Source organism: Aotus nancymaae, unplaced genomic scaffold, assembly GCF_030222135.1.
Source record: "Aotus nancymaae isolate 86718 unplaced genomic scaffold, 86718_ANA_hifiasm-v0.15.2.pri h1tg000057l, whole genome shotgun sequence".
Classification (NCBI taxonomy): domain Eukaryota; kingdom Metazoa; phylum Chordata; class Mammalia; order Primates; family Aotidae; genus Aotus; species Aotus nancymaae.
The window spans coordinates 52,899,122-53,475,837 of record NW_026988471.1 but is presented as its reverse complement, the minus strand read 5'-3'; the positions used below and the strand labels follow the sequence as shown (position 1 = coordinate 53,475,837).

At 40.5% G+C, this 576,716-nt stretch overlaps 4 protein-coding genes, 1 non-coding gene and 2 pseudogenes across 12 annotated transcripts in view; 3 read left to right on the top strand and 4 right to left on the bottom strand.

Annotated features, from left to right (window-relative positions):
• Positions 1–195,646, bottom strand: part of SPTBN1 (spectrin beta, non-erythrocytic 1) — a 213,675-nt gene extending 18,029 nt beyond the window's left edge. For 2 of the 4 annotated variants that reach the window (XM_012477173.2, XM_012477174.2), the window contains exons 1-25: positions 96,648–97,160; positions 53,303–53,454; positions 40,051–40,224; positions 36,145–36,236; positions 34,749–34,829; positions 34,234–34,349; positions 30,877–30,989; positions 29,890–30,077; positions 28,754–28,871; positions 27,374–27,532; positions 26,101–26,403; positions 24,110–24,263; positions 22,246–23,116; positions 22,021–22,158; positions 20,452–21,208; positions 19,323–19,525; positions 13,933–14,023; positions 8,570–8,716; positions 7,108–7,371; positions 6,241–6,465; positions 5,677–5,766; positions 5,219–5,500; positions 4,429–4,559; positions 2,560–2,764; positions 1,788–2,162 (exon numbers count right to left, since the gene is read on the bottom strand). In XM_012477173.2, coding sequence (XP_012332596.1) covers positions 1,788–2,162; positions 2,560–2,764; positions 4,429–4,559; positions 5,219–5,500; positions 5,677–5,766; positions 6,241–6,465; positions 7,108–7,371; positions 8,570–8,716; positions 13,933–14,023; positions 19,323–19,525; positions 20,452–21,208; positions 22,021–22,158; positions 22,246–23,116; positions 24,110–24,263; positions 26,101–26,403; positions 27,374–27,532; positions 28,754–28,871; positions 29,890–30,077; positions 30,877–30,989; positions 34,234–34,349; positions 34,749–34,829; positions 36,145–36,236; positions 40,051–40,224; positions 53,303–53,454; positions 96,648–96,756 — 5,538 coding nt within the window. In that variant the 5' untranslated portion in view covers positions 96,757–97,160. Of the gene's footprint in view, positions 1–1,787; positions 2,163–2,559; positions 2,765–4,428; positions 4,560–5,218; positions 5,501–5,676; positions 5,767–6,240; positions 6,466–7,107; positions 7,372–8,569; positions 8,717–13,932; positions 14,024–19,322; positions 19,526–20,451; positions 21,209–22,020; positions 22,159–22,245; positions 23,117–24,109; positions 24,264–26,100; positions 26,404–27,373; positions 27,533–28,753; positions 28,872–29,889; positions 30,078–30,876; positions 30,990–34,233; positions 34,350–34,748; positions 34,830–36,144; positions 36,237–40,050; positions 40,225–53,302; positions 53,455–96,647; positions 97,161–128,104; positions 128,300–182,436; positions 182,538–195,454 lie in introns of those variants that run through there. The other 2 variants (XM_021672858.2, XM_064364095.1) reach the window with 2 other exon arrangements.
• On the bottom strand, positions 163,564–175,857 carry LOC135269684 (uncharacterized protein C9orf85-like; annotated as a pseudogene).
• A 100,693-nt stretch (positions 195,647–296,339) lies between the features above and the next one.
• Positions 296,340–322,051, bottom strand: CUNH2orf73 (chromosome unknown C2orf73 homolog). Of its 2 annotated transcripts, XM_012477116.2 has the most exons (5): positions 322,026–322,051; positions 318,052–318,262; positions 308,967–309,120; positions 298,103–298,215; positions 296,340–296,986 (listed from the first exon to the last, which is right to left on the bottom strand). In XM_012477116.2, exons 1-5 carry the CDS (start codon positions 322,049–322,051, stop codon positions 296,627–296,629), a joined length of 864 nt encoding a protein of 287 aa, XP_012332539.2. In that variant the 3' UTR covers positions 296,340–296,626. The 2 variants fall into 2 exon arrangements, with proteins under 2 accessions (XP_012332539.2, XP_012332541.1); XM_012477118.2 differs by lacking the exons at positions 318,052–318,262; positions 322,026–322,051 and adding an exon at positions 316,038–316,476.
• A 27,124-nt stretch (positions 322,052–349,175) lies between these two features.
• Positions 349,176–540,739, bottom strand: ACYP2 (acylphosphatase 2). 4 transcript variants are annotated; one of them, XM_064364092.1, is made up of 5 exons: positions 540,598–540,739; positions 519,538–519,554; positions 516,247–516,356; positions 364,639–364,683; positions 349,176–349,639 (listed from the first exon to the last, which is right to left on the bottom strand). In XM_064364092.1, the coding sequence occupies exons 1-5, from the start codon at positions 540,737–540,739 to the stop codon at positions 349,525–349,527; spliced, it is 429 nt and encodes a 142-aa protein (XP_064220162.1). In that variant the 3' UTR covers positions 349,176–349,524. The 4 variants fall into 4 exon arrangements, with proteins under 4 accessions (XP_064220162.1, XP_012332641.2, XP_064220163.1 ...); XM_012477218.2 differs by lacking the exon at positions 364,639–364,683; XM_064364093.1 differs by lacking the exons at positions 349,176–349,639; positions 364,639–364,683 and adding an exon at positions 380,350–380,483.
• Positions 397,645–398,971, top strand: TSPYL6 (TSPY like 6). Its single transcript, XM_012477217.2, is given in 1 exon segment — positions 397,645–398,971. A coding segment is annotated over 1 exon segment (1,221 nt). The 5' UTR covers positions 397,645–397,713; the 3' UTR covers positions 398,935–398,971.
• LOC105704585 (26S proteasome regulatory subunit 4-like) lies at positions 449,521–450,837 on the top strand (annotated as a pseudogene).
• Positions 489,282–489,345, top strand: LOC135269805 (U7 small nuclear RNA). The gene has a single exon (XR_010338057.1). It is a non-coding gene; the product is annotated as a U7 small nuclear RNA (small nuclear RNA).
• Positions 540,740–576,716: the final 35,977 nt, after the last annotated feature.

Genomic DNA, 576,716 nt, shown 5'->3' with positions numbered 1-576,716 from the left:
ATCTGAAAAGCTAATTTTCCTACACAACGAATCACATTTTTTAAAACACCTGTTTCCGTGTCTCTGGTTGTTTTCTATAAATTTCTTCTCACAATAAAATGTAAAGTAGAAGAGGATAGCAAGTGAAAATTTCCACAAATATTAACTATTGCTTTGCATAAACACACAAGACCTTCATCAGTGCTATGTGTCACTCCCACTGCTCCTGTGCAGAATGGAGACAGTGGCAGGTCAAACTGGCACAAAAGGAAACAACCAAAGAGGAAGCACCACGTGCTCCTGGGAGCCTGCATCAAGGGCCTTCCCTTCTGCTCTGTTACTCTGTGAAAATAAACCCAGATCAGGTCAATATCTGCAGTAGGACACACACATCCTTTTTACAGCTATAAACATCATAGCCCAGTGGGTGTGGTGAGGAGCAGACTGTCAGACTTGAAGGACTAGATTCCCACCCTGGATGTTCTGAGACCCTTCTTGGGCTTCCTCATCTCTAAGTCTAAGGAAGTGAAGGGATTTAATGAAAAAATGAGAAAGCAACTCCACTATGTCTCAAGTGTCTTTCAGTTCTAAAAGTAAATGATTTTACAGGTGCAGAGGAAAGACCTACACTGCTAAGGTGTTTTCTAATTCTATCTCTAGGTATCCCATGTTTCCCTAAACTTTTGTAATACAATAATAATTAGAAAACATTTATAGAGATCTCACTATGTTATACATTTTGCATCTCAATCCCTAAACTATTAGGGAACCAAAGCTTAGAGAGGTAAATTAAACTTGCAGTCACAGTGACAGGAATTAAGAATTAAGAGGAAGTGAGAGAACAACAACCAAGGTGGTCCCTTCACAGAACAAATCCCAACGTATACCAAAGCCATCTAGAGGCTGAGGCAGTAGACTGAGTCAGCCCAAGGCTGTATCTGGGTGGCCTGTTTCTGTAAATAAAGATTTATAGGAACACAGCTAGCTCATTCATCTTCTCACTGTCTATAGTTGCTTTATGCTACAATGGCAGAGGGCAGAGCTGCAATGGAGAGTGTGAATCTCATAAAACTGAAAATATTTACTATTTGGCTTTTAACAGAAAAAGCTGAGATAATCTAGATACTCAGTATACTCTTAACAACAAGAACAAAACCACTGACATCATCAGGGATAACATCTTTAATAAAACTGGCTTCTTCTCTAGGACCATGAAACTTAGAAGAAAAAAATACAATTTGTTTTTCAACTAAAAGGCATAAGACTAAATAAGAAACTGTGCAGAGATCAGAAAAGAAACTAGAGAGTGATTATACCAGATTCTGCTATATTGTTACTACTTTGTCAAACATCTTTTAAACAAACCCTTAGTGCCAATCATTTTATACTGGGGACCAGGCACGCTAAAATGTTAGAATCCAGTTTTTTTTCTTTTTCCTGGCATACAACTTAGAACCCGGTTGATAAAAAATAGTAAGGTATTATTTTGGAAATTGTTCTGGATGAATATGCTAACATAATAAAAACTCTCACTAAGGCTGTGACTCGCACATGTCCGTGTATGCATCAGGTTTATTTATTTTAATTACGGGGACATTCATCTAATGTTTGCAAATGTGGCAGATGTAGACTTTTATGGACTGGTAAGTTCTCCCAAATGGAGCACTATTACAAAGTGGGTACATGTATGTGCTTAATTGGGACAATTCTTTTGACGAGTCAAGGAATAGGGAGATACTCAGAGATGCAAGAAGATGTTCTATGGAGAGAAAGCCTCCCCACCACCCATGGGCAGCTGCCCTACCCACCTGTGTGCCCAGAGCCTGGATGTCATGCTCAAATGTAGTGTGCATTCTCTGTAAGGTCTCCACTGTGTTCTGATCTCTCCCAAGCTCCTCAGGGAGTTTCTTATGTTTGTCCTGTATACGCCCAAAGATCTCCTTGGCATCATGGTAAAACTTGTGCAGTTCATAGGAAGCAGCAAGAATCTGTGTTCTTGTGTCAATGAGTTCCAGGAGGTCGGCCCAGGCTTCGTTGAGGCCATCCTTCCATTCAGCGATGGTGGCGGCATCTGAATGTCCAGAGTTGATGAGCTCATCTGCCATGTGATTGACTGTGTCCACGCGCTCCTGCCCAATGTTCCCAGTATCTCGGGCAAATTCCCGGAATCGTTCTTGTAACATCTGAAATGAGGATGGGTAAGGAAATTGGTGAGCCCGTTGTGAACTATTTCTTGATCACACTGCCTCTAAGCAAGACGTAACCATAATACTCATGACTTAAGAACAACAGATCTTAGCTCGAGAACCTCTTAGCAATTGGGTTTCCTTCTTGCTCACTGCAGCAGAGTGAGGCACTACCTCCACCTCCTTTAACTACTGGGGGAAGGGGTGCACAGAGAGGTTAGCCAATCTAAATACAAGTTACCTGCTTATAAAAGAAACACCACCTTAAAACTAAACCCTAAGACCTCTAACTGGAGTCCAGGGCATCTTATCTGCTCACAGATAAGGAATGCAAATGGCCTTCCACACCATCGCTCACTGCACAACCAACTCATGCACTGTCTGAAGTACTTGCCGTGACATGCTCATAGTCCTGTCCCAGTTCATGGGACCCTGCGACCACCTCCCTCTCAGCGATCCACTGCTCCAGGTCGTCTACCTCCCGGTTGAGCTGGAATAACCTGTGTCTCTCATCCAGCTTGCCTCTCCTCTCTTCAGCAAGGTCTTTCAGACCAGCATACAGTTTATCCACTTTGGATTGCCGCATGCTAATGCGTTCACTGAAAAAGAAAGGAAGCAATGGGGAGAAAAAGGATCTTAAATGTCAATTTTCTTCAGGGAAAAACAAATGAGGTGGAGATAATGGGAGAGCCCATTACATCGTATTTCTCAAAGGAAACTGGTTAACCTACTTACCATGAAAAATAAAACTCTGAAATTGGTCACAATTTGAAGTCACTTGAAGAGCCAATATGTACACAACGTCAGTAATTAAGGCCAAAGGCCATCCCTAATTTAATAGTGGGGGTAGGCGAATGTAGGGGGTAGAGGGGGAAATTCTCTCTGCACTGCTGGCTCTGCAAATCAGGATTTTCTTTGATGTTAAAAGTTAATGTAAAATCTTCCCAGTCAGGAAGGTGGCAAAAGAAAAAATAAAATAACGCAAAATCCAGAGCGGTCTTGCATTCTCTGTTACTACGTTGCCTGAGGGACAAATGACATACCCTGTGTGGCACGCATGGGCCTCTACCTTCTCTGGGCTAAGTGCTCATCCTTGTTAGGAGGGCTGGATCAGCCACTCCCATCTCACGAGTCCCAGGTGTGAGTCAGGAGACTAAATCCCCCTCCCTCCAACTTCTCCCCAGAGTAATGGTCTCAAACCAGGATATGAGAGACAAAGACATCATAGCACTTAACCCTGGAGACTACGAAGAACACTTTCCTGGGAATCCTGATCATGAACATCTTAAGAACCTCCTACAACAACAGAGCCACTGACCTCATCTCCCCCAACCTGCCTTGGTTAAATGCACAAGGCCAATTCCTTTCCAAGTCATAAAAGGCATTTACACAAAAAGCCTAAAATGACTGCTTTGGGAAGTTGATACAGGAGGCTGGTATAGAGTAGATGAGTACCACACACTCAGCTCTCTTGTTCTAATCACTTGATGTGTAAGACTCAGGAGGTGTTATCATTTTGTTCTTTCTGGGAACCCCTGCATTTTATAGGTCCATGCATTCTTGTCTAATGCTCCTCTTAAAACTAATAATTACTTTCCTAAACTGCATGGCTTTTTCAACCCAAGGGTAAGTGCTACCACTATCTGTATCCATGCAAGTCAACCTGTACTTCTGATAATTTTTATTTTTTTGAGACAGGGTCTCACTGTGTCACCCAGGCTGGAAGGCAGCAGTGTGATCATAGTTCACTGCAGCCTCAAACTCCTGGACTCAAACCATCCTCCCCACCTCAGCCTCCTGAGTAGCTGGGAACTACAGACATGTGCTACCACACCCAGCTGGTTTTTGTATTTTTTGTAGAGATGAGGTTTTGCCATGTTGCCAAGATTGGTCTTTGGTCCCTGGCCTCAAGCAATACTCCCTCCTTGGCTTGCTGAAGTGCTGGGATTACAAGTGTAACCCCTGTAGGTTGACTGCCCAGCCTAGTCAACGTGTAGTTTTGACTCATGACACCAACACTCTTTCAGTAGAGCCTTGGCCAACAGGAGATATTTAACCCACAAGAGCAATTTCTTAATATAACAGTTCACCCATCCTAATCATGATAGGCCTAAAGGGTCTGTTTTAAAAATGCTTCTCAACGATTTGCCTTACTAGCAATTCATGATGAATGCTGCCACATTTACTTTCAGTGTGGGTTAGCAAGGGACCCTTGCTGAGAGGAATTGAGAGCCGGGTCTTACCTTCATGAAGGGGCACTCACCTTTCAGGATGGCTGTCGGCCACCAGGGCCCGGCTGGTCTTGGAGAGCTGATGCACAGTCTCTGCGTAGTCCTCCACAGCTTGTTCTAAAATCTGGTGCTTCTTCAACATGGAGACAGCGCTCTGCTCATCCTGCAAAGACAGGAGAATGTCACAACCATAGCCATCCCCTCTGGCCCTACACCATCTCAAGGAGTGACAGACTAGCTGCTTAGTAGGGTAGGAGGAAGGATCGGTAGAAAGAAAAACTCCAGAGGTGTGGTATGGACAGTGGAACACAGAAGTGTTCCAAAAGCTTCCACATGGACTGGACCACAGAAGCCTGTGCAGAAGATAAATATGAGGAGAACGCAGAATGAATAAGACCACTCTCAGAGAAAAGCTCAGGCAGACCAAATGTGCCTTGCTCACTGGAATTCCTCATGGTCCATCAGGTATGTAAAGGCAGCATTCCTGGCTGGAACCTTGCAATACTTTCAAATTGTCTCCAAGCCATCTTGTATTTTGTAAAATTTGGGGAACCTATAAATTGACAGCAGGAAGGACTCCGGCATATTTCAAAGATGACAGGACGAACCTGGTCTTAATGGCACACTAGGATTCAGATAAGAAAATGCCGTATCAAGGGGAAACCAGCAGCTGAATTTCAGACACCTTCATGCACATGGTGTCCCCTTAACACTTACAGGCTACAAGGGAAGTTTCTACAGAGACAGCAGCCAACAGAAAGCAAGCTCAGGGTCTGAATCTGAGGCGCTCCTGGGGCAGGACCGCTTCCCGCCTCCTCTCACCTTGGCCTTTTCCTCTGACATCATGTACAGCTCCTGCTCGCTCATCCAGGCTTCAGCCTCGGCAGCATCAAAGTAGTACTGCTGGGCCCTGTGCGCCTCCTCCAGCCGCCTGTGGCGTTTCTCCGTCTCCTCAATGAGGAGACCCCACAGCTGCTTCAGATCGGCAAGCCTCTGTCTGATGGCCTCAGCGCTGAGGCTGCTGCTGTCTGTGACGATGTTTTGGCTCCTCTCAAAGATGTCGTCAATGCGAGGCTGGTGCCCCTGGATTTCTTTCTGGAGGGTCTGGAGGGAGCAGAAAACACACATAAAGACTTGCTAAACGGCAACCAGCTGGTGCTTATGGCAAGCTGTTAGGGCCAAAAAGAAATCGCAAGGCTTCAAAGCTCTCTGCCATTCTCGGTCTCATAATTTAGAGCAATTATTTAACAGACAGAGCTAGCCCAAGCAGAAAGGTGTACCTGGTTTTTCTTTATTAACAGCTGCACAGTCTGGAGGTTGTGGCCATGATCCGTGGAAGTTGCCAAAGGCATCCTCTCTCCAACCCACAACTGGGAAGAATTGTAAATAAGTAGTCAGATCCACTCAGAGGAACAAATAGATGACACAAACGAGAGCAGTGAGGGGCAGTGAGGGACAGCGAGGGCGAGCTTCAGAGAGGGCCCAGCCCCCTCGGGAGGGCTTTCTGGGGAAGCAGGCCCTTGTTCTCCAATACAGGGCTAGGGCGACTCTTTCCAACTTTACCTCATCCTCAAGGTCAAACTCACTCTGAGTCCTCACTACGTTTAAAAAGCCTGTTCTAGGGTCATTAAAATCCTAGAGTATCTCTAGATAATGAGAGGAACAATGGAGTTGCATGTAGTGTGAAAAGGGAAAGAAACTTTAGATCATACAGAGCGTGGACTTTGACACCTCAGCTTGCCAACGTGGCCCAAGGTGAAGTTGACCGAGAAGTCAGAACATAGGCTTCAGGGCAGGCAAGGGGGCTTGTGGAAAAGCCATGTGTGCAGCGGGAGTCAACTCACGATCTCGTCCTCCACATCCCTGTTGAACTGGTGGATCTCTTTGGAGGCCAGCAGGTTATGCTTCCTCTCGTTCAAGGGTTCCAGCAACTCCATGAACTTGGTCTGCACAGTGAGGCGCTTGCTGTCCACCTCATCGGTGCTCTTCCCTTCCTGACTCAGGGCCTGGGCTTGGCTTTGGAGCTCTTCGATCTCCTTCTTCCGCACTTCCATCTGATTCTCCAGCATCTGAGGGCAGAGAAGAGCCTCAGCGCTCAGCAGAGACTATCTTTTGCAGTGACTGACTCTAAGCAGAACTGCTGGGCCTGGGACTTGGCCACATTGCAAAGACAGCCACGTGAGCCACTGGAAGATTTTGCCACTAACTTGCTTTTTCAACATCAATGGAACTGTTTTCCAGTAAATTTGAGGTAAATTCATTTGCCCTTAAAGCCCTCTACTGTGGTGTAAAATAAATGGCTACTTTTATTATCTATAAAGTGCCTTGAACAACTCAGATAACTGTCACAAATCAAGACATTAAACAGCAAAGTATGTGAATATTTCTTTTAAGTAAAATATAGAATTGCATGAGATAATTATTTATTCAACTGTTAAATAGTGATAATACCCATTAACTAAGAAAACTATCAATCCCATGCACAGACAGCCGACACCCATTACTCCTAATATTGTGTCTTTCTAGTCTGGAACCATGTCTTTCTATTCTGGAAATGTCCTATGATGCTGTTAGAACAAGTACTTTTCTGGGTTAAAAATGCCTTCCCATGGAGGGTGGACTCCTGAGAATGCAGTGGGTGAGTAAAGACTCTAAGGACTGTGGCTGTAAAACAGAAACACACCCAAGTCCATGATGGCTTGTCCACTTGCCTGTTGCTTTTTCAGCAGGATATTGACGCTGGTCAGGTCTTTGCCATAGTCATCAGATTGAATCTGACTCTCCAGGCCGTGCAGCCATTTGTCTAGATCTGCACAGCTCTGGGTGAAAAGTTCAGCCTTGTTTGCATCAAAGAGCCGCTGGGCCTTGGTCTGGGTAGTGGATTCAAGGACTTCCCACATTTTATGTAAACCAGTGAGTTTCTCCTTCACCACAGCTTCTGTCTCAGGCTTTTCTGAAATGAGCTGCATTCCTTCCTGGAAAACACAAACCAGCATGGTTGTAAATAAATAGTTTGCTGCATAAAAAATATCACTGTGAAAAACAAACTTAGGACATTTGATCTGTGATATACCCATTCATTCAATACACAGTCTTTCCACATGAAGTTACTGCTCAATAAAATCAACAATGGAGTAGGTTGTGTACATTACATGGGTTTCATGCGAATGAAACAATAAGCGCTACATGCTGAAATAGTTTCAACTGGGGCAACGGAATATTGAATGCTAATAACCTGACTTCATCCCCTCCGCTCCATGACCAAAGACGATATAAAAAATATTATCATTATTATTTGGAGACAGGGTCCCATTCTGTCACCCAGGCTGAAGTGCAGCAGTGCGATCTCAGCTCACTGCAACCTCTGCCTCCCGGGCTCATGCCTCAGCCTCCCTGGCTTGTGCCTCCGCCTCTCCAATAGCTGGGATTAAAGGTGTACACCACCAGGCCTGGTTAATTTTTATACTTTTCATAGAGATGGGGTTTCACCATGTTGGCCAGGCTGGACTCAAACTCCTGGCCTCAAGTGATCCACCCGCCTTGGCCTCCCAAAGTGTTGGGATTACAGGCGTGAGCCACTGTAGCCTGTCAAAACATTATTTTAACCATGAAGAATCTGAAACAATATAAAAGTCTAAAAGGAGAGAAGGGAGGGATGGTGAACTCCACATTTATCTTCAGTTATGCTGCACAGAATCTCTCTGTGTCAGAAGAACACATTATAATAATTCTAGTGCCTAGTATACAGTAGTGTCACAGGAAAAATAGAAAAATTTTAAAAAATATGTACATATTTAAAATTATGTGCAACTGTATCTGATAAATCTGTCACAGAGCAACACAAATGATAGGATCAAGACAGTGGAATCTCTGCATAAGAGCTCACAGTCCGTCAGCAGCAGCAGATGAAAAGCACAACAGAAACTAAATGCCTAGTATTCGTTCTAAGATAAATCAAGTGTTTCGTACCATCTGGTTTGGTTTCAGCTTTCTTCCCTTTTGAAGGGTTGAAATCAGGAACCCGTAAGTGTGAAGGGAGCTACTACTGGCTGTGTAACTTATATAAATGCACAGGTAAGACTCAGAGGTGCTGGAAAATGTGTTAAATAAAAAGGAGTTCATTACTACCCTGTTTGTTTTCTCACCATGGCCACATCAAATACCTTAACTCACCTTCTGGATTTTGTCAAGCCATTCTTTGTTGGATGCGAGTTCTGCCATAAATGCTTGATGCTTCAACCATTTACTGTGCAGATTTCTGGCTTCATCATAAGACATGTCCTGGGCTGTAAGCATCTTCTCATTGATCCAGAGAGATAGCTAGGGAAAGATCAGAAGGATTCAGAGATTGTAATCCTAGACATCAGCCTTTCTTTTGCCTGGTAAGGGTTATGTTTATGTCATGTTATGCATACTATACATGTTTCCATGGCAAGAGAAAACCAAATATTTAACTTCACAACTCTGACCCGTCATGACAGGTGTCCATTAGATGGAGCTTGTACCTGAGCTCTGCTCCAAATCATATCTAACATTCATTCCAGAAGTACAAATGCTCTATGTGCTAGCTTTCAAACTATTTGGCACTCATAACTGGCTTTCCCCACAAAGGCTTGTGTTTAAAATTCTTCCCTAACCAGTTCAAGACATGACCCTTTTCCTCTTCCAAATACCTGTGTCAGCTATACTATGTTAATCATGATTGACTTTTACTCCATTTGGCAATCCTTCTTACTCTTTTAGTTCTTTTTATTTAAAACAAAAAACAACAACAAAAAAACCCTACTCATGTATTACCTTCCCCTTTTCGCAGGTGCATCTACAAGAATGCCAAAAGGCATAAATAGTTTGCTCACTGTAGGGCTAGGGCAACAATGATGCCCTTTCAATGTTTCCTTCAAGTTTGAGTCACCTTTACCTCTTTCTTCCATAGCCTCTAGTTCTCTAAAGAACCTCTCATTCACACTAAGAACACTTCACAAGACTTGATTTTGAGATCCAACATGTGTGCCTGGATCTGAACTGTGGAGAGCCACACAAAGGCTGCTGGCCGCTGACAGACCTGAGAAGGGAGCTCTCTTAACGGGGTCAGCCAAACGCCAGGCCCAGACCCACTTTTGCTGGATTCCTTCCTGAATCAGCCCTTGCCCATTACTGCCTGCCTGTAAGGGCCATGCCAGAGTCCTGATTCCCACCCCATTTGCTGTGCTAACCTAGGAAGAGCTTTTTGTTTGCCTAGGCTGAAGATACACAAAAGAACGCAGAGCTGGCCTGGAATCAGAATCAACCACTACAAGAACCACGTCACTTCTCCTGAGTGACCGTGAGAAGCCCACTTTTACAACAGTTACTGTCACAACAAATTTGCACCTTAAATCCTTCATAGTTCTCTCAATAAAGATCTAGAAGTGGCACATAAAACCAGTAGAAGTCCTTAAAGAATTAACATTTCCAAGGCTTTCCACTCTGGCTCTGGGCTGCTGCCTGGAGAGGCTTCCCCATAGATATGTTTTTGGAAATGATGCTAAGGAGAGTGATGTGGGTCACAGGAGCCCCCTGGCTCTGAAAGTGGGTGAACTCTTGGTTATCGTCCTTACCTTTCTCGAGCTATTCACCACGCAGGGAATGGGGTGGGGGCAGGGGGTGGGAGGGTATTAAAAGCAAAAGGTAGTGAGATTTTTGTCACTCTTTGTTGAGGAAAAAAATAGCAAATCTCATAAAGCCCTCTGTCATCAAAGATCATGGATCTATTATACAATAAAGACACTGCCACTTCACTTCCTACTTTGAAAGAATTATCTGTGTTCCAGTTAGAATTATCTAGGTTCCAGTTATCTGAGCAGCTAAAATCTGAAAGACCATGGCCAATCTTCGGAGAAAAGAAGTTAAAAGGAAACTGAATGACAAAATTTTTCCCTATATTCTGTACATACACAGAAAATAGAAGGCATTTACTGATTCAAAGTGCCAAGGACATTCACATATTTTCACTATTCATAACCACCTACCCAAGAGGGATTAAGAAAAGAGAGAGAGAGTGCTACATAAAAATCAGAGGCTTATAAACAAATCTGCTCTTTGCTGAACACATCATCCTACAGATAAAGCAACATGCGATACAGCACAATGAAATGGATCTACGGAACTTGCTAGTTCATCCGCATTCTGGAGCCAGAGCTACAGTTATTATTTGTGGGCATTTACAAAGCTCATTTAAAAATTTGCTCATTCTCTGCAGAAAAGAACACTGTGCAGATTGGAAGAAGATAAGGAAAAAATGCTTTGATCATTGAATTAAGCTAACAGCAAAGGACTAACTCACATCCCTGTACCAGACACATGTAGATATACTGTCTTCCTGGAAAAATAAAAATCAGTTCCAGAAAATAGGTGGTATAGTGTGAGAAAAGACAACAAAAAAGCAATACTTTTAAAATAATTCATTCATTTTTCATAACATCACGTTAAAGTAACACTACAGACTTGGCACGGTGACTCACACCTGTAATCCCAGCACTTTGGGAGGCGGAAGCGGGTGGATCACTTGAGGCCAGGAGTTCGAGACCAGCCTGGCCAACAGGGTGAAACCTCATCCCTACTAAACATACAAAAACTAGCTGGGTGTGGTGGCACACACCTGGGATCCCAGCTTGGAAGACTGAGGTAAGAGACTCACTTGAACCCAGGAGGTGGAGGCTGTAGTGAGCCAAGATCCCACCACTGCACTGCAGTCCGGGCAACAAAGCGAGACTGCCTCAAAACAACAACAACAACAACAAACACTACAAAGATGTTGATGCTCTCTGTTTTCCCACTACAACTGAGAATAGGAGGGTCCCTGCTCATTTCAGCATACTGTATGTACCAGCATACTGTATTGCTGGTACAATAGTTGTCCTCATTTGGTGGTGGGGTGGCAACAGGGGCAGATCTCACAATCCACACCTTCTCTAGCCAAGGCACCCAATAAGAAAGGAAGCCGAAAAAAACAAACCCCCGGATTCCCCACACCTTGAACAATGCCAATATCCTGTAAGAATATTAAATCTGACCTCTGAGTGCTCTGTAAGTTCTACCGGAATGACAGGTAGATTATCAAATGTAGGGCTGATCCACACACAAATGCCACTCTCAAAAGATTCTGGCTTTAAAGGGGTGTATTTTAATAAGGCTGAATGACAGAAAAGTTTATAGCCAACAACTTATCACCCTTTTGATTACAGTACTATACCAGGGGTTTTAGAGCCCCCAAGCTTGACCTAAATTCTATCAACCATGCAGAGACTATACATACTGGTGTGGGACACCCAACACCTCCCACAGACACTATGGCTGTGCTGTACTAACTTCTAATGTGGCTCAAGGAGAAACAGGCAGAACAAGGGAAGACAGGATAACCAGGATGACTTGGCACAGCAGTCACATGGAGACCTCCAAATCATCTCCTGGACATAAAAAGCCCCACCCCAACTTTCCCATATCCTTTGAGGAGAAGTCACAGAAGACAGAGCCCCTGAGCATGCCTCACAGTTACTGGAACTCAGCCAAGGTATGTGTGGAGGAGTGAACTTCTCATAAGCAGGGATGCCAATTTAGAGCAAGTGGAAACAAAGATCTAGAGACCTAGTTAAGACTGACCACCTGTGATTCTATTGGGAAGAACTATAACTTTATCTACTTATTTTTCCCATACATGTCTCCTTATGTAATTTACATATGTCAGCGGAAAATAAGAGACTGGAAATTTCAAGTACAAATGGGTTTCTCTCAAGGTTTTCCCCTGGCCACTCATCTGCTTGCTCCCTGGCCTTGTTTCTCCTCAGATTTAACCTGAGCTTTACCATGGTTAGGTGAATGAATTTAATCTTATTAACTTGCCCTTTAAAAGCAGGAATGTGGGATCCCATTGATCCCCCCATCCCCAGGAATATGGGCTGAGGTTAAAGAAAGTCATCAATGGTTCCTCAAGGGAACTGTCAAGGTGAAACAGGGACTACCAATCTGTGGAAGGCACAGCCCAGGCTGCAAACACCTCTTTATCCCTTTTACTACCTCCAGTGAAAAATGGCAATTGGTATTCACTGCAGCACAATAGGCAACTCCACACAGCTAACTTTAGATCCCATTACTCTTTTCTATGCCTTGTCTTGGGACATGAATGCCTCTGTAAGTAAGTATCCTATTTAAATGGGTTACTAATGCTTGCATGTCACTTAGAAGAGGCACTCCTGTCTTCAGCCTGTCTGGCTCCCAGTAAATCCCCCAGAGACCTAGATTTGTCAATGTGGTGCTTAAAGCTGACAGACCCTAAGCTTTATAGTTTAGGGGCTTTCCTTCTTAAGGTTTTGCTGCAAAAGCATATTGCAAAATGCACAGTAAGACAGCAGTTTAACGGACGCAAAGGATTGCTTCTGTCATAGGTGATCTAACGCAGTTGTCATTGGAGCCGTATTTCTTTTAATGTACGGTCACATGTTTGCATGCAGGGTGTCCATGATGACTGGAATCGTATTCTTAGCACATGACCTGATTCTACCCCCACACTCTTAGCCCCTTCAAGGTTCCTGCAGCTTTGTGTGGATATTCCTCAGCCCATTTTTAACTCTGAGGATTTTTATTTTAATAAACCAGAGAGGGCTGAGTCTCACCGTTGTTCTCCAGTAGACAGAGAAATATGGTGTGCTCATGAACTCACATGTGAAATCAGCTAGATGCTTTTCTCCAACTAGCTTGCAGAGAAACTACTTTTTTCTGGCCAACTTTAGTTTTCAAAGTTTGTGCATGTATCAGAAGAGCATGAAATAGTATAATGATCATCAGATTAAAACCACATGTTAAAACTTGGTGCTTAGAATCAATATTACTACTCTTTGCATGTTAGATACACATGGGAAGAGCCTGAAAGATGGATAGATAAAGGTCGTAAGCAAATAAGAAACTAATTTGTATTTTTAAAATCTCTGCTTCTTACTTGGTAGCTAGTTTCAGTTCCCTTTAGTTCTTTCCTTCCATGTTATTGAAATGTACATTGCTTTACAGAGTGAAAAAATGACACTAAACGCTTTTATGTTGCACAATATCCTAGGACATCATATCCAAAAGAACTTCCTTTGACAATGGAAATGTTCTACATCTGTGTTGTCCAAACATGGTAGCCACTAGTCACAGCTGGCTACTGAGCACTCAAGATACAGCTAGAGTGATGGTAGAACTATGCTCTTAGTTTTATTTAATTACAATTAATTTAAAATGAAATAGCCCACCAACCATAAAGACATTGTGGCTGGTATCTACTGTAATGAACAGTGCAGTACTATACTATTAATATAATATTCTAGATTATAATAATCTAATTAAGCTGTAGCTTGTAGGCTGGAGAACTGATGAAGTGCCACATATCCCTGCATGCCAGTCAAATGGTTGCTACGGATTTCTGGTTTCATTAATTTTATAATTCAAAAGGCTATTGGGCTAAATGCTGGTTGGCAATTGTTATTACTGAAACCCATGAATGGACGGATTAAAGAGCAACATACCTCTTGACAATCTTGCAGGAATTTCTGTAGATCCCTGTTGTCCTTCAACCGCATCAAAAGTTCACTGGCTGTCTCACGATTCTTCCTATGTCTATTAAAATGGTAACAAAAATAATTTTTAAAAAAGAAAGTAGAGAATCTTGAAATACAGAATACAAATCAATTTCTTTCCTGAATTTCTATCTATGCTAAAAAACAGTTTGCTTGCAGTTCTCAATAATGTGAAGGAGACAAGATAAAGAAGATATTTTAGCATCCTCCAAAGGAGTAAGCCACAGTCCCATAGAGACCCAAATACCTGCCCAAGCTGTACAACAGGCCAAACATACTGTCAAATTGATCTATACAAATTTGGTGCTTCCTAATCTGGTGCTTGGAAAAAACTATGAGCACACGCTATATACAAGTCCTTATTTTAGGCACCAGGGGAGAATCTGAAACACTTTCAAGAAGCTCATAACTGGGTGACACATACAATGCTATGAAAATATATATAACCATGTAACTGGGTTTAAACAAATGTTTCCTGACAAACAGCTTCTCATCTTGAAAACAACTCTCCAAATAATAACAACAAAAATGAATGAAAATTTTTAGACCTATAAGACTATATACTAACTGAATCCCATTTCTAACCAATTCATAAGGGTAATTGAAGCTCAAAGAAGTTAAAACACAAAACCTTAAATAAATAACTTGTAAGAATTGGAAAGAGCTGCTGAATTTGGTAAACGCTCAGGTAAAGGGGGTGCTCGCTCCCCACTTGGCTCCTTCCCCATCTGCTGTGAAGGTGCCAGCACTCTGGCAAACTTCCTTCACGCACCCAGTGGCTTAGAGACTGGAAACAGGAAAAGCAGCGTGAATGCCTAGCAAAGGACTGCCTTCCAGTGGCTCCACTGCAACAAGGAGAGCTTTATTTCCAATAGGGGAGGACCCACTGAGGATCCAGACGTGTATGCCACACATACATGAGCTTTACATTCCTGAGTCACCTAAGCAAGAAAGTCAGTCTATATTCAGAGTATTAAGATGGATAAAGTCAGAGTGCAACTGAGGAGAGCTCGGTTTTCATTCTAATTCTTAAAGCAATTTCTCACTGCATGTGCCTGCACAAGGTCTCTCCCTCCATCCGCTAACCCCAGAGGCAGGGATGCAGAAGAACACACAGCCTTGGATTCCCCACCACGCTGAGTAAGAGCAGCTTGGTGAACACGTGCTGCTGACTAGTCTGAAGAAACTTCCCCAGGAGAAAGAAAGACCTTAGAGATGCATGTGCCACATGGGTCCTCAGTGGCTGCTGACAACGCAGTGTCACAACCATCGTCTGCCTGGAGAACCAAAGGAAAAAGCCCTCTGCCTCTAGAGTTCCTGCAGATACCAGTGGCTACAGAACAGTAGAAATTATACATATTTACATGTTATTATAACATTATATATAATTATATTATGTAAATGATAGTATTATATAAAATTATTATAAATATTAAGGCATGCTAGACACAAATAATGCCTTTTTAATTTTTTTTAAGTTGAAACGAGTTCCACAGCATCAGGAAAAGGGATCTTAATATTCTTTTTTTTTTTTTTTTGAGACGGAGTTTCGCTCTTGTTACCCAGGCTGGAGTGCAATGGCGCAATCTCGGCTCACCGCAACCTCCGCCTCCTGGGTTCAGGCAATTCTCCTGCCTCAGCCTCCTGAGTAGCTGGGATTACAGGCACGCGCCACCATGTCCAGCTAATTTTTTTTTGTATTAGTAGAGACGGGGTTTCACTGTGTTGACCAGGATGGTCTTGATCTCTTGACCTCGTGATCCACCCGCCTTGGCCTCCCAAAGTGCTGGGATTACAGGCTTGAGCCACTGCGCTTGGCCTTGGGATCTTAATATTCTTATACCACATAGGCAAAATGCAAACATAGAAAAATAGTTATTCTATAATGCTAAATGAAAAGAGTTTATACATATTAAACAATATAAAACTCCAAGGCACGGGTTAGAAAGCAAACACTTAAACGGCATATGTTAGAGATGGGATTAAGGGCAGTAGTTCTCCCTTGAAAACGTTACACATTTATTGCTTTTATAACAACAAAAAATAACAAAGGCCACAGACATTTTATGTCACTGACATCTATCATCACAAACCAAAATTAAATTTGAAAAAATAAAAGACTGTTACTGAATTTGGGCTATAAAGAATTTGTCATCTGAGAATGTGGATGGGTTAGGAAGGTCAAAAGGAAGTTCCCTTCCCTCAAATTCCAGCTCTATTTCTACGGGAGTTCAAGAACGCAAATCTTTAAAGGGAGGTAATATGAGTTGGAGTTAGGGACAAACGCAGGAGTCCTGCCCCTAGTCAAAGGCCTGGGAAAAAGGATTTCGTTCCCTTTGGTGTAGCATCTCATTTAAGTCCTACAGTAGCAGGGAAGAATCCCAGATACTAGAAATTAACAACAGGACACACATCCTTGCCTCTCACAGAATTAATTAGAAATGAAAGCAACTTCACTGTCTGGAAAGATTCATTAAGGGAGAAATATGACGAGACAGAATCCTGAATGTATTTCTTATATAATCACCTCTCACACACGCCTGGCAGATACCAGCCCACGCAGCCTTTCTCTTACACTGGGACCATCAAGATGGGAAGGAGGCGGCAAGGATTTAGAGTCACATGTCCAAATGACACCGACCTATGCGCAGGTGTGACAATGGCCTTTGTGTGGTGTGAAACATAGCCATGCAGGCAGCTGGGACTATTGCTGACTCAGAAAACACTTAAAAGAAGTGAGTGTGACTTAATAGTTTACTAGTGCAATGGACATCTTTCATAGGAAGTGAAACTCAGGAAATTCTCTCCATGTTGGATCATGGATTCAATTATAGGGAAGGTCCTGAGAAGGATCTTCTAAAACTAGGCTGTGGTTTCCACAGTCCTAATAGTGCTTTTAATTTGGGGCCTCCTGATATCTCTCACTTTCTATCCCTGTAATAAGACTCAAAAAAGCTCCCTCATCGTATGAAGCAGATGTGGGTGTTCTGGTTTCTGTGAACAGTCAAGAACCTCAGGTGCCTGAGTGAAACAGCTGGGTAATTTTTGAGCCTGTTTTCTGGTATGAGACAGGGTCTTATTTTATAAAGCTGGATACTCTTCCTTGCTCCCCATGAACTGTGCTGTGGTTGCAATTTCCCTTTTGGCCAGGAGCTCCCTCCCTGTTCACACCCCCTGGTGTAGGCTAAGGACAGTCTCTAACCCCTTCACAGGCACTTTGAAGGCCACTCACACCCCACCCACATCTGTTAGAGTCAGTGTCTTTGTTCTGGAACTTTTGCATTTCAACAACTCAGGAAATTTCCTGAACGTAAGCACATTATAATGATTTTACATCCTAGGTGAATCGCTTCACTACAGCATCAGGATGTTTTGATGCACAGGGATTAGATCTGAAGGTTTAGATGTTTACTTAGCTTGTGCTCCTACAACACCTGGAACTCACAGTGTGTGTGTTTTCATAACAGACAAGTATCCTCGGGTCAGTTTCAGTTCTGTGGGCCTCTGGAGATATTAAAGTAAAATTAGAATTCAGTTAACACCAGAGGAGAAAAATTAAAAAAAATGTAGTTCTCTTGATGGTAGGTCATTGGGAAGCTCCCTCCTTCCCTCTTTCTTATGCTTATTGATAGTACAGGGTCATCTTTACATTTCTTTTTTAAAACAGGAATCCTAAGGAAACTCTGGAACACCAGGAGCCTGGGCTCTCTTGGTCAAGGGCAAAGGGAAGGTTAAGCCACAACTGAGGGCTGCTGCTGCTGCTGCTGAAACATTTTCTCATATCCAGGAGTCTTGCCAGCATCATCTGCTTCCAACAACTTTGTGCAGTTGCAGCACTGGGGACATAAAAAGAAAGCGAGGAAGCAGCAAGGCAGCTGTACACCTGCCTGAATGCACACGTCCCTAACGGCCAAGGCTGCCTGCAGGAAACCAGCTGTGTGCCCCTAACATGGAAGTACATAGGATATGTTATTTACAAAATACTCAAGAGTTAATATTACAAAAAAAGGAAATTCTTTTTCTCTAGGTTAAGAATGCCTTGCCCAATCGCTGTTTCTCATACTCATTTAAGGAGGGTGTGGTGGATTTATTTTTCTCTTTTGCAGCTGTTTTAAAAGCAACAGATACAAAATTATAATTAATATAAGTTATACCCTATTCCATAATAACACCCTTAAGAACGTACAGTTCAGGCAGGGAATTAGCTCAGAAAAAAAGATTGGAAGTGCTAAGCTCAATAAAGATTGAGCCATCTTTACTGGAAACAGAATAGTCCCCTCTCCACCCAACATCTTCTTTGAAGTCAACCTGACCAAGGGTCCCAGGAAATCCTCTCAGATGTGGTAAGCAAGGGAGTATTTTTCCTTTCTAACACACTTGAAGGCCAGAAGACAGCCATAGAGAAAGAGCTTGTTTTTTGATGACAGTCTCACCGCAAGCCCTTAAATTCAACCCAAACTGGAACAGAGGCTAGTGACTGATACAGTGGCTGCTGGCCCAGACTGGCCTGTGCTAGTGTATCCAACCCCTGATGTGTCCCAACCACCAACTTAAGTAACTGGGGCAAGGAAAGAGTAAAGGGTGAGTCAAAAAGTTAGGGTCAAATTCAGTCCACTGGCTTCCAGCCAGGGAGGAAATCTTTTATATAGACACACACACACACACACACACACACACACACACACACACACACACACACACATACATAAATAAATAATTTTAAACAAGAAATGAAGAAAGTGTATCCAATCCTGGAGATGCCCTGGCAGAAGAGGAAAATAACCTTTTCTCTTATTTACCTCTCATTACAAAAAAGATTCTATTACAGCATCATCCAAGCCAATTTTCTAAAAAAGTCCAGGTAATGTTCCTTTGTGGCTATGCCAGGTACTCAGAACAAGCAAGCCTCACCCTCCCTTCCCACTCTCCTGACAGGCTTCTTTCTCATGGATGAAGGGGAACGTGGGCTTGGCTGGGAATACCTGGCACCAGGAGACCTATCATGTGACACGTGTGTGTCAACCATCAAAGGGCATGGCTTACACCTGATAGCGATGCAGCATTACAGCTCTCACAGGTCCTTGGTTAAGAATTAGCTTGGCTTCTCAGGCTTTCTTTCCTTTTGTGGACACTTGTATATGTCTCCCTAGAACCACATTCTCAGGCAGCCATGCATGGCTCACTGATTTTTCTCCATGGGTAGATGAAGTTCTGCTGGGTGCCCATACTCTGCCCACTGGGAAATTTATACCCACACTCTCAAGGGCTTCTGACCAATGATTCAGAAGTTTGAGAGCCCCAAGGTGCAAGGTTCCCTTAAGAACATCAGCAAACTGTACCTGTCGTCAATAGAGTCCACCTTCTCCTGGATGCGATCTGAGTTGATGTTCCCATCGCTCACCAGTCTCCGGCCAGTCTCCACCACAGCGTTGATCTTCTCCTCATTGGCATCCATGGTGGTCATGAAGTCCTCTTGCTTTTTAATTGCTGCTTCAGCTCCTTCCAAGGTGGTAGGCATTTCAGTGTGAGCCAGAACATACTCCTTATTTAAAAAGAGGAACAAATCATAGTAGATCAATGAAAGATCTCATTTTCCTGTGTTCTACATTTCCATGCAACATACTTCACAGCACTTTCTTCATTATACTTACATAAAATAATTAAATCACATCAAATTAATAGGAGGGAAAAAAAAAACCCAGTGGGACACTAAGTGACTGAATTTCCCTCAGGGGTTAAATGCTCTAAATTTTTTTTTCCAAAGTGAGTGAGGAAAGGAACCAAAGTTTTGTGTATTGGCCTCAAGGGTCCTCTCACATGCCTGTCAAGGCAACAGCAATGAACCCTCTTTAAAAGAGTAAAAGCCCTGAAGGTCATGACTATCCTGAGCTGTTTCTATTTCTCTAATCTCTGCCTTGTGTCCTCGGGTAAAGTCCCTGACCCTTCTAGAGCAAGATAGATTGGTCTCAAGAAAAAAGAAATCCTCACTGTACTTTTCTTCTTTTTAAAGAGACAGGGTTTCGCCCTGCCACCCAGGTTGGAGCACAGTGCATGATCACAGTTCACTTCAGCCTTGACCTCCTGGGCTCAATTGATTCTCCTGCCCCAGCCTCCCCAAGAGCTGGGATTACAAGAGTGAGGCATGATGCCTGGCCCTCACTGTATCTTTTAAAGTGGATCAATACCTCAATTATGAGGACATGCTATGAACACATAAGGGATCCTCAATGGCAGCTGAAATGGAATGGTATTCTGTAAGGCAAGGCAGCTCCTATGGCAATCTTCAGTTCCTGTCCCCTACAATGTGATGGATTTCAATGCCTTAAAAGTATAGAGAAAAAATGTCTCTAAATTATCCATATAATTCCGTACAGGTGTGGTTTAAATCAGCTGTCCCAGTCAAATCATTTCAAAAGGCAGCCAGGGCTGCCTTCGTGGAAAGAAAGCACAGGCAGTAAGAAACCTTACCTGGTTGTTAAGAAAGGCTTCGGCTTGCTTCGTGTCTCTGAGGAACTGCTGGTAGGCGTGTGACTGGGAGAGGAGATTTTGTCTGTTCTCCCACATCTTGTGGAGCTCATTCCATCCAGTGTCCAGGGCCTGCAGCCGCTGCCGTAGAAACATGTACTGGGCATCAGTCTGTCCCTGGGTGACCATCTCGCCCATGTCCCTCATCTTCTGATAGTCCTCCTCGTAGTTGTCAATCTCGTTCTTGATGTTCTCGTGCTGCGTGAGCAGCTTCTCAGCCTCAGTCAGCGTGTTGGGCATGTCTTCTGAGGCGATTGCTGTCTGGGTCCTGGAGAGCCAGGACTGGAAGTCATCCAAGTCCCGCAGGAACTGCTGCAGCTTGCTGGCCTCTCCCAGGGAGGCCTCTCGGTTTTTCAGGGTGGTCTTCATCTCCTCCCACACGTCGCTGATCTCGGCCAGCCGAGACAGGATGGCCTGGGCCTGGTCGGGGTGCTCGGACTCCAGCTTCTCTGCCTCCTTCTGCAGGTCACTTAGCTTTGCCTCAATGGCCACCAAGTCCCGCTCCATGCCGGTCAGCTTGCGCTGCAGGGCCATGACGCCGGCCAGGTCATTGCCCAGGTCCTGGGTGGACTCGATGACCTTGGTCTTTTCCCGAATCCAGGATTTGGTTTCATTGCATTCGAGGTGGTAGTTCTGGATGCTCAGGGCAGACAGGAGGGCATCCTTCTTCCTGTCAACCAGTTCTCTGAACTGGCTCCACCTGTGAGTGCAGGGGCAGAGAACAAGTGTGAAAAAGGGAAGACCAACCACAGCTGAACTGCAAAATGAACAGTGATCGTTAATGCTGCTTATCTGTTTTCTCCATCTTTGCTTTGACTACATGCTTTTTGGAAAATCATCTCACTCAGACTGTGAACATCAAATATAATGGGAGATGGCTCAGGGATGCAATGTAATCTGGAAAAAGCCTGCCACAAAGAGGAATGTGTTAAAGAGCTCCAATGTGAGCAATGACAACACATCCATTTCCAGAGTCAATTAATTCATGTCAGCAACACATACTTCACACATCTCTGAATGTTTTCCAAATCTAAGACTAATAGTAACCTTCAAAACTGGGGCCAGCTGTAACAACCTACTCAAAAATGTTTACTCAACACAAAGATAAGACCAGGACAAAGGTCTGCCCTGACAATCAGGACTTTCATTGGCAAATTAGGTGTAGAACATACTAGTCTTGTTCCTAAAGTTATTTTAAAAGGGATAGCACAGGGGTCATCTTATAATACTGTCTACACTGGACACAGGTCACACCAAAGCCCTAATTTTGGTATGGAGAGGGGCAGGTGCTGGGCTGGCTCAGATCATCCTCTTGCAACCAATGATGTTGCCCTGAGAGACACTTCTTACAAAACAAAGACAAGTCAAAAAGCAGGTGTCAATGCCATGACATCAGTGTGGAAATGTCAATGACCCTGCCTGGGAAATTCCCAATAGCAATGCTCAGTGAGTGACCTCACCCTCTCCAGCCCCACATGTGGAAGGCTGGCACGCTGCTGGCCGTGTGCTCACCTCGTGTTGAGTTTGTCCTGCTGGGCTTTGATTTTCTTCTCACTTGGGTGGCTGCTGTGCATTAGCTGGCGTGCAATCTGGTTCACCACTGCGACCCGGGAAGCCTGGTTGTTCATTTCTGGTTCTAGGCTCTCAAACCTGAAACAGCAATTTGACAGGGCGGTCACCTCCTGGGCCACTGGTAGCCACAAGGAACAGGGCAGTGCCCAGCTGTGCCCCACTCACCTATGCTGGATGACCTCTAAGTCCTCCAGCTTCTCTGGGATCTGCATGTTGTTGAGCCACTGCTCCTTCTCGTCAATCCAGAGCTCACAGGCATCACCCTCGCTGAACATCTTGTACAGGGCCAGGGTGTCCTGGAGTGCCTGCTTCCGCAGCCGCGTCAGCTCTGCCACCTCCTTATACCGCTCCTCGATGCCCGACAGCCTGCCCCTGACGTCTGGAGACTCGGCATGCTCCTGGGGGAGGGCGTTGGCTTGCTCATGCAGCGTGTCAAGGGTGGGCCTGTAATTGGCGATCTCTTCCGCCACGTCCTTGTGTTTCTTGACCAGAGACTGTGTGGAATACTCGTCGTGGCCCACGTCGCTGCTGGAGACAATCTTGAGGATATCCAGCATCCAGGCGTCAATGTCATCAGCATCTGCCTGGAACTGGTGCAGCAGGGAGGCCTCCTCCAGGCGCTTCTTCCGAATGGCCGAGAGTTGCTCCAGGTTGGCCCACTGCTCCCGGATGTAAATGATCCTCTCACGGATCTTCTCTGACCCAAAGTGCTCCTCTGCGATCATGTCTTCGCCTTCCTTAATGGCCTGCTCAAAGTGGCCACTGCGGCCACTCATCTCGTCCTCAAATGCCCGGTGCTTGCTGAGCAGGCGCATGACACTGGTCAGGTCTTTCCCGTAATCATCAGAGGATAGGATCTTCTCCTTTTCCCTTATCCAGCCTTCCTCTTCTGCCATCTCCCAGAAGAACTTCCAGAGGCGGCGGGACTCTTCCAGACGTGCCCTGCGCTCAGCCGCCAGCTGGCAAAGCTCTTGATAACAGAACTCCATGTGGGCCACGCGGTCTCGGATTACCTGGGGGTCGCAGGGCTTGTAACCTGTTTAACATCAAGGAAGGAATGTGGGTGTGTGATGGTGTTCAGCGTAGGTGTAGGCTCACCTGTAGGCAGTGAGCTACGTTCTTATGATTACCAGTTCACTGCTAAATCTAAATGCAGGGTTGTGTGATAAGGCAATGAAGCACCTTCTAATATCTTGACTGAAACAGGAGTGAAGGCAATGATAAATATTACTTTTTTTGGCCCAACCGCAAAGTGATCACTTACGAACCAAGAAAGCACTGGAATCATATGAAAAAGGCAGCTGCATTTGTTTCTAGAAATATAAGAAGCAGGGCTGGGCACGGTGGCTCACGCCTGCAAACCCAGCACTTTGGGTGGCCAGGGCAGGTGGATCACTTGAGGTCAAGAGTTCGAGACCAGCCTGACCAACATACAGAGAAACCCCATCTCTACCAAAAAATAAAAAAATTAGCTGGTGTGGTGGTACACGCCTGTAGTCCCAGCTACTTGGAAAGCTGAAGCAGGAGAATCACTTGAACCCGGGAAGGCGGAGGTTGCAATGAGCTGAGATCTCGCCACTGCACTCCAGCCTAAGTGACGGAGTGAGACTCCATCTCTTACCAAAAAAAAAAAAAAAAAAAGAAGAAATATAAGAAGCAAACCAAATCATTCCAAACATCCTCCAAACTGAACTATCTCTGACTAGCTGTGAAAGTTAGGAACTGCTGGAGCAGCCACACCAGGGTGTCGGTGCAAGGCCATAGAGAGTGCGATATGGCAAAGTCTCACTGTTAAACACTAAACCATTCAAAGGCAAGCACCATTTGCATATTTAAGGAAAGGACATATCAATTCCAGAAAAACAAGACAGAGTTAGTGTTCAGAAGGCCACACCACTGTATCTCATGCTCCCATGACAAACCCACCAGGAATATATAGTGGCACAGTAACTTTAAAAGGCCCATTGTGCTTCTATAAATCTGAATCTCTGATGACCAGGAGGTAATGCCTGGAAGGGGCCATCCTTACCTTCCCCATCTGTTGCGAACTTCTGGGCGGAGGCATTGACACCTCTCACCCGCTCTGCTTGGATGCCAATGTCTGCTTCAACCAGGGTGTGCTTCTGTAACAGGTCTTCCACGCCAAGTAAGTGTTTGCCATAGTCTTGAGATAATACTAGCACCTGTGCAGAAGAGGCAACCAAAAGGGCATCTGTAACTATAGCCTTGACTTCAGCATCACATAATCTTTGGACAAGCAGAGAGCCAGCAACAAAGCTGCACCTTCCCTCTAGCCTGTCATGAACCCCACACCTTCAGGGGAAGATGAGGGCCAACAAACAAGAACAAAACAAATCAAACCTGAAAGCCTGAGTCAGGAGAGCTATCACAAACTAAGGATCACCAACCTTAGAATAAGCAAGCCAAATCTACACTAAAGAGTGCAAAACAGAAGAAAAATGTGGCGGGGGTGGGGGAAGGAGAAGGCTATATGAAAGATTTCAAAATATAAACTGAAGCTTCAAGAAAAAAAACACTGCAACAACTACTCAAAATATAAAATAAAATAAAGGTGATAGACCTGGTCACTTCAAAGTTGAAAGAAATCTTTTAGAAGTTGCTGAGCCTGTAAGTGAATGCTTTTCCTCCAATAAGAGCTTATTGGTATGCCTCTACTATACTTACACAATCCATGGGAGAAGAATCTACTTGAAAAGCTTATAAGCCATATTTTTAACCTAATAAGGAAAGCAGGGTCAGGTGGCTGTCTTGCTTAGTAGACCCCAAGCAACTCTAGGGTTTAAGTTTGAACCCACTGATACTTTCTTGTTTCTTCCATTAACCAGCCAAATTTGGGGGCCTCATTCTACATCCTCGCCAGATGGAATTTCTGCTTCACTCTTACTTCTGAGGAAGTCTTTGGACCAACCTCAATTACAACATGCATCATGATTTATAAAATGAAAGTCCCTCTCTGCCACATTTTACCAACATTTCCATTTCAAGAGGTCAAGAGAGACCAAACCTAAGAACACTGTAAATCTGGAACAATAGGAGGGAAAACTGATGATATCAGGTGGCCTTGCCCCTCTGCCAGAAACAGTCCAAGAGGTAGGCAACAGATGTCAGCTTATATCTTGGGAAGGAAATCTCTTGCATAAGGTCAAACTTGGGAACACAGAGTGCTGAGACAAAGGAACCTTCATGGGACTGTCTGAAAACTGACCTATTTTCTTCTATCTACAAGGCTAAAGGCCTACCAGCTGAAGAACTGCTTAACATGGCTGAGCAATCCATGGCCTGCATCGGAGGACATGAACAGGTACAGGGCCATGGCACAACAGCAGGTCTCTTCCCGGGAAGGGGGAACGGTTGGAACTCTATGCTCAGAGCGGTCAATAAATGGCATGAGCAGCCGCTGGCAACCAGCCCCTCCTATGATCGTGCACGTATTACCGCATTCCATCCTCGCAATAACTGGTTAAGGTAGATAGGAAGTACAATCTCCATTTAAAGATCAAGAAAAAGGGCTCAAAGAGATTAGGCAACTCAGATATTCACAATCAGAACTCTGGCTGCCTGGTTCCTGGCCTATCCTCTGTTCACAGCACCTACTACTCTCCCTCCTCCCAACACCACCTCTCCGGGACCCCCTTCCCAAACTAGTATCACTCACTCACAGATCGATGCAATGGTAAGTTAGTTTAACCCTGAAGAATTAAAAATAAAGAAAACCACAATGTGATTGATTCCCTACAGTGGAATATAACTAAGATAGATCTTACTCATAGAAACAGAGCTCTAGCTACTCAACTGGTCTTTACAACTTTTTCACCCTTCACGTCTCATTTAACTACTGAGTTAGCAATTTTCCCATGGGTGATGTGGCTATTCTCTAGCTGTATAGGTGGGCAGTTAGACAAGACACGCAGCTGTATGTAGGGGTTTAGTGAGTAAGTCCTAGAAAAGAGAGCCCTAGTTGGATCAGCTCTGGCCTCCTTCCTTTCGGTCAGGTTTTACCTTCATTTCATCCATCCAGTCCATAATGTAGAGCATTTCCTGGAATATCTTCTGCAGCCCCAGGTTCATCTCGAGCCGCTGTCTCCGGGCCCTGAGCAGTTCCAGTAGATATTCCCAGAGCCGGATGACATTGTCCTTCCTTGCTGTGATACGCTTGATGTCGTGGTAATTCTCAGCCTCAAGCTCCCTGGCCACGGCTACCACAGCCTGCACACGCTCCTCGTATGCGGCAATGTCTGTCTCAATGGCCTCGTGCTTTTTGGTGGCAGCCTCAACTGCGGGAAGGTCAAATCCAAAATTGTCCTACAGAGAAATGGAATGAAAACAAGGAAAATAAAAAATCCTGCCAGGCCCGTTGGCTCACACCTATAATCCCAGCACTTTGGGAGGCTGAGGCGGGTGGATCACTTGAGGTCAGGAGTTCGAGACTACCCTGGCCAACATGGTGAAACCCTGTCTCTACTAAAGATACAAAAATTAGCCAGGCATGGTGGCACATGCCTGTAATCCCAGCTACTTGGTAGGATGAGGCAGGAGAATCACTTGAACCTGGGAAGTAGAAGTTGTAGTGAGCCGGTATCACACCATTGCACTCCAGCCTGGGCGACAAGCGTTAAAACTTTGCCTCAAAAAATAATAATAATCCTGTCCCACGCCCCCACTACTCCCCACTCCCCCCAAAAAGAAAAAAAAAAAAACAGAACAGACATAAAATCCTGAGCACACATTAATCCCTGGTGGTCTTAAAGCCAACTCAGACTCCTGAGTCCCCCTAACCTCACTGGTCTCTGCCTTGAGCTTAGATGCCTTCCTTAAAGCAAACTAATAACTGCTCATTTTGCAGAGAAGCCCAGCTCTTATCTAGTACCTTACTGAAAAGCTACAGCAGGTGATAGCTTACGTCAAGCCAAGTGGAAAAGCAAGCCACTTTTGTTTATTTCACAACCAGTCTAAATGCCTCGAAGGTCAAAGATTAAAGAAAAGAGAGAAACTGTTAAAACTTATTATAAATGTGAATAGTTCACACACACTCAATGGCTCTAAACAAACTCTGCTTGAGCTACTTCCAAATCTATGAAAAGTTACATAAATAGAAATGTGTATCAGAAATTATAAACATCCTCTTCATGGGAAGTGGCCAAGATGACCTGACAGTTCCTCCAGAATACTGGATGTTGACAAGCAGCTGTCCTCTGGCCCTATGCCCCTGGGGATGGTCTGTGCTTCTAGATTACCCCAGGAACTGTCTTTTTAACAATGTCTAGAGCAGAACCTGAGACACCAGACGCTGGTTTTCGCTCAGCCAAGTCTCCCTCATAGCTGCCTTGCGATCGAATCTGCGGGCGAGCTGTTCCAGTTTCTCCTGTCTTATGAGCTCATTCCGCAAAGCCAGTTCTCTTTCATGTTCCGCTTTTTCCAGTCTTTCCCAGGCCTACAAAAATGAAAATACACACACATAAACACAAACAGTTTCCTGCAGTGTTCAAGGAAACTTCTGTGGCTATAGCCAACAGCTAGTATTTCTCAAAAGGACCTGAGAACTTGAATGGGAAATCCCATTCCCACCTTCATTGGCTCTCAAGCTTTGAGGAAAGAAAGGGATTTTTCTCTCACTGTATCTTCAAGGAAACACTCTTCTGTTATCTAAATCTAAAAATTCTGTGTTGTATTTAGAAAACAAAACTATAGATATAAAGCAATGTAAGTAAATTATAAATCTTTTACTTTAAGAGGAAATAAATTATCTTAAACAGCTTTGATCGTATGAAAAAGATAAATGACTTTTCTAAGAAATCATACGAATCTCATTCATTCCACCCCAAGCTACATTTTAAAAATTTACACATCTAAGTATTTCTTTCAAAATCCTAACCTATTGTCCACATTAAATTCATTCCTATGAAATATCTTTCTTCACATAAAAAAAATAAGATCTAAACATTCCACTCAAAGGAATCTAAGTGGGACCAGGTGCAGAGGCTGACGCCTGTAATTCCAGCACTTTGAAAGCAGAGGTGCGAGGACTGTTTGAAGCCAGCAGTTCAAGACTAGCCTGGGCCATATAGTGAGACCTTGTCTCCATTAAAAAAAAAAAAATTATTTTTAATGAGCAGAAAAAAGGAATGCAGGTATGTACAAGTGACCAGAGTTCTAGATTTCTCAAATTTCTTTCTAGTTGGAAATAATGCCTGATGCAAATTTCTATAACCACAGGCATAATAGGCATGATGTTGAAAACTGTTTAACAGCTTCTCTAATGGAAGAAGCCAAAATCCTAAGCCCCACAACCTCTCAGATTCCAAACACATGAAATAAGGTTTCAATTTCTCCTTTCTGTAATTTAAAGATGTTTGAAACGATTGCCTCAGATGAGGGGTAAAAGTAATATGTATCTGAGCAATACGGTGACTGGCCTGCACCAAAGCTGGTTTGATAAAATCTAACATTGCCCCCCCGGAAGCCTCCAGCAGCCTACCCCAGCACCACTGCTTGCTTGATCCTTTGTCACACCTGAGCACCAGCTGCCAACTGTTAATTCCGCAGGTGGAGACAGCCCCTTCCATTCTCTTGTCCTCTTAGCAGTTGAGACCTAGTGATAGGACCTGAAGCCTCCAGGAGGTCAGGGCCCATGTTAAGTCTGGATCCACTTTACCTTGTTGATGTCAGAGATGAGCTTCCCCTCCCGGGGCATGTAGACCTTCTGGTTGTTGGCCCTCATCTTGCTCTGAATGGTGAAGAGCAGCACTTCCAAGTTCCCCTTCTCAGTAAATCTAAACACAGGGGAAAACATTCATTTGTTACTGGAGAAAAAAAAAAAAGATTCACACAGTCACCCATTTTAAAAACCATTCAACTGTGGTCTGACTTATGTGAAATACATGTCAAAGAGATAGCAGTAGGGCACTTATTGGCTATTATAAACCTTGAAACGTACCAAACTGTGGAATTTTTTTCTGGTTATTTGTTGTTGCTAGATTTATATTTGACGGTGTCAAGGGCATGAAATACTCTTTCGTATTCACTTCAATCAAGGTTTAAACCCTAAATCCTCGATAATGGATTTCATTCATTCATTTATTCAGTGCAGTCGAATGCATTCAACACAGATTATTTCAAATGTCTACCTAATGTAATTTTCAGTGGGTTTTAGAGATCTTACCAAGGTATATGCAACTGAGCTTTCAGAAAAGAAAAAATGACTTTGGAACTATGGTAAGCAATAGATAAGGCCTACAATCCTTATTTAACAATTACGAACCTAAAAAAAAATACGAAAAAAAAAAATCAAACTTTTTTTTGGGGTTGCAAAACTAGATCTGAATTGTTATGAAATTATTTATTATCTTTCTTTATCTAATATAATGTGAATATTTACACATCCTGCTATAGATAATTATTGGGCTTATGGATTACTACCTTAGTCCCATCTGGGGTCTTGTAATATACAACATATGAGCTATGCTGTTTTTCTAAAATCCAAAAATTATGAATTCTGAAACATACTAGGCACAATGGTTTTGGATAAGGGGTTGGAGACCTGTACCATTTCTTAGAATTCTAATATATCCTGTACATCAGTGGCACATTTCTACTGGGAAGGGCTCAGAGAGGGCATGATCTGTCATAAATCTGAGCAACACAGAATCAGATGAAAAGGAGTAGGACACGCCACTGGTGAGAGGCATTCAGTTAAGAGATGAGATTACAGAAGTCAGAACATAGGGGTCTGTTGGCTATAGTGATGTGTCTTTCCATATTAATGGTCACACACTACAATATGCATCTTACTTGGGTGGTTTCTCCACAGTGCGGTAAGTGTTGAATGCCTGAAGCTGCTGTTGAACCCCGACCAGTGAATTGGCAAATTTGCGATTGTTCAGAATGATGATGGTTTGTTCAATCCATTCCAAAAGGTCAGAGGCAAGTGATTCATACTTTTCAATCATTTTTTCTGTTTCAATAGCATTGTCAAGGACCTGTAAACAAGGGACAGAGAAATTAAAAAGATCATGTCACTCCATAAGTTAAATACAATTGCAACCCTCCACAAGCCCAAGGACACAAAACAACTGGCTTTGAAAAAGATCTGCCGGCTCCGAAACAGTTCTGCCAGCTCTGAAATAGTTCGGCTGTACTTGGGCACAAGCACTTTAACTCAAGGAACCATTTGCTAAGAGGCACTCAGACTGTTATTTGTGAGCAATGACAGTTTAACTGTAATTGGTTCTGCAACTTCCCAACCCCCAAGCAATGAGATTCTGAATGATTTCTGTAGTCCAACATCTGAAATCCCTAGAAAAACAAAAAGGTCTCTATTTAGCTTGGTCCTGTCCCATAAATGCCCATTATCGACTCCACTGCATTGAGATGACACAGTCATCTGGTCTGAGGTGTTTTGAAAACATGGTAGGTGAACATCAGCCAAACGAAAAGCAGAAAGCATAATACTGGGGCCTTTTCAACTGTGGTAAGTAGGATATCACACCCATGACAGTAGCCAATTCAGTCAGATTTCCAATACCCAATTTCCTGGAGAGGTTGAGGAGAAGAACATTTCTGGGTTTTAGATAGCCCTCAGATCCTTTCCTGAATATAGTGGTCATCTCTCCCACCTCGTTACCTACCCTTCAGGATGAAGAGGCTTCTGCCAACTTCCCTACCATCTGGAGAGTCCACTACAGATTGCTATTGGCAAACTTTATGAGTGGATGGGAGAATGAGGGCTCAATAAATCCTAATTATGTCTCACAACTCACAAAAATGGCATGAGCTCACCTTTCCAATTCGTTTTCCTTCAACAGCCAAAGCTTTCATCTTAGAGAAGTAATGGTAATAAGTCACCACGTAAGTGATTATGGACTTCTCATCAGGGTGGTCCACGCTGATGTCTGCAACCCAGAGAAGACTGTTCAGTGTGCTGCATGCTACTGTGCCCCACCCAGGCAGCAGGAACAAACTGCTGGTCAACACGGAACAGAGCAGTGTCTTTATGTTTGTACTTAAGCGTTCTGCTGTCAGTGCATTATTTACAAGGATAATAACCTTAAATAACAAGGTAAAATCATCTCACTGATTCCTTTATTATGTGAATATTCATGAAATGCCTTCTACATACACACATATTCCTCTTCTTGCCTCACCACCACACTGTGTTTGCTCTTCTAGAGTCCTCATTTCTACCTACAGGACCAGCACCGTCCCCCTGTCACTCAGTCTTTGGATATCTTTATCTCCTTGTTACCAGTATTCAGCATCTAGTCACTGAGTCTGAGTTGGGATGACCCTTATTTATGGAATCCTTATTGTCATTCATGGTTCAGACCCATATCCTGTCACATAACCAGACCTGAAATAATGGCTCCCTCCACCAGCTTTCCCTAATACTCAATTTCCTTCACATAGTGCACCCAGATTGATCTTCCAGAAGCACAGCTGTGAATACAGTTGCTCCTAGCTCAAAATTACTCAGTCTGAAGAATAAAATATAGGCGTTTCAGTCCCCTATAATCTGGCTATAACCTTCCTTCCCTTTTTTCCATCAATTTCTCAAATATTCACCAGGCTTCTTTCAAGTGTCAAGCATCATTTGAGACATTTCTAAATTCTTTAGCCTATTATCTCTCAGGCACTGTATCCCTTATTTTAAAAAATTTTTTGAAACAGGGTCTCACTGTCGCCCAGGTTAGAATGCAGTGACATGATTATAGCTCAATGCAGCCTTAAACTCTAGGGCTCAAGCAACCCTCCCACCTCAGCCTCCTAAGTAGCTGAAATCACAGGTGTAAGCCGCTGCATCTAGCACTGTATCTCTGAATCAAACTTGACCATTCACGATTTCCTATACACACCACATAGATTTCAATATGCCTTCCTTTACTCATGACTTTCCTTTGTCTGAAATAACTTTCGTGACCCCACAACTTTCTTGCTATCCTTCAAGGTCCATTTCAAAAATTACCACCCAACACAACCATTTATGATCCCTACAGCTGAAATTATGGTCTCCCTCCTCTATTCCCTTAGGGCTTTGTATGGACACGCAGTCCACTTTTTGGCAGGTTATGATTTTTTATGCATGTTTTGTATGCCTTACAAAACTCAGTCCCCAAGGGTAGAAGCCTGTTCTGGGAAGCCCCTATACCACTCTACCTCCCACCTTCCCACTGTGTCGTCCTGCACAAAGTAGGTGGTCAATAAATAGGTATTGAGAGAAGCAACAAACAACTTAAAATGGCAAGTCTTTGAAGTTTGGCAATATTGAGTAAAGCACTCAACTTGGGCTAGGTTGCGAAGAGAACACACAGGACAGCTCTTAACAGATATTATCAGGCTCTTTGTCAATACACATTCATACACACACCTCCATTTCTATTGCCGCCCCTGATAGCCTTGTATGGAGCAAGACTGTTTCTCTTTATTTAAACACAACATTAGGACACAAGGCTGGCACACTTCCTGCCCAGGGTCACTAAGGCAGCCAGTGGTGGTAAGGGCCAGAATCATAGCTACTGTTCCCTACCCCAGGGCTCCTGTGTCTGCTCAACCTGTCAAAGTGTGCACAAAGGAGAGTGAATTGGAGGGCAGCCAGAAAAAAATGCCAGTGTAGGCATCCAATTCAATCAACACAAAATGTCTACATAATTCAAAGAAGTGAGCAAGCAAAACTTTTTATTTAAGTTGTCTACAAGTATATTTTACCCAATGCTCTTTGGGGCACTCGACAACTAATAATCAAGATCAAACTCACAGGACAAAAGTGATATCAGCTGCCTTTTTTAGCTCCTTGTCTTATAATCTGGGAAACATCAATCTCCCTTTCAGACTGGGCAGTGATTAGAAAGATTAACTAACGAGTAAGTTATTAAAAAATGTTGTCACTGTGATAGGAAAAAAAGGTTCTTTATTAAAGCACAAAGAAGTACGGCTAAGGAAAAATTCCTTCCCATAGTAAGGTAGGGGTTAAGCACGAAGATTTATCAAAACCCAAGGAATTTTAGTTTTCTGTTTATATTGAGAAATCATTTAATGGGTTAGCACAAAGATAATTTTCTCTCAGCTTCCTGTAGCCAACATATCAGTGAATCTGATGCACTGGAAAATAGCAAGAAGCCTGCATGGCAGCCTCATGACCTTGATCTACCCTTGGGGAGGTAAACTTCCTGTTCTATATTTATAAGAACTTTAAACTTTCACTCACATACACACGATTTTTCCCTCTCTAATATTTGTTCACAGCCGAGAGGATCTACAAATCTCCAGCACTACAAACAAATCCTGATATTTTAAATGCTTCTCAAAATTAGAAAAAGTTCCTATGAGAGCTCACTATGAAATGAACCCAGAATTAGAAGTTTGTTAAGCAAGGGAGCTACAGCCTGGGGGACTGCTCCACACAAGTCAGATCCAAGCTACACAGGGACCCACAGAGTAAAGGAGGATTAGTTCCATGCAGAACATGGGATGTGGTCAGCCTCCAAGCAGTCAGCTGTAAGAAAGGACTATGACTGCTGCTCCTTCCACCCTGACACTTCCTTTTCCCAAATGAACCTTCCTCGTTTAAACTCTTACTTGCTCATAAGCAAAGCACAGCCTAGTAATAAGGCCCCCTGCCTCCAGTCTTCACCCATCCTCATCCAATCTGCTTGTCACCTTCAGATAAATGTCAGCCAACAAGCATTGACTGAGAGCCTATGCCAGGTTTTCTACTTTTCTACTTTGAACACAGCTGCTAAGAACCTTCAATGACCCCCCATTGCCTGTTGCTCATCTACTAATAGTACGGAATAGTGGTATTCCCTACTATTATCCTAAACACCATTCCCATCAAATTATTAGTCCTTCAAGCACACTTTCCTCTTTCCTGGTTCCACACCTTTGTTCATGCTAGTCCCTCTGCCCACACATGGTCCCTTCAGACTCTGTTTAAATCGTATTCATCTTTCAAGGCCTTTTTGAGTGTCATCCTTTCCACAAATCCTCAAAAAATTCCCATAACCAAAATTAAGCTCTTCCTTTGATAATTCCCAAAGCATGTTGTACAAATGAAACATACTGAGACAAAAACAGATTTTACATTAACACCTGGACGCTACAGATGCTAACAATCCCACCTGTTACCCACTGAGTCCCTACCTTCAGGATCCAACAGTTTAGTGAGGCCAAGGTGCTGCTCTGCCAGATTAAATGCATTCTGCAGGTTGTAGTGTGCATTGGATTTCTTTAGTTTGTCAAAATCTATCAGGTCAGGCCTATGCAGAACAACAGTGGAACACAACAAAAATCATGGCTTGAAAAAAAATATGATCATTGAAACACGATTGTTAGTCCAAAAAGGTTAAATCACCACTTAGTGGAGTAAAACTCTAAAAATACACTATTACGGAATCATCGAACAATGAAACCTGATTTTTGAATAAACACTTCAAAGTTTATCAAGAAAAAAAAAAGATTAAGGGTGAACCTGTTTTGTTTATTTTGTTTGGAAGAATTTACATAGTCTCCCACATTTTCCTCACATGGAATGTAGGAATTTCCATCATGGTGCAACAGCTAAGGCAATGGATGGGAATTCAAAGTCACCCAAACCTGCTATGGAAGGACAGCAACACTTTACCCCACAATTGCTAGCATGATTTGTATGGACTTACCGGTGTTTGTGTATCAGTGCATTGAAGGCCATACCGTCCCTCCAGCTAGTGGTGAAATTGTGAATGTTGACATTGGGGTACCTGCCAAGGACAAAGCACAAGGGAAAAGCAACACGATTACCACATAAAGGTTTATACTTTTGCCAAATGCTATGTTAATAAAAAGTCTGTAAGCATTGTAAAACCTAAAGCAGTAAATATCAATACGAACAATCAAGTCAGAACAAATATCCCGCCAACTCTAGCTTGCTATAAAATAAAAATAAAATATGCATCCGTGTAACTTTTCTTGCTTGGTAATTCAATCTCACAAAAGATGTGAACTGTGTCCTAGATTTAAAATACTACTCTTACTTAGGAAAAAGTGACCACAACCTAGATACCTCTGAGGACTCTACTTCTACTGGCTTTATACTCCACCTACAAAGACACCAGGACCCGCAGTCCCTTGTCACACGTTACTTTGGCATAAAGAAGTGGTGGGACTATCTGTTCATGTGACACTCAGCTTTCTTTCTTCCATATGCCACTTAATTGGACGAAGTTTGTAAAAAGTAGTACCTCCATGAAAAATTTATGTTTGAAACTTACCCATAATGAATCAGCTATTCTATGCCATACTGACTATTAATAACTTTATGTTAGTGGCTGATTAAAGGTTCATACCTGACTTGACCCTTTTATTAGGCCATAAGCTCTTTACAGACATGATGACTTTTCAGCTAGCTCTCAGAATGGATGGAGTTCTGATGTTCATGTTCTGAATTCATATTCATTAGAATTACATCTATACCTAAAGTAGTTCTAACAGTAAATCTAATTAACCTAAAATTGTGTCTCAGTAAGCACCTATTACCTTAAACCAATTTGCTAAGAACTTGAAGGCTTAGTATCAGTTAAGTCCTAACATTAGTAAGCAAGAAAAACGATGCAGTTCTCTAAAAACAGCTTCACTGAAATTTCAATGAAAAAAATCAAAGAAAGGAAAGCTGACAGATAATATTAAAAGATTATGCTAATGTTTACTGTGCAAAGAAAGCTCCCCAAAACAGAAATTAAAGGGTGAAGAAAACCAACAACCGTATTCTTAAAATACCATGGGTATGATTCCTAAACATGCTTCCAGGGTTTTAAAATTCAAAATATAATGTTCTCTGGAGATTCCTTAATAAAGAGAAGGAAACTGATTATGAAGACATGACAGGTCTAAAATATAAATCAGAACTCCTTCCATTCTGAGAGCTAATTGAAAAGTCATCATATCAAGTGCTTACAAGTTAACGAGACTTCTCAATGGAAGCAGTGGAAAAGATACCTGTCAACACCTTCTAAGTGATGACTGCAGTGGAACTCAGTCCTGGAAGAAGCAGCCTCAATACCCTCTGCGTTCACTCACCCAGCTGTCTTCATCTGGCACCACAACAGCAATGCATCCTTGGCAGATTTCTTCTCTTTGTTGTCTTCAGTTTCCACACTGATATCCTGGATCTAAGATTTACAAAGAAATATTAGACAAATAGATGGGTCAGTTGCCTCACAGAACCACTGAAGAACAGGTCTGCATATACATAAAGAATAAACTGTAGCTCAAAGCCTCGCCCTGCAAACAATCTACCCTATCAATGAAAACTGCTTCCTGAAGTCTGGGCTCACTCCAGAAACACAACCAGAACTAGGTTTTCTACTTCACACAGACAGAAGGCTGAAGGGATTTCCCAGCACCTATCAGAAGTCATTTCTACCCCTGAGACAGCCCATCTTTCCAGTTCGAAGCACAGCGGTTCATACGGTGCATATGGAATCTCACCAGACCCTCAAAAAAGGCTGAGTTTGATTTTTCATAAGTAAACATTTTTCATACCGGTTGCAACTTTCACTGATGAGGGCACTGTGTGCACCATTTCCAAACTACTAGAGCAAGCGTGTGCTTAAATGCTGTGCTTCCGTGGTGTGCATTCACAAGCCGCTCAGAGGCAGCATATGTGTAACATTATACACAAAGCCTGGTCAGCTGGCACGAAAGTCAGACTGCCTGGATGTGAACCCAGGCTTCATCACCTACCATGTGCCCTTGGGCAAGTTCACCAGCTTCCCCATCTGAGGAAGGGAAATAATGACAGTGGCTAATCTCACAGCACTGTTATGCACTTAAATGATACAATGAAGTACTGAGTTCATAATAAGGGTCCATGAATGTTAGTTCTTAGAGTAGGTGCTAACTGCCAACTATATGATTTTAGACAAATGCTCCAAATATACTTTTGTCTATTATATGAAAGTGTCCTCTTGTATATAAAATGTGGAATGGAATCAGGAGTGGAAGTGTTGGCCAGGAGTCCATCCATCACCTCCGGCTGTAGCCATTTTAAGCTTCTCTGCTCTGCCACACTCCCCACAACCCTTCACTCCATTCAATCTACAAACACTTCCCAGAATTTTTTTGAAAGAGAGAATGAGGAAGACAAAATATATAAATACAGGATTAAAAAGTCAGAAACTTTCAACTACGAAAAGCACCTTCAAATTGAGACAACTACATTTAAAAAAAAAATCTAATTTTAATTGTGGTAAGAAGGTGAAGCCTGAGTTTACATAAACCCCAGTCTCTAATATTAGGATCATTTGCTCAAGTGCAGAAAGGGAATGTGGAAGAACAACCCTCACTCAAGGGGCGAGAGATAGGCTCACCAGGAATTTAGGCTGCAACTTTACAAAGTAAACCATTGGCTTTCTTATGCTTCTGGGAGAAGAAGGGTATCTGTTTCCAGATTTGCCCATATAGAAACAAGGCCTACCCTTCTGAAATGAAGACAGCTCCCTATTTAAACCAGGTAAACTTAGATACTTCCACTCCAGTTTCTTACCATCTTTAATATATTTTTTTTTAATTTGAGACAGAATCTCTGTAGCCCAGGCTGGAGTGCAGTGGTGCAATCTCGGCTCACTGCAACTTCTGCCTCCCAAGTTCAAGCAATTCTCCTGCCTCAGCTTCCCGAGTAACTGGGATTACAGGTGCGTGCCACCACATCTGGCTAATTTTTGTGTTTTTAGTAGAGACAGGGTTTTGTCATGTTGGCCAGGTTGGTTTTGAACTCCTGACCTGAAGTGATTCACCTGCCTTGGCCTCCCAAAATGCTGGGATTACAGGCATGAGCCACCACACCCAGCCCTTTTACTCTCTTTTAAAGGGGTAGCATCATAAAATCTGTGTCATTGTCAGTATTTAATGGACACCTCTATGCACATATAGGGCAGGCCATATCTTGGCAGCAGTGAGAGAACACGCACGCACCCACGCATACACACACACACACACACACACACACACACACAGGGAACTTGTAAAACCACATATTTAGGAGCTGGGGGGAAGGAGAGATCCTTGTAGATACACAGGAAAGCTTAACCGAGGAGCTGGGCCTTGGATTCATAATCATATTATTTTTGTAGAATAGGTAATGATTTAATAAAGCTGCTGGAGAAAGCTGAGTCATGCCAGACACCAACACTTCAGGCCATGCAGTAACATTAGCAGTCTATGCCTCTCACCTCAACAGAAAGGGAGAAAATACACATCAGCATTTATAAGTTGAAGTATATGAACAGGCAAGCTGGCAGGAAGTGAATTAGTCAATGACTCAATGCAATTCACACTGAGGATCCTGAAAAGGGCTGTGTGCCAGCTCCCTGACCTGGGCGCTCACCCGCTGTCAAGACAGCCCACAGTCAGGATGCCCTTCCACACTCTGATTATTGCAGGCCAAAGGTAACAGAAGTACAACATTTTACTCCATAAAACCAGGGTGAAGCTTGAGGAGTGTCCTGCTAATAATTTCACCTCTGCTGGCATAACACACAAGAGAAGTAATTAGTGGATTCAATGGCTACTCCATTTTCAAATCATTCAGGAACTAAATGACAGAAATATAAGAGATCTGTTTGGGGAAAAAAATGTCCTTGATTGCTGTAATTAACTCCTTTAATGAGGCTGCACCATCCTCAAGAGCGGTTCTCTCCTCAGACCTACTTAATTAGAGTTACTGGGGCTGGGCCCTGGGAACCTGAATTATTAAAAGCCCTTCCCAATAGCATCAGATGATCAGCCAGCTTGGGAACTAGCCAGTTAGGAAGTTGTTTCTTCCTGTAACTCATTCTAGTCCCTTACCCCTTTCTCCCACATATATATTCACAACACTACCTGAAGCCCAATCCTAGGGCAAGTGAGAAGGAAGAAGAATTGGTCACAGGCTGATTTCCGAGTTTCAATAAGAAAACAAAACCAGTTATAATTTGATTTTCCATTTTTCCTTTTTGTGTGAGGTTTTTGTTTACCCCAAAAAATCAAGCAGATCTTTATTAAAGGGCAGAACAGGAAGGAATGGCAAAAGAACATAGTCACTGAGAAGACAGGACTGTTAGAATATTTGTTTGCAGAGAAACCTGACACTATGGTACAAAGTTTTTCCTGCCTTTCCAATTTTAATTGGAATGCATGAGCATGAAGCATGTGCCTGGAGAAAGAACCAGTAATCAGGCCAGTGATGCTGCACAGTCCCAAAAGGCTGAGTGCTCTCTCTTAAGGGGTCAGAGGCATCCACTGTAGCCCTGGCTGGCTGTGTCATCAGGGGCAAGGTTTCAAACTTCTCTGGGTCCCTGATTTCTTCATAAAGTAAAAGAAGTGAACAAAACGACCTTGAAAGTACCTTTTGGCTTAAAATACTTCTATACTTAGAGCCTTCCCCCTCAAGTATAACAAAACTCATATAATCGTCAACAATTCAAAGAAACTTAAGAGTTTTGTATTTTCCTCCTGCAAACCTCTTCCTCACATCCAAAGAGAATGAGAAGGTGAAAATGGAGCCCACACACATGCCATAACCCTCAACAGCTTCTCCTAAAAATATTCTGTAACACATGTCACAGGTGAGTGAAGCTGAGGCAGTCTAGTGCTAATAACCTAGCATTGGCCCCCTCCTTATACCTTTGCTCCTGAAAGCCAAGCAGCAGAGACCAGACATTTAAAGCAGGTGCCAGCAAAATGGTGGGCTGGGATACAGTCTAGAAGGCTCTGGGCCACTGAGACCATCAGGGGCTAGTAAAATTGTAGTAGGATGTAGTAGCTTCCACATGCCTATGGGGCAGCATTCAATTCTGAGGGGTGGATTATGACACACCTGACTCTCAGACATGCTTTCAACCTGGTCTTCCTGGTCCCTCTGAGGTGGGGAGGCCAGCTCTACAAGGATGCTCATACCTGAGAGGTCGGCCTAAGTTCTAAGCATCACTGGGCAGAGACCCTTACCTGGAAGCGCAGGATGATGGTCCAGATGAGGCCAAGGGTCAGCCGGTGGTTTCCATCCACGATGTCATGGGACCCCATGTTCTCGAGATGGACTCTCTGCTCCTTCAGGAACTGAAGGGCCTTGTCTACATTCTCTAGGCAGTGGATGCGCATTCGTCCCTTGGTGGGTTTAGGCTACAAATAGAAGAGCAGAGGCGGAGACATATCACCCAACAGAATAGAGATGAGCCTCGAGTTACTGCCTAGTCACATGTGGCCATTCATACAGTACTCTCCTACATGGACCAGAACATTAACTCGTGTATTCATTAAGTCCAAGGATGGTATTTACTTGACAGCCACAGAAGAAAAGTTTACTTAAGGGGATGGTAACTGATTCCTCTTTAGAGATTAATTGTGGAGCTACAGTTTACACATGAACATTTGTTCAGGGAAGTTCAGGGAAGAGAGAATCCAATTCTCATGGAGAATTTCAGCGCTACTGCTACCATTCATACAATTTTTTTGCAACTGCATGACAAACATCTGTGAGAATTTTCTGTTTACTTGAAATGTAAAACTAGGTTTGCCATCTGCTGGCAACCCTTAAGGTTGGCTCAGAATGAAAACAGGGAACACAGCCATCAAATCAGAGGAATTTCCAAGTGGTGGTTGTGTGCAGAAGGATGGGGTGAAGGTTAAGTAAAAAGGTGTAACTTATTGAAAAGAGGAGGAAAAGTGAAAAAAAAAAGAGTGTAGTCCAATTTAAACACCCCAAATGTTTCTTCCTTTTATCCAGTTACATCAAAATATAAAAGAGGCCCTTGGAAGGTGAACATTTTAAATAAAGCAAAAAACATATATAGAGAGAGTATACAATGGATATGTGTATATATACATACACTATAAAGTACACTATCTACTATAAAAGTATATATACATCTACTATAAAAGTATATACACATCTACAAAAATATACTAGATACAAACACACACATGCACACACACACAGTTGACCCTTGAACAACATGGGCCTACACCATGCAAGTACACTTACACATGGATTTTTTTCAATAAATATACTGGAAAATTTTTTAGAGATTTGTGACAATTTGAAAAAAAGATGAATGGCATAGCCTAGAAATATCGAAAAAATTAAGAAAATGGTATGTCATGAGTGCATAAAACATAGGTGGATGTTTATTTTATCATTTACTACCATAAAATATATACAAATCTATCATAAAGTTACAATTATCAAAACAAACACAGACTGTAATGGCACCATTTGTGCAGTATTAAATATCGGTACATACTGTACTACTGTAATCATTTCAGAGCCATCTCTAATTCCTATGGCGATGAGCTCAAGTATTCTGAGTGCCCACTTAAAATGCCTGCGACGCTAATCATCTCCACATGGTATCTCTAATAAATTGGGTATCATTGTAAAAAGTGATCTCTCACAGTTCTTGTGTATTTTTCAGTGTCTAGTGCAATACTGTAAACCTTGAGTAATATAATGAAACCTAAAAAATGTACCACTAGTGATGCTGGATGTACTCCCAAGAAGCAGAGAAAAGTCATGACATTACAAGAAAAGGCTGAATGCTTGCTATGTATTGTAGACTGGTCTACAGTTGTGGTGGCCCACCACTGGAAGACTAAAAAAAGAAAAGGAAATTTGTGAAGCCATCCCTGAAGCTACATCAGCACAAAGACCTTGCACTTTTTGTGAAATATTTTTTCATCTCACATGGAAAATGCAGCTTTTGCTGGGTGCGGCAGCTCACGCCTATAATCCCAGCACTTTGGGAGGCCGAGGCAGGCAGACCTGCTTGTGCCCAGGAGTTTTGAGACCAGTCTGGGCAACATGGCAAAACCCCATCTCTAAAAATAAAAAATAAAAAATGCATCTTTTATATAAGTGCAGGATTACCATATGAGAGGCATATCTAAAGACTAATATGATTTAAGAAAAAGTGAAGTCATCATAGGACAATTTAAAAGCATAGGAAGGTGAAATATCTAAGGCTGGAGAATATAATGCCAGAAAGGCTGGCATGACTATTTATTTATTAATTTTTAATTGGGTAGACCTCAGAACAAGCAAAGGTTCACAGAGCTCCCAGTTTGATAATTTCAGAAACAAGTTTGGCTTAAAAAAGGCCAAGGAATTGGGAGAAGCAAAACTTTTGCTAACCAAGAGGCAGCAGATGAGTTCCCAGATGCCACTAAAAAAATCACTGAGGAAAAAGTTTATCTGCCTCAACAGGTTTTTAATGCAGATGAAAGTGCTCTGTTCTGGAAAAAAAAAATGCCACAAAAGTCTAGTAGGAGAAAGAGAGGTGAGCACCAGGACTAAAGGCAGGAAGACAGGCTAACTATACTGTTCTGTGCAAATGCAGTTGGGTTTATAATCAGGACTGCCCTTATCCATAAAGTTGCTACCTTTGAGCCTTGAACGGAAAAAATAAATACCAGCTGCCAGTCTTTTGGTGTACAAAGAGAAATCCTGGACAATGACAACTCGTTTTCTGAATTTGTTCCACTGATGCTTTGGCTCCTTCAGTGTACACTGAAGGCACTGACATGGTCTACTGGCCCCCAAACACAACATCCCTAATTTGGCCTCTAGATCAAGGGGTCATAAAGACTTGTAAGGCTCATTAGACACAGAACTCTATGGAAAGGTTTGTTAATGCTATGGAATAGAATCTCCAATAGAGAGAACATCATGAAAGTCTGGGAGGATTACACCACTGAAGATGCCATCATTGTTACAGAAAAAGCTGTGAAAGCCATCAAGCCTGAAACAATAAATTCCTGCTGGAGAAAACGATGTCCAGATGTTATACATGGCTTCACAGAACTTATGACAGAGCCAATGAAGGAAATTATGAAAGAGGTTTTAGATATGGCAAAAAGGTAGAGTGGTGAAGGTTTTCATGATTTGAATCTTGGAGAAATTCAAGAGCTAACAGACACCACATCAGAAGAATTAGCAGAAGATGACTTGATGAAAATGGGTGCCTCCGAACAGATGACAAATGATGAGGAAGAGGATGTAGAAGAAACAGTACCAGAAAACAAACTGAATTTGTTCCAAGGGTTCCAATTATTCAAGAATGCTTGTGATATTTCCATAAAGTTACACCAAGTGTGCCTGCCTCTTCTGCCTCCCCTTCTACCTCTTCCACCTCTGCTACCCCAAGATGGCAAGACCAACCCCTCCCTCCTCTTCCTCCTCAGCTTACTCAACGTGAAGACAAGGATGAAGACATTTATGACGATCCACTTCTAATTAATGAATCAGTTAAATGTATTTTCTCTTCCTTTTCTTAAAAATATTTTCTTTTCCCTAGCTTAAGACTACAGTAATGTAATATATATAACATGCAAAATATGTGTTAATTGACAGTTTATGTTATTGATAAGACAACAGTAGGCTATTAAAAGTTTTGGAGGAGTCACACGTATAGGAAGATTTTCAACAGCATGGGGTTAGTGCCCCGAAACCCCCTGCTTTGTTCAAGGGTCCACTATGCACGCGCGCGCACACACACACACACAGATGCACAGATACACATAAAAATGAGTTTCTATTATCTGTTGTACCAACACCAAGCTCATGTTCTCACTCATCTGACATCATCCATCTCTCCTTCCTCTCTATTTCCCATCACTCCCCCTCTAGTAGAGGTTGCACCTCAAGTGGATGTCATCATCTCATAAAGATGCCACCAGGATGCACACATCCACATGTAGAAGAATGCACTCACCCAGTGACCTGTCGTCCTGACTCCCCAGTCTCTTGACCTTATCACACCTACCTACCTTCCAAGACTCGGGCCAAAGCCCATCTTTCCTTCCTGGAGACATTTCCCATTTCCAATCATTCTGGTTCTCACAGATCTCCCTTTCCTCACAACTCTACAACTAATGGTGTGGACCACAGAGCCCAGGAACTAATTATTTTGCTATTGTTTCATTTATCACTCTTATTACTTCCAACTAGACTGCTGGCTTCCTGAGAGCAAGAATGAAGCTTTATACTTCTGTATTCTCGGGCGTCTTTGGTTCAGTTCTGAGCACAGAGTTATGTGCAGAGTGAACTGAATGCCGACAGACAGACTGGGCGTGGTGTGTGCTGATCTGACCTCCCCAGGGAAAGGAGGCCAGGCTGCAGCAACTCAGGCACACACAGGTAAAGGCAGCAGTCAGCCACACCTTAGTGTCTTGTCCATCCCCTGCTTTTCCCTTGGGTACTTAAGATCCTCAGCTATGTGCTACATGGAAAACGCACGAAAGGAAAGTTACTTGGGTAACAAGTGGCCATTTTGAGTCTGCCCAGTCTCAGATTATTTTTCATTTTCTTTTCTCCTATAAAAAAGGACAAGCAAAAACAGAAGAATGTTGTTGACCCTGAGGAAATAAGATTACATGCAGAGGCCTACCACAAGTAGCAAATTTTATTTTCAAATATAATTGTCCCTTGGTATCCACAGGGGATTGATTCCAGTACCCCCAAGGATACCAAAATCCATAGGTGCTCAAGTTGCTTATACAAAATGGCACAGTATTTGCATATAACCTATGCACATCCTCCCATATACTTTTTAAAATAAAATTAATTAATTTTTTTTTTGAGCAAGAGTCTCGCTCTGTCACCCAGGCTAAAGTGCAATGGCACGATCTCAGCTCACCGCAACCTCCACCTCCTGGGTTCAAGGGATTCTCCTGCTCTCAGCTCTCAAGTAGCTGGGAATACAGGTGCCTGCCACCACACCCAGCTAATTTTTGTATTTTTAGTAGAGACAGGCTTTCACTATGTTGGCCAGCCTGGTCTCGAACTCCTGACCTCAAATGATCTGCCCACCTCAGCCTCCCAAAGTGCTGGGATTACAGGCATAAGCCACCCCACCTGACCTCCTCCCATGTATTTTAAATCATGGCCAGATTATTTGTAACTAATACAATGTAAATGCTATGTAAATAGTTGTTATATTGTATTTTTTTTAAAATTGTATCATTTTTTATCTCTGTATTGTTATTTTTCATAGTTCTTTCCCTTGAATATTTTCTACCTGTGGTCAGATAAATCTGCAGATGCAGAACCCGACTATAATGGCAATGGAAATTATTGTGATATCCTACTTACCCCAAAAAAAGAAAAGGGAGGTGGATTCTGCCTTCAGAAACTTCAGAATGATTTTAATTCGGGTATGTGGGAAATGCTAGAATCTGCTATTTGTGCTATGCCAGGTTACATCAAAATCAAGCAATCTAATGAAGTAGAAAAAATAGATATAAAGTAGAAAGGGGTGGGCTTAATCTAAAATTCTGTGACTCTGATTCTGCAAGTGCTGTCTGAGGTGACACTGGTGCTCTCTTTCCACGGTACATTCATCAGCCTCCTAAAGCTGGCCCAGACAGGATTACTCTCCTGTACAAGAAAAGGATGCCGGTGGAATGAACGTAGCCCTTGTCGAGGCAGGTGGAGCTGCTCTCCCAGCCAGGAGTCAGCAGAACTCTGCATATGGCTCTCACGTGTGCTCTTTTCGTTTTTTCCTTTCGTCTCTTGGATCAGCTGTCATTTCTCACTGCTGAGAAAGTGATAACTCACAGCAGCCCGTTTTCTTCTCATATCCAGGTGGTTTCTGGATTGGACGAAGTTCCTGGCTCAAAACAGTTCAAATTTCAGAGATGGAGATTAACTGCCTCTAAGAAAGATACAGGGGCTTCTGACATTTTTTGGCTGTTTAGGGGCCTTTCCCTCTCATTTCTTGTCAGTTTGTGTACCTGAGCAGTGAAATTGTGAGTGATCCACCTACGTGTGCTATTTCCACCACAAAGAAAGTATCTTCATGATGGGAACTGCAGACCAAGGGGGACAGAAACTTTTAACTGCACCAGCCATTTTCATAAGTCTCCCTCCAAGAGGGCAGAGGGAGTGTGTGGATGGAATTATGAGAAGTTAAGGAAGAGAATAATGAATAGATGGGGACTGTCGGTACCTTCCCAGGCTCCAACCAGTAGGACATAACCAATGTTCTTTCAGACTTCATCCTGAAAGCTTGATCTCAAATAATCACTTGTCTGACTTATATTCAAATGAATGCAGCAGAAAAAGTGGTCCTCTCAGAATCTCCTCCCCACAAACAGGAAACATGTATGAGACATTCCACACCTCTATTCTCTCTCTACAAAATCTCAATGGAATGTGTGTGTGTTTCCACATGAATTTGGGGTCCAGGGTGTGGAGGTGGTGGTGGTGATAGGGCCCAAACACATTTACACGGGCTGAAGAAGTTCAATGCCACATCACAGAGACTCCATTTTGATGGTGAATGGCTATGCCAGATGAGCTAAGGAGATGGTTCATTCCAGACCTGAATGCAACTCAAAAACCAGCAAGCCTCAGAACAAGAATAAACAAGACACAGCGAGGTGAGATGACCTCCTGGTGGTATGATACAAGGGGAGTGGGAATCGAAACTAAAACTCAAGTACACCACACTCCCACATTGTGTGTTCTATCTGCTTCAGAGTGGGCTTCTCAAATGTTTTAAGGCACAATACCTGGGCAAGTTTAGCAAACAGTAACTACAAAAAATTAATTTCAAGAGGTGATCATGATCTCACAGAGCTATCCATAGAAACTTGTTGGTCATACAAACTTCAAAGCTCCCAAGATCTAAAAATTCTTAACTGCCATTTACTGAGCAACTACTGTGTATTCACTTCTCCCCGCCAGGTGGCTGACAGCTATGATAACATCTAATCCTCACAGTAACCCTGCATTACAATAATTACTATTCCTGTCATCTTATAGATGAAGACACAGTGGCTCAGAGACATGAAGCAATCTACCAGCTAAGTTAGTATATGGTGAACCAGGACTCAAAGCTTGTCCTCTTTACACAACAGGAAAAACCCAGGATACAGGGAAGAGGGGTATATACTTCCATGCGAAAGGAAGTAAGGCACTCAGTTCCCATCTGGTGGCTGGTTTTCATTTTTTAAAAGATCTATTTTTATATTGCCAAACTTCATCTTTTCAAAAGGAAGAAGAGGTAATAATAGAGAAAATTAAACACAATGGAGCAGGCGGAGGGGTCACCTCTCAGCAGTAAACACCTTCTGAAGCCTGCCCCAAGAGTGGCTAATTCTGCCAAAGAAAGGAGCGTCCTCTGTCTTGCCTCCATCACTGGCCATCAGATTCCTAGTGCGGCATGTGTCCATCCCCACAGCAGCATGTGCACTTCTGTCCTGTGACACTTTTTTTTTTTTGAGACGGAGTTTCAAGCTTGTTGCCTAGGCTGGAGTGCAATGGCACGATCTCGGCTCACCAAAACCTCCGCCTCCCAAATTCAAGCGATTTTCCTGCCTCAGCCTCCTAAGTAGCTGAGATTACATGCATGTGCCACCACGCCCAGATCATTTTTTTTTTTTTTTGTATTTTTAGTAGAGACAGGGTTTATCCATGTTGGTCAGGCTGGTATCGAACTCCTAACCTTAAGTGATCCATCTGCCTCAGCCTCCCAAAGTGCTGGGATTACAGGTGTGAGTCACCATGCCCAGCTTGTCCTATGTCACTTCTGAAACACCCTTGATGTGGGGACAAGGGTCGATATCAGACTCACGTGACTATCAGGGACTCTGCAGAGGCAGGGAGCAGTTCCTCCGAGGAAATGCCTATTTTTACTGATCCTGCTTTAAATCATTTTACCAAGCTTCCCTTCCCCTCACACTACAGTCCATGTGTTCCTGTGTTTTTTCACAGGCACTTTTCCTGTTTCCCCGTACCAAGGTCCTGTCTAGTCCCAAACCTTTACCAACCATACCTCCATCCCAGACCCATCTTCTTTCTCACTCTAAAAGAGGAGAGGAAACTTACGGGGCTGCATTACCACCTCTAGGATCTGAAAACGTAATTCTAATTGCTTACTAGAGCAGTGAATCCAGTCCAGGCCCTGCCTAAGAAGCCGTATGAACTTGGGCAAATTCCCCTGCATGGACCCAAAACCCTTAGAGAGGAAGGAGGGAGCTGGGTGTTCCTTCCTGGGGCGTTGGCTCTGTCCCACCTACCCGCCCAGCCTTGAGTTTGGGTCAGTTACTCTCTGCAGGGCATCAGGATTTGCATAACTATGGAGTAATCACAATGGCAACGGTTTTGCCAATCCAGAGATGAAAAAGGAGAAAAAAAAGTTTCTGGGAGCCAATTTGTCCTCTTTTTTGAATAGAAGAGGAAGATACAGGGGAGGGTTTCTGACAGGGTGCTTTAAGGAGGTCTCTGAGGTGCTGCAATGCCCTGTTCCACCTCAGTATTCCCCACTCCCTCTTTCTCTGTAATTATCCAACACAACCCTGCAGCTACCTGAAGTGACAACTCACCAAGGGTTGCGGTGCTGGACAGTGCACAGCCCTGGGTATTGAGAGAGGCCAATCAGGCCTAGACCTGCCATACCCCAGCTGGGTAGCCTTGCTAGTCACTCATTTTCCCTGACTTACTGTATCTACAAAGTAAGGGGATTTAACATGGTGGCCACTAAGTTACTTCCAGCTGCAGAATACAGTCTACAGGGTGTTGCAGGGTAAAGGACTCACTAACACCCAAGCAGAAGTCTAAAGTGCCTGCTGATCTCTTGTTCAGTTGAAGAGGAAATAGAGAAAAGACACAGATCTCAGTAAACCAGTGTGACAGGTGCTTGCTTATGCTTTTGTCTTTTAATTAAAAACAGATTTTTGCTATACACATTTACACACAAAGGCCTATCCTGAACACATAGGGTAGGATGGGAAGCACTAATTCCAAAATTCCTTCTAATATGCTACAAAGCCAAACTCATTTCCCACTAGTCCCCAAACTCCTTCCAACACATGAAACTCAGAGCTTTCAGAAGAGTATTAGTTATTTTGCCCAATTAGGATTAATCAGAGAACACCACAATGTGTCCCATAACTTCCTGCCTGTCTTGTCCCCGGCTGGGACCCACTTCTAAGGGCTCCCTGGGAAAGGAACCACTCAAGAGTCAGCAGGGTGGGCTTCAGTCCACACCGTATCACCTATTAGCAGCACTGGCCTTGGCAAGTCACTGGTAACTGTTTTCTATAAGACAGAGGTAACAGCTGCCCACTTTATTAGACTGTAAGAAGTGAATGAGAAAAGAGTAGGAGAGTACTCTGTAAACATAAGTGACAGGGAAGTTACCATTGCCACCCCTTTCAAAAAACCCCCTCCGGTTTAGCTGGGAAACTTGCCCTATGCCAGTCCCTGATGCCTACTACCTCCAAATGCTCTCTTCACTTAGTCCAAACTATGAGCTTTCACACTCTCGCTGCCCTGCCTATGAAGCTCTCCTCTTGAATCCGGCTGGAACCCCACCCACCTGTTAAGGTTTCTTGACATCCCATCCAGAGGGCTCATTTCCCCTTCTGAACTCTAGGGCTTGGGGCCATTCATCCGGCACTTTATCATGTGGTACTTAGCACTCTTAGTTCACTTTTCAAGTTTGTGTGATTAGCCCCCATTTAATGGAGGAGTTCTGTGGCTGGCTGTTTAAAACAAAGGTAAATTCTCCCATACAAATGATGTTTTTAAAAAACCCTGGCTAGGTTCCATGGCCAGTCCACAAACACTGTTTCAATAAACAATATGTACCAGTATGGTTTTCTTAACAAAGGCTTTATGAAAAAACTCAGGAGCAGTTCAATGTGGGATTTAAGGCTTAACAAATCTCATGTTAAATGTATCTTCTCCACCTAGCTCAGCCTGTTTTGAAATTAATGGTGGGGACACACACACACACACACACACACACACACACACACACACACTTTTCTGTTGCTTTCTCAGAGATTGATGGAGTAAGAAGACAGGATACAGAACATCAGGAAACAACAGGCAAGCAAAAGCCAGTGATAACTGATTTGGTGGTGTTTGAGGAAGGGCAGAGGTGTTTGGAAAACCTCACTCTATCTCAGTCAGAGGCGAGGGCTTAAGTCTGGCAGGAGCAAGGCAGAAAACTGGCCACCATAGTGAGAACCATTCTTCACTGCAGACGCCCATGAAGGGAGGTGGCAGGCAAGGCGAGCGTCTAAAGTAGGTTATGAGTTGTGGGCAGAACATCACCACCAAAGTGCAGGCCTGATACGCCAGGGGCTCCTCTCTCTCCACCTGTCAGTGCTGCTGCAGGGTAAACCTTCACCCCTCAGGTCTCATTCTAGTCTGGCGCTGAGATCTAGGCCTAATTACTAAGTGGCCAGCACAGGTTCTGCGCTTACACTTTTATCTGCCAATCCGACGCTAAAGTAAAAGCTGAGTCTGTATTTTTAAGGGACTTTTCAAGTGAGACCTTTACGGAGAGCTATAGACCATAGTGATTCCAGGATAACAAATGAGAAAAGAATAGTTTTGTTTCTAATCAATTCAATCCTAACTAGCAGAAGCTTCCTGGCCCAGCCCTCAGTCTTCTTACTGCTCTATGAAGCCGAGAGGGAGCAGACACTTCTGGACACAGATCATGACCAGGCCAGGACCAGGGATCTCTGCCTTCTGATGTTCCCGAGTTAGTTCAAAATCAAGTTCCTTAACAACACAAATGCCTACATAAAACTTGCTCATATTTAACTCAAATATTATTGAGCCAAAATCTAGGGTGGGGTGAGGGTGGAATTGTCTGGGTCATTAAACTAATGTTTCTTTGAACTTCACTCAGAAAACACACATGTACACATACACAATTTCCTCCCCTGTAAAGGAACTGCCTTTAAGAATCTATTAATAAAGTTAATTAAATCACCTAGTCCCTCAAACATTTATCTGCTGCCTACTGCCAAGCTGGTGGTTAAGTGCTGGGGCTAAAATGCTGGCTGACAAAGACTGGGCTTCAGAGAGTACAAATGTTTATATTACCCAGGGTTTTGGACCACTGATACAGAAAGCCCAGCTACTGCTATCTGATAACAAACTTAGCTGGGGACATTCATTTACCCAGGCCTGGGAGCTCTAACCACCTCATTAGCTCTGGAATCTCAATGTGCAAGGAACCTTTGGGGCAAGCTCTCATGGAGGTCTCATACAGGGAGGATCTTTAACTTGAGGCCTTGGCAATCTCCCCAGCCAAAGGCAGTGTGTGGTGTGTTTTCTTTACAGGAAGTTTCACGAACCAAACAGACCACGGGCCAAAGAGACTTAAAATCTCCAGTCTAGATGAACAAGAGCTTTAGAGCACACAAGCTCTGGTATCTTTATTTTTGGAATAAGAAAATTAGACTGGCCAACCTGTATAATCCAGGTTGGCTGTGAAGAATGGGTAATACAAATGAAGGCACTTGGGGCTTTACAAAGTTCTGTAAAACTACTGACACCAACTGCCTAAGAGGCTGGAGATGGTAACCACTGTACCATCTTCTTCATCCTTACTCTCCTAGGTCTCTGGGTTGCCACAAAAAACCTCATTGCTAGCAAATGAAGAGGAGTGGGAGATAATCACACACATCTACGAATTATGCTTTACTGCTTGTTTTCTTCTCCCTACTTATAGTTTTGATGCCCTGTGCAATATAAATGGAAATAGGCCTGATCGCATTTATTACGTGGACATTATCAAGGACACAATCTTCTTGGTATAAAATAATTATGGGTTTTTAAAGGCAAACAATTTACTCCCTACAGTCTAGAAAATTGGACTCTACTGGAACAAAAATAAATGTTCAAACTAATTCCTATCCATGTGACCTTTAAGGATTTTTTTTAGCTACTTTCAAAACATCATTCCCCATCCCCACAAAAAAAATCAAGAAATAATCATACTAAGTTAAATACTAAGAAACAAAAAAAGGTTGAGAGGTAGACAAAAAACGTCTGGCTATGAAAATTGTATTTAAAGCTGCATATCACAATGATTCTTGTCTAGGCTCTCAAACAAGACTCACTTCAGAAAAACAAATCAAAATGCAATAAATGGCCTGTTCAAACTCCCCATATAGGCCCACTCCCTCACCCCCACACCACAAACCAACTGTCTTCTTATGGCCATCATGGTTTTGAGCAGGGACCTCCTTTATTTATCTAGTTTGTCTAGTGTGACCCACAAACCCCCACAGAAAATGAGGCCACAAGACCTACATGCTCAGGGAACAAAAAGCATGGACGAAACTCACTACAGAGAAGACAGGGCTTCACTATCTGGAGATCCCTGTTCTTGAATACAGGGCAGGGAAAAGAATACTCTTCTGCCTCCATTTTTACCCAGGCTCAAAGAGGCAGTTCTGTCTGTGAGCTGATAAAATAGGACAAGGTACAACTTTAGACCCTTGCCTGTGGTCAGAGGTGTGGGGCTGGTCTGCATACAGGCCCACTGTGGCTGGCAAGCTAGAGGGTGGAGATCAAGTTAAAAATAAGGCTTTCTAGCAGCCCTGCCAACCGCCAGCATCATATTTTCCTGGTGATGTCAGTGCAGATGTGGTCTCCATCCCTGGGTGTTGGCTTCTGGCTCAGCCCCACCTCCACCTATGGTACTACATGTGCTCTAGGAGGACACAGCAACCATTTTCAAACCACGGCGAGACAAAACCTGTTAGATCAGTCACAGTGACTTGTTTAAGCTTCTTTGGTTTAAGATGCATAAACAAAAGTCACATCAGAAAGGGCCGAGGCAGCTTTGGGAAACAGACTGAGGATACAATTTTCACTGCAGGCTGACAGCTTTCCTGCCTGAAAAGGCCAGGTGAATTCATCAGAAGCTCTGTTCCCAAGGAGATGACAAAACTCCAGCCTCTCCCTCCACCCCCAAAATAAAAAGCATTCAGGGAAGAAAACAAAAGTCAGAGACCACTGAATTCAATGCTTGCCAGCTTAAGATGGCAGCTCAGATTTTCCAGACAATCAGAAAGACGTAAATTTAAAAAACATTCTATCATCTCATGTGGGACACAGGTTCACCTTTAAGCCAGCGCCCAAGCCTGGCCCTTCAAATTCCAGCACCATGTCCTGTTTAACAGGGACCCCAGCCAAGTTCTTCCTGACCAAAGGTAGTAACCTTGCAAATTACCAGAAAGAAGCGGCTTTATTACAGCTCAAGAACATCACCCAGGCTCGGAATGTGACACTGACGCTTTCCCTGAAGCCCTCAACTCCCTTCTCAAGACTCTCCTCAAAACTATCAATCATTAATTGCAGAATTCCACAGGAGACAGGTCCACACTTGATTTTTCAAAAATATTTTCCCACTGACAATGCACGGCACTTCTTCACATCGTAACTCACCAGCCTCTCTCCAGAGAGGACCTCCAGCAGCTTGATGAGCATCCGTCCATCTCGAAGGTCGGTGTACAGGTCTGTGATCCGGCAAGACACTCGGGCAAGGTGGGAATTGACCCACTTGGTGAAGGTCTTCTTCTGCACGGCTTCACGCTCATCTGCAAGCAGAGCAGAACTTGTTTTACCACTGACCACAGCACTGGCAGGAGCAGGCACATGCCAGCAGGGCGACGAGATCCCAGCTAGAGGAAGATCAGTCTGCAAAACTGAACTCCAAGGACACCTCCACTTAGCACCCCTTAACTGCAGTCATGTCTTTCAGAAGGAAGAACACTGATTATTGATGGTTCAACTTACAACTTTTTTACCGTACGATGAGTTTATTGGGATATAACCTCATAAGTTAAGGAGTATCTGTGTAGGAACTGTCCAATCCTTAAACATGTGAGTGCCCAGGTACACCTGCCAGCAGAACATCTTTGTTCCCCTTTCTTTTCTCTCATCCCTGCTAAAGAGGCAGCAGAATGCAGATGACACCAGGGTCCTTTGCAGTCCTGCCAATACCACAATACTTCACTAGTAAAGCTTCCAACGTACATCTTACAGCTATTATTCCTCTAAAAGGTGAGTATATGAAAGGGTATAGGGTAAGAAATCTCAGGAGACAGCAGAAAACTGCTTCCCTCACCTACAAAGGATTAGGCAACTCTGGACAAGATAAATTCACTCATGACCTTGATTTGCAATGACCCCCTTTACCTGCTAAGTCACACACCATGAACAACAAAGAAAATGGCAGGCAGGCTGGGTGCGGTGGCTCACACCTGTATTTCCAGCACTTTGGGAGGCTGAGGTGGGTGGATCACCTAAGGTCGGGAGTTTGAGACCAGCCTGACCAACATGGAAACCCTGTCTCTACTAAAAATGCAAAATTAGCCAGGCGTGGTGGTACATGTCTGTAGTCCCAGCTACTCGGGAGGCTGAGGCAGGAGAATCACTTGAACCTGGGAGGTGGAGGTTGCAGTAAGCTGAGATCGCATCATTGCACTCCTGCCTGGGCGACAAGAGCGAAACTCCGCCTCAAAAAAAAAAGAAAAAAGAAAGAAAGAAAATGTGGTAGAGTGCAAAGACATAGCAGGCATCAGGAAGTCTTTGCATGTATAGGGAAAGCAGGGTCTGGGCCCAGGGTTTCAACAACACTGTGCTTCATCACAGGATTCAACGTTCTCTTCTATAAAAGGAGAAGACAACTAACATCTCCATACTGCAATCATTTGCTGAAAAGACAACTGCTGATTTATGGTCTAAAGCATGATTGTTGTACATTCAAGTCATCCAGGAAACTGTGTTACGTTTTTCAAGGCTCAGTAATCAAATTCTGTCCAATTTAAAGTATAAAACTCTAGACATATTTGCCCAGAACTGACCTTCACATACCATACAAATAGGCTTCCAAACTTCTTGCCTCTGCAGAATGTTCTAAACATAGGTTGCAGAAGACCTTTAATAGACATCCACAGAATGTGCCCTGGACCTACACACTCATACTCCCTGACTCTGTTCTTTATGTTACACACCCTAGATCTAGTTCCACCAGCATGAATTTATGCCAAGAATCTAAGACCTACTCCTAATGAAAACCCAAACCACAAAAATGATTATGCATGAATCTACAAAAAAGAAGCAGATAGCTCAACAATTTGGCACGTATTTCAAAACCACTGGGTAGGGGTGTCAACTAAAAAGCCACCCTTGCTAATAAGTCATGTGCCCGGTGGCCAGAGAGTACTGGATTCCCAGGCTGGCCAGAAGGACAACAAACAGCCCAACATCCTGGGAAGGTCTGTCTGAAGGCTTTGCTGAGCCTCCACCACCCCACCACAGGGAGGGACTGAGGCAGAGATGACACTGGGTGAGGTTTTACAGCTGCCGACCTGGCAGGAGAGTCAGCTGGGGGACCTGCCAAGATCCCTGGCCACCTGCTACAGTCAACGGCTCCTCGACGTCCAGCCTCTCCCAAAAGGAACTACCCATCCAGACAGAAGGAGGGCCCTTCCCCAGGGACAACGCTAACCAGAAACAGAGAATCAAAAAGGACAGGATTAGGGGAAGGAGTAAAAGACAGTGAGGGGCAGGCTGCAGACTGGAGAAGGAGCTGCACCAATAACATCACGACATGTCCCACAGAAAAGACCACATGAATTATTGATCATGAAATCATTGTGATGGATGGCAACTTTACTACAGTGACTCAGGAGCTGTAATTCTAGGGCTAAGCTTGGCCGTTCTGAAAAAGCAGGTCTAGAGCAGAATATGTAAGGTGCATTTCACAGATGGCCTCTTATCGAGGAGGCAAGTAACTCCTAGTTCATATGTATTTAGGATTAATAAAATTTTTTAAATTAAAATATACTTTATGCCTTATAGTGGAGTCAGACAATGTCTTTAACGAAGCAAGCAAGCAAGATCAAAATGAAGAGCTGCTTGAATTAAAGTATTTCTAAATAAACAAGCATAAAATGTGTTCCTCGGCCAACTGTCATGCTTTTGGGGGAATCCCTCATTAAAGGAGCACCCCGACTTCTTTCAGGTTTTGAATTAACAGGTTCCTTTACAAGGAAACTCTGAGGATTTGCCAGAAACAACAGTCAAAACACTTCCTTAGTGCCCTGTCCTAAAGAGTTACAGCCCAACTCCAACCCACCTCCCCATAGAGAGACAAATGGAGAGGTCACGGGTGGGTGCAGAGAGAACAGAGCTGAAACCAAACAGATTTTGAGATCTGTGCCCGGAGGGCTCCCCAGAGCCACCATGGTCCTTAGAAACTCAACAAAGATGGGAAGAAAGAGGAGGAAGAGATGTCAAAAATAAAAAAATAAGCTCTTGCATTCCTGCCTTCTCTTCCTATTCCCCTCCTTCTAACTCTCCTCACAGAGCCAGGAGCAGGCCCCAGGAAGTGCAAGAGTGCTGGAAAAATCACACAGGATCTAAGTTCCTCGGGCTCACCCCCTCATACTAGAAAAGACACAGAAGATTCCATCCAGAAGATTCTAGACCAGACCAAAATCAACACCCTCATGACACACAAGGGGCAGGAAACAGACTCAACAGAGATACACAAAGCCCCAGCCAACTAGAGTGTCCTCTTACAATGGAGAGCCTGCTGAATAACAAACGCTTCTGAAGCCGGAAGGAGGGAGACAGAGGGGGGAAAGAAATCCACCCAGTAGCTCAGTAGAGGATGAGGCTGCAAGTCCTTGGGGACTCCCTCCTTTGTTCCACCCTTCCTGGGAAGGCACAATGACATCACCCCTGCACTTCCCACCCAGCAAGGCTGGGAAGATAGGCCAGACGTCTGAGGAGGAGCAGGAGGCCCTTGGCACTAACGATGAAAGGCAATCCAGGAGTGTTTCCAAGCTCAAGCTGCTGTGACTGGGCCTAGCCACATGAGGAGGTGTCAGGACAGCAGGAGGTAGTGAGCCGACTTCCAGCCCTATGAGCATGAGACAACCGTGTGGTGATACGAGAAGGTAGCATTTACAAGCTCCATACTGGTTTGGTTATTTAGACCCAAGGTTCTCCAGCAGGGGCAATTTTGCTTCCTCAGCACATTTAGCAATTTGGCAATGTCTATAGGCATTTTTGATGGTCATGACTCAGTGGTAGATGCTACTGGCATTTAGAGGGTAGAGGCCCAGGATGCTACTAAACATCCTACAGTACACAGGATAGCTCCCACAACAAAGAATCATCTGGCCCAAAATGACAGCAGTGCCAGGTTGAGAAAGCTTGGTTCAAGCATTCCGGGCTGACACCAACTGGAACTGGCACTTGTCTCAAAGACACTCTCCAGAGAGCACTTCCCAAGTTAAGCTGCTATTCTTTCATCATCCTCTTTGATGATCTGTAGGTCAGCTCAAAGACAGCAGAAATACCCTGCCTTGCCGGGCGCGGTGGCTCACGCCTGTAATCCCAGCACTTTGGGAGGCCGAGGTGGGTGGATCACGAGGTCAAGAGATCGAGACCATCCTGGTCAACATAGTGAAACCCCATCTCTACTAAAAATACAAAAAATTAGCTGGGCATGGTGGCGAGTGCCTGTAATCCCAGCTACTCAGGGGGCTGAGGCAGGAGAATTGCCTGAACCCAGGAGGCGGAGGTTGTGGTGAGCCGAGATCGCGCCATTGCACTCCAGCCTGGGTAGCAAGAGTGAAACTCCATCTCAAAAAAAAAAAAGAAATACCCTGCCTTCAGGCCCAGTCATGCCACAAAGGGCACGCCCTTTGCAGGGCAGTGGAGCAGCAGCAGCAGGGCGGGCCAGGTCTGGGGTGATGTGAGGTGGGCACTTTTGTGCCTCACACCATTTCTGTTCTCCTTTTACCTTTTCTGGGCCTTGTATTATTGTTATGAAGTCCTCCCCAAGAAGCTGATGCAGCTAAACCTGATGTTAGCTTGGGTAGGTTCCCATACAGCTCTGCCCAAAACTTGGTAAGTGGTGTCTTCAAGGAACAAGCACCTCTGTGCCCTGGCCCTTTGGGGGCATCTCTCAGTTGTATTTGCCCCCTACCCTCCCACATTTTACTAAGATTACATATTGTAAGGACTCATCTAAAGACTGCCCAGTACCAAACAAGAGGAGGTAAAGTGCACATCAAGGCGTTCAGTGTTGTAACTGCTCTAAATTAGTTCCTTCTCACTTTCTCCAGCAAATAAACAGTCTCATTAATTCAAATCATTTAAGAAATTGGCCAGGTGCAGTGGCTTACACCTGTAATCCCAGCACTTTGGGAGGCCAAAACAGGTGGATCTCCTAAGGTCAGGAGTTCCAGACCAGACTGACCAACATGGTGAAACCCCGTTTCTACTAAAAATACAAAAGTAGCCAGGTGTGGTGGCACACACCTGTAATTCCAGCTACTTGTGAGGCGGGATTACATTGTGAGGCTTGAACTCAGAAGAAAGAGGTTGCAGTGAACCAAGATTGCGCCATTGCACTCCAGCCTAGGCAACAAGAGCAAAACCCTGTCTCAAAACAAAAACAAGAACAACAACAACAAAACTTACTAGAGGGTCATGGAACTGTATAATCTCAGGACTGAACAAACCTTTATATGTTATCTAAATCAGTTTTCTTTCAAAGAATTCCTTCTTCAACACCTGGCCCAGCTATTTAAAAATCCCAGAACATAAGGAAATTATGTGCGCATGTGTGTGGCAGAAGGTTGCTTAATAGTTGCATGGAAAGAAAATGACTTGTTCTTTCTAATTAAAATATAGTTATAGCATTCACTGAGCACTTACTATGTCTGAGGCACAGTCGTTCTTCAGTATCTCTGGGGAATTTGTTCCAGGCCCTCCCTCAGAAACCAAACTCCTTATGATCAAGTCCCTCATATAACATGGTATCGTATTTGCCTATAAGTGACATACATCTTCCTGTATACTTTAGATCATCTCTAGTTTATAATAACAAGATGTAAACGCTGGGAAATAGTTGCCATATCGCATCTTATCTTTATTATATTCTACTGTTGTATTGTTAATTTTTTTTTCCAAGTATTTTCGATCTGTTGTCAGCTGAATCCACAGATAGGGAACCTGCAGATACAGAGGACCAAATGTACTTCATAATCCCCACAACTGCCCCATGAGGCAGGAGCTAGCAACTCTCCAGGCAGGCTGGCTCCAGAGTCCAGATTCTCAATCACTATGCAATAATGCCTCATGCATAACATTTTAAAAAGTGTTTCCATGATACAAGACTTAAAATCACCCATCATCTCATCATCCTAACCCAAGTCCTTATTTTGTAAAGAGTCTGCTGCATTATTGGGTGACTCTCCAGCTGTTAGGATGGTGTCTCCATCAAGACTAAGACCTGTCTCCGTGGCCCGCTAAGGCTTGCACCATCTTTGGAGTACAAAGAATAGGTCTCCTCACTCCTCCATGTAAAGGCCTTCAGGTTCAAACACTTCTCACCATCCCCTCTTTGCAATGCTGTCCAATGTGGTACAAGTGGGATCTAAGATCACACCTGAGGACCCTCACCACTAAGTAGCCTGGACATCACTTACCTACAACACAACCCAGGACTCGGGACGGCTGCAGCTCTGGCAGTCCAGGGAGGAAAAGTGGAAAACTAAGTGAAAAAAGGACAAACAGAACCAGCAGCCCTCTATGGGAGGAGTGTGGTGAGGTCATCTCTGTGACAAGGCAGGGGTGAGAGACATAAAGAAGGGCTCCTAAGGATGGTCTCAAAATAAGCTTCTCAGGACCACAAATTCTACCAAAATGTCCTTGGAGCCCCAAGAACCTAGGAACCAGAAGTGGTTCAGAGTGTGAAGATCCGACCAGCTCAATCTGTAGTTCCACAGGATCAGAGATAAATTAGCCAACTACCATCAATGAAAACTACTGAGACAAGAAACCCACCTTCAAGTGAGTGGCAACATTTACATCAGATTCTGATTCCCAGAAAGAGTAAGTTACATGGGAAATCCTAGTATGCTGCTCCTTCCTACAAACATAATTTTATAAGATGGTATGTCTGCAATAACACCGCCATGCATCTGAATGGCACTTCATAGTTTCTCAAAGCTCACTAGATCTTCACAGCAACTATCAGGTAGGTGGGATACTAGAGTTATCTCCAGCAAAGCCCAAGGCTCGTTGGGGTTAAGGTCTGCTAAGTGTCACCAGCCAGTAGTGGTGAGGTCCTTGGCTCTGTCTCTTCTACTCCAGTCAGGCAAGAGGGATTAAAATGCATAGCTACACCTTCTCCTATCACGTGCTGAGATTCACTATCTTTTGTTGTTTGGTTTCTGATAAACAACTTGAAATTCTCAGAAGATGTATCAGAAAAAAAGGATGAGGTATTTGAAACACATTTGCTTAATGGTTAAAACAAAGGGTTGCGAATATCCTCTCCATCATCATCTTCTAGAAGCACAACATCTACTTCTTTTCTTTTAAGGGAACGACTGTGATAAATACTGAAAGGCTGTAATGCTTCTATATAATTTTTTAACTTATATTTTTAAATTAATTAACCAATGAATTTATTAGAGAAGGAATCTCTTGCCCCAGCTAGAGTGAAGTGGTGTGATTACAGCTCACTGTGACTTTAGACTCCTGGGCTGAAGTAATCTTCCCACCTCAATCTCCAAAGTAGCTAGAGCTATAAGCATGCACCACCATACCCGGCTACTGTTTTCATTTTTTGTAGAAATAGGGTCTCGTTATGTTGACCAGGCTGATCTCAAACTCCTGGTCTCAAGTGATCCTCCCACCTTGGCCTCCTGAAGTGATGGGATTATAGGTGTGGGCTACTGCACCCAGCCCCATATTTATTTACTCTGGAGAATTTGCTATAATTGAAAAAATGAACACTCAGTTAGTGTGAGTCAAGTTATAGGATAGAGAAATAGCTCTGACGAGCAGAAGGGCCTTGCATGATGGAAATGATTCTACGGCATCTTTCTGCAATACCCTTAGCACAGAGCGCTAAACACAACCATATTCACCATATGCCACAGTTCTGGTTATGGAAAGAGATGGGAGCCAAGAATAAAGGAGAGCCTGAAGGCATGGAACATCTCTGGATGGAAAAAATGGGAAATACAGAATCAAGAACTGTCAAAAGACCCTATTCAATTTTCCCCTAAAGACTGAATTTATACCTGACTTAAGAGAAGGAATCTTCCTTTTACTTTTCAAGTAGTCCGAACCTGCAGGTATAACCCAAGAAAATTTTCTATCAGGCTCTTCAATTGTGCTAAAATAATGACCTACCCCCTAAGTAAGAGATGCCAATCATGTGTAGTTTTTGCTTTGCATAGACATACAGTTAAGTTATGTGTAGACTTGGGTTCAAAGTAAGAAAGAAAGGAATTACAGGGATGGAAGCTGAGGAGAAGATTCAAAACAAGAGGAAGCAATCATCCCATGAACATATCCCCACTATTTAAATCGATAACACTGTTAGCTGACTAATCTGAAATTGAGAGTATTAGTGAGCTCAAATATTACAAAGTGCATACTGTACCTAGAACTCTGCGTCTAAGATAAGGTCTCTTACCCTCAATGAACTAGAAATCTAGCTGGGGATACAAAATAAAAAGTTAAAAAATAACAAAATGACATTACAAAGAAGTGCAAGATCAGCTGCTAAGACAGTAATTTTGACAAGGTATTTCTGTGTGTTTTGAACAAAGCTCACCACAATTTGGGTGGTTTCAGACCCCACCTGAACTCCTCTGTCTTATGCCTCTCTCCCCATTCTAATCCACCTTAAACATCACTACCATAGTCATGTTCCTCAAACAGTTGTTTTTCAAAGTTGCAACACTGCACCAAAACCTTTAACGGACTCCAGCTATCCAGAAAACAGTCCAAATCTCTGAGCCTGGCATTCAAAGGTCCCAAACAGGCTCTCCTAAGGTATTGGCTTCATCTGGGAACTTCCCTGACATGCCATCTTTTGTTCCCACCCAACAGGTCTTACTCTCATGCTCTGAACTCTCACCTTACACACTGCTTTTTCCCACCTTTACTCATATCATTCTTCTAACCTGGAAGGCAATTTTCTCTCAGCCTTCCTTTTAAGATCCAGCCAAGATGAGTTCTTCCAAGAGGCCTTCTTCTATTGGATGTCAGCAATATCATTTGATGGGATGTGGTCTCTTATCTTTTTATTATACATCCTGTGTCCTAGCTCTTCCATTAACCTGCAGTTGGCTCAAAAGCAAAGGCCCAATCCTAGTCCTGTATAGAGCCTTAGCATACACCTGACGTAAAAGTAGGTGCACAATAAACATTTGAACGAAGCAGCAAACCTCCAGTGTCCAGCAACTAGGTTTTCAGTAAATCTTGCTGTTGGTGGTGGTCTAACTGAAATTGTTGAGGAGGAGGGAAATTTCAAATCACAAAGACAGGCCCTAGGCAGTTAAGTTGCTTCTTGCAATTTTTCCTCAATGTCTGAAATATGATAAAAATGCAATTTTGTGGTGCTGTCATTCAGCCTAAAATGGGTCCAGAGCCAACCTAAACTGTTTGACAAATTTTGTTTTTTGTTTATCTTTGGGCAGTTGCCACCACATACCTGTACAGTAAAGTGAAGTTGCAAAATACACAAGTGTGTGATTAGGACATTACTGCATCATATTACAATATTATTTAAACATGACCCAAACAGGCCAACTGTCACAAGACTTAATTCATGCCAATTTTAACCATTTATCTATGAAAGTTCAATTCTTGAATTGTTTTAAAATAAAGAATAAAAAAAGAATCCTAACTCAAAACAAAAGAATAGTGGTAGGGTGGAGCCCCCCTATGCTCCTTAGCTTGAAAAAATAAATAAATCATTTCCCATGAGTAACATACAAAATACACAGAGCAGGAAGCCGGAAACAGGCAACTGGCTGTATTGATAACAGAGAATCCAAGTGTTATCTTGAGGCAGCAAGAGGAAGGAAACTAATCTTTTGACTGACGTCCTCCCTGTTACAGATTAGTCTGAAGGCTTTAAATTCATGTTTGCTAATTTGTATAAAAATAGAACTTGAGTTAAAATCGTTTTCCTAACTTTTTAACTTGCTTCATGGACAAAAACACACATGTAAATATCTGTTCTAAAAGCATATGAAGCAAATATGCAACTGTCTGCTAGTACTTACAGTCTGACGGGCAGACTACAAAACCCACCACAAGCTCCATATGACCTGGCACCTACAGGTTGCATTCGCTGATCAGTCCCTCCTGCAGCTTCCAGAAGGTCTTTCTTCTAAGCGGCACAACCCCCAGTTTGCCAACGTGGCAACCAAGGCACTGCAGAGACAACCTCTGAGAGGAGACCCACAATAACTGAGAAATGAGGCTCTATCCCCAGGGTCCTGCTTCTGTCACAGTCCTCTGTCAAGGTGAGCCCCGTAAAAATCACAATCCATAAGAAGCCAAGACTGTGGAGGGAGCTGAGGTTATGGTGGGGGGTTTCTCTGAAAATAATAGGCAAAGTAACACAACTACTGCTTCTAAGATAAGAGCTAAGATGGGAACCAGTGTGAATTAATCTACAGTAAGTTAACTGTACATTTTAAAATAACTAAGAGTATAACTGGATTGTTTGTAACACAAAGGATAAATACTTGAGGGGATGGATACTCCATTCTCTCTGATGTGATTATTAAGCGTTGCATGCCTATTTATTAAAACATTTCACAAACCCCATAAATATATATACCTACTATGTACCCACAAAAATTTTAAAAATTTTTTAAAAACAAAACATAAATACTAGTGTAAGGTGCCAAAACCAGGAGGAAAAAGCAAATGCTTTAAAAAACAAAAACAAAAACAGAATTAGGACCTTGTGATAAAATACTCAGTAACTGTTCACTATATTTGACTAAAAATGGGTGGCACACTTCCAAACTGCTTTCACATACAGGGAGTCATATCCTAAGCTTGCTAACCTGCTACTCTCCATCTCTACAGAATGGGAACAGCAGCCAGGGTGATGGACCAGTTAGGGCAAAGGCCAAAGTAAGCCTAGGTGTGTCTCGGTGATGCTGTTAGGATCTTCACTCACTTTCCCTCCTCCATTACAGACTGTTATCCCACACAGGGAGTGCAGGATCGTAACTATTTAGTTCCAACCACCATCCCACACTGCCTGAGGAAAACAAGACATTACCTCCCCAAAACCAGAGGAAAAAAATCACAACCATCCATGTCTGGTCAGTTCCATCAGGCTGAGTTAAAAGATTAATTTAAAATACGAGTCAGCAAACTTCAGTCAGTAGCCTCTTTTTATATAGCCTGGGAGCTAGACAGGTTTTACATTTTAAGAGAGCGGTTAGAAGGAGGAGGAGGAGGAGGAGGAGGAGGAGGAAGGGGAGGATGCTGATATGCCACAGAGATTCCATGTGGCCCACAAAGCCTAACAGTTATTATCTGGCCCTTTATAGAAAAAGTTTGGCCTGTCCTGGTTTAAAACATTTTAATATAATAATACTGTTGATCCCACATCCCATACTCTACTTCAAATCAAAATCAGCTTAGCAAATATGCACTAAGTGCTTGCTATGAACAAGGCACCACACTGAGTACTACTTTAAATTCTGCTATTGAATATGTTGCCAGGTTAATGCTCAGTAGCCACAAGCATTTTCTGGTAAGTGATATTACTAGGCTCTGCCACATGTCAGGTCAGTCAAGGGGTGAACTTGGGGCCCCCTATGCTACCCAGCAGAGCAGGTAACTTTCTGGCTACCTTCACACATGGGATGGACAGTGTGCCATCCCAGTTGTCAGGAGGGACAAACTATGGTAATTACTACAGGCTAGACCTCAAGACTGAACCCTCACCTTCAAAGGATGAGAAGGGTGGAGCAACTTGAGGCCTGATCTTCCAACTTCCCAGCCTTCCCCACAAACTGAAGGCTGCTCAGCTCTTACTTTGATGGACACTTCATTTCATCACCTCTTCTCCCCCAGTCCTCTGTAGAAGGGGACTTCAATCCAAGGTGGGCTGAGGGTAACTTATAATGCCCTTAAAAGTTAGAAAAAGCTTAAAACTAAATAGATATCATCTATTTAATTATTAAACTTACATAGCAGAATGTTAACATGAATACAGACTAAGCAGAAAAGAACATTTTAAAGGGCAACAACCGTAACAGGCACACTCAAGACTTTATGAAAGAAGTATAATTACGGGCTGGGTGCGGTGGCTCACGCCTGTAATCCCAACACTTTGGGAGGCTGAGGCGGGTGGATCACGAGGTCAAGAGATCGAGACCATCCTGGTCAACATGGTGAAACTCCATCTCTACTAAAATACAAAAAATTAGCTGGGCATGGTGGCGCGTGCCTGTAGTCCCAGCTACTTAGCAGGTTGAGGCAGGAGAATTGCCTGAACCCAGGAGGTGGAAGTTGCAGTGAGCCGAGATCGTGCCATTGCACTCCAGACTGGGTACCAAGAGCGAAACTGCGTCTCAAAAAAAAAAAAAAAAAAAAAGAATAATTGCAATGTATGGTGGAGGGAGATGTCTGTGTGGTATTTTTCCCAAGCAACATTAAAGAAGCAGTAGAGACCATCCTGGCCAACATGATGAAACCCTGTCTCTACTAAAAATATAAAACTTGGCTGGGTATGGTGGCGTGTGCCTGTAGTCCCAGCTACTTGGGAGGCTGAGACAGGAGAATCTCTTGAACCCGGGAGGCAGAGGTTGCAGTGAGCCAAGATCGTGCCACTGTACTCCAGCCAGGCAACAGAGCAAAACTCCATCTCAAAAAAAAAAAAAAAAAAGCAGTAAATATTATATTCTACACCAGTCTACCATCATTTTCAAGGGCTATAGGTAGGCTTTTGTTGTACGAGCCTTGTGATTAAGCAGAGGTATTGAGAGGGAATTCAAATTTGTCATGTTTCTTATTTCATGCAATATACACAAAAAGTAGCCTTAAAGTTCTATGGAGCATGTAAGCTAGTCAAAGGTAGTTTATTAAAAAATCAAATAACATGCTCCCCGGCCCTTGCTTATTATGGTTTTCAATCTACTCCAGGTTTCCAGAATTCTTAAGGCCAAAGAATTAAGTACAAAGAGGAAAAACAGAACTCTTTCACACACACACAAGTCACATTATCTTCAGACATTCAAGATAGAAGAGGATTCTGCTCTACCTCAATATTTTTGCACAGATGCCCAGAGAGGCTGGCGTTGCCAACAAGATAACAAACAGAACCAATTCCAGCCACTTGTGACAGTTTCTAACAGTTCTTCTATTTAATGAGGATGTCAAAGTTAACAGTAATTCATTGAGTTCAAAGAGCTAAGGTCTCAGGAATTTTTTTTTCTTTTAAACCAGAAAGATGGGGACGTCAAAGACTTAAAGCCACCACACAAAGCTGTCTACTGTCCATGGACTGTATAGCATTTACTAAAATAATCACTCCCTGAATGAATTAAGTATGGAAGTTCTCATCTAAGATAAGCTAAGATACAGAAGTCCTCCAAATAAGGCTATACCAACATGTATAAATTTATCTGCAAAGAATTAGCATTTTGGAATAAAGAAAGCCACAGCAATGCCAAGTTACCACTTGAAACTATAGAATTATGACAAAATTCCACTTAATGAAAAGAGGAATTATATTTAAAAATAAATGAATACAAACACACAAGGATTTAAAAATTGATTTCTGTTCTGAAGAACATTACACATTAGTCACCTAAACTCTTTCTGGCCAGTGACCATAACCTACTGTAGAAACTTTCTGGGTTGAAATGACAGATTGATAAATTAAGTAAGACTGTCTCCATTCCATTGCCAAACTCCACAATCACAGTTGTCTATGCAAGTAAGCCACGGACTTCATATGTGTGTTTGGGGAGGAGTGAGGTAAGTCGCCTCCAAAACCGTGACAAGATTAAAAAACAAAATGCATAATTTTATACTGACAAGCTGCTCCCTGATTTAGAAAATTCTAAAACCGAATAATTTTAAAGTTTAGCACTATTTTCTAAGTGACATCCGAATATGTAACCCAAAATTTAACTTCTCACAGAATATTGTTCATTCAGGAAGTAATTTACTGAATTACAGGCTGACCCAGTCCACAGTTACATATGCAACTCAGCCAAGTATTCCAATGCCTGAAAAATTATTCCAGGTAGAATACTAGTACCCAACATTCATCCATAAAGGTCGTCTGTCATTTTTTTAACTTGGGTTAGTCAATCAGCAACCATTTATTGAATAACTAGTATAAGGACACTGGGAAGGACATCTAAAAGCATTAAGAATTCTCTCTTTAAAAATTTAAGGAGTAATTTCTGACTCTGTGAAAGTTCACAGCATTAATTAATACTCAGCTACCATTCAATTATTTTAAAGATATCTTAACATGTAAAAGAGAAAGTTATTACACATAGGGCCAAACATCGAAAAACACTTCTGCTAACTTCCTTTGTGGCTCTCCTCAACCTCACCCATATGATAAAGTGGTAACACAAGATTTCTTTCAAAACCAAATACTACAGAGTTTTGGCAGACAAATCCTATAAGTACTCTATGTACATTGCCTTGTTTTAATAAAGAAGGACAGAAAAATTGGAGGAGAAAATGACTTCAGATCCCGTGAAGACTAGCCAACAGGCAGGGTGGCACCACAGAATCCCTCAGACTGATCAGAAAAGGGCAGGACAGCTGACAGCTTACAGAACACAAGAGTGTTCCTGTGTTGTTATTTTAAATCAAAACCTATTTTGCGTTATAGGAACACTAACCAAAGCTTTAAACCCACTTTTAAACAAGATAATGTATGGCCTGGGTCATACTGAATCTTCTAAGCTTAAAACTGGTCATCTAAATTTAATTTTCTTCAAATGAAAAAGGAAAGTTTTGGAAAAGTAGGTATAAAGGAGGACATCTGTTTTTCTGTTGTTCTATTTGTTTTGGAAATGTAAACCTCTTGCAAAGTGTTGCTAAACTTAAATGCAAATCTCTTCCCATAAAACAGAATACAGATCTTATAAACACCCATGAGTGCATCCACGTGCAAGCCTCCCACCCCACCTCTCCCTTGTCCCTACATGCAAGGCTTTACCTCTCACTCCAAAAAGTCAGGTGCTTCCAACAGGTGTGGGCACCTGGCTTTTTGTAGTTTCATCAGTTTGGGTGTGAGGAGGGAGACAGTAGGCCAACATTGTCTCAGGAGTAGTCTCATTGCTCAGCTATCTTGACACAGCCTAGGAAGCTTCTTGCTCTAGCTGATTTGTTCTTCAGGGGCATTTTATTGTTTAATAATGACCTTGACTGCTTCTCAACAGCCTCCATAAAGATAATAATCTTGGATCTGGGTGGGAAGGGCTGGAAACTTATAGATGTTCTGCTGCAGTGGCAGATAGCAGAGGCTCCATTTTCAGGAGTAGGTGGCAGTAGGTGAAAATAAACTGTAACCCTATTCTATACAACATTTGAAAGACAAATCCTTTCACCTACTGAAGGCGTGGAGAAACTAGGGCATTCACATGTGGTTGGTGGGAAGGTAAGTAGTGATAGCAAAATTTAAAATATAGATTTCCTCCATCTACCAATCACATCTATAGATATTTGTTTTTTAGAAATACTTGTGCAAGAAGATGAAGATGTACAGAATGTACACTACAGATTTAAAAAATAATTGTCAAAAAGAATAGCAACACCAAAACAGAAAAGACTAGAAACTAAATATATACTAATAGGTTGAATAAGTAAAATACGGGACATCCTTAGAATAGAAATATGCATTAAAAAGAATAAGGACAACCTACAGCATACAGGCTTGGGAAAGTGGCCATAAATATTACTGAATGCAAACAGTACCTTACAGAACAGTATATATATTCAGCATGACCCTATGAATATATATATTTAAATGTAAGTAATTGCATAAAAAGGTATGGAAGTATATCTTTCAAACTATTAACTGTCTTCTCTCAAGGGAGTAGAAGCGAAGACAGGAGGCATTTCCACTTCTGTGTTTCTAGTAATACACTGCTGGTTTTCTGTTTTTTTTTTTTTTTTTTTTTTTTTTTTCAGGAGCACTTAATTTTGAAAAATTTAAAGAGCATTTCCATTTAAGGAGAAAATACTAAATTATTTTTTATTTGATAAAAGAATTGATGTTCACCCGACAGATCTGCGACTGATGGGTAGGAATAAAAAGAGCACTCACGGGAGGAAAATAAACTCTTCCAGGGCACCACAAAAGGGCCTATGTGTACTGCTGCCTTCAATGAAGACTCTAAAATAAAATGCCACCCTGAATTTTCCTGTCTTTCTCCTGGGGAATACTCAATTGGTAGTTAACTTTACATAGCATTTATAAACATAGTATGGCAAACAAACATTAATACTTCCTTTTAATAGATGGAGACACTGAGTGTATTAATTTTTTTTTTTTTGAGACGGAGTTTCGCTCTCGTTACCCAGGCTGGAGTGCAATGGCGCGATCTCGGCTCACCGCAACCTCCGCCTCCTGGGTTCAGGCAATTCTCCTGCCTCAGCTTCCTGAGTAGCTGGGATTACAGGCACGCGCCACCATGCCCAGCTAATTTTTTTTGTATTAGTAGAGACGGGGTTTCACAATGTTGACCAGGATGGTCTCGATCTCTTGACCTCGTGATCCACCCGCCTCGGCCTCCCAAAGTGCTGGGATTACAGGCTTGAGCCACCGCGCCCGGCCTGAGTGTATTAATTTTTAAAAACTGACATTCACTGAAGAAACACTGCGGTCTATAGGATGCCAGGGGCATAGTTTTCAAACCCTGTTCCTAGAAAGGAATGCAGAAAGAGCTAAGCACGGCACGGGGAGGGGGTCAGCCTCCAAGTATCTTCTCACCTGCACTTTGGTCAGAAAAGCTCCCATTTCATACCCTTTATTTACTGGGGTTCCACCTCAGGCTTCATCTACAGGAAAAGCAAATCCATTCTTAAAAAGGTTTTAAATTGCTGTACTATGCAGTAAGAAATAAGGATAGACACAGAAAGAGTTTACAGTTTACTTCTACCATCCTCATTAACAGGTAATTATACTGCATAGGAACAGGTGGCAACAGAGAGGACCAAGCAAAGCACTGTGGGACCAAATGACCAGAGGTAAGTCAAGGGGTCAAAGCTTCAGAGTTGACAACTGAGTCTAGGGGACACTCTCAAGCAGCTGCAGGGATAAGATCAGAGGCCAGTGGGGGTTGATCCACCAGTGCTTCTTCACCTACACAAGTAGGAAGGGCTCCAGCATGGTCCAAGATGACAGAGGAATTAAATCATCTTCTTCCATGTTCACACCCACAGTCAAGGTTTACTGAGTGCTCACCAGGGCCAGGTACTCTTCTAAGCACTTCATTAAAACTCAACAGCAAACATATTTTGCATAAGAGCAAACTCAAGCCTACAAAGGTACAGTGATTTGCCCGCGGTCACCAAGCATGCACAGTCCCAGCAGTTTAATTCTACAGCCCCCCACCACTCTATAGAGAGCTCTACATTAGCAAGGACCTTTGGCTCCAACTGACATGAAATGGGGCTCAAGCCTGAAAACTGAGTAAACACCCCCCCCTCCAAATGGAACACACTGAATTAAATCCCATAAGGTATCCTGCAACCTTAATTCCTGACAATTCCCAAACGGGAGATTTTGCACTACATAATTCAGTGCAGAAGCCCTTATCAGAAATAATCCTCTGTATTTCTAAATAGTGGATGTCCCTCTCCCCTTCCTGACACCTGGGAAGAGCGTAATTCACCCCGGACCTTCAAGGAGTCCCTGCTCTCAAGTACCACCAGACCAGACCCAAAATGACATCTTCCTTTTTAAGTGTCATCTTTAACATTCCTTATGCTCTGGCATCACAACCCCCCAATAAAATGCTTTCTTAGATTCTGGAAGTGAGTCAAAAAAAAAAATAGCTTTGTGATTGTTTTGCCATCATGTATTTTAGCAAAGTGATGAAATAATTTACCACTGCAGGTTTCTAAAAAGCATGAGTCTTTGGGAGACTGAGAGGGGCAGACTGCCTGAGCTCAGGAGTTTGAGGCCAGCCTGGCCAACATGGTGAAACCCCGTTTCTACTAAAAATACAAAACAAAAACAAAAACAAAGTCAGCTGGGAGTGGTGTGGGCACCTGTAATCCCAACTACGTGGGAGGCTGAGGCACAAGAATTGCTTGAACCAGGAGGCAGAGGTTGCAGTGGGCCCCAGACAGTGCCGCTGTACTCCAGCCTGGGTTAACAAAGTGAAACTTGGTCTCAAAAAAAAAAAGCATCAGTTCAACTGAAGGCTTTGAGCAAGTTCAAGTTATGCATAACTAGACTTCCAGATGTATTTCTCCTCTACCTTGGTTTCCAGTACTACTTGGTTTCCAGTGCTATTCTGTTCTTGGTCCTGATAATTTACAGATACGCCATGCACCAAACCACAGAGCAGCACATCTGCAGCTATAGAAGAATGAAATGCCTGTTGTCTGGCATGGGCAAAGTTCTTCAATAGGATCTGGAGGCAAGCAGAACCATTAATTAATAAAAAGCATAGCTTGTGGTAATTAGCAGCAGCAACAAAAATGTTTAGCGGGAGCTTCCTCTTTTTATCTTGAGGCAGTTCCTACAGACAGATGCTTAGGATTAATGAAGTTTAATGAGACCTGCAGCAGCTGGCTAATTAGTCAGTGAGGAGGAAGTAGTAAGTAACGACAAGAGAAAAAGGCTTTTACTCTTGTTACTAGCTCAGGTCTGGGACAGTTTTCTTAAACTGTGGGCTGTACCTTCAGCCTCAATGTGGTCCTGGAACAAATAAAAGGTTCAAAAAAAAAAAAAAGGCAAAGAAACCAAGCATGAAGGCCAAATGCTGAGATTCCCAAGGGTCTGCTTGCCTGCCTAAGAGGAGTGAGCACAGCAGTCCAGAGGCAGTAGAAGTGCAATGTCAGCCATGATTCCCTGGAAAGCAACAGCAAATGCTATCAGCACTGAAGGATACCCACATCCTGGGTGAGTGGGACAGTCAGCATCTTGTGTCTCACAAACGCCCCTATGGATAATCCTCAATTTAGAGCATCCCTCTTTCTCAATTCTAAGCAAATGAAATGGGTTTTTACTAAAGAGGAGACGTATGTGATTGTGACAACCCCTTTGTTGTCCATTCTACACTTACATTATCATTAAACTTGTTATGTATTAATTCTCAATTTAGCCATTTCACAGTATTTCAAAACGTGTTGTATGAGATGTGTGTGTGTGTGTGTGTGTGTGTGTGTGTGTCTATATATATTCTCATTTTTATTTTTAAAGACAGTCTTGCTCTTTTGCCCAGGCAAAAGTTAATTTTTGTATTTTTAGTAGAGATGGGGTTTCACCATGTTGCCCAGGCTGGTCTCAAATTCCTGACCTCAAGTGATCAGCCTGCCTCAGCCTCCTGGGTGCTGGGATTACAGGCATGAGCCACTGCACCCAGCTTATGATTTTTATTTATCAATTAAAAAATAAAGGGTTTACAAATTTTTGGTCATGTGTGTCTCTCATCTTGGCTCCCCCCAGGCCTGTACTTTTGGAAGTATACAGTAGGAACCCAAACCCTTTCAGAAACAACTAGTTACTGGCAGTAAGTTTCCCATTCTATCAATAAACAATGCAAGAGGGAAGATTTTGAAGATTTTTTATTTTCTTGGTTAAAGGGTGAGAATATGAATATACTTGGATTAAAATCCACCCCCACAACACACACACACAAATAAGCAGCTAATAGCAATGCTAGTAGTCTTCCCAATTCACAAGACCTGTGCTTTGAATTGTCCTCCTGATAATGTAGATAAAACTGCTCTTTATATATTCAAGAAACAGGATGTGAAGAGCTGGTATGGTGCCCAGCTGGTAAAGGTGCCCAGTCAGAGTGGACAGAAGCCTCTAAATATTACTGGTTTGCTGAAAGTTTCAGATGCTTTTTAGTTCCACATATATTAGTAGTCAGTTCTACCTTTAACCTCTACCACTCAATGTACCATCAAGAAACAAAATCTACTCCTTTTGTAACCGTAAAGTCACCCTAGACTAACCTTCAAATGGGATTTTACTTTAAAGAAACAGCTTCACAGCCATTGCTGCAATAGAGAATACTCTCAAGTTCTGTGTGACTGAAAGCAATTTTTTCAGTACTGGCTTCCTTCTCCAGTGGAGCCAGAGGCTGTCAAGAGCCAGCCTGGAAACCTCTTTCATATATGGCTTTAATGTAAATGAAAATATTCCCATGCTAATTATTTACATAAAGAAGGTCATACAGGTTTGTCCTAGCAACACCAGAGAGCAGTTCTCATCACCAGCTTTTACCCTAGGAAAGGAGAAAAGAAACACCCATTCAAGTTCAGCACAGAGGTTTGGGTTTATAACCTGTTTCCAAAGTCAATACAGTTAACTGCTGTGGGCTATCTGCTTTCAGAGTTTTAGGATCTCTCTCCCTCACTGTACTTTTTGGCAAAGCTGGACAAACAATAGAATCATTTTAGTCTTAATGTACTGGCTAAAACTGGTTCCTACATTCTCATCAATTCTCCTAAGACTTACATTTTACCTAAATCCAAAGGTCAATAGGAATTCCCGGGACTTACAAAGGTACTTTTCAGAACTCCATTCAGCAGATATATCTTCCGAGTTCAAACGCAGGGCCAACAGCAATGTTGGGCTGCCTTAATGTGTGAATGTGCTTCAGTTCAGTGAGGATTTGGTCTGTCCACAGTTCGGATATTAAGAGAGATGTAGTTGAGTATGTGCGCTAACGCTACCAACAGGGAGACGAACTGCCCCTCACTGGGGGCTACAGTCCCTGTGGGTGAGAGTGAAAGATGGGGACTTTAGGTGTTGTCAGAAACTTCTGGTTTGTGGTATGATATGATTTCCCCAAATAATGGCCACACTTGAGCTGTCAACTGCAGAGAATCAGTCCCAAAAAATGGTAGATAACCTGGCACCGTATTCTATCTCTGGGTGACATTCTTATACCTGAGAGGTGCCTCAGGTCAAACAGAAGCTATTATATTTCATTCTATGTGCTCTCAAAGCTCCCTCTACAAGTTAAGAACACTGGGACTCAGAGGAAAGGTAAAGGAGGTCATTAGCCATTTACACTCCTAAGAAGCTTTATTCTGAAAAGAACAAATGGGAATATATTATTAGGTTGGTACAAAAGTAATTGCACTTTTGTCATTACTTTTAATTGCAAAACCCGCAATTACTTTTGCACCAACCTAACACATTCATGCCAGAGGGCTTCTCTATAGCAACCTCAAAAGAAAATTTCTTGGGAAAAAGACATTTAACAATGACATATGTCACCTTTCAATCTAGCAGTGTTAGGCATTCCTAAGAAAGATACTCAGAATTTTCCTGGACAGAGAGGGCAAAGAAGAGAACGAACCCGGCATTCACTAACCCAACAATCCTATAAGGAAGCTTATGATTCTGGACTCTTGGAGTGGCAGAATTAGCAACACACACACACACACGCGCACGCGCACACATACACACACACACACACACACACACACCCCATCAGAAGACACTTGCCTAGGCCAAATTAAATCATTTCTGGAACTAGGCAGGGTATAAATAAATATAAATAACTTGCTTCACTGATGCCAAATGTAGAGCATAATGAATGGCAAGCAAAATCAAGTTGGTGGTTTTTAGGGTACAACAAGAAAGAATGAACAAGTTAAGGATGAACTCTTAGAAACAGGTTTGTTGTTTTTTTGTTGTTGTTGAGACTGAGTCTCACTCTTGTTGCCCAGGCTGGAACAATCTTGACTCACCGTAACCTCCGCCTCCTGGGTTCAAGTGATTCTCCTGCCTCAGCTTCACAAGTAGCTGGGATTACAGGCATGTGCCACCACTCCCAGTTAATTTTTTATTTTTAGTAGAGATGGGGTTTCTCCAGGTTGGTCAGGCTTGTCTTGAACTCCCAACCTCAGGTGATCCAACCGCCAAGGCCTCCCAAAGTGCTGGGATTACAGGTGCAAGCCACCACACCCCAGAAACAATTTTTATATCTGCTGTGGGGAAACTCGAAAGGTGGCCTGGCTGGGCGTGGTGACTCACACCTTTAATCCCAGCACTTTGGGAGGCTGAGGCAGCTGGATCACCTGCGGTCAGGAGTTCGAGACCACCCTGACCAACATGGAGAAACCCTATCTCTACTAAAAATACAAAATTAGTTGGGCATGGTGGCACATGCCTGTAATCCCAGCTACTTGGGAAGCTGAGGCAGGAGAATCCCTTGAACCTGGGAGGCGGAGGTTGCAATGAACCGAGATCCCGCCATTGCACTCTAGCTTTGGCAACAAGAGCGAAACTTCGTTTCAAAAGAAAAAAACCAAGGTGGCCTGAAAACACAATGCAAATCACAGCTGGAAGTCTTCACTTATACTTGGCGGCAGCAGCAGCAGCTAACCGGAAACAGGGATTATCCATTTTATAATATACAAGGACACCACAGAACAAAAGGCCACTTAGCCTAAAAATATCAACAAACGCTCAAACAGTCAAAAATATTTAAAGTCAAGAAAAATCATCAATCTTTAAGAATCTGAATTTAAGATGTGGTTTTCTGGCCTAACTCCATGTTCCTAGGTAATGCCATCACCTTTGAACATTGCTCCAAGGTTACTTTCTGTGTAGCAAATGCTCAACGACCCAGCAGTAAACACTGTACTTTTAAATCCAAGATTCACTTCCAGGTTCTCACGGGTACATTACAAATAATTTTATATACTGGGAAAATATATATCAAGAGAGTCTGTACTATCAGCTGCATCCCTTATAGTATGGAATCTCCAAAGTACCATCAAAGAAAAGGGAATAAAGTCCTCCAAGATAAAGCAAGGCTTGAATTTTACATGGCATTCACCATGCTGCCCCTTGTTACTATCACCAATTAAGAGTGACAGTGTCAGTGTCAGTAAAAGGATCAGGAATTTCTACAACTACTTTCACCAAATCAAGGTTGACCAAGTCCTAACAAAATGCATATCTGAGATCTACAAAAGCACCATGTGAAAAATGCTCGACAGGCAGCACAGCAAGATGGTTTAAAATTCAGTCCCGAAGCGCATTTCCTGGGTTGAAATCCTAGCTCCATGAAATCCTAGGACATTAGTTAAGTGTCCTTAGGCAAAGCTTCCTTTATGCCTCCGTCTCCTCATCCTCAAAATGGAAATAACACTTATCACACAAGACGCTATGAGGAGCATATGAATCAATTCTGCAAAGTACTTAGAACAGTGCTTACACAAGGCGAGTATCAAGAAGTTTTGTCTGCTATTACTATTATCACCACCACCACCAATACTGGGCTAGGGTTTAGGCAGACATCTACTTTCCTTCTTTCTTTGCATGAGAATCCATGCCTTTTCTTTTCTTTCCCTCTCCTTGGTAGCTTGTTAGGTTTCCCACAGGACTGATTTTGTGAGCCCAGAGCATGAGAAGTCAAAAATGCTTAGTGTTTTAGCAGGGGGCATCTACCCAGAAGAGCCTTGGAGGGGCACATTTGGTAAAATGAAAGTGACCACGGTAACGGTCATGCATTTATTTGCAGGGGCCTTCAAATCCGTATCAGACGATCTACAACCTTCTCTAACAGGTAAGAGAATTGAAATGCAAGTCACTTGTCCAAGGTCATTTAACCAACATCAGCTGCTAAGCAGCACCTGATTCCCTGGAACTGTGCCAAAATGAGCTGAATGTTGCCTAACAAAAAGGAGGCAAATACCAACTAATAATAAGCATTAACAATTGAAATGGAAGGGAAAAAAACTTGCATGATGTCCCAAGTAGACTTCTAGCCATTCCCCAACATCCTCCATGGTTTCATGACTCCCTCTGTACACCCCTACCCTCCCCAACAAGCACCCATTATCTTATAATCTAATCCAGGTCATACTTAAAGTTGCAATCAATGTCAATTCCTCCAAAACGCTTCCCCCACACCCCAGGACCAAGGAACGTTATTTGCATGTTTGGGATCACTTACCTAGCATTCCCTTTCAGAATGTAATTTGAGACCGTGGCTGTCCCTTACACACCTGTGTTTCCACTGTGTTCAGCACTGTAAGCCACTCACCTTGACACCTACTTGCTGGCTGAATATTGATTGAACAGGTGGATGGATTTGATGGCTCCCTCAGAGATCTTACAGCCAAAAATGGGTTCTAAAAAGTCATCTTGCCTTATACACAGCACTTATTCTTGGCTAATTAAGAGGTACACCTACTCCATTCTCACAGCCAGGCAGCTGTGGTACATCAACTAAAGCGTATTATAAGCAGTGGGCTTCCAGGCTTTGTCAGTTGAGTTTTGAGTACAAGTTTTAGAAACGTACTATTTCTTCGAAGTATAGAGTAGAAGAAATCAAAGCAACAGAACCAACAGCTGTTTTGCTGGACCTATACATAGCTGACATCAATGTTCCAGCTTTAAGTTATTAAACAAGCTGAAGCAATAGCAGAAAGAGCTGAAGGCCGGGTGTGGTGGGTCATGCGTGTAACCCCAGCACTTTGAGAGGCCAAGGCAGGTGGATCACCTGAGGCCAAGAGTTCAAGACTAGCCTGGCCAACATGGTTAAACACTGTCTCTAATAAAATACAAAAATTACCTGGGCGTTGTGGTGGACGCCGGTAATCTCAGCTACTGGGGAGGCTAAGGCAGTAGAGTGGCTTGAACCCAGGAGGTGGAGGTTGTAGTGAGCCGAGATCACACCACTGCACTACAGCCTGGGAAACACAGCCAGACTCCGTCTCAAAAACAAAACAAAACAAAAAGGCCATCACCATCATCCACCTCTCTCCCTAGCCCTGCTGCCATAACCTAAACTGTACCAAAGTCTGGGCCCTTTGGTACTGTTTAAGCACCCATCCAACTATGTTTCTTGTGCTACAGGTTAATTCCTGTCTCAGTCAGGAGAAAGGACCAGGTTCCCATGATTGCCTAGGCAGAGGCATGCTGGGAACCAGCATCTCAATGTCTGTACACATTTCTCCTCTCCTTTGGGTTGAGAGGTCGGTGGACAGATTCAAATGAGTCCCCTTCATGCCACTGAGTCACTGCTTAATTGCATCACAACAGATGTTCGGCTGCAGGTATTTCATCCAGTACTCAAAATCCAGAGCCTCTGCAATCACTACCAGTGGGTCTACATCCATGTCTCTGTGTACAAAAGGATCCTGATATGTCAATGTTCAATATCACCTGAATTTAAGCTATGCATGGCTCAAGTTACATCCCGTTAGTTGCTTTTACCAAATACCGTATCCACATGTGGGTGGACGTCAGTTTTGTCCTTCAAGACATGCACATGTATTACTCATCCCTCCAATGTTATGCTCTTACAATAGCAATGATAAGCAAATTAGCAGACTGTGTCTTTTTAATGGAAGAATTTACTCATCAATGGCAAAAGCTTTATCAGAAATTGACACTATTGAATTCTCTGGAGCTGTAGAAAAGAAGAAATTGATATTAGGGAAACCTGACTGGTTTCTTTCAGCTGTGTATTAAATTCATTGCTAGGTTAAGTGTAACACTTAACACCTGTAAATATGGCCAAATCCCTAAGAATGATCAAATACATATGCTCTGGATTTAAAACAAAACAAAAAAACTCAATAAAATCTACCCACACAGTGATGGATGTATATACTATACCTTTCTACGTGTCTCCACCTATTTAGACAAGGCACATGCCTTGAGTTCACAGAAATGTTGAAAATGGCCCCCTCTTGCTGCAGAAGTTCACCATCACCCATTTTTTCACTTGCTGGCTAAATGAGGCTGCCACCTCAAGTCATCTTTCTGGTCCTCAGGTTCCTCAATCCAAAAAGCGGTGATGCACCACCTAGCTCGCAGAGTGACTTAAGGGATAAATAATACATTCATTGGGCTGGGCGTGGTGGCTCACGCCTGTAATCCAAGCACTTTGGAGGCCAAGACGGGCGGATCACCTGAGGTCGGGAGTTCAAGACCAGCCTGACCAACATGGTGAAACCCTGTCTTTAAAAAAAAAGAAAAAAAAAAAAAAATACATTCATGAAGGTACCTGGCTTATGCCTGGTTCATGCTAGAAAGCCCCCACAACATTTTCAAGAAGTAATGTTTGATGCAGGGAAAGAAGTCAGTGGTTTAACTACATCACAGGCATCAGTAGACACATGAGCAAAGTGGTGAAAGGGGGTGACCTGCGATTCCAAACCAGACTGCACTGATCGAGCCCTCACAGGATCACTGATTCCCCATGTGCCCGACATGAGCATGACCTATCCTAAACATAGGCCTGTACCCTGTGACTCAAGTGTGGCAGCTTATCAGCAACTAAGGGGGTTTCTGACCCTGGGTGAGAAGAGTTGACCTCCAAAGGCAGGAGGAAGGAAACCACATGATAAAAATCATCACTCTGAGGGGAGGATGCTTTCTGCACATCCAGGGCTGAGGAAGTTGCTTCAAAACAGACTCAAGAAACGTGCAGGGTGCTGCTAGGAGACTTGGGTCCAACTGCTCCCTCCAGATCCTGCCATGCCCTGAAGGTTCCCAAGAAGATTACTATCTTGGTGAAGCAGTGTGAGATAATGGTTTAATGTTAGGGTGTGGTCAATAGCCAGGTGCAAAGGCCTGTTCCTCCACCCTAATAACTGTAAGACATTCTCTCCAAGCCTTGCTTTCCTCATCTGTAAACAGAGATAACGCCTGACCCTATCTCTAGCATTCTTCTGATTGCGAAATTAGATAATGTATGTCATAAATAGCAATCTAGTACATAAGCATTCAATAAATGTTGGCTACTGTTACAGGAAAGGTGTCTATTTCATTAGACCAGTTGAGGGGACCTGAGAACAAAGACAACCCCAACATTTGTGTCCCGCCACAAAAATTTCTTAGATTTGATTATGAGTTTGTATTTTCCATAGGGGGTTCATGCACATTATGAGCTTTTTGAGGGCAGAGATAGAAATTATACCCCTGTAAGCAAAGAGCTGCAGGCAGAGGCCCTGCATAAGGCTGAATATTAAAAAGGGGTTGAGTCATACCAAGAATCATAATTATCCTGATGAACATGTCTCCTAGTAGTCCAATAGGAGCTCTGTTTGTTTCTAATGTAGGGAACCTTAGCAAATGAGTTACCCTGTGAATTCCCACTGAGGGAGGAGGAACAAAGACAGAAGATCCCGAATCAACTGCTGAATCACTAAGTCAGGGGTCCCCAACCCCCAGGCCGCAGACTGGTACTGATCCTGGTCTGTGGCCTATTAGGAACCAGGCTGCACAGCAGGAGGTGAGTGGTAGATGGGGAGCATTACTGCCTGAGCTCTGCCTCCTGTCAGATCAGCAGCGGCATTCAATTCTCATAGAAGCCAAACCCTATCGTGAGCTGTGCATGAAAGGATCTAGGTTGCCACTTCTTATGAGAATCTAATGCCTGATGATTGGAGGTGGAAGAGTTTCATCAAGAAACCACCCTCCTACTTCCCCCACTCTGTGGAAAAACTGTTTTCCACAAAACCAGTCCCTGGTGCCAAAAAGGTTGGGGACCACTGTACTAAGTGACTTGTGACTCACTTTCCTCTTCCAGAAACATGGAGCAGAAGAGCTACTCCTTATAAGCAAAGAGGGAGCAAAGATCAATGACATAATTGGCATCTGCAGACAACTATGAGCTCACAGGAAACTGAGTAAGAAAGGTCATTTCAGATTCAGTTAATGACAACAATGGCTGAGAAGAGTATCTGTGGGGATCTGGGCCTGCCACCCCATCTGATTCCCAGCGCATACTGTGACAAACACCAAGGCAGCCAGCTTCCAGAGCCCATTCTCACTCACACTGCTCTAGTGCCCTTTCCTCAACTCTAGCCCTCTCCCTTTCCAAAAACCCACCTGAATTTACTACCCTGATAAAGACTGCAGTGTGTGGTTCTGTGGCCAAGAACTCCCAGTCAAACTGGCTATAGTCAAGCCTACTGTTGAATGAGCATGACTTTAAAAAATTGCTTCCTTGTGTTTCAAGTGAAAAAAATAATCTCCCATCTCAAAATGGAAATCATGTATATAAATTTGCAGAGGAAAAACAAAGATTTTTTTTTTAAAGGGGGGCAGGGATTAGGAGGCAGAAAGGGCTAGGAAAGTAGTTTATGAACCAAAAGTAGTTTTCTTTCAGATGTGTCTTTGGTTTAAAAGGTCAAGTTTGCACATTCATATGTTATCTAAGTTTCTGAAGCCCAGCCTCTATTTGCTCAGAGTATGATTTAACTGCCTGGCTTCTAGCAAAGCATTACTCACGCTGTTATCTCTGTAAGCAAAGACACACATTAGCGGTTAGAAAAGCTGTGTTCGTTTTCTGGTCATAGAATATAAAAATGTGAATATGCTGCCACACCTAGAAGAATGGATAGATTTCAGTTTCCCAGGGTACATTTTTTGCTATGTAACCTGATTACATTAGTGTAAATGCACCTTAAAACTTTCTCCTGATCCAAATATTCTTGCCCCATCCCATTCAAAAGAAAGGTGGGAAAAAAGACAATCTGATGTCTAATTTCTAGGGAACTGTTTCTGTCTCTCTAAGTACCTTAGTACTGTGGCTTTCCCTCGCCTCTTCTCCTTACCAATGTTTAGCAAATTGCCCGGCACCCAGCAGAGTCCTATTGGGTATTTAAGTCCAACCACAAGAGTTCCCTAAATTCGAGCTTTAAGGGGATGAGGGGAGGTTGTCACTGGGGTCATATTCAATTTCGTTTTATCAAGAAAAGTAGATAGGTGCAGCCTAAGCCCTTCCTGAAGTTTTAGTTTAGCCACATCATGGACAAAATTATTTTCACAATGTATTCTTTCATTCAACACATCATTTATTAAGTGGCTCTTTTCTCAGGGAAGGAGGGGCCCCTGGAAGGAAAAGCAGCTAAGTCACTTTAAAATATATGCATTACTGCTTACATTACTTTACCTACTCATTCATCCCTTTATTCATGAAACATTTGTATGCCATCCCTGAGAAGGAATACAGAGATATGATACACACACACACACACACACACATACATAGAGAGAGAGAGAGAGAGAGACAGAGAGAGAGACAGAGAGAGAGACAGAGAGAGAGATGCTGTCCTCCTGGGAGTTCACAAATACCCACTGAGAATTAGGTACACAGTAATAGGCAGCCAGCTTCCAGAAGTCCTTTATATATGACCAGGATGAACTGGTCATTCTCTTAATACAGTTACAACATAACCTAATTAGGCTTCACAACCACCCAAGGGCTACTTATTCTTTCCTGATGAAGAAAATGAGGCTCAGTGAAGTCACTGGTAGAGCTAGGATTTGACTGTTAGTTTATGCAAAACCACGGCCCATGTGCTTCCCACCACCCTTGTTTCTGAAATGAGAGAGGAAACATCAGACAGCTTCTGACAGCCACACCACACCACCACTACGAGGTTCTAAGCCACTTCCCTTCCAATGCTCTCCCGGCCACCCCCACCACTCTTCATCACAGACTTCGCGCAGCCGGGATTTCATCTGCTTGGCAGTTGTTTGCAGATAGTGTGTAATATCTCTGTCATTGCAAGACTGAATTTTACAGCAAGTGGTTTAAACCTTTATAGGAATAAATGTCTCCCTCAATAGAAATCAGGGCACCATTTTCAAGCACCAGAAACACACTTTGCACTAGACTTTATTGATATCTCAAATACTATACACTCAAGCTAGCAATCTACAGGAACTCACTGGCATTTCAGAGTTCAGCAGACTACATAGACTTTCACAGACACTGTAAACTTTACAACAGATCTTCAAAAAACAAAGATAAAAATAAAATAGACCTTCGAAATTTCTCTTAAGAAACATAATTCGAAATGCTAAGGTCACATTCCAACAGAATGTTTGGTCTTCTACAATCTTAGTTGTAACCGCCATTGGCATGTCAATTCCACCAAAACCATGTCTATGGTTTGTAGAGGATTTCAAGCAGCATGCACACACACACATCTACAACCAGTCAGTGCCTAGAACAATAGCTCTCACTCCAAAATTCTATCACAAGTGCACTCGTGATGGAAGGAGAAGGGGATTCAGCCAAATAATTTCCCTGCCACCAGAGTAGAACAGAGCCTCCAGACTTTGTATTTATGGTTTGCTCACATTCTTCATGAATAAAGTGTGTCTCAGTGATCCTTAAATTAACTTTCCACTTGCATCATTTCAGCAATAAAAAGGGACTTTAAGGCCAGATCTTTCACAAGGCCTTTGTGAAACCAAATATAGACCAGCCTGTGTCTCCATGCTACTGTGATTACTGTACTTGCTACTTAAAGGTCTTGTGCCTCTTGAAAATGGGGTTGGAGGAGAGAGAAAGGCTAAGAAGGGTCTTTCAAAAGCAAACACAGTAGAGGCATTCAATGCACCCATGGCGGGCAGTTAATATGAGTCTGGCTACAGGAGTGCTCTCTGACAAAGGCGGCTCTCTGACCAAGTGCTGGATGCTCTCTGGCTGCAGCAATAGCTGTTCCAGAGGCTTTTATGAACTTGGGAGAGGCACCACCATTGTGACTTTCAAACTACATCAAAAGTCACCAAAGTGACTAAACCTTGTGATCTTTCTAAAGAGAAAGGGGGGGATGGTTTCAGTTGGGTACATTTTCAGGCACACTAAACACTCTTCTAACATCCTAAAGGAAACCACACCCAGAACAGGTTGGGGGTTGGGGTGGGAGTTGAGGCACTCAGTTCACAAGGCTCACCCTGCTGGGCCCTGCTTTGCCATTTAACCAGGACCTGTAATAATAAGGGCTGCTGTGGATTACTGAGCCCTTATTACTTACCGAGGACTGTGCCAAACACAGTTTCCACAGAGAATATCACCTAATTCTTACAATCTCATTATGCAGAATTTGTATGACCTTCATCCCATAGATGAGAAGCAGGCTCAGACTGGTAAGTACTTGATTTGGAAAATGAATTGGCAATATTTGGTAAAAGACATAGAAATAACCACATATGAAAAGCTTAAGATAAGTAAAAAATAAAAACTGATCTATATACTAACAGTTTTACGCTGCGTATGTGTATATATGTGTGTGCTTATATAAACTATTGGAAAGTTAAAATTTGTAGGACTTGTGAGATCTTACATGAACTATTCTTTCACTTTTATTTCTTTTCAGGGTGTCAATACTGCTGCGATATAATAAATGTACAAAAAGTGTCTGGAGTAATACAAAGGAACAGCTAGAAATTTAACTTAGTCCATTAATAACCTTCAACCCTGCCTTTGAAAGAATATCCCCCAGTCACCTCTTCAGTACTGCTGCTTCCAACTGGCCACCTCCCTTCCATCAGGACGGTTCTGGAGTGTTGCCAGCCAAGAACTGAAGTCTCTTAACTCCCTCATCCCTTTCCTTTCTTCTTCTTAGGGGCAAACCCTTCCAGCCAACAAGTTTCAGCAGGTGCTTTTTCTCCACTACCCAATCAATCACCAGTAATTTTAAAGTTTCACCTGCAGACTCAGAGGAAATGAGCACTTATCGTGTAACACATATTTCACAAATTTGAAATCCACTATTAGCGCCAAAACCTGAAGGCACCACTAGGTAAGTCTGATGTGCATGAAACCAGACTGAAGTCTAACCAACTGCAAGAACAGGAACATTCATTTAATATAGGATCATTCTACCAGGATGAAGTGAGGCTAAAGGAGAGTATTTGTGCTTTGTTTTTGAAAAAACAGTTTAAGTCATAAAGCAGGAATGGACTCATAAATCTCTTCTTCCCAGGACATCATGCTGAAATTCTGGAAGAATTTGGAGAAACTGGCCCAGGGTATTTTTGTAATTCTCCATTAATATCAATGGGTAAATGAAAAGAAACTGTTTTTTTAATCTCACAAATTTCTAAAACTGCAGGATTAGCAAATAGGAAAATCCCAAATTCTATAGACTTCTAAAGCTCAGAATTAGTCAACTATGCTTTAAAGCCCTGTAATCTCCTAGAGCAATACCAAATTTTCTTTAATTAACTATTATACTCAAGATTATTTTTATATTTAGTTAAAATAATCCAGTTTATTTAAAAAACCAAAACACAAAACCTTCTCCATTTGATGAAACTATTTCCTTGTCTATTCATAGGTGTTAGAAGGCAGGTAGACATTATTACTTCCAAGGCAGTGCTGCTTTTTTTTAGACGGAGTCTCACTGTGTTGCCCAGGCTGGATGGAGTGCAGTGGTGCGATCCTGGCTCACTACAACTTCCGCCTCCTGGATTCAAGTGATTCTCATGCCTCAGCCTCCAGAGTAGCTGGGATTAACAGACGTGCACCGCCACAACCCGCTAATTTTTGTATTTTTAGTATACAAGAGGTTTCACCATCTTGGCCAGGCTGGTCTTGAACTCCCGACCTCAGGTGATCTGCCCGCCTCGGCCTCCCAAAGTGCTAAAATTAAGGTGTGAGCCACCATGCACTGCCAGCAGTGCTTCTTAAACTGGAACAGGCATACAAAGCCTTTGGGGATTTTTAAAAAATGAGATTCTGGCCGGGCGCGGTGGCTCACGCCTATAATCCCAGCACTTTGGGAGGCCGAGGCGGGTGGATCACAAGGTCAAGAGATCGAGACCATCCTGGTCAACATGGTGAAACCCCATCTCTACTAAAAATACAAAAAATTAGCTGGGCATGGTGGCGCATGCCTGTAATCCCAGCTACTCAGGAGGCTGAGGCAGGAGAATTGCCTGAACCCAGGAGGCGGAGGTTGCGGTGAGCCAAGATCGTGCCATTGCACTCCAGCCTGGGTAACAAGAGCGAAACTCCATTTCAAAAAAAAAAAAAAAAAAAAATGAGATTCTGACTCAGTAGGTCTGTGGTGGTGTGGAGGGGGTCAGTCTGAGATGTCGCATTTCCAACAAACCCCAAGTCATCTACCTATATTGAATAACAAGGTTTTAAGTCTCCTATAGTTCAAAATTTAAGGAGGTTATGGTGTTTCTAAGTTTCTCACTCCAACAAATGAAACACCAGTCTTCTGTCTCCTTCTTTGACCACTGGCATCCAAAACAATCATACCAGAGTCAGACTAGCCTTTCTATGTGTATATGTGTGTGTGTGTGTGTGTGTGTGTGTGTGTCTAATATATATATACACACACACATACAAACACACACACAGAATAAAGCATGCCTCAGTGATCAGAGCTAAGAAATTTATATATATGTGTGTGTGTGTGTATACATACACACACACACACATACACACACAGAATAAAGCATGCCTCAGTGGTCAGACAGAGTTAAGAAATTTATATAGCCAGGCGCAGTGGCTCACGCCTATAATCCCAGCACTTTGGAAGGCCGAGGTGGGTGGATCACGAGATCAAGAGATCGAGACCATCCTGGTCAACAAGGTGAAACCCCGTCTCTACTAAAAAATACAAAAATTAGCTGGGCATGGTGGCGCATGCCTGTAATCCCAGCTACTCGGGAGGCTGAGGCAGGAGAATCACTTGAATCCAGGAGGCAGAAGTTGTAGTGAGCCAAGATCGCACCACTGCACTCCATCCAGCCTGGGCAACACAGTGAGACTCCGTCTAAAAAAAAGCAGCACACATACAAACACACACACAGAATAAAGCATGCCTAACACCTATGAACAGACAAAGAAATAGTTTCATCAAATGGATTTTGCGGTGAGCCGAGATCGTGCCATTGCACTCCAGCCTGGGTAACAAGAGCAAAACTCCGTCTCAAAAAAAAAAAAGAAATTTATATATATATATATATATGAATTTATAAAGTGTATGACGAGAGGTTGCCTAAGTATCATGTGCATTGCTCTAGTAATGGATACGCTCAAGGCCTTGAGTTCGCCACAATGCAATACATCAATGTAGCTAATTGCAGTTGTAATCCCTGAATATATACAAATAAAAATATTAAAATAAAATTGAAAATCCAGAACAAGTCACTCACCTATTTGAAATCCTCCAGTATAGTTGGGCATGGTGGCACATGCCTGCAGTCCCGGCTACTTGCGAGGCTGAGATGGGAGGATGGCTTGAGCCCAAGAGGTGGAGGTTGCAGTGAGCCAAGACTGTGCCACTGCACTCCAGCCTGGGTGACAGAGGCCCTGTCTCCAAAAACTACTAATAAATAAAAATAAATAAAATCCTCCAGTAGCTTTCCACTGCCTTACTTCCAGACTCCTTAACCTGACTAATAGAGCCTTGCATTTGCATCCTTTATTATCCTTCTAGAACTCTTCCTACCACCCCATCCTCACTCTGCACTTTAAGTTCCAGTAACCCTAAACCTGCCTAAACTCCCCTACCCCAGTTCCTCACCTCTTACCTAGATCAAGTTTATTTCTCCACTTGCTTCTATTAATCACGTGGCTTAGCCAGCATTTCCAGTACAGCTGAAACACACCCACACTCTTTCTAACCAGATAAGAGCTGCTCACTGAAAAGCAGGTAATCAGTAAGTATTTGTTAATACAAGTAGAATACATAAAAGAGCAAGCACTATTTTTAAAAAAATTTTATTTTAGTACTTTATTTCTTGGAATCCTTCTTGCCTTTTAAAGTAGTCTAAGTTAGTGCCCACAACTGAACTTTTAAATGGCAGGTTCTCTGCACCAACAAAATGATTTAACAACTGTCAAAAAAAATTTTTTTTTTTTGAGATGGAGTCTGTCACCCAGGCTGGAGTGCAGTGGCACCTGGCCCGTCAAACTTTTTATTAAGTCAATTCAGCAAAGAATATTAAAAATTTAGCAAAAATGCGTATAGGGGCCGAGGGGTGGCTCATCCCTGTAATCCCTGCACTTTGGGAGGCCAAGGTGGGTAGATCACCTGAGGTCAGGAGTTCAGAAGTTCGAGACAAGACTGGGCAACATGGCAAAACCCCGTCTCTACTAAAAATATATAAATTAGCGAGGCGTGGTGGCAGGCGCCTATAATCCCAGCTACTTGGGAGGTTGTGGCAGAAGAATTGCTTGACCCAGGAGGCAGAGCTTGCAGTGAGCCAAGATCATGCCACTGCACTCCAGCCTGGGTGACAGAGTAAAACTCCACCTCAAAAAAAAAAAAAAAAAAAAGAGAAAATTGCTCATAATGCCCTTATCCTTTATTTACCCCTTTCATTTGTTTTTCACAGCTGGGCCTCGGAGTTGACAGAAACTTGTCAAGAGAGAAATGGCACTAGGATCTACAAATGGCTAAACTCCACCTAGTCTGTTTTCATGACATGCACAAGAGATGAGGCTATCACTAACTAAAAACTTAACGCTCTGTCACTGTCCACATTATTTTCCAAAGGTTAAAAGAAAAAACAAACCCTGAAGTCTATATTTGAATTGCTGTACTATTATTTACTAGTAATCAACAATATTGAAATTGTCAGAGTTCATTTATATGTAGAAGTTTTCTTTAAAAGGAAATCCAGTCATGGAAACAATAAGCATCCTTCACATTTTAATAGTACATGGATGTTTCCAGGGAAACTACATAAAGATCATATCATTTGCTGGTTAACACAATCTTGTGAAGTAGACCTGGCAGTTATTCAAGTAAGGAAAGCAGCCTAGATATTGACCTGCCCCCTTACAGAGGCCAAATTGCTGGGATTTTTGTTTTTTAAGGTTAAATTCAATAGATTATTTATTAAGAATATAAGTGAAACTAAACTTTATGCCTTATTGAACTATTTTTAGAGCCTACACACTATTATCTTTAACACTATTTTTTCTAAACTTGTATCTCTTTCTACAGTGGCCCTTAAGTCAACTCCATGGGAGAACTGAAGCAGATAACTGATTCCATCTGAGGGTCATCTGAGGCAGATAAGGTGACTCAGATGAATGTTCAATGGATTCTCTAATTTAAGCAGGACAGAGTCCATTCCTGACTAGCTAGTGTTTTTCCCGTTGCTACACAATTTTGTTTTAAAACCTATTTTCCCCAACTCTTCATTCTTCTGTAAGAAATCGGGTATAGCCTATTAATCCCAGCACTTTGGGGGTCTGAAGCACATAGATCACCTGAGGTCAAGTGTTCAAATTGCTTGAGCCTAGGAGGCAGAGGTTGCAGTGAGTTGAGATCCTGTCACTACACTCTAGCCTGGGCAACAGAGTGAGACGGTCGCAGATAGATAGATAGATAGATAGATAGATAAAAGAAATCAGGTATAATACCTGCTCCTGTTTGGGAGAAATTAAGGAGTCTGCTCCTCTATTCCTGCCAAAAAATTTTTGCAAAGCTTGTACAAATGATCCAATAAGAGAATATTTCTCACATTTCAGTGTCCAGAACCACCTGGCAGAGTAGCTAGAGACACTGCTAGGCCCCACATGAGAATTTCTTATTCAGTAGGTGAGAAGTGGAGACCTGAGAATTTACATTTCCAGCAAATTCCCGGGTCATGCTGATGCTGACCTGGGGACCTCATTTTGAGAACCTCAATTTAGGAACCACAGCAATAAGGGAGTCTGTAACAATGACTTCATTTATTTTGCTCTTTAGAGCAAATGTTTAGTGGCTTCTATGTGTAAGACAGACTATTCAGACATTGGTCTTTAGGTTCCCAGACTTCATGAAATATGGGGGAAAACAAAAAGGCAAAGACTGGAACTGTAACAAAAGGCCGTATTGGAAAATCACATATGAATGATCAAGCACTGAAACTTCTAATAATTTTTTTTTTTTAGATGAAGTCTTGCTCTTGCTCCCCAGGCTGGAGTGCAATGGTGCGTGATCTTGGCTCACTGCAACTTGTCTCCCAGGTTCAAGCGATTCTCCTGCCTCAGCCTCCGAGTACCTGGGATTACAGGTGTCTGCCACCACGCCTGACTAATTTTTGTATTTTTCGAGACACGGTTTCACCATGTTGGCTGGTCTCAAACTCCTGGCCTCAGGTGATCCACCTGCCTCAGCCTCCCAAAATGCTGAGATTACAGGCGTGAGCCACCGTGCCTGGCCAAACTTCCAATCTTAGAGGACGGAAATCTAAGCAGAAATTCTGACCTCTCCTCCCTCCAGGAATGCCTAGAATAAGTGGCATCTGAACTGAACCTCAAAGGAATGATCCTGACACATGAAATGATTCCCAATGGAAGAAAAAAAGAGCGCAGGATGTCATGGGTGCAAAAACGCAGGGCACGTTTAAGGAATCACGACTTCTGTGGGGTAGAGGTGTAGCGGGAGCTGGAGCTGGGATGGCTGGCTGGAGTCAAATCCCAGCAAAGAAGAATCCCAGACATTTTTGCATGGCAGAGCATCTTCTCAGAGCCCAGCAACAGGGAGACTCCACAAGACACTTTAGGAAGTCATGAAAAGAGACTAAAGCAGAGGAAGCAGCAGTGAGGCTGTGCACCGCTTTTTAAAGGAATGAAGAGTGAGAAGAGGCCATGACATGGAACCATCATCCAGAAAGCTTTTTCAGCAGCCAGGAAGATCTTAGGCTAACTCTTCTAAGTAAAGTGCTACCTTTTCCTCAAAAGGAGTTTCTATCACCCTCTTCTTCTATATAACTAGCCTCCAAGAATCCTTTTAATGGCCTTCCTACTAAAGTGTTAGATTTAAGAAAAAATTGGTATTCCCTTGACTGTCAATATTCGTAACTCGACAAAAACTGAGAGCAGCCCATGTCCAGAAATCTGAGCAGCTCCCTTAACACATTAATCTTCCACGCCAGCAGTATATATTCATATTATCTGGGTGCTGCAATCCACACTAACCCACACTTTGTGGTACTATGGGAAGAGCATCAAATTTGGAGTCAGAAAACCTGAATTCTGGAAAGCTAGTCTCATACAGACGGATAAAAATTCAATGATCTATTTATTTATCTATAAAAAGTAAGAGAACACCTACCCTCACAGGATTATTATCACTAAGGAAACACATTTATTTAGAATTTACTAAGTACCAGATCCCATACTGGGTGCTATGAATAATCTCATTTAATTAATTAAGCAAGATGATCTATATCAAAGTTAAGTGCTATATTCATTAACAATTATTATTACTACACCATCCAAAAGGGATTCTAATTCAAAAATCTGTTAGAAACTTCAATTTTGAGCTGAAAGTCTAGTAAACTGGTAAAAGGAGTTTTTATTTCTTTTGGGGAATGACATCCAACCAAATTGTCTGTATTTATAAAAACTAGTATTGGTGGTTATCCACACCAGAAAGCCCATATTTTACATTTTCTTCAGAACCCAAAATGTTCTTACATAAATCCTGTCTCCTCTTATCTCCCTCCCCACAAATAACCATACGTCATTAATTCTTTTCAGTGTCACAATGGGAAATACTTGAAGAACATTACTTTGAATTTAAGAACCTAAGAGCAGGGCTGGGCACAGTGGCTCACGCCTGTAATCCCAGCACTTTGAGAGGCCGAGCGGTGGATCACCTGAGGTCGGGAGTTCGAGAACAGCCTGACCAACATGGAGAAACCCTGTCTCTACTAAAAATACAAAATTAGCCAGGCATGATGGTGCATGCCTGTAATCCCAGCTACTCAGGAGACTGAGGCAGGAGAACTGCTTGAACCCAGGAGGCGGAGGTTGCGGTGAGCCAAGATTGTGCCATTGCACTCCAGCCTGGGCAACGAGAGTGAGACTCCGTCTCAAAAAAAAAAAAAAAAAAAGAATTTAAGAGCAAATTTTCTTCATAACAAATGGTTGTAAACCCAGAAATCTTCATCTTGGTTTAAGAAAGTAAGCTCGACAGGCCGGGCGTGGTGGCTCACGCCTGCAATCCAAGCACTTTGGAGGCCAAGGCAGGTGAATCACCTGAGGTCGGGAGTTCAAGACCAGCCACATGGTGAAACTCCGTCTTTAAAAAAAAAAAAGTAAGCTAGACAAACATTTAGGTATCACCACAAACTAGATATTTACTAAAAACTTAAGAATAAATTTTCCTCATGATTCAGATGTATAAAATCAGCACTTCACTTTTCCTAAGAGTTAAGAAATATAAAAAATTAAGAAGTTCAACAAGGCAACTCTCAATATGTAATAAACTTAGGAGTAATGTATTTCATGGCCTGAAATTCTTTAATCTTTATGTCCCAAGGAAGACAGAGCACTTCATACCTCTCCCTGGTGCAAACGCATTGAGCCAGAATAGCTAGAGAATGCACCTTCTCCAGAAAGATCAGATGCTGAATGTCAGGATCTGACTGCAAAGCAGATAGAAAAAGTTCATTTTGATGCTTTTTAACCAGATCCTGTTGTCATTACGACCTCACAGATGGAGCCAACAGAATCAGTCCTCCAGGGGGCAGGTAGGCAGGAGAGGGAACCAGGTTAGGGTGGGCATTTCACATTGTCACCCTTTCATTTAAAAGAAAATATATATGTGAATATGAACATCTAGAAGTCTGAAAGGAGAAAGTTACAGAACAACAATGTTCAGCCTAAACTCAACAATGCCTGTGACCTTGGACAAGTTATTTGCCTCTATCTCCTCACCTCTAAAACTTCACAGGTATGTTACAAAGACCAGACAAACTACCATGTAGAAAGCCCTCACTGGTACACGGTACACACTCAACAAAATATTTTTCCACAAACTCTGACAAGGAATAAGAAACTATGGAATAATTGGAACACAGGCACAGTCTTTGAAAATAGTAAGCATTTCTAGGTTGGGTGCAGTGGCTCACACCTGTGATCCCAGCATTTTGGGAGGCCAAGGCAGGCCAATCACTTGAGCTCATGAGTTCAAGATCAGTTGGTACAACACGTTGAAACCCTGTCTCTCCAAAAATTCCAAAAAAAAAAAAAGAAAGAAAGAAAAATAGCAGGGCTTGGTGGCACATACCTGTAGTCCCAGCTACTAGGAATACTGAGGTGGGAGGATCACTTGAGCCTGCAAGGCAGACATTACAGTGAGCTAGGATCATACTACTGCACTGCAGCTGGCAAACATAGGCAGACCTTGTCTCAAAAAATAAATAAATAAAAATAAAAATAAAAAAAGTTTGGGGTGGTGGCTGGCCAGGCACTGTGGCTCATGCCTGTAATCCCAGCACTTTGGGAGGCGGAGGCAGGCGGATCCTGAGGTCAGGAGTTCGGGACCAGTCTGACCAACATGGTGAAACATACCAAAATATAAATTTGCTGGGCATGGTGGCGCACGCCTGTAGTTCCAGCTACTCAGAAGGCTGAGGCAGGAGAATCATTTGAATTCAGGAGGTGGAGGCTGCCGTGAGCAGAGATTGTGCCACTGCACTCCAGCCTGGGTGACAGAGTGATCCGTCTCAAAAAAAAAAAAAGGGCAAGCATTTCTATAGATGAAATGGAAGAGTAGGGCATTTGAGACAAAACAGAAAATAAGCATGGGACCTAGGGATGGGTTTTATAAAGAGCAGTAGGCCTGCGTAACAGGTTTGAATGGAGTATGTTAGAGTAAGAAGTAGAGTGAGGCCATTTTAGGGAGAATCTTTGAAGGCCAAACTAGAGTCTGGAATTTAATTTATACAATGGACACAATCAACTGTTTCTGAGGGGGAAAGTGGCATGGTGAGTGTTCTCTCATGAGGAGTTAAGCTGCATGACGTGAAGTGGGGAGATGGTTATCATGAACCTGCACCTCTGCTACTACACAGTTCTCTAAATATGGGAGGTGGCATTTTGTTGTATTTCAACATTCCTCTTTTATTTAACAGAGAAAAAACACCAAATATAACTTTATATGATACATGAACTGATTCTGAGAAAAGTGATAATTTTGCAGGTGAAAATCTGAAAAAGAGAAAGAGGAAAGGGTGCGTGTGTGTGTATGTGTGTGTTGGGTGTTGGTGGTAAATGCTGAAGCCATTAGAGGTTGAAGGGCTTGCCTTCTTATGCCAGAAGCCTTCGTGTGATAAAGCCATTGCTCTTATATCTCAGTTCCTTAAGTCAATGTAGTGTGTTTTTTATCACACTTATTTACTGTCCCATAAATCTCTACAAACTATTTTATCTAAACAGACCAGACTCATTTTAATATCATATTTTCCTTAGCCAGAACACCAAATCTCATTCTATGATACACCTCCTGAAATTTTTGGGACCCAGTGTGGAAAATAACTTGAAACCAGCCAAAAAGCAGAAATAACTCCAGAATAATCGTAGCACTATCAGGTACAGACACTACATAAATAAATTCATATAGGAAGCATTAAAAATCCAATACAGGCCTGGCAAGGTATCTCACACTTCTAATTATAACACTTTGGGAGTGAAGGAGGAAGGCTTATTTGAGGCCAGGAGTTCAACACCAGCCTGAGATACATGGTGAGACTCTGTCTCAACAAAAAATTTAATTAGCCAAACATGGTGTAGTCCCAGGGAGGCTGAGGTGGGAGGATGGCTTGAGCCCAGGAGTTACCACCACTATTGCACTCTAGCCTGGGCAACAGAGTGAGACCCTGTCTCTTAAAACATTGCACTCCAGCCTGGCGAAAGAGCAAGACTCCTTCAAAAAAAAAAAAAAAAACCTCAATACAGTTTTGGGGGAGCATTTTGCCAATACTCAGAGATTATGTGCTAGGAAAGATTATACCCAGCAGAGTAAAAAAGGCAGCCTTGCAGGCATGTAGAAAATTAAATTAGCTGATAGAAATTGTATGTTATCAAAAATATGTGATAATTAGAACTACAAATACCAAACAAAATACCAAACCAGGGGTAGGGACTAAAAAAAGGTTTGTGGGTGTGTGTGTGTGTGTGTGTGTGTGTGTGTGTGTGTGTGTTTAATCAAAATTCTTCTAGTATTGACAAACGTGTGTAATTCTCCTGAGGTCTACCATACTCGAAAGTTAATTCACCCTCAGTTCCTCAACATGGGTGGTTTTCTGTTACAGAAATACCAACACTAAACTTGTGCAACTCCTAAACCACAATATTTAAAAATAAGAAAGTCACTGGAGCTAAATTAGGAGACAAGGTTCACACTACAAAAAAAAATATTTTTAAAGCCAGAACACAAAACACGAAGTTTACCCCTTTTGAAGGGATTTCTCTGAGAACCAGTATATGAGGTAAAATACCAGGGGCACATGGTGATTTTTTTTTTAATTTAAAGTTTACATCGTCCAGAGAGGACAATTAAGACATTTCCTGTGTGTAGGCTCCACCCTTCTCAGACACCAGTTTTACAACCTTCCTCAGCCCTTTCAGAATAACAGCCTTTTGTTATGGTTGGGCCTAGGGGTGCACTCCTCTCCACACCTTCTTCTATTTTCTCCTAGTTTTGGATTTTTCTGAGACTACCAGGCGTGGGCTGGCGGGGGAGTGGTGCTGGGTTTTCGGCTGATGATCCCAGTGGGTGCTTTCCCCTAGGCAGGATGACACAATGAAACGGGAGTCCGGGCCCGGGGAAGAGGGGCACGCAGTGGATTCTCAGACCCGAAAATCGTGGGGCTCCTAACATAGACCTAGATCTTGAACGCTCCCCACCCCAACTCCTCTATTACTACTTGCAAGCGCCTCCAGCTTAAGTTTTCAAAAAAGCAAATTTGACTGCCGAAGAGCTCAAGAGAAATGAACCGAAGAGACACAGAACCGTTCCCCAGAGCGAAGGAAGCTTCCTCTGAGCTAACTACCAGAGGAATGCGGCACAGCCCAGCAAATGTTTAAAATCACGTCCTGTTCTGTCTCTTGTTTTCCAGAAAAGTGTCATTACTGTCAACTATTTCACAAGACAAATAAACCAATGAATGAAATATATCCTCCTCGCTGTTCCCAATGAAAACATTCTAGGACTGAGCTGCTTCCTTCCTTCCTTCCTTCCTCGTCCTCACAAGAACCACATTTGCAGCACTGAGAAGAGTTAAAATAAGAAACACACACTCCTCGAATACTACTTTTTTACAGTACTAGAGCCATTCCCAGCCTACTACTGATTCCAGGGGCTTCCAAACGGAAGGAGTTCTGTTTTCAGATATGAATCTTTTTTTTACATATAAGCTCTGAGAAGCTGCTGGCCAGGGCCTGCGGTCTGGTCAGGAACAGCTGAGGCTGCAGAGGCTGCAGAGGCCACAGGTAAAATACACAGCACACTGGTGCACACACAGGCTCCTGCTCTCCCCAAAAATATGCTCAGCAAAATACTGGACTCATTCAATTATTTGGGCCTTAAACAGACTCCAAGAAACCTATAATTGATCCAACTAATCCAACTCAAAGCGTTGAAACGACAATAACTGACTTTCATTAGAAATTACACATCCCACTCAATAGATGGGAAGGCTCTTCCCCAACACAATACATCAGAAAAATCAAAATTAAGCTTCGGAATAAAAAACTGTAATTTACCGAAGGCTTAGGAACAAAAAGACCACTCCCTCCTCCCCTTTGCTATTGTTCTACAGGACTGGGTCTGAGCAATGCACTTTACACCTTTAAAGCTTCCCAGAGGTAACAGGCTGGGGGCTGGGAGCCAGAGGCAACCCGGAATCAAATACCTGCATACTAATAAGTCTACGAGTACTGATCTACCTGATGTAAAGTTAGCTAAAAGGAAAGAAAATGTGTGTGCAGCGAGTATCTGACAACCTAGAGAGTCAAAAGGGTGCTGGAGAGAGAGGGACTCCAAATGGTGGCTTTACTGGAGTGGAGTATGAGCAACTGCCTCCCGTAAGTCATGAATGGGGTGCCCGCAGCCAACCACAGGCTTTGGGGCCGAGCTGTGCAGCCGCGCGTCTTCATGAGGGTCACGTACCATATGGCACAAATAAAGCCTCCAAGAACCTCCGTTGGCACGGCCCCAGGGCAGGCCCGGCCTTTGGGAGAGGGCTTACCTTGGAGCTGCTTGAATCTGCCTTCCAGCTGGTTGTAGTTGTAAGGCACCTGCCCCGTGTACGCCGGCGACAGCGGCCCGGAGATGCTAGACGTCCTCTGCAATTCCATTATGCCCGGCGTAACGCCCCCGCAGACTGCGCCCTGGAGATCCCGCTCCGGCCCTCTCCCACTCCCATCCAACACGCAGCAGCCTCCGCAGCACTCGGCTCCTCAGGCGAGCCCCATCCCGGTCGGCAAGTCCAACCGGGTGATCTGATAGGTAGTCGGCTGCAGGAAAGTCCACCTTAGCCCGGCAAGGAGTTACCACACAGGCATCTAATTCCTTGTAGCTTTCTCTCCTTCCGTGGCCCTCGCCTGGAAGCCCGAAATAAACTACTGAGGAAAGGAGGGAGAGAAGCAGAGAGGAGGCGCAGGTTCTACTATAGAATTTTTAAATATGGCCAATCCTAAGCATTACACGTTTGCCAAGCCCAGGAGCCAGCGGGCGTAACACGCACACCTCCTCCCGGCTGCCCGAGGCGGCCGCCGGTTTGTAATTTTATCAGGAGCCACTCGCCGCGTGCTGGGCGGTGATGTCACCTGATTAGCATAACAGCCTGGTAGACGAAACGCAGGCTGTACCACGAGGAGGGGCGCGGGGGAGCCTGGCCGGCCCCGCGGCCCCCTGCCGGCCCCGCACGGCCCGCGGCCGCCCCCGCCGCCCGGCAGCCGCCGACCCCGGGCCGGGCCCTGGACTCGCCGCCGGCCCGAGCCGCGGTGGTGCCCTCCCAAAGAGAGCTGCTGGAATTACAATCTTTTGTTGAGCCTGATGTAACGGAAAAGTCTCCGATTACTATCACATGAAAAGGCGAACATGCCCGCCGGACGACTGGGAGAGTGAGGAGACCGGAGGGTCCTGGGTCCGCGCAGCTCATTTACTCTCCCGCGTCTGCGGAGGTAACGCGGCCCGCACCTGGGCGCGCGCGGCAGCCTCAATGCGCTGGCGCCAACCACGCGGCGGCCCGGCGCGCCACCGGGAAGAAGTCAGACAAAGTCACTCTCGGGGCGCCGGGCATGGCCACAGCCAGGGGAGGTGTAAGTTCGGGCTCAGTGAGGCATCTCGGCTGACTTACGCTGCCATCAGGGGATATTAAGGCGGTGGTTTCCTGGAATAACCGGGCCTATGACAGGAATTCCACGCAAGGAAGATTTAAGGGAGGACCGATTTGCAAGGCATTGTGGGAAAAAGGTACATAGGTAAACAGCGCCGAGATCCCTGATCTGGAGTTGTTTATCATCTGGTGGTGAGATGAGCGAACAGAAACTACCTCAATTCCTACTTTGACTTGTAAAACAAGGCCTTTAAACTTGTGGTTCTCCAAAATTTTAAATCTCTACTTCCCAGCTGCTTCTCCTACCGATCTCAATCAAAAATAAAATCTACATAGAAAAGAGAATGATCAAAATGTATTCTTGGGAAATAATTGACTCCAGTTCCCCTCCACTCTCCCCACCCTCCTATCCCCCCCTTTTCCTCACTAACTAAAACAGGCAGACAACAAATTACACTTTTGGCATTTTCAGTTTGGAGCCCTGCAGCCATACTCACTGAAGAAGGTAATTTCATTCCTAGGGGATTCCAATCTGCAGTAAAGAGGTGGATCCCCACCCCAAATTCACCTCAGTCCTCAGGACACTTTAAGTGAAGTAAATGCATCCTGGCCAGGCTTAGAGTTAAAACAAACCCAGAGGCTAGCTAACTGCCCCACGCTGAACAACTGCCCACTCCTTCCAGCCGCATAACTAGGTTTTTAATACCTCCACAATGTCATCCTTTGGCTCTGGAAAGCCCGGCCCAACCAGGAGAAGAAGACAACATTTCTCATCATCTAAGATGTAGAACTTTTTTTTAAGGCCCCTAGTGCTGTCAATTCACACTGCTGATGGGAGGCTAGGCAGGGCGATTACAAAACATTTGGTCTTGGAAAAAGCACTTGACTAGGATTCCCAAGACCTGAGTCTGTAGCACTGGCCAAGCCTCTTAATTACCCTATGACCTTAGAAGAAACCCTGGATTCTTTCTAAACGTCAGCTGTCAGACTGAGTAATAATTAATGCCCACCTCTACAGGGTCACTGAAGAGATGATGTGGAAATGTTCTAAAAATTGTCATACTTTCAAAATTAAGAGTATATTCTTCAAAATGCACCACCCCCTCTTTGCAACCCCCATCCCCCATCCCTCTCCTCCTGCCCCCACACCACATCAAGACTACAAAAGAGAAATCGAATTGGGAACTATCTCAATGAAGATCTTTTTAACAAACCCTTCTCCACTACTAAGTATACTATTGATGAAGTGATAAGTCTTTAAGTGTCCAGCTATGGCACAGAAAATGAGATTACAAAGTGCTTTGCCAACTTATATGTTTGATTTTTAATCTTTGGGCCACTTAATGAAGAAAGGGAGTCACCACTGAGAATCTCCCTTTCAGCTCCCTCTAGTATGGGGTAGTACATGAAATACTTTTTAATTAATCAGGTTGCATATAGTATGACTGCAGTAGAGCTGGGATGAGCGTAGCCACACTTAGGAACAAATCAGGCAGAGTCAACACATGCAAATATTAGAAAGGTTTTGAGACTGGGGAAGGGTGTAATAATCCCACAGGGATAAGATGGAAGAAATGGGAATCTATTTGGTGTGATGGGGCCAGGGAAGAATAAGACAGATCCCTGATGGCCCATTTGACCACCTCCAGTTTCAGCAGTGGGGAGGAGGTAAAGGAAGGCCAGAGGTACTCATTCTTCATTTCTTTCTAGGCTGTATTTACAGTATTTAATGTGTGCAAGGCAGACTGCCAGTTGTTTTAGAGGATTCAAAAACGACTGGCAGAGTTGCTAGCCAAAGGAAATGGGAAAAATACACAAATAGTAAAGTACCAAAAGAATACAGTGCGGGCCGGGGAGGGCAGCTCAAGAATTCAGAGGACAAGGAGGACACATCTGCCTTTTGGAGGAAGGCAGGTGGGAAGAACTCTGGGAGGAACTGGCAGAGTTGATCAGACTTTGAAACACAGGTAGACATGAACAGGCTGGAACAGGGGAGAAGCCTCCTCTCAAGCAGCACAGTAAAAGCACAGACATCCAGGAAACAGCACCAGCAAGTGCTGCAGTTTGGCTGGAGGACAAGGAACCCTCAGGCTAGGAGGAAAGCCCGGAAAAGCAAGTTAGAACCAAGCCTGTTCTGGGAGCCACTGGAGATTTTTGAGCCAGGGGAGTCCAGGGTCTGGGCTGGACTCTAGAGGTGATTAATCTGGAAATGTTATGTAAGAATGGGCAGAAAGGAGAGGAAATGAAGGCAGCAAGGTCAATTGGGTGGTTACTGCAGTAGTCCAGGTCAAAGGAGCAATCAAATGAAAAAGAATGGGCTGATGTGACAGTTAATCCAAAGGACTTTGGTAACTAACTGTATGTGGGAGGATCAAAGGAAAGGGACAAAAAAGACTCGAGGGTTTTAGAACTGGCTAGAGGGGTGCAGGCGACAACTGCACATTTCCTTTTAGACAGGTGGAATCTGAGTTACCTGCAGCACCACTGGGTGACATGTCTGGAGCAGTCAGGGATGTGGAACTAGAGCTCAAAACTGAAGATACAGTCCTGGGTGCAGAGGTGGGAGTTGAGATAGCTGTGGGGTTAAATCTAGAAAAAGAAGTAAGAGGCAAAGAGCTAAACATGGAGCCCTGGGGAACGCCTGGGTATGGGAGGAAGAAGAAAACCCAGTGGAGGTCAGGCATGGTGGCTCACACCTGTAATCCAAGCACTCTGGAGGCCAAGGCGGGCAGATCACCTGAGGTCGGGAGTTCAAGACCAGCCTGACCAACATGGTGAAACCCCGTCTTATAAAAAAATAAAAAATAAATTAAAAAAATTAAAAAAAAACCAGTGGAGATGCCAGGGAGTTGCAGAATGAATATATAAGGAGAGAATTTCAAGGAGGAAAGAGAGTAGATGGTCTCAAGTGCTGCAAAACAAACCAAAAAGTAAAACTCAGAGAAAAGGCAATTGGTGTGCCAATCAGCAGGTCAACTGGTTAATAAAAGCAAAAGTTAGGTTACAGCGAGTTAGAAAATGAGGAGAAAGGAGGACAACGAAGAAGCTATGAAGATGAGACTAGCGAATGAGGGTTACCGGACTCAGAGGAAGGGGTTCCCAGGAAGGGCCCAACTGAGCATGTCCTCTGTGCACAGGTTTCAGCCCTAAGTTGGCACAGGCAGGAAAAGGCCAGTGGGAAAATGCTCAAAGGTATGGGTGGAACAAATCAGAATTACTGTGGTCTGGTGGAACGACTCAAGTCCAGAGTCAGGGACTCAGGCTTACCCTAACTTCTGAGTGCCAAGGAGCTATGTAATCTTGAGCATGTTTCTGATGTTTCCTGGGCCTCTCAATCCTTGTCTATAAACCAAACAGTTTGGAATCTATGGTCATAAAAAATTTCTACTGGAATTTTTAGTATTAAATATATTAGTGATTTGGGTTCACCCTGCTTAGGTCCCAATTCTAACTGCAGTCCCAATTATCAATCTCCACATAAACTGAATGGCATCACATATGGTAGCTGACAGAATGCTTCCACATATATTTTCTTAAGTGACTAACCATGTGTGACAGGTGTCTCCATTTTGAAGCCAAGGGTAGCTGAGGTTCACAGAAATACAGTGCCTTGCCCAGGACCCCAGGTGGTGAGTGGCACAGCCAACACATGGACACCAGATCCACCAAGTCAGCATACTCCCCATCCTCCCAATTCTGCTGTTTCTCTCATGTGCTCAGAGTATATTCAGCTTGCTGTGGGTTTCTAAGCTTTTCTGCAAAAAAAATCACAGGACTTGGTAAGTGGTATCAAGATTAATCCAAAACCCAAGCAGGCCTCCACACGAACCTCTACAACGTTTAGTTTGAGTCAGGATTAGGCACATTCTCTGCTAGTTCACACAGAGCATGCTGCTTGAAGGGTTCTGTGGTTCTGAGTGGGTTTTATTAGGTCTTGTTTGGTCTCGTTTCTCTACTAATACTTGGTGGACCTGTACACTAAGATTCTGTATAACTTAGCATGTGGCAAGGTAAGATTAAGCCTCTGTTTGTTCTAAGAGACTTTATGCAGTCTTGAGGGGAAAGAAAGATGAATACTTTTCCTGCATTACAGCAGGCTTGAGAGGGTAAACTTTAGATGTTCATTTCCTGAACATCCAGACACTAGCAAGACTCAGTATGTCTGGGAGAGGATGTCCAAAATGACAAAATATGATGGGATTTGTACATATTCAACCCTGGGACTTGAAAAACCAATCTGAGCACATGAGAACAGTGAGGGACAGAAAACAACAAAGTTTCCTACAGGATGTGCTTTCCCAAATTCTCTGCTGCTGTCTACTGCCATCTCCACATCTTTCTTCCATCCTTCATCACTGTCGAGTCCCTTGGCATTGGATGACCACAGCCAATTTCTCCTGAGCATTTCCTTATAGGAAATCAAACAAATGCTAAAATAATCCTCTTCCATTAGCGTGGCCACATAGAGAAGCAGCTCCAAACCACTGCATTTATGCTACACCAGGCACTGGTTTATATTACCTTTCTGTCTCATCTCTCTAGTTCTATTTTTGTCTTACCTCTCTAGCCCACCCACTCCCTTCCAGGAGCCTCTTGCCCACCTCTCCCACTCCTGAATCCTTAACTGAGATCATTCTTCTCTCCACTGTCTAACGCCCAAAGAGCCTCCCACTCCCTAACTACTAGTTGCTACCTTCTTTTCTCCCTAAAACCTGCCTCTTAAAAACCCAGCCCTGTTTCAGTGGAAATTTCCCCACTTACCAGAAAACTCAACCAACTAACCAAGCATACCACCATGAAATCCAGCCAAAAACAGAAGACAGAAGCAATTATATGAAGCCTCCTTTTCTCCAAAAAAGAACAATTTTCAAAAGCCCTGCTGGCATAGCACATTTGGCACTGCTATTTCTATGCCATTGCTACCTGCCTGCCACTTCCTTAGATTGTTTCCTTTCTCTCCAATGTCACCTCTCACTCAAGGCCCATGGCCTGGGCAGCTGGAAGCAGTCAGGAGCACTTCCCCTCCCCTCACAACTCACACTATTCTTAGAAAACCATGGGTGAGACCATCCCTCAACTTATACAGTACTGCCTATGTAAGCATTTGAGTCAGGGCTTAGACATGTGAAGCTACAGAAGAAAAGGTGCTTAAAAGCAGATCTGGGACCTAAGAAGCTGGCTCTGCTGCTTTCTAACCTTGATTCTCTGTGCCTGAAAAGTTGGCATAATAATGGGACCAACTTCGTAGAGCTGTTTTATAAATTAAGTGAGATAAATGTCTACAAAGATACTATTATAGTACAATCCTCATGGCTATAATTGCTAGGCTTTAAACTCCTCATAGTAGAAATTTCAAAACTTAATCCTATCCCACCTTTGGCCATCTCTTACTACCAAGGAAGCTACCAGCTGCACGATGTTGCAGGTTTCATGTGGAATCATAGACCTTAGGCTGGGAACCAGAGTGGCTACCCCTCTGGATTTTTGGACAAGGGTGTTTCTGAGTGGCAGGACCAGTCCTCTATCTGGGATGCACTAACACACTCCAATCCCTTCTCTTTAACTCAGCCCATTATGCACTGGGAAAGCCATACTCAGAATCACATATTATAGCAGTGATAACTCAGAGATAACCAGAAAACAATACTAACTATGAAAAAAGTTATAGAAGTCCTACGTTTTGATAAAGCCAATGTTTCTTTGAGGTGGGGCTATCAGATTTGGTACTTCCGGACTCACAATAACTAGAAGTAAAATTAAAGAGGGACAAAAGATATTTTTCTATCCACAGCAGTTACTATCTCTGTTCCTTGAAGGATATGGATGGTTCTTTCTTCTTCTCCTTACACCTGCCCCCCATCTCACCCTGCACCCATAAAACCATCTAAGTATACAGCTGAATCTGAAATACCAGGGTAAAGCTGGTTTCCATTCATATCCTTTCCCTGATTCTTGCCTAACTGGTCATATCAGACCTGAATACAAAACACCTGAGATCACTGCTGAGAGGGAGGAAAACGGCAAGTTATACTCGCAACAAGCACCCAAGGTCCTGGGGGAAGGAATGTAGTTTGCTGAATCTTCTACCCCCTCCAGACCTTATCCCTGCATTCTTATCATGTCTATTATCTACACATGCAAAGCTTCCCTGCACAGACAAAAGAATTCCCCGGTCCAGAGCACCCCCCACCCCCCACACTTTGACAAACAGGTGTTGCCATGCCTATGAATGTAACAGCAGCCACAGCCATGGCTGGGCTCCTCTGCTGCAGGTAGAGTGGCTTAAAGGAAAACAACATCTGAGGAATGCAGTTGGGGCCAAGCCTGCTCTTGCCCAGAGTTCTCGGTTCTGCTTTTCACCTCCAACATCAAGGAAAACAGCTGACACACACAGGTGTTCAGAGCCATCAGGCCAGAGTTTTACAAGGCAGGGGTATGGGGCAGTGAGAAGATACTGTTCCCTGGGTAGCACAGCTCATGGGAAAGAAATGGGTAAGGAATAAATACAAATCTATTCTTTGTGAAAATAGGCCTCTGGGCCCTGCCCTCAGGTATATTCATATATTCACAACCATGTTACCTTTTCCAGGAGCTGTGAGGAGAAAAGGGCAGGTAGGTCAGCTGGGCTCGGTGGCTCATGCCTGTAATCCTAGCACTTTGGGAGGTTGAGGCGGGTGGATCACGAGGTCAGGAGTTTGAGACCAGCCTGGCCAACACAGTGAAACCCCATCTCTACTAAAAATACAAAAATTAGCCGGGTGTGGTAGAGGGCACCTGTACTTCCAGCTACTCAGGAGGCTACGGCAGGAGAACAGCGTGAACCCAGGAGGCAGAAGGTGCAGTGAGCTGAGACGGCACCATTGCACTCCAGCCTGGCTGACAGAGCAAGACTCCATTGCAAAAAAGAAAAAGAAAACAGAAAAAAGAAAGGGGCAGGTAGGGCAGGCACCTGGAGATGGAAGGAGAAAAGAAAAAGGTCGAGGGGGATGCAAATCTCATTGTCAAGACATACTTCTCCTCTACAGAGAGCCAAAGTCAACTCAATCCGACAGGCTGTCAGCCCCGTCCTTGGGCATAGACTATTGGAGGGACCCATGACATGGTAAGAAGTCTCTGGAGGGACTTTCAACCTAGCTGAAGAAATCAGACACGCTAGGACACATGCATACACAAACACAAGGGTGTAACATGTAACAAATGATAGGTTTGTGACAGTAACAGTTATTGATAGTTATAAGTAAGTACCATTCTAAATTAAGCAACAACTACATTTCCCTACTTGGCTGAGAAAATATCAGAGCAGAGCAGGATTTCTTCTGCACAAACATTCTCTTTCCTATTCCGTCTCATCTGCACACTGTTAATGTTGCTTCTAACCAAATCTCTGCTGATATGTGCCATTCTAACGTAAGAGTGTAGGCAGTGTAATTGGGGGTGTGGGGTGTGTTTCTTGCTCTTTGAAAAACAGGTCCTGATTACCCAGTTACAGGGATATGGAACAACGTGTGCAGCCCTGGCATGATAAAATGTGAAATATTTTAAGGGTGCAGTCATTTCTTCCTCCTCAGCACCTGAGCTTTTGCTGATCTCTCACTGAGATAGCACAGCCTCCCTGCCATAGGACTTTGCTAGGCAGCCACTCACTGGGCACAGGCCCTGAATAATTCATGAGCAGCCCAGTCACTTAGGAGCACCAAGGCCCGCCAGCTGCCTAGAAAGTAGGAGGCAGGCTCCAGACTTACTGTAAAATAATTAAATACTATAGCTACCTCTGAGACCTTCTTTACAGATACCATAAAACATCTTTCCCTCTTTTCTTTATCTCCCCATTTTAAACCAGGTAATTTCTGGCAGGATCAAAATACACCTGACTTTTACTATAAGGAAGGTTAAGTCCCAAAGGGTGGGAACAAAGTGATATCCTCAAACAAGTGCATGACCAGGATGGCACCACCATGCTCAGGCTGCTGAGATGGCACAGGCAAAGACCAGATAGTGTGCCCAACACAAGACAGATGCTCAATAAATGTCTGTCCTTATCTCTTCCTCCTAACTGTCCTCTCTGCTCCGGCCAAACTGATCAGTTCTCCACCTCCTGTCTTGGGCTTTCCATGCCTCAGCTCTTGGCACTCTCCTCACCTCTTAGTCCCAAGTCCATTCATCCTTCAAGCCCAACTCAAAGCCTTCCCTCCTCTAGGAAGGGTTCCCAGATTACCCAGCTGAGATGATGGCTCCTTCTTAGAAACCCTACACCAGCACTGTCAGCCTCCCTTGTCCAGCACGTATCATACACTCTGAGAGCACTGCTTATCTCTTCTTGTGTAGCAGTCTTATCTGCTTAATTAAAATAATGGAAAGTGCACCAGACACAGACTCAAGAGAAGTGAAGAGCACACTCCATTCTCAGCTTTTAACACTGACTGGCTATGTGACCATGAGCTGTTCCCTTAGCTTTTCCAATGTTTTCCCTAAAACCAAAGGATCTGAAATAGAAAATCTCTAAAAACTGGCATATACATACAATAGAATCTTACTTATAAGCAAGGAAATCCTGTCATATGCAGCAGCATGGAGGACATGATGATCTCAGAAAATATTATAAGCTGTTTTAGAACAGATCCAAGTCTTGCCTTCTTTTTTTTTTTTTTTTGAGACAGAGCTTCGCTCTTCTTGCCCAGGCTAGAGTGCAATGGTGCAATCTTGGTTCACTGCAATCTCTGCCTCCCGGGTTCAAGCGATTCTCCTGCCTCAGCTTCCCAATAGCTGGGATTACAGGTGCGTGCCACCACACCCGGCTAATTTTTATATTTTTAGTAGAGACAGAGTTTCACCACATTGGCCAGGCTGGTCTCGAACTTCTGACCTCAGGTGATCCACCCACCTCAGCCTCCCAAGTGCTGGCACGAGCCACCAGGCCCGGCCAGATGCAAGTCTTACAGAACCGTCACCCCATACCCCCAGCCCAGTATCTTCAAGGAACAGTTCAAAGTGATTTCTCCATTTCTGAAACCTGAACGCTGATGAAAGGAAGGGCTCTGTGAGAGAGGTAGCACCATAATCACAGAGCCTATGCCAGCCTAGGTAACACCCCCTCATCCATACTTTAATCCGTCACAGTTAGAAGATAATAGCGTGGCTCACACCTGTAATCCAAGCACTTTGGAGGCCAAGGTGGGCGGATCACATGAGGTTCAGAGTTTAAGACCAGCCTGACCAACATGGTGAAACCCCATCTTTAAAAAAAAAAAAAAGAAGATGATAGCTAAAAGTCCTAACAGGTATGAGAAGTTCCTTTTAAAAATTCCTCTATCTAAGCCAACCATCTCATTTATAGTAAGAAAAATGAAAAATGAGGCACAGAGCCATGTGCCCAGAGTTATAAAGCAAGCTACTGGCATGCCGAAGATTAGAAAGCAGACCTTCTGAATTCCTGCTGCCATTTCCAGAGCAAATCTGAAGGTAGAGGAAGCTAAGGACAAAGGAAATGGCATGCATTTCTCATGCCAGTCAATGAAGTGGGTCCAGGGCTTGGAATTAGGGAAAACTCATCTTGATGTCCTTTCCCCACTGCCTTCCAGCATCCAACACAAAGGTGGAGCCAACAGGCCTGTCCTGAGTGCTAGATGAGTGATGTGTTTTTATGTTCTCTGATGTCCAACTTGCACCAGCTCACAGAGAAGGACAGCCCAGGATGTGGTACAAGCACAGCTTCCACCTTATCCGTCCAGCGCAGTGTAGAACCATACACAGAATTGGCCTCAGCAAACTTTGTGGTTTAAAAATCCTTTTTCTGTTTTATACATTGACCTTTCCTTTATTATTCTTGTGGTATCCTGAGGGAATAGCCTACTCAGGAGGCATTTTTTAAAAAATACCTGATAAATGGATTTATTTGTTACAACTAGAATTTTAATGACAGGTGAAGAATGAAGTGAGAGAAGAGAAAGACTAAGCTCTTTTCTAATACCTGCCAAGTTCACCTGTAACTTCCTCTCCACTCACCTCTTTTCATTACTATTTTTATCACCATTCCCCTTTTAATCGCCATCTACCAAGAAAAACACAATTTGAGACCATGCTGGTGCCTTTTTTCCATTATACCTTATTTTGGTAACATTCTAAAAGCTTCAGTAAAGGATGTGGAGAAATTAGAACCCTTGTATGCTGTTGATAGGAATGTAAATGGTGCAGCCACTGTGGGAAATAGTATGGAGGTTCTGCAACAAAATTAAAAATATAACTACCATATGGTCCAACCTTCCCCCTTCTGGATATACATCCAAAAGTGAAAGCAGGATATCAAAGAGATACTTGCATTCCTATGTTCACTGCATTATTACTCACGATAGCAAGAGGTGAAAGCAACTCTAATGTCCATGGATGAATGGATAAACAAAATGTTTATAATAGAATGTTTAGGGAGGCCGAGGCAGGAGGATCACGAGGTCAAGAGATCGAGACCATCCTGGCCAACATAGTGAAACCCTGTCTCTACTAAAAAAACAAAAAAATTAGCTAGGTGTGGTGGCACGCGCCTGTAGTCCCAGCTACTCGGGAGGCTGAGGCAGGAGAATTGCTTGAACCAGGGAGGCAGAGGTTGCCAGTGAGCCGTGAGCCAAGGTCACGCCACTGCACTCCAGTCTGGCGCCTGGTGACGGAATGAGACTCTGTCTCAAAAAAAAAAAAAAAAAAAAAAAGAATGTTTATAATACATATAATAGAATACTACTTAAAAAGAAGAAAATTCTGTCATATGCTACAAAATGGATGAAGCTTGAGCCAGTTAGAAAAAAACAAATACTGTATAATTCCACTTACATGCATTATCTACAGTAGTTAAACTCATGGAAAGACAAAGTAGAATTGTGGTTGCCAGGAGCTGAGAGAAGGGGAACGTGGTGAGTTATTGTTTAATGGGTGTAGAGTTTCAGTTTTTCAAAATGAAAAGGGTCTATAGAGATCTGATTGCACAACGTGAACATAGTTAACACTACTGAAGTCACACTTAAAAATGGTTAACATGGTAAACCTTATGTTATGTGTTTTTTACCACAATTAAAAATGAATTAAAAAAAAATACTTCAGAAAGACAAGGAATGCACCACTGGGCAGGGAAGAAAGAGCAGATCTAATGTTATATGTTACCTGTCTGTGATGCTGAAGCTGGAACCAAACATTCTCAAATGCTGTCAACCAACACAATGATCTCTCCAGTCCTATCTTCCACCCTTAGGAAAAGATATTTACTGGGAATCCTGCCAACTCTCATTTTTACAACAAAAGTCCTCATAAATTAGTTACTGCCTCCCAGCCTCACATTTGTGTGCAGTGCCATAGAGTTTATCAGTTTATCCATTTCCCACAGAGTTGTCACTAGAATCAGACCTCATGATCTCGACAAACCCAACCTTCATGAAATTGTTCAAAACCTTTATTTTTCAGTCAGCATGTCTGAGACTGAGTCCTCAAAACAAGGAAAGTACATTGGTAGTTTAGAAATAGTAGCAATGCATCATATTCAAGCAGGCAGGTACACATTTACACAACTTAGGAGTGTGCGTATGGCACATGTACAGGAGAAAGCCTATGTGTATACAGATCACTTTAACAGATGTCAGACAAGTTTTTCTTACTCTGAAGGTTTTCTGATACCCCCATCATCAACTATCCTGCAACAGTTAGACCTGCCCAACCAGCTAAAGAATACTGATATCCTGTCAATGTGGGTACATACGTAGTTTGCTGTTATGGATAATTTTGCCATAATAAGGGCTTATGAAGCAACAGACCAAGGTTCTTACTGATCAAAAAACTGTCCTTGTAGTTGGCCTATTAGAGATCATGGAAGGGCAAATGGCAAAAATCATTACACAGGAAAGAGGTCTGTAATTTGTAGTGATTATAATCAAAGTTACACTAGTTCTTGTTAATAACACTCTACAAAAGCCTGCATTTCTGACTCATCAAACATAAAACATTAACAAAAAATTAACATGAGACCAGGACTTGAGTCAGAGTCACAGGGTATTATTTCCTGGAGAAGGACAAAGGTTGCTATCATCCCTATACCAGCACACACTCTGTGTCTCACTGTGTACACAGAAACCACCAGGAAAAGATGCCAAAACTTACCTTGGTAACAACAGCCTGTTAGCATGCTAACTCCCTAAGAGCATACACACAATCTTAGAGGTCTCAGGGCCCTCAGAATCCATCCAGCCCAAATCCTTCTTTTCAGATAAGGACACTGAGACACAGAGGCCAGATGATTTCTCTAAAGTCGAGCTAGCAAAACCCAGTGGGCTCCCAGAGTTCCCGACTGCAGTAACAGTACTGAAAATGCCCCCCACCCACCACCATCTGAATCCATTTTTGTACATGCCTTCAAAAAGCTTTGTTACCTACAAATAGCTTTCCTAGATTTTAATGTCCATCTGCCAGCTTTTTCTAACAGTAGTTTAGCAATGAAATAGAAGGCATGTTAAATAAAGCATTCAGCTAGTATCTATCACTTAGTGGGGTCTCTGGGTACCTTTGCTTATTTATCTTCATCCTTCCTTAAATAAAATTTGCTCTTTTTCAAAAACTTTGTTCAAGTTAGTTTGTATAGCCTACCAAAAATCCTATCTAGGACATATTTTGTATCTCTATATCTTATCATATTGCCATATCTTTTTGGTGTAGTATTTAGTACAAATAAATGTTTGACATTTTTAATTGGTCATATATCTCTTGTGCTTGACAGTCAGAAACAAACACAAAAATTACCCTGTAAAATATCTGATTGTCAACTCTAAACCTTCTTGTTAAATATAGGCAAGGTCTGGCTCTATGGAAAAAGGTTTAGTAAGTTCAATCACCACTGACGTCATGAATGAGATACTTGAAGTATCTCAAACTCTTACTCATAATTTTCTAATACGGAGTAATTGTAGGGAGAGGTACAAGATTTTCCCCCCATGAACTAAAGGGTATTCAGAGCCCTACAAATACTTACGTGAAGGAAGGCAATTTCCAAGAAGGTTGGAAAAGGCAGGTCAAAGATAGGCATCAGAAGCTTTCAATTACTGCCCTGGAACCCAGAAGCCTCTGATTTATATTACCACTAGAGCAGGCTGGGGTAAACAACAACCTGATTCAGAAAATCTCAGACTGAAATCTGTAACATGGGGGATAATGCTTTCCAAAGACTTCTATTAATATTATAGTAATGTTCTATAATATTCTCCAAGATGAAAGTGATATACACATTTTACGTATTATAAATAATCCTCCTGGAAATCTAGTAATATTTCTTCTTTATTATCCCGATACCAAACTACAGCTGTCTCAACAAAAAGGAACACAGCACTAAAGCTAAATACCCCCATGAAGGACCAACCTTCTTCCGGTAAGAGCCAGCCTGTTTGACTTGGATTTTTCTACACTGACCATGTCTCTCTCCCTCCAAAGAACATGCATCTCCCACTCCCATCCGTCTCTCCCTCCAACCCCAGTCATTTGTTTTTGGGGTGGGAGGGGGATCAATTTATCATAAGCCTAAAGTATTTTTATTTTATTTTTCCATTAAATCATTCTCTCAATAAATGTTTAGGATTATGCAGGATCATTTTAATGTGCACTGAGTGCAAATCCAAAACAGGAGAGTACAGTGAGAGAAGATACAAAGGCAAAGACCATATTAATTTTTAAAATTAAAAAAAAAAAGTCCTTTTCAGTGCTTTTAATGCCTCCCAGGAGAAGGACTGAGAGTCACAAATGCCCTCTAAACTTCACAGCAAACAAAGCCACAGGTCCCCAGAGTCGTCAGGCCAACAGAACATGTGCCCTTTGAATGTTCCTGCCCCCTCCTTGGCTTCTCCTCATCTTCCCTTGCATTAATGCAATATTTCTCAATATGGAAGGCCTCCTTGCAGGGAGGAAACAGGAGCCCTTCCTTCAAAAGATTTATTTCCATAATGAAATGTGATAATTAACACTTCACATGCATGCCCACTGTGTGCAGACATCGAGCTAGGCATCTACCACATTATTTTAAGTTCCCACAACAATTCCATATGGTGGATGTTATCCTCATCCTAAAGGAGTCACTTGCCCACCATCACATAGCTAGTAGGCAGCAGAGCAGGGACCTCATGTGAGACTCCAGGCCTCTGAAGTCATCCATTCTTCCTCAGAATCAGCCCTGAGATGGACAGTCCTGGATAGCTGAGTCCAAACCCAGAACACTCAGGTGCTCTAGTCGTGGGAGGACCTCCAAAGTGCATTCAGACAGGCAGATGGAGACAGCCTCAGGGCCTGTACAGTTTCCAAAGGGTAGACAGAATATAGACAAATATGAGCTAAGAAAAACATAATCCTAAAAACTAGAGGCCACACGATAGAGGGGGACAACATGCTAAGAAGTAGCCTGCCCTGCAGATTTGTGACCAAAATACCTCACGACCCTCATCTATCCCAAGCATCCAATATCCGGAGGCTTCACAGAACCCAGACCAAATTCCTCTTCCTTCCTCATCCCTTTCCCATTCCCTTGGTGAGCACTCCTAGGGAGTCTAATCCAACAGTTTCAGTTATATCTCCGTGAGTACTCTGAAGTCCTCTATTTGGTTTTTTAAAACGTAGAAACATCATCCCCCATCATAAAATTCAGTTCAGACAATAACTGTCTTGCCTGTGTCAATTAAAGTGGCTCCCTGAATGTGAGGGAGTTTAAAAAAAAAAAATCCACATGTGGGCATGCCTGAAGATTACAACTGATTAAATGAATGCACAAAGAAAGCTGCACAGGCACAGCCGTTAATTCAGTGTGAGGGGTTTCACGTTTCGCATTCGTATCAAGTGCATCCTCCAGCCTTGCCTCCCCTCCATCCTGTATTTCTCAAGGCAGTCTTGAATACCTCTACATTATTTACAAGCATCCATACTAACACTGGCCTTCCTTCCAACGCTTGGAGACAATGAGTATAATTCCATGGACAGTGTGTGTAGGGGCCCAGGGCAAACGCTGGAAGCACACACGAATCCTCTGCAGTTCTAGGTATAAAAGTATGTATGTTTGCAGTAGAGACATATAATGGGGCTAATGGATTTGGTTTGTAAGCTTACTTCTCCAAAATCAGCATATGAAACAGCTCTGGGGCTGTCAATCCATGGAACTGTCAGGTATATGTCCCTGGCTAGAGAAAAAGGGAAAAGCTAACTAGAGGGCTACACTGGCATACTGCTAGTTCCATGGATTTAGGAAGTTACTAGATTGTTTTCATTATTGTTAACCACAGGAAAAAAGGCTTAAATTACACATCAGTTAAAATGACAACAACATTCTCCTCCACTTCGCTCTAGAGTGAGGGACAGATGAATGGCCTTTGGCTGTTGTAGCAAAATAGAGGTATCCTAGGTATAAACTACTACAATTTTAACATTCCATTCCTATCTTGCTTGGTCACTACAGTCACCCAATACTCTATGTCCTTGTCACAATACTGTACTCCAGGAAAATTACGGCCAACATTTGGAAAAATTAACCTTGAAATTCTCAAACTCCAACTGCTAACATCCACTCCAGGCTAATGATGACAGAGAAAAACACAGGCAAACTGCAGGCCAACCTTGGGGAGAGAGTTTCTTTAGAGATGCCCTCTACTGAGTGCCCCTGATATCCAAGGAACATGGAAGGTGGAAGAGGTCCAGAAACATCCCAGTGACCTATAGAAGGAACAGAAAACTAAAGAAATCTTTAGCCTTAGTTCTGACCAAAAAGGGTGAACACCCTAGAATGAGATATCTGGAGCACAAAAGGAGGCAGGGGCCAAACCCACAGTAAATAAAAGACGTCTGAGTCATTGTGTAATGGCTTCTACTAGGCTAGCAAACAGTGCCTTCAATTTCCCAAACCATCTCTACTAAGTTAACACTGCAGCAGGTTAGCATTGTACAGATACTGCCAGAATGAAAATCTAAGACAAATACTCTGGTAGGAGAAAAATTAAACTCGAGGATTCTAACAACCAGCTGGTATTACTTCTGTTTGTTACTAGAAAAGAAAAATTTGTCTTGGTTCAGACTGCTAAAACAGAATAGACTGGTAGCACAGACTGCTAGCTTAACCAACAACCATTTCTCTCTCACCGTTCTGGAGGCTGGGAGTCAGAGAGCCAGCATGGGCGGGTTCTTGGTGAAGGACCTCTTCCTGGTTTATAGAAGCCACCCTCTCGTATTCTCACATGGTGAAGAGAAAGATCATTTCCTGTGTCTACTTTACAAGCCCCCATTCATGAGGGCTCCAGTTTCATGACCTAATTACCCTCCAAAGACCCCACCTCCTAATATCCTCATGTTGTGGGTTAAGATTTCATCATATGAATTTAAGTAGGGGGGCACAAACATTCAGCCCATGATATTTTCAAAAATGTACACAGAAGCCACACACAGAGGCTCACACCTGCCATCTCAGCACTCTTGGAAGCCGAGGTGGGCTGAGTTCTTGAGCCCAGGGGTTCAAGACCAGCCTAGACAATGTGGCAAAACTTTGTCTCCACCAAACAAATATAAAAATTAGCTGGGCATGGTGGCGTGTGCCTGTAGTCCCAGCTACTTGTGAGGCTGAGGTGGGAGGATGGCCTGAGTCTGGAAGGTGGAGGTTGCAATGAGCCAAAATCACACCACTGCACTCCAGCCTGGGTGGCAGAGCAAAACCCTGTCTCAAAAAAAAAAGTATACAGAAAATATCTCAAAAGGTACACATCAAATGTTTAAAAGGAATTATCTTTAGGGAGAGGGATGGGAAAGGGTTTGGGGAAGGAGAAAAATTTATTGTCCACTTCTGTAGTGTTTGAACATTTTTTTTGTAACGAATGCATTGTAATGTACAATGTAATATATTATTTTATAATGCATATTAATGTAAAATTATTAAACACACAGAACTCTTTAATAGGTATCACAAAAATTAGAAGGAAATTTCTCCAGATGAAGTGATAATAGCTCTGACCTTGAATGAGTTCTTCAGTCTGACAAGCACTCAAGAAAAAGCAGAGGTGCGTTCAGACTTATGTGAGGTGCTGTAGGGAATGGGGAAACAAATTTTACCACTGTCATTCTCTTCACAGAATTTAGTAATCAGCTGGAGGAAGACTATGGATACACCTACCTGAGTACACACAAAACACTAATAAGACACAGAGAACATGGGGTACAGAATAGCAAGGGTCAAGGAAGTTTCTTGAAGAGGAAAGGTTATTGTGAACCATATAGGCAAGAGGGCTCCTGGCCAGGGATGGAGCTCAGAGTGGAGGCAGTGGGGAGAGCATGGGTTTCTTGCAAACTTAGAGTGAACCAATAGGTAAACATGAACACAGGGAAGGGCTGAGAACCTGCACATGACCCAGCATCTCCAAGTTCAGTCCATCTGTTTCTTAAGACGCCTAAAGACACAATCTTGTGACTAATAAAGCAACTTCACATACATGTTCAAGAAATCTAAGGCGTCTGCAGAAATTTAAACCTGAATGGCAAAATTCTTATCGGCCTCACCCAGTAACAGGTACTCATCACACAATTATGTCATTATCTGAGAGTTCTGAAAATTCACAGGCTTGTAGCAAAGAGGTCAAAATTCAGAGCTCAGCAAATTCCCTTGAAGATTAACTAATAAAAATACAGAAGAAATAAGAATTGTAGAAAATGGACGTATTTCTCAACCAGAGGATGAAAAGGCTAAGATTCTGGTTTTCGGGAAGTATCACACTTTTATATAAATTCATTGCTTGTTTTATACACATTGTCTATTTCCCCAAAAGAGGTTACATGTGAGTAAGGAACGTGCTAATAGAGTGCTTATGTCACTATCCTGCTAAATAATCTAGAATGGGCCAGGCGTGGTGGCTCATGCCTGTAATCCCAGCACTTTAGGAGGCTGAGGCGGGTGGATCCCAAGGTCAGGAGATCGAGATCATACTGGCCAACATGGTAAAACCCTGTCTTAAAAAAAAAAATCTAGAATGGCACTCCAGTGCCAAGCACCTGTTATGCTCTAAGAGTGATGCTTGGTTCCTGAGAACCCAAAGAAGCAAGCTTGAGATAGACTGTTTCCAAGTCACAACAACAACCACACATATTCATAAGACAGTAACTTCAGTGCAAACGTAACACCATATCAAAAGCATATTCTAAAGACTGAAATGCTAATGTGTGTTTCTCTTTGTTAATTTTGTTAATTCAAAAGTCTTAAAAGAAGCTGTCCATTACTGGGCTTTTTTTTTTTTTTGAGACGGAGTTTCGCTCTTGTTACCCAGGCTGGAGTGCAATGGCGCGATCTCAGCTCACCGCAACCTCCGCCTCCTGGGTTCAGGCAATTCTCCTGCCTCAGCCTCCTGAGTAGCTAGGATTACAGGCACGCGCCAACATTTCCAGCTAATTTTTTGTATTTTTAGTAGAGACGGGGTTTCACCATGTTGACCAGGATGGTCTCGATCTCTTGACGTCGTGATCCACCCGCCTCAGCCTCCCAAAGTGCTGGGATTACAGCGTAAGCCACCGCGCCCGGCCCTTTTTTTCTTTTTAAATAAGCAACCAATGGCAAACATCACCTTGCATTTTATAAAATGTCTTTATCAGCCAGGCGCAGTGGCTCATCCCTGTAATCCCAGCACTTTGGGACGCCGAGGCGGGCAGATTACCTGAGGTCAGGAGTTTGAGACCAGCCTGACTAACATGGTGAAACCCCGTCTTCACTTAAAATACAAAAAAAATTAGCCAGATGTGGTGGCGCATGCCTGTAATCCTAGTTCCTTGGGAGGCTGAGGCAGGAGAACCGCTTAAACCAGGGAGGCAGAGGTTGCAGTGAGCCGAGATTGTGCCATTGAACTCCAGCCTGGGCAACAAGAGTGAAAAACTCCACCTCAAGAAAATAAAAATAAAAATAAAATAAAATATCTTTATCTCTGGATCAAGAACATTAGTCTATCTGAAAATGTGTTGTAAACATTCATTGTTACGTATTGCCATCTTCCCAGCGACCTTTCCCCTCTGGGGGAAACAGCTCCACGTGGTTCCAAGGAGAGCTGCCATGCTCTTATGTCCCTCCACACTACAGTTCACTCCTCTAGACATTGGACTAAAGCCTGGTAAATTACAGCCTTTCTCCCAAACACCCCTAATATTTCCAACTGAAACCAGAAGAAAATGGAAGGTGGTGGAGAGTGAAGCCCAGGAGCAGATGGCAGCCTTGTTTCCTGCCATCTAGAAAACCACCTACAAGGGACACAGACAGAAGCCCACTGACATGAGGTTGCTAACAACAAGAGACGGAGAGATGAAAAGGCTTAATTTCTGTTGTCCTAGGGGCCCTTCACCCTCTCCTCAGATTGGCTATTTAGCCCTTCCCATGATCATGCAAGATACTCCAATCTCTTTCCCCAGAATCCTAATATAAAATGCCTTCCTCCATCCCACCACAATTCTTCTGCATTAGGCATGTCAACAATAACATCCAACTGCCAGTCAGATGCTCTCTGAGCTGTGGGTGGATAAGCTGATGTGTTCTGTACATAAGGCTTCCAGCTACTCACCAACGTTTGGGGATACCTCTTCTGAAAGTAGCCATTTTAAGTATCCAGTTGGCCATGACTTGGTATCAAAAGATCTTCTGAGTCAATCAGAACCCCATCTCCATACCTAACCTTACAGACATCTGAACTAGAGGAAACAAGGATATTCGGTCATTTAACAATGAGAACAAAAGACAAAGGATAGGCAAGAGCTGGGGTTGGAATGACAGGACACCAAAGCCACATGTGAACTGAGTCAAGAAGGAGCAGATACTAAGTAGAGGATTTCCGTGAATGAGGCATAGGGCCTGTCGGAAATATAAGGAATGCCTCCAGTCCCACAGTAGCCACTGTACATCGCTTTTTAGGGCTCATTTGCATGAAACTTAGTAATAATGCTCTTGTATGTATGTATGTGTGTATTTTGCTTTTTGTTTTTGAGATGGAGTCTTGCTCTGTTGCCCAGGCTAGAGTGCAATGGTGCAATCTCAGGTCACTGTAACCTCCACCTCCCAGGTTCAAGCAATTCTCCTGCCTCCGCCTCCCGAGTAGCTGGGATTATAGGCACCCACCACCACCAAGACTGGCTAATTTTTGTATTTTTAGTAGAGATGGGGTTTCATGTTAGGCTTGTCTCGAACTCCTGACCTCATGATCTACCCACCTTGGCCTCCCAAAGTGCTGGGATTACAGGCATGAGCCATCGCGCCCAGCCTGTATTTGTTTTTTAAAGACAGGGTCTTGCTCTGTCGCCCAGGCTAAAGTGCAGTGGCACAATCATGGCTCACTGTAGCCTCAGCCTCCTGGGCTGAAGCAATCCTCCCACCTCAGCCTCACAAGTAGATGAGACTACAGGCGTGCACCACGGCATCCAGCTAATGTTTTTTACTTTTCGGAGACACAAGGTCTCACTATGTTGACCAGGCTGGTCTTGAACTCCTAGACTCAAGCAATCCTCCCACCTCAGCCTCTCAAAGTGCTGGGATAATAGGCATGGACCACAGCTCCTAGACTCTCCTTCTTTTGCCCCATCTCCACAACACATATATTCTTGTTGTTCAGAGAACTCAAGTGAATCTGTATTCCTTACAACCAGAAGGATCTAACCAAAAGTAATTTTCTATGCATGATTTTTTTCAGAAGTCAATCATTAGACATAGGCTATTTAGCTCCGCTGTTACCCAGACCCCTCTCCACTGGATTACTATTGAATATGATCATGTTAAAACTACCGATGAATTTATAGCTTAATAATCAAAACCATCTTCTTTAATTGACTTGGCATCAAAAAAATCAAAATGCAACTGAAGAAACTATTTAACATCTACCTAGCATCAATTTTCTCTCCTAATTAGAAAATTAAATTGAATGGTGGAGGTTAAATAAAATTCTAGATCGCTAAGCTGCTTGTTAAATTTAAAAATTTACTTTGTGTCATTTTCAGTTTGCTTTTATCATGGGACATGTTTTATTCTTAAAGTACACAGAACTTTACAAATGCCTTATATATAAATTAAATTTCTACCTTTTATCATCCTATGAGATGTACTTTCTCACAGGTACACTTTGGTAGAAAACTAGCAAAGGAGTTAACTGTAGGTGAATTTAATAACAGCAACAAATAGAAACATCTGAGACACCAAACACCCACCAGTAGACCTTTATGAGAACCACATCTGGGTAAATGAAAAATTTCCTAAGTCTATAGTACCTTTTTGTGGGGCAGGGGGCACGTAGTCTCGCTCCTGTCACTCAGGCTGGAGTACAATGGCGCAACCTCAGCTCACTGCAACCTCCACCTCCTGGGTTAAAGCGATTCTCCTGCCTCAGCTTCTCAAGTAGCTGGGATTACAGGTATGCACTACTACGCCCAGTTAATTTTATATTTTTAGTAGAGACAGGGGTTTCACTATATTGGCCAGGCTGGTCTCGAGCTCCTGACCTTGGGTGATCCACTTGCCTCGGCCTCCCAAAGTGCTAAGATTACAGGCGTGAGCCACTGTGCCCAGCCTACAGTACTTTCTGATGCCTACAACAGATCTGCCATCTGTTTGCAGGCAACCTCCAAATAAAAATCATAGCACTATGATGTTGGTAGCTTTTACAGAGTATTTTCTGCTCTTTCTCTCTAATCTAGCACTATTACTTATCGAAGAGAGCAGAGAAAGAAATGAGGTACTGATACGTGCTACTACATGAATGAAACTTGAAAATGTTTTGTTAAGTAAAAGAAGCTAGAAACAAAAAGGCCACAGATTACATGATTCAATGTTTAGGAAATGTCCAGAATAGGCAAATCCATAAAGTCTGAATATAGTCTAATAGTTGCCTGGGGCTGGGGGAAAGGAAAATGGAAAGTAACTGCTAATGTGTATGGGAGTTCTTTTTGGGGTAATAAAAATGCTCTGGAATTAGACAGCGGTAATTGTCACATAACTCTGAGTATATTTTAAAAACTGCTGAATTGTATGCTTCAAAGGGGGTATATTTTATGGTATATACATTGTACTTCAATAAAGCTGATATGTGTGTGTGTGAGAGAAAACACATACGCAGACAGAGCCAGGAAAAGGATAAGAAGGCAGAAAGGTCACATAAGTTTTTCCTCTTTTGCTTACACAGGCAGTCCCCAAATAAAGATTAAATTCAGGCATAAATCAATATAAATGCTATGAGATCTTCTCATAGAAGGATAGAGCTCCTCAAAAGTAAGTGACTGACTTAAGGAATGAATTCTGGTGGGGTGGGGAGAATAAGGAGTTCAGACAAAGGCAGGGATGGAACAGGAGACAAAAAGGGGAATGAGGATCAAGAGGAGGTTCTCTGAAGTGCCTGAAGAAGGAGAACCTGGGCTCTCAAAAAATGAGGGGCAGGAATGGGGGCTGGGCCAGGAAGGGGCATGAGTGCATGGTGAAGACTCAGAAACTCTGGAAGCATGAGGCTCCCATCTGCTTGTTCTCCTATGCCTGGATCACTCACCTCAGCTACTGCGAGATTTCAGCCACTGGTGAGGTGAGAAGAGTCTGAGGTAGAACAGAAGCAGGAATCTAAGCTGATTTCAGAAGCAGGGGAGAAACTGGGTCTATAGTGGTGAAGAGACAGAGGAGGAAAGGGAAGGAACCACAGGAAAACTACATCCAAAAAAGTAAAGCAAAGATTCCTGCACCCCTATGGTGAGAAAACTATGGAAGCCACTTATACATGAAAAATAAATTGAGGGCCAGGCGCGGTGGCTCAAGCCTGTAATCCCAGCACTTTGGGAGGCCGAGGTGGGTGGATCACGAGGTCAAGAGATCGAGACCATCCTGGTCAACATGGTGAAACCCCGTCTCTACTAAAAATACAAAAAATTAGCTGGGCATAGTGGCGCGTGCCTGTGATCCCAGCTACTCAGGAGGCTGAGGCAGGAGAATTGCCTGAACCCAGGAGGCAGAGGTTGCGGTGAGCCAAGATCGCGCCATTGCACTCCAGCCTGGGTAACAAGAGCAAAACTCCGTCTCATAAATAAATAAATAAATAAATTGAGGGTATAATCTAGGACTATGTGTAAACACCTCAACAGAACAGCTTTCATGAACCACTTGGATATAAAATGCTCTTTCAGAGTCATGTTTCCCAAACAATGGTAGTATAGCTACTCTGTGCTAGGGACCACACCCCTTTCACAAATAATCTCAAATAATGCACAATTTAGGGATACAGCCTGAAGTGTAAATGAGGAAAAGAATGGGTAACTATTAAATCCCCATTAATCCTCTCTGTAAAAACTCATTCCACCATGCAAGAAGCTGTTTTTTCCCCTGGGGCAGGAAAGTGTCACCTCAGAACAGAATGTTAAGTGTGCAAATAAAAGCCCTAACTTGATTTAGACCGTGAGTCCAGGCCTGAGATAGCATATACTATCTTGAGCAACCCAAAGCAGACTTTCTGTTTTAAGGAGAGGAGACCTGTGGTCTAGCCTCTTCAGTTTTGCTGCAGTGGAAAATGAAGCAGCCACGGTGAGGCTCAAGTCCCAGCCTCCTCTCTCCAAGTTCCAGTGCTCTTCAGGTTACCAGACCCTATCCCTTAAAATGACTGGGGGGTGTGTGTGTGAGAGAGAGAGAGAGAGAAAGAGAGAGATGGTGGGAGAGAGAGAGAGAGATATCAATCATTCCCTCTAAATTACTACAGCAGGCTGGGCGAGATGGTTCACACCTGTAATCCCAGTACTTTGGGAGGCCAAGGCGGATCACCTGAGGTCAGGAGTTCGAGACCAGCCTGGCCAACATGGTGAAACCTTGTCTCTACTAAAAATACAAAAGTTAGCTGGGAGTGGTGGCGGTCATCTGTAGTCCCAGCTACGCAGGAGGCTGAGGCAGGAGAAAGGCTTGGACCCGGGAGGCAAAGGTTGCAGTGAGCCAAGATCACACCACTGCACTGCAGCCTAGGCAACAAAATCAAAACTCTGTCTCAAAAAAAAAAAAATTACTACAGCAATAATTGTCTATACTAACTTCTTAGCACTTGTATACATAGGTAGTCTCATGTAAATAGGTTTCCTCTTCCTAATTAGATCATTCTAGGCCATATTTTATAGATTTCTTTACATATTCAATAATGTGTTGGCTCTGTTCCTTCACTAGAAGTCAAATGTTACACACACACACACACACACACACACACACACACACAGAGTACTCCCCCTTTAGCCTGGGTTTCACTTTCCATGGTTCAGTTACCCTCAGTCAACCACGGTCTGGAAATATTAAATGAAAAACTTCAGAAATAAGCAATTCATACATTTTAAATTGCATGACGTTCTGAGCAGTGTGATGAAATCTTGCGCCATCTCACCCCATCCCGCCTGGGATGTGAATTATCCCTTTGTCCAGCGGATACACACTGTAGACGCTCCCTGTTAGTCACTTAGCAGCCGTCTTGGTTATCAGATTGACTGTCATGATACCACAGTGCTTGTGTTCAGGTAACCCCTATTTGACTAAATAATGGCCCTGGGCTGGCAATTCAGATATGCTAAAAAGAAGCTGCTGTCAAGTGCTTCCTTTAAGTGACAAAGTAAAAGTTCTCAGTAAGAAAAGAAAAGAAATCCTATGCTAAGCTTTCTAAGGTCTATGTTAAGAATGAATCTTCTATCCGAGAAATAGTGAAGAAGGAAAGAAATTCGTGCTAGTTTTGTTATTGTGCCTCAAGCAGAAAGGAACTCTTCTTGTCTCACAGTGGAATCAACACAAATTAGGGAGAAGTAGTCTTTAAAATTGTGTAATTGTTTTCTTTTTATTTCAAATAAAATGCTGGTTTCCAAAAAGTCCGGCTTAGTTTGAATCACTGCATGTTCCACGATACTGAGGCAACTGGGCAGAGGTCAGGAAAGTGGGCCTGCCATCATGGGCTACAGGCAATCATTTACAGAAAACATAAAAATGACCTCACAGTGCTAGTTAACAGGATTGACCAATGCTCTCCTCAGCTTCCTTCCAAACTGTAAACAGTAACACCTCGGAAGTGGGGAAGTACCGATGTTTTCACTCCACATTCTTCCATGTTTTCTACCATGTTTCACTCCAAATTCTATTTTAGGAATAAGTATATATCTTGCCAGTCTGTTACATATACAAAAGATGTATATTTCAAAGACGTAGTATAAAAAATGTAAAGGATCGCATTAATAACTTTTAATAAGGATTGCATGTTCATACAGTTTGGATATATATAAATATTTTTGGATAGAAACATAAAATTTTGGAGTATATGGAAATAGTCAATGTTAATTCTAATTATTTTCTTAAAACATATCTAAGTCTTAAATTTCTACAAGCTGAAGAGTTTAGGTTTCTTATCACTCAGCTTGCATGAGGGAGAAGCTTTCAGATGCAGTTTTTCTCTGTTTGGAGAAAAAGCTGCTGCTTTCAATCCTGCCGGGTGCTCGGGGTCAAGTTCTCCATGCTTCCTCTCCTGATCATCAAACTGATGTTTCAGCTACTAAGGAGCTGGAGTGGGTGATGAGTGACTCGGATCTGAATCAGACTGATTTTCAAGCAACAGAGCTTAAGGAAAATGAAAGAACTGAGCAGTGGAAGTGACCGATTCCAGGCTGATATATTTTTGGAATGATAAGCTGGTACCTGACAAGTGATCACAGGCCTAATTTCTACATTTGAAAAAAAACTGATATAGCCAGGCTTCGTGGCACACACTTATAGTCCCAGCTATATAACTGGAGAGGCTGAGGCAGGAGGATCACTGGAGATCAGGAATTCAAGGCTGTAGTGAGCTATGATTGTACCACTGTACTGCAGCCTGGGCAACACGGAAAGACTCTAAACAAACAAGCAAGAAAACCAGCCGACATGCCGCATACTATACCAGAGATGCTAATTCCCCTGCGAAATATCTTAGAAGTCTGATTCCCCAATACCAATTGGGTATGCTACAATTCTATCCAATTCTGACACCATCTACCTGCCATTATTGTCAAATCCCATAGGATAAGCCGGGCATGGTGGCTCACACCTGTAATCCCAGCACTTTGGGAGGCTGAGGCAGGAGGATCACCTGAGGTCAGAAGTTTGAGACCAGCCTGACCAATATGGTGAAACCCCATCTTTGAAAAAAAAAATCCCGTAGGATAAAGGTCTTGGTCCCACAAGACTGCCCCCAAATCACATGCCATTACAAGTCCCAGGCCACGGGCTATAAATTCAGGGGTTCCCAATAATAATATTGGGTTCAATAATATGCTAGAACAACTCACAGAACTCAGGAAAACATTTTCCCCTTTATGTTTACCAATTTATTATAAAGGCTACAACTCAGGAATAGTCAAATGAAAAAGTGCATAGGGCAAGGTACTGGGGTGGCGTGGGGTGGGGATTCCATGTCCTCTCAGGGGACCCCACCCTCTCCGCACCACCTCCCCAGAGATGAGTGTGTGGTGCTGAAAATTCCAATCCTCTAATCACTCTGTCTTGGGTGCAAAGCATCATCCTGAGGCTAGCTAGGGGTGGGAGACTATCCCCACCAAAGTCAAGGAATTAGCACAAACTCAGGTGTGAGAAAAGGGGCACTTATGGGTAACAAAAGACACTCCCATCACTCAGGAGACTCCATGGGTTTCAGGAGCTCTATGCCGGGAACCCAGAACAAAGACCAAATATATTTCTTATTATACTGCATTGAATTAAAAGCAATTCCTGAGGGTGAATAAGATGAAGATATGTAGAGTAAAAGTTATTTAAAAAATGGTTTTTATGACTCACAGGAAGAATATATATATAAATATAACAACCTAATAATAGGAAATGTCTGTCAATTGGGTGAAAATTAGTAACAAGCAGTTTACCTCACCCTATTTCCTTAGATACATAAACCTGGAAAGCAGCTTAGTAAAGGGCACAGGTGGTGGTTCCACCATCAGTACAAGTTGAACTGCACCATTAAAAGATGAATTCCTGCATCTTTTGTAAATCTGCCTCAGAATTCTGACTGAAGCCTGGATTAGATTATATCTACTGAAAGCCCTACAGGGACACAGGAAACGTGATATGTATATTTTTATGGCTCTAAGCAAAGATTTCTCACATTAGAACATGCATATTCAGCAGAAACCACACAACAGCACTCCCTCCTGTTGGGCCTATCACTACATCACTCCCCTGTAAGGGACAGGAAGATAGCTCCCTTTTCTCAAAGTCAAGTGGTTAGCCTTCCACACTACTCCCACATCAGGTGTATCCTTAAGGTAATTCTGTCTGGTTTGAAACTTTGTTTCTTCTAGACTTTAGCTGGGTCCAGATGAAATGGTCTCATACACTGAAGGAAGAGGACCAGATGACCATCAGTACTCTGGAATCAGTCACAAATGTGATCTCCAAGCCAGGGCATCACCTGGCCTGCTGGATAGGCAAATGATCACCCCTCCCCGCCAAGGCCTATTGAATCAGAAACTTTAGGGGTGGGCCCAGCATTCCATGCTTTAAAAATCCCTCCACTTTTCAAACCACGGTTCTATTCTAGACACTGCTGGATTGTTCTGTAACTCCTGCTATCCACATATAGTTTTTGAGTGGGCTCAGAGATTTTTCTGTTCCAAAGAATAGGAAAAATAAGAGAATAAGTAGGATAAGTAAGATAATTTCCTTCATTACCTTCCTCCAACAGATGGTTTTCCTGGTATCTTGTAAATGCACTGAATGCAATTCCTCCCACCCCAATATCATTTAACCTGGAAACAGCACCTTTCCTTTTCAGTACCTTGCCACGGTTCCTCATGGTTGCTTCAAACCCCACAGATGCTTCCTGAGAATTCCAAAGATCTTTTCAACATGTTTGAATGTCCTCACTAGCAATACTCTCTACCAATGAGCTTTAAATCTTTTTTTTTTTTTTAACTGAATATTGACAAAGAGTATACACTGCAGAGTCAGTATGCCTTCAGCCACTTAGCAGCAGTATGCCCTTGGGCAAAATACTTAATCTCTCTGGAACCTGTTTTATCATCTATACAATGTAGACAGTAATAATCTCTCTCATATGATTGTTACAGGATTAACTGTTAATATATGCAGGCATTTCCCACAGTGCCTGGCACACAGTAAGCACCATATTGAGTGCTTGCTATTATTATGACTACAGTTATTAAGGGACCTAGATAAACAGCCTAGAAAGGTTAAGACAAATGATGGATACTAAGAACAGCTGGAGGCTCTCCTCTCAAACTGTAGGAAAGGCCACATGCAAAGAACAAGGAACTGTTCTGTAGTATGAAAACAAAACGGTCTTTTAAAAAGGAGATAATACAGCCTGGCGCGGTGGCGCACACCTGTAATCCAAGCACTTTGGGAGGTCGAGGCGGGCAGATCAAGAGGTCAGGAGTTCTAGACCAGGCTGGCTAACATAGTGAAACCCTGTCTCTACTAAAAATAGAAAAAAATTAGCCAGGCATGGTGGCGGAAGCCTGTAATCCCAGCTACTTGGGAGGCTGAGGCAAGGAGAATTGCTTGAACCCAGGAGGCAGAGGTTGCAGTGAGCCCAGATTGCTCCATTACAGCCCAGGCGACAGTGCGAAACTCCATCTCAAAAAAAAAAAAAGGAGGTAATATATAGCCTGGAATCAGAAAGTAAAGGATTCATGATCAAAGGCAACTGGCCACCACTACCAGACTGGTCTAAAGACTCAAATGAAGATTCAAGAAAAAGAGTTGAGAGATTAAAATACAAATCACTCTACCAGCACAAGCCAGGGTCATGATTTCCATAAAGTTCCATGTTAATGAATGATAATGAAGCCCCAAGTTTAGAGTGACTGATTAATCATTCACGCAGGCAAGCTCAAGAAAGGTCTTTAAATCACCACCACTCAAGAGACACATTTTCCTAAGGCAGCTGAACAGTTTTTTTTAGCACATAGTTAAGCTGTCTCCCCATAACATCCATTCTCCTCTTCCTCTTTCCTCTTATATTCCAATCTTTCTAGCCAACTTGTTTGGCTCAAACCGACCAAACTTTCACTAGCCTAAGGGGTGCATCCTGTTTAGAAGTCAACGAGCACATGAGATTCTCCAACTCCAGCAGGAGAGGCACATGACCCAAGTCATGATGAATCACGCCAGTGAGACTGATACCAGGGCCATGGAAAGTAGAAAAGCATCCTCTTTTCTGCTGGATGTCCATAGACCTAGGGGGGCCTGGGGCAGTTATCTTAGGACTATAGGATAGAGGCTGCTTGTGAACAGAGCCTGCACTAGCAATAAAGCCAAAGAGTAGAGAGAAAGAAACTCAATCCTGGTCACACTATTTAAGTCCAGGAGTAAGTCCTGCTTAAAGACTGAATTTGCCTACTGTGTGACCAATAAAACCTCCTTGTCACTTAAACCACTCTGGGTTAGGTTTCCTTTGTCCACAATCAAGATGATTCTAAATGATGCATGCTTCATAATCAGATCCATGATAAAGGCAACAAAAACATGAGTTATGGAATTAACAGTAAACGTACCTGCTCCAGTCATGACTTTTACTTATCACAATTGAAGACATTAGGAAAAAAATCATAAACCCACTTTTCTCATTTGGAATAAAAATTTCATTTGAAATCTCAAAGTACAGATGTAGGACCTTGAATAAACTCCATTTTGATCCTTGGTTTACATATACTCAGTACAGCTGAGTTTTCAGAGCCAGGGAACCCTTTCCTGATTTTCAGGGCAATTTGAGGGTAAAACACCCCCGCCCCCACCAGGGCCATGGACAAAGTGTGCTCTGAGTGTTCATCAGCAACAAGGGAATGAGAAATCACAAAGTAAGGACATGTTCCACAAACTAATGAACCAATGGCAAACTTACCTGTTACTGTATTAAATGTGCCTCTACCAGATTAAGCTATTGCTTTTCAGATTTAAAATCCATGCATGTGATACTAACCCACCTTGGTACCAGTCAGACCAGTTAATGTGTCACAGGCACTAAGTACACAAGTTAATTTATATACTTTTGAGTCTAAGGAATAGTATGTCTCGATATTTTGAAATGTTAAGATTTGTCAAAAACAGAAGAACTCTTACAAACACGGCAGCTCTTCTTGAATTGCTATAAATGACACTCTGTGCTCTGAATAATTTTGGCCATTAGAGTTGTCAGCTCTCCAAATGTGGAACTGACTACACCTTACAAAATGGTCAGCTGGCTCTCACAGAACACATTTAAGAAGAGGTGAGACAACCTTCAAACAGGACAGCGTCATGGGAACAGGGTGGATGGTTTTAAGGGGCATCCTGATCTTAGGCATCCTGGGCCTCTATGACAGGCATGAAGGAGACTCACCTGCCAGAGCCTTGATGCGGGACCGCTCAAAGAGCCGCGCAGAGCTGTTCTCATTGTCCCAGTCATCGACGTCCCAGCGGTTGTTGACATCACTGTACTGCTGCTGGATCTCAATGTTGTCATAGTCTGTGGCTACTGTGGTCGTCATCTTGAACTGTCTCAGCTGCTTCTCCACATCAGCTCCTTCTTAGAGTTCTATGAAAAAGAAAAGGAAAAACATTTAGAGTCTAAAGTGTATATAGTCCCCACGAAATCTACTGGGATAAAAGTGAGTAGAAAATAAAACAGTGCTTGCCAAGAATAGGTCTTCTGGAGCAAAGTGGGTTTCGGATTTTAGCACTGTCTATAATAGGTGGGTGACCTTAGCCAAGTTACTCAGTATCTCTAAGCCTCAGTTTCCCCAACTGTTAAACAGAGAAGATACTTTAGAGGTTGTAGAAAGGACTGAATGAGACGATGGATGCCCCCCAAATGATGGGTTTCTTCTTTCTAAAGTTTGAACTCTGTACTTTAAAAATGTTATCGGAGAGCCGAGCACAGTGGCTCATGCCTGTAATCCCAGCACTTCTGGGAGACCAAGGTGAGTGAACTCCCGAACTTGGGAGTCCAAAACCAGCCTGGCCAACATAGTGAAATTCTGCCTCTACTAAAAATACAAAAAATTAGCTGGGCTTGATGGCACGCACCTATAATCCCAGCTACTGGAGGAACTGAGGCAGGGAGATAGCTTGAACCCTGGAGGCAGAGGTTGTGGTGAGCCAAGACCACGCCATTGCACTCCAACCTGGGCAACAAGAGCGAAACTCCGTACCCCCCCGGCAAAAAAATTAAGATGTAAGTACATGGCACCCAAGAACAGTACCAGTGCACAGCAGATGCTCAATAAATGATTGCAATTCTTTATCCTGAGCTGATGAGCTTTAAACATAGCTTCTCCCTTGAATACAGCTATTATTCACTCATTGAACCAAAATACAGTGAAGACTTACTACATACTCTGTGCTGTACCAGATGCTAGGGATAAAAACGAATACAGCAAGGACCTGGCTCTAGGGAAGCTTATATCCTAGTAGTAGGAGCTAGACAAAAAGCTCACAAGAACAGGCAAGAAAGTTTAAAGAAAAAAAAAAAATGACAGCAGAGTCATGTGATAGAGAGTGACTATTTTTAGAACTGGTGATCAGGGAAGGCCTCTCTGAATGGGTACTGAAACTGAGAACTCAATGTCAAGAGGAATGGGTCACACACAGATCAAGAATAGTGTTTCAGGCAAACGAAACAGCTTGACATGCGGGAGCAACCACGACTTCGATGTGGCTGAGTCTGGTGGGCAGTGGAGAAACTTAGAGATGAAGCTGGGGAGGAAGGTGGGTGAGCCCAAGTGTGACAGGAAGCAACTGCAGACTTTTAAGCTAATAACTGACACTACCCTTGAGTGTATCTGTAAAAGATTCTTTCGGGGGCTGCGGGGAAAATAGATTCTAGGTGGCAATAATGGAAGCAGTGGCCACTTGGGAGGCTGCTCCAGAGATGATGGCAGTGCAGCCTTGGGGGTGGCGAAGTTGGGGTGGTTAGAAGGTGGATGTGCTTTGGAGGGAGAACTAACTAGACCCAAGGCACTGAGGAACTGAGCTACTGCTATGCTTGATGCCTAGAGGGGGGTTAAATTCCTGCATATTTTAAATTGTACTTCAGGGACTCAGGCTCAGTCAGGCATACAAAGCTATCTAAGTAAACTGTTAATCTGCAAATATGGCCCAACCTGGTGGCTCACGCCTGTAATCCCAGCACTTTGGGAGGCCAAGGCAGGTGGATCACCTGAGGTCAGGAGTTTGAGACCAGCCTGGCCAACATGGCGAAACCCTGTCTCTCCTAAAAATACAAAAATTAGCTGGCATGGTGGTGCATGCCTGTAATCCAAGCTTTCGGGAGGCTGACGTGGGAGAATTGCTCGAACCCAGGAGGCGGAGGTTGCAGTGAGCCAGGATCGAGCCATTGCACTCCGGCCTGGGCAACAGAGCAAGATTCCGTCTCAAGAAAAAAAAAATCTGCAAATATAAGAAGAAGGGGGAAAAGACAACCCCCTTTTTATTTTAAAGTGGTATGAAGATATCCCAAGAAAAAAGATATCTATTATCAACATCTTAAAACTCAAAAATTTCCTGTAAGGTTTTTTGTACCTGGATGCTTCATTTAGTGAAAGCCTTGTTCAGTGAGCACCACGATGTACCCTGGGCCAGAGTCAGCAGACCTCCTCACCACAGCCTGTGTGCTAACCAAGCCAGATACATACCACTCAGCACCAGCAAAGGATCATTCAAGAGACGCTTCCTCTGCACTACATATGCCACCACACAAAAAATATACAAAGCCATATACGCAGAAAAGAAACATTTACTGTGCTTGAAACGCAGTTTTAAAATTCCAGCACATAACCACACATGCCACACGCAACCAAGTTTCCATGGTAAATAAGCTGAAACAAATGAACTGCTCCTTAAATAGTAGACTATTCGGTGGCACAAGCACACAACTGCCTGCTCTTTTGTCATGAGCTGTTTTCTCACATGCTATCCAAGAACATCACCAACACATCCCACATGTTCCTGAGGAAGCACCGAATCCACCTTACAACTGAGCCACAACATCTGTGACTCAAATTGTCACCCATCTCTGCTCTAAGAGACAAATTCTGAATGGAAGTAAAATCCTCGATTCTCATCAGATAGACATACTCGATCCCAATAGTACATTAATGGGTAGATTAGTTTTCACACCTACATTAGCAATATATTTACAGGCTTTCATAAAAACACAAACATTTCAGAAACCTAATCCAGTAAGTATATTCTATTGAATGATCTTAGAGTGGCATTTAATATTCAAAGTCATAACCTCTTCCAAAAAAGAAAGAAAATTAATATTATCATGCAATCATCTGACCTTGAATAGTTAACTTTCATGACTGTTATCAGTATCAAAGACTTTTATAAAATTCAACCTTGGAGGATTCTATCTCTAGGGAGAAAATGTGAAAGTGCTATTAATCCCAAATTCTGTAAGTTCAGAGAGTAAAATTTAACACAACCCAATCCAAGGTGAAACCCAAGCAAGGCATGCCTCACCCCAGATAAGTTTTGGCTATTTGGTGCCACCTGCTGACCAATGAGAAGAAGCCTCCAGGGCAGCTAGCTGTACCTGTGCTGCAACATCCATCGTGCCCAGCCTGGCTCTGGCCCTGCTCCTGGCCCTGCCCCGACCTGGGAATCTCTCTTTCTCCCACTGAACCACTAACTGCTTTCCATAGATTTCCTTTTTTTTTTTTTTTTTTGTGCACTGGCTCAATCTCGGCTCACTGGAACCTCCACTTCTCAGGTTCAATTCTCCTGCCTCAACCTCCTGAGTAACTGATGTAGATTAAAGGCACGTGCCACTACGCCTGGCTAATTTTTTATTTTTAGTAGAGGCAGGGTTTCAGCATGTTGGCCAGACTAGTCTCAAACTCCTGACCTCAGGTGATTCACCGGCCTTGGCCTCCCAAAGTACTGGGATTACAGGCATGAGCCACCTTGCCCAGCCCACAGATTACTTAATAAATAAGTGTTAATCCTTGTCTTAAGCTTAAAATGAGTCATTCAGACAACTAAAGTCCTGTTTTCCCTAATGTTCTTTCTTAATGGTGTTCCTTAAAAATACTGCTATTGTTCCTTGAAACAGAAAGGTTAAGCCAGGAGTGGTGGCTTATGCCTGTACTTCCAGCACTTTGGGAGGCCAAGGCAGGCGGATCACTTGAGCCCAGGAGTTCAAGACCAGCCTGCACAACACAGTGAGACCCCCATCTCTACAAAAATAAAAATTAAAAAATAGCCAGGTGTGGGGGTGTGTGCCTGTGGTCCCAGCTACTTGGGAGGCTGAGGTAGGAGGATCACTTGAGCCCAGGAGGTGGAGGTTGCAGTGAACCATGATTGTGCCACTGCACTCCAGCCTAGGTGACACAGCCAGACCCTCTCTCAGAAAAAACAAAAAACCCAGAAAGGTGAATGGGAAGTATCCAAAGTATCCATTGGTCTGTGTACTATATATATATATCAGCTAGGCACAGTGGCTCACATTTGTAATTCCAACAATTTGGGAAGCCCAGGAGTTTGAGACCAGCCTGGGCAAGATGGTAAGGTGCCATCCTCACCCTTCTTCACTGTCTCTACAAAAAATACAAAAATTAGCCAGGCATGATGGCACATGCCTGTAGTCCCAGCTACTTGGGAGGCTGAGGTGGGAAGATCACGTGAGCCCAAGAGATCGAGGATACAGGGAGCCATGATCGTGCCACCACACTCTAGCCCAAGCAACAGAGTGAGACCTGTCTCAAGAAAAAAAAAAAAAGAGGCAATGCTCTCAGTTATTCTTTTGATTCAACTGTTTCACTCAAGTGTCTAGAATTTGAGACAGGGTTTTTTGTTTGTTTGTTTTGAGACAGAGTTTCGCTCTTGTTCCCTAGGCCGGAGTACAATGGCATAATCTCGGCTCACTGCAAGCTCCGCCTCCTGAGTTCAAGTGATTTTCCTGCCTCAGTCTCCTAGTAGCTGGGATTACAGGTGGCTGCCACCACGCCCAGCTAATTTTTGTATTTTTAGTAGAGACGGGGTTTCACTATGTTGGCCGGGCTGGTCTCGAACTCCTGACCTCAGGTGATCCACTCACCTCAGCCTCCCAAAGTGCTGGGATTACAGACATGAGCCGCCGCACCCAGCTCAATTGTCTAGAATTTGATACTAGAGACATCTTTTTTCTTCAATATTCTCCATCTGTCCAAAGACAATGTCCTTTGTCCAAAGACAACACTATTTACAGTGATAAAACTCATTTATTATTTTCAGGGCAATTTCAAGGCAAAATACCCATCACTTCCAGCCATCATGAAAAGGTCCCCTTCTAGGCACTCTAGAGTGACCTGAGGGTAAAGAAGTCAAGTCAGGGCAAGAGTATGGAAGAGTGTGCCCATGGCATGGGGACTCCAAACTCCAGCATGCTATAAACATCATTATCCTCTAACCCACTTCCACATGGGACGGGGCCAGCTGTGAGGACAGTTTATATCACACATACAGGGGTCCCAGCAGGTTATCTAAGAAGTGCTATTGCCGGGCGCGGTGGCTCACGCCTGTAATCCCAGCACTTTGGGAGGCTGAGGCGGGTGGATCATGAGGTCAAGAGATCGAGACCATCCTGGTCAGCATGGTGAAACCCCGTCTCTACTAAAAATACAAAAAATTAGCTGGGCACAGTGGCGCGTGCCTGTAATCCCAGCTACTCAGGAGGCTGAGGCAGGAGAATTGCTTGAACCCAGGAGGCAGAGGTTGCGGTGAGCCGAGATTGCGCCATTGCACTCCAGCCTGGGTAACAAGAGCGAAACTCCGTCTCAAAAAAAAAAAAAAAAAGAAGTGCTATTGGCCATGCCTCCATGGGCTATGAAGTCATCTGTACTTCTTATATAGCTGTGGGAAGATTAGGAAGAGAAGGAAGGCTTGACCATCTTGGAACTCTGCCTGGTGCTTCCACCATTAGGAAAACGGGAAAGGACTATAAACGGCCGATACAAGAAAAGGGAATCATCTCCCCTCGAAGAGAAAGGCCCTCACCCCTCTACTAGCAGAGTGAGAGCCTGGATTCTACTGGACTTAATCACCACAGTAGGAGCACATTAAATAACTTCTGAATGAATAAAAACAGTAATACCCTGCGTGTGACTGGGGTAATGCCCATGTTCTTTGTGACTAGGTTTCAAGAAGATAGTTCCAAGTGCCTATCTACTTTCCCCGCTCTTCTCCATTGTGGGGTGGGGTGGAATGTGTGTGTGTGTGTCTGTGTGTGTGTGTGTGTGTGTGTGTGTGTATGTATGTGTATAAAAACAAGGCCTATGTAGAAAAGCCAAGATCCTCCCTCTCAAAGTACTCTTGTCTAATCCCGTGTCCTATGAACTGGAATTTTCCATAAGATGCACAGAAATTCCAGAGGCTTTATTATTTTCTGCTTCAATAAGCAGACACTAAATTCATTTCTTCAAACAGGTGGACCAAGGCAGAAATGGATGTGGAAACTACTATCCTGAACCTGTGAGGCAAAGAGTTTCCTACAGCTGTGGCATGAGCTACCACAGGTTATAACCATTAGGAAAGAATTGGAATGTTACCATTCCAGGTTTTAGGACTATTCTATTTATTCTCCACTATATTGATTAAAATTCATAAAGTCAATACTTGACACAGCCCAGAGGGGAAATACTTTAATCTGTTCTTTTACTTCCCCAGATGCCACATCTATTTTCTAAGTCGCCACAGGTACCAGATAGGTTTTTGTTCTAGGAAAAAACAGTGATTCCCAGGCTACTCTCCAGCGCCCTCTTCTGTTACTCTACAAAATCTCCCTTGGTGACATCACCCACTTCCCTGTCTGTGCGAGTTACCCGGTGCTGACATCTCCCTGGACAGCAAGGTGCAGGTGTCTCCTAATAATCACTAACTCGGCCTAACACCAAACTCACGGCCCCCACCTCTGCGCCCTGTGTCTCCTCCACTACCCCTCACTGAATGGCACACCCGCTTCTTCCAGCTGCCCCAGCCAGACACCTTGCAGTCACCTTTCATTTCTCCCTCTCCCTCCACAGGGTGGCCCTAAGGTTGCTTGTACCTCCTGAAAATCTCATGAGTTAGTTCCAGCAGTAGTTTCTCATTCCAGCTCCTCATCTCTCATTGTAACCCTGAATCCATCCCCTACAATGCTACCAGAAGGACCATGCTAAAATGTAATTCCAGTCATTTTATCCCCGACTACAATCTCCCAATGGCTCCCGATGCTGAGAATAATGCCGAGAACCCTTAGGAGAGAAAATGAGACTCTCCATGAGGACCCTGCTCATCTCTCTAGCCTGGTCCCACTATCCATGTCCTAAGCTCTTGCAGCTCCTAAGAGAGAAGAATCATGTTCTTGTCTCAGCTTCAAACCTATCACTTGGAACAGCTCTTGACTCTTTCCCCAAATCCTAGCTCAGTTATCACTACATCCAGGAAGTCTCCTCAAATCACTCACCACCACCACCATCTGGTCTGAATTAGACAGCCTTAGATAGTACCCACATACACTCCCTCTGACACCTTATGCACCTCTGACCTATCATTTCTAAGACTGCTTCATAATTACAAACCTTCTATTTACTTATCATCAATAAGCCATGGCCTCTTGAGGTCATGTCCCCATCACTCTGTCTTTAGAACTCATAGCAGGGTGCCTGGTAACATTAGGCGCTTGCTAATTATTTGTTTGTGAATGGGCTGCCTGGGCGGGTGGCAGAGGGAGGGTTGGGAGGTGAGAGCATGGGCAAAGACAGCTGAAGCTGCCACTCTGGTACGATCTCCATCAGTCACAAAGTCTGAAACATATACTCTTCCGACTTACATAGATCTGGTAGACACTCTGCTTTCAAGGAAGTCACATTTTTTAAATAGGCTACTAATGAATGAGTGCATATTTAATAAGGTGCTTCTCCATGCACACAAAAAAATTTAGATTTCCCTTTTTAATTTGTAAAAAATTTTTTTTGTCTGAACTACTCAGATTTCAGAGAGTAAAGCAACAAATATTCTCATACAAGGACTTTTCATTGGCACTACACACATGCACACACACATATACACACACTTCCTTAATACTCTATCTTAATTAAAGGCTGAAATAAATTAAAATGAAGAAGGTGACCAACATTTGCTAATCATTTTCGAGGAAGAAAACTATGTAACAATTACTTTGGTAGAATTCATAGACCCAAATGTTCTGCAAACACTTAAAACCCTCCCACTTTATTCACAAAAGACTTGAAAAAGTGTACACCGGATGCTGGTATGCCATCTTTAAAAAGTCCTTCTAAGGACACTGAAGGTACCAAACTGTGCAAACTGCGTGTCTGAGAATTTGGCTACAACTATCTCAACTGTTCAGTTGCCAAAAAGGAGCATCTGCAAGAAACCACTGTTTCTTAATAACTGGCTGAACTACTGTTACTCAGGTTCGTGGGGCTAGTGCCAAAAAGGGACCAAGATTCCATCCCAAACATTCAGAGTTCTCTGCTCATAAATACAAAGACACACATGAAAAGTTACAGCATGATAATTCACAACACAAGGAAAGTCACAAGCATACAATGTCCATTATAAAAGTAGCCTTCACTTTTAAAACAATCCAGTGGCCGGGCGCGGTGGCTCACACCTGTAATCCCAGCACTTTGGGAGGCCGAGGCGGGTGGATCACGAGGTCAAGAGATCGAGACCATCCTGGTCAACATGGTGAAACCCCGTGTCTACTAAAAACACAAAAAATTAGCTGGGCATGGTGGCGCTTGCCTGTAAAACCAGCTACTCAGGAGGCTGAGGCAGGAGAATTGCCTGAACCCAGGAGGCAGAGGTTGCGGTGAGCCGAGATCGCACCATTGCACTCCAGCCTGGGTAACAAGAGCAAAACTCCATCTCAAAAAAAAAAAAAAAAAGCTGATGTGTACTGCAGCTTTACAGGAACACATCAACTGTAATAAAAAAAGAAAAAGAAAAAAGCTAGGTGCAGTGGCTCACACCTGTAATCCCAGCACCTTGGGAGGTCAAGGTGGGCAGATCACGAGGTCAGCAGTTCAAGACCAGCCTGACCAACATGGTGAAACCCCATCTCTACTGAAAATACAAACATTAGCCAGGTGTGGTGGCAGGCACCTATAATCCCAGCTACTCAGGAGGCTGAGGCAGAAGAATTGCTTGAACCCGGGAGGTGGAGGTTGCAGTGAGCTGAGATCGTGCCACTGCACTCCAATCTGGGCAACAGAGCAAGACCCCTTCTCCAAAAAAAAAGGGCCCGATATAGCTGTATACAGTTAAGCCAAAATTCACAAAATCAGACCATCAGACCATACTGAGAGGAAAAAGGTCTCTGAGACCTACTAATAATTATTAAATCACTAAATTCTTGTTAATAAACTATTTTGAACTTCAAATAATCTATAGCTATACTAACTTTTGTCTATTTTATTTATCAGTGACAGAGTATAGTAATATTTCCCACTATGATTATCAGATTTTCTTTCTCATTCCCTGAGTATGTTACAAGATCATGATTATTTTATCTTCTTGGTGAGCTGTTAACATTATGAAATATTGCTTTATCCCTATTAACATATGAACTCTATTTTGATTGATAGTAATATTTACCTGGCATTTTTTTTTTTTTTGAGACGGAGTTTTGCTCGTTGCCCAGGCTGGAGTGCAATGGCGCAATCTCCACTCACCTACACCTCCCGGGTTCAAGCAATTCTCTTGTCTCAGCCTCCTGAGTAGCTGGGATTACAGGCATGCGCTACCATGCCTGGCTAATTTTGTATTTTCAATAGAGACAGGGAGTCTCCATGTTGGTCAGACTGGTTTCAAACTCCCGACCTCAGATGATCCACCTGCCTTGGCCTCCCAAAGTGCTGGGATAACAGGCGTTGAGCCACTGCGCCCAGCAGTATGTATTTTCCTAACCCATTATTTCAAACTCTCTGTAAACCAAAAATAAAATTCTAAGGCCCCCAACCATCAGAATGGACCCCTCCTCTTGGCCAAGGGCATCCCAGTGCGATACCTGAAAATCTCTTTCACGCCATGATGGAAGGGAGGGTTGGACATGCCTCACTATCCTCCACCTCCAGCATCCAGAATTACCTGAAAATCTTTTTCAGGCCATGATGGAAGAGGAGATTTGACATGGCTCATTACACTCTTCCAGTGTTCACATCAACACAGACCTTAAGTCGGATAAGAAATACTCATAGTCTGTTATCTCTGAAATCTGCTACTTGGAGGCTTCATCTGCATGATAAAACCTAGGTATCCACAACCCCTTATGGTAACCCAGACATTCCTTTCTACTGATAATAACTCTTTCAACCAATTGCCATCAGAAAAATTTTAAATCTTCCTATGACCTGGAAGACTCCCCCATCCCGCCCTTCCAGATCGAACCAATGTATATCTGACGTATTGATCGATGTATTGTGTCTCCCTAAAATGTATAAAAGCGAGCTGTACCCTGACCACCTTGAGCACACATGCCACCAGGGCCTCCCTAACCTTGAAAAATAAACCTTCTAAATCGACTGAGACCTATCTCAGACATTTTGAGTTCACACTTCTAGAGTCATTTTGTTTTTAGGTATGCCTCTCTTTGTTTCAATCTACTACAGGAGTCTCTGTCATTCAGCTGGCAAGCATAATCCATTTGCATTTATTAGGACTACTGCCATATTTGAAGTTTCAGTCAACTTATTTTCTATTTTCAATCATAATTAACAAAAACATGGAAAGTGGGGCCCCAAGAGCTAAACAATCAAGTCACACAGCTATGATGTTTTTGTCATAATATCTTTATCACTATTGAATCTTGTACAATAAGAACACAATCAAGAAAATGAAGAAACCAAGAGGACTTGAACCAAGTATGTACGACTCCAAATCCCATGCTTTAAATGTACAAAATGGCCTACCCTCTAAGGCAAGAACCCTTTAATAGTGGTCCATGTCAGAAAAATATCAAAAAGACTCAAGGTTCTTAAATAAATGAGGAAATAAATTACCCCCATCAAAGTCTAATTATGGCCTAGGGCAGTTACCCAACCAGCTAGGTCTCCTAGCTTGTACATACACAATGGGGGTGATATTGCCCCCAAAAGGAATGAAAATTCATTTTGGGTATGAGGCAAAAAATTGTATTCTTTTTCATGTAAGCATAGATATACAATGTAACTATGGCATTAGAATTTCATGGGTGAGCAATTAGGAGAAAAAAATGTCACACTGGGTGCAGTGGCTCATACCTGTAATCCCAGTGCTTTGGGAGGCCCAGGCAGGAGGAACGCTTGGGACCATGAGTTTGAGACCAGCATGGGCAACAAAGTGAGCCCATCTCTACAAAAAAATTAAAAACTAGTCAAGTGTGGTGGCACATGTTTGTAGTCCCAGCCACTCAGCAGGCTGAGCCTGGGAGGCTGAGGCTGCAGCAAGTTGTGATCACGCCAAAGCACTACAGCCTAGGTGACAGAGCAAGACCCTGTCTCAAAAATAAATAATATAAAAAATTCCGACTGGGGGATGGGAATAATAAAAAAAATGATGAGAAACACTATCCAAACTAAAGAAAAAAAATGCTTATCTCCTTTTTTTTTTTTTAAAAAGATAGGGTTTCACCATGATGGCCAGGCTAGTCTTGAACTCCTGACCTTAGGTGATCCACCCACCTCGGCCTCCCAAAGTACTAGGATTACAGGCATGAGCCACCGTGCTCGGCCTGCTTATCTCCTTTAAATGAAGATGTAAACATCCAACAGTTTCACCTTGCCCACTGCCTAGACACAGCCTATTTAACAAGACAGGGGAATTGCAATGAAATTATTCACATAGAGTTGGCTATGCAGGAGATCAGAGTTTTATTACTTAAATCAGCCTCCCCAAGAATTCGGGGATTGAAGTTTTTAAGGATAATCTGGTGGGTAGGGGGGCCAGTGAATCGGGAGTTCTGATTGGTGGGGCCAGAGAGGAATAGGGAGTTGAAGCTGTCCTCTTGTATTTAGTCAGTTCCTGGGTGGGGGCCTCGGGACCAGATAAGCCAGTTCATCCATCTGGGTGGTGCCTGTGGATCCATGGAGTACAGGGTCTGCAAAATGTCTCAGGCACTCATCTTACCTTTTGTGTTATCCCCAAGAGCACTCTGGGGAGGTTTACAATCTTGCAGCCTCCAGCAGCATGACTCCTAACCCGTATTTTCTAATTTTGTGGCTAATTTGTTAGTCCTACAAAGGCAATCTAGTCCCCAGGCAAGAAGGGGGTTTTGTAATCATCTTTGTTTTAAACTATAAACTAAGTTCCTCCCAAAGTTAGTTTGGCCTTTGCCCAGGAAAGAACAAGGACTGCTTGGAGGTTAGAGGCAAGATGGTGGTTAGTACAGATCTCTTTCACTATCTCAGTTACAGTTTTGCAATGGTGGTTTCAAACACTGTAAAAAGCCTCAGAAAGGTGAAGAGCACATTTCTCTGTAATAAAAAATTAAGAATATCACATATCACGGGTTCCATTCATTATGTCTCTGACGTAAAATCTCAGAGTGGCTATTCCCCACTAAAACCAATGTGTGTACTTGAGAGGAGCAGTGAAGATTTAGCCATCTTCTTCCTACAACACTCAAAGGCTAAAATGCCATTATGAACCTCCATTCTCAATATTCAGAGATAAACCTCTTTCCTATACAGATGGAAGACGCCACTGGAAGGTGGTTCTAGCTTTATAAACAACACAGCCGAATAGACTTTTTTTTTTCTTAATGGGCAAATTCAACCAGGCTCTACTCTTTGAGGGAGCAAAATTCACCCTTACTATAATGGAAATTAATTGTTTTAAAAGATTTCACTAATGGGAAATACATTTTTATTTTAAAACATTCTGCCAAAAAGATCTCATCACCATGGTTTAAGAACTTATCATTATTACGGGGTATAACCATGAATACACTCTACAACAAGAAACAGTATGGGAGAGAAACATGGCATCCGCCTCACCTTCCTCCATTTACAGAGCAAACAGCGCAAGGAACAGTGATGTTGCAAATGGATTCTTTGAGTCCCTGACAAGAAAATTCTTTATATGCTGCATAGAAATGTATCCTTTACTATTCGTACATTAAAATTTTAAAGTACCTTACCTTACTTCTCTGCTTATCTATGATACTCTCTACATTCTAAATATAATTTTATAAGTTCTAATATTTTGAAAAATCAGCTGAATGTTAAAAGTAGATAAATCTAGAGAGAAAGGCTAATTTTTCCAACATTCATTTATAAGCTTCAAAATCACCTAATTTGAACCAACTAAAATATTTTTTAAATCCTACCAAATAAATACACAGCTATTTTCATATATATGGCAGTTGAAGGCCATCCCTGTTTCTGTTCCACATATAGAGAAGAGTTATTAAAACTGAAATTAACTGATGTCTTCTGGTTGACTAAATTATTTAAAAAATAGAAATTATTAACTCAATACAGACCTAGCACCATGGTCTTATGGCTAATGTGGGGTTTCTAAGCCACTATAAATAACGATTTGCTTACATTTACTTCCAAATAGTTTTAAATTACATTAGAGTATCGTTCCAATGGTGCTGCTGCCAAAATACCTATCCTGAATTTCAGTGAGTTTGGCATTTCACTGCCTTATTCGTTGAGAAATTTCTTAAGTCAGTATCACATGTGCCTGAACAACACAGGAACAATAAAGCACTTCTTATTTGTAAGTTGACTTCTCCTAGAGCAACACAATGCCAAAATCCTCCATAAATCTAATAGGTGGAAATGCATATCTCAATTACCTGGAATGAGAATGAAAGAAATATGTAAAATTGCACTGAAAAGCAACACTATACTAAGTGATATGTGAGACACATATACCCCCCACCACAAGCTCTGCAAGGGCCAGCATCCTCTTGTAGAGTGCAGTGGTACAATGTTGGCTCACTGCAACCTCTGCCTCCACGGCCTCAGCCTCTCCAGTAGCTGGGACCACTGGCACACACCACCACTCCTAGCTAATCTGTGTATCTTTTTTTAGAGACAGGGTTTCACCATGTTGCCTAGGCTGCTCTCCTGGGCTCAAGTCATCTGCCTGCCTCAGCCTCCCAGAGTGCTGGGATTATAGGCGTAAGCCCCCATGCCCAGCTTTAAACCACTAGTACCCAGCATAGCACCTAAGCCATAGCAGGTGCTCAAAAACAATTGTGAAATGCAACGCAGATGGTAGGAGCAGTGTCGCCACACAGTAATCTAACTCTAAAACACAATGCTTCTTCCTACTGAAATAGTACGTACTTTGGATCCCAGTAAAATTCTCATTGTTAGACAGGAACAACCTTCTCTTCAATCAGATTCATTTGTTTATAACTTTATAAGTTGTACATTTATTTTCAACTGTCATAAACCATGAGGGGTCATATTTGGATAGGATTACAGTAATCAATTTCACAATCTCACAGATATTTGGCTTTTAACATACTTATTTTTAAACAGACGATTTTAAGATCATTTCCCTGTGTAAAATAACCTAAATCCTAGACTGCCATGGCGACCTAAATTTCCAGAGATTTACACTGTATTAAATTTTCTCAAAGAGCTGTTCAAATAACTACCATTGCCTGCGTTAACACTGCAGCAGCAAGCCTTTCCCCTTTGTATGCTTGGTAAATATTTCTCAAACTTACTTAGAAATCTGTAACCTTTCAAACAAACAAAATGAGTAAAGGTTAGCCTACAATACTTGAAAGGAAGAGATGAGCAATTTTAGAAAAAAACATTCCAGTAACTATCCTTTTAACATGATCAAACCTCTATCAGAGGGGTCTGCAACCCCCGGGCCACACAGCGGAAGATGAGCAATGGACAAGCAGGCGTGGTACAGCTGCTCCCCATCATTTGCATTATCTACTGTCTGAGCTCTGCCTCCTGTCAGATTCCTGGTGGCATTAGATTCTCATAGGAGCGCAAACCCTACTGTGAACTGCACATGAGAAGGATCGAGGTTGTGCACTCTTTATGAGAATCTAATGCCTGATGATCTGTCACTGTCTCCCATCACCCCCAATGGGACCATCTAGTTGCAGAAAAACAAGCTCAGGGTTCCCACTAGGTCTGTATCATGGTGAGTTGTAGAATTACTATTATTACTATTTTTGAGACAGAGTCTAGCTCTGTCGCCCAAGTTGGAGTGCAGTGGCACAATCTTGGTTCACTGAAACCTCTGCCTCCCGGGTTCAAGAAGTTCTCCTGCCTCAGCCTCTGCAATCTCTAGCTGGAATTATAGACATGCGCCACCATGCCTGGCTAATTTTTGTATTTTTAGTAGAGACAGGGTTTCACCATGTTGGTCAGGCTGGTCTTGAACTCCTGACCTCACTCAGGTGATTCGCCCACTTCGGCCTCCCTAAATGCTGGGATTACAGGTGTGAGCCACTATGTCTGGCCAGAATTATTCCATTATATATTACAATGTAATAATAATAGAAATAAAGTGCACAATAAATGTAATGTGCTTGAATCATCCTGAAACCATCCCCATGACCTGTCACTGGAAAAGCTGTCTTCCATAAAAACCAGTCTCAGGTGCCAAAAAGGTTAGGGATCACTGCTTTATTACTAAAATTAGTTTAAACCTGATCAATCTGAAAAGAAAATTTTTTTTTTAAATACTGTTTAACAATACAGTCTATACAGTCTGGAATCCATTAGAAGTCTGCACATGACTGCTTAAAAGCTTATTTTCAAAGATACTCAATATCAAGCTTGGTAACAAAAGTCAGTTAAAGTAAAAGTAAATGTGGACTCACTTTGGCTCTCCAGGATATCTAAACATGAGTATACAAGAAAAATGAGCCACAGTGCCTAAAATATTACCATAAGTTTAGAACCACAAAGGAGCTCTCTGATTTACAATGTATTATCATAGGTGACAGCCACAAGTTAGTATGTCTACTGCAGGGCCAGACCCTAATCCAACTGAGCCAATCAGCCCAATGCCCCGGCTGGGGATAACTCACCACACTTTCCAGAAAGTCACAGGATAACGCGCAGCCTGTCCAAAGCTACATGGGCTTACAATTCAAGTTTACTTGGCTTCCACTATTATTTCTCAAATGACTTCAAAATGAAAATAAGGTCTTAGCTGGTGAAATCTTCAACAAAAGGAATCAGCATTTCTGTGTTCTCCCAATAGGGGAAAAAACTTAGAAGAACAAGATCAGGGCATCCAGACCACTCTGAATTTCTTTAAAATCTCCCTGGTGATGTGATTTTTGAAACTGCATTTTTCAACTACTTATTTGACTAAAATCAAGCACATAACATCATCTCCTTGAAATATGTCACTAATAAACAAGTGTTCTATTTCCCAAAATATCTGCAATATAACAAGCACTTTGTTTTTCCTATCTCAAAATGCTTTCAAAGCACTTGCTTCTTTTGTCAGAATCAGCAGCACAGAAGAATGAACCGGATGGCAGGGCAATTTGGAACATTTGGAGGGAACTAAATTCTGTTAGTATTCTATGACTCTGCACAGAGACAAAAATCAGGGGCTGGGTACCCAGCAGTGGCTGGATTTTTAGTGGAGCCTGAGTGTTATGGACCAAATTGTGCCCATCTTCCAAATTCGCATGTTGTAGGAGTAACCCCTAATTTGACTGTAATTTGTAGACAGAGCCTGTAGGGAGACAACTTAGGTTAAGTGCGGTCATAATAGCAGGGCCCTAATCCAACAGCACTGGTGCAGTTATTAGAAAAGGAACAAAGAGACGCTATGGTCCCTCTGTACCCACCCATTTGCAAAGAAGGAAAAAGGTCAGGTGAGGACACAGTGAGGCAGTGGCCATCTCCAAGCCAGGGAGAGAAGTCTCATCAGAAATCAACTGACAGCACTCTGATCTTGGACTTCTACTCCACAGAACAGTGAGAAAATGAATTTCGGTTGTTTAATCCATACAGTGTGTGGCATTCTGTTATGGGAGCCTGAGCAGATTAATACACCAAGTGAACCCTAAAGCTACCCTCTGTGCCATTAAACTCCAATCTCAATCCAAGGATCCTGTAATTAATGAAGCCTTTCTAATCTCATTAGCAATGGCACTGCTAACTCTCAATATCTTGTAATTTTAAAGATAAGGACAATGGATAAATGAGAACCAGATCAGCCTAAACTTTACTTTCTCAGGAGAGACTCTTCTGAAGCCTCCAGTCCCAGCCCAGGGCCTCTCCTGTTCTATGTTCCTATTGGTCTGTACTTTTTTTCACAGAATGCACTATGATGGTGTTCAAATAATTACCTGTGTAATTATTTGTTAAATGACTATCTTGCCTGAAAATGTACTGTACTATTCATGAACTATTTTAGGTATTTCTCTCTTTTTCATCAGTGTATCCCCAAATATAGCACCTAGCTCATACAGCATAATAGATAAATGTTTAATGAATACACTTTATAATTAAAATCTTTTCAGCTTCGAGGAGTCTTAGAAGCACTTTCCCTATCAATTTCTCTACTATCAAGAAGAAAAATTTACTCAGTTCACCCAGTGGTAAATTTTTCCAAATGTAAACTGTAAGTAGTAAAACAAACAAACAAACAGATAAACTCTTACAGATTGAGTCATCTACATTTTAAAATTATATTTACATGATATTTTTTAAGTTTTCTCACTGACCAAATAGCTTCAAAAGCAACTTCAAATTTCTAAGACAAATTTTCATTGCTGGCTGAGCAGCCATGCTCAAGGATGCCAGCTCTGGGGCAGGTCCATGGCCTGGCCAGCCCTTTCCTCACCACCTCCAAAAGCACATGTAGCACAGGGAAGGGCCCAGGGCCGAGAAGGGATTCAAACTGTTCAAGCACACATATAGTACTGGATTCAGATTTTTTTTAAAAAAGTACTCAAGGTTGTAAGAGATAAAAGCTGACAAGAATTCAAGGAAAATGTGGCAAGCTCAATATGAAGCAACAGCAGAAGACACATTGTTAGACACCAAGGAAGGAAAGGAAGCTTCAATGTTAGACACCAAGTTAAATCACCCCAGGTACTGACCAAGCCAAGAGTGTCCAGAAGGGGCAGCCAGGCTGTAAGACACCTAAGAGACCCAGCCTAGGAGCTAGGACCCCTGGGTAAAAGTCTAGGAGAGACACCTGGCAGGCATCTGCAGACAGCTTCAGGAGCCCCCCGGGAGCACTGGCACAGACTGCACAGCAGGCAGGGAGCAACTACTTCAGAGTGGCTCGGGGCTAGGAGGCACTTTCTAACAACTAGAGCCCTCCAAAAATGCACAGAGCAGAGAGGTATTCGATTTGTTGTTGTTTTTGTTGTTGTCTTCACAGCACACACTATACAACGTTTAAATAATTACCTGTTAAATGACTATCTTGCCTGAAAATATACTGTACTCTCCATATATTCAACAGGATAGCTACAGAAAGGACTGGGGACTGTGGGAAGCCAGGATGCACATATTCCAAGATCTCATCCAACTAACAGGCATCTATGATTTGGTTACCCACAAAGTATCCACACCATTCTTGTGATCCAATACAATGTAGTAATACTAAAATATGCAAAACTTGGTTCCCAAGGTGTGCAAGACACTCTCTCTTCAATGAGGCTCAGAAGATATTTCAAAATAATGGTTTTTCCATCCCTATGTTTAACTGAATGTCTACTACTTTAATTGTAACCATTCTTTGTTTGGGGTGTTTTCATTTTAAGAAAATATTTGCACTCTCTTTATAAACAAAGTATTCTTCTACAAACATTTATAGACATTTTCATTAGGTTTCACAATCCCACTGAAAATAATGAGCAAAAAGTTCTCAAAACAGTTTCTGCATTCTGATGAAAACATTCATTTTAAGTACACCACTGGAAATATTTGTCATCAAATTGATTATTTTATTTGGGAATTTTACACTTTTTAAAATATTATAAGGTGCCAAGTAAAACATTTGCTTATTAAAATTTTTTTTTAAATTAAATAATACAGTCATCCCTCAGCACCCATGGGCGATTGGTTCCAGAACCTCTTATGAATACCAAAATCCATGGATGCTCAGGTCCTTTCTATAAAATGGTGTAGTATTTGTATATAACCTACAAACATCCTCCCATATACTTTAAATCACCTATAGATTACTTATATTCCCAATACAATGCCTACACATCACCTCATTCACAGGGATTCAATGCACTACTCAGCATGCAGGAAATCTAACTTCTGCTTTTCGGAACTTTGTGGAATTTTTTTCCCAAATATTTTCTATCCATGATTGGTTGAATTCACAGATGCAGAATCCATGGATATAGGGTCCAACTGTACTGCTTATGCTGGTATGACTTCTCAGTCACCCAAGGAATATCATTGAGTCTAGGATTTTAACCTTCGAAAAAGGAGGAAACGTTCCTACTACCTAAATAGATATGAAAATCCAAAAGGTTTTTATTTAAGAAAGTCATAGAACATCAGAATGTAAAAGAGCTGTGCTTTGCAAGTCTTTTGTTTACACAAACCTCTCTTTGCCTCTTCAGGTTGGAAGGAGGGGAGGTGGCGGCACCTCAGAAAGTAGTTTTCCTAATGAATTACTACCTTACCGTTCTCCTTATCAAATATTTGCTTTAATGGAGGAGATTTGAACAAGTCAGTCCCACTTGCTGCACTTAAAAATCAGGCACACATATCCAGCATTAGTCATATTGTAACACATTCTTAATATAGTGGGGGGAATATACTCAGAAGAGGAGTTGGTGATTAACCACACTAAGCAATCAAAGTACTACACCTGAAGGCTGCAGAATATGGTTTCTTATGGCTGCTCTAATGCAGTTCCTAAAAATGTCTATTTTCTATAGATAGATTATGATAGCACCAAAATGTTCCCCCCCAAGAAATGAACTAATACATTTAGAAGTGTCAAGAAAATATGGGAAAGGCATTCATTGTAACCACACTCAGCTACTGAGTGATGAATAGTTAGGTATTTAGCAGTTTCTCAGCCAGAAGTTAGTTGGTTTTGCTTTTTGGCAATGGGTATATGTTTTTAATACTGCTGTATTACTCAAAAAGAGTTGATGTATTCAAAGACTAGAAAGGAAAGGCCTGTTTGTGAAACCAGTGATGAGAGCATGGATCAAAATAATGACCTACAAGGATGGTCACTTTCATGCTCACAGAGACTTCTCATTTCTAATCCTTGGACACTTTTAAATTCTGCTAAAGCCCTCAGATTCTCAAGAGTGTAGATGTTGGGTGAGGCAGCCAGTGTCAAAGAGATTTCTCTGAAGAGCATCTTGTTCCCACACTGGGCCTTCAGAAGGGGAGACAGGTAGGGGGCATTGTTCCCTTAGCTTGCTCTGACTACAAAAGCACTAACCAGATGAGCAATGAGACTTCCCCACACTATGCCTAGTCTTCCATGAGCAGGAAGGCAGCCATTGGCTCACACAGTGTGCTGAAAGATGGGCCAAGTTCCCATGAGTGTTCCTATCTCCACGTGGAACATGCAGAGAAGTTAAGCATAATATATCAGCATGGAGACACCAGTGACCAGTGTCTTGGGGCAGGTGTGCAGTGGATGACCAAAAATAAGCTCAGCAGATTAAGCTCCACACAGCAAAAGGATTAAACACACACACACACACACACACACACACACACACACACAGAGGGATCACCAAATGGAAGGCCAAGAATGTACCCAGTTGTAAAATCCAGTGTGATTACTATGCCAGAAAAGCTGCCAGGCCACACAGGCAGCTCTCCTCTTTCCTCACGACCACAGAGGGAACATGGCAGCCATCTCGTGTGCATTCTTCTCTGAGGTACCCTGGTTGATTAGCTCTCTGAGTCTGTGCAGAGCTCATTCCTGACACTTAATGAGGGCAGAGCCAAGAAACACGGGCCCTCTTCAACCAGACTGCTCACCACTCACACAATCTCCAGGAACCTCCATCTAGAAGCTCCAGAAGGTTCCTGCTCAACAGGATTTACGAAAAAGGGATGACAAAGTCCTTTCCCCTTGATTTCAGTGTTCATTCCAGAGACAACGAGAGAGAAAGAAACAGCAAAGGCAGAGTTTGCTCTTGGTTTTGCACTTAGATTTTCCATGAACACATCTCTGTCTGACTTCAGGGTAAGTCCATTAATCTTTCTTGATGTATAAGAATCTTGCAGGAAAAGCAGGGAGGGAGCTGTCACCCATACACACACAGCCCCACTTCAAAGTGTATTATCTGAAGTGAGTATTTATTTCTCTTCCTCTAAATGGCAGAAAGTATCCTCCTCTGTTGCCAGAAATAGACAGTTGTGTCAGGAGCAGCCATCCCTGATGTAAACCAATCCTTCACAGAGGAGGGGCTGGGCAGGTAAAGTGGTCAAAGATGACCACTCTGACAGTCTGGCCATCACCACAGCACTAAACTGATGCCAGCTGCCCATTACCGGATACATTCCTGAGGTCCTGTGACCGGCTCCTCAGAAGACTAACAAACCTTCTCATCAGCTTCCAGATGAGAACAAGGGTGAGGCCCTTGGGGCTAGAAAGCAGAAAATCGCCAGCTCTCTGATCAGAACCACAGTCTTACTCTTGGTAGGGGTAAAGTGTCATTTCAGAGGCCAGCGTGTTTGGGGAAGAAATCAGTAAATTACTCGACTGATGTCCTGAAAAGAAAAACAGACATACTCTCTCTCAGAGTTTAACATTTGGAGAGTGATGTTGTCACACTGTAAGAATAAAAGACAGGTCTGGAAATGAACCAAAGCGCCTTAATCTAGTCTTGCTTTACTGTGCAAATGTTTTCCTACCAAATATTCCAAAAGATGCTAATGATCACCTCTAACACAAATTTTCAGGGAGCTGCAAATACTTACCAAAATGTGATAGCTTTTCTCACGAAGTCTCTACACACACTAATTGCTCCATGTCCTAGCTTCCACTTCTCACAACTCCCCAGGCTCCTACCTTTGCACACTCCTCTCCTCAGAGAGGCTCCATCCCCAGGCAGGGGTGGTAACTCTCTGGTGCAGTGCCCAGTGCCAGCAAAGGGCATCCAGGTACCACCTCCCATCAACCTGACCCGCCATGTCAAGAAGCACTGAGCTTCAGGTGAGCAAGTAACAAGACAAAGTTTCCAAAACACAAAGAGCTGGAACCCACCAATTCAGAATCTACCAAGTCTATCCCCTCTTTCTGGATGCTACAAACCTGCACCTGGCTGTCCAGCCAGGATAGCATTTAATTGGTTTAAATTATCCTTAATGAATATACACAGCATTAGAAATGATCAGTTATCCCTAATACTATATCTAAATAATGTACAGTATTCCCTAAAAGGGAGAAGGAAGGTTTCTACAATATGCAGAAGTGATCAGCTATTCAAGAAGCCCCTCTGTAATATAGAGCAACTGGTCTGAAATTTGCAAGTTGCATTTAGCTAATTACAAACTTATTTGTTTCTAAAGGAATAAAAATAAAAAAAAAAGAGCCCTGGAGGCAGTTTCTCATGCCTCTGCTGGCTCACATGGGAAAAGGAAGGGCAATTTCTACTTGGGTGAAGGTGACAGGAAGATGAGGACTCCTCTCCTCTGCCTCACTGGGGACCCTAGAGTCCTGCCCTCTGCAGCTGCCTAGCCTGACTGTTGACAGGGCAGTCCAGCAGCCTCGAGAGATCACAAGAGATCTGTAATCAGAGAATCTGACATCCCTTCCAGAAATCAGCCATTCCTTATTTGGGTCAGTCCCAGCAGGGGACTTGGGACCAATCACCTATCTGCTCAGGGCCTCAATTTCCTTGTCTATAAAGAGAGGACCAGACAGGAACAGTGTTCCTGGCTGCACATCACAGTCACTTGTGGAGATACTGTGATTTAATTAGGCTGGCTCAGGTATGAGTGAGCATCACGATCTTTAAAATGTGCAACTGGCCAGGTGCAGTGGCTCATGCATATAATCCCAACACTCTGGGAGGCCACAGCAGGCAGATCTTTTGAGCCCAGGAGTTTGAGACCAGCCTGGGCAACATGGTAAAACTCCATATATACGAAAAATACAAAAATTTTCTGGGCATGGTGGCATGCATCTGTAGTCCCAGCTACTACAGGAGGCTGGAATGGGTGGATCCCTTGAGCCTGGGCCTGGGAGGCAGAGGCTGCAGTAAGCCATGACTGTGCCACTGCACTCCAGCCTGGGCAACAGAGAGAGACCCTATCCCAAAACAAAACAAAACAAAAAATAAAATATGCAGCGAAGGGTTGAAAACTACTAATAGCTAAAGCCCTTTCTAGCTTACACAAAAAACTTTATAAACCTCAAATACCAATAAAATGATCAGCACACACAACCCACCCCTCCTTAGCACGGTGGATTGACATGAAAAAAAAAAACAGAACAAATCTTTCAAAGGAAAGGACATCTCCAGCAGCCTGCTCCTGAGAACAGCTGAAGCCCACTGAGTCTTCAGCCTATCTAAGTGATCTAGAAGTTTCTAGTCAGCTCTAAAATTTTGTTCTATTTGAGATTTAGATTTTCTTTCCTCTGTTGCCTGAAACATGAGTCTTACAATAAAATATCTCAAACATAAATTTTGTGGTTATTTAAAATAAGCCATCACCTGACAAATGTGACTACTCGCCATTGTTTTTTCTTTCAAAGAATGAAAAACAGCCTAAAACATTTGTTCATTCCTTCACTTTTAGATTACAGATCATGGAAAAACACAAAACAAATCCTAAGAAATGAACAATTAATATAACAAAAAGTAAAAAGATTTATAATACCAAGATGCAGAAGATTTTAGATTACAGATCACAGAAAAACACAAAACAAATCCTAAGAAATGAACAATTAACATAACAAAAAGTAAAAGAATTATAATACCAAGATGCCAAAAATACTGATTACATTTCAATTACCATTTGCGCCTTCATCTGGAAAACATATTCTCCACTGGAAAGTACCCAGCGTAACAGCTGCATTGCTTTTTCAACTTTCACAAACACTGGAAAAGTTAGCCAAAACTCTGTGTTGGCTGACTTCCGGGATTTTATTATTATGTACTATTAGTTCATAGTGAGAAACATGGGCTAAAGGAAGGGGGAAAGCGAAGCAATGACAGGGGCTTCGTAATCATGTGCATATGTGAAAGTTTCTGAAGCTTTATCTGCCAGAAAATGTCTTCCATATTACTTCCATTACCTGTAGCTTTTACTAATTTAATCAGATAATTACAAGTGTTGTGTTTTAAGGACATCATTTACAGACTTAACTGTGAAACCATTATTCTTATGTCAGTGGCTGGGGTGCACTGACATTTTAATGTTTTTCATATGTAAAGCAAACTGGTGCATTCTCTCCCCTTTGCTCCACATTTTAGCAAGTGCTGAAAGCAAATCAACAGGCAAACAACCGGTTACCTTCCTCCATTACGTCCATTTCTTATCAAATCAATTATGGTTCAAAAGCCTCTCACTTTTAGTACTATGTGAATGCTGGGGCTGAAATATTTATTTTTTAAGGCTTACACAAACCAAACGGGTGGTACAGTCTAAGCACAGACTTTTCAATCTCATGAACCAGCAAAGTTAAACAAAAAAATGGAGGAACCAACATGAGTTTGCAACTTTTCCTTAGTTAAATAAGGAGAAAAAAATTAAAACAAATACAAAAAAGAACTACTAATATTGCCACTACTTTATAAAGAGTAGTCAAAATAGGCCAAGGATTACCATGATCATCTGCAAACTGAAAGATCAACCCCTTCCAGAGGTGGGCAAATGGCAACCCTACCTGAAGGCTTCTGCAGAGGGTGGTGAGGGCCCCAGGGCACGCCTGGGCTCCACAGGTGCAAAGGAAATAACATGAGCTAACAGGGGATGAAAGGTGAAGTCCCAGCCAGCTGACTAGGGGCAAACACAAAATCTCTCTGGGTTTCTCTGTCTACATCTACACCTTTACTCTACTTTTAAAGTCCCTTCCTAAAGTCCCATAACCACTAGGTGAAAAGCACTGCGGGACTATTACCCTTTTATTAGGATGAACCAAGTCTCTATGCACCATCACATGTGTCTCCAGCACCCAACACAGCACTTGGCATAAAGTACGGGCTCCAGACCTATGTATCGAATAAATGACTTTTCTGCTGTCCCCAATATTTAAGGGGTCTTTAAGAAAACTGCTTTGATAATGGATGCATTGGAGCTTCTTGAAAGAAAATATAGTATGGATCTGGCTTTAATTTTTAACTTGAGGGATGTAAGTAGTTGTATTATTTAAGAAACACTGATACAGCTTTTACTATGTGCCAAGTCTAAGCCCTTTACAAATATTAACTCATTTAATCCTCAAAATAACCTTTTTTGAGGTAGGCACTACTATTATCTTTTTATCACTTTACAAATGAGAAAACTGTGGCACAGAGTTAAGGAACATTGTCCAAGGTCACAGAGGTAAACGATAGTGAAATTGGGATTTGAACCCAAGTCGTCTAGCTTCTAAGTCTATCCTATGCTGTCTAACATAGTCATCACAAGCCATGTGTGGCTATTTAAATTTAATTTAAATTAAAGAAAATTTTTTTCTTTGAGACGGAGTCTCGCTCTGTCACCCAAGATGGAATACAGTAGCACGACCTCGGCTCACCGCAACCTCCACCTCCCTGATACAAGCAATTCTCCTGCCTCAGCCTCCCAAGTAACTAGGATTACAGGCACATGCCACCACACCCAGCTAATTTTTCGTATTTTTAGTAGAGATGGGGGTTTCACCATGTTGGCCAGGGTAGTCTCGATCAACTGACCTTGTGATCTGCCTTCCTCGGCCTCCCAAACTGCTGGGATTACAGGGATGAGCCACCACACCCCGCCAAATTAAAGCAAATTTAAAATTCACACCAGTCACATGTGCTCAGAAGCCACACACATGGCCGGAGGTAAATCTACTGAATATTCCCATCCTGTGAACACACTGGTCATGCTCCATCCAGTGGAAGCACTGGTCTATGCTCTGAGCTGCTACTCTCTTGCTGCCTTTCAATCTGGGTTTCGCTCCAGACACTGAAGTTCCAACTCCATGCTGTATATATCCCCAACCTAAAAAATGTAACACAAAGTTTTTTTCAGATTGAGACTCTCTAACACATTTCTTTAAGCAAAAGAATACAGAAACAAGTTGACAAGAACTTGATTCTTAATGGACTTCCTCAACAAGAATGCCAACTGGAAGGCTTGTTTTTTTCCTTTGTTTTTCTCTACTCTTCTCCTGGCAGGATGTTTGTAGAGATGGTCTCTGGCTGCGAGGTCACTGGTGCACACTCACACCTGTCCTGCTGTGCAGAGCTGGAACACTGTATTTATGGATTTTGTAAGCAGAGTTCAGCCAAAGGGTAGCCCTTCCCAAAATTCAGTTCCCAAAATATTTGCACATATTTTTCAAAATGTAGGAAGCACACCACAGAATGTTCTTTCTGTAATGTAAGAAACAGAGGTTTTTGGTGGTATCAAGGCAACCTTTAAATTCTATGGCTTGGAGGACTGAGGGTGAGCTGTCCTTGGGGGAGGGGGGTTACAATTTCTGCAATTCCCAAACAAGTTAGCTTTACCTTTGAGAAAAGGCACTTGTTATAAGTTAAATAACCTAAGAAGGTACATCAAGTCCCTGTTCACAGTAACATCTGAATCCAAATGTTTCGTCAAATACAGGTAAACTATGGTAGAAGAAAGGAAACTCCTAGCATCAAGGGACAGGTCAATAAAGAGGTGACTACCTGGTGGCTGGAATGAGTCTCAAAAGAAGGAGGAGGAAAGTACTCAAGTGCGCTTAGTGAAAAACTTGAAAAAAACAAAAAAAAATCATAGTTTTTGCTCTGCATTTGTTAAATGATGCCAATACAGTATCTGTAACAAAATCTATTAATTCCTTCTCTTCTTCTAAGCCAGACATTTTTTGTGATGCTCATTTTCAGAGAATCCAAGACAGTTCCTCACTGCAACTCTAGGGTTTCTCTAGCCTTATAGTAATAAAGAAGGAAGCCAGGTGTGCTGGTTCCTGGTGAGAGCCCAAGACCAATAGCCAGGAGCAGATTTTGGATCTTCATGTCCCATGCTGTCTGTTTATCACCATTTACAATTTCCTGAGCAACTACTTCATAAACATATGCCCATATCATCATTTGTAATAGCTGTATGGTGTTCTACTACATAGATGTACCAAAATTTATTTAACCCAGTCCCTACTACAAGACACATATTTGTTCGCTATTCTCAACAATACTTCCACGAGCAGAGTAATATCATTATAACCTTGTCCAATTATCTTCACAGGATAAATCTGCTGGAAGGAAACCAACTGCCCTTCCATCCACCTTGTACAAGAGGGCCTATTTCCCTCTACCTTAATCAGCGCCAAGTATTAAGTTGTCTAAGATCACCGCAGGTCTCTAAAGTGATAGCTTGTTATTTTAATTTGGAAGTCTGCTTACTAGTGATGATGGATATGTTTTCATGTAAGTCAATCATTTATTTGGGTAAGTTTCTAACATTCTGTGCTTCTGTTTATGTATATGTTCAATGTGGGGATCGCTCCAGCGTCGAGACCACTCAGTGTCCCCGCCATAATGGAGCTTGAGCCCGGACACGTTTCCCACCCCCTGGAGGCAGTTGAGACCAGTGAAAGAGAGATTTAATAGAAGTTTGAGTTTGCAGAAGCCTATTTCTGGTCCACTGACCTAAAGGCTGGGTGAAGGCTGTGTGGTTTTACTGGGCATTGTTTCTTGAAGTACCTGCTCTGGGCTAGTTTTATGACTTTGTTTACCCTCTATTGATGGGTCCCGTGCTTGTTCCTGTGACTGCTATTTGCAAAGTTAATGGGTCTATCGCCTCTCTGAGTTAATGGGTCTATCGTCTCTCTGATGACTTGCATAGATCATTAACATTTTAACTATAGGTTTCCTCACCCTGATAATGAGACCCACCTGCATGACTTGATTGTACCCATTGTGTGTTTTCCGCTGCCTAAGCTTGTAGCCAGATGGCTCTCTCTTCCCTTTATTAAGATAATGGCATCTGTTCTGATAATTGAGATGGGACTAAGAATGCTTATGTAAATGAGGTGGGGCAAAGAATGTTCCTGTAAAATGAGGTAGGAAAAGATATATATACTAACTCTGTGTACAATAAAGTTGCTGGTTTTAGGCATTGCTAAATTGGGAATTGCCTGGCCAGCCCTCCAGACTCCAGCCTGTTCTGTCTTTTCTTTTCTTCCGCGCACTCTCTCTTCCAGGTATTGGGACCCTCTTGCAGGTCAAGAGACCCCGGCAGACGTGCCGTTCTCACCGGCCCCTGACAGTTCAACAGAAAAAATAACTGAACTTACATCTAGGACTGTTTCGATGATTAAAAGAGCGAATACATGTGAAATGCTTATAATATGCAGAAGATAAAAGCATTTTTAAAAAAATGTTAGCTGTTACTGTTATTTATACTTTTTTAACATATTTCTGATATGGGAAGAAATCTTCCTTTGGGATCAATAGAGCTCACATAGATAGTTACTTTTTGTGAACAGCACAGATGAAACAATTATCACTGGGTAACAAGAACTACTATATAAGCCCATGTGTAGTTCTAGAATGGGACCGCCCTTCCTTCATTTAGCTAAAATGTCTACTAGAACCATTTAAATACTAGGCTAGTTTTCTGTAATATGAATTAAGAAACTGTACCTTTTAATAAAAATTTTAACTATATTCTCTGATTTACTTGCTTTTTAATAGAGTAATTACGGTTTTCTCCAGAATTTTCTTTTCTTTGAGATGGAGTGTTGCACTGTCGCCCAGACTATATGTAGTGCAGTGGTGTGATCTCGGCTCACTGCAATCTCCGCCTCCTGGAATCAGGCAATTCTCCTGCCTCAGCCTCCCGAGTAGCTTGGACTACAGGCATGTGCCATCACACCCAGCTAAATGTTTGTGTGTGTGTATTTTTAGTGGAGACAGGGTTTCACCATGTTGGCCAGGATGGTCTCGATCTCCTGGCTTCATGATCTGCCCGCCTTGGCCTCCCAACGTGCTGGGATTACGCCTTGGCCTCCCAACGTGCTGGGATTACGAACCACGGCGCCCGGCCTCCCCAGAATTTTTAAACAAAACTATACAACCAAAAAATCTCAAAAAGGAGGTTATTGGTTAAATAAATCACCATACATACAATATGTAGACTCTCATGCATCAGATAAAAACAATGATATTTTATGTCTACATAAAACATGGAAAAATGCTTAGAGAAAATAAAGGTAAAAAATATATGCAAATTATGATTCTAATTTTGTTTTAAAACATACATATATCTGAAACAATATACACCAAATGTTAAAAGTATTTAGCACTGAGTGGTGGGATTAAAGGCAATTTAAATTTTCTTATTTTTCTTAACTGTATTTTCCTTAATTTCTATGGAGAACACTTTATTTTTGAAATAAGAAATTTTAAGTATTTGTACAGGTGGGATTCCAATGTAGTGTGTAGTTTACTGGACAAAGCAGAGCCGTCTGGCAAGACAGAGCACTCTTGGACAACAAGGTTATCTTGGAAAGATGATCTCAACAGATTTGAGGGGGTGGCATCACATAAGGATCCCTTGAGCTCTGAACCTGAGATTCCTGCCTCATCTTCCCAGAGTGGGCAAGGCCCTAAGTTGATTTTGTCTGCTTACCACCCATCAGTGATATCCACCTCTTTCCAAACAATGCTCCAAATGTATGATAGGCACACAAATCCCTGCTTTCCTCCAGACAAACCCCTGCCACACACCCACAACCTCCTACGATTCTCAGACTCGCTGCTGAGATGTCCTCTCTCCACTCAACTCAAGCTCACCTCCTCCAGGGGGTCTTCACTGTACCTTCTATGCCCACATCTGTCACAGCACACCACACTGCCCTACAGACCTGTCAGCCGACTTCTGCTCCTGTTCTTGACTGTGAGCAGGCTGGATGATATATAACAGAATGGTGTGACTGGTAGACAAGTGCAGACAGAACTTGTCTTGGGACATTCTTTTATTAAAAAAACAGCTTTATTGAGGTATAACAATGTGCATATTATACAATTTGCTAAGTTTTGACATGTGTATATTCCTGTGAAATCATCACTGCCATCAACAAATTGAGCATATCCATCACTCCAAAGTTTCCCATGCCTCTTTATAGTCTATGCCTCCTGGTCCAGCCTCACTTACCCTCATATCCTCCACCTCCAGATGACCATGGATCTGCTTTCTATCACTACAGATTACTTTGTAATTTCTACATAAATGGAATCATACAGTTAGAACTCTTTTTTGGTCTGGCTACTTACCCAGTATAATTATTCTGAGATTCACTGATGTTGCTGCATATAGCAATAGTTTGTTTTCACTGCTGAGTAGTATTCTATTAAATGGCTACAACAGTTTATTTTATTTTATTTTATTTTATTTTATTTATTTATTTTTTTTTTTGAGACAGAGTTTCGCTGTTGTTACCCAGGCTGGAGTGCAATGGCGCAATCTCGGCTCACCGCAACCTCCGCCTCCTGGGTTCAAGCAATTCTCCTGCCTCAGCCTCCCGAGTAGCTGGGATTACAGGCGTGTGCCACCATGCCCAGCTAATTTTTGCATTTTTAGTAGAGATGGGGTTTCACCATGTTGACCAGGATGGTCTCGATCTCTTGACCTCGTGATCCACCCGCCTCGGCCTCCCAACGTGCTGGGATTACAGGCGTGAGCCACCGCACCCGGCCTACAACAGTTTATTTATCCATTTACCCATGATGGACATTTGGGTTGTTTCCAGTTTGGGGCTACTACAAATAAAGCTGCTATAAACATTTATGTATCATGTTTTTTAATGAATATGTGTTGCCATTTCATTCCTAGGTATCTCTATTTAAATACCTAGGAATTGAATGTCTGGGTAATATGAGAGGTCATACTATAATTTGTTAAAGAAACTGCAAGTTTTTTGTTTGTTTTGTTTTGCTTTGCTTTGTTTTTTGAGACAAAGTCTCACTTTGTCACCCAGGCTGGAATGTAGTGGAGCTATCCCGGCTCACTGCAACCTCTGCCTCCTGGGTTCAAGTGATTCTCCTGCCTCAGCGTCCTGAGTAGCTGGGATTACAGGTGTGCACCACCACACCTGGCTAATTTTTGTATTTTTAGTAGATATGGGGTTTTACCATGTTGGTCAGGCTGGTCTCAAACTCCTGACATTGTGATCTGCCCAACTCCGCCTCCCAAAGTGCTGGGATTACAGCCATGAGCCACCATGCCCGGCCAAAACTGAAAGTTTTTTAAAACAATGAGCAGACAAGGACTCAAATGTACCAGGGTAATATCCTCTTAAAAGGAAGATAAGTCGTTTTTATAAGGGATGATGAGTCACTTTATGATGTGAATAATCATCCTTTGTAATTTTTAAAATACAATATTCACATTTGAAGTTTCTCAAGTCAGTCATACTGATATTAATTACAATTATGTAAAAACTTGCACTCTGTCCACTGTCCAATTCCTACATTGTACCTCATTCTTTTCAGGATTTGGGTAACACCACTAATTACGCTTTTCTCTGTACTCTCTATAGTGGTGTTTATGAGATAGAGCACGACACTGTGATTATGTTTGAGTGTTGAAGAAGGACCCTTTCTTTGCATGTGTTCCAAGTAAAGAGAGTAACCCACTCACATGACTTTGGGCAAGTTATATTAACTTCTGTATCTTTGATAGACACCCTATCATCACCCACATTTAGATGTAAGGTATTAGAGGCCTCCTATTTAAGAGGCTATTCAGCAATACAACATGGGCTACAGATAGAAAAGCAATTTCACAGGCAAATATCTACACTGGCAGTTGGTCTTGGACCCTCTCCTTCAATTTTAACCTAAATTCAGAAAACATAAAAATAAGGCCAGGTACAGTGGCTCATGTTTGTAATCCCAGCACTTTGGGAGGCCAAGGCAGGCAGATCAATTGAGGCAAGGAGTTCAAGACCCACCTGGTCAACATGGCAAAACCTTGTCTCTACTAAAAATACAAAAATTATCCAGGTGTGGTGATACACACCTGTAGTACCAGTTCACTAGAACCTGGGAGGCAAAGGCTGTAGCCAGCTGAGATCGCGCCATTGCACTCCAGCCTGGGTGACAGAGTTAGACTCTGTCTCCCTCATGCCCAAAAAAGAAAACACAAAAACACACAATTTATAGGATATATATGTAAGAGCAATCCAGAACACAGAAGGAAATTATAAGAAAACTAGAAACATCAAGATATGCTCTTTAGGTCAGGTGTGGTGGCTGGTAGGATTGCTACAGCTCAGGAGTTTGAGACCAGCCTGGACAACATGGCAAAACCCCATCTCTACAAAAAATACAAAAATCAGCTGGGCATGGTGGTGAGTGACTGTGGTCCCAGATACTCAGCAGGCTGAGGTGGGAGAATCCCCTGAGCCCAGGAAGTGGAGGTTGCAATGAGCTGTGATTGCACCACTGAACTTCAATCTGGGCAACAGAGTGAGAGAACATGTCTTGAAAAAAAAAAAAAAAGATATGTTATTTAGTTGTATCTAAACTTTAAAAAAAAGGTTAGATTTTCTGATGGATACTGTATTTAATAATCTGCAGACATATTAAACTGCACAACAATTTTCTAAACACAGTTTTTAAAGGATCTGAGTATAATGGCATAATAGAGCTAAACAGAGTCTGATGGCTTTTATTATTTTCTATTAACTTTTCTGTTCTAGTTTATACAAGCCAATAAATTTCATTCTATTCCACATGAAACGAAATCCACTCAGTAGTCAATTACATTTCTATTGCAGGCTGGGGGTATCTTTACTTGAGACATAAGACATGTGTCCTCAGCATGAAGACTGTTGTGACTTACTTAAATGTTCCAGAAGCAAACCTTTTAAGTAAAAACCAAACCCCATATAAAATGTTACTAGCCTGCCTAAGTTCGAAGGCATGTACCACAGCAGTCAGTCAGTCAGTCAGTGTAAAGGGCAGTAGGTCCGCCACCTGCAATGAGGTCACAAGAATGACACAGCCTTTGAAACAAGTGTTAAGTAAAACTCTCCTTAGACCCAGCAAATCCACTTTTAGAAATCTAAGGGAAAAAGTAACTTCAGATAAAATTATGAACACAGTGACGCTCATCACTGTGCTTTTTTTATAGTTGCAAAAAAAATGCAGACAAACTAAATGTCCAGTAATAGGACACAGCTACTTTTTAGAAATAGGGTACATCTACTTTATACAGCCATAAAAAGTGTTGTCAAAACAATTTAACATGAATACAACCCATAAAAACAAAGATTATAAATATATGAGTGTATACATGAGAGCAAACCGTAAACTGGACCAGAAGTATAAAACTCCTTAGCTCAAGGATTATAGGAATATTCTTTTTTCTCTCCTCTTTTTTTTGTTTTTAAGATGGAAAGTCACTGTTGCCCAGGCTAGAGTGCAGTGGCACGATCTCGGTTCACTGTAACTTCCACCTCCCAGGTTCAAGTCATGCTCCTGCCTCAGCCTCCCAAGTAGCTGGGACTATAGGCATGCAACATCATGCCTAATTTCTGTTATTTTTAGTAGAAACAGGGTTTCTACTAAACCCGTTTCTCTTGACCTCAAGTGATCCACCCACCTCAGCCTCCCAAAATGCTGGGATTATAGGCGCAAGCCATCACACCCAGCCAGGAATATTCTTTAATGTATTACTCTCATACTCAGAAGTTATTTTTTTAATTACAGTATATCCTAAAAATAATTATCTTGAGGTCTTTTTCTAAAAGCTCTTAAAATACCACATTATTTCTCTGGAAACATCCTAAAGAACAAAATTTGTTCACCAGCCATGCTGTTTGTTTCTTTAAGGGCCTATTTGCAAAGCCTAATAGAAAAATCTGGATTTAGAAAAGAGAGAAATAAACTGAGTGCAGTGGCTCAGACCTGTAATACCAGTACTTTTAGAGGCGAGGTGGAGGACTGCCTGAGCCTAGAAGTTCAAGACCAGCATGGACAACACGGCAAGATCTCGTCTCTACAAAAATTAAAAAAAAAAAAAAGTTAGCTGGGTACGGTGACATGCATCTGTGGTCCCAGCTACTCCAAGAGGCTGAGGCAGAAGGAATGCTGGAGCTCAGGAGGTCGAGACTGCAGTGAACTATGTTCGTACCACTGCACTCCAGCCTGGGTGACAGCCTTGTCTCCAGAAAAAAAAAGAGAGAGAGAGAAATGAGATGTAAATTACTTAAAAATGATTGATTCAAATTACAGAATTTAAATGTTTATGGTTATAAAGCACTTAAAATGTGATATCCAAAAGTTTACTTTAAATGGCAACTCTTCAGGAACATATATACTCCAAGAAGTTATTCTTAAATAAGATGACCAAGAATTTCTGATCAGCCTTTCATCAATAATGTCAACCACCACAACAGCTCAAATCCTATTATCTAGTTGGCAACGAAATTTTTTTCTACCTAAGTGTAGAATGATCGAAAGAGAAAATATTTCAAGTCTTGTATAATAATGTGGGTGACCTTCAACCCTCAAATATTGTGTTGGAGACTTTTCACAATCTATTACAATGTGAAAGAGAAGGTAAATCCTCAGAGTGACAGGCTATGATGCCAGGGGAATCTTTCTGTCAGTCAAGTTTATTATTAACAGTTTTTCTGGACCTAAAAATGTACAGTCTAACCTTGACCTTAGTAAGGTCCCTTAGAGTTTCTTGACCAAATTATTTGCCACAACCGCCTGACTGGTTTCCCTGCTCTGAAATTTGCCCAACTGAAATCCATCCTCTTCCATGCTGGAGCTCAAAAGACCTTTGAAGAACACACAAGCTTGACTAAAATGTTTCAACACCCTCTCCACTCGTCTTTTGGGTAAAACTTCCTTTCAAGGCATGCACGAGTTTTTGCCTGGCCTCAGCTCCCTTCACTCCTCAACACAGCCCTCTTTTTTCCAGCCACAGCAAAACAGGTCCTCAAAGCACACTGTTTTCTCCCTCCCTGGCTTTGTGCATGCTGTTCCCCCTGCGTGGGACTCTCCCACACCTTTATCTTTCCAGCTAACACTAATCACTCTTCAAGAGTCACCTCAAGCCTCATCCTTCTTCACTAAGCCGTCCCTATTCCTCCCATCTGGCATCTCCCTGAATAAGATGCCTATTGACCAAACTGAAGCCCATGACTATCTTTGCTACGAAGGTGGTTCTCCAACTTAACGCAATAAAGCATGTCCACTACTGAGGGGAAATTCACGAATGGCAGATTAATAAAATATCTAATTATTTCAAACTGCTTATTCCCAATCAGAAATTTCTGGAGAATCTCATTACCATTTTCAGTGATTCCAAGATTGTTCAAATTTCCTATTAAATATTTTCCTATTTTGTGGACCCCACCTGAATTGAAGTGCTACCAGAGGGAATCCCTTAAAAATACTTTCTGAATTTAGAAATCTGTTTATAAAATCTTCATAAACCTAGGCCAGGTGCTGTGGTTCTTGCCTGTAATCCCAGCACTTCGGGAGGCCGAAGCAAGTGGATGACCTGAGGTCAGGAGTTCGAGACCAGCCTGGCCAACATGATGAAACCCTGTCTCCACTAGAACTACATAAATTAGCTGGGCGTAGTGGCACACACCTGTAATCCCGGCTACTCCAGAGGCTGAGAAAGGAGAACACTTGAACCTGGAAGCGGAGGTTGCAGTGAGCTGAGATTACATCATTGCATTCCAGCCTGGGTAAGGAGAATGAAACTCCGTCTCAAAAAAAAAAAAAAAAAAAAGAAAAAAAACCAACTTCATAAACTTGTTTTCCATTCTCTGTCATCACCCCAGCAAAACTGAACAGATTTTGGGGTGTTCTGTGAGACCAGCAAGAACAGTTAATGCTGAGGTTTTCTCATATTCTTATGGAAACACAGCTAGAATTACAAATATTTTAGGCTTGTAGATCTTCTCATTGATTCAGAAAAATCCAACTGATAAAAACCACAGTGGGAAGGTTATATCAAAGTAAAGGACATCTTCTATAAATAACCCACATTCTCAGGAGTATTTTCCAAAACATTCCCAATTAGAGACTGCTAAATGTATGCATGCTCTTTGTAAAAGCTCTTAATCGTCTGAAGCTGTCATCAGCTCTCAAATCAGAATTATGATTTTTATTTTTATTTTGGAGACAGGGTCTCCTGTCTCTGTTGCCCAGGCTGCAGTGCAGTGGCACGACCTCAGCTCACTGCAACCTCCAACTCCCAGGTTCAAGTGATTCTCGTGCCTCAGCCTTCCAAGAACACACACCACCACGCCCGGCTAATTTTTGTATTTTTAGTAGAGATAGGGTTTCACCATGTTGGCCAGGCTGGTCTCAAACTTCTGACCTCAGGTGATCTGCCTGATTTGGCCTCCCAGGTGATCTGCTTGCGGTGTGAGCCACCGCACCCGGCCTAGAATTATGATTTTAAAAACCAACAACTTTCATCTGCATACTGCCATATATTTTTCAAAGTACTTTCAGTTATATCATTTTCTTTTCTTTTTTTTTTTCCTGAGACAAGGTCTCACCCTGTTGCCCAGATTGGAGCACAGTGGCACAATGCTTTTTTTTTTTTTTTTAAATAGAGACCAGGTCTCACTATATTACCTAGGCTAGTCTTGAACTCCTGAGCTCAAGTGATCCTCCCACCTCAGCCTTCCCAAGTACTGGGATTACAGGCATGAGACACCAAATCCAGATAATTAGAGCATTTTATTTGGTCCTATTTTTGTCACTCATTTCTCAATGTCAAATCCCAGCTTTAAAAATTATTTTTCTTAATTTTCTATTTCTAGAAAATTAGATTGTTATTTTAGCCTCTTACAAAGTGAGCCTTTGTAAGATTAATAACTTCATTAAAACTGAAAGTAGAAAAATAATTCACAGAAGAGTGTGAAAAATTCTGTTATTTTTTTTTCCCTTTACAAAATGTACCATCTGGAGTTATTCTGCAGCCAAAAATATATCGGGAGATAGGACTTTTTTTATGGTGAAGGGAGGAGGGGAAACTAAATCATAAGCCACCAGGATGAGATAATGCACAACACTGAAATCTGAGAAAAAGGGTCCCGGAGATCATTCTCAAAGCTTACACTTAGCCTGTGTGACCACACAGGACCTGTGACACACCACCTTTTATAATGAAGAAAGAAATAGCACTCACATAATGAAACTGGAGCGGAATTCGACAGGCTGCCAAAAATAAACAATAAAAAGAAGTGGATTTTAAGAAGACGACTACAGTATGAGTCAGACATCACGGCAGTCCAAGGTGAAAACAGAGAGTCACTGACTCTCAGGGGTGCAAGGGATCTTAGAAAGGTCCTTGGTCTGGTCTTATCACGGGCTGCCTTCAACTGCAAGGAAATCAGTTTCCCTCCCTAGTCCTCAGTTTCCTCATCTGAAAATTGAGGCATCAGGGTATGGCCAGTGGGTCTCAAACTTGGATACTCACCAAAATCACCTAGGAATTTCAAAATACAGACTCCTGGATCTAGTGCCTAGAAATTCTTATTCAAAAAGGGTATGATGTGGCCCAGAACCTATCATGTTTTTAAGGGCCCCTCAGGTGGTTGTGATGCACATGTCTGGAAACCACCAAACAAGATGACCTTTAAAGTACCACCTCATGCTTTGGTTTTAATTGCAATTTAATCTTATTGCCAAGAACCCAGGTCTGCTTATTTCAAGAAGATCTTTCTGTGTACTACACTGAGAATCAAAAGATAGTACCTCACAATGCATATAATCAAGGGCTTAGAGGTAAGTTTTCTACTTGTTCTTTATTATTGTTTTCTTGGATCAATCTCAACAAATTTTAACAATGAAAAAAGACACAAAATAACATGTACAGCATAAGTCTGTTTATACAAAGTTCAAAAGCAGTGTTTGCCACATTTTCAAATGGTTCAGCAAATAAAATATGTGTGTACGTCCATCTATTGAGATATAAAGAAAACGTGGTAAAATGTGAACAACTGGGAATCTAGGTGAATATGCAAAAGTTCATACAACTATTTTGCTACCTTTTTGTAGATTTGATGTTTTTCAAAATAAAAAAGATAGGAAAGAGTTTAAAAACCAGACAAAGCTAATTTATATTGTTTAGGAGTACAAACATGAGTAGTAAAAAAAATTAAGAAAATAATTATCAAAATTCAGAATAGTGCCAACACTGGGAAGAAAGATGAACTTGTGCTGAGTACGAGCCTTGCTGGGGTCTTCCAATGCTGGCAGTTTCTTCACCTGGGCGTATAAACACGTGTATTAAACTCTCTATATAAATTCTATGCATCTTCTGTATGCACATTTCACAGGACGAAACAGGTAAAAACAATGTGATGAGGTATATAAAAATACAAAGAAAACTGCTATACACTTGTTAAACATTATTATTTGAAAAAACTGCTTTTGCTTTGTAACAAGCAAACATAAGTCTCGGTATTTTTGCTATGAGTCATTTACTTGAGATCATTTATCAAAAGGCACTTACTGAGGATCAAATTTTGAGGCTAGCAATATAATAATGTCATCTTATTTTTATATGAGCTAGTTCTTACATAACTATCAATTCTAAATCTGGTTTAGTTTGGTATTAGGTAATGTATCGTATACAATTTATATTGTTGATGTATAAAATTTGTCTGTTTTTCTATAGCTTTTTCTGATTTCCTCATTAGAATTTTTTTTGGTGTTTTTTAACTTTTTCAAAAATCAGCACAATTTTTTCCTTTGAAATTAAATAGATTACTTGGTTTCCAACATTTAATTATGTCTATCATCATAAAAAGTTTTCACCTAATGGAATTATTTAAGCAATATTATATTAATGGAAAACATTATTCTCAGGACTAATTACTAGGTGCCTTTGATGTGTACTTATTTGTATTTGCTGTATGCATGACATACTACTGTTTTATAGTACAATGAACTGCAGAGCAATAATGATTCAATAAATGTACATCTATTTTGCACACTTGCATAACTTAAGTATTTTCTCTGAGAAGCCATCCCTGATTTTCAGCCTAGATCCAATTCCTCTGACATGTGTTCACAAAGCTGCATACTTTTCCTTCACAGTATTAAGTATCTAATGTCACAGTTCTTTGTTAATAATTATTAATGTCAGTCTACCCAGTAGACTAGAGTGCCATTGCTTTCCTAGTGTTACAATAAATGAATAAATGAATCAGTGAAGTTATGCATCATTAGGATTTCACGGTTATCTTTTAAGAAATACTCAAAGTCAAAGATTGGTCAGAATTTCAATTCTTAAATTGACTTTTAATATCATGATATTAATTCACTTGATGGTCTCCTCCTGTATCTTCTAAATTAATATAGAAATCTAAATTATCACCCCTTCCTTCATTTCTTCTGCAGCTTCTTCTATGGTTGCAACTTAGATTATTTTCAATACTTTGTTTTTTCTGGTTCTTTATTGAACAGAATAACACTGTCTTCTTTCTTTTCACATTTTGTGCAAACTTCAAGTTCATAGGCCATGGCCTACACAAGTGATAAGAATCCTTCACTGTCTTTTAGAAACATTTAACACATTTTTAAGGTTTTGATAATGATTTGTATTTTTTGTATGCTACACGCCACTCAAGAACTTCTTTATAGCACTGACACACTCCATCAGGAAGTTTTGCATTAATTTTCTTGGTCTTAACACTCTTATTGAACTTGTCATTTTTGAAGCTAAACGTATTCTGGTGCCTGAGGCCTGGAATGAGCCACATTGCCTTTCTGGGAGCTCATCGCAGAAACCACAACCACCCGGCGCCAGCACAGGCACAAGGATGGAGGGAAAACCAAGGAACTACTCCCAGGAATTAACACTTCTCTACTCGTCCTTTAAAATTCTATCCTACAAAAGGCCTCAAACATCCATTAGCATAGAGAAACAGTGGCACCCTGAAGAGTTACCAGGGTGGCTATTCCAGAAGACACTCATCATCAACGCTGGCTTTCCTATTACTTCTCTTAGCATTTCTTTTTAGTCTTTCCAGCTTCCCATATTTCTGTTCTTAGGAGAAGTTAACATTTCCTACCTAGCTCTCTGAGCTTGAAGAAAGAGAATATAGAAAATCAGGCAAAATAAAAGTGTGAAACATAATTAAAAATAGCAGATGAATATTAACAAAAAGTCTAAAACTTACTGACAATGGGAAAGAAAGGAGAGCATGCCTCTTCTGGCAGTCAAAAGCGAGAGAAGTGAATGAGAGAAAAATACACACGACTCTTAGGCATACAAAAGTCCTAGGAGGGTCCTGATCACTTATTCCTCAGAGAAAGGCAGTTAATACCGTGCAGTTAGAACTTGTCAATACACATATTTGGTTTGTTTTTTGTTTTTCAGACAGGGTCTCATTCTGTCCCCCAGGCTGGAGTGCAGTGGTGCAATCACAGCTCACTGCAACCTCTGTCTCCTGGGCTCAAGTAATCCTTCCACCTCAGTCTCCCAAGTTGCTGGGACCACAGGCATGCACCACCATGCCCAGCTAATTTTTTATTTTTTGTAGAGATGGAGTTTCACCATGTTTCCCAGGCTCGTCTCGAACTCCTGGGCTCAGGTGATCTGACTGCCTCGGCCTCCCAAAGTGCTGGGATTATAGGCATGAGCCACCATGCCCAGACCCAATACAGATATTTGGATACAACCCCATCAAGAACACTAACCTGACCAGCAGAACAAAGCAAGAAGGGAATGAGGTCTGCTGCTGCACTCACACTTCATCCTGGATTAATAGCACACAATGACAAAATAGGAAAAACTCTCTGAAATGACTCACAGACCCCGTGAAGCCACTGGGAGTCACACCCCTAAATCACCCGAGTGCCTTTGATTCATGCATTCTCAGAGTTCTTCCTACACATTTCCCGCGCCCAGGAACACTTGGCATTTTCTTTACAGCGGGCTCACGGAAAGCAACAGAAATCTGTTCCTGGGGAGGTGCTAATGTCCAGCAAAATATAGGAGGCAGGAAGGCACAGCAAAGAGCCCGGATGGTACAGACCGACTGCTGGCCTCCAGACAGTCCCTCCATGTGAGGGTTTCTCACGCCTGCCGGAGGAAGAACCTCTAAGAAGGTCCTGCTGAGGGAAGCATGGTGTAGAAAATCCACATCCTTTGCCATACTTCATCTTTCCTCTAACCCCTCACTCTTCCGTGACCCTACCCTCTTGGGATTTTATGCGCTATGTCTGAACAAACATGGGACATAATTGATTCCATTCTCCACCCTTAGTGCCCAGCCCTCCAAGAACATGGGGGCCCACAATGGGAGTTTATTTCATGGGAAATACGTGCTAGCACTGTCCCTGTTTCCCACACACTAGAGATGAGCCAGGAGAGGCAAACTACTGAGGCTGGTCTTTCTCCAGCAGAAGAGATAAAATCCGCTCTCACCTAGTTTAACCCCAGTACTCAGGCTTCAGTCCCTTCCTGGGCATTCCTCGGCTCTGAAAGAATAAAGCTGCATTCTCTCTTCCCTGGCCTGGCCTCTTCGGGGTCACATTTGCCTGCCCCCAGTCCTCACCACACCCCTTCAGGCCAGCCGGCTTTAAACAGTGCCTTTCTGTAAGATGTGACACATAATCCATTGCACCAACTGCTGTGGGGCTCCGGGTGCCAAAAGACCATTGAGAAAAAGGCTGCTTAAAAAAGTATGGAGTAACTCAGCACGGCCAAGTCCTGTGGGATTAGTTCTATTCCAAGCCTGCCCTTCCTGTGTCAGGCTTCTCAAATGTTCATGCTCCTCCCATGTTTTGTTGACATCCTAGATCTAGGCTGCCCAATGCAACTGTCTGCTGTGATGGAAATGTTCTGTATCTGTACTATCCGATATGGTAGTAATGAGCTATGTGTGGCTGCTGAGCATTCGAAATGTGGCTAGTGTGACTGAGGAAATGAAGTTTTGGTTGACTTCATTTTAATTCTTGTAAACAGAAGTAACCTCCTTGTGCTCGTGGCTCCCTACTGGACAGAACAGGCTAGAGACGTCATTCTGAGGGCAGGCCAGAGGATAACATACATACTTGGCTTACGTTAGAATCATCTGAGGACCTCCTGTAAGTCCTGGTGCACATTTCATACCCCAGACAATTAAATCAGATTCTGTGGAAGTGGGACCCAGACATCTGCATTTTTTTCTAATTTTTTCTTTTTTTTCTTCTGTACAGATGAGTTCTATGTTACCTAGGCTGGTCTTGAACTTCTGGGCTCAAGCAGTCCTCCTTCCTCAGCCTCCCAAAGCACTAGGATTTCAGACATGAGCCACCATGCCCAGGTGACACTTGCATTTTTTAAGCCTCCTCAGGGGATGCCAATGTGCTGCCAAGATTGAGGATCAATGTTCCAAAATGTGAAATGTCTACCATTAATAGTCAATCCCTATCCAACCAGACATTTCAAATACTAAGCCATGTAAATAATGAGGCCAAATATTCCACCCACCATGCCATCTTGTGACATTGTGCCAAACCTCAGGCTCATCAAAAGCAAAACCATGTTCAAAAAATGGGCTGCTAAAGGAAGCCATGAGGAAGAAAGGAGACAGATCAGAAAAGAAGGTAAAAGGAGGAAGCCAAGAGGTTTTACAAATAACTGTCAGTATACAAAGCCTGGCTAACATCAATCTTTATATACAAATAATTCATTTTCTGGAAAGTCACCAGTTAACAACAAAATACACCTCCAAATCTAGTACTTTGAACAAACAGCTTTAATTGGATTCCTTCCCTTGGCTACCCCATCCAAACACTATCTGTGCCTAATAGCAAGCTCTTACCACTATGCATTTTTCTTCAAAAGATTATCTGAAACCTGTGCTTTTTCACTGGGGACATTAAACTCTTTAAATAGCAACAATTAAAAAGCCAGTATTGGTCCAAAATCCATTTGCTCTGGCTCACTCTTGTCCAGCAGGCACAATCTGAACCTTTACTTGCCGTTACTAATTTCACCAAGTGTATCATTAACCTGGTGAAGCTTTTCATCAGGGACCTGGTTTAACAGAGGCATCATACCCAGAGTTCAAAAAAAAAAAACACACACACACACAAATAGTCACTCAGGTTTCTGCAGCCTCTAATCTTACAATCAGCATTTCCCAAAGGCATGCAATGCCCTTCAGGTTGACTGCTGATAGACTTTCCAAAGCTGGAGCAAAAAGCTCACCAGCATTTTCTAGGCAGCACTGCTGAAAATCAAAAACAGCAAGAGAGATTCTAATGGCAAGAGTATTTGAAGGTTACTTTTTTTTTTTCCCCAAATCTGTTATTCATTTCTGGGATTTTCTTATCATTATCATCATTATTATTATTTAGAGATGTGAGTTTTCCTTGTTGCCCAGGCTGGCCTCAAACTCCTGGGCTCAAATAATCCTTCCACCTCAGCTTCCCAAGTAGTTAAGACTACAGGTGCTCACCATGGCACCAAGCTGAATGTCACTTTTAATGACAATAAAAGTTGTTCCCTGTACATTGACAAATGATATATAAATTACCTCAATTTAATCCACTCCCCAAATTATTTAATATTACTAAAGTAATTCAATTACAAAACTGAGAACTCCTAGAGTTGGCCAGGGCTTCAATAAGTCACCTTAACTAATGGACTCCCCTCCAAGGAGAAAGAAATGGCTTCAGTTCATCCACACTCACAGCCAAGAAGTTCTCAAAGAGCAAATGTAATCCCTGCTGCTGTGGCAAACCAAACTCAACTCTTTTTCATCTTGGCCTTTTTGGGAACCAGCAGCAGCAACTCAGTAACAACTTCTCAACCATTCATTCCAATGCAGGGTAGACAACATGGACTTTTTAAAAAATTAACACAATACTTACAAAAGGATCTGGACTACACATTTCATATATATCTGAATGTGGGTTACACTGAATAGAATAAAAATTCTTCCTGGATCGCAAAACTAGGATTGCCAGATAAATAGTAGACATCAAGTTAAAGCTGAATTTCAGATAAACAATGATTTTTAGGATAAGTATGTCTCAAATACTGCATAATACATACTAAAAAATTATGTGTTGTTTACCTGAAATTAAAGTTTAACCAGACATTCTGGCTTCTTTTTTGTTTGATTTTGTTTTTCCTAAATCTGGCAAACCCTGCATATCACTACACTGGAAAAAATCCAACTTTTAAAAGAGGCAGGAAGGAGGTCTAGTTTCACCACTCCCCAACCACTCAACCTCCCAACCTCCCAATCATTCCTATATCTCAGCGCCAGCTGTTTAAAAGGTGCTCTCCAGTGTAGATGCTAATTAGACACAACCTGATAAATGAGTGCCCCAACACCCAGCCATCTCTGCGCCACAGGTGCTAATTATATAATTAAGTGCCAGATATACAGGTAGCTGAAAAAGTAAAAGTCAATTTTATTTTCTGAGCCTTCATCTGAGTAAAGGGCTCTGATAAAGCAAGCAAATGAGTTTGAGCAGGTGCCATAAATGGAAAAAGCCATTAGTAAACATTAATGTTATTAAAAGCAAAGTTTGCTCAGAAGGCTTAAGCAGGAAGATCACTAGAGCATAGGATTTAGAGGCCTGGGCAACATAGTGAGACCTTGCCTCTTGGGGGAGAAAAAAAAAAACAAAATTAGCTTGGGAGAAATAAAGACAATAGAAAGTGAATTGAATACATAAGTGGTTATTTCACGAATTAAGTATCCTAAATAATTTTTTTATATAGCTAAATCTGTTGAACAGTTGTGTGTCAAACAACATTCCAAAACTTCACACGTTTTATTGCATTTAATCTTAACACCCCAGGAAGTGAGTCATGTCCATTTCACAATGTGAAGAAACCAAGACACCAAGATTAGGTAACTTGCTTAACACCAGAGTGACCATGTCACCTGGTTTGCCTCAGACCATCCTAGTTTATGCCTGCTCTCCTGGTTCAACTATTACAAGTATCTCCTTTCCTTCTCATAAATTATTTAGTTTGGATAATAAATTATGTCTTTACCTACCAAAGACCACAGTCAATAACTGGCAGAGGCAGGGTTCCAACCAGGCACTGTGGCTCCAAGAAACAGAACTCAATCACTGTAAAATAGTTCCTCCCAAGTCCTACCTTCCATGGAAGAGGACTGAACAATAGGATTCATTTTTTCACTTTTACCAATCTTACCTTAGATTTCCTACATAGTTACAAACCAACTGAGCAGGGGGCGGTAAGGGTCATGTTTTTCGTAACTATACTTTATCCGCCTTTAAGTCATTGGTATACACAGCATAAGTCATCTGCAGGCCGAGAAGACTCTGCAGTCAGCCTCCACTGACATCCCTGGGCCTGAAAATGTTTACACATTTCAACTTATCAAATTATCTGGTCAAATATTTAACCAGATCTTTTTCTATTTTAAAACGACCTTCACCTTCCTTCAGCTGGCCAGGCAGCCAGGACACTCAGTTGTTTATAATTTTTATTAAAACAAAGGTGGACATGCAGTAGGTTCTGGCTTTTAGTTCCATATACAATGGGCTTTTCTCCCTTTCCTACTAATAAAATATATATATACACACACATATATACACACACACTCACATATACATACATATATCTTTTTTTACCTTTGGTATTGTGTATTTTCAAAACACTTTCTATTTTCCCAGCAATTGTTTAACCATTCACACTATTACTAGTTTGACTATATGAAAACAGCAAACATGAGCATAAACTTGTAGGCTTACTTCATTTATATAATTTTAAAATGTATCCCAAGTGGTTGTAAGATGCCTTTCAAGGTTCAGCACATTGGAAATAGTTGCAAGGACACCAGGTATTTCCACATGTCTGTTAACAGCAATAGTTTCAGCCCTTACTCCTGTGTGAAGCGGTGTGACTACATCTAGCCTCTCTGAGCTCTGGACTCTTCTCTGATACAATCGTGTGGATGTACTAAGATCCACAGGGTTTGGCCCAGCCCCAAAACTTCCAATTCTGTTATCTTCTACAATCTTTCTGACTGTGAGCTGCAGCCTGCAATGTGAAAACATTGCTCTTTCACAAAACTCCCTAACATTTGAGCTGGTCCAGAGGGTGGCCCATGAGGGTACACACTACAGGTCCCTGAAGGGTGAGGAAAAAAACAATCCTCTCTCAAAGGCAGACTTACTCCAAGGCTACCATCACTGGAACCTGATACAAGCATCTGAGGGCATCAAACATGAGCATTTCCTAAGAGAGTGAAATCTCTTCCCCCCAAGAAGACCTGCCAACAAGAGCCCTGGGACCAGGATCGGGCAGCTCTGTGGCAATCAGTGCAGGTTCCCATGTTTGCCATTTCTCTGGATATATTAAGCCTGATTCCTGTCAGCTCCAGACCATGTGAAAAATGTTTTATTACTGTTTGTTTTTGTAATGGGTCATGAATGCTTTTTCCACGATGATACTAAAATCAACAAAAAGAAGACCGGGAAGTACGGCTCTGAACAAAGTTTTCCCTGCCTCAAATTCTCCCAAGTCGCATTCAAAAAGCAAGTCTACTACCAGTCAGTGTTTTGTTTTTTTTTTTTGAGATGGAGTCTCGCTCTGTCACCCAGGTTGAAGTGCAATGGCATGATCTCGGCTCACTGCAACCTCCATCTCCCGGGTTCAAGCAATTCTCTTGCCTCAGCCTTACAAGTAGCTGGGATTATAGGTGTGCGCTACCACACCTGGTTAATTTTTGTGTTTTTAGTAGAGATGTGGCTCTACCACATTGGCCAGGCTAGTCTCGAACTCCTGACCTCTGTCTGTCTACTTCGGACCCCCAAAGTGCTGGGATTACAGATGTGAGCCACCACGCCCGACCTCCCAATCAGTCTTAATCATAATGGCAGCGGCAAAAGGGTAGAATGGGGCTGTGAGGTAACGGACAGGTTTAAAAGTATGTTTCCTGTTATGAAATAGCAATTGCCCATCACACTTGTTTACTCACAAAGGAAAAAAGAAAACAGAAAATGAAAAAAGAATTCTTGGCCTGGATTTCACGTGATTTTTAATAGAAAGTGAATCCGTCATTTAAAAGAAAGTTAATGCCAAAAATCTGAAAGTCTGGGGAGTAAGAGTTTAGTCTTTATAAGGTTTTACCCATGTACTGTTATAAAACAGGGGTGGGGAGTCCTTCTTACCTAAAGTTTATTACAGGAAGTTTACAGCCACATTTAAGTGAAAACTTCCATACTGAGATTTGTTACATACACAGGCATAAAATCCTTGGCAACAAATGTTGTGTTTAAATTCAGTCTTCTGGTAGAGAAATACTTAATACCTCTTGACAACAGTTATCTCTCTGTTTATTATCAGAGCCCTCATTTCAGTAGTGTCTCATTTCAAAACTTCTAGAAAACTTGTTATAGAAAGTCAAAGAGAACCAAGGAAAACACTGAAGTCAGTAAAAAAAAACTCTGTGTTTGGGCCATCTGTCCAAACCAATTTAGTTGTTTTATAACCACTAACATATGTGGTCAAGGTTTATTTACCTTTCTCTTTTCAATGGTAAGTGTAGAACACAAATGCAACAAAATAAAGAAAAAGTTCTGTGGATTCAACATGGGCATGTAACCAGTAATAACAAATTTTCAAAAACACCGCCTGCAATTTGATTCATAATAGTAGAAATCCCTCTCTTTAAATAGTCAACTCTTCTAACAATAAAAACAAAGCTTCTTCCCAAGGCAAGTATTACTTAAAATGCAATTCCAAATACTGCTTTGCATGAGAACAAATTAGACAACTTAGGGTATCCTAAAGCATATTCTAAGAAATCCTGCATCCAAGAGAGGCTATGAAAAGAAAGAAAAGAATTCAAAAGTCAGGTAAGTTTGGGAAACATCGTATGCTACTCTCCACTTCTAGAATGCCTGTTAGGACATAACAACTCTGAGACATCTTTCACTAAAGAAGCCTAGTACATGATACTAAGCCCAGCATTCTCCAGATTTACTTGACTAGGAAATAACCTTTATAAATAGCACATTTTTTTTTTTGAGGCGGAGTTTCGCTGTTGTTACCCAGACTGGAGTGCAATGGAGCGATCTCGGCTCACCGCAACCTCCGCCTCCTGGGTTCAAGCAATTCTCCTGCCTCAGCCTCCCGAGTAGCTGGGATTACAGGCGCGCACTACCATGCCCAGCTAATTTTTGTATTTTTAGTAGAGACGGGGTTTCACCTTGTTGACCAGGATGCTCTCGATCTCTTGACCTCGTGATCCACCCGCCTCGGCCTCCCAAAGTGCTGGGATTATAGGCGTGAGCCACCGCGCCCAGCCAGCACATGTTAATATACTGCAAAACTGGCGCTTCAAAGAAGCTGATGGGAAATGCTGGGTTAGACGATATTATGTACACTGTTGTCTATGTTTAGTTTGAAATTTTTAATGATCACACATATCCAGTCTCTTCTCTTTGTGGTCACACGGAAGGATTACTCTTGCCTGTTCCCCTAGCATTTGGGTGGGGCATTTGACTGTTATGATCAATGGCCTGTGTCCAGCCCATAAGCCCACAGTCCTTGAGTGAGGATGGCAGAACCCCCTACCACCATATGATGGAGAAGTAATACGAGTGGAAAATACACATCTGTGACTTTGAGCCACTGAGATTTTGGAGATCTTTGTTACTGCAGCACCATCCTAACCTGCCTGATACACTATAGAAGGGAATTTTTCTTAAATAAATCTATATATAGTGACCAAAAGTGACAAAATAAATAAACAGAGAAATGTAGAATAAGCATACAACAAGAATGAATCTTCAAGAAGGCCATTTTGGTCTAAAGAATCTCAATTCAAGCACTAAAGAGCAGTGAATTAAAACTAAACACCTTGGTATGGATTAATTTAAAGTCATCAGGTTTTGTTTGTTTGGAGTTTGTGGAGGTTAGACCTTTGACACAAGAAAACTAAAACTCTATTACATAATGTGTCTAAATTCATACTGTTAATAAACAACAGTCATGTGATTTACCGATAGCTGTATTCTTTTCACTACACAGTCTGAATCAGTGGAAAAACCTAAACGATGAATTTTAAAAATAGTTTTGAACGTCATTACTCTGAGGCACTCTGTAAGAATGCCTTTCTGTGGCTCAAACTCACAGAAGCATGTTTCTCACTCATGTTACATGTCTGTCACATGGTAGCAAGGGGCTCTGTCATTCTCACTCAAGGACTCTGGTGATAGGCTGGACACAGGTCATTCCCCAGAACTAGTCAAAGGCACCACTGAAAAGCTAGGGCAGCAGGCAGGAGTAATCCTCCCATGTGACCACAAAGAGAAGGGACTGCCTATCTGTGATCATTACAAGTTTCTGAACATAGATAACAGTGTAGATAATGTGGTCTAATCCAGCATTTCCCATCAGCTTCTGTAAGAATGCAAAAGTACTGTATAATCAAAAGGAGACAAACAGTTGCCAAATGGAAGGCTAGGAGCTTTTAAAGAATAAGCTGTTCTTACAATTGACAAACTAATTGTTTGCAAGGGATACATTCACTTTTTTTTTTTTTTTTTTTTTGATATGGAGTTTCACTTTCGTCACCCAGGCTGGAGTGCAGTGGCACAATCTCAGCTCACTGCAACCTCTGCCTCCCAGGTTCAAGCAATTCTCCTGCCTCACCCTCCCAAGTAGCTGGGCTAACAGTTGTTTGCCACCACACCCAGCTAATTTTTTGTATTTTTAGTAGAGACGAGGTTTCACCATGTTGGCAAGGCTGGTCTCGAACTCCTGATGTTAAGGTAATCCACCCACCTGGGCCTCCCAAAGTACTGGAATTACAGGCATGAGCCGCTGAGCCCGGCCTACATTCACTTTTCAAAACAAAGTTTACTTTTTCAAATTATAAAAGTAACATATGTTTACTGCAGAACAACAGAAAATACAAAACAGCTCTGAGACAAAAAATCACAAGTAATCTCATCCATTCTCCCCTCCCCCAAAACCTTAATATTTGTAGTATTTCCTTATCCCTTTTGTATATTTTTCTACATAGTTGTGATAGTTCCATTTATACGATCTTGTGTTCTACTTTTTCCCCTTATGCTAAAAACCTTCCCATGTTATTAGAAGATTTTCCATAATAATAATGTTTTTATTAATATAGTAAACAACTAATACTTATATATTTTCCAGGCACTAGGCTAACTGCTTTACTTAAAACTTATTTAATCCAACCAATCCTATATGATCTATACTATGATTATCCTGATCTTACTGATGAGGAAACTGAGACAGAGACCGTGGTTAATGATTTGCTCAGGGTCACAAAGTGGGCCCATGGTGAAATCAGGATTTAGACCCAGGCAGCAAAACTCCAAGGTCGGCACTTTTAACTACACGCTGTATTGCCTTCAGAATACATATTCACCCTCTAACTTACCAATGATGGACATTTAGGTTATCACTACTTAAAAAAAATCATAATAATGTTACAACAGACATCTTTACAGGCATGTGAAGCACTATTTTATCTAAGCCTATTCAGACAGTAAAACTTCTACCAATCCAACAAGTTCAATTTATTTTCAGGTAGCCAACAACAGCTGTAGAAACATCTAAAATGGCTAGCATTTCATAAACCAACTCATTACTCCCCCTACCAGTGGCACGAACTTGCATGTGCGCCTCACCTGTCCACCCCGCTGCCATCTGCAGCAGACTCTGGTAACGTTTCCATCTGCCTTCGCACTGCAGAAGGAACCAATTAAAACCCTGGGTCTGTCTGACTGTGCATCCCTCAGCAGATGTAAGCAAATTCCATGGATTTTTATGTCTGGAATATTTTAAATGCTAAGTTTATTTGTTTCTAGTCCTATAAACTTGTGCCAGGACAAGGCATACAGACAAGGAGAGATAACATCCCATATGCATGTGTAAAATTTAAGATGAATATTTTTCTAATTCAGACAATAATCCAGAAAAGGGTCATTTGAGTATTTAACTTTTTGCCTGCTTATCGTATAGTAAATAACTGAATTCTCTTGCAAGGTTAAAGGAATGCACACTCTAAATCAATGGACAGTCTGAGGTGAATACTATTCAAAATATATTTTCACATGAGGAGATCAGAACATGGTATGTAAGTAAAAAGGAAATGGTGGCCTGTAGTTCACCTCTCCTCAATTCAATTTGCCAGTTCGGTTATCCAAGGGTGGGTGTGTGTGTGTGTGTGTGTGTGTATGTGTTCGTTCAAAAAAAACTGGACATGTGCAAAAAAAGGAAAAAGCAAAAAACAGAATTTTGATACTTTAAAAGTCATAGGCTCAATAAAGAAATTTTCCAGCATGGCAACAATGCCACATAGAATTCATCTGCCGACTAAAAGTGAAAGGATCAATACATTTAAAGAAGCTGCCCACACATGCATTTTCCACAAAATATTTTTCTATGTTATAAAAACACAAAATATGGTCTTTACATATTCCAAAATCATACCCCAAATAACCTCAATTCTACTGACCAAAAAGTATAGTAATTACAAATTATAAATCTCTATATAAGGCACTTACATATAACCAGAAATAATGTTTCTATACAAGAAGAGGATCTCTAAAATACATGTAAAATACCGAAAGTGACAAAGCAAAATTCAGACTTATTATACATATACAGTGAAATAAAAGAAACAAAGCCTTTTTCAGGATACTCTACTGAGCTTTGAAATTATCAGTTTGTCTAAATCTAAACTCCTAAAGGACTTTGAGTTATGGGATAATTAACATATGTCGGCCGGGTGCAGTGGCTCATGCCTATAATCCCAGCTACTGAGGAGGCCGAGGCAGAAGAATCGCTTGAACCTTAAAGGCAGAGGTTGCAGTGAGCCGGAATTGTGCCATTGCACTCCAGCCTGGGCAACAAGAGTGAAACTCCATCTCAAAAAAAACAAAAAAACCAAAACATATCTGTTAATATCATCTTTTAGGAAATCCTTAAGTACAGGAACATGGTTTTCATTTAAGTCTCTCAACATCAAGTTAACTCACTGTTTTCATCTACTATTTAACATATAACTCACTGTTTTCACCTACTATTTAACATATACATCCTGGAAGTTCTTAGTTTACTTCCACTCATTAACCCAAATATTGCATTTTTTAAAATTTCATCTTCAGAGCACCCAAACTAACTAGTTGTTTACATTAGTCCCACAGGAAGCGCCCCCCCAGCCCCGCCATCCAGCTGTACCCCACCCAACCTTGATCAATCACATCACCATCAGGCTCAAGCCTGTACAGACCCATTTCAAAGACTATTCTCTACCCCCTTTGTTTTTACCACTCTGACTTAAAAAACAAGGCTTTCTGTTGAAAAAAATTGAGAGACTATAGTTAGAAAGTAATTTAATTGCAAACAAGAACCAAGTACTGCAAACTATCGAATTTACTAAGAAGTCTAAAAGTGAATCAGCTAAGACAAGATTCTACAGGAAAGTAAACAATGCCTCTGACTCTGCCTCTACAATGTGTTAGTTCAAACATCAGTAATTCCTTTCCAAACGCCTATCAAACATATAAAATATAGGACTTTAAAAAAAATCTTCAGGGTCCCAGTTTTTATTCAAACTACAGACTACATATTCTGCAGAGTCGGGTGAGCAGGGCAGAGTTACAAGTGAAGTTTGGGATAATGTGCTACAAATTAGTCCAGTAAAATCATTCAAGATAAGATGTTATAGAGAATTATCTTCTTCCTATGCTCATAAGATGTTTTAAGACTTTGGAACAGCAAAATAAATAAATAAACATCGATAAAAAAAGAGGAAAGCAATCATCTCTAACTATTGGTAACACATTCAGAGGAGCAATTTTGCTCAAATGAAATGACAAGTTTCAAGATATTTGTTAACCTGCAGCTATTTTAAGGCAGGCCAAGGCTGCATTAGTGCCTGTCACACAGCTTGCTCCCAACCTCTTGGCAGTTCTCCAACACATTCCAACATTTTATGCACAGCCTTGCTGGAATCACGTCCCACTTATTTCTAAAGACAACCAAGTAAGATGTTGCCACATTACACAACCAACCTGCCATGTATTCCCATCAGGTCACTTCACGCAATGCCTGACTGAAAAAATAAAAAATCAGACCACCATCTGAGTGAATGCAGCTTAATCCAAAAGATACAACTCACGCTCACCCAAAAAAAAAAGGATCAGAATACCGTTCAAACTGGGAGAAATGTCATGCCTTACTGCCCAAAGAAAGGTTAGGCATTCACCAACTAAGAACTGACACCAAGGGAAATGAGCAAGATCAAGGGACACCTTAACTAAAGATGCTAAAGCTTAGAAGCTTAGTGACGCCACCACTGCCTACATTCTGTTCTTATTTTTGTTTGTTTTTATAGAGACCAGGTTTCACCATGTTGCCCAGGCAGGTCTCAAACTCCTGGGCTCAAGCAATCTTCCCACCTTGGCCTCCAAAAGTGCTGGGATTATAGGCGTGAGCCACCCCACCCGACTCCTACATTTTGAAGATTATTAATTGGGTATATTCTAAAGCAGGGGTATCCAATCTTTTGGCTTCCTTGGGCCACACTAGAAGAATAAGAAGAATTGTCCTGGGCCACACATAAAATAAACTAACACTAATGATAGCTCATGAGCTATAAACAAATATCACACAAAAAAATCTCATAATGTTTTAAGAAAGTTTACAAATTTGTATTGGGCCACCACATTCAAGGCCATCCTAGGCCACAGGTTGGACAAGCTTGTTCTAAAGGATAAATCACAGGATTTAAACAGCCCCATTAGCTCTGTGAAAAGAACAGTTTGGGGTTTTTTTTGAGACAGGTTCTCTTTTCTCTGCCCAGGCTAGTTCTGAAGCCCTGGGCTTAAGCAATGTCAGCCTCTGGAGTGGCTAGGATTACAGGGACATGCCACCCTCTTCAGCTGAAAAGAACAATTTAACAGAGCAATACATCCTCTAAAAGTCAGTGTGCTAATTGTTAATATTTGGCAAAAACAAAAAAAAAGTCCTCTTCAAAAACAAAATGGAATGGTTTTTGAAGCCATTGACATGCTGCTACATTCCATTCTTGCTAAAAAATATATTTAATTAGCACATTTGAGCCTCATGCTCTGCACAGCTGCACAACATTCCAGAGATAGACCAGCTACCGATATATTCTTTACATGAAATACCACTGACTTCAAAAGTTGAAAAGACTGAGAAGCAGTTCTCGAGTATGACTCACCAAAGATATGTTTATTTCATGTGAACAATGGTTTCCTTTAACAAGAGCGTAGTCCAGTGGAAATACGTACCATAATAAAGAATAAAAATGCATGCAGACATATACGAATAAAATAATTCTTCACAGCCGGAAAAATATATACAAAAAATTCAACCAACGGACAAGAATAGTCTTCCTTTGAAATAAGATGATAAATCAGACTCCTCTCTAATTAAACTTTTACCTTTTATGAATTAAGTGAGATTCCTAGAACTACGATGAAACCTAGTATTCTTATGTCAGAAACACACACTTCGAAGGCAAAATAGGCTTTCAAAATAAGAAATCGTCCTGATTATCAGGGAAACCAGGATTTCCTTTACAATGCGTATTGATTTAAAAACCAGCAAACAAACAAAAACCTACCTTTAAAACAAAGAATGAAACACAGATGTGTTCTGGTTTCTTTCCTTCCCAAATAACAGGCAAATCTCTTTGCTCCACGGTAGAGGTGCTTCCCCAACTCCACCCCAGGAGATAAACTGAGTATTTAAGGACAACTGGCAGCACAGACTTGTCAACCTTGCTGTGAGAAGGACCAGGCCCCTCTCAGGGAAGTCACCTGACTGATATCTCCAACAACTCATCTCCCAAAATAGTGACAGGTATTCTCATCTGCTCAGAGGTCTGGCTAAGGCCACATTCCAGCCCCCTGCCCTCCCCTAACTTAGGCCACTGGGACCACTCTGGGCACTGCCTGATCTTGCTGCCATCCCAAGTGTCAAGATCTAACATTTGCAGCTGCTTCAAGATCAAGTTGAGAATCCTATACCAGGCTTCAGACAGCTCAGGCACAGAAACCATCAAGCATTTCCCCTGATGGGCTTTGGCCATCTGCAAATAGCATGATTTCCATCAGTTTGCGTGTTTCAAAAGAATCCCTTATTTGGAGAAAGTCCACCCAGTCCAGCTCAGATTTTCCCTCTTAACTGTGAAAAGGGCCACCACTGGCCTTTAGTGTTTAAACCCCAGAAGAAGGCCATTTGTCACTTTTCCTTGGGGACCATTACCCAAATGAGACTAACAGCAACCCCCAAGTTTCTAAAGGAAATTGCTGGAAAAGGCTTTCTTTATCTTCCAATAAAAGGCTATTTCTCCACTCTTCCCACTCTCTTTTCCCGCAGCAGATGCGAAAGCCATTTTGGCACCTTCCTCAGAAATAAGCCAAATACTAGAGTTAAGGCAACAAAGGCCAGCAAGTCACCTCCATCCATCTGATGTCTTTAAAGCTTAAAGGACTGGCTTCCATAATCAAATATACATGTAGCTTTTCCTTCTTGAAACAGATCCTAAATCCCAAGATAGAATTTTAAAGAACCCAGCAAATACAAAGATCCCAAGAAAGGTGAGCTCTAGTATATGCTCTCAACAGTTACAACCAAACCCAGCCCAGTAAAATTTATTACACTTAAAACCAAGATTATAATAACCACATCCATTCCACTGCAACACGTTATGGGAGCTGTTTCAAAGACTTTCTGAAATCTGAAGGCGAAAGTAAAATCAGATGTTGTCTGAAGCATACAGGGATGTCTCTCAGGGGAATTAATGCAACTGTGATGGGAATTCCCTTCAGAACAAAACAGAAGGCACATTATCTAATAAGAACTTAATTTCTGGTATTTTTCCATTGTAAAAAGACATTATTCAGAAAAGATAAATAGCTATAATAAACAAGTTTTTGAATTTTCTCTTCCTTCACCATTTTTCTTTAATGTCCCACCCCTAAAACAGCTCAGGGCAAGAGACAGTGTTCATCCTATAGTTTTAAATATAGACCAGTCATTAGATTTTAGATTTTGCCATGAGACATGCATAAATTCCAAGAGTGCTGAACATCATCATGTGATAATACAAATTGTCCAAACTTTACATGTTTGGTCTAAGATTTGAGGATTAGCCCTTAGTATAAATTTCTGAGATGAAAAAATATGCACAGAGGAAGAAAAGGCTTAAAAATAAACACTAAATTTTTTTTTTTTTTTTTGAGACGGAGTCTTGCTTTGTCACCCAGGCTGGAGTGCAATGGTACAGTCTCAGTTCACCGCAACCTTTGCCTCCCGGGTTCAAGTGAGTCTCTTGCCTCAGCCTTCTGAGTAGCTGGGACTACAGGTGCCCACCACCACACCTGGCTAATTTTTGCACTTTTAGTAGAGGCGGAGGAGTTTCACTATGTTTGCCAGGCTTGTCTCAAACTGCTGACCTTGTGACCTACCTGCCTGCCTCCCAAAGTACTGGGATTACAGGCATGAGCCACCGCGCCCAACCAAGAAATACTAAAATATTAACTGCATGTTTCTGGGGTCATGCAGTACCTAGCAATTTTAATTGTCTTCTTTGTATTCATCTTTATTCTCCATATGATCTAAAATAAACATCTATTATTTTGGTAAATATCTTAAAAATGCTTTTGTATTTTTATGATGATTTTATGCTCATTTATGCCTTTGTGATGGCATATATTTTTTATAAGCAATTCAAAAAAACTACATATACTGTGCATATTAGCAGACATTGTCAAAAAAATTCAGGGATTCTAAAGTGGTAAAAATAAAAATATTTTAACTTTTAAGACTATTGTAATCACTTATAAAAGCACTCCTACGCTTACAGGTTTCAAAATGCCATGGAAAATGTTTAAACATCACAGATCAAAATAAATAAGCATTGTTTTAAGGAAGAATCTAAGTTTTCCTTCCCGTTCAAGTAAATAAGAAAAAGAGGGAAAAGGGCCAATCAATAAAAATTAAAATTAAAAAAAGGCCCTATTCCAGCCCAAGACTCTGTACAGCTGATAAAGAACATTCCAGAAAAGTGTACAACCCTTGAGCATTTAGATTTGGCCTTGTGGAAAACAGACTAGAACAAAATGTATCCCTGAAACAGCCACCCAAGAGTGTAGGGAAACGAAACTTCACCCAGAGCCAAACGCAGTGGCCATTAGGGGTTGATTCCTCCTGGGCAATGTTTCTGTCAGGCTCCCTTGTGGCCCAGTTCCTACATCTTTTCCCACACTCTGCAGAAGTAATGAACAAACTACCAAGGCTGTAACAAAAATGAACATTTAAACAAGGAATGAAAAGATCTTTTAAAAATTTCAGTGCTCTTTATAACTTTATTATTAATACTGCTTTTCTAAGTTTAGTAGAAAAAAACTGAACAGCAGAGAATATATTTAGCTGATTAATCATTAGTTCTTATCCAGCTAAAACGAGAATTGGTCTGAAGTGTTAGGATATTTTTGATAAAGAGCAAGAATTTATTAATATTTCCTAAAACTCAGAAAATATAGAGAGAATATAGAGAGATGAAATCTGCACTTCCATTACCTAAGATAACCACTGTTAATAGGCTCATGAACTTTTAAGTATAAGCATATTTAATTACACAAATTACACATTGAACATACATACCTCAAAGGAATAAATTTTATTATATTTATATATCACTCTAAATTTCATACTAGTTGATCTATTGGGTAAAAATCTATAGTTATGTTTTAATACATATTTTACTGCCTAACTAGTGGCTTCAAATACATATATTAAAGATCAGAACTAACAAGGCACTCTCGATTCTACAGCCGAGATACTCTAAAAATCACTTAGATGTTTACTCTCACAGTTGAGAGTTTATTAAGAATGGAAGTATGACTCCTATAAACAAGGGTCAGTTTTAAAGCAATCTTGATTACATGTTACTTTCATATGTCAAAGCACAATTAATCCTAAGCTTCCTCAAACAACCACTCGGTTAAAGCTCACGGCAGAAAATATACAAAATTCATGGAAATTCATTAATTTTTGTAAGCTACATTTTACAAAGTACCAATACATTAGAGACTTGGATCATAAAACAGAAAGTACTATTCCCTCCCAAACATTTCCTCCACTGGCTAAGGACAACTTGACTCATTCACGGGATTCATTTTCAAAATACTGTCTCTATAAAATTCCCCATTTAAAAAGTTTTAAAATAGCCTTGTGCCTCCCTTTGTGGTAGATTACTCAATCAAACACACACATCTCTTTCCTATGTGTGTGTGAGAGAGAGAGATATATAATAAATGTGATATATATGCATCATTTTGTATATACAGATATACATATTTTGTATATGTACATACACAAAAACTAACATTGCATAGAAATTTCTTTTCATACAAAAAAGGAAGGATATTAAAATTAGTTCTTCTTTATCTTAGCCTACAATATTCCCAGATGCTGAGACACCATTCACTGAAAGTAAATCTAAATCTGAAGTAATTTTTATTTTTAAATGTTCACTTGGAATTTTATCTTCATTTCTGACCCATTCCAATGAAACATGATGGCCTAATGGTTACAAATTAGCTCCAGTAGCAGTGTTTAGGTTTCCACAAGTGAGAACAAGCATGTCATGGAATTCCGCTGCTCTGCACTCAAGTGTGGAAATTAGAAATCCCAAAGAACCCAGGTCCTCTCCACATTTTAAGCTGCCCTAGGTTAATGTAAAGAATCAATACATTTGAATACACTAATTTATCTCACACCTACACCCTCAAGATGCTGACTTACACATTATATCATTGCTCTTAGAAAACTGCAAAGGACAGATATAACAATTGTTGGATTTAAAACTATTTCTTGATGATCTACAATTAAACAGATTTACTTTTTTCTTTCCTTTTTAAAAATCAGAATTTTTAAAGTGTTGATTGCTTTTTTGATTATTAAAAAAAACAGTCCTCAAGGCTGGGCGTGGTGGCTCACATTTGTAATCCCAACACTTTGGAGACCAAGACAGGCAGATCATTTGAGCTCAAGAGTCAAGTCCAGCCTGGGCAACGTGGTGAAACCCCATCTCTATAAAAAAATTTAAAAATTAGCCTGGTGTGGTAGTATATGCCTGCAACTACTTGGGAGGCTGAGGCAGGAGGATCGTTTGAACCTGGAAGGTGGAGGCTGCAGTGAGGCTGTGTTCGTGCTACTGCACTCCAGCCTGGGCAACAGAATAAGACTCAATCTCTAACAAAACAAAACAAAACAAAATAAAACAAAAAAATGGTCCTTGGAACAAAAAAAAACAATGATCCTCATGGTCATCTATTACATTATTTACTGTATTCTTCTCTACTGTGAAATATTTCAAAACTCAAAAAGAAAAGCATTAAGTCATGGGAATTTCCTTTCATACAAAAGAGGAAATCACCCATCAACCTACCATCCAGAGCAAACTATTAACATTTTAATGTATTTCCTTCCAGTCTTTTACTTAATACAATAAAAGCAGGATTATACTACACTATACCGTTTTCTATCCAGATATTTCCACTAACCATATTATCAGCATCTTCCCATCTCAATAATATTCTTCCAAATCATTATTTTACGCACTATTTTGAATTCCACCCTACAGTTGTGCCATAATTTATTTGTTTATGCTCCATTAAAAAAATATTTTCCCTTTTCACTATTTATGTTGCCAAGAAAATCCTTGTCTAAAAACTCGTCCTTATTTTTAATTGTTTTTTTTTAGGTTACAGAGCTACATGTGAGATTTCAGTTCAAAAGATATAAGCACTTAAGACTTCTGTTATGTATATAACCCAACTGTTTTCCCCTAAATCTGTATTAATCAAAATACTCTCTCAACAAATGATGCAGAGCTCTCATCTCACGGCAGCCCATAGCGTATTATCTATCCATTAATTTAAGTGAAAACATCAGTTGACTATTTTAGTCTGTATTTCACACAGCGGTGAGTTTGAACTTACAGTTATCAATCTCCTTGATTTGTTCTTTTATAAACTATCTGCTCATATCCTTTCCTTAGATACTAGGGCTTCAGCATTTTCTTGTTTGTTTAAAAAATAGATATATATCAATCATATTTGCCTTTCCTATTATTTTGACATGATGTCCAGGAACAAGTTTAATGTAGGCTGAACTTGGCATTATTTATCTAAATGATTGTTATTTGCTAGAATGTCTCTTTTCTAAAAAAATCAAACTGCTTACTTAAAAGAAAGTATAAAATTGAGACAAACTAAGCAAATATTCCACATTTTATAATCATTAAAATTTATTGTGATGGGCACTGAATTATCTCATTAGGCTTTAATAATCCTATGTGGTAGGTACTCTCATTATGACTATTTTACAGATGAAGATGTTGAGGCACACAAAGAAGTCTAGGCAGTTTGCTCAAGGTCACTTAGTGTGTGAGCGAAGTGGTTGGGTTGTGTATAAAGAGCCTGAAGCTTGGGGCCCGCAGCCTAGGGCCTCTCCATCCAAAGCCTCCCATCAGCCTTCCTAACCATGACCTCTTTCCATTGAGGGTTGTGCTGGAACCTCAAACTCAAACATGTTTAAAGCAAAACTCACGTCGTTTCCAATCAAATAACCACTCATGCCCTTGACTTGTCTATTTCTGCCATCATCACCAAACATGTTCTTTGCCATTATTCAAATTTGAAATCTTTGTCACCTTAGCTCCTCACCCACTAGGTCCACCTCCCATCCATTCACCCTGCAAGTAGCTGGCATAAGACAATGCCTTCACAACCATTCTCCAATCTCTCCCTTCCTTGTTCCCTTGGCCACTACTGTAACTTGCTCCCTTAACTTGTGGACCTCCACACTCTCTTCTCTCCTGTTTCCTTTTTTCTAGCTTCTTCCTGTCTCACTGTACTCTGAACACTGTCAATGTGATAAGTTTCTCAAGAATCTAATAATCACAGAATCTTAAAAACTGAGTGCCAGGTTTAATCGATTGGTAGTTATTGCCTGGAACACCATGTCAAGAATATTACAGAGACACTATCTCAGCTCAGTGGAAAACGAGTACCATTACTGATTTTCGTGTCTGCCAGGAACAGAAGGGAGTGATGCCATGTGCCATGTTTTAACCCCTACCATGATTTCATCTAAGTCTTTCATCTTATAAAATTAGATCTGAGACCAGAGGGTTAAAGGCTAGCCAAAGTCACGCTTCCAGCCTGTAAGAGGTATTTTACCTTCTGTGTATGGTATATAAAATATATTCTATATACTATACAGTCCTTTGATTCAGGAACTAATTCTTTTTTTTTTTTGAGACGGAGTTTCGCTCTTGTTACCCAGGCTGGAGTGCAATGGCATGATCTCAGCTCACTGCAACCTCCGCCTCCTGGGTTCAGGCAATTCTCCTGCCTCAGCCTCCCGAGTAGCTGGGATTACAGGCACACACCACCATGCCCAGCTAATTTTTGTATTTTTAGTAGAGACGGGGTTTTACCATGTTGACCAGGATGGTCCTAATTCTTACCCAACTTTAAGCCAGTCCACAAAACCGTAACGACTTCAAGTCCTGGCAAGAGAATGTATCCAATTATTCACTAAATAAAAAACTATATTACAAAGTAATCTCAGAGTAGCAGCAAAGGAAGATCATTAATGGTATAAATGCTTAATGGTCAAAAGAAATGTGTACAAACAAATGTAATTATGTTACTTTAAAGAATGGGAACCTAAACTGATAATGGTTTCTAGTAAGTGGTCTCTTCAGACTGTATTAATCAACATATAAATGCCACTGGTAATGCAGCCTTTTCAAAAAATAAGTTAGAATAAGCCATTTAATAGCTCTTCTGACATAAAAATGTTAGGTAGTTTTTGCAAAGCATACCAAAAGGGATCAGTGGGTGAGAGAGTTTAGACAGTCCCAAGAGAAAGGAATGGGAACTATTATCAACTACGTATGTACTATGTGCCTGGCACTGTACACTGCTGTCTCATAGCTGTAAGGGAAATCAATATTATTTCGATTTTTCCAATGAGGAAACTGTGGTCTTGAGATACTAGCCCAAGGCCAGCACCTAGCTGTAGCTGTAAGGTTAGTATACAACACTATTAGGATTTGGACACAGAACCTGTTTGACTCCAAATCGAATGCTCTTTCCCAACAAAGAAAAATTTTTCTGCAATAACAAAATTATCCTCACAAACCTTAAAGGACAAAAAACTGATTAGGACTCTGCTAAATTACAAATAACTGATCATCAAAAGAAATCACGAATTCAAGTTGAAAAAAAACACAAGCAAGAATTGTTGCAACACATATAATCCACAAAGGATTAGTAGGTAATGTACATACAGAACTACAAATCAATAAGATAAATGGGTGAAAGACGGAACAGGTACTCCATGAAGGAAGAACCCAAATGGCTAATGATGTAAACAGACATTCAACATCCCTAAATAATCAGGGAAATTGTAAATAAAAATCACAATGAGATAACATTTCACTGGACGAGATTTTCAAGCCTGGTAAATGAAGCACTGGCAAGGTTGTGGAACAACTGTAACACTTAGAGCTAGTGGGAACACAATCGATAGTATCACTTTGTGAAAAACAGTTTGGCATTCTCTACTAAGACTGATGATGCACATGCCCTGTGATCCAGAAAATTTCACTCCCTACAGAGAGAAAATGGGTGTGTGTGCCTCCACATATGTACCAAGAGCCATGTACAGAAACCACTCACAGCAGTCCTTTTATAATAGCAAAAAAACTGGAATCAATTCAAATCTCCATCTAGAGTAAAATGAATAAATAGATCACGGTAGAATACTTTATAGCAGGTGAAAATGAATGAAATACAGCCATGAAATCGATAAACCTTGGGAATAGAATGTTAATCTAAATGTGAGTCAGAAAAATACATAATCTCCTTGATATAAAGTTCAAAATCATACACAATCAAGATTTTTTAAAAAGGATAAGCCATAGAGAAGGGAATGATAAGCACAAAATTCAGGATAGGGGTTGTTTCAGATGGGATGACTCTGAATGTAGGATAAGGCTCATCTTGAACTAGGTGGTGGCTGCCTGAGTGTCCACTGGTTTATGATTCTTTTTTTTTCTGAGATGGAGTCCCGCTCTGTCACCCAGGTTGGAATGCAGTGGCAAGATCTCAGCTCACTGCAACCTCCACCTACCCAGTTCATGTGATTCTCTTGCCTCAGCCTTCCGAGTAGCTGGGAATTACAGGTGTCTGCCATCATATCCAGATAATTTTTGTATTTTTACTAGAGATGGGATTTCACCATGTTGGTCAGACTGGTCTTGAACTCCTGACCTCAAGTGATCCACCCGCCTCAGCATTCCAAAGTGCTGGGATCACAGGCAGAAGCCCAGCCAGTTTAAGATTCTTTAACATATATTTTAGGAACATTATTTTGTACCTATCAATTACTTGATTCAAGAAACATCTCTAAGAAAAGACTGGACCAGAGGGCAGGACATTGATTATATCAGATGACAGACAGTAAGATGCCAAAGCAGAGAAGAGGGGAGCAGAGGGGACCCTCTACTCAGGGGTTAGCTTCCTAGGCTCCAGCTTTGATGTCTCAAAACCAATGCCTTCTTCTTCCAGAGGGGGAAAAACCGTTTTGCAACTTTAGAGGTGTTTTACAAAAGAACCTAAAACACTAATTAATCTAAATAAACCATGGTATATAGGACTCTTTCACCAAAATTAAAGAACAGCTTTATAAAATAATTTTATATTAAATAATTTACAGTGAGTGCCTCACTTTTGTCACCACCGTCAAGAAAAAAAAAATGTGCTGACACTTCAGCAAAAATTAAAAGGAAAATGCAAGAAGGAAACTTTTGATATTGAGGTCCCTTTGCTGAAGGAACAGAATAGAGTTTCTTTACTTAATGTGCATACAACTCACTTAAAGGTCTTGTTAGAATGCCAATTCCGATTGGCTGAGTTCGGAGTGGGGCCTGAGAATCTGCATTTTTAACAAGCTCCAACGTAAGTCTAACGTTGGAGGTCCACAAACCTCACTATGATAACAAGGGACATTATGAAAACGCCCTCTTCAGAGATGTTTAAAATACAGAAACCCGGGTATATCTAATTGGCATAATTTACGTTTATCCACTGAGTAGAAAAAAGATTGATGATGTTATTCCTACACAATAAAAATTTAAATATAATTACAAGTGTTACCAGAAAAATCAGAGTACTAAACTAGGTCTTTTGCAAAAAAAAAGGTGCTCTGAGAAAAAGCAAAGACTAAAAACTTACAAGAAAAATCCATGAGATGCTTTACTCGCTTCCACACACCTACCAAGCTCACTCTTCTAACAGGGGCAGCTAGCCCTTTCCTTACGGACAAATGGTTTGCATTCTCAATAGTATAGTAAAAGAACCAGGGCTACCATAGGGAGATCCACAGAACATTATTTTAAAGCCAAATTATGACTAGTATGAATATACTAGTCAGGGTGCAATATAATTAAAGGAGCATCACGTCACCGCACGTAAAAAAAAAAATAGGCTTTAAAATGTTCTATAAGAATATGCTATTAAAATAAAAAGCTTAAAATATTTCAACGAAACCACATTGAATGATTTCCACTAATCATGTCTATGTTTGTTTAGTAGTAGTAAAATCTTTCCATGTCAAAATAGTAGGTCCACATGTAAAATCATACATTCATACATCAGGACAAAGCAATATCAGTCTACAAACTCTTCCAAGAAACTCTGCCAATGCCAAGCCTCTGCTCAGGATGTGTCACAAGTAGAGTGAGGTCTTCTCATTTGCTCTACAACATCACAGATAGTTGTTACTAGTCTTGCACAAGAGAATCTCTTCACAGAAAACCTCAACTGTGGGAGACGACCAAGTGACAGCAGTTCCTTCACTGCCCAATACTTCTCCTCTCAAGAGGAAGGTTTTGGTCACTCCAGCAACGACAGAGTTACAAACAGCTTAACCCAACAGAATTCTGCACCTGGTGTGTAAGTCAGAACAGCTAAACCTCCTGTGACATCAACACAGGATATTTCTTACAACAAAGTAAATCCAAAACGTCTGGATGATCCATGGAAACAACATTCACAAAAATCTTTACACAACACGATTTTATACAACCAGCACAACAATGAAGCCCAAATCCAAAAAGTCCCATATTTTAATGGCTATTAGAGAAACTCAAAATAATGCACATATACCCCACGGTGTACATGCAGTGCTATTCTGTAGAGCCACATGAAATCAAAAGCCACTAACTTGGATTCATCAGAAATTTTAAAAAATACAAGCAGGCACGCCCTTGGCTTGCAAACACTGAGCTCCTCTTCCAGCTAGCATATTGAAATTTCCTTTTTCACCTACACATTTTAGAAGAGCCTGGGTTGATATTTGAAATCTGTCCCATTTGCCGTCCCACACTGAATAAATGAATTATAGAAATGGCATTTAGAAGGGAAATTCCCTGTGTCCTGGCCGAGACTAAACCTGAGAACCATCTCCTACTGACTAGATACCAGTCAAGAGGCCTTGGTGGTCTGCCCCTCTCCACCCTCTCCGCAGTCACAGCTGTGAAAACATGTATACAAAAAATGCATATAAACAAACATAAATGCAGTCTGTTACTGTCATAATCCCATCAGTTACGCCTGGACACTTAATTCCACTATCTGAATCAACAGAAATCTGAATACCAATTTACCCTCCATCATGACACTCATACAGCCAGTCATCCTTAATAAAGCATCCAAATAATGCAATTGTACTTGACTTACAGAAAAATCAAACGATGAAAACAAAACAAATACAGGCTAAAGGAATCATTTACTATCCATTAAAAAATATAAATATCTTTTAAAACAACCTTCTGAATTTCAATATGTCAGTGACATAAAACTAAAATGCATTAATCATTTCATTTAAAAAATGGTGTCCTATAGAAAAAATGCACACTTGGTATTGACCAAAGACAGACGAGGTACTATAATGTCACAGTTGTGAAGGTCCAATTAATAAACACCAACTTTTCACGTAGAAAGAAATCAATGCGTAGCTGGGCTGTGGTTACAGACTATGGATGACCCACAGAAAAACGCTGCGACTCCCCACACTGACTGCACCATTACCTCTGTACACGACTGGGCCCTGTCCTTCCTGCAGCCCCTCCCTAAGACTCAGGTCGGCTGGCCGGAGATCAGATTCCGATCTGCATCCTCAGGCCGGCTCCCCACTGCCTGCATTGGTGCTGCAGGGCGCCCCTCCGGCGGAACGCAGCCCAACAAGAGGTGCAGGAGGGTTCATCCCAAAAGAGAAGACTCTCCCCCTCTCACACCTAGGTGACCGGGTCCTCCTGACGCCACATCCAGCTGAAGCTCCAGGCTTTGGCCAAGGGCAGCCCCGGGCCTGGGTGGGGCCGGGCGGGGGCCGCAGGCGCCGAGCGGCCGTGCCAAGCCCCGCTAGCGAGAACCGAGGAAGCTGCGATACTGCTGCATTGTGCTGCATCACGGCGAGGGCACCGTGAGCCATCCATCTTGCCAAAAAAGCACATCCCCGCCCAAATAAACCCCACCGAATTCGTTTTTCTCCTCCGCCGAAGCACCCCCACACTCACCCTGACCTCACTATCTGGCCTGGCTTTCGACTGGAAAAATAATGGACAGAGGTTTGTGTTCTGATCCCCACCCCCTCCCCATCTGATGGCAGCACTTGGCACCTTTCCTATCACAAAAACAAAGAGAAGGCTCCCCCCCAAAAGAGGGCCGTGGGCGTGGTGTGGGGGGTGATGACGAGAGGAGCTTCCAGCCCACGTCCCTAAGCCAGGCCCGGAGGGTCCCCGCGCACAGACAAACCTGTTGAAGAGAGGGTGCAGGAGCTGAAGGGCGGGCGCAGCGGCGGCTCGGCGCCCGGAGGCGGCTCACGCCCAGCCCTGGGAGAGTGGGGACAGCAGGGAGGGCGGGGGGGGCGGGCGCAGGGGGGTGGCGAGCGCGGGGAGGGGGCGGGGGTGGGACGCGGGGCCGCCGCCTCCCGCTCAGCTGCAGCGCGGCGCAGCCGGGACCACGCCTGGCCGCATCCTCGGCACCGCTAGGCGCAGAGCCCGGCCCTGTCACCGCCGCCCCCGCTCCCCACCCGCGGGGCCACAGGGAGGGCACCTGAAAATAGACCCTCCGGCTGCCCGCTCCGCACCCACCTCCGCCCAGGGCCCGCCGCGCTCGGCTGCAGACAAGCGGCGGCGGAGGCACGGAGGAGGAATCGCCGCGCCGCGCCGCGCCGGGGCTGGGGCTGGGGCTGGGGCCGGGTGGCTGCGGTGCGCAAGGCGGGTCTGCTACCGCTTCACCGCAGAGCCTGCCGCCCCTCGCCCCGCATCACCGGAGTACCAATGAGCACCCGCGACCCAGGCTCCCCGCGCCGCCCCCGCCCGAGCTCTGCAGACTCCCAGCCCCCACGCGACTCCCCGGGCGCTGGGCAGGCGGGCAGCGGTGTCCTCCGGCCCTGGGCCCGCGCCCCTCCTCCCGCCCGTCCGCCGCCGCGGAGCCCGCCCGGGAGGCAGCCCTAGTGAGCTGGCATCTCCCTGCTTCGGGCCCCCTACCTACCTCCCGGGGATGGGGTGGGGGCGCCGGGGTCCCGTCCTCCTCCCGCTCCTCGGCGGCCGGGCGGGTGGGCCGGGAGGCGACTCCGCGGGTCTGTCCGCGGCTGGGGCCGGGGCTCACAGGACGGGACCAGTGGGCGCTGCTGCGCAGGGCTGCGCGCTCGCTCCGGGAGGAGAGGCGGCCGAGGGAGGGACTGGAGGAATCCGCAGCCTGCACGGCAACAGCTGCACTGATTCCGGGGGCTGGGCGGGAGCGCGGGGGGCGGGGGGAGGAGGGGAGGAGGGGAGGAGAGCGCTGGCAGGGAGGGGGCGAGGGGCGGGGAGAGGAGAGGAGCGCGCGGGGCGGGCGCGCGCACATACACACGCGCGCACTCGCGGGCTCCCTCCCGCACGCCCTCCGCCCTCCTCCCTCCCGCCCGCTCCCTCGGCTTCGCCAGCCCTCTCCTCCCGCCCCGAGCCCCGCAGCCGCCCACCCGGCGCTCGCTCGGCCAGGGAGCCGAGCCTCAGGCGCGTCCACGTCCTCTCCAGTAGAGGTTCTTCCCCCGCCCAGTACAGACCTCATCCTCCCAGCGGCGGGGACCCACCAGGCTGGCCCGGGCCGGGTGGGCTCTGCTGCTGCCGCTACCCGAGCAGGACAATAGGGGCTTTGTCCCCACAGCCAGAGAGGGCCAATTTCACGTTTAATTTGAGGCTAATTCAATTATCGCCAAGGAAAGAGGCGGCCTAATTTTCTACGTGACTTGTGCAGCCTCTTTTCGCCCTTGATGTTGCGTTTGGAATGCGGGGGAGAGTGTGTGTTTAGGGAGGTTCTGGAGCGTCGCTTGCTTGGTTGGTTTGAGATGCAGGCGGTGATGCCTTATAGGTTCTGCGCAGCTTGGAGAAGGGCGACGGCGACCTCTTCGTGGGAAACCTTGGGCGCTGGAGGGTCGGGGGATGGGGTCGTTCCTTGGCGAGGTTAATGTGTTCTTCCTTTGTGAATGCTTTTTCACCCACCCTTTCGCTATGGGTAGCTGGGAGCAGACCCTACAAGTGGTTCATCCAACTCCTGCCTGTCCCAGCGCAGGGTCCGCTCGAACCTGAGGCCAGCTGCTCTTGCTCAGTCACTCCCAGGAGTGGGGTCGTCCGGCCGCAGTGGAGGACCCTGTGATGGCTTGGGGACTTGGGTTCTCCCCTCTGCACATTCCCCGAAACGGAAACTGGACGTTTCCTCGAATTTTTGTCATGTGCCAGTACCACTTCCCAGTCACCTGGCCCCTCAGGCTGTGTAGAAATTCCTGAACCGGGCCGGGCGCGGTGGCTCAAGCCTGTAATCCCAGCACTTTGGGAGGCCGAGGCGGGTGGATCACGAGGTCAAGAGATCGAAACCATCCTGGTCAACATGGTGAAACCCCGTCTCTACTAAAAATACAAAAAATTAGCTGGGCATGGTGGCGCGTGCCTGTAATCCCAGCTACTCAGGAGGCTGAGGCAGGAGAATTGCCTGAACCCAGGAGGCGGAGGTTGCGGTGAGCCGAGATCGCGCCATCGCACTCCAGCCTGGGTAACAAGAGCGAAACTCCGGCTCAAAAAAAAAAAAAAAAAAAAGAAATTCCTGAACCGTCGCTAGTGTGAATAAAAGATGGTAGAATCACCAGGACCACGAATGGAAATGCTCTTTAGGAAACAGTTTGAAGAAACTGACTTTCTCCTTGCTCTGTAAGGTGCCCAAGGCGGCACTGTGGGCTTTCAGAGGGGCCCTTCCAGGCTGAAAAAGCCCCAGGGCTTTTCCTCATAAAGACCCCTGATCACCTGGATTAAAACAAAACCAGAAAACCAAGGGAGTCAAATAGTTTGGATCATGTTTATATCTCAGATCACTAGCACCTGACCTGATGCGTTTATATGTTTGTATGAATTTTTAAATGAATATTTAAAAATAAAACTAAATGAAATTGTCACAGCAAACTGAAGATAATTCTTCCTTTTAGGCCTTCATCAGTTTGAATGTTTGTACCTATGTTTACTTCCGATAGATATGAAAAAAAAATCGAGGAAGGCAAATAACATTTTTTCTCAGAAGGTGAATCAACACAACCAGACGGTAAACTCTCTGAGGGTAGGTTGTTTTTTCTTCACTCTGTACATAGCAGGCACTTAAAAAATATTTGTTGAATTAAACAGAATCAACTTGTAAGCTGCTGCCTTCATTAGGTAATAAGAAAAATCCACTAAAAAGCAAAGTTGTTTCCCTTTCTCTTATTTATTTTTTACCATGGACCCCAGCACCTCCCCACCCACAAGGTTATAAAATGGTATGAAATACCAAAGAAAACAGTAACTAATTGGGAAATGCATCCATTTAAGTTAATTCTTCCAATGTTATTCTGAAATGGTGACAAATAATTTCTTTATGACAGACAACGGTACTTAAATAAATTTTCATTTGATGGATGATTCACCTCCCCTAACCCATTCCACTCTCACTTACGTTGTTTTTTAAATTTCCTTAAAAAAAAAAAAAAAAGGCGGGATCCACACACAACCTTAGCAAGGTACTCTAGTAAAGCACCAGTAATTATTCCAAAAATGTGAAAGAGAGGATTCAGAGTCCCAGTATGTATACCTGCCTTGCAATTTTGAATTATTACCCTTAAGTGCAAAAAATCACCCTGGAGGACTCAGCGTACCAACGACCAAAAAGAAGTAACAGTTCAAAGAAAAGATAGTACAATTGGAAAGGTTATTGGAGAAGACATCTTTATGGAAGGCAAAAATCTGAAAATTATAAAAAGCCTTAGTCAGTGAAAACAGCTCAGAAGGATTATTCCCACGTATCTCAGAAGAAGCTTTATTGAAGTTTCTTCTCATATTAGAATCAGGATTGATTTAAAGGAACCTAGAAGTCTACATGTTTGTAACATACTACTCTCCATTTTAAAACCATGTGATTACATATGACTTTGTCTCCCATCAAAATACTTTATTACAAAATTTTTACAGATATAAATTGTCATTTTATCTTTCTATTCAAAATGTAAGGGATGGCTGGGCACAGTGGCCTAGGTGGGTGGATTACCTGAGATCAGGAATTCAAGACCATTCTGGGCAACAGGGTGAAACCCCGTCTCTACTAAAAATAAAAAAATTAGCCAGGTGTGGTGGTGCGTGCCTGTTATCCCAGCTACTCGGGAGGCTGTGGCAGGAGAATTGCTTGAACTTGGGAGGCGGAGGTTGCAGTGAGCTGAGATCGTACCACTGCACTCCAGCCTGGGCAACAGAGCCAGACTCTGTCTCAAAAAAAAAGTAAGGAAAATCTTGTTAACGTATATTAGTAACTATAGATTACGTTATGATGCTATAGCACACACTTCCTAAAACAATATGACACACAAGTCCCCAAATCAACAAAGGTTAATTTTTTGCTTAACAAAAATCAACTGTGGTTCTAAGACACTCCAAGGGAGCTGTCTTCCATGTGTCAGTTCAGCATTCCAGAACACTTCAATAGTATAGTACCTCCACGTCAGTGGGCGTTTGTACGGTTTCCATTGTAAGCGAAGGGTGTGATGGAGAGTGAAGTACCAGCAACTAAGTACTTCCATCCAGAAATGACACAAGGATACCTCTCCCAACACTTCATTTGTGAAAGCAAGTCATATGGCTACACCTGAAACTAGATATTGATAACAGTATTGTCTGCTACAACCTGTTTTATTTAGAAAAGAGAGAATGATACTGTAAGTATTTCCTTCATTATATTATATTAACCCAATTAGAACCCATCTTCTTTTTTGTTTTTGTTTTTGTTTTTTGAGACAGAGTTTCGGTCTTGTTGACTAGGCTGAAGTGCAATGGCACCAATCTCAGCTCACTGCAACCTCCACCTCCCTCCCAGCTTCTAGCAATTCTCCTGCCTCAGCCTCCTGAGTAGTTGGGATTACAGGCATGTTGCCACCACGCCCAGCTAATTTTTTTGTATTTTTAGTAGAGATGAGGTTTCACTCTGTTGGCCAGGCTGGTCTCAAACTCCTGACCTCAGGCTATCCACCACCCTCAGCCTGCCAAAGTGCTGGGATTACAGATGTGAGCCACCACACCCAGCCCAGAACCCATCTTTTATTGTACTGATAATAGCCTAAAACTTTTTTTTTTTTTTTTTTTTTTTTGAGAGGAAAATAGGGAGGAGGAAAAAGGAAGAGAAAGAGAGAGACAGAATGGGGAGGAGGGAGAAGGAAAAGAAAGAGGGAGAGAGAATGGGAGTATTGATTTCTTGCCCAGGCTAGAATGCAATTTAGTAATGGGTATTGAAAACCTCTTTTATACTGATAATTATACTTAATGATGTAGTCAGGAAGGAATAAGGGAAGAAGATAACAAACAAACAGCCAACCAATATTTAATTTAAACCTATGAAATGCTATGCGATTACTGAGGAGTGATTTACTTCCAATTATATAGTCACCTTTGGAATAGGTGTGAGGTGGTAATGTATGTTTTGTGTATTTGAAGTGGAGAGATCTATAAATGTTTATTAAGTTTACTTGTTCCGGGTCTGAGTTCAAGTTCTGAATATCCTTGTTAATTTTCTATCTCGTTGATCTATGGAATCGTTAGCTCTTCTTGTTGCATTGATCCTTTTGCCATTATGTAATGTCATTCCTCGCCTCTTTTGATCTTGTTGCTTTAAAGTCTACTTTATCAGAGGCGAGAATTGCATCTCCTGCTTTTTGTTTATTGGTTTATTTTTACTCTCTGTTTGATTGGTAAATCTTCCTCCTTCTCTCTGAGTCTTTGTGTATTGTTGCATGTAAAATGGGCCCGGATGCAGCATACCGATGGGTTTTGGCTTTTTATCCAATTAAAATATATATAAGTTTAATACCGGCGTTTGATGCTAGCTGGCTGTTTTGCCCATTAGTTGATGTAAATTTTTTATTGTGTTAAAGTTCTTTGCTTTTTGATATATTTTTGGAAAGGCTGATATTGGTTGTTCCTTTATATGTATAGTGCTTCTTTCAGAAGCTCTTGTAAAGCAGGCCTGGTGGTGGTGAACTCTCTAAGTACTTGTTTGTTCGCAAAAGATTTAATTTTTCCTTCACTCATAAAGCTTAGTTTGGCTGGATAGGAAATTCTGGGTTGAAAGTTCTTTTCTTTAAGGATGTTAAATATTGGTCCCCACTCTTTTCTGGCTTGTAGGGTTTCTGCTGAGAGATCTGCTGTAAGTCTGATAGGTTTCCCTTTATGGGTAACCTGACCTTTCTCTCTGGCTGCCCTTAGTATTTTCTCCTTCATTTCAACCCTAATAAATCTGGCGATTATGTGCCTTGGGGTTGGTCTTCTTGAAGAATATCTTTGTGGTGTTCTCTGTATTACCTGGAGTTGAATATTACCCTGCCTTGCCAGGTTGGGAAAATTTTCCTGAATGATATCCTGAAGAGTATTTTCCAACTTGGATTCATTCTCTTCATCACATTCAGGTACACCTATCAAACGTAAATTAGGTCTTTTCACATAGTCCCATATTTCCTGGAGACTTTGCTCATTCCTTTTCATCCTTTTTTCTGCATTCTTGTCTTCTCGTTTCATTTCACTGAGCTGGTCCTCGACTTCCGATATCTTTCCTTCTGCTTGATCAATTCGACTGTTTAAACTTGTGCATGCTTCGCGAAGTTCTCGTGTTGTGTTTTTCAGCTCCATCAATTCACTTATATTCTTCTCTAAATTGTCCATTCTCGTTAACATTTCGTCAAACCTTTTTTCAAGGTTCTTAGTTTCTTTGCATTGGGTTAGAACAAGTTCTTTTAATTCACAGAAGTTTCTTATCACCCACGTTTTGAAACCTGCTTCTGTTATTGGAACACACGTGTAATCTATTAAGCCTTGTTCCGTTACTGATGAGGAATTGCAATCCCCTGTAGAGGGAGAGGCATTCTGATTTTGAGTATTCTCTACCTTTTTACGCTGGTTTCTTCCCTTCATTATATATTTGTCCATCTGTCGTCTTTATAATTACCGACTTTCTAACTGGGTCTCTGACGTCCAACTTGTTGATTCCCTGCGCCGAAATCTGAGCAATCCACTGAGCCGGCCAAAACAGCGGTGTTAAGATTGATGGTGCTTTTCTGCCCGGGAATCTCCGGACTCTGCACCAAGAACTGGCGTGCTAAGGCACCAGCAAAACCACCACGCCGGCCACAAGAGTCGCCCTGGCGACCCGTGGAGCTCTTCCACTGGGAATCTCCTGGTCCGTGAGCAACTAATATTCGTCTGAAAGTGTGGCGTCCTCTCGTTCTTTGCGCTTTCACTGGGAGGTACGTGCCCGAGCTGCTAATCATCAGCCATCTTGGATCTCTCTCCCAATAGCCTAAAACTTTAAAATCAGAACATATTTTGAAAACAGAAATATGTTTTTAAAATTCCTATTTACTCCTAAACTTGACTTTCTTTTAGCCCCTAACTAGTCTGGGAAATTTCCTCATATTTAAAATATTTCATTTGGGAATTCACATGTTTTAATTTTGCACTTGGAAAACGTAAAGACTTATATGTAAACTAACATTATCATAAATTAATACTTTTTTAGCACTAATAACATATTTACTCATGCATAAAGTAATGTATTCTTTCCTTATTTAAGAAACAGATAGGCCAGGTGAGGTGACTCATGCCTGTAATCCCAGCACTTTGGGAGACTGAGGTGGGCAGATCACCTGAGGTCAGGAGTTTGAGACCAGCCTGACCAACATGGAGAAACCCTGTCTCTACTAAAAATACAAAAATTAGCTGGGTGTGGTGGTGCATGCCTGTAATCCCAGCTACGTGGGAGGCTGAGGCAGGAGAATCACTTGAACCCGGGAGGTGGAGATTTTGGTGAGCTGAGATTGTGCCAGTGCACTCCAGTCTGGGCAACAAGAGCGAAACTCCGTCTCAAAAAAAAGAAAAGAAACAGATACACGTTATATTCTTCTCAGCTCTGAAATAGAGCAATGGGTAAAATAATTTTAAAAAATCACTACTTTCATGGATCTTCCATTCTAGCAGGGGATACAATCAATCAATAAAAAAGTAAAAGATATGTGTAATGATAAATCTGAATAGAAAGTAATCTAAATGTATAACAATAATATTGATAAAATGATCACAATAAATGGTCTCAGCTTTCTATAAAGGATCTTCACATTTTCTCTGTTAACAATAATAATGATTATACATAGCAAACATAAAATGCTTTCCAGTCTTTAAAATGCTTTATCAAATATTATCTTATTTTGTCCTTTTGTCATTTCTGTGGGATAAATATTAACCCCATTCTGTGGATGACCAAACTGTCAAATGAGTTGCCCAAGTTCTCACAGCTAAGTTAAGTGCCAAAGATATCTTAGGAGCTAGCATATTAGAGCTGGATACCTGGGCATTGCATATTAATCATTAAAACATAACTCTATTTTGCAAGATGAATAAAGTTCTGGAGATGAATGGTGGTGATGGTTGCACAACAATGTGCATGTACATTGCCACTAAACTATTAAAATGGTTAAAATGCTAAGTTTTATGTTATGCATATGTTACTTTTTTAATCATTCTGAAAATTCTGTTGGTTTTTTTTAATCTTTATTTTGGGTTTGGGGTATATGTGTAGGTTTGTTATACAGGTAAACTTGTGTCATGGGCATTTATTATACAGATGATTTCATCACCCAGGTACTAAGCCTAGTACCCAATAGTTATTTTTTCTGATCGTCTTTCCTCCTTCCAACCTCCACCTTCGAGTAGCCCCAGTGTCTGTTGTTCCCTTCTTTGTGTCTGTGTGTTCTCATCATTTAGCTGCTGCTTATAAATGAGAACATGCACTATTTGGTTTTCTGTTCCTGCATTAGTTTGTTAAGGATGTCAGCCTCCAGCTCCATCCATGTTTCTGCAAAGGACCTAATTTTGTTCTTATTGTGGCTGCATGATATTCCATGGTGTATATGTACTACATTTTCTTTATCCAGTCTACTGTTGGTGGACATTTAGGTTGATTCCATGTCTTGGCTATTATTAATAGTGCTGCAGTGAACATACATGTGCATGTGTCTTCATAACAGAATGATTTCTATTCCTTTGGGTATATACCCAGTGATTGGATTGCTGGGTCGAATGGGCATTCTGTTTTTAGCTCTTTGAGGAATCGCCACACTACTTTCCACAATGGTTGAACTAATTTACACTCCTATCAACAGTGTAAAAGTGTTCCTCTTTCTCTGCACCAGCACCTGTTATTTTTTGACTTTTTAGTAATAGCCATTCTGACTAGCGTGAGATGGTATCTCACTGTGGTTTTGATTTGTATTTCTCTAATGATCAGTGATATTGAGCTTTTTTATGTGCTTTTTGGTCACATATATGTCTTCTTTTGAAAAGTGTCTGTTCATGTCTTTCGTCCACTTTTTAATGAGCTTTATCAAATATTATTTATTTTCTTGTAAATTTATTTAAGTCCCTGATAGACACTGGATTTTTAGATGTTTGTCAGATGCATAGATTGCAAATATTTTCTCCCATTCTGTAGGTTGTCTGTTTACTCTGTTGATAGTTTTCCCGTGCAGAAGCTTTTAGTCATTAGAAAAATGCAAATCAAAACCACTGTGAGATACCACTTCACATCCACTAGTATGGCTTTAATTTTATTTAAAAGATGGAAAATAGCAAGCTTGGATAAGAATGTGGAGAAATTGAGAGCCTAGTACATTGTTGGTGGGAATGTAAAATGTGCAGGTGCCATAGAAAAGTTTGGCAGTCTGTCAAAAAGAAGAACCTAGAATTACCACGTGACCCAGTAATTCCATTTCTAGGTATAGACCCAAGAGAATGGAAAACAGGTATTCAAATACCTGTACACTAATGTTCATAGTAGCACTGTTCACAATAGCCAAAAGGTGGAAACAACCCAAATGTCCATCACCTGATGAATAGATAATGTAATGAAAATGTGGTACATCCATACAATGGAACATTATTCAGCCACAAAAAGGAATGGCATACTGATATGTGTTACAACGTGGGTAAACTTTGAAAACATTATGCTAAATGAAAGTCTTATACAAAAGGTCACATATGATTTTATTTATATGAAATATCCAGAATAGGTAAATCCATAGAGATAAAAAGCAGATTGGTGGCTGCCAGGAGCTGGGGTGGGTAGGGAGTGGGGGAATGGGGTCTACTGCTTGATGGATATAGTTCTTTTTTTTGAAGCAAGAGTCTTGCTCTGTCACCCAGGCTGCAGTGCAGCGGCATGATCTTGGCTCACTGCAACCTTCGCCTCCTGGGTTCAAGTGACTCTCCTGCTTCAGCCTCCCAAGTAGCTGGGATTACAGGTGTGTGCCACCATGCCCAGCTAGTTTTTGTATTTTTAGTAGAGACAGGGTATCACCATGTTGGCCAGGCTGGTCTCGAACTTGTGACCTCAAGTGATCCACCCACCTCAGCCTCCCAAAATGCTGGGATTACAGGCATAAGCCATCACATATGGCCAATATGACTTTTATTTTGAGGTGATGAAAATGTTTTAGAACTAGAGGTGATGGTTGCACGACATAGTAAACATGAAATGCCACTGAAATATTCATTTTAAAATGGTTAATTTTATGTTATCTGCATATCATCTCAATCTTTTAAGAAATGTAATTCAAAAGTAAAAATTATTTTTTATTAGTTTCTCATCTAACATCATTTATTAATGACCAATGAAGCACTAGTCATATCAGGTAAATGGGCTTCTGCATATTCTTAAGATTTTCCTATACATGCCTCTTGAGAAAGGAGTTACTACAATTATCTCTCAGAAACAAACTATTCCACCGGCATGTTTTCTGGAAACTTGATGTTAATTATCATACCACAGAAATATAAGAAGGATTCTGAGCCTTTACTGTTGAAGCCAAACTAGAAATTTAAAAAAAAAAAAAAAGTTTCTGAAATCTCACTTTGGCAAGTAGCATCTAAGAATGAAGGAAAAATCTCAGAGTGTGATGACTCTCCATGTGACAATGTGGAGTTTTTCTTCATTGTCTCAACCTACACTGTCCAATATAGTAGCCACCAGCTAGTTTCTCTTTTTTTTTTTTTTTTTTTCTGAGACAGAGTTTAGCTCTGGTTGCCCAGGCTGGAGTGCAATGGCGCCATCTTGGCTCATTGCAACCTCCGCCTCTCTAATTCAAGCAATTCTCCTGCCTCAGCCTCCTGAGTAGCTGGGATTACAGATGCCCACCACCATGCCCGGCTAATTTTTTATATTTTTAGTAGAGATGGGGTTTCACCATGTTAGCCAGGTTGGTCTCAGACTCTTGACCTTAGCCTCCCAAAATGCTGGGATTACAGGCATGAGCCACTGTATCCGGCGTCCACCAGCTATTTCCCATAGCCACATGTTGCTATTCAGCACTTAAAATGTGGTTAGAGTGACAGAGGAATGGAATTTTTCATTTTACTTGATTTAAATTAAAATTAAGATTTAAAAATTTATTATTGCTTCAGTCATTGAAAAACTTTTAAGTAAGTTTGGAACCACTCAGATATTTGAATCTACTTGTTTTAACTGTTTTATGAAATGTACATACACACTAGATTCCAGAAACTTAGTTAAAAAAAATGCAACACATCTCAACTTAAAAAATATTGATATGTTACAATTATTCTTTTAGTATTTTATTTAATGAGTTAAATAAAATCTATTTTAAAAATTATTTTACCCTTCTTTTTTAAATGTGGCTATTGGGAAAAATTTTTTTTTGAAACTAGTCTCACTATGTTGCCAAGACTAGACTTGAACATCTGGTATCAAGCAATCCTCCCATGTCAGCCTCCTGATAGCAGGGACTACAGGTGCACAGTATTGGACCTGGCTCTAAAGAAACTTAAATTACAGCTGGGCACGGTGGCTCACGCCTGTCATCCAGCACTTTGGGAGGCCAAGGTGGGCGGATCATCACCTGAGGTCGGGAGTTTGAGACCAGCCTGACCAACATGGAGAAACCCTGTCTCTACTAAAAATACAAAATTAGCCAGGTGTGGTGGCGCATGCCTGTAATCCCAGCTACTCGGGAGGCTGAGGCAGGAGAACCACTTGAACCCAGCAGGCAGAGGTTGCGGTGAGCCGAGATCTCACCATTGCACTCCAGCGTGGACAACAAGAGCAAAACACCATCTCAAAAAAAAAAAAAAGAAAGAAAGAAATTTAAGGTACATATGTACCTCACATTGTATTTCTGTTTGACAATGTTGTTCTAGACTTTGTCAATGAGGTCTTTAGTAATTTGCATCCTTAATGCTTTAGATTCAAGAAAACTGAAGAAAGGCGACCAGAATTTGGCATATGCCACAAAGTTAGCACTCCACAATGAGGTCAAGTTTCCAACCTCCAGGCTTCCCGTAGTGCCCCCATCACACTGGCCTTGGTATCTGTGAATGGCAAGTCAGGATGCTTTTCTTATGAACAGAAGGTAGGCATGGCTAATATTTTCATGCCTGGTGGTATTCTTTTGGAAGTCCAAATAAATCCTTGATGATGACAGAGTGCCATTGCCTCAAGATAAATCACCAGCTTCTCCCCTGCTCCACATTTGACATTATTTGCTGGCCTATGTAAAGAATTCCAGGCTAGGTGCGGTGGCTCACGCCTGTAATCCTAGCACTTTGGGAGGCCGAGGTGGGTGGATCACCTGAGGTCAGGAGTTTGAGACCAGTCTGACCAACGTGGTGAAATGCCGTCCCCATTAAAAATAAAAAATTAATTGGGCATGCCTGTAATCCCAGCTACTCGGGAGGCTGAGGCAGGAGAATCACTTGAACCCAGGAGGCAGAGGTTACAGTGAGCTGAAATCATGCCATTGCACTCCTGCCTGGGCAACAAGAGCAAAACTCCGTCTCAAAAAAAAAAAAATTTTCCTTCTCCCTCCTCCCCATTCTCTCTCTCTCTTTCTCTTCCTTTTTCCTCCTTCCTATTCTCTCTCTCTCTCAAAAAAAAAAAAAAACCTAGGCTGGCCAATTATGGTGACACCCCTTCCCCCTGCCAATATCCCTGGCCAAATCGATTCATTCAGGAAATAGAATGTGAACCAAATCACCCAAAAATATCTTTACTGGGTTTTTGTAGATAGTGTGGTGGGGTGTTGCAGAAAAAAAAAAAAAAAAAGGAATTCCAGAAGTGGGTTAGGGTCATGCTTAGAATTCATTCAAGAAACCCTAAAGATCCATAGGCTTATGGGTGAGAAACAGGGAGAAAAATCACTTCCCCACGGAGGTCAGAGAGGTTTACCATGTAGCTTATTTGAGGAGAAACTCTTCTGTCTGGATTGAGTTTTTAGATTTTGGCCACTTTGCCCCTTAAATCGTACTCTTGATATTGGGGTAGTCTCATTTCCCATTCTGTATCCTCAAATACTGCATAGGTATAGATACACAGCATAATCTCACTCTCAGATGATGACAAGAGATAATAAAAACATTAAGACTATCTGAACATTTGTCACGGAAGCATGGAAGTCTTTCCTTGCTCACTTCTCATGGTTTGCAGGCTGATTTCTTCTCTTGAGTTCTTTCTTTCACTCATGAGTTAGAGTAAGCAAGAGTTTGACTTTAATGAAAAGCCTTTTTATTTAAGTCTGAAATTGGAGCTCTTCATAAAATGCAGAAACATTTACTAAATTTTAGCTAATAAGGTATAATCGTTTTTTATTATTTGAACATTATTTTTATTACATATGTGTATACATAGGCACTTTGCTAAGGAGTTTCATGTACTCATTTAATTCTCACGACTGCATATGTGCTATGTACTATTCTTTTTTTTTGAGATGGAATTTTGTTCTGTTGCCCAGGCTGGAGTCCAGTGGTGCCATCTTGGCTCACTGCAACCTCTGCCTCCCAGTTCAAACACCCGGTTCAAACCTGCCTCAGCCTCCCAAGTATCTGGGACTGCAGGTGTGCATCACTACACCCACTTAATTTTTTTGTATTTTTAGTAGAGTCAGGGTTTCGCCATGTTGGCCAGGCTGGTTTTGAACTCCTGACCTCAGTGATTCACCTGCCTTGGCCTCCCAAAATGCTGGGATTACAGGCGTAAGCCACCCAGCCTGGTCACTATGTATTAATCTTATCCCCATTTTACCGAAGAAGAAATTGTACAAACAGGTTGGGTTATTGCTTGAGGTCTTACAGCTAGGAAGTAAGGAAAACAGAATTCAAACTCAGGTTCATCTAACACCAAAGCTGTTTCCAAAAGTTTGAAAGGGAAATAGCATCTTAGACATTTTGCTTACTAGCTTTCACTGTAAACGTAATTACTCAAAATCTGTGGTAAAAGATATTCTTTCTTTTAAACTGACATAGCTTTTAATAAAACCTTAAAAACATGTTTTTTACATGAAGGCAGTAAGGTTGAATCTAAGTTTGAAAAAGTTTTAAGCACCTGGATTCTTATGTGCTTATGTTTCAAACAGAGTTCACTCAACTTGAAAGTCATCTGCTCCTTAATAAGTGCTGCCAATAAGGAATAAGAAAAAAAAATGCTTTAAACGGAAAATTCTCCCTGTGTTTGGTGAACAGAGAAGTATTGTTGTTTGTTTTCTGAAGGGCACAGGAGATGGGGGTAGAGGTAGGGGTGTTTGTTTTGATGAGGCCTGCTTTGAAGAGCTCTTCTGAAGGTTTCCCAGGCGAGGCCAAGCCAGGGTGTGGGTTTGATGCAGTACATACCAGTAAGTGGGGGCCGGCTCAGCTGCAAGTCATTTACACTTTCAGGATTCCCTCCAAAGAGGACCTTGGATCAAAGCAGGCTGAGAAAATCATACACTGGATTTCAAATTGTGATGGGACAGAGAAGGAATAAAAATATTTATAGGTCCTAAGTTTCTTATGGTGTGGGTTAACTGAATTTGAGAAGAACCTAGAATTTTACCAATATGGTGGGCAGACTTATACTTTTTGAGTGGTAGATTCTATGGTAAGGTTAGGAAAGTTATCTGGAAGTGTTCTCTGAATTATCACTTAGCTATTGGAGTGCAAGCCCTACCAGCTTTAGCCATACTTAAGAGAGGAATCAGAGCCTTCTCCAGTTGTTCCTCTGTTAGTTTGAGAATTTACCAGGTTCCACTTGCCTCCTCCCCAACTGAATTATCCCAGATCCTCCAGAGAGAATAGGGATGTGCTACTGCCACCCCTGGGCTTTCACATGATCACCAGCTACATCCCAGCTGGATGGAAGCCTCTAGTTTTTGACCCGTCTTTATCAAGTGGCATGATCTGGAGATCAATGTAGCTGGCTTGAGAAGAAAACCCCAGGGATACCAGAAGTGTCCCAGTCTCACTTTTCTAATGATAAGTTTGTTACAAGAATTCATACCTAGTACAAAATTACATCAACACATTAGTAAATCATTTCTTAGTTCTTCCCTAGCCCCGCTGGAAACAGAAAAGAAACAAGTAAGATAAACATCTGTTTTGTTAAAAATACTTATTTTTGCAATCCGAGGTTTCTCTTTTAATTTTAGCTTTTTTCTTTAAATAGGCAGTACTTATTATTTAAAAAGTAAATGATATTAAAAGGATGAATTAAAACTCTCACTCTTACCCTGTCCCCATTCATTTCATCCCCCAGCCCCATTCCCCATAGGAAAATGTGTTTTAAACATTCATATGTACTTCTCTTCCAGGATGCCTGCCCAGTGTTTCTTTAGGTATATATAAAGAAAATCAAATATATATATTCCAGTTATTTCTCTCTCTGTCTGTCTCTCTCTTTTTTTGAGACGGAATCTTGTTCTTGTCGCCTAGGCTGGAGTACAATGGCACAGTCTCGGATCACTGCAACCTCCGCCTCCTGGGTTCAAGCAATTCTCCTGCCTCAGCCTCCCAAGTAGCTTGGATTACAGGCGCCCGCCACCATATCCAGCTAATTTTTGTATTTTTAATGGAGACAGGGTTTTGCCATGTTGGCCAGGCTGGTCTGGAACTCCTGACCTCGTGATCTGCCTGCCTTGGCTTCCCAAAATGTAAGATTACAGGTGTGAGCCATCACGCCTGGCCTAATGTTTGTATTTTCAGTAGAGATGGGGTTTCACCATGTTGGCCAGGCTGGTCTCAAACTTCTGACCTCAAGTAGTCTGCCTCTCTCCAGCTTCCAAAGTGCTGGGATCACAGGCATGAGCCACCGCACCTGGCCATTTCTCTCTCTCTCTCTCTTTTTTTTCTTAAACACAACAGACAGGATACTGCAAATACCAATCTGTTCCTTGGTCTTTCTACTTAATACAACCTTGAGATCTTTCCTTATCAGCACATGATATGCTTTCTTTTTAAAATTACAGCTGCATAGTATTCCATCATATGCCACACTTTATTTGGGTTGTTTCAGTCTTCTGCTTTCACAAACAGAGCAATCAAAGGCTTCTAAACAGTAATTTCTTGGCTCAAACCTTGTTCCTTCTAGTCACTCAAACTTCCACAGGCACGTACATGGCTGCCCAAGGAGTGTATATTAAACTTTCACAGAGTAGAGATGGAAGTGGCTTTAGAGCTGGTCTATTCCAACTCACTGGTTTGAATAAGAGGAAACCAAAGCTCCTGTGAAGTGACTTGCCTAGTTGCAGAGTGGTTGGCCTGGATCCAGAGCCCAGGCTTCCTGGTTCCCAGGCTGACATGGTTCCTGCTGGATCACACTGCTGGGTGCTGGGGTGTGGGGAGGGTATATAAATACCACTGGCTCCTCCAGGAGGATAAAACTCATTAGATACAAAGTATGACATGGTAAGAGCCAAGAAAGAGCTACAAGGCCTGGAGGGGATTCTTTTAAGGAGGAAGACACCTGGTTAGAAGAAATCTGGAAAGGCTTCATAGAGAAGGTAGCGTTCAAGATGGGCGTTGGAGGATGGATAGGATTTCACCAAGTAGAAAAGGTGGAAGAAGTTTATTCCAAATGAAGAGATCAGCAAGAGCAAAGATGTGGACATGCGAAAACATCAGGCATCTTTGGGAAGCAAAGAGTTGTGTATGTCTGGAGCATAGTATGTGATTAGAAGATAAGAATACTAGTAACTTCACTGAGATTATTGATCACTTACCTTATGCCAGGTGTTATTCTGAGTGCTTCTTCAATGTTAATCTTTAATCTTCACAACCCCACCATATGGGTGCCATTATTATCCTGTATTTTACAGGTGGGGACTCTGAGGCACAGAGATGGTAGGAATTTCCTGAGGTCATAAGGCACACAGCTAGTAAGGTTACATTTTGGGAAGTCTGAATCCAAAATAGTATTAACACTTTTCGATGTTAGCGGGAGATGAGACTGGAGAAAGGAATTGATCATATTTGAGAGGATCTTGGAATTCATGTGGAGACACAAAAAGCTTTCTCCTGTGGCTTGTAAAAAAAGAAGGGGGTAAACATTTATTGAGTAGATACTATGTTTTCAAAAGATCATGTATGATAGATGTTATTTCCCACAGAATTCAGATCAGGGAACTAGGCTTCAGAAGAGGTAAATAACTTGCGTAAAACCTAGAAGCTCTTAAGTGGTAAAGAAAGCGTTGAGTGCCCTGTGTTGGATCAGAAGCCTGCGCTCTTGCACAGACCAGTGTTTTCCAAAAGTTGCCCATGGAATACTAGTGCCCAGCCTAGGGGATGGGGTTTTGTGGTCAACTCAGCTTGGGAAATGCTAAGATAACCAAGTTAGACCTTCAGGTACTTTAATACGCTATTGTGCTTCATAAATCAGCCAAGAGGTAGATGTAGCATCTCACATTTCCAAAACTAAATTTGCCACAACCCTTTCCTCTCCCACTCCTTCCAAGTCCCTCCCAAGTCCTTTGAGTGTCACATTCAGCAGAAATCGTGCTGAGAGGGATATCAGTTTGAAAAGGCCTAAAAAGGCCATGCCAGACAGTGAATTTCCTGATCACCTGTGTGTGTTGTCACTCTTCACAGACACATAATGCAAAAATTCAGAAAGTCTGTTGAATCTTACTTCCCGAGGGCTACACAGAAGCTATCTAAACTTCTACATCTCAGAAAAGTGGTATTTTTTGTTTTGTTTTGTCTTTGTGTGTGTGTGTTCATGTGGGTTTTTTCTTTTCATTTTTTGGGTATCAAAATGAAAAAACTTGATTTCCTTTTTTTTTTTTTTTTTCAGAGGTGAGGTCTCACTAGATTGTCCAGGCTAGACTTGAACTAACTCCTGGCCTCAAGTCATGCTCCCACCTGAGTCTTTCTAGTAGCTGGCACTATAGGGCACACATTGCACTCAACTCCGATTTTATTTCTTATGTTAAAAATCTCCCAATTTCTATTCTAGTTCTTTTATACCCTGAGATTAAGATGTTGGGATGTTGAGAACCAAAAAAAACAAAACAAAACAAAACAAAACACACAGGACATGCTTTCTTAGGTTATGGCTGTGAACCTAATTTCTAATTAGCTGTGGCTTAATATATAATCTAATGTTGCTATCATATCACTATCAAACAGACTCTGGCCAAAAACAATATCTTCACACTCTTCCTCTGAAAATACTCATGAAATGTAAAACTTACACATGTGGCATGGCTGAAACAAATATGGCCTTTGTCACCAAAAAGGAATTCTGCAAATCTTAAACACAGTATGAAAATAATATTCTTTGGCTACAAATTCTGCCTATTAAATGGCATTTTTGTACACATTTGTTATTGCATTTGATAAGTTGGGTAGAGTTACATTTTCAATTTCAGTATTTTAAGAGTTTTGAGGTGCTTGGAAGGATTATTGGAATAGCCAGAAATTGGTGGTGGTTTTATAACACCATAAAATGACCTCATTGCAAGGATGAGAGTGATGCTTAATAATATCCATTCTTATTTAGAGAGTTGGGATCTTGGTAGAGGCTTACATATATAATTCCAAATGCTTGCAAAACATGTAAAATCACTAGTTAGTAGTGTCATTTCATAGTTTTGGAGATGTTGAGAGGTGAACTCTTCAGATATAAGATAGGATTGACTGTTAGGTATTTTTCCTAGGAAAGTTTTTGTAATAAGTTAGTTTACTCCTGCTGCTACTGAAATTTAATTTTAATCACTCAAAGCTGTGAGAAAAGTCCAGGCTCTCTCTTTTACTGACTGCATTGAAACTGAGAGGTAGAATAGTTAGGATAATCATGGGTTCGATTTTGCCCTAAGTCTATAGTAAGTGGAACCCAAATGAAAAATACAAATAAGACCGGGCGCGGTGGCTCACACCTGTAATCCCAGCACTTTGGGAGGCCAAGGCAGGTGTATCACGAGGTCAGGAGTTCAAGACCAGCCTGACCAACATGGTGAAACCCCGTCTCTCCTAAAAATATAAAAAATTAGCTGGGTGTGGTGGTGCATGCCTGTAATCCCAGCTACTCAGGAGGCTGAGGCAGGAGAATTGCTGGAACCTGTGAGGCAGAGGTTGTGGTGAGCTGAGATCACGCCATTGCACTCCAGCCTGGACAACAAGAGCAAAACTCTGTCTAAAAAAGAAAGAAAGAAAGAAAAATACAAATAAAATAGATTTGTTCATTCATAATCTCTCTTAGGCCAAAATGAATACTATATTGTGATGCAAATGCTACTGGAACAGATTGAAAAACAGAACAGTATTGTAGGGGAAAATTGAGAATGATGTGGATTGCAAACAAAATACAAGTTGACTTAAATTAACCCAATTAACTGCATAACTACCAATGTAAGTCTTTTCTTTCTTTTGTACACCATGTAACATGTACAAATGCACTGGAATGTTTCTCAAGTATAGGCAATTGGTATCCCCAACCTATGAAACATACCAGACTAGTGAGAAGGTTCTTATCACAGGAATCGAGGGAATTGGAATTCTGTACAATGCTGATGGCTTCTTAGGTTATGGAGGCAGGTAGAATTCTGTGTTCAAGATCATCAGTTAAAGGAAACTTGAGATGGGCATCCTGAATTGTAACCCTGGCACTGCCTTTCCTGTGAGCTTAAACAAATGACATCATATCTTGTGCCTATTTCTTTATCTCCCAATTTCTATTCTAGTGCTTTCAAAAACCTTAGGCATTTTGCATAGTAAATCTGGAACAAATCTAGGAGGGAGGAGGGAGAAGGAGACAAATACCTGGCTAGGAAAAGAAAGTTTCCGCATCAATCTTGTATTAGGTTTTACTGATGGCCTTTCATGTTCTGGACCATTTCTTATACATTTATACATTTTCTCTTGGCCCTTGGAAAACTGAAGTCTCCATGGAACATTTCATGAATGATCACCAGTGTTACAGTTCTACTAAAATAACTGGGGCCTATTTATAAACCACAGGAAATTGTTCTTGCTCAGGATATAGTCTGAATAAGTCATTTTAAAAATGGAAAACACTGTCAATCATCCATATGTTTTTTAATTTACTGTTTCCTAAACTGGCCTGAAGTATTTCTGTCTCTATACCTTTGTTCATGCTGTTCTCAAAGCTTGGGATACCCTCCCCATTTCTTCAAATCTTCTCCTCCTTTAAGGCTCATCTCAAATTCCACTTTCTTTTGGGTAGAAACGTCTTTCCCTTTTGACATATCCTCCCACCCCCCACAACCAATGGATCTCTTTTTTCTGTTAACTGTGAGTCACTTGCAGCCTGTAACATATCACTTAGCACTTAGTTAAGGCCCATCCCATATTTTTCTCTCCTTTTTGCCATTGCATAAAACTGGGCTTTCCAGAGAGATTCTAATCCCTTGAGGAGAGGGTCTGACATGATAACCAACTCGGAGCTAAGATGGGGATGGGATTTGGCTTTGCTGGTACAGGGTGGTCATTTTCAAGTGATCTACTGCCAAATGAAAGAGAAAACCCACAGACATAGACAAAAGCTGAGCTATTGTGGTTGAGGCTGGGGTGAAGGTGGGCACACTGGCATCCTGTGAGCCGGACCCCACCATCTACCCTCTTCTCTGGGTAGACCCAGGAGCACCCTTGAGGTTCACTCTCCCTATCTCCCCTGTGCTGTTGGCACTCGGTGTTCTCAGGCTTCCATGCTGGGAACATAGCCTTCCCTAGTACTTGGGCTTCCTGGTTCCCCTCCCTTGGGGCTTAAGCATAGATGTGTCTGTCTGAGTTGAGCTAAGCTGTTAGGACTTAAGTGTAGGAACTTTACATACCCTCTTCAAATTGCAAGCACCTGATCTGACCCATGGATCTCCAACCAGTCAACTGGAGAACTCAGTATGGCTAATCAAGGAGCAGTCTTTTCAGCTATATTCCCTGCTTCTTCCTGCCCCGGCATAGAAGAATGCCTGCGTGTTTGAAATTCTGGAGGGCTCCCATAGGACTTCCTATCAACACAAACGTACTCTCCCCATAAGCAAACTTCTCCTTTCTACTTCATACTCTGAGTTAATTGCAAAGAAACAGAGTAAACAAATGTCCACTGGCATTTTAATGACAGAGATGCAGCCCCATTCGGAACAGCAGGAACACAATGAAAAGAGGCCATACCATCAACTCTTTGGGCCTGGCATCCTCCCAGCCCCTCCCCACCCTAGCCCTGTATGACACACCTTTAACGTTGGCTGTTTGGGCTGCCTGCTGTCCATGGCTTCATGCTTGGATTCTTACTCCTTTTTTGATTTGTCAAATTTGATTATTAGAGCAACAATGGGTTTACCTTTGACTTCACATCCTCCTGACCGCCTTGGATGTGAGGATCCAGTTTTCACTCCAGAACTTAACTCAGGCCCTGGAGATCTCAATAGTAGTTTACTGACCATGCGGTGGCTCTTCTGGTCCTACCTGATCCTGGCCACATCAGCAAATTCAAGACACAAGACCCTGCCAGCCACACATGGCAAACCATACATCCCGGCTAGAATCTGGGGCTATTTTCCAAGAGATTCTTGCCTGGCCCTGACCTGCCTATGCAGCCAGTCCATTTCTATTCAATTCCAAACTCTTGATTCACAAACCCAATCTTAGTAGTCTCCAGATTTGAGGTTGCATGTGCTCCTCCAGCTATTTAGATTTGGACTTACCTCTACAAACCTTGGTCCTGGTCACCTTTGTGGCGCTCTGTGCTCTCAAGAGCCCTGTGCCTGTCCTATCTCCTCAACAAAGGAAGTCGCCCTTTCACTATCAGCATTGCAGGGGCATTCCATTGGCCTCCTAAAGAGTGGGTAGAAGGCTGGTCTTGGTGGCTCATGCCTGTAATCACAGCACTTTGGGAGGCTAAGGCAGGCCGATTACCTGAGGTCAGGAGTTTGAGATCAGCCTGGCCAACATGGTGAAATCTCGTCTTTACTAAAAATACAAAAATTAGCTGAGCATGGTGGCACGTGCCTGCAATTCCAGCTACCCCAGAGGCTGAGGCAGGAGAGTCACTTGAGCCTGGAAGGCAGAAGTTGCAGTGAGCCAAGATTGCGCCATTGCACTCCAGCCTGGGCAACAGAGAGAGATTCCATCCCCCCAAAAGAAAAAAAAGGAGAGAAAAATAATGTAGGTATAAGCCAGTCAAGAAAATTGTTTTAGGGAAAAGGGCTTTTTGACTTCTTTAAATCCTGTAAATCAGGAGGTTGTTCTCAGAGGGAGATGTAAAATGAGGTTTGTATAAATCTGGAGTCTTAGTGTAGTTGAGAAAGTGTTACACACATTTTATAAAGAACAAATGATTTAATCTTCACCATCATTCTACCAGATGGATTGAGGCCTACTGGGAATATGTTGTGAGGGAAATGTTTATTAGGGGAATAAAGAAAGGACTTAGGACTCTTGTTATCCATCTTCCATAAGCAGTCAATTTGCTTTGTCTTTTGAATTTTTTTTTTAAAGAAAAAAGAGTGTTGGCTCGAACTCCTAGTGCTTTCTTATGTAACAAAAAAGTCAGGCAAAGGGCATGCCTTGGTATGACGTGGACTCGGCAGACTGCCTGCATGATTAGAAGTGCTGGGAGTTGGATGCTGTTGCTCCCTGAAGATCATCCTGCAATTCCTCCTCAAGTGCTTGAGCCTCTTTCTGGCAGAAAGTGTCTCAGGACAGGCCATTATGATGCCTTGTCTGCTGCTAGCAATCAGCAAGGTTAAGTAAATCATACTAGTTTTATGGTAAGAGTACTGAATTTGGAGGCTAGGTTTCCAGGTCAATTAGGCCAGTTCTCCTAATTGAATATGGGTAAGCCACAGCCCATCAGAGCTCTCTTGCTCATCTGGAAAATGATAAGGGTTGATCCCACAATTCCTCTAAGATCCCCTACAGCTCAGAAATCCCACAACTTTATAGTAAATTACAGTTGGTATCTAAGCACTAATTGAAAAATCTATAAACCAGGCAAGATATTCTAGAAATGAATATATTGGTATCCCTCCACAATCAGAGTAATAAGTAAGAGTTTAAGTTTAATAGAAAATCATTTTCTTCTACTGTAAATTACCAAGATTAAATAAGAAAATGTATATATAGGAACATCTAGCATGAAGGGGCACAATATGCTTCAGTTAAAGGGACATTTTCTATCCCAGAGTTTCCCAAAATATGATCCTAGAAATACTATTCTGTCACATAGACTCACCCATGCAGTTGTGTTCCATTAAGGTTCTTTATAATCGTTTTTCATGTGTGTGTAAATTTAGAATCCAATCGGATATCACATACTGAGTTTAATTATCAGGTCTCTTTAGCAGCTTGTAGTCTAGAAAAGTCTCCATGACTCTTTTCATTTTTCAGAACATTGATACATTTTAGGAGTCCAGGTTAGTTATCTTGTAGAATCTCACAAAATCTGGATTTATCTGATTGTTGTTTCCTCATGTTTAGCTTCAGATTTAACATGATCCTGAATCTAATCTAGCTATTTCTGGGGATTGGCAAGAAAGCTATGTAAGTGATGTTCACACCGTTATTTTGTAAAATTGTTTTTATTTTACCCTTAGTATATGATCAAATATTACAGAAATACATGAGATAGAAATGGAAGGTACTCCAAAATGCCAACCCCCAGAAATAGCTAGTATTTATATTTTAGTATATATGACACTAGATTTTTTTTCCTCTGCATATAACAAAAATTGAATCATTTTCTAAATCATTTTTATAACTTGCTCTTTTTACATGTTGCTGTATCTTGGATCACTTTCTGCGAAAATACATACAGATCTACCAAATTCTTTTCAGAGGTTTGTTTCCAGTGTTTAGCTATTAGGAACTATGTACATCATTCACGTACATTTGTCTTTGTGTACTTAGGGGAATGTTTTCTATAGGTTACATTAGTATAAGTAAAATTGGGGTTCAATTTTAATAAGTATTGCAAGATTGCCAACACGTAACATTATATCAATTAATACACTTATGAACAATGTATGAGAATGATTTTTTCCTCATACCTTATCCTAGTTTTACCTCTTTTAAAAATCTGGCTGGGTGCGGTGGCTCACACCTGTAATCCCAGCACTTTGGGAGGCCCAGGTTGGTGGGTGGATCACCTGAGGTCAGGAGTTTGAGACCATCCTGGCCAACATAGTGAAACCCTGTTTCTACTAAAAATACAAAAATTAGCTGGGCGTGATGGGGGGTACCTGTAGTCTCAGCTACTCAGGAGGCTGAGGCAGGAGAATTGCTCAAACCTGGGAAATGGAGGTTGCAGTGAGCCAAGATAGCAGGCCACTGCGTTCCAGCCTGGGCAACTGAGTGAGACTCTGTCTTAAAAAAAAAAAAAATCAGTGCCAACTGGAAGTGAAAATTTTTATCTTATCATCATTTGAATTTGAATTTTTAAACAACGAGCAAGAAGAAGTACATTTTCATATGCTGATTTCCTGTTTCTTGTTCCTTTTCCGGAACTGCCTGGATATTTCCTTTGACTATGGAGTTATCTTTTCTATGGAGTTATCTTTTCTTATAGATTTGTAAGATGTATTTTTGTATTAAAGAAATTAGTCATTTCTTTTCTGTATGTGTAATGATTATTTTGTCCAGTCAATTGGAGCCCTAAGTAACATCCTATGAAACATATTCCAAGGAATATAACAAACTTAGGAAAAAGCCAAGTCAGTCTGAACTTACAAAATTCAGACCCTTCTCTCTGAACTTTCCGCATAGGGAATAGGCCAGGGCACTGACTTGATTTTGACCTCTATGTGAGAGTAAAATATACGTTATGTACTTATACACACACGTACACTATAGGTATAATTGGAGAGTGTTTTTAAAAAACATTTTCTTACTAGCAATTTTTGTTTCAAAAAATAAACTACACGGAGATACTTTAATATAAGATTCTTAAACTCCTGTGCTGTGGTGGATTATAAGGTAGAAGTAGAAATTGTTCTGAAGCTAGAAATAGGCTACAGATAAGCAAATCCAATGTCTACAGCTGACCAAATATTTATTTTCTTATGGCTGTACATAATTTGGAACTCATCACTCTGGAAGGTCTCGGGAAGCTCTGATAAGAAGAATATCTTCAGGAGGTAGACTCTGTCCACTTAATTTTCTCTCACCTTGAGCTGCTGGATTTAGTTCCATGGCCAGGCATTGGCAGCCTGCAGATTGTGCTGTTAGGTGCACTCAGGGCCTAAGTTCAATCTTCAGAATTTTTTCCAAGCAGAAGTGACTCTGGGGCAGAGATTCTTTGTTTTTGTTTCTTTCCTATTCTAACCAAGTTGAATTCTTTTTCTCACAATTTGGATCTTGTCATTGCATTTCATATGAGCAAGACAGTTGGCTTCAGAGATTCCTATATTTGGTGATAGCAAATTATATTCAGCATTTTTACAAAGTTCTTTTTAATCATTTTTCCTGGTTAACTGGATGTGTTGGCTGTGTGCCTGGTACAAAAATTAAAGATTAGTTAACTGGATGCACTAAGTACATCACCATCAGCTCGATGTAGGACACGTGATGAACTCCCTTACCTCCTCTGAGTGCTGTCCTCACTCTTTTGGTCTAAAAGTCATGCACCTCTTTCTTGTTCAATACTACTGACTGCTCTATAGAAAGAAACAAAAGGAAAAAAGTCCTCAACTTTTGATCCCCCAAAGCTATATTTGCCAGAAAACTGGAATATATTCAGTTTCCAATAATAAAACATTTTCGTATGTTGAGGGAGCTAGAATATGTTTTCTCAGAATTTCATTTCACATGTACAGGTGGTCCAAGAAGGTAAAAGTAAACTCTCTACCTCAAGCCCCCAACATAGCCAAGAAATAGAAAATAGAGAAATGTATGCACACAGACACTAAATGGGAATTAGGGAAATAAACACACTCTGTAAGCATTAAACTATGAAATCAACACATAATGGCACTGAGCAGAGATATGTAAAATCTCTTTAAAAGGGCAGAAATCAATTATCTGTCTTAGGGCTTTAACGTGTGGCTGCTGCTGGACTCAGATATAAATGCATACTCAAAGAAAAAACACCATGTATGTTATTTATAAAAGGAACACAGAAATGTTACATGGCAACTGTTTTGGTTGTTACATAATAGAGCTATATTAATTTTGCTTCATCCTTGCTATTCATTCCATCTGTATTTTTTTTCCAGTCAAAGATACTCAATGGAATAAAAATATTTTTCCCTTTTTTAAAAGAGTGCTCTATTGCTAGCATAGTGGATCTGCTTCAAAGCTGCGATTAAGCACGCTCATCTGACTTAGCTGGGACAGAAGCTCCTATACCCTCTCAATTCGTTCAGCTACAGCTGAAATATTTTGATAAGAGAAAACAGGAAACAGCTCTACAAACAAAGGTACATTCAGGGTGGAATCAAAACTTTTCCTTCATGGGAAATAAACTAACAAAATCTCTGTTTTCTTCTGAGCAAAGTAGAGCTGTCATTGAATATGGCTTCTTATACCACTGAAACATTCATTGTAATTAGGTATCATGGATGTAACACATTGACTGTCATACCCTTTGGTTCAACCCCTCAGCAGCTGTCCAAGTAATCAGGGCTTCATCAACAGAAAGTTGAGAAAAACAGTTATGCTTCATGGACACACCCAGAACACATACTTAGAATGCTCTCCCCACACCCCAGACTTCCATACTCGCTTTGTCCTACCCAGCAAACAGTCGGCAACCAAATACACGTTAATTTGATTGTACCACAAGAATAATCATCCCAACCAATCATCTTTATGGGGTATCACTTATCTCCTAAAAACTTTTACTGACTGGAGATTTTGAACATCAGATTTGATGTTTCCCTACCCACACCAGTTAAAAAAAACAAAAAACGACTGCACTCCTCATTCTTCTGATTTGAGTGATTGTGTCATGATTACTTAATTTGCTTTTCATACTTTGCAGTGGAATTTAGATAGCTCAGATGTTTAACTCTTGAAAAAGTGGTTACCAGTCACACATAACAACTACTTTCTTTTTTTTTTTTTTTTTTTGAGACGGAGTCTCGCTCTTGTTACCCAGGCTGGAGTGCAATGGCGCGATCTCGGCTCACCGCAACCTCCGCCTCCTGGGTTCAGGCAATTCTCCTGCCTCAGCCTCCTGAGTAGCTGGGATTACAGGCACGCGCCACCGTGCCCAGCTAATTTTTTTGTATTAATAGAGACGGGGTTTCACAATGTTGACCAGGATGGTCTCGATCTCTCGACCTCGTGATCCACCCGCCTCGGCCTCCCAAAGTGCTGGGATTACAGGCTTGAGCCACCGCGCCCAGCCAACAACTACTTTCTTTAAGAAATGTCATGGGTGAGCACCGTGGCTTATGCCTATAATCCCAGCACTTTGGGAGGCCAAAGTGGGAGGAGCCCAGGAGTTGGAGACCAGGCTAGGCAACATGACAAGATCACATCCCAGGAGTTCGAGGCTGCAGTGAGTCATGTTTGTGCCACTGCACTCCAGCCCAGGTGATGGAGGGAGACCACGTGAAAGAAAAGAAAAGAAAAGAAAAGAAAGAAAGAAAGAAAGAAAGAGACAAGAAAGAAGGAAGGGAGGGAGGGAGAGAGGGAGGAAAGGAAGGAGGGAGGGAGAGAAAGAGAGAGAGAAAGAAAGAGAAGAAAGAAAGAAAAAGAAAGAAAGAAAGAAAGAAAGAAAGGTCACAAGGATGTTTATAACTTATTTCTGGGTTTGTTCAGTAAAGCATACAAACCAGCTTATATATTTGTATCTTGCATCAAATATGATCTTCTTAAAAACAAAGACACAGCTCAAGCCAATCAAAGAAGGTGTACCCTCATTGGCAACACTGTGGTTGGAATGTTTTCCAACCAAAAGGTTGGAAAACACTTTTGTAGCTCTCTATGGCTTTTCCTCACTCTAGCATTTTTCTACATGTAAAAATAATCCCATCCTATGGCATATGAGTACACATACATGGTTGAAACCACCAAAGGCAAATAAAAGGTGATCAGGGCACCATTTTATGACTGTCCACAGGACTTGAAGCTTTGGCCATAAGGAAAAGAGAACTCCAAAGCAAAAACTTCGATGGAAACCGTGGCATAGGGATTTAGTGGTCATGGGCCCCAGGGAATAGCTGTGCGGCTGGCCCCAAATCTCAGCGAAGCCAATGAACATGCAGAGTTGATCCCTAACATCATAAGTGAAAGCACTGGAAGAAAACATTTAGGTTGAATAAATGGATTCTGAGATGAGAGGGACTTTGTAAATGGCCTGTCATTCCTCAGGACCACACCCCGACAAAAATCCTCTCCTACTTCTGATTGTTGTCTGAAATCACACAGGTAGATTCTAATTTTCTTTGGCTTAGGGCTTTCTTCAGCATTTTTAAAATAAAAATATTTGAGAGAGATATAATACTGCATGCTTCTCTTACTCATGCCCTAATGTGAATAAGGAGGAGACAATTCCTAAGATAAAATGTGTCCATAGGGCACAGGGACATAGGTAGAACCTGTCTGTAATGGGTCCTTGGGAAGAGGATGCTACAGAAGGTGGGGCTTAGGGGGCTTGATGCTCACCTGTGTGCTAATGGCCTCCCTGGTGACCTTAAGTTTCTTTCCCATGGAGAGCTCTAGCATCTCAGCTCCTCATTGCTGATCCTCTACAAAGTTGAAACAAACAGGGAATGGGCTGTTCAGTTGCTAAGCAAAGGAAAGAGCTGCTGATCCACAGAGGTCATGTTGTGTAGCAGAAATAAATGGGGCTTGAGGTTGGAAAACACTTTCGTAGCTCTCTATGGCTTTTGGGTCTTTCTGTGTGATCAACTCTCCTCTTGTGGGGGATCAGTCCTGTCTAGATATTTACAAAATTAACACTTCAAGTTAATTCCTAAACCCAGCCTGGCCCTGAGAGCCTGCCAATGCGCAGGGCTGCAGAAGCTCTTCCACAGTGAGAAGTGGCAATCAGCGGCTCTCAGGAGATGGGCCAACCTCCCTCCCCCATTTCTTGCTCTCTGCCACCACGATGTCTCTGCCCAGAGATGTAAGATTAGTTTTGCACCTTTCTGAGTGGATCTGAAAGCCTTTTACAGACAAGAATGAGGGTTAACCCAGGACAAAACTCTTAGTTTGTATTCATCAGATTACACTTGGCTAAAGACACAGTCACAGTTGGAAGCAGGAACAGCCTCCATCCTTCCTAAGAAGTCTGGTAGGGATTTTGTAATCACAGGATGAGTCTGGAGTATGAGACAAATCTCAAATAAGCTCAGAAATGTGGCAGAGGTGTGCTGGGCTGTGACCTACATGCTACATTTGCTGTTTCCTTTAATCCAATCAGCCAGATGGCCATGGGTATTGGACAATAACAGCAACAACTAACGTTTCCATAGCATTTACTATGCGCCAGACACTGTCCAAAGGCCCTTACATATTAATTGATGACAACCCTTAGAGACAGATACTATTACTATCCTTCCATTTGACAGATGAGAAAACTGAGGCACTAAGGAGATTAAGTAACTTACCCAAGGGCACACAACAATAATGACAACTTATTACACTTTAAATTCTCACAATAACTATTACTTTTAGTGCCCTTATCTTTCAGGTGAGGAAACTGAGTCTCGGAGGCCTAAAGTACTTATCTAAAGTCAAACACTGTTGAAGGCAGGCGTGGCCTGCCTCTAACATTTGGGGAGCTTAGGGCAAGAGTTCCACATTTGTACAAATTTTGTACTCTTGCTCCAAGCTCCCCAAGTATTCCATGAATAAATGGAATATTTATTTACATTCCATTTGAATAAATATGCCAAAGTTATATATCTGGCTAATAGACATATTCTCTCCTCCTACTTTGAAAAATAAACCTTCATAACAACCAGGAAGCCCAGATTCAAATTTAGAATATTCAGATGCACTGGTCTGAGCCAGAAAGAGGCAGTATACCCTGGAGAGTCAGACCCTAGCCCCTGGCCTGGTGCCCTTCTCTTCCCACCCTTTGAAATTCAAATATGGATACCCCAGTGTGTACTGTCCACCCCTTCTTCATACTGTCTGCAAACAGCTATCCCTAGGCCACCCTGAACTCTGGGGCATACACATGCCTCCTTGGGAGGACAGACCCCGGAAGAGGCCCATACGGGCCCTGGAAACAGGCAGAGGGCTGCTTGCATAGGGAATTCTGGAGTCTCAGGAGCTGAAACATGGTCTTCAGGGGTATATATGGGCTCTGGTGGACTCTTCACTTCACGGGGTGGAGTGAGCCTTGAGGAGGGCCAGGAGCCTTTGGAGGTCATAGCCCAGGGCAAAGAACCCTCTTGTCTGGGTCAGAGAGTGGTGCTGGTGATAGTGCCAGGGCTTCACCCACCTCTGGCCAACTCCAATGCCCTTGCTGTACAAACCACTGTTCCTGTCACTTCCTTGCCTCTGTTGCCCTCAGTTTTCACGTCACTGAGATTTGAAGTGGGTAAAGGGAATACTGTGGGAAGGAGGGAACCCTAAGAATGGATGGAGGTGAGGAAGGGAAGGAGCCCCAGAGATTTCCCCTCACTCATTCCCACACTTCCGTTTCCCACTGGGTCCTGCCTCTGGCCTTGGATACACAAACACTGCTCAGAACAAATCCAAGTGATGACCGCACCCTTTCCTTGTTTACGGACACAAAGCAGGGAGAGAATAGGAACAGCCTTGAAAATGGGGTTCTTTCAGAAACTATTCATTCTCCCCTAACCTAGAAGACAGGACTTTTGAAGACCATCTTGACCAGCTAGCCTCTGCTACTGCTGTTACTTCCTACCACCTGGCAAGGGCTATTTACACGGACTTAGGAGAGATCCTGTCAATCTGTCCAGGCTTCTAAATTTAGTTTCCATAGATAAATGCAATTTCCTGTGTTAGCTATCATAATTAAAACTTTCCACAGGCTTAATTTTGTATTATTGACGTTCAAATGTCATCACTGACAGTGTCATGCTTCCTTTTATAAAGAACCAAATTAACACCCCCAATAACCAAGCCCCCAGCGTTAGAGCTAAAACTCCAGCCAGTTCCTGGCCATGGAGGCAAGTTGCTGCATTGCGAGGCCTCCTGCAGTCCAGCCCCCACCCCCTACCCCCACACTGCTGTCACGGGACCAAGAATTGAAGACAGTCCTCTTGTCTGAACACCAGAGCACGCGTTTCCTAGGCCTGGGACCTTGGAAAACCACCCACACCAGCATAAACAAAACACACTGCTTTGACATACAGAGGAGGCCAGAGTTGGCCAAAGAACATATCAGATATCACCAAGGGACTGGAATCAGAAACAGGAAAGCTGTCAGGAATTGATCTCTCTTCCTGCCACCCTGCTACTATACCACGGTGGTTTCCTGTGCCTCTACTTTCTCCCTGCTGACCACTTTTCTCTGCTTCACTCTTTCACCCCAAATGGCTGCCCAGACAGCCCCACGGATCCTCTCCTTTGGACCATGTGAGGCTCAATTCCAACTGGAGGGAATCTGATTGGCTCAGCTTGAGTCATGTGCCCATGTCTGGTCCAATCAGCTGTGGATCAAGGGATGGGTGGAGTCAGGGCCCTTACAAATAAGCCTGCAGGGCCTGTTCTTGGGGTAGAGGGAGTGAGAAGTGTCTCCAGCAAGGCGGGAGTGAGCAAAGGCTCTGAAGGTAAGCCTACCATACCCAATTCGAGACCCAGATTATACATGTTTAAAAGTTATAGCACTACTGTTTTACCTTTGCCTTAATTCTTTGGTTGATAAGCAGTCTGAGGTCAAGTTTCATATCTGCGCTTGTTCTGTGGCACGTAGTACATAGTGCACTCTTATTTACGAAGAATCATCATCATGACAATAGATGATCTTTGTCATCCTACCTCCTACCATCAAAACCTTTTTTTGGCTTTCTGTTATGGAGCCGTACTGAAAGCCCAAAATCAGAAGTAGGAATAAACTTTGCCGAGAAGTGGTTCTGATCACTACTCTGCATATTGCTTGGCTGAAGCCTGTTTGGAACTTGCATGGAATATGGCTATTGTCAACCTGTTTCTCTTTTTAGGCCCAGAGCCCAATCACAGATTTCACTTGACTTGGCTAATATGTAAAACAATAGCTGATTCTACCCTCTGAAATATCATAAACCTCTCAGTCCATAAATCTTAGACCAGGATATCTGAGGAATTTCTGGCAGATACACCAGGAAACATCGCCAATCTAGATGTTAGAGGAATTTGTTGATTCTCCAGCCAGCCAAGAACATTAACACTTCACCCGTATTCCAGAGGAATGCAATTATTTTATACAGTTGGACAGTCTTTAGGGAATGGGCAGTATTGCTATTGTATATTTTAAGAAACGTGCATTTGGTTTCTCTGATGTTAATGTTCATGGAGAACAAAGCAGTCATTGCAAACTAAATTTTGGACATGGTATAGTCCGTGCTGCCAGATTTAAGTTTCAATTAAAGAAAAACACAACTTTTTCTTGCTAGAATGACTAAAGAAAAATAAATCATACCAAAATCAAGACAGTAAACTAAAGCCCATTAATCCCTTTATTCATTCATCTGCTGTTCATTGTGCATTTGCTGTGGCCTAGGCACTACACTAGATGCTGCATATACAGACAAAGGACACAATTCTTGTCCTCATCACACTCACAGTCCAGCAGCAAAGATGGATTCATAAACCAAAAATGATAGTGCAATGTACTAAGGGTGATAAGTACACATAAAACGTTAAGGGAGGATGTAGGAGGGACTTGTCACTCAGCCTGGGTTGAATGGAGTGAGGAAAAACTTCCTGATGGAGAACAAAGCCTGAGCTGACTTTTAAAGTTGGAAGCAGAGTTAACCAAGCAAATGAAGTAGAAGGCATGAAAGAGCACAGTGCATCGTGGATATGCGTGATGACTTGTTTTGGCTGGAGTTTAGGCCAGGAGTAGTAAGGATGAAACTGGCAAGGTTGGTCTGGGGCCAGGTCATAAAGCCTCAGGCCTTGCTGAAGTATTGGGACTTTATTCTAGGATGATACGGAGTTTTCAGAAAAAATTTTAAAGGACACTTTTTATTGAAGTGTAAAATATGTGCAGAAACATGCACATATAAGTATTCAGCTTGATAAATTTTCATGAGCTGAACATAGCTGTGTAGCCAGAAGCCAGATCATAAAATACCCAGCATTCCAGAAGCCCCCTGTTGTTTCCTTCCAGCCACTACTTCCCTCTCCAAGGGTGACCACTGGCCTGACTTCTAACACCATGGATTTGTTTTACCTGTTTTTGAATAGTATATAAGTGAAATTTTAAAGTGTGTACTCTTTTGTGTCTGGCTTCTGTCAGTCGGCATTCTGTCTGTGAGCTTCAACCACAGTGCATTCAATCTCACGGTTGTATGATATCCCATTTGTATGAATATCTGTAATTTATTTATTCCTCCCATTATGTATCAACATTTGAATTCTTTCCTATTTAAGGCTATTACGAAGAGTGCTACTGTGAATATTCTTGTATATGTCTTTTGGTGTGTATATGTTTGCTTTTCCTTTGGATAAAATAGCTACAAGTAGAATCTCAAAAGCTAAGCATACATTCAGCCTTATTGGATTCAGCTGGACAGTTTTTATGAAGTGATTTGACTAATGTCCCAACATCAGTGTATGAGAGTTCCAGTTGTTACAGTTTCCAACACATGATGTTGGTTTTAAAATTCGTTTTAGTTATTCTAGTGTTTGTGTAGTTGTTATGGACTGAATTGTGTGTATCCCCACTCCACATCCCAAGAGTGATTGATTGTATTTGGAGACAGGGCCTTTAAAGAGGTAATTAAGGTTAATGAGGTCATAAGGGTGGTGCTCTTATCCATTAGGGCTAGTGTTTTTATAAGAAGAGGAAGAGACATCAGAGATCTTCTTGCACATGAGCAGAGGAACGGACACACAAGGACAGAGTAATTAGATGTCTGTAAGCCAAAAGAGAGGCCTCAACAGAAACCAATATAAAGAAAATAAAAAGTGATTTTAATATATAACTGTAAACACAATGCAGAATCTGCCTTTCCCTGGACATTATTCAGTGCAGGATACACGCTAGGTGCTCAGTAAACATTAGCTGCCACCATCACCATCACCACCATCACCATGGCATTATCATTGTGGAGATATCTAGGATTACTTCTGTGGCAGATTGCAAAAAGGATCACATTTCTCCACCCCTCTCTGTATCCACACTCCTTAAAATGTGACTTTGCATCTACTTCCATTAAGAGGTGGTGTATATTTCTCCATCCCTTGAACCTGGGCTGGCTTTGGGACTTCTGGCCAAGAGGATGCAGTGGAAACGATATGGTGTTTTAATTACGATCCTCTGTCCCAAGAGTCCTTGAATGGTTTTCACTTTCTCTCTTGGAACTCTGTCCATCTGCCACGTGAATAAACCTAGGCTAGCCTGTCAGGGGATGAGAGACCATATGGATGCAGTCATCCCCATTGTCCCAGCAGAGGTTTCAGACGTGAGAAAGTCCAGTTAAGATCAGCTCAATCTGGCTTAGGTCAGCAGAAATGCCCCATTGACCTATAGGCTTGTGAACAATAATAAATGGCTGTTGTATTAAGCTACTGATTGGGGTAGTTTGTCAGGCAGCAATAGTTAATTGCTACAACTTTCAAACAGAGACATAAACTGAGATAGAGGATACAGGAGGGAGAATGCATCTGGAGGTAGGAGTCTAGTAAACCTCAGACATATGGAGTTTAAGATAGCTAAGAGCATTCTGTGGAGGTGTTGAGAAGAGCAGTCTGATCTAGAGGCAAAGATTTAAGAAAACTCAACATTAGTTAGAAACAGAAGCCCCAGGAATGACTGACCTTTTCCAGGAAGACAGAAGAGAGGGCTGAGAATAGAACTCCGGGAAAATCAACATTTAAGGGATGAGCAGAGTAAGAAGATGATGAGAAGGAGCAACCAGATATGTCAGAGGAAAACCAGAAGAGCGTGTATAACAGGAGAAAGGCATAAGCATCAAAAGCCACATCATGAGGGTGGAAAAGAAGGTAGGAAAGATGGTCAGTGAATCCTCCAGTATCTAGGGGACTCTATGCACTGGATGCAGGAGGGGAGTGTGGGATAAGCCTAGAAGGGAAAGTATCAGGCGGACCGTGAAGGACCTCATAGGCCACCCCAAGGAGTCTGGGTTTTATCCTGAAGGACTTTAACAAAGGAGTAACTTGAACAGGTTTTTGTTTGAAGATCACTTTGCAGCAATGTAGTGGATGAAGTGATTGGAGGGAGCAAGACAGAAGTCAGGGAGACTAGTTGGGAAGCTCTCAGAGAAATGCAAGTGAGAAAAGACAAGGGCCTGGGCCAGGCGCGGTGGCTCACCACACATTTTGGGAGGCCCAGGTGGGTGGATCACGAGGTTAAGAGATTGAGATCATCCTGGCCAACATGGTGAAACCCTGTCTCCACTAAAAATACAAAAATTAGCTGGGTGAGGTGGCCTGCGCCTATATTCCCAGCTACTTGGGAGGCTGAGGCAAGAGAATTGCTTGAACCCAGGAGGCGGAGGTTGCAGTGAGCCGAGATAGCACCACTGCACTCCAGCCTGGCAACAGAGTGAGACCTTGTCTCAAAAAAAAAAAAAAAAAAGGAAAAGAAAAAGACAAGGGCTTGCACTGAGAGGATGACTGTAAGTACGAGAGCATCTTTTCTCTTCATGCTTACAGTCCGACGGATTCAAGAAAATATTGGGAGAAAGAACTGGCAGGCCTTTGTGACTGATTATATGTGGTGGGTCAGAGCAGACAAAATGACTCTTAGTTTTGGGGCATAGGCATCTTGATAGAAAACCTAATATAGATGGAAATAAACGTAATGCAAGGGAATACTCTGGCACCACTAACTTGTGACTCTAGCATATTCTTCCTTGGTATACCTAAACTACTATACTGTAGAGCCTGCACTGCTAGAAATCAGCTATTGTCAGTGGCCCCTCAGTTATTTCTGAGAGTGTCTTAGAATGCCTCTCAGTTGAGCTACAGACAAATTCCACTGGGTTCTTCTTCTCGAGCCTTCTCATCTTGCTGCTGCTGTTGAAACCCTTCTGAGATTCTTACCCTGCAGGATCTGCTCGTTGATGGGTGACCACCACCTGTGGATTGCCACTCCAGCATTGGAAGTAGGATGTGCCCTCTAAAAACTGACCAGGCAAGTGCTGTCTTGGTCTGGCATCTCTAGAAATTGACCCCGTTTTTGCCTTAACTTTTTAGCCTCCGTGTTACTGCTCAATTAGATACCTGCTGTTACTACTCACTGCTTTCAAGGGACAGGAATAGCTACTCTGCCAGTAGACGGACTCTAGGCTTCAAGTCTGACACTCAGACTCAGCTGGTCTTAGGCCCTAGATCTTTCTCTCTTCCAGTTTAAATCGCTTCTCACCTTCCATTCCTTGCCCCAGAGAAACCACTTCACAGGATGATTGACTGCAGAAACATCTATTACTCTGCAAGGAAAAACACCATCTCTACTCATCAGCAGGTAGTCTTGTTCCATTGCTCAAAATATGCAATCACAAAATAGTCTAAAATAGCTCAAAATTTCCTGAAGACTGGGTCACTCAGTCACTCTTATCCACAATGACCTTGGTAAACAGGGAATGCAGAGAAAAGTTTGTAGGAAGATCGTGTGTCCATTTTACCCTTGATGGTGTTGTGGAAGTGTGACATTCAAATGGATATGAGTCTGCAATGAGAGAGAGAGAGAAAGTTAGTGGCTCAGCATGTGGGTGGTCTTAGAAGTGAGGGATGCAGTGGTGTGCTAGAGCTGTTCATGTGGCAGTTGAGGGTCAGTTATATGCTCTCTTTCAAACTCCACCATGACTGGGAGCTTGATACTGGCCACGGTGAGAGTATTTACTCCACAGAAATCAGCAAGCACTACAAGTCAGGGCTTTTCTTTACCCTGGAAGCACTGCTTGTTAAACATTTGCCAGCACACCCTTGTAGGTGAGGGTGAAATCAACCGAGGAGGTCAGATACAGTGAGAGAGGAAAACATCTGAGAGGGGACGCCAAGGAACTAACATTTAGGGAATGGACAGAGAAAGAAGAGTTGTAAATACGACAAGAAAAAGTATCCAGGGGGGAGCAAAAGTAGTGCTGTAGACACTAAGGGAGGAGAGTTTACAGAATAACCCTGTGGGATATGTGTCTTGAGACACTCATAAATAAAGCCAGATCAGGTGACAGAGATCAGTAGATCAAAGGGTGGTTATTTGTATTTTTAAAAAGCTATTTTAACTATTTTTAAAAGGTATTTTAATCAATCAAAAGGACTGTCTTGTAGTCCAGCCAGTATGTAGTTAAGGTTGCAGAAAATAACTAGCCAAGGTGTTTTGTTTTTTTTTAAACCTAGTTATATTGGTCATTTCAACAACTGAATGATATAACCAGTCTATTGTTGGACAGTTGACTTATTCAAACTTTCTGTCCAGTCACACAGATTTAGTTATACACATAAATCATACTCTTTTGGATCTACAGAAGACCATAAAGATCATCGGTATTCTAATTATCCAGCTAAGAAAAGTAAAGTTCAGAGAAGTCAGGTGACATGGCATGATCACAGTCAACACGAGGCTGCCTCCCCGGCAGAGCCATGACTGAAGCCAGGTCTCGCAGCTCCTCTCTCCTGCTGTCCTTACCTCTTCGCAGAGACTCTCCCTATCAATGCAAGACTAATATGAGTTCAGCTGAGTCTTGAGGCAAAAATGTCTGGAGTCTTTGCAGTCTCTTTATGAAAATTCAGACAGATCAGGGTCATTGGGTCTATTTTCTTCGGCCAGGTGATACATCCCCAATAACACACAAGGTTTAAGCCCATGATAGGCTCTGACTTTCCCAACCGAGGGAAACCAGAAGGTCTGAGAGTCATTTTATTTCACAGTGTTTACAGGAAGAACATGTTGAGCAGACATTCTCTCGTCAGGAAAGTTTCGTACAGACATCTTTCCCTTGTCTTCAGAACCAGGAAAAGATTTGACTGCTTATTGCATCAAAAGATTAGGTTTTGAATCTAATTTTAACTCGCAGACATTATACAGTGCTTATGCAAAAAAAATGATAACATCTATTAGAAGTACAAAGAACAACTTTGTATGAGGAATTTAAATCTATCCACTAGTATGACTTTCCACTGAAGCTCTTCAGAGGACGTGTGGTTCACAGCACCAACCTCCTGAACAGCCTCGTTTCCTGACTGCTGTTCAGAAGCTTGGGTGACTCCCCCATGGCTTATAAAGTGTGTGGGAGAAAACTCCACTCCCTTCCCTCCTCAGAAGAGGGCGGAGGGAGAACAGCTGCTAATTGAGTTTTCTTACTTTGTGACTTGAGGGGGGTGTGGATGCCCCCTGCGGAGCTGGAGTTCCAAATTGGGACCAGTATGATTCCTCTTATTACTCTTGTTTATCCAGTGAGCCACACACTGACGAGCCTGTTTACTGCCATCCAGGAACCAATCAGTCAATGGAAAGACCAAACGCTTATTATTATAAGCTAATCCTTATTGTTATTTGCTCATATGTATGACTGCCGTCACCCCCTGCTACTAGGGCCCTGAATTATTAATCTCTTAAAATGGCATCTAATGGGCTGTGACACATGTCCCAGCCACCTCTACTTCTTTCAAATGCTGGCTGGTTAATGCCTCTATGGCTCAGAATCTTCCTCTCCTTCTCCCTTTGAAACTTTGTTTATCTTTACTGTTGCTTGCATTTTGCATATTCTCTCGGAGCAGATTTTCCTCTTTTCAAATGAAGTAAGTCATCTAAGGAAATTATTCACATTTCCATTTTCAACATACATTCTCCTCTCGCGTGGGTGTTATTCCTGAATACATTGGTTCAGCAGTAAATGGGAATAACGCTTGATATCATCTGTCTCCCTTGGTTTTGTTTCTTAGTTTCCCCGGTAGCTTAAACATTTTTTTTCAATTGTCTCTGTCATTTGTGTCTTTTTATCTTAAACTTTTAAAATTATGTATTTTTAAAACAATTTACAGTAAAACAAAAGGAAATTCTACATTATGTTCTATGTAACATAACCATGATGTTAGATACCTTGACCATTAGTTTCAGTTGGTACTACTGGTCTTTTAAACATATTAAAACTCTGTTGATCTGTCAGTTTCTTCCTTAAGGCAACATACAAATACACTACACACACACACACACACACACACACACACACAAACACACACATTTATTCACTTCAAACACTTAGCTTTTTATTTGTATGCCTGGCCTTATAATTGGTTAATATGTGGGGGAAAGTCTAAGTAACATCTCCATGCCAGGTTTCTGAGGTCATCTACACATTATAATACCCTAGTAGAGAATATTTATCAGAGAGCTTTCATTGTCCACAGACATATTGAGAAGTAAAGACCTGGGAAAGTTCCCAGTGGTTGCTCCTTGATCTAGAGTCAGTCACTGAAGTCAGTGGTTCCTCACAGTGTTAGGACGATGTTTCCAAAGGACCATGCTGCAATGAGAGAAAGAAGTCAATATAGATAAAATGTAGGAAACATCAGCATATGGATAACATTTAAACCAGATAGTGGGGGAAAAGACAGGGCCAAGATATGTCTGAATCAGACACTCAAACATTGAAGAATCATGGATGAGCAGTCAATGAGAGAAATAGGCCAATATAGAGAGTTTTCATAAAGCACAGTTTATTCAATTTTTTTTTAAATGAAATTCACATCTTTTCTACTTTTTGGAAGTTAAATGCCCTTTATTTTATGATATGATGGTGATGTTACAATAGATGATAAAATTTCCCCATAACATCTTTCCTTGGCAAAATAAAAATAAAATGTTTCCTCCTCATCAGTCTCCCAACGTTTGGCTGGACATTTAGGGATTATTGTTTTCATTCATCTCCTTGTTTACAATATTCTTCCTCTGCACCAACATCTCTTGCTCTCTTTGGCATCCCAATGGCATTTACTATTCTCCAAATCAATTTAGAAATTCAAGGTCATGCTGGAATTAGTATGTTCATCCTTCCCACTTATCCTGCATGCTTTCTGCAATAATTACCCTCAGGTTTTGTAGGAAAACAGACCCCCAGAGATGCATTCACATATGCAAATATGCACTCAGTAAAAATCTGCTGAGTGCCTGTGTGTTGGAGAAACAGCAATGACTAAGACAGATGAGTTCCAGTTCTCTGGAGGCTCATTTTTCTATTGCATTTGGGGGTTGAGCTGTAGGGGGATGGCAGGGAGATTAACAGTAAATAGGTAAACCCTTAAGCCACAAAATTCCGTATTGTGATAAATCTGAGGTTATGGAAAAGTTTCCAGTTTATGTGCATAATTACCAGAATAATTTGGTGACCATGGGAAAGGGTTGGGCCACTTCAGATGGGGGTCAGGGACAGCTCAGAAGAAAATGTTGTTTGAACTGAGATCTGAATGATCAAGAGGAGCTGTCCATGAAATGACTAGGGGAAGAGTGCTTCAGGCCCAGGGAACAGCACGTGCAAAGGCCCCAAGGTAGAACTTGGCCTTTTCAGGGATAAGAGTGTGGAGGAAGGAGACCAAATCAAAAATTCTGTTTTGAACGTATTAAGTTTATCTTTGACATCCAAGAGGAGATTTTACATATGCAACTGGATATATTAGTTCTGAGTTCAGGCAGGAGGTTGAGGCTGCAGATAAAATTTAGGAAACATCAGCATATGGATGACATTTAAACCAGATAGTGAGGTTTTAAAAGACAGGGCCAGGAAATGTCTGAATCAGACACTCAGACACTGAGGAATCACAGGCTAGCAGTCAGCAAAGGAGCAGCTGAAGAACTCAGAGGCCTGGGGAATTTAGAAATGAAAGTATTTTAAAAATGAGGGGCCAAAGTACAATGTGGGTGGAATTGTTTCAATTAAAAATCCTTTCATTTTTGTATTATTTTCATAAACCTGCAGTGATGATAAATGTAAAGGTGGGTCCTTTCACATGATTCAGGCACTGCTTACTTAGCCAAACCCCGGTTCCATCGTCATGTGCGTAGTGGGCTCAGAGCTCTGCTGGCTGCTTCCGCGGTCTACAGTCTCCTACGACAGCTCAGGCCCCTGGGCTCTGAGCACAAGTCCCATCCACAGCATAACAGTGAGTTCAGTCCCTGGACACAGGGCTCCCCCTCTTAATTACTCTTCCAATTCTGAAGGCTTACTTTCCTCTCATGCCGAGAAAAGAGAGTATCAGGTTTTTAGAGACCCTGGTCTGCTTAAATTCCAAGGTAGATATAACTCAGTCTCCATCTACCTAATCAATGTATTAATGGATTTAATTGATTTTGCATAGAATAGTTTTGATTTCCTATTAACTAGGTTAGTGAACTATCAGATTCCCCACTCCACCCCTTTTTTAGATCATTGCTGTTTTTAAAGAGGGTCCCCTTTTCCTCTAAGGGTTTGAAAAATACATTTAGAAAAACAGTACATTTAGAAATCAGCTTCAAATGATGTTTCTCACATTCCTCTTTGAGTGACAGCTGTGAAGATAATCTGGAAACTGTTCAAGACTACCAGAAGAGTATTGCCTCATATCCTTCCGGATTACATTTTTTATTGTTGTTATTGTATTTTTGGATATTATTTGGTCAGAGGCATAAGATAGAACAAAGATATTGGACTAGAATTTGAGAAAACTGAATACTGCTTCTAGCTCTGGGCAAGTCAAAAATCTCTTTGTCTTTCAGTCCCTTGAGTAAATGGGGCAGGCCTACCCATATTACCTGTCTAATGTTAAGTGTAATTTTCATTTCTGTCATTCTTTTTTTGTTTCTTCAAAATAAAATGGGATACATGTACAGAACATGGAGGTCTGTTACATAGGTGTATGTGTGCCATGATGGGTTACTGCACCTATTAACTGGTCCTCTAAGTTCCCTCCCCTTACCCTTCACTCCCCAATCTGGTATGTCATTCCCCTCTCTGTGTCCATATGTTCTCATTGTTTAACTCCCACTTGTGAGTGAGAACATGTGGTGTTTGGTTTTCTGTTCCTGTGTTAGTTTGCTGAGGATGACGGCTTCCAGCTTCATCCATGTCCCTGCAAAGGACATGATCTCATTCCTTTTTATGGCTGCATAGTATTCCATGGTGTTTATGTACCACATTTTCTTTATCCAGTCTATCATTGATGGGTATTTGGGTTGGTTCCATGTTTTTAAGTGTAATTTTCAAAAGGGTAAAATCATCTCTCTCAAGAAAATAGAATGTGAATACATGTCAAAGATAGTATTGATAGAGGTGAACATTAAGATGTTAAAACTGATCCAAAAAGCATTTGAGATTATGTGTGTGTAAAATTTAATTAAAAATGTTATAACATTGATGAGTTAAAACTGGTTAGTGTCCAACAGGACAGTAAACTGATCTTTGTGCCTACTGGCTCTATTGGACAGAAATTATTTGCATCTTTCCAGATAAAAATTTTTAAGTTAACCTCCACACCTACAGAATGTGAAGTCAGTAGAAAACCAAGCCCAATACTGCACTGGAAGAAGACCCAATAATCAGTAATATTTTCTGCCTATTTTCAAATGTCAGATAATTTTTCTGACATCCATGTGTGTTTTTTATATATATATATATAACTGCTTAACATTTCTTGAACACTTACTATGTATGGGCAACACTTAACATGTCTTGTCTCTTTGATACTCATTACAACCCAGTGAGGTAGGCATTTTTATTATCCCCGTCGTACAGGAGAGAAGACTGAGGCTCTTCTTAACCAGCCCAAGGTCACAGAGCTCCTAAGTAGCAAGGGTGGTGATTAAACTGAGGTCTGACTCTAAAACCTTTGTTTCAGCTCCTAAATTATTATTATTACTATTATTATTATTATTACAGGTCAAAAGGAATCATGAATGTGAAAGTGCTTTAAAGATTATGAATAGGCTATAAGTTGTAAAGCACTGTTGTTCAGTCTAGATCACTATCAGAGTAAGGCAGTAAGAGTTACTGCCACGCCATTGTGGAGGGAGAAGTGTTCTTTACGGGAAAGGTGTGCTGTCCTGGAAATGCCTGTGAGACTTTATCTTGACTCTGTTCCCTTGAGCTGAATTAGTTTTACTTAACTCAGACTACTTTACTCTTTTTTTTTTTTCTGGAGGCTGGATTTCATTAAGAGGGTTTCTTGGCCTATGTTTCATTAAATGCATAGAGAGGTATCCACTCAAAACCCTTTCTCACTTTTCTTTATGTTTTCTTTTCTCAGCTTAGTAGAGTAAAAAGAACACAGGTCTCGGGACTAGATAGGCCTCAGTCTGAATGTCAGCACTATGATTAACTAGTGTGAAGACTTCGAGCAAATCACTTAGCCCAGCTTGTCTTAAAACCTGCCCAACTGCACTAAAATCACTTGAGGGAGAAAGTAATGCTCATTCAGAAGCAGGGAAGGGTGCTGGGAATCATTTCCTTGTTTGTAAAAGAACATTATTGTTATCTGCCTTCAAAGTATTTTGAGAATTGGCATCTAGTAGGACATCAGAAATGTTAGTTCTAGCCTGGGCAACATAGTGCGTCTCATCTCTACCAAAAATTGTAAAGAAATAAAAAATTAGCTGGCTCACGCCTGTAATCCCAGCACTTTGGGAGGCCAAGGCGGGTGGATCATGACGTCAAGAGATCGAGACCATCCTGGTCAACATGGTGAAACCCCGTCTCTACTAAAAATACAAAAAATTAGCTGGGCATGGTGGCGCGTGCCTGTAGTCTCAGCTACTCAGGAGGCTGAGGCAGGAGAATTGCCTGAACCCAGGAGGCAGAGGTTGCGGTGAGCCGAGATCACGCCATTGCACTCCAGCCTGGGTAACAAGAGCGAAACCCTGTCTCAAAAAAAAAAAAAAAAAGAAAGAAAGAAAGAAAAAATTAGCTGGCCATGGTGGCACATGCCTATAGTCCCAGCTACTCAGGAGGCTGAGGCAGGAGGATTGCTTGAGCCTGGGAGAGCAAGGCTGTGAGCTGTGATCGTGCCACTGCACTTCAGCCTGGGTGACAGAGCAAGACTCTGTCTCAAAAGAAAAAAATAAGATAAAAAAAAAAGAAATGTTGGTTCTGTTCTTCCCATCTTCTTTCTAATTTTTTTATTTATTTCTGATTTTTTTCCCAGTCCCCAGAACCTGTGAACTTTCCATCTTCTTTCTAAAGAAGTCTTATTAATTTACCATTCTTCTCTCCTCCTGGCCCCTCCTACTTCTGTTTTCTCTCCTCCATTCCCCTCCTCTCCTGTCTCCTTCCCTTCTTTGTTTTCTCTCATCCCTCCTATCCCTCCTCCCTCCTTGGATCCCCACTTCTCTTCCAGTGCCCCCAGCTTTTCTCCCCTTCCTTCCCTTCTGTCGTTTATCATCTCCTCTTGTCCCTTTCCCCTCTCTTCTTCTCTTCCCTCAAGGACCCTGAGACCAGATAGCTCCTAAATAGTGAGAATCGTGCCTTGTTCTCACCTTACTAACTTAGAGAAACTGTGGAATGAAATCTAGAAAGACCCACTGTGACCTCTTTCTATTCCAACTCTCACTTTATCCATGAGAAGACTGAGAACTAAGGAGGTTAAACGCAAACCCAGATATCCTGACTTCTAGTCAGTGCTCTCCCTAACACATCACCAAGTCCCCGCTGTCTGTTCTATCAACGTGATGTGGCGGCTCCTCCCCACCTTCACTTAGCAGTGTATCAGAAGGCTGGGAAATACGGGGAGATGAATCATTGCTGTAGTTTGTTTGTGAAGAGTGAGGTAAGGTCTTGTAACTTCTGAGGCCACCAAACAGAACACACCCTGGCACATAAGACAAAAAGGCCAAACGTTGTCACCATCAAACGTGGAGGATCCTCCCTAGCTGGTCAGGAAAACATGGCCTATACAAATTGCAGGGAAGACCATCTGTGGCCATTTCTACAGAGAACCACAGCTTTTACACTTACACTGAATGTCTCTGGAAAAAGAACAAAACAGCATCCTGTGGGAGATAAGGCTGGTGAGGAAGACAGATAATAAGCTTGGTGAAAACAGCCAAAGACACAGCCACCACACAGGGCCTCCTCCAAGTTCCTTAGTGGAAAAATTAAAGGCAGCAGTGACTTCCTTTGCGTGCTTCCTGGCCCTGCCCCACTCTCTTCTCACACGAGTCCACTGGTCCCGTGGTCTTGGCTCTAGATGTCAGGGAGGGAAGCTGGAGTTGGGAGCTAAGGTGGTACTCACCTCAGGAAGGAAGGGACTAAATTAGAAGGGGTGGGTCTCACAGAGCAAGCCAGGAGTTCTGTAAAGCAGATTCCTTAGTTTTGCATGACAGTGTTGAATTCCCATTTGTATGTCCTAACTTTTAATAGAGTGTTTTTTGTTGTTGTTGTTGTTGTTGAGACGGAGTCTCACTCTGTCACCCAGGCTGGAGAGCAATGGCACGATATCGGCTCACTGAAACCTCCGCCTCCCAGGTTCTAGCGATTCTCTTGCCTCAGCCTCCTGAGTAGAGTGGTGTTTACTGGCCTTCCAACTGTTGCCCTCTGGGGAGGGCTAGAGTCCCCATGAGGGGCCAGAGCATTAGAGAGGGTGTGGCCCCTCCTTTCTCAGGCCCACAGCAGGGGTTAGGGTAGGGAAGGGGAAGAAGAGGCAGTTCTGTAGAGACAAAAGGTAGGTTTGAGGTTGTCAAAGCCTGGAAGGAATGGGGAATGATTGCTAATGGATCCACTGCTAATGGATTTTTTGGGGAGGGTGATGAAAATACTCTGGAATTAGATGGAGGTGATAGTTTCACAACTTTGTGACTATATTAAAACTACTGACTTGTGTACTTCCAATGTGTGAATTTTATAGTATGTTAATTACGTTTCAATAAAAGAAATGTGAGGATAATAAATTAGGAATGGTGAATTTTGGAGCAATGCTAAGTGCTGTCAGGACCAGCTGCTCTCCCCCAGGTATCCTACTGCATTTCATAAACATTTTTAGGTGTCATATATTTTCATAATTTTCATTCTTGTGGTAGAATTACGGTCCACTGGGTACCACAATTCACAAAGAGATATCTCTAATGCTGGTTATTTAGGAATTTTTTTTTAATTTGTTATTATAGATGTCACACAAGGGCAATAGAGCTCTCTTTTTACTCTGTCGCAAATCCTGGTTTTTCACAAACTTTCTCTGGAATTTATATTCCCGCAGTTTTGGGAATATAAAGATAAATTGTTCCCTATTTTGATTCTTGGTGCCTTTCCCACAGTTTTAGCCGGCCTCCTTCATAATCCTTTCTCAACTCTGCCGGCTCTCTGCTTACCCACCTCACCCACTTCATCATGAAAATCAAGCTCTTCTGACTTCATCTGTGTTTTCACTGCTGGACTTACTGCACCATTTTGTAATGTATTTACCCACCTGGCTCCTTTGCCAGACTGTGAGCCCCCTGAGGTCAGATACAGTGTCTTATTAATTTCTGATTCCCTGTTGCCTTTGCCTGGCAGGTGGAAGGCGTAAAATATATGTTAATTGGATTTAATTGAATTGCTGAGGCTCTGAAGAACAGTGTGGAGTGTGTCCCTTTGTTTCTGTTGAATTACTACCCTTAGTGCCAATTGCAAGAACTGGAACTGCTGGGCCAAAGGGCATGAATGTTTCTCCACGCTTGCCATATTGCTTTCTCAAAGGAGGTACTAATTTGTAGTGCCACCTGAAATGGATGAGTGTGCCAATATCTCTGTCACCTTGCCAACCCATCATTTTTAAAAATACTAATTTAGTAGGTGTCAAATGACATTTCAAGGTGGCTTTAATTTGCATTTCTTTGATTACTGCTAGGGCTGAACATTTTCTCAGGTGTTTATTTACTATGTCTGTTTCTCCTTGGGGGAAATGCTTGTTCATAGTGTTTGCCCCTTTGTCTAACAGTATGATGAAATATGGATAATACATTTGAATGAACTCCTTTTATATTTTACTTAAATAGTCTGCCATATTTGATATATATTTTTCATATTTTATATTTTGTTTTCTTCTGTTTTTACTTTTTTTCATTATACAGAAGTTTAAAATGTATACATGTGTGTACCTATCTCTTTATTTACAATTCCTAATAAAGTTTCAAGTTTATAAAAGTTCTTCCTCACAAACATGCTAAATATTTTACTCAGTGTTCTGTTTTTTGAGATGAAGTCCTGCTCTGTCGCCCAGTCTAGAGTGCAGTGGCGAGATCTCAGCTCACTGCAACCTCCGCCTTCCGGGTTCAAGTGATTCTCCTGCCTCAGCCTCCTGAGTAGCTGGGACTACAGGTGCGTGCCACCACGCCCAGCTAATTTTTTGTATTCTGTTCTTTTGTTCAACATATAGAGTTAACTCATTAATCCATCTAGAGTATATTAAGTACTTAGTTATTTTTAAAATTGCTATCATGAATTCCAAAATCCCTTATCAAATAAATCTTGTATCATTTATATTATTTGACAGAAAGTCACAAAATCCAACTAACAGTGGTTTAAACAAATAGGGGCTTTGTTTTCTCACTTTACAGGAAGCCATGGTTGGTAGGGTTAGCAGCATTTCGGTGTCTCTGTGATGTGGGTGCTGGAGACTGGAACTCTCTGGACCCTTCTCTCATGCTACCTCCTCATGATTCCAAGATGGCTGCTGAGCCTCTATATTCGAAGCAGGAAGGAAGGGTGGTAAGAGCCATATCAGTTCCTTTAATCAGGAAAACAAACATTTTCTTCAAAACCAGCAGACTTTCTCTTATGTCTTTTATTTTATTTTATTTATTTTTTTGAGACAGAGTCTCACTCTGTTGCCCCGGCTGGAGTGCAGTGGTGAGATGACAACTCGCTGTAACCTCTGACTCCCAGGTTGAAGTAATTCTCCTGCCTCAGTCTCCTGAGTAGCTGGGATTTCAGGTGTGCACCCCCACATCTAGCTAAATTTTTTTTTGTATTTTTAGTAGAGATGAGGTTTCACCATGTTGGCCAGGCTGGTCTCAAACCCCTGACATCAGGTGATCCATCTGCCTTGGTCTCCCAAAGTGCTGAAATTATAGGCATGAGCCACTGCACCTGGCCCTCTTATGTCTTATTAGCTAGTACTGTCTCATAAGGTCCCACCTAGTGCAATGGTGGCTGGGAAAGTATTTCATACCTCCTCTTTCTATAGCAAAAGGCAGCAGAAGAGAAGGGGTTGGGGAAAGGCCATTCGGTTAGACAACTAGGTGTGTCTGTACACACTTTCCTCCCCTCCTGATGTTTTCAAAAGCTATTTTTGATAGATAAATATATTTAAAATGTGTATATATATTTAATTGTTTATAGTTAAACTTTATTTCACAGAAGTGATAATGTAAATTATTAGGCCTTTTTAAGTCTTTTCATTTGGTTCCATTAATATATGATTTAATGAGTGCATTATTTTAATTTATTTTATTATATAGCAAGTTTTAACGGTTGATATTGGTAGAAAGTTTTCTGTGTCTTTTTTGTACTCCCTGTTGATGGCATTCTTGTTATTTTCATACATACATTTTAGAATAATTTTGTGGAATTAAAATTACTTATTAGGTTTTAGGCCAGGTGCAGTGGCTCACGCCTATAATCCCAGCACTTTGGGAGGCTGAGGCTGATGAATTGCTTGAGCTCAGGAGTTCGAAACCAGCCTGGCCAACATGGTAAAACCCTATCTCTACTAAAAACACAAAAATTAGCTGGGCATGGTGGCATGTGCCTGTAATCCCAGCTACTTAGGAAGCTGAGGCAGGAGAATTGCTTAAACCCAGGAGGCAGAAGTTGCAGTAAGCCGAGATCACACCATTGCACTCTAGCTCAGGGAATAAGAGCATAACTCCATCTCAAAAAATATACATATTTACTAGGCTCTAGATCAGAATAGTATTAAATCTATAAATTAAATTAAATCCAAATTTAATTCTCTTGGTCATATAGCATTTAGTGTTATTAAGTCTTTTTATCTTGGAATTGGTTCTATTTTTCCGTTTACTTGAATCATCTTTTAAATGTTCTAACAAAGTTTTGAAGGTTTTCTTTTTAAAAGTCATATCACATAGTTTCTAACTATTTTAAGTTTGGAAATTTGGCTGGGCGAGGTGGCTCACACCTGTAACCTCAGCACTTTGGGAGGTCAAGGTGGCAGATCATCTGAAGTCAGGAGTTTGAGACTAGCCTGGCCAACATGGTAAAATCCGTCTCTACTAAAAATATAAAAATTATCTGGATGTGTGGCATGTGCTTGTAATCCCAGCTACTCTGGAGGCTGAGGCAGGAGAATCATTGGAACCCAGGAGGCAGAGGTTGCAGTGAGCTGAGATAATGCCACTGTACCCAAGCCTGGGTGACAGAACGAGACTTCATCTCAAAATAAAATAATAATTAAAAAAATTAAGTTTGGAAATTCATGATATGGTGTGTGTGTGTGTGTGAGAGAGAGAGAGAGAGACTATAAATCAGATCTCTTTTCTTGTCGTATTGTCTAGCTGGTAATAAAGGGTAGTTAGGACTTGTCTTGATTTACGATTGTCTTGAAAATCGAACTGTGTCATTTAAATGAACTTCTTCTGTAAGTTGAAGATCTGAGACTTGCTTACGCCCTTCTTAAGGTTATTGGCCACTAGTTGATCAGATCTCACCTTCTGTATCAGGTTGGATTTGATTGCAAGTAACAGCCAACTGAAGCATCACTGCCTTAGATAATAAAGGCTCGCATTACCAGGGTTGGTTCAGCAGCTCTACCGGGTCAGGAAGAGTTCAGTTTCTCTTCAGCTCCTTACTCTTCTGGGCATCATAGCCTTCCAGCTTAGGCTGGTGGTCCACATGGTGACCAGATGGCCAGCAGTAGTGATGCTGGCACACTTCTTTATTTGTGTTCATTGAAGGAAATTGTTTCTTTCCCAGACTACCCCTTCTCTGCTGCTGTCTCCCCCTTTCCTACAAACGTCTCTTTCAATCTCATTGGCCAGATTAGGTCCTTTCTCACCCCTGACCCAATAAGTATGGCTAGGGGTGTGAAATGATACCGTTTAGTTTAAGCTTGAGCTAGGAGCCATGGCATTGCCTCTCCCCAAAGCAGGTAGGCATCATATAGGAGGTGTGCGTATCCCCTACTCTGACCTCCACCACCAAATTGGAATCATTAGCGAGAGTTGAACAATGGATGTTGAGGAGGAACTGTACTGCCCAGCATACTTTAGATATCACTTTTTGCCTGGACACCTGCCCTGCTGCCCTATGTCCAGATTTGAAGTCCTTCCTATGTGTCTTTTCAGCACAGTAGGACTGCCCATTTACTTATGGAACAAGAAGAAAAAAATAATTTATAATCCAGTGGTCATCTTCTAAGGAGCGGGTATCTGGCTAATGGGAAGACCCTTCCGAGAGCTGAGATGTAAGGCTAAAGTGGTCTGGCATACAGAAGGGAGAGTCATAGAGTGGAAGGGATGATCCTGGGCCAGCGGCCTCTCCCTGGGTTGAGAGACTGAGGGTAGAGTAGGGTGAGGTGAGGAGTTTAAGGATTGAGGTGGTGCAGAGGACAAAGATGGTTACGGGGAGAGAAGAGCTACGTGTTGTGAAGTGTAAACTCTGTACCTCCTGAGGTTTTCTCTATGCATTCTTCAGTGAAATAGGTTTTCTTACTTGCCTAATATGAGTGGATTTATTTTAAGAGATTTGCATTCAAGATGTCAGGGCAAGAATGGGGACTGGCTTCGGGATGTGATGACATTTGGGTTTTACCTGCTCGTACCCCTCCCTAGATTCTAAATCTCATGAGAGCAGGGACCAGGTCTGTTTCACCTCTTTGCCTAGCTCAGTGCCTAGTACACAGGAACTTGGTGAGTATTTGTTGAATGAATGAATAAATGAATGGACAAACTTGGTAGAGTCAGAGAAATCTTTGTTACATTCCAAGTCTGCCACATTCACACATGTGGAATGGGGAAAATGGTAATCACCTTGTAAGCTTATCATGAGCTGTAAGTATAATTTAATAAATGGTAACCACAACTGTGATTATTAGCTCTTTCCAAATTTTGCCAACGAACCTACAAATACTAATAATCACAACCATGAACATTTAGTGAACATTTGTTTTCTGCAAGATCCTTTGCCCTTTGCTAAGCACATCACATTAATTACTTCCCTTAATTTTAATCCTCCCAACCATCCTGTAATTATCCAGATGTCAGCCATTCCTTCAGGACATTCCAGATACTCAGCACCCAACAACATCTATCAATCGAAAGCACCAAAATGGAGATAGGGAAGGAAGGAAACTTTTTTCTGGTCTGTTTCTTGCTCCTCCATTCTCTGGAGATGCACAGTTCAGTTGATCTAGTAAGATTGGATAGAGTGTGACTAGCAATTTACACTTAAGAGCTACCCCAGAGCGAAGCGTGATGGATTCTTGGTTGTTGTAGCAACGGAGATCACATGACCTTAAAGAAGGCAGAGGCAGAGCCTGTGGTCACTAGTGATGGGAAGAGTCGAGGGTGGATTTGTGAGCACCAGGAATCAGTAGGCTTTGTTTTCTGGCAGGGTCTATTCTTGGAACAGCTGAAAATACTGAAGGCTAAATTCAGACTCTTGGATGAGACTCAAAGATTGACTGATGAGCAGCAGAAGAGAAAAAGGGCTTTGTTCCTGTTTGTATAGGTCCTCTGCTCATATTGAATATTTGGGGAGTTAGTTTTGTATTTCTAGAATAGGAATAATAATATCTGATCTCTCATTTCTCATGGAGTATTTAGGAGTTTAATGAAGTGATGTTCTGAATTTCTCTATGAAAAAATGCTATAGAGACAAAAATTATTTCAGTAAAAAAAAATATGTATATAAGCTCCATATGTATTCTGACATGCTGAAGGAAAGGTAATACTGACTCATTTAAGATTAATTTCTTCATGAATTGCAGATCTGTGTTGTGCACTGAAATCTTCATAGTAATAAATTTATAGTTCTATATGCATATATAATATAAATAAATGTATACTTATAATTGTGGATGCTCTTAGAGGCAGAATCACATGCCTGTTGCTGTTCTTCTTTGATTTCTGTCTTTTCAAAAAATATCAAAGGATCAATTTGATAATATAGTAACAATCTAATGAAGTTGTCATTTGCTTTATAAGTCAAAGGGATTGCTCAAACCTTAAAGCAACTGGTAAAGAAATAAAGTAACAAGAAAAGCTGACTTTGAAGATTTCAAACCCTCTAGACTAGAATAACTTCATTGTACAGAAATATTTTAATCAAAAGCAGTAGAAGATTTTAATCAAAGGTGATAATGGGCCATGCCTGTAATCCCAGCACTTCAGTAGGCAGAGGTGGGAGGATTGTTTTAGGCCAGGAATTCAAGACAAGTCTGGGCAACAAAATGAGACCCCATCTCGATAAAAGATAAAAAAATTAGCTGGGCATCCTGGTGCATACCTGTGATCCCAACTACATGGGAGGCTGATTCAGGAGGATTGCTTGAGCCCAGGAGGTCAAGGCTGCAGTGAGCTATGTTCATGCCACTGTATCCCAGCCTGGGTGATAGAGCAAGATCCTGTCTCAAAAAGAAAGTAATAATGGTTGTTATCAAGTTTTGGTAGTTAAAAGGAATAAGCTTCAGTTGTCTGAAAAAAATCCCTTGTCATGGAATGCTCAATTATCCAATCGTGAGCTCTACTATAACTAATTTTAAAGAACTCAGCACCGGGACACCCATGCTATGGTCTGAGTCCTGCCACTAATGTGGTAGATAACCTTGAGAAAGTCACCTAATATTGCTGGATCTCTGTTATCTGCCAACAGAAGAGAATGGGGTAATTAACTTCTACAGTCCTTTCAGCTTTAAGATGCTGTGATTACTTTCAATCATTTCCAGAAAACTTAGTGCTTATCTTTGGAACACTGCTAAGCAACAGCCTGAAATGAGAGCTAAAAATGAAACAAGACTCACTACTGTTGAGTTACGATTATAGCCAATGCCGCCAACATCTATACTGCGCTGAACCCTGCGCCTCACACTTTGCATTTATTGTCCGTTTAATCTGCAAAACAACCTCAGGGATGGCCAAGTACAATAGCCTACATCTCAAATAAGGAATGAAAACAAATTTTGGGGCTTCCGGGTTCCAGCCAGCTGATTCTTATTTATGTAAAGACAAATCTAAATCCTGTCGATGTCACTTTAGAATAGCACAAGGAGAGATGACTGCTGGGTTTGCTTTACGTGGCTTTAGCTACTTGAAGCATTTGGAAGTTTATCAAGCTTCAGAGCATAATTACAGATCAATTCTTAGTGTTCATCTTACTAGACTTTTCAGCAGCATTTGATATGGTTAATCAAAGTAATTCTTGAAACAATTTTCTTGTGGAGCTTCCAGGACCCCAGACTCATCTGATTCTCTTCCCATCTCTCCAGGTGCTGCTACTTAGCAGTGACCTTTGCTGGACTCTCCTCATCTCCCCAACCTCTGCTTGTTGAAGAGCCTTTTCTCTGCTCCACCTACACTCACTGCCTTAGTGATCTCATCCAGGCTTGTGGCTTTATATGTTGGTGATTCTAAAATTAAACCTCCAGTCCAGGTCTCTGCCCTGAACTCTGTAGGGGCCAAAGAAAAATTTCCCTTGTACTTCCTGAAGGTTTGCTGAAAAATCAACTGATAAAAGGCAGATTAGTAGGATAAATGGCTACAAATTTATTAATGTGCATGGGGAAGAACCACAGAATGATTACTCCTAAACCTCCCATGGAATTCAGAAGCTTATATACCATCTTGAGGTTACAGAAAGAATAAGGGCTTGGAGCATGTACTTTGGCGTGAAATATTTTGGTTTTCTTCAACTCCAAACAAATATATTCAACTGCCAATTCAACATCTTTCCTTGGGTATCTAATCTCAAGCTTAAAATATGTGAACTTTTGATTTTCTCCTCCAACCTCCTCCTCCAGCGTTCTAAAACATGATAAAAGGCAGTACTGATTCACAACCTAGCTGTTCAGGCCAAAAACTTAGGATTCATCATGGCTGCCTCCTGTTCTCTTTCATGCCACATTTAATCTATCAGCAAACTCTGTCATCTCTATCTTTAAAAGTGATTCAGAATCTGACTTACTGTTCACCAGTTTCATTGCCTCCATCTTAGTTCAAATCCCTAGCACTCCTCGCTTAGGCTATTACAGCAACCTTCAATTGGTCTCTTATCTTTCACACAATATCTTACACAATATTCTTCCTCCCAACAAATCTCTTCTCCAAATAGCAACTGTGATTCCTTTAAAGTGTAAATTGACCCTGTGCGGTGGCTCATACCTGTAATCTCAGAAGTTTGGGAGGCTGAGGCAGGCGGATCACTTGAGATCAGGAGTTCGAGACCAGCTTGATCAATATGGTGAAATCGCGTCTCTACTAAAAATACAAAAATTAGCCAGGCATGCTGGTAGGTGCCTGTAATCCCAGCTACTTGGAAGGCTGAGGCGGGAGAATCACTTGAACCAGGAGGTAGAGGTTGCAGTGAGCTGAGATCACACCACTGCACTCCAGCCTGGGCAACAGAGCAACAGTGCAACACCCTGTCTCAAAAATAAATAAATAAAGTATAAGTAATTGCTAACCCAACTACATTTGCTCATACTGAGAACATAAGAACATAATCTCTAGTTCTTAGCATGGCCTGTGAGATCCTGTGGAAACTGCCTTCCAGCCTTCCTTCCTATTTTCCTTCTGTCCTGTCCTTCCTTCCTTCCTTCCTTCCTTCCTTTGCTAAATTTTGTATTTTTAGTAGAGACAGGTTTTACCATGTTAGCCAGGCTGGTCTCGAACTCCTGACCTCAAGTGATCCACCTGCCTCGGCCTCCCAAAATGCTGGGATTACAGGTATGAGCTGCTGTGCCTGGCCCCTTTTTATTTCTTTATAACAGGTAATCTTCCTCTCTGGTTAGGGACTTTTGTCTTTTTTCTTTAATGCTGCTTCCCAGTACTTACAGCAGTACTTGGCACATAAGAGGTGCTTGATAAATATTTGTGGAATGAATGAATAAATCAATATTATAATTACAAAGGCATGTTGTAGAATGTGTGCAGATAATTCACTCAAGATTAATAAGAACAGCAAGGAAATGCCTTCACAGCAATCAAAGAAACAATCTGTTCTTCCCCGGGCCTGTTAATGGTCTGGTTGGTCTCCTGCCTTGCTTCAGGAGCACACAGGAACCCCTGGCCCACTTGGATGTGCTGTCCTTGTTCTGGTCTCTGAGGACTCCCTGAGCCTTGGATTTACCTCCCTGGATTCCTGTTTGGCTCCCTGGCTCTCCATGTTTGGATAACCTGCCTAGACCCTCCTCTTCAGCTTACGCACTCATGCCAGAGTTCAGTTCAGTTAACAGAAAAATAGCAAATACTAATTGCATTATACTCATTACCAAACCAATCCAGTTCATTTTCTTACTAGAAAAAAAACAAGGAGGAAAATGAAAATGAACCCAAATCTCTTTTACATATGCCCTTCAAAGATAATAACTATAGCATTTTGGTTTAACTTAGCTTTAGGTAAGAAACAATCTTGCCCCAGCTACACTCCTATAAGATTCACCCTGGTTAGACTAGTTACCTGGTCTTCCCACCAGGAAAAAGGAAAAGGTCAGAAATAAAATAAAATGTAACATTTTATTGTTGGTGAATCAGAATAAAAAGCATCTAAAAATGTTACATTGGTGAGGTTCTGATTAAATTTGCAAAAGTGGGTGTACATGTATAATATATATGGTATATATGTATAAAATATATATTATATAGGTTGCTAGTAAAATTTTAAAGTACAAGTCATTATGGTTGTATGAGAGTATGACAATATTTTATGTTAAAAATATTTAAAACCTTGTTTGCTCTTAATCTACTAGAGGAAAAGCTTTGCACACACAGAGGTAATATTGTAGTATAAACTATTTTAGTCAAAACATGGAGAACCTATGGATTCAATAATAGTGAAATGGTTAAGTAAACTGTGACATTAAAATCTCTATGAAAGATAATTTTTCATTAAAATTATAATTATGGACAACAGGAAAATGATGATATACTATTATATGAAAAAGAACACAAAATTGGATTATAAATAGGTAAAATATTTATGAATATGGACTATGGACAGTGAATGGAAGACAATACACACAAAAAAATAATTGTCATGGGATGAAATTATGGGTGATTTGTTTCAAAGTACGCTTTGAATATATTTATTGCTATGATTCTTTTTATATACTGTTTTATTACAAAAGGACACAGACAGCAAATAAAAATATGCAATTACTGATCTCTGAAAGCTTATCCTCTGCAGATGATGTTTGTGGCCTACTCATCAAGTGTTCCCAACCCCCTTCCTTCTTCTACAGAAAGGTTGAAAATGCCGTAGTAGATTTCCCAGCCCTGTTTACAGCCATTGGTTGCATGTGACATGTTTCTGGCCAATGAAATTCAAAGGGAAGTCTGTTGGAATGCTGCTGCAAAAAAGTTTCTTCACTAAACAAATGAGACCCATGAAGAGAATCTATTTTGTCTTTGTCTTTTTGCTCTACCTTTTTTGTCTTCTATAGATAGAGATGGGGTCTCATTATGTTGCCCAGGCTAGTCTTGAACTCCTAGTCTCAAGCAATTCTCCCCTCTCAGCCTCCCAAAGTGCTTACAGGCATGAGCCACCATGCCCAACCTTGCTCTGCCTTTTTGCTTATGAGGACTGCTTCTGAGAGCTGTGACAATCATCTTGCAACATCACCAACTCTTTGGGGTGAGAAATACAGTACTTTATGACATCACTGAGTCACTGAGCAACCTCAAGGACAGAGTGCCTGAAGACTTCCTGATAGCTAAACACAGAAAAAGCTCTTGTGATTTGAACCTTCTGTTAGGTTTTCTGTTACTTGCAGCTTAATGCATTCTAATTGATAAAATAAGACTCATTGACACACAGTTATGCAAGTATGTAGAAACCACAAAGCAACAGAAAACATTATAATAAATATATAGATTAATTTAAAAGAATGTTATGCTTTTATAGAAGGAAGTGAAAAACAGATCACCCAGTTAGTAGTTACTTGTTGCAAGGTTCCCTGGGCCTGTTAATGTTTCTTAGTAGAAAAAATAGTATTTAATAGTTCTCATTAAAATAAAGCAAAAATCCAGACACCTTCTTTGGCTTGTAATCTTCTTTGGCTCATTAACTTTTCGAATTTGTGTGTCTCAGGAAGTAGCCTGTTATGGTATGATATGGTGGTGGTTTTTCTCTTTCCCTATAACCTCTAACTTCCTTTCATCAACATAGAATACTACTAAATTATGTAAGATAGAGCTCTCTGGGATTTGAGGATGCACTACCTCGGTGGTGAGAATGTGATTTCTTTATCTATCTAGTATTAGGAGTCTCTTCAATTCAGCCTGTGTCTTTACTCACTACAAATTTGATTTTGAAGATGATAACAAGTTATTGAATTTGCTGAGAGGGGAATTGATTGCCTAAAAGCTGGAGAAGTTGGTGACAAAATAGCTTGTTATAAATGGACTCTTTATTAGCGACACAATTCTCACTTATCCTGTTTTTTTCCAAGTGGTAGATGATGTAGCAAATCAGCTGACATTTAGGTTAAAAAGGAAAGCAGGGAGAGTGGGCTCTGTGGTTATTATCGATGAGATGGTGAATCTAGTATACACAATGAGAGTAGAACTTAAATAGCAAGTGAGTGGTACAAATGAAGGAATAGGCTCTGCCCCACACTGTGATTAGATGATGACAGGATAGGGTGAAATGGCCGCAGCATGTTTCATCCCTGTGACTGCCAGAGTTGGCTGGCTGGGTTTTGTGGGGAGAGAAGGCAAGCAGGCTCCTTCATTTATTACTGCTTTAGGAAGGGCGCCCCAAAGCTACTTGGGGAAACGAGGTTGTTATCAGATAAGGTGGCGAATACCCGTAAGCAAGAGAAAAACTGTCTCAGAGTATCTTATACAAATATCTTTCTATTTTGTTTTTGTTGTCCTACATGACAAGGAGCCCCAAAAGTAGGCTGATGTTTGTTTAGTTCAGCTGAGCAAAGTGCCACCAGGCATCTAGCCTCTTTCTATATATCTGCTGCACCATTCTTAATGAGCCAGTTTTTGCCTTCATTTTTGGCTTCTCATGACTGCAAGATTGCCATAACTCCATCATTTCCAACCCAAGGCAGGAAGAAGGGAGTGGGAAGGGAGGACACTACCATCTTTTTCTTAAAATCTAGAAATCAAAATATTTCATCGGAAATCTCAGGAGACTTCTGTTTATGTCTCATTGGTTCGAACTATGTCATATGGCCCTCCCTTGGTGCAAGAGAAGCTGGGGAAGAAAATATTTGGCTTGGTACTTGGCTAAATATTTTGTATTTAACATGTAGCCTGAGCAGAATTGGGGTTCTATTAGCAAAACGCTGCCATGAAAACACAGGATAAAAAGAGTAGAATTAGTCTCTCCTGCTTTGCTAAAGATCATGCAGCCACTTTTAGTTCCTTAAAGGGTCCAGTCTCCAGAGGCTGTGTTAGAGTCTGGTAGGAGGCAGCTACAGAGCCCAGGAAGGAGAGCAGTGTCCATGGAGGAGCTGCCCTGAGCAGCACCACGGCCTCTCTCCCCACCCCTTTCTCTCTTCTCCCCATGGGAGGAGGAGTGACTTCTCTGATGGGGGATTTGGGAGGAAGGAGTTGGGCATGCTAACCTCATTCCCCTTCTCCCTCCTCTCCTTTGGGATCTTCTGACTCATCTGTTTCTGATCATACAGGAAGTTCAGTGGGACAGACCTTGACCTTATGGGTGAAAACTGACATTGTCCAGCTGTGCTTTTGACTGGGGATGGTACGGATAAGCCTATTGTTGTTATGCAACTGATCTATGTCTTTATTATTAAGCCATTCCTAGTAATAAATAATTTTGATTTTCATTTATCTGACACCTCTCTCTAGCTCTTAATTGTTGTTGAGCTCAGATGGGTAAAGGAGAGGTGACATATGTGAACACCCTATCAGCCCCATGTGCCTAACCCATGTGTATCCTCAGGCTAGAATGGCCTGGGTATACCCAAGGCTCTAATGATCTATAGTGACAAACGAATGTGGTAGATCATATCAAAGTATGTGATCTCCTTTATTTGGGTTACCTTTAGTTTCCATTTCTATGACATTTCCCTGGCAGGATCATGTCACTGATCACGTGTAGGCCCAGCTAGATTCATATTACTCTATTCAGTTGAACTTACGCAAAGCCCAGCATAAGTTAGCCAAGGTGTAAGGATGATTAAGGCAGTAAGATCGCCCCAAAATTACTTCAGGGATGAATATTTAGAGTTAGCAAAACATGAAGTCTTCATTCTTGAACTGAGTGAAAAACAAACTCCGGAGGAAAGAAAACAGATTTCCGAAAATATCCTTTCCTTCTCCTCATAGCAAGAACATTGGCAATCTTCATTGTCAAGCAGCTGTGTTTGGAAGCTTCTCTTATTTATCTAGGTTTGGGGTTATTTAAGATCCTGTACAAGTCATAACTGGTATACCTAAGTTCAATCCAAAAGAAACTCTCATTTTTTTTAAAGCATTATCTTTAGGAAAGTTCAGCCATCAGAACAATACTGAAAACTTCCTGAAGTGTTTTGCAGATCTCATCAGCTTCTTGCATAAGCATGCATGTAACGAAAATGTATTTTTGTGGCTTCTGGGCAACTCTCATAATTTAAAACACGTCCTGTAAAATCAACAGACCCACCCATGTAGAAGAGTCAAGTAAATTCTCAATGCTTGTCTGCCCAGTGATATTACTATTTCCCTGAGGAGGCCTCATCACATGTCTTACAACGTGGTGGGGAGGCTGACTGGGCAGATCAGAGTGACTCTTTGTGCCCCGAACTTCCCCGCTTTGGCAGATGACTGGCAGCAGGGCACTCCCAAAGATCAAGGTTATACTCTGGCCACCCAGTGCTCCATTAGCCCATCCTAAGGCTGTTCATGTCAGAGAAGCTAAAGCAAGGTTGCTCAAAAAACCTTAAACTGCTCTGAGCATCAAGATGGAAGCTGATGACACTATTGGTTCATATTCCAGGTGTTTGACCCAACCAGAATTGTTTGAATGTGATTGGAGATTTCCCATCTAGATAAGGCTAAGGGACAATTCATCTTGACCTTAACAGTTGTAGCCTAAATCAGTCTTCTTTCATTTGCCAAAATGTACCCAACCAAGTAAAGTTAGTGTATCCTTCAGGGTTTTATCAGAGAAGCAGAATCACTAGGGATGATACATTAATGAGGGATTTAACCATACGCAATTGTGGGAGCTAGCTAAACCATCTCTGTGAAGCTATTACTTCTTCCTCTGATACTGAGTTTGAAGTCAGTAGGGCAGGTTATCAGGAAGGAAAGATAGGCATGAAGCAGGGGAAGCATAGACTAACTGGAGCATGTGAGGGTGGGCGGAACCATGAGGATGGGCTGGGCTTGCATTGGACTCTCAACTCTCTACAATCCTACAACTTATCTGATGCAGGTGGCTTGCAGGAGAAGCTGGTGGTTCTCCTTTGGAGAGAAGTGCCCCTCACCCTGGAATCACAGAAGCTGACAGAGGAGACCTGGTGGGAGCTGGAGGAGCTGTGGGCCCAGCTACTGCCCCTCACCAGCCAGTGGAGCAGCTAGAGCAGTGATGACCTGTGTGAGCAGCAACAGTGTACTGTGCCTGCAGCAACCTTCTTTTTTTTTTGAGACAGCTCTGTAACCCGGGTTGTAGCGTAATGGTGCGATCTTGGCTCACCGTAACTTGCCTCCCAGGTTCAAGTGATTCTCCTGCCTAAGCCTCCTGAGTAGCTGGGATTACAGGTGCCTGCCACCGGGCCTGGCTAAGCTTTGTATTTTTAGTAGAGATGAGGGTTTCACCATGTTGGCCAGCCTGGTCTCAAACTCCCGACCTCAAGTGATTTGCCTGCCTCAGTCTCCCAAAGGGTTGGGATTGCAAGCATGAGCCACCATGCCCAGTGTGCAGCAACCTTCTGAGCAAAAAAAAAAAAGTGATTGTTTTATTCCTGCCTTCTAAATCTCAAACCACATTTCCTTTCTGACCCAAGCCCACTGTGCAAGGAAGAGAATTCTGGGAACTGTAGTCCCAGTTGAGCTATATCGACGTAACGGGCATTCACCATAGAGAAGAAGGTGGTTGAGTAGACTGCAGAAATATTAGTCTCACTTCTTGGTGTTTCCAGATAGAAAACTGAATGTGCTTTACAACCAAGCAGCCAGATCTATTATTAATTGAGGGTAGGAAAATGTAAGCATTTTAACTTTGCATAACAAAAAGAATCTGAGATAGAGCATATAAAAGCTAAAGCCCAGGAAAAATTATTCAAAATATGAGAAAGATACAAGGAAAATTAATAGACATCTTGAACAGAATAAGAGTGCTAAAGGTATTTGTCCCACCATACAGAAAGTTTCTTGAGGGGTCTCTGTAGCAACAGTAGTAACGGCGCTGGCTGAAAGACATTTAGGTCTTCACCAACATCTGAGTGGGAAGCAGGGAGGTGAAGGTGAGAAAACTGGGAAGGTTCTGTTCTTTAAAATTCCTTATGAAGGAAAGATATTCAGCTCTCCTGGTCAGTTCTCAATATCTCAGGGAAGGTGCCTCTGTTAAGTCATCCAAAGGGGTAAGATGAGGTAATGTACCATGACCTGTCAATCAGTCAATATCATCACATCACTAGTGGCTTAAGGATCCCAATGGTGGATTTCTGATTGGGTTTCTGGAATAATTATTATTATTTTTGGAGACAACATAGTTTCACTGGGTTGCCCAGGCTGGTCTCAAACTCCTGGAATGAAGCAATTCTCCTGCCGCAGACTTCAAAAGTGGGATTACAGACATGAGCCACTGTGCCCAGCTAGGTTCCTAGGATTCTTAGTAATCTCTCTTTCACATTTTTTGATTCCTATAATTTTTTCCAAAGGGAAACTAGAGCCTTACAACCAGATGGGTAAAATGAGCCAGCCCTTCACAGAAGTGAAGGGACATGGCAGTTCTTTAAAGCTGTCACTGCTCATAAGAGACATTCTGGGTCAGGTGCGGTGGCTCATGCCTATAATCCTAGCCCTTTGGGAGGCTGAGGCAGGTGGATCATGAGGTCAGGAGTTTGAGACCAGCCTCGTCAAGATGCTGGAACCCCGTTTCTACTAAAAACGCAAAAAAATTAGCTGGGCGTGGTGGCACGTGCCTGAAGTCCTAGCTACTTAGGAGGCTGATGCAGAAGAATTGCTTGAACCCAGGAGGCGGAGATTGCAGTGAGCCAAGATCACACCACTGCACTCCAGCCTGAGCGGCAGAATGAGACTCCATCTCAAAAAAAAAAAAAAGAGAGAGACATTCTGAAGCACTTCAGCAACTTTTGGAAGATGTCTATTATGTTATTTGGAGCTGCTGCTTTTTCTATATACCATGAAGCTGTGCATTGTACTAATTGCATGTCTACAATCACCCTCAAGTGCACTTATCCTTGGCCTGCCATGTTATAAATATTTCAGATCCATGTGCTGCTTCTGAGATGACTGATTTGTTCTTTCCTCTGTGTATTGCAAACCAGGGTGCTCCTTACAATTTAAACAAATGGAAAGCCAGGGACCATTATATTTGGTTTGTATGATAATACTTCAAAGGGAGAAGAATTTTAGCTAACGTGAGTGACGTCAGATGCAAATAATGACTGCATATTTAAAGGGAAATTAATGTCATGAAAATTTAAACTAAGAGGGAAAAATATAAAATAAATACATGATGCAATTGGTAAAAAGAAGGGCATCCTGACCCTATAAATAAGTAAAATCTCCCCCTGGATATCCTACGTAACCCTCAAAATGTCATTTTCAATGTTTGACAGAAGCTGGGCCTCTACATTTACAACGTGTAAGTGTGATTCATATGGACTGTATTTCAGTTCTGTAACTTCTGCCTGATACAAATTGAAAACATCTTAACAGCACAGAACACGGATCAATTACTGAATATCTCAGCAACATAAAAAAATATTGAAATTGCATTAATATATGGACTGTAGTGCTTAATCAAAGTATTCCATGAATTATTCCAAAACCTATACAATTTAAATCAATTCCTACCTAGAGATAAATGACACTGAAAACAGAATTTTAGATAAGGGTCCCTAATGAATGGAGCCTTAACTGCCTAGAGTTTCTGAATCAAATGAGATTAGGAATGTGGCAAATTTCATATGAAATGGAAGATCTCCAATAAGTCCAAAGAACCAAGCAAACCTGCCATTTGGCATGAATGATGCTGTCTTTAAGGACAGCTTCCTCTTGCGGGTAAATGCTCACAGCTACCTTGGTAAGTAGGAGCCTAAAACATAGGTCAGCCTCAGACAGAACCACCACGCAAAGGCATCATAAAAGTGAGTAAGGATGGACAGGTAAATCTGTGAGGAGTGGACATAGTCAGATGAGGGGACTATCCCGGCGTCAGAGATAACTTCTTGGTGATCCTCTGTTTTTACAAAACAAAAAAGGTCTTTGATTAAAAAGGCATATCTTCCTTCTCCTCCACTTTTCCTTCCTCCCTACAACCAAACAAACAGAACAAAACAGCTATGCGAATAAAGGCTTTGAATGCTGCTTCTTTCACCTTCAGATCTTACAACACAGCCGGGTGAGGATCATTTCTCCTTTTCCCTTTTTCCCTAGCTCACCACTGAAAAGAGCATTGATGCAGTTACTGATCAATTATTCATTGGGATTTATTGGCCAGTCCTTAGTTTAATAGAGCAGAACAGATTCATCTTGGGGCAAAAGCAAGGCCTAAACAGAGGCTACACTGAACCAGGGAAGGCGTCCTGGTGCCTGTGTATGCTTGGATAGCAACTGAGCCCTGTCAATCTACACATGTTTTGCACAGATTCTCCAACAGTCTGCTCTCTGTGGTTCCATGGCCTTGTGGAGCTTGACTATGGATGTCTTACGGGACAAGGCATAAAACATTTCTGGCATCCCAAGAGATGCCCTTGAAGGTACCTGTTTTTAATAGGTCTAGACACTGTATGGCCTCTTGGTGGCCTAAAATTAATAGAGGCCTCTAGTTTCAGAGAGAATCACAAGACACCAGTGTGATACTGATGACCCCCATCACCAGCAGAGGACTACCAGCCACAGAAGCAGATCTCTTAAGCTTCCTGTCCCTTTTGCAGTCCCCCAGAACAGATCTAGGCTCTGAGATGGTATTTCAGAGCTCAGGTATGTACACACATACATACATGCTCACATACACTCCAAGCTTATGCTGGGGACGGAGAAAAGAGCTTTGAATACCTTACGAGATTAGTTTAGACCAATTTTAATAACTAAAAGTAACCTGAGAGTTATCAAATCTGCCTAAAATGACACTAAGGGATGGAAATGATGATTTGACAAAATACGGTTGAAACTAGTGATTAAAAACCTATATCAAGCCCTTGTCTGTTATTTCCTTCTACAAATTGAGTCTCTTCAAATAAACTGGTTACCAGAAATGTATCATTACATAGTTTCTGTAGATTTTATTTATTATTCATTTATTTAGAGATGAGTCTTGCGCTGTCACCAGGCTGAAGTGCAGTGGCATGGTCTCCGCTCACTGCAACCTCCACCTCCTGGGTTCAATCGATTCTCCTGCCTCAGCCTCCTGCATAGCTAGGACCACAAGTGAGCACCCCCAAGCCTAATTTTTGTATTTTCAGTAGAGATGGGGTTTCACCATGTTGGCCAGGCTGGTCTCGAACTCCTGATCTCAGGTTATCCACCTGACTCGGTCTCCCAAAGTGCTTGGATTACAGGCATGAGCTACTGCACCTGGCTGCAATTTTTGTAAATTTTAAATGTAGAGATACAACAACAGCACAGAGAGAAAAAGAATTGGTTAAAACCTTTTTCTAGTTCTCTCCCCTGAGTATGCTTCAGTCTATCCATAAAAAGAAATACCTGGGCAGCCCTGAGCAAGGAGTCAAGAAACCAGGGCCCTGGCTCCAGCATGGTCAAAGCTGCAGACTTGGCACAAGCCCTCACTCTATCTAACCTCGATTTCCTCATCTATTGGATGCCACGCAGTACAGATTCCCCAGCTGCTTCCAATTTCCTCTCAACTTGCTCGTGAATGAATCATAACTTGTCCCTTTAAAGGGGCCAGGGCATTTGAAATACATCAAATGTAGGTTAGATACAACAGCTATCCCATGTAAAACACCAATTATATAAGCAAATGATTCCTTGATCCAGGTTTCACATGTTAAATCTGTAAGTTATACTTAATCTCGCCCATGCTCCAAAGGGAAGTTACTGAATGGATGTTGATGTGTGTTAGAGCCTAATGTGGTGGCTGTGGGACAGAGCACTTGGGATTCCTGAAGGCTCTGCTCCCATCAGTAAGTGGATCCTACCCACCAGCTTCTCGGCTGCTTTGCCATCTCAGAATTAAAAGAAAGAGAGAGGAGATGCTCAAGGCTGCTTGTTTCCCCCACCTTATAAGGTTTTCACAAAGTTTTTATTATTATTATTATTTGAGACAGAGTCTCACTCTGTCTCCAGGCTAGAGTGCAGTGGTGCGATCTCGGCTAACAGCAATCTTCGACTTCCTGGTTCAAGAGATTCTCCTGCCTCAGTCTCCCACCTAGCTGGGACTACCTGTGCATGCCACCATGCCCAGCTAATTTTTGTATTTTTAGTTAAAGACGGGGTTTCACCACGTTGGTCAGGCTGGTCTCAAACTCCTGATTTCAAGTTAAAGTAAGGGAATGAGTTCTCTTTCTGGGTCCATGAGGGGGCATAGTTTTAAGGGCAAGAATTTCCCAGTGCCATGCCCCCCTCCCAACTCTCTCCATCTGGGAGATTTAACGGTTTATGTTTGAATTTGGCAGGCACGGGAAGAAACTAAAAGTCAATCACTCCAGAGGAAGTTCTAAGGAACTCCTTTCATTGGCCCAGGGTCTTGGAGAAGGTGGGGGTTCCTCCCAGGATAAAAGTCCATATCCACACACCTGGCCAGATTTCCAGCTCTCTGGAATCCCCTCCCACATGGTGGGAGCTCCACTTCCTCTCTGGGATTTCCCCTCTGGAATCCCCTTCCACACTCTTTGTGGAAGTCTTTCTCTTCTTCTCCTTTCTCTACCTAAATAAAATCACCTTTCTGCAACACTTCTTGGGTCTGATATTTAGTTTTACGAGTATACGGTGCACCTGCAGCTCACCCACAGGGGTCCCATTGCTTTTTCCTTAAGAGATTGGAGGCCAAGAACCCACAGCATTCTGTCAGGGGAGCTATGCCTCACCAGCACCCAAGAAAAAACCCGATTACAGAATTACAGATAAAAGTATAATAGCATACATTTGCCTATACCCAAATTTTAAAACTGTTAACATTTGGCCACATTTGCTTCAATTGGAAAACAACAAAAAAAGGAATAAAGACATTTTAGTTGCGGTGGAAATGCCTCACTATTCTCAAATGAGATATTACCTCTCTCCAGAGGTAATAACTTATCGCTGATATACATTTTTCCTATTCATGTTTTTACACTTTTTCCACATATTCACGATAAATATGATATTGTTTGTGTTTTGCTATTTTACATAAAAGATATCATACTGAAAATGACTTTTTGTAACTTGCTCTTTTCCATTCAACTTTACATTTTTGATTAATCTGTGTTGAAACATGTAAGCATTTATTCATTTTAACTGAGAAATAATATTTCATTGTGTGATGATGAAACCACACTTATGTGTTCTGCTAGTGATGAACATTAACCTTCTATCCTATTCACATTACAAACGATTATGTGTATCTCATTCTGTACCTGTCTGAGCAGCATATAACTGAAGGTGAACTCCTTGAAGGGTGTGAGCATCTTCTGCGTGAACAGATACTGCAAAATTCTTCTCCTAAGTGGTTGTGCAAAGGTACACCCTGTCATGTATCAGAGTTCCTATTGTTCAATATTCTTGCTGATGTGGTATTATCAGACTTTCAGATTTTAGTTATTTAGGTGAGTGTGAAATAGTATCTCATTTGCGATTATAATTGGCATCTCCTGACTACTAGTGAGACGATTTGGCTCTGGGTCCCCACCTGAATCTCATCTCAAATTGTAATCCCCATGTGTGAAAGGAGGGAGGTGATTGGCTCATGGGGGAGGTTTCCCCATGCTGTTCTCACGATAGTGAGTGAGTTTTCACGAGATCTTACGGTTTTATATCGGACGCTTCCCTCCTTGGCTTTTTCCTCTCCTGCTGTCTTGGGAAGAGGGCGTTTATCTTCCTTTTGCTGTCCATCATAACTGTAAGTTTCCGGAGGCCTCCCCAGCCATGTGGAACTGTAAGTCAAGTAAACCTCTCTTTATTTTTTTAAAATAAATTACGCAGTCTCGGGTATTTCGTTATAGCAGTGTGAAAATGGACTAATACGACTAAAGAAGTTGAGAATTTTTTCACTTGTTTATTTACCTTTACAGACTGCTCTTGTATTAATTGACAGTATATACATTTTGCTCATTTTTTCATTGGGTTGCTGCCTTTTTCTTTGATTGATAGTATTTCCTCCTATTTTGGGATAATCTTTGCTTGGTTGAAAATATGAGTTGCAAATATCTTTTCTCATACTTCGGCCTTTCACCTTATATACGGTGTCTTATCATACAATAACTTTACTTACTAATGTAGTCAAAATCCATCTTTTTCCTTTATGGTTGGTACATTTGCTGTGTTATTTAAGAAACCTTTCAGGCTAGGCGTGGTGGCTCACACCTGTAATCCCAGCACTTTGGGAGGCCGAGCGGGCGGATCACCTGAGGTCAGGAGTTTAAGATTAGTCTGGCCAATCTTGTCTCTACTAAAGACGCAATAAACCCCGTCTCTACTAAAAACACAATAAGCTAGCTGGGCTTGGTGGTGCATGCCTATAGTCCCAGCTACTCAAGAGGCTGAGGCAGGAGTTGCTTGAACCTGGGAGGCAGAGGTTGCAGTGAGCCAAAATTGTGCCACTGCACTCCAGCCTGGGCGACAGAGTGAGACTCCATCTCAAAAAAACAAAAACAAAAACCAACCTTTCAGATACAGAGATGGAGGCAGTTATATAGTGGATGAGAGTCTACACTTGGAGTTGAAATGCTTAGATTTGAATCTCATATTAGCTTTTTAAATTATGGGACCACTTGCTCTTTTCTAATTTCTGTAAAAGTTTGAATCAGATCAGGGTTATCTGACCTTAAAGGTGTGGCAAAACCCAACTTATACAATCATCTGGGCCCTACACATTTTGTTGTTGTCACTGTTGATAGATTTCTTCAACAGGTCTATTGAACTATCATTATTATGCCATATGATTCACCTATTATAAGTGTACAGTTTGTTTTTTTTGGTAAATCTCTTCATTGTCCAACCATCACCACAGTCTAGTTTTAGAGCATTTTCATCATCCCAAAAAGTTCATGACCATTTGCTATCAATCTTAACTTCCTCTCCTAGCTCCAAGCAATCTGCAGATAGAAATTTGCCTTTCCTAGAATTTTGTAATATAGAGTTATACAATATGTAGTCTTCTTCTTTCACTTAGTAATTATGAAGTTCATCTACATCATAACATGTTATCACTAATTCCTTTTTATGCAAGATAGTATTATATTTCTGGATATGTCAGATTTTATGTATCCATTCAGCAGGTGATGGACATTTGTATTGTTTTAAGTTTTTGGTTATTGTGAGTAGTGCTGCTTTTAACATTTGCTTGCAAGTCTAAATGCAATTCTATTTAGGTAATCCATATTTTCTTTCTGGCTGGTTTCAAGATTTTCTTTTTGCCCTGGCACTCTGCTATTTCATTACAATATTTCTAGGGGTAGACTTATTTTTATTTATACTGCTCATTATGCTGCTTGCATCTGAGCACTCGTGTCTTTCTGTAATCCTGTGAGAGTCAGTTATCCCTTCTACTGTCTGATGCGTCCATTTTCTCCATGCTCTCTTCCTAGAATTGCCATTATGTATGCCATGCTTCTTCATTCAATTCTCACATCTCACAGTGATGAAGTTTAGAAAATTTCTTTGCCTCTATCTTCTGGATCAAGAATTTTTCTCTTCTGTTAGGTTGCATTTTCTGTTACCAGTTCATTAAATTCTTAATTTCAATGTCCATTATCTTTTATTTTTCTTTGGTTCATTTTTAAAAATGCCTTTTTCTTTACTCATTTTGTCCTCCTCTCTCCTAGGATCTTTTCCTTTAAAACAAACTTTTTGTTGTTGTTTTTTGTTTTGAGACGGAGTCTGGCTCCGTTGCCTGGCTGGAGTGCAGTGGCGTGATCTCAGCTCACTCCAACACCTGCCTCCCGGGTTCAAGCGATTCTCCTGTCTCAGCCTCCCAAGTATAAAACAAATTTGTTAATCATTTAAAATACATGTAATCTTTCTTGCTCTCTTTTAGAGACAGGGTGTCCCTTTGTCACCATGGCTAGAGTTCAGTGGTGCAATCATAGCTCTCTGTGATCCCAAACTCCTGGGTGGAAGTGATTCTCCCACCTCAGCCTCCCAAGTAGCTAGGATATACGCATGCGCTACCACACCCATCTCATTTTAAAATTTTTGTAGAGACACGCTCTTGCTATGTTACCCAGGCTGATCCAAACTGCTGGGCTCTAGTTATCCTCCTGCCGTGGCCTCCCAAAATTCTGGGATTACAGACGTGAGCCACTGCACCCAGCCACATAATCTCTTTAAGGTTATTTTATTACCTACTGTTCTGACAGTGTGATTTCTCCCATTTACTGTCTCTCCTGACTTTCCCTTCTTATAGTTCATTACCCTGTGTGGTTTACACATTTTTGCTGTGAGCCATTTTTAGCAGGTGTTCATTATCATATTTGAGGTATTTGTGCTTCCTGAGTTGCGGAAATGTCACTTTGGCATGGTTTTACGTTTGTTTCTATGGACTCGGAGTTTTGTTGCTCCAAATCTGGTTTTCTACCTTTATTCTTCGGCTTGGGATTCTTACACGAATGATGTAATCTGGACCTAAGACCCCCTATAGACTTGTGGTTTTGATTTCTTAGTAGGGACTTTTTGTTTGGAGTCTTAATTTTTTTTTTTCAGTGACTCAATGTCCCAGGCAGATGGGAAGCTTCCCTGTTGCTTTCCTGACGGAGCAGGTTGTTGTCCTAAGCCCTTTGGAAGGAAGGGCAGCTCTTTGAGGGCCCTAGTTTTGTGCAAAGTTTTGTGTGTTTCTGATTATAGCTCCCCACCCCTCTGAGGCTGTGGGCCACATCTCCTGACTCTGCACGTATTGCCAGTGCCATCTCTTGGTTTCCCAGAGTGGGTCCCAAGGGCCACCCTGGTGCCAGTTCATGGGCCTGCTCCTCTGGCTTCAGAAGATTCTTGTGTTCTAGTTCCAGTGTTTTTCTTTTGAGTGTGGCTGTGCATCAAAGTCTCCTTTGGGCCATATGCTGCCCAGTGTTCCTGAGTGTCTGGAGCCATGGTGAGGTCACTGTAGTTCAGTGTGCCGCAGAGCTGGAGGTCTCGGTCTCTCTCCAGCATCTGTTTGCTCACGTGTGTCTCCTGACTGTCGATTCAGCCAGGGCACTGAGAGGTGGGGGGTGCTGCCCTCGTATTCACCACTGCCCTCAGCCTCATTCTTTCTTCCTTCAGGAACCTAGAGAATTCAGGTTCCTCAGGAAAGCCCCAGCTTTGTCTTCACACTCTTTTCTTCCTCCAGGATTAAGCAAAACAGGTCAAGAGGCACATCCTTGAGGACCAGCATCCCTCTCCCCTTTCCACATCCTTCTCTCTGTCGACCTGAGAGAGGCCCAGGCCAGCATTCCTCCAGGCCTCAAGAAGGATTGTCTGGTTTCTGTGGGGTTCATGCTGCTTCTTGTTGACAAGTGTGGCTGTTCCTCTCGTTGGGGTGGTGAAGAACAGAGGCTTGGGTTTGGACTCGGGGTTGGAGAGGAAGAGTTAGCCCTTCAGTTGTCTTTGGCTTTGGTTCTTTAGATTCATGCAAAGGCATTCTTCATTAGGGCCAGCCTGGCTCACCACAGTGCTGCAGTGAGATTTGGAACCCAAGCTTGTAATGAGTGGTTACTTGTGTTTTTTTTTTTTTTTTTTTTTTACTTCTTCCTGGGGACCTCATAGGGAAGGGTGGTTATTTAGGAATGGATTCGGATCCCAATGAGCCTGAATCCTGTAGACCTGTGTTTCTCACATCTGCCTGAGCATTCAAATCACCTGGGGGACTTGTAAAAATAATATGGCTAGCCCACCCCTAACTCAGAACAATCAAATCAGAATGTCTGAGGATGGATTCCAGGTATCAGTGTTTTAAAACTCTCTTGTGATTCTAATTTGCAACCAGAGTGTCATACCACTGCCTTAGACAAACACCATCTTAATCACATCCCATTGTTATTTCCAACACTGAAGTTTAAGTCAAGACATCTACCCTCTTTAAGAATCATTCATTAGCTATGGCGAGAGGTTAAGAGAGCTCTGTGTAGATATGAGGTAACTATTAACACATGTATTTTTAAAAGGCCAAGAGACTGATTACCAGGGGATACAACAAAACTTCCAAGTCACATGCTAAGTTCAGGTCAGCAAGCCGGGGAGTTCTGTGTTCCTACTTCCCACCCCTTGATTATTTGATCTTTGTTTTGGTCTCTGTGGAAGACAAAGATGATCAGTGTGCAACATTTTTGCAGCTGGAAGGGTGGTCCCTGGAGCCCGAAGCCTTCACTTTATTCTGAGGGCTACAATGGTGACCCTGCAGGGTTTAAAGTAGTTTTCGGTCCTGATTGCTCCCTTCTCTATTTTGGGGTGAATCCCTCCACGCAGAATCTTTTCTATGTTGTGCTACATTTTTAAGTCCCACAAGGGACTCCTTGGTCACTTTAGACCCATTCTTCAGTGCACCTGTGAGCTTCACTCAGCTTTGAAGAGTTCTTGAAGTTCGGGCCAAATGTCGCCTGCACACATCACAGGGGAGAACACAGGTTCGTAGAAAATGCTGGGTTTTAGTGGACAAACCATTTCCAGAATTCCCGTTAGGATACTCAGTTCCTTTCTCCAGGAAAGAGGGACGAGATTTCCTTTTTGCGTTGGCAGAATGTTCAAATGCAATCTCAGGGGTCCTTAGGGTATATGAGCAGAAGGTCATTGGTCTAATTTCAAAAAGGCGTGGACTAAACTCTTGAGAGGAAATGTCTGTTGAAGGAACCTCCTAGGTGCTTGCTATGTCTATATAACAATGAAAATTCGCCAATCAATTCTGAAAGTCCTAAAATTTCAAATCGTTCCCTCTGCCATCCTCCCTGGTCTACAATGACTCGCAGTTTGTTCTTCATTCCTTCCTCACTTGCATGAATGTGACAATTCAACCACCACCATGCTATTTACCCTTTTTCCATATAGAGGAAATGTCTTGGCTCACACCTTCTTTCTTTCTGTTCTCACTTGAACGAATATTATTCTTTATTCTGTTCTATTCAGTTTGCTTTGACACTTTTCTTTTTAAAACTTTTAAAAAATAACTCCCTTCAGAAGGCTTATCCCACATATTGGTAAACACCAGAAAACATTGCTGTAACCTCAAGAGGATGAACTTGGAAGGGGGCAACAAGATTATTCACTTTTTCTTTATAAAACTTTGTTTTCATTACTGTCTTAAAATGGGCACGTTACTTCAGCAATTGAAAATATTAAAAAATAAATTCAGTCACAAAGAAACGAAAAAAGTGTTTTCTTTGTTTGAATGTATGCAACCCCTTGATGTGTACATTTTGTACATAAAATACTATATGTAGTCCCTTTATAAATGTATAGATATACACATAAATACACATATGCATACATTAGTATTTATAAAGAACTTCAGACACTGCCCTGCACACAGTAAACCCAGTACATTATAAATAAAAAACCAAATATGTGTGCCGTCATTTAACCAAACAAAGGTTTTGCATTAAATCTGTAAGCGAAGGGAAATTCTGAGTGGAGAGTGAAGATACGGTGCTTAGCCAAGTGTGGAGAGTATTCCACTGTTGATGGATAACTTCTAATGTTTTCTTTGTTCTCATTTGAGAAACTGGAATGAGTTAAAGTCAAGGAGCATGCTGAGGTTTAACTCATTCCATAGCTCCAGAGTGACACAGGCGTGATTTAAAGCCAGCAAGCCTGCCAAGGTTTCAGTTCTCAGTGGAAGATGTCTGTCTTTGATTGATTACATAGGACCAGGGGTTCTGAACACCTATTGTGACTGACCCAGGGCTGAAAGCATCCAGGCAGATGGCTTGCTGCATTCCTGTAATTTTTCTGGTTCTAGTCAAAGCCCTTGGATGTGAGTAGCTATTGGATTGATCGGGGATTGTTTGATGGGTCCTGGACCCCGAAACTACTCCCATGGCTCCAAAGGGTCTGGGCTAAACCTGGAGAAAGACTCTAAGGTCTGGACCCTGACTTGGGCTTTGGTCACCTCTGGAACTGGAGGGGGCTCTAAGCTAAGACTGTTGGGAGTGGGTAGCAGGGCCAGCTAGGAGTACACACAACTGGGATGGACGCACACAGACGGACTCTTACGCAGACTCCTGCCCAGCAGGGAGGACACGCTACCTCTGCCCTGACCTCAGCTCCGTGGGTTCACCCAGCCCTGAACCAGCTTTGGTTTTGGCACAGTAGTTGGTGACATTGCTGCTCTTCCAATTACAATTTTCCTTAAAGGCAGCTAAAAAATAGAAGAGAATCAAATTTGCAATATGCTTTTGTAAATATATTTTTCTGAGCTTAGTGATGTGTAGCTGCATTTTTTGTTAATTAGAAAAAAAATCTGAATCATAAAAAAGCTCTATTAAATGATTACATTGGTGGTTGGAAATGGTATTCTTGCTAAATAATAATTTAAAAAGTATAACTTGCTTTCATTGGAATAGGAAATTCCACAGAGACTTGTGCAAAAAGTTCAGGGGCTTCTTTTGTGTTCTTAGGCACGAATTCAAAGAATTCAATTGTTCATGGATCAATAATGATACAACTATTAGAACTTCTGAGAGAATTCGTCCTGCTGGGGTTTTTTAAGTTTCAGGGAAAATATTTTCATGAGGCCTACTTTGATGGGGGGAATTAAGTGTGGATTCATGACTGCTCGGGGAGGAATGGTTTGGGAACTTTCCCGATGACTCCCTTCTGAGTGAGAAGCCAAGTCCAGCCCCTGGGACCACACACTCACATCCTTCCGGCTATTGTAGATGTGAAGGGAAGTCCCAGAGCACCTCCTGTCCTGAGACAACTGGTTAGGGTGGGGACAAGTTAGATATTATATTATAAAGTGAAAGTACCAGAAGCCCTCCCACCTGTGTCCCAGGCCTAAAATCTAACTTGCTTGTCTTTTTTAGCTTCAGTGAGTCCCCTGAATTGGTGCCCTTTTAGGCCTTGGCTTTCCCCAAGGGGTAGGAATTTATTTCTAATTCCAGCATGACAAAATCATCCACAGTGGAAATTAATTTTATGCACATTTAGTATAAAAGGTACCTTAATATTTCAGTTTCGTTCTCATTTCATTTTAGCTCTCCAGACATATTCTGACCAAAATATTGATTGCAGTATTTAGAAATGGCCTTGGGACTTTTCTTTCTAAGAACAGGTGTGCTCATGGTTGAAGCCATCTCTCTCAAAAGCTGTGTTTAGCCATTGCAGTGGTTCACACCTGTAATCCCAGCCTTCGGGAGGCTGAGGCAGGAGGATTGCTTGGGTTCAGGGGTTCAAGACCAGCCTGGGCAACATAGCAAGACCCCCATCTCTACTAAAAATAATACAAAAAAAAAAAAAAAAAAAGCCAAGCCTTGTGGTACAGGCCTGCAGTACCACTTAGGAGTTAAAGGTTGGAAGATAGCTTGAGCCCAGGAGTTCAAGGGTTCAGTGAGCTATGAAAAAATAAAACAACAAAACCCAAAAACCTTATGTATCTGATAGCATAGCAGAGATTGAACAAATATTTATTAGATAAACGAAAAAAGGATCAACAATTGATTCAATTCTATTTCACAGTGTTCATCAAGTACCTTGCACATCCAGGAAGAAAGGACACAAACTTGTGTCCCCAAATCTGGCCATTTTCAACCTCACACTTGGTGTGTCACCCAACCAATTAAGAAATGATTGCTCCTGCCAACATCTTACTGAGCATAACTTTAGTGTGAACTTCTTCTATATATTATACAATAGAGTCATTCTATCTATGTCAGGGTTTCTCAACCTGGGCACCACTGACATTTTGGGCCAGGTAGTTCTTTGTTGTGGGGACCGTCCTATGCGCTGCAAGATACTTAGCAGCAGGCTCCCTGGCCTCTATCCGCTAGGCATGACCCTCTCCCATCCCGACCAGTGATGAGAATCAAAAATGTTTCTAGATATGGCCAAATGTCCTCTGGGGGGCAATCACCCTCAGTTGGAAACCACTGATCTATTTAAAATAATATTACATGGTTATGTCACTTTAAGCCATACTAAAATTTAAAAACCCGGTAATAATCTGAGGTCTTTTCTTTTTTAGTGAAGATGTTCTATAATATTCTACCCCAAAAAGCACATACGGAATGAACTTGCCCCTGAGAAGTAAGGGTTTTGTTTATGAGAAAAGTAACTGTTGTTTGGGGGCAGAAAGTTACAGTTACGAAAGTTTTCAAAAAAGAAATTTAACTTCTTTGAAACAATAATAGACAAAACAAAACAAAAACAAAGATCCAAGTGGTCATAATCATCACCTTAATGAACTTCTCTAACATTAAAATTTAAATTAGCCGGGCATGGTGGTTCACACCTGTAATCCCAGCACTTAGTGAGGCCAAGGCAGTTCAGCCCAAGAGTTCAGGACCAGTCTGAGCAATATGGTGAAACTCTATGTCTACCAAAAAAAAAAAAAAAAGGTGAATAAAAAAATTAGTCGTGGTGGCCCACACCTGTGGTCCCAGCTACCCAGGAGGGTGAGACAGGAGGATTGCTTGAGCCCAGGAAGTCAAGGCTACCGTGAACTATGCTTGTATCACTGCACTCCAGCCTAGGCAACAGAGCGACCCTGTTTAAAAAAAATGTAGTAAGTACATGTGGTTTAAAAAAAAAAAAAAAACTGAGCATGGGAAACAAATGTCTCCTTCCTTCTGCTCCATTCCCCAAAGTTAAATGTTGAAATACAGCATTTTTCATTTCAGAAAAAAAAAATGTTTACAGAAGGAAAGTAAGTTTTCTTTGGGGAGAATTGGAACAGACATAGACATGCACCTGAAGTGGAGACAGGGTGATGACTTAAGGCTAATGTCAATTCCGAGCAAATCAGAAAGGAAGCCGTGGGCATTGCTCTCATTAAAAGAGTTTGTGACTATTCATTACTTAACTACTCCCGACGTAGGGATAGTCTTCCTTTTCCCATGGTGCACAGGCTGCATGTTTTGGAAATATAGCTGTTTTAGCTTAAATCTGGTAGAGTTTTAACTAATAGAGCAAGTTTGCTGAGACTGGGTTTTTGGCAGAGAGTGCTGTCCCCATCTTTGTGAAGGCTGACCTGCTGCAGTGGTGCCAGGGACTCATTTACTGCCTTTTTTCCTCGGTACACAGGGCACCCACTCTTTCACTCCATTACCATGTTGTTCTGGCAAGAACAATTAAGCCTTTGTCATGCTCAGAGTCTCCGCAGTCTGGCTGTGAATGGACACAGGTTTCTAGTGAAACGGTACCCATCACTGTGTCCCTCTCCTCTCCTTAAAAGGTGCCCGTGGATTTCAGCAGCTTTCCTTAATGAATCGGCTTTTCAGAAAAGTCCTAAATTTGTTTGATGTCCTGAAGCACTTGAGGCTCTTGATCTAAAAATGTAGACATTATGAAGAATTTCTTAGTATTCTCTAAGCATGCTTTTCACCCAGTGAATGAGCCTCTTTATGTGTTCTAGCCAATAGTACCCTAAATTTCAGAGGCATACAAGTAAAAAGGGCCATTTGTATGAGGAAAAAATGTTTGAGAGCAGCGGGATTTTTTTATTCTTTGTGAACTTTTATGACATTTCTCCTTTTAACATGTTGCTACTTCTTCATTCACTTATTCATGTAGTCGCTGACATTAATTAACCAACAACTGTATGTAAGACACTTTGTTAGGCACCACGTGAGATGCAGGGCTCACTGAGAGGGAGTATATCAGAATGGCTAAGGGCATGAGTTTGGGGATCATCAGATTTGTCAGCTTGGCCTCTTCTGGGCTATGAACAAGTCACTTTACCTCTCCCAAGCTCGTATTTCACATCTGAAAATTCAGAGTAATAACAGCATTTACTTTGGAGGGCGATTGAGAGAATTAATTGAGAGACATTGGCAAAGCACGTGCCGCCAAGCATCTTGTCATTTCTCATTTCATGTGTCTTAGTCCGGTTTGTGCTGCTATAACAATACCAAAGACTGGGTAATTTATAAAGAAAAGAAATGTATTTGGCTCATAGTTCTAGAAGCTGAGAAGTCCAAGATGGAGGGATTGCATCTGGGGAGGGCCTTCTTGCTGTGTCATCCCATGTCAGAAGGCAGAAGGCCAAGAGAATGTGCAACAGAGAAAATGAAGGGGGCCTAACTTGTTCTTTTATAAGAAACTCACTCCTGAAATAACAGCATGAATCCATTCATGCAGGCAGAGCCCTGATGGCCTACTCACTTCTTAAAGGTCCCACCTTTTATTACTGTTACAATGGCAATTAATTTTCTAACACATGCTTTTGGAGGATACAGTCAAACCATAGCAATGTTCTTTTTTTTTTTTAAAGCAACTAATAGACTAAAATGACAAAATTTATTGTTCTTTGCCATATATAATTATTTGCATAAACAAATAGTTACATATGGTAAAGAACAATGAATGCTGTGAGAAGTAAAAAGGAGAGTGTATTACACAGAATTAGTAGCAGTAACGACTCTAGCAAACAAGTCCCAAGTTTGTGATTTAACATAAGGGTGGCTTTCCAGGGGACCACTCCTCCAAATGACTCAGAGGTCCTGGATCCTTTTGTCCTTCGGCTTTCTAGAGCTGCTTTCACTTCAAGGCACATAACTAGGAAGAAACAGAGTTTGTATAAAATACTGTATAGAATGATTTGTAGCTAAACCTGTATATAACCTGCTTGTTAATCTATTAGTTATCTGTTATCTTAGTTTACAACAGGTATTTATTAACACGATTTATATGGGGTCAGGAATTGGATAGCAGCTTAGCTGGGTGGTTCTGGCTCTGGATCTCTCATGAGGCTGCAATCAAGGTTTGCCCATGCCACGGTCATCTGAAGGCTTGAATGAGATGTGAAGCTTCTCTTCCGAGAGGACTCACTCACATGGCTATTGGCAGAAGGTCTCAGTTCTTTGCTGGCTATTGCAGGAGGCCTTAGTTCCTTGCCATGTGGACCGCTCCATGGGGCTGACTGAGTTTCCTTACAGCATGGCCATAGGCTTCCCCCAGAGCCAGTCATGTCATATGGGAGAGAGGGAGAGAGAGTGGGAGGGAGAGAGAGAACATAAAACAAAAGCTTAATGACTTTTATGATCTAGACTCAGAAGTCATATACTGCCACCTTTGCCATATTTGTTCGTTAGAAGAGAATCACTATGTCCAACCCACACTCAAAAGGAGGGGAATCAAGCTCTACTTCTTGAAAGAAGTATCAAAGAATTTGTGAACATATTTTCAAACCACTACAGTCTAGAAATGATGAATATCACTTCTGTCTGCATTCTGTTGGCATAAACCCGCCACATGGTCCAATTAAATGAATGTCTGTGAAATGTGTTTTATTTGTGAGCACAGGAAGGAGAGGAGAATGAGATATGGGGCAGAAAACATCTGTGTGTCAATTAGCATGTGTGGAGGGTCTAGCTAGTAGATGGTAAGGAGGAGGTTAAGGAAGACTGAAAGGAAGAAGTGATATTTGAATATAGGTAGGATTTGAAGAGATAGAGATATTGGAGAGGATATTTCAAGTGGAAAAATAAACAAACGGGCATGGAGGCAGGAAGTGAGATGGTTGTAGCATGGGTGAAATGAAGTAGCTAAAAGGTTGGAAAAGTATGCTGGAACCACCAGAAACTGTAAAAATGGAATCTTCTGATTAGTTGTAATGTTTTATAATTATTTCTCCATTATTTATATTGCTTTCCGGGGCATATCTGTAATGGCTACACTGTGAATGATTTTCATAGGTAAACACGTTACTGCACTTGCTCAGTGTCACTGTTCTCAATTTCCATTCAGTACTTACTCTTGGAGCTGTTTGGACATTGATAACAATATACTGATTTAGAATATTGTGTGGTATTGAGTACTCAGATGATATTGATATTTAGAGGAATGGCTAAAAGAGAAAGGAAATTATGTTTGTTGTCTTTCACTGTTCAGATTTCTATAGTAGGAAATGTGTGCTTTATAATCAGACTGACTTTTATTAAGTTCTCTTCACCCACTTACGATGGAGTAAGCTACTTAACCTCTCTGGGCCTCAGCTTCCTGATTGTAAGAATGAAACAGCTAACACTTATTGCAAACATATTTCAAGGAGAAAATGAGATGGCATGAAACCACCTAGGATATAGTGCAGGTGCCAAAAACATGCTGGTGATCTCACTGTTCCTTCTCTTTCTGCATTGTGGCCCAGGAGCACTATTATCTAATGGTATTGGCTCCCTTTCTCAAGGTTTTGTCTGGAATAAAGACAATAATAGCCACTGAAAAATTATGGGAAAACGTCTGATGGTTTACAATCAAGTGTTCAATTGGGTGGAATTCTGAGATGCATCCATTACAGAAAAGTCATTCAAAGCCTCCAAGGAGCAGATGGCACTGGAGCTAAAGGATGAGGAAGGCTGAACAGGTTCATAAAATCATAGACTTCAGGATTTGAAAGGTCTTTGAAGAACAGCCTAGCAAGTAGTTAAAAAGATGGGGTTTGAAATTAGGCAAAGCCAGGTTCTAATCCTTTCTTTGTTCCTCACTAGCTACATACCTTTGGGCAATTTATTTAGTCTCTCAGTCTCAGTTTCCTCATCTGGAAAATGGGAACAGTAATGTTCCCTGTAACGAGTATTAAGAAGACGTGAGAAAACATGTAAAATACTTAGGGCAATGTACAAAGTGAGCCTTAATCAATGGTAGCCTTTATGATCTGTGGAGCCTTTTTATGATGAGTGAAGAAACGGGCCTTGAGAGTTGTAACAACCTGCTCAACATCATTTGGGGGGTCAGTTAGGAACTGGAGTAGAACCTCAGATTAGAACCAGCATGAACAAAGGCATAGAGGTTGGAAACACCATATCACTTGGGTCTGGAACAGAGATGGCAGAGGAGGGCTTGGGCAGAGAATGGTGGGGCAGTACCAGGCCTTGAAAGCAGAAGAGTAGCTTGAACTTGATGCAGGGAAGAGGGAAATGTGATCTCAAATTCCTGGGCAGAGAGATGTTTTCCGCAAGCATATTCTGAGACTTCACCACTAAGAAATGAATGACTTAATTAATACAATAGACTTTGACTCAGGAATAGGAATACAATCATTCAGCCACAAAACCCAGTGGAGAAAGACCTACTAAAAGGCACCCAAGGCGTTTCAGCATTCTTAACCTGTAGTCAAGGAAACACGAATACTAAAAACTATATCACCACAGAAACACTGTTTTGAAAATATCTGTAAAGGAAAGAGGAGAACCAACTACGTATTTTGTGCCCACATTCCCATGGTAGCACGTGTCTGTATAGAATGCTTGGTAAGGCATGGGTGTGATCATGCGTCTGTGTATGTGTGTGCGCGCATGTGCGCGTGTGCACACAGTGTATGTCAGAGGCAGGTGTGGGAACTGGGTGTGGAGGACACATAGCCCTGGCTCATGTGGCACTGCAGCTGGGGAGAGGTTATAAGCACAGGGTCTCCCTGTAATGTCTACAGGTAGATAAGACATTCCCAGGAGCTTTTTGAGCATTTTAACTCTTGTGCCAAATGAGTTGTGGAGTAGCATCTCAGAGGTCGCTTTGGGTCAGTACAGAAAGTTATCAATCAGCTGGAACCTGGAACCTTGAATCCATGCAAATGAGAAGACACTCCAGGTGGGAGTAGGCAGTGTGGTGTCATGGGAAGAACTGAGGCACTGCAGGGGGGTTGGGGGAAGTTACGGTTCAGGGAGGTGGTCAGATGCATTTGCTTTGGAATCTAGGCTTGTACTAATTCACTGAAGAGCCTTTGGCAATTTGTCTTATCAATACATTAGTGTCTAAGACTCATCACTGAAAGAGAATAATAAAGTTTACATATAGTGGTGTTGTAAATGTCAAAGGAGATATCATTATCATAAATACAAGTACCTAGCATATAAGAGGAACTCAACACATTTATTTTTCTTCTCCCTTTTTAAATTTATTATTATTATTATTATTATTATTTTTGAGACAGGGTCTTGCTCTGTTGCCCAAGTTGGAAGACAGTGGCCTGATCTTGGCTCACTGCAGCCTCAATCTCCCAGGCTCAAGTGATCCTCCCACCTCAGCCTCCGAAGTAGCTGAGACTAGTGGTGCACACCACCACGTCCAGCTAATTTTTTGGTTATTTTTGAAACGGAGTTTTGCTCTTGTCACCCTCTGGGGTGCAGTGGTGCAATCTCAGCTCACTGAAACCTCTCCCTCCTAGGTTCAGGTGAGTCTTCTGCCTCAGCCTCCTGAGTAGCTGGGATTCCAGGCACATGCCACCATGCCTTGGTTTTTTGTTTTTTTTTTTAGTAGAGATGGGGTTTCACCATGTTGACCAGGCTGGTTTTGAACTCCTGACCTCAGATGACCCATCCACTTTGGCCTCCCTAAGTGCTGGGATTATAGGCATGAGTCACTGCCACTGGCCAACTTAATTTTTTGAATTTTTGTAGAGACAGGGTCTCCCTATGTTGCCCAGGCTGGTCTCAAACTCTTGGTCTCAAGATATCCACCTGCCTCAGCCTCCCAAAGTACTGGGATTACAGGCATGAGCCGTCATGCTTGGCCTTTCTTTGTTTTTCTAAATAAGGGATTCTCGAACCTTTGAGTACATAAGAATCACCTAGGAGATGCAGATCTCACATCATCATCCCAAGAATCTGATTCAAAAGCCTGCAAGTTTGGCCCAGGAATCTGCATATGAACTAGGGCCACAGGTGATCTGATGAGGTGATCTAATAACCACACATTATGAAACACTAGAAGAGTGAGGAACTAGAGAAAAAATAGAAGTCAAAGGATAAAATCTGAAATGCATACCAGACGTCCTTTCTTGGCTGTTTGATGATCTACGCAGATGAGGAGGCATTGTTAGGAGCAGCCAGGTCACTTTCCAGATATGTCATTCACAGCGGACCAGGCTAATAAACCACATGTATAGCAAAAGCCTTATTTTTAAGTTGAATCAATGTAATTTCCTTGCGTGAGACCAGACTAGGAAACTGAAAGCCCTAGAAGCTCTGTTTTGCTGATATCTATAGCATTCATTTATTGCTTTTTTAATTTGTTTCTTCATTGGTTTATTATTCACTCATAAGTTTGGGTGCCTGTTGCATGTGAAGCTTAAGTAGAGGCTGTGTGCCTGTCACATGAGGCTTACAGTACATGCTCTCTGCCCTCAAAAACAGAAGATGTGAAAATCAGACAATTTAAATCTCTGCAAAGGACAATAGTACAGTACTTTCATCACAAAAGCACAAACTTAGGAGTAGGAATAACAAGTTCTACAGCTGTAAGAACTCAGGACATGTGAGTCCAAAAAGGTTAATTGGAGCTTATGGGAACAGAGCTGTGATTTGAAAAGGGAGTTTGATATAAATAGAGTAGAGGGGACATCATTCCAGTTTTCTCCTTTTGTTGAATACTTCATTTTCTTTATTGTTTTGGGAATTGTTATATATGCCTTAGTTATTTTTGTTTGAATCAGTACCTCTGCATTTTATTGTTAATTACAATACTGTTTCCTGAGAAAGCCGGCCATTTCTGTTTCTTCTTTTCTAGACAATTTTTGGGTAATTTTTCATGCATATTTTCCCACATGAATTTCAGAACAAAATTTTGATGTTCTAAGAAAATCCATGAACATGTATAAAACATATGATTTTTTCAGTTAATTGGGGAAGAATTTAAGTCACTATAATAGATAGTTTTCCTGTTTAAAAATGTTGTTTTAAACTCCTGTTGGTTGAGCTTAGATGCAGGCCTGCGCCTGGATAAGCTCCGGAGGCTGCAAAGCCGTGTGAGGAGTTTGATTTAAACAGAGTAGAGGGGACAGCATTTTTCCCAAGGAAGACTAGCACTGGTTATCCTGCCTTGGTAACCTAGAGGAATAACATCACCACACACCCAGGTCAGTTTTGTCAATGAACCTTCTGCCCCACAATGGCAACTCTGATGGAGAAGGTTAAACTACTGACTGTTGCCAGGTAACAGGATGATAAAGTCAACGTTTTTCCCAGCCAGTTTCCCAAATCTGGTAAAAAGGAAAGGAGAACCGAGTTCAGCCTGCTGTTCCTGATGCTCCCGGCTCTGCAGGACTCTCTAAATAGCTCCTACCAATTAACTGGGAAATCTATGGGTGCATGTTAAAGAGAGAAGCACTAACATGTACAAAGCTCCTGTTCCGGGCTGGGTGTTTCATGTGTATCAGTCTTTATACTTCACACTTGCTCTATGTTTAAGTGTATTCTCTACCTGCTTTATCTCTTCATTTTACAGCAATCCCACAGGTAATAAATATTATTAAATTAAGGCCTAAAGGTTAATTAAATGACACATTGACACAGAATGGTCACTGATCTATTTGACTCCAACATCTGTGCCTTTCCTCATCTGCTACACAATCTCCAGCCACTACACTAAGTCCAAGGAGCTGTGAATACAAACATCTGCTGTTGTCACACAAACATACCTATGGACTGCTGAAAACACAGAACTGGGTTTTCATTAAGGAAATAATGACTGTGATTTTCCTGGGAAAAATAGTATCTATAGTATCTTGCAGTGTAGCAGTCTCAGGGGTGTGCTGAAGTCGATTGCTATTGGCTTGGAAGAGCCGACTCTTAGGTTTAACAACCAGCTCTCAGAATTCCTGAAAATCTATCTATTATTAGAAGTTAAATCATATATATTTATATAAATTATGTAAATAAATTATGTTAAAAATAAATGTCATAAATATTCACAACTTCTCATTTCCTAATCATTTTACTGCCCTTGACTATTGCGTCTGCTCTTCAGGTAGAAATACTATATAATGATACTATATACTGTATACACATCTCTTCCCAACTGACACTCAGTAAAGTTTTCTTGGTAGTTTGACATCAGCCATGGGAGTTGTAGTTACACTGTGGAAATTGGTCAATATTATGAATCAGGCTGTTGTTTTTCAGAGAGCCGTTTATTAAACCTTTAATGGCACACCATGGATAGTCTGCAGACAGGTGTTGCCATAAATCCCCTTTGTAAGAAAATCCACAGTACACAAGGGAGAGTGCCATCCTCTCCTTTGAGACTTGGCCGAGGGAGTGGAAGTCAGGAAAACGGACTGCTAAGGTGAGAAGTGAAGACTCTGTTCTTCAGAAGGAAGACACTAGGTCATTCACAAAATTCTGGCATGCAAACTCTTGTGTGAAATTCACAGGGACCCTGGAAGGTAGTGCCTTTGCCCTCAAGGAAAGCCAAGACTAATTTCTTGTGCTAATAGTGCCCAGCTGGGAGAAGCCCTGGTATGGAGCTAATGCTTTTTCCGAATACTTTGGCTTCCTGGGCCTCAGCGCAAATGGCCAAGCAGTGGCAGCCCTGGCTGGCGAGGGGTGTGAACACCATTCACAGCAGTTGGTGGGGTGTGATGTCTGGTAGGCTTTCTTTAATTCATTCCATGTTACTCCTAATCCTGGGCACTGCCAGCCCATTGCCTCGATGAGTGTATAGTGCATTATTCTGGGTGACTGTCACCAAACGTCAGGTTTATGTCCATGAGAATATTTGTCTGGAAATGAGTAAGATGGAGTAATCGGGATGAGGGTCAGAAATGCAACTCATGGCCTCAAATGTAAACTCATATGTCTATTCCAGTGAAGGAATTTCTATTCCAATTGAGGGACCATAACGTGAACTTGAGATTTTAAGGTCACTGCGATATATTAGGGATCTTTAAGACTTAGTGAGTTGGTACTCATGACAGGAATCTAGTTAAGAGTGTCTTTGGATTTTATTTTTCTTCAACTGTTTTCATGAAAAAATTTAAAAACAGGTCAAGCACCATGGTTCATGCCTATAATCTCAGCAGTTTGGGAGGGTGAGGCAGGAGGATCACTTGAGCCGAGGAGTTGCAGACCAGCTCAGGCAATGTGGTGAAAACCTGTCTACAAAAAAAAAAAAAAAAAATGTAAAAAATCACCAGGTGTGGTGGTGTGCACATGTGGTCCCAGCTACTTGGGAGGCTGAGGCAGGAGTATTGCTTGAGTCGGGGAGGCTGAGGCCATAGTAAGCTGTGTTTATGCTAATGTATCCCAGCTTTGGTAACAGAATGAGACCCTGTCCCAAGAACAAAACCAAAAAATTTTTAGAATGAGTTATGTCATTGTAAAAATTTTAAACAATATTAAGAGTATAAAGCTAAAAAAGGGAGTTGCTTCTTTATCTCCACTTTCCAGGGATAGTCACATTATGGTGAGTAACCTTCCAAAACTTCATGTGCGCACACACACGCACACAGTGTCTCTCTCTCTATATATATATGATTTGAAATTTTTACAATAAAAAATTGGAACATAGTACCTATATCAATAGCTTTGTGACTTGCTGTTAGTTCACATGTAACTTGGAGAAGATCAAGCCCATGCTTCCAATGCACAGTAGAGAATTCCATTGTACAGATGTACCATAGTGTATTTAAAGAGTTCCCTGTCGAACACTGAAGTTTTCTTCATTGTTTGCACTTCAAATAATATAGCAAATGAATGCCCTTATAAATGTGCTCTTGTTTTCTTGTGTAGTTATTTCTGGAGTATAGACACCAAGGAGTAAAATCATAAAGTAAAAATGTATACACATGTCCAATTTTGATAACTTTTGTCAAATTGCCCTTCTAAAAAGTTGTATGTATTTATACTCACACCATTAGAGTACCCGCTTTCCCCCGACCCTTACCAGCACTGTATATAAACAATCTTTTCAATTTTTGCCCACCTATAGGGAAAAACTTGTGTTTTGTTCCTCCTTTGCAATTGTTTGACAGTATCTACTCTGTATTTCTTCTGTGAATTGCTTGTTCAGGCCCTTTGCTGATTTTTCTTATTAACGGGATGACTTTGTGTTACTGATTTGTATGAGCTCTTTATATAAAATTTTTAATATCTTTATGTTAAGATATTAATACTTTGTTATCTTACAAATATTTTCTCCCACTTTTCCCTTTATCTTTTAACTTTATTAAAGTTATGTTTTTTGCCATGTGAACACTTTATTTTTTTTTTTGTAGATAAACCTGCTGTTCTGTTCCTTCCCAGCTTCTAGGTTTGGGATCTTGTTTGGGATATTTGTAAATGCTGGTAAGGTAGCTGGAAAGCCTTGAGGAGAAAAAGAAGCCTTAAAAGTTTGAAGAATTAATGTCATAAAAATTTACCCTGCATTTATTAATAATTCACTAGATATTCTATTATCTGTGGAAGCAAAACAAGAAGAAATATTTCTCCAATAAGATTAATAGACACTTTTTGCAGATCAGGGAAGAAAATGCAGCCGGGAAATCTGCGCGGAGCCTTCTGTGCATGGCAAACATGCAGGGGAGATGGGGGAGGGGGCCCGAGGGAAACTGAAAGGGTGTCTTGACATATGTATTTCATCATTTGCTCTAGAGGCAAAATTTAGCACTGGCTGATTCTGCCTTTATTTTTCCAAGAAGAAAGAAATGAAAGAGAATTAGAAATCTGTTCAGTCCTCTGTGTTTGAAAAGTGACCACTACATATCCAAGTTCAGGCTTATCCCAGCCTTTTCTTTCTGACACACACTTTGGATAATGTGCATAACATTCTCTGAAGGGAAGAAAATGTGAACAACTGGTTGATGTTTAAGTTCTTTAAATGGAGATAAACTATCCTGTTAATTTGGAAAGATTTGTTATTGGTTCTCTAAGCATTATTTTACTTTACTTAAAAGTTTAAAATCCTTATTCTCCTTTGCCCTGACACAGTTTTTTCTTTATACTTCAAAATGCCATCCACAACTAAAGGAAAGTCCAAACAAGTTTTATAATCTCATCTCTCAATCAGATCACTCAAATTTAATTACTCAAATTACCTTATTTTAAAAAGGACTTTCACTACTTTTCTAGTACTTAAAATATCTCATAAAAGAACAAAAGAAAAGAAAAGAAAAAAAGACTTGCATTTTCAGCACGTTAGGATTCCATCTGTAAGAATTATGGAGTAGGCAAGAAATGCTCAGGTAAAATAGACTGCCAGTTACTATGGAGAGTAGGGAGTAGAAGAGAGAGAGGAATATAGCAGGCAGGCATGCTGCATAGTACAGTACAGGCTGAGGAGGCAAGAAACAGCACTGCTCACCTCAGGTGTCCAGGTGACATTGGCCGGGCCATGCATAATAAAGTGAACTTGCCATTTTAATAGCCAGGAATAAAAACGACCTAATGGGCATTCATGGGACTTGATGTGGAGACTCAATGACAGAATAGAGGAATGGAAGCATAGATTCTGTCTAGGAGAGACAGACTATTAGGAATATAAATACGTCATACAGAAATTCACAAACCAACGATGGTGCCATGCTGGAGAATAAACAGGTACAGAGAAGAGGAGGGAGGGCTGGAAGCAGCACAGAGTCAGGCAAGGCACTAACTCACCCGACTTTTTGGGAGACTTCCACTGTTTGACCATTACTCAAGCCTCCTTCAGCCCAAGGACATAAGTGGAGGTCACTGATGCCATGCCAAGGAGCTGTGTCTTTATTAAATAGGCAGCCACTTGCAGTTTTTGAGGAGGAGGCAAACTGTTGGGGCTGTATTTTAAGAAGACAAATTATACTAGGGCGAAGATTACTCTCTGAGGGCAGCAGCAGAGGAACTCCTGGAAGCATTTATAGGGCATGCATTGTATGCCAGGCAGGCCACATGGCAAGCCCTAGACATACAGAGTGTAGAGACAAACAAGAAGTGCTGCAAAAGTGACACACAAACTAGGGAAGGCTAGGATGTCCATGAAGGAGCATTTGTGCTGTGGGGTTGGTGGAGGGGGAGCTTCTGAGAGCGTGATACTTGCACCAGGCCTTGGGAAAAGAATAAAATATTACAGCCATGGAGAGGAGTGAAGACCTGGGCAACCCAGGCAGCAGCACAAGCATGCCTGACTGGTTCTGGGAAGACCGAGCAGCGAGTGCTGGGCTGGGAGCGTGGCTGGCTAGAGAGGGGCCGCCCCACTGTGAAGGTTGTGTCACTCCTTCAGGCAGCCAAAGGGAGACCTTAGACAATTTTAAGTAAGTCTGAGATGGATCTGACTCAGATGCAACTGAAAAGACCAGTCCCAGCTGCAGTACAGAGAAGGGACAGGGTGTGAGAAGGTGAAGTCAGAGAGGTCAGTAGGAGACCACTGCCTGTGAATGGGGGGAGCGATAAGGTCCTGAACTATGTAAGGCAGGGGCAGTGGGAATGGAAAAGAGGACTCAGAGGGACCCATTGGTGACCTAAGGCACCGTTAACTGGAAAGCAGAACTATAGGAGGGGAAACGTAGGAGGTAGAGATGACCCTGGTTTGAAATACACCAGGAATGCCAGTTGGGTATTACAGTACAATAAAGGACGCCAAACAGAGCAGCAAACCACACCACTTTGTTATGCAGTAGGTATGACTCGTCCCTCCTCCTCAATCTCAGGCCTTAGCTGAAAAGACTGGGCTCAGGTGGCTGGAGCTGAAGAGCTGGAGATGCAGGAACCACTTCCAAGATGACTTTTCCAAACGTGTGCCTGGCACCCTGGGGAAAAGTGCAGGCTGGGCTCTGCCAGGACTGCTGGTTGGCAAGACCACACAGCACAGCAGCCTCAGAGTAGTTGACCTTCTTATGTGGTGGCCTTGTGTACCAGCCAACAGTGGCCTTTTATGATCTCTCCTTGGAAGTCTTCTGTCACCACGTCTGCCTTGCTCTGTTGGTCTAAGCAATCACAAGCTTGCCCAGATTTGAAGAGAGTGGACACAGACTCTGCGTCTTAATAGGAGGAGCATCAAAAAGCTGAAGCCATGCTTCATAACCACCACGATGAGTGACGTAACAAAAACCAGAGGACAAATACGGACACAGGTACACTCTACAGATCCTAGAAACCGACTGAAGATAAGGCTAAGAAGGAAGGAAGCCTTCTGATGAATGTGAACACTGACATTTCCCGCATGATAGTATCATTGCTAGTGATGAAGGGGGTGGGCATGGAATCTGATGACCTGGGTGTGAATATCAGCTCCACTGCACCTTTACAGTTTGACCACAGGCAAGTTTATTAATCTCTCTGTGGCCCCATTTTATTTGCTATCTCATTTTAATGAGTATAAGAATAGTGACCTACTTTAAAGGGTTGCTGAGAATGCTAGCTAAAACATATACAGTTCATAGAATAGTTCTACAAACGTTAGCAGCTATTCTTGTTGACAGAGCACCACCATATGCACTAACCCATTCATTCCTTACTAGGACGTCTGATGTAGCCGTTCACATTATCATCACTTAACAGATAAAGGACCCAGACCCTGAGAGGTTAGGTAGCATTCTCAAGGTCACACAGCCGGGAAGTGACAGAGCCGTGATTTCGGAAACCTGCTTTCCTGCTTCCCTAGACTCAGTTTTCCCATGGCTGTGCAGCTGCTCCCCAAACCGGAGCATGCGCGGGACCACTCCCGTGCCCACCCACATTGTGGGATTAGCTTCCTGGCCAACCCGCTGTGTTTCTGGTGCAGAAGCTGTCCTCCCGGGAGACGCCGCCTGGGCTGCCTCTGTCCTCGCCCACCACCGGCATGTCTGAAATTTACTAGAAGCAAGACGTGGACAACTGCAACAGCAGGTGTGATGCCTGCAGGCACCCAGCCTCCCTGCTGGAAATCTCCAGACTGCTGCCTTTGCTGTGGAGTGGGGGTGGGGTGTAGCTCTTTCCCCAGGGCCACTCAGAACCCAGGACCAAACTCATCAATCCATAACCATTCCCTTGGGACCACACCAGGACAGATGCCAGGCCCAGATGTGCCTGCCCAAGATGACTGCGGGTGAATGTGGAATAAGAACGGGCTTGCCTTCCCCCTAAAGACCCAGTAGGAGCCAGCACCCTGGTGAAGGGTGTCAGCCCCAGTGGTGGTACCTGCAGGGTACACCCTATCACTTCCTGGGCTCTCCTCTATGGCTGAGCTTGGCACTTCACCTCCCTCTCTCAATCCTCCCCATCTTCCCATGTAGGGGGTTCAAAATCAAACAAGGAAATAGTGGGGGCAGTGACATGTTTCCTCTTTCCTCTTAAGCAGCCTTAAAACATGAACACATCTGTGAGAAAATTAATCTATCAACCCGTCGGACACTGCAACCGCCTGGAAAGGAAAAACAGCGTCTACTGCTTTCTGTTAAAGGTCACCCTCTAGGCTCTGAGGAATTTTTCCTGAATTACAAAGAAGGAACAGATCAAATGCCTGTCATAACACACTTCAGAAAACAAGGAGCAACCAGAAGTTCCTATTCATCTAAGGAATCTTTGAAAATCCTGCTCTGGGTGGAGCGACATTTGCTAACAATAAAAACAGTTCACTTGGCAGGCGACCCTGGGTATGGCCAAAGTTGACGGGGCAGACTACCCCTCCAGGGACTGTGTCTCACCTCTCAAAACTTCCAGGAAGTTCCTGAGAACGTCAGGAACTCTGCAATTCTGGCCTTGGTAGTTCACAGCCCACCCCTCCATTCAGGCTTCCTCTCCATGCATGTCACAAGGGAAGCAGACCTCCACAACAGAGCTTTCTCCTAAGGACCAATGGGCGGCTTCACCTTTTCCCACAGTTTAGACTGACCAGGGCTAGCTTAGGAGGAGTCACTAGGCAGAACTACCCACAGATTTGTGTGTTTCAAGTCATTTGGGTTCCTGCCCAATTCAGATTCTTACAGATAGAACTCTGGATGACAAAACCAAAAAAACACCATGGTCAACTATACAGCAACGATTTTGTATTGTCAAGTTTACTAGTCATCTTTATATAGTTTTTATTTAAGTACTAAAATATTTGTAATACACCTTCGAAGAGATTTGCAAGATACATTTTATAACTTCCCCAACACTCTTGTAAAGGCAGCAGGGAGTTTTAACTTCTTCCCTGCTTTCTTCTCTGAAAATGTAATTTTGACTCTTTTTCTTTCTTATTTTTTGAAACAGTCTCACTCTGTTACCCAGGCTGGAGTACAGTGGCATGATCTTGACTCACTGCAACCTCCCCTTCCCAGGTTCAAGTGATTCTCTTGCCTCAGCCTCCCGAGTAGCTGGAATTACAAGCATGAGCCACCACAACTGGCTACTTTTTATATTTTTAGTAGAGATGGGGTTTTACCATGTTGGCCAGTCTGGTCTTGAACTTCCAACCTCAGGCGATCTATGTGCCTTGGCCTCCCAAAGTGCTGAGATTACAGGCGTAAGCCACCATGCCTGGCTTACTTTTTTTTTCTTAATAGTTGGCAAGACCAAAATATAGGACTGAAGTGGTATAGAATTACTACATGTTTTTGTGCTGTGTGAATTCACCAGCAATAATGTCGGAAGCAAGGTGAAGGAAGGAACAGCTCGCTTGGCTGTTCTGCAGTGGGGATGCCCTTCATTCCTCTCACTGAATTCTTTTAATAACTCCAGTAACTTTGATGTGATTGGTGTGATGAGAAATGTCCTCATGGCATTGATTTACAAACTACCCTGTGGTCAAGGAAATTATATATATATTAGAAAACAAATGCACTCAGTATTCTTTTTCTTCCTTTCAAAACAGTGCTTTCCTGTAACCAAGGAATTGTCCTGGTTATTTAAACAACCATTTTGATTTGCCAGTGAACATTTTCATAGGCTCATGACTTCAAAAATGAGATAATGAAACCATACATCTGTCTGGTTGCTTTACAAATTTTAAAGCACTTTCAAATCAATTTTCTTTCTTAATATGATACTTAAGATCACCCACAACCTAAGCAGAGTTGCTCTAATCGTTCTTGCTTCATGGATTAGAACGCTGATGTTTATGTGGATGAGATGAACTGCTTCAAGACCTGACTTAGGGTTAGAAACCAAATTTTTCAGTGTTTGGTCCACCGTTTGGTCCAAGCTGTCTCCCTAGTAATTTTCAGGATTTTTTTTTAGTCTCCTAAGATTATTGTTAGATGGTATGAGTCAAAATGTCTGTAAATCGAGGTTCATTTCACATCAGACACACACACACACACACACACACACACACACACACAAATTCCTGACAAATTTTGCCCATCCCAGTGTTTCGGTAACTGAGGATTTAAGTGCTTATCATGAGAGGAAAATTGTTCTGTGACCCAGTGAGATGGCTGCAGGTTTCTGTGGCCTGGTATGCTTTGTGTATATGATGTATGGAGTACCAATTCAAGTGTGAAGTTCCCAAGACCACCCTTATGATTGATAATTTGCTAGAAGGACTCCAGAATTCACTCACTCACTCCAGAGTGCACATTATTACAGTTTATTACAGTAAAAGAATCAGATTAAAATCAGCAAAGAAAAGAGGCATATAGGGCAGGTTCTAGGAGAATTCTAAGCACAAGCTTCCAGTTGTACTCTCTCAGCAGAATTGTGGACGGTGCTGACTTCTCTCAGCAATGATGTGTGACGATACATGGCATGGAGTAATGGCAATCAGGGAAATTCTCTGAGCCTTGGTGTCCAGAGTTTTTATTGGGCTTCGTCATATAAGACATGGTTGTCAGTGGTGTGGCTGACCTCAGACTTCAGTCCCTCCAGAGGTCAAGCTGATGCCATGTGGCCCAAGACCCCTCACCGTAAATTACACTGTTAGTATAGACTATCTGGCATGGCTCAATGCCCCCAAGTAAACAAAGATGCTCTTCTCACGCAGGACATCCTGAGGTCTTAGAAGTTACCTCACAGGATCCAAGGGCAAAGGTCAGACCTCTCTTTGGGCCAGGTTAATCCTTTATTGCATGGGCATGCAGTAGGGTTCTGGAAATCTACTAAAACCGAATGCAGGAAACCGCAAGCAGACAGACATCTGACAGGGCTTTTCCTTTTGTCCTTCTAGCTCAGTGATATTTTCTAGTGCATATAAGAATTACTGTGCACAAAACTATGTATACCAGACATCATAGGCTATGTAAGGGCTTTCAAAGAAATTTCAACTTTATTGCCTGATGTTTAAAAGTAACTTCCTGCTATCCCCAACTCCCACCACAACAAAATACATAAGCTGCTGCTGAAACTACTATAAAGAAACAAAAACAAAAGCAAACAAACATGAAACTGTTTTTGAAGAAGAACCAAATGTGAAAATTCAATTTCTATTAGAGCTACAATTAATATTCTAGCCGTGAAAATTATGTAAGGTCATAAGTTTCTTCAATTCTTTTGCTTATGATTGTGAAACACAGAGCTAGAACTCTGGGGACCATTTTTTGGGATGTCTCCTAGCATAAAGTTGACTAGATAATGAGGAAATTATGTGACCTATAAGATTACTTAAGAATAAAACTAATGTTTTCTCAGAATCTACAGACTAAAAAGAATTTCAGAGTAATTTGAGGAAATTTTTGTAATAAAGAAAATATTGCAAGTAAGTAAAAAGTAACACATTTTCTCTATCTCTTAAAGTCCATCTTTGGCTTTTGTGGCCACAGAATAGCACTGCGCTCCGCCTTCCTGGCTGAAATATTATAGAGCATCTTGATATATTTTACCGATGAAAAGCTGTTTCTCCACAAATCTTAATAAGTTGGCAATGCATTTCTGTGGTGGAGAGGGTTTTTCTTGCTCTTTTTTACATTTGATTTATAGCATACCCTTTCCTAGGGCCATGTTCCTCAGAGAGTAGCAATTCTAACTAATGGTTTCATGCAGCCTGTTTTCCCTACATCATGAATACAAACACCCAATTACCAATAAATACGTATATATATTTTTGTATGATATAGTAATAAACCTTGAAAATTTGCTTTTTCAAAAAAATCCTGTTTCACAGTAGATCAAACCAATAGTTTCCAGATTTTGGAATTTCACAGACCAAAAAAATTACCGAATTTCTTTTGGAGGTGAGGGAAACATAGGGTTGTCATACACACACACACACACACACACACACACACACACACACACACACATATGTGTGTATGTATATATGTAGATGTAGATATATATATATAGCCGAATGAAGAAATAAGGGGAAAAGTCCCATAGAATCTATTAGAATAATTTCATGAAAGAACATTCTTGTAGTTAATATATAGGTTAATCAGTATGATTTACTGATTTATTTGACTTGCTTTTCTGCTTACATCCTAACTTTTTCTGTCTAGATTTAATATAAATTTTTAAATGACATCTTTTAGTAATTATTTCATTGAAGATCTGTGGGTAACTAACTCTATTAGTCATGGAGACAGTGAAGCACAGTGATTAATTAAATCATAGAGTCTTGATTAGAATGTCTGGTCTTAAATCCCAATTTGGCCATTTACTGGCTGTTTGACCTTGGGCAAGTTACCTTAACCTCTCTGTATCTTAGTTTCATCATCTCCAAGATGGTTATGTTCATAGTAGCTACCTCAGAGGGTTGTGGAGATTACTGAGTTAAAATATTTATATAGCACTTAGAATAGTACCTTGTACAATTATGTATTATATAAGTGCTTGCAATTACTATTAATCTGTGTATTCAGACAATGACCATATTTTACCCTCATTCTTGACTCACAATTTATTTTAGCATGGAGTTCTGTATTGACCATTATTGGTTTCAGCTCTGTTGAGATATTTCTCCATTGCTGCTTTGCATCCATTGCTGTGGATAAAAAGTCTGCTGACAGTATGATTGTCTTTCCTTTATAGGTAAGAGCTCTTTTATCTCTTACTTGTTTTTAAGGTTTTTCTCTCTACATTTGATATTCTGTGGTTTCACTATTATGTGTCTATGTGTGGATTTCATTTTTCTAGTTCAAAATTCATTTTACTCCTTCTAATTGAAAATCCACATCTTTCTTTAATCCTAGAAAATTCTCAATCATTGTATTAGTTAGGAGTAGAATTTGCTACAAATGATTAAAGAAAACAACAATCCTAAATCAGAATAGTTTATATAAGATAGAGGTTTATTTCTTTCTCATACAGATTAGGCCATCCTGATGTGTTTGATGATGTCAGGGGCTCAAGGATCCTTATATTTTATTGCTCCTCCATTTTCAGCAAGATGGCTAAAATCTTAAACCATCACATCTATGTTCCAGCTACTAGGAAGAAAATAGTGCAGAGAAGGGCCTACCTCCTGCCTTCAAGGACATTTTTAGAAGTTGCACATACTGCTCTGGTTATATCCCAGAACACAGTAATATAGTCAACCCAGCTACAAAAGAAGCTGGAAAACACCATCTTTATTCTGGTCAGCCAAATTTTCTGCTAAAAATGGGTGATTTTATCAGTAAGAAACAGGGGATGACTGGCTGTTGGAAAACAAGTAGTAGTCTCTATCATAGTCATTTTCATTTCAAATTTTTTCTCATGTTCCCTGTATTATATCCTTCTGGAACTCTTAGTAACATTCTATTCTCTGTCTTCCTTTGCATGTTTAAAAAATCTTCTTGTGTTGCATTTTGTGAGATTTCTTCAGTCCTGTCTTCCAATTTACTGATTTTCTCTTAAGCTATGTTTAATCTACTTGTTTTTTAAAAATTATACATTTTAAACTGTAGAATTTCTATAGCTTCACTCCCAAATGTGCCTATGTCTATGGTGTTCTGTCTTTCTGTGTATCTTTTTATTTAATTTATAAAGAAATGAGGTTTAATTGGCTCATGGTTCTGCAGGCTTTTCAGGAAGCATAACACTGGCATCTGCTTGGCTTTGGTGAAACTTCAGGAAGTTTACAATTATGGCAGAAGGCAAAGGCAGAGCCAGAGCCAGCGTATCACATGTGAGAGCAAAAGCAAGAGGTTTCTGTATACCTTTTATTCTCTTATGTATTGAGACATTTTACGCATACTTTATATAGTCTGTTTTCTCTATCATCTGTAATTCTTGGCAAATGAATTCTGTTAACTCCTTTCCTGGAAGTTTTTGTTCTTACCTCTTGTGGTTTTTGTTTTTAACCATCTCGTCTTGGGATTTCTTGGGTATTTCTTTCCACACTGTGTCATGTTTGCAGGCTTCTTAAGTGTCATTATGGGGGAGTTCTTACTTGTTTTTAACAGGGTTCTTCAAGTTTCCCTGGTTCAAATCAGTATTTCTGTTGCTTTCTTGGTTTGGATTCTTCCTCATGAATGCACATTGGACCCCACTCCTGTGCATAAGAGTGCATAGCTCGGTTTGGTAGGTGTGTCATCTAGGTGATAATGAATCTTCTACCTCCCTTAATACCCAGGCTAATGGGAGGAGATAGCCCAGAATTATTTTCACAGCAGCAAAGCTCTTCTAGGATCCTGGCTCTTTGCTCAGTTCCAACTCCACTGCCCCTGGGGCTTCCACTCCCATTCCAGCTCAGGCTTTAAAAATCGCAGCCACTAAGTTCACCCTCTGATTGCAGTTCTGCAGTTGTTTATTTAGTCTCACCTCTTGATCATTGGTTTTTTGTGTTCTCTCCATTTTTGGCACCTGAGTATTTTAATTTCTTGTTTTAGTGCTTAGCTGTATATTTCAAATGTTTCTGTTATATTTTATCTAACATTTAACTGTGTTTGGAATGATGGGTGCTTCCAATATCAGCTTAGTCCATTACAGCGGTAAGGAGTCTAACAAAGAGTATTTTAAATCCCAAAAAGCAGTAAAGTTGCAGTGTCTCAGTAAAAGAATTGGTTATTTGTTTTGATACTTCTTTATGCTATCCTTGCTTTTTCATTTATTATGGGCCAGCATTGCCTTGTTGGTTAATTAATGGATTGGTTAATCTGGGAATTAATGGATTGGTTATTGAGAAACTTTGGATCTGGTCCTAGTTGCTTGCTAACTGCAGACTTGGGGAAATCATTTACATTCTCTGTAAGTAGCTGTAAAATGCAAATGTTATTATTTGCTCTACTTCATAGGATTATTATGAGTCACCTAAGATAATAAATTTAAAAATGCTTCAGTACTTAACATATACAAATTTATGCTATTAATAACAATGTTAGAGTTTAAAAATTATTAGCACCTTCATTAAAGTATTTTTGAAATGTTAAATTATGGTTTTTGTTTTTGTTTGGTTTTCTTTTTTATTTTATTTTTTGTAATTTGAAAAAAGATCTTGTATCCTGGTAAAGGCTATCATTCTTTGGAAATACTTAATGAGGAAACTACTTGGAAACATTCAAATATTCTTGTGAAATTTAAGAGCACTATTTGTACTGACAGGAGTTATGACTTTAATAGACTATGGAATTCATTTTGAAGAGACACCCCTTTGCACTTAAAACAAATAGAATTAAACCTGGAAATCATCATTGCATTTTATTATACATTTCCCACACAATGGATACTGAAAGTTCAATGACTTTTAGTCATTGTGAGGAAACATAGACTTTCTTTTTAATGCAGAAAAGATGCCTTCATGTTTGAAAAGACTGAGAACCAACCTAACCTGTGGTAGGGATCACTGACTGGACTGCATGACCCCAGACCCTCCTCCTCTAACTAAAACATATTGTGTAGGACACAAGGACTGTGTTAATCCTCAGTGATATTTGTCAGTTAACTATGAGGTCTTTTGCAGAGAATGCGTTATTTACTAATGGTTAAAGTACTAAGATGGCAAATGATTTAGAAAGAAAATTAGAGATTGACTCAAGATGGTGGAGTGATCATGCATAGCTCCTCCCTGTTGCCCACTAAAGTCCATAAAATGAATGTAGATAAATATAGATAATGAAATCCATTTTAATAGAATTAGAAAACAGGGAAATTTATGATCAGAAGAAATATATTTTTAAAATAAATGTTGAAAGATAGTACCAAAGAACTAATGTTTAGAAGAACAAAACTAAAGGAAACCAAAGCCTAACATGGGTGTAGATGACCTGATGGTAGTTCTCATAGAACTACAAGCCTAGAGCCAATGAATATGAAGAGGGAGAAGAGGCCCTGGGCCATTTGTCAACCTGAAAAATTAGGGAACTGCATGTGGAGCAGCAAACCAGCTCCTTCCTGTTCTCTTGCTGTGTTAAGCCAGCAGGTAACTGTGGCATGAATCAAATCATACTCTGGGGCTGGAGCAGCTGGGCAATGCCCAAGGAGCTACTGACCCCCAGGAAGACCAAAGAGCTCAGCAAGCAAATAATCTTCAGATCCTGTCTACATAGCCCAAACTTGTCCCAAAGTCAGGCTGTAATCAACTGAAACATTTTATACTGATGATAACCTGGAAATCTTATAATCAAAGAAGAGTAGACAATTAAGAGACATGAAGCATTTGAGAAAAAAGTACAGAGTGTGAGGTTCACACTCAACAAACAAAAGTTAATAGAATTAAGAGAGCAAACAAAACATTTTAAGCATAGCTACACTATCCTAAGAGAGATGATCACATCCATAATAGAGGAAGAGTCTTATGTATTGAGGAAACATTTATAGATTGGACATTAAATATATAATACTAAGTTTAATAGATGGTCAAATGTTAAGTTTCAATAAATGGTCTGATGTACCAATGGACAAGGCTGAAAAGCAAATTAGTTACAAGAAAGTGTCAGGGGAATTCTTCCATTACTTAGTGGTAAAGTACCATGAGAAGGATAATGAGAACCAGGCACAGTGGCTCAGGCCTGTAATTCCGGTTCTGTGGGAGGCTGAGGTGAGAGGATTGATTGAGCTCAGGAGTTTGAGAACAGCCTGGCCAACATGGCAAAACCCTGCCTTTACTAAAAATACAAAAATTAGCCAGGTGTGGTGGTGCACAGCTATAATCCCAGCACTTGGGAGGCTGAGGCTGGAGGCTTGAACCTGGGAGGTGGAGATTGCAGTGAGCTGAGATCAAGCCACTGCATTCCAGCCTGGCTCTGGAGAGACTCTGTCTCAAAACAAAACCAAAAAACCACACACACACACACACACACACATACACACAGAGAGAGAGAGAGAGAGAAAATGAGGACATAGACAATAGATCCAAATGTTCTAACATTTAGCTAATAGCTGTCCCAGAAGGAGGGAAGGGAAAGAATGGAGGAGATGGAAATAACAGGAAAGGCAACATAATAAAATTTTCTAGGGTAGAAAAACAACAAGGATATTAAAATTGAAAGTGTTTTAATTCTTTTATCTCCAGATTTAAAATTACGTGTTTTAATTCTTTTATCTCCAGTTTTGAAATTAGTCATTCTTAGACTCTTGCTCAGTTTGGTTTTCTTCTTTGTATGATTTGTAATTTTTGTTTGCGACTATCTTTAGCAGGGATTCCTTTTTTGTGTTGATCATGAAACTGTCTCTCCAGGGGGGTTTTGCATTTGCTTTTGTCAGGCACTTCAGCGGTATCACTAGTGGATTTTTTTTAATATATATAATTTTGTGTCCTAAGAGAACGCTTACATATAAATTCATATTCCTAACTGGAGCGTGGTACAAACTTAGGGTTTTACTTTTTCACAGAGTTTATATACTATCTATATCTCCAGGCAGAGGCAAACTTCCTTGCTATCTTCCAGTTATATGAGTGGAGTGGAGTCTGCCTTGTACTGACAGGCCAGCCATTCAAGAGTTCTACCTTTGTGCAGGTTTCAATTCTATCTTCCTACTTTGGAGGACAGGATGTTCCATCTCTATTCCAATGAGTATAAAAATTCAAGTCCCTAGACTTTAAGACCTTTTTCCAAACATGCTAACAACCTCTCTCTTCCCTGCCCTCATACCAAAACTTGCATTCTGATTTTTCCAATACCTTTGCTATTGAAGACTATGGAGCTATTAAAATAATGAGATAGCCTACAAGGAAAGAGCTCCAAGATATATACTGGCGATATATAGAACTAGAAGTGGCAACACAAAAATATTTAATATTTTTATATTATATATAAGAACTAGAAGTCCCCAACATAAAAATATATAATAATGAAATTTATTCTTTTGCAGTTTATTAAAATTTCTTTGTGGAGGATAAAGGGATAAAGATATAGCTGTAGTCTTCTCGATACTGCAAATAGTGAGCAGCTGATATTTCTCCATGGAAATTGGTAAATACTCTTTATAGCACAGGAATACTCCACCTGCTTCCAATTGTATGCAATATAACATATCTTATAGTAGCTACAATGTGGCACACCAAACACACCAAATTGGAAGCGGAATTAATCCTTACCAAACTCACCCAAAAAGCAAAGTGGAATTAATCCTTACCAAACTCACCCAAAAAGCAAAGTAGAATTAATCCTTGTCAAACTCACCCAAAAAGCAAAGTGGAATTAATCCTTACCAAACTCACCCAAAAAGCAAAGTGGAATTAATCCTTACCAAACTCACCCAAAAAGCAAAGTGGAATTAATCCTTACCAAACTCACCCAAAAAGCAAAGTGGAATTAATCCTTATCAAACTCACCCAAAAAGCAAAGTAGAATTAATCCTTGTCAAATTCATCCAAAAAGCAAAGTGGAATTAATCCTTGCCAAACTCATCCAAAAAGTAAAGTGGAATTAATCCTTGCCAAATTCATCCAAAAAGCAAAGTGGAATTAATCCTTACCAAACTCATTCAAAAAGCAAAGGTTGAGTTGGTACTAGAAATGATCTGAGTAAAACAGAAAACAATTTGGAAAATACTTCAATATTCTAAGTACCCATATGTCTTTGGATTAAGAGTGTGTGTGTGTGTGTGTGTGTGTGTGTCTGTCTGTGTCTGTGTGTGCATCTTGTACCGGCAGAAATATTTTTAGATTTTCACACTCTTAATTATATATGGAAGAGTTCTATGTTTCAGAATAAGGAGGAAAATTTAAATATGTAGGAGAACATTATCCTTAAATTGAAAATTGAATTATAGTAGCAGTGACGATATGATTACATTGACCACTTATTGATCGACATGCATAATCTCATGCCCAATAATCTTATGAAGTTGCTATTTTCCTAATTTTACAGTTGAGAAAACTGAAGTCTAGAGAGGTTAAGTAACTTACCCAAGGTCACACAGCTCAAGGAATGAAGTGAAGCAAACATTCCATCTCCAGTTTGTTCGATTCCAAAGCTGTCACTCACAACCGTCTAACAGGGCCTCTCTTCTAAAAGTTGTTATATTTGTTAATTATGTTCATTTTTGTGCAAAACAAAGTTATGTTTATAAAGACTGTGACATGGAAACAATGTCTCATTCACTTAATGGAGACCACTTTTATTAATAACATTTGGTTGTATTCTAATTGTCTTTTTTTCTCTTTTTCCATTTACATAAATAGTATGTTCTGAGGTTATTGATAACAAAAAAAGTAAATGTGAGGGCCAAGATGAGGATTGTGAAATTCCCCTATATTCCAGGGATTATACTTTTATTGGAAGAAGGTAATTTATTCTGATTTTTTAATTGCTGGATTTAAAGACTTGTGCCTGGTGAAAAGAGCATCTCCTTCAGTTGTTTGAGTGGCGCCTGTGGTCTTTTCTCTGCTCTCAGGACTGCTGGGGCATGCCTTGGCTGCCTGTCTGAAGTCTGTTTCTGATAAGTGAGTTTTAGTCTCTAACAGCTCTTGGGAATTTTGTTGGCAGAGACCTGGTGAGATCATTCTGCTTTCCGCTGAGTTTCCTTTCTCTGTTTTTTTGGACTGTTCTGATGAACGTGACCCTGGAGCATTCAGTAATACCGCTGTTCCTTTAGGAACTGTTGGCCTACTCCCTGGTTTTATCTCTCTCTGCACAAAAGCTCCATGTCTCTAAAAAAGAAAACAAAGTTGACATTAACCAGGGAGAACAGAAATTGCTGGAAGATGCAGCTGTGAACTGAGTTTGTGGGTTAGCTCAAGTCCTAGTGACTGATGCAGGCACACGCTTCTCTGCCTCTTCATTGGTGTCACCTTAGTTCCAAATTAGACACCACCATATATGAGTGAACCTTTTAGATTACAAAATAGGGTGTATCAGAAAATGAACAGGAAGGAAAAAAGCAGAAAGTCAAAGAAGCAGCAGCTCATTATCTTCCATTCTCAACTTTTTTATCATTTGGACTACGTAATACTAACATCAAATTTCATTTCTTGCTCTAAAGATTGCTATGGGTCCAACAAAAACTATTCTTAGTTCATAGACCTAAGAATTTATGATTGCATCCCTAATGTTTATTAGTGCTAATGGAAAGCTAAGTAATAATGAAATATGAAAGCAAACATCTATAGTTGGAAAAAATCCAGTAATTGACAATTACATTCCTATTTGGCTTTATAAACCTTATATGCATCTCCCTGCCATACATATGTATTAAGCCTATCAAAACATTTGTCAAACTGTTTTGATATTATTATTATTAGAAAAGGGGCCTTGTTATGTTGCCCAGGCTGGCCTCAAACTCCTGGTGTCAAGTGATCCTCCTACCTCAGCTTTCAGAGTAGCTGGGGCTACAGGCATCAGATCACTGTATCCAGCATGTTTTGATATTATTTTACACAAATTATTGCAGTAAGTAGACCAAATTCCAAATACTGGTTCAAATTATTATGTTTTTATTGATTGATTGAAATGAGGTTTCATTGTGTCACCCAGGCTGGAATACAATAGTGCAATTATGGCTCAGTGCAGCCTCAAACTCCTGGGCTCAAGTAATCCTCCCCCCTCACCCACCTGAGTAGCTGGGACTACAGGTGGCACCACCATACCAGGATAATTTTATTGCTTACATTTTACTATGGCATGTGACTAAGATTCTATTAATAACTACAGTAGTTTGTTTAAATAGACTTTTAGAAAGATAATTATGACTTGAAAAGGCATAAAGTTCTACTACAAATCTACTCTATCTTAAAATATTAAATAATTAATTCTAAATATTGTCTCACCTTTCCCCAGAGAGGCTCATTCAGAGTTTTCCTGGCATCATATTGATGTATAAAAGAGATGTGTTCTATAAAATTGTTTTGAAGTTCTGATGTACCAGGAAAGACAAGTGGAACTAAAAAAAAAAAAAAAAAAAGATTTTGTGAAGTCAGGACGAAAATTAGAATTGTTTATGGAAATATAATCAGTATTAATAATATGCTTTATAAAATATGGTAACAAAACTAAATTCTTTAAGTATGCAAGATTATTTATACACATCAAAATAATAAATATAATGGATTCACCATTCTTTCTCCATGAAAAGAACCGAATCAAAATAGCCAAATTAACTCCATGTGTGGAATTATTAGTAATTTTTAAAACTAATATTAATATTAATACAATAATATGGCCAGGCATGGTGGCTCATGCCTGTAATCCCAGCATGCCTTCAGAGGCCAAGACAGGAGGATTGCTTGAACCCTGGAGTTTGAGACTAGCCTGGGGAACGTGGTGAGACCCCAACTCTACAAAAAATTAGCCAAGCATGATGGCATGTGCCTATAATCCCAGCTATTTGGAAGGTTAAGGTGGGAGTATTGCTTGAGCCCAAAAGTTCAAGGCTGCAGTGAGCCATGACTGCACTACTATGCTTTTTACACAGATACCAATAAGTTTTAGGGAAAGCATAACTATAATTTTTTAACTTTTTACTACTAGAAAGAGTATGAGAAATTCTGTGTTGTATCTATAGCTGTGGCCAAGTGGCTACGGCCATGGACTAGAAATTCTATGCCGAAGCCAGCACTTAGGGAATACGTTGGAAGACTCTAGGGCAAAGCCGGCACTAATGGAATACATTGGAAGACTCTAGGGCTGCTGCAGTTCTAGTTGAACACATAATTCTTTTCATTTCACCCAACAACAGAGGCTCTGAAAATTTGTAAGAGTATTAAATCCTTTAAAAATCACTTTTAAGGACGAGGAGGGTGGATCACAAGGTCAAGAGATCAAGACCATCCTGGCCAACATGGTGAAACCCCGTCTCTACTAAAAATACAAAAATTAGCTGGGCGTGATGGCACATGCCTGTAGTCCCAACTACTTGGTAGACTGAGGCAGGACAATCGCTTGAACCCCGGAGGCAGAGGTTTCTGTGAACCGAGATCACGCCATTGCACTCCAGCCTGGTGAAAGAGTGAGACTCTGTTTTAAGAAAAAAAAAATCACTTTTATTCTTTTAATCTGGGTGATAAATATATAGAAGTTCATTATATTCGTCTCGGCTCCATGTATGTTTAACATCTTAAATAATTTTTAAAACTCAGTTTAGTTTTATTTTCAGCAGAGAAGTTTTTGGTTTGTTTGTTTTTTGAGACAGAGGCTCACTCTGTCACCCAGGCTGGAGTGCAGTGGTGTGATCTCTGATCACTGCAACCTCTGCCTTCCAGGTTCAAGCGATTCTCCTGCCTCAGCCTCCTGAGTAGCTGGGATTACAGGCTCACACTGCCACACCAGGCTAATTTATTTATATATATATATATATATATATGTGTGTGTGTGTGTGTATATATATGTATTTATTATTTATTATATATATTATATTTATTTATTTATTTTAGTAGAGACAGGGTTTCACCATGTTGGCCAGGCTGGTCTCGAACTCCTGGACTTAGGTGATCCACCCGCCTCAGCCTCCCAAAGTGCTGAGATTACAGGTGTGAGACACCACATCTGGCGGCAGAGAAGGTTATTTAAAGAATCAGAGCAACTTTCAGTACTGTTGCCTGCAATGAAAAAAGTTTAGTGAGGTAAAATTCTATCAAGGAAAATAATTTCTCCCTTAAAAAATATGTACATAGGAGTTTATGTACACCTAATATATCTATGAAATGCTAATGTAAGAAACTAGTAACAGTGGTTATTGTAGAGGAAGAGAACTAGGGGACTGGAGAACAGAGGTGGGGAGAAGTGGGTTCTGTTTTCACTGGATATCTTTTTGTACCATTTGAATTTTATGCTATATGCATATGTTATTAAAAAATATAATTTAATTTTAAAAAATCAGACCTTTAAAATTAGGAGAATGCATAAGAAAAAATGTTAGTAAGTTTACATTTATTAAGCATTAATGAATTCACTTTGATATTCAGACATTGTTATAAACTAATTTTATTAGCAAGAATGATGAGTATTCAAATACTTATACATTACATGATATAAAATGGCAATCTTTTCCCAGTTAGCAGTATAAAACAAAGTTAACTGTTAATATTTTCTTGATTTCTAATTGCAATCAACTGCTCAAAACTCATGTTCTACTTAATTATTATCTTTCTTTTAGGGCTTGCTAGCACACAGAAAACAGTGCAAAGATATAATAAGTATGACACCGAGAAAATTCTATCCATAACTTACATTTTTTTCTACCAAGTGGGAAAAGATGACCATTTTTTTGATGAATACCATGGTCCAGCTCACAGAACATTAGTATGTTTGAACAGTTTCATAACTTCGTGGATAGACAAAATGTAGTAGCTCTAAATGCTGGCATTAATAGGTGGCATTAATGAAGTATCCAAAGCATGGATTTGGGTATAAGATAGACATGTTTTCAAATTCTGGCTTTACCACATTTCCTAGTTGTGTGACTTTGAAAAACAAATCACCGTACTTCGTTGAAATTTGATTTCCTCCTCTCTAAAATGAAGAAAATAATAATTTGCTTTTGGAATTGTGAAAATTAAGGGCAGTGTTTGAAGTCTCTAGGATGCTAGGGTTACATTATGTAGTCTTCAAAGTTAACAAAGGGTCAGTTCTTCTGTATCCTGACAAAAGGGGAAACCATGGCAGGAGAAAGAAGCAGGAATCTGAACTCTCAGAAAAATTGTGAGAAACCCAAAGGCTTTAGTGAACTGATATGAAGGGTTGGTGGCAGTTTGGGCTGGAGGGTAGGAAGGTCAGATGCAGCCAAGAGAGAATAGGTTGGGGGAGAGTTTTAAAATCTGCCCTTGACTTTCCCTCACATTGTCTTGGGAAGATCATGCTTGCCCAGGGCCATAGAAACTGGTAGCAACTGCCTAGCCATCTGTTGTCAACATAGTAATATCAGAAAAGCACAGAAGTTCCTCCAGGATAAGGAGCTGAGGAAAACGAGTCCGTGTTGCCCCCTTGGGCATGTCTTCCTCCAACATTCCCGCAGCAACTGTCAATGCTGGTGAATTAAAAGCATCAGGATACTGCCTTCTCTCAGTGATGGCTTTTAAAAAACAGTTTAAGGGTGGTAGGGTGAATTCCTGACTAGAGGACCAGCCTGGTAGAGTGACAGCAAATAACAATGGTCAAAATAGGGTTTGTGGTATAAGAAGCTCTCCAGCCTGAGCCTCATTTTCTTTCCTTAAATTTAGTGAGGGGCACACAAACCAGACCCTGGTCTTCAGCTTTTGCCTGCACAGGGCTACTGATTCCTCTAGGGGAACATGATCTACCATAAATTTGACCATAAAAGAAAGAAAAATTTAAAACATACACTGCGTGAAGCAGAAGTGTCAGAACCAATACACCAAGGATTTAAAATAAGCATAACAAATATCCTCAAAGATACAGAGAAGGTATTGTTAATATGAACAAGAACAGGTCATAAAAAGGAATCATATAAAATGTTAGAAATAAAAAAATACAACAGTTGAAACAAAAAAATAGATGGTCTAAACAAGAATCATGAATGAGAAAATCAGACTGAGATGCTGTCCCAGAAGGCAGGAAAAGATAAAGAGATAAAAATATTAAAGAAAAGCTCAGAGACATGGAAGGTGGAAGTATCAACATCAGAACTAAGAAGAAATAGTGGAAGGGAAGGAGTATTTGATAAAATAATGATATATATCCAAGAATTAAAGATCAAAGACTTCAGATTGAAAGAGCTCACAGAATACCAAACAGGTAGCAGGGGCAGGAGAAAGATGAGGCAGTGAGGCACAAAGCATGCAAAACTTAAGGAGGCACTTGCATGACCCTGGGAGCAAGAGCAGTTTATTAACAACTGAACTGCCTGCAGACTTGACACAACAATAGAATCCAGAAGACAATGGAATAATATCTTCAAAATGTAAAGAGTAAATAATTATGGACCCAAAGTTCTACTTTTAGCTATGCTTTTATTCATCAAAGAGGGCAACTTAAAGACATTTTCAGACAAAGAAAGGTGAAGAGTTGGCTACTTCTAAACTCTGATTCAAATAACTGTTTAAGAGTATTGTGGTAGTCTGTTAAACTAGTGGCCGCAATGAATCAGGCCTGGCAGTATTCAAATCCTTGTATAGTCCCCTCCCCCTAAATGTGGGCTGGTGTTACGATTAGCTTTAACCAACAGGATATGACGGAGGTAACACTATGCCAGTACTAGCCATAAACTTTAAGAAAGCCTTACAGCTTCTGCTTTTGCATTCTTGGGAGTAAGAAATCCAGCTACCCTGCTGGAGAAACCACGTGGAGCGACCACATGGAGAAGGAGAGGCTCAGTCATTCCTGCATCCCAATTGAGTCCCGTCCTCAGTCTACCTGCCAACTGAATGCAGCCACACAAGTAATCATCACCAAGACCCAACCAAGAACTACCCAGCTGAACTCAGCCTAGATTGCAGAACATTAAGCCAATAAGACAATTGTTTTAAGCAATTAAATTTGAGGTGGTAGTTACGCAGATAATGGAAACAAATATTTCAGAAGGAAGTCAATTAAATCAATTAGAATGTATCTTTTAAATAGTAGTCTAAAACCCCCCACAATCTCACAAATAATAACTTTTAAAATAATTCTTTTTTTCATGGAAATAAAGGGAGAAGAAAGTAATCTGAGTTATGATAGAGGGAAATTCCTTACTCAGACATTATACCTATTAAAATTAGACACAACTACTATGTTCATTTATACAAGCATATGAGAGTTTTACAGAAGCCCACGATAGTGAGGAATATCTAAACATGAAAACATCAAAGAAGATATTGAGATTCTTAGTGGTTACTCTACTTAAGAATTCAAATTGTACCCAAAGTAATTACTTGAGAGAAGCCTTGTTAGGTGAGAATTGCAAAAATAAGACAAAACTCCATGAAGAATGTTTGAAATCCACTCTCTCTTTCTTGAAAACTTGATCTAATTAAAATTAGAATTTTTGAAACAAGTTGCTATCTAACCATTTATATTTTATCAACAAAGCCAGGATTTATTCAAACATACAATTTGCTTCGAATATTGGTGAGAACTTAGCAGTTTTACTTTGAGAAATGTCCTTTTCTTAACTCTGTGTCTGGTTAAAGATCATTCATCAGTAATATTTTTCTCTTAAATCCCACTCTTCTCAATAGTATTCTGATCTTATATAAAAAGATTATTAATATAAAAATAGTATAAAAATAGTATAGATTTTCAAAATATAGTAAAAAGAAAAAACATCGCTGTAGCAAAAAAAACTGCTGTTTTTTACAGTCTGGTGCAAAAGAAACAACACAAACTAAAACCTATTTTAGAAAATTAATTTTACCACTATATCTGAATTTGCAATTCAAAAGAACATTGAAATATCAAGCTGTTGATAAACAGGAAAGTTTTATTTAAGCATGAAATAACCTCTTCACAAATTAGATTAGGCTTTTCAATTTATAAAGTTTTATTATATAAAACCAAATGTGAATACTTACTCTTACAGGGACTCAGATATGATGGAGCATAGCCATTTGTTAACTGGCCATGGATGGCAGCCAGGAAATTGTGTGTGGTACAAGACATAAAGGGCACTTTGAATTGTCAGCACAAGATAACATTGCTGAAATGCCAAAGTCTGGGCGTAATTAAGTGGGCTGATGGAACAGAATGACTATGAGATGACTTTTAATTGGTATTTGTGCATGTTTATGTGCACATTTTTCTGTGTTTGTATGCTTATAGTAAAAAATCTGGCCCATATAGACTAGTTTATATACATATTTTTAAATGTTACATTTAAATATTTTCTTTTTTAAAAATCATTTTCATCTAATATCCAAATACCACCTAAAATATGAATAAATTGCAGGCCTATATTGTATAGTATATGTCACTTTACATTATGACTTTAATCTGTTGAAGAATGTGTAATTATCATTTAACTATATTTATTGAATCTGGGCATTATATTAGACCCTAGGATACAATAATGAACTTGGCAATGAGAAATGCCAATAAAAGAATAGAGAGAGAAAAAGAAATACCAATAAAAGAACAGAGAGAGAAAGAACCATGCCAGGTTCTCAAGCTAAATTTCAACTCAACACATAAGGTAATACAGTGCAATAATTAATAATAGAAACAGTTGCCATTTATTGTCTACTATGTAGCAAATACTGTGTTAGGCACTTTACATCTTGTTTCATTTGTTTCTCACAACAGTCCTGCAAAGCAGAAATTACTATTCTCACTTCATAAATTGAGGAAAACAGGGTGATTAAATTTAATGGGTTCAGGCTCACACAATACTAAGTTTAATACTGAACCAATATTAAATTATAAAAGGAGTGTTGATGGTGACAAAGTTACCGTGATTTCCAGTTAAACACGGCAAATTCAATATGCATTTCCCCCATTCCTTCCCCAAGCCCCAATATATTCACACTACAGAAATTAAGAGGGTTTACATACTTAAGGAAAAAAAGAACTAAATGGGAGTGCAGATGTTAACCAGTTTGGAAGCTGGAAAACAGATGGATAAGTCGCAAAAGACTCAAGTAAACTACAGAAAACTAAAAGTTAAGTCCTATGGGGCAGGGGGTGGGGTAAAAATCATGCCAATTCATGCCACAGCATTCCAGGAATGCCCCAGAATAGGGAGGCATCAGATACCTCTGAGTCAGCAAGCATGGGGCAGGAGGACAAGGTGACATTGCAGAGGACTGCTTAAGGGACTCATAGATTTTCTGTCCTCTATCCTAGGCAGAGGTTTGGAGGATTTCTCTCTGCGCAAATTAAGTAGATAAACAGACCAGATCTACAGACCCTGATTTTGGGGAATCCCTTATGAAATGACTGAGTCCTGCCTTATCATCCTAGAGCAAAGCCCATCTCTCCAGTATCATCTTTCACCACTCTACTAAGTCCCTTCAACTTGAATAGTGGAAGTATCATCTTTCACCACTCTTCTACATCCCTTCAACTTGAGTAGCAGATGTACCATAGCTGCTCCTTATAAGGAAAGAAGTGGTTGGTTACTAAAGAAAGTCAGTTAAAGCAAAAAATCATGTACCATATATAAAATATATATATATGATATATTTTATATATACAATGTTATAACATTATAAATAATATATATGATGTTATATATTACATATTTTTTAACCAGTTCATCAAATTTTTATTGGCATGCCAATCCACTTTGAGGAGGTGTCCACTGATTGGAATTCACCTTTGTGTCTCTTGTACAAACCATGCTTCTAATGCATCATTTCCAGTTTCTATTTCTTTCACACAGAATGCAAACATAAAGACACCTTTCAAGTAAAATGAGTGTAGAATCCTTCAAGATTTAAAGAATTCAGTCCAGCTCCTCTTAGTTATTTTGCCTATACCTAATGAGCATCTTTTTAAGTTAGCAATTTACCTTTTATCAAGTCGGCACATTCAACTTTGAATGTTTTATAGAAACAACTGTTTTCTTTTCTTACTCAGATTTTAAATTACAAGACTATGTAATTAAAATATGGAAACACAATAACAAGTACACAGACACAAGCTTTCTGGTTTGGAAACAAGCTTGACTTTCAGAGAGTGTCTCTACCTCCTTGGTCTGGGTTACATTTTCTGTCTCTAACTTATGAGCAATACAAGATAATATAGGTGAATTTGACAGATCAAAAAGGGCTGTGTAGGCCACAGTGAGGAATTTGAAATTTATTCTATGAACAGTGAGAAGTAACTGGAGAACCTAAAGGAGAAGAATATCATTTGTGTTTTAAAAAGATCTTTTGACAATGATGCAGAAAATACATATGGAGGAGGAGGAAAGGAAGCAGCGTAATAGCGGCTGTACTGCACTGGTTACAATGAAGATGGAAAGGAATAGATTTGGGGTCTATTTTAGAGATAGAGTGTCAAGATTTGCTGATGGATTGAATGTAGCGGGGGCAGCAAAAAGAGAGAGTTTTAGAATGCCTTCTAGCTTATCAAAACTTGAGCACCTGGTGGGAGAGTGGAGGTGGCATTCACTGAGATGGAGAAGACCCATGGGGGATAAGTTTCGATGGGGGAAATGAAACATTCTATTGCAGCCATATCAAGTTTGAAAAGGTGACTAGCTATCCCTGAGGAGATGTTAAGTAGGTGTTTGGAATGTGAACTTGAAGCTCTGTAAAGAAGCCAGGGTTAGAGAGATAAATTTGGTTTTTAGACTGGTTCCTTTGACCTTTAACCTTAAACTTCTATTCCTTGTTTCATCCCCATCGGATAGTATCTCTTGATTACCTATATCATAAATAATGATTTTAGCACCCTTCTTCTCTTCTTCTCATTTTCTGTCAATTATGTACATTTCTTATTAAAGCTGCTAATATATATTCTGTTCTGTAGCCATATTTAAGCTTGTGTCTATAGATTGAGCCTAAAAGTTGAACACTACTAAACAGCATGCATAATATTACATTATTACATATATTTTGTTTATTTCAGGGTTAAATGTTGTGCCAGGACATCATTTTCTTTTCAGTGGATCTAATGCTCAGTGCCACTTTAAAAGAAAAAGGTTTAGTATCCATGCCACATCAATTCCCTTTTCTAGGTCAAAAAGTATTTCCCCTGAGAACTTTGAACACATTAACTCCATTGCACTCTTGCATCAGTGCTGCCTGACTCCATGTTGATACTTCTTAGATAGTGACTTATTTTTCTATCCCTTTATGGAAGCTTTTAGAAATTTCTGCTTATGATTATTGTTTTGCAATTTTGTAATGATATGTAGGGTGTGTATCTTTTTCCCCTTCAAACTTAGAAGCACTCAGTAGACCCTTTTAATGCATTTTATATAGGGAAACTTTCTTATTATATTAGAGGTTGTATAGAGTACTGTATAGTACCAGTTATGAGTATATGTACTGAAGTCAGGCTATCTGGGTTCAAATACCAATTATTCACTGTGTAGCCTTGGGCAAGTTAACTACATGCTTGCTTTCAAAGGAGTTCAGAACATGCCACTCTAAAATGCCACTGGCATATTGACTATATTGAGTTAAAGGCACTTGATGCAAGTTAAAGGCACAAATGCAAGAAAAACATTCTGACCTTTCTTCTCTTTCTCAAAAGCAGGAGATGAAATTCCTATGCATAACAGGAATTTGAGGTGGGGGGAAATCTATATAAACAAACCTTGTTAAACTCACCCTTATCTTCCTAGTCACTTCTCTACCCAATTACCCTAGCCCAAACTCCTTTGCCTTGTCCCATTTTTACAATTTACTACTCTTTGTCCAATTTAGTATACGTGTTCTTTCTGTGTCTTTGGGTCTTCCTTTCCTTATGAAGGCTCCCCTGCTGTGTAAAGGTTGCGTTACATAAATTTGTATGCTTTTCTCCTATTGATGTTTGTGTCCATTTAATTCTCAAGCCCAGCCAAAAACACTAAGAGGGTAGAGGTAAAATTTTGCCTCCCTACACTTTCTTATCTGAAAAATAAGAATATTCATAGTATTTCTACACTATTATATTGCATAGAGTTAATGTGGGAATTAAATAAGTTAATATTTAGAAAGTTCCATAAAGTGCCTTGCAGATAGTATGTGCTCAACAAATGTTATGTTTTGCTAATTATCTACCTTCATTTTTACTCTTTTCTGGAGCTCCAGAAAAGTTGGATTTCTCAAACAGATCCTCATTTTGCTTTTCTTTTCATTTTCTAAGTTTTTGTTTTGTTGTCCCATGCTCTGTGATATTTCCTTGCCTTTATCCTCCAAATCTTTTTTTAAATTGGCATAATTCTAATCTTTGGTTGTCCATTCATAATTAAGAACGGGATGGGGGTATCGGCTTGACTGACCAAAACGACTGGTGTGATAGTTGACATCTGGCTAAGACACTGGGTTCTAGTAATCTTCATGTTGGGATAGGGTGGAGTGCTCATGACTAGAGCCTTTATTTAAGGGACAGGCTTTGAAGTAACTCTCTGACTCTCTCCTACCCACTTTTTATTCTTGCCTTCCACTATGACTTGACATGTAGTTTGATATGTAGCTCAGTCAGGGCTTTGGCCAGTCAGATTGTCTCTTATTTGCTGCATCTCCTTCTAGGTATTGCTTCTTTGTTCTCTTTTATTTATCAATAGGCTTCTACTCTTTCCTACACTCTTGAAAGTTCTTCCTTCTATTCTCTTCACCCTTATGAGTTTATTGCTTTGCTACTATTCAAGTATTAGGGTCTTAGAAGGTAGGGAATTTTGATGTGTGTGCCCAGTCTACCATCCTGAACCAGAAGCAGAAACTTTATTATCTTTCTAAAGGACAGGTCATTGTTACAGATTATCTAATAGCCCCCTTCATCAATAGCCTACCTTCCTTGAAATGACAAGAGTTATAATTATTAAAATGTGGTGGCAACAACAATGAGCAGAATACTGAGTTTTTGACTTTGAGGCTGGTGTTATCAATGATCAGTACAATTTTCATTATCTCATATTAACTGTGTTTGGAGACAAACTGTTCACTAGGAAGAAATAACAAACTTTCCAAGGGCTGCACTAGCTGTGTGTACATTTTCAACTTCTGTAAGGAAGTAATCTTTCAGGAGGTGTCAGCACATCTAATACATCTTAGTTTTGATAGCAATAACTTGAGATAACAAAAAGGTTTTTACACTGCAAAACCTTACCTATTCCATAAGAAGGCTTTTGCATCTTGCTGTGTTTGACTGGCAGAACCAGTGGACATGTTGGTTTTTGGAAGTCACTCCTCTGGGTGCTCTTAGGGTCATAAGGTGGTAGGAAGACAGGTTCCAGGGCTTTACCATGTGGCCACCAGTCACCCTTTATAGAAAATAATTGGAAACACAAAATTGGATACTGTAGGGCATTGTCATGTATTGCTTGATGTCTATGGATATTCAGTAATTCAATTTAACAAGTTAGTGGATATCCTAGTACTAATATGGAGTTCTGAAATCTAGAAATATCTTTTCACAAAAAAATGTGTTTATTTTAAGGCACCAAAAACATGAGTTGTCATATATTTTTAGCTAAAATACAGCTGTAAATTCTTAAACTATCTTCCTTCTATCAACAGATGAAATGGTAAAAATCAACAAAATAGCTGTTTTTTGTTTTGTGCTACAATTTTATTAGATATGTACATATGTATGTATTAAATGTGATTTGATCTTAAAAATTATGTTCTATACTTGTCATTATGACAATACAAATAATGTATTATCATCTAAAAATGGTGGCTTTCAGAGTTTTTAGTCCATAACCTGCACCATGAAATACATTTTATGTCATACAACAGCCCACAATGCTACACATACATAAAACTAAAACAAAAGCTTCACAAAATACTTATTCTTACTCTATGCAGTGCATTCAGCTATTTTTCTATTCTATTTTACTGTTTTCCTATTTCATTTCCCATTGATGACTGTAACTCATTGATTTATAATTCACTAATGGCTCAGTTTGATAAACTTTTTTCTAAGGGAAGGTCTCTCCATTCTTACTGAATTTTGGTACTAAAAACTAAGTACACAAGAAAGGGAAAACTGATAGATTCTTCATTAGCATGTATGACAATTTGTTCTCTTGAAAGGTGAAAGAGTAGAGAGGGGAACTGTTAGCTTAATTCTGATCAAAAATTTAAAAACTGGCTGATCAGGTGGTAGTAAGAAAACCCTTGAGAAATCCTGTGATACCTAGGAGTTCCTGGAATACAATTCGGGTATGAAAGTAATTTTTGATATAATCAAACACTTACCATGGGCTGTAAGGAAGCAAGTCTGCCACTAAAAAAAAATCAACTTTGATTCCATAGCCAAAGACTTCTAAAATATGATTCAAGGGGGATGAATATGCAATTCTAATAGGTAAAATTCTATCAATACAATTGAGGCTACATTGATGCAAAAAGGGAGATGTTTCTTTTTTAAAAAAAAAAAACCTATGTAGCTGCATAGGGAGTCAGTTCTCAAATGAGCTTAGTTTAGAAAAAGACAGGCATGTATAAAAGACATATACAACATAAGATTTAAAAAATAATTAATGGAGTCAGCTTGTTAGAAGATTGTCAAGAAACTTAGAAGAAATTTATAAATTGATAAAATGTTATAAATTTATAAAATTGTCAAAGGCAGCAAAAATAAGATTTTCTAGAAAAAATTGTTCATAGCTGCGTGAAATCCTACAGTCCAAAAAAGGTGATATTTCATGTTCTGGCTAACAATTTGGAGAGAAGAAATCAGAACTATTCAACTTTAGGTTCTTTGTTAAGGAAGATTACAGTCAACCTGAAAAAGATGAAATGAACATGTACCAAAGAAAGAACTAAGCCCTGAATAGCTGATGAGAGAGTTAGACTTCACTTTGTCACTTTAAAAGAGTGCCAGTTTTTAGGCCAATGACAAATTGTAAGCAGGAGTAATGGAATAATGGGTAATTGGAACTACAGATAATTTCTGCAGAGATCACAGAAATTTAGGACTAGGGGATTTTGAAGAATAGATTGGCTAATGCTTCATTTTTCAGAATGAGCTAAAAGGTGTATTTTAAAAATCAAGACTACTTGATGTAGATCCTAGGAAAATTCTAGAACAGATTACTAAACAGATGGTGTCTTCTCACTATCTAGCTGAAAATAGTCACATCTTACTGTTGTCAGAGCGCCTGCTTCTGGCAGCTCTCCTCCACTCCACTTCACAATTATGATAGTGATTCTTATGCCCCAAGGTCTAGAATGTAAAGGTCTTATCTTATTCTCATCACAACTCTATGAGGCAGGAACACCCACTTTACAGATGAGAAAACTGCCAGGAGATTAACTTCTCCAGGGTATATCACTAGCAGACTGCTGCACTGCCACAATTCAAACTCCCTCTTTGTACACACCTTATTGCACTCCTGTATCAAACCTGCTGTGGAATGTAAAACCAGCTAAGCACAACCAAATTAAATTATTTATGAAGTGAAAATAGGTCAGGTGCAGTGGCTCACACCTGCAATCCCAGCATTTTGAGAGGCCGAGGTGGGCAGATCATGAGGTCAAGAGATCAAGACCATCTCGCCAACATGGTGAAACCCCATCAAAAATACAACAATTAGCTGGGCGTGGTAGTGCTTATCTATAGTACCAGCTATTCAGGAGGCTGAGGCAGGAGAATTACTTGAACCCGGAAGGCAGAGGTTGCAGTAAGCAGAGATCACACCACTGTACTTCAGCCTGTCAACAGAGTGAGACTTGGTCTCAAAAAAATAGAAAAAAAAAAAAAAAAAGAGAAAATAGAGGCTCTTAGTACCTGTCTTGGTCAGTTTTGTGCTGCTATAACAGAATACCTTAGACTGGATTATGTATAATGAGCAGAAATTTATTGGCTCACAGTTCTGGAGGCTGAGAAGTCCAAGATCAAGGCACTGGCAGGTTTGGTAATTATGATTTTAAGATGGCACTTTAAACACTGCATCCTCACATGGTGGAAGGCAGAAGGGCAAAAAGAGGGCAAGAGGGGACTGAACTTGCCTTTTTATAATGGCATTCATTTCACTTATGAAGGTGGAGCTTTCATGACCTAATCACCTCTTAAGGGTTCCACCTCTTAATACTGTTACAATGGAAATCACATTTCGACATGAGTTTGGAGGGGACAAACATTCAAACCATAGCAGTAAGTATCCCGAGAAAGTTCTTCTATGATAAGATTGTAAAGCATACACATACACTTTATATCATCTACTTTTGTTAATCAAAAACTTATTTTGCTAATACCCAAGTTACTGGAAAAATGACTGGGATAAGCAAACCACAAAGAAATGTCTGATAGACTTTAGTTATTATTATGAATTTATTTTTTTGAGACAGGGTCTCACCTCACTCTGTCACCCAAGCTGGAGTGTAGTGGTGCCATCGCAACTCACTGCAGCCTCAAACTCCCGGACTCAGGTGACCCTCCCACTTAAGCCTCCTGAGTAGCAGATGACTGGCATAAGCCACCATGCCTGGCTATAATTTTTTCTTAAAAGTGTAATGCAAAGCTAGACTTAAAGCAGAGCTATAATTTCATTTTTTGAGAAAACTTCTTTTAAATTGAGTTGCCAAAATGGTCTTAGTTTCACAAATATAAAGGAAATGGAGAATAGTTTTTCCTGAAATGTGATTGGTGACCAAGACTCTGCAGTTTGTGAAAGTGTTCTGATGAGTGTTATAAAGTGGATGCATCTTCACTTTAGCTGAGTGAATCCTAAAGTCCAAAAAAAGGTTATCTTTTGTGTTTCTGGATAGTCTTCCTTATGTCTAAAAAGTTGGGTTTGTTCCCGGAAGAGTGAAAGTGCGTATGTGCCCATGCAACATTTGCGTGCCTTTTTGGTCCAAGCATTTACTCATAAAAGATTATGAGATGAAGGAAAGAGATAAATGGAGGCTTGTTTTTATCTTTATTTCACACTGAAGGGACTAACACTGAAAGACTAACAAAAAATGTACTGTTCTGTGTACCATCACTTACATTGGATTGTGAGGGTTAACATGGAGTTATGACAAAATAAGAAATGGGAAAAGTTACCTTGTGTGATGGCTTTGTCTGGGCTCTGGGGAACAGGCCGTATCTTGCAGATTATATAGGGTATTTTTGCCTAACTCAAACTTTGGACCCTGCGAGGAGTTCTCCCTCCCATTATAAGGCCTGTCTTCTTTCCTGCCCCAGGATGATAGCCACGGGGCTCCATGGTCAGGGGGTGCCTGGAGATTCCTGATGACAGGGCTCCTTCTAACCCGCAGCCCTGGGAAAGCCAATGGCTATTGCACTGTGGGTCCCTTAGTCACATTTGGAAGCCAATGTAAGGCTGTCTCTATGTTATACTCCTAGTATTCCTAAGCTTTCAGAGATGTTTTAATAAAGATTACTTATTTTCCATTCTTTGGGAAATTAAGGGAGAATCCTCAGAGGAGAAGTAGTAAAAGCAAGTGAAATATCCTAGAGAAACCAGTTAAGCGAATGCAAGAGGTCATAAGCCAAGCTCCACAGCCACAGCCACAATGGCCTAGCCAAGATGGCTGCTGGTGGTCATCTGTGGAACATAAAATCATACTTTGGGGTTTCCCAAGGAAATGTGGGCTTTTGACAAAACTACACATAAACAATCGCATTTTGTTGGTAGAGCTCAGTGGCTTTAAAAAATTGAAGTACTATCACAAACACTAGGGCAGCTAAGGTCACATTGGTTACACGGTACCTAAATTCATCTCTGTTTTGCTATAGATATTATGAGTGCTAAAAAGAAAAAAAAGAAAGAAAAAGAAAAAAAATCAGTTTTTAAGCAGTTCATAATGCCACCCCCTATGAAAAATTCCTAAATTGTGTTCTGTGGAACACAGGTTCTCTAGCATATTAATAGGTGTTATAAAAATAAAAAAAGAGGTGTCCACAGTTAAATAACTTTGGGAAATAGTGAGAAAAGCAAAGATAAATAAGTTTATCACAGGACTTCTTAGAACCTTTGTATACCAATGTGAATTGTGAAGCTCTGAGAAAGGTTTATAAAAATACAGCTTTTCCAAAACATATTTGACTTTGCGAATTTATTTTGTTAAGCATGTAGGCAAAGGTCAGTGCTCTGAAAAATAAACTTTTGAAAATACCAACCCAGTACAGTCTCTTTTAAAGTACCAATATTTAAATACATAAGACAATCAAACCAGTTTCCTTTGAAAGTGACTAAGCTAAAACTTCTTACTTTTTCTAGCATTCCCAATTTTATGTTCCTAGGTAGAAATGTATGAAATCTTAAAAATCTTGTAAATAATTAAAACCAACCAATCTTGTGTTGCATCCTAAAGATACTATCTTAGCAAAACACAGAAAACAACAGGTGTCATATAAAATATTTAGGCAAGTTTATTTTCTTTACTCTTATTGTAAAGACAGCATTACTGTCAACCAGTTTTTTTCGTAACCAAGCTAACCTTTAAAAAGAAACCTGTCATCTTAAACGAAGGAACAGTTTACAAATATGTGAAATATACATTCTTTATTAGTCCTTGAATACTTGAAAATGAGTACATTTAAGGTTGATTGTTGTTTCTGTTTTTTATTTTATTTTTAAATTTGTTTTTAGAGATAGGTTCTTGTTCTGTTGCCCAGGCTGTAATGCAGTGGCGTGATCATTGCTCACTGTAGCCTTGAACTTTTGAGCATAAGCAATCCTACTCCCTCAGCTTCCTGAATAGCTGGGGCTACAGAGGCATGCCACCACACCTGGCTATTTATTATTATTATTATTATTATTATTATTATTTGTAGAGACAGGGTCTCACTATGTTGCCCAGGCAGGTCTCAAACTCCTGGACTCAAGTTATCCTCCTGTCTTAGCCTTCCAAAGTGTTATGATTACAGGTGTGAGCCACTGTGCCCAGACTATTTTCTTTCTGGGCACAGTGGCTTACACAGATAGGGTCTCACTCTGTCACTCAGGCTGGAGTGCAATGACATAAACACAGCTCACTGCAGCCTTGACTTTGTCTGGGCTCTGGGGAACAGGCTATATCTTGCAGATTATAGAGGGTATTTTTGCCTAACTCAAACTTTGGACCCTGCGAGGAGTTCTCTCTCCCATTATTAGGCCTGTCTTCTTTCCTGCCCCAGGATGATAGCCACGGGGCTCCATGGTCAGGGGGTGCCTGGAGATTCCTGATGACAGGGAATGATGAAGGTGAAAGCAATCTTCCTGCCTCAGGCTCTCAAGTAGCTGGGATCACAGGCATACTCCATTACACCCAGCTATTTTTTTAAAAAATTTTTTTGTATAGATAGGGTCTCACCATGTTGCCCAGAATGTTTTAAAAATATAAACATTCCCTTCCTGCCACACCCAAATCAGACATGCTTGTAACTCAGTGATGTATTTTCAGTCTTTCTCTGTGTCTTTCCTTATTCATATTCACTGTCAGCTTCCCTTATCGTAGTTCTTCATCTCAAACTCACTTTCACCATCACTTAAAGGTCCAGCACTAATAATGATTCTACTACTGCTCTGTCACCTAGTCTTGCTGATAGCAGCTCTTAACACCTTTGTTCATTTTTTTTCCCCAACATACCTATAGAGTAGGAAGAAAAGAAATTAGTTGGGATTAAGTTTTTAAACTTTTATGTTTCATATTTCTGTTCTCAACCCAGCTTCTTTGTCTTAGTATCGCTAATGTAAGGATGAGTTCAGTGAACAGTTTTAAACTCAATCCTGAACTATACCTCAGAGTAATTCATGAGCCTTTGTAAGAAATATAAGAACTTCACTAATCTGGATTCCGGTACCAAATTAATTTCTCCAGTGTAGGTCTGGTTTAACAATAACAACTGATTTCTTTAAAATCTGAAATAATTGCTATGAGAGCAGAAACAAGTTTACAAAATGAAGTACCCTCAATATGGCCCTTATAAGTGTTTAGCTCATGAAATTAAAAGTACATTTAACCACAGGAATTCCTGCCACGAGAAGATCTCACATTCACATACACTGCCATGGTATGCTGTCTATGACAAGAACAGATGTTATCAGTATGAAGAGAGCTCACAAAAAGCAGTCTCCATCTCAGTGTTCAATCGCTGCTATACCTAACACACAGAAGGATGAGGAAAGAAGTGGAGTAGTAGGAGGCTGACACTGGCACAGTTGTCTGAGACCATTTAATGGTACACATTTCCTTTTCCGAATATCATGCTGAAACAAATCTACATAGAAATTGCCATTACCTTTGCTGTAGCATATTTTGAATCCCATCTGTTGAACACTTGCTGGGCCCAGCACTGTGCTAGGTCTTCTCTCATAGGATCCTGCTCTCAGCAGCAGATGGTGGGCTCCTCAGTCCCTGTCACTGTGCAAAGAGCAGTAGACTAGGATTCTGCTGCTACTAAGAGCTAATGTTTAGTGAGTGCTTCCTTTGTGCATTATGAATGCTCTTCTGCCACGTTCCTGCAGGCTCACTCCCTCACTCTCCCTCAGGTCTTCACTCAAATGTGACTCAGTGAAGCCTTCTCTGACCATCAATTTAAAATTGCCGCTCTGCCTGCAGCATTCCTTATCCTGCCTTGCATGCCGCCCTTAATACCATGTAACATTTCAGTACAGCTTACTTGTTTTATCTATTCCCTCCCTAAAACATAAGCTATGTAAGGACAGGATTTTTTCCCCCATTTGCTTTGTTCACTGCTGTATCTCTAGTGTCTAAAACAGTAACTGACAAAAATATTTTAATTCTCACAAAAACCCTATGAGAGGGACAATTACTATCCTTATTATATAAATAAGGAAATTGAAGCTTAGAGTGACTTGCCCGAAGTCACATGGCATGTGTGTAGCAGCAAAAAAATGGAATGAACTAGTGACATGCGGCAGCAACATGGGCAAGTCCCAAATGCTTTATTCTGAAAGACTGGTTCAGCAGGCTACATACTGTATAATCCCATTAACGTGACTTTCTGGAAAAGGCAAAACTATGGAAAGCAGATCAGTGGTTGTTGGAGTAGAGGAAGGGGATGACCTCAAAAGGGCATAGGGGGACTTTTGAGGGTGATGGAAATGATTCATGGCTTGATTGTGGTGGAGTAACATAACTACACTTTTGCCAAAATCCAGAGAATGATATACTATGAGGGTGACTAACGTACTGTGTACGGGTAAGTAAAATAATGCTCCCTCTGTCACTAAAGACATTCATCTTTTAAGCCCCAAACCTGTGAATGTTACTTTGCATGGCAAAGGGACTTTGCAGATGTGATGAAGGATCTTGAGATGAGATTATCCTGAATTATCTGGGTAGGTCCAATCTAATCACAAGGATCCTTATAAGAGAGAGTCAGGAGAGTGGGTCAGAGAAAGATTTGAAGATGCTGTGTTGCTGGCTTTGAAGAAAAAGGTGCCATAAGCCGAGGAATATGGGCAGCCTGTAGAAGCTGGAAAAGGCAGGGAAGCCGATTCACTCTTACAGCCTACAGAAAGAACCAGGCCTGGCCACAGTCAGTGAGACAGATCTTGGAATTTTGAGCTAGAGAATAAACTTGTGCTGCTTAAACCAGCTTCTAAGTTTGTGAAAATTTGTAACATCAGCAATAGGAAACAAATACAATAAACTGTACCTCAACAAACCTGACTTTATAAAAAAGATAATGGAATATTTTTAGTATGGCATAGTCGATGAAGTGTCGTTTGGCTAAACCAACAGCTCTGGATCAGAAATATAACTGTGACATTTGCTTATTACATAACCTCAGATATGATAATTAACCTCATCAGAATATGTGTTATCTGTAAACTATATCCAATAAGACTTCATAGAAATTGCTGTAGAGATGAAAGTATATAATTTATATAAAACACTTAGCTCATTAGAACTTCATATGCTTTCAATAAATGGTTATTATTTTACAGAAGATATGTGAACTATTATCACAGGATATTTTTATATTAGGATATATATCATAAATACAATATATACATGAAATTTCTTTAGTGACCCCAAAGCAGTACTTCATGGCAATAATCTGACCCAGTCTAGATAAACAATTATTTAGATTCCTTCCCTGTGTCTGTATTGTTTATATATAAAAGTCATCTGCCAGAATAGTTCCGGGTTACTGCTTTTAACTATTGGATTATGATAAGTACTACTGAGATGTGTCTCATCCTTTATAGTCTGTGACCAAATTATTCTGTGAAACAGCGTCTGAATCTAAATCACTATTTGTATACAATGAACATCTCTCCAACCTGTATTTCTGGCCCTTTTTTGGGATCTATGTAGGGAACTGGTTCATTGTATGTTCTTGCATTTGTGTTAATGAATTTAGCATAATATATACGTCCTCTTCCGACATGTGGTTTTGAATGTTGTATGCTTTGTCCAGGGTTTTTTTCATGTTTAATTTCTTCTTTATTTTCAGTTACATATGCTATAGCAGCATCCTCTATTTTATGCTGTCTGAAAAACATAAATAGTAAATTATTTGCCCCAGTAATCATTACAACATTGAGTCAAAATTACATAAGACTTAAATATATTACAAACATCAGTCAAGACAATTTAGGCTGTATTAATAGTTATAAGAGTCTGTGCTATTAAAATTTAGGAGTCCATTTTCTAATTCTATCATCTAAGTGATATAATGGATTTGTGTTAGTAATGATTACTCGTTATAATATACCAGTGCAGTGTACCAATTCTCGTTTACTTGGAGTAAAGAAATGAGTAGTGATTGGATTTGTGCTTCCAAATCATGTTTGCAGTACTTATGTGTATGGATAAGTTACCTGCTATACTTAACTCATCTTCATTAAAAGTTTTATTACCAAGAGAATAGCTTTATTCCCCTCTTTACCTAGTAAACAGCTATCTGGACAAAGATAAACTAGTTGATTTTAAAAACTTGTCTGGCAAACTTAAAGCTACCAAAGGAGCACCATTATTTATCTTTTCAAGAAAAGAACACTATGTAGGCAGTCAAACTCAATTCAGTCTCTTCATTTTTTGCCTCTAGTAAGTATACTGATACAAACGTAAAAATTACTAAAATGAAAAAAAATTTTTTTAATGTTTAGGAAGAAAGTTTATCAAATTTTTCTCCTTTCAAATAAGGAGAAATAGAAATTATAAAAGGCAGTATTTTTAAAATTCACATACTTGAAAAACAAAGAATGAAATATATGAATTTGAATACTTTTTACATAGCTTTTAAAAATGAAAGCTGTGATCCCACAGCAGGTGAGTCAGTGAAATTCCAAATTCAGAGAAAGCAGGTAGCACCATTTAACATTATACACAGCCCTTAAAGTATAACACCTGCCTTCCTTCAAACGAATGCCAGGTCCATCTCTTCTACTATGTCATTTTTTTTTTCTTTTTTGAGACGGAGTCTTGCTCTGTCCCAAGCAGGAGTGCAGTGGCGCTATCTCAGCTCACTGCAATCTCTGCCTGTCGAGTTCAAGCGATTCTCCTGCCTCAGCTTCCCAAGTAGCTGGGATTACAGGCACGCACCACCATGCCCAGCTAATTTTTTTTTTTTTTTTTTTTTTAAGTAGAGACAGGGTTTCGCCATGTTGGCCAGGCTGGTCTAAACTCCTGACCTCATGATCCGCCTGCCTCGGCCTCCCAAAGTGCTGGGATTACAGGAGTGAGCCACCATGCATGGCCCACATCACTTTTCAGTTAAAACCCTCAAGTAGCTTTCCATTCATTTGTAATAAAATACTACCTTCTAATTAGGGCTCTAAGGTCCTGTGTGACTTGCCCCAGTGAATCTCTTCAACCTCACTCAAGACTCTCCCATAAGACTGCCTTCTGTCAGTTCCAGGAACACACCAACCTCTTTCCCTCACGGCATTTGCACATGCTGTTTCCTCTGCCTGGACAGCTCTTCCCCAGCTCCCAGCACAGCTGGCTCAGGATATTTAGGTCTCAGTTTAAAACCATCTCCTTGGCAGCTTTTCCTAGATTGCCTTCCCCCTACTGCATGTATTCTCTATTTTAGTACTTTGTTCATTTATTAACACCATAATTTTTTATGTACCTAGTTTTTTGTTTTTACTAAGCACTACCAATACCCTTTATCAGTCAATAAGTTCCATGAAGGTGCAGATTGTTTCATTCATCATGTACCCAACATCAGGAAAAGTGTCCTGTTGATCAAAGGTAAATGGACTACCATTGTAAAACTTACATATTTCTGGTGAATCTCCTGGAATTGTTTACTCCAGCTTTGTTTAAATACCCTCAGTCACCCCTCCAATACATATAAAAACAACATTCAGAATCCTTGGATTCTAGTTCCCTGCTTCCCAACAACAATTCCTCTCTGCAAAGGATTTGGAAAAACTGATTACTGGCAAAATGTAAAGAACTTCTAAACCTTTTTCTATTACCTTTCTGGAGATATAGCTATTCATTTAAATGTAGAGACTTTGGGGTCAATTAATTTATTACTGTAGACTTCGGGTATCAGTTTTTTCCACCTGTTTCTCATAGTTATCACCCAACAATATACACTTATGGTGATCAAGTCCTTGAAGAAAAGGACTGGGGCTATTTGCTTATATAGTTAAATTCACTTGATTAAACACTTGTGGTGTGTGCCCATGGGTTGATAAATAAGTGTGAAATACATGACTCTAGCAATCTCTTGCCAGAAGAAAAGCACAGATAAAAACACTGATGGGCTCTGAAGTGAGTCAGACTGGGACTGGAATCCCTGTTCTGCCATTTAGTATCTAAGCCTTGGTCTCCTCATTTGCATGATAGGAACAATAATACCTATTGTGAGCGATATGAGAATAACACTGAATAATTGATTGTTTCGACAGATATTTATTGAGTTGCATACCAGGTGCTGTTGTTGGCACAGATGATAAAGCAGTGACAAAACAAAAAATCCTGCCCTCACAGAGCTTACATTCTAATGGGGAAAGGTAGATAAAAAAGTAAATTACATCGTCTGTTAAGTGCCAAGGACAATAATAAAGTAGGGAACGGGAAAAGGGAGTGCAGGTATGTGGGAGGTAGGTTTGCATTTTTAAGTAGGGTGGAGGCTGCACTGTGAAGGTGGCAATTGAAAACAAACGGAAGGAGAGAGCTAAGTGGATATTTGTGGGAAAAGCATTCCAGCAGAGTGAACTGTAACTGCCAAAGCTCACAGCAGAACCATCCTTAGCGCAGTGCTTCTGAAAGTAGGGGCACTGGAATAGCAGCATTGGCATCAACTGTGACCTTGTTAGAAATACAAATTTATAGGCCCCATTTCAACCAGTTAAATCAGAATCTCTGGGGCTGGTTCCCAGGAACGTGTTTTAACCAGCTGTTTAGCTGATTCTTATGCACGTTAATGTGTGAGAACCATTGTTCTAGGGACAAAAATACAGGCTTTGGAAGAAGGTATCCCTGGCTCCACATCATTCCTAACTAGCTGTATGTACTGCCTTGATTAATAGTCTCAAATTTTAAGGCACATCGGAATCTACTGGATGCCTTGCTTAAAGCCAGATTATTGAGCCCCAGCCATAGAGTTTCTGATTCAGTGTGTCTGTTGGGTGGGGAGTCCTCAAAATTTGCATTCCTAACAAGTTCCCAGGTGCTGCTGATGCTGGTCTGAATCACTGCAGATGATAGCACAAGGGCCTGTTTGCTGTAGCAGAGTCCTGTCAGAGGGAGGCAAGCTGTAGAAAAGGCCAAGAAACGGAAGGGGCCATTGGAGGAGGCTTGGCTTTTACCCTATGATATCCGATGGAGACCACGATCTAACCTGGGCTTTAAGAGGACCGCTCTGACTGCTGTATCGAGGAGGCTGCAGAAGGGTAAGGAAAAAGCAAAGCCACCAGCTGGAGGGCGGTTGCAGCATCCAGGCAAGAGAAACTGGTACTTGGGACAGGGTGGGGACAGTACTGAAAGTGAGGAACAGTGGTAGATTCTGGATAATTTTAAAGGTAAAGCCTACAGCATCTGCTAGTAAGTGTGAGGAGTGGATGACTTCAAGAATTTTAGACCTGGTAATGCAAGTCAAGTCCCCGACACAGAGTATGTGCTCTGTGCGTTTTAAAAATTATTGTTGTACGCGCTCAGCCAACTGGCAATCAGAGGCAGCAAGGGGACTGTCTGAGCTTGGCCTGGACTGTCCATGCTGAGGACCCCGACCTTCCCCTGAAGGAGGAAAATGGTTTTTGGGAGGGGAAATAAGACACCAAACCCCAGCACTTACTGATGCTTATCCTCCTTTCCCTCCATGGGCCTCTACGGCACCAGGCAGCGAGGAGCCTCCCGGGAAGAACAGGGACGCAGCCCGCGCAGAGCGCTGCGACTGTGACTCACGCGTTGCTAAGCGACGGGCGGGCGACCAGGGAAAGGAGCGTGAGGGCGCCCCTGGAGTGCGCAGGCGCAGTAAGCCGGGTTGGCGCTGGACTGTCGTTCACTGTGCGCGACTGCGCGGCGAGGAGGGCGGGGGTGCCTGGTCGGGTTTCTAGGCGTGCGGGTTCGGGGCCTTGCGTTTGAACTTGCCCTTCCCGTGTAGGGCCAGGAGGGGTGTTTATCAGGACGGATTCGGTCCTTGGGGACCGGTGAGAGGCCGTTTCCGGAGCCGCGGGGCAGTGCTGCTCGCGTCTCCGCCGCGCCCGCCCTCCAGAGCCAGGAAGGTCGTCGCCCAGGTGCTGCCACGGCTGCCCAAGCTGGCTGCAAAAGTGCCGGCCGGCGGGAAGGAAACTTGTTTTCCCTTGAATTATTAAATACTGTGCTAGTTGTGATTTGTTGCTCTTGAGCTGCCTAGCCTTTACTCCAGAAAGCTTTGTGGTCACTGTTTTCCACCATTTCTAACAAAACCTTCCCCGGCTGGGCTGCCAGGATTAAAATAGAGCAAGGGAACACTCATCTCCTGCAAATGAGGCTCCCCGCGGTGTGTGCATCTGTTGCAGCCTGAGCGGTTCAGAATAGGATGGCTTAGGCAGCGGGTTGGGGCTTGTACATGTAGCACTTACCCCAAAAGAGCAAGCTCCTGGGAAAAGTCGTTGCTGACTTGCATGCACCTTCTGGCCCTGGAATTTCTTACTTCATTTCCCCATTGCCTCCCAATTTCCACTACCAGAGCCAAGGGTTTCTTTGGCATCTGTCATGGTAACTCATGCATTTCCCTGGATAATGGAAAAAAAAAAAAGTCCAGAGTTGACTTCTGCCTTATATCAGGCTATGCATGTGCATATGTTTGGAATCCAGAGTCAGTGTTCGTGTGTGTATTTACAGTCACTTTGGAGAGTGATGGGAGAGCGGAGGTTGGTCCTAGTACTCATTTTAGGTATGTGATCTAAAATCCCATCACGAAGAAGAATATATGTATATATTTGACACCTACTGACCTAGATACCTGAGTGTGGACTTTGCTGTTAAAAGATTGGAGTGTGGCTGGGCGCGGTGGCTCATGCCTGTAAACCCAGCACCTTGGGAGGTCCAGGCGGGTGGATCACGAGGCCAGGAGTTCGAGACCAGCCTGGCCAACATAGTGAAACCCTGTCTCTACTAAATAAGACAAAAAATTAGCCAAGTGTGGTGGTGGGTGCCTGTAATCCCACCTACTCAGGAGGCTGAGGCAGGAGAATCACTTGAATCTGGAAGGCGGAGGTTGCAGCGAGCCGAGATCATGCCACTGCACTCTAGCCTGGGCGAAAGAGAGAGACTTCGTCTCAAAAAAAAAAAAAAAGACTGGAGTGTGTGTGAGTGTGTCACTGTGTGTGTGTGTTTGGTGAGTAAGGAGTGGTTGAGTAAATAAATATGGGGCCAGTGGGTTGAAAACCAGAAAGCAGGGGGAACTAATATCAATTGAGCTTCCACTATGGGAGCAGGCATTTGTTAGGCGTTGTATACCACCTGCTTATCTGGTCCTGTCCTAACCATCACACTGTGAATACGAGCATAGTCCCTGAGCAGTCAGTGTTTGAAACCTGGCTCTACCACTTACTAGCCAGTTCACTTGGGCAAATGACCTAACCTCTCTGAGCCTCAACTTTTTTCATCCACAAAATGGGAAAAATACCTAGGGTTGTTGTGAGGGGTAGCTGATTTAATATAGGCAGAGTACTGACAGCAGTGCCGGATGCTTAGTGCTTTGTCATTATTGTTTGTATTGATCAATTTGATCTGCATTATGCTGCCACGTGTCCTTGAGGGTTAGTCAACTCCCTCATCATTCCCTCTAATTTCTGTTTCCTTCACCAATCTCTTCAAGGCCTAAAACCACTTACCCTCGAGAACAATCTCAGGGCTTGATAAGAAATGAGGGCATTTTCTCAACTTTCTCCTTTCAGACCAACAAATTCACCTGCATCCATAGAGTATTAGAGTCATTTGCCTGTATTTTGAGCAATATGGTATTAGTTTTAATTATGTTTATGTCAATCTCTGTTAAACAGTTTGCATATGTCTAAGACTTACCAAAAGCTATGAGAAACATTTAAAAAAGAAATTGTGCCTACCACAAGGAAGTCACAATCTAGTTAGGGACATAAGACATATAGTAAAAAAAAAAAAAACTGTGAACAAAACAGCAGTGATATACGAAAGCATTATATAATTGATAGACGCAAGCGTTACATTGTAATACTGATGATAATATAGTACTATAATAATATGCCAGTTATTCCTGATGCATCTTCTGCAGAGTGATGTATAAAAATATGGATTTTATAATAATTAACATGCAGAAAACAGCTGGGCTGCGATTAGTGGTTTTTACTACTAACTAAACATTGACATAGGAGAGACACTTAAACCTCTCTGTGTTGTAGATTTTCACTTGTAAACAGAGATAACTTTATATTAAGTTGTCTTTATGATCTCTTCCAAATGTAAAATACAGTGATTCTACTGGAAAACTTGTCTGAAAAATCAGTGAACACACTGGCCTAAATAATACATGTAATTTTCTAATTTGTGGAAGATATTTGGATGCTTGTCAATGAAGAATAATTCAAAGCAGTTACTAATATTGTGCAAGTTAAAAATACTGATGCTCTTTGAGCAAGAACGCCATATGTGAGGGAACACAATAAGATGGAAATTGCACATCCAAAATGTTGTAAGTTTTCTACATCTATAACATTTTTTGGAACCACAGGAAAATTCCAGAAATAAAGAATGGCACAGTTGTATAACCTGATAGGAAAGCTGAGGCTCAGGGAGATCCAGCTTTCTCTCACTTACTTTTGCAGTGATATGTGTGTGATACAGGTGAGAATTTTGAAAATATGGCATAAACAAAAGCTAGTCCTAGTTCTGTTGTTAAAAGATAATTTATTTGCTTCATATACATGTGTTGTAAGGATTAAATGAGAAAATACGTCCAGAGAACTTATCCTGGCACATAGCACTCATTAAGAGTTAGCTGTTCCTATTTTTATACCCTAGTAGGGTAGAAGATTCATTAAGTGCATGCATTATGTTGTCTTTGTTTTATTACCTTATACTGTAAACATTTTATCAAACCAGAATAGATATGAATTTAAGGATAATGGGAATGAAAAATGTTAGTGTTAGGTTTGCCTATCTTTGAATATGGTTAGATTCAAATAAATCACAGAAATGAAAGGGACCCTGAGTTTTCCTCTGGTCTAGGTTCAAAGCTAATTGATTTATAGCATGCTTTTAAGAGAGACATATTACTAAACAAGTAAGTATAAATTGTTACATTTCCTAAAGAGTAAAAATCTCTAGTAGAAATCACGTAGATCACTTCTGATATAAGTGATCCTGGATTTATGCATGGGTATGTTTACATTCATATGGATGTATAAATTAAAATCTTTAATTCCATGAGATGTCTTGAAAGAATTAAAACAGGCTGGGTTACTATAAAATTATCAGAAATCACTGGTTTGCAAATTTACCTGATTGAATGAAGAAATTTGTATTTTATGAATTTGGAGGGCTTATATTTAATTGATCTGGCCACCTCTATGATTTCATGATTTAAGGTTAATTTTTAAATAATCCCAAATATAATTGCCTATATAGATGTTGCATGACCAAAGGATGAATGAAAAAGCCTATCTTGGGTGGAGAAAACAGTGAAGGGCCATTTCCATAATGCAGTGGTATTTTAAATAGAGTGGTCATGGGGTGAAGATTGGTTAAATGAATGGCTGTGGATATTTAGCTTCTTGAAGAAGGAACATTGCAAAATGAAACATGGCTGGGGAGATATTCTCAAAAGATTAGGAATTACTGGTTGTGTTAGTCCATTTTCACAGTGCTATAAAGAACTACTTGTGACTGGATAATTTATAAAGAAGTGATTTAATTGACTCACAGTTCCACATGGCAGGGGTGGCCTCAAAAAAGTTACAATCATTGCAGAAGGTGAAGGGGAAGCAAGGCGCATCTTACATGGTGGTGAGAGAGAGAGCAAGGGGGGATGTGCCACACTTTTAAACCATCAGATGTCATGAGAACTCACTGTCATGAGAACATCATGAAAGGACACCACCCCATGATCCAATCATCTCCCACCGCGTCCCTTGCCTGACACATGAGGATTACAATTTGACATGAGATTTGGGTGAGGACACGCAGCCAAACCATATCATTCCACCCTGGCCCCTCCCAAATCTCATGTCCTTCTCACATTTCAAAACCAATCATGCCTTCTCAACAGTTTCTCAAAGTCTTAACTTATTCCAGCATTAACTCAAAAGTACAAGTCCAAAGTCTCATCTGAGACAAGGCCCTTCTGCCTATGAGCCTGTAAAATCAAAAGCAAGTTAAGTGCTTCCTAGATTCTTTGGGGGCATGGGCACTGGGTAAATGTTCCCATTGTAGAAGGGAGAAATTAGCCAGAACAAAGGTGCTTCAGGCCCCATGCCCGTCTGAAGCCTAACAGGGCACTCATTAAATCTTAAAGGTCCAAAATGATCTCCTTTGAGACCATGTCTCACATCCAGGACAAGCTGACCTAAGAGCTGGGTTCCCAAGGCCTTGGGCAGCTCTGCCCCTGTGGCTCTGCAGAGTCCAACCCCCGCAGCTGCTTTTATGGGCTGGCTTTTCCAGGTGCCTGTGGCTTTTCCAAGTGCACAGTACAAGCTGTCAGTGGATCTACCATTCTGGGTTTTGGAGGATGGTGGCCCTCTTCTCACAGCTCTACTAGGCAGTGCCTCAGTGGAGGACTTTATGTGGGAGTTCCAACCCCACATTTCCCCTCTGCATTGCCCTAGGAGAGGTTCTCCATGAGGTTTCCTCCTCTGCAGCAGACTTTTGCCTGGACATTCAGGCATTTCCATACATACTCTTAAATCTAGGCAGAGGCTCTCAAATTTCAACTCTTGTCTTCTGTGTACCCACAAGCCTGACACCACATAGAAGGTGCCAAGGCTTGGGGCTTGTGCCCTCCAAAGCAGTAACGTGAGCTGTACTTTGGCCCCTTTCAGCCACGGCTGTAGCTGGAGCTGCTGGAATGCAGGGTGCCATGTCCCAAAGCTACACAGAGCAGCTGGGCCCTGGGCCTGGCCCATGAAACCATTTTTCCCTTTTAGGCCTCTAGGCCTGTTGTGGGAGGAGCTGCCATGAAGATCTCTGAAAGGCCCTGGAGACATTTTCCCCATTGTCTTAACATTGGGCTCCTCATTATTTATGCAAATTTCTGTAGCTGGCTTGGGTTTGAATTCCTCCTCAGAAAATGGGATTTTGTTTTCTACCACATGGTCAGGCTGCAAATTTTCCAAACTTTTACACCCTGCTTCCCTTTTTAATGTAAGTTCCAATTTCAGACCATCTTTTCGTGAACTCATATGACTGTACACTTCAGAAAAAGCCAGGTCATGTGTTGAATGCTTTGCTACTTAGAAATTTCTTTCCAGGTATCATAAATAATCTCTCTCAAGTTCAAAGTTCCACAGATCTCTAAGACAGAGGAAAAATGCAGCCAGTCTCTTTGCTTAAACACAGGAAGGGTGACCTTTTCTCCAGGTCCCAATAAGTTCTTCCCTCATCTCCATCTGAGAACACCTCAGCCTGGACATCATTGTTCATTTTACTATTAGCGTTTTGATTAAAACCGTTTGACAAGTCTCTAGGAAGTTCCAAACTCCCACATTTTCCTGTGTTCTTCGGAGTCCTCCAAACTCTTCCAATCTGCACCCTTTACCCAGTTCCAAAGTCACTTCCACATTTTCAGGTATCTTTATAGCAATGCCCCACTTCTCTTGGTATCAATTTTCTGTATTAGTTTGTTTTCACACTGCTATCAAGAACTACCTGAGACTGGGTAATTCACAAAGAAAAATGATTTAATTGTCTCACAGTTCTGCATTGCTGGGGAGGCCTCAGAAAAAATAAAATCGTGGTGGAAGGCAAAGGGGAAGCAAGGCACGTCTTACATGGCATCAGGATAAGGTAGAGGGGAAGTGCCACAGTTTTAAACCATTCAATCTAATGCGAATTCACTCACTATCATGAGAATATCATTGGGGAAATTGCCCCCATGATCCAATCACCTCCCACCAGGGTCCTCACCCAACACATGGGAATTTCAATTCAAGATTGAGATTTTAGTGGGGACACAGAGTCAAGCCATATTATTAGTCTAAGCTCTTTAGTTTTGAAGGTTTTCTATGTCTCCTAGCTTCTCTTAAAAGAGATTTTCCTTGTTCTGTTTGAAGAAGTCCAGAGATGTGATCATTTTCCTTGTAGGTCATCACTGTATCATATTATCGAACATATAGCCAAGCCAGTATATATTGAGTACCTTCTGTATTCTGGCCTATTGTCATTGGAACATGAGATTTTCATTTATTCTTTAAAATTCCTGGCACCTAGAAAATTGTCTTACAAATGGGCCGGGCGCGGTGGCTCACACCTGTAATCCCAGGCCGAGGCGGGCAAATCATAAGGTCAGGAGTTTGAGACCAGCCTGGCCAACATGGTGAAATCCCATCTCTACTAAAAATTCAGCTGGGTATAGTGGCGGATGCCTGTATATCCCAGCTACTTGGGAGGTTAAGGCAGGAGAATTGCTTGAACCCAGGAGGTGGAGGTTGCAGTGAGCCACGATTGTGCCACTGCACTCCAGCCCAGGCGACAGAGTGAGATTCTGTCTCAAAAAAAAAAAAAAAAAAATTATCTTACAAATAATAGGTCCTGTGAATAAGGCAGATGCAGAAAATCCTTCTTTATATCCTACAAAATATGTACTACTTTTAATTTTTAGTGTTTTTTGTGGAAATAGATAATAACTGTTCAAAATACTTAGAGAATCTCATTTTAAAATGGCAGGTGGAACTTCCTTTTAAGCTAAAAGAAAACTTAAGTTCTTAAACTTCTGCCCATAAAATCTATTTTTGATTCCTTTGATAATACAAATTGTCATTCTCTGTCCTTTTCCTGCGGAAGGATAACTAACATTTATTGAACTTTGGGGTTAAACCTGAATTTAAATTCTAGCTCTATGACTCTAGGCAAGTTACCTAAATTATTTGAGCTTTAGATATTCAGTGTTTCTCTTGTTAATCTTTAAAAAATAAATTAAAAGAAACCCTAATGGAGTAGGGATATAAAAAGTTATTTTGTAGGATTATATGTATGTAAGGCCCATGGTGCAAAATAGGCACCCAATAATTATTATTTCTCCTACCCTTGCCCCTTGTCTAAGGGTAGCTAGAAAGCAAAACAGCAGGATTTGTTTTTAGATCAGTCTCTCTCTATATTTATACCTCATTGCCTCCATATCTAGTTTTTCTACCTCTTGCTGTAAACCATGACAAAAATTTAACATAAAATTCTAAATAGAGTCTTTCTAAGGTAGACTAGAAAAGGATAGGAGCTCTATGGAATGAAATTGGGTAAAAATAACTAGAAAAAGTAAATTTAGCCCATATTATAGGAGTCCATGGATGCTGAGTGGAAGGCTTTGAGATAGGAAGGTTGTAATAGGGGAGGAGAATATGATAGTCATTCAGTGATGGGGTTGTTGGGAAGTGTGATTGTGCTCCATCTGCTTGTAAAATGTCATACACAATGCGTTCTGACACACATGCAGCAGCTTAGGTTGCATGGTTTGTAAAACAGAAACAATAACAAGCCAAGAATAAGCACGTGATCACAAATCACCATGACTCTGACTCATGACTTTATATGTAGCCACAATTTTGAGACTATGACTCTGAACCGAACAAAGGTAGTAATGCTGATATGGATGGGTAGACATTATGATACATTTAAAAATTCTTTCCTTCTGTAGAAAAAGTGAAGAGTTAGGAGATAAAATTCCGTTTAAAGGACAATGAGGATTTTGACCTAAAAGAATATGCCTAAAAAGAAATCACAGTTGAGGTTTTAAGTAGAAAAGTGTAAACTATATATTACATGTATTGAGACATCACTATGTACCCCATGAATATGGGCAATTATTTTTCAATTATAACTTTTAAAAAGAGAAGTACAACACTAATGAATGAGCATTAGTTTAGTTTACCTCAAGTATCTCCTAGACTCATTTCATTCTTTTCAAAATGGTGTGGCAAATAAAGCTTTAGCAAGTCATTTCTTTTAAACTATTATTCTAACCTATCCTTTCCCCCTTATTTAATTATAAATGCATGATGTAGTTTAAGTTATAATTACTGCAGCATTTATAAGCTTTTCAAGAGTTGGAAACTTAGCCGTATTTTTTATCCTCTTACAGCAAGGCTGGGCGCAAACTATTTAGCTGATGTGAACATCCCTTTTTCTTGCTTTCTCTGCCAACCTCTAAGACTTTAATAATGAGTTGTAAGATTCAGGAAAAGAAATCTTAGAAAACCTTTTCTATATTATAAGAGAAATAAAGAAGCATTAGAAAGAAATGCAGCATTTCTACAATTTTTTTTGCCATGTAGAGAATAGATAGGGAAAGCATCACAGACCTTGCTTCGCGTACATCATGGCTAGTCAACCTTATGGGGACTGCAGGGAAGCCCGAGGTGGGGGTGGGGGGCATTGTTGCCAAAGGTCTAAGCCTTGCAAGCCACTGTTGTCTAAGCCACCACAGTGAACAAGGACAGGAGATTCCCCTGTTGGAAATCCAGATTTGGGGCTGGCTTTTTTGTTTATCATCCCTGAGACAGGAAGTCTGACCTCTCTGAGCCTCTGTCTTTATCTGTAGACTGGGATGCTACCATTTACCTACATAGCAAGCTTGAAGCAGTAGTTACATATGAAAGAACTTTGTCTTGCTTAACAAGTGGGAGACATCATGACTGTGAAATCCAATAGTTGGCTACGTAAGTGTCCTAACCTCACCCTCTTGGGATTAGTTTCACAGGAGGAAACAATTTCCGGTGTGTAAACTATGGTAACGGCCTCCCCTGCAGAACTGTTGCCTGCCTTTCCTCTTTTGTTTATAGTTTAGGTTCCGTTTGTTTGCTGAGCCTGCTATTAATCCTTGTTTTAAATCAGATTTCATCTCTGTAAGAATATTAGGCTGAGAAGCCCGCTCATGAGATCATCTATTCCAAACTCATATCTCTCTCTAAATATGAGCCTCTATAATGTAGAAGATAGGCCCAAATAACTAATTTTAGACTTTTGCTTTAACTTGATTATGGTTTGATTAATTTGGATGAGAGCAGAAAACCTCTCTAGTGTAAAATATAATGATTCTAAGTATATTATTTTCTTAATGAATGCTCGAAGTTACTGAAGTAGTAGAAACTTAAGTTATTTAATTTTGTCTTGGGCGTATTTCATGGGGTTATATTCCAAGCTTATTATGTTCTATCACTTTCTATTCATATATAGTAATGTGAGGCTTATGTTACTTCTTATGGCTACTACTCTTTAAACTTTTTATTTTTGTCTTCTCTATGAACATTTTTAAACTTAGATTCTTATAGCCTTTTTTCTGAACTGAATATAGATAGAACTGAATTTTACTTCCTATTTTTAATATTCTCTTTGCTTTTCATTCAGCATTTGAGGGACTATAGCGTAACAGTTACAAGCCGGGCTGTGGAGTCGGAGCCACGTCTTCACTGCATGACCTTGAGCAAGTTTGATCTTTCTGACATCTCCTTATCTATAAAAATTAATAATTATAGGACCTGCCTTCCTCATAGAGTTTCCATGAGGACAAAAATAAGATGGTCCATAGTATTTTCTAGCACACAGCAAGTGCTTATTTACTTGTTATCCATCAGCATTTTCATCAGAATGTAAATGTTTTAAAAGTTGAGATTCTTTACTTCTCTCTGTTGTGCCTAGTCCCACACATAGTACCTGGCACCTGGAGAATTCTCGGTGGATATTTCCTGAATGAATGAAAAAAGGACCTCATTAAGTTTTATACAGACCACTCTCTTCCTCTCCAGCCCACTAGTATCCCCCTGCTTCTGGAATTGTTCACTGGAAGTTGTGAGTGCCAGAGACTGGACTCACCAAGAGTATCCTGAGACCTTGGTGATAGGCAAAAAAGATTTCATCTTTTTGATGAGACTTTATGTTTTTTCTTGGGTGGCTTTTTAGCTCTTTTCTGGCTTTGGACTTCATACACTCAAAAAAATACAAATGTCTTAACACTGGCCCCATTGGTTTCACACCTCCACAATATGGATTCCTTTCTCTAAACTGTACTCTGGTTTTCTGCAAACAATCCTCATCTCTGCTTTACTCTGTTTGTTGATCTAATTAACTTTTCTGGAATATATTCCATCCTATTTGTGGGGAATGGACTTACTTTTGTATTCGCTCCTGGATTAGAAGGAAACTGTCACCTCATTTCTGGCATCCCTCTCTTCACCCACTTTCATTCCACTGGAGAACGAACTTGCTAATCAGATTGTTAGAAGCAGAATTTGATTGGGACCACTTTCATAGTATTAAAGGTCAGTGCTCAGGGATGGTACACAACTTTGTCCTTTCTTACTTCCTGTGTCCAGGGATTGGATGAAGCAGGCAGGCCTGTCTTAGCTGGCTTCCTCATGTCAACTCTCTCTGTCCTACCTGTACCTTGGGGGAGCTGGTGGACCAGTTATCCGTAATCACTCAACTATTTGGAGATTGGGTATAGACTTCAAGGCAAAGAGCATAAGAAATAAGAGAGTTCACTTTACCCTCCTACCCTAAATCAATTTTGATAATCTAGTTTTTACTCAAGTTTTTATTATTGCAATGGATCTTTGTCTAGCTAGTAAATCAGTGTTTTGTCGACTGTTGTGTCGTCATTTTTTGTCTATATGCTCCTTCAGCAGAGAATCCCAGAAGTAAGATCCTAATACTAATCTCCATCCAGACCAACCTCTTTTTCAAAACCTTTTCAGACAGCCATTACAAGGATCTTTTTCTAAAACTATACCTCTTATAGTATTGTGAGGTATACCATGTTTTAATCACCTCCTAGTCACCCTGTTGATGAGGGAGAGATTCCTGCCCTAACATTAGGAGAATGGCTGAACTCATGACACCTGACACTGAGCAGATATGCTCGGCAGCAGTTTATTAGTCACACATATTGATAGACAAGGGGACGAGGACACTATGCCACCCAGGGTCACATGGGGATTGCACTTGAAAACAGAATGAGCAACCAGAGGCTGTGGGAAGCAGGCTGTGAGGTATCAAGAGGATGGGATGACCCCCAGTTTCTGCCCAAGAATGTGATTGGCTTCTTTGAATAATTTTGCAAGCGGGTAAGGAACTGAATTTAGTGATAAGCAGGGAGGGTTTTCTGGCTAGGGAACTTTTTCATGGGAACAGAGGTGGGGGAAAGGGAACTTCAAGAAAACCACTTGAGGCCCTCCCAGTTACACCAGATGTCAAGGCAGCACACAACTTTGACCCTTAATTTCAGGATTTACACCACACAGAGTATAGTACCATAGCATCATTTGTTTATTACCTTAGAATTTTGCTCTAGATGTGTGTTTGTGACTATCTTGTGTCCCAGTCAAATTGTGGGCTACTTAAGGACAGCTAGCATTTAAGTCTTACACTTAAAAAACAATGCACATTATGGTTTGGAAAAACATGATTATCATGAAAATGATCTGTTTTGTAATATCTCAAAGTGATATTTTCAAATGTAATTGAATGAAGAGAGCCTTTAACATACCCATAGCCTTTGTCCTTGCCTATGGTTAATTTTTTAAATGTAGTGAAATTTTTAGTACTAAAGGATGTGCAAAGTAGAAATGAAACCTGTATTAGCAGTCTGAACTCATGGCTGGCAGGCAGTGATACTTGCTTATACACGTACTGCTGAATTAAACCCCTGTGATGTGCCGTAGATTGACAGCTCTAAACATTTACAGTTACCCAGGTTTGCTGACATTTGAAAATAGCTCATTTTTTCCCCCCACTCTGTTTTCAAACAATGGGTGAAACAATGAATGGAACATTGGCATTCTTTTTAAAATCAGAGTTAAGCTACAGCCTAAATACCAGAATGCTGATGCCTCAAATGTATTATGCAGACTGCATATTGTAGGCACTAATGGGACCCATTAAGATAATTCTTACTCTTGCTAAATTGAGCAAATTGGTATGGGAGAGGGATGGTAAGGAGGTCATAGGCAAATTGGAAGAATTTATAGCGTATCCTCCCAGTTTCCTAAAAATCTAATATTAAATCTTTTCATCTCAACAGTTAAACTAATTTTATTTTCTACTTTATTAAAATATTTGTTAAATTGTATGCAACCACAAACCCAAAGATCTTTCTTTTTTAAATTATGTTATACAATTTGTGAATGAATGAGTTTCAACATTTTAACTTATTTTTATATTTTCAGAGTATAAATCCATTATGTCTCTGAGACAGACTATCTTCTCTTGCATTTTTGCAAATAATCCTATTTAGATCCATTACAATACAAAAGAAATATTATTGTAAAGAAACTTCTGATTTTATTGTAACGTGAAAACTCTAAGCTGTTTTACTTAAATTAAAATGATGTTTCTGGCTGGTTATAGTGGCTCATGCCTTGGGAGGCTGAGGCAGGAGGATGGCTTGAAGCCAGGAGTTTGAGAATAGCCTGGGCAACAGGGCAATACTCTTCTCTACCAAGAAAAGAAAAAAGAATTTAAAAAAGTTTCCATTGCAAGACTATCTGTTGGGATAAAAATATCCAGAGATAAACACTACAAGAATTAAGTGCTAATCAGTTTCTGCACTTTAAATATTAAAGTTTAATTCTAAAATTTTCTTGTAAAATTACTAATTACAAATTAAGTATTAGAAATACAATGCATCATTTTAAATAAGTTTTTTCATGTTATAAAAGGATTGCATAAATACAGATATAAAGCAAAATTCTACCAGTTGGAGACAATCACTATGCAATTTCAGTGGATTTGCTTCCATTTCTCACCATCAGTCTATAGCTGGGCTTTCTTACATGGTAGTCACCAGCCACATGAAACTATTTAAGTATAAATGAATTAAAATTAAATAAGACTAAAAATTTAGCTCACATTTCAAGGGCTCAATAGCCACATGTGGCTAGTGGCAATAGTATTAGCTCAAATATAAAATATTTTTCATTATTACAGAACGTTCTATTGGTAGAGCTATTTAGAGGTATACTTATACCTAGACTACATATCCATGTGAAACATAATTCTATGTACATATACAGAATTCTATGTTCTATAGCCTATGTAATATATACATTTTATGCATATATGTAAAACTACATGCACACACAAAACTATATGCATGCAACTATTTATATGCAAAAAGCTGCAGAGAGTAAAACTATATATAGTTTCCATGAAGACTCATAGATACATAATTTTGTTTTCTGCTTTTCCACAAAATACACAGGCTCATAATACCAGATTTTGGTTTTCCAAAAATGTCTTCTTTCTTTTTTTCTCTCTCATTTTAAAAAGATAGTTCTGGTTGATAGTTACTCTATATTAAGACCTTGAAGATATTATTCCAATTTTTTCTGGCTTCGATTGTTGCTGTTGAACAATCAGCTGTAAAACCAATTGCTGTTTGGTGATCTCTCTTTTCTCTCTGGCTACTTTTAAATATTTTGCCTTTGTTATTTTAAGCTGTACAATTTTATTATAACATGTTGTGTAAATTTTAAAAGTGTTTTATTACTTGGAATATGTTGTGCTTTCTGTGTAGATTCAAGATTTTTGGGTCAGTTTTGCAGAATTATCTGTCATCACTGTGATTACTTATCCTCTAACTTTCTTCCCTGTTATTCTTTCTGAGAATCTGATAAGGCATTTTTAAGACTTTTCCTTCTATCTTCTGGGTCTCTACTTCCTTTCAAATTTTCAATGTTTCTCTATGCAGTATTTTGCAGTATTTGTTTTCAGCTCACTTATATTCTCTTTGGCCGTGTCTAATCTGCTGTTTAACATCATGTCTAAGTTTATAACTTTAGCATTTATGTTTTTTGAAAAATTTTAAAAATTTTATTGGGTTCTTTTTCAAATCTGCCTGACCACTTCAAAAAAATCAAACATTATTGAGGTAGAATTCACATACAATAAAATGCACCTATTTTAAGAGTGTAAGTTAATAAATTTTGACAAATACATATGTGTGTGTCCACACATACTCACACACCTAAGTGTGTAAGCTTCACCTCAATCCAGATACAGAACATATAGCTGTACCTTTTTTTTTTTAAGTCTTTGCTCCAAGGTTTACAGTGTGCAGATTTAACTTATCATGGTCTACCTTCAAATTACACTACTTTATGTATAGTGCAAGACCCTTACCACAGAGTCCTTACCTGTCTCCCTCGTATCCTTTGCACTATTACTGTCATACATGTTGCTTCTGTATAAATTATAAGCCTATCAATAAATGGCTATTTTTGTTATGTTTTTTTTAAAGAGAAGAAAATGTCTTAAATTTTTTAATGAGAAGAAAATGTCTTCTTAATTTATTCCCATATGTACCCTTTCTAGTACTCTTTATTTCTTTATGTAAATCTGAGTTTCCATCTGGTGTCATTTTCCCTCTACTGAAAAAGCTTCATGTAACATTTCTTGTAGTGCAGGTCTGCTGACAATTCTTTTCAGATTTGTTTATCTGATAAAGTTTAAATTTTGTCTTTATTTTCAGATCTCAGTAGATGTAGAATTCTACATAATGCTAGATACTTATAATGTTCTTTAGAATCTAGACTTTAAAAAAACTTTTCTGTTAGGAATGTTGTACTTTGTTTTGGCCAGCAGTTACTGATTAATCAGTTTGGTCCCTTAAAGTGCTGTTTTTAATCTTTCCTAGGTTGGATCTAGAATGATCACTGAGAACTATCTGCTTCTGGCTTGAACTTCTTTTAGCTCCATGTTAACTCCAAGATTTTCTTCTTTTTATAGTTCTCCAGGCATTTTTTGCACAACTTTGTGGAATTTCAGTCTGTATATGCATGGCTAATACTCAGGAAAAATTCAAGAGAACCCCTGTGCAGATTTCTGAAGCTTTTTTTTTTTCCTGCATAGCTTCTTTTCTTCCGGAATTCTAACCTGCAATTTTCAGCTGCCTTAGTCTCTTTAAACACGGTTCTCTATCTGTTCAGCAACATCTCCAGGCACTGTTTCGATTCTCCTGTCCTGCTCCTGCAGTTTGGAAATTGCCTGTATGCAGAAAACTAGGACAATTGTAGAGCTCTTTTTTTGTTGTTACACTAGCTGTTGGACTAACTGTTGTCCTGTGTCTGAAAACAATTGTTCCATGTATTTTGTTCAACATTCTAGTTATTTACCATAGAAGATTAGGTCCAGGGTTTGTCACTATATCATGGATAATAGTCATTTTTGTCAGATTTAAATCTGTCTCTTGTAATCAGCATATGCTTGAATTATGAGAGGAATTATTATAGGATAACTTTAACCATTTTAAACTTATTATCATGAATATGGTGTCTGACTTCTGTCATCTTAGCTTAAGTCCTTGAAGGAGTATTTCTTTTATTTGATTCAACAAATACTAGTGATCATTCCCTATGCTCACATATTGTTCTCAGTGTTACAGATGTAGCAAGGTACACTCTTATAAAAATTCCTGCCTCAGTGTAACTTATGTCGGAATGAAAGACAAATAAGTAAAACATACTCATTAGATGGTGATATGCACCATGGAAAAAGTAAAGGAGTGAATGTTTGACAATTTAAATAAGGTGATCAGGGCAGGACTTGTTGATAAAAGGACATTCATCCCAAGGCCAGAAGGAAGTGGAGGAGTAATATCTGTGGCTATCTGGAAGAAAAGCATTTAAGTAGAAAGGCCTAAGGGCAGAGCTTATTTGGGATGGTCAAGGAAGGGCAAGGAGTTCCATGTGGCTGGAGCAGAGTGAGCAAGAGAGAGCAGGAGATGGGGCCAAAGACACAAGGGGAGACTAGATTGTGCAGGGCCTGGTAGGCCATTGTAGTGATTTTGGCGTTTACTGAGAGTAAGATAGATTGCAATGAGGTTTTGAGCTGGGGTGTGGCATGATCTGGCTTCTGTTTTAACAGCGTCACTTGTGTGCTGTTTTGAATAGACTGAAGAAGGGCAGAGGCAAGGGGTTCAGTTAGAAGGCTATGACAGTAATGATGGTGATGGGGTCAGTGCTGCCACTGTAGAGGTAATCAGAAATGGTTAGAATCAGCATAACTTTGTATTATAAAAAATATTAACATAAAAGAATAGGGAATAGTCTAATGAATCCCCATGTGCCCACTTTCGAACATGGGTTGTCAACTCGTGTTCAGTCTTGTTTCATCTATACCTGTATTTTCTATCCCATTCTCTTCCCAACTCTTCCCCCTACCCCAATGGATTAGTTTTAAGCAAATTCTGGACATTTGAAGATAGAGGCAACGGGGCATGAATGCAAGAGAAAGGTAAAGATGACTTCAAAATCATCCTGTGGGAGGGGCCATCAGCTGAGGAGGGGGATCTGCAGGAGGGACAGTCAGCTGAGGAGGGGGGTCTGCAGGAGGGGCCATCAGCTGAGGAGGGGGGTCTGCAGGAGGGGCCATCAGCTGAGGAGGGGGTTCTGCGGGAGGGACAGTCAGCTGAAGTGGGGGGTCTGTGAGAGGGACTGAGCTGAGGGAGGTCTGTGGGAGGAGCCATCAGCTAAGGAGGGAAGCGTGGCACAGTTTGGAACATTGAAATTTGAGATGCCTATTAGATGTTCAACTGGGAATGTTGAGTAGGCTGTTGGTTATCTGAATCTGGAGTTGAGAGGATAAGCTTAAGTGGTAGATGTAAAGTTTAGGGTTGTCAACATGCACATGGTATTTAAAGTGATGAGGTGGATAATATTGCCAGGCATGAGTATAGGTGAAGGAGAGAACATGTCTAGAGCCTGAGTTCTGTGGCCCTCCAACATTGAGAAGTTAGAGAGATGAGGAGAAATCAGCAGGCAAGACTGAAAAGGTGTGAATATTGAGGAAAGTGGAATCCCAAGAAAGTGTGATGTCCAAGAAGCCAGGTGAAAAAAGTGCTGATAGGTTTAAGTGAGGAGGACAGACAATTGGATGGTGGAGTTAGCAGCCATGAAATGAAATCGTTAGGGAAGAGGAGGCTAGTAGACTGGTGGGTGTAGGAGAGCAGAAGCGTGATAGAAACAGGTTCAAGGAGAATGGAGGAGTTAGATGACAGCAAGTGTAGACAGCTTTTTTGAGGAGTTCATCTGTAAAAGGAAGAAATAGGTGGCCAGAGCCAGATAGGCCAAGACAGGGAGAAATAATAGCATGTTTGAGGGGAGGGAGACTTTTAGTAGGAAATAAAAATTGATGATGGAGGAGTGATAAAGAAATATCCTTGAGGATATGGAATCTAGGCATTGCCTTAATTAGGATCATAAATAATTCATCTGTGGTAATAGGATGGTAGAGCAAGCACTTGGGCACAGATAGAGGTAGGTAGGTAGATGCAATGCTACATGCTCATGGAAGTTCTGTCTGATGGGAATAGGAAGCAAGGTCACATGGAGTCAGGGAGAGGGTGTGTGAAGATTTGAGGACTGAGGAGAAGGCATGAAATGGCAGTATAAGAGGGTGGGGAGTGAATGGATTAGAGAAACAGCAGATCCTGGGTAGAAGTTAGGTTTCTCTTGAGGTGGAATGCTAAAGCATTTTTGTTTATACTGTATCATTTAATACTGCACTGTTTACTTTATGGCCATATACTTTATTTTTGTTTTGTTTTTTGAGGGGAAGTCTCACTCTATTGCCCAGGCTGGAGTGCAGTGGCGCAACCTCAACTCACTGCAACATTTGCATCCCAGGTTCAAGCAATTCTTCTGCCTCAGCCTCCTGAGTAGCTGGGACTACAGGTGCCCACCACCACACCAGGCTAATTTTTATATTTTTAGTAGAGATGGGATTTCACCATGTTGGCCAGGCTGGTCTTGAACTCCTGACCTCAGGTGATCCACCTGTCTTGGCCTTCCAAAGTGCTGGGATTATAGGTGTGAGCCACTGTGCCCAGCCTTGTGGCCATATACTTTAACTCAAGGAGGTTTCTCTTCTATCATAGCTGGTTTTTCCTTCTGTTTCAATTATCCTGACTTTTTTTTTTTTTTTTGAGACGGAGTTTCGCTCTTGTTACCCAGGCTGGAGTGCAATGGCGCAATCTCGGCTCACCGCAACTTCCGCCTCCTGGGTTCAGGCAATTCTCCTGCCTCAGCCTCCTGAGTAGCTGGGACTGCAGGCCTGCGCCACCACGCCCAGCTAATTTTTTTGTATTAGTAGAGATGGGGTTTCACCATGTTGACCAGGATGGTCTCGATCTCTTGACCTCGTGATCCACCCGCCTTGGCCTTCCAAAGTGCTGGGATTACAGGCGTGAGCCACCGCACCTGGCCCTATCCTGACTTTTTTACCCAGGAACTTCTCTCATTGATTTATTGGTGCTTTAGATATGTACTCTTTCTTCCAAATTACTTTCTCTCTCACACTTTTATTTTTTGTTCCTTCTACTCTCCTGATGAACTTTTAAAATTTATTCTGTACACCATTGTTTTCTAAGCCTGCCTGGTTGTCAAAATCATTTGGTGCTTTTTTTTTTTTAAAAACATTCAGATTTAGAGACAAAAACCATGGAGGATCCTTATTCAGTGGGTCTAGGGTGGGGTTTGGTAAGAAATATATTTACAGTGCTCCCCAGGTAATTCTGAAGCCAACTGGGTTTGGCAACCACCATTCTATATATACCAATTCAATGTACCAGTTGCTAATTCCAGAATGGGTTGTAATTCTATTGTCTTTAGTATTTCCTACAGTTTGTCTTTAAGTGTGTGTATGTGTGTGTTGCCTGCTCTTTAGACTATGATCTTTACATCTCAGCTAAAATTCCTTCCTCTCTATATTTTATTTTAACCTGCGCATTTTCTTCCTAAGGGCTCCCTTCTCATTTCAGAGATCAACTTTTATTGTATGCATCTCAGGACATAAAATGGACATCAGCAGATGTTTCCTGAAGTATTTTTTGTGTAGTAATTTTCAGAGGTATGTACTTCCTTTGATTTTAAAGGATAATGCACCCTGTACCTTGGGTTGTATAGTGCTTGTTGTGAATTGCAAGGCTGGTTTTTGTTTCCCATTTCTTCATCTTTTAATGAGGATAGTTTGGTTATATACTGGCATTTGCCAGTAGAGGTTATTTCTCAGACTAGTCTATCTGCTGTAATCCAGTATTTGGGGTTTTTTTGCTATGAGATTTCTAGGAGCCTTAATATTTTTAAAATTATGAAATATACCTATGAAAGGATGTATAAAATATGTTGTAGAGTTTAAACAATTATAAAGTGAACACTTATGGAGCTACCATTTAAGTGGAGAAATGTAAGACCTCCAGCTAGTGGAGAAACCTTCATGTGCCTGTCCTGGGACTCAACGCCTTTCCTCTAACCCAGAATAACCATTATCCTTGTTTTGTGATAATCACCCCCTTGGTTTTCTTTCTGGTTTTGTTATTGCTGTTAGCATCCCTCAATGCAATTTCCAGCATGCTCTGCCACTGAGGCTCTTTTCTATGCCTCCAGTTCCATTCTTTGAGAAGAGGGGCTACCCACTATGCCACTTCCTGTGACCTTCTCATTCCTGAGTCATGTTAGCCCACTCAGTGGAGAAGGAGGGGTAGTTGGGATGAGATAAGAGAGAAGGGTTGATTCATTTTTTGCTGCCTCAGAAAATCATCCCTGAGGAATAGAATGATTTCTGCTCCATTTTTTTCTGGTTGATGTCATATTACACAGTGTCTGCTCATTTTGTCAATTTCCTGGTTAAGTGTTGCAGGCATATTTTTAATATAGATTAATCTGCACTGAATTTGGCAGAAATATTGCCTTGATGTTTGCAAATAATGAAATGACTATAATTCTTGTTTTGAAATAAAATGACATTTTCAATACAATCAATCTCTTACACCTTCTCTTTTTCTCTGTCTTCTAATATTTGTAAAAAATGGGAGTGAGAGAGAAAAAGCTATATTACAGGCTTGTATTCACTGCTATTTGCAAAGTGCATTTTGCCAACATGGAAAATAAAACTAATAAAAATGTAGTTTGAGGATGAAAAAAGTATCTGGAACATCCAACCAAGAATGTATACTGATATTTCCAGCAGAGAATAAAGCATAAGTCAGGCTCTCTGAAAGGCAAATACAAAAAAACCCATTTCTATGGAAAAACCAGCTAAAGAGATCACACAGTGACTAGAATTTTTAATTCTAAAATTTAAAATTTTTTCAGACGTCAGTTTTATTCAAAACCATTTGAACGAGTTAAGAAAAGGAAAAGTAGTTCTTACACACGGTTCTAAATGTTAGGTTAAGATCCCCAAGATATGCTTATAAAACACTTTTTTTTTCTTTCTTTCTTTCTTTTTTTTTTAATTGCATTTTAGGTTTTGGGGTACATGTGAAAAACATGCAAGGTTGTTGCATAGGTGCATACGTGGCAGTATGATTTGCTGCCTCCCTTCCCTTCACCTATATCTGGCATTTCTCCCCATGCTATCCCTCCCCAACTCCCCACCCCCCCGCTGTCCCCCCCTCCCCCCTAACAGACCCCCGTGTATAGTGCTCCCCTCCCTGTGTCCATGTGTTCTCCTTGTTCAACACCCACCTATGAGTGAGAACATGTGGTGTTTGATTTTGTGTTCTTGTGTAAGTTTGCTGAGAATGATGTTTTCCAGGTTCATCCATGTCCCTACAAAGGACGTGAACTCCTCGTTTTTAATGGCTGCATAATATTCCATGGTGTATATGTCCCACATTTTTCCTGTCCAGTCTATCATCGATGGGCATTTGGGCTGGTTCCAGGTCTTTGCTATTGTAAACTGTGCTGCAATGAACATTCGTGTGCATGTGTCCTTATAGTAGAACAATTTATAATCCTTTGGATATATGCCCAGTAATGGGATTGCTGGGTCAAATGGAATTTCTATTTCTAGGTCCTTGAGGAATCGCCACACTGTTTTCCACAGTGGTTGAACTAATTTACACTCCCACCAACAGTGTAAAAGTGTTCCTATTTCTCCACATCCTCTCCAGCATCTGTTTTCTCCAGATTTTTTAATGATCGCCGTTCTAACTGGCGTGAGATGGTATCTCAATGTAGTTTTGATTTGCATTTCTCTAATGACCAGTGATGATGAGCATTTTTTCATATGTTTGTTGGCCTCATGTATGTCTTCTTTTGTAAAGTATCTGTTCATATCCTTTGCCCATTTTTGAATGGGCTTGTTTGTTTTTTTCTTGTAAATCTTTTTTAGCTCATTGTAAATTCTGGATATCAGCCCTTTGTCAGACGGGTAGGCTGCAAAAATTTTTTCCCATTCTGTTGGTTGCCGATTCACTCTATTGACTGTTTCTTTTGCTGTGCAGAAGCTGTGGAGTTTGATTAGGTCCCATTTGTCTATTTTGGCTTTTGTTGCCAATGCTTTTGGTGTTTTGGTCATGAAGTCCTTGCCTATGCCTATGTCCTGAACGGTTTTCCCTAGGTTTTCTTCTAGTGTTTTTATGGTGTTAGGTCTTATGTTTAAGTCTTTAATCCATATGGAGTCAATTTTAGTGTAAGGTGTCAGGAAGGGGTCGAGTTTCTGCTTTCTGCATATGGCTAGCCAGTTTTCCCAACACCACTTATTGAACAGGGAATCCTTTCCCCATTGCTTGCTTTTGTCAGGTTTGTCAAAGATCGGGTGGTTGTAGATACGTTGTGTCGCCTCCGAGACCTCTGTTCTGTTCCATTGGTCTATATCTCTGTTTTGGTACCAGTACCATGCTGTTTTGATTACTGTAGCCTTGTAGTAGAGTTTGATGTCCGGTAGTGTGATGCCTCCCGCTTTGTTCTTTTTGCTTAGAATTGACTTGGCTATGCGGGCTCTCTTTTGGTTCCATATGAAGTTTAAGGTGGTTTTTTCCAGTTCTGTGAGGAAGGTCATTGGTAGCTTGATGGGGATAGCGTTGAATCTGTAAATTACTTTGGGCAGTATGGCCATTTTCACGATATTAATTCTTCCTAACCATGAACATGGAATGTTTCTCCATCTGTTTGTGTCCTCTCTTATTTCGTTGAGCAGTGATTTGTAGTTCTCCTTGAAGAGGTCCTTTACGTTCCTTGTTAGTTGTATTCCTAGGTATTTTATTCTCTTTGTAGCAATTGTGAATGGCAGTTCGTTCTTGATTTGGCTCTCTTTAAGTCTGTTATTGGTGTATAGGAATGCTTGTGATTTTTGCACATTGATTTTGTATCCTGAGACTTTGCTGAAGTTGCTTATCAGTTTCAGGAGATTTTGGGCTGAGGTGATAGGGTCTTCTAGATATACAATCATGTCGTCTGCAAATAGAGACAATTTGACTTCCTCCTTTCCTAATTGAATACCCTTTATTTCGTTTTCTTGCCTGATTGCTCTGGCTAGAACTTCCAGTACTATATTGAATAGGAGTGGTGAGAGAGGGCATCCTTGTCTAGTGCCAGATTTCAAAGGGAATGCTTCCAGTTTTTGCCCATTCAGTATGATATTGGCTGTCGGTTTGTCATAAATAGCTTTTATTATTTTGAGATACGTTCCGTCGATACCTAGTTTATTGAGAGTTTTTAGCATAAAAGGCTGTTGAATTTTGTCGAAGGCCTTCTCTGCATCAATTGAGATAATCATGTGGTTTTTGTTTTTGGTTCTGTTATAAAACACTTTTTAATTAACCCACAAATTATTTATGTGTATTTCCTCTTGAATTTTTTTAATCATGGTAAGAATAGGAATGAAAGACAGTAGAAAATTAGTTTCAGAAATATTTTAGCTGACAGGGCACAGCAGCTCACCCCTATAATCTCAGCACTTTGGGAAGTCAAGACAGGAGTATTGCTTGAGGCCAGGAGTTTGAGACCAGCCTGGGCAACACTGTGTCTACAGAAAACTTCCAAAAAAAGAAAACTTGGTGGGATTACAGGTGGCGCCTGTAGTCCCAGCTACTCAGGAGGCTTAGGCAGGAGGGTTGAGTGCAGGAGGTTGAGGCTGCCGTGAGCCCTGACTATGTCACTGCATTCCAGCCTGGGTGACAGAGTGAGATTCTATCTCAAAAAATAAAAATAATTTAGCCACCTTAGCCACTGTGGACCTTCATGGAAACCATCATGAAGAAGAATTTTTTTCCAATAGTACTTTTCATGAATTATACGTGTTTTCAACAGAAATAGCTTAAGGTTACATACACAGACTTCATGGGCTTGACAGAAGTATCAGGAGAACAGGAACTGCATTTGAGTTTAGCATTTATCGACATTGAAAAAAGAAGACCCTAGATACTAAATTCAGTGTCTTTGTGGTTTCAAAAGTTTCTTTGAGGCAGAATTCTTCTCAAAAGATGTCTTATGGACAATCCTGATGTATGGAAGAGATGGGGGTGGAGCTGCTCTGATTGGCGTGGGGATCAGGGCCCTGGGCCAAGGTCAGATTGCCCATCTTTCTGACTGCCCTTCGGTAGCCCTCCTGGTACCACTTCCTGGGAGTCCTGTGGCTCAATTGAATGCAGTACAAAATCCTGATTTAGTTTAACTTCTTGACTTTGCAGTTGAGGGAACTGAGGCACAGCTCATCAGTGGATGGACTGGGCCAGAATGCACGTCTTCTGCTTCTTGGAGCAGAGCATTCTCTACCATACCGTGCTGCCTGTTTTCAGCTCCTGAAACTAGTCCCAGACATGAAAATGTTTCCTTTTAACCACATAGAGAACATTTCTTTATCAACAGAAACCAAGGAGAGTTACTATATAAAGTATGTTTGTGGCCTGTATACTTTCAAATACAAACTAATTTTTAGACGTGAATTCTGTTTTTCTGTTGTCCCTAATTATGAGTATAGTGATACATGCTTTTGAAAAATTCCTTCAGTAGATAAAGTTAAAAATACTTAGTCTTAAAAATGGTGACCAGCTTGCAGCAAAGTCAGACTGACTGATATTGCTGACTGTCTCCACCCACTGCCTGTTCCTGCCTTCTGCAGTGTTTTCTGCCTTTGTACTGTGAGGTGCTACGCTGTGTTCTTCGGGCCTTAGTTAAAGACCCTGAACTTAAAGATTCCCACTCCCAGATGAAACTTGGATTACTTCTCCTCAACCTTAGAGACCCCACCCTTCCTCAGATAAAAATCTAATTTGTCTCCTACACTTCTGTCGTTCCTATGTGCCCTACCAGTAAAGAGTCTGGTTTTTCTGCACATTCCCTCCAGCCAAGAAAATTCTATTGAACTTCTTGGGTTTAAAAAATCAGGATTTTTAGTTGGGTGCAGTGGCTCATGCCTGTAATCCCAGCACTTTGGAAGGCTAAGGCAGGAGGATCACTTTAGTCTAAGAGCTTGAGACCAGCCTGGACAACATAGTAAGACTTGGTCTTTACAAAAAATAAACAAAATTCGCTGGGTGTGGTGGCATGTACCTGTAGTCCTAGCTACTTGGGAGGCAGAGGTAGGAGGATTGCTTGAGCCCAGAAAGTCGAAGCTGCAATGACCAATATCATGCCACTGCAACTCCAGCCTGGGCAACAGAACAAGACCCTGCCTCAAAAACAAAAAGATATTTTTGTACAAATGTGAAAAATAATATGATTTTACAAATCACACTTCTCCCCTAATTCTGATATGTCATGTCTTGGGGGGAATAGCATGGGTGCACGGAGTGTTGAGATCACTGGTTGATAGTCCTGAAATGTAGGTCTCCAGTTTTTGCTTAAATTTTTTCTTGGTTTCTAAAATGTCTAATTCTGACACAAACCTATCAGAATTTGTTATCTAAAATAATGTAAATTAAAAATTTGCTGTGTAAATTCAATATGAAATTTGGCATAAGTTTACTGTTGAGATGTGTTGCCTGGTCTCCATAGCACATTTTAATATTGCTTTAGCCTGATTTCCCTTGCTTCCTACCCACTCCTGAACACCTATTTTTCAACCATAATCTACATTTTTCATCTAGTAATAGAATTTAGTTATGTACTAATCATTAAGTAATCTCGACTAGTGTGATTCACTTTGTGCAGTTAGAATATAGTTCTAGCAAAGTGTGATTTTCTTAAAGAAGACTGCCAGAGGATATCAGGATAATAAAAAGTGACATATTGGTGTCACTTCTGAGATCATATATATTTTTCAATCACTTAGCCTTTCTATGTGTAGAGAGATACGGGTTTTGCTTTCAAACTTGCGGGTAAAAAAAAAGTCTGTTTTATTTTCTCCAAATCAAAGCAGGCTAGCTCCCAAGCCTGTCTGGAGGTGGATGTTTAGTCATCCCTGTTCCTTTGTTCCTACTCTCAGAAGGAGCATGCAAAGGGTTATATACAGAGAAAACGTTAAGGAAAGACATCTCAGTCTCCAGTGCATACCAGTTACTATGACCACTGTTCAAACCACTGTGGTTCCTTGTAACCACGCTGGTGTTTGTAGGATGCTTTGAAAAAGTTTTGGGGACAGGAATCTTGGTAATGCTGGGAGCCCCTGGGCCTGGGATCTAGCTTCTCTGGGTACTACAGCTGCTTCCCTTTCAGGTTTAGCTATAAGCAGAGGCGCCACTGGGGAGAAAGGTGCAGGTCTCCATAGCTTGGGAAATGCACAGCCTTTGGTTCCTTTCCAAAGCCCTGGATAATCTCCTTGTCCTCTTTGGTTCTCACAACTGCTTCTCTTTTACCTTCTAAAAGCCCAGCATTTGTCTTTCTCCTCGACCCACAGGTTAATTCCCTCTTTTAAATGAAATGTTGGAAGAAAGTTTGTCTTCAGGGGGATCTGACATCCAAAGCTTCCCCTGAAATAAGGGAACACAAAGACTTGTCTACCTTTCTTGAATCAGGAGTGGGGAAACAGAAGGAGAGCAAAATCTAAATGAGTATCTCAACAGATTCTCCTGTGCGACATTTGACACATACAATACTCAACATGATGATGGTATTAGAATAATAGAAAAGTTCTTTATTCCTTTGTTTGTCTGGAAAGTCATTCCCTAATGTTGTGTTGTTTTATATACGTGTGATATCAATATTATCATCAAGGAGTTAACCTTCCCAATGAACAAACTCACCCTCCTCTTCATCTCTTCTCATTTCTTATCTTGCAGTAGGTAGAAGAGAAAAAGGCCTGCATTTCGTTCTCCAGGCCATGGAGGACAGCAATGGAGATTTGTCCATAGCTAGAATAGTAGTTTTCAAAGTGCACTAGCAAGGTATTTGAAATTGTCCCAGTAGAGAAAGGGACACCAAGTGTGCAAGCCTCTGGGGACTCCCATCTCTACTTTAATTACAGTAGCTGTGATTTGTTTTATTTTTTTAGAAAAAAAAACTTATATATTCAATTCTACATAAAATTTTGGTTTAAGGAAGGATTCCATTGCTATAAAAAGTTTGAAAATCATGGAAGACGTGCAAGTATATGCCTACAACATTTGAAATTCCCCAGTGTTTTGCATTAAAGGTCCTCCTTTTTCAATATTATAATTTTATGCTATAGAAAAAAAAAACTTCCCCTTTAAATTCTCTGTTGCTTTATCAGTTACATGTGAAAATTCCCAAGTGATAGGCCAAGTTTAGGGGACATTATCATATGATTCATTTAGACTGTCAGTTTCTTTTCTGGTTAATAGGACATCTGCTGTGGGTGGTGGTTGAAAATCTTCTGCTTGCTATACTGAAGTAGTGAGTTCTTGCTAGCTACCATAATACAGCCTGAATGTTCACTGGATACCACAATATAGGAGGCATTAAGTAGCTCCAACTGAATAATGTTCACATTAACCAGAATTTAAAATTCTTCATTGGTAATATTTTATAGTTATATTGATCATCACATACATTTATTTCTAACCACTGGTTCTTTTTAAAAAGTTTAATAACAAATTATTCAACTGTAGTAACAAATTATTATTCAGAGGATTTTATAATTCAACACAGACAACAGTATGTGAAAATAATTTTTAAATGGTTAACTTTATTGTGTTATGTCTCACCAAATAACATATATGCTGTAATATTCGTTGAAATTAAAGATTCCATGAGACAAGTTTAAATGTTCATACTAAATATCTTTTAATGACATTTTAATCTTAGAATTCTACATTTTTGCTTGTTGAAAACACAGTTGAGTAAAATTACTTCAGTGTCAGACATTTTTAGTAATACATACAATCAGCTAGTTTTCAGAACAGAAAGTTTCTTTTTTACCCTATTCTGCTACCATTATTCTAATATACATAGTCTTAAGAACATACGGTATCTGTTCCGGAGTGTAAGCTTTACGATTTTTCTCTTCTATTAGTATCTGATACTAAAATTAGAGTATTCAAGTTTAGAGATGGTTTTTTCATTAGAAAAGTTCGTGCGGTCAATGCGAGAACTAGGGCTTCCAACCTTGCTCAGCCAGGACTTCCTACAAAAAATAGACAAATAAATAAAATGAGCACACAGAGTATACATGGATAGGCTAAAATGATCCTGCAGTAGGTATTAATGGGAGTTTACTAAGTAACTTTTTGCATATATGTGGTATTTAAATTTGTTTACATTGTATATATCACTCTAAGAATACCATAAAGTATAATTAAATATGGACAAAGAAAAGCTAATAAATTAAGAACAGAAAATTCCTGATGATTTCATATTAGAGTTATTCCTCCCACTCCCCAACTTAAAACACTCCAAGGCCATTGTTACCTAGCTCTTACACTCAAAACGATAAAAGCATTTTTATAAGGAGCTTAGTAATAAAAACAATTCACTATTGTTTCCTCATTACTCAGCATGTGTTTCATGTATTTATGTGTGTGTGTGTGTGTGTGTATATCATATATATACACACACACACGTATATAGATGTTTCATGTATTTATGTGTGTGTGTTTGTATATCATATATATACACACACACACGTATATATATACACACACATATGCATGAACATACAGATATATATATGGTGAGAGAGAGTAATACTGAAAAAGAATAAAGAATAAACATAATTTTCCAAAAACATTAAAATAAAAGATGAGCATTTTTTCTTATCCAAATATTGTTTCTCATTACATGTATTAACAAAGCGATTATATCAAAGGACAAGTTGAATGCTCTGAAATATTTTATTTTATTAGAGATAGGGATTCACCATGTTGGCCAGGCTGGTCTTGAACTCCTGACCTCTGGTGATCCACCTGCCTCAGCCTCCCAAAGTGCTGGGATTATAGGCGTGAGCCACATGCCCAGCCAAAAAACTCAGATATTATGAAAAGGAGCTGATAGCTTCAACTTTACTAGTCACGTCTTCCTGAAACCTAGAAAAGAGAGGCCACAAATAATAATGAGAGCTAAAATTTATTAAGCACTAACAACTTTTTTTTGAGACAGAGTCTCACTCTGTCACCCAGGGTGGAGTGCAGTGGTGAGATCATGGTTCACTGCAGCCTTGACCTTCAGGGCTTAAGCAATCCTCCAGCCTCAGTCCCCAGGTAGCTGGGACTACAGGCTCACACCACCATACCTGGCTAATTTTTTTGAATTTTAGTAGAGACAAGATCTCACTATGTTCCCTAGGCTGATTTCCCGGCCTCAAGCAATCCTCTCTCCTCAGCCTCCCAATGTGCTGGGATTACAGGTGTGCGCCACCATGCCTGGCCAAGCACTAATAATTGGTTTGACACTATGCTAAGTTCTTTACATGTCTTATCCTTTATTCCACACGTGAACCCTGTAAGTGATAGGCTAATATTACCCCCAGTTATTGATGAGAAAAGAGAGACACTTAAGAGATAGTAACTTGCCTAGGGTGGTTAGCAGAGTGGTTGTGAGGAGGATTCAGATTCTGAGTATATTTTGAAGATATAGTAAAAGTAGATTTGCTGACAGATTGAATGTGGGTGTGAGAAAAGGAGAGGAGTGAAGGATGACACCAGAGTTTTTGGTGTGAGTAACTAGCTGGATGGGGTTGTCATTTGCTGAAATGGAGAGACTGTGAGAGGAGCAGATTTTGGGGGAAGGGGAAGAGCAGAATCTCAGTTTTGGAGTGTTACATTTGAGATCTCTGTTAGACATCCAAAAGTGAGACGTTGAGTAGGCAGTTGGACCTACGAGTCTGGCTAGAGGAAATAAAATTTGGAATTTGTCAGCAGATAGACAGTGTTGAAAGCTCTAAGATTGGCTGGGATCATCAAGAAAATGAATACAGATAGAAAGATAGGTCCAATGACTGTACTTTGGGAGTTCTCCAATGTTAAGTGCTCAGAAAGCAGAGGAAGAACCAGCAAAGGAGGAGAAGCATCCAGTGAGGTATGAGAAAAACTGGTGCCCAGGAAGCCCAATCGAGCCCTCAGCAAGTAGAGAGGGATCCACCAGGCCAATGCTGCTGGCACGGACAGTGAGGTGAGAAATGAGAATTGGCCATTGTGTTCAGCAATGTGGATGTCACCTGTGACCTTGGCAGGAGAAGTTGTGGTGGCATGAAAGCCATATTTGAATGGGCTCAAGAGAATGAGAAGGGAGAAACTGAAACCAATGAATCAAGACTAGGACTACCGGGCATAGGAACTGCAATGACAGTTCAATGTATTCAACTAGTTAAGATGCCTGCCTGTATCTGGTCCTCAACGTCATCAGGGACTTCTTCCCAGCCAAAAGTACAGCCTGGGAGGAATCTATGCCACTGATGGGGCAGATGGTCATGGTGTTGGGAGACTGAGCTCTGTTTACCCTGTGGGGAGGATGGTCACTTTGTGTCATGGCTCCATATATGCAGCCCTGTTGCTAAGAACCGCCCTGCCTGATCTGCCTCCTCAGCTAGGAGTATTCTGGTCACCTGTCACTTGGCAAGCCCTGAGACCTCACTCTCATGTGCTGCTGTTGCAGTCAGCCCTTGGTAGGTGTGGCTCAGGACTGAAGATGGCAGAACTAAGAGTTCTCCAAGTTAAAAAAGAACCAGTCACAAAATTTACGTATAATGAGAATTCGTGTGGAATATATATATATATGTTTGTATTTTTATATACATATAAACACACGTGTGTATGTATACATACATATAAATATACTCACTAATCCTTAGTGTTAGAGTCACATAATCAAACAGTACTAGTTAATACAATTCAATAAATATTTACGTAGGACTTTATGTAAGTCATTCTAGATACTGGAGGGCATACATAGAGATTTAAAATGGAATTCCTTCCCTCAGTATCTTACATTCCAATAGAAGAGTTTGGAGAATAATAAAAATGGCCATAATATTAAGGCAGAATATGATGGGCAGTGTGATTTATATAAAGGGAGAAGGGAATTGGAGGGGCTAACTCTGGTCAAGGTACACAGAGACTTATTTGTGGCAGCAATGACATTTGAGCTAAGTTTTAAAGAAGACATAAGTGTTTTTTCCCCCCCAAATCTTAGAATGGGAAATGCCAATTTAAGCATGACAGAAAACCAAGAAGCACAGGAAAAATGTTGATGATGTTAGCAAATTTAAAAAATGCAAAACATTTGAATGCCAGAAGAAAGTCTTAAAGCCAAACAAAAAGCAATCTGATAAAACTTATTTGCAGCTTTCTTACTACACAAACGGTACTTGGAAATTAATATACCATATTTATGGTACATGGTGTATTACCAATATGTATTACTGTGCAACAGAAAAATGGGCAAATAACACAAGCAAATGAAAGGGAAATATAAATAGCCAGTAAATATGTAAAAACATTCTCACTTTTAAGCATAATTAAAAAAAATACGAATAAGGAATAAGGAATAAGACACCATCTGTCACTTATGAAATGGCAAGATTTAAAAGCTTGATTAATACCCAGTAGTGGCAGTTAGGGTGTAGGAAAAGAGGAACTTTTCTACATTGGTGATGGGAGTGCAAATTTATACAGGTTTTTGAAAGGGCAACCTGGTACTACCTAACAAATTATTAAATGTCCTTGTCTTACAAACATACTGTCAGCAGGAGGCTGGGATACAGGGCTCTGAGATGATTAGCATGCAGGAAGTTAATTAGGGAATGCTCTCAGGTTTAACAACTTGTGGGAGGCAAGGAAAGGAGACAATAATGGACTGAGGGAGAGCTGGGCAGTGATGCAGTCTCAGTGAAGAACTTAGCCAAGACTCAAGGAGCTCTGAAACTGGGAAGACCTTTAAGAGTTGTCTCAAGTTAAGGTGAGAGAGCTGGTCTTTATATTCCCCACATTAACCCAGTCATTAGAGGAGAGCTGCCCAGGGAAGAGGATGTGACCTTGAGTGAGGTGACTTTCTTCTGCTGAGCAATTTCTGAAGAGGACTGATGGCTGAGGGCCATCTTCCAGCAGCACTCCTGGCATCTGGGGGATTGAATCCATCAATCCTGAAAGGGAATCTGAGTGGTAGATCAGTGTCCACTACACATACTCTCACAAGTAGGCAAAGGGAGTGAACTGGAGATTGCAGCAAAGGAGTGATAATTGACAGAACAAGGCCCAGAGCAGTCAGAAGAAACAGGATCAAGAGATGAGTTGACTCATTAGGTATAGAAAAGAGGACACATCTTCTCCGTATGGGAGAGAAGACAATGGATTAAAAAAAATTGGAGAGCAATTTGGATAGGAAGAGGCATTCACATGAGATAGCTTCCATCTTCTGTGTGTGGGAGGTAAGGTAATTTACTAAGAATAAGGGGGTGGTGGGAGAGTTGAGGAACTGAATAAAGTGAAAAGGTGTAATAATTGCTCTAGGAGTTGACAACTGTTAACCAAAAGAAATCGCAAAAGAGCAATGAGGACCCTTAAAGTTCGTCTAGATGGCCAGGGACCTGCAAACACACCTGCCTGCCATGTGGTGTGCTCTTCAGATGCCTGTCCTGCAAGCAGGGGCCAAACCAGTGGGGCCTGGGATCAATGCCTGGACCAGAGCTTTTTCAGTAGGGACAATCCATTTCAGAGAGCAGATTTAACAGTTCAATCAGATGTTTCCTGGAGTGAGTGACGGAGTGTCAACCTCCCCATCCCCCAGTCTGCAATGGACTTCTCTTTCTCCTTAGTGCTGAGCTGTGGTCTTAGGTTTTCTAGGGTGACCATCGCATCTGGGAGCCGCTGATGGTGGTACCTTGATATCTTTTCTCTTGGACTGGTCATATTCTAGGAAAGATACACCCTATTTCCTGCCTAGAAGCTATGAGTCTGGTTATGTGTGTTTTGAGAATTTGGGAAGAAGGTTAAGGGCCCAACATCCAGGAATTAACTTTCGCTGAATCCCTGTGTTCCACACTACATCATTTTCTCAACTGTGCCTCGGTGGCTCATACCTGTAATCCCAGCACTTTGGGAGGCTAAGGCGGGTAAATCAGTTGGGGTCAGGAGTTCAAGACCAGCCTAGCCAACATGGTGAAACCCCATCTCTACTAAAAAATATAAAAATTAGCTGGGCATGGTGATGTGCACCTTTAATCTCAGCTATTCAGGAGGCGGAGGCAGGAGAATTGCTTGAATCTGGGAGGCGGAAGTTGCAGTGAGCCGAGATCGTGCCACTGCACTCCAGCCTGGGTGACAGAGTGAGTGAGACCGTCTCAAAAAAAATGAAACTCTGGCTTCTGCCTGGGTAGGCAGGGCAGCTACTCTCCTGTGTGACATGGAGGACAACTGCTTAGTAAACAGATTTGGAATTATTATTTTTAGCCCTACCTCATGCCCACTTCTAGTGGCCTGAGCCTTGAGGGATTTCCACCATGTTAACTGGACCAATTCTCTGCTTTACCCATTGTAGGCTTACAGTCAGATTTGCGTTACCACCTGCTCATCTGCTTTCTAGTTTCCAAAGTTTTATTGTGGTAGCTATATCTCCCATTATTTCTCCTTGTGGGTGTTTTTAAATATCCTTTTTACTGACATTTAAGTAGTGTTTAGGAGGGAGCAGAGGCAAATGCATGTGTTCAAAATGTGCCATCTTTATATGAAAGTATGGCTTTATCCTTTATATTTAAATCTTTCATACATCTGGAATTATGTGATTGCCTTATATGAAAAAGATGTCTTAATTTTGAATAGACATTTTCCCCAGCACCTTTTACTGAATAATTTATCTGTTTCTACAGATTCCAAATGTAACTGTTATATTAAATTTGTGCATATGCCTGAGTCTGTTTATAGACATTCTATCTGGCACCATTGATTAGTTAATCCCTAAACCAGTGCTATTCTAATTATTATAGTTTTAGAATATATTTTAATGTTCATTAGTCCCTATACCTCCACCTCTTTATTATTCTAGTTTTAAATGTCCTCGTTTGTGTCATACATTCTATTAGACTTTAGCATAATTTTATCCAATCCTTTCACATCCCTTTTTAAATCTAAAAATAATTTGGAGGGAGGTGGCAATTCTAACAACATTTAAGCTTGTCATCAAGAGTGAAAATTTTCTGCACTTTTGCTCAAGTCTTTAAATTTTTTCACTAAAATTTTAGTTTGTTCAGTTCAGGTCCTGCATATTTCTTGATAAATTTATACTTAGTGTTTTTTTTTTTTTTTTTTTTTTTTTTGCTATTTTGAACAAGATGCTTGGTAGTCATTATGTTTTTAAACAAGATAAAGGAAAACTCGTGATCTCTTATATTGTAATCAGATGCCTTACTGAACTCCCTTAGTAGTATAATAGTTTTTCTTTTCCTAGGGGTTGCTAGGTAAACCACTCCATGTATTTTTCCTGAATTATTTTCCTCAAGTTCATTCTGTTAGTCCGTTTTATCATATTGACTAGACTGGATAATTTTTTTGTTTGTTCGTTTTTTGTTGAGATGGGGGGGGTCTCATTCTGTCGCCCAGGTTGGAATGCAGTGGCACAGTCATAGCACACTGTAATCTCAAACTCCTGAGCTTCAGTGATCCTCCCATCTCAGCCTCTCAAGTATCTGGGACTACAGGAATGAGCTACCATGCTTGACTAATTTAAAAGTTTTTTGTTTTTTTTTTTTAGCAGAGATGGAGTCTCACTATGTTGCCCAGGCTGGTCTTAAACTCCTGGCCTCAAGTGATCCTCCCACCTCGGCCTCCCAAATTGTTAGGATTGTAAGTGTGAGCCACTGCACTTGGCCAGATAATTTCAAATTTTTTAGGCTATCCAGCCAGTTTGACTACTTACTTGCCTTTCAGAAAATTGCTGCAGTAAGTATGCAAAGAAAGAAAAAAGCCAGGAACAGTGTTCACCCACTCAAGGAGCCAACACAACCGAATACACTGCTCTGGTTCCAGCATATTTTACCTATGAGTTTAGTTGACTCAATAAATATTGAATGGATGAGTGGGTAGATGGATGAATTATGTTAGATTGAAGTCTAACATTTCTGCTGCAAATCTGAATCAGTTTTGTGTGCATAAATAGAAATACCTGAAACATCTAAAAAAGGCTGGTCCACTGATAAGCTTTTAAAAACAAAAAAGAAAGTTCAACTAGTAAAAATGAAAGAATAAGAATGTAAACTGGAAACTTCTGTTGAGAGAAGTCAGGTTAGTTGATGACCATGTGTCTCTCTTCTCTCTAATATATTTTACATACCTATGTAGAGGTTTTGTAAATGAAATTAATTTTTGTAAAGTGTATTTTAATCCCTTACAAAAATCATGTTGCCTTTAACAATTATAAAGTAACAGTATAAGAGGAGATTTCAGTACGGATGCATTTTTTTTTAATATGTTTGAGGATCATAAACAGTGTTGAAGACAATTTTTTATGGAATGGCAAAGGACAGTGATCTTGCATGTATTACTTTTAATTATCCTTCAGGCCACCTTTGCATTAAAAAAATAAATAAAACACAGTGCTGATAAATGTTAAATGACCAAGGAAAAATCTATTTGTGTAATAAATTAACTGTGCCACATATTTTGTTCCTATACAGACCAATAATTGGTCCCCTCAGGGTTTCCACAGCATTATAATTATTTAGTACAGATGGCACATATTTAGCCATCAAATGCAGTAAGTGCCACACATTTATTGCTTTGGAAACCAGCAGAGGCCAGCTGTGGCCTTCTAAAATGCACTTAGATTTTGCTGTCCTAGGGGCCCCTCTTTGACTGCCCCATGTTAAAAGGGCCCCATTCCTATTCTGTTGTGTGCATCGTGACAAACATATATAATAAACATATGTTTATTATATGCATCCTCCACATTAGAATGCAAATTCTAAGAAGGTGGCAGGATCAGGCTGGGCACCATGGCTCATGCTGTAATCCTAGCACTCTGGGAAGTGGAGGCGGGCAGATCACTTGAGGCCAGGAATTCGAGATCAGCCTGCGCAACATGGTGAAACTCTGTCTCTACTAAAAATACAAAAATTAGCCAGGCATGGGGGTGGGTGCCTGTAATCCCAGCTACTTGGGAGGCTGAGGTATGAGAATTGCTTGAACCTGGGAGGTGGAGGTTGCAGTGACAGATTGAGACTCTGTCCCACAAAAAAAAAAAAGGGTGGCAGGATCAGTCATATTATTAGATTCCCAACACCTAGCATGATGCCTGGTGATAGTGGGTACTGTCAATTAAAAATAAAACTTAAGTAAAGACTCACCACCCCACCCCAAATAGATACATGTATATTGAATGAATGAGTCTTTGTCATCTGCCTGTCTTCTCCAGGTCTACAGCTTCCATGCAGGGGAGGAGGGCAATTTCTAGGCACCTATATCATCCACATACAGAAAGGAACCCTGAGTGCTACTTTTAAACTCTTTCATTTTATCTCACACAAAACCCTCACTTTTTAAAATACTATTGGCAAGTTGGAGAAATGTTTGCTCTTATTACAGAAACTGATAAAATATTTTACTCATGGTAGTCCCTTCTGAAGAACACAAACAATGACTATATTCCTTCTCTTAAAGGACATTGGAGGCCTATGGACTCAGGGACCCAATGACCCAAATAGGAGAAAGTGAACCAAGTTTACTTGTGCAATTGGTTCATTTATCTGTGCCAGCCCCAGTGTTACTGCATTTTTTGTGCTTGTGAGTTGATTCATTATATAAATATACATGGTAACTGGCTTCACCTAGAATTCAGGGTAATTCTTACAATACCACAGGAAGGCCAAGTCCATCCTGCAAGCCCAGTCATAAAACATGCTGTCTGCTTCTGTCAAGTCCAGTGTACAGCTGTATATGTTCAAGTATATAGATAGTATAAAAATCCTTAGACATTTTTTCCTAGTATCTCAAAGATGTGCAAACATCTACTATTGTATTTATTGTATTAACTTAGGATATTTTTACTCTTCTTTTTTTTTTTTTTTTTTTTTTTTTTAAAGAGACAGGGTCTTACTCTGTCACCCAGGCTGGAATGCAGTGTTGTAATCATGACTCACTCTGGCCTCAACCTCCTGGGCTCACAGGATCCGTCTGCCTCAGCCCCAGAGTAGCTGGGACTATAAATGTGTGCCACCACACCTGCCTAATTATTTTATTTTTTGTAGAGATGGGGTCTCACTATCTTGCTCAGGCTGCTCTCAAACTCCTGACCTTAAGCAGTTCTCCTACCTCAGCCTCCCAAGAGTTGCAATTACAGGTGTCAGCCACCACACCCAGCCTCAAGCTTTTTAAAGAGAAGAATCCTTTCTTCCAACATAATCTCACAAAAAAGCTTATTGCTTACAGTAGACTAGTGAAGTTCTTTTCTGAAGCAAGGGAATGGCTGGGGGCATCTGTGTGCACTCATGTGTTTGTGCACGTGCACATATCATCCCACCCAGCCCTCTTGCTTTTCCAGTTGTACTGCAGGCACCTCTGGGGAATCCCATGGGTTCTGAGGAGCTCCATTTGAAAACTGCCCTATTAACCTAACACTAAGCAAAACTATAGGGGAGTGGAATGTATGGAGAATTCATCCTCTGTAGAAATGGAAATCAACATAGGACTGTCTTTTCTATAATTCAAGTCAGTTAGTGTTTCCTACGTAGTAAGCTCTCGAGTGATACAAAAAATTCCATTTAATACCCTTGTCTGAAACAGAGGTGAAATTAAAGCACTAGAAAGCTAACACTATCAATAATTCATAGTATTTCTATTTCCTGGGACTAAAGTGGGGTGGCATAATCCTTTCAGATGTCTCTGCAGCACGAATATAAAATGTAGACCATAGCAAGAAAGGAGACAGTAGAAAAAAGACAGCTAATGAATTAAAAGCTAATGTGATGCATGTTGGAAAATATTGAGTTGCCTGTCAATTTCAAGCTTTTAAACTAGCATTAATAATGGAAGGATAATATATAAATTTTTTGCTATTCTTTCTTTAACACGTTTCCTTATTCAGTTACATGTGGGCAAATGATACTGTAGACTCCTTTATTGTCAAATGTTTAAATGTCTGAAATATATGTTAGATATATAGCCCATGACTAGTGAGTTCAATGATTATCCAGGGAATCCTAGAGCATCCATAATTAACCTAAGACCCAGATTCCTCATTTTTAAAATGATGATACTACTACTTACCCACTGAGCTACTGAAAGGATTAGAGAGAATGTATGTAAATCACTTAATGTAACATCTGGCCATTAATAACTGTTATTACAGTGTAATTATTCTCTGCCTTTGCCAAAGATGGTAGACAGCCTGTCTAGCAACCTCTGTGACCCTCAGAGTCACATAGTTCTAATGCACCTCCACCAGTAAGACCTTTTGGTCTTGGCAGAGGTGCTTCTCAGCTTGCAGTGGAAAATGGCCCATCATTCAACCTCCTGAGTTGGGTGAGAGTCTGAAAGAGCCACTCATGCTTGAGCTATGCCCAAGATTCTGAGAACCAGCTAATTGAATCAAAGGGCCTGGGAGCAGAGAAGGCAGAACAAGTGAGGGGATGACTATAACCTGCAACTTCCCTGCCGCACTGCAGCTTCTAGGTCAACAGAGTGACAGATATTCCCTTCTTTCTGTTTTTAGTGGAACAGAATAGGTGCTGGCAGTGGTGATGGATGGAAGTCAACTTTAAAATCAGTATGCTTAGGTGTGAGTCCCGCTACTACTTCCTGGTTATCTTAGACAAGTTTTGTTAACTCTCAGTGCCTCATCTGTAAAATGAGGAGGGTACTGCCTACCTCGCAGAGTTGTTCTGAAGATTAAATAAAGTAATCTGTGTAAAGTGTTTAACACAGTATCTGGAAAATAGTAAGTGTTCAATTTTAAGCTAATGTCAGGGTATACTCAGGGTGCAGTAACAGGTAACTAAAACCACCTTAGCTATTTTAGAATGGAATTTAATATAGGATATTAGGAGAACTGACTGCTAAAGTATAAATGTTAAAACTGTGATTCTCATGCAAGTATAAAATGACATGTCACAAAGATTTTATTTAATACATTAATTAATGAGGAAGCTGTAACAGTTCAAAGGAGAATTCAGAGACACACACAATCAGTGGAAATCAACTGGCTAAAATTCTATAGGACAGGACCATCTGACAGAACCATAATGCAAGCCTCATCTGTAATTTAAATTTTCAAGGAGTCACATTTTAAGAAGTAAAAAATAGTTAACATTAATTTTAATAATATATCTTATTTAATCCACGCTATCCAAGATAGAATTATTTCAAGATGTAATCAATATAAATAATACATAAAATTAATGAGAAATTTTTACATACTTTTTCATATTAAGTCTTTGAAATCTGGCATATATTTTACACTTACAAGACATCTCAATTCAAACTTGCCACATTATAAGAGTTCAGTAACCACATGACTAGTAGCTTTCATATTAGACAATGTAGCTTTAGGGCAATAAAAAATAATGTTTGGGATTCTCTTTCCTTGAGGGCAAAAATCAATTTTATATCTACCTAAAAAAAATTTGTTTTGCTATGGATAAAGAATTATTTGTGGCTGGTCATGCTGGTAATTCCAGCACTTGGGGAGTCCAAGGCAGGAGGATTGCTTGAGCCCAGGAGTTTGAGACTAGCCAGGGCAAAAAAATGAAATCCAGTCTCTTCTACATCCAAATAAAACTAAAAAGTAAAAAACAGAACTATTTGTATTTCTATAGTTTGCTGCAAATAAATTTCTACCTTACAGAGTTGTAAAATAGCATAGTTAATAGGAAGTCACCAGTGTACACCCCTATAGAATTAGAAAATTCCTAAAGTTTCTACCAGAATTTTCCCGAAAGACACTCCTAATATCTATGATCCAATTTCAAGCCTCTGACATTTTTTCCTGATAGGCCTTTTAGGGGAATCAGGAGGCTGCCACTAAAAATATTGCATTTATGAACATACTACCCTATGGGAAAAAAGTATGTTCCATAAAGGAAGGCACCACCAGAATTCTTGACCCCAGAGCCACATTGGCTAGATCCTCACACCAGCTAAATGGATGCCTCAGGAACTGCTGCCTCTCCCTCCACTGAACTCGGTTCTAAATTCAAATTTCACAGGAGCACCTCTGATTAATAATGACTAAATCGCATTTGAAACCCTTGGCGCAAAGCAGTCAGGAAATGTAGCTCCTAGCTCTCCAGTGTCTGCAGTACACTGAAAGACCTCAGAGGGAGTCTGGAATAGAGGCTGACCGAGTCGATATACTGTGTCTGCCGCAGCCATTATTCAGTTAACCAGAGCTTCATGAAATTCTTCACTCTGTGTTGGGGGAAGCAGCAATGGAGGAAGGGTTTACAGTGTGCCCACATAAACTGGTTATATGTATAAAAGAAATCAGGAACAATAAACTGCGGAATGCCACAGGAGGCCTCTAGGGAGGAAGGCCTTTCCATGCCTCATGTTCTGGTGCAGGGTGACCTAGGCTATGTTACCATAAACATTGTGCTCAAGGACGTAAAACCCCTTCGTAGCACTAAGATGTAACCAGACTTGTAGGCTTCTTGTAAGGCCCGAATTCTACCAGCTTCACACAGACAATAGGTTAAAGACAACCACATGTTCTTGTTTTGTGAAACTCCCAAACTGCCACTGTTATCAGTCTTTAGAATGACACACCAGTTCCGGCTCACTGATTCAGTTCCGGCTCACTGATTCACTCCACCATCACTCTACCCCCAGCCTAAAGATCAAAGTGATTGTAACCAACAAATAGTGTGAGAGATCAGAGCTCAGGGCCTTCATTGCCTCCAGTAATAAGTGATGGCCCCGTGGTCCCACTTTTATTCTTAATCTGTCTTTTTCTCAATCCTTTGTTGCCACTGAACTCGGGGTGCCCACAGGTGATGTGGGGGCTGGTTCCCTACAACTCTAGGATTCAGAAGCATTAGAAAGATTTTTTGCTGGTCTGTATGGTGGCCATACTTTTGTGAATCTTTTCTAATAAAGGGTTCTCAGCACTGGAACAGCATCCCAAGGAACACCAACACTGAAGGGTCAGGTGCAGAAGGAGAAGGCAACAGAGGACGTGAAGAAATGAGCAGAGAAGAGGGAGATGATGGCCACTAATGTGTGCTGTTAGGAGAACCCAAGGTACAAGGTATTTTAAAAAGAGAGCAGTGAACGTTCAAATGCTGTTGGGACCCAGGTAAAATAACTGAAAAGTGCTTTGGGGACCTCAGCAAGCTCAGCTTCAGTGAAGTGGTGGGAGTGGCAGCTAGATTTGCATGGTTTTAGAGTGAGGGGGAAGTGAAGAATCCGAGACAGCAAGAATAGATCATCTTTTGAGCTGTCTGCCTGTGAAGGAGAGGAGAGCAAGCAGCTGTGTACATCTTTAAGGTTTCTGTTTCTGGCAGGGCAAACCTGCCTAGATTTTGAATTCGATGGCTTCCAATATTTACGAGCACCTTTGTCTCTAAAGAGCAATATTTGAGGAAGATTTCTTTAAGGACACACAGTCCAGGATGTTCTCTCTTCCAGCTATGTGAAAATTGTTTCCTACATGAAGCCAAATGAAAAATGAGCTGACTGGACATGCCTACATTTTCACCCTCACCCTGACCTCTCCACCTCCCCACAGAAATGCTCATAGACAAATTGAGTTGGGGTTGGGGGATGCCATTAGCTGATAGAGAACTACTAGATAATTTAGTGCCAAACTGTGGCCCACTCATAGCAGAGGTCATTATTTTAGACATCACTTAAGCCTTGTTCCTGGCTCTATTTTATGTCCCCACCCTTGTTTTCATCCCTTTTCACTTTTAAATGTCCACTCTCTTGTTTTACATATCCTTAAAAATCACTTTCAATCCTGCTGGGAACAAAGTGAGGTGCAAACATAAAAAGCTGTGTTTTGTCCCCCCTTGCTGATACTGTTTCTTTGATTTTATAATAGAAATAGTGGGGGTGGGAAAGAGATTTATTTAAGGAGTTTTGCTTTACAGCCGACTTCACTAGATACCTTTTCCCTTAAAGGGAGGCATGCAATGTTCTATGGTCATAAAAATCATGTCAGGGCAGCAGTCTCCATGGCCATGGACTCCGGGACTAAGCCAGGCAGCCACAGCCTCGCCCGGGCAGCTTCAGGTGGCATCGATCGTGGGGTGACGTCGGCCGGGCACCCACTGGCTCAGACCTCTGCGCAGAGAGGGGTGCCCACGGCCTCAAAGCAAAATTCGTAATGCGTCGCCCTGACGGCCCTGGTTTGATTTGTGCACAATTGAATTGAAAGAATAGAGCTAAGGGGGCTGGAAGGAGGCCAACGACACAAGGACCACTAGAACATATGTGCTAGATGGAAAAGCAGAAGCAAAAATTACATTTTAATGGAAAGACGACTGTTCGCTGCGTATTAGAGACTGGCTGTGCTGAGCATATTGCACGCCATGTAGCTGACCCTGAAGATGAGGGCTCAGAATGCCATGAAATACTGGATAAGAATCAAAAATAGTGAAGCCCCTCTTTATGGACGTGTCTCATCATTATGGAAAGGGTTATCTTTCGAACCTCCTAGGATTTTTTTTTTTAAGATTCTCATACATGAGCAGTTCATAGGCAGGCTCATGATGGCACGTAAGAATGCCTTAGTAATGTTTCAGTTTGTAGGTGGTTGCCTGAAAATGGTACTTTTATATTACAATATTTTCAATATTTTTTCGGTATGAATGTGTTAAATGCTCACAAATTCAGTCTTATGTAGACAGAGGTGATGATAAAAAATGTTTTCCTTTTTGTGCTCATGAAACTATGACAGCTTATTTCTTTTTTTCTTACAAAAATAGAGAACAAAATAGAAGGTGAGGGAAGAATATGTATCTTCCTAATAATTTCTGCAGGTTGTAAAACAAAGTCATTGCTAAATCCCAATAAAGATGTTTCTGCCTGGATTTTGAAAACTAAAATTGGGTGTAGAATTGTCACCCTAGTAACAAAAAATTTAAATAGTGTGGGCCTGTTGGTTGACTTCAATCTGCTGTACTTTTCATACATAAATCTAAGTTATTAACTGCTTGGTGAATTTTTGACAAATAAGAGGATATCATCAATATAACCAAGTTACCTCTCTGGTGGGCAGTGACAAAGGAGATGAAGGAAGGATGCGAGGCTGAAAGGGAGAGGAGAGAAATATGTCATGGAAGAGGTTGAGGGACATGTAATTAGACTCTAAGGTGTGCTCAGTCTTGCTGACACCATTAATGAAATGATCAAATAATATCAGCTACCAGAATCAAAATATAATTTAACTTAATTATATTACACCTACCTCTTTTGAATTGAAAGCTACTTATATAGTTGATAGCCGTCATTCTTTAGTTTTCCAAATGACTTTTAGATGATGGGGTGGCTCTATCTTGGGATACAAACCCAAACTTACCAGACTGATATATTTGCCTTTGAGTAGAACTAAAAGTCTGGGGTTGCAGAAGTTACAACCATGAAACTAAAGCCAGTAGGTGGGCCCTGCTGTAAAGAAACTGGACTCCCTGAGATTGGGTCTAGAAAGTGCTGTTCAGACTTGGCAATCATCCAGATAAGGCCTCAACCTCTGGGAACCTCTTCTAATTACACACTATTTCCTGCTATGCTAAACTTACATCACAGAAAGAAAAAATCTAGTTAGCAGCTTCCTGTAGACTCCTTCAAGGCACTGCTACATCGGTGGAGTTGCCAAAGCTCTTCAGTGGCTTAGGAACTGATCCTAATAACCTTCTGTGGCATGATCAAGTTTAGGGGAAGAAGCACCTTATTTCATAGGAGATCAATTTATAAACTAGAATACCATGCATCATTTATAGTAGGCTCTGTATTTGGCAAACATATCAACCATTTATAAAATAGTTTTCCTTTTGAGGGAAGTGCACTAATGAGACAGAATTATATTAGATTGTTCTTTCTCTAGCCTGGGTGAACCTTGGCCTAGAGAATATATGTAATGATAGTACCCTCCTCTACAGGAAGCACTGAAGAAATGGTAATGTGGCCCACCTTTTTAAAAACTACACCACCCACTGCTTTTCATTTAAAAAATTACTACCGTAGACAGGTTAATGCGGCTATAATTTTCTTTTTAGTTGCTTTGTTCCTATGCAGAGGCTACTCCTTCGTCACCTCCATTATGCTGAAACACATTCCATTGAGTCTGTTTCTGTTTCCAGGGTAAAGAAAAGGGAAAGCCTATCACTTAATTGTACTGTCTTCACAAACTGCATCTTAAGGCAGTTTGCTTTGAAACAGGTGATTTTGTTTCCATTTTGGAAGGCAACAGGTCTGATATTTTCCCTGGATAGAGGAAAGGGAACAAAGCCCTCTCTAAACTGTGGAGACAGGACTGGTAGGCAAGTGCAAGAATGCCCCTTTTCCACAGAGGGAGTTAGCCCAAAGGAAATGAGCAAAAGGGTCAGACTGTTCTCCAGGACAATCCAGGAAGCAGCTCATAGAGTCAATATGCTGATTAAGGAAGATTCCCATTACTATGGGTGCTGTTCAAATTATCCTCACATCTAGAGGTATCAAACACTGTTTATCCTACTTACAAGTCTGCAATTTGGTCAGGGCTCAGCAGGGAAAGCACATCTCTCCCCTACTTGCCAAGAGCAGCTCTGAGGCTGAGGACTGGAATAACTGGAATCACTTACAAGTCTGGCAGGTGATGCTGGGAAAACTCAGTCAGCTGGGATCTGCAACAGCTCAGGCTCCTCAGTTGTCTCCCTCCACCCCTGCATGGCCTCTCCAGCATCGCAGCTTCAGAGGAGCCAGACTTCTTCTGTGTGTGTTGTCACAGGGATCCAAAGGCATGTCCAATAGAGCCAGGCAGAAGCTGTACTGCCTGCTCTAAACTAGTCTTGGAAGACATTCAGTGTCACCTCTACCACATTCTGTCAGTTCCAAGTCAATCACTAAGGCTGGCCCATATACAAGGGGAGGGAAATTAAATCCCACCTACTGTGATGTGAATGTATCCTCCAAATTTCATATGTTTAAATGTAATTGCCAGTGTGATAGGATTAAGAGGTAAGGCATTTAGGGGGTGATTAAGTCATGAGGGGGAGCCCTTATGGATGGGATTAGCCACTTATAAAAAGGGCTTGAAGGGGTAAGTCTGTTCCTTCGATTCCTTCCATCTCTTCTGCCATGAGGACATAGAGTTAGCACCCTCTGAAGGAAACAGTGTACAAGGTGCCATCTTGAAAGAAGAGATCAGGCCATTATCAGACATTGAGCCTGCCAGCACTTTGATCTTGGACAGCCACACCTCCAGAACTGTGGGAAATACGTTTCTTTATTTATTAATTACCCAGTCTAAGGTATTTTGTTATAGCAGCACAAATGGACTCACCTTTAGTGAGAAGTGTATCCAAAAAAATTGGGAAACAGGTTTTTAAATCACCAGGGTAATTTTATATAGTTAAATGATTAGGTGATAGTATACTATTAATTTACTCAGTCATTCATTCACAAATACTTATGGAGCTTGTATCATATATGGTATAAACATTACTTTTTAAACTTAAAAAATTCTAGATATTATAGCCTGAGAAAAACTCACATTTGGATATGATTTCAAGTATCGAGAAGGTTGTATTTGGTTTTAGGCCTGTCTCTGAAAGTGCTTAAACCAGCGCAAAATGTCAGATGAGGAAAAATCCATTTAGATAGGAGTATAATCTAAATAGCATAAATGGATTTTTATTAGAATTCATTTAAAACCTGAGAAAATGGAAGTATAAATCATTATTCAGTACAATTATATTCTAGAAAAGTTATCTGTAGAGCAAAGTAGTGTAAAAACAGATCATCTTTTCTACTACTTTTATATTTTCAGTTGCCTGGTATGTGAAAAGAGGATTGTTCTCTGATAGATAAGAGATGACTGTGTTAGTTAGGATTAGATTCAGCTTTGAAGCATAGTAATAGTGGTTTGAACAAGGTAGTTTACAGAGTCCTTGAATTAAACCATTCTAACTCACAATTTTTTGACTTTCTGGTGGTGCTAAAGTGATAAGCATTTAGTAGAAATCTTTGAATGTTGAATTTTGATCTTCCTCCAGGCTAGCAATATGCATTACGATGCTCTCTCACAATGCTGGGCAGCAGCAGCAAACCACAACTCCCAGATCACAAGGGTAAACAATGGCTACTCTACAGTGTGGTGTGTTGCCAAATAGTTTAGCCCAACTGTAGGGTTGGTCTTGAATGCCTGGGCTCAAGAAACCCTCCCATCTTGGCCTCCCAAAGTGCTGGAATTATAGGTGTAAGCCACTGTGCCTGGCCCTGAGGACATTTAAGGTAGGCTAGGCTAAGCTATGATGTTCAGTAGGTTAGGTGTATTAAATGCATTTCTGACTTACAATATTTTCAACTTGCAATGGGTTTATTGGTACATAACCCTATCATAAATTGAAGAGCATCTGTATTCCTTTATCATATAAAGGAAGCCTGAAGGTGGGCAGTCCAGAGCAGGTATGACAACTCCATACCTTCAGAAACCTTTCTGAATCACCACTCCCCTGTTTCTAGGATGTTGTCCTCCATTCTCATCACCAAAGACGGATGCAAAAGTTGCAACTATCACATCTGTATTCCAGGCAGCAGGATGGAAGAAAGGCAAAGAGGAGGAAAAAGATGTATATTTACAGTATGTTAAAAGTTTTTCTAGCAGCTGCTACACGATACTTCTGATCACATCTCATTGACCAGAAACTCAGCTACAAAAGAGACTGAAATGTTGTCAGTGTAGACTTTATTCTGAGTGGCTATGTGCCCAGTAAAATCATGTGTATTACAATAGAAGGAGAGGATGGTTACTGGAGGGCAGCTAGCAGTCTCAGCCACAGGGTGGAAACTGAGTGTTCTGTTTTGGACACGGTAAGCATGAGATGCTTTTTAGACACCCAAGTTAATGGAATTTAGGGGAGAGATTGAAACTGGAATTATAAATTGGGAACTGATTGGCCTATAGTTGACATTTAATGCCACAGGGCTAGATGGCAATACCTGGGAATAAATGGGAACAGAAGAGAAGTGGTCAGCAAGAGGAGCATCCAGCAGAATAGGCTGAGAAGATGCAGTGAGTGAGGCAGAAGGAAAGCCAGGAGACTGTGGTGTCCTAGAAACCCAGTGCTATGGTCTGAATGTTTGTGTCCTCCCAAAATTTGTATGCTGAAATCTAATTCCTAATGTGTTGGTATTAAGAGATAGGGCCTTTAGGAGATGATTAGGTCATGAGGGTGGAGCCCTCATAAATAGGAACAGTGCCCTTATAAAAAAGGGCCCAAAGGAGCTTATCAGCCCCTTCTACCATGTGAGGGCGAAGCTAGAAGGCAAAATCTTTGAAGCAGAGAGGAGCTGTCACCAGACACTGAATCTGCTAGTGCCTTGATCTTGAACCTCCCAGCCTCCAGACCTATGAGCATAAATTTATGCTATTTATAAATTACCCAGTCTACAGTATTCTGTTACAGCTGCATGAAGAAACTAAGATACTCGGCAAAGAAATTATTTCAAGAAGGGAGTCTCAACAGTCTCATGGGCTGCTGAATGTTTGAGTAACGCAGGCAAGAGAACTGATCACTGGATTTGGAAAGTTGGAAGTCAAGGAGACTAGCTGAGCCTGGTTACAATGGAGAGACAGAAAGCAAAGCCTGCTGGGAGAGAATGAAGAGAAAAAATAGGCGGGTGAGAAAGTAGAAACAGTCAACATAGCTTTATCAAGGAGATGTGCTATAAAGTGCTGGAGATGATCTAGATCTAGAGAAAACCTTTAAAAAATAATTGTAGCCATAAGAGCACATTTGTGTGCTTATGGGAATGATGGGATAAAAAAGGAAAAGGTGATGATGTGGAAGAGAGCAGAAACAGAAGTAGCACACCAGGATCCAGGGTACAACTGAGTGACAAGAAGAGTGTACAAAAAGGAGAGATATGGAGTTTACACAGGAGAATGAAATGAGATAAGAATGAGACCAATAAGAAATACTAGATGAATAGATTCTAGCAGTGGAATTGTGGGCAGCAAATGCTCCAAAGGCAAAGAGAATTTTCTTGAGGGCTACCTCGGATTGACTGGTGGTGGATGCCTGGGGCTGTATGTTGAGGAGACAAGTGAAGTGCTCCCCAGTATTCTGACGTGAATTGTTTATGGAGCCTGCTTTGGACTACAAACATGTAGATGCTTTTTATGAATCTGGCTTTGGCTTTTAATTATATGACTTTCTTTTACAAAGTTTAAATCACATTATAAGAACTGTTATAATCTTTTCCACTTAATGTAAAGATAGTTGTTGCTCAGGCTGGAGTGTGGTGGCATGATTTCAGCTTACTGCAGCCTCCGCCTCCTGGGTTCAAACAATTCTCCTGCATCAGCTTTGAGAGTAGCTGGGATTACAGGTGCCTGCCACAACACCCAGTTAATTTTTGTATTTTTAGTAGAGATGGGGTTTTGCCATGTTGGCCAGGCTGGTCTTGAACTCCTGACCTCAGGTAATCTGCTGGCCTTGGCCTCCCAAAGTGCTGAGATTACAGGTGTGAGCTACCACCCCAGGCCAAATGTAGTTTTTTAATGTTAGTGGATAAGTATCTACATTCTACATCATCATTTTAAGTGCTTCTTAGGTCTTTCACTGTATGGGTAGAGTCCACTATACTTAATCAACTTCCTATTGTTAGAAATTCAAGTTTTTCCAATTGTTAAAATATCCTTAAATTTGTAAAACTTCTCCTACTAGATTACATCTACTTTATGATCCAGAAGGCACTATGAAATCATGGTTTAAAACCATGGGCTGTTGAGTCAGAGCCAGACCTCTGGGATTCTATGAATTGGTGTCTTCATCTGAATAAAATGGGTTAAATAATATTTCTACCTTACAGAAGTGTTGGGAAGATGAAAGGAGTTAATACATGTAAAGCACTATACACAGCCCTGGGCATGGTAAGCATGCAATAAAAGCTAGCTCATACAACCCTCCAAGCTCAGCCCAGTGGCTGACAAGGTGTTCCATGAGTTGCTTGTTAAATGGGTGATTTGTATAAGATCTTGGTAACAATATTAAAAGGTTATAATCCTAGTCACAGAGGTAGGACTAAATTAGAACTCTTCAATCAAAATCTTGAGGCAAGATATTCATATCTAACAGGAATTGCATATGTATGATAATTGGGATAAGTTTCATCTTTTTATTTTCAATCATTTGTACAGTAGGATAAAGCCCAAAATGTGTCATAAATCTCTGTATTCAAAACACCACTATGCAAAATATAGAAAAGATTTTAAATCAACCATGCTATCATCTTTAATTTGCGAATGTTAGAAATAATTATTTTTATTTAAATTATTATTTAAATAATGAATTATTAATTATTAAACTATTTGATCACTGTAAAACTTCAGACAGGATATACATATAGGAAGCAGGAAGTGAAAGCTCTCCTTTCTCATCTCCCAATCACACTCTTAGATACGGCCACTCTTTAAAGGTGTATTCTTTCACACCTTTCCTGTGCATATACAAGTATACACATAGCTACCTGTGAATATATCCATACAGAGGATAATCAGCATTTAATTATAAGTCACACAGCTCTACTTTCATATTTAAGAAAAAAACTTCTAAGCAATTTCCATCAGAAAAGATTGTCACTAGACTGGTGTTTTTATCCATTAAATCTTTGTTTCTAGTGATTTCCCCGAGAGTGAGTGGTTTCATGTAGTTATCTAACCATGTAAGAGCAAGACAAATGTTTTTGTTCTATTAATAAGGAAGTGCATAAGTATTTGGTGCTTTTTCTTAAACATTCATAGGAATAGATGGGGAAAAGCATGTGACCTGAACTAAGATCAAATCCAGCAGAACTGTGTTCCAGGTCAGAATTACTTTCAGGATCTTGACATTTGACCACAAGGGCCATCTGCTCAGAGCAGAGCCAAACAAAGTGTGGAGAAGGGCAAGGACACAAATGAGGAGTGGATGGGAGGTTGGAAATTGTCTGAAAGAGTTAAAGCTGATTTTAGTTTCCCATCGTCCGTGATGGTGGGATTTAGTGGTCATTTGTTGTTTGAGTTATTTTATTTAAAGTCCCCAATTCCTAACCCCAACAGATAATAGAAGTAGATAATATTTTTATTCTTTGAAGGATTTGGAGAACTTGTATATTCTTCTGTTGTTACTTCATGAGAGATTTTAATTACTTTTGAGTGAAATGTTTGAGGCAAAAAATACTTAAATTAACATTTATTTCACTACCAAGAGAACTGGTGTCTCCTGGGTAATGAATTATTAATAACAACATATGAAATGAATAGCAACAGTCACTTTAGCTTCTTTGTGGAAGAACACAGGATATAAATAAGTAAGTGTACACATGAAAAAATGAAAATAAACAGTAATGCTGCTTGCTAATTGTGTTGCTTGCTTCTGTTATAACTCATTCATTCTAAAAATAAATAATTAGCTGGTACGGTATAATTGCTATTTTTAAAATCTTGTTCAAACAAATTGAATTTGTGTAATGAAAAAAAGTGAAACTTGGTAAAGCATTTTTCATAATCATCTACGATCTATGTTGCTACAGCCTATATTTAATTCCGTAGAAAATGGTCCCATAATCAAGACCTCCTTCCTAGTTCTCTCACAAAGAGTTGTAGCACCCTCCTTTACAAGTATAAGGTTTTGGTTTTGGCTTTTGAATTTTACTTCATAATACCAGAGCCTAGAATGAATTTCTACATCACAAAAAATTGAGCAAAAGGGTTTCACCAGACTCAGCTGTCGTGATTTCTGCCACATGATATCTTTGCTACTATAATTCTAACAAGTTGGGAAGTCTTACTCGACTGAAGTCTGGTCTAGCCACCAACATCAGCCCATCTTCACCTGTCCTGGGCATCGTCCTGTAGGCTAGTAACTTGCACCCCTTAGTCTACTGACAGAGACATCCCCTATAACATCCACTGACTGTGCATGTGCACTGTGGCAGCACCACTGATTTGCTTTAAACACGGTACTTAATTTGATAACTGAATTAAGTAGATAAGAATTATCTGGCATCCAAGGCATCAGAATATATCCCATTGTCAGATAAAGGAAATTGATCTCTGGCTTCTGAGCTGCAATGACAAGGTTAATCATAACTGGACTCTAAGATTGAGACTAATCAGGTACTGAGTCAAGGTAATCATCTGGAGTTGATAATACACAGAATAATCTAGTTTTGAATAGTGCTTTGCTATTTTCAAAATGTTTTAAATTAGGTTATTTAAACCTCCAACTTCTCCCTGAGGAAGGCATTATTGTTTCCATTTATAAGTGAAAAGACCTAGCCTCATAGAGATCAATTCCTCTCCTTCTTGGTGATGTTTTCTTTCATGCCTGGCTTTTATACACCTTCCCTCTATGATTCTGACACCTGGTAGATTCTCTTCAAAGAATTCACAAATCAATGATGCTAACCACTCAGTAGAATATAAACCTACCTTCCAGTTATCATCTCATTTCTCTTCCTTCCTATCAATTAAGTTTCTTAAGAGTAAAATATACTCAATGTTTTTTCCCAACTTCTCACTAACTCTTCAACCCATTGAATCAGGGATCCAAGCCCACCCCTCCACTAAAACGGCTCTCCAGAAGGTTGTCACAGACCTCCAAACTGCTAAATGAAAAGCATATATTGTGTTGCCATCTTACTTGACATTTCTCCTTTTCTCTGCCCAAGGCTTTTGGGACACTACCCTTTCGCTTCCCTCCTGTATCTGTAATTAATCCTTCTAAGTGGGAGTTCCTTTTTACTTTATTCAATCCTTTTAGTGATCACTAGGCTTAATTTTGAGTTCTCTTAATCTTGATCTGCTCTCTGAATGACTTCATCTGGACCCGCATTTAGTATGAAAGCTGCAGCTTCATATACCATTACCTACTGAATCTCCCCCCTTGTTCCCTATCTGCCTCCACCCTTATGCCCCCTGCCTACCCACACCTCCCTTACCCAATGTGCTCTTCCTGCTGCATTCTGAAACTTGGCAGCATCTGGGCAGTCACAGACATTCAGCCTCCCCTGGACTGTCAATCAACCATGACGTCCTCTTGATTTTAATAATTTTTTTTCTCTCTCTCTTCTTCACTCTTATTATCCCTGACCTACATCAGGTTCTTGTCTGTTTGCCAGGAATGCAGATCAAGATTGCCTTGGAGGCTTGGTGGCATTCTTTAGTAGGTGCAATGAAGAAAACAGATTTGTGTCCTTGCTGTCATGGTGTTTGGCTCTGGATGTCTTCTGTTGTTGGGTCTCAGTGGTGGGTCTTGGTTAGGAATGATGAAAATTACAAACCATGACTTACATTTATCTTCATTGTAGTTGAAGTTTATCTTAAGATGGTCACGGAAGAAGATAAGGTGGCAAAGGCTAACCATTTACAAATAGGTAATAGGTATCTATTCTGTAATCTGTGCTAAGCGTCTGGGCTACAAAGACAAAGGTGGCATGGTCCCTGTCCCCAGTGTGTTCATATTCTAGTGGGAAAGGCAAATAATTACAATTCTGCATAATAAATGGAATGATGAAGGAATGTGAGAAGTGTTCTCTGAGTATAGAAGAGTTTCCATCCATGTATTCATTTTGTCTTCACTTCAGTAAGCGTGTAAAGTGGGGAGGGAGGTAGAGGAGCCTTGCTGACAAGGTAGAGTACGACTTCCAGAAGATGTGAAAATGCTCTCTATCTTACAGAAATCTTGAGACTGCAGCTCTGGATCCTGCCATTGGGGGTTCTGGGAATTCTGTTGGCTGTTCCCTCTGGTGATAGAATTATCCCAAACAAGTTACACAACCTCTGATTTCTAATTTTCATAACTCTAAAATGAAAAGTCGGTTAAAATCAGGAGTTGGCAAACTTTTTCAATAAAGGGCCAGATAGCAAATGTGTTAGGCTTTGTGGTTCATATAGCCTCAGTAAGTGTGTTAGGCTTGTGGTCCATATAGCCTTGTTGCATTTACTCAACTGTGCACAAGCAGCCACAGACAATATGTAAACAAATAAGCCTGGCAGTATTCCAGTACAACTTGATTTACAAAAACAAGCAGTGGGCTGCATATGGCCCACTGGCTGTAGTTTGCAAGCTCCTGGTCTAAATGATCTCCATGATGTCTTCCAGATCTACCGTTCCACAGGTTCACAAAACAGCAATTCTTAAATTCTTGATATACTTTATATTAGTTTTTAAATATACCTTTGTTGTGGTTGATTAGCTTAGAAAATTTAAACGTGGCATTAAAAGTGGTAAGATTTGGGGTTTAACTTATCATGGGTCAGTTAGCTTCTCTGTTCTATGACTATACACCACATCACAGATGTCAACAAATTCACGGCCCTGCATGGAGCCACCGAGCTCTGTGACTAGACAAATGTCATTCTTCCTTGTTTCTAAGAACACGACCTCAGCACGTGTTTCCCTAATGATGGTATAGCAGCACCTTCTTTACCTATACTGACATTATTTAGTTCCTTTCAAAAAAGCAAATTATTTTTAAGAAAAGTTGTCAATATAATATCTGGCAATGGAAACCTATAGGTAAAGAGGTATGTTTCATTATGAAACTTTTAAATAAACCAAACTGATTTTTACAACTACTAAGCAATAGAATGGTTTTTAAAAAAATGTATGCCGTTACGCCTATAAGCTAAAGCAGAATCAGCAAACTATGTATATCATCAAAGCCAACAATTCTCTACTTTTCCAATTATAGGCATTGCTAATCAAGCCTAGCAGTTTTCCCCACAGACTCTGAATGTATTCTCATAATTATTCCAAACTCACTGAACCAGAAAACAATGCCAAGTTAATTGGCATTACCATGCCAGATGAAATCTATTGTCACAGTACAACACGTTACCATACTTTACTTTTTCTATCATTTTCTATTCCTACCACCAAGTTATTCTTGCTAAAAAAGATACACGTATAACATTGGCGTCAGCAGCTATAAAATTCAACACAACAAAATGAAGATAGGGTAAATCTCATACATTGGATAGAGGAGTAAAAGTCACTAAAAACTTTTCATAGAGAAAAACTTGGCATTGCTCTTTAATTAAAGGACTTAAAATGTGCATAGTAGTTGGAGACTTGGGGGTTCCTTGTATTATTCTATTTTTGGGTACATTTGAAACTTCCTATAATGTTTGTTTTTTTGAGATGGAGTCTTGCTCTGTCTCCAGGCTGGAGTGCAGTGGCGCAATCTCGGCTCACTGCAACCTCCGCCTCCTGGGTTCAAGCGATTCTTCTGCCTCAGCCTCCCGAGTAGCTGGGACTACAGGCACGTGCCACCACATCCGGCTAATTTTTTTTGTATTTTTAGTAGAGACGGGGTTTCATCATGGTGAGGATGGTCTCGATTTCTTGACCTCGTGATCCGCCCGCCTCGGCCTCCCAAAGTGCTGGGATTACAGGTGTGAGCCACCGCGCCCGGCCAATAAAATGTTTTTAAGGTGTCCAATGAAGATAAAAATACCATGGTAGATGACGACTAATGTATTATTTCATAAAGGTAAAATCTAAATGAAGAACTATAGAACTGAAATAATGAATGTTGCCTAATTATAGAAAGCTTTGTGCCTATGATTAGCATGTGAAACTATAAAACAAATTTCATTATTGAAATCATTTGACTAATTTATTAATAGAGATATTAAGGGATTGGGGTGTGTGTGTGTGTATAAATGCAATAAATATCTCTGGAAAAATAAATGGAAACTATTAAACGTAGCTGTTTCCCAGGAGGGAAAAGGAAGGAGGGAGAGTTATTTGCCACTGAATCTCCCATTGTTCCTTTTGAATTTTTGTACATCTTGCCTATGTTGCCTTATTAAATAAACAAATAAAATGAGCATGTACTTTGATTCAGCGATTCTGCTCCTAAAATTCTATCCTAATAATCAAGGTTGTAGGAAGATTTTGCCTCAAGAATGGTCATTACAGCATTGTATGTAACAGGAAAGTATTTCAAGCAATTTAAAGGTCTATCAGGAATTTTTATATGTTATTTCCATATGTGGAAATAATTGCAATTATGAAGATGAATTTTTACTAATATATAAAGAGGCTTGTAATATGGTATTAAGGTTTTTTAAAATCAAGTTGCAAAACAGGATGTAGAATATGACCCCACTTTTGTGAGAAAATAATATACGGACAGGAAAATATTTGGGAAATATGCCTCAAAGGGATAATAGTGGTTACCCCATGACATAAGAATGGCAGTCATTCTTTCCTTTTTTCTCAGCTTATTTTCAAATTTCTCCAGTAAATACCAATTTAAATTTTACAAAAGATTATGAAAGGGTTTGAGAAAGTCCCTAAGGAAACAAAAACAGTTTTTCGTGTGTGTGTGTGTGTGTGTGTGTGTGTGTGTAAGAAAAATCTGAACACAAAAGAGATAAAATGTGGCTTTCATGATCAAAGTCAAAGTCATCATAATAAATGTTGAAATTTTATTGACAGTTTCTCTAGCTGGGAGGTAGTGACATCCAGAGTTAAATACTATTGAAGATTCTACCCATGGTATTGAGTCTTTTCATTGGGTTTAGCAACTCTATCATGGTAATGCAAAGAGTAATTTTCCCCCCAGTGTGCAAATAAATGTTACAACAGTGACAACTGTCAGACTAATGTATATAGGATGTTTAATGAACAAAGGAGAATGCTGTCTGAAATACCTAAACTAACAACATAGAGACACCAGAAATTTTGAGTGAGAGACTCTTATGAACTAAAATATGCTGTTGGGACCATGGCCAGATGGTGAAGGCTCTTGCACAGCTTGCTAAGGATTTCTACTTTTTCTGTAAAGACATGGATGGAGTTGTATTTTGGGATAAAAAATCAAGGTAAAGGATAGATTAGAGGACTGAAAATTAAGCATAAGGAGTATACCAGAGGCAGTAATAATTGTAACCTTTTTAAAGGAATTTTTCCTAACAAGGATAGAAAGGATAAACATGTCAGCTATTTAAGTTCTAGTTTCAATTTTTTCCAGAAAAAAAGATGTATAATATATACATGTAAATATAAAACCCATAGCAATTGCTTTGGAAACTATTATCATACATATAGTTAGGGATATGCTTAATGTTACATTTTAACTAAATATTAACTATAGAAATTATATTAATTAGAAGTTATATTAAATCACAATGTATTTTGCCCTTATCAAATAGTCCATTAGGCAAATCAAGCAGGGCTTGGATGTTCATTATGAAACAATACATGCTGACTTTCCAAATTCACCTATATGTAATTCACTTAATATGTTAGATTCTATAAAAATGCTTAATCATCTCTATGCTTGATGTTCCTTAGAAAGGAAACTGTTAGCTATCAGTGTGGATCAGCTTCGATTCTATCAGTTTCTTCCCTGTGAGAGCCTTGGGAAGCACTTCCCAGGCGGTGCTGAAATAAAACACTAGAAGATTTCCCCTAGAAATCTACAAAAGATACTAGAACAATTCCTAAATTATTCCCTGATTTTATGGAAAAGGTTTTAAAGAAATGTTTTCTCTCCTGACCTAATACCAGAAGCTAGAAATAGTCAAGAGGTACTATTTCTCTTTCAAAATTAAAGACTGTTGAAAACATACTGATGAGATTTTTACCTCTATGAAATAGCCCATTTCAAATAGTCAATAGCCAATCCTCAGTTTCCTGTGGTTGAGAATAAGATAGTGAGATACAGTACAGATAATGAGATCTAAATAGTCAGCTGTTTCTGGAAAAGTGTACTCAAATTTAGGTTCATATTAGTTTGGCTCCTTTAGAAATTATAGTTGAATTCATACAATTTAAGAGTTTACATGAAATCGAACTTGAATAAATACAGAAAACCAGCCTCAATATGGTCATCCAGTAGCGATGGATCATTTAACTTATGGTCCAAATAAGTTTTATTAGTAAATTTATTAAACCCAAAGTTACTGAGGCAAGGAGGTTCTGTTTTCTTCTTTTATACCTTACCTTACATAGAACTTAAAAATAACATTCAGAAGCCTGAAACATGGCCTAGAGAATTCAGAACCATCTCAGGTTGAACTGAATATTTTGAGCTATGTGAGTTTGAAATGCATATCTTGGTTTAGTTAAATGATATTGAAAGCAGCACTTTTTAATGTGGTAGCACAAAACTGCAGCTGCTATTACATCATTCTCCTTTGTATCCATGTTGGAGAAACTGTTCATGGCTCATGTAATGTTTTCTCTTCTTGCAAATATTGTGGCTCATAAAAGTTTGATTCCCTATGGCTTTACCCCTATGCTTTCTTTTATATAAAAACTTTTTTTTTTTTTTTTTTTTTTTGAGTTTTGCTCTTGTTGCCCAGGCTGGAGTGCAATGGCGGGATCTCAGCTCATGCAATCTCTGCCTCCCGGGTTCAAGCAATCTCTGCCTCCCAAGTTCAAGAGATTCTGCTGCTTCAGCCTCCCGAGTAGCTGGGATTACAGGCATGCACCACCATGCCCTGTTATATTTTGTATTTTTAGTAGAGACAGGGTTTCTCCATGTTGGTCAGGCTGGTCTTGAACTCTCGACCTCAGTTGATCCACTCGCCTCGGCCTCCCAAAGTGCTGGGATTACAGGTGTGAGCCACCATGCCTGGCCTATATAAAAACTTACTTAAAATCTTTGTCATTCCAAGCTTAAGTGATTTGTAACCAAAAAAAAAAAGTTTCATTTCCCCAGATTTTTCTTTTAGTTTCAGAGAATTTTTTTTTTTTTTTTTTTGAGACAGAGTCTTGCTCTGTTACCCTGCCTGGGTGCAGTGGCATGAACATGGCTTACTGCAGCCTTGACCTCCAGGCTCAAGTGATCCTCCCACTAGCTGGGACCACAGGTGTGCACCACCATACTTGGCTAATTTTTATTACATTTTGTAGAAATGGAGATCTTACCATGTTGCCCAGGCTGGTCTTAAACTCCAGGGCTCAAGCAATCCTCCCACCTCAGCCTCCCAAAGTGCTGGGATTACAGCTGATATGGTTTGGCTGTGTCCCCAACCAAATCTCGTTTTGAATTGTAACTCCCATAATTCCCATGTGTCCTGAGGAACACGGTGGGAGGCAAATGAATTATAGAGGCTAGTCTTTCCTGCGCTGTTCTTGTGATGGTAAGTCTCACGAGATCTGATGGCTATTATAAAGGGGAGTTTTCCTGCCCAAGCACTCATTTGCCTGCTGCCATCCATGTAAGATGGGACTTGCTCCTCCTTGCCTTCTACCATAATTATGAGGCTTCCCCAGTCACGTGGAACTGTAAGTCCATTATAAACTTCCTTCTTTTGTAAATTGCCCAGTCTCAGGCATGTCTTTATCAGCAGAGTGAAAACAGACTAACACAACAGGCACAAGCCATCTTGCCCAGCCTAAAGAACAATTTTATAGTCTCAATGGTGGTTTTTGAGAAGCTCAAGAGACAAAACGAGAGACATCGTGCATGGTGCACATTCCTGTTTTTAATTTCAAAAATAACGGTTGTAACTATTGGTGGTATAGGTCTTCCCTCTCTCTCAGCTTTGGCTGGATGAGGTGGAGGGCAGGAAGATTGCTGGAATATCTGCTCGGAATTATTCAGACAAAAAGTTTAGAAATGCGGCCATGCGTGGTGGCTCACGCCTGTAATCCCAGCACTTTGGGAGGCTGAGACGGGCAGATCACCTGAGGTCAGGAGTTTGAGACCAGCCTGGTCAACATGGTGAAATCCTGTCTCTACTAAAAAATACAAAAAAATTAGCCAGGCGAGGGGGTGGGTACCTGTAATCTCAGCTACTTGGGAGGCTGAGGCAGGAGAATTGCTTGAACTTGGGAGGCAGAGGTTGCAGTGAGGCGAGAACATGCTACTGCACTCCAGCCTAAGCAACAGATCCAGACTCTGTCTCAAAAAAAAAAAAAAAAAGTTTAGAAATGTTAACTAATGACTTTGATGAGATTTTAAGTTTAAAAACAGTAATTACAAAATCTATAGATTCTATGCCTCCTGGGGCTGTGTGGCTTCCTTTGGAACTTTTTGGCATAACAAAGAACACTCAATTAATGTACTAGTATTGTACTATATCTTCTAAGAAAGCACTTAAAAATTGTATGCTTAAAGACGAGAATGTAAGACTTAGTTTCCCATTGCATACCCAAACAGAAACATTAACGCATGTGCGTCATAGTTTGTCATTTGTTCAAAACTGGGTTTGGACAGACTCTAGTTTATTAAATTTGAAAAGTCATTTTTCTCATATTGTTGCTGTAACAGCAGCACAAAGATAAAAATAACCTAAACAACTTTGCTAGAGAAAAGCCTGCCTACCACTGTTCTCACCTTGATCCTTCCTAGTTTCCTGCTTTCCTAACCACAATTCTTTGAAAACAAGCTGACCCGGTACCCAACATCTTCTTGTGAAAAGGCTCATGACAAATGCAGTCTTTATAGAAGATTCCACATTTGAAATGTGAAATGAGATTTTTAGGAGCTACCATATGAAATTGTACTCTAGCATGGAAAGTCTTGTAGGAAAAGCATTAAGACTGTTGTCTTGGCCTCGTTCGTTCATTCTGCATCAACAAATATTTATTGAGTGAGTACTTCTTATGTGCAAAGCAATATGAGCAACTCAAGGATGGGAAAGTATATCCTCTGTCTGAGAGATCTGCAATCTTGAAGAAAAGACAAGATTTATATAATACATATTCAAGAACACTCAGCCTGTCAAAATTGGATCATCTCATCTGACTCTTATATTCAGATGAGGACATCATTGGTACAATGGAAAGACCACTGGTTGTGAAGGAAGCCATTTACTCTACCATTTGCTATTTCTAAGATCTGAGATAAATTACTTAACCTCAAAGGGCTGATGGGTTGGAGGGCAGGTGAAAATAACATAGACTACCTTCAGGATTGCTTTCACTTGGACTTACTATGACCCAGAAACAGGAAGTGCAAAGCATATGCACAAGATACAGATGCACACGAGTGGATTCAGCTCTGAGATCCCTCCCTGGTTCCTCAAAGTTTATGGTCAATTCAGCTCCTGGGTAGAGATAAATCTGCCAGGTCACAGGAGCCCACAGCCACAGACCCACAGACCCACACCCTTTCATACACAGACCACCATAGTTAGGCCCCTCAGTGTTCCATTTTTTATTGCTTCTTGGGACCTACAGGGTCAGCCTACATCTGCTAAACTGCAGTTTCCTCAACGCTGATATTTAATAATTGTATACTTGGTAGGCTTGTTCTCAGCCTTGGGCAAGATGGCTGATATGAAGGGCCTAGCATGGTGCTTGATCCATGAAGCAAGAGAAGGTGCTTCATCAATGGCTTCTTCAGATGAGGAACTGAAAGTAACATGCAAGTTTCTTGCCTCTCCAGCCTAGCACTCTTTCTAATATACAAATAATGGCAACTGGATTCACTTTGTGACAATAGAATGATACATTAAAGGGTGAGATAAAACGATGATTATTTGCTGAAAGCATTGCATGTCTAAAATCCTAAGAAATCTGTTTATTAGCCTATGTGAGTTTATCAAAGTAACTAGGTTTATAGTGAATTTACCATAGTTAGGGGATTTCTTTATTGTGGTAAGTACCAGTTTAATAAAAAGAGAAGAAGTCTTATTTGAAATAGCAACAAAAAGTCGGGGGGACAGACACAGGCAAAACCACTTTACTGAGGTCGTGGTATTGCAGTTAAAGAGTTTTATTAATGCAAGGCTGCCAAGTGGAAGGACTGGAGTTAACACTCCAATCAGTCTTCCCAGTAACTAAGAGGCTAAGGTTTTTATGGATAATTTGGTGCACAGCAGGCTAGAGAATGGTTGCCACTGACTGATTTGGGATGAAATCATAGGGGTATGGAAAATGGTCCGAGTGTGCTGAGTCCTCCTCTGGGTAGGGGGCCACAGGACACACTGGTTGACTCATGAGTGACTGGTTGGATCGGGTCAGTCAGTGGCCAGAACACAAAAGTGAAAACAGAGCCTTATTCTGGGATATCAGTGTCATCAGTTTCTCTTCCTCCTTCCTGATGCTTTATTCTTATCACAATTCTTTTTAAGGTTTGCCTGGATTTAGATAAAGGTCTTCATCTTTTAACTGTGAATTTATTTCTTGTATGCAATTCCTATTTCAATATCCTCTTTATCATCCCTTGCCTTCTCCTTTACTGTTTCTCATGTAAAAACGATCATTTAGATTAAGAGTTAATAGCTGGGGCTGGACAAAGTGGCTCATGCCTATAATCCCAGCACTTTGGGAGGCCAACATGGGAGAATCACTTAAGGCCAGGAGTTCAAGACCAGCCTGGGCAACATAGTGAGACCCTGTCTCTACATATAATTATAAAAATAAAAAGAGTTAATAACTTGAATAACAGGTACAGTTTCAGTCCTGGGTCAGTATGTGACCTTGGACAAATTACTTATTTGTAAGCCTTGGATGGATACATTCATAAGTAAGATGGAAATGATGAGAAGAACTTTGTCAGGTAATTATGAGGTTTAAATTAGGAGGTAATTCATATAATGTGCTTAGTGTGCTACCTACTTATAACACTGTAAACTCTCAGGTTATGACATGACTATGTCACTTAAATACCTTTCAAATTTTTAATTATTAAGAAAAAAAGAAAAATTAACAACCTTAAAATAATTTTTCTATTTTGTTTTGTTTTGTTTTGTTTTTGAGACAGGGTCTTACTCCAGACTGGAGTGCAGTGGTGCCAACACGGCTCACTGCAGCCTCAACCTCCTGGGCTCAAACATTCTCCCACCTCAGCCTCCCAAGTAGCTGGGACTCCAGGTCCATGCCACCACTCCCAGCTAATTTTTTTTTCGTTAGAGACTGGATCTCACTTTGTTGCCCAGGCTGTTTCTGAACTCCTGGGCTCAAATGATCCTCCTGCCTCAGCCTTCCAAAGTGCTGGGACTACAGGTGTCAGTCACTGTGCCCAGCCAGTTCTACTTCTTTCTATACATTGGGTAGATCACTATAAGAAAGTCATGGTTTAATTTAAAAAGGCAAGTTCCCTTCATTTGCTGTCCTGTGTTTGCCTTTTAAAAGACACCTTGAATACTTTACAGAATGGAATAGTGTATAAATAAATCGACCAAGTTTCTTTAATCACCACACCTAAGTTAAAAAACAAAAGGTATTTACTAAACATGGAGAGATGACAAGAAGGAAAATGCATTTCTTCAATCCTGGCTTTATGACTTTAGTAGTCCAACGACCTCATTGCAGCTACTAAAGGCCGTCAAAGGATCAAAACCAAAATATAGAACTATTTGATGTAATTCGTATTTAAACGTTTGAAAATGAATATCAGTTGAAAAGTTCAGGTAGGAAGGAAGGGGCATTTTTAAAGGAATTAAATGTTGTAGCTCAGGTTCAAAGCAGCTATGGCTGGCAGAAAATCAAGGTTTTCCACATTGTGTTTTAGGTAGGGACAGCAACTGGGGTGTAGGTTTTGTATACATGTATTTTTAAATTTTGAAATTGGTAAGTGTAATATGAGCATTACTTGGACTTTATTTGAATTTATTTGAATTTCAACAGCTATCAGCAGATGTGTTTAGCATGAATAGGCCCCGATTCCCAAATAGCACAGGATTTCAAATCTATTTTAGATTCTGAAACAAGAGCTGATTCCAGGAAGATAGCTCTGAACCCTTTTCCCAGCTGCAGAAATAACTCTGCTTATTGCCCCTCTGACCTACACCAAGGGAAGCTGCTTGAAAAGATGTTCTTTTGCCAACAATTATTTTACCATTGTAACCCACAAGTGGAAAAATAAACTGTTGGTTCCTCTTCAGAAAACCTATTCTCACATTGCCAGAACGAGGTTGATAAAGAAAGAAAGCCATAGAGTTCTTTTAATTCCTGTCTCATTTTCCAAAGTGACCTTTAAATTTTTGTTACCACAGGGAGCCCTATTGTTCATGGTCTGCCAACAATTTGTCACTAGTAACCTTTCCTCAAATAATTAAATTCATCTAGGGAGGTTTTAGGACTACTCTTCCCCCAGCTCTCAATTCCTTAGACTTTGCCTGAACCAATTCCTTCTCCCTCCTTCTGTTCCCACCCCTTACTTTAGGATGTATAAGCCTTTCTCATTTGAAAGTAAAAACCTCTCACCTGAATTCTCCTCTAGCTATTGCTCTATCTTGTTTCTTTTCTTCACCAAGTGTCTGGAGCTGATGAATTCCTATTAAGTCAAATGGAAATTCTGACTTTGCTTTCAGACATTATTATGTTTTTATTGGGAGCCTCTTTGTGCCAGGCACTCTTACAGGACCCTAAAAAACATTTTCTTGATTAAAAAATACATGAATAATGCATACTCATTGTAACAGCTCAACAATACAGAAACAGATAAAGATAGCATCAGTGCCTCTCCCTACCCAGCTCCATATTTTACCCTGTCCACCATAAGAGATAAAAATTATTAACCCTCTTTTGTAGCTGAGAAAGGCTCAGAGAGTACCCCATAGAGTTTGAAAGGAAGAGCTTTAGGGTCAGATTGCCTGTGTTCATTTTTTGACCTTGCCATTTCCTATGTGCCCATCTGCAAATTACTTAATATTTCTATACCTCAGTTTTCTTATCTGTTGAACAGAGCTAATGACAGTACCTGGTTTATAGGATGTGATAAGGATGTAATCTGCCAAAACAAAATTGTTGGATTTAGCCCCACTTCGTTGTGGTGAATGATTCTATTGGTAGATCTTGTTTACTCATATTTTATTCAGTATTTTTGTATCAATATTAACAAGTCATACTAACAAGTCCTTTAGTTGCAGGCCATAAGTTCTAGTATATGAGGTTTCCATTGTTATTTTGAAGATGTTCTGTAATTTATTTATTTCCTTTTTGACTCAAGAGTTGGTTTAGAGAGTTATATCAGCGATTACAGAACTGTTCTCAGAACATGTTGCTCACACTCTTTCTACTTTATTGCAATATATTGAGGGTTTTTTAATGGCATAATAAATTCTCAATTTTTGTGAATGTCCAATGGCCATGTGAAAATAAGAGGTAGTCTCTCTTTTCAGGATGCTGAGCCCACAATAGCAAAAATAATGAGAGCTAACATTTATCAAATACTGACTACATGCTAACTTTTGCTCTTTAGAACAATTCTGTGCTTCACAGCAATTCTGTGTGGTAGGCACTATTATTATGTCAGTTTTACAGATAAGGAAACTGAGGCACAAAAGTAACTTTCCCGAAGTTATTTAGTAACTAAGTGCAGTTTGAGATTTGGACCCACCACTCTTAACCACTACATTTCAACTAATTTAATCTTTGTATCACCCCTGTATGTAGATATTATCTGTGAAACAGAGGAAGAAAACTCAGGCTTAAAGAGGTTAAGCATTTGCCCAAAGTCACATTAGGTCACACCTTGCATTCTTCCACTTTCTCCTTGGTATTTCTTTCATCTGCCTCATCCATTGTCAAAAGGAGAGTAGGATGCTGATATGGTTTGGCTGTGTGTCCCCACCCACATCTCATCTTGTAGCTCCCATAAATCCCATGTGTTGTGGGAGGAACCTGGTGGGAGATCACTGAATCCTGGGAGTGGGTCTTTCCCATGCTGTTTTTGTGATAGTGAATAAGTATCACAAGATCTGATGGTTTTAAAAATGGGAGTTTCCCCGTACAAGTGCTGTCTCTTTGCCTGCCGCCATCCATTAAGATGTGACTTTCTCCTCCTTGCCTTCCACCAAGATTGTGAGGCCTCCCCAGCCACATGGAACTGTAAGTCCATTAAACTTCTTTCTTTTGTAAATTGCCCAGTCTTGGGTATGTGAATCAGCAATGTGAAAATGGTCTAATACAGATGCTTATCTTTTGACCCTCCCACTTTTTATTATACAAATTTTCATACATATATATACACGCATATATATGCAAAAAAAATATATGCATATATATATAAAGCATAGTAGAATCAAATAGCTCATATTCCACCTAGTTAAAATTTGCTATATTTTCTTTCCTTTCCTCCCTCCCTCTCCATAAGTTTGTTTTTGGCATTGTAGTTGAACTTTGCGAAGGGAAGCTGCAAATCGTTAACACTTGATGACCCCCTAAATATTAAAATTCCTCTTGTGAGAATAAGAATGCTGTTTCCTATACTTATAATGCCATTTTTCACACCTAAGAAAATTCGTATAATTCTTCTTTTAAAAATTTCCGAAGATGGCTGATGATTAGCAGCTCGGGCACGTACCTCCCAGTGAAAGCGCAAAGAATGAGAGGACGCCACACTTTCAGACGAATATTAGTTGTTCACGGACCAGGAGATTCCCAGTGGAGGAGCTCCACGGGTCGCCAGGGCGACTCTTGTGGCCGGCGTGGCGGTTTTGCTGGTGCCTTAGCACGCCAGTTCTTGGTGCAGAGTCCGGAGATTCCCGGGCAGAAAAGCACCATCAATCTTAACACCGCTGTTTTGGCCGGCTCAGTGGATTGCTCAGATTTCGGCGCAGGGAATCAACAAGTTGGACGTCAGAGACCCAGTTAGAAAGTCGGTAACTATAAAGACAACAGACGGACAAATATATAATGAAGGGAAGAAACCAGCGTAAAAAGGTAGAGAATACTCAAAATCAGAATGCCTCTCCCTCTACAGGGGATTGCAATTCCTCATCAGTAACAGAACAAGGCTTAATAGATTACACGTGTGTTCCAATAACAGAAGCAGGTTTCAAAACGTGGGTGATAAGAAACTTCTGTGAATTAAAAGAACTTGTTCTAACCCAATGTAAAGAAACTAAGAACCTTGAAAAAAGGTTTGACGAAATGTTAACGAGAATGGACAATTTAGAGAAGAATATAAGTGAATTGATGGAGCTGAAAAACACAACACGAGAACTTCGCGAAGCATGCACAAGTTTAAACAGTCGAATTGATCAAGCAGAAGGAAGGATATCAGAAGTCGAGGACCAGCTCAGTGAAATGAAACGAGAAGACAAGAATGCAGAAAAAAGGATGAAAAGGAATGAGCAAAGTCTCCAGGAAATATGGGACTATGTGAAAAGACCTAATTTACGTTTGATAGGTGTACCTGAATGTGATGAAGAGAATGAATCCAAGTTGGAAAATACTCTTCAGGATATCATTCAGGAAAATTTTCCCAACCTGGCAAGGCAGGGTAATATTCAACTCCAGGTAATACAGAGAACACCACAAAGATATTCTTCAAGAAGACCAACCCCAAGGCACATAATCGCCAGATTTATTAGGGTTGAAATGAAGGAGAAAATACTAAGGGCAGCCAGAGAGAAAGGTCAGGTTACCCATAAAGGGAAACCTATCAGACTTACAGCAGATCTCTCAGCAGAAACCCTACAAGCCAGAAAAGAGTGGGGACCAATATTTAACATCCTTAAAGAAAAGAACTTTCAACCCAGAATTTCCTATCCAGCCAAACTAAGCTTTATGAGCGAAGGAAAAATTAAATCTTTTGCGAACAAACAAGTACTTAGAGAGTTCACCACCACCAGGCCTGCTTTACAAGAGCTTCTGAAAGAAGCACTATACATATAAAGGAACAACCAATATCAGCCTTTCCAAAAATATATCAAAAAGCAAAGAACTTTAACACAATAAAAAATTTACATCAACTCATGGGCAAAACAGCCAGCTAGCATCAAACGCCGGTATTAAACTTATATATATTTTAATTGGATAAAAAGCCAAAACCCATCGGTATGCTGCATCCGGGCCCATCTTACGTGCAACAATACACAAAGACTCAGAGAGAAGGAGGAAGATTTACCAATCAAACAGAGAGTAAAAATAAACTAATAAACAAAAAGCAGGAGATGCAATTCTCGCCTCTGATAAAGTAGATTTTAAAGCAACAAAGATCAAAAGAGGCGAGGAATGACATTACATAATGGCAAAAGGATCAATGCAACAAGAAGAGCTAACGATTCTATAGATCAACGAGATAGAAAATTAGCAGGGATATTCAGAACTTGAACTCAGATCCGGAACAAGTAAACTTAATAAACATTTGTAGAACTCTCCACTTCAAATACACAAAACATACATTACCACCTCACACCTATTCCAAGGGTGACTATATAATTGGAAGTAAATCACTCCTCAGTAATCGCATAGCATTTCATAGGTTTAAATTAAATATTGGTGGGCTGTTTGTTTGTTATCTTCTTCCCTTATTCCTTCCTGACTACATCATTAAGTATAATTATCAGTATAAAAGAGGTTTTCAATACCCATTACTAAATTGCATTCTAGCCTGGGCAAGAAAGCAATACTCCCATTCTCTCTCCCTCTTTCTTTTCCTTCTCCCTCCTCCCCATTCTCTCTCTCTCTTTCTCTTCCTTTTTCCTCCTTCCTATTCTCTCTCTCTCTTTCTCTTTAAAAAAAAAAAAAAGTTCCCCTAGCAACAAGTCGGCAGGAATCCCTGACATCTGTTCACCACTCTGTGAATCCCTGATAAAAAAAAAAAAAAAAAAAAAGAATCATAGAAAATTGATGTTTTTTATAGTGGAGGGAAAACTCATGAATTTGATGGTGAGATTAGAGGAGTTTCAGGCTGTAAAAAAAAAAAAAATTTCCTATTGAGTCCATAATTTAATTTCTTCCACTGTCCCAAGAATGCTTTTGAGAGCTTTCCTGTCCTCTACCTGAAAGCAGGATCTTGTATCTTGTTAAAACAACTCACCACCTAAATTTATACTTATATTTTGAAAGGGCATTAAGATTTCTACTTGTTTCTAAATAATATGCATCCACCCATTTCCAGACCAGCACCCCCCACACCCTTTTTGGGCAATTATCTTGGAACTTCTCCCTTTCCTCCCACCTTGTTTTTTACATCTGAGTTTGCTGACTTCTGCTCAGCTTCTGCCCTTCATGGCTAGTCTCCTGTGTCTGCCCTCTTTGTTCTAAGCTCCGTGAGCAGGATCCATGCCTGTTTCATCCATCACTAAACATCCGTTACCTCCCTGCCACAAAAAAGATGGTCACTAAATGTACACTTACTGCTCTTCCTGTGCTCACTATTTGGATTTGATGACAGAATCTGGCTTCCTGGTTTCAACTAGTGATTGTAATATCTTTTCTCAATCTTATGTAAAATAATGAAATTCTGGTATATTTATTTTACTATGATTATTCAGTACTCTAAAAGGTCCTGAATTATCATCTTGAAACATAAGCAAACAGTTATACACTATATTAAAATTTGAAAAGAACAAAGAAACAACTCTATATTCCTCAAAAGAGAAAATAACAATTGACAACCCAAACCTTTTTTTTCTTTTTTTGAGACAGGTTGTCACTCTGTCACCCAGGCTGGAGTGCAGTGGCAATCAATGCTCACTGTAAGCTTGAACTCCTGGGCTCAAGCGATCCTCCCACCTCAGCCTCCTAAGAAGCTAGGATTACAGGTATGCGCCACCATGCCTGGCTGATTTTTAAATTTTTTTGTAGAGATAGGGTGATACGGTTGGATATTTGTCCCTGCTCAAATCTTATGTTGAAATGTAATCCCCAATGTTTGAGGTGGAGGCTGGTGGGTGGTGACTGGATCATGGGGGCAGTTGCTCATGAATGGTTTAGCACCATCCCCTTGGTGCTGTCCTCTTGGTAGTCAGTGAGTTCTCACAAGATCTGGTCATTTAAAAGGGTGTGGCACCTCTCTCTCTCTCGCCACGTGAAGTGTCTGTTCCCCCTTTGCCTTCTGCCACGATTGTAAGCTTTCTTAAGTCTCCCCAGAAGACGAGCAGATGCCAGCATCATGCTGCCTTGAAAGCCTGCTGAGCCAATTAAACTTATTTTCTTTATAAATTACCCAATCTCAGGTATTTTTTAATACAGCAATTCAAGAATGACCTAACACACAACCATCTCACTACCTTGTCCAGGTTGGTCTCAAACTCCAGCCTCAGGTGATCCTCCCATTTTGGTTTTCCATAGTGCTGGATTACAGGCATGAGCCTAAACCTTTTATCACATACATAAATCTTACTCCTACTTCAAAGACATTTCAATAAAGTGGAATGAGAATTGGGACAGTACTTAATTAGGTTGATACAGTTGCACCTAATCTATATGCAAACAGGATAAATTAAAGATGATGAAGATAAAACTAAAAATGCTTTACTTGAAACAAAAGCTACAGTTTGCCATCCATAAAAATACTATTCCTAAAAAAAGGTAATGACAAGGAGAGATTATTCTAAATTGATAAACTCAAAAAAATACTAGGAATTAGAGCAAAACTCTGTTCACCTTTCTGCCACCAGTGTAGAAACTATAGCAGCTGGAAAAAAAATTTGCTCCAAAAAATACTCTCATGGTAATGATGACATCATCAATGCACTTTGTGTTTTATAATCACACCAGGTTTTAAAGATCCAGTCATAGTTCATTTTCACCCAATTTTCCATGATTAACTTTTATTCATTTACTGTAGTATCAATTTCTTTTCAAATACTTAATAAATTTTATCTAGATTAGGCTAGAGTGATTATATATGTCTAACACTTAGAAACATATATATTTTTAAATTTGCATTTAAAACGTATTATTGAGTTTCACTTGTATTTCCTGAATTCTAAACACTTTTAAAATAAAAGTCTGGTATAAATACTGGTATTTTGGTTTTGTGTAACATAGACACTGTAACAATGGTTGCATCATTTTTCTCCTGTATTGCATTCACTGGTGAGGACGAATGGCACTAGCCAGGACAGAGGTCCAGTCACAAGCCTGTGGCTCTGCTCACCACTGGCTGAAACACACTGGGGCCAGTCTGTCAGATCAGGATTGTACACAGACCTTTTAGCCTCTTACAGTTTCACTAGGCACAATAATGCATATTTTCTATGAGCGCTACATTAGTAGTAAATGAAATCATAATTTATTAACTCTGCCAGGGTAAATCATTTCCCATGCCCTAGTAATTCAAATATTTTTTGCCCCTCTTATCTATATTTATATGCAATAAAGATGACTGCAGCTGTAAAGCTACTTGGTTAATCACTTAAAGCTTCTTTTTGACCATTTCCTTTGCAAACAGTTTGATAGACTTTCCATGAGAAACAGAGGAAATTAACAAAAGGGTACATCTCCCTCTCTTGTTTATCAACATTCTTTTGAATCTTAGGAAAGTAACATATTATATTCTGGCCCTCAGCTTTCTAAACTGGGTGGCCTAATTCTAAGAGCAATAGTTTTGTATGTTAAATCACTATACAAACAAAGTTGTTTAAAGAATTCAAGTCAAGAGAGAAGGATCCTTTTCAAAAGAAGAACTGAAAAACTATTTGACGAATCCAAGGAAAATAAGACTATACAATTGACAGGCTCTTTTCAATCATCTAATATTAAGTTAATCTTTGAAAACATCATGCGTTTTCTGTTTCCCAGAGAATTTAAACACTTACAACTCTATGATGTGCAGATTAGTAGCTAAATTACACTCTCCAAGAAGCCATATCTTTCTTCCTTCCCTTACTCATTTTTCTTTCCTTTTTCTCTGTCTCCCTCTTTCTCCACATCTCTGTTTCTGCCTCTAGTTGACAAAACATTTCAGAGACTGTATATAGCTCTCCTTGTTCCCCTCCATTTTTTAGGAAAAACAATTTCTAGCCAGAATATTTCAGGCTCCAAAGTTGAAATTGTATATTATTATTTTCAACAGTTTCTAGTCCATGCCTTAGAACAAAGCAGAATGTAAGCCCGAAAGAAAATAACACTTCACAATGAACTCAAAGAATACTATCACTTCTCACTTTTCAATTGAAAAAAAAATACATTTCCTATTTTTGATAGGAAATATATGTGTACCCTTGAGGGTACTATGTGCTAATATATGTGTACCCTTGAGGAAATGTATAACACCAAGGCATATGACTTTAAGATACATAAAATTCTAAAGGTGTCTGCCTTCCCACTAACTGATTTTATCCAAAGGTGGTGGTGCTGTAGCTTGGCTCTAAAATACAAATCCAGCTTTGAATCTCCTGTCAACAGTTTGGACCACCCATTGCCCTAAGACGTTGCTACCTTCATGTCATTCCCTCTCATTTTTCACGTTTTTTAGCTCATTCTCACTTCTCTCTTGTCTTATCTTTCAGTGATTTCAATACACACATAGACTATCCTTCCCACCCTGGCCTGTTGGCTCACTGACCTCCTCTGCTGCAATGACCTTATCCTCCATCTGCCTCATTAGAGACCAACTTGGATGCATGAGTTGAATTCTGACTAATTCCTGGCAGGTTGTTCTCCAACCACTGTCTCGCAGCAATCTAGCTTATTCTCCCTAGGACTTGACCCCAGGAGACCTTAATTACCCTGCATCTTCCAGTTCATTGATCAGACCACCTTTTCACTGACCTCATCCCGTATGTCTTCCATTCCTCCAGCTTAAACTCTAAGATCAATTATTATAATCATTCTCTTTTCCTTCATGTTTCAGCTCTAAATCCAACTCTGCTTATTCACACTGCACCTGTTAAGTTGAATGTGGCTGGAGAAAAATTCATAGCCATGCTGATGGGCCTCACTTCCAATTCATGACTTTAATGTTGTCTGACAATACTTTAGATCATAGTCTAGTCACCCTTCTACTCTCTAGACAACTATCTCATACCTTCTTCTCTGTCCTCAGACTTCCACTGCCTCTTGCCCCATTCTCACACTCATTTGATCATCTGCCTTTCTATTTCACTGAGAACACTGAAGCAATCAGAAGAAGATTTCACAAATCTCACTATTCTACCTGTTTACCAGCATATATGCCCTCACACTTTGACTTCCTGCCAGTTACCACTAGTGAATCTGTCATGCTTCTACCTAAAGCTGACATCTCCTCCTCCACTTAGGCACTAGATTCCATCTCCTCTTGGCTATTCCAGGACATCCCTCCAATAATGTTTCTTTCTGTCTCTTACATCATTAGTTTCTGCTCCCTAGTGGATGATTCACATCAACCTGCTTCTTTACACATCCTTCATCTCCCATTGTAAAAACATGTTTTTTGATCCATTTCCCCACCAGCTATCATCCCATTTCTTTGAAGCAAAACTTCTCAAAAGAGTTGTATATACTTGCTGTTTTCACTTTTTCCCTTCCTGTTTTCTCTTAAACTTATTCCAGCCAAGCTATTACGCCACCACTCCACTGAAAGTAGCTTCACTACTCTTGTCATTACCCCGTATCTTTCTTTCTTTTTGGAGAAAAATTCCTCAAAAGAATTGTCAATATTCAATTTCTTTCCCCTCTTTCCCTTTCAAACATATTTCAACCCCCACCACGCCACTGAAAGTGCTCTTGTTGAGTCACCAGTGACTCTGTTATAAAATCCAACGTTCAATCCTCAGACCTCATCTTAACTGACCTATGAGCACCCTGTGACACAGCTGAACACCTTCCTTTACACATTCGGCTTCAAACACATGACATCTCTGACATCTCTTGGTTTCCTTCCTACCCTGCTGGTCTCTCTTCAGTCTTTCTTGCTGGTTTTTCCTCTTCTTTGGGACCTTATAATTTTGGAGGCTTCAGGGCCCAGTTTATCAGGACTCACTCTCTTAGTGTTTTCATCCAACCCTTTGGCTTTAAATTCCATATGTGCTGATTATCCCAAAATATGAATACCTATCTCAGACCTCTCCTGAGCTGTAAACTCATTATGCCTACTTGGCATCTAAACTATTGCCCAATAATCATCTCAAACAATATGTTAAAAAAAAAAAAAAAAAACAAAAAAAAAAACAAAAAAACGACAACTCTAATTTTCCTGCAGAGATCCTCGTCATTATAATCATCACCATCTCTACTTCCAGTAACTCCATCCTACCAGTTGCTCAGGTCAAATTCCTTGGAATCATCCTTGCCTTTCTCTTATACCCCATGCTGGGAGGTGGGGCCTTTAAGAGGTGATCAGGTCGTTAAGATGGATTTATGTCTTTCTTGCAAGACTGGATTGCTTATCATGAGAATGGATTAGTTTTTGAAAGAGTGGTTTGCTCTAATGCCGGTCAGTCTCTTTTGTCCATTCTTTCCCAGGTGCTTGCTTGCCCTTCTGCCTTTTTGCCATGCTGCTTCATAGCATAGCATATTGGACTTCTCAGCCTCCAGAACTGTGAGTTAAATAAGCTTTTCTTTATAGATTACCCAGTCTCAGGTACTCAGTTCTAGCAGCACAAAATGAACTAAGAGATCCCATAGCCAATTTACGATGAAATCATGCTGACTCTACCATCATAGTATATCCACTGTCCATCTCCATTGCTACCACCTGGTCTGAGAAACATCTTCCACCTGGGTTACTGCAGTAGCCTCCTAAAAGATCCCCCTAAATCTACCATTGCTGCCACACAGATTATTTTTCACCCAGGATCCAGAATGATTCATACAAAACTTAAGTCAGATTTTGTGTCATATGCTCAAAATCCTGTAGTAATTTTCCATTTCACTAAGAATAAAAACCAAATTTCTTACACTATCACACAAGACCGTACTTGATCTAGCCTCCCTCATTTACTCTGCTCCAGCCACACTGGCCTCCTTGTTGTTTCTTGAACATTCCAGGCATGCTCCTATCTTAGTGCCTCTGCTTAGCACTTCTCTTCCTGAAATGGTCTTCTCCAAGATTTCTACTTAACTGACTCTCTCAACTTCTTTGACTCTTTGCCAAAACCTCATCTTTTCAATGAGGTTTCCTCTGACCACCCTATTTCATACTATAATCTGCTTTGCATTCTCTACTCCCAGAACTTTCAATCTTTGTTTTTTTCACAGTGCTTATAACTTTCTAATATGAAATATTCTTTTCTTGTTACCACTATTATCTTTCTCCACTGCTAAAATGTAAACTTCATGAGGGAAGAGATCTTCCCTGCTATATCCAGAGAACTTATAAGAGTACCAGGCACACTATAGGTACCCAATAAATATTTTATGTTTATTGAATGTTCAATAAACATAAAAAATGGATTACATGTTCCTTGAAGGTTCAGTAGTATTTCCCTCAAAATCATTTGACCTTCATACTATTTTTGTGGAAAGATTTTTTAAGCTTGTGATTTCATTTATTTAATGTCTCTAGGTCTATTTATATTTTCTATTGCATTTCAGTCCATGTTGATAAGTTTTACATTTCTTTGAAGCCATATATTTCATCTAGGTTTGAAAATGTATTGGCATAAAGATGTCTAACATGCTCTCTTACATTTCTTTAAATCACTGCTGTGGTTATATTTTTCTTTCCAAATGTTTATTTTTTCTCTCCTTTTATTATCAATCTGGTTGATACTCTGTTGTCTTACATAACTTTCTCCTGTTTATTATTACCTTTTCCTTGTGTTATTTGGCCTAACTCTATTGGTCTTTTCTATATTACTCAAATTATTTTTCATGATCAGTGATACAGCACTTGCCAATATTTCCAGATTCCTCCTTCTAGGCTCAAGAGAAGATTACACCTCCCTGTCCTAGTAAAGTTAGGCAAGGCCAACTGACTAGCTCTGGCCAATGATATATGTCACTTTTGATGGAAACATCTAAAAACCTATGCATGGGGAAACAATGGTCTTTTCAATAAACAGTGCTGGGTCAATTAGATATTTATATGGAAAAAACAAATTGTGACCCCACTCATAAAAATCATTTCCAGATGGATGGCAGATATAAATTTGAACAATCTTGGTGAGATAAGATTTCTCTTTTTTTCTTTCTTTTTAAAAATAGAGATGGGGTCTTGCTGTGTTGCCCAGGCTGGTCCTAGGCTCAAGTGATCCTCCTGCCTCTGCCTCTCAAAGTGCTGGGACTACAGGCATGAGCCCAGATAAGATTTCACAAACAGAGCAGAAAAACACTAAGGTAAAGGGGGAAATGCCAAATTGGCACATATTAAGATGAAAAACTTTTGTTCTTCGAAAGGTATCATTAAGATGGTGAAAAAGGTCAGGGCAGTGGCTCATGCCTGTAATCCCAGCACTTTGGGAGGCTGAGGTGAGTGGATCACGAGGTCAGGAGTTCGAGACCAGCCTAGCCAATATGGTGAAACCCCATTTCTACTAAAAATACAAAGATTAGCCAAGCATGGTGGCATGCACCTGTAATCCCAGCTACTCAGGAGGCTGAGGCAGAAGAATCACTTGAACCCCGGAGGTGGAGGCTGCAGTGAGCCGAGATTGTGCCACTGCACTCCAGCCTGGGTGACAGAGTGAGACTCTGTCTCAAAAAAAAAAAAAGGTCAAATAGGCCAGGCGCAGTGGCTCCTGCCTGTAATCTCAGCACTTTGGGAGGCTGAAGTGGGTGATCACCTGAGGCCACAAGTTCAAAACCAGCCTGGCCAACATGGCAAAACCCTGTCTCAACTAAAAATACAAAAAGAAAAAAAAAATTAGCCAGGAGTGGTGGTAGGCGCCTCTAATCCCAGCTACTCCAGAGGCTAAGGCAAGAGAATTGCTCGTACTCGGGAGGTGGAGGCTTCAGTGAGCCGAGGTTGCGCCATTGCACTCCAGCCTGGGCAACAAGAGCTAAATACCATCTCAAAAAAAGAGGTGAGGCGATATTATATATATATATATTTTATATATATATACCGGAGTATATGCATTACATGTAATAATCTCCTCACCATCTTTTTTTTCCTTCCAGTATATGGATTACAAGTATCTTCTCCTATTGGAAGAAAAACTAGTATTTAGCATGTAAAAAGGCTTCCTACACATCCGTATGAAAGGCATAGAACGCCCGTCCGGTAGAGAAATAGAAGCCTCGGACACTGCACAAGAGAGGATATCCTAATGGCCAAAAAACACACGAGAAGGTTCTCAGTTCATTAGACTTTGGCTAAATGCAAATTAAAATCACCACGTAACACCAATTACTCATCCAGCACAACAGCTAAAACAACTAAGATGAACAGGACACAACCACGGACTGGCGAGACTGAGTGGTGGGTGTCGCGAGACTGAAGGGTGGGTGTCGCGAGACTGAGGAGTGGGCGGTGCAAATGGTCGAGGCGTCCACTCGCCATTTTGTGTGAGGGACGCTGAGACTACACACCGCTGGCCTGGCCTCTACCCACTGCAGCCCTGGCCGCTACCAACATGAGCCTCCTGGAGAGTCCTCGCAGCCCCCCTACTCTCGATCATGTCGCGGAAGACCCGCACCAGGGCCAGCGGTCCAGAGACGAGAGTGAGGCGAAACAGGTAATGGCGGAGACACTGAAGAGCCGCTTGGAGCCAATCTTGCTCCCACCGCCAGGGCTTCCAGAGGAAGGGGTCGCGCCCCAGGATCCCATAGATTGTGGCAATACTCTCCACATCTTGGTCGATGGGGGTCGCGGTCATGGAGCCATCAACGCGGGGCAGGAAGTAACTCCACTACCCGCGGAGGGCCGGGAAACAGCCTCTGCCTCCGTGGCAACTGACGGCAGCCTCAAAGATGGTTTTCCGGGTGAACAGAGGCGCGGCCCAGGTGGGGTGAGGGCTCTAGAAACCTGTGGCACAGGGAGGTCGGAGTCTGAAGTGATTGCAGTGGGGAAGCCCGAGGACCTGAAGCCTGAAGAGTGTGCCATGCTCTCAGCCCCAGTGGATGAGAAGCCTGGAGGCACAGAAATGGACATGGCGGAAGGAAACAGCGCGACAGATGAGGTAAACATGGAGGCAGGGCCTGGTCCCCTCAACATGGATCTCCACCTGAACCCCCTGGAGGCCATCCATCTGGAACTGGACTCCATGAATGCCAAGGCTGACAGGGCCCTCCTGCAGGCGGCGCGCAGGTTTGGGCCGATACATGACTACTACCTGGAACGGAGGAATGACATGATTCGCAATATCCCGGGCTTCTGGGTCACTGCTTTCCGCAACCACCCACAGCTGTCTGCCATGATTAGAGGCCAAGATGCAGAGATGTTAAGCTACTTAACCGACCTGGAAGTGAAGGAGCTCAAACACCCTAGGACAGGGTGCAAGTTTAAGTTCTTCTTTCGAAGAAACCCTTACTTCAGAAACAAGCTGATTGTCAAGGTGTATGAGGTCATATCCTACGGCCAAGTGGTGTCTTTTTCCACTCTAGTTATGTGACGCCGGGGCCATGGACCGCAGTCCTTCATTCATAGGAATCGACATGTCATCTGCACCTTCTTCGCTTGGTTTTCAGACCACTGCCTTCCAGAGTCTGACAGGATTGCTCACATTATTAAAGAGGACATCTGGCCGAATCCACTGCAGTACTACCTGTTAGGTGAAGGCGCCCATAGAGCTAGACGTCGCCCGGTAAGGGAGCCAGTGGAGATCCCGAGGCCCTTTGCGTTCCAGTCTGGTTAACCTTGGCCTTTGGAACTGCTCCCGCGGAAGGTCTCCTGCCACCACCTGCTGGACCTGTGCTTGGGCAACAGTATTAGGTACGCCCTTTCCGCTTTTTGTTCTGACTTTTCTGTACTCTCTGTTTAAACTTTCCCTTCTCTCACCCTGAAGATTGACACCTTGGTGGCTCTGCTGCTCCCCTTTCGCCTGGTCGTCTTGCTGTTCTGCATTAACATCACAGGCTCCCAGCCGATGGTTCACATCCTTCTAAGTGAATGATGCTGTAGACTGCACTGTCTTTACCTTTGTTTGGACTCTGTTCGTTCCCAGGACCTCTGGTCTGGCTCCTCCTACCTGGATTTCTAGCTGTGTCTAAGAACCTATTCTGCTCACCCTCTTCTGCATCTGACAGTACAGGCGGCCTGTGGACAACTGCTAGGCATTGATGAAGTCAAGGAAGAACAGCAGGGGCAGCTTGGTCTGCGTGAATTATGGGACTCCCCATTACTTTTCCTGAGACTCTGGTCACTATTGCTGCCAGCTACTGGCGATGCCCACCACCGTGGGCAGCCCCCTGCTGAGTGAACATATTCCAGACCATTGCCAGCTCCACTCTCTGGTTTCTAATAAACAGGGATCTCCAGAACACTGGTGGTGGACACAGGTTTCCTGTCAACACACAAAAGACCCGTTCCTCTACCAAAAGATCTCTGAATTCTTCACCACCATCACCCTCATCACCCAGAAATCCTACTGTCAGACAAGTGGTTGAGGGGACATGATAAACCCTATCCTTGTGGCAAGGGTAATATGTTGACAAGTACCAGGCTTTCTCAGCCACCATCAGTGGCTTCATTAAAATCTAGGTACCTTTATTTGCCTCCCTTCCTGTACCTAATGAAGTGCCAGAGTGGGTGTACACTTTCTCTTCTCTCATGTATCTCTTCTGTCTTCCTTTTTTTTTTTTTTAAAGTGGTAATTATGAAATATCCGCAGAAGCAGGCCTTTTAGTTTCTTGACTCTTTTTGTCATGTCCAGGGGCAGGCTCTTCTGTAAAATACACTGCCAGATCTCTTATTGCCCACTCTTTCTTTTCAGCCCCTCACCCCTCTTCAGCAATTCCTAGAGGGTTTAAAGGAATACAGAGCTGGATGGAATGAAAGGTGATTTCTAGTCGACAGTGGATGGAAGAACTAAAGAGATTGTGATGGGTGCTCTAAGCATGGAAAACTGAACAAAAAGGCAGAAGTGAGGCAGAAATGATTCAGGGGAAAATTGGGCATAGAATGAACCCTGGGTTGACTTGAGATCCTGTGAGGAAGGGGAACTTACTCAGTTATGATGGGAAGAGAAGTACTTTTTTTTTAGTATTGGGATAGAAGAATAGAAGATGGTTGGAGTGTTAATTTATGTTGCCTAGAGAAGGGTTCTTTGAATAAATACTGCAATTTGGGGTATTTTCTTTCTTGTTTGCATGTGGCCTTATTTATGTAGAAGATTAATACTGTGTTGTAACACTTTCTCTGTTTCTGTTTACTGGGAAGATTCAGCTGTGCAGAGTTACTTTCAATTTGGAACATTTGGAATAATATCGGTCTTTCTCTTGTACATTATAGAGACTTAATGTGGATATTCATGACAGTTTTCAGCCTGGTCTTGTTTCTGTTAAAACCATATCATCTTTAACATTTTAATTTGAATAACCTGGTTATGTCCGATGCAGAAGACTGGAAACTGTTGTGTTCATGGATAAATAAATTACAAAAAATTTATGGTTCTTATTGTCTTTCTTGATAATTTATCCTGGTAACAACTTAGTAATTAATATGCCTGTTTTGTTTTGTTTTTCCAGACAGAGTCTTGCTCTGAACCCAGGCTGGAGTGCAGTGGCGTGATCTCGGCTCACGGCAACCTCCACCTTCTAGGTTAAGCAATTCTCCTGCCTCAGCCTACCAAGCAGCTGGGATTACAGGCAATCACCACCACGCCGGGCTAATTTTTGTATTTTTAGTAGAGACAGGGTTTCACTGTGTTGGCCTGGCTGGTCTTGAACTCCTGACCTTGTGATCCACCTGCCTTGGCCCAAAGAATGAAAGTGCTTGTGAGACTCCTTTGTGAAATTGGAATGATACCATTGGCATATTTGTCTGATTCCATTAAGTAAATGGCCTCTTTCCTTATGAATGGATGATGGTAAAATTAAAGCTTGTTACTGAACAAGAAAATAATGGAAAATAACAAAGGTTGAAAGTAACAGAGATACCAGAAGGCTCTTATACTGCTTATGGGAGAGTAGCTTTGTACAAATACTTTGGAAAGTTGTTTGGCAGTATCGGTACACACCCTCTGATTTAGCACTGGGAATATACCCAACATAAATCTATACATATATTCACACAAAGATGTGCATAAAGTGTTTATAACAGCACAATTTTAATAGCTGACACTGGGAGCTGCCCTAACGTCCATCAGTAGTGGAAAAAATTAATTTTTAAAAATGTTCACACGATGGAATGTGAGAAAGAATTAAGCCTACATGCAGTAATATGAATGAATCTCACAAATACGTTGTTGGATGTAAGAAGCCAGACACAGAGTACATGCTATATAATTCTTTTATGTATGAAGTATAACAGCAGGTAAAACTAATCTATGGTGGTAGAAGTCAGAATAGTGGTTACTGCCAAGGACAGTGACGGTTCTGAGATTTACCCTCCTTGCAAGCTTCACAAGTTAGCTTTACATGCTAGGTCAGAGACAAAGGACCTTATAACTCAATAGTCAGAGTCGCAGTATTTGCACTGGTTCCCTGAGCTCTAATTCCCACAAGCCAACATAAAGAAAGCCAAGTGACATCTGCACACAGTGCATTGTGTTACAGGAGAGGATCTCCTATAGGAGCATAAGGAATCTGAATCTTACTTAAAATGGGCAGTAAGCATGCCTGTCCTTTTTGCTTTGAAGGGAGACATCTCTATTACACTGAATAGTAAGTAGACCTATTCTTTGCTCTCTAAGGGACATAATCTAAATTTTTCAAGGCTATAAGCAAATCAGCTCTTTGCTCTGGAGACACTCTGTCTTCCAAGGCTGTTGAGTATACATCCTTGGAAAAATATTCTGAACACACGGAGTCAGTGCCTTTGCTCACAAGATATGCAGAAACGTGAGACAAATGGAGAATTGTCTCCCAATAAACTTTGGGGTGGTAAGTACCTATTGACTGGAAGGAAGTATGAGATGGTAGATTTTGAAGGGCTGGTGATGTTTTGGGCCTTGATCTAGGTGCTGGATAAGTAAGTATATTCAATTTGTGAAACTTCACTGAGTTGTACATTTAGAAAACAAACTTCTCTCTATATATTGTACTTTAATAAAATATTCTTGCTTAAGAAAAAGAAACCAAAGCAAGCAAAGAAATTCAGAACCAAAAAAACGAAAATCCCACATTATTTTCCTGGAAACTCTATGCCAGAAAAAGGCCAATTTAAAAGTATGCTGCAGATCTTTTTGGGTAGATCATGAATTGATATATGAGAATTATAATACGATTATTTACTAGCCACATTCAAATGGCTAAAATTCATTTTCTAAGAATAGAAACACTGAATTATCTAGGCATGGGCCATCAACTCTTAGTATTTACAGTGCTCTGCTCATTTTGTCAACTGACCTTTATCCGAGTTTTCTAGTTATAAACAGTTAATAATAGCTCATGATGGTTCATTTTTATAGCTTTGTTCTTCCAGCCAAATATATAATAAAATCCATATTTTTTTTTTTTCTGTACACCAGGGATGATGCTATTCTGAAGACTGGCCCCACCATATACTTGCTTTTTAAGATGGTCTATATTTCAAAGTTTTATTTCTTTTCAGGCCTTCCTCTTTGAGGTATAAATACTTCATTTGATAATTAAGAGATAAAAATATCAAACCATACCTTTGGCACATGCTATAGACAATTAGAGTGTAAGTACCAACACAAACTTTTATAGAACTGTAATGAAATCATTTGCTTTGGCTTATTTGAGCAAAATCTTTCCGCTTCTGTATACAGCAAGGTTTTTGGGGATAATAAGGATAATATACCATTCAAAATGAGGTATTTTTCTTTTACATAAGAGTATGAAAACAATGTATAACATTAACTTACTGCTTTTGAAACATAAGGTATATTTAATTATCTAGGCTTTTTATATCAATTCATATCACATATAATTTTAAGTGCTATCCATATAGATGACTTGCCCTGTTTTCCAGTGGCACAGTTTTCTCTTTGCTATTGGTAGCTATAAGCATATGAGATAGAATATTCTTTGATTTAAGTAAAGGGGTCCAGAATTCAAATTTAATCTAGTTTACTGAGATAGCTGAGGAAGGAAAAGATAGGTGATATATTCACATTTGGTATTAAACTAAAATCTAGAGCATAAAATAGTGTACTGAGCTACAAGTCAGGGGTTGGGGGTTCTGCCATAAACCAGACGTTAACTATGTAGTTTTCATCTGTTTTTTTTTTTTTTTTTGGAGACACAGTCTTATTCTGTTACCAAGCTGGATTGCAGTGGTGTGATCTCGGCTCACTGCAACCTCCACCTCCTGGGTTCAAGTGATTTTCCTGCCTCAGTCTCCCAAGAAGCTGGGACTACAGGCACACGTCACCATGCCCAGCTAATTTTTGTATTTTTAATAGAGAGGGTTTCACTATGTTGGTCAGGTTGGTCTTGATCTCTTGACCTACTGATCCGCCTGCCTTGGCCTCCCAAAATGCTAGGATTACAGGTGTGAGCTACCGCTCCTGGCTTTTTTTTTTTTTTTTAAAGACAGGGTCTTGCTCTCTTGCCCAGGCTGGAGTGCAGTGGTACAATCATGGCTCACTGCAGCTCATTATTCCTGGGCTCAAGTGATCTGCTTCAGTCAGCCTAGTAGCTGGGACTACAGGCACATGCCATCATGCCCGGCTAATTTATTTTTTTTTCTGGTAGTGATGAGGTTTCCCTGTGTTGCGCATGCTGGTCTTGCACTTCTGGGCTCAGGCAATCCTCCTGCCTTGGCCTCAGAGTGCTGGGATTATAGGCATAAGCCACTGTGCCTGGCCCATTTTTGTATTTTTAATAACAGTTTTGAAACAGAATTTCTCCTAAATCTGAAGATTTACCTACCCCTTAAATGTAAGTTTTCCACAAAGTTCTGTGACCTCCCTGTGGCTTTTCTTCTCTATACTCTTTGAGTGACTACCCATGCCACAGCCAGAGCTTCTGCCATCACCTTTGAAATAAGGACTCTTAAATGGAATCTCCCTTATTCCAGATTAGGGTTTGACATATCCATCTGCACAATGTTTCCAGAATTGTTCCCTTTCCATATCTATTTTCACCTTAATATCTCTTGTCTACATTATCGGAAGTCTGAGGAGTCACCTTCCTGAATCTTATCTTTCTTTTCCATCATTTCATTATTGACAAATCATGTGCCTTTTGCTCAACTATCCTTGTCAATGCACCACTGCCTGCAGAAGAAAATCCAAACACCCTACTATTGCATTCAGGATCAGCCACAACCAAGCCCCTACTTAACATTCTAACCAGAGTCCACTCACATGGAACTCCTTACTGTTAAAAGTAGCTCATGTACTATCCCAATTCTGTGCCTTTGCTCATGATGTTCCATAACCTTGGATTCTCTTGCCCGCCTCAACTATGGAAATCATACCATTCCTTCTAAACTCAAATGACATATCCTCTAAATCACCTTTCCAAACCCTCCTACTTGTAGCATATACTGTGTAGTATTTATAATTCATACAAATGTATATTGAACTTAGTTATTTACATATGTTAGTAGTTTATATTTGTCACTCAATTTTAAGTTCTTCATGGGCCAAAATTGTGTTTCAGTTATCTTCCTTTCTGTGATGAGTAAGACATAGTCCCTATTCTCAAGCAACCTACAGTCTAGCATAGGAGACAATGTACAGTGTGTAAAATGTCAAACTTAAGTGTATGCATGGGAGCTATGGGACCACATAAGAGGGACATTTTCCCTACCTAAAGGTTAGGGAAGGATTCCTATAAGTGGCTTCTAAGTTCTGTTCTAGACACCATACTAGACTGTAAGTTTCTTCTAGATTAGGGGGCTATTTTTTCATCTATGATGTATCCCTAGGGCACAGTATTATATTTAGCACAAAATGGATTCTTGAAAATTACTTGATGAGCATGTAAATAAAAGATGCCCATCTGTTTTTAGTTCTAAGTGTGTAGATTGGGAATCATACTAGTCTTTTGTGATACTTTTCTATTCTACCTATCATGTGGTCAATAAATAATTGGCTAATGAAAACCTAATCAAATAATAACATACTTTTGGCCTTGAGGTTCTAGATAAGTGTTAATTGACATGGTTGCCCAAATAATTTCTAGGAAAAGCCAGAGTAGAACTTCAGTCAAATCCTTCTCAGTACATTAGTTCTAAGAAAGAAGGCTGTGTGGATAGATGAGTTGGTTTGCAATTATAGTCCCACATTGAATCAAACTGCAACATCTATTCTTTAATATCTAAGTTCATCTAAGTTAAAGAAAAACAACAGGCTGTATTATAGCCATTAATGATAGGCTATAATAATAGCTATCAATCATTTACTAAGCACCTTGTATGCATTCTTAATTCTCAAGTACAAAGTACTTCCGTCTCCATTCTTCAGATGAGGAACGTGAGACTCAGTTGAGAATTTGTTACTTGTGTTCAGTCACCCAACCAGGTGGTGGTAAATCCAGAATTCTAACCCAAGTCTATCTGACTCCAGAGTCTGATAACTACCTATGGACAGAGATACTATCTTCTGCTTCACAGTATAACATTATGAAAATAATAATTGGCTTAGATTTGTTCCATTTGCGTATAATTTTTCTTAGCATATGAAACATTTACTAATTTTGATGTTAATGAAAGTTATGACACAGGTGAATCTAAAGTCAGAAGTAGAGTACTAATATGTAATTGTTTTTCATTTAAATTTTGTAAATATTATGGCATTTGTTTTGAAATCTGAATACCACCTACAAATGAATATGATACAAGAGTGCCTATGATACATTCACTGTTGGCTAAAATCACCTTGCTAAAGACACTGTCAAAACTGAGGTATATTTTGAGGTGTTCAGTGGCTCCAATAAGCTTTCTACCTTAATTCCAGATGTAACCAGCAGCATTTGGTAGACAATGTACTTTGTACCGAAAGAGCTAATAGCAAAGAGTCTTTTTGGGTGGGGAAGGGATTATGTCACTGTCTAGAAATCTGGTACGATACACTTGGCTCGTCAGCAATGGCAGGCTGAAGGAAGAATGCACAGCCAAGCAACACATGTGAAGTCCAAGAAATGGGATGGAAAGAGAAGGATAAAATGGGAAAATCTCAAGGAGAGAGCACAATGGAAGAGAAATAAAGTTACAGAGAAATCGTATTAATTCATACCCCAAAAAACATTGGTATAAGACCTAAGAGGCGTGTTCCAACTTGTCTTCTAATCTAATTATAGGGCATTGGGGCAGGAAGTAGTTAGTTACAACCTTTGTGTGCTTGGAATTTATTACTCATGATGGAAGGAAGATGAACTAGAGGGTCCTAAGTTTCTTTCCTTTTAGAGCTTTTATCCTATCATGGTGCAGGTACATAGCCCTTGGGCTTTATGATATAAGAAATATGTTGAAGTCAATAAGATAGGTAGAAATAAATGGATACTTTCTTAACTTTGATAAAATATACCTTGGTCCCAAACTAACCATTAGGCTTACTGGGACAACACTGGAGGTATTCCCACTCAAGTCAGGAACAAAGAAGGATGCTCGTTTGTCACTACCGTTACTTAACATCGTAGACATTAGATATTAGACAATATAATTATTAAGAGAAAGAAACTAGAGGTATAAAAATTTAGAGAACATAAAACTACAGTTTGTGATGAATATAGAAAACCTATGATATTCAAGTGAAAAAGTAAACAATTAGAAAACTTAGTAAGGCAGCAGGATACAGAATTACTATATATATCAATAGATTTTAGATATACAAACACAGAAAGTTGGAAGATGAAATGGGGGAAGACTATTTACAATAGCAGCAGCAAAAGATGAAATATTTAAGAAAAAGCTTTAGAAATGTGCCAGATTTATAAATGTAATTTTAAAGCATTCCTGAAGACACAAAGACTTGTACAAAGGGAAAGACTTACCAAGTTAGATAGGAAGACTCAGCCTTATAAAGTTGTTCTCCTTAAGCTAATTTAGCAATTAAGTATAATTACAGTAACAAGTCCAAAAATTGAAGAAGGGTAGGGATGGGGGGAGAATGAGACAAATTCTAAAGTATATATTAAAAAATAACATAGATCAGTGGAACAGAATAGAAAAGCCAGAAATTAATCCATTTATCTGCAGGCAACCCATTTTTGACAAGGATGCCAAAAGCATCAGTTGGGGAAAAGAAAAATCTTTTCAATAAATGGTGCTGGGAAAACTAGCCACATGCAGAAGAATGAAACTAGACCCCCACCTCTCACTCTACATAAAAATCAACCTCAAGTGGATTAAAGACCTAAATGTAGTACCTAAAACTATGAAATTCTAAGACAAAAACAGAGAAAATGCTCCAGGACATTGGTCTGGGGGAAGATTTTATGATTAAGACCTCAAAAGCACAGGCAACAAAAGCAAAAACAAATGAGATTGTATCAAACTGAAAAGCTTCTGCACAGCAAAAGAAACAATCAACAGAGTGAAAAGGCAACCTATAGAATGGGAGCAAATATTTGCAAACTATTAATCTAACAGGGGATTAATATCCAGAATATACAAGGAAATCAAACAGAACAGCAAAACAATCTGATTTCAAAAATGGGCAAATGATCTGAATAGACATTTCTCAAAAGAGACATACATTTGGCCAACAAATATATAGAAAAAAATGCTCAACGTCACTAATCATGAAAGAAATGCAAATCAAAATCACAATGAGATATCATCTTACCCCAGTTAGGATAGCTATTATCAAAAAGACGTAAAACAAGGATGCAGAGAAAAGGAAACAAACATACACTGTTTGTGGGAATGTAAACTAACAAAACCACTATGGAGAACAATATAGAGATCCCTCAAAAAACTACAAATAGAACTGCCATAGGTTCCAACAAGCCCACTACTCAGCATTAATCCAAAGGAAAGGAAGTCAGTATGTTGAAGAGATATCTGCACCCCCCTGTTTATTGCAGCACTATTCACAGTAGCTAAAATGTGGAATCAACCTAAGTGTCCAACAATAGATAAATGAATATGTAAAATGTAGTATATATACACAATGGAATATAATTCAGCCATAAAAAAGAATGAAATCCTGTGATTCCTTGATGGACAGGACTAAAGAACATTGTGTTAGGTGAAACGAGCCAGGAACAGAAAGTTAAAACACCTCATATTCTCATTCATATGCATAAGCTAAAAAAAAAAAAGGTCAATCTCATAGAAGTAAAAAGTAGAAGAGACGTTACTAGAGGACAGGGAGATAAAAGGAAGGGGAAGATAGATACATTAAAGGACACAAAATTATAGCTGTACAGGAAGAATAACTTCTAGTGTTTTAACAGCACTACAGGGTGACTATATACTTTCAAATAGCTAGAAGAGAGGGTATTGAACTTTTCTAATACAAAGAAATTATAAATGTTTGAGATGATGGATATGCTAATCATCCTGATCTGATCATTATACATTGTATATATCAAAACATCACTATGTACTCCATTAATATGTACAATTATGTGTCAATTCAAAAATTAAAAAATACAGAAAAAAATAAGGATTTCAAGGAAATCTCCAAAAGAGAATAAAATGAGGGGGACAATTCCTAGCATTTATTATAAAATAATATAAAGTTAAAACAATTAAATGTATATTCCTGACACAGGAATAGACGAATCAAGAAAACAGAATAGGAAATTTACAAATAGATCCCAATGCATACAGAATTTGGTGTATGATAAATAGGGTATCTCAGTCAGGCACAGTGGCTCATGCCTGTAATCCCAGCACTTTGGGAGTCTGAGATGGGCAGATAACTTGGGGTCAGGAGTTGAGGAACAGCCTGGCCAACATGGTAAAACCCTGTCTCTACTGAAAATACAAAAATCAGCTGGGCATGGTGGCTCACACCTGTAGGGCCAGCTACTCAGGAGGCTGAGGCACCAGAACTGCTTGAACCCCGGAGACAAAGGTTGTAGTGAACCAAGATTGCACCACTGCATTCCAGCCTGGGTGACAGAGCGAGGCCCATCTCTAAGTAAATAAATACATAAATACGTAAGTTACCTCAAATTAGTGAGGAAAAGATGAGCAACTCAGATTGTCTTGAGAAAACTGGAGAGGTATTTGCAACAAAATTAAGTAGAATTCATGCCTTATACTATATACCAGGTAAATTCAAAAGGAGAGTAAATATTTAAATTTTAAAAATGAAATAATTAAAATACTAGAAGAAAACAAAGGAAACTGTCTGTATTAGCTCAGAGTGGTGAAGGCTTTCTGTCACTTAAAATCTGGAGACATACAGGAAAAGACTTTCAGGTCAGCTGTGGATTTAAAAACAGCAACAGCAACAACTATGGTCACACACACACCGTAACAATGTTTCCATCAATGATGACTATGGGCCTGCCAGTAATTCCAGCATTTTGGAAGGCCGAGGCAGGTGGATCACTTGAGGCTAGGAGTTAAAGACAAGCCTGGCCAACATGGTAAAACCCCATCTCTACTAAAAAAAAAAAAATACAAAAATTATCCAGACACACGCCTATAATCCCTGCTACTTGGGAGGCCAACACACAAGAATCACTTGAACCTGGGAGGCAGAGGTTGCAGTGAGCTGAGATTGTGCCACTACACCACAGTCTGGGCAACACAGCAAGACTCCAGCTCAAAAAATAAATAAATAAAAAAGACAGACTATGTATGTGACAATGGTCCCATAGGATTATAATATATTTTCACTGTGCCTTTCTATCTTTAGGTACACAATACTTGCCATTGTGTTGCCACTGCTTACAGTATTAAGTACAATAACATGCCTTATAGGTCTGTAAAATAGGAGCAGTAGGCTCCACCACACATCCTAGGTGTGTAATAGGCTCTACCATCTGGATTTGTGTAAATCTACCCTACGATATTTGCACAACAAAGAAACTGCCTAATGACACATTTCTCAGAATGTATCCCCATCATTAAACGCATGACTGTACTGGAAAAAAACTTTAAATCTACATGACAAAAAGAATTTTCAAAAGAAAAATGCCAAACTGGGGAAAAAATATTGTCACCTCATATCACAGACAAAGCCTAATCTCCCTAATACGGAGAGTACTTTAAATCCCTTTAATCAATAAATTCATATTAAGCAACTTCTTTAATGGTAAGAAAAGATGTATACCAAAGGGCTGCAAATTAATGATTCAGGAGTTTGCTAATCTGAAGTGCTAACTTCAGATTATACATATAGTCATGCATCATTTAATGACAGGGATACATTCTGAGAAATGTTAGGTGATTACATCGTTGTGTGAACATCATAGAGTGTACTTACACAAATCTAGATGGTACAGCTCACTACCTACCGGGGATATGTGGTATAGCCTATTTGCTCCTAGGCTACAAACCTAGGAGTATAGTGTGGCATGTTACTGAATAATGTAGGCAGCTGTAACACAATGGCATTTGTGTATCTAAACATAGAAAAGGTACAGTAAAAATATTAATTTTAATCTTATGGGACCACTGTTATATATGCAGTTCATTGTTGATCAAAATGTTGAATTTTGTGGCATATGACTATTTTACCTAAAACATCAAGACATTATGTGGAATATGACTGTATATATTTTACCTAAAACATCATGTATATATTCATTCTGCTAAATTTAATCCAATTTTCCATCTTAATGGAGGAAACCAGTAACCACAATGACAAGGCAAAATGGGCAAGATAAGCCTTCAGTTGATGTCACAGGACACTGGTGATGAGCAAAGTCATCTCAGGATTACTCAGTTCTCGAAGGATATTCTATCTACCAAGACTGGTTGTTTGACGTTGTACAGATGATAAAACTGCAATTGCTGCAGACTGTAGTCACTGTGCTGGAATGTCATTTCTGTAATGCTGTGCCTGGTTTGAACAGATTAACTCAAATGTTAGGAATACGGCAAACCTGCCATTACTTTCACCAAGCATATAGCCACGGCGTCTGCACTTTTACTAGGCGTATTATAAATACACAGCTAATTTTCCCCATATGCTATTATTTCAGCTGAAATTTTCTTTTCTTTTCTTTTCTTTTTTTTTTTTTTGGACACAGTCTTGCTCTGTTGCCCAGGCTGAGTGCAGTGGCGTGATCTCGGCTTACTGCAACCTCTGCCTTCTGGGTTTATGCAGTTTTCCCTCCTCAGCCTCCTGAGTAGCTGGGATCACAGGCACCTGCCACCACTCCCGGCTAATTTTTACATTTTTAGTAGAGATGGGGTTTTGCCATGTTGGCCAGGGTGGTCTCCAACTCCTGACCTCAGGTAATCTGCCTGCCTCAGCCTCCCAACGTGCTGGGATTACAGGTGTGAGCCACTGTGCCTGGCCTCAGCTGAAATATTTTCATACTCTTAATGGCATCACATTTAGTAAATAAATCTGGTACAACTGAAATATGGTTTATCCCTTGCAACACTTTATTACATCACTGAAGAGAAAGATACGACCACCTTCAATTCTCCCAGCATAGACGAATCTCTACCTCATAGAGGAGAAAAAAAATACAAAACTTTCTGCAATTCCTATTTGACTTCAGATAGAAACAACACAACAATATCAGAGGTCTTAAAAAGGTTTGAGGGAAAGCCCAGGGTATCATGCGTTGAATTTTTTTCAAGCTAAGCCCATACCTCCTGAGCACCTGAGCGCATACTTCAACATACTTGTTGGTAGAAGGTTTCATTTTTAGGTTCAGTCTCATACTTAAACCAGCTGGAATTTTTAGAACAGGCCAAGAACACACTGTGTTATAACATTGCTATTTCCATGGAAATCTGGATAAGGGTCAGTTGGCATATGTTACAGTTTTCCATGATATCCCTAAATTAGAGATTAATTCAACTTGTAATAATTGATTTCACTTAATTAAAAAATATTTTTCCTGCCTCGTCATTCACAGGCATTTGGAGAGGGAGTGGGGGTGCTCTACACGGGCACTCCTTGCTCCAAGGCTCTTTGGGCCATGTCAGTGGCACTTGCTTGCCAGCCAGCCAAAGGAAGAAGAAAGGAATACTAATAAAGGCTGCCAGATTATAAGCAAACACTTCACCAAGAAAAATAAAATGGTACAAAGTCTAATTACCTCAATGAGAACAGAGATTCATCTCCTCGGCCTAAATGTCTTCCGTCTAAAATTACTAAAGTACAAGATCTTGATTATGTGTCAAAAGTAAAAGGGACCTTATTTTGCAACTTAAGCCACTGAAGCAAGAAAAACAGTCGTCTGGGTCAGAATGTTCGGTAACAGGCACCCTAGGTATAGGCCCCAAGTTGCCTGACTCTTAATTCTGTTTCCTGCCCCGTTTGCCAGACAGCCACTCATCTCACCAGGGAGTTGCTCATCTAAACTGCATCCTTTGTAATACGAGCCTCAGTCTTAGGAATTTAACTTGTCACAGGTATGATGAGGCAGGGAGTGCTGCGAAGACAAAGTTCTGAGGACCAATAAAGTGGGAAAACTAAAAGTTGGAAGATGACCAAGTATTGATGTCTTCAGGGGTGGTACAGGAGCTCTGATTAGAGACAGCCCTTTCCAGTTATTAGAAAAAGAAACATTTCTAAAGTAGAGAAGAATGAGTTCTCCAGGCTATGAAAGTCTGATGTGCTATTTTTTTTGGAAAAAGTGAATTTTCTTTTTTGTTTGTCTGCTCACCAAGAAGGCTTCACCACACATGCAGACTGATTCCTGCATGAGGTCTGTTTTCTACTCTAAAGTTACAAACTGGTAACGAGTTAATTCATTATTTCCTTCTTAGGGCATTGTGACTTCATTCCTCACCTAAATTTAGTTTCTAAAAATGCAACACTAAGATCATGGTGACACCCACCCCGCTCTAAGCCACAGACTCTATGGGCATTCTCAGTGCTACACACCTTCATTACAATAATTCCAGATCTTTCTCAAACATCTACTTGGTCACATAAGGAGAAGTACACCTCTAACTTCGTTCTGAGAAGAAATTCCCACCCCTAATGACATAACTCTAAGCCCCTGGACCATGGAGTCACAATTCCTTCTAGGTAATGCTCTAATTTTAACTGAGAATATGTATAATTTTTATTATAAATACTTTAAATTTAGGGATTACTTTTAAAGTACTTCTCAGAAGATTTTTAAAAATCAAGAAATGAATAGATTGGTATGTAAACCCATGCCATTTGGAAATATTTACCAGTTTCTTCTTCTTTATTCTACCATGAAAACAGCATATTTAGCTTCTTGGTGAGCCACAACTGAGTCCTCTATTTAGAGTTTGTCTGCCATACCACCTTCTTAGGTCACCATGGGTGGTAAAGACAGAATCATATTAAATTTTAGTTCAGCTGTGATAATGCTGTGCCCTTTATAACCTTGGTGGTTTAGACAACCCCACGGAGTTTCTTAGTCATTATAAGCTCAGTGTTTCTAACAGGGACATATGGCACAGCCTCAAACACTCCTCTGGCTCACATCAGATGCTAACAGTGCTATTTCAAGAGTGGGAAATAGGAGGAGAAGTGGGATGGGGCATGCTTTTCTCCTTAAACTTTCTAGGAAGCAGTTCTTGAGATTACTAGCTTCATTCCAGACTAGAAAATACATGGGCAGTGCGGGGAGGCTCTAGGTTGAGGACTTCATCAGTTCCATTTCTGTTTTTAAGCTGCCTAAGTTTGTTTGAAGCTGACTAAAAGAACAAGACAGAGGCCATTCTTGGTCTCTTTATAAGCAGTGAAATATCACAGTATGGCCTCTTTTCTTTTAGGCAGGATCCCTTTGAGACATTCCTGGAAAAGCAGAACAGTCCATTACCATCAGGAAGGCATGCTGACTTTAGGCAATCTGGCAAAAATACTCTGGTGCCAGTGAGGTAAAAACATTATTAGCAGACTCAAGACTTTCTGTAGTTAAGTAGCTCTGACCTACACTACAGATTCCTTCTGAGCAGCTATGACGACTACACATTGTGTGGGTGTGGGTACAATAGGTGGATTTATGATTTATTTAGGGAAAGAAATTTACAAAGACATTTAGAAGATCAGAGTTGGGGTTTTTTGCCCATAGAAAATGATGTGTCCATATGAGTCCTTAAATATCTACACAATAAAGAGATATCCCTACCAACCACAAAAAAATAGGCTAGGCAGTACCCAGCTGCTTGGCCTATTTTTTTGTGGTTGGTTGAGATATCAGTTTTAGCATTTGTACTTATAAGCACTCACAATATTTTGCTAAAATAATAAATTTGCACGTGCAATCACAATTTCATACTATAAAAAAATTGAAAAAGTCTTGAATCTACATATTAAGTCACTGGAAAATAATGCATCTTATTTGGTAGGTTTAATTTTTTAATTAAAATTAAATGTTCTTAAAAATTTGTGGTCCATATGCCTAAAATAATGAGATGCCAGTTAATTTAAACTGATGAAAGCTGTATCTGCAAACATATTAACATTTCATTTTGCTATTTTAGGTAACATTGATGAACAGAAATACAATCAGTAATACTATCTTTATACTGAAAAGATTAAAATGTAGACCATGCAAATTAAATGACTTGCTTAGTTTGTTGTTCTACCTTCTCCACTGTCTTCACTTCCTATAGAGAACTCTTTCTGCATCTATCATCTATTGTTCATTCATTCACCTACAAATACTTACTGAACATTTACTCTAATCTAGGCACTATTGCAGGGATTGGGGTACAGCTGTGAGGGGGAAAAATAATTTAAAAAAAAAAAAAGCTCTCCCCTCTTACAGAACTTCAGAACTTCTAGTCAAATGGAGAGACACCAAAAATAAGCAAATAAATATTGGATATATAATGTGTCATAGTGTAATAAGTGTTATGAAGAAGCATAAAGCCAGGTAAAGTGCTGGAGAACAATATGGGAGTGGAAAGGTCTGGATGATAATTTTGAGTAAATCAGGGAAAGCCTCTCTGATAACACCACATTTAAGCAGAGACCTGAATCATGTAAGGGAATGAGTCTTAGACATATCTTGAAAACAGTGTTCCAGGCTAAGGAAGCAATATTTTTTAAAATCTGGAGTAAGAAGCATGCTTAGCATGTTAGAAAAACAGCAAGATAGAGACAAGTGAGTAACAAGAGAGAATGGCAGGGGATGGGGTCCGATACCTTGCCAGGGACCATTTATGCATGTCAAGTAAAAATAACAGAAGATATCCAGAAAAGAGAGAGAATGGGAAAGAGGCATATTTGAGAAAATAATGAGACGACAAAAATTGGCAAAAAGCAGAGATTCAAGCAGATCTCCAAACCTAAACCAAGCTAAGGAAAAAGAAAAGCACAGCATAGTAAAAAATGCTAAAAGTAAAAGTTACACAGAAAATATTTAAAGAAACCTGAGAGAAAAGACAGGTTAACATCAAAGGTGCAAGTATTAGACTGACAGCTGACTTCTCGAAATAATCAAGAGAAACCAGCATAAAATGGAATGGTATCTTCATAGTGCTGAAGCTATGAACCTAAAATTCTCTACCAGTAAAATTACTCCTCAATAATGATGTGAAAAAAAAAAAAACATTTTTCACTTCATATAGATAATTTGCACCAACAGTCTAATCTAAAGATAACACTAAAGGGTATATTCAGCTCCCTGATGGAAGCTCAAAGATGCAGGAAGGCATAAAGAACAATGAAAAGGGAAAATGTGGATAAATCTAAATTTTTAACTGAATATAGCAATAGTTTTAATAATATATTGGGAGATTTTAAGTATATATACAATGAAAATATGTGCCAATAGCATATAAGCTATATTTATATCAGACAAAGAAGGCTTTAAGGTATCCATGGGGGATTGGTTCCAAAACCTCCTATGGATACCAAAATCCATGGATGGTCAAGTCTCTGATATAAGACAGCATAGTATTTGCATATAATGCATTCCCATATACTTTAAATCATGTCTAGATTACTTATAATACTGCTGTATAAATAGTTGTCGACTGTATTGTTTAGGGATTAATGACAAGAAAAAAAGTCTGTATGTGTTCAGTACAGATGCAATTTTTTCCCAAATATTTTTGACCCTTGGTTGAATCCACAGATGTGGAACCTATGGATATGGAGGGACAACTGCATTTCAAAATGATAAAAGTTTAAGTTCTCTATTAAGAGATAATAATTTTACATTTTAATGCACCTAGTAACATAGCTCAAAATTATATAGTAAAAAACAATGACAAAACAACATAGAGAAATTTAAAAATCATAGTGAAAAATTTGAATGTACCTCAGGTACACCAGGTAAGATAATTTATAAGGATATATAAGATTTGAACAATACTATTTACATATTTGACCTAATAGTCACATATACAACACTCTACCTTGAAACATCAGAATATACACATTGCTTTCAAATATGCATGGATCATTATCAAAATCAACCATAATAAAAGCAAACTGCCACAAATTCCAAAGAATTGAATTTAAATGAAACAAATTATTTCACCATAAACAAACTGGACTAGAAATCAATAACAAAAATTTACCCAGAAAATTCACAATGCTTATAAATTAAGAAATTACTTTCTAATAACCACGAGTCAAAGAAAAAATCATAATGGAAATTTTAGAACCTATTTGGAAGTAAATGTTCCTTAAAATTTATGAAGTGCATTAAAACTATTCTATGAGTAAAATTTAAGGCCCCAAATTCATATATGAGAAAAGAAAAGCTGAAAAGCAATAAGCTAAACGTTGTTAATAAAAAGTTATAAAGCGAACAACTTAAATGTTAATAAAACAGGCTGTGAACAGTGGCTCATGCCTGTAATCCCAGAACTTTGGGAGGCCAAGGCAGGAGGATCATTTGAGCCCAGGAGTTGGAGACCAGCCTAGGCAACACCGTGAGACCCTGTCTCAAAAAACAAAAAAAACACACACACAAAACCAGAAATCTAAAGAAAATATAAGGAAGGAAATAAAAAGATAACATCAACAAGTAAAATAGTAAACAAAAATACAATAGAGAAGATCAATAAGGCTAAGAGTTGTTCTTTGAAATGATGAATATTTGTAATCCCCGGTGGAAAATAATGAAGAAACACAGAAAGTAAGCTCAAATAACCAATATCAGAAATAAAAGAGGAAACGTCACTACAGAACTTACAGAGTTTTGTTGTTGTTGTTGTTGTTGTTGTTTAGTTGGCTGATTTTGAGACACATCTCACTCTCATTGCTCAGCATCGAGTACAGTGGTATGATCTTGGCTCACTGCAGCCTGACTTGCCAGGCTCAGGTGATTCTCCTACCTCAACCTCCCCAGTAGCTAGGACTACAGGCATGGGCTACCACACCTGGCAAATTCTTTGTGCTTTTAGTAGAGACAGGGTTTTGCCATGTTGCCTAGGCTGGTCTAGAACTCCTAGGCTCAAGTGATCCACCCTCCTTGGTCTCCCAAAGTGCTAGGATTATAGGCATAAGCCACTGTGCCTGGCTGAGCTTATAGATATTAAAGAGATAATAACAGAATACTATGAACAACTTTAAGTCAATAAATCCTCCATTTGTAAAAAAACATCATGGAGCTGTAGGCTTATTATTATGCATATTACATGTCATACTTCAACTAAAAAGTCAAGAAAACATACCTTTTACAAAAACTAACAGCATAAGAAGAAACAAAATGTGAACAATCCCTATTTATTTTAAATTATTTATTTAAAATTAATAACTTAAAACTTTCCAAAAAAAATCCCTCTAGGTTTCACTGGTTGATTCAAACCAAAACTTAAGAAAAAAATAAAAAGTAAAAAACCTATCATAAATAAATTCTTCCAGAGAATAAAAAAAGGAATAGGAAACATTCTCCTCACCCCTAGAGCTCATCTTATAAGACTAGCATAACCTTGATACTAAAGCATGAGAAAGGCATTACTAGAAAGAAAAATTACAGCCCAATCTCATTTGTAAACACAGAAAAAAAATACTGGTTAAACAAATAGAGAAATAATAGGGGTCTTCAGAAAGTTCATGGAAAATGTGTATTTTGAAAAACCTATGCATAGATTTCAATTTTTTTTGGCATCATAATAAACTTATACTAATTTGTCATAAAATGTCTGAACAGGATCTAGTTTGAGGCACTAAGAAGGGTAAGACATCAGTTTGAAAAGAGCCCCTATCAGAGCAACATGAATTCTGCTAAAATTGAAACAAAAACAAACATTAAATTTACGGTGAAGTGTGGGTGGAAGAATGGCTAAATTACTGATGCTTTACAAAAACTTTGTGGGGTCACTCCCCCAAAGAAATCAGCAGTGTACAAATGGATAACTCATTTTAAGAAGGGATGAGACGATGTTGAAGATGAAGCCCTCAGTGCCAGAGCATCTGCATCAATTTTTAAGGAAAAAATTAATCTCGTTCATGCCTTAATTGAAGAGCATCAATGATTAACAGCAGTAATAATAGCTAACACCATGGACATCTCATTTGGTTCAGTTTACACAATTCTGACTGAAAAATTAAAATTGATCAAACTTTCCACTCGATAGGTGCCAAAACCATTGCATCCCTTACCAGCTGCAGACAAAAGCAGAGCTTTCAATGGATGTTGTAAACAACTGGGATCAAGATCCTGAAGCGTTTCTTCCAAGAATTGCAAAGAGATGAATCATGGCTTTACCAGTATGAGCCTGAAGATAAAGCATAATCACAACAATGGCTACCAAGATGTAGAGGTGGCCCATCAAAGCAAAAGCCTATCAGTCATGAGCAAAGGTCATGGCAGTAGTTGCTGAGGATGCTCAAAGCATTTTGCTTGTTGCCTTTCTGGAGAGCTAAAAGAATGATAAAATCTGTTTATTATGAGAGTGTTTTGAGAAAGTTAACCAAAGCTTTAGCAGAAAGGAAAGCTTCAACAGGGGGTCCTTCTCCACCATGACAATACTCCTCTTATTCCTATCATCAAACAAAAACAGTTTTGTCAGAGTTTCAATGGGAAAGCATTAGGCATCCACCTACAGTCCCGATTTAGCTTCTGACTTCTTTTTGTTTCCTAATCTTAATAAATCATTAAAGGGCACCTACTTTTCTTCAATTACTAATGTAAAAAAGACTGCACTGACATAAATTCCAGGACCCTCAGTTCTTTGGGAATGCACTAAATGGCTGGTATCATCACTTATAAAAGTGTCTTAAAACTTGATGAGCTTATGTTGAAAAATAAAGTTTATATTTTTTATTTTTATCTTTTAATTCTTTTTTCCCATGACCTTTTTGAAGTTCCCTCCTATGTGAGAAAGAGAGTTAATACATAATGATCAAACTGGTTTATTTCAGAAATGGAAAGTTGGTTTAACATTCAAAACTTCAATTAGTAATTCAACTAATCTGTAGTGATAGAAAGTAGATCAGGTGTGGGGCAGGCGTGGGAGGGAAGGGCTGGAGAGAGGGATTGCAGAAGGGATAAGAAAATGTTTGGGGTGCGGCATGGTGGTTCACGCCTGTAATCCCAGCACTTTGGGAGGCCAAGTGAGGCAGATCACTTTGAGCTCAGGAGTTTGAGACCAGCCTCAGCAATATGGTGAAACCCCATTTCTACAAAAAATACAAAAATTAGCCAGGTGTGGTGGTTCATGCCTGTAGTCCCAGCTACACAGGAGGCTAAAGCTGGAGAATCACTTGAGCCCAGGGAAGTAGAGGTTGCACTGAGCAGAGATCATGTCACTGCACTCCAGCCTGGGCCACAGAGTGAGATGCGTCTCAAAAAAAAAAAAAAAAGATTGGAAGGGAATTATAAATATGTTCAGTATTTTAATTATTTTGATTATGGTGATAGTTTCACAGGTATATACATATGTCAAAAGCTATCAAACTATATACTTTGAATATGTGTAGTTTATTATATGCCATTATAGCTAATTAAAATTGTTTTTAAAAATCAGTGTAACTTACTACATTAACAGAATAAAGGAAAAAAATCCACATGATCATCTCAACAGTTAGAAAAAAAACATCTGATAAAGTCAACTTCTAGTCATGTTTTTTTTAAAAAAAACTCTTAATTGTGAAGATGATCTCCTTAAACTGAAGAAACCCTCTAGCAAAATATCATAATTAAAAGTGAAATGTTGAAAGCATTCTAATACGGCTTGCCTCTGTGTCTCTACCCAAATCTCATCTTGAATTGTAATTCTTACATGTCAGGGGAGGGGCCTGGTGGGAGGTGACTACATCACAGGGACGGATTTCACCCTTGCTGTTCCTGTGATAGTGAGTTCTCACAAGAGTATGGTTTAAAAGTGTGGCACTTCTGCCTTTGCTCGCTCTCTCTCTTGCCGCCACGTAAGACGTGCCTTGCTTTCCCTTTGCCTTCTACTATATAATTCCAAGTATCCTGAGGCCTCCCAGCCATGCAGAACTGTGAGTCAATTAAACCTCTTTTCTTTATAAATTAACCAGTCTCAAGTAGTTTTTTATAACAGTGTGAAAATGGACTAATACATATTCCCTTTGACACTGGGGCAAGACATCCTTCCTGTACCCATTTCACCTTCTGCTCCATGATGCCCATGTGATTGGGTGACATGGACCACACCCTTGGGTATAGGTCTGAACTAAGCAGTGTAACACCATTCCTCTTGTCCAGTGATTGATTCAGGGAGGGCAGAGACAAGCCAGTCAATGACCCCAACCCCCTGCTCTAAGTGATGGTGTCAGAGGTAGCACAAGACCTACACTGGTCCTGTCGAAGAAAGCCAAGAGCTTCTGTCTGGGAAAACAAACTCTCCGTTCCTCTGAAAAGTGTAAAGATGCCATGTCAGGAACTGCTGCAGTCATTTCTAATACAACCAGCAGGGCCATGGTGGAAGACAGAGTGAAAAGAATCACAGAGATAGAACCCAGTGAAGAATTACCCAATTGTGTGTGTGAAAAAAATTCCCTTTATTTTTTGAGACAGATCAAGTCTTGTTCTCTGTTATTTGCATCCCAGAGCCTCCTAACTAATATGGTTTGATGGCATAAAGTACCATAATTCATGCAAAGCAATGGCTAGAATAAGGCAGGCAAAAGTCAAGAGAATACCTAGACTAAAAGAAAATGCACATAGGTCAAAGTCATGGTAGAAAGTCAGAGACCAAAATTTCCTGAAAGGATTGCTGTTATTAAATGAAATAACATATGTAGATCACTTAGTACAGCGCCAGATATGCCCCAAGCTATCATCATTAACTGCAGATAGCAACAGCTAATGGAGCATCAGGATGTGGTGGAATGCCTGAGAGGCAGGAAACAGACTCTTATATCAAAAGCATTTTCTTATTTAAAATTCTACAGTTCTCTTGAGTGGAATCATCTTAAAGTCTAGACGCCAGTGACTAATAACTATAACTTCTGTTGAAAACCTATATTTGCAACTTTATATACATTTGTTTTCTCATAAGGATGATACAAATTTGATATCATTCTGAACTGATACATGAGGAAGCAAACTCAGAGAGGTCAAACAACCTAGCTGAGGTCTCTGCTCCTTAAATGGTGATGCCTGCTTTTATCAGGTCCCAATTCTTCATCTCAGGCTGCCTCTCTGATGTGAGATGAGACTCAGAGATGCACATTGAATTATATCAATTTAGATAATTTACGTAACAGAAAGCTACTACATTTCTTGGATACGTGCTATATTTTAGTATTTTTCTTTTGTATATCTCAGACCCATTTCATAATGTTGACGAAAAGAGTCAAACTCTGTAAAGTATTTTAAGATATTTATTCTGAGCCAAATATGAGTGACCATGGCCCACGATACAGCCCTGAGGAGGTCCTGAGAACATGTGCCCAAGGTGGTTGGGGCACAGCTTGGTTTCATGTATTTTAGGGAGGCACGAGACAGCAATCAGATACACTTAAAAAATACATTGGTTTCATTCAGAAAGGCAGGACAACTCAAAATGGGGGATTCCAGGCTTTAAATAAATTTCAACATTTTCTGGTTAACAGTTGGTTGAGTTTGTCTAAAGACCTGGGATCAATAGAATAGAATGTTCAGGTTAAAGATAAGGGATTGTGGAGACCATGTTTTATTGTGTAGAGGAAGCTCTCAGATAGCAGACTTCAAGGAGAGCTCGTTGTAAATTGTTTCTTATGGGACTTAAAAGGGTGCCTGGCTCTTAGTTGATTATCTCCTGGATCTGGAAAGAATGGAAGGAAAACAAAAGGGGAAAGGGATTCTCTATAGAATGTGGATTTTTCCCACAAAAGACTGCAGGACAATTTCAAGGTATGACAAGGAAATATAATTTAGGGTTAAGTATTTTTTTCCTTGTCTCATAATATTATGCCAGAGTTAGACTGAAAAGTAAGTCACAATATATAGGGTCAAATAAAACCCATCTCGTGAGAATTTATGGTTTGTGGGGCATGACTCCCTAGACCCCTTAGGTAGGAATTAGGGTAAGATAAAAAATCAGAGCTTAGACCTCAATAATAACAAAGCTATTTAGTGGACAGAACATGATAAATGCCAGACTAGTATTTTTTGGTGGAAACAATCCTGTATGATGTCAGTCACCTGGAAAACAGCTTCTTAGCACAAATGAAACCAAATTGGGTTCTTAAAAAACTGGGAGACTTTTAACAGTATTTACAACTAATTCTAAGAAACCACGAGCTTTAAACCGAACAGAAAAACTGTAGTCTTTGGCACCGTTGTAAAATATGAAGGCAACTGGATAAAAACTACATAAAAGAAAACAAAATGTTTTTGTTTTTCTCTTTCACAGAAAAAAGAGGATGGAACTAGCAAATGAAAACTATTCAAACTACTCTCCTAAAGTACTATCTTGAATGTTTACTCTATCTTTTAGGGTATCAAACAAGAGCTCTCCAAATAATATACATTCTGCAAAAGTTACAAGACTGAGCAAGTGATATAATTAAATAATAATTTCATATCTAATTATTCCTCCTAGTAATCTCCCAAATGACTTCATGAACTCTACAATGAGTATATTACATAACTTATGTTTTTAAAAAATAAAAATATCAATGTAGATTGGGCCATAAAATATGTGAAAGGGTGCTGTTAAATTTTGTAATTATGGTATGAAACTTCCTCTCCCTATTCCACAGTCTTTGGGTATCTAATGTCACTGCTACATGATGCCACGTCCCACAGAAGCAGGGACTGCCACAATAGAGAAATAATGGTAGTAAAGTTAGTAAAGTAAGTCTCTTGCTTGGAACTCTAACCCAGCTGGGCCATTTTGTAATGGCCTACCTGGCTCGGTGCCCTTGCTTCTCTTTGCTTCTGAGCTGACTCTATTAAATTAACCCTGACTTATAGCCATGCATCTGACTCTGGGGCCAACTTCAGCCCTCAGCAGGGGAGATAACATAAGAAATCTTTAGTCAAGATCCTGCCTCTACCTTGAATTAATGTATCTCTGATTTTGCTCTGATTTTATTCCAGTCCACTGTTACTGGAGTTTCCTTGCCCTGTACCCCAGTTTCTACTGGCTGGGTTCCTTACTGTGAAGACTCAGTTTCTTGGTTATGGGCCCATACTACTTTATGGGAGACTGCCATAATATCCAATACCCAGTGCCTGATGGAGTGGGCTTTTTCTTTCCCTCCCTCCTCCCCTCCCTCCCTTGTCCCTTCCTTTCCTTTCCTTTCCTCTTTCTTTCTTTCCACCTCTCTTTCTCTTTTTGTTATGATTACCTCAGTATTTGGGTCACTTCCTAAACAATTTAGAACTTGGCCTCAGGGCTATATTCCACCACCTCCATTAACACCAACTGATGAATTATGAATTCATCAATTCATAGAGGTGTTTTCAAATTCGCAGGAGGTGGTTTGGCATACTGGTTAAGTGTACGGTTTCTGAAGTCAGGTTCCCTGAATCTGAAAGCTAGAACAGATCTGTATGACCTTAAGTAAGTTTCTTAACCACTGTATACCTTGATTTCTTCATCTCCAAAATGGGAATAAAGACACTACCTGCCTCACACATGAATAATCTACAGATGATACATAATACTGTATCTAATAAATAATGAGCACTCAATAAATGTTAGCTGTTGCTGTTATTGTTATGGTTCCTATATATCCACTTACAGAATTATAGGCTGTATTACTATCTTTAGACCTTTGCTCAATGATAAAGATCTACCTGATCCTACATGTCTGCTAATTTCTGATCCACTTCCATACTTAGATGTAAATTCCTCCTTCTTAATGCAGTTTATAGCAAATGTGATCACTTTCCCAAAGAAAGTAATAAGGAATTGAAATTCATCACCTGTAAATATAGCTACATTCCTTCCATTTCCTTTCAAAGAGAAAAGGGCTATCATTCAACCACCCTGCACCTGTCCATACTTCTCTATATCTATGAGATACTACTTTTATAGCTACTCTGTCATCGTGGCTTATCTTGAAGAGCAGTTAGAGTTTAGCTTTCTGAGAAGATGATTTGAAAGTTATGTAAAATCAAGCCAAAATGGTAGTAATTTTGAGTACTGGCCTGGTCCATTCCTGCAAGACTTCAAATGATGTAGCATTGATTGACATGATTCAGTTTTTATTCTATGCAATGTATGTACCACTATTTGTACCTATAACAGTACTTTGGATTGACAAAGCCTTAAAATATCACAACTTACTTTCGATTAATAAAGCCTTAAAGTATTACCACTCTGATACTTTATAGCCTTATCACAGAGTATTATATGTGTGACACTGTCAAAAGCAGGAAGGCCAGAATTAGCGTGCATGTTTTATAAGTGGAATAAAAGAGATGAGGGACAGAGAAATAAGTTATTGACTTCAAACTCTTATAAGTAAAATTTGAATAAGAATCTGGTCCTTGAACACCTAATACTTAGTTTAACTGCTTTTGGAAAAATAGAAGCTTATTACTCACTCTTTGAAAAAAGATATTCTAAACACACACAGGTATTAAGACTGGATTTAAAACTACAAATATCCTAATACTGATGGCCCAATTTGGAACCCTGAAGCAGTCAATTTCCAAATTTAACTCACATTCAGTATGTGTACCCAGTGGGTTGCAGATACATCTTCAGAATAGATGCACCTTCACCAAAAGAACCAATTCTCACCCAATTCCATAGACTCAGGCAGCTTTTCATTATACCAGCCAAATGTGTTGATTAAAATTCTAAATCTATTTAGGAAAAAATACATCACATTTCTTTAAGTATCGAAATGAGTATGTTGCTATGAAGAGTTGGCCTGAGTACTAGGAATGCCGTATAAACTTCAAAATCATTTCTCAAACTCTAATTTAGAAATGATTTTGATACTATGCTTTCATAGTTACTGACAAATGTTGACTTTCTGTAAGGGAGTGGTGGCAAGGGCTTAAAGGAGGAAGGCAGCCGCTGCCAAATCTAAACCTGGGACTGTCAAAGAACATGAGACTGTCGAAGACTCCATGTTCCACTCTCAGGGCTGACCTGTGTCACCTCTTCCAGTATTCTCCTCTCTTCGGTTTCACTTAGGGATTGATTACTCAAATTCATCTTGTGACCCAAGCCTATGAATTACCCTGCTGTTACTTTGCAGGAGTAGATCACAGAAAGTACATTCACAGCTGTTTAACATTAACACTTCTTTCTTATCAGAAATGGCTCCACTCTTTTCCTGACATCAACACATTATTGAAAGTTCTGTACTGTAAATTCTTTGTCTTTCCTGACTCTGCCCTTTCAGGACTGCCTACAGCCAGTAATAACAATGGACTGTCTGTGAGAGGAAAGTGCAGCCTTGAAAATGCACATAAAAATTCCAGACGCTCAATATCTTTGAAAGATGAGTCCAGACTTATCCAGGAGAGTCAATTTTTATTCACTTGGGTATTTAAATGTTTTTTTGTTTTGTTTTCAATTTTGAATATGGGATTGCCTCCACCTCTCAAAACATCCAGTACATCATGTAAATTTATAGTAACACAGTGAGAGTTTGGGCCACACTGGTGCCAGCCTGGGATTTCTGCAGCAAAGGCAAACAATTAAGACTAGCATGTTTATACAAGACTTCATTTTCTCACAAACTTTCCCATATTTTCTCTAAATATTTAAGTTAAAATAGGCACCAAACGAGCAAATCTACTAGAGTAAAGCATTAAATACCATAGAGAATTTAATTCAGTACCATGTCATCTCCTGAATTTCCTGCAACGAGTTATTAATCCTAGGTTAGCACCTTATATTACTTGACATCTTTGGAATGTCCTCCCTCACTCCCTCCCTGTTGTATTCTCAGAAAGTAAAAGCTTATTTTATTATTTATCTAAGAAACAAGTAAAACAGAAATACTTAAGGTATTCCAGACCCCAAAATGATTACCACTAATTGGGAGTAATCTTTGTCAATGGGTCCTCTCATTTAGTATGGATAATATGTTATACACTTATTTCCTTTAAAAACTACCAAAGATAAAGCTCACTAATAATTCAACTCTTCAACACAAAAGACAAAGTTAAAAATGACATCCAAAGAGTTAATGTTGTACAACTAGAACACCAAAAAGCAACAGAATAGAACTTCATTGTGACAATAATGTCTCTAAAACCTAAAATGAGCAAATTAAAATCCCAAAACATGACAAAACTGTAAGACAGATCATGCTTATGCTGTCACTCCACACGTATTAAAAGAAAAACAAAAGTTATTACAGGATTTTGTAATAAACTTTAAAACACCCTTGTTGTTTTTCTCTGTGACTTAAAAATATAAATATGGTGTATTATTTTTAAGTCACTCCATTTAATGATAGAAAAAAACATATCAGACCCAGTCACAATAACCAGCTCCTTTTCTGCTCCAACCATGCTCCACCCAGCCTGTCATATCCTGGCTCACCTCTGCTAGAGACACACAGCCGGGTGTCCACGGCCAGACTGAGAATTTCTTGAGGGCAAAGGAATTCTTGTCATGGTGTGTATCCCTGGTAACTAACAGGGCACTCAGCACTGTAGACACTCCAATATTACCTGAAATGGTTGGAATTGGCATTCAGTGTGGCCGGTTAAAGGGCCCTGTCATTGCTGTGCCCCCAGGATGGTCATCCTTTCCCTATCTTTAAACTGTTTAGGATTTGAGGATTAGTCATTTCCCGCCACACTGCTAGAATGAATGTAACAGCAACCTTGCTGTATCCCTGCTTCCATCCTGCCTTTTTTTGCACCATAAACATAATCACTAATGTCTGTAGGCACTGTACATTACAAAGTACTTTCACATATACTGCTTTCATCTAAACCTTACAACAATGTTTTAAGGTAGGTAAGGCAGATATAATCCTCATTTAACAGATAAGAAATGAGAAGTTTAGGAAGGTCAAATTGATATCAACAGGAGGCAGCCAAATGCCTGGGCTGGCACCTGGTGAAACCCCACCTCTAAGGCAAACACAGTTCAAAGCCTGAAAGCCAAGCTACAAGTTAAATCCTCAGACTTGATTGAGAACTTGTCTTCCTGTTTGGCACACTTTCCTCTGATTGATCCCCACCCCTCACCTATTTTACATATACCTGCCCTTTCCTAATTGGTTTTCTACACTATCATGCCCACCTTTGAGTGGTGTCTTCGCTTTAATCTTTTTTGCATACTCACTAACCAATCAGCACACATTCTCCATTCTGAGCCCATAAAAGGGCCCATGCCCAGCCACACGGGGGACATTCCCACCTTGGAGTAGGGAGACCGCCCCCTCGTCCCTTCTCCACTGAAAACTGTTTCATCACTCAGTAAAATTTTTCTCTGCCTTCCTCTCTCTTCCATGTTCAGCACATCCTCATTCCTTTTGGACACAGGACATGAGCTCAGGAACTGCTGAACGCAGGTACAAGCTATAACGCAAAGAAGCAGGGGCAGGCCAGTGTGGCTGAGTGAGGCCCAGGTGGGGCATTACTGGCTGGGACTTGCAAAGTGACTGAGAAGAAAACTCCTACATCAAAATAATTTGGTCTAAGTCACACAAAAATAAAATGCTGTTTTTGCAATCTTAGTAATAAGACTGGACTAACAGTACTTAGAAGCCTAACCCCAATGTTCCAGTGCAGAACCTTGAGACACCCGATTTTCAAATGAATCTCACATTCAGGGTCTGCCTCATCTTTCACTCATTCTCTTTAATTAGGTATGAATGTACCCCCAAAGAAATGTTTTGTTTAATAAATAAAACAATGTTTGTTACATTAAAAACACAGTGTTACTATAATCTTAGAATATTAAAGATGAGTTTCCCACAAAAAGCATTAAGGTAGTATCTGGTAAGAAACTAATGTCTGCCAAATTGCTAGAAAGATTGTTTCCTAAATTAAAGATGAACCAATTAAAATTATATTAGAAATGAGTAAGAACTAACGTTCTTTTGGTCAAGTGGTATTCAGCTTTTTCCCACTGAAAATAATTCTGACAGGAATTTAGATTTTAGTGGCAAATTTGCAAGATAAGAGAGTAGTCTGGCTTACCCAGAAGTGGAAATCAGTTCTTCAACCATTTCCAACACAGTGTTGTAGAATCAAGCTCTTCAGACTATTTAAATTTATACCAGTGTCTAAATTCTGGGCTCATAAACATACCAAGTTTTCAAGCTCCTAAAATTCACTCTGAATAGCTAATAGGAAAAGTGGTCTGGGAAAAACTACAGAAAAAGCTTATACCCAGATTTATTCTGTAATTTGTATAAGTTGCATTTTTGGAAAGAGGTAGGAAGCAACTAAATTTCTAAAGATAGACTTTTTCTTAGTTATGTAAAGTCAAGTATCTTATTTCTAATCTAAGAAGAAAAGAGTAGCTCTTACATCAGATGCTTTCGGTTTACACCATTTAAGGTTAGTTGAACAACATTGTCAATGTTGAAAATTCAATGAAATTCGATTTTAAAAATTAAAATTGAGCTAAATGGGGGCTGTCTCACTGATGAGACTAATTCCAACTGATGCTGTTTTGTAAGAGAATCTCACTATTTTTGCTTTGTAATGAGACAGAGACAAGGAAGGCACTCACTGACACTTGGGGGTAGAGGCATGACTCCCAAAGTTGTTGGGTATATGGACTATCAAGGCTTCAAAGGAAGGGGAAAGCCATTCTGCCAAATAGAGAGTAAAGAATATGAAGAGGGGCAGGGTGTTGCAATCCAGGGGCAACGGTGAGAGGGAAAGAATGGTGGAAGATCTTGTGTTTTGCATGGAGGTCCTTACCAAAACTCAGAAAATACTTGGTAAAGGTATGTCTGGTAGAACCTGGAAAGGGTGGAGCTTTACACTCAGACTGACACAGCAAATCAAAGTAGCCTCCAAGGATACGTGAAGGGGACCGCATGACCGTAAGGCCTAGGAATTAGTAGAAATTGCACGGAGAGCTTCAGACTTTCACATGCTATAAAACAGCAATTTGAGTCTGAGCTAATTTATATGTAAATTTCTGAATACTAAAGTGATTCTGGGTGACATCTGGGTTATGCAGCAAATGACTAGAGATAGCACACCAACAAATGTTAGGGAAATCAGTTTGTTTTGTTTTGTTTTGCTTTGGTTTGGTTTTGAGACACAGTCTTGCTCTGTCACCCAGGCTGGAGTGCAGTGGCCCAATCTCAACTCACTGCAACCTCCGCCTCCTGGGTTGAAGTGAGCCTAATGTCTCAGCCTCCCAAGTAGCTGGGATTACAGGCATGGGCCACCACAACTGGCTAATTTTTATATTTTTAGTAGAGATAGGGTTTTGCGATGTTGACCAGATTGGTCTCGAATTCCTGGCCTCAAGTGATCCGCCTGCCCCGGCCTCCCAAAGTGCTGGGATTACCGGTGTGAGCAACCATGCCTGGCCTGTCATTCTATTTTTCTCCTAGTTCCACCCAAACACAAATAATACAATGATGATAATAGCATGATTTTTGGAGTCAGATAGATGTGGGTCAAACCCTAAAACTCAGCCCTTTTCAAGCTGTGAGGCTTAAACTAGTCATTTAACTTTTCTGAGCCTCAATTTCTCCATGCAACAAAAATAAGGTAATACATACTTTGCAATACCTGGCCTATGGTAAAGGCTCAATAAATATGTGTTGACTGCCCGACAGATTTGACAGATTTGCTGTGAGGAGAAGACAAGAGAAGAATGCCAAACACATGTGTGGCCGTGCCCTTAACAAATGCTAGCTATGGTTCCTGTCACTTCATTCTGTGATTACTTATAGTACCAGCCAGGTTTTAAAACTAATAAGATGTACTTCAACAACTTATTCCTCAAGTTCCATTTCAAGAATTTTATTCAAGTGGGGTACGGTGGCTCATGCCTGTAATCCTAGCACTTTGGGAGGCCAAGGCAGGCGATCACCTGAGGTCAGGAGTTTAAGACCAGCCTGGCCAACAAGGTGAAACCCCCATCTCTACTAAAAATACAAAAATTAGCTAGGCATAGTGGCACACACCTATAATCCCAGCTACTCAGGAGGCTGAGGCAGGAGAATCGCTTGAACCCTGGAGGCGCAGGATGCAGTGAGCCGAGGTTGTGACCCTGCACTCCAGCCTGGGCAACAGAGAGAGACTCCATCTAAAATCAATCAATCAATCAATCAATAATTCAGTAAAATTTATAATGGCCATTAGCCAAGAAGAACTGTCAAATAATTAGTGTTTTATCACTTTTTAAGTAATAGAGAACTGATAGGTTAGCCATTTATAATTTTGTTTTTTCTTAATGAAAATATATAGATGTGCTTTTTGAAATAGTAATTGCCATATCAGTCAGCTATTGCCATAACAATCCTACATAATAAAACATCCCAAATTCAGTGACTTACAATAGCAAACACTTATTTTTCATGCTCACAAGTCTGTATGTTGACTGCAGTTTGAATGATCTGGGCTGGGCTTGGTTGGGTGGCTTGGCTTCAGGCTGTGGGTTGGGATCAGATTTGCTTCCTCTATGTTATTTCTGGAACCCAAGGTGAAGGGGCAGCAGCTGCTCAGGGAAAGCTCTTCTCATAACAAACGACCAGTGAAAAAAACCTAAGCCAAACCATGCAACCATATTTAGGGCTTTATGTCGCATCACTAGCATCCCATTGACCAAAGCAAGTCCTATGGCCAAACCCAACCCAGTGGGATAGGGCTAAGCAATAAGCAAAAAGTACTCAACAATGAATATTAAATTTTAACTGGTTAGGAGAAACTACAATAAATTATTTCTACATCTGCATTTTTACACAGAGTTAAATTCATATTAATGAGACCCTGAAAGGAAAGATTTTATGGTAATTAAGGAGGAAAGTCTAAAGACACGAGGCACTAATTTTCATATTCTGAAATGAAAATTTCAAATGCTAAATGAGGTAACTCAGGCTTTAGATGTTCATTTATAATTATACAGGAAATCATTTCAAGCATATTTTATGTGTTTCAGTTGAATCTGACTGTCTCTCAAACTATGTCAAACCATCAGAAGTAATTGACATTATTATTAAAATAGAAGATAAAAAAATCTTTACTATTTTATGAGACTTAGAGCTGAATAAATATCTGTCGTTTAAAAAAATTCATAATTATATCTGGGAAATGCTCTAGCACACCTCACTTAAACTATAAAATGTATTAAGATTGACTTAAAAAGGAAAATAAAACATTCAGTCAACATAAGTGCATTGAAATTTAAGTATTTTTCAATAAAGTTAAAATTCTAGATTGAAAAAATAACAGACAATAAAGCACTTTTAGTCAAAAGCACACAAGTGTTTTTAATCATTTTATAAATTATTCAGTGCTTTTTTAATTAAGAAAGATTACAGTTGGGTATTAATATGATAAAATATGCTGACACAATATTTAAAATATGTTGTAATGATAACAGAAGCGAAGAATTCCTTGGCAATATAAAAAATAAATTTAACAGAAAATTTTATTTCTAGAGCTTCACTAGTCTATAAATCAGGGCCTGAAATGTAACAATATCAAATATATATTTTAGATATTGGACCCCTTAGGATCAACTGTTTTGGTCAAAAGTGTTATGAACTTGGCCAGGCACAGTGGCTCTTGCCTGTAATCCCAGCTACTCAGGAGGTTGAAGCAGGAGAATTGCTTGAACCCAGGAGGCAGAGGTTGCACCGAGCTGAGATTGCCTCATTGCACCTCAGCCTGAGCAATAGAGCAAGACTCCATCTAAAAAAAAAGTGCTATGAACTTAACTATTAGGTAGACGATACAACATTAGTGATTAATTCTAATGAATTAATTTGTGAATTATTCTTTTAAACTCGAACATATATCATATCTATTTTAGTCCCTCATATTATTCCTCTTTTCAGAAACTTGCAATAGATTTGCTGATTTGAACAACCTCTAACCCAAACTCTTCATGGTGGCTCCAACTTATTTTGTCCCATTATGTTGTCCCAACTTATTTTCCAACCTTATTTTCTACTGTCCTATAATATAAGTGCATTAACTCTTGCTAAGCTGGTCTAATGATTCAAAAACCTAGATTAAGCATGTTGTTTCTCACTGCAAAACAAGCACTCAATGCCTCTGTATAATATTTAACCCATCTCTTAAGGGTCTGCTCAGGCCCTACCTCTTAAACATTGAAGATTTTCTAGTCAACTCCATCTTCCAGGGAGCTCATCTACCTCTAATCTTTGATAGCACTTACTGTCCAGCTGTGCATATGGAATTTATTACAAAATTGTCTTAATTTGTTGAAATTTTCACATGTATCGTATCATGCCCCTGTATCATGCCCTTGTAGATCCTAATGGCTTTAAATATAAATTCCATATCCGAGATATACATTCTAGATTTCCCATCCAAGATTTATTTTTTCTTTCTTCCTACAAAAAAAAAAAAATCCCAACTTAATGTGGATGGAAAGCACCCAGTTAAAAATATCTTTCAAAACTCCCTGGAAGACAGCGATGCCCGTTTGACCCTACTTCTGACTGAAGAGCTAAGAGCAGAAGTTTATTTGTAGAGACCTCCAGAAAAGCTACTGTTTTCCTAATAGAAAGGACCAGAAACAACATAAATATGGATGCCTGGAGGTGGAAAAGCCTTATGTGATCTCAAGGACAAAACCTACATGTTAAGGACAGAAAAAAACTTGGGACACTGATGAGAACCTAGTACCACTGTACCACCCCTAGACTGACTACCTCTAGGCTTCTTATGATTTGAAGGAAAACACACACACACACACACACACATACACACACACACACAAACCTTCCTGTTTGGTTATGTTACTTTAATTGGATTTCCACCAAAGGAAGCAAAATGCAATCCTAAATAAAACATCTTAACACAATTTTTATGAATAAAAATTTTAAAATAATTGCCAAACAACTGTTTAATGTTAAATATTATGCTATAACACAAAAGATACAAAAATAAAGACATGTGATCCCTGCTCTCCAGAACTTGTCAATTGAATACAAGACATAAATGATTAATACAAGTTGGATTGTGATTCATGTAAGAAATATTTACTGAGGCCGGGCGCGGTGGCTCACGCCTGTAATCCCAGCACTTTGGGAGGCTGAGGCGGGTGGATCACGAGGTCAAGAGATCGAGACCATCCTGGTCAACATGGTGAAACCCCGTCTCTACTAAAAATACAAAAAATAAGCTGGGCATGGTGGTGCGTGCCTGTAATTCCAGCTACTCAGGAGGCTGAGGCAGGAGAATTGCCTGAACCCAGGAGGCGGAGGTCGCGGTGAGCCGAGATCACGCCATTGCACTCCAGCCTGGGTAACAAGAGCGAAACTCCATCTCAAAAAAAAAAAAAAGAAAAAAAGAAATATTTACTGAGCACAGGTATACAATATATATGCAGCACACCAGCAGAGGGACCATGCAGGATAGAAAGGTAAATCAGTCAAGGAGTCAAGGATGAGATCCTCAGAGTTTACAATCTTATAAATATGTTCACAAATAGCATGAAGACAATGTGCAGGACTAAGGTGTATAAAAAAGACACAAATTAATTCTAGCTTTAATGAAGACCAAGACAACTTTTCATTGAGATCAAGAACAAGTGTTTTCATGCAGGAGATACACTTGTGAAGGAACTTGAAAAGTGGGTGAGATATAGGTTGTTGGAATGGGGGTAGAATGAGGGAGGGTTTGCATTATTAAGGGACAAAGGAGAAAAAGAACTCAAAAAAGTGCTAACAAGGTTTTGGACTAGGATATTGGTGGCAATATCACCAGAAGGTAATACAGCAAGAAGGTACATTTTGGGAGGAAAAATAAAGATTTGGATGTGGAGCCATACTTAATCTTAACAAAGCAGACAAAAACAAACTTGCTTTCAATCCTCGTCTCACTCCAGTTATCATGCTATTCTCTACTACCTTTAATATCCTGCTAAACGCATGTGTTTGACAATTATCTACATAACAGTTTTACTTTTTTTTTATGCCATGATCTTTTCACCAAGCTGACTTTATCATGTTAAAAATCTATCTGAAATAAATAATATACTTAATAATGAAATTCTGTCCAGGCGTGTAGCTCATGCCTGTAAGCTCAGCACTTTGGGAAACTGAGGCAGGAGAATCGCTTGAGCTCAGGAATTCACCTGGGCAACGTGGTGAAACTCCATCTATACCAAAATAATACAAAAAATGAGCTGGGCATGGTGGTGTGCACCTGTGGTCCTAGCTACTCAGGAGCCTAAGGTAGGAGAGTCACTTGAACCCAGGAGGTGGAGGCCACAGTGAGCTGTGATTGCACCGCTGCACTCCAGCCTGGGTGACAGTGCAAGACCCCGTCTCAAAATAAACAAACAAAAAACCTAGAGCTGTGCTGTCCAATATAATATTATTTTACCTAAATTAATTAAAATTGAATAAAATAATTAAGTTTTTCAGTATTATTAGCCACACTTCAAGTGCTCAGTGGCCATAAGTATTGGACATTGGGAGAATGCTCCTGTAATTACAGAAAGTTCTATTGAACAGTGATGACCTAAAGCCTCTCTCTCTGAAATTGGAAATAAGGAAAGGAAGCCCTGTTATCACCACCGTTTTTCAACACTTTTCTAGACTAGGTTTGAATCTATGCAGTGGGTCAAGAAAGGAAATTGAGATCTGAACAATGGAATGATTGTCTCTATGGAACACCCAAATAAATAAAATTATATTAAATAAATGATTTAAAAATATGAAACAAATAGAATCAAATTCACATATATTTACACTAGTAATCATCAGAGAATATGAGAAAGGGCTTCCACTTACAATAGAAACAAAGAATAAGATGGAAGGCCATCTTATTCTTTGTTTACAATAGAAACAAAGAATAAGATGGCCTTTTGGAAGGCCAAAGTGGGTGGATCACTTGAGGCCAAGAGTTCGAGACTAGCCTGGCCAACATGGTGAAATCCCATTTCTACCAAAAAATACAAAAATTAGTCAGATGTAGTGGCTCGTGCCTGTAGTCCCAGCTACTCAGGAGGCTGAGGCACGAAAATTGCTTGAACCCAGGAGGCCGAGGTTGCAATGAGCTAAGACTGTGCCACTGCATTCCAGCCCTGATAACAGAACAATACTCTGTCTCAAAAAAAAAAAAAAAAAAAAAAAAAAAAACACACACACACACACAACCCATAAACATAAAAATGTGATTAGGTGCTACAAAAATTAAGATTAATTAATAGAGATATATTTTATATTATTTGATGGGAAAATATTATAAATATGTCACTCTCCCCAAACTAATCTTCACATTTAATATAATTCCAATAAAATATCAAGCTGCAAAAAAGGTCTATAATTTGACAAACTATTCTCAGACATATCTGGAAGATGATCAGCTGTTAGACAAGCCAAAAAACTTTGAGAAGAGGAAGGGTTTTGCTCAACCAGACATCAACTGAAGCATATTATAAATGCTCAATAATCAAAACAGTATAAATCTGGCACAGAAATAGATCATAGAACTAAATTTAAAAGTTTAGGGACAGACCCAATTATTTATATGGATTATTGTTTATGACAAAACTAGCATCTTAAATTAGCAGAGGGATGAATTATTTAACAAAGTTTTTTTAGAAAAAAATAAAGTTAGATTCCTGTCTCGTAACACATAAGATAAACTCTACATTGGCTAAAGTCTTTAGTGTTAAAATAGATGAAAACAGAGCTAAATAATTTAAAAATATTTGTATAGGGGAGGAATTCTTAAGCCTGATCCCAAATGCAGAAACCGTAACAAGAGTGACAGATTGGACTCACGAAAATGTAAAATGTAAATGTAAAATGTTTGTGTTTTTTGGCACAAAGTCCACAATAAACAAGTATAAAAGACAGTTTTTAAATGAAATCAGCATAAGTTTTTAAATCAGCATAATCTTTATTAAATACATTTATTTATTTTATACATAAATATAATGGAATATTTTGTAGCCATTAGTAATGATTACGGGGAAATATATTTACTGACATGGAAAGATAGTCACAAAAATGATCACATCTAACTATGAATAGTATGCTTCCCATTTTATAAGAAAGTATGTACCTTGTTATAAATTTACACAATTTATTGTGAAGTTACAAGTTTGGAAGAATATATGCCCAAACCACAATAGCAGCTATCTACAAGATGGTATCATAACAGGTATTTTTCTTTTGATTTAATCTACATCTTCTGATTTTTCTAAAAGTAAATATGTATTACCTGAGTAATAAATAAAATGTATTTTTAAGTTCTTGTGATAAAATAGCCAAGACACTCAATGAACTAGGCATCAAAGGAACATACTTCAAAGTAGTAAGAGCCATCTATGACAAACCCACAGCCAGCATCATACTGAATGGGCAAAAGCTGGAAGGATTCCCCTTGAAAACTGGCACAAGGATGCCCTCTCTCACCATTCCTATTCAACATAGTACTGGAAGTCCTAACCAGAGCAATTAGGCAAGAAGAAGAAATAAAATAATTCCAAACAGGAGGAAAGGAAGTCAAACTTTCTCCCTTAGCAGACAATGTAATTCTATACCTGAAAATACCCCATAGTCTCTGCCCAAAGCTTCCTAGATCTGATCAACAACTTCCAAATTTCAGGATACAAAATCAATATATCAAAATCAATGGCATTTCTATGCATCAATAACATCCAAGCTGAGAGCCAAATCAAAACACAATTCCATTCATAATAACCACAAAAAGAATAAAATACCTAGGAATATACCTAACCAGGGAGGCAAAAGATCTCTACAACAAGAATTATAAAACACTGCTGAAAAACATCAGATATGATACAAACAAATGGAAAAACATTCCATCCTCATAGCTAGGAAGAATCAATATTGTTAAGATGGCTATACTGTCCAAAGCAATTTGCAAATTTGATGCCATTCCTATCAAACTGCCAATGACATTTTTCACAGAATTAGAAAAAAACTCTTCTAAAATTCATATGGAACCAAAGAAAGCATGAATAGCCAAAGCAATCTCAAGCAAAAAATAGAAACAGAAAAAACAAAGCCAGAGACATCATACCACCTGACTTTGACCTACACTACAAGACCCCAGTAACCAAAACAGCACTACAGTGGTACAAAAACAGACACAAAGACCAATGGAACAGGTTGGAGAACCCAGAAATAAAGCCACACACCTACAGCCATCTGATCTTTGACAAAGTTGACAATAACAAGCAATAGGAAAAGAACTCCCTGTTCAACAAATGGTGCTGAGATAACTAGCTAGCCATATGCAGAAGACTGAAACTCTACTCCTTCCTTTCACCATGTACAAAAATCAATGCAAGACAGATTAAAGATTTAAATGTAAAACTTAAAACTATAAAAACCCTGGAAGAAAACCTAAGAAATGAGATTCTAGACATAGGCCCTGGCAAAGATTTCATGACAAAGACTCAAAAAGCAATTGCAACAAAAACAAAAATTGACAAGTAGGATCTAATTAAATTAAGGAGCTTCTGCACAGCAAAAGAAACTATCAGCAGAGTAAACAGACAACCTACGGAATGGAAGAAAATATTTGCAAACTATGCATCCAACAAAGCTCTAATACCCAGAAACTATAAGGAACTTAAATTAACAAGCAAACAACAAACAACCCCTTTAAAAAATGGGCAAAGATGGCTAGGCATGGGTGCTCATGCTTGTAATCCCAGCACTTTGGGAGGCTGAGGTGGTAGAACTCCTTGAGCCCAGGAGTTCAAGACCAGGGAGATCCTGTCTCTACAAAAACTAAAATAAAAAAATAACCAGGTGTAGGGGCATGTACCTGTGGTCTTAGCTACTTGGGAGGCTGAAGGAGGAGGATCACTTAAGCCCAGGAAGTTAAGGCTATAGTTAGCAATGTTCAAGCCACTGTACTCCAGCCTGGGCAACAGAGTGAGATCCTGTCTCAAAAAAAAGTAGGGGGTGTGGAATGGGGGACAAAGGACATGAACAGATACTTCTCAAAAGAACACATACACAGAGCCAACAGCATATGAAAAAATGCTCAACATCACTAATCATTAGAGAAATGCATATCAAAACCACAATGAGATACCACCTCATACCAGTCAGAATGGCTACTATTAAGAAGTAAAAAAATAACAAATGCTGGTGAGGTTGCAGAGAAAAGAGAATGCTTATACACTGCTGGTGGGAATAAATTAGTGCAGCCACTGTGGAAAGCAGTTTGGAAACTGCTTAAAACAGAACTACTATTTGACCCAGAAATCTCATTACTGGGTGTATACCCAAAGGAATATAAATCATTCTACCATAAAGACATATGCAGGTGTATGTTTATCACAGTACTATTCACAAGAGCAAAGACATGGAATCAATCTAGATGCCCATTAATAGAGAACTGGATAAAGAAAATGTACATATACACCATGGAATACTACACAGCCACAAAAAATGAATAAAATCATGTCCTTTGCAGCAACATAAGTGGAACTGGAGGCCATTATTCTAAGTAAGTTAATGCAGAAACAGAAAACCAAATACCACATGTTTGCTCTTAAAAATGGGACCTAATCACTGAGTACACATGGACACAAAGAAGGGAACAACAGACATTGGTGACCACTTGAAGGTGGAGGGTGGGAGGAGGGTAACGACTGAAAAACTATCAGGTATGAAATAATGGGTACACCAAACAACTGTGACATGCAATTTACCCATGTAACAAATCTGCACAAGTATCCCCTGAGCTGAAAATAAAAGTTGGAGAAAAAGAAAATAGTCATGACATTTTTGGAAAAAAAAAAAGTGAGTGGCAGCTTCTATTTAAATTAGTTTATTTCTAGATGGTGAGATTACAGGTGATTTAAATTTACTTTATATACACTTTTTGAATATTTTTATACAAGAATATACTCTTTTTATCAAAATGAAATAAACATAATTTCTCAACTGCATTTGGCTACTGCCGATACAGATTACACAACTACTTTAGAAAAGGAATCTGCTGACCACATGGGTGAGCTGACTAATGAGGAATGCATATTAGCTCCTCTGTACTACATCCTTGCTGCCTGGGTCACAGTCAATAAGCTATGTGTCAGAAATTAAGCCATTTTCTTTGTATTCGTTGGATATAATAACTCCTGTTTTGATGCTGAAAGCAGGGAAGCAGATAATAAAGTCTGGAAGACAGACCACTACTAAGATGATCATAACTGGGGTTTTCCAGCCCTAGCAAAGCATACAGAAATCCATTCTCAGTCAGCTGTGAGGGAAAAAGGAGATTACAGCTGAGGCCCCAGGATAACAGGTGAACTCAAATTAAAATGGAAAAGCAGAAATTCTATGTGCAATTGGATATGTAATCTATGACACTTATTGTCTACAATGTGAAAGGCAATCCATCCACTTGATTATCCAAAGATCATGCTCAGCATATGTGCATTAGTCAATGAAATTAGCAAAATTTCCAAAGGATTTTGCATCCCCCCCAAATAAATAAAAGCTTAGGCAATATGAAAATCAGTGAGATAAAAGTCTCCAGCTTCAGATTTAAAAAAATCCAAAATTTGTCTCTGCTGAAAAACGAACACTGCCTTACCATCACTACTACTAGTATACCAAATTCATTCATTCTTTCATCTGTTTACCCCTTCATTCATCTACAGTGAACACCTACTACGTGCCAAGCACTATGGCAGGCAATGGGTGGAGCTTACAATCAGCCTCTGGCTAAAATCCTGCCAGAAATAAATCAGCTAGAAATAAGTCAGCAAAGAGAGAGAGAGAGAGAGAGAGAGAGAAAGAAAGAAAGCAGAGTTCCTCGCATCATGAAGCATACAAGTTTGCTCTACCTGAACTTTCAAGCACTGATTATATCTTACCCTGCTGGTCAATTAGAGATGGAAATAATGAGCCTTAAAGTTGCACCGTAATGCAATATATAGACAAAGAAATAAATGGTAGACATCATATAGATATTTGAAACACAAATGTTGAGTCTAGAGTTTGGTAAATAAATCACTTCTTCTAATATTTAAATATTAAAATTAAATATAACCAGTAATACACGAAGATTTAAATATCATAGTTTCCAAAGTAAAATAAAATAAAAATTACATACTCAAACACAGATCTGACAACACTAACCATAGCCAGGACTGGATATAGAGCTTCCCAATCATACTTTAAACCAAACTAAGTACATTAGGATGCCAAGTAGATGGGATTAGCAGAGGAAGAACTAATAGCAGTTAGATTTTTCTCTTAAAATAAAACACGTATCAAAATTACATATAATGCATATTTCACATTATATATGAAACATATATTCAAAATTATATATAATTCATAACTCATATGTCCAGGACATCGACATCAGAGTTAAATATCACTGTAATGCTATACTTTGAGTAGGTTTAGAATTGAAAAACTATTTGCATGTTTAAATACATAGAAATTTGATTTTGGATCCCAAAGTATTTATTTATTTATTTGCCATCAGGAAACTGTTGGGTATTCTGTAACAGTATTTCTCAAACAAAAATTTATGAATCTATTATTAAAAGTCTTCAAATTTTTGATGTTTTAAAAAATATTTTTGTTTTAATGTTTATGATAATCTATAAAAAGGAATTTAAAGATTGTCTGCATCTTTCAGATGACCCTATGCAACTGAGTACTTCATGAGATTTTTGTGCAGTAGTTTGTATGTACAATTGAGTTGACATCAGTTGACATCAGGGAAATCTGTATAACAGAAGAAAGGCCCTATGGTCCAAATAAGCAGAGAGGTGAAAGAGACCAGTGTGATCTTTGCCTGTAGCAATTCATATCAATTTATTGCAAATAAATATGGTCATAAGTATGCAAAAAATAACTTTTCTATTCTTGATCCTAGCAGCAATTATGTCAGATACCTATTTAATGAAGATGTCTAATTATTAGGCTACCTTTACCTTCAATTAACGGAGCTTTAAAGAGTTACCAAATCTTTGCTATTGTGAACTGTGCCTCAATAAACATACGTGTGCATGTGTCTTTATGGCTGAGTGTTTTATAATCCTTTGGGTGTATACCCAATAATGGGATTACTGGGTCAAATGGTATTTCTAGTTTCACATCCTTAATAAATCCCATCAAAGATAGATTGGATAAAGAAAATGCGGCCCATCCTGGCCAACATGGTGAAACCCTGTCTCTACTAAAAATACAAAAAATTAGCCGGATGTGGTGGCACACGCCTGTAATCCCAGCTACTTCGGAGGCTGAGACAGGAGAATTGCTTGAACCCAGGAGGCGGAGGTTGCAGTGAGCCGAGAATGCGCCATTGCATGTCAGCCTGGGCAACAAGAGCGAAACTCCGTCTCAAAAAAAAAGAAAATGTGGCACATACACACCATGGAATACTATGCAGCCATAAAAAAGGATGAGTTCATGTCCTTTGCAGGGACATGGATAAAGCTGGAAATGATCATTCTCAGCAAACTGACACAAGAACAGAAAACCAAACACAGCATGTTCTCACTCATAAGTTGATGCTAAATGATGAGAACACATGGACAAAGGGAGGAGAACATCACATACTGGGGCCAGTTGCGGGGGTGGCGGGGTTAGGGGAGGGATAGCAGGGGGTGGGGGGGTTGGGGAAGGCTAATATTAGGAGAAATACCTAATGTAGATGACGGGGGAATGGATGCAGCAAACCACCATGGCACATGTATGCCTATGCAACAAACCTGTACGTTCTGCACATGTACCCCAGAACTTAAAGCATAATAGAAATAAATAAATAAAAATAAAGAGTTACCGGCCGGGCGCGGTGGCTCAAGCCTGTAATCCCAGCACTTTGGGAGGCCGAGGCGGGTGGATCACGAGGTCGAGAGATCGAGACCATCCTGGTCAACATTGTGAAACCCCGTCTCTACTAATACAAAAAAATTAGCTGGGCACGGTGGCGCGTGCCTGTAATCCCAGCTACTCAGGAGGCTGAGGCAGGAGAATTGCCTGAACCCAGGAGGCGGAGGTTGCGGTGAGCCGAGATCGCGCCATTGCACTCCAGCCTGGGTAACAAGAGCGAGACTCCGTCTCAAAAAAAAAAAAAAAAAAAAAAAAAAAAAAAAAAAAAAGAGTTACCAAGTGATACATCTTTAACCTGCTATTCCAAGACTACTCACTGGTAGAGTTTTACTAAAGATTTAATGAGCCTAATTTCCAATTAGAGATTGAAAATTATTAATATTATTTTGAATAAACAATATTTACAAGTACTTACAATACTTATGCAAGTAGGTATTATAAGTACTTGTAAATATTGTTTATTCAAAATAATATTAATTTTATTAATTTTTTATTATCTCACAAAAAATTAGATATGTATATGTTATCGTATTATCAAAATTCAAATACTGAAACAGATGAACCATAGAACTAGACTTGTGGCAACATCTCTCTACTCTAATTCCCTAAATCAACAACTATTTCAGCAAAGCAGTGTCACCTAGCCCACTAAAACAGATTGGAACTGAATTACAACACTTAATTTGAATTATAAAGGTTGTGTAATCCTATTTATATTTAATGTTTTAGTTTGTATAGGGTGATAAGCACAAAAATTATATGTCTGTATATATTAAGTAATGTAACAAACAATATAAGTAATATAAGCAACATAAAAGCAATTTCAGTCAACACTGGAAGTTCAGGAATTTTATTTTTCTAAAAGAGGATGGGATATATTTCTCAATTTAGGGAACCTTGCTTTATGATATGCATTAGTTTTATCAAGGATTTAAGAGAAAAGGAATGTAGTACCATGGTTCTCTGTTAATTTTTTGTCTGTTTGTTTGAGACAGAGTCTCACTCTGTCACCCAGGCTGGAGTACAGGGGTGCAATCTCGGCTCACTGCAACCTCCACCTCCCAGGTTCAAGCAGTTCTCCTGACTCAGCCTCCCAAGTATGAGGGATTATAGAAGCCCATCACCACACCCGGCTACTTGTTGTATTTTTAGTAGAGACAGGGTTTCACCATGTTGGCCAGGCTGGTCTTGAACTCCTGGCCTCAAGCGATCTGCCAGCTTTGGCCTCCCAAAGTGCTGGGTTTTACTTAACTCGTGATCTCAAAATCAAATCAAGAAATTGATTGCAAACTAATGTTTTTTGCATCCTTGCTTCTGCTTTATTCTCCAACTTCAAAGCTCAACATGGCAGGAATAGAGTGAAGATAGCCAGAAATGATGGGACGCACTCAGAAAAAGGAACACTTTTTTTTTTTTTAAACAGTCTCTATACTGAATTGTAAATGTTTTCATATTTTGTCTCAAACTGAACTGTCAGTTTCTGAAGAGATAGGACGGTGTCAATGCCTGTTACAACTGAGAGGCTTAATAAATATTTGCCAAAGGAAGGAGTGAACCATTCCAGGTCATTTTCTCACTTAGCTTATTCTAGTCTGGTCCAAAGAAAATGCATCCAAACAATGCCTTAATATTACTATTTTAATTATATAAGACATACCTTATAAGAAGTGCACTTGTTGGCCAGATGCAGTGGCTCACGCCTGTAATCCCAGAACTTTGTAAGGCCAAGGTGGGGGGATCACGAGGTCAGTAGATCGAGACCATCTTGGCTAACACAGTGAAACCCCATCTCTACAAAAAATTAGCCAGGCATGGTAGCACGTGCCTGTAGTCCCAGCAACTTGGGAGGCTGAGGCAGGAGAATCACTCGAACCCGGAAGGCAGAGGTTGCAGTGAACCAAGATCACGCCATTGTACTCCAGCCTGGGGGACAGAGCAAGACTCTGTCTCAAAAAAAAAAAAAAAAAAAGAACAAGTGTACTGTTGACTCATCAAAGGGTCACAATTGATTATTAAGTGCCAAGATTCTTGGAGACTAACTTCTGGAGGAGGCTCTCTGAATGATAAAAAACAATTCTAAGATGGTACGAACAGTATATTCACATTTTCTAGAGAAAATAAAACATGAACTTTTATCCCCTTTGCATTAAAATTATGAACTATAAAATAATAAGTACAACAACCAAGAATCAGAAAATAATTGGAATTAAGATTATTATATAAAATAGTTGGAATTAAGATAAGCAGTACATTAAACAGCAATATTAAAAATGCATTAAATATTTTAAAATCCAATAGTTCACAAAAATGAAAAGTTTCCCTATCTCCCCCACAATGTCATATTTTAAGAAAACAGATTTTTTTTTCAGTTTCTGGGTGGTACTAACCGAGAAGCCAGCAAACATTCCTAGCTTCATTCTTAAGAACTGATGAAATACATCTGTAAAAATAAACAGTTTAAAAAGCAGAGCTTGCCAAAAAAAAAAAAAAGCAAAAGCAAATAAATTGTTTTTGTCATTTCCTCAATACTTTAATAAAGGAGAAATCAAAGTAAAATCCAATAAACTTTATATTACAAATTGCCTCAGTTAACATATATGCACACACACACACAAAATCACACAACTGGGTATGAGGACACAATGTGACAAACGCCTTCTCCCATAAAATTTGATTTATGACACAGAATGTTATGCAATATTGTATGCATATGACAATTTTTCTTCTTACTTTTCTCTATAACTGAGACCTATACAGAGCCCTGAAAAAAAAAAAACCTCCCTTTTTGTCAAAATCTAAACAAATTCTTACCAGGAGGCTGTTTAACGAGTTAAGTGAATTACTAAGCCACTCTTTTAATTTGTGCTTCTGCAGCAAAGAGGCCTTTGAAGCTAAGAAAATAATTTCTGTTGTATCTTTTTTTTTTTTTTGAGACGGAGTCTCACTCTGTTGCCCAGGCTGGAGTGCAGCGGTGCAATCTCAGCTCACTGCAACCTCTGCCTCCCAGGTTCAAGCGATTCTCCTGCCTCAGCCTCCCAAGTTGCTGGGATTACAGACACCCATCACTATGCCCAGCTAATATTTTGTATTTTTAGTAAAGACCGGGTTTCACCATGTTGGCCAGTCTGGTCTCAAACTTGTGACCTCATGATTTGCCCATCTCGGCCTCCCAAAGTGTTGGGATTACAGGTGTGAGCCACCACACCTGGCTATATTCTGGTCTTCTAGACAAAAACTAATTTCCTTCCCAACCCTGGTGGCAGGAAATGATGCCAAGCTAATGGAAAGTCTTGTAGCGATTGAGCTTGATCTCTAACAATTAAAGAGAAACACCACCCTCCCCACCCTCGCTCCCCTACACACACGTACACAACAAACCTCCATTCACCATGCTAAGGATTGAAAAACGAAAAACATAGATGGAGGTCTGCCACATAACATAAAAATAAAAAGTGTAAGACTAAGGGTAGTATGCTATTCACATCAGGATCAAACTGAGAAATCAGAGAGAAAGAGGAAAGAAGAGGGCAGGGAAAGAGGAAGAACCACTTTAGGGATATGAGAGAAAATATAGTGTAAATTGTATTACAGAAGACAAAAACTTGGTGATTAAAAAAAAAACAATTAGAGGATTAGTGCGACTAGAAGATTCCGACTGGATCTTGAGAATCAGAGGAAAAGCAAGCTTGACATCAAGCTGAAGGCACAGCAGACCATAACCCAGAAAATACATTGTATATATCTGTGTGAGGTCCTGGAACACTATGTGTTATAACAGGCTTAGGATTGCAGAAATTGCACAGAATGACAAGTTGTCTGACCTTCTCTCTCTAATCTACATTTTGGCTGCTCTTCTAAGTATGCATTCAAAACTGCCCAATATTGAATGCACACACAGAACTTGAAAGCTGAGTTTCAAAGAACAAACTAGAACGATACCATTGCAGAAAACCAAAAAATGTTCTGGAAAAAAATCCAAACTGATAAGAATTATGATTCATGGTATTTATGTTTCATGACCCATTCGCTCATTTTTGGAGTCCTACAATATAATTCACATCTTTATTACTGCAGAGTTGCACTAAATATTGAATCCCAGTTAGTAAAAATGCTAGCTAACATTGTCTTTAATTTGGTTCATCGACAATAACATATGCAAGATGCCTGTGTTGGTACATCTTATGTGTCAACTTGGCTAGACTGTGGTGCTCAATTATTTGGTCAAATTTTAATCTAAAAGTTGCTGTAAAGGTATTTTGTAGATATGATTAACATTTACAATCAGTTGAATTTAAGTAAAGCAAATTACCATCCATAATATGAGTAGGTGTTACCCAATCCAAGAACTTAGCAAAGACTGAGGCTCCTGGGAGAAGAAATTCTGCATCCAGACTACGAGGTAGCGAAGTTCTGCCCATTTCCAGGCTTCAGACTCAAGACTGCAGTATCAACTCTTATTTGAATTTCTAGCCTGCCAGCCTTCCCTACAAATTCCAACTTGCCCGCCATCATAATCGCATGAGCCATTTCCTTACATTCTCTCTCTGCATATACATATACACATATACATATTCATGTATATACACATATATATATACAATAACTTGAGATATAGGCATATATATATGTATACTCGTATCTCTATATATATCTCTAAGTAGATACATTCTATATATATACATATACACACACATATATACTCTCCCTTTACATATATATATATACACGTATACATCCATGTGCACATGTGTGCATGCATGCACACGTACACACACACAATAGGTTCTGCTTCTCTAGAGAACCCTAATACAATGCCCCAAATCATAACAAAAACAAATGTACTGCATTCATCCTAATATTATATAAATTTTAGAACTTGAGAAAAACATTGTCTACCATCGAATTTACAAAGTTTTCAAATCACTCAAAAAGTCTGCCCCAAACGATATGGATGGAGCCCATGAAGTTCCCTCTATGGTTTATAGCTTTTATTACACATATTGAGAGTTTAAAACAGATTGCACCCCCTACAGGGGAACATTTAGTTTGCATTTCTACATTACATTTTGGAGCAAGTAGGTGAATTTTATTTACTCTACAGTTATGGAAAAAAAATCACAAAGAGGATAAGATTGAGCTAAAGTGAAAATGGGTCAGTACACCTGTTTATGGGAAACAAAAAGACACCAATACCATGGAGAGTTTACAAAATGCTAACAGGCACCTGGCATAAGTAAAGGATGTCATTTGTGAAAACTATGAGTCCTAGCTCTGTCAAAGCACCAAGGACATTATCTTATTTTCAAAGTGCCTTTTAGTACATTTGTTCTCAATCAAACACAATAGAGATATCATTTACTAATTAGACCTTTAGCAAAGCAGCAGGTGACCTAATTAAACAAGAACATATAATAACAGGATCTGAATAGGAGCATTTTAGAAACACAGGACTTGAAAAAATTTTTAATTGGATAGAAGAATAATTCAAAGTAGTTTTCCAAGCATGACCAGCAAAGGCGGTAAATAAGAGATCTAAATTACGATTCATGGTATCTGCCTCTAATGCACAATGTCATTTGTTAAGAATATTTAAGAAAACTATTTTCAAACAAATACATTACAATTATATACTGAGCCTAAGGCCTTAAACTTAAAACCCAAATGTGTTAAAGGACAGGAGAACTGACAAAAATGTGGAAAGTTTCAGGTATAAGAAGAGGGTAAGGAGGCAGTGTGCATGCTCCATCAAAAAGCAACCTTACATGAAAATAATACAACAACTTTGTTTCTTCTTAACAGAATGCACCAGTGCCAGGCAGAATGCAACAAGTGACTGCTAGTTTATAATCCTTGAACTAGACAATAGAAGTAAATTAGAATGGTAAATACAGGAATTATTAAAGAGAACATGGCCATAAATATCCAGGAAATATATACTCAAAAGAGGAATTTATGTTTGATAAGTACATTATTCACAATTATTTATACATTTAACCCTAAACCAAAGCTTGTATCACATGAAAAGTGCAAAATTAGCTGCAGATGAATATCCCTGACCCAATTATACAAGACATTTTGGTAAATCTGTGTAGACTAAAGGCTCTAAGAAGGGAGTTAAATTTCAGAGGGGTGAAGGGGGAGAGAATTTCAGAAAACGGATTTCTAAAGGAATGAAATATTTGGAAGAGATTGGTAAAAAGGAGATACTTGGGAAGGTAAATCTAAGTCACTATAGAAAGAGTGTTGAAGAGATGGGTCTTTACCATCTGGGCCCTCTGAAGAAGAGTTGAAAATAACCCACAGCAATAGTGATGTGACGGCTGCCTCATCTGGGAAGAGAGATCAACTGCAGCCACCTCAAAGAGGTAAAATGTAGATGTATAATAGGAGTGAGTGAGGAGAGAAGAATGTATAACTGGTATCAAAAGAGGATATCCAAAGGTTTGTAAGAAAGCAAGGACAAGAGCAGAAAACAGTAGGTCACGCTCTAAGGAACCAAGTCTTCTCTTCCTTGCAGATGGTCTATCTGCTTCTCTCTGGGCATCATCTCAGATGCTGACTGCTTTTTCTGGTTGTTTCCTCTCCGGGCCCAGATGCTGTCTCAGAAGTTTTTAGACCAGCTCCCATGGGTTACTGGCAATATCCACCATGGCCCCTCAGACTTCACCCACCACATCTATGCAGGTGCTTGAGAATACACACTCCTTGACCTAAGAAAGCAAACTCTGTAGACATTTAAGGGACTTAGCAATTCAAAGGAGGGAAGCCAGAATGGAGAGATAGGCAACTTTTACAAAAACCAAATTAATAGAAGAAACAATAAAAAATGTAGTAAGAATGTTTAAGGGTATACACATGAAGGACAACTACAAAAATTGGAGGAGAGGGTGCCTATGAGAAACATGAAATCTGGGGCTTAAGCTCCAAAAGGAAGTAAAATGAATGGCTGGTATTAAAAACAAAGTAGAGCTTGAGTGGCCAAGGCAAGATGGGTCAAAGTCAGAGTGGTGGTCATGGTCCTGGAGGTGGCAAGAAGGATGACAAGGTCAAGAAAAAGAAATACGAACCTCCTGTACCAACTAGAGTGGGGAAAAAGCAGAAGAAAACAAAGGACCAGATGCTGCCAGCAAACTGCCACTGGTGACACCTCACACTCAGTGCTGGTTAAAATTACTGAAGTTAGAGAGAATTAAAGACTACCTTCTCATGGAGGAAGAATTCATTAGAAATCAGGAACAAATGAAACCATTAGAAGAAAAACAAGAGGAGGAAAGATCAAAAGTGGATGATCTGAGGGGCACCCCGATGTCAGCAGGAACCTTGGAAGAGATCATCGATGACAGTCATGCCATCGTGTCTACATCTGTGGGTTCAGAACACTACGTCAGCATTTTGTCACTTGTAGACAAGGATCTGCTGGAACCTGACTGCTCAGTCCTGCTCAACCACAAGGTGAATGCCATGATAGAGGTGCTGATGGATGATACGGATCCCCTGGTCACAGTGATGAAGGTGGAAAAGGCCCCCCAGGAGACATATGCCGATATTGGGGGCTTGGACAACCAAATTCAGGAAATTAAGGAATCTATGGAGCTTCCTCTCACCCACCCTGAATATTATGAAGAGATGGGTATAAAGCCTCCTAAGGGGGTCATTCTCTATGGTCCACCTGGCATAGGTAAAACCTTGTTAGCCAAAGAGGTAGCAAACCAAACCTCAGCCACTTTCCTGAGAGTGGTTGGCTCTGAACTTATTCAGAAGTACCTAGGGGATAGGCCCAAACTCGTACGGGAACTGTTTCAAGTTGCTGAAGAACATGCACCGTCCATCGTGTTTATTGATGAAATTGATGCCATTGGGACAAAAAGATATGACTCAATTCTGGTGGTGAGAAATTCAGCGAACAATGTTGGAATTGCTGAACCAGTTGGATGGATTTGATTCTAGGGGAGATGTGAAAGTTATCATGGCCACAAACCGAACAGAAACTTTGGATCCAGCCCTTATTAGATCAGGCTGCATTGACAGGAAGATCGAGTATCCCCTGCCTGATGAAAAGACTAAGAAGCGCATCTTTCAGATTCACACAAGCAGGATAATGCTGGCCAAAGATGTAACCCTGGATGACTTGATCGTGGCTAAAGATGACCTCTCTGGTGCTGACATGAAAGCAATCTGTACAGAAGCTGGTCTGATGGTCTTAAGAGAACGTAGAATGAAAGTAACAAATGAAGACTTCAAAAAATTAAAGAAAATGTTCTTTATAAGAAACAGGAAGGCACCCCTGAGGGGCTCTATCTCTAGTGAACCACAGCTGCCATCAGGAAAATGGGAAATTTCTCCATCCCTGAAAGGGATGAGGTTGGTGGAGTTGCCCAGAGGAATCCCTGTTCCCATTGGTTTTTATTAGCAAAACATCCTGTGTCTTTTGGAGTACGATGTGTAAGTGCCCATTGGGTGGCCTTCGTCCGTCGGTCACTGTGCAGCAGTCTGCTTCTCAATAAAGTGTGCGTTTTCAGAAAAAAAAAAAAAACCCAAAAAACAAAGTAGTAAACTGAAATATGAAGCAAGGAAACTATCACATCACAGGCAAAAATAATGAGGAAATACCAATCAGTGGTGAAAATATAACAGACATACAGGACAGATTGAGGAGGCCTAATAAGCAAACAGCACTTCCAGAAAGAGTAAAGAACAGAAGCAATAATCAAATAGGAAAACTCTGAAGTGATGAAAGAACTGAGTTTTCAGATCAAAGGAGCCACCAAATGCCAGGCAGTTATAAGGGAAATAAAAGACACATTCTTGACATTTTTATGGTAAAGTTTGAAACTCCAACTAGAAAGAACAGGTCTTTTAGGCTTCAAGATAGCAAGAACAGGATATTTACTTATAAAAGTAAAATAATCTGGCTTCCATACTGGAACCTAGAATAAGCACATAAACTTTTAGAAAACAAGACTGCATTCCAAGAATCTTGTGTCCAGGCAAGAGATAACCCAGGGGTGTCCAATCTTTTGACAGGCACTTATAATCCCAGCTACTCAAGAGGCTGAGGCATGAGAATCGCTTGAACCTGGGAGATGAAGGTTGCAGTGACCAAGACTGCACCACTGCACTCCAACCTGGGTGACAGAGTGAGACTCTGTCTAAAAAAAAAAAAAGAAAGAAAGAAAGAAAGAACTGACCATCATCATCAAATTTTCACCTTTTGTTCTTCAAAAAGATACAACCAAGAAAGTGAAAAAACAGCCCACAGAATGGGAGAAAATATTTGCAAATTCTGTATCTGGGGTTCTAGTATTCAGAATATATAAAGAACTCTTACAATTCAACAATTTTAAAAAGAGAGAGCCCCAATTTTTTAATGGGCAAACAATTTGGATAGATATTTCTGTAAAGAGTGTATTCAGATGGCTGATAAGCACACGAAAGGATTTTAACATGATCAGCCATTAGGGAAATACAAATCAAAACCACGATGAGATACCACTTCATACTCTAGAATAGCTATAATAAAAAAGATAATAACAACAAGTGTTGGTGAGGATGTAGAGAAATTAGAACCTTCATACACTGCCAGTGGGAATGCAAAATGATACCGACACTTTCGGAAAGCAATATGGTAGTTCCTCAAAAAGTTAACATAGAGTTGCCAAATAACCCAGCAATTCTACTCCTAGGAATACACTCTAGAGAACAAATAACATACATCCACACAAAAGTACGTTCATGAATGTTCATAGTGGCATTATTTGCAATAACCAAAAAGTGGAAAGAGCCCAAATGTCCATCAACTAATGAACAGATTAACAAAATGTGGCATATTCCGATAATGTTATTCAGCCATAAAACAGCGTGTATCACTGATACATGCTACTACATGAATAAACCTTGAAAACATTATCCTAAGTGAAAGAAGCCAGACACCAAAGGGCATATATTGTATGATACCATTTAAATGAAATGTCCAGAACAGGCAAATCCATAGTGAGAAACAGTAGATTAGTGGTTGCCAGGGGTTGAGGGTAGGGGGAAATAGGGAGCGACTGCCAGTGGGTATCCAACTCAAGCCTTGTTGACAATTGTTCCATTTCCTCTATAATCTCATTTAATCTTCACAATAGCCCTGTATACAGTGAGGGCATGTGCATATATATATATTTATATATATATATGCATATGTATATATGCACATACACAAATACACACACACACACACACACACACACACAATCATCTCCACTTTATAGATGAAGAAACCAAAGATCAAAGCAATTAATTAGCCCAAGGACACAGAGCTAGCAATTGAGAGATACCAAACTCAACTTCAGATTTTTTGACTCCATATCCTCCAACTGAAAACACACTTTCCTTTTCATGTGAATGAGCAAAGCTGTATAAAGATATCCTTTCTACAAAAACAAACATAATTGAGATGCAAAAGAGAAGCTTGCAAGTTAAAGGAATATTTTGTGAACTAGGTTTAAATATAAAACTGTGCTTCAATGTGAGCATGCCTCTGCACAGATGCTCACTGCACATAGTTGGAAGGTCAGAGAATAATAAGATGCAGAACCATCACAACAATCATCAGGCACCCATCAGTGTGGCTCCCACATGACAGAACAGGGCAGTGGTTAAAGGCACTGACTCTGAAGTCAGGCTGCCTGGGCTAAAATCCTGGCTCTACTGCTCCCTGGTTCTTAAACCGAGGTAAATCCAAACTTCTCAACTCTGTATTTCTCTGACTTCAAAAATTATTTCTCCTATGGTCTTTTCCATTTTCCTAAGTAATAAGCCTAGAAGTGAGTCATCCTTGATTTCTCTTCTGTCTCTATCCAAAAGCAGATCCAATCCACAATCAATCTTGGGAATACCATCTAAACCCAAAACTTACTCAACAGTTTGCTTTTCTCCACTTATACCAGCCGAGTCTCTATCTTCTGTCATCCCTCACCAGGAGCTAGGCCTGTACTCATGGGTGTGTGGCCTCTGCAGTGGTTCAGGGCCCCTTACTCAGAACCCAAACTTAGTCTGATGCTCTGCTGTCACCATCCTGAAAATTTTAATTACCTTTGAACTTAGGTAAGTGAAATTTGATGGGACAATGACGCATATGCATGAGCAGAGGAGACATGTGCCATGTGTGTCTGTGGTTCCTCACTACCCCATGTGTGTATGGTGTTCACGATGTCCCATGAGCACAGGATTTTAGTTGACCACAATGCATGGGAGCTTAGTGAACCTGGAAGCCAGTGTGATGTTAAGAGTGTTACATCTACCACTCAGTAAGTCAGGAGTGCTCACAGGGCTGATGGGTCATGCTTGCCTTTCAAACCAGAGCTGACTTTGAGCATAGAAAAAAGGCAGTGGTGTTCTGAGAAACCTAAATGACCAAGGAACCCTATAATATCCTCTCTAATTTGTGTTACTTCCCTGTGTTAACCAACCACTGATGCTGAAAATGACGAGGGAAGGAAAGGGAACCACAGGGCAACCCACAGCTCCTTCTCCTTGCCCACCTCTTACCTATCAGGAAGCTGAAGGGGGAGAGTGATGGTAGAATAGGCATGAAACAAGAAGTGAAATAAAACAGTTGAGCTTGTTTTGTGCCGCATTTCCACAGTTCTGGTAAGAACAAAGTACATAGGCATACACAAACTATGAATTAGGGGTTGGATAATTTCAGTGATTCTGGATATGAACTAATTTTTTAAATTTATTTTTGTTCATTTTTAAAAAGTCTTTTATCCCTAAAAATGTTCTTATTTTGCATTTAAAACCAGCATTGCACAATATACAGAAGAATGGTAAAATTCATGCTAATAATTTTAAGCTTTAATTTTTCTTTACTTAGAATGACATTAAACAACAACAAAAAAAACACCATGACAAGTTGATGGACCGTGAAACAAAACACTTCATAGTTTAATACCTTTAATAGTACTCTTCCTCCTGCTTTTTGAACAAGAGGCCCCACAAAATATGCAGCTGGCCCCATGGGAGCCTATGACAGCCTCCTTCCTAACTGGTTCCTGTCTTCCATGCTTCCCCTGCCACACTCCTTTCTCCACAGCAGCCAGAGTGCTCTTTTTAAAATCGTAAGTTGGCCGGGCACGGTGGCTCACATCTGAAATCCCACCACTCTGGGAGGCTGAGGCGGGTGGATCACCTGAGGTCAAGAGTTCAAGACTAGCCTGGGCAACATAGTGAAACCCTGTCTCTACTAAAAATACAAAATTAGCTGGGTATGGTGACATATGCCTGTAATCCCAGCTACGTGGGAGGCTGAGGCAGAAGAATCGCTTGAACTGGAGAGGCGGAGGTTGCATGAGCTGAGATCATGCCATTGCACTAGAGCCTGGGCGACAAGAGTGAAACTCTGTCTCAAAATAAAATAAAATAAAACAAGATAAATCATAAGTAGATCACTTGAACCCTGCTTAAAACCCTCCGTGTAGGAAGCAGAAGCCACAATAAAATATCAGTTTCTTACCCAAGACCTGACTGTCCCTCCCCAACCTTTTGACCCAAGCCTTCACCACACACCCTCTTCTTCTGAGCCTTCCACCCCACTAGCCTTCCAATTGTTCCTCAAAGAAAACGCATTCCTGCCTCGGGGCCTTTGCACCATGCAGTCCCTCAGCCTAGATTGCTTTTACCCTAGATCTTTGTATGACTGGCTTCCCCTTGCCATTGGGGTCTCAGCTCATCCCTCATCCTGGCCACCCCATCTAAGCAGTTCCACAAGCACTCCTGTCACACAACCTCAGAGCATGCATTGCTATCTGATATGCTGCTTACTAATTTACTGCTTTCTCCTCAAGACTATAAGCTCCTCAAAAGCTGGATCTTTGCATATACTGCTCACTACTTTTATCGGTAAAGGGAAAGGGAGTTAATGCCCCTGGGAAAGATGGGAGTTGGTGAAGAAGTTCCAGCTTTCTCTCCCTCAACCCCCATAGGGAGTGGGAGAAGGAAGTAATTCTGAGATGCATTTTTCACTGATCCTCAGACACACAGTGCCCTGGTGGCCTCTGAGGTAGCTCTCAACCCAACATCAACTCCTTTATTAGCTTTTCTTGCTTCCCTGTTTCATTCTCCCTTCTCTATTATTCGCTTCCTGAAATCACCTCCCAATCAATCACTCACTCTCCAGACTGTGTCTCAGGTTTGCTCTTAGGGAGATCTCAGCTAAAATAACCTCTAAGCCTCATTTTCTCCTCTGTAAAGGGGGTTTATGAGACTACCTCATCTCATTAGTACCTTCTCCTAACACAGCGCTGTTTTAACTCAGTGTTGTGCTATGGGGATTAAATGAGATGATACGCAGACAGTGGGCGGACATGGTGTCCGGCACACGGAAAAATTCCACCAGTACTACTTCACTCATAATACCAACAGCGAGCAACACTTCAAACAACATTTAATCTACCATGATATACTTTTACAGGAACTCAAACAAGCAATTCAAATAAATATAAGGCTATCTTCCAGCACCATGGTCCTCAAATGGGAGCGATTTCATCCCCACCAGGCATGTGACAACGTATGTAGACAAATTTGGTGGCCACAACTGGGGGTTGCTGCTGGCAACTAAGGGTGGAGGCCAGAGAGACTGCTAAACACCCTAATGCACAGGACAGCCCCTCACAACAAAGAATGATCCAGCCTCCAATGCCAATGGCACCAAAGCTGATAATCCCTGTCTAGCATAGTATCCTGATGGTGAGACGAGCTTAATATTTATTAAATGTAATTCACCAAATCTTTAAAAAATGGAAATAATCACATGAGAAGAAGAAAGTGAAATCTTGGCTGGAAGTCTGTGTATGCTGACCACAGAAACAGAGCCTTATAAAGCACATGTCCATGGCTCAGTTGGGGAAAATGACAAATCTGTTTTCTTAAAGGACAAATCTTAAAATAGGTTAAGCCTGTAGTCCCAGTTATTTAGGAGGCTGAGGTGGGAGGATGGCTTGAGCCTGGGAGTCAGAGGTTGCAGTGAGCAGAGGTTTCAGCAAGCCAAGATTGTGCCACTGCACTCGAGCCTGGATGACAGAGTGAGACACTGTCTCAAAAAATAAATATGTTAAGGCCGGGCGCGGTGGCTCAAGCCTGTAATCCCAGCACTTTGGGAGGCCGAGGCGGGTGGATCACAAGGTCAAGAGATCGAGACCATCCTGGTCAACATGGTGAAACCCCATCTCTACTAATACAAAAAACTAGCTGGGCATGGTGGCGCGTGCCTGTAATCCCAGCTACTCAGGAGGCTGAGGCAGGAGAATTGTCTGAACCCAGGAGGCGGAGGTTGCAGTGAGCCGAGATCGCGCCATTGCACTCCAGCATGGGTAACGAGCGAAACTCCGTCTCAAAATAAATAAATAAATAAATAAATAAATAAATAAATAAATAAATATGTTAAATATCAAGATATAGGAGAAGTTCTGGATGCCCATTTAATACACATTCAGCCCTTTCTCCTTAGTAATGAAATCCAATTTTAATTAAGATGACAATGTGGGCTGGGCACAGTGGCTCATGCTTGTAATCCCAGCACTTTGGGAGGCTGAGGCGGGTGGATTACCTGAGGTCAGGGGTTCAAGACCAGCCTGACCAACATAGTGAAACCGTGTCTCTACTGAAAATACAAAACTTAGCTGGTCATGGTGGCAGGTGCTACTCAAGAGGCTGAGGCAGGAGAATTGCTTGAACACAGGAGGCAAAGGTTACACAGTGAGCCAAGATTGCACCATTGCACTCCAGCCTGAGCAACAGAGTGAGACTCTATCTCAAAATAAAATAAAATAAATAAATGACAATGTGCCCCTCTTAAAGAATTATTTAACCTTCTCTCTTGCAACTAAATGAAGCTCATGTCACTGAATGACAGCTCCTAAGAAAAAGCTTTAAACACAGTTAACCCAGTTAGTACAGTTTTTTGTCTGTTTGTTTGTTTGTTTTGCCTTTGGCCAGTCTTCATTCCTGCGGCCTGGGCTGTGGATGTGACAGCTGGGGCTGTGGAGCCATATTGTAACCATGAAGTACCCTGGAGGATGGAGTTTGGGATCCTTGTGAGCAGGGAACTGCCATGTGAGCCTTGAACTGTGTCTCTCTGTACTTCACTTACATAAGAGAAAAACCACCCTCTCTTTTCTTTCAGCCGTATTACTTGGGCTTCCAGTGACACTTACTTAAGGAATTAAATCTATAAACTATAGTCATGAAAGACGATTGAATGTCAAAGGATATATATCTAAAGTATTAATATCACCTCTCAGTTAATTACTACTTGCAACAGAAGTTTAAGGATCTGAGAGGATCTGCGGAGGTCCATGAAGCTGGCTAAATTGGTCTGTGGCTGGCAATGCCCTCTATACCATAGCATCTAACTCTCAGCCCCCTTACAGCAGTGACCACATTCCCAAAGAACCAATGAGGCCAGCAGAAGAGAAAAAACCTGTAGGCAGATGCACACAATGTTCTGTGAAGATCAAAACCTGCCACTGTAAATGTGACTAAAAAGACAAGAGTGAAGCAGTTTAGCCACTGAATTTTGAGGTCTCTATTCTGACCTAGTTTGGGGAGGTACCAAAAATAAGTCAATGCATATGGTTCTCTCCATTCCTACTTCCATCTGAATATCAGAAAACACAACATCCTAAAATAGCTTCTAGAGTTTCCACTAGTGATACCAACTCTGAATATATACAGTTTTAGTAATATACAGTCAAGTGACTGCCTACTATGTGGATAACATTGTAAGAAGATATAAAGATTCATAAAAGAAGGAAACAGTTCATTCCTACCCTAAATCGTTCTCCTGCCTAGTTAGGAATAGCAAACATTACACTTGCAAAGAAACTGATAATAACACGACAATGCAACAGAAAGTGTTTGCAGAACTTGTAAATGTATTAAACAGAAAAAAAATAACCAAATTAAATGTGAGAAATAACATAGGCTTTGATGCTGATGGTACTTATTTCTCAACAGATATAATTTGTACTTTATATTCATATAATATCATATTATTACATAATAATATGGACTTCCTGATAAAAGAAAAAAAATCAATCAATAAGTGCACTCAAGAATGGCATAGCATGCCTCCTGGATGAAAAAGCTGAGTTGAATGAAAGCTTTAACTCAATAAAAGTATGCAGTTAATTTTTTTCACTTCCAATTATTGATATCTTACTTCCTGTAGAATTGACTAAAACCCATTACACAGTGTTCCCAAAAGAAAATGTTGATGGGGACTGGGTATGGTGGCTCACGCCTGTAATCCCAGCACTTTAGGAGGCCAAGGCATCAGATCACTAGAGTTTAGGAATTCGAGATCAGCCTGGCCAACATGGTAAAACCCCATCTCTACTAAAAATGCAAAAATTAGCCCGGTGTGGTGGCACTCGTCTGTAGTCCCAGCTACTTGGGAGGCTGAAGCAGAAGAATCGCTTGCATCTGGTGGGTGGAGGTTGCAGTGAACCTAAATCATGCCACTGCATTCCAGCCTGGGCGACAGAGGGAGACTCTGTCAAAAAGGAAAAAAAGAAAATGCTGATGGGGTGAAAGATGATCAGTCCTGAGGCTTCACATATCATTGCCTATTTGGAAATCCGGTTTTTAATATTTTAAACACAGCACAAATAAAATCAAATGAATGGAACTCTGTAATATAAATTTTAAGCAAATTTTAAACGAATCATAAATGAGAGTGTTTCTATTATTTCCCAACTCATTATGTCAATTACTTTCTAATATGTTACTATTTGTCATTTGCAGATATAAAGACAACAATAATATCCTAATTACAGATCACAAAAATCGCCTCCATTTTGCCAGCATGCGCTATTTGTATAATAACAGTTGTCAGTCATTCCAGGCTACATTCCAACCTATATTATAGGCTTAAAAATATAAGGTTGATTTTCATCACGAGTATAAATTCCCATAATTATTATTAAATGAAAATCTGGCCTTTTGAGCAAAACAAGAACACAACTGAAAGAAAAAAAACAAATATAAAGCTAAATTTTATTCATTCAATACATTTTATCTTTTGAGTACTTGTCATGACTAAGTGTGTGCCAATTCAAGAAATGCATTTGATTCAGATGCAGGGTGGAGTCAGTTCTGGGAGCTCATCCCAGCTCTACCATCCAAAAAATGGTATCTGTTTAAATGAGTTCTTTCACTCTCCCCAAACTTCCATTTCCTTCTATTAACAAAGTTTTATAGTAATTTCCATTTTATAGACCTGTTTTAAGAATTAAATGAGATAATAAAGATTAATGTGATAACAGATACATAAGTATTCAGCAAATGGTCCCAATTCTTCTTCTGTTATTGGAACAAAATAAAACTAAAAAGTACAGTATTTGACAAACAGGGATTGGGAAGTCTCTTTTCCCTTTTAAAAGGACAAGTAACACTTCAATAGGTCTTAAAACAATTTAAACCAGGACCTCAACTTGAACCAAGTGTAGCATTATGTGAAAGGCTTTGCTCAGTTCTGTTTTCATGTTCAAGTTACATTTGCAGTATTTTCATAGGGACTACGAACTGAAGCCTAATATGGTGTGGTTCTGTGTCTCTACCCAAATCTCACCTTGAATTGTAATAATCCCCACGTGTCAAGGGTAGGACCCGGTAGAGAATAACTGAATCATGGGGGCAGTTTCTCCCATTCTGTTCTTGTGACAGTGAGTGAGTTCTCATGAGATCTGATGGTTTCATAAGTGTCTGGCATTCCCCTGCTGGCACTCATTCTCTTTCCTGCTGCCCTGTGAAGAGGTGCCTTCCACCATGATTGTAAGTTTCCTAAGGCCTCCCTAGCCATGCAGAACTGTGAGTCAATCAATCAAACCTCTTTTCTTTTTTTTCCTTTTTTTTTTTGAGACAGAGTCTCACTCCATCACCAGGCGCCAGGCTGGAGTGTAGTGGCGCGACCTCGGCTCACTGCAACCTCCGCCTCCTGGGTTCAAGCGATTCTCCTGCCTCAGCCTCCCAAGTAGCTGGGACTACAGGCGCGCGCCACCATGCCCAGCTAATTTTTTTGTATTTTTAGTAGAGACAGGGTTTCACTAGGCTGGCCAGGATGGTCTTGATCTCTTGACCTCGTGATCCGCCCACCTCGGCCTCCCAAAGTGCTGGGATTACAGACGTGAGCCACCGCGCCCGGCCTCAAACCTCTTTTCTTAATAAATTATCCAGTCTCGGGCAGTTCTTTATAGCAGTGTGAGAACAGACTAATACAAAGCCGTTATTTCTTCTTCTGTTTAAAAAGATCACAAGCCTCTATTTTTGTGTAACAGGCAAGAAACAATGAACAAAGTGGCATCAAAGTGTTTTTTACTAATAACACAACTTCCCAGGTTTTGGCTAGAATTAGAAACTTATATCAATAAAATTGGATACGTTATCTACATTTGTATTTTAAGCAGTGCTCAGACTTTTGGATTTCACAGACTAGTAATTTTTTTTTATTTTGAAAAGCACCATAAGGTTGACAACATTTTATATTTGAAATTGTTTAAAAATTAAAAATAAGTACTGTGTAATAGGGATGTTTTTAAACAGTAATAAAAATAGGGATACTAGGGAAAATTTAAAAACTGTCATCTACTATCTAGAGCATTTAATTAAAGAAAGAATATTCTAACACTATAAAAAGAAGGACATACTTTCAGATACAGGAGAAAAAATCTTTCCCAAGAAAGAATGGCTGGCTTCTATATACTGATATGTGTGTATACCCACATATATACACACATCTTCTGTATATGTATCCCAAATTTTTTTCTCCATGTATTAGTTTTTGGATTTAAATTTGAGAGTCTTCAAGTACAAACAAGATTTTTGACAGATTTAAGATTTTATGTCATTAATTACATTTATCAGTTACTGAAGAAGGAAATGTTATGGGTCAGAAATTCACTTAATTAATAGGTAGTGGGTGTCTGCCATATACCAGGCACCATGAGCATCAACAGGACCCTGGTCTCAGTGGAGCCCACATTCTTGTGGGTGGACAGATAACAGACGAATTATCTACATATGTTTGTTATCTGTCCAATAACAAACATATGCTTAGATATTGCTTCATGCTAAGAAGAAAAATGAAACAGGTTAAGATGACAAAGAATAATGGAGGGGGAGGAAAGGTATTCAAAGAAGTCTTCAATCAGGGAACATTTGAGCAGAGCTCTGAATGAAATGAGAGGGTTATTTGGACACCTCGGTAATAATAATGATTAATCGTTACATAGCATTTACTCCTGTGCCAGTGACTATTCCACCTGCTTCTCATAAATTCATTCAGGTCTCTTAAGGACTGTATGTTGGTACATTTATTATCCTCATTTTATAGATGAGAAAGCTGAGGCTCAGAAAGGTTAAGTAACTTGTGCAAGGTCACACAGCTGGTGAAGAGCAGAGCTGAAATATGAACCCCAGAGGGTCTGGCTCCAGAGAGTCTTGCTCTTAACCACTACTACTATGTTCTATCTGTCAGTGGAAACAGCAAGTGCCTCCCTGAGGTGGCATTAATGTGTTTGTTTGCCAAGATCAAGAAACAGCAAGGAGAAGCAGGCATGGCTGGAGTACAGGGAGCAAGTAGATGGGCATAAAAGATCAGATCAGAGAGGATGGTACAGTGGAGAGCAGGGGGCAGTTTACATGGGGCCTTGAACTGCTGCATGGCAAGGACTTAGGGTTTTATTCTGAGTGAAAGGGGGTTAGGGTGGCTGCTGTGCAAAGAACAGACTATTGGGGGTACAGGGGAAGGAAAACAGGGATCTGAGTCTTACACCCACTGCAATCATCTCAGAAGAGAGTGATGATGACTCAGGCTGAGGAGGGGATCACGGGAGTTGGGGCATGAGAAATTGACGTCTAGATTCTGGATATATTTTGAAAGAACAGAATTTAGTAACAGCTGAGAGAGGGAAGAGAAACAATTCATGGATTACACCAAATTTGTGACTTGAGCAACTATACGAAGGGGACTGGCATTTGCTCATATAGGGAGTACTGGGCAAGGAATGGGTTAGGGGAGAAAATTAAGCCTTTGGTTTTGAACACACTAAGTTTAATATGCCTTTTAGACACTGAAGTGAAGCAGCTTGACATGTGAGTCTGGAGTTCAGGTTTAGATATAAACACTTGGGTATATCCATTTATAGATGAGACTTAAAGCCATGGAACTGTAGAGGGAGAAAAGCACAATACCCCGGGACTCCAACCTATCCAGAAACAGGAGATGAGGCACCATGGAAGGAGATTGGCAGGGGCTGTCAGTAAGAGAGGAGGAAGATCATGGGAGTAGGGTATCCTGGCAGCCAAGGAGAAGAGAGAGTCTTAAAAAGATCAACTGTGCATATGTTGCTGAGAGGTAAAAGTGAGGTATGAGGACAGAGAATTGGCCACTGCACTTAACACTTGGAGGTCATCAGTGACTTTAACGAGAGCCCTATCAGTGGATTAGTGGAGAGAAAGGGAGAAGAGAAAGGGAAGACAATGAGAGATAGACAAGTCTTTCGAGTTTTCCTGGACGTGGAAAACAGAAAAAAAAGGGACAACATGTGAAGAAGACAGAGGTCGGAAAAGTGCATTGGGGTTTTGTTTGTTTTAAAAGATGAGATTGGCTATCACACTAAAAAAGCTCAGGCTACAAAAGCAAAAATAAATAAATGGTACTACATCACACTAAAAAGCTTCTGCACAGCAAAGGAAACGATCCACAAAATGAAAAGGCAACCTATGGATTGGAAAAAAATATTTGCAAACCCTATATCTGATAAAGGATTAATACTCAAAATGTATAAAGAACTCATACAACTCAATAGCAAGAAAACATATAACCTGATTTTTAAAATAGGCCAAGGGACCTAAGTAGACATTTCTCCAAAGAAAACATAAAAATGTCCAACAGGTATACAAAAAGATGCCTAATATCACCAATCATTCAGGAAACGCAAGTCAAAGCTACTATGAGATACCATCTCGCACCCATTAGGATGGCAATTATTAAAAAGAGATAAGTATTGGCAAGGATGTGGAGAAAAGAGAACCCTTGTACACTATTGGTGGGAATAAAGATTGGGGCAGCTATCATGTAAAATAGTAGGGAGGTTTCTAAATAAATTAAAGGTAGAATTGTCATATGACCCAGCAATCTCTCTTCTGGTATATACTCAAAGGAAATACAATTTTCAATTTATAAAGATATCTGCACTCTCATGCTCATTGCAGCATTATTTGCAATAGCTAAGATAGAAGAACAATCTAAATGTCCATTGACAGAAGAATGGAAAAACATATATATATTAAATATAATAGAATTATAGAGAGAATACAGGATCTATAGAATAGTATATATAATAGAATATTTAATTCAGCCTTTAAAATAGAGGAGGTTGTGGCCAGGCGCAATGGCTTGTGCCTGTAATCCCAGCACTTTGGGAGGCCGAGGCAGGTGGATCACAAGGTCAGGAGTTCAAGACCAGCCTGACCAACATGGTGGAACTCTGTCTCTACTAAAAATACAAAAATTAGCTGAGCATGGTGGCACACACCTGTAATCCCAGCTACTCAGGAGGCTGAGGCAGGAGAATCACTTGAACCCAGGAGGTGGAGGTTGCAGTGAGCCGAGTTCATGCCACTACACTCCAGCCTGGGTGACAGAGTGAGACTCCATCTCAAAAAAAAAAAAAAAAAAAAAAAAAAAGAGGAGGTCCTGCCCTTTGCCACAACATGGATGAAGCTGGAGGACATTATGCTAAGTAAAATAGCCAGACACAGAAAGAAAATTTTTACATGATCTCACTTACATGTGAAATCTTTAAAAAGTCAAATATACAAAGATAGAGAATAAAGCAGTGGCTAGGTGGAGGGGGAGGGGGAGGAAACAGGGAAATGCAGGTCAGAGGACAAAAAGTAGTAGATACTAGGATGAACAAGTCTAGAGACCTAATGGACAACATGACTACAGTTAATAATAGCGTGTTATATTTGGAATTTTTGCTAAATGAGATTATGGCTGCTCTGGCCACACACACAAATTGGGCAACTGTGAGATGATGGGTATGTTAATTTGCTTCACTGTAGTAACCGTTTTACTATCTATATGTATCTTAAGGAACATCAGGTCATAAACTTTAAACATACAAAATAAAATTTGTTTTAAAGAATTATGAGAGAGATATCACAGCATGTTTGTTTGTCAGTGGGAATGATCTGGGAGAAGAGAGAGATGACAGGTGCAGGAGAAAGTCCTTGGTTAGGCAGGTGGGATAGGAGCCAGAGCATAAGTGGAGGGGCTGTTCGTTTGCGGGAACAGGAGAAAGGAGAGCATCAGGTACGGACATCAGTAGGCTGGGGATGGGAGCGTGGAGCCTACGTCAGTACTGCTGCAAGCACACATCATCTGGGGATCTTGTTAAAATGAAAACACTGATTCGGGAGGTCTGGGGTGGGACCTGAGAATCCACATTTCTAACATGCTCCCATAGTTGCTGGCCATGGACCATACTTGTGAGTAGCAAGGCTGTATGATTTGTTTCTTTAAACAACAATTTATTTCTGAATATAAGAAGAAATGTATGTTCATCTTATAGTATGAAAAATACTACATAAAAATTCTATACCCAGAAATAATCCTTGTTAATATTTAGATGTATTTGTCAACGCTTTAAAAATGTTTACATGTTTGTGTATATATTAAAATCACTATTATTTTTAAAAATTAGAATACTACTATAGCTACTGCTTGCTCTTTTAACAATATAATAGTGAGCATCTTCCAATTTCTTTAAACATTTTTAAAAATATTTCAACGAAATCAAGATATACAAGCTGAGATATGGAAAAAATACATAACTTTACTGAGTTTCTGTACAGGGCTACAATTTGATCTATAGTTCCCATGTCTGGTAGTGGGGTGGGGGTGGAATCTTACTCTTCAAAATGACTAACATTTTTTAAAGAATAATTTAAATATTTTTAAAAGGTTTTAAAGTGTGTGTTTTAAATAAATATGCTATCATTTAAGGTTCAAACTCTCTATTAGAACTGTATTTTCTCCCTTCCAAAAAGCTCCCTTCCCACTTCTTTTCCCCCAAGATGACATCTGGGTATGAATGTTCTCTGCTGCTATAACAAAATACCTGAGATTACATAATTTATAAAGAAGAGAAATTTATTCCCTCACAGTTCTGGAGGTTGGGAAGTCCAAAATCAAGGCTATAACAGGTTAGTGCCTGGTCTCTCTGCTTCTAAGACAGCAGCTTGAAGGCTGTGTCCTCCAGTGGGAAGAAATGTTACGTTCTCTTGTGCTAGAAGGGGAAAAGAAAGGTAGAACCCACAGGCCCTTTTCATAGCAGCAACAATCCATCAGTGAGGGTCCCCCCCTAAACACCTCCCATTAGGCCCCACCTCCCAACACTGTTGCACTGGGGATTAAATTTCTGACACATAGATTCTGGAGGACACATTCAGACCTAGCAGGGTGCAAAGGAGAGCCTGGCTTATGTTGATAGCAGTGGAAGGCTTTTTCTCTGGGTGTGGCCCTCTGGGTCTTCACCAGCCTCTAATGAGCAGCCCCTTCTCCCCAGTGCTTACCAGGAACCATGCAGTGTTGCCTGCTGTGCAGTGGCTGATTCTACCAAGACCTCAAAGGCACATGGCAGCCCTGATGTATGTTCTTGGACCTTGCTATTTGCTCTGGTCTGTGACCTTTTATCCTTCCCCACATCTCTTTTTGTTACCTGTTCTCTCAGCCTTTTTGTTCTGCATCACACACGTAGGCTGAGAGTCCCTGGACGTACTGTCTCAGGCCATCCAGGTAGACATCTCCCTCCAGCAACACTGCCCTGCCACTCCCAAGATGTGCGGACTATGCCAAGGAAGTACAGACCGCTCCTGGGTTCTTAGGTTCCCCAATGTGGGAATTCACTCAGGGTGGTAGCAAAAATATTAAGGGAAAAATAGTAGAGAAAGTTATAAGAATATAGTCTCAAACCCTTTTGGAAGGCCTAAGGGTTTTTTTCATCATTTCAGTAGAAGTTTCAGTTTAAGGCAGACTAAATCCCCTTTACATTTAGTTAATAAGTAAAGCAAATAGCTAGGGTATGTGAGGGAGTTTACCTTACTAACTTGTTTACTCATATGGTCTTAAAACTAATATTTGAGCCAGATGGCCCTCTGTGGTGGAGGGGAGGTTGACCAGGGATTTTATCCACTAATGGTGTTTGCTTTGGGCATTGGAACCTGTGCTTTAATCTTCAACCTCTAGCGGTGTTGACTCAAGCCTTTGTCAATTAAACTTTACTAAATAAATGCAATCCTCTCTGGCTGGTGGGGGCCGGCAGTTGCAACTGTTTACAGCACTCTCCAGGGTATCTGTAAACCACACAGACCCTCAGCTGAACTGGCAAAGCATAATATCTGTGTGTCAGAGTACTTTATTCATCTGTCATTGAGTCAGGGTCTGCAGGACAGACCCCCACAGGTAGTGACCCTGCCATGGATCATGCCATTGACATCCTGAGGTTTTTAACCCTGGGAGGGCAAGAGAGACACACTGCAATCTGCACCCCTGCTGCTCTCTGTAACAGGCTCCCCTAAGAGGCTTTCTTCCTTCCCTCCTTTGGGAAGGATTGTATGTGCCCTTACATCTTGGCTTATAGTAAAAGTACATATTCAGCCTGCTGAATTTTCCTCCTGACATGTGAAGAAGACTTTTGGGGAATTTAGAAGCAAGGTTGGCTTTTAAGACTATTATTTCCCTGTGGATGAAAAAAATCTAATTTGAAACTTAAAGCTGCAGAATGTGCCTTTGTCCTCTTCCTCTCATGGTATAGTAACTCAAAAATATTACTTGATTATATGATTTTTTAAAATTAATGAACGATATTTTACTATATGGTATACTGTAATTTATTTAACCACTATGCTATGACTGAATAAGAATGATAATATTCATAGTTTAAAAACAACACTATTGGCTGCGTGCAGTGGCACATGCCTGTAATCCCAACACTTGCAGAAGTTGAGGTGAGTGGATCACCTGAGGTCAGGAGTTTGAGACCAGCCTGGCCAACATGGTGAAACCTCGTCTGTACTAAAAATACAAAAATTAGCCAGGCGTGGTGATGGGCACCTGTAATCTCAGCTACATGAGAGGCTGAGGCAGGAGAATCCCTTGAACACAGGAGGTGGAGGTTGCAGTGAGCTGAGATCGAACCACTGTACTCCAGCCTGGGCAACAAGAGTGAAACTCCATCTCCAGAAAAAAAAAACCAACCCACTATTTATATATAAATCTACTATCTGATTATTTCCTAGGTACCTATTTCTACAAATGTAATTATAGGAAGAAAGGAAAGGATATGAATGTTTTCAAGGCTTTATCTACATGCTGTTAGTCTTACAAAATTTTCATACCAATTTACAATGCAAACTGCAGTGCCTGAGAGAAGCCATTTCTCTGTATACTTCCCACTCTGGCTATTACATTACATTCTTTTTTCTCCTCTTTTTTTTTTTTTTTTTTTGGTAAGTTGAGGTAAATTTCATATGTAACATAAAATTAAACATTTTAAAGTGAACAATTATTCAATGACATTTAGTACATTCACAATATTGTGCTGGCATTCTTCTTAATCTTTGCCAATTTGATGGTTTAAAAAAGTTCTCTCTTTATATTAAATTTTCTTAACTACTAGGGATATTAAACATTTTGCATGTGTTTGCAGATCAATGTTTTTTGCTTCTCTTGTGAGCTAACTGGACATTTTTTCTATTTGGATTTTTTGCAGTGTTTTATATTTCAAATATTTAATATTTATAATACATATATTTCAACTCTATTTTAACAAGTCACCTTTTGCTTATAGTATTCCTTGGCATATAAAGTTTTAAATACTTCAAGACTATCCTACACCTTCATATTTTATTTGACTTTCAGCTTATTAGCCCTTCACGAACTCCAAAACTTGGTGTCTATATACTCTTCCGTTCCTTAATAGTTTAATCTTTTAATCTAGATATGATTTATTTTGTAGGAGGAAGTAAATTTATTATTTTTCCAAATAATTATCCATGTTCTCAGCATTGTTTGCCAAATAAATCCATCTTTATCTAGACTTTCTATTTCATTAACCTAACTGGCCTATATCTCTATTAAACTAGACTGCTAAAATTACTGTAAGATTTTTAATACTTCATTCTAAATTTTTGTTGTTTCTTTTTAAAAAATCCCTAGGAGATAAATGACGACTTTATCAGTTAAGATGCTTTAGGCTGCCAATAACCAAAAGCTCAATTCCAAGGGGCTTAAACAATAGAAATTTACTGGCATTGATAACCATGAGTTCAAAGGTAGATCAAATTTCAGGGTTTCCCAAAACAATGGCCATCAATACCATTGAATAACAGATGTGTTTTTATCTCCTATCTTCCAGCTCTGCCATCCACTGAGTCAAGTTCACCCTGCAACTAGATCTCCTCATGGGCATAGAATGGCTGCCAGAAGCAGCCTGAATCATTGCATCCTCATTCACATCTGGCAGAAGAGTAAAAGTTACCAGCAAACCAGTTTTTGTGGGTCACTAATCTGAATTCTGTCATCTGCCCATTCTCTTATCAATCATAACTAAGGAAAGGATTTTAATTATTTGCTTGGATTAATCAGGGGCACCCATACACCTGGCATAGAATGGGTATTGGGGAGACAATCACAACTTACATTACAATTAGAATTGCTTAAATGCATTAGTTAATTTGAAATGAATTTATATTGTTATAATATGGAGTCTTTTCATCTAAAACATAGCACCTTTTCCCATTTATTTAAGTTTTCTGCTTTTCTAACATGTATTTCAGTAAGGGCTTGTAAATTGTCTTCCCATATATTCTGTACATAATCTATTTACCACATTCATTTATTTAATTCTGTTTATCACATTTGTATCTATCACCTATGTTCATTTAATTCTAGATATTTTTATTTAGAGTTCTATCATGAACGGGATCTTATTTTCTGTTACATTTTCTACCTACTTACATGATTTAGGATTTTTTCTTTTTCTTTTTTTAGTTTAAACTAGCTTAAGCATGAAAACATTTACTGGTTTATGTAACTGGAAGTCCTGTCCAGGATGCCCTTGGCCAAGCAAGAGGCCTGCTGCTTGGGGCCCACATTGTATAAAGTCCCCAAGAACAAAGACATAAAAAAATTAACTTACTAAGGAATATATCTAAGTGCCTCTGTCGCTCAGGACATGGCACCCAGAACCGGCAAACACAACCCACAATGCTAACCATCCATTCTCTTGACTAATACTACTCAGGTCCCTGGGAAATCTTTCTTTGTATATCTTGCCCTATGTCCTCAAAATAAAAAAATGACTGTTTCTAAATATTGTATAACTTTGGCCTTGGAGACAGGCCCTGCTTCCAACTACTGGGAGAATCTAAGTAGGAATGCTTAGGTGAAAGAAATGAGAAATTATCTTGTCAAATCCTTTCTCTTAGACAGAACGAATGCAATAGATTCTTGCATAAGGAAGTATCTTTCTGGAAGTGTTGAGCATCTATCATCTTGCTTCTCTTTGGTTTTCAGTGTATGGTTCTAGAGAAATAACTCACATTACTCTTAAATGTGAACATTTTACATGTAGCTATAACATGCTCCAAGTGTGATACCAATTCTTTACCTTGATAACTAATCACTTAGCACTAAAATGAAGAATGATTTTATTTTCATAAAAATATTATAAGATTAAATTATAAGATTTTCAAAAGATTAAAGTTTAAACATTCAGATTAAATTAAATACATTCATAAATTATAATTTGTAGTTCATCTTAGAATAGGCAACTTGAGATATTTTAGAAGATAAATGACATTTCTGAAAAATATAGAATTTAATCTTTCACATTTTTACAATTGCTGTAATTGACTTTTATGAAAATATGTTCAAATTAGGCACATTTTAATACAATTATATTTTTAAAATATTTGAGATCATTACTGTCAATAGAAAAAAATGAAGTTAATCTTTTTTTCTTTTTTTTGAGACCAGGTCTCGCCCTGTTGCCCAGGCTGGAGTGCAGTGGCGCAATCACTGTAGCCTGAACTTTCTGGGTTCAATTGATCCTCCTGCCTCAGCCTCCCAAAGTGCTGGGATTACAGGCATGGGCCACACTCCTGGTATGAATATCTCGATTATAATAAAATTAATGATTTTGCTGAAATAAAAGCAAGGAAAATAAATTTTATGGAATAAATTATAACTCATTATCTTATCACTCATCTAAAAATGCTCCCACATCATCAGAACACCCAGATATGCCTAATTATTAAATTTAATCATTTTTATATTTTGTTAACTTACAGTCATATGGAAACCATAGCTTTATAATTTTGATTTATATGTCATGAAAGGCTTATTTATCAAGGCAGAGATATAGAACATATTTCACATAACAGCTTATTGACTTAAAATTCAAGGTTTAGAAATAAGGATTATGGGCCATTTATGTTAAATGGTGATGATGGCAACTATCTGTAAGTTGTTCCTAGCTTGAGTTATATTTGCCTTTAGCATTTGATCATTATCATGTTCATGTTGGCTTAATATAGATATCCTTTATCCTTTCCATATGACGTTATTTCCAGAGCTGTAAGACCAGGTCTCCCTGCCAAGTTTTGGGAACCCTGGGTCTGCACCAAGATGGGCACTGCCACTGTAAGCAAATAATAAGCCAAGGAAAAGAAAACAAACTGTTCTAAATTCAAGGAGTCACTGCCAATAGTGTGACTTTGCATGACTGACTCTCTGCTTTACTCATACAGGGTCAAGAGACAAGGCTGTCCAGATACCAAACAGTGGACACAAATTTTATCTTCTACCAGGAATCGTCACTCACACCTGTAATTCCAGCACTCCGGGAGGCCAAGGTAGGAGGATTGCTTGAGCCCAGGAGTTCAAGACTAGCCTGGGAAACAGACTCCACCTCTACAAAAAAAAAAAAAAAAAAAGTAGAAAAAATAGCTGGGCATGGTGGTGCATGCCTGTAGTCCCAGCTAGTCAGAAGGCTAAGGTGGGAGAAGCACTTGAGCCTGGGAGGTCAAGGCTGCAGTGAGCCAGGATTGTGCCACTGCATTCCAGCCTGGGCAACAGAGTGAGACTCTCTCAACAACAACAAAATTTATCTTCCCTGTAATCTTAGCACTTAGGGAGGTTGAGGCGGGTGGTTCATGAGGTCAGGAGTTCGAGACGAGCCTGGCCAATATGGTGAAACCCCATCTCTACTAAAAATACAAAAATTAGCTGGGCATGGTGGTGCATGCCTGTAATCCCAGCTACTGGGGAGGCTGAGGCAGGAGAATCGCTGGAAACTGGAAGGCGAAGGTTGCAAGGAGCCGAGATCGCGCCACTGCGCTCCAGCCTGGATGATAAAGCACAACTTCATCTCAAAAAAAAACAAAAACAAAAAACAAAAAACAAAAACCTATCCTCTATTTTTCTGTTTCCTTTGTTATTTTTAGTGGCAGAATGGTAGAAGTTTATCTTAGACACATAAATAAGTATATAGGGTTTTGTAAGAGAGGGTCCATCATATTTTAAGATTTATGGCCTATGTTTTATGCACCTTTTTACATGTTTATTTCACACACAAAAAAAGTTTAACATAAAATGTGCATACCAGTGGGGTAAAAAGTCATTACTACTAGTCAGGAGAACCAGTGACCAGAAATGACTTGAATCGCAGTCAAATAAGATCAATAATTAAACCCTGACAAGGCAGGGATAGTGTTTATTTTATTCACCATCATGTCACCAAAGACTGGCACATGGTAAGTGCTCAATAAATATTTGATGACTTAAATTGATTCAAAGATGTATCGAACAGTTTCTTAAAATTACATCATTGGAAATGGGTATTACGGAATTCAGATTATATGTAATTTTAGGAAAGATTAACAGGAAATTAATATTTATGTGGGGCCTGGCAGAAAGTCATGCTTACAATGCTAGGAGTTTTCTCTGATTTAATTCTGCTACTACTGTGAATAGTAGGGATTATTATTATTATTATTCACGTTCTTGTTATATTTTCAGCCTGTCATGGTGTTCAGCAAGGTTAAGAAACTTGAACAAGGTCATAAAGTTGGATTTCAGTTCGGTTCTCTCACTCCATTCAAACACACTACCTTTCATAACACATAAAATGAGGTTTGCATTATCCTTGACCATCCAATCTGAAGTGCCCTGCCCACTTACTCTCTTTCATCATCCTGTTTATTTCCTTCTAGGACTTGTCACAGTTCACAATTATCTTGTTTATTTGCTAGTTACCCCACTCCCTTGAGAAATGTTTGTACTATAAGAGTGGGTAATTTTTCCAGTTTGCTCACAGCCATATCCCAGTGCTTTGAACACAATAGGTTCTTGATAAATATTTATCAAATACAATGAATGAATGAATACACTTAAGTGCTTTTGTATGACTAAATCAAGTTAACTTAAGTAAAGAGATCTGGTATGGTCTGAATGTTTATGTCCCTCCAAAATTCTTATCTTAAAATCCAATCCCCATTGTGAGGGCATTTGGAGGTGGGTGCTTTGAAAGGTGATTAGGTTGTGAGAGCTGAGCCTTCATGAATGGGATTAATGTCTGTCATATTGACAAATACATATTGGGCTGGGCATGGTGGCTCATGCCTGAAATCCCAGCACTTTGGGAGGCTGAGGCAGGAGATTGCTTGAGCTCAGGAGTTCGAGACAGGCCTGGGCAACATGGCGAAATCCCAGCTCTACAAAAAAATACAAAAATTAGCCGGGCATGGTGGTGTGAGCCTGTGGTCCCAGCTACTCAGGAGGCTGAAGTGGGAGGATCACCTGAGCCCAGTCGGTTGAGACTGCAGTGAGCCATGATTGTGCCACCACACTTTAGCATGGGCAACAGAGCAAGACCATGCCTCAGAAAGAAAGAAAACCAACAAATATCTATTTGGTCTTTGATCACAGTTTTCTGGCATAGAACTCCTAAAATCCTTAGAATCTCCAAAGTGATGTCTTTTTGTATGCTAATGATTGACTGATAACTAGCAACCCCCAGGTGGTAGCATCAGGATGGAGGCTGGTCACTGGAAAGACGAAGGCATGTTGAGAGGTTTAAGATTTTCAGCCCCACCTCCTAACCTCTAGGAAAAGGAGAGGGGATAAAAGTTAAGCTGATCACCAATGGCCAATGATTTAATCAATCATGCCTATTGATTGAAGCCTCCATTTAAAAAAATTAAAAAATAAAAATAGAAATAAATACATAAATAAACAGGATTTGGAGACTTTCCAGATAGCTAAGCACCTGGAGCTTCCTGGAGGGTAGTATGCCCAGGACAGCATGGAAGCTCCATGCCCTATGCATCTCTAATTTGTATCCTTGGTAATATCCTTTATGATAAACTAGTAAATATAAGTTTCCAAGTTCTGTGAGCTACCCTAGCAAATTAACTGAATTCAAAGAGGGGGTCAGGGGAACCCCCACTTGAAGCCAGCCAGTTGGTCAGAGGTTCCAGAGACTCAGACTTGCTACTGATTTCTGGGACTTGGGAGGAAACCTTGGGGACTGAGCCCCCAGCCTGTGGGATCTTGTCAGAGGCATTTGAACCAGAGCAACTCCATCTTTATAATAGGAGCTGGGTAAAATAAGGCTGAAACCTACTGGGCTGCATTCTCAGATGTTTAAGACATTCTAAGTCACAGGATGAGATACCAGGTCAGCACAAGATACAGGTCATAAAGACCTTGCTGACAAGACAGGATGCAGTAAAGAGGCCAGCCAAAACCCACCAAAACCAAGATGGTGACAAGAGTGGCCTCTGGTCGTCCTCACTGCTGCACTCCCACCAGCACCACGAGTTTACAAATGCCATAGCAACCTCAGGAAGTTACCCTATATGATCTAAAAAGGGGAGGCATGAACAGTCCACCCCTTGTTTAGCATATAATCAAGAAATAACCATAAAAATTAGCTACCACCAGCCTTTGGGGCTGCTTTGTCTCTGGAGTAGCCGTTCCTTTGTTCCTTTACTTTCCTAATAATCTTGCTTTCACTTTACTCTGTGGACTTGCCCTAATTTCTTTCTTGCGAGAGATCCAAGAACCCTCTCTTGGGGTCTGGATCAGGATCCCTTTCTAGTAACAATCTGATGCTATCTCCAAGTAGATAGTGTCAGAACTGAATTGGAGGATACCCAGTTGGTATCTACTACAAAACCAATTGCTTGCTCGGTGGTGGGGAGACACTCCTCCCCCACCCACCCACCCCTCAAACCACCTACATTTGGTCACAGGTCTGCACTGATTGTTGTTGAGTGAGAGAAATTTAGAAAGCACTTCTCTAAAAAAATAAATAAATAAAACTCTAAAAAGAGTTTTTTCTCTACCCTTAATGCCCTTATAAGGTTCTAGAGAGCTCCCTCACCCTTTCCACCATGTAAGGACATAGCAAGACAACAGCTGTCTATGAACCGAGAAGGAAGCCCTCACCTGGACTAAGACAAGATCTTACAAAGGGTCACTGAATAATGAAGAGAACTAGCGTCCAGAATTTAAATGTTCATGGTTACTTTGTTCTAGTCTTATTCTCTTTCTTTCAAACCCTACTCTTAGTGTTTTCAATTATGGTGCTATTTTTACTCAAGTTACATGGTGATCAAACTGTATTCTCTTTCAAATCCTTCCCACTAAATGCTTTGTATTTTTTCTAGAATTACAAGTACACAAGGAATATAAAAGGGCCACCAAGCCCATTATCCAATATCCACGCAAAGTCTGGCCCAGAAAACATAAAGGATGTTAGATTCAAGTAAAAGTATTGTTTACACCAGTTTGTTTAGCTGTTTTAATAAACAGCCTTGAACTAGGGATCTTAATGCGGTGGGACTGGGGCACAGCCTTGCTTTCTTTTGTGGTAGCTACAGAGTATAGCCAGCCTCATCATCTTGAAAATATGTTTCTTTAGTCATTATAAACCCTGTACAAAAGAAATCAGATGGATTAGAGCAAATCTCTTACCACTACTGAATAAACAACTCAAGGTTCATGGTCTAGCCATCAATAACAGTCATTTAAAAATGTGTTTATTGGAAGTTTTTAATGGCATAATAAATGCTTTGATGTATTGTGATAAAAATCAATATAAAATGTATATATATACTTTAACAATAGGGAACTAAAGAAATACTTGTTAAGTCTACATGATGAAATTATACACAGCCAATAAAAATCATGTTTTAGAAGAATCATTAAGAAGTAGGAGGCCAGGCACGGTGGCTCACACTTACAATCCCAGCACTTTGGGAGGCCAAGACAGGCAGATCACCTGAAATGTCAGGAGTTCAAGACCAGCCTGGACAACATCATGAAACCCCATCTCTACTAAAAATACAAAAAATTAGCCAAGTGTGGTGGCACATGCCTGTAGTGCCAGCTACTTAGGAGGCTGAGACACGAGAATCATTTGAACCATGGAGGCAGAGGTTGCAGTGAGCCGAGATCGTGCCACTGAACTCCAGCCTGGGTAACAGAGGGAGACTCCATCTCAAAAACAAAAAACAAAACAAAACAAAAGCGGCTGGGCACAGTGACTCACGCCTGTAATCCCAGCACTTTGGGAGACCAAGGAGGGCGGATTGCTTGAGCTCAGGAGTTTGAGACCAGCCTGGGTAACACAGTGAAATCTCGTCTCTACTAAAATACAAAAAATTAGCCGGGCATGGCACCATGCACCTGTATTCCCAGCTACTTGGGAGGCTGAGGCAGGAGAACAGCAAGAACTGGGAGGCGGAGGTTGCAGTGCACCAAGATCGCGCATCTACACTCCTGCCTGTATAACAGACTCCATCTCAAAAAAAAAAAGAAGTAGGGAAATGCTTTCAGTTCATTTTGTATCAGTCCTGGTCCTGCCAGAAAATAGATGGCACACTCAAATGGAGTGATTGAGAAGAGTGACTATTTGCAAAGGTGTGGGCAAGGATAAGAAACCAGGGAGACTGAGGAAGCACCCCAAGGCTGGCAGCACTGGGGAGTCATTTCCATTCCTAGGCATGAAAGGGTTGGAGGAAGCAATTACCAGCACTCAGTAACACCTGTAGCTCTAGGAGAAGACCTCACACCATGAGCTGTGGACTTAGTAGAAGAATGACGCTTCTTTTAACGCACAGCCTGGCAGCAAGGAGGGATACCCCAGTCTCTGTCCTCCCATCATCTGATCTCCTAACAATACCTTCCATTGGCAGCATCCAACTGGAAGGCAGAGGGCAAAGGGGCTCATTACTGTAGCCCATCATGGTCAGCCTCCCAGAACAGAGGTGGATGGAGGGCAGTCGAGTGTGTGTCTGGAAAGGCAAATGGAGACTACCCAGCAAGATATTTAGTGAAAAAGTATTATAATCCCAAATCTCTAAATCTATATATGTCACAGGTTCCCTGGCACATAGATTCTGAGATTTGCATGTGGGTTTGTTATGAAGTGCCCTCGGGAACAATACCTGCCAGAGGAGAGGGAAGCTGGATTGACAGAGGGAGAAGTAAACTATAATGCGGTTGCAAGAGAGACTTTAGTTATTTCTGCGTCGAGCTCTAGAGCTAGGATGGCCCTTCACAGTTGTCCCAACTGAGGCAAGAAGGCTGGACTTTGGTACCCTCTCAGCAACAGATTCTTGGATGTAGGCTGTCTCCGTGAGGCCAAGGTCAACGACTGGCTAGAACCATTAGCAGATAACACTCCAGGCACTGGGCAAGTGAGCATGCCATCGTGAAGGTGGAGGTAGGGATGAGCAACGCCTGGCTAGAACCATTGGCAGATAACACTCCAGGCACTGGGCAAGTGAGCATGCCATCGTGAAGGTGGAGGTGGGGATGAGGCTGAGGGAAGCATGCTACAACTTTCACTAAGATGTCAGTTAACACATGGCTGACTCTGGGTGATACAATTACACATAAGATTTTTCCTGACTTAAAAAAATAATAATTTTCTTTTGTTACAAGTGTTCTAAAACAAGTATTAACATGAGAATACAGAGCAATTCAGATGTTACATAGAGAGACTTAAATAGTGGCTTAAATGAATTATAGTTTATTATTCTGTCCTAAAAACGTTCTGACAGCAGTGCGCAGCTGGTATGAGCTCAACAACCATCAGGGACACTTGGTCCTTCTATCTGGTTGCTCTGCCACCTTCAATGTCTCGCTTCCATCTCATGGTTCAAGATGGCTGCTCCAACTCCTGTCTTCACATTCCAGCAGGAAAGTAGAAAGTAAATAGTGGAGGGCCCACCCTTTCCCTTTAAGGGCACAACTCAGACACTGCACGTATTATTTTCCTTCACATCTCATTGGTGGCCATACAAGCTTCAAAAAGGCTGAGAAATATGGTCCTTATGCTACGGGGCGGTCTAAGTCAGTTTGGAGAACTAAACAAAATACCTTAGACTGGGTACTGCATAAACAATGAAAAAATTATTGCTCTCAATTCTGGGTGCCAGGAATTCCAAGACTGAGGCACCAATAAACTCTATGCCTGATAAGGGCCTGTTCCTCACAGATGGTACCTTCTATGTATCCTCACATGGTAAAAGGGGTGCGGAAACTCTCCAAGGCCTATTATAAGGGTGCTAACCCCATTTGTGTGAGCTCTGCCCTTATGACCTGATCACCCACTCAAATGCCCCACTTCCTTATACCATCACATTGGGGATTGGATGTCAACATCTGGAGGGAGGGACACAAACCTTCAGACCACAGTAGGGACCATGTGTACAGCTTAAGTTCAGCATTTCTATTACTAAAGAAAGAAGGGAATAGTTGGGTGTTGGGAAATAATTGGCAGTTTCTACCACAATTTGTATTAGTTTGATAATCAGTAAATTTACAGTTAAAAATAAAAACACACAGTTGTTTGCTAGTCTGTGTATTCCAAGCAGGCTCAGAACAAACCATTCTTTTTCCTTGTAATTCCTGATGGGATGCAGATGTATGTGGCAGATCTATCCCCCTGTGTAACATTCCATGGAATGGTGTAAGGACCAAAGGGCATAGGCTATTGTCACAGTGTCTAGTAATACTGCAGCTTAATCAGTGTGATATTAAGCAGCTGCCAGTTAGTTTAATTTTTAACGCTCAGAAGGTCAGGTAATTTGCCATCAAAATCATAGTCCACAGGGGTCAGCTAACATTATATTTAAAAAGCGACATTCCAGAGACAGCTTCTACAGATCCTTCTGCCACCCAGGTCAATAAATGATGTTTTGCAAACTGACATGCTATCTTATCAAAAATAGTTTTTTCTTGATGACTTATTAATTAGCATAATAATGTTCAAAATGGATTATCACTAGTGAAATTAAAGGTATTCAAAATATGTGGATTGGGCTGGGCACAGTGGCTCCCAGCACTTTGGGAGGCCAAGATGGGCAGATCACTTGAGGTTAGGAGTTCTCAAGACCAGCCTGGTCAACAAGGTGAAACCTCGTCTCTACTAAAAATACAAAAAAATTAGCCAGGTCTGGTGGTGGGTGCCTCTATTCCCAGCTACTCAGGAGGCTGAGGCAGGAGAATCATCTGAATCAGGAGGTGGAGGTTGCAGGGAGCCAAGATCGCACCACTGCACTCTAGCCCGGCCGACAGAGAAAGACTCCATCACACACACAAAAAAAGTGGATTGGCTCAAATGATTTAGAAACACTCCCCAATCCTGTCACAAACATGATATAAGAATCCAGAGATTCTTATAACATGTACCATGAGGGATAACATCAGAAGTTGCATACTCTAATTGGTCCCATATCCAGCTACTGGTTTCAAAGAAATTCTGACGATATGATCTTTCTTGGTCCTAGAATGTCATGTTTTACCTTCAATGAGTTTTGCATATAACATCAATGCTATGGTCTGAACGTGTCCCTTCCCAAATTCAGGTGTTGAAACGTAATGGCTAATGCGATGGTATTAACAGGTGGAGGCTTTAAAATGTGATTAAGCCATGAGGTCTCCTCTTTCATGAGCGGCATTAAGGCCCTTATAAGAGGCTTCCCGCAGAGTTCAGAGCTCTTGCTCTTCTACCTTCTTCCTGTGAGGACACAGCATCCCTCCCCTCCAGGGGATGCAGCAACAAGGTATACCCTGGAAACAGAGGGCAGCCCTCACCAGACACTGGACCTGCCAACATCTTGATCCTGGATTCCCCAGCTTCTAGAACTATACAAAAATTAATTTTTGTTCTTTGAAAATTACTCAGTCTCAAGTATTTTGTTGGAGCAGCACAAATAAATTAAGACATTTTAAGACAAATTAAGATCATCAGAAGAAAGTTGAAATGAACTTCTTTGGGCCACTTGTTAATCAATGCTTGATTAATAAATGCTTTTATAGCAACAAAAAAAGGACTCCCTATTCAATCAGTGTTGTGGAGATAATTCGCTAGCCATCTGCTGAAGACTGAAACTGGACCCCTTCCTTACACCATGCACAAAAATCAACTCAAGATGGATTAAAGACTTAAGTGTAAAACCTAAAACTCTAAAAGCCCTTGAAGAAAACCTAGGAAATACCATTCGAGATATAGGCCCTGGCAAAGATTTTATGACAAAAGTGCCAAGAGCAATTGTAACCAAACCAAAAATTGACACATGGGACCTAATTAAACTAAAGAGCTTCTGTACAGCAAAAGAAACTATGAATAGAGTAAACAGATAATTCACAGAATGGGAAAAAATATTTTCAAACTATTCATCTCACCAAAGTCTAACATCCAGAATCTATAAGGAACTTAAATTATCATTTATTGTTGTCATTAAAAAGTAGGCAAAGGTCACCAACCAATGAGTGGATAAAGAAAATGTGGTATAGATACACCATGGAATACTTACCCATGAAATAAAATAATGGCCTTTGCAGCAGATTGTGCTGGAGACCATTATTCTAAATGAAGTAAATTAAGAATGGAAAATCACATATTGTATGTTCTCATTTATAAGTGAGAGCTAAGCTATGAGGATGCAAAGGCGTAAGAATGATATAATGGATTTTGGGGACTTGGGGGAAGCGTCGGAGTGGGGTAGCAGATAAAAGACTACATACTGGGCACAGTGTACACTGCTCAGGTGACATGTGCACCAAAATCTCAGAAATCACTGCTGAAGAACTTACCCATGTAACCAAAAATCACCTGTATCCTCTAAAACTATTGAAACAAAAGGTTTTTTTAAGTAGGCGAAGGACATGAACAGACACTACTCAAAAGAAGACATATACACAGCCAACAAGCATATGAAAAAATGTTCAACATCACTAATTGTTAAAGAGATCAAATCAAAACCACAATGAGATACCACCTTATACCACTGAGAATGGCTAATGTCAAAAATTAACAGATGCTCGTGATGTTGCAGAGAAAACGGAATACTTACACATTGTGGATGAGAGTGTAAATTAGTTCAGCCACTGTGGAAAGCAGTTTGGAGATTTCTCAAAGAACTTAAACAAACTACTATTTGATCCAGCAATTCCATTATTGGGTACATACCCAAAGGAATATCAATCTTTCTAACATAAAGACGTATGTTCATTGCAGCACTGTTCACAATAGGAACGACATGGAATCAGTCTAAATGGCTATCCATGGTAGACTGGATAAAGAAAATGCAGTACATGTACACCATGGAATACTACACAGCCATAAAAAAGAATGAGATAATGTCCTTTGCGGCAACATGGATAGAGTTGGAAGCCATTTTCCTAAGTAAACTAATGCAGGAACAGAAAACCAAACTCTGCAAGTCCTTGCTTATAAGTGGGAACTAAACATTCAGTACACATGCACACAAAGAAAGGAACAACAGACACTGGGGCCCACTTGAGGGTGGAGAATGGGAGGAAGGTGAGGATCAATAAACTACCTATTGGATACTATGTTTATTATCTGGGCAACAAAATAATATGTACATCAAATTCCCATGACATGCAATTCATCTCTAGAACCAACCCACACATGTACCCCTGAAACTAAAAGTTTAAAAAAAAAATACAAAAAATAAAGCTTGTACGTATGACTGAATTTTGCCCGAATCTTGCTTTTCTTCTTACCTGGTAGCTGGTTTGTGAGAGAGTGGCTAAACACAACTGCTCTGGAGTGGGAGCAGTATGTCCCTCAAACCTCAATAGTTATTCTTTTTTTTTTTTTTTTTTTTTTGAGACGGAGTTTCGCTCTTGATACCCAGGCTGGAGCGCAATGGCGCGATCTCGGCTCACCGCAATCTCCGCCTCCTGGGTTCAGGCAATTCTCCTGCCTCAGCCTCCTGAGTAGCTGGGATTACAGGCACGCGCCACCGTGCCCAGCTAATTTTTTGTATTAGTAGAGACGGGGTTTCACCATGTTGACCAGGACGGTCTCGATCTCTTGACCTCGTGATCCACCCGCCTCGGCCTCCCAAAGTGCTGGGATTACAGGCTTGAGCCACCGCGCCCGGCCTATTCTTACTCATCAAAAAGAATGTAAGAGTTATGCATGCCAAATTGGTTTAGGCTCAATTTGTAACACATACTCTGCTAGCCAGGCCAAATCCCAGGGATATCAAAAGAGAAGATAGGATTCTTATCATTCCACAATAATCTATTTATTCAGAATTAGTTTAGAGGAATATTTTACTATTCTACTTTTGGAAAAAAATAAATTAATTTCTTCATGTGAAAATTCCTCCCTTTCACTCTACCAATTTGTTCATTTTAATAAGCTTGCACTAAGTGCCAGCAAATCAATGTTCTTCATTAGGGGTCAACAGCCTACAGCCCACAGACCAAATCTGCCTTTCATCTTTTGTATAACCCACAAACTAAGAATGGCTTTAACATATTTAAATGATTAAAAAAAAAAAAATTCATGACACAGGAAAATTATGTGAAATTCATATTTCAGCATCTGTTAATAAAGTTTTATTGTGACACAGCTTCATTCATTCATTTACGTAGGTCTTTGGCTGCACTGGTGCTGTAATGGCAGAGCTGAAGTTGCAACAGAGAATGTTTGGCCCATGAAACCTAAACTATTTGCTATCTGGTTCCTTATACAGAAAAAAGTTTGCTGGCCCTTTTCTTGATGATGGGGATATACCATTGAACAAGTCAGCATATAGGCCCAATTCTTACGGAGCTTCGATTCTTGGGGGAGGCAGACAATAAACAAATAGATGTGAAAATATCCAACAACAGCAAGTGCTATGGTGAAAATAAGAGTGAAGTGATAGAACACCAGCAATGTTCTTTCTAGGGATGTGATATTTCAGCTAAGACCTGAATGGTGAGAAGGAGGCAACCATGTAAAGATGGGTAAGAATGTTCCAGGTGAAGTCCATCAGGGAACTCCTGAAGCTTAGAGTGTAGGGGAGCAAGAAGGTGGGAAATGGGGTGACTGACAGAAGAGTATGCATACTCCTCATTCCTCTACAGATTGTCAGAGACAGTAACAATCTTTCTGGAACATGGTGACAGCCATAAAAGACTTATTAATAACCACTTGGTCAGTGTAAAACACACAGCATCAGAAGGGAAGAGGCTGAAAGATTGCACCATTTCCCTCAGTTCACACCCTGGAACAGGTAGCAATTAAGCTGCAAATTCCTCTCTATCCCCCAACTTGTCCTCTTTAAAGTATCTGAGAAAAGATGTAACTGAGTGGAAATCAGTTTGATAACATGTAACCCTTCCTTGCACAACGCAAGATCCATGAGCTATGCTCTTGGCATATGAGCTAAGAGATTAGTAAAGTTCAATTTCCCCTACTCATCCCCATACTGCTCCCACTCCAGGTGTGGAAGCTAAATTTGTCTCCACACCCTTCGTTCTCATGGGTTACACACATTATTGTGAAAAATCAGTCAGCAAGATTGATATTTCATCAATTTTGATGATTTGGAGAGAAGAAGGAAATTCAACCAAGGCCAACACTTCAGTTGCTACAAATGTGTTCATAAATAAAGAACATGATCATATGAAACAACTTTAATTTTAAAAGCTTTTCCTAAAGTAACTGACTTTTGTCTCTTTGCAAGCACATACACATATATATACATATATATACGTGTGTGTGTGTGTGTGTGTGTGTGTATATATATATATATATATATTTTTTTTTAATGACCACGGTTAGAGGGAATATAATTTTTATTTTTCTAGAGACAGAATCTTGCTCTGTTACCCAGGCTGAAGTACAGTGGTACAATCATAGTTCACTGCAGCCTCAAACTCCTGGGTTCAAGGGATCCTTCCTGCCTTAGCTTCCTGAGTAGCTGAGACTACAGGCACATGCCACCATCCTTGGCAACTTTTACTTTTTATTTTTGTAGAGGTGGGGTCTCCCTACATTGACTAGGCTGATTTTGAACTCCTGGGCTCAAGTGATCCTCCTGCCTCAACTTCCCAAAGTGGTGAGAGCACAGGTGTGAACCGCTGCCACACCCAACCCAAGAATATGAATTTTTAAAACCAACATTCCAATTGGTACAGGGAAAGAAAACTGCACCTTTTTAAAGAAAAACAAGTCCCTTAAAGAGGAGAAAGAACTGTAATTAGAAATGTATTAAGAACTAAAAAGCCGTTTATAACTTGTTTCCTAAGAAACCAAAAAATAGAACTGACAAGTACAACTTTCAAAGAAGCTCAGATTTACTTACTCTATTATTAAAATTTCCAGTTCAAAATTTTTAGAATTACTAATGAAAGGGGTGAAAAAAGCTCTTACAGGAAAAAAATGAAGTCCTTCCAGTTAAATCTGTAATGCTTCTGCTAGTGAAAATTGACCTTCACGAACAAAGAAAACACCAGGGTTGCTCTCAAACCAGTTAATAATATATTTAGCAACTAACACCACATTGTGATTCTTATATAACCAAAAATGACACCAAGATAGTCTCCTAAATTTGCGGACATAGCTTTTTGGCATAACAGCTTTTTGGCAGATAAATGTATTTAATAGAGAAGATGTAAATTTGGTCATCAGGAACTAAAGCTCTTAGTAGAAAGGTAACAGCTCACTCCCTGCTGACATTTCCATATTCCATTCGATATCTTCAGTAGGGGGAGGAAATCTGTGGACTGTATTTCTTTATGTTTGAAGCCCTTCTGAGTAGTTTTATGAGATTAAAAGGGTCATGTTTAGGGCTGGGCAGCAGACGCGAAGGAAGGCCAGCGTGAACCTTTGGGAATGTGCACTCCAGCTCACGCACTCCAGCCTCTCCCCTGCTGATCACATATGGGGGAGGCAGAAGCACAAGCTTAACCTTGAGAGGGGCTCTGGCTCAGAGGTCCCTGCCCAGGATCTGTCACATACACACAGAAGGCAGCACAAAGAGTATGAAATGCTTAGCCCTCCCAATACTCTTGATAGCCTTCCAGTACAACCAGCCACTCCAGTAATTAAACGAAGTCAGCCGTGGCATTTCCCTGTGACCAACTTGGAGGGGGCTGCACCTCACGGGGCAGTGAGGAGGTCATAGTGTCAGGCAGTGGAGAATTGCTGAGACCTGCAGTGAGGTCCACAGGGCAGCAAAATCAGACGCTAAGAGACCTCCTCCCACCTTTGACCGCATAACTATTTCATTCCAGGAGTTCCAGGCCTTCAGGTAAAAGGTCAAAGGACCAAAGTACAAAGCATATCCTCCTTCCTTTTGCCTATCCAATTCCTAACCTTTCCTTTAAAAAATCCCTTTTCTTTATGAAGTCATATTACAATCCCTGCCCACAAGACTTTTCCATCTAGCTGGAGATACAAATATGCTTCCAACCACCTAAGAGACTGTGTCTATTCTGTGATTTAAAGAAAAAAACAAACAAACAAAAAAAAAACAAACTGTTTTACAAAAATTTTTTTAACAGGATTTGGAGATAAAGCTTTTTCTATCACTTGGAATTGGCAACCAAGTATAGCTAAGTATCACCAAATGCTAAAAGAAGAAATGAACTGGCCGGGCGTGGTGGCTCACTCCTGTAATCCCAGCACTTTAGGAGGCAGAGTAATCCCAGCACCTCTGCAGGCAGATTGCTTGAGGCCATGAGGTGGAGACCAGCCTGGCCAATGTGGTGAAATCCTGTCTCTACTAATAATGCAAAAATTAGCCAGGCAGGGTAGTGCACACCTGTAATCCCAGCTACTTGGGAGGCTGAAGCAGGAGAATCACTTCAACCCAAGAGGTGGAGGTTGCAGTGAGCCGAGATTGCGCCACTCCATACCAGCCTGGGTGACAGGATGAGAGTCTGTCTCAAAATAAAAAGAAGACATGAACACCTGGAGCTAGATTCCTCCTTGAGGGCACCTTAGGACACAACTTACATAGTTCTAAAAATATAACAACTGACTGCAGATGCATTAACCAAAAGTCGTATAAAAGCATAATGGGGAAATGAGGGAAGCAAAGAGTAGTTAAGAGTCACATCTTCATCTACCATAATAGAACATCAATAGATTTGTCTATCACAACAAAAAGTCACTAGACAGTACGTAAAGTTAATGATTTAAGAGATACCACTTATTTTGAAATAGGAGGAATACTCAAAAAAAATCGGTAACACTACTGTTGAAGAGTGGGATGTGATGGGTTGAAGAGGTAGAAGTTGCTGGTTTTTTAGTATTTTTAGCACTGTTTGACTCTTAACATGCAGGTTAATAAATTAATAATTTTATTAATTATTAGATTTAAAAATAAATTTATAGAAAAAGAAGGCAATATTATTCTCTAGGGAAAAAATAAATGTAAGTTTCATGGGCCTTTCCTGTGTGCTGTTTGTCAAAAATGTTGTCTAGAATACATGGATATAGCTGGTAGGTCATAGCTAGACTTAAATCAAATTCCTAGAGATTGGCCAGGTGAAGTGGATCATGCCTGTAATCCCAGCACTTTGGGAACCAAGGCAGGAGGGTTGCAGCAGGCCAGCCTGGCCAACACAGCAAGACCTTATCTCTCTTAAAAAAACAATTTCTACAGGCTGAGGATTGTTTATCACATATTATGAAGGAGGCTCCAAATGAAGGTGGGCATGTATGTATTTATTTCAGTAATGTACATAGATCTGAAATTGAAGTCAAAGGGGGATAGGGGAGGCTCTCATGGGTGTGCTCCAAGAATCACCAGAAACAGATCAAAATCAGACAGACCTAACAAAGAAGAATGACACACCAGGACCCAAGAATGCAAGCGTGCAACTCAAACAGCACCACACACGCTAACCGGCCCTGGAAGATTCACTGCTGAAGTTATATACCAGGGTCATCAGAAAAAGGCCAACCTCTGCTGAATAGCTTCCATCCTAGGGGGAGAAAGTAAGTGATAAGTATCGCATACTTTAGAAAGAACAGCATTTAAAATTACTTAGGGAGACAAATGCTTCCGTAACACTCCTGATTGGCTCGTTGGGCAGCAAAACCAAGCTTTACAAATCCTAACAGGTTTAAAGGAATGGAAAATGATGCCTAAAATAAAGCTTTGGCTCATCCTACCAGTGTTGCACCTTGGTTGCCTATTTTATATGCCATTTAAGTGAAAGCCTGCACTAAAAATTTTGATTTTGTCATCCTCAGCTATCCAGAAAATGGCAATACTTAACATTCTACTTCTAATACAATTACAATTAATGTGTTATCTATAATACACCCTCTACCATGCTGTTTTATCATCCATTTTACATTTCCCCAAGAGATAATGCATGTTCATTTTTACCACTCTTTCTCTTTTTAAAATTCAATAGATTTGTTTAATTCAATGATTACTATCATATCTATTTTAAAATAACTTAGCTGATACATAACAATAATTGGCTCTACTATATCTATCTAAATATTATCCCAGTAATGTATTTAAAATTATTTATCAATAACACTTCACTTGGTAATACCCAAATACTTGTTGTGGTTTCTAACTTACCATTCCTGTTGCTTTTTTTCTTTATTGGACATTGAATGTAGCAGATTTATTTTATTTTATTTTATTTATTTTGAGACGGAGTCTCATTCTGTGGCCCAGACTGGAGCGCAGTGGCATGCTGTTGGCTCAATGCAACCTCTGCCTCTAAGTTCAAGCGATTCTCCTGCCTCAGCCTCCTGAATAGCAGGGATTACAGGTACATGAAACCACGCCCACCTAATTTTTTATATTTTTTTAGTAGAGATAGGGTTTCACCATGTTGGCAAGGTCAGTCTTGAACTCCAAACTTCAAGTGATCCACCCGCCTCAGTCTCCCAAAGTACTGGGATAACCGTTGTGAGCCACCATGTCTGCCCTGGGTATGGCAGATTTGACACAGTGGTTTTGTCTGAAGCCACTGTGATGAAGACAATGGAAAAAGTGAATATTTTGACAAAACAGTTTTGAGAAATGTACATCAAAATATAGAAACAATTTTTACAAAAACTTACAGTAATAATTGGGATGGGGAGATGGGATGGAATGAGACTCTGGGGTGGCATGGTGACCAAGAACGGGATGAAAATTTCTGTCTTTCATATTATGTGGTAATTTTTTTTTTTTTTTTTTTTTTTGAGACGGAGTCTCGCTCTTGTTACCCAGGCTGGAGTGCAATGGCGCGATCTCGGCTCACCGCAACCTCCGCCTCCTGGGTTCAGGCAATTCTCCTGCCTCAGCCTCCTGAGTAGCTGGGATTACAGGCACGCGCCACCGTGCCCAGCTAATTTTTTTTTTTTTGTATTAATAGAGACGGGGTTTCACAATGTTGACCAGGATGGTCTCGATCTCTCGACCTCGTGATCCACCCGCCTCGGCCTCCCAAAGTTATGTGGTAATTTTTAAAAAGTAGCTTATTATTTAGAACTTATCAAAATATTCCAGACTCAAAAAATTCCATCACAGACTGAAAAACGATTAACCATTCTCCCTGAACCTCTTTGGATATCTCCTACACAATTCTCTTCCCATTGGATTGTTTATGAAAGCCCAAAGTATTTAAATAAAATAATAGATATCCTAAGATTTCACCCAAGTACTTCAGTATACAGCTATAAAAAAAAGACATTTACCTACATGACCATGATATCACACATAACAAATTTAATACTAATTCCTTAATGTTCTTTAATACCCAGGCCATATTCAAATCCTTCCCCAGATGTCTTTTACAGCAGTTTATCCAAACCGGAGAAAAAAAATCTGTATCTATATAATATTTGTGATACAAATATAGAAAAATACTACAACTGTGAAATCTAAACGTGGGTATTACGCTATTCCCTGTGTTTTCTATGGATTTGAGATTTTGTAATATAATGTCCAAAAGATTTACATCATTATATCTTTATAGATATGATTATAAATGTATTAGAGGAGGGTATCGTCTAGACCATGCTACTGGGCCCTGTCCTGTCCAACGCTGACATCAAGTATTCGGACAATGATATAGAAATGATCCTTATCAAATTTCTCAGTTGATGAGCTAGGAGAAATAATAAACATTTTAGATAATTGAATCAAGATCCAGAAACACTCTGACAAACTAAATATAGCAGACTGGTGAGGAAATGAGTGGCAATATATTGGATGTCTTTTTATGTTTATTAAGAGCTGGAGGCACAAGGTCAGAGGTTGATAGATGCAGTAATCGGGAAAGGACCTAGGGATTACCAATAGCTTTGGTGATGGTCAGATCAAATGGAATTGCCTGAGCCTTAAAAAAAAATTACAGCTCTTTCAGAATTTGTCCAGCAGGTTTTCTGGTTTTTACTGGAAAATACCTCTTCCCCACCCCGCCACACACAAAAACCAAATTTTAAAATAGAGTCCTGCATCAAGAGAGCCCGCTGCCCTCCTAGCCTGTGACCTGCATCTGTCAGCCTTGTGAGATGGGCATTGCCAGGGAACTGGGATGGCAAATGTGAGACTAGGAAGTGGAGGTGGGGGGCATGGAAGGTAGTGATACAAAAGCCAAATTGCTATAGAATCTAGAAGTAAGTTTCCATCGTTATGGGAAATCTTCAAGGTAAGTAGCAAGGTAGCCTAACCATCTTGTTGTGTAATTCAAGCACTTGATTGGGTCTACATTCAGAGATTATCTTATCCTGTTTGGCATATTTCACAAGGACAGATGTGTCGGCCAAACTGGAGATGCGGACATGATAATGAGCAATTTTTTAAAAGCCACAGTATCTGAATGGAGGTCGCCTTGGCATTGACAAGGGAAATGGGAGGATCTCAGTTTGTACGAAGGTTAAAATCCTTTATTCAGTTCCCAAGAGTTTTCTGGATCAAATCCTCCATGCCTTGCTTCATTCTGTAGAAATATTCTTTTGTGTCTACCTATCCATCTCTCCTCAAGTCCTTGAGGATACAGACTATATTACCCATCTTTGTATCCACTGTTCCCAACACTCTCCCTGACATACAGCAGATACTTTATAATATTTGTAGAATGAATAAATGCTTGCCCAGAGGACACAGGTAATAATCAAATGCATCAGCTCATGCTGTATCAGAGACTACATAGTCCTCTGGGTGTTCTCCAGGCAACACCATGGCCGAGTGGAACACACTGACTTTGGTCTCCATGACTGACCAACCAGGCAACAATTGAGGCTGCACAAAGATAAGAGCATTAAGAATGATGCAGCACTAAGCCAGTGGACCAGGGTCTGATATTGCTGGATCGTTGTCTAAACTGAATGTGAAACTTCAAACTTTTAGAATGCAGTGTCACGAGTGTGCTTTGGTGGATTAAGGCAGTATGTTTTCTGCAAACAAGTCAGGCTCTGTAGCTCTGATTCAATATACACACATGGGTTCCTGGGACTTTTAGAGAGATAACCCTCTGCAAAATGGCCAGTAATCATTGATAAAGAACTCCCTGGATCTCCTGCCAGAAGATTCCTTCATCTAGGGTCTATTGGCTTTCCCTTGGGGCAGGGGTAGGAAGGAAACTCACAGGAAGACCTGTTTGCTCTCCTAGCATCCAGTCTCCTCTCCAGTTGAAGGCATCAACGATCAGGTCAGGTCAGCTCTGTGAACCATCCTAACATGGATGGGGCATCATGATACCCGGTATTTTCTTCAAGTGTACTTTCCTCTGCCTCAAATCTTAGAGGACTTAGGTTGTGTTTAGTGTGTGTGTGTGCATGCATGCGTGTGTGTGTGTGTGTGAGAGAGAGGGAGAATGAGAGAGAGAGACCAGATGACTTCTCAGGTCCCTCCTAGATCTAAAATTTTAAGATGATTGTTCTGAAAGTACTAACAATGGATCACTAGCTTTGGAATTTTTGACTAGCATTATTCAAAACATACTCATGATTGCAAGAAATAAGGCAAAGGACACTAAAGGGAGATACAAAACCAGAAAAATAAATGTGAGTAAAATAACATATCAACTTCAACTCATTAGCAAGGTAATACCACTGAAATCAACTAGTTTATACAGTGTCTACAAAATGGTTAGTTAGAAAGTAAGGTTGTTACACTACTTACGATAGCAAAGACTTGGAACCAACCCAAATGTCCATCAACAAAAGACTGGATAAAGACATATATATCATGGAATACTATGCAGCCATGAAAAGGAATGAATTCATGTCCTTTGCAGGGTCATGGATGAAGCTGGAAGCCATCATTCACAGCAAACTAACACAGGAACAGAAAACCAAACACCACAAGTTCTCACTCATAAGTGGGAGTTGAACAATGAGAACACATGGACACAGGGAGGGGAACATCACACACTGGATCCTGTCAGGGGTCAGGGGCAAGGGGAGGGAGACCATTAGAACAAATATCTAATGCATGTGGGGGCTTAAACCTAGATGACAAGTTGATAGGTGCAGCAAACCACCATGGCACATGTATACCTATGTAACAAACCTGCACATTCTGCACATGTATCCCAGAACTTAAATTTAAAAAAAGAAAGAAAGGCTGTTTGCCACAAGCAGCACCTCAAAAGGACAGACATGTGGTCCCAAACACCACGGTTCTCATTATATGGATTAATTTTTCTTAACTTCTTGTAAATGTGTTTACATTTTCAGTGTATATTGCCCCTTTGCCAATTCTCTTCCTTATTGTATTTCCTGCAGTCTTCTTTCCCCACTATGCAACCAGTACAGGTGCCTACCAATGAGTGTTTCTGCCCTCAGTCTGTCATTTCAATTAATCCTAAATACTCCATTAATGACTCCTCCTAAAATATGATTGGGTCTCCCTGTCCCCAGCTCAAAGCATTCTTCAATGATTCCTTGGTGCACAAGGGATTAAGTCAAAACTCAAAAGCCTGGCAGTTAAATCCTCACCAATCTGGCTCCTAGACAAGAAGTCAAACTCCATGTCATCTGAACCTCTCCCCAGTTCCTGTGTGCGTCTGTGATTCACTCCCGGAAGCTGCACTCTGACCCATGCCATCTCTCTTCTGTGGAGCATTCCCTGTCCCCCTCTCCTCTGAATGTCTCAGTTCTACCCACTCTCCAAAGCCCAAGTCAGATCTCTCTTTCAGGTTTACCAGCCATTCGCTATCCTTTGGTTTTCTGAGTTTCTACCACACTTCTTTACCATTTGACAGAATACTCCCTACATTGGTAATTAACTTTCATGGGCATAAGTTTTATTGCCCCCAGTAGATTGCTATCTCCTCAAGGTCAAGGACTTTATCCTTTTTAAATAAAAATTCCTAAAATGCCTAGGACAATGCTCCGCATGGCAGGTGCTCAACAAATAATGACAAAGAGTGAATGATAACAAACTTTTTTTTGAGGGGGGGTGGGGGCAGAATTTCAGTCTTGTTGCCCAGGCTGGAGTGCAATGGTGCAATCTTGGCTTACTGCAACCTCCGACTCCTGGGTTCAAGCGATTCTCCTGCCTCAGCTTCCCGAGTAGTTGGGATTACAGGCATCTGTCAACACGCTGGGCTAATTTTTTGTATTTTTAGTAAAAAGGGAGTTTCACCACTTTGGCCAGGCTAGGCTCAAACTCCTGACCTCAGGTGATCCACCCGCCTCAGCCTCCCAAAGTGCTGGGATTACAGACATGAGCCACCGCACCCAGACGATAACAAACATTTATGAACCACTTCATTTTGTCTGAAAGTATTTTGTCTGAAAACATCTTCAAACTTAAGGACCTTCTCTCTGCCTTCATAATGTTATGAATGAGTCTTAGCTTTTAAAATAATGTGATTTTTCAAGGGTGTCCACTGCTGATTATAATAGAGGGTCTCAGAGACAGATCCTGGCTAACAATACCCTCCTGTAGCATTTACTATGAGTGAGTCACTTTCAATTAGACAAGAGAACATTACATTCTAGAAATTGTCTCTTCCCACTGTGACTGACAAGGAAAAACTGACCTTAGGTATACTAAATCAAAAGCATATACTCATAAATCATAGATAACTCACATGCAGGGATGGGTATGGCCTTACTATGTGTTATTTGGCCTCACCACTCAAAATGTGATCCAAGGACAAGCAAAATCCACGTTGTTTGGGAGTTTGTTAGAGGCAGAATACCAGGCTCCATCTCAAACTTACTAAATGAGAATTCTTCCTTTTAACAAAAGCCCTGGGTGATTTGAAAAGCACTAGACAAACCCAAAACAAGCAAAAGTGACTGTACAGAGGAATTTTTCTTTTTCTTTTCTTTTTTCTTTCTTTTGAGACAGGGTCTCACTCTGGCCCCAGACTGGGGCACAGTGGTATGATCACGGCTCACCACAGCCTTGATTTCCTGGGCTCAAGCAATCCTCCCACCTCAGCCTCCTAAGTAGCTGGGACCACAGGTGTGCAGCACAATGCCCAGCTTTGTGATTTTTGTTGTTGTTGTTGTTGTTGTTGTTGAGATGGGGGGTCTCCCTACGTTGCCCAGGCTGGTTTCCAATTCCTGGGCTCAAGCACTCCTCCCACCCTTTACATTAACAATATTACATACTTTAAAAAGTTATCCTTTTTGTAAAGATTTTTGTAAAAATACATAATTTCAACAGTAATGAAAAGAATATGGATAAAATTTGTGTGCTGGGATTAGAGGTGTGAGCTACCACGCCTGGCCTGTACAGAAGGCATCTTTTTATGTAGGTTTGGTGAGTATAGGATTTTTATCCTTTCAAAACAGCCTATACCAGTGGTTCAACACAGATCGGTGGACCCCATCCCCAGGGTTTCTGGTTCAGAATGTCTGGGGTGGGAGCCAAGAATCTGCATTTCTAACAAACTTCCATATCAATGGTGCTGCTGCTGGCCTAGGAACCACACCACAGGCTTCTGCCATTAAAAAGAACGGGTCTCATAGTTTGCGAATTTTGCTCCTAGTGTACTCCCAACAGAAGAGAGAATACTAAGCTAGTAAAACAGAAAAGAAAAAGAAGTAGCAGCAAAATGTTTCATTTATGTTACAAGAAGGTAGCTGTTAACACTCCTTTGTACACAGTGGGGTAAAAATAGCCGAAGGAATTACTATAGCAACAGCTATGATATCCTCAGAGACTTTCTCCCCTGGCATTATTCATAAAGGGAGACCCATCTTACACAAATTCCATTTCAACTTTGAGACTTATCACAAACAGTAAACATGGGAAACTTATGCCATTCGTTAAATACTATGAGATAAAAAACAAATTTAAGATGGATTTGAAAAATGACTCTCTGAGCCCTGAATCTGGATTTGGTCCAGCAATTAAACAAAAAAGTGTAAGTCTTTATCTATATGGCTGTGAAACAACAAGAAAAGGAGAGCTGAGAAATGCCGAGAACACTTATTATAAAATTTTAAATGGTTTTTTTAAAATCCCAAAATAGCTTCTTTAAAACACTTTCCAAATTATGAATAAAAGAATGTATAAAAACCAAAGAGCTCCCCCTAGAGTTTGAAAAAAGAGTTATTACTTATACACACAAATAAAGCACTGTCTACCCTATTTTATCTGTATTCTTTTCATTACCGTTAAAAATATGTAGTTTTACAAAAATCTTTACAAAAAGGATAACTTTTTAAAGTGTGTAAACTGTTAATGTAAAAGAGAACTGACTTTTCCATAATGTCTGAAACCTATTTTTCTCTTAAAAATGTGGCAGTTGCATTTATCACTGTGAATGATTATCTTCAGGCAAATCATTAAAAAGTTAGGATAGAATATATACACCTACTATGTACCCACAAAAGTTTTAAAAATAATTGAAAAACAAAAAAGTTGGGATAGAGTTTAAAGCATTCATGGACATGACAGTTATGAAATTGATTCAAGAGACCCTACCTGAGCTTGCTATACTTCCTTGAGTAACTCCTCTTCTAATCCCAACTTTTCTCATCAATAGGGGTTAGATCACACCAATGGTTCTCAGACCTGGTTGCTCATTGGAAGCACCTGAGATCACTGGAAATAATTTGATGCATGGGTTCCAGCCCCCAAGATCGTGATTTAATAGTTCTGTGGGTGGAGCAGGAGGCGTGGGCAATTTATCTACAAGGTTAAAAGCTCCCCAGGTGATTCTAATATGCAGATTGGCTATACCAGATTGGGTGATCTCCAAGCTGTCTTTCACCCTTAAGCATCTAATGCTCTAGTTCAGTGGCTCTGAAGCTTTCATGTGGATCAGAGGCACCTGCGGGGCTTCTTAAATCCACTGCTGGACCTTACCCCTAGAGCTTCGGATTCAGTAGGCTCAAGGAGGGGCCCAAGAATTTACGTTTGTAACAAGGTGCGAGGTAATGCTGATGCTACCAATCCAAGGTCATCCTTTGAAATCATTGTTCTACATTATTTTAAAATTACATTTTCCAAACTCTCAAATTATTTTTACTCTCCTTGATGAAACCACAGTATGATATGGTTAATTAATCTCCTTGATTCCAATCTCCCTTCTTCCAGTTTTTAGCCCATACTTTCAACACAGTTAGTAACCTAACCCATAAATCCTACTGTGTCACTTGCTGCCCTGAAACTTTTCAATGACTCCCCATTGCTGACAGAAGAAAGGTCAGATTCAAATGACATGTAAAGCTTTTCAGTTTCCAGTAGTCTGTCATCTGCCTATGTTCCAGTTACATGTTCCCAAAAACACAATGAAGGCTCTTTCAGCTCAATGCTTTCATACCTGGCAGTCTCTTCTCCTGAAAGGTCCTTATTCCACCTTCTCTTTCTGATGTATTTGTCACCATTCACTCTATGTGCCAGGTACTGTGCAAGGAACCGGGAATTCAAGGAAGAAAAGGACAATCCCTGCCTTTAAGGAGCTTACAGTCTTGAGAAGCTCCCCAGGTGATTCTAAAATGCAGGTTGGCTGTACCAGATTGGGTGATCTCCAAGCTACCTTTCACCCTTAAGCGTCTATTGCTCTAGTTCCTGGCTCTGAAGGTTTCATGTGAATCAGAGGCACCTGGGGGGCTTGTTAAACCACACTGCTGGATCTTACACCCGGGCTTCAACATCAATGAATGGCAAACCCAACATCAGTCTTAATACCTCTCCCCCTTCTCCCTCTCATCTTTACCAGTGGCTGAAAAAGCTAATTATTGCCACGGATGGACGATAGCACATGCATAGAAGTGCACTGCCGCTTCTGGGAAAGAGTTTGCTTTCCAGATAAAAAGGAAAAGACCCAGAGCCATCCCTTCCCCCAGCCTTGAGTGTGGGTGCAACGCCTGAGGCTGGGACAGTCATCTTATAACCATGAGGGAAAGGACAAGAGAATCCTACAGACATGGTCCTGACATTGATGATCAGCTCAACAAGCAACAGTGGCCACTGACCTCCAGTCTCCTTTATATTTGAAAACAATAAACCATTTGTTGAGTCATTTGTTTATCAGTTTTCCGTTACTTACAGCTGAACGCATTCTCTTGGGGTGGAGGTGGGAAATATCCAGCAAGTCATCCTTTCACAGCAGCCGTGCTAAGTGATGTCAGGAAGCAGAGCATGCAGTGAGAGGTTACAACACAGCAAGTGGGGAATGAAAGAGTGGGGAGCAATCAGCAAGGCGTGGAGACAAGAAGGAAGCATCCATTCCAGGCAGAGGAGAGAGCTTCTGGAAAGGTCCTAAGGGAGGAAGAGCACTTGTGGCAGAGGACTGAAAAGCCTGCGAGAGGAGGAGCAGCAGAGGAAGCCGGAAGGAGAGGCGAGGCCTGTCCTCCCCAAGGCAGGAGGAACTCCTCCCACTGTGCCGCCCAGAGCTTCCTTCCCAAATTCTACCCCTGTCCTTACACCCTGTGCTAATTTTCCTGCCTACCTCTTTCACCTTAGTTAGACTGGACTTTTCACAACCGTTTAATCATCTTATGTTCCTTAGCACCTAGCAGAGGGACACAGAAATACACATAATTTCATTTACTGAATGAAAACATTATCATGATAAAATACTTTTTTTTAAGAGACGGGGTCTTGCTATGTTGGCCAGGCTGGAGTGCAGTGGCTATTCACAGGCACGATCCCACTACTGATCAGCACAGGAGTTTTGACCTGCTCCATTTCCAACCTGGGCCAGTTCTCCCCTCCTTAGGCAACCTGGTGGTCCCCCGCTCCCGGGAGGTCACCATATTGATGCCAAACTTAGTGCGGACATCTGGTCGGCATAGCGCACTACAGCCCAGAACTCCTGGGCTCAAGTGATCCTGCAGCCTCAGCCTCCCGAGTAGCTGGGACTACAGGCACATGCCACCACACCCAGCGATAAAATACTTTATTGAAAAGTATCCCGGCTGGGTGCTGTGGCTCATGCCTGTAATCCCAGGACTGGGAGGCCAAGGCAGATGGATTGCTTGAGTCCAGGAGTTCAAGACCAGCCTATGCAACATCGTGAGACCCTGTCTCATTAAAAAAAAAAAAGTATCCTAAAATGTCATAATCCAATGTGAGGGCTGACTTATGAATATTTTTGATGCCCAGTTCTACAACGGACTTGTACCATCACCCAGGTGTGCCACCTTCATGTGACTGAATGAGAAGCTTGTTCTAGAACCTTACTGGAGTTAAAATAGGTGATCTCAGGCAATATTTCCTGATTTTTGAACACTAAAAAAACAAAAAAAAAGCACAGGGAACTTTAGCAGCCCAGCGAAAAGTACCTGCCACAGATGAACGTCTAACCAGGAGTGGTTTGATAGTAGTAAATGACAATCTAACTCTGGAGAATATCAAACCACGCGTTTAGTTAGCTGACCCTTGCCCCGAAAAAGAGAAAGAGAAATAAAAAGTTGCATTATGCATCAAAATATTATCCAAATTTGTTTTCAAACAGTAGGTTTATGAGTGATTTTATTTAATTTCCATTTCTTAATATTTTATAGTTGGCTTGATTCACTTAAATTACTTAAATCAGTACAATTGTTTTCCTTACAAAAATAGGAGTACAAAACTTCCTCAGCCATGAGGCCTTAGTTTACTCAGTATTTTCTGAAAAATGCTTCATAATTTGTATAATTAAAAGTGAATCCAAAGTTTAAATTTAAATTGCAGATAGCCTTTGACCCACGTCCAGGAATCAACGCTTCAAAAATATGGGACTAGTACATACCTCATGTCAGTGGCATGAGGGAAACAAGGCACAGTATTTTATTAGTTAGAATTGCTGGTGTATGGTGGTAATCAACAGCAGACTGTGTTGGGCACAGTGGCTCACACCTGTCATCCCAGTGCTTTGAGAGGACTGGAGGATTACTTGAAGCCAGGAGTTTGACAACAGCCTGGGCAACACCCTGAGATCCTGTGTCTATAAAAATAAAATTAGGGGAAAAATAGGAAAATAATAAGAAAAGGCTGGGGCTCACACCTGTAATCCCAGAACTTTTGGAGGCCGAGGCTAGTGGATCACCTGAGGTCAGGAGTTTGAGACCAGGCTGGCCAACATGGCAAAAGCTCGCCCCTACTAAAAATACAAAAATTAGCTGGAGAATAGCTTGAACCCAGGAGGCAGAGGTTGCAGTGAGCCGAGATCGTGCCACTGCACTCCAGCTTGGCAACAGAGCGAGACTCCATCTCAAAAAAAAAAAAAAATTGATTAAAGAAATTGAAGAAGACACAAATAAATAGAAGGATATTCCATGTTCATGAATTGGAAGAATTAATATTGTTAAAAAGTCCATATTCCCCAAAATGATCTTCAGATTCAATGCAATCCCTATTAACATTTCAATGACATTTTTCACAGAAATAGAAAAAGCAATTTTAAAATTTATATAGAAACACACACACAGAAAACACAAAAACAAACAAACAAAAAACCCTAAGTAGCCCAGGCAATCTTGAGCAAAAAGAACAAAACAAAACTCTACCTGACTTCAAACTATATTACAAAGCCACAGTAATTAAAACAGCATGGTACTGGCATAAAAATAGAAACATCAACCAATGGAACAGGATAGAGAGCCCAGAAATAAACCCACATATTTAGGGTCAATTGATTTTTTTTTTTTACAAAGATGCCAAAAACACACCATGGGGCAAAGACAATCTCTTCAATAAAGAGTAATGAGAAAATTGGACATCCACATGTAGAAGAATGAGATTTGACCCTTATGTCACACCATATACAAAACAGAACTCAAAATGGATTAAAGTCTTAAACACAAGACCTAAAACTGGTTAAAAAAAATACTAGAAGAAAATATGGGGGGAAACTGTGTACCCCATAATTGTATATGATTATAATTTTGAAAAAAATACATTTTTTAAAAAAGTTATCCGTCTCAAAATTGACAAAACTTGGAAGAAACCATCTGAGCATGGTGGCTTGGGCCTGTAATCCCACCTACTTGAGAGGCTGAGGTGGGAGGCTCACTTAAGGCCAGAATTTGAGATCAGCCTGGACAACACAGCAATACCCTATCTCTAAAAATATAAACAAATAAAATAACAAATTTGGAAGCACCAAGGTGTCTTTCAATAAGTGAATATATAAACAACCTGTGGCACATCCACATAATGAAATAGTATTCAGCAATAAGAAGAAATGAACTGTCAAGCCACAAAAATACATGAAAGAACCTTAAAGACATATGTCTAAGTGAATGAAGCCAAGGTGAAAAGACTACATACTGTATTACTCCAACTATATAATATTCTGGAAAAAGCAAAACTATGGAGACAACAAAGACATAAGTGGTTGTCAGGGGCTAGAGGGCGAGAATGATGGATGACTAGGCAGAGCACATGGGATTTTTAGGGTAGTGGAGTGATTCTGTATGACACTGTAATGGTAGACACATGCCATCATACATTTATCAAAACCAGTAGAATGTACAGTATCACAAGTGAACTCTGGCCAGGCACAGTGGTTCATGCCTGTAATCCCAGCACTTTGCGGGGCTGAGGTGGGAGGACTGTTTGAGCCCAGGAGTTTGAAACCGGCCTGGGAAACATAGTGAGATCCCATCTCTACAAAAAAAAATTTAAAAATTAGCAGAGCATCATGCATGTGTCTTTAGTCCCAGCTACTCAAGAGGCTGAGGCGGGAGGATCACTGGAGCCCAAGAGTTTAAGGTTATACTGAGTTATGATCATGCCACTGCACAGCAGCCTGGGTGACAGAGCAAAACTGTCTCAAAAAATAAAAATTAAAAAAGAGTTAACCCTGGTGTAACCTATGGGCTTTAGTTATTAATAGTTTATCAAAACTGGCTCATCAATTGTAACAAATATACTACATAATGCAAGATGTTATTAATGCGGGAAACTGAAGGACCTAGGGAAGTGGGTGTGACGGAATATATGGAAACTCTCTGTACTTTCCACTCAATTTTTCTGTAAACCTAAAGCTGCTCTAAAAAAGAAAGTCTATTAATTTCTTTGAGTAATTAGTTGCTACCTGAGAAAGATGATTAAAGGAAAAAAGATAAAAAGTAATTAGTGCTGCATTATGCATTTCATTTATTAAATATGATTATCTTACTAAATGCATATATATAAAATGTAAACTTTAAAGTAAAAACTATACACTTAAGTCATTTTAATATAGATCTGTTATATTCTAAAGGAAATCAAATGATTAAGTATTTGAGGTCTAAAGCCTGGTGTTAGAATTCCAACTCTACTGTTAGATATGCTTCATGTTCCTAGTTTCCTATTAGAGCAATTTATATCAATTAGGCTAAACTATTCTGTTTCTAAAATTACAGCTCCTCAGTGAATTTTGTTCCCCTAAGAAAATGCCCTCTAAATTTCCATAGAACATCAATAGAACCTTTCAAAATAACTCCATCTTTTTGTGTAAGAAGGAACTTGATGAATAAAGTATAAAAATATTAGCAAAGTGCTTTGAGATTCTCAGATGAAAAAGCAAGGAAAAACTAGCCACTCTGGTTGCACAGACATTCATATCACTAATGCTCTGCTAGAGAAGTTATTTTTTAAAATATTATATAACTCTAAATCTGACACCACCTCATTGTTCACAAAATCCATTTTTGCATTCCAATCTACTATTGTAACAACTGGAAATTCAAAACAATGTCAACTCATAGTTAGGGCAGAAAGCTGTTCAAATTTCATATTTCACACAAATGTCAAGTATTAATATCTATGGAAGAGGTAAACACAACTCTATTGGTGAATATCTCTATTCTAATTCTAACTCTTGAACTATGAACACATTTTAAGTATATGTACAATCATCAACTCTGTATAGAAACAGAGAATCTGATCAGGCGCAGTGGCTCACACCTGTAATCCCAGCACTTCTGGAGGCCAAGACGGGCAGATCACCTGATGTCAGGAGTTCAAGACCAGCCTGGTCAACATGGTGAAACCCTGTATCTACTAAAAATACAAAAATTAGCTGGGCATGATGACCCACGCCTGCAATCCTAGCTACTTGGGAGGCTGAAGCCGGAGAACTGCTTGAACCCAGGAGGTGGAGGCTGCAGTAAGCTGAGACTATAGTACTGCACTCCAGCCTGGGCCACAGGGTGAGACTTTGTCTAAAAAAAAAAAAACAACACAGAAATCTTAGCTGGACAGGACCTCAGAGGTCATCTAGTCTAACATACCATTTGATGAGTTAGACCTTCTATAACACCCTCGAATTGTTTGACATCTGTTACGCAGCAGGCAGCACACTATTTTTTGTAAAAGGCAAGATAGTAAATATTTTAGGCTTTGAGGCCATCCAGTCTTTGTCGCAACAACTCCACTCTGCCCATGTGCCACAAAAGTGGTCAGAGCCAAAACATAAATAAACGGGTGTGGCTGTGCTCTGATAAAACTTCATTTACAAAACAGGCCATGGATTGCCAATCCCTGATCTAGACTCCACTCCTAGGTGTGGATAAAATTCCATTATATGCATTTGATGACTTTACAGGAAAATCTGTTGTCAGGGTGAGCTGAAATAAGCAAATTCACCCATTGCTCCAACCGAGATTATTGCCTTCTGGAACAACAAAGAACATTCACCCTTTCCTGTGTATCAGCCCTTCAAATACTTGAAGGAAGCTATCATGATTCCCTCAAGTATTCTTTACTCCAGCTAAATATCCCTAATACCTTCAAGCATTCCGTGTATTATGACACAGTTCTCCACGCCATGTAACCATTTGATCATCCTCTTGTATACATACACCAGTCCTTTAATAATCCTTTGAAGTGCAGAGGACTGATACATGACATATGGTTTAAAAAATATGTAGCAATCAAGATGCAATTTTAATTTTAGAATTTGGCTCATTGTCTCCAAATACAAATGTGTTTTGTTTTACAAAATTGAGTCTTTATGAAAAATATATTTTGCGAGGACCTATTTAAAGGCTTATGCTTAATGTCATAACACTGTACATTAATTTAAGATGATTACTAAGAAATAGAAAATATTCTTAATTTTGCAAAGAAAAAGGTAGACATAATAAAACAATAGATTCAAAACAGTCCTTATGTATCAAAAAATGTTGGCAGAACTTACCTCTGCAATTGGAATAATACAGCACAGTTTGCAAAAGCAAGCCATCAGTCATTCTTTCTGAGAAAATAAAACACAGAAGGGGAAGAAAACACACACATCCACAGTGTGTTCTTGGATGCTGCTGGCTTGTTAGGAAAGACAGAGCAGGGCTGCTATAATCACAGCCAGGCCATCTCTAAACGATGGTCCCTGTTGTATTCCACATTTTCATGGCTTGTAAAAAAAACCTGTGGTTTTTTTAAAGGCAATCTAATTCTGATTTCTGCATCTTACTGTCATTGCATTCTAAAAAAAAAAAAAAACCAAAAAAACAAAATAAAAAAACCCACCAGTTTTCTTTTTTAAAAAATAGCTATAAAAAGGCCCAGCCAGGCATGGTGGCTCACACCTGTAACCCCAGCACTTTGGGAGGCCGAGGCAGGAGGATCACCTGAGGTCGGGAGTTCAAGACCAGCCTGACCAACATGGAGAAACCCCATCTCTACTAAAAATACAAAATTAGCCCAGCGTGGTGGCACATGCCTGTAATCCCAGCTACTCAGGAGGCTGAGGCAGGAAAATTGCTTGAACCCAGGAGACAGAGGTTGCAGTAAGCCGAGATCACACCATTGTACTCCAGCCTGGGCAACAAGAGCAAAACTCCATCTCAAAAAAAAAAAGAAAGAAAATAAGGCCATGCCTGGCTAATTTTGTATTTTTTGTACAGATGGGGTTTTGCCGTGTTGCCCAGGCTGGTTGAGAATTCTTGAGCTCAAGCAATCCACCCTCCTCAGACTCCAAAGTGTTGGGATTATAGATGTGAGTCACCGTTCCTGGCCTGGCACTATTTATTAGGTTGGTCCAAAAGTAATTGCGACATTTGCCATTACTCTTGTACCAACCTTATATATAGCTACAAATGTGCCACACCAAGTCTGACCCTGCAACTATTTTTGTAACATCTCTTATTGTGGTTCAATTTCTTGATAATTCCAGTACCTTAAATAATATATTGCAATAGAGAAATAAATTCATTTTTTAAAAACCTAAACATGTTTATCTGTAGTAACATCACAACTTATAATGCTGGTGAAGCTTAACTTACATTCTCCAGTGTCTTCCTCCTGCTTGCTTGTCATTACACAACTTCTCCCTGGATAATCCCATCCATGTATGTGGCTTCAAACACTATCCACATACTGATGATAACCAAATTTATTTCTCTAGCCCCATTTCTCTGCAGGGATGACCCATATATCTAGGAGCCCAGTGGCATCTCCACCTGATCAGTCCAATGGCCACAAGACAACATGTACAAAGTGGGCATATGGGTCATAAGATAGTAGCAAATGTTTATTGATTATTACTACAGGCCAGGCACTGCACTAAGTGCTTTATATGGATTTTCTCACCTAATTTTCACCATGCAGTTACACATGACATATTTATCTTGTTTTATCTGAAACCCCATTAAAATGACAGCATCAAAATACGAAAGATGTAGCAGATATTGTCCACTGACTACCTAGTACACACCCATCCCCATCCCCTTCTTTCAGGCCAAGAGAATTTTTTTTCAGAGCATCAATAAACCAAGCCAATTTCTCAGTCTCCCTTGTAGCAAGGAGTAACCATATGACCCTGTTTGAGCCAATGGAACACAAGTAGATAATCTGTTTGGGGTGGGTCAGGAAAAGCAACACAGTCCTTTACTCATTCCTGCCTTAACTGTGGCTATTACGTGCAGCTGCACTTTTCCCTTGTTGACCATGAGGAGAAGGCCAAGACAATCACAGAGACACTGGTCCTGACATTATTGAGCTATGAACTAAGGCCAGTAACCATCTACCTACAAACTTCTTATTACCGAGAAAAATGAACCCCTGTTTTTTATGTCCATTTTTAAGTCATTTTCTATTAACTTGTAGCTGAAAATACTCCTAGCTGGTACATAACTATAACCTGAACAAGAGGTTTCAACAAATAATTAGTAGAACAGCAGATGGGCCAGGTGTGGTGGCTCACACCTATAAAATTCTAACACTTTGGGAAGCCAAGGAAGGAGAATCACTTGAGGCCAGGAGTTCGAGATCAGCCTAGACAACATAGCAAGATCCTGTTTCTACAAAAAATGTAAAAATTAGCTGGGCATGGTGATGCACACCTCAGTACTAGCTACTCAGGAGGCTGAGGTGAGAGGATCACCTGAGCCCAGGAAACCAAGGCTGCAGTGAGCTATGATTGTGCCACTTCACTCCAGCCTGGGCAACAGAGCAAGATCCTGCCTACAAACAAAAGAAAGAAAGCAAATGGAGGAGTAGTAACTATACAGTAAAGCAAAGGATGTTACAGACTAAGTGCCTGCAAAAATAATGAGAAGCAAGTCAGCTCACTCCCATGGACCCCAGAGAAGACTTGGGATTTGGAGACACCATGTACTACAGAAGACAGGACATACTGACATTTGGAGATTCACTAACAAAAATGACAGTTCCCCACCCAGTCACCACCATTCCTCAAGTGCCCAAGTCTACATGTTGGAAGATTTCTTTAAGCTCTGCTTATTGTTCGTTGTTTTGATTTATGACTAAGTTACTAAAAATATGATTGTAAGGAAAGTCGGCAATATAAAAATAAGCAAAACAAGCAAACAGAAAAAAAAAATGGAAAGGAGAAGAGAGGGAAAAGAAAAGTAACTTAGAGGAAACAGAAACAATGCAAAAAGCAGCCAGGTGATGTGGCTCACGCCTGTAATCCTACCACTTTGGGAGGCTGAGGCAGGCAGATCACCTGGGGTTAGGAGTTTGAGACCAGTCTGGCCAACATGGTGAAACCCCATATCTACTAAAAATACAAATATGAGCTGGGCATGGTGGCAGATGCCTGTAATCCCAGCTACATAGGAGGCTGAGGTAGGAGAACTGCTTGAACTTGGGAGGCGGAGGCTGTGGTGAGCTGAGATCTCGCCACTGCACTCCAGCCTGCGTGACAGAGACTCTGTCTCAAAAAAAAAAAAAAAAAAACAGACAATGCAAAAAGCAGAAGAAAACTTCCAGAAGAAAAATACACATAATATCCTCAGAGAGATTTAGGCAAAATGACAACAAGAATAAGATGCTACGAAAGAGAAACAATTAAGATACAGCAGCAGAAACAAAAATAATAGAACGGTTGGAAGACAAAGTTAAACCAATTTCCCACATAATAACATGGAAACTAGGTGAGGAAAGTTTAAAATCAGGGGCCAGGCATGGTGGCTCACATCTGTAATCCCAGCACGTTGGGAGGCCAAGGCAGACCGATCACTTGAGGCCAGGAATTCAAGACCAAACTGGCCCACATGACAAAACCTCGACGCTACTAAAAAAAAAAAATTTAAAAATTAGAGGATCAGGTCCACATAGAGGTTCTAAAAGAAGAGGCCCCTTAGCTGCACACCTGTAATCTCAGCTACTTGAGAGGCTGAGGCAGGAGAATTACTTGAACCGGGAGGCAGAGGAGGTTACAGTGAACAAAGATCACTCCATTGCACTGCAGCCTGGGTGACAGAGTGAGACTCCATCTCAAAAAAAAAAGGAGAAGAAGAAGAGGGCCCAAAAGAGATAGGGAAGGAAATTGGCAAAGAAAAAGCATTCTCCTCCTCCAAGCACATTTAAAGCAAAATTAAAATATGCACAAGCACAAAGGCAGATGGTTATGAAAATGCAGAATTGGGATAGTGGAACATCTAACAAATTTTCTAAGGGAACAAGCAGGTATAACTCCCAATCCTTTGTATTCCAGTGACATCAAACCTCTCAACACAGGAACTATGAAACTATGCTTTCAAAATTCTGAGTGAGATTATTTTTGGCATAGAATTTTCAAAGTCAACCAGTCAAGTACAGGGTAAATGAAGGCATGCAGAGATGCAAACTTTTTGTCTCTCATGGACCTTTCCTTGGGAAGCTTATGGAGAATTATGTTTCTGCAAAATCAAAGAATAAATCAAGAAAGATCAAAACATATGATTAAGGACACAGGGGCCTGCTCCAAAGGAAAGCAGCAAAGAGAAGCACCAGAGTGACAGTTGTGTAGTAAACCCTGACCCAGCCTGGAAGGAAGACAGGCCTCCAGGAAAAAGCATGACTGACACATTGTGTGATGCACTTTGACATTTGCACATAGATCTGCGTGGGCTTTAGAATACATATTGACAGGTATATACAGTTTCTGTTTTCTGTAACAGTCAAACATTAGATTGAACAACATGAAATTGTTGTTTCATAGGTTAAAATTTTGTCAAGCATTGATAGTTTGATATTATTTGACCAAATTTACAGGTGAATAATAGAATGCCGGAAATTTGCTTTAAATTTGCTTTAAATACTCTAACAATGACAAAAAAAAAGTTGGAGGAATATATGAAACAAGAATGTCTGAAAGTACACTTACTGAAACTGGGTAATGGGCATATGAGTTTCACTGTCCTCTTTTCTCTATTCATGTATGTGTTTGAAAATCTCATCATAAAAAAATATAAAAAGAGGGCCGGGCACGGTGGCTCACGCCTGTAATCCCAGCACTTTGGGAGGCTGAGGCGGGTGGATCACGAGGTCAAGAGATCGAGACCATCCTGGTCAACATGGTGAAACCCCGTCTCTACCAAAAACACAAAAAATTAGCTGGGCATGGTGGCGCGTGCCTGTAATTCCAGCTACTCAGGAGGCTGAGGCAGGAGAATTGCCTGAACCCAGGAGGCGGAGGTTGTGGTGAGCCGAGATCACGCCATTGCACTCCAGCCTGGGTAACAAGAACGAAACTCCGTCTCAAAAAAAAAAAAAAAAAAAATATATATATATATATATATATATATAAAGAGAAAAGTATGGCAACACCGAAATGTACATTTCAATAACCTTTCAGACGGTAGGCAGAATTTTCACCTAGCAATGCTCAGACGAAGTTCAGTTGCAGAACCACTGGACACAGAAAAAGAAAAGGTCAATGAAGGAGCTCACGTATACTGGATCTTCACTCACACAGGGTAGTGAATATCAGGACAACTTAGTATGCCCCATTTCATCCCTTCCTTTCTGCACTGTCTCCCCTGATTCTAGGACTGCACTGTGCAACAAAACAGTACTTCTCAAATTCTTTAGATCCAAAATCTGTTGCTCACTGCTCATCAACTCCCTTCCAGTTCATTTCTCTTGTTGCCCAACCCTAAATTCCAGGATTCATCATTCTATTCACACCTTTGTAAATACCCTCAAGTCCCTGCTGTCTTACCCTCTGTCTTTGTAGCTGGAAATCTTTAAAAGTATAGTTATAGTAAATACACAATTTAACTGTAAAACAGTAAATACTGGTTAATAGTAAAGTATACTATTCAATAGTTTAGTTTCTGGCATCAACACTGTAAGTTTGAGATGAGGAACAAGACACAGGTGCTTGTCATCACTACTACTTTTACTCAGTTTTGTTCTTGAGTCCTATCCAGTGTAATGTGGCAAGAAGAAGAAATAAAAGGTTTGCAATAAAAGTCTTACTATTTTCATACGATATAGGATCGTGTACATAGAAAATTCAGAATAATCTGTATATACCACAAAAATAAAAATAAAAAAATTTAGAAAAAGAATCTATATACAAATTATCAGAACCAATAGGAATTTAGCAAAGTTGCTGGAAATAAAGCAATAAACAAAACTCAACTGTATTTCTACATATTTGAAATAAATAGAAAACAAGATTTTTGGGGTTTTTCTATTTTATTTTATTTTATTTTATTTTATTTTTTGAGACGGAGTTTCGCTTTTGTTACCCAGGCTGGAGTGCAATGGCGCGATCTCGGCTCACCACAACCTCCGCCACCTGGGTTCAGGCAATTCTCCTGCCTCAGCCTCCTGAGTAGCTGGGATTACAGGCATGTGCCACCATGCCCAGCTAATTTTTTGTATTTTTAGTAGAGACGGGGTTTCACCATGTTGACCAGGATGGTCTCGATCTCTTGACCTCGTGATCCACCCGCCTCAGCCTCCCAAAGTGCTGAGATTACAGGCGTGAGCCACGGCACCCGGCCAAGATGTTTAAATAAGATAGAGTTTTTAATAGCATCCCGACAATCAATACCTAAGGGAAATATATGCAAGACCTTTATGTAAAAAATTTAATTTATTCTTGAGAGAATTAAAAAAGAACAAAATAAATGAGAGATTTATTACATTTGGGACCTAAATTCTCCTCAAATTTGTCTATACAGTCAATACAATTTCAGTCAAAATTCCAACAGGCTGCTTTGAGGAATCTGACAACTTGATCTAACACTTAGAGGGTAGTGCAAAGGATTCAAATAGCCAAGGCAATCTTGAAGAAGAACAAGTTGAATAACTTGTCTACCAGATGTAAGGACTTATAATAAAGCTACGATAAATGATATGGGATACAAGGACAGACAAACAAACCAAAGAAACAGAATAGAGAATCCAGAAACAGACTCATACATATGGCCCATGGGCACTTGATCTCAGGTGGTACTGCAGGGGAAAGATCTTGGCTTTATACCAATTCATTAACCTGTACATTTATAAATACTGCATTTTTCTACATGTGTGTTACAATTCACTATTTAAAAAACTTCAGAAAACAACACAAACACATACTATGTTGATGATTAAAACTAAAATAATAGTCAATTCAGAAGAATAAAATCAATTGTTACAAATCACTGTTAGACTAAATAAGAAATTAATTGTGTGTATAAACCAATTATTGCACTAAATGTGAGAAGACTAAACTTTGCCGTTAAAAGAGAGAAACTTTCAAACTGTTTAAAAATAAAAACATAGCTATATGTTGTTTACTAAAAAGATCCTTAAAATGACCAAGCAAAAAATGAAAATACAGCAATAGCACAAAAATAGCAGGACATATAAAAAGAAAGAAAAAAATAGCAATGTAGAAATTTAATTTAAAGACATTAAATACATAAAGAAAAACACTATATAATGAAAAGGATACTTTATAAAGATTATATAAGTTATAAAACTGTATATATCAAAACACAGCAACAACAACAAAATTTTAAACTAAATCGTAATGATAATTTGATAAAAGTGTAATTATACAGAAAGACTTCAATATGCCTCTTTTAAAACAAACAGATATAGTTGTCTAAAAAATAGTGGAATTAAATAACATAATCAACAGGTTCAAACATATGTATACGGAAATTTTATATGCCTCAGAAAGAGAATATTTCAGCATTTTTCCAGTTCTCTTTTACAGCAAACTGTTGAGTGCTTCCCTAGCAGACATTCTCTATCTTCCTTCTTGATGCCAAATTTCACCTGCTAGGAGGAAAGCTAAAAATGTGGGATACTCCCTTCCCTAATACCACTTGAAGCCAGGGAGTAGGGCTGAGACCTAGTTCTGTCCAGTCAGACCTATAGGAAAATTGGCTGGGTCTTAAGAAAGAATTTCCTCCCTGAGAAGAGGGAATTGTTGGATGGAAAAGCCTCATCTTCTCTCTGCTTTTGAATGTGATTCTGCAAGGGTGTGCAGGACTGACAGACAAGCAGAAGGGAAAGTAAAGCAGAGAAACTGACCTCAGGGTTCTAATATAATTGAGCCACTGAACCAACTCCACCTAGCCTTTTAGGAATGTGGGAAAAATCAGTTCCTTCATTCAAGCACTTTAATCAGGTATCCTGTTACTTGCAGCCTAAAGCATCCTAATTGAATCATAGTCCCAACTGATCAATCCAAAATACATCATGTCATTCATCACAAGGATTTAACAAAAATTTTTAAGTAGAAATCTTCTAGACCTCATTCTCAGATTATAATCAAACAAAAATGGAAATAAATAATAACAGATGACTTTAAAATTTAACTGAGAATTTTACAAACACATACTTAGAATCCCATTAGTTACAGTATAGTTCAAATAAAAAATGAAATTACAAACTATCCAGAAAGCAATGAAAGAAACGTTTTCTACCAAAACCAATGGAAAAGGAAAAAGCTGTATTCAGGAGAAAATGTCTAATCACCTTCATTATTAACTTAAAAAAAAACTAAAAACAAAGGTAACTAGGACTCATGTTGAAGACTTAGAGGAGCCACAAAGAGAGAAAGAAGAGGAAATTAATAAAGATGGAAGTTGAAATTAATAAAATGTAAAATCCCCCCAAAATATGATCAATAACCCTAAAACCTGTTTTTTAAAAAATACCAATAAAATAGATAAATTCTGTCAGAGCCTGATGAAGGAAAAAGGAGAAGAAATGAAGTTATACAAGATTAGGAATTTTCAAAGGAGATATAAACACAGATACAAAAGAGATTTTTTTTTTTCTTTGAGAAGGAGTCTTGCTCTGTCACCCAAGCTGCAGTGCAATGGCATGATCTCGGCTCACTGCAACCTCCATCTCCTGGGTTCAAGCAATTCTCTTGCCTCAGCCTCCCCCGTAGCTGGATTACAGGCAAGTGCCACCACACCGGCTAATTTTTATATATTTTTTTAGAGATGAGGTTTTACCATGTTGGCCAGGCTGGTAATCTGCCCACCTCCCAAAGTGCTGATATTACAGGTGTGAGCCACTGTGCCTGCCCAAGATTTTTAAAATTATAAAATTTATCACAACAAATTTGAAAGCCTAGAAAAACTGGATAATTTCCTAGCAAAATAAGGAATCCAAGAACATCTGGAAAACTCAACTATATCAGTTACTTTGGGAGGCTGAGGCAGAAGGATTGTTTGAGCTCAGAAGTTTGAGACCAGCCTGGGCTACATAATGAGACCTCATCTCCACAAAAAAGTTTTAAAAAATTAGCTGGGCATGGTGGTGCGTACCTGTTGTCCTAGCTACTTGGGTGGCTGAAATGGAAGCATCACTTAAACCCAGCAGATCAAGGCTGCAGTGAACTGTGATTGTGCCACTGCACTCCACTTGGGTGACAGAGCAAAACCTTTTCTCAAAAAACAAACAAAAACAAATATACCAATTACCATAGAGTAGACTGAAAAGATGGTTAAAGGTCAACATTGAGAAGGCAGCAGGACCAGGTGATTTCCTAATTTGTTTCCACTAACCTAAGAACAGTAATTCTGATATTTTATTCCAGAATGAAGAGAAGGATGGAAAACTTCTTAATATGTTTTATGAAGCCAACAAAACTTTAAAATCAAAACATGATAGAGTACCAAAAAAAAAAAAAAAAAAAAACCTTACCTGACATACATATACAAAAGTTCTAAATAAAATATTTGCAAGCAATACTTGACAATTCAGCAATAATTCAAAAGAATAGCACACTGAAACCAGTCAGAGCTTAATTCAAGGAATACAAGAGTGAAATTCAATGTGATAAAGTATATTCACCTAAAACCAATAGCAAACGTCTTTCTACTAGGTGAGACAACACAACTATTTCAAATAAAATCAGAACCCAAACAGGCACGCCTGCTATTGCTATTATTATTCAACATTGTCATGGCAGGTCTGACAAATGAAGTCACTGAAAAAAAAAAAGATACACCATTTTTACTAATTGCATTACTGTATTTATTTTTTAAAAACCCAATAGACAACTAATAGAATTAAGAATATTTGATAAGGTAATACTATGATATATAACACATATATAAAAATAATTACAGATTCCATATTTAAGTATGAGCAACTAGAGACATAAATGGGAATGAAATCCATACATAATAGTGAAAAAGTCATTAAGATACTTAGAAATAAACTTAGCAAGAAAAGCACAAAAACCTATATAAAGAAAACTATAAAATCATATTGATGATAAATTTTTAAATCTAAGCAAATGGAACATCTGTGTGTTCTTAAATGGGAAGATTTAATATCATAAAAATGTCACTTTTTTTTTTTTTTTTGAGACAGACTACTCTTGTTGCCCAGACTGGAGTGCCCTGACACAGTCTTGCAACCTCTGCTCCCAGACTCAAGCGATTCTCCTGCCTCAGCCTCCCGAGGAGCTGGGACTACAGGCATATGCCACCACCCCCGGCTAATCTTTGTATTTTTTGTAGAGACAGGATCTTGCTATGTTGGCCAGGCTGGTCTTGAACTCCTGACTTCAACTGATCCACCTGCCTCAGCCTCCCAAAGTGCTGGGATTACAGGCATGAGCCACTGCACCAGGTCAAAACGTCACATCTCTTAATATCACAAGAATGTCCAGTTAAAAACCAAATACAATAATGGGATCCCAAAACATAAAATGGACATTAGGTAAAAATTGAAATCTAAATACAGTAGGGATTTTAGTTAATACTAATGTATCCATTCGGTCCATTAATTGTTAACATTATGTATCATATTAATGTAAAATGTTGATAGTAGGAAAACTGTGTGGGGAGTATATGGAAGCTCCCTGTACTATCTTCACAATTTTTCTGTAAATCTAAAACTGTTCTAAAAAGTAAAGCTTATTTTTGTAATCTAAGCACTTTGGGAAGCCGAGGCAGGAGGGGTCATTTGAAGTTAAGAGTTCTATGCCAGCCTGACCAACATAGTGAGTCACTATCTCTATTTTTAAAAAAAGAAAAAATACAAAAATTAGCCAGCATGAGCATTTAGGAGATTGAGGCGGGAAGATCACTTGAGCCCAGGAGGTCAAAGCTGCAGTGAGCCTAGATCAGATAATTGCACTTCAGCCTCAGAGACAGAGCAAGACTCTTGTCTCAAAAAATAAAAACATAAAATTTATTTTAAAAGCATAAGTGTGAGACAATCAGGTAAGTTTTTTTTTTAATAAACAGAATTCCAGTTAAATAGGTAAAAGTATCTTGAAGTCTAGGAAGAAAACAAATGCCCAAGAAAGCAAATAAAAGAATAAAAAAGAACAGTGAGAGGAAATAAACTATAGAGATACTATAATTAAATCAATATGGTATACTCATACAGGAACAGAGAAATAGATCAGTGGAACAGAATAGAGAATCCAGAAATAAAAACCAGTTTATATGAGATTTTAATATATGACAAAAAAATATATTTCAGTGCAATGGGGGAAAGAGTGATTATTTAGTAAGTAGTGCTGGGACAACTGGCTATTCATCTGGTAGAAAATAGTTGGCCCAATAGCTCATATTATAAATAAAAAACAAATTCCAGATGGAGTAAATGGTTAAATGTAATAAATAGAGCATCAAGTTAGAAGAAAACCTAGATGACAACACTTACAATCTGTTTCTTAACCAGAGAGAAAAAATTGCCATTTTTGAGTTAATAAAAATGAAAAACAATTTATGTTGCAAAGCTATCACAGATGAAACTAATAGGCAAATGATAGATTTGGGAAAATACCTGTAAAAGCGGTAACAGATGATGGGTTAGTAACCATGACCAATATACAAAGAGTTTTTAAAAATTGGCAAGAGACAAGCAACTTGATAGAAAAATGGGTAAAGGATGTGAAAAAGGAGTTCATGAGAACAAATCCACAGACACAAGCATAAAGATGCTTCAATTAACTAGTAATTAGAGAAATGCAAATTACAGGAAAAAATAATAATCACTTACAACCAATCAGATAAAAGGAAAAATACAGAGTACAGTACCAGTTGCTGACAGGATGAGGAGGAAAAAAAATGTAAATTGTTTACAGCTGTTTTGTAAAGCAGTCTGACAAATATTTTTACATTAAAAATACACAGACACTTCAACCAACAAATCATACTCCTGGGAATCAATGCAATAAACATAAAATCACCAATAAAATTTTTATTGCAGCATTGCTCTTATTTTAAAACACAACCAACAAAAAAATGAGGTCCCGGCAATAAGATAATAATACATCTATATAGTGTGGAATATTAAGCAGCCAATAAAAAGAATGAATCAGAGCTATACCATTTAACGTGGAAGGATTTTCCTGGATATATCGTTGAGTGAAAAAGTAAGATGCAGAGAAGGGAATACACCACGATCCCATTTTTAAAAAGCAAATATTGACCAAACCCACAAATGTGTGTGTGTGTGAGAGAGAGAGAATGTGAACGTGGAGATAAGCGGAAGAATACACACTAGCTTGCTAACATAAGTTACTTAAGAAGGGTGGTGGAGAATGCAGGGATTGAATAGAAAACATGAGCACAACGGATGAAACTATTTCATTTATGTTAAGTAAATTAATCAAAGACCCTCTACAATGTGGATTAGGAATGTAACATGATTGGTACAAGCTTCTATCTTCCACATAGTCCTCAGTTTTCAAACATTATATTATTTTTTTTTATCGGCTTCTTCGAATCATGGGACATAGTCTCCATTTCAAAACTTCCTCACAATCATTTGGCATTTTTTCTTCCATTGAACTATGAGTTCTGTACAACAAAAGTCCCAAAATTTCTTGTACATTTTGTGACAATTCTACTTAAAATTTTGTTTTTCATTAACAGTCACCCCACAGTTTATTAAACTAAATTTTTGGACCCCACTTTTCAATTTGAGGTGTAGTTTTACACACAAACACAAGTATGTACCTAAACACTGGAAAATTAGAAAAAATAAGGAGTGGGTAATTATGTATTTGCTGTTTACAGAATATCCAGAAACTCAAAATATAAATTATGGAAAAATATGCACAAAGTATTCTATTTTATAAAAACCAGCAAAACCTTAATGACAAATGCATACTTAACTTTTTTTTTTTTCTTGAGAGTATTCCAAGTAAAACTATTTTTAAGTGAAAGAGAAAGCTGTGGAAAGCATTTCTTGTCACAGGTTACATAAAGGAGAGGGAAATAGAGAGGAAAGCACACATTACTAGTTTTGCCTTTATACATCTCAGTGTTACACGACTTCACTTATTACAATAAGCAAAAACTATAACTTTTCTAATCTTAGAATATTAAGTAATGAAAACAAAGATAAATTGCAAACAATCAAATAAATTGAGTATTACTTAGTACCTATCTCATAAGATCTGTTGTGAAGATTACATGAGATAATCCATGTAAGGTGCTTGGCATATTGCCCAACATGTAAATGATCAATAAATGTTAGCTATTTTTAATTTAAAAAAGAAGACTACAGAGAGCAGTGAAAATTACAAAGCTGAAAACACCAGGCTTTTGAAAATGACAATGTGTACACAAGGCACTTTTTCCCCTAGTACTGAATCTGGCCTCTTTTGGACTTCAAGGATTCATATTTTGGTAACCATCCAGCTCATTAAACACACTCTCAATGTCAGGAAAAGTAAAATTACAATTAGATAAATAAGGCACTTAACAATAAAAAGGAGATGACAATCTTTTTGCCTTGAAGGCTACCCTAAGAACTTCACAAACCATCCTAAGGCACTGTGCATCAGTCGCAACACTTCAAATGAGAGCTACTTGGGTCCTGGACATCTCCCTAACCCTGGAGGAGATGCAACAGGACATACAGATTGGAGAGTGATGCAAGAACCCTTCTTGAGGCAAGCCCAAGTGGGAAATTCATTCCTAGACACAGAATGCTACTCCCAACTCTGAGAATTTCTCCACAGGCCTACCTAAAAATATAACAGTTTGATTATAATCTACAAACAAAATCTGGTCCATCAATACTATTCTTACTGCCCAATGAAACATTAAAATAGCCTCATAAGGCGGGCACAGTGGCTCACACCTATAGTCCCAGCCACTTAGGAGGCTGATGGGGGTGATCAGAGCCTGGAAGTAGAGGTTGCAGTGAGCTGAGATTGTGCCACTGCACTACACCCTGGGCAAGACCAGGTTTTAAAAAAATAAAAAAGAGCAGCCTCATAAATGTCATGTACATGTTACTAATTTTATTACTCACATGGAATTGACTTTGTCTTCCGGCCCCTGCACTTGGCCTGTCACGGTGCCTTTGCTGGTATTCTTCACCCAGCCAACCACTCCTATCTTCTTAGCTTCATCTTCTGTATACTGGTTTCAGAGAAAAAACAAGAAAAATAAAGCATCAAAAGTGTGAATTCACAACATACATGACTCTAACATCCAAAAAATGCTAACCTAATAATCTTTTTTTTGTAGGCTATGCCCACAATTGTATAGATGACCTACAGTTAACATTTCTAAGAAGCTTCATTTAAATTGTATCTTTTGTTAAATTCTACTTTCAGTAAAAACAAGTACATGATGAAAAAATAAACTGAGAGTGAGAATTATTTCAGAAACAGTTTCCATGATACATAAATTTAGCTGCATAAGTTTTGGATACATAAATTTAGCTGCATTGCCCTCAAGACTGCTAACACTAAATTGCATTGTTTACCTGGGTTCCAAATGATAATCAATCCAAGATTATCACTGAGAAAAAAAAATCCAATTATGATCAACATAAGGTATTGATAAGCAGAAATAGAGACTAAAACACTTTGAAATTTCCAGTAAAAATGAGGGAAAATCATCTTAATAAGAAAATTATAAACAATCCCATTAAAAAAGTAGGCAAGGACACAAATAGACAGTTCTCAAAAGAAGACATACATGTGGCCAAGAAGCATATGAAAAACAGCTCAATATCACCGATCATTAGAGAAATGCAAATCAAAACCACAATGAGATACCTTCTCACACCAGTCAGAATGGCTATTAAAAAATCAAAAAATAACAGATGCTGGCCAGGTTGTAGAGAAGAGGGAATGCTTATAAATTGCTGGTGGAAGTGTAAATTGGCCAAACCACTGTGGAAAGCAGTGTGGCGATTCCTCAAAGAGCTAAAAACGGAACTACCATTCAACCCAGCAATCCCATTATTGGGTATATACCCAAAAGAATACAAATTGTTCCATCATAAAGACACATGCATACATTTGTTCACTGCAGCAGTATTCACAATAGCCAAGACATGGAATCAACCTAAATACCCATCCATGGTAGAATGGACAAAGAAAATGTGGTACATATACACCACGGAATACCATGCATCCTTAAAAAAGAATGAGATCATGTCCTTTGCAGAAATATGAATGGAGCTGGAGGACATTATCCTTAGCAAACTAACACAGGAATAGAAAACCAAATACTGCATGTTCTCATGTATAAATGGGAGCTAAATTATGAGAGCATGTGGACACAAAGAGGGGAACAACAGACACTGGGGCCTACTTGAGGGTGGAGGGTGGGAGGAGGGAGAGGAGCAGAAAAAAATAACTATTGGGTACTAGGCTTAGTACCTGGGTCATGAAATACTCTGTACAATAAACCCCTATGACACAAGTTTACCTATAACAAACCTATACATGTACCCCTAAACCTAAGTTTTCTCTTAAAAAAAAAGAAACAAAATTAAACTAGCGAGAACACTAGCATAAGCATATTGGTTTGCAGAGTTATGGTAAGATTAAGATTCTGATGTTTTCTGTTGGCTCTGGACTTGGCACAGAAATGTTATAATTGTCTCTGGGTAAATTTATCTCTCCCATTATTATTAATAGTCTTTTAAAAATTCCTTTTTCTAGCTCCAAATTCAGTTATGCTACATAAGTAGCAACATTTTGATTTTGAATTATTTTAACAACATCATACCAAAATTCCTGTTGATCCAGTCTCCTAGAACTTTTTTGGCAGGGGATGGAGTTTCACTCTTGTCACCCAGGCTGGAGTAGTGGTGCGATCTTGACTCACTGCAACCTCTGCCTCCCAAGTTCAAGTGATTATCCTGCCTCAGCCTCCTGAGTAGCTGGGATTACAGGCGTCCACCACCATGCCCAGCTAATTTTTTTTATTTTTAGCAGAGATGGGGTTTCACCATGTTGGCCAGGCTGGTCTCAAGCTCCTGACCTCAAGTGATCCACCCGCCTTGGCTTCCAAAAGTGTTAGGATTACAGGCATGAGCCAACACATTTGGCCTTAGAACTTTTCAAAAACATACTCTTCTCCTGTTTGGAGGCCAGGGTGATCAACATGTCTACATCCCACATCCCCAACTGTATGAAACAACACAAATCAAAATGGTAACAACTAAGACTGATGTAAGAGGTAGCCCTGAAAATAAATCACTTTCTTAATAGATAATAATGAAAAGGGAGACAATCTGAATTTTGGGGGATGGGGCTGCCTCATAATTCAGAGACTTTACTGACAGGAACATATTGGAGCCCTCAGGGGTTTGGAACCAGGGACCTAATCTAGTGACTCAGCTCAGATAGTAGGTGGAAATGCATGCCACATTTAACTTGTAGGAAAGGAGTACTTTAAAAAATTAAAAATTTAAAAGCATCATAGAGCCAGGCATGGTGGCTCATGCCTATAATCCCAGCACTTTGGGAGGCCAAGACGGGAGGTCAGGAGTTCAAGACCAGTCTAGGCAACACAGTGAAACATGGTCTCTACTAAATATAAAAAAAATTAGCCGGCTCCAGCGTGGTGGCTCACACCTGTAATTCCAGCACTCTGGGAGGCTGAGGTGCATGGATCACTTGAGGCTAGGAGTTTAAGACCAGCCTGGCCAACATGGTGAAAGGCCATCTCTACTAAAAATAAAAAAGTAGCTGGACGTGGTGGTGGACACCTGTAATCCCACCTACTTGGGAGGCTAAGGCAGGAGAATTGATTGAGCCTGGGAGGCGGAGGCTGCAGTGAGCTGAAATCGCGCCACTGTACTACAGCCTGGGCAACAGAGTGAGACTCTGTCTCATAAATAAATAAATAAATAAATAAATAAATAAATAAATAAATAAATGCAACATGGAGCTTAAACTGCTAAATCCTGGGAACCACTTCCTTATGCAACATTTAGCGTGTTTTGTTTTGCGATGCACTGTATGTCCCTTTGCCTAGAGGATTTCTTCCATCCAGAACATGTGGAAAATCCCATACTTTGTATTCAATACACCTAATCAAAGCATTTCATTAAAACCACCCCAAGAGAGGTTCTTTTGAATGTAGAGATGTTAAGTAAATACTAAGAAGGGTATAATGTTTTAGCATTAATAAATATCTCAATCAGTAATTTTAAAGAAATACATATATTTCTTCATTTACTCCTCAAGGACAGGGAGTAAACAGTAGACTAGCTCTGAGTAGAAACTGCCCTATCTCTGTAATTGGGAATAACAGTGGAAAAAAACATGGCAAAATAATAAAGATTGTATTGACTTACCATTCTGAAGCAAACACCTGTATAAAAGAATAAAAAATATTGTCAGCTTGTCTACCTTAAAAAGTTATAAATTTTCTGACTTAACTTTTATCTAGGTAGTCCCCATTTATCCTTGGTTTCACCTTCTGCAGTTTTACTTAACCCTCAATCAACTGTGGTCCTATAATATTAAATTTAAAATTCCAGAAATAAACAGTAAGTTTTAAATGGAACACCTTTCTGAGTAGCATAGTGAAATCTCACGCTGTCCCACCCATGAATCATGACTTTGTCCAGCAGATCCATACCTTAGACACTCCCTGCCCGTTGGTCACTAAGTCGCCCTCTTGGTTATCAGATCGACTGACTTGGTGGTACTGCAGTGCTTGTGTTCAAGTCACCCTTATTTTACTTAATGATGACCCCCAAAGCACAAGAGTAGTGATGCTGGCAAATGTGCCAAAGAGAAACCATAACGTGCTTCCTTTAAGCGAAAAGGTGAAAGTTCTCAACTTAATAAGGAAAGAAAAAATTGTATGCTGACGCTGCTAAGATCTAAATTAAAAACAAATCTTCTGTCCATGAAACTGTGAGGAAGAAAAAAGAAATTTGTGCTAGTTTTCCTGTTACATCTCAAACTGTAAAAGTTACAGCCACAGTGTGTAATAAATGATTAGGATATACAGGGTTCTATACTATCCACAGTTTCAGGCATCCACTGGGGTTCTTGGACTGGATCCCCCGAGAAGAAGGGAGGATTCTTGTATTTATTAAATGGTAAGTACATAAAACAAATAAAATGTTTACTATCTGAATACATTTAGAAAGTATTTTTAAAAATTAGTTTCTTTTAAAATGAAAAGAGAAAAGGAAGACTTTCTGGAGAAAAATAGTAATATTCTGAATCCAAAGTATAATAAAATGCTGAACTGCATACTCATTCTATTTTTAAATGCTAAATAAAACAAAATGCTTATTACAGATACAGTTGAGTATATTCGGCACAAAATTTAGCTGTACTCAACTTTTAAGATATCTTCTTAAAATATAAGGACTAAATGCAAATTTAAATGTAATAAAACATTTGTGTTTTTAGTTTATTTCTAGTTACGGAACCAATGAAACTTATATCATGAAATGATATGCTTGACCATAACTTGGCTTCTGAAGCCTCAGCTCTTTTATTTACCTACTTACTTACTTATTTATTTATTTATTTTAGACACAGGATCTTGCTCTGTGCCCAGGCTGGAATACAGTGGTGCAATCATAGCTCCCTGCACCCTCGAACTCCTGGGCTCAAGGGATCCTCCTGCCTCGCCTTCTGAGTAGCTCAAGACTACAGGCATAAGCCACTCTGCCTGGCCCTAAAGCCTCAGTACTAAAGGAAATGAACTTAAATGTAAATGATTCTTGGAATCTCTATGTAGATTACATTACGTTCATACTTCAAACCATGTAGATTGGGAAGTATTGTTGGTCTTGGTTATGTTTTCCCTATCTAGACCAATAAGCTGTTCTATGCTGGCCAACTATGATGGTATCTTATATTTTGCTTACCCAGCCTGAAAAACTATGAAAGCCTCATCTCAGACAGAGGTCAAGAATACTATGGGAGTTCACACCTTGGGGTGTTTGGAACCAAACATTGATACATAGAGAACTGGGCCCTACAGTGGGGGTAACACAAGAGGCAAGCTAGTTTCAAATTATCAGAGATATGCATTTATGATATGGGACCCTTTTAGGGAAAGGGAATGCCTTCTTACATCTCTCCTGGGAATTGCAGCAATGACCCTAAATAACAGATCTCAAGTCATTCCTGCAAATTGCAACTTGGAAAACTCTTGATCCAAAAGGATGAATTAGAACAGGTTTCTCTGGGATAGATATGCCCCACATGTGAGCTCCTACTTGAGAGTTGATTAAAATAGGCCTATGTTTTAAAGAAACATCAGGAATGTATCAGGTGCAGAAATTCAGAGCTTGTTAGTACCTATTATAACTTAGTTTTAATTTCTACCTAGAACACATGGTAAATTTGGAAATTTGCTTGCTAGTACTCAAGAAGCTAAATGACAGAAAAAAAAAAAAAGCTTCAGTTTAGAGGAGAGGGCATAGCAATTAAAAAACATTGGGAATGGATAAACAACTATGATGGATCCACACAATGGAATACCATGCAGCTGCAGTAATGAAAGGGAATAAACCATGAATACAAGCAACAACATGTATGAATCATAAATGCATTAGGCTAAGTAAAAGAGGCCAGACTCACACATACTGTGTAATTCTACTTTGTGGAAAAGGCAAAACTGTAAGGACAGAAAATTGATTATCAGTTGCCAAGGGCCAGGAGTAGAGGGGACAGTGCTACAATGCGGGGGATGGAGATCTTCGGGGTGACAGGACTGTTCTATATTTCAATTGTGCTGATAATTACATGCATGTATGCATTTGTTAAAAATTCATTGGGGCAGGCATGGTGGCTCATGCCTGTAATCCCAGCACTTTAGGAGGCCAAGGCAGGCAGATCACCTGAGGCGTTCAAGACCAGCCTGGCCAACATTGTGAAATCTCGTCTTTACAAAAATACAAAAATTAGCCTGGCATGATGGCGGGTGCCTGTAATCCCAGCTACTCGGGAGGCTGAGGCATGAGACTCACTTGAACTCAGGAGGCGGAAGTTGTAGTGAGCTGAGATCATGCCACTGCACTCCAGCCTGGGCGAAAGAGCGAGACTCTGCCTCAAAAAAAAAAAGTTCATTCAGTTGTACACTATAAAAGGTGAATGTTGCTTAATTTATATTCTATCTCAATTGAAAAATAATCAGAAAAAAATACATTGTTAAGTCACATTGGTAACTCACAGAGTTCAAAAGGTGTTGATTCTATATACAGCAATTGAGCCTGGTTAAGAGGATACAGAAGAAAGGATCAGTAGCTTATTTTATGTAGTTTTATAAGCAGATTTATAATTTCCTGATTTATAATATCCTGATGGTAGCATACTGTAGTACCAAACAAATATGAAGGGAAAAAAAGCAGCAAAGCAATAAAGACAGGATAGTATCACAAATGGAATTTTTATAGGGCTATAAAAATATTTCAAAAGATAGATGTTTAATGTGGAGGAATGATGGGTGGAAAGTATTGATCTGAAAGAGAATCAGAAAGGCAATCTGTTATATAGATGGAGGGAAAGACATTACCTAGTCACTATAAAAGGAAATGGCAGAAAATTCCAGAAACTTCAGATCACGCAGACCATGTAGAAGAGAGACATAAAAGAGGAGAGAAGACAGGCTGCGCTGTGCAGGCAAAAGCGTGCAGTCTTTTTATCATAAGAGTAAGGGGATCCCAGAACACAGTAAGACACTGACAAGGTAAGTAGACTGAAGGTTTTGGTCAAAGCTGTATTGTGTATATTCCCCTCTGAGTTCCTCGACAGCTAACAGTCCCAAATATTAGCGTTATGAAAATAAAAAGCACATGCAAAGGCAGTAAACAGAAATTAGAGACACGTGGTCCATCTCTTTCCCACTAAAAGAGTGGCCCATGAAACAGCAACACCTGAGAGTTTTTTTTTTTTTTTTTGAAAAAGAAATTCTTGGGCCCCTCCTCGAACCTATAAGGAACAGAAACCCTACAGGTGGAGCCCAGTAATCTGGTTTTCACGTGCTTTCCAGGTGATTCTTATGCCCACTAAAGTTTAGAGCCGATGGCTGACTCCCCGCTAAAGAAAGGTCTGAGAGAGATTTGAAAGGGTTTATATTTCAGGTCAATAATTGCATCACAAAGGAGAAAATCTTGTAGGGTACCACCACAGATCTGATGCATGCTCCGTCACACTGTTCAAGCTGGTGTTGGTAATAACTCAGGTATTTGCATGACATGGTTGCCTCACCTTTTTTTCACAAGTCAGAAGTACTACATCATAGAAACCATGGATGAAAAACTCCCTCCTGCACCCTAAAGGGACCTGATGTTGGTGCAGCCTAGGCAGTCTGTCACATAGATTTCTCCTTCCAACTGTACCGCTTATTACTAGAAATACTGGAGCTGCCCAAAGAGGGAAACTGACAACATGCCCCTCAGTGAAGAAAAACGTCCTTTCAACATTTAGGAATCCTGAGCAGCCCTTCCACCATCTATTCACTGATGATGACAAAGACCATTAACTTACGGTGATGGGGTTTGAGAAAATTTTTCAAGTGGGATCAAACACAGATATTACACTATGTGTTGCAGTGTTAAGGAAATTACCTACTCCAATTTATTCATGTAATATTTTATTCACATAAACATAATCTAAGAATTAGTTAATTCAGATACATTTAATAAGCACACAGCTAAACGTTGATTACTCACTTAACATTTTTCAGTTGTCTAATTTTTTCTTTTTTTATTCTTAGTTTCAGTCGTCTAATTTTATAAGACACAGTCTTTGCATCTAAGAGATTACAATCTAGTGGGAAAGATGGACAAATAAACTGGCAATTAAATATGGCAATTAAAATAACGGACAATTTGAAGCTGTAAAATGAATAAACCTAGATACAAATTAGAGTTTATAGTACAGCCACATGACAGACAATCAATCACTCGGGTGATTTTAGGGCAGGTTTGTTGAAAAACTGGTCTTAGAGCTGAGACTTCAATGATGAGAAAAATTAGTAAGATGAGAATAGAACAACATTACAGATAGAAGAGCATGTTCAAAGGCCCGAGGTTTGAGATCAGGGCATGTCTGGATACCACACATGGTTAAATATTCAAACCCATGCATTGTACTCATTTTCTAAATTATTTCTAGGCCTTAGTCATTACTGAAGACTTAACTGAAAAATAGCTTAATTCTGTACCATTCTTCTGTGTCTAGAAGAATGGGCGATAATGTTTTTATACCTAAAGTTATCATCTTTCAACCCATCTACTACAAGAACTTCTTTCGCCTCCCTGCTTCCAGTTCTGCCCTCCTACAGTGTATTCTCCATAAAGCAGCCAACATGGTTTTCTTTTCTTAAGTAAAATAAAATCACTTCCTTTCCCAGCTTAAAAGCCTTCAGGGGCTCCCACTACACTGGAAATGAAATGCATTCTGGTTGCCACAGTCTCCTAATTCCTCTACCTCATGTCCTAGTTCTCCCCTTTTTAGTTACCCCATTCCAGCCAAATATGCCTCCTTTGGCCCCTTAAACAAGCCAAGCCCCCTGGCCTTAGTACTGACTGTTACTTCTGCTTGAATCTTCTTCCCCCGATAGTCTCACTACTGGCTCCTTCTCGTTATTCATCTCTCTGCATAAATGTCACCTCCTTAAAGAAATATTCCCCAACCAATTTATCTACAACAGCAATGCACCCCATGTTTCCTGCATATGCCTTGTTTACTTTTTTATTTTCTATCTTTATAGTAGACTGTCAGCTCCATAAGGGCAGAAATTTTTCCGTCTTTTTTACCACTGTGTCCGTAACACCTAGACCAGAGCTTGGCACATGGTTGTTGAATAAATGAATTTTTTAAAACCAGCTGATAAATATTTATATGAAATATTTAACTATCCTGTAACTTATCATATAAATTATATGTTTATTATGTGTTATAGATGTATAATACAATATAATTGATAATACTAACATATTGATTACATATTATATTTATTGTTAACATATATTGTGAATATACATATAATCATATGTATCAGACTTTACATTCAAAGTGATGGTGCTAAATTTACTGCATTCAAAGTTCTGGAAAGAGTCTCAAGAATTCTATGTTGATTCTAGCAGAACTTTACATAGTGATAATATATTGTGACTGAATATATAATATACATATATATGTAGACATGCTTATATGCTCACATATATATCTATAATACATTTATATTATATATAATAGTATATATACTATAAAGGATAGCAAGAAGTTACTAATAATGCCTAAATTAACACTATACATATACATAACATTAGGCATATACATAGTATTAGTGCCAATCATAATCACAAATGCCATAATCCTATATGTTGAAATCCTGAAAGATCAAAATCCTTAAAGTCAGTCAGCTGTGGTGGCTTACACCTGTAAGCCCAGCAATTTGGGAGGCTTAGGCAGGAGAACTGACTGAGCCCTGGAGTTTGAGACCAGCCTGGGCAACATAGCAATACTTCATTTCTGAAAGAAAAAAAAATTTAATTAAAAAGAACTAAAAATCTCTAAAGCATAAAATCCCTAATGTCTAAAATCCTGAAAATCGCAATCCTGAAAGATTAGAACTCTGAATGGTAAAATCTAGAAAGCCTAATTCTGGGGATGGGATTAGTGCATGTTTGGTTGTCTGCATGATGGTTGCATCATGTTAGTTGCATCACAGTAAAAAGAACTATTACCTTGTTATTGTCTTTATTTGGAAGTGAATTATGCTTGAAGGAGATGCATACGGGTGCCAAATTGACAGGGCTGGATTTGTGAACTTAATATTAGGTATCAATTTGACTGGATTAAGGAATACCTAGAAACTTGGTAAAGCATTATTTTGGGTGTGCCTGTGAGGGTGTTTCCAGAGATTACTGTGTGAGTCTGAGTAGACAAGATGGGAAACATCTGCCCTCAATGTTTTGAGTGTTTCAGAGACGTAAAAATGCAGCCAAAAGATACAAGAAATCTCCCCTGCCAAATTATTTAATCTGTATCTTCACATATAGTGACAAGCTTGCCTTCAAAAAATGTCCTTCTTTTGTAACAACTCAATGTTTTTTTAAAAAGGGAGGAAAAAGAAAAAAACAATGACCTTCATCAGGGAATAAGAAGAATTTTTTTTAAGATACAGGGTATCGCTCAGTTGCCCAGGCTGGAGTGCAGTGGTGTGATCATAGCTCACTACAGTCTCAAACTCTTAGACTTAAGTAATCCACCCACCTCAACATTCCGAGTAGCTAGAACTAACTACAGGTGCACACCACCATGCCTGGGTAATTTTAAAATGTTTTGTAGAGATGGAGTCTCACTATGTTGCTCAGGCTAGTCTCAAACTTCTGGCCTCACTCAATCCAACTGCCTCAGCCTCCCAAAGCACTAGGATTACGAGCATGAGCCACTGCATCCAGCCGAAAAAAAAAAAAAAAAAAGAATTTGAAAACCTCAGCGACCTTCTGAATGAAAGACACTTACTGATATAGAGGTTCCTCCCATGATACAAAACACATTACATGGTGAACTATTCTTGGTTAGGGATATGTCTGTCAGAGAAGATAGACTTCTTATATGTATTAAACTACTTAATCTAACAAAGAAAAACCAGTGCATGCTTCAATTTGGCTACTGTTAGGCACTTTCAAAACCATCTCCACTATTTGTTACCAACTGCATACAAATCATGCCCCTGTTGGATCTCAAAATTCTAGAACTTATCCACTCATTTAAGTGTGAATGACTGGGCAAAAGTGAAGCACTTTATAAAACACTTATTTGAAGATTTGGTGGATGTTGCAAAAGAAAATAGATTCAACTGAATCCCCAAATCATAATGACAGATTTGGAATTAGGTACAATCATAGGTGTGACCAAAGCTTCTAAAAGTGAGTTTCAAGATATCACTAACAGAGTTTGTTTTTTCCATTCAGCCCAATGGAAAAATTTAGTGGAAATTTTAGATGAATCAATTGGTCACGAGATACAGCAATGATGAAAACTTCAATTTAAAAATGTGTCATTTGTCTGCATTGGCTTTCCTTCCAGCTAATGAAATTTCAAGAGCTTTTAATGAAGTGAATCTGCATTTGCCTGAAGAAACCAGCAAAGTTACTGACTGGTTTAAAAACAGTTACGTGCATGGTAGGATTAGAAGACGTACAACAGCGTTGTTGTTTGATCACAGTATCGTTTGCACTGGATTTGTAGTCTGTATATGAGTGCATGCAGAATGAATTTCCACGTACGCAAAACAAAGAAGCACGGCATTGAAGATGGAAAACCGCAATAGGGGACACTCGTGTCAGTGTATGTCAGATCATATAAGAATTTCAAAAAGAGCAGTGCCATGTAGAAAACGAATGTAAATGTATTTTCCAAAAAGAGCCACGTCCTTAAAAGAAAAAACAGCTATTCATCATGATAGAAGACTTCAAAGTATAGTTAATGATTGTGAAAAGTTGGCCAATTCTTATGAACTACCTCCATGCAATTGCCTATAATCTATCACTGTAATATACTTTTTCATATGTGAAATTTTCTTTTTATTTTTTTTAGGGTTTTTTATTTTTGTCCCCACTATTTAAAATTGCCAGGATTCATTTTTACAATTTGCCATGTTATGTATTTCATCCTCACATCATCTCCAATCTTGGAGGCATAAACTGTGTAAAGACTTTTAGAGTTCTAATTTGTTTTATGCTTTTTTGTTGTTGCAAATTTGACTCTACAAGTGTCACCACAACGTTGACTTAGTAAGTACTGTGCATGTATATAAAAATGTTGAAACTTCCTTAGTAAATGATGAGATGTCCTTTTTGTATATTTGCATTTATGAAAGATAAAATTTCTTGACATCTTGGCTTTTTGAGTGACTGCATGTACAGTGGTGATCCATCACAATTTTTGATCAATCTCATCAAAAGTCTTAGGTTGTCCATCAAGGTATTTCAGATGACCAGTTACAAAACTGGTTGCACACAATTGCCAACCATAGTGATGTGCTTTTATACATTTTGCTTTTTGACCTACTTCCTTATGAATATAGTTCATTTGCTCATAACTCTTATACTCATGTGACTGTCATCAGTATACTTAAGTATGTACAGTTACAAAAATATATATGTTATTATTGCCTATCTTCTTGTGTAAAGTGGCCTAGGAAGTTTCTGTTGTGGTTTTATGTTTCTCAAAAACATCTCCTTTTTATTTATTTATTTATTTATTTATTTATTTTTGAGATGGAGTCTTGCTCTGTCACCCAGGCTGGAGTGGAGTGGCACAATCTCGGCTCACTGCATCCTCCAACTCCCAGTTTCAAGTGATTCTCCTGCCTCAGCCACCCGAGTAGCTGGAATTACAGGCGTGCACCATCATGCCCAGTTAATTTTTGGATTTTTAGTAGAGATGGGGTTTCACCATGTTGGCCAGGTTGGTCTGTAACTCCTGAACTCAAGTGATTGTCCACCTTGACCTCCCAAAGTACTGGGATTACACATGTGAGCCACCGCACCTGGCCTGAATCCCCTTTTTAATATGTTAAAAAAAATTAGTATTTTAAATAATTTTTGAATGATTTTTTCCAGATTATATTTTTAGGATTTTGATTTTTCAGAACTGTGATTTGGGGGATTTTAGACTTTAGGGATTTTGATGTTTTGGAATTTCAACATGCAGGATTATGGCGTTTGGGATTGTATCTTTCAGGATTATAGCCCAAACATACATAGTATATACATAATAAAGACTTAAAAACCACAAGACTTTAAAAATAAATAGTTAAATTGGTTGTTTTGTAGAATATACAGGATTTGGGGTTGGAAACTGGAACAGGATATGGTAGTCGTTGCTTTTCATCACCAGCTTTACCATACGACTTGAATTTTTTTGAATCCATGTGCATGTTAATTTGATTTAAATTTTCAAAGTTTTAAATTTAAAAGCATTTGAGGCAGGGCATGGTTGCTCATGCCTGTAATTCCAGCCCTTTGGGAAGACAGGGCAGATGGATTGCTTGAGTCCAGAGTTCAAGACCAGCCTGGGCAACATGGCAAAACCCCATCTCTACAAAAAATACTAATACAAAACTTAGCTGGGCATGATAGTACATGCCTCTAGTCTCAGCTATTAGGGAGGATAGGGTGGGGGAGGATCAATTGAGCCTGTGAGGTTGAGACTGCTGTGGACCATGATCACACTGCTGCACTCCAGCCTGGGCAACAGAGCAAGATTCTGTCTCAAATAAATAAATAAACAAATAAAAGCATTTTTAACCATGAATGGTAAGGACACACACATACATTTATTAAACAAATCTTAAAACAATGGAGCTACAGGATGTCATTTAAGTTTGAGGCATAATTTTAGGTTAAATTCATACAGCTTGACAAACTGGGTGGATAATAAAGGTGTTACCCATTGCTTGAGGCAGTGATAGATGGAAATAAACAAGGCTAAGATAAATTATATACAAAAGATTCAATATGAACTTAATAGAAATGTAGGTTGTCTTGGTTACGGATCCAGTGTTTTGTGGTAGAGACCATAAACACCTTGCAAAAAGATCACGATCTTTTTGTAATGTGTCTTTTTGTGTTACTACTTGGAAAGAAACATCAAATGTAATAATTGTTTAGAACTGTATTTAATATATGAATGTCTGTGGCAGGCACAGCTAGTTGCATACCCCAAATCCATTCTCCCATTCTTCCTTTCTAACAGAAACCTGATTTTACGTGGGGCAGCAATGTGGCAGTAGATGTTTCCCAGACTTCCTTATAATAGGGATGGCCAATGAAATGTAAGCCAGGTCACTGAGTGGGGCTTTCAAGACGCTCTTCAACAGTGGCTGATTTGGCCAGGGATGGTGCACTGGCACCCTTTCTTCTCCTAATCCTGCTGTGAACATTATGATTGGAGCTAAGCAGCAATCTTGAAACCTTGCGGGAGCGGCCAAGGATATCAGAGACTTTGGCCCTGACTTCCCTGAGGAACTTTAACATGCCAAGGGATGGAGGAAAAAGTGAGGAATGGAGGAATGAGGTGGGGAATGGGGGGAATGAGGTGGGGAATGGGGGAATGAGGTGGGGAATGGGGGAATGAGGTGGGGAATGGGAAACAACTGGTAAAAGGAAGGAAGGGTGATGGAAATGTTCTGGAATTAATGGTAATGCTGCCAAACACTGTGAATATACTAAAAACTACTGTATATTTAGTGTTATGAAATTATACCTCAATTTTGTTGTTCACATACACACACACACACACACACACACACACACAGAGAGAGAGAGAGAGAAAAGCAGAAAGCAGGACTGTGCTGTGTAGTCCTTCCTCCCTCTATTTGTAGAACGGGCAGTCATTATTCAATTTGGCTTACCATACAACCTCCCTGACTTTTTCCTATCACTCCATACCAAAGTAACTGCAGTGAAGCTCCTCTCCAAGTACTGCAAGTAGAATTAAATGACCGTACTCTCTCCAGATTTTACAACTTATTTCTGCAGGAGAAAGCATCTTTCTCTCTAGCAGAAGTTCCTTCCGTGAGAGGGAGTATCGTTAGTGTGACATTCCTGGCTACTTTCTACCCTGCCCCTGTCACAAGGACATGATGCAGTGACTCATCTATTGGGTAAATTTAGAAGGAGAAACATGCAAAGCCCAGGCATGTCCTCTTCTTCCTCCTGCTGGGAGCAAGGTACCCACAGGGATCATTCTTCTGGCTCTGACCTAGAGCAGCCTCCCTGTGCCTGGAGTTGGGGGTGGCCAGTGTTTAATTCTGCAGTATACGTCATTATAAAGTCCACTTATCTGCAGATAGACACCACATTCCTAAAACTCTGCTTTATTCTTTGTCTTCCTTGTCAATAACTCATACAATGAAGAGGGGTGTTATTTGTTGTGCACCTCAAACTACAACCCTTATTTCAAAGCCTTGGGAGGAATGTGTGTCAAGGAGTCTCAAGACTTCCAGCCCATTAACTCTGCAAAGCAGTGAACTATGCAGGAATCAACTGCTCAAAGTTTCATAAGCCACCTGGAATGTTCCCAGAGTCTTTCTAAGAGTCCTGATTCCTAGTGTGAAGCATACTGCACAACAGATAGACTTCTTTTTTTTTTTTTTTTTTTTTTTTTTTTTTTTTTTTTTTTAGAGAAAGAGAGAGAGAGAATAGGAAGGAGAAAAAAGGAAGAGAAAGAGAGAGAGAGAATGGGGAGGAGGGAGAAGGAAAAGAAAGAGGGAGAGAGAATGGGAGTATTGCTTTCTTGCCCAGGCTAGAATGCAATTTAGTAATGGGTATTGAAAACCTCTTTTATACTGATAATTATACTTAATGATGTAATCAGGAAGGAGTAAGGGAAGAAGATAACAAACAAACAGCCAACCAATATTTAATTTAAACCTATGAAATGCTATGCGATTACTGAGGAGTGATTTACTTCCAATTATATAGTCACCTTTGGAATAGGTGTGAGGTGGTAATGTATGTTTTGTGTATTTGAAGTGGAGAGTACTATAAATATTTATTAAGTTTACTTGTTCCGGGTCTGAGTTCAAGTTCTGAATATCCTTGTTAATTTTCTATCTCGTTGATCTATAGAATCGTTAGCTCTTCTTGTTGCATTGATCCTTTTGCCATTATGTAATGTCATTCCTCGCCTCTTTTGATCTTTGTTGCTTTAAAGTCTACTTTATCAGAGGTGAGAATTGCATCTGCTGCTTTTTGTTTATTAGTTTATTTTTACTCTCTGTTCAATTGGTAAATCTTCCTCCTTCTCTCTGAGTCTTTGTGTATTGTTTCATGTAAGATGGGCCCGGATGCAGCATACCGATGGGTTTTGGCTTTTTATCCAATTAAAATATATGTAAGTTTAATACCAGCATTTGATGCTAGCTGGCTGTTTTGCCCATTAGTTGATGTGAATTTTTTATTGTGTTAAAGTTCTTTGCTTTTTGATATATTTTTGGAAAGGCTGATATTGGTTGTTCCTTTATATGTATAGTGCTTCTTTCAGAAGCTCTTGTAAAGCAGGCCTGGTGGTGGTGAACTCTCTAAGTACTTGTTTGTTCGCAAAAGATTTAATTTTTCCTTCGCACATAAAGCTTAGTTTGGCTGGATAGGAAATTCTGGGTTGAAAGTTCTTTTCTTTAAGGATGTTAAATATTGGTCCCCACTCTTTTCTGGCTTGTAGGGTTTCTGCTGAGAGATCTGCTGTAAGTCTGATAGGTTTCCCTTTATGGGTAACCTGAACTTTCTCTCTCGCTGCCCTTAGTATTTTCTCCTTCATTTCAACCCTAATAAATCTGGCAATTATGTGCCTTGGGGTTGGTCTTCTTGAAGAATATCTTTGTGGTGTTCTCTGTATTACCTGGAGTTGAATATTACCCTGCCTTGCCAGGTTGGGAAAATTTTCCTGAATGATATCCTGAAGAGTATTTTCCAACTTGGATTCATTCTCTTCATCACATTCAGGTACACCTATCAAACATAAATTAGGTCTTTTCACATAGTCCCATATTTCCTGGAGACTTTGCTCATTCCTTTTCATCCTTTTTTCTGCATTTTTGTCTTCTCGTTTCATTTCACTGAGCTGGTCCTGGACTTCTGATATCCTTCCTTCCGCTTGATCAATTCGACTGTTTAAACTTGTGCATGCTTCGCGAAGTTCTCGTGTTGTGTTTTTCAGCTCCATCAATTCACTTATATTCTTCTCTAAATTGTCCATTCTCATTAACATTTCGTTAAACCTTTTTTCAAGGTTCTTAGTTTCTTTGCATTGGGTTAGAATAAGTTCTTTTAATTCACAGAAGTTTCTTATCACCCACGTTTGGAAACCTGCTTCTGTTATTGGAATACCGGTGTAATCTATTAAGCCTTGTTCCGTTACTGATGAGGAATTGCAATCCCCTGTAGAGGGAGAGGCATTCTGATTTTGAGTATTCTCTACCTTTTTACGCTGGTTTCTTCCCTTCATTATATATTTGTCCGTCTGTCGTCTTTATAATTACCGACTTTCTAACTGGGTCTCTGACGTCCAACTTGTTGATTCCCTGCGCCGAAATCTGAGCAATCCACTGAGCCGGCCAAAACAGCGGTGTTAAGATTGATGGTGCTTTTCTGCCCGGGAATCTCCGGACTCTGCACCAAGAACTGGCGTGCTAAGGCACCAGCAAAACCGCCACGCCGGCCACAAGAGTCACCCTGGCGACCCGTGGAGCTCCTCCACTGGGAATCTCGTGGTCCGTGAGCAACTAATATTCGTCTGAAAGTGTGGCGTCCTCTCGTTCTTTGCGCTTTCACTGGGAGGTACGTGCCCGAGCTGCTAATCATCAGCCATCTTGGATCTCTCTCCTAGACTTCTATATAGAAAGAAACAGTGGATGTGGAGACATTTTTCTGTACTTTATCAGTGGTGGCTGGAACACAGCCCTCTTGGGACAGGACTTCTGTAGATTTATCTATGGGCTTTTGTGGCCTCCCTACACTTTTTCCACGTCACTTGCTGAAGAGAAGGGAAGTTGATATGACACATGCAGGTTTTTTTACAGACACACTGCTCCGGAAACTGGAGCAGACACCAGCCCCTTTGGTGATGAAAGACTCCAACACAATATGCTGCTCAGTCAAGGTCCAGTCCGCTACAACTGCACCTCACTTTGTGGAAAGAGGTGTCAGTGAGAAACCCTGAGGGGAATGTTTGCAAAGTAAATCATACTTTGAATTGACAAAGACACACTGATATTTAAAGAAACCTATGATGAGTTTTAAATGTCAGCATCTTTTCATGTAAAACCATATTTTTTATGTTGTAACCTATCAATTCATCCTGTGATCTGACTGCATGTGTCAATTTTGAATGCAATTTTGAATCTACATGCTACCTTAGACTGTAAATATCTTTAGTTGTTACAAGGCTTTCCTTTATGTGGAATAAAATTCTGCCTCACTTAATCTTTTGCCATCAGTCCAGGGTCTGTTCCCTGGAGCCATATATCATGGCATCTTTCAAACAGTTGAAACAGCCATCACACTAGTATTTCTTCTCCAAGCCAGCTATCCTCAAGCACTTCAATTTAATTCAGTTCACTTCTGAAGTCTCCACTAGAGGTGTAGGGAATATGATGTCCCCACTAGAGCCCTTTAGGGGATATAAAAACAAGCCACCAGCCTGACCTTCAAAATACTGTTGTTATTGTCTAGTAAGAGACACATACATGTGTACACAGATAGCTGTAGCTGAAAGCAGAATGATTAAAAGGAAAAACAAGAAGTACAACTATAAATAAATGCTATAGGAACAAAGACAAGTGAGGGAATTAGAGTTAACCATATTTCTGTTTCTTGATTTTAATGGAAATACTTATATTTTCAACTTCTAAAACACAGCTTTTCCATTTGTCTACAGAAGGAAAAATGTGTACATCTAAATCATGCATTATCTGACAAAGCCATTTAATAATTCATCCAAGTTTTCATTTTAGGCAATATTCAAGAAATGTGGTATTCATCTCAGTGACAGCAGCAGGAGATAGACAAATTCCTAGGCAGACAGGGACGGATCCCCAGTGAAACCTGACCTTCAAGTGAAACCTGAAACTGAGTTGCCAGTTCCAGGTGGAGTCCATGACCAGAGTGAGAACTTCCTTGATGCCTTTTAGCCAAGTGAATGGTGCTTTTTCCAGGCCCACCCAGGGATATACCCCATTCTGAGTCCATAAAAACCCCACATTCAGCCTCACAGACGGCTACCCACTTTCAGGCCCCCTCTCACACAGAGGGCAACCCACTTCGGGTCCCCTCTATTTATTGAGAGCTTTTCTGTCACTCAATAAAATTCTTCTCTGCCTTGTTCACTCTCGAGTGTCCACACACCTCATTCTTCTTGGTCATGGGACAAGAATGTGGAACCCACCAAATGGCAGGTGCAAAAAGAGCTGTAACATGTGCTCCTGCTCACCGAGCTACAGTGGTGAAAAAAACCACTGGGTGCCAGCATGCCCCCATTTGCTGAGCTGCAGGCAGCAGGACTCAATGAGTTGTAACATGCTCCCATTCACCAAAGCTGCAGGCAGCAGAAATGAACGAGAACTGTAACACTTTCTGGGACTCAGACCTCAAGATTCCCCAAGAAAAAGCTGTAACACCCCTTGAGGCTCTGTGGTTGCTAGCATCTCCAAGTTATTAGGCTCTGCCATGTCCCCCTCATCCAGACACCAGCACCCAAGGTAGAAGCCAGTCATGGCACTCCTGGACCAGCTGTGGGCTCACTGCAGAGCCAAGGCAAGTGCAGGATCCAGACCAGTAGCACGAGCAGAGCGCAGCCTGCTAGGTCTAGTGGGCAGAGCAAGCCCAGCAGGCCCAAATGAAGCCTGGGTGGAGGCGCCACTGGCCAAGGAGGTTTTCCACTGGCAAAGTGGCACTGAAAGAATTCTGTGTCATCAGTACTCAAATAAGCTACTCTTATTCTAAAACTGAGTTAATGCTGTCAAAAAAAAAAAAAAAAAACTCCCACAAGTTTCTAAGCACATGTAAACCAATAGATTGTCAAAGTGCATTTCTGGGAATGTCATTAGTATTCCCCAGAGAGCTGGTAAAGCATCAAAGCATCTATACACAGCATAATCAATTTCCCTTTCAAATTTTCAGATTATATTATCCTAGATGTCAACATAATGAAACATCTATACAAGCATTGTAAGCCAGGCCATAGTTACAAACACTCTAAAAGCACAGAGGCTCCATCCCCAGCTCTCTTAACCCTCTCTCAAAGCCCTCAATGCAAGAGAATTTGGTGGGGAAAAACGTGGAGCTTCTTGAGAATGTGAAGATTTTTTAAAGTAGAGGATGAAAAGAGAGAGAAAAAATGAGTAACTTTAGAGTGGAGAAACCAAACACTATCACAGGCAGGTAATCAAGGTTAACAGCAACAGTGATAAGTCAGATTGACGGTATACACCCTTGATAGGTGTGACAAGAGCAGCACTTTACCGCTGTGGTCATCCTCCCAATATCCCATAACAGCAGTCTTATCAATATCAGACAAATCCCAATTGGGGAGCATTCTACAAAGTACTTGAACTCAAAGTATTCCTTAAAACTGCCAATGTCATCCACAACAAGGTAAGTCTAACAGAATGTCACAGCCTCAAGGAGCCTAAGAAGGCAAGGAGGCTAAATGTATCCTGGATGGGATCCTGGAACAGAAAAAAAGACATTAAATAAAAACTAAGGAAACCTGACTGGGCATGGTGGCTCACACCTGTAATCCCAGCCCTTTGGGAGGCCGAGGCAAGTGGATCACAAGGTCAAGAAATCAAGATCATCCTGGCCAACATGGTGAAACCTCGTTTCTACTAAAAATACAAAAATTAGCTGGGCGTGGTGCCATGTGCCTATACTCCCAGCTATTTAGGAGGCTGAGGCAGGAGAATCACTTAAACCTGGGTGGTGGAGGTAGCAGTGAGCTGATGTCACTGCACTCCAGCCTGGGCGACAAGAGCAAAACTCTGTCTCAAAAAAAAAAAAAACCAACTAAGGAAACCTGGATTAAAGTATGGACTTTAGTTCATAATAATGTATCCATATTGGCTCATACCAGTTGTATGGTCCCTATACTAACAACACATCATTTTTGGTTGGAAAACGTTTTCTACAATAAACTCAAGTAAGCCAATTTAGTTCATTGATCAATTTTCCATACAGGAAAGTTAAAACATTTTCCATTTTTCACGTGTTCACTTTAATGTCATTGAAACCATTTTCATTGGGAATAGTTTCCAGTAAAATATTTTAATGATGATTTTATCAATCCATATTTTGTCCATATTAAATGTTCCCAACTATAAGTTCTTCCATTGCAAATTTGCTTTCATAGCCATTATTTCTAACAAGCCAGTTTTCACTAAGATTTTACCATTCCATATTTTACTTATTTATTTTATTTTATTTTTTCTTTAGAGACAGTCTCACTCTGCTACCCAGGCTGGTGGCTCCTGCCTATAAGACCAGAACTTTGGAAGGCCGAGGTGGGAGGTTTACTTGAGGCCAGGAGTTCAAAACTAGCCTAGTCAACATGGTGAGACTCCATATTTACAAAAAAAAATTTTAAAGTTACTTGGGCATGGTGGCTCATACCTGTAGGCAGGAAGATCATGTAAGCCCAGGAGCTCAAGGCTGCAGTGAGCTATGATCCTGCCTCGGTGACAGAGTGAGACCCTGTCTCAAAAAAAAAAAAACCAAAACAAAACACTATCAAGGTTTAAAATCTCAGCCCCACCTCTTAACTCACTGTACACCTGGGAAAGAAGTTACTTCCCCATGCCTCAACGCCTTCATTTGTTAAATGAGGAAAACCGTTGCAGTTACAGGGATGAGGATTAAATGAGACAATGTATGTAAGATATTGAGTACAGAGATTGGCACATTCTAAATTGTCAGGGCATGTCAGTGTTGACGTGTGTAAATATGTGACGGTTAGTTTTTACTACATACTATGCCTTGATAAATCAATAGAGGGCATGTACTCTCTTCTATTTAACATACCACAAACTACAGGAATTATTGCCCTAAAGTTGGCTTTTTAAGCCCCATTATTTAGGTATAGTACATTTCTCTTTTCCGTATTTTTACTGCTGTTCCAAATTGATTATATACTGTGTTATCACCATGTGTACAAAAGTGGAATTGTATAGTTAATATAAATATATAATGTAATAGCAGAAAACATCATATAATGGGAAAGCACAAATTTTAAAGTCAGATAGATGTAGAATCAAATCCCATTTGTCAGCTAAAGGCTTGTCCAAGTTACTGAATCTCTGTGCACCTGTTTTCTCCTTGTTAAAACAGGAATAAGGCATGCATCTCAAAAAATTGTGATGAGGATTAAGTAAACAACACTAAAATGATCACCTAAAGAACACCCACAATAAATGTCATTCATTCTCTCACACACACATACACACACACGCATAGTCCTTAACTACTGCCATCTCTCTACAGTGGACCATTCTGTCAGGTGATCTGTGCCACCACTTCCGTATTTTACATTATGTGTTTTGGTGACTTATTGTGGCAGTTTTTAAAGCAGGATACCTTACCCCTGGGTGCACTCAAAGACTATCTAAAGAGTACAGACCTATGCATAATGTTAAGGGAATCAATTTCCAGATCTTCAACTTCCACATATATTCTTTCCTAAAATTGACTTGAGACTCCTTTCCTACCTCCCTTTGCACGATCACCCTTTGAAAGAAAGGTCTCCTATTATCCCAAGTGAAGTAACTCAAATAGAAAACCAAATATTGTATGTTCTCATTCATAAGGGGGAGCTAAGCATGCAAAGGCATAAGAATGGTACAATGGACTCTTGGGGACTCAGGGAAAGGGTAGGAGTGAGTGAGGGATAAAAGGCTACACATTGGGTATAGTGTACACTGCTTGGGTGGTGGGTGGACCAAAACCTCAGAAATCAGCACAAAAGAACTTATTCATGTAATCAAACACCACCTGTTCTCCAAAGACCTATTGGAAATAAAATTTTTAAAAAAATGATCTCTTTACAAAAGGCACACTTTTACCCATTCTTTTTTTTTTTTTTTGAGACGGAGTTTCGCTCTTGATACCCAGGCTGGAGCGCAATGGCGCGATCTCGGCTCACCGCAATCTCCGCCTCCTGGGTTCAGGCAATTCTCCTGCCTCAGCCTCCTGAGTAGCTGGGATTACAGGCACGCGCCACCGTGCCCAGCTAATTTTTTTGTATTAGTAGAGACGGGGTTTCACCATGTTGACCAGGATGGTCTCGATCTCTTGACCTCGTGATCCACCCGCCTCGGCCTCCCAAAGTGCTGGGATTACAGGCTTGAGCCACCGCGCCCGGCCTTTTACCCATTCTTAATCTTACTCTGGTACACTGCACCAAAGTGTAAAAAACTCTAGAGTGCCAAATACAAGGATAATTCAACTCTTCCTCTAGCCAAGATTTCATAAACACCCCCAGCCTTCTCATGAATACATTTCTGGCTGAGTGCAGTGGCTCACGCCTGTAATCCCTGCACTTTGGGAGGCCAAGTGCAGGAGGATCACTTGAAGCCGGGATTTTAAGACTTGCCTGGGCAACAGAGACCCTTTCTCTACAAAAAATAATTTAAAAACTAGCCATGCGCAGTGGCGCAGGCCTGTAGTCCCAGCTGCTTAAAAGGCTGAGGCAGATCTCTTGAGCCCAGGAGTTCCAGGCTGCAGTGAGCTATGATCCTGCCCAGGAGTTCCAGGCTGCAGTGAGCTATGATCGTGCCACTGCACTTGCTCCAGCCTGGGTGACAGAGCAAGACCTCATCTCCTAAAAAAATAAATTTTAAAAAATACATTTCTAACACAAATTTACCTTTAAAATTTAATAATGTTTATCATACTGTTTGTATTATTTTCGTCTAGTATTCTAATAATAATATCAATAGAACTCCAGACAAAAAAAAAATTTGATACATGGAGCCTTATTGTCAAAGGAAATTTTTAAAAAGCATTTCATTTATTCATACATATGAATATACACACATATACATAGTGTAGAAAAGTATGATAGAGTAAGCAAAAAAAAAAAAAAAAGTCCTCAAGCAAAACAATGGGGTAATTCACTGGGAGAAGAGGAATGAAGATCAAATTCAAAGAGGAAAAGAAATAAGTAAAATTTCCCAATGTCAAAGGGCTTTATTGTTTCAAATGAAGATGGTGTATATTAAATCACTACCGTATTTATATTCCACTGAATAAATTTCAGAGTGATTTAATATTTTGATTTATAAACAGCAATAATTACAATAATCCAGACGTTACAAACTTTGCAACTATTTAAACTTAGGATGAAACAAAAATTAAGTAACAACTGAATTCTTTTAAGAGCTACACAGGGGTCTAAAAAGAGTCTGACCTCTGAAAAGTTAACCTTAACCCATCGAAGTGTCCTTCCTAAAACTCAAGTCGAGCCCAGGTAATTTCAATGGCAAGCAAGCAAACCACTAGTGCAAAGACCCTCTTCTTTCCCTCTTCTTACCCAACTTGAACCTTCCCCTCTGTGCCGCACACTCCCGCCTTCCCCTCTGTGCCGCACACTCCCGCAGCCCCCAGCACCCCACAACCGCCCGCTTCTCTTCCTCAGCAGTCCCCGCTCTCCCCCTCCTCCTACTTCCCTCCCCCTTTCCCTACTTCCGCCCGTCCCAGTCCTCTGGCGCAAGCGGGTTTCGCCTGTTTCCCCGCTGCCGCTGCTGTGTCATGGCTGGGCGGAAGTCCCTGCCACCACGAGAAAAGGCATACTTTAGGTGGGAGGCGCTTCTTACAGCTTTCTCCCCTTCTCCCATAACCTTTTTGATCTCCCACCGTAGAGGGGTCCCCTACCCTGAACTCTCCCGAACACCTCGTAGTCCACGGATGTGAGTGGCCGGGCGGTAGACATGGCGGCGGCGAGCCCTCTGCCGAGGAGCCGGAGCGGGACTCGGGGCGCGGCAACTGCGGCGGCCGCGAGAGGGAGAGGGCACATGGGACCGCTTGGCGCACCCCGCGCCTGTCACCCGTCCCGGACGCGAGTGCGCCGGGGTCACGCGTCGGAAGTGGCAAATGAGACTGCAGGGCCTGGGAGCGAGGGCTGCCGGGCCCCAGGCATCCTAGGCCTACTTTCCCTGTCTCTCTTCCGGACTGGGGAGGATCCTCTCCACAGCGCTCCCTACCATTTAATTGATCAAGGTGCTAAGTTCTCAAAGTTTGTAAATAAAAGCCGGATGCTGTGCCCAAAAAAGAGTTGCTTCCCTCAGCTTTATTAAAGTGTAATTGACAAAAGTTGTGTGTATTTGTGGTGTACAAGGTGTTGTTTTGATAGATGTGTGCATTGTGAAATAATTAAGTCAATGAAATTAACATATCCACCGCACCATTTTTTAATGAAGAGAACATTTAAGATCGCTCGTCAATTTTTAAGGATACAATACATTAACTACCGTCACCATGTTAGACAACAGATCTCCAGAACTTATTATTCACACTAACTGAAACTTTGTACCCTTTGACCAGTATCTCCCCGTTTCCAACCCTTTTCATCCCCCTATCCCAGGTCCTCTGCCCCGCTCCATCCCAGCAAGATTTGCTTTTGAAGTCAAGGGCCTGCCTGTTGAGTGGTTGAGAGGTAATAAATTACTTATGAAATCTTTGGATGACCACCAAATCCAGAAATTTGGGCCAGTTTTTAAGATGAGGTCTGCATCATCTTGAGCTCTTCTGTAGTGTCAGGAAGGAGTTGGGCCTGAACTCACATTCTAAATATATTGTGATATTTTCTAGGATAAGAAACTTTTTAAAAATATGAAGTCTTTTATGCTAGTGGAAACAGAAAAAAGAAAAACACTGTAGTCATCTTGTCTGCTGTTCAGTCACAGTTCGGTTTTTGTGTGTGTTTTTTTTGTTGTTGTTTTGAGACAGAGTCACTCTTGACACCCAGACTGGAGTGCAATGGCACGATCTCAGCTCACTGCAACCTCCACCTCCCGGGTTCAAGAGATTCTCCTGCCTCAGCCTCCCAAGTAGCTAGGATTACAGGCGTGTCCCACCATGCCCAGCTAATTTTTGTATTTTTAATAGAGACAGGGTTTCACCATGTTGTCCAGGCTGGTCTCAAACTTCTGACCTCAGGTTATCCACCTGCCTCCGCCTCACAAAGTGCTGGGATTGCAGGTGTGAACCACCGCTCCTGGCCTTTTTTTTTTTTTAATGGTCTTGATTATTTATCAACATCCCAATTGTCTAGAAGGTTAAGGCTGAATTTTATTTCCTGGTGAGCTATTAAAAAGTTTTATTATTGGCTGTGCTTAGTGGCTCACGCCTGTAATCCCAGCACTTCGGGAGGCCGAGGCAAGTGGATCATGAGGTCAGAAGTTTGAGACCAGCCTGGCCAACATAGTGAAACCCCTTCTCTACTAAATACAAAAATTAGCTGGGCGAGGTGGCAGGCGCCTATAGTCCCAGCTACTTGGGAGGCTGAGTCAGGAGAATTGCTTGAAGCCGGGAGGCAGAGGTTACAGTGAGCCAAGATTGTGCCGCTGCACTCCAGCCTGGTGCCTGGTGAAAGAGCAAGACTCTGTCTCAAAAAAAAAAAAATTTTATTATAAAACAATCTACCACTCCAAAGGATCTGGATACAGCTATTGATACTCTGCCACCTTCTAGAATTCCAAATCTGTTTACTTGTGAGAATTTGGATTTCTCCACTTATTTGTTGGCCTCAATACCTTTACGTATTTCTCTGCATCTAGCCACAGAGTTAAAATAATCCACTACAATCTGATTCAATATACTGTGCCAGTTCTATTAGGGAACACCAAAAATTATCTAAAACTTGGTTAGAATGTGGGTACGTTGTATTGGAGTGAGCATAGAAAGTCAACACCAAGACAAAAGTATGCCAAATTGCAGGGTCTTTATTGCCAGCGGCCACGGAGGACTCACGTCTCTCCAACCCGTGGCCCCGACAGGAGGGTGTCAAGACCTTTTATGCCCGTAAACCACCTTGGGGGTGAGGGTGAGGGGTGGGGGTGAGGGCTTCAGACATTCCAAGGTCCAGTGGATTCCATAAATCACCTCCTGGGCGCAGATGAGGGTGAGGGGCTCCGGACATTCCGAGGGCCAGGGGACTTTGGATATTCCGATTGTTACTTAAGTGGTTTACAGAAGTCAAGATAAGTGTTAGTTTACACATTGTCTGTGTATGGGTGGAAATTACAGACCTTAGTTACTTATTACAAGTCACGGGGGCCAAGATGGCGTGGGTTTGGACTGCTTGCCTGTCACATTTGGGGTTACACAGAGCAGTTTGAACAGAAAGCCGAGGTATGGTTGAGGTACGCAGTTTTATGGGGCTTTTACCATGTCACAGTTAAATCATTTTTAAAGTAAAATGTATTTTGGAGATGCTGATGCAGTTAATTTATGTAATGAAGGTCTTGGTTTATTGCAGATATTTCACAAGTTATCTCTTCCATCTCCCAGTTTACTCCATGCAGACTCTAGATTCAACATAAATTTTAAGTCATTCTTCTTAATATGTTCAAAATAGAACCTAACGTCTTCAGCCTCCACTACCTGCTTCTGCAAATCCTGCATTTAAACTATAGTCAAGACACTCTTGGTTATTCTGCTGTCTCAATAGAGAGGTTTAAAACAAAGAACCTCTTCTCTTGGGTCCGCTCTATCTGGAATGCCTCCCCCTTCTCCAAAATCTTCTATCCTGCTCGGTCACCTCCGTGAGTGGTTACCAGATTTTATCCTAGTTATTTAGTGTGTCTTCCCCACTAGTACAGTCACCATACTGGTGGGTTCTGTGTCCATAGATTCAACCAACCTCAAACATCTAGATATAGATAGATATATCTTTTTAAAGCATATTGGCCAGCATGGTGGCTCACACCTGTAATCTCAGCATGTTGGGAAGCCGAGGCTGGTGAATAGCTTGAGCCCAGGGTTATAGACCAGCCTAGAAAATACAGTGAAGCCCCACCTCTATAAAAAATACAAAAATTAGCCAGGTGTGCTGGCCTGTGCCTGTAGTCCCAGCTACCCGGGAGGCTGAGATGGGGAGGAGGATCCTTTGAGCCCAGGAGGTGAAGGTTGCAGCCTGGGCAATAGAGCAAGACCCTGCCTCAAAAAAAAAAAAAAAAAAATCTTTACTGAATAAGTGCAGACTTTTTTTCTTGTCATCATTCTCTGAATAATACAGTGTAATAGCATTTACATTGCATTAGGTATTATAAGTAATCTAAGAAATGACTTAAAAGTATACAGGACAATACGTGAATGTATGTTTCTATCAGGAACTTGAACATGCCAGGATTTTGATATCCAAGGGGAGTCCTGGAACCAACACCCTGCAGATAACAATGGACAGCTATACTGTATCTTCTAAGTAGTCACTGACGGGGGAGGTGGACATTCTCCTTTTCTTAATCAATCTTTGACTTTTCTCCATATTTACCCAAGAGTACCCCTGCCAAGTATTAGGTAGGTTTATTTGAATTTTACAAGTGCTATAGCAACAATTGACATTTGCTTAGCTGAAAAATTTGCTGTGTCTGCCAACAGTCTAACATTAGCAAACGGAAATTTTTATGTACCATTTCAGCATGGATTGCCAATAATATGTGAGTCTAAGTCTTTAGAAGATTTAAGCAAATGTTTCTAATATATGTTTTAAGTAATAATAGTATGAATTCAACTTTTATTCTTCTTTTCCGTGTTTGTCTTTCCATTGAATATTTTAATAAATCATATTAGGTGAATAAACCACACATTTACCTACTGAGTCCATGTTCACATTCAGGCTGCTTCTCATGTTTCACTACCATAAAAAATATTGTAAAGAAAATATTTATGCATGTAGCTTCCTTCCCACATATTTTTAATTGAAGTTAGAATATCAAATCAAGAGTATAAGCATGTAATTGTTCTTGACATATATTGCCAAACTGTTTTTCAAAGGGCTGTGCCAATTTAAATATATTACTACTAACTGATTAGTATGATTATTTGGCTTTTTATATAAACAAATGTATGCAGGTCCTTCACATACAATGCATGATTGAATTATATGAAAAGCTTTGGTTTTGTAACCTGAGCAACAGCTTTGGAATAACTAGGCTTTGTGTTACTACTGGTTGAAATTAAAACCTGTCAGAGAAAGGATTCCCTTCTTCAAACCCTTTAAGACAATTTGTTTGTGATCTAGAATCATGTTTAAAGTAATACATAGAAACGGAAAATTCTGCTTATATAATATGACTGTAAAAGATGACCAGGCACCAGAACCTGTGAAATAAGGATAGATAATACAGTCTCTGTGTCCAAATGACATTTGAACTGAGGAGGTCCTACCTGTGACTCTTGAATTCATCACCACATAGGGACATTTGAAAGTGATTGCTAGGGTTGTTTGTCAGAAATTTGATATTAAAATATGATTGATTTCAAGGACAAGCAAAATTACTTTATCCATCAACATATTTCTGTCCTTGAAATATTTTTGTAATCATTATGTTGAAAGTGCAGGACCCAACAGGATACAAATTGTTAATTTCCACAAGGGAAAAGGCCTAAACAAGCCATTCATTGATCACTGTGGAAGGAATACTTTATAGGTAAAAATAAATGCTTAATTATTCCTAAACTGGATTCAAAATTATTAGACAGCAGACTGTTGGTCAACTGAGTAAGTAGCTGGTTTCCCAGAAGAGGCTTTACTTTTATTACAAGTTATCAGAAAATTGCTTAAGCGTTCTATCAGCAAAGAATAATTCTTTCCAGAAGAAGATTCTGTCCCAGGTTTGAACCAATTTTTCTTTGTCACTATCCATTTCACTATTAAAAAGTCCGAAGGATATGGAACATTAAAGCTTCTTCCCTCTCCCGGCTTGGTACTGAGTATGCTGAAGTGAGAAGAGGGCATGATTGGTCTTTCCACTTGCCTTAGTTACCCCCTGCCTAGCTGAAAATGGAAAGAAACAAGTACTTTTGAGGTCCATTTGGGCTCTTTGGGATTGGTGAATGTTCAAAGCTGATTAATTATTTTGTAGGATTCTTTTTGTGGGGACTCAGAGCTTCACCCCACTAAGAATTCCTGACTGCTGCTCCCTTGTTAGGCAATTCCGGTTCTCTCTGCAGCCTCATCCCAGCTTGTATTAAGTGCCCCATCCCAGCTTCTGTATTAAATGCTACACCTCCAACCTCTTTCTGCTGAAAGAGACTAGCCCCCAGCAAGAAGGCCATCTGGATGGGATCCATTTTAAACTGACTACAGGACCACATCCCTCCCTTCCATCACATCTAGTTGTGGAGACTCATATCTCTGCCCTACCAGTAATAGAAGTCACAGATTGCTCTGAACTCAACCACCTCTCTGCTCTGCTTGGCAGTCATTTTTCAGACATCTCCAGCCATACCCTTTCCTCTTTCTTTTCTTCAGGTATGGATCAACCTGTTTATTCTAGCTCCAAGGGGTAAACACTGAGTTCTCAGAAAGGTTTTCTTAAAGATTGTCCTACTGGGCTTCGGGTGAGGGGGAGACATCTTGCTTCTCTCTCTCACGGTGGGAGGAAAAAGCCACAGTTCCCCAGTGCTTTTCCCCAAAGAAATGCTCTAGAGCCTGAGGTGGGCGTCGGACTAAAAATCTTAAAATGCTTTTTAAATGCCCCTTTTGCACAACACAACACAGCACAGGGAGTTTAGCACCTCATCTCAAAATGTAGCTATAACTATGGTTTTTGGTTCCATCTCAGGTCTCAGTCCTGTTTTTCAAATCAACAGAATTCAATACATAAACCTTGTTTGGACCCTGATTTGAGGACGTAAACTTGAACAAGACATTTTTTAGACCATTGGGGAACTTTGAACATAGGCTGACTATTAAACATCACAGAATCATCATTAACTTTGTCACTGTGATAACGGTATTGTGGGTATATTTTTAAAGGCCTTATCTGTTAGAGGCATGTACTGAAATATATAAGGGTGCTATGATATAATATTTGGGGCTTGATTTAAAATCCTCAGGGGTTGGGGGCAGGCAGGACACTTTCTAGATAGAATAAACCTGGAAATGATGATAGTTTTGAAGCTGGGTCTTGGGTAGATGGGGATTCATTATATTATTCTCTAATTTTGTGTATGTTTAAAATGCTTATGTGAAGTTTAAAAATAAAATTAAAAATTGAAGAGAATTTCTTTTTATTCTACAAAATGCCTGACTAGTAATCCTCAAAAGTGTCAAGGTCATCAGAAACATGAGGAGCATCTGCGAGGCACCTAAGGAGACCTGATGACTAGATGCAATGTTGGTATCCTTGATGGGATTGCAGGACAGAAAAAGAACTTTAGGTAAAAACTGAGGACATCTGAATAAAGTATAAGCTTTAGTTAATAATGAGGTATCGATATTGGTTCATTAATTGCAACAAATATACCATTTATCACTAATGATGGTACAAAATACTATTTAATAATATGAAGATATTAATAATATGGTAGCTGGATTTGGGGCATATGAAAACCCTGTACTATATTCACAATAATTTGCTAACATCAGTAATTGTCATAAAATTAAAATTTTTACTTTCTAAAAGTTTATTTTAATAACCTATTATATGTTTTAATAATATTTCAAAATAATTTCTCAATGAGTGCATGAGTAGATTAACTATTTCAATATATGGGCATTTTTTTTTTACTCTTAAATTTGTTTTATTTCAATAGGTTTTGGGGGAACAGGTAGTGTTTGGTTACATGAATAAGTTCTTTAGCAGTGATTTCCGAGATTTTGGTGCACCCATCCCTCAAGCATACTGCCCCAGTATGTAGTTTTTTATCCCTCACCCCCTCACACTCTGCCCAGAGTCCCCAGAGTCTCCAAAGTCCATTGTATCATTTTTATGCCTTTGCATCCTCATAGCTTAGCTTCCACTTACGGGTGAGAACATATGTTTGGTCTTCCATTCCTGAGTTACTTCACTTAGAATGATAGTTTCCAGTTCCATCCAGGTTGCTGCGAATGCCATCGTTTCATTTCTTTTTATGGCTGAGTAGTATTCCATGGTGTGTATGTATACACACACACACACACACACACACACACCATGGAATATATATATATACACACCACATTTTTTTTTAATCTACTCGTTGATTGATGGGCATTTGGGCTGGTTCCATATTTTTGCAATTGTGAATTGTGGGCATATAACTTAAATTTCTAGTCAACTCTGAAGTCATGCTCAGGCAAAGATAGGACCTAACAGCCTACTTTCAAAGCACTAAAGCAGATCTTAACTGGCATAAAGAAGAACAGGTAGATAATCAAATATACTAAAACCTTTATTAATGAAGAGAATGTGTTACAGAAATAGTTCATTTCCAGAGGAGGAAATAATATAAAATGCCTAAGAACACATCTAGAAGTAAGGAAAAGTATAGGAAAATACCATTATAATTAGCATTGAGTCCTTTAGAAAACAGGAAATATGCATCTGAAGGTATTAAATGAGAAAAAGGTAAAGTTAAAATTAGATAAGGAGGGACTCATCACAGATACCACTGCTTGGACACACCAAGGAAGCAACAAATGGCAAAGTCAGATTTTGAACAGAGTGTGTCCAGACTGAGCTAGAGCACCAAGATAGGGAAGGGGAGAAAGAGCCAGGCACCAGCTCATACAAAACGTAGGCAACACAGACCCCTCCCTTCCTAATATTCCCCAGGCATGGACTTCAGCAGGTATCAGGTTTGCTTTTCTTATAGGAGCCAGGAGCCTATCCAGGGGAGAGATTTGTCCTGATTACTTCTTAGTTCACACACACTTAGTCCCTAAAAGGCTTGAATCAGGTTTGCCCTCAGGTCTGAGCTAGTGCGACAACAAGGGTCTCCGTGTCTTTAAAATAACTCATATACTTCATGATGTCCTTGGTGCAACAGTGGATTAGTACACACATCCATTGCAATCTCTTTCTAGCTGGATTTCCTGTTTCTATAGGGCTGGAAAGCTTAAAGCTACAACCCCTAGATATTCTTGCAATTAAGATTCCTCATGTGATAGAGTTTCCCCCAGAGAATTACCATTGTAGATGTAGAGGGAGGATGGAAGTGAGGCAGAGACCATGTGCTGCTGGTTCTGTGATAAGCATAGTCATGGAGGAGTTTAGTTTTTCTGTGGCATTGTCAACTGACTGTTCACTGGCTTCTGGGGCACCAAGAGGCAGGGCACAGGACGTTTGTTGCACTAATTAATATCATAGCAAGCGTGGCGGGTCCGGGAGTGGCAGCTTTTTGGATGTTGCAGTTTCCAGGCCATGGCAGCTTCTGATGATGATGACAGGGGATGCATTGTTTTGAATCCGGTAGCTATGGCAACAACTTCCCAGTTCAGCAAATGGTTTCCTATTGCAAAATCAGTAGATCCCTTAATGGCCCAGTTGTTCAGTGAAAGTCTATCCTAAAACTTCAGCTTCAAAGTGGATGGATCTCAACTCTGATCTCGACATTTGAATTGTCAGGGGAGCTTATTAATGCTACGTATACACATGACCAAAGATCTTGATTCAATATGTCAGCAGTGGATTCCTGAACTGACATTCTAAAAAAGCAACCCAGATGCTTGTGATACGAAGCTCAGATTGAGAGTAAGTGACTAACAGTGTCTTTCATTGGCCCTTCCAACATTTTCATAAGCCATTTAATGCCTGATGTTACACAATTTCTGTTCAAACTGTCTAGAATGGATTATTTTTCAGTAACTGAACTTTGACCAATGCAACGTCTGGGACAAAATCTTCACAATAGGAATAGAACAAAGGTTAGGCAGAAGAAAAGTTCAAACATGCCATTCCTTCTGTCAATAGAGGAGCATTAAAATTTTCGGTACTTACAAAGAGAAGAAATAATGATTGTAACAAAAAAACAAGCTAAGAATAGTAATGAAACCCAGCCTAGAGTTGTTGAAAAGTAATTTGCTGTTGAAAGATTATAGAATAAATAAAGGTTTAGGTAGCCTGTATTCTGCAAATTAGTCACATCCTGCTTGTTTATTTTTACTTCTACTTGATTTGCAGCTATATTATTTTATTTTGGAAAAAAATGAAAGAATAACATTAAAAATAACACTTCCCTGATCTTGGGCTTCTAAGTACCATGACAAATGTTAGAAGCCACCCAATTTTTGGCATTTCATTATAGCAGCCCTCAGCGGACTAATAAGAGAACCACTTGAGAGCCTGCTCAGAACAAATCTCAGTATTGTTCTCTGAGGCATGCAGAAGCTATGGGGGGTAGTATTTAACCATTGGCCCCATCTTTCATAGGGGTGGGGTCGGTGGGGTCGTCCCTCAGGGTATTAACCTGTAAGCACTCCTGGATTGCTGTGTGTGCTTCGAGATGCTTATGGCCAGAGAAAAGCCCTCAGACTTGGGTGCTTTAAAAAAAAAAAAAAAGAACACTTCCAGCACGCAAGTTTAACAAACCATAATTTCTGGTCTGTTGCTGCCACCTACCAACAATCCAAGGCAAGGCAGTTTCCTTGGGTAGGGTTACTCTTTCACTCTTCAGGAATGTTAGTGCCACCTAAATCGTCTCTCATTTCAGTGACACACTTCTAAAACACTTTTAGGTACATTCTAAACCCCTAAATGACAAGCAGTTTAATTGCTGTTAGGACCCTTCACTCAACGGGTGACTTAAATAGGAAAGTATCTTGACCATGAATTACTGTTAGATATGAATGTTATAAGAAAAGCAAAACTTACAAGAAAATTTGTCTGGTAAATGTTGGTTAAACTCCTATTATACGAGACATTATGTTCACAGTATACTCATCTACTTCCTCCTTTAAAATTAGCTTTTCTTAAAAACTATGTGTCTCAGAGATCTCTTGTTAAGTAAATAAGATGGTTTTAACCTGGATATAGAAAACTTTTTGCAGCATAAATCTATTTCACTTAGAATTATTTACTTTGCATCCTTAATTATAAAATCTTATATTTGTCTGGGAACAGTGGTTCACACCTGTAATCTCAGTGCTTTGGGAGGCCAAGGCAGGAGGATCACTTGAGGCCAGCTTGGACAACATAGCAAGACCCATCTCTATAAATAAAATAATAATTTCAAAATTAAATAAACAAAATCTTATCTTTAAAGGGTTGATAGTGATGAATGCAATAAAGTGTCAATAATTCAGCACTTAAAACACATTTTGCTGATTGACTATATGTGATTTCCTTTTGAGTCCATGAATAGTACATTAACTTATATTTGCAGTGGCATTTTGTGATTACTATGACACTTTTATATACCAACTCCTATATGATATTTATAGGAACCCTATGAACAAAGTAGGGCAGGTACTATATTTTAAAGAAAAGGAATAGTCTTAGACCATTTAAGGGATTGAACCCCAACTAGAATCTGGCCTTTTGTGATAAAATTCAATGTTCTTTCCACTCTGCCACACTGCCTTCAATGGTCTTTCATTCACTCATTCAACAGATGTTAATTGAATACCTAGTGTGTGCCATGTGGAGGTGCTGGGGAGAAGGTGATGTTTGATTTAGTAACTGGGGCCAGGCGCGATGGCTCACACCTGTAATTCCAGCACTTTGGGGGCCTGAGGCAGGAAGATGACTTGAGCTCAGGAGTTCGAGACCAGCCTAGGCAATATGGCAAAACCCTTCTCTACAAAAAATACAAAAATTAGCCAGACACGTGGTCTGGCTGTAGTCCCAGCTGCTCAGGAGGCTGCACCTGTAGTCCCAGCTACCTGAGAGGCTGAAGTGGGAGAATCGCTTGAGCCAGGGAGATAAGCCGTGATCGTGCCACTGTACTCCAGCCTGGGCAATAGAACAAGAATGTGTCTCAAAAATAAATAAATAATTTTTAAAAATTTAGAGATGGGGGCAGGTTAGGGCTTAGAGACGTTGTCTGGGAAGGTCTCTGGGGAAGTGATCACTGAAGAATGGATAAGATGAAATCAAGAAGAAAGGTGGGAGAACTTAATCCACACAGAGGGAATAGCATGCAGAAAGCTCGAGTTTCCCAAGTAGGAGAAACTGAAAGAAGCCCAGTGTGGCTGCTGCATTATAAAATGTGGGATGGGGGCTGGGCGCGGTGGCTCACGCCTGTAATCCCAGCACTTTGGGAGGCCGAGGCGGGTGGATCATGAGGTCAAGAAATCGAGACCATCCTGGTCAACATGGTGAAACCCCGTCTCTACTAAAAATACAAAAAATTAGCTGGGCATGGTGGCGCGTGCCTGTAATCCCAGCTACTCAGGAGGCTGAGGCAGGAGAATTGCCTGAACCCAGGAGGCGGAGGTTGCGGGGAGCCGAGATCGCGCCATTGCACTCCAGCCTGGGTAACAAGAGTGAAACTCCGTCTCAAAATAAAATAAAATAAAATAAAATAAAATGTGGGATGGGCCGGGCGCGGTGCCTCACGCCTGTAATCCCAGGGAGGCCGAGGTGGGCAGATCACGAGGTCAAGAGATCGAAACCATCCTGGCCAATATGGTGAAACCCCCTCTCTACTAAAAAATACAAAATTAGCTGGGCCCACTGCTGGCGCGCGCCTGTGGTCCCAGCTACTAGGGAGGCTGAGGCAGTAAGTAGAATTGCTTGTACCCGGGAGGCGGAGGTTGCAGTGAGCCAAGATCGCGCCACTGCACTCTAGCCTGGCACCTGGCGACAGGGCAAGACTCTGTCTCAAAAAATAATAATAAAATAAAATGTGGGAAGGTGGCATTAAATATGGCTTTCAGTCCAGGCAAGGAGAAGGGTCACGCCAGGTAGAATGCATAAGCCACGGTGGAGTCTGGTTCCTGTTCTGAGCACAGTGGGAAGCTGGGAAAGGGCGCTCTGGCTCTATGTCCCATACTGCAAATCAGAAGTTTTCCTGAAGGGAAATGTCCTGAATCGTTTTCAACAAAATAGTATTCAAAAAAATCTGAATATTTTCCCAAAAATGTCTTCCAGAGACCAGTAGATAGTTTGCTAACAATTGTGTAGGCTTGGAAGGGAATACTTGAATTATTATACCCATGCCTCAGCTTGTAACAGCATTACACTGTGCGCAGTTAGCCTCAAGTACCTGAATAGACCCCACTTTTTGTGCAATCCCTATCAACCCCTTTTGTCTAGTTGCACGTTATGTTCACTTGGGGAGTGTTCTTCCAATCTCTAGAAATTTTAATGTAATTAACATGGTGTTGGGCCAGCCATCAGCAATCGTTAAAAAGCTTCTCAGGTAGTTCTAATGTTTAGCCAGGGTTGAGAATTGCTGATCTAAGGGATTGTGACAAATGGCTTTTATGCAACACTTTCTCATTTTGAAAATAATTTTTATCAAGTGTAGCATACTCAGACTAAAATAAGACTAAAACAATAGCTTTCTTTGGTTTATCACTCAGGCTCCAAAGTCCCGTATCTAGCAGTTTGGTAAAATCTAACTACTTCAAAAATGTCTACTTAACAAAAGCTGGAAAAGTTCTTTACAAAGGTGACAAAAGGACGTGAGCTACATGACTAAGCTTGCCCTTTTATGGTATATCCATTTTACTACATACCAATTTTTAAATAAATATATAATATACGATAATACCAAAGGTACATAGTGGGAGGCTCTGATAATTTTCCCTTCTTCTTCATGAAGAAATTTATGAACACTTAATCATTATAATCAAAGGAATACTTTCTTTCCTCATCCTATCTTAATTCTGTTCTCTAAGACTACTGATCTTTATCCATGCATCAAGGTACTCTTGTTCCACACCAGACTGCATCTGTATATATCTCGCATCAGAATCCTTATTCTACATGCCAGCTGTTCTTAATCTGTACATTTGGAACTGCTCAAAGTTCATTTTAAGTACCAGGTCTTTATCGCCAGTGAAGTAGTGCCCACAGTTACACTCAGGAAAACACTGGCTGCCTGCTTTCTTGTTGAACCTGGGGCTGGCTTTGGTCTGTTTAGCTTAGCCTTGTAGCATTCTCTATAACCTGCAGGCTCTGACTGGCATCTGTATTCTCTGTAGCTGCAGGCATTTCCTCTGCCTGCTGCATGTCCTGGCTGGCTAGGGCAATGGGTGGGAAAGGGGTTTATTCTGCTCTATTTGGCAGCAGAGTAACGTCAAGCTGCATATGAATCACTCAGGGTACTCCCTGTGGGATACCATTAGTGATCCTCTGATATTTAATACTCAGAGCACTATTCTCTAATATTTCCTATTCACTATCTTGAGCTCTATACTTTGAAATAAATAAATCTTATTTCACAGTCATAAATATGTTAGAAGAATAGGAAGAAAAACAGTGGCCCATTTTACAGATGAGAAAACTGGGCCACAGAAGTTAAATCAGAGTAATAACTAAGGCATAAAAGTATTTTGTGTTTAGAATTAGGATCAACGAAAGCATAACACCCATTCATGGATCTACGTGCAATTTAAAACAGTAATCTTGAGTAAAAAAGTAAATCACATAGTTAAGAAACAAATGACAAACTGGAAAAAAAAAATATTCTCAGCATGTATAATTGAAAAGGATTAAGATCAAGGTTAAAATGTTAGGAACTCTTGCAAGTCAAAAAAAAAAGCACTGTCCTAATAGCAAAATGGACAGAAAATTCATAAAAGCCCAAATACAAATGGTCAACAAATATCTGAAATAATGTTTATGAATGAATGTGAGATAAAACAATGATGTGGTAGACATGGGTTGCTTTTATCTATGCATTATTCCTTCTCCCCACTTTGATAGGAAACTTCTTTCTTCCACACTCCAACCATGTGGTTGTGGGAGGGCTGATGATTCTTGTAATATACATGTTTTCTTTTCCTGGCTCAGTTTCTACTCTCCTTTTTTTGTCTTTTACAAGCCCTCTTTCTCCCCTATTAATCCTTGTGATTTTAGGGGTGCTAATACCTGCCCTTACCCTTGTGCAGGGGTGGCACATGACCCAATCCTAACTCATCAGATTATTTCATCCCTCTGCTATAATGAGTGGCAGCAATGGACACAATTTGGAAGCCAGGCCAACCAAAGTCTTCCTCAGAACCTTTGTTGGACCCATTAGAAATGAGGTATTCCCTTTGAGACCTATGAGACTGCTGAGCCATTTTAAGCCTGGAGCTACAAGAAATCATTTTGCCAACAGGCAGAGAGAGAAAGCCTGCCTCAGAATGAAGCCAACAAAGAGGAAAGCAGGGCAAAAGATAAAAAGCAAGTCCTGATTATACTGTTTGAGCCCCTGTTCCTGAAAGAAAAACTCTCAACTAGAATTTCAGTTGCATGAATTACATTCACTTTTTTCTTTCTTTCTTTTTTTTGCTTAAGCCAGCTAAAATTGGGTTTCTATCACAGCACTTAAATGAACTCTGATTAATGTAGGATTAAATCAGAGACAACAAAGATGTCTCTTTCCTCTAGACCTCCTTAGCTAAGATGATATAAACCTAGAGCTGCCTGCAACTGCAACCACGTCTCCCTCCTTAGAAAAAAGTGTCTGCAATAGAAGAGGAATGAGGCACAACACTTCTCTGACAACGCTTGAATTCTTGAATCGATCAACCCTGAGGCCAGCACCCAGATGCCTGAGGCAATAATTCTCATTATTTGCTTAAGCTGGTCTCTAACAAATCCCTCTTATTGTAACGATGCCATTAACTCATTGTATAGAGTTCCAACACAATTATCTTATTTACATTTGTCCTAATATAAATGAAATATCAATTTTCCTAACATTAAAAATAATAATACCCAGTGTTATTGATGATATGCTAAAACAGACTTTCCTAACATTAAAAATAATAATGCCCAGTGTTATTGATGATATGTTAAAACAGATTGTCACACACACTGCTAGCATTTGGATACAAACATTTTGTAAAGCAATTTGACTGTAGACCTCAAAAGCCTTAACATGTAAATACATCTGGGGGAGGAAGGGACGAATAGGTGAAGTGCAGGGGAATTTTTAGGGCAGAGGAACTATTTTGCATGATACTAAAATGGTGAATACATGACATTACACATAGCCAAAACCCATAGAGCTGTAATGCAAAGAGTGAACCCTAATGTAAACTGTGGACCTTAGTTAATAATGTCAATATTCACTAATCTATTGTAATGACAAATGTATCACACTAATCTCAAATGTTAATAATAGGTGAACATATGTTGGAGGGGGATGTATATGAGAACTCTCTGTACTTTCTGCTTAATTTTTCTGTAAGTTAAAACTGCTCCAAGACATAAAGCACACTAGTTTAAAAAGGAAAGAGAAAGAGAGAAAAGAAAGAAAGAAGGAAGGAAAGATAGATTACACATGCATTACCTGGCAGTTCTTAAATTATAAATCTCTCCCACAGGGAAGAAAATAAGCAAGAATGCAAAGATATAAATAAAACAATTGTCATTACAAAGTTGTTTATTACAGCAAAAAAAAAAAAAAGAATTGGACGTATTCCAATATCCATCGATTTAAATAAAATTAAATAAATGATGATTCATGTGCAGTCTTGGAGGATGATAATGTTGATCAAGGGTTCTTCCCTACAGTCCAGGCCTGAGCTTCAGGGGTTCAAATGCAGCTCTCTCACAGGGCTATTGATGGATTCTTTGGAAGCTCCATGGGGTCTTCTGACCACACAGCTCCCTGATGTGGTGAGCACTGTGGGGGCAATTAGTGGTACTTCCCTCACCCGCTAACTGCTGGCATTCCCTTGCCCTGGCAGGCCACCCTCTTTGGTGGATTATTTCCAAGAAGGTTTAGCTCAAGTACCTTGAATTCCTTAAAAACCTTCAGGAGTCTCCTAGGACCCACAAAGTCTAAATCTCTTGGCATGATAGTTAAGACATTTTATTATGTGCTTGAGTTGACTGTTCCAGTCTCATTTCCCATTCATAGAAGACTATTTTTGGTTCTTTGAAAATACCAGGTACTTTCCTCTATCATTATTTGAAAAATAGAAAATGATTCCCTGTGAATGGGCTGAGGCATGAATGGTCAATTCAAACTAGTCTTAAATACTATTCCTGACATGAACCAAATAGGAAACTAGTTAAAATGTAGGATGATTTTGTGCAATTGGTGGAGTATTAAAAAAGGAGGATCTAGGGTGAGTGTGGTGACTCAGCCCTATAATCCCAGCACTCTGGGAGGCCAAGGCAGGAGGATCTCTTGAGCCCAGTAGTTCAAAACCAGTCTGGGCAACATAGGCAGACCCTATCAATAACAAAAAATAATTTTTAAAAAATTCGCCAGGTGTAGTGGTGCACAGCTGCGGTTTCAGCTACTTGGAAGGCTGAGATTACAGGATTACTTGGGCCGCAGAGGTTGAGGCTGCAGTGAGCCGTGATCACGCCACTGCACTTCAGCCTACACAACAGAGCAACACCTTGTCTCAAAAAAAAAAAAAAAAAAGGAAGGCTATGTTTTAATGTAAAACTGGAATGTAAAACTGGAAACATTCTTCGACTGGCAGAGGCATTCTAACATTGACCCTATAAAGTGGAAAGCAAAGGGTAGTTTTTGGTTATACAGTGAACTAAATCTGGAAAGTCATAACACATAAATGTTCATTTATTATTTTTTACACTTCAAAATAAATTCATAGACAAACCACCGAAGGCTAAATTGTGATTACAGAAAAGAGTATGTTATACATCTGGAAGACTTACAATTAAAGGTGCAGCTGACAGAAGTAAAACAGAAGAACAGGGAAATGCAAATGAAAACCACAGGGAAGTATCATTTCACACCTGTTAGAATGGCTATGATGAAAAAGACAAGACAGAGTTGGCGAGAAACTGGAGAAAAGGGAACACTGCACATTGTTGGTGAGAGTGTATATTAGTACAACCATTATGGAAAACTGTATGTAGGTTTCTCAAACAATTAAAAATAGAACTGCCATACGATCCAGCAATTCCACTTCTGGGTACGTATCCTAAGGATATAAAATCAGTATGTTAAAGAGACATCTGCATTCCCATGTTCATTGCAACATTTTCACAGTAGTTAAGATATGAACATAAAAATAAAAAATAAATTTAAAAAGATATGGACCTGAGTGTTCATCAGTGGATGAATGGATAAAAAATGTTTGCTTTATACACATAATGGATTACTGCTGAGTCTTAACAAAGAAGGAAATCCTGTGATTTGTGACAACATGGATGAATCTGAAAACATCATGTTATGTAAAATAAGCCAGGCACAGAAAATATTGCACGATCTCACTCATATGTTGAATCTAAAAACACTCATCTCATAGAACCAGCAAGTAGAATGGCGGAGACCAGGGGCTGCAGGTGGGAGTGGACACTGGGGAGATGTTGGTCAAAGGACGTGAAATTTTTGTTAGACAGAAGAAATTAGTTCAAAAGATCGATGGTAAAACGTGGTGACTATAGTTAATAACGACATGTTGTTTACTTGGAAAATTGCTAAGACAGTAGATTCTAAGTGTTCTCACCACACAAAAGTAAGTATGTCAGGTAATGCATATGTCACCATTCTGCAACATATACATATATCAAAACATATTGTACACCATAAATAGATACAATTTTTATTTGCCAATTAAAAGTAACAGTTAAAAAAAAAAAAAGGAACAACAGGTGAAGGGAACCATCCCAGCACAAACATCCTCAACTCTTGGTTGATGGAACAGCAAATAGAGGTTCAAAGATATTGTCTGCAATCAGCCAGGCACAGTGGCTCATACCTGTAATCCTAGCAGTTGGGGAGGCTGAGACAGAAGGATCTGTTGAACCCAGGAGTTTGAGACCAGCCTGGGCAACATAGCAAGACCTCATCTCTGCAAAAATTTAAAAAATTAATCTGGTGTATTGGGGCATGCCTGTAATTCCAGCTACTCAGGAGGCTGAGGCAGAAGGATCACCTGAGCCTGGGAGGTTGAGGCTCCAGTGAGCTGTGATCACATCACTGCATTCCAGCCTGTCAGAGTAAGACCTTGTCTAAAAAAAAAAAAAGGCACATTGTCTGAAATCAGAAAGGACCAGCACAGTAGCAGAGGTTAGAGGTTAATGATCAAATTATGTTGGGAGGAGGGAGGCAGGGCAAGCACGCTAAATTTGTATCCATCTTGGTATCTAAATCAAGTAACAACACATTTGGAGATATCAAGCTAATCACATAAAGAACTAAAAGCGGAAACTGTTCAAAGAAATTGCCTCAGGAGAACAAGTTAAAGGACACTATGAGAAAGCAATCAGTCAAATCCAGAATATAGGACATTCCATGGGACAACTGCCCTCATTTCTCTAACAAATCAATGGCAGGGAAAGAAAATGAGTTATTTTTTAAAAAGGACATTTAGGAGGCAATGAAACAATCAAATTCAATGTGGGCCCTTCATTGGGGATCATTTATTAGAATTTTGAGACAATCAGAAAAATTTAATTATGAACTGGATATAAGATAGTGTTACAAACCGGGCGCGGTGGCTCACTCCTATAATCCCAGCACTTTGGGAGGCCGAGGCCGGTGGATCACAAGGTCAAGAGATCGAGACCATCCTGGTCAACATGGTGAAACCCCATCTCTACTAAAAATACAAAAAAAATTAGCTGGACATGGTGGCGTGCGCCTGTAGTCCCAGCTACTCGGGAGGCTGAGGCAGGAGAATTGCTTGAACCCAGGAGGTGGAGGTTGCAGTGAGCCGAGATCACGCCATCGCACTCCAGCCTGGGTAACAAGAGTGAAACTCTGATTCAAAAAAAAAAAATAGTGTTAAGAAACTGGCCAGGTGCATTGACTCACACCCATAATCCTAGCACTTTGGGAGGCTGAGGTGGACAGGTCACCTAAGGTCAGGAGTTTGAGACCAGCCTGACTAACATGGTGAAACCCTGTCTCTATTAAAAACACAAACTTAGCCGGGTGTGGTGGCGCTTGCCTGTAATCCCAGCTACTCAGGAGGCTGAGGCAAGAGAATCTTTTGAACCGGGAGGCAGAGGTTACAGTGAGTCGAGATCACACCATTGCACTCCAGCCTAGGTGACAGGGTGAGACTCCATCTCAAAAAATAATCACAATAGTAATAATAAAAATAAAATAAAATATTTTGTGTGGCCATGGTAGCTCATGCCTGTAATCCCAGCATTTTGGGAGGCTGAGGTGGGCAGATCACTTGAGGCTGGGAGTTTGAGACCAGCCAGGCCAATGTGGTGAAACCCCACCTTCACAAAAAAAATACAAAAGTTAGCTGGGCATGGTGGCACATGCCTCTAAGTCCTACCTACATGGGAGGCTGAGGTGGGAGGACTGCTTGACCCCAGGAGGCAGAGGCTGTGGTGAGCTGAGATGGTACCATTGCCTTCCAGCCTTTGCGATAGAGCAAGACAATATCTTAAAAAAAAAAAAAAAAAAAAAAAAAACTGGTCCAGGCACCGAGGCTCATGCTTGTAATTCCAGCACTTTGGGAGGCCAAGGCAGGTAGATCACCTGAAGTCAGGAGTTGGAGACCATCCTGGCCAACATAGTGAAACCTGTCTCTACTAAAAATATAAAAATTAGCTGGGCATGGTGGCACACGCCTGTAATCCCAGCCATTCAGGAGGCTGAGGCAGGAGAATCGCTTGAACCCGGAGGCAGAGGTTGCAGTTGAGCTGAGATCGTGCCACTGCACTGCAGACTGTGCAACAGAGTAGAACCATCTTAAAAAAATTTTTTTTTCTCCCCACTACCTCTCCTTCTCTGCCTACCAAAATCTTCCTTTCTTCTTCAAGCCGACCATGCGTGATCCTGCCTTCATGAGGTCTTTTTCATCCCCAGCCAGAATTAACCACTCCTGTGGTTTTCGTACATTGCCAGTACCTCTAACATGTACTTCATTCTCCTATGTAGGACGGCTCTTCATAGCTTTACGAAGCATTTTCACTTTTCATTATTTTATTTACACTTCACTATGATATAGAGAGGTTTTCATTTAATATCATTGTTATTCCCACTTGACAGATGAGAAAACTGTCTCTGAAAGAGGAAGTGACCTATACCCAGACACAAAAACAGCACCTGAAATCTATGCCACATCCTCTGAATCAAACATTATTACTTCTCTCTGCCTCCCTCACTACCTCTTTATCATTAGTTGTTTCCAAGAGTCTTGTTTTAATGCTAAAATTAGATTTGAGTCAAAGTACTATTTGCATATGATATTAATTTCGGTAGTTCAGAAAATCTAGAAGGAAAAGCAAGTCTCCCACCTAATCAATCCGCAGTCACATTTTACAGAGACAATATTCTTTTCATCATTTCTATTTTCAGTTCTTCTGGCGGTTGTCTGTGTAACTCTAGAGAATATGCTTACACCTTTACATATTGATTTTTATCACCCTTAGATATTATCTGCTGACTTCCTCCTGTGAAGGGGGAGGATTTAGTTCATTTGCATTGCCCTAATGTCTTAGGTTAGGTTCCCTGGGAAACAGACTTACATGCAGGAGGCACACGACTCTGGAGCAGAGAAGGCAGCAGAATTGAGCTGCAGGAGGAGTTGACCTGCTGTGCAGTTGACAGCGGAACCCTCAGCCCAACCAGCAAGAGCTCAGAGCTCCCTACAGAGTTGTCTACGCTGAGCAATTGTTCCCCACCATCAGTGGGTCATTGGATGCAGTCTGGGGGACATAAACTTAGAAAGCCAAGTCTCTTTGGCTGAGGACAATTCTAGAAGAACGCACAGTAAGTTGTAAAGCAGCTGGTACTTCTGGCAGCCAGAGAATGAACTTCATGACAGTGGGAATCTAAGCACAGCACCACGGCATGTGTCCCTGCACACCCTCTATGTCACTGGAATACACCCGCTTCTACAGGAAGTTCACCCTATTTGAGAACAGCTCCCCCGGATTTCTGGTTTGTTCCTTCATTAGGAGAATCTTACAAGAATGTCAGGGGGCCAAGTCTGCAGCTGCTCCCAAAGCCACATGAGACGCTCCATTTCCCTCCTCTACTACCAATTCTAGACTAGCCTCACCCTCAGATAGCACCTCTACTGCTCTAGGTGGCTTAGCTGGTGGATGACCCCATTCCTCATTCCTGATAATCTTAGCCCCTTGTCACCCAACCCTGTTCAAGGGCTGATTATAGGATAATATAGGTTGGCTACATTGTTCACTTACCAACAAATTCGGGCAGGGGAGAAAGAAGAGATGCTCCTGTGGATCATAGGAGTGTCAAACATATTCTTCTCTGTCCCACCATGAAGCAGAAATCCCCAGCCTCTCCTCATTATCAGAATTCATTATTACTGCTGAAATGTGGTTCCTGTCCCTATTCTTCCCTCTTTCATAACCCACTTGTAAATGAAAGTGTCTATAAGACAGCTCTATTCCATTGTTTCCCAGCATTGAAAATTCAACACCTTCAAAACTGAAATCACATTTTTTTCCCCTCTTTAAACCTTTTCTTCCTTCTTAATCCCTCCAGCACCTCTGCTGGAAACTTGGTTCATCTTTGGGTCCTCCAACTCCCTCACCATCCATAGCTACCTTATAGTAGCTACTCTGTAAAGTCTCCCTCCTAAATGACTTTTAAAGCAGCCTCACTCTCCCTCCCCACAGTTGCTGTCCTTGTCCGGGGACCCCTACTTTCACACACAGACTGTTACAAACACTTCCTTTCTCCAGTCTTGCTCATACCCCTCCCACCAGCACCTCTGCAGTATAACAACAAGGGGAAATAAAGAGACCTGGAATTAGAAATGAGTCTATCTAGAGGGGCCATTTAAAATCAAGAGAGTTGGCTGGGGTGGTGGCTGATGCCTGTAACCCCAGCACTTTGGGAAGCTGAGGCAGGTGGATCACTTGATGTCAGGAGTTCAAGACTAGCCTGACCAACATGGTGAAACCCCATCCCATTAGCCGGGCATGGTGGCACACACCTGCAGTCCTAGCTACTCAGGAGGATGAGGTAGGAGAATCACTCAAACCCGGGAGGCGGAGGTTACAGTGAGCCGAGATGGTGCCACTGCACTCCAGCCTGGGTGACAGAGTGAGACTCTGTCTCAAAAAATGAATAAATAAATAAATAAAATCAAGAGAGTGAGGTGTGCTCCAAAAGGGACTCAAAGAGAAAAGAAGTAAGGGCCTTTGTAGAGGCCATTGAAGACAAAAAAGAGTTCTTTTGTTATATAACTTCATGGATATAAATATGTTTATGCTGCAAATTTTTTTATCTTTTTTCCATGTTAGAAAGTATATATTGCTTTCCTATTATTTTGGAAAATGAGGATTTAGCTTTCTTCCTGTGTTCTCCACCCCAATATACACATGCTTTCCCCTGTCCTCCAACATAGCTATATTACACATGTACTAAATCAATATTCAGAGATTGCTGCTTTTCATTCGATAAATACTCCTTTGAGCTGCTTTGAAATTTTTAGTTAAGACATGTAATAACCTCCTTTGTCCTTTCACTCATTCCAGGCAGGCTCCCGTAGGTGTTGCCTTTTGAGAAACATTAGTAGAGTTTCTTCTCTGTCTATCTAAAAAATAGAAAAATCTATTTTAAATCAATCAACAATTACATCAACGTTTATTGTGTCCAAGGCAACGTGATGGAAACAAAGCTGTCTAGTGCAGAATCCCTACCCTCAAAATACCAACACGTAGATGGTAGAATCATGCAAGTACATGGAAAACACAAACAAGTCTATGCAGGTGCTGCCTGACAGATCCCAAGAGTCAGAGGAAGAAGTCCCCATGGATGGAGTACTCCAGGATAATATTATAGAGGAGGGGAACAGAGACGAGGGATTTGATAAACTGCAAAGGAAGATGGGGCAAAAGGCAAAGAGGAAGAGTGGTCTAGAGTGGTCCAGGCAGAAGAGAATCCTGGAGTACTCTAGGCAGGATTGGCAACGGCAAGAAGGGAGGAGACACTGTTTTTAAGGATGCTAAGAAGCCCAGTTTCACAGCAAAAGAGGTTCATGGAGTAGAACAGCAGGAGATAAAGGGGAAAGGCAGGGTGAGAGCAGAGTGTGATAGTTCTGAATGCCAAGAAGAGGATTCCCAACATTTTCTGATCATGTGGCTCTATTCAAAGTTATTAGACAGTGAGGAACACATGAGAAAACTTTTTTTTTTTGAGACAGAGTATCACTCTGTCACCCAGGCTGGAGTGCAGTGGTGTGATCTTGGCTCACTGTAACCTCCGTCTCCCAGGTTTAAGTGATTCTCCTGACTCAGCCTCCTGAGTGAATGGGATTACAGGTGCCCACCACCACACCCTGCTAATTTTTGTATTTTTAGTAGAGATGGGGTTTCACCATATCGGCCAGGCTGGTCTTGAGCTCCTGACCTCAAGTCATCCGCCCACCTCAGCCTCCCAAAGTGCTGGGATTACAGGCGTGAGCCACCATGCCCTGTCAAGCAAATTTTTTAATAGTTAAAAAGTTCTTAACTCAGTGGGAAAAAAATTCTGAATTATTAGGTGACTTGATGAATATGTTAAAGAAATATTAAGTTGGTGCAAAAGTAATTGCCATTTTGTTTTAAGACCAGGTCTCACTCTGTTGCCCAGGCTGGAGTGCAGTGGCACAATCACGGCTCACTGCAGCCTCGACTACCGGGGCTTATGTGATTCTCTCACCTCAGCCTCCTGAGTAGCTAGGACTACAGGCATGTGCCACCATGCTCAGCTAATTTTGTATTTGTTTTGTAGAGACAAGGTCTCACCATGTTGCCCAGGCTGGTCTCGAACTCATGGGCTCAAGTGATTCTCCTGCCTCAGCCTCTCAAAGTGCTGAGATTACAAGAGTGAGCCACCACATCAGCCATAAAATCCAATTTGTATGTTGGAAAATAGTAATAAACTTAATAAGAAGGAGAAGCATATATCTGAACTTCTGGCCTCAAACCATCTCCTCTCCTGCCTTGACCTCACAAAGTACCAGGATTACAGGCATGAGCCACTATGCCTGGCCAATGATTTTAATATTAAAAATAAATACATAGTTAATAAATTAACATACTGATTTAACTAGTAATTGTTATTCAAGGTTCATTAACTGTTTAGTGTTATCAGCTCTGAATTCTAGTAATTAAGCTAAATACTGGGAAATAAAATTATAAATAAGAGCTAGCCCTTTGCTGTGAGGAGCTAATAATCCAATGATAGAACAAACCTCCATTTTCAGAGCAGCTCTTGTTTTCTCAAGAAATATCTGAAACTTACTAGCATAGAAGTCCTGTTAATGCACTTTATTGATCTTTTTTCCTATCTTATCTTTCTTACTTTCTTTTCTATGAGTCTTATCTAACACTCTTTCAGCTGTTTGTTGAACAGGCAATTGTGGGCTGTGGGGCTTCACAACAATACAGATAAAACAGAATCTTTTATGATGACCAATAAAGATGTGTATGGTGAAAACACAACTTCATCCCTGTCTTCACTGTACTCTTCCTGATGTACTTACTACGTGGAAATAACCTTTCCCCGATCTGAAATGAAAACTCTGGCAGACTCCGTAACTTTTCAGCTCAATCTTAATTAACATGCCAGTCTATGGTCACTTTAAGCCACAGTCTCAATTCAATAATTAGAATATCCAGTCTAAGATGTTGAACAGAATTCTGAACTTGATTTAAAGGCGATTCTTCTTCCTGCCCAGCTGGGCCCTGAGGCAGACTGGAAGCTTGCCATGAGAAAGGGCGTGGCCGGCTTCTCTTCCTCCACCTCCACCCCAGGTTGTTTGCCAGCTAGTCTCTGACCCCTCTGAGAAGGTGGAGAGGGCAGAGTAAGAGGCTTTGTGTTTGCAGGCCTGGGCAGATACCTTAGGTTGACTCTCCGGTGAATTCACTTTGATGGGCTTCTCTGAGACCCCCTGTGGGGTCCCTTCCATTACAGCAGGAGAGGACAGTGACCCATGACTGGTTCCACAGTAATCCAGTTCGCCTCCTGCTGAGGTCCCTCCACTCCTCTAAGCAGTTCTGTTGAACGTGACCCAACATGACCTCATGCTGACTTTCTCTCTCTGGTCCTCTTCTAAATCATGGGGAAACACACACACTTCGCCCTAACATTCTCTGGAATACAGGCTGGTTCTAACATAGCAGCACTCTTTTGGCTCCACCAGAAGAGTTGCTAATCCTTCCTCTTCTCACCTTGGAGTTAGAGGAGCCCTTGTGCCAGTCCACAGGGACTCCCAGCTGCTGGGGCCATGTATTAAACTGTCCAAAGAGTCTAATGGAACTACCCCTTACTTGGTGAGGTAGGATCTGTGTCACGGCATAGCCTTCTTCAAAGACCTCCTCCAAAAAGTTCTCCCATCTTTCCACACTCTGACCACTTTTCTTCCCCTGTCACTTTTTATATCCTTAATCTGTGTGAGTCTTAGAAAAATTTACTTTGTAAATTTCACATTAGGGAATCTGTCTCTAGCATCTTACATCCATTCTTTCTTAGTATCTTGGTTAGAACTTCAGCTTTAATGTCAATTCCAATAGAAGTTGGGCTTTCCTGTTCGGAGGTGGGGAAGGAGTGAAGGTGTTCTCTTTCCGGGTCCACAAGAGGGTGTAGTTTTAAGGGCAAGAACTTCCTCGCGCCATGTCCCCTTCCCATCTCTCTCCATCTGGGAGATTTAACGGTTTATGTTTAAATTCTGTGGGTGCAAAGAAACAGAGTCAATCACTTCAGCGGAAGTTCTAAGGAACTCCTTTCATTGGCTCGGGGTCTTAGAAAAGGTAGGGGTTCCTCCCAGGTTAAAAGTCCCCTTCTTCCACATCCCTTCAGACTCCATGTTTGGGTCCCCTTCCATGAACACTCCCTTCGTGGAAGCCATCTTTCTCTCTCCTGGATTTCCCCTCTGGAGTCCCCTTCCACACTCTCTCATGGAAGCCTGTCTTCCCCTCCTAAACTCCATCTCTCTCTCTTCCCTTCCACTCAGGGTAGAAGCTGCTTTCCTCTCCTAGATTCCATCTTTCTGGATTCTCTCACTCAGTGTGAGAGAGTTAGCTGTTACTTTCTCTCTCCTTTTCCTGTTTCTCTCTCTCTCTCTTTAAATAAATCACTTTCTACAAACACTTTTGAGTACGACATTTACTGCACACTGCGCGGTGGTCCCCTCTCTCATTCTTGAAAGGGCAGAGACCAAGAACCTGGAGAAACATCCTCTCAGGGGAGCTGAGGTCACCCTGAACCCCTGAACCCCAATATTACACTGCTACCTATTCGTCCGCCTATCCATCCATTTATCCACTTATTCACCCATCCGTGTCTTGAGCAATACTTTTAAGGAAGACTTGGGGGCAATAATGAAGAAGATAATAGCAGGAAGAGATGTACTGAAGAATAAAATTAGGTGACTCGCGCCTGTAATCCCAGCACTATGGGAGGCCAAGGCGGGCAGATCGCCTGAGCCCAGGAGTTTGAACTAGTCTGGGCAACATGGTGAAACCCAGTCTCTACAAAAAATATGAAAACATTAGCCAGGCATGGTGTCACATGCCTGTAATCCTAGCTACTCGGGAGGCTGAGGAAGGAGGAGGATCACTTGAGCCTGGGGAGATCAATGGCGCCACTGTAATCCAGCCTGGGTGACAAAGTGAAATCCTATCTCAAAAAAACAGAAAAGAAAAAAGTGAATGAAACTATCAGGTTAATGCCAAGAAGATTAGAAACATTTAGCATCCAAAAATAACAAGTGTAAACTTTAATTTCTAAAACAGACACGTCTTGACATGTGTACAAGTGTGTTTCCCTAATGCAAACTTTCCCATGGATTAATATTATAATTTTTAAATGCTTTGTTTTCATTGATGATTTCTGTTCATGTTACATTGGTTCCTTAAACTTTAATTGGACTATTCTTACCTGTACCTTATACACAAAAGTGTGTTGTACAAAGCCTGTTTCTGAGGAAGTAATTACTGTCATAGACTGTCATTTAATAGCAATAAATTTAGTAGAAAACATTAACCTATAATTACTTAAAAATAGCTCTACTAGTTGCCTGTAGATCTGGGTTTTTATAAGTATCTTGGTAAGTTTGGAAAATCCTAGGCTAACCCATTTACCCAGGCTTCCTTTTTGTGGGACTTCCCAGAATTTTAAATGAACAAATATGCTTTGAATCTGAAGAAGATAATATAGTATGTAGTGCCTCCAAACACTTGACCACAAACAATCCTTTTGTTTAAACGGGAACAAGAGTTTAGGAAACAATGACATCATCTATGAACCTGTAGTAGTCTGCACTTGTTTCAAATGCCTAGCAAACACACATGCGCGCACACACACACACACACACAGACACACACACACACACAATTTGTCTTTCCCATTGGAAACTCCCAGGATGCTAGTTCCTGCTCCTTGATGTAACAAGTTGCTCTTTGAAACAAGGGAAACAGACCTGGCTCTCAGTCCAAAGAGATAATAAATGATGCAGCAAAATACAGAAGAGGGAAATATATTAATCTCCTAAATACCTTATTTTCTTTGGAGAATACTTTATGCTTAACTACCCACTTCCCATATCCACTTGTGAGACCCATGAGCCAAGGCAATAGCCACCCTGGGCTCTCCCTCTCCCACCTGAGGTCCTACCCATAGCTCACTCTCCCCTGCCTGCCCTCCCTGTCTAGGTTTTAGAGGAACAAGGCCTAAACTAATCAACACTTGACCACCACATGTCTGGTGCAGAGGTCTTTATGAGTGTTAGCCTTCCAGTTCTGCAGAAAATGTAAAAGTGACTCGACTGGGCCCTGTGGCGCACACCTGTAATCCCAGCACTTTGGGAGGCCGAGGCGGGTGGATCACCTGAGATCAAGAGTTCAAGACCAGCTTGACATGGTGAAATCCTGTCTGTACTAAAAATACAAAAATCAGCCAGGCCTGGTGGTACACGTCTGTAGTCCCAACTACTCCAGAGGCTAGGGCAGGAGAATCGCTTGAATCCGGAAGGTGGAGGGTGCAGTGAGCTGAGACTGTGCCCTGCACTCTAGCCTGGGCAACAGAACAAGACTCTGTCTCAAAAAAAATAAAAAGAAAAAGAGACCCAAAGAAACTTCTAGAGTCACCAGAAGTCAGAGACTAACAGTCTTTTAATATATATTTTCCCTCAACATTTTATTTTGAAAAACTTTAAGCTTTCAAAAAAGTTGAAATAATGATACAATTAACACCCATATATTCTTCACTGAAATCAAATAATTTTAACTTTTGCCACATTTGCCTGTCTCCCCCACCTTTCTCCCTCTCCCTCTCTCTCTCATCCTCTCTCATCTCTATCTCTTTTTCCATATATAGTAAGTCCTCACTTAAAGTTGTCAATAAGTTCTTGGAAATTTCAGCTTTCAGAGAAACAACTTATAACAAAACCAATTTTACAAAAGTTTCTTCAGCCTATTTCTTGTCACAAAAACACCAAACTTCTAAAGCCCAAAACACTTATAGTATTAAACATTGAGATAAATGCGAGCTATATACATATTTAAGAAAGATGAATTTTTAAAAAAGAAAGAAAGATGAATCAAAACTAGTAAGATGATTTGCCCCCTTATTCCAGTTTAAGGTTATAGGTGACCAGAGCCCATCCTGGCAGCTCAGGGCTCAAGGTGAGAAGCAGCCGCAGACAGGCCACAGTCCCATGTCAGGGCACACTCTCACACCCCCGCAAGCTCACACTCACTCAAACCGTGACCATGTAGACATGCCAGGGAACCAAATGTGCACATCCTTGGGATGTAGGAGGAAACTGGAGCACCTGGAGAAAAACCCTGCAGACGTGAAGAGAACGTGAAACTCCACACAGTGGCCCTGGCCAGGAATCTATTTCTAGGAATGACTTTTTTTTTCTCATCAATGTTATAACAAACTCACATCGAACAAAACAACATTGAATGAAGAGACTTATTTGAGGACTTGCTATATTGTTTTTTTGAAAGTTGAAGACATAGAAAATTCCACCCCAAAACATTCCCTATGCCTCACCTAAAAATAATAATATTCACTTGCATTATCACATGACAATGCCATCATCACAGCTAAGAAAAATAGCCTAATTTCAATATTATCATCTACTATATGGTCCATATGTAACTTTTCTCAATGAAGGATTCCCTGAGCACCAGATCTTTTCTTGCTCAGGCTGGACACAGATGGCAGGAAGAGGGCAGTGCAAGGCAAGATGCTGACAGTGACAAAGCCCCGGGAAGCTGGGCCTCATTTTGCTGACTCTTACAGCATTACATTCTTAATAAGTAATACTGTTAATTGTTAAAAGTAATCAAACATCTGGCTTCAGTGATCGTGAATATGATTTGTGCTTCCAGCAAACCCGTAAGAGGAAATCAAATCTGAGTTATTTATGAGCAGGAAATAAACTGAGGCTGAGCACAGTGGCTCACCCCTGTATTCCCAGCATTTTGGAAGGTGAAGGCAGGCGGATTACTTGAGGACAGGAGTTCAAGACCAACTTGGCTAACACAGTGAAACCCCATTTCTACTAAAAATACAAAAAATTAGCCAGGCGTGGTGGTGTATGCCTGTAGTCCCAGCTACTCGGGAGGCTGAGGCATGAAAATAGCTTGAACCTAGGAGACAGAGGTTGCAGTGAGCAAAGATGGTGCCACTGCACTTTAGCCTAGATGACAGAGCTAGACTTTGTCTCAAAAAAGAAAGAAAGAAAAAAAGATAAATAAACCGAATAACAAGATTTGCATTTAATCCTTGAGCTGACATTCCCTAAATGGATACATTCTCTAGGCTTTGAAGAATTCTGACATAAAAACCATTATTTTATTTTTGGAGTAGCAGAACCTGATTTATCAGTCACCTCTGACCTCCACCAAAGCCCATGTAAGGAGCTGAGCCCTTAGAGACGGCAGAAACATTATACTCTGGGGGAAAAATAAAATGGAAATTATACTTTAAAAAAATTATCATTGTTTTAGATTTAGGGATATTTGGGACAGTTCTCATCTTTTCAAAATTTAGTCTGGTGTGATTTCTTGTTCTGTTTAAATATTCACTTTTGTACTTAATTTTACATTTGTAATCTTGTATTCTTTTTCTAAAGAGAGCGCTCAAAACTGTACAAGCATCAGGCTACTCCAAACTGAAACCTGGATCTGCCCTGGGTCAGGTTTCAAGGCCAATTTTAAGGGATTTGATCAGTGTTATGTAGAATTTGGTTTGGGTTTTAAAGATGTTTATGCCCCAGGACCTGGAGGGGATGTGAGAGCATATTCTGTCCAGGTTGTGCCTTTGGGGGTGATGGGGGGACAGTAATTATCAGTAGGACTCTGGAGCTTTGTGTCAGTTTCTTGACAGCAGGTCAGACTCTGCTAAGGTGTTTGTGTAGAGAGTTGTCTCCATCACATGCGTTTGGTCCTCCGGGGTTCACTATTCTTTCCCATCTCCCTGTTTGCTGCTGACCACTCCAACAATGGCTGTTCTCTGTAAACTTGGGACTTTGATTTCTCTTGAAAGTAGCAATCCACTGGGTTTCGTCCCAGTCGAACATTTTGGGTCAGCTGTGGGAACAAAAGTCTTTACAGCTCACAGATAAAATGTCACTAAACAAAGAAGACCGGTGTGCTGCCATCAGAGCTTCAACTAGACTGGGAAATAAAGATAATGTGTCAGCTTCACATGGCTTGCCATTGCTGTGGTCTCCATCTGGGAAGATAGCATCTGTATTGATTAGCCCTCAAGAGAGACATCATTTGCAAACTGACCCCGGCTGGTGGCAACAGACTAACATTTGTGCTCGCTTCAATAACAGATTCTGTTGCTGGGAACACACGGGCAGCTGTTGCCATGGCAACACATCATTCAAGTCTCTAGTTTCCTCTGTAATTTTCCTGAGACAATAGTGACTCTTCCTTCCTTCCTTCCTTCCTTCCTTCCTTCCTTTTCTCTCTCTCTTCCCTCCTTTCTTTATCCTCCCTCCCTCCCTTCTTTCCTTCCTTCCTTCCTTTCCTTCCTTTCCTTCCTTCCTTCCTCCCTTCCTTTTTTTGATGGAGTCTTGCTCTGTGGCCCAGGCTGGAGTGCAGTGGCATGATCTTGGCTCACTACAACCTCTTCCTCCTGGTTCAAGTGATTCTCCTGCCTCAGCCTCCCAAGTAGCTGGGATTACAGATGCATGCCCTCATACCCACCTTTTCTTCTTTTTTTTTTTTTTAAGTAGAGATGGGATTTTACCATGTTGGCCAGGCTGGTCTCAAACTCCTGACCTCAAATGATCCACCCCCTCAGCCTCCCAAAGTGCTGGGATTACAGGTGCGAGCCACCGTGCCCGGCCATGACTACTTCTCAGTACTACCTAGGAACTTGGGTTTTGCCTACAAGACCATGAATGTCAGCCCATAAACTCAAATACGATAGGTTTGTCAGTACTAGGAAATGTATAGATTTAGGTTGCAAAGTATACAAAACAAGCTTAAAGACATGTGAAACCATGATAATGCAGAAATTGTTTAAAAATTGATTATTGGAGGAAAGTTATCTTATTTTGTTAAGGAAATACTTGTCTTTTAAAAGAACCATAGGCTGGGCGTGGTGGCTTAGGCCTGTAATCCCAGCACTTTGGGAGGCTGAGGCAGGTGGATCACTTGAGACCAGCCTGGCCAACATGGTGAAACCTTGCCTCTACAAAAAATACAAAAATTAGCTGGACATGGTGGTGTGTGCCTTTGTAATCCCAGCTACTCAGGAGGCTGAGCCAGGAAAATCGCTTGAAACCAGGAGGCAGAGGTTGCAGTGAGCCAGGATCGCACCACTGCATTCCAGCCTGTGTGATAAAGTGAGACTCTATCTAAAAAAAAAAAAGAAGAAGAAGAAGTAGCCAGACGCAGTGGCTCATGCCCATAATCCCAGCACTTTAGGAGGCCAAGGAGGGTGGATCACGAGGTCAGGAGTTCAAGACCAGCCTGGCCAGCGTAGTGAAACCCCGTCCCTACTGAGACCAAAAAAAAACTATATATGTGTACAAATCATGTTTCCTGACATAAATGAGCAATAATGAAAACTGATTGGTATTTTAAATTTCAGCTGCATCATTAGAGATCCTAAATGTCCTATCCCTGCTCCTAATTACTGTGATATGTCTGTCAGATCAGGGTTAGGATTCAGGGAGAGCAGTTCCAGGCTGGGGCAGGACAGGGGGTTTATAAATTTCTTGTGGTACCATAGATGAGCAACCTGAGATTTGAAAAATACTTGTGCTTTAGGCCTTAGAATATAACTGCCCTTTAAAGAAGCTCATGCAAGCTTCCTGGAAGATGACAGACATGTGGCCTAATTATCCCTGTTACCTCAGCTCAGCTGATAGCCAGCCAAACTCTAGTCATGAGGGTGAGGCCATCCCAGATGATCCTGCGGCCAGTCAACCCTCCAGGTGGCCACACATGGGTGAGTGACATCAGCTGAGCTGACTCAGAACAGGAGAACCACCCACCCAACAGATCATCAGGCATGTAAAAGCAAAAGCAGATACCTAATGAAAACAGAAAATCTGTTTCGTGAGGTATATAGAGTGATGCATCACTTAACATCAGAAATAGGCTTAACGTTGGAAATGTGTCACTAGTCAGTTTCATCATTGGGCAAGCATTACAGAGTGTGCTTACACAAACCTCGATGGTGTAGCCTACTACACACCTGGGCTATGTGGTATAGCTAATTGTTCTTGGGCTACAAACCTTTACAGCATGTGACTGTACTGAATACTGTAGGCAATTGTAACCCAATGGTGTTTGTGTATCTAAATATATCTAAATATAGAGAAGGTACAATAAAAATATAATCTTATGGGACTACCGTTTTATATGCAGGTCATCCTATTAGAGGTCCATTGTGGATGGAAATGTCATATGCCCTGCAGGACTATACTTGATAGTGCTGCCTTTATTATTACAAATACACCGTGCTTTTTATCTTTTTTGATGGGGATCTTTTAAGACACAGTGTTCCAGAATTCCAGTACTCATGGAGCACAAACTATAACAGTATTATAAACAGAACTGAGGGAAGCCACATGTAGGCAGACTCCTAAAATACTAATTTCAATGAGGATAACACAGAATTCATTGTCTGTCACTACAAAAATAATATTGAGGACAACTGGTAACTAAATATGATGAACTCAAAGTGTATTTGAGTTACTGTTGCTCAAGAAAATTTGAAATGTCCTGAAATGGTATAAATCATATATGAAATATGATACTTTCTCAAATTTGACAAATCTCTACGAAATGCTATAAAACCAAAAGAAAGCTTTTAAAGCTTTAGAAACAAAACAGCCAGGCATGGGAGCTAACCCCTATAATCCTAGCACTTTGGGAGGCCGAGTCGAGAAGATCACTTTAGCTCAGGAGTTCAAGACCAGCCTGGGCAACATGTGAGACCTTGTCTCTATATAAAAAAAAAAAAAAAAAAAAGACCAGGCACGGTGGCTCATGCCTATAATCCCACTTTGGGAGGCCAAGGCAGGCAGATCACTTGAGGTTAGGAGTTCGAGACCAGCCTGACCAACGTGGTGAAACCCCATTTCTACTAAAAATACAAAATTAGCCAGGCGTGGTGGTGTATGCCTGTAATCCCAGCTACTCAGGAGGCTGAGGCAGGAGAATCACTTGTACCCGGGAGGCAGAGGTTGCAGTGAGCTGAGATCATGACACTACACTCCAGCCTGGGTGACAAGAACAAAACTCCATCTCAAAAAAAGAAAAAGGAAAGAAAGAAAAATAATAAAACAAATTTTGATCAACTACAGAAGAGAAAACCTTGGATTCTTCCCATAATAAGATTACAGCATTTCCGTAATGCTAATACAAAAGCACTGTTTTATGAAGAGAACATAAGAGAAACTACATCCCAAAAAGAAGAGAAAAAACAATGTGTCAGGCAGATAACAAAACAATGAAAATAGTGTTTTTAGGTTCCTTGCTTCCAAGATGACAAAGAAAAGAAGAAACAATGGTGGTGTCAAAAAGGGTCACAGCCCTGTGCACCCTACGAATAAGGCTATTAAGTTCACCATTCAAAACATAGCAAAGGCTGTAGCTGTTAGGGACATATTCTGAAGAGTGTCTTTGACTTCTATGTGCTTCCCAAGCTGTATATGAGGCTGCATTACTGTGTGAGTTGTGTCATTCACAGCAAGGTAGTCAGCAATCAATCTGGTAAAGCCCACGAGGACTGAATGCTCCCATCTCAATTTAGACCGGCAGGTGCTGCCTCATTACCTCCACCAAAGCCCAGTAAGGAGCTGAGTCCTTAGAGACCAAAGAAACATTATTCTCTGGAAAGGAAGAAAATGGAAAGTATACTTTAAGATATTATTGCCGGGCGCGGTGGCTCACGCCTGTAATCCCAGCACTTTGGGAGGCCGAGGCGGGTGGATCACGAGGTCAAGAGATCGAGACCATCCTGGTCAACATGGTGAAATCCTGTCTCTACTAAAAATACAAAAAATTAACTGGGCTTGGTGGCGCATGCCTGTAATCCCAGCTACTCAGGAGGCTGCGGCAGGAGAATTGCCTGAACCCAGGAGGCGGAGGTTGCACTGAGCCGAGATCGCGCCATTGCACTCCAGCCTGGGTAACAAGAGCGAAACTCTGTCTCAAAAAAAAAAAAAAAAAGAAGAAGATATTATTATTGTTTTAGATTTGAAGATATTTAGAGTATTTGATATCTTTTCAAAATTTATAGTTTGATATGATTTCCTTTTCTGTTTAAATGTTCACTTCTGTACTTAATTTTGCCTTTGTAATTTTGTATTCTTTATCTTAAAGAGAACTCTCAAAATTGGGTAAACATCAAGCTACTCCAAACCTAAACCTAGATCTGCCCCAGGTCAGGTTTTAAGGTCAGTTTTATGGGAATCACTTGACATGGACTCAACCATGTCATCAAGTATTTCCATTTTTCCATGTTCCATAGATTTCCTCTGTTCTGAAATCTATGATGTCAGCATCACCCTAATGCTGACTTTTTGATGGTGACAATGGAGCTGACTTCCTCCATGGAACTGTAGCAGTTCCAAGCTTCCATCTGTATTCTGTGCCATCCAGAGGAGAGAGACAGCTGGTTTCTCACTGTTCTGTCGGAAGAATGAGAAACCTCAAACAGAAGCTCCCGTCACTAATGTGATTCCTAACTCAGTCATAAGCCCCTTCCTGAATGCTGCTTGGCTTAGGTTTGATTACCTGAAGAACTTAATGGTGGCAAGGTGGATGGAATTACTAGGATGGGGTTAACCCTCTCCCCAAGTCTCCAGGCTGGTACACAGTAAAGGTGAAAAGCATGCTTGGAAGACAACCACAATGTCCAGTGGAGGGAAGACATGAGCTCACCTTAGATATTCAATGCACTGAATTCTATGTCAAGTATCAGTCATCTGGGAGACAAAGATAAACAAGAACAACATACCTCCCAGCTCCTCCTCACTGGGACAGTCTTCATTTTAAGAGATTGTTTTGGTTTGAAATATTTGATTCTAATACTACTACAAAATGAACTTAGAAACTATAATATATCTTACATTTAAGTCTTTACTCATTCAGTAAACAAACAACATAGGCCTACTGCATACCCTTCATGGAGAAGGATGCAAAATGAAATTTCTGACATCATGAGTTAAAAAGCTTATTGAGAATCACTTGATTCTTATGGGAGCTTACAGGAATCACTTGATGTGGACTCAACAATAGCATCAAGAATTTCCTTTTTTCCATCCCTCTGCTGTGAAATCTATGATGTCAGTATCACCCTAATGCTGCCTTTTTGATGGTGATAATAGAGCTGACTTCCTCCATGGAACTGTAGCAGTTTCAAGCTTCCATCAGTGCTCTGTGCCATCCAGAAGGAGAGGGACAGCTGGTTTCTCATTGTTCTTTCGGAAGCCTAGTGTGGTGACTCACGTCTGTAGTTCCAGCACTTTGGGTGGCTCAGGCAGGTGGGTCCCTTGAGGTCAGGAG

Coding starts and splice junctions, on each gene's coding strand:
- CUNH2orf73 (XM_012477116.2), bottom strand. CDS start 322,051: ATGGAGGGAAAGGAGGATAAGCATCA. Junction 318,263..322,025: donor GGAAAGGAGGATAAGCATCA/GTAAGTGCTGGG, acceptor TATGTTTTTCAG/ACAGCATAAAATAGAGGATG. Junction 296,987..298,102: donor ATGAGCCTCTCTGGGGAAAG/GTGAGACAATAT, acceptor TTTCTTTTTTAG/AGACATGGAGCTTTTGTGCA.
- ACYP2 (XM_064364092.1), bottom strand. CDS start 540,739: ATGTGCCCTCTCCCTCTCGCGGCCGCCGCAGTTGCCGCGCCCCGAGTC. Junction 364,684..516,246: donor GAAGACAAAGTCAATTCCAT/GTGAGTAATAAA, acceptor TCTCCCTTTCAG/CCTCGCATCCTTCCTTCATC. Junction 349,640..364,638: donor TGTCACTGCCCACCAGAGAG/GTAACTTGGTTA, acceptor TATTTTTTGTAG/GAAGTCCTGGCTGAGCAAGG.